The 576,716-nt window shown below is 41.2% G+C and overlaps 8 protein-coding genes, 1 long non-coding RNA gene, 2 other non-coding genes and 1 pseudogene across 31 annotated transcripts; 6 read left to right on the top strand and 6 right to left on the bottom strand.

Moving 5' to 3' along the window:
* Positions 1-39,652: 39,652 nt before the first annotated feature.
* On the bottom strand, positions 39,653-39,759 carry LOC136401880 (U6 spliceosomal RNA). The gene has a single exon (XR_010750805.1). It is a non-coding gene; the product is annotated as a U6 spliceosomal RNA (small nuclear RNA).
* Positions 39,760-61,495: 21,736 nt separating this feature from the next.
* On the bottom strand, positions 61,496-76,213 carry CD164 (CD164 molecule). The gene is made up of 6 exons (XM_066373507.1): positions 75,926-76,213; positions 72,871-72,957; positions 70,284-70,355; positions 68,459-68,494; positions 65,312-65,356; positions 61,496-63,967 (listed from the first exon to the last, which is right to left on the bottom strand). The coding sequence occupies exons 1-6, from the start codon at positions 76,095-76,097 to the stop codon at positions 63,801-63,803; spliced, it is 579 nt and encodes a 192-aa protein (XP_066229604.1). The 5' UTR covers positions 76,098-76,213; the 3' UTR covers positions 61,496-63,800.
* A 326-nt stretch (positions 76,214-76,539) lies between these two features.
* On the top strand, positions 76,540-87,034 carry LOC136398900 (multiple myeloma tumor-associated protein 2 homolog). Of its 2 annotated transcripts, XM_066373508.1 has the most exons (3): positions 76,540-76,632; positions 76,915-77,015; positions 83,217-87,034. In XM_066373508.1, the coding sequence occupies exon 3, from the start codon at positions 83,506-83,508 to the stop codon at positions 84,184-84,186; it is 681 nt and encodes a 226-aa protein (XP_066229605.1). In that variant the 5' UTR covers positions 76,540-76,632; positions 76,915-77,015; positions 83,217-83,505; the 3' UTR covers positions 84,187-87,034. The 2 variants fall into 2 exon arrangements, with proteins under 2 accessions (XP_066229605.1, XP_066229606.1); XM_066373509.1 differs by lacking the exon at positions 76,540-76,632 and having other exon boundaries at positions 76,639-77,015.
* A 104-nt stretch (positions 87,035-87,138) lies between these two features.
* PPIL6 (peptidylprolyl isomerase like 6) lies at positions 87,139-125,812 on the bottom strand. Of its 7 annotated transcripts, none has more exons than XM_066373506.1 (9): positions 125,668-125,743; positions 121,041-123,129; positions 119,393-119,488; positions 115,361-115,549; positions 112,487-112,549; positions 112,226-112,373; positions 104,007-104,063; positions 91,191-91,326; positions 87,139-87,548 (listed from the first exon to the last, which is right to left on the bottom strand). In XM_066373506.1, exons 2-9 carry the CDS (start codon positions 121,041-121,043, stop codon positions 87,437-87,439), a joined length of 804 nt encoding a protein of 267 aa, XP_066229603.1. In that variant the 5' UTR covers positions 121,044-123,129; positions 125,668-125,743; the 3' UTR covers positions 87,139-87,436. The 7 variants fall into 7 exon arrangements, with proteins under 7 accessions (XP_066229603.1, XP_066229602.1, XP_066229596.1 ...); XM_066373505.1 differs by having other exon boundaries at positions 121,041-123,132; positions 125,668-125,741; XM_066373499.1 differs by lacking the exon at positions 121,041-123,129 and having other exon boundaries at positions 125,668-125,812.
* A 129-nt stretch (positions 125,813-125,941) lies between these two features.
* On the top strand, positions 125,942-129,137 carry SMPD2 (sphingomyelin phosphodiesterase 2). The gene is made up of 10 exons (XM_066373497.1): positions 125,942-126,411; positions 126,608-126,704; positions 126,809-126,885; positions 127,237-127,330; positions 127,457-127,546; positions 127,754-127,836; positions 127,964-128,096; positions 128,192-128,296; positions 128,483-128,636; positions 128,734-129,137. Exons 1-10 carry the CDS (start codon positions 126,362-126,364, stop codon positions 129,120-129,122), a joined length of 1,272 nt encoding a protein of 423 aa, XP_066229594.1. The 5' UTR covers positions 125,942-126,361; the 3' UTR covers positions 129,123-129,137.
* A 61-nt stretch (positions 129,138-129,198) lies between these two features.
* On the bottom strand, positions 129,199-141,698 carry MICAL1 (microtubule associated monooxygenase, calponin and LIM domain containing 1). 6 transcript variants are annotated; one of them, XM_066373492.1, is made up of 25 exons: positions 141,478-141,698; positions 139,696-140,006; positions 139,387-139,594; positions 138,964-139,068; positions 138,131-138,235; positions 137,865-138,020; positions 136,576-136,676; positions 135,590-135,847; positions 135,246-135,361; positions 134,923-135,049; positions 134,678-134,759; positions 133,928-134,075; positions 133,275-133,465; positions 133,003-133,094; positions 132,824-132,865; positions 132,522-132,605; positions 132,263-132,419; positions 131,886-131,959; positions 131,353-131,626; positions 131,133-131,236; positions 130,567-130,680; positions 130,361-130,454; positions 130,080-130,179; positions 129,905-129,978; positions 129,199-129,530 (listed from the first exon to the last, which is right to left on the bottom strand). In XM_066373492.1, the coding sequence occupies exons 2-25, from the start codon at positions 139,951-139,953 to the stop codon at positions 129,382-129,384; spliced, it is 3,213 nt and encodes a 1,070-aa protein (XP_066229589.1). In that variant the 5' UTR covers positions 139,954-140,006; positions 141,478-141,698; the 3' UTR covers positions 129,199-129,381. The 6 variants fall into 6 exon arrangements, with proteins under 6 accessions (XP_066229589.1, XP_066229588.1, XP_066229592.1 ...); XM_066373491.1 differs by having other exon boundaries at positions 139,696-140,003; XM_066373495.1 differs by having other exon boundaries at positions 139,696-140,035; positions 141,478-141,596.
* A 9,965-nt stretch (positions 141,699-151,663) lies between these two features.
* ZBTB24 (zinc finger and BTB domain containing 24) lies at positions 151,664-184,814 on the bottom strand. 4 transcript variants are annotated; one of them, XM_066373488.1, is made up of 7 exons: positions 184,666-184,814; positions 183,010-183,986; positions 179,823-179,990; positions 179,222-179,305; positions 177,675-177,758; positions 153,842-153,923; positions 151,664-153,176 (listed from the first exon to the last, which is right to left on the bottom strand). In XM_066373488.1, the coding sequence occupies exons 2-7, from the start codon at positions 183,956-183,958 to the stop codon at positions 152,456-152,458; spliced, it is 2,088 nt and encodes a 695-aa protein (XP_066229585.1). In that variant the 5' UTR covers positions 183,959-183,986; positions 184,666-184,814; the 3' UTR covers positions 151,664-152,455. The 4 variants fall into 4 exon arrangements, 3 of the variants coding, with proteins under 3 accessions (XP_066229585.1, XP_066229586.1, XP_066229587.1); XM_066373489.1 differs by lacking the exon at positions 153,842-153,923 and having other exon boundaries at positions 152,897-153,176; XR_010750062.1 differs by lacking the exons at positions 151,664-153,176; positions 153,842-153,923 and having other exon boundaries at positions 177,677-177,758; positions 179,222-179,300.
* A 127-nt stretch (positions 184,815-184,941) lies between these two features.
* On the top strand, positions 184,942-208,078 carry LOC136398893 (uncharacterized). Its single transcript, XR_010750061.1, has 3 exons — positions 184,942-185,077; positions 207,641-207,774; positions 207,857-208,078. It is a non-coding gene; the product is annotated as an uncharacterized lncRNA (long non-coding RNA).
* AK9 (adenylate kinase 9) lies at positions 199,300-375,999 on the bottom strand. Of its 3 annotated transcripts, XM_066373487.1 has the most exons (40): positions 375,993-375,999; positions 368,154-368,281; positions 366,846-366,909; positions 365,038-365,090; positions 364,846-364,942; positions 361,065-361,177; positions 357,121-357,309; positions 351,896-352,024; positions 350,090-350,164; positions 347,351-347,449; positions 341,718-341,857; positions 341,456-341,636; positions 314,299-314,443; positions 310,016-310,114; positions 301,109-301,189; positions 298,871-299,010; positions 286,498-286,654; positions 285,581-285,695; positions 276,485-276,561; positions 271,985-272,143; positions 269,246-269,332; positions 267,852-268,052; positions 266,257-266,378; positions 258,902-259,114; positions 257,100-257,360; positions 256,047-256,171; positions 252,078-252,297; positions 242,373-242,438; positions 224,387-224,590; positions 223,823-224,041; positions 218,830-219,043; positions 213,568-213,769; positions 211,902-212,048; positions 211,576-211,796; positions 206,450-206,646; positions 204,786-204,955; positions 204,474-204,572; positions 201,948-202,050; positions 200,336-200,450; positions 199,300-199,900 (listed from the first exon to the last, which is right to left on the bottom strand). In XM_066373487.1, the coding sequence occupies exons 2-40, from the start codon at positions 368,268-368,270 to the stop codon at positions 199,698-199,700; spliced, it is 5,619 nt and encodes a 1,872-aa protein (XP_066229584.1). In that variant the 5' UTR covers positions 368,271-368,281; positions 375,993-375,999; the 3' UTR covers positions 199,300-199,697. The 3 variants fall into 3 exon arrangements, with proteins under 3 accessions (XP_066229584.1, XP_066229581.1, XP_066229582.1); XM_066373484.1 differs by lacking the exons at positions 199,300-199,900; positions 200,336-200,450; positions 201,948-202,050; ... (17 more) ...; positions 271,985-272,143; positions 285,581-285,695; XM_066373485.1 differs by lacking the exons at positions 199,300-199,900; positions 200,336-200,450; positions 201,948-202,050; ... (19 more) ...; positions 286,498-286,654; positions 298,871-299,010 and having other exon boundaries at positions 276,514-276,561.
* LOC136401824 (U4 spliceosomal RNA) lies at positions 262,318-262,458 on the top strand. Its single transcript, XR_010750767.1, has one exon. It is a non-coding gene; the product is annotated as a U4 spliceosomal RNA (small nuclear RNA).
* Positions 376,000-377,077: 1,078 nt separating the features above from the next.
* FIG4 (FIG4 phosphoinositide 5-phosphatase) lies at positions 377,078-527,763 on the top strand. 4 transcript variants are annotated; one of them, XM_066373481.1, is made up of 23 exons: positions 377,078-377,360; positions 393,990-394,088; positions 396,096-396,219; positions 405,045-405,201; positions 413,780-413,830; positions 418,710-418,852; positions 421,818-421,946; positions 424,687-424,787; positions 427,257-427,419; positions 428,394-428,491; positions 434,064-434,197; positions 435,813-435,929; positions 437,988-438,033; positions 438,721-438,869; positions 440,023-440,189; positions 448,297-448,435; positions 458,597-458,655; positions 459,865-460,012; positions 463,192-463,275; positions 465,022-465,217; positions 466,499-466,581; positions 471,523-471,609; positions 527,407-527,763. In XM_066373481.1, the coding sequence occupies exons 1-23, from the start codon at positions 377,295-377,297 to the stop codon at positions 527,582-527,584; spliced, it is 2,718 nt and encodes a 905-aa protein (XP_066229578.1). In that variant the 5' UTR covers positions 377,078-377,294; the 3' UTR covers positions 527,585-527,763. The 4 variants fall into 4 exon arrangements, with proteins under 4 accessions (XP_066229578.1, XP_066229577.1, XP_066229580.1 ...); XM_066373480.1 differs by having other exon boundaries at positions 418,704-418,852; XM_066373483.1 differs by lacking the exon at positions 396,096-396,219 and having other exon boundaries at positions 377,345-377,360; positions 418,704-418,852.
* A 19,571-nt stretch (positions 527,764-547,334) lies between these two features.
* Positions 547,335-564,174, top strand: LOC136398155 (60 kDa heat shock protein, mitochondrial pseudogene; annotated as a pseudogene).
* Positions 564,175-576,716: the final 12,542 nt, after the last annotated feature.

The raw sequence follows: 576,716 nt of genomic DNA, 5'->3' as shown, positions 1-576,716 counted from the left end.
ACAACAAGATCGTTTCTGGAAGCAGCTGAAAGTGCTAAAGGAGCACTAGGCCAGCATAAGCTGTGAGGCCAGAAAACAGATTCTCTGCACAGTTAGTTGTGTCTCTCTGTTCAAACAGTTCTCAGAGCTCTACAGGTAAGGGTTGCTGAGGTGGAAATTCATGTGAACCTAGGGTTGGGCAAATTCCGGCCCCTTGCTCTGGGAGTGAGATTTGGTCTGTGAATCCTGGTATGGCCAGCCCCACTGAGCCCAGAGGAAGCTGGGCAATGTGTCTCTACAAACAGTGATTTACGGGGAAAAGCTGGGTTCTGTTGACTGCAGGTACAGCACTGGATTTCAGTAGACAACACTGGATAGCATTTACCCCTGGTTCTTCCCTGGAACTTGTGTTTCTAAAGTGTGCCCACAGTGCTGACTCTAAGCTTTTTAGCTCATAAGATCTCAGGGCACACTGGGTTGGGAGATGCTGCTGCTATGAATTCCTCCCCACTCTCTGCCCCATTAGACCCCAGCACTGAGTCTCTGAGAACTTCGTGCATTGTGGCCAGAGGTAGAATATGGTACAGAGGTACAAATAGGTCTACGGGATGGTGGGCTGTTTGTCCAGCTTCAACCCCTGGCTGGGATGACTTAGCTGGCAGAAAAGATATATTGCTTCTGTCACCAAACAAGCATTCACTAAGCACTTACCCATGACCCTGGACCTTGCTGAGCACAAGAAGGTTGATTCTGATGGGGTATGTTGGGCAGATAAAATATAAGGTCTACCGGAAAGTTCTGTCCGTTTCTATCACAACAAGTTTCAACATGTAAGCACATGTTTATTTGGCGCATATGTGCCTCTCTATTTTTATCACTTTAATGTATACATACTGACGTAGCAAATTAACTAAAATAAAGTTGATTCACGTTAGTCTTATGTGTGAAGCAATAGTGTACCCATGGCTACTGATAAAGTTAATTTACGCCACTATAATTTTTACGAATTTCAACAAGTAAGAAATGCTACAGAAGCATGTCTGTCACATCCACTATATTCCCTGGACTTAGCACCCTCCAACTATCACTTGTTTTTGTCCTTACAAAATGTTTTGAAGGGCAAAAAATTCAAAAATGAAGAAGATATCAAACAAGCACTGGTTCAATTTTTCACATCAAAAGATAAAACATTTTTCAAAAATGGGATATACAAATTGCCCTCACGCTGGCAATAAATCATTAATAATAATGGCAATTATATTATTTTTAAAAGTTTACTGACGGTAAGAAAAATTTGTATTATGTTTTATTCCAAAAACGGACAGAACTTTCCGGTTATGCTCACTTTGTTAAAGATGGCGCAGCCCACGTGGAAGCCCATCGCCCAGGTGATTGCTTGGGATGGGCGTGATTATGTTAATATGTATTGGGGGAGGGCTTTTGCGCCAAAAGGTTTTAAAAGGAAGAAAGATCACGTTGTTCCAGGAGAAGAGTAATTATGTTCTAGGAGAGGCCCATGCTATAGGAGAGCAGAGAAAGTCCATGTGGAGGAGGCCAGGAGAAGCAGCCAAGATGGAATGCTGAGGGAGAATCCAGTTTGTGCAGAGTTTGTGCAGAGAGAAGGAAGGAGATGGAGAACAGAGGTGAATAAGTCTGATGAACTAGAAATCTTCGATTCTAGGAAACTCGGATGAGTCAGTGGCTTTGGGAGCCCTGAATGGAAAGGGAAGTGTTTTCCTACTGTGTGTATTTCTTGCCCGCTGAGTGCAAGCTAGGATTAAAGCAAATGACCCACTAGTTCTTGGCTCCATTGTTTCATTACCGACTGTCCGAATCCTATGAAAACCTGCATGGGCCAGGCTGCTGGCTTTACATTTGGCATAGTCAGCAGGATTCGATGCAGATGAGTATAGAGCCACCAGGACTGGCCGCTGTTATGGTTCCCCATGGCTGTCCTTTTTGAGGAACGTAGGCTGGCTGACTTTTACAGCCATGCATGAGGAAACAAAGAGCTCTGTGGAAGAGGCTGCCCAGGACCTGCAAACCGAGCAGTGGAAGGAGCTGGAGCAAATGTGGGAGAAAGAGATGCCAACCCTGGAGTTGGAGCAAGCCCCGGAGGAGGCTGACCAGGTTCGTGAGATTCGCTTGGAAATGGAGCAGCTGCTGGAGAAGGAATCACAGGTTCATGAGTCGCAGATTGCCCTGGATGTTGTGGAGAGCCAGCAGTGGCAGAAGGCCAGGGCTGAGGCTGGGTCCGGGGCTGCAAGGCCCGCGGAGCAGAAGGTGGTGGCGGCCCGGGGCTTGAGCTTGGCGGCGGGTTCTGGCATTTTCAGATCCTCTTTGGAGGATGAGGAGAATTGGGCTGGAGTTGCAATACTCAGTCTCCAGAAGATGAGAGCAGCCCAGCAGCAAGGAGTACTTGCTACATCCCTGGTAGGCCTGTGATTTTGGGACATAGGGGTGAATGTCATCATGCTCTCTGGAACAGAGATGAAAATGCTGACTGCCATTGCCACGTGCTCCTCTTTGGGACAGTGTAAGACCTGCCAGGACAACAGGAATGAAAAGTTGTGGCTGAGGCCCCATGTGCAGGGACTGATTCCTGGACTATGACCAGAGTGGGCACTGGCTTCTTTGTTGGATGGACTTATGGATTTTGGACAATGTGAAATACCCTGATGGGGGTGGGGGGCGGCTTTGCTGGAAGCACTCCCCTGCCCCGGGAAACCTTTCAAAAGGCTAGAAAGAAGGCCAAGGACATTTTGCGCTTTTGGCAAAGTGCTCAGAGACTGGTGAAATGTACCTTTGTAATTGTTGAAATTGTATGATTTGCCATGTTATTGTAATTTGTATAATGTGCCTAATTTCCTTGTACAGGAATGTCAGTGGTGTAGATTGCGGGTAGTAAAGTGAGCATAGGGGTGGATTGTTGAGCATAGGGATAGATTGTTGTTGTTAAAGGTGGCGCTGCCCACGTGGAAGCCCGTCATTGAGGTGATTGCTTGGGATGGGCGTGATTATATTAATATGTGTTAGGGGAGGGCTTTCACGCCAAAAGGTTTTAAAAGGAAGAAAGATCATGTTGTTCTGGGAAAAGAGTGATTACATTCTAGGAGAGGCCCATGCTGTAGGAGAGCAGAGAAAGGCCACGTGAAGGAGGACAGGAGAAGCAGCCAAAATGGAATGCTGAGGGAGAAGCCAGTTTGTGCAGAGAGAAGGAGATGGGGAACAGAGGTGAATAAGGCTGGTGAGGTAGAAACCTCTGATCCTAGAAAAATGCAGATAAGTCAGTGGCTTTGGAAGCCCTGAATGGAAAGGGAAGTGTATTTCTTGCCCACTGGGTGCAAGCTAGAATTAAAGCAAATGACCCACCAGTTCTTGGCTCCGTTGTTTCATTACCGACTGTACGAATTTTATGCGAACCTGCGTGGGCCAGCTGCTGTGATGGTAGCCGTGGCTACTGGCTTTACAAAGTAGTGTGAATTGTGTATTTTATGAGTTATTAACATCAGCTTCCCTAGTACTAGGGAATGAGAAGACAAGCCAATATTTTGGAAAATGAAGACTGAAACAGTATACTCAATTGGAAAAGGCCTCAGGTTTAATATTGACTAAGGGAGTGGCAACTGTAGTGAATTTACAGGTTGATTTGAGTGTCTGTGATGGGTTGAGAGGTTTACACATGATGGAGGGAAACAGAACATAACTCTCAGAGAATCAGAATGAGAAAAAAACATTTGTAACTTCTCTCTTCTCTCACAGAACTGACATTCTGTACCCCAGCATGAAAGCTATTGCTAAAGAGTGAGGAAAGAGGAATTTGAAGGACTTATAATCAGTAGTCAGTCTTTTCTTCCCCCCAAAGCAGCTTCAGAAATTGAAATAAAAACTCAGCAAGTATTCAGGAGCTGTTTTGAATTTGGCTTTGAAATTTTGCTTTATTGCATTAACAGATATATACCCAAGTGGCATTTTCCCCCCTAAGAAGTGAAGTGGAATATAAATTGAAAGTTTGTAACTCATTGTTCAGGCTCAGAGGGAACTAAGTATTTAAAAGCATGTGTACAAGTGATGTGTTATAGAATTGAGCACCTGAAGCCTGTATAATTTTAACCAGGTCATCCAAATAAACTCAATAAAAAAGGAAAAAAAGGAAAAATAAAAATTAATGCATGTAGGGCTTTGAATAAATGAATAATTTCCACTTAATGTCTGAGAACTATGTCTAGATTTTCATATTTTAATTTCCCTAAATTAAGGTATACCACCACAAAAGACGATGGTAGAAAATATAACCACTAGTATCTTAAACATAAAGTCCAATACACAGGTATCCCTTCCTCAATACACACACCCGTGGAAATGGAATATTTAAAATAGCTCCTGTGATTGTTTTCCTGACAATAACACACCATGATTTATGCACTACCCCGTCTGGTGTGTGTTGGATAATCTATGTGGAGAGGTTGTTTTCCCAAGTGTTTGTTCACCTTGGTCCTGGGACAGAAACTCGGTGAGGTTGTTGTTTATTGTAATAGATGAGCAAAGCCTCTGTTTAGGTGTTAGTGGAAAGATGCGTGTCTACTGAGCATCAAGGAGAATGCAGCATCCCTCCCTCCAACACACACACACACACACCAGTCCCAAGCAACATATGTTCTGCAAGCATAGTATTTAAGTTGAGGGCTCACAGTTATTGGAACAGAGTTTTCTCTTGGTCGTATATGGAGTTTAAATCTTGTGAAATCTTCCTTGGTGTCTAAATCAAGTTTCAGACCTGAGGGTTTCATATAATAACAGATTACAGAATTCCTGGTCACATTTAGAGACCCCCAAAATATACAAGGTCACCTCAGACATTGAACACTTTGCAATTTACCAGAACTTGGCAAAAAGGATTATATTTTATTATTAGTCAGAATGTAAACCAAGAAGAAAAACTGTTGGTCTCCAGAGAGGTGCATCTACCCCAGCGAAGCACCTGGGAACCCAAGGGGGGGCCCTCCCTCCTTCCCTGGGACAGAGCCGCTGAGGGGCAGGGGCAGGGCCAGCCCCAGGCCCATCCACAGGAACTTGCCTTCGAAGCCTAGCATGTGAGCTAACTGTGGACACTGACTCAAACTGCGTACTCTAACTTCAGAAACCTCCGGAGAATCTTGAAATTTATATGATCCAGGAGACATTAAAAAAAGTTAACAGAGATAACACTGGTTGTGTCAGAAAGGTCCAAGGAGCAGCATGCTCTTCCTACAGGTAAAGTACTATTATCTCACAAAATAACATTTACTGTTTTTTCATAATTATAAAAGCAATTCATATATCCATATTCAGGGTAAAAAACTCTATAATACCCAGAAAATAATATAAAAATTACTTTTTAATATCTTGATTCAGAAGTACTATTAATATTTTGATTTTTTCCTTCCACTTAAAGGGCTGTTAAATAGAAAACATTTGATGTATGTCAACTGTTATTGAAAAATAAGTTTTAAATAACTAAATATATATATAATATATATACTAAATAGAAAACTTTTGTTAACTTCGGTCTCAACTCTGCTGATTAACTCATAGCTGAACTAAAGTTGAAGTGAGAGAACCTATTGAGCTTTTCTTATTCCATATATACATGTATATATTATACATAATGACACATACATGTCAAAATGCTATAAATGCATATATTCGGGCTGGGCAGGCAGGCAGAACTGTTTCTTTTCATCTGAGGTCTGAAGTCCCAGTCACTTCGTGGGCATTTGGTCAGTGCACTCCCAGCACCCAGGGGCACTTGGGTTTAATGCTCTTTGGCTGCCGCCTTCAACCCCCTAAGAATTTCTGTTTTGTATCAGAATCCAGTGAGTCCACAGAGCATGCACTAAGGGCTCGGAGCCTTAGCTCACATACAGCTCCACCTGCTGCCTTCCCACCTTGCCAGGAAAAGTTCTCAGCTGCCTGTTCCTCTGTTCCCTGTCACCCAGGGCACCCCTAAATTTACCCTCAGTATCCCCACTCAGCAATCGCTGAGGCACTCCACCCCAATGGGGGCCTGAGCCTGGCGACAGGTGGGGTGAGTTGTGTGTACCTGACAGTGTCTAAGGCAGTGGTAGTCAACCTGGTCCCTACTGCCCACTAGTAGGCATTCCAGCTTTCATGGTGGGCGGTAGCGGAGCAACCAAAGTATAAATAAAAAGATAGATTTAACTATAGTAAGTTGTTTTATAAAGATTTATTCTGCCAAACAGCAAAAATCCAACATAAAGTACTTGGTAAGTAATTATTATTATATGCTTTAACTTGCTGTAACTCTGCTTTATAAATTTTATAAAGTAAAGTTACTTCCCTACTTTATAATTCACCATTACTGTGGAACCGGTGGGTGGTTAGAAAATTTTACTACTAACAGAGGTACAAAAGTGGGCAGTAGATTTAAAAAGGTTGACTACCCCTGGTCTAAGGGGTCCCAGGCTAAAACACCACTGTGTGTTTGATGTCTAACTCAGTGAGGACAAGCCTGTGGCCCACCCCTGGGTACCTATAATATGCCAGGACAGAGGTAATACCTTTGGGATTGCCTGTCTACAGTGGTTTAGGGCAGTGGACCTGTGGGAAGGGATCATGCCTGGCTCAACTTCTCTGCCCCTGCCTGACCAGGCGGTGGCACAGTGGATAGAGCATTGGATTGGGATACGGAGAACCCGAGGTCAACAGCGTGAACGCGGGCTCATCTGGTTTGAGCAAAGCTCACCAGCTAGGACCCAAGGTTGCTGGCTTGAGCAAGGCGTTACTTGGTCTGCTGTAGCCCCACGGTCAAGGCACATATGAGAAAGCAATCAATGAACAACTAAAGTGCCACAACGAAAAACTGATGATTGATGCTTCTCATCTCTCTCCGTTCCTGTCTGTCAGTTTCTATCTATCCCTCTCTCTGACTCTCTCTGTCTCTAAAAAAAAAACCCCACAAAAACTTCTCTGGCCCTGGCCAGGACACGGGTCCTGCATTTGGTGGACAACACACACTCAGGCACCCACCCAGACATAGGGTGGGGCCCCTGGGTGCCCATGAGAGTCACACTTGCCCTGCAAGCATCCCCATTCCAGGGTAGGCAATGTTAAAAACAAATAACACCATGACATGTCAAGAAAGAGACTGAAGAAGAAAGGAAAACTACTTTTTAGTACCTATAACAGTACTTTCCCTCTGGCTTTTTGAACAAGAAACTCTGCATTTATATATATATTATGGACGGGGTACCGCAGATTATACAGGTGGTTCTGTCTGAACTGCAACATCTGTTCCTAACTCTTAATTCTGTAGGAAGATCCACAACCTTTCTAACTAGCAAAATAAATTCAGTTTTTCTATTGAGGCAATGTCCACTGATGTAATGTTTACAAATAACCTCTGTCTTCACCTAGGCCATTGTCATTCTATCAGTGTTTCAAGTAATGGGAATTCTGTGAACAGGCTCTGGGAAAAGGTTATTCAGTGAGAGGGCAAGCCATGCCCCTCTAAGTGTCTCTGAATGTCACCAGAGAGCTGAGTGTGGTTGAGCTCCAATTACAGAACATTCAAGACACAAAGCGCCTGTTGTTTGTGCTACGTTTGCTGCATCCAGGAGGCAGGCTCCCTTGGAGAAAATCCACAAGCATGCGGCAGGTGCAACCATCTTGTCAGACTAGGGGAGAAAGCTCCCTGCTCTGTGACTGCCCTGTGCAGGGTACTTCTCAGCTGTGCTTGGAAAGCTTCAGAAAGGGGCTGGTGGGAGTCAGGCAGAAGTATTTTTAATGGTGGTAAGGTTGATGTTACCAAACCTTACTTTGACTAGGCTATACCGGCCAATTATAAACTCTTGTTCAGATTCTGTACTCTAGAAGCTTTAAAATAAATGCTAATGGTGTGGGTGTTTTGGTTTTTGGTTTCTGTCTGTTCAGCATGACTTAATGTGGAGGCCTGAGTCTCCTCCTGTACTGACTTCCCCCCATGCAAGTGATAGAGTCCCCACTGCCTGCCGAGGGTGCTAGTATGTATATTTCTTCAATTTAGTCATCCTGAGACCTCTGTGGGCTGTGGCCTTCGAGGAAGGTGATAAAACCACCTCTTGCTCATCTCAGCAGCAAGAAGCAGCCATAGTTGATGGTGCTTCCAACAGGGACCGTTTCTTCATGCAAGATAAGATGGTCAGTTAGCTTTGTAGTCAGTTAGCTTGGGGCTAGGGGTCTCTCCAGAGGCAGTTGGGAATGAAAAGACTGAAACCAGGGGACATCACAAGCTCCTGTCCTTCCCTCAGGGTCTCTTCCCCGTGTTGGCTGACTCCTGTGTCTACATTTATACCTGCCAGAAAGGAACCTTGATACTTCCCTCTATCTCTCTCCCTCCTCCCCACCTTGTCTTGGAGCTTAATCTAATATTTATACAGCCTCTAAGTGAGTTTTCAGTGTGCCAGTGGTCATCTGACAATGTGGCAGCGACACCTGGTCTGTTGCTGGTCCTTTGTAGCTGAGCTAGTGCTCCCCTGAGAACTTCCAGAAGCAGACCTCTGGGTTCACCTTAGCAGAGAGAAGGGCTCCCCTGACCAGAAAGGCTCTGTCTTTGACACTTTAGCAGTGGAGTCATTTTTAATTGATTTTCTAAACTTCTCTGAGCAATTACTTCTCCAAAGTAGAGTACATATATCCCAGGGATGTGGGAAGGAAATATTAGAACTTCTAAGAAGAATAAGCTCATATGTAAGAGGTCACTTGTCACACTCCACACTGAGGTATCCTAAAGTGACCATGGGGAGGCAATCCACAGTGAATATGAAGAAATAGTAGAAGTCAACTGCTTATCCTGGTACATGCTTATTGTCAGCTTATTATGAGGTTTTAAAAAATCTAATCATATCTGATAAGAAGTTAGACAAAAGAATTAAAAGGTCAAGGGAACTATTGGGAATGTGGATTGAAATCCATTCTCACAGTTGACAGACCTCACCCTAGGGACGTCATGCTTTGCAATATTAGCCAGTGATTGTATTGTAGGTAGTTATAAATAAACATACATGTGTTAAAGGTGAGTGAATAAAGATGTTTTACTTGAGGGAAACACAGTCAAGATACGTAGGAGAGCATGGTCTAGGCCAGCATATCCCCAGTGTTCCCAGTGGTGTGCTGCTCTGGAGCACAAGTTCTACATGTCAACACACTTCTCCCAGACACACTTCACCAGCAGACTCATGGATTACCTGAAGTTTTCCATTCCCACAGTAACACAAGCAGGCAAGGTACTCACCAATCACAGTCATGTATGTCATATATGTTCATCTGGATTTTTTCCTCCAAACCTGTTTAAGACACTTATACTTGTCATTGTGTTTAAGTAATTTAATTCTATATTATATACCAGGGGTCCCCAAACTTTTTACACAGGGGGCCAGTTCACTGTCCCTCAGACCGTTGTAGGGCCGCCACATACAGTACTCCTCTCACTGATCACCAATAAAAGAGGTGCCCTTTCAGGAAGTGCTGCAGGGGGCCGGATAAATGGCCTCAGGGGCCCACATGCAGCCTGCGGGCCGTAGTTTGGGGATGCCTGAAATGAAATAGGAGTACAAAAAGAAGAGACTGTTCTACAAAAACTAAGTTGAAATGGATAAACTGCAGTAGATCCAATCAATGAAATAATATTCAAGGTTAAGAAGAAAAGCGCTATAAGGCCATGAAAAGACATGGAAGGCCCTGGCCAGTTGGCTCAGTGGTAGAGCCAGTGTGGATGTCCCAGGTTTGATTCCCAGTCAGGGCACACAGGAGAAGTGTCCATCTGCTTCTCCACCCCTCCAACTCTCTCTCCTCTCTTCTCTCTCTCTCTCTCTCTCTCTTTCTCTCTCTGTCTCTCTCTCTCTCTCCCCTTCCTGCAGCAACAGAGCTGCAGCCCAGCTCGGCAGAGTATCACCTCGTAGGGGGCTTGCCGGGTGGATCCTGGTTGGGGAGTGTGCGGGAGTCTGTCTCTGCCTCCCTGCTTCTTGCTTAATAAAAAGAAAGAGAAAGAAAGAAAGAAAGAAAGAAAGAAAGAAAGAAAGAAAGAAAGAAAGAAAGAAAGAAAGAAAGAAAGAAAGAAAGAAAGAAAGAAAGAAAGAAAGAGAGAAAGAGAGAGAGAGAGAAAGAGAGTAAGAGAGAAAGAGAGAAAGAGAGAAAGAAGAAAGAAAAGAAAGAAAGAAAGAAAGAAAGAAAGAAAGAAAGAAAGAAAGAAAGAAAGAAAGAAAGAAAGAAAGAAAGAAAGAAAGAAAGAAAAAGAAAGAAAGAAAGAAAGAAAAAAAAAAAGAAAAGACATGGAGGAAACTTACATGCATATTACTAAGTGAAAGAAGCCAACTTGCAAAGGCTACATATTGTATTATTCCGACTATATAACATTCTAGAAAAGGCAAAACTATAGAGACATTAAAAAGATCAGTGGTTGCCAGGGATTTAAAGAGGAGAAGGATAAATAGGCGGGGCACAGAGGGTTTTTAGGGTCTGGAAACTACTCTGGATGATACTACAGTGGTGGATGCATGTCATTATACATTTGTCAAACCCACAGTTTCTGAACCATAATGTAAACTATGGACTTTGGATGATAATGATATGTCCCTGTAGTTCATCAATTGAAACAGATGCAGCACACAGGAGTGGGATGTTAATATTGAGAGAGACTATGTGTTGAGAGTGGGAATGGGAATATATGGGAATTCTCTGTACTGGCTGCTCAATTTTTCTGTGAACCTAAAACTTTTATTGAAAAATAATGCATTTGGATTGTTTTTATGGTCTATAAGTTTTCTCTCCATAAAAGGAAAGAAACAAACTGAAAAAAAAGAATATTAGAGATTGTAGACCATGCACATACATTATGGTTTATAAAAGAAAGATGGTACAGAACTCCAGTGAGTGGGTACATGCAAAGAAAAGACCTAGGCTTAATGTTAGAAGATTGGTGAATATTTGTATATTTGTGTATTTTTTAAAGTTGCTTGGAGACAGAGAGGAAAGGAGAAAGACACAGAGAGAGAGACATTGACTTATTGTTCCACTCATGGTGTCGTTGATTGATTCTCATATGTGTTCTGATCAGGGATTGAAACTGCAACCTCAGCCTGAGCAGGCGCTGGTGCAGTGGATAGAGTGTCATCCTGGGATGCAGAGGACCCAGGTTCAAAACCCCGAGGTCATTGGCTTGAGCACGGGCTCACCACTTGAGCCCAAAGGTCACTGGCTTGAGCAAGGGGTCACTGGCTTGAGCAAGGGGTCACTGGCTTAGCTGAAGCCCCCTGGGTCAAGGCACATATGAGAAAGCAATCAATGAACAACTAAGGTACTGCAATGAAGAATTGATGCTTCTCATCTCTCTCTCTTCTCTTGTCTATCTGTCCCTATCTGTCCCACTCTCTGTCTCTCTGACTAAAAAATAAAAAAGAAATCTTGGCATGTTGGGAAAAAACTTTAACCAACTGAGCATCCCAACCAAGGCGTACATTTGTGTAAAATCTTTAAGATTGTCCATGTCATTTTTTAAGCATTCTCTGGTTTAACAGACTTCTTTTTTTTATTAATTTTAATGGGGTTGCATTGATAAATCAGGGTACATATGTTCAGAGAAAACATCGCTAGGTTATTTTGACATTTGATTATGCTGCATTCCCATCACCCAAAGTCCAATTGTCTTCCGTCACCTTCTAACTGGTTTTCTTTGTGCTCCTCCCCTCCTCCAATGCTCTCCCTCTCCTCCTCCCCACCCTGTAACCCCCACACTCTTGTCCATGTCTCTGAGTCTCATTTTTATGTCCCACCTATGTATGAAATCATATAGTTCTTAGTTTTTTCTGATTTACTTATTTCGCTCAGTATAATGTTATCAAGGTCCATCCATGTTGTAAATGATCCGATGTCATCACTTCTTATGGCTGAGTAGTATTTCATAGTATATATGTATCAAAGCTTTTTAATCCACTCGTCCACTGACGGACACTTGAGCTGTTTCCAGATCTTCACTATTGTGAACAATGCTGCTATAAACATGGGGGTGCATTTCTTCTTTTCAAACAGTGCTATGGTGTTCTTGGGGTATATTCCTAAAAGTGGGATAGCTGGGTCAAAAGGCAGTTTGATTTTTAATATCTTGAGGAATCTCCATACTGTTTTCCATAGTGGCTGCACCAGTCTGCATTCCCACCAGCAGTGCAGGAGGGTTCCCTTTTCTCCACATCCTCGCCAGCACTTATTCTGTGTAGTTTTGTTGATGAGCGCCATTCTGACTGGTGTGAGGTGATATCTCATTGTGGTTTTAATTTGCATTTCTCTAATCATTAGTGATGTTGAGCATTTTTTCATATGCCTATTGGCCATCTGTATTTTCTCTTTGGAGAAGTGTCTATTCATTTCTTTCACCCATTTTTGATTGGATTGTTTGTCTTCCTGGTGTTGAGTTTTACAAGTTCTTTATAAATTTTGGTTATTAACCCCTTATCAGACATATTGTCAAATATGTTCTCCCATTGTGTGGTTTGTCTTTTTATTCTGTTCTTATTGTTCTTAGCTGTGCAAAAGCTTTTTAGTTTGATATAGTCCCATTTGTTTATCCTGTCTTTATTTCACTTGCCCATGGAGATAAATCGGCAAATATATTGCTGCGAGAGATGTTGGAGAGCTTACTGCCTATGTTTTCTTCTAAGATCTTTATGGTTTTATGGCTTACATTTAAGTCATTTATCCATTTTGAGTTTATTTTTGTGAATGGTGTAAGTTGGTGGTCTAGTTTCATTTTTTTGCAGGTAGCTGTCCAATTTTCCCAACACCATATGTTGAAGAGGCTGTCTTTAATCTATTATACGCTCTTAACTCCTTTGTCAAACATCAGTTGTCCATAAAGGTGTGGGTTTATTTCTGGGTTCTCTGTTCTGTTCCATTGATCTATATGCCTGTTCTTATGCCAGTACCAGGCTGTTTTGAGTACAATGGCCTTGTAGTATAACTTGATATCAGGAAGTGTGATACCTCCCACTTTATTGTTCTTTTCAAGATTGCTGAGGCTATTCGTGTTCTCTTTTGGTTCCATATAAATTTTTGGAATATGTGTTCTATATCTTTGAAGTAAGTCATTGGTATTTTGATCGGTATTGCATTGAATTTATAAATTGCTTTGGGTAATATAGACATTTTAATGATGTTTACTCTTCCTAATCATGAGCACGGTATATGCTGCCACTTGTTTGTATCTTCCCTGATTTATTTTATCAATGTTTTATAATTTTTCGAGTACAAGTCTTTAATCTCCCTGGTTAAATTTATTCCTAGGTATTTTATTTTTTTTGGTTGCAATTGTGAAGGGGATTGCTTCCTTAATTTCTCTTTCTGACAGTTCATTGTTAGTGTATAAAAGTGCCTCTGATTTCTGAGTATTAATTTTATATCCTGCCAGCTTGCTGAATTCATTTATCAAGTCCAGTAGTTTTTTGACTGAGACATTAGGGTTTTCTATATACAGTATCATATCATCTGCAAATAATGATAGTTTTACTTCTTCTTTTCCAATTTGGAAGCTTTTATTTCTTTTTCTTGTCTGATTGCTGCAGCTAGGACTTCCAGAACTATGTTGAATAAGAGTGGTGAAAGGGGGCACCCCTGACTTGTTCTTTTTCTTAAGGAGGTTGCTTTTAATTTTTGCCCATTGAGTATGATGTTGGCTGTGGGTTTGTCATAGATTGCCTTTATCATGTTGAGGTATGTTCCCTGTATTCCCACTTTGCTGAGAGTTTTGATCATGAATGGGTGCTGGATTTTATCAAATGGTTTTTCTGCATCTATTGAAATTATCATGTGGCTTTTCTCCTTCCTTTTGTTTATGTGATGAATCACATTGACTGAATTGCGAATATTGTACCAGCCTTGCCTCCCCAGAATAAATCTCACTTGATCATGGTGTATGATTTTTTTCATATATTGGTGGATCCAATTTGCTAATATTTTGTTGAGGATTTTAGCATCTAAATTCATCAGGGATATTGCCTATAATTTTCTTTCTTTGTGTTGTCTTTGCCTGGTTTTGGAATCAGAATTATACTTGCCTCATAAAAGAAGCTTGGAAGTCTTCCTTCCTCTTGAATTTTTTGAAATAGCTTGAGAAGAATAAGAGTTAGTTCTTCTTTGAATATTTGGTAGAATTCCATTGTGAAGCTATCAGGCCCAGGACTTTTCTTTTTTGGAAGTTTTTTGATAACTGTTTCGATCTCATTTGTTGTAATTGGTCTGTTTAGGTTTTCTGATTCTTCTAGATTAATTTTTGGAAGATTGTATGTTTCAAGGAATTTGTCCATTTCATCTAGGTTGTCTAGTGTTTTGGCATACAGTTCTTCATAGTATTTTCTTATGATATTTTGTATTTCTGTTGTGTCAGTTGTTATTTCTCCACTCTCATTTCTAATTTTATTTATTTGAGTCCTCTCTCTTTTTTTCTTGGTGAGTCTGGTTAAAGGTTCATCGATCTTGTTTACCTTTTTAAAGAACCAGCTCCTGGTTTCATTGATCCTCTGTATTGTTTCTTTAGCCTCTATGTCATTTATTTCTGCTCTGATCTTTATTATTTCCATCCTTCTACTACCTGTGGGCTTTACTTGCTGTTCTTTTTCTAGTTCTTTTAGATGCAGGGTCAAGTTGTTTATTTGAGCTTTTTCTAGCTTCTTAAGGTATGCCTGTAATGCTATGAAGATCCCTCTCAGGACTGCTTTTGCTATGTCCCATAAATTTTGAGTTGATGTATGCTTGTTATTGTTCGTTTCTAGGAATTTTTTTATTTCTTCTTTGATCTTATTGTTAACCCATTCGTTATTTAATAACATGCTATTTAATTTCCAAGTGTTTGATTATTTTTCAGTTTTTCTGTTGTGGTTGATTTCTAGTTTCATGCCATTGTGATCAGAGAAAGTGCTCGATATGATTTCAATCTTCTTAAATTTGTTGAGACCACTTTTGTGCCCTAACATGTGGTCTATCCTAGAGAATGTACCATGAGCACTTGAAAACAATGTATATTCTGCTGCTTTAGGGTAAAAGGTTCTGAAGATATCTATTAAATCGAGTTGATCTAGTATATCCTTTAAGTCTGTTGTTTCTTTGTTAATTTTCTTTCTTGAGGATCTATCTAGTGATGTTAGTGGGGTATTGAAATTCCCTACTATTATAGTATTGCTGTTGATATCACCCTTTATATCCATCAAAGTCTGCTTTATATATTTAGGTGCTCCTATATTAGGTGTGTAGATATTTATAATGGTTATATCTTCCTTTTGGATTTCTCCCTTTATCATTATGTAGTGACCTTCTTTATCTCTTACCATGGTCTTTATTTTAAAGTCCATTTTGTCTGATGTAAGTATTGCTACCCCAGCTTTTTTTCATTTCCATTTGGTTGTAGTGAATTCCTTGAGTTTGAGGTTTTTTTTGTCTGGAAAGCTTTTTATTTCTCCTTCAGTTTTAAATGATAGCCTTGCTGGATAAAGTACTCTTGGTTGTAGGCTCTTGTTCTGCATTACTTTGAATATTTCTTGGCATTCCCTTCTGGCCTCAAGTGTTTCTGTTGAGAAGTCAGAAGTCATCCTTATGGGGGCTCCTTTGTAGGTGATAGCCTTTTTTTCTCTAGCAGCTTTTAATATTTTCTCTTTATTACTTAGTTTTGGTATTTTAATTATGATATGTCTTGGTGTAGATTTCTTTGGGTTTCTCTTTAATGGAGTTCTCTGTGCTTCTTGAACTTGTGAGATGTTTTCCTGCCTTAATTGAGGGAAGTTTTCAGCTATGATATGTTTGAACAAAGTCTCTATCCCTTGTTCTTTCTCTTCCTCTTTAGGAACCCCTATGATATGGATGTTATTTCTCTTCTTGTTGTCACAGAGCTCTCTTTAGAGTTTCCTCAGACTTTTTGTCTCTTTTTGTTTTTCTGCTCTGCTTCCATGCCTTCATTTATTTTGTCCTTTAACTCGCTGATTCTATTCTCAGCTTCATCCATCCTGCTTTTAATTTCTTCCATTGTGTTCTTCATTTCTGATATTGTATTTGTCATTTCTGACTGATTCTTTTTTATTATTTCAACGTCCTTTTTTTATATTTGCTATCTCTTTATTTAGGTGTTTGTAATGACCATCTATTGTTGTTCTAAAATCTTTGAGCATCCTAACAATCATTATTTTAAACTCTGCATCTTGTAATTTGGTTATATGTGACTCATTCAGGTCTTTTTCTGGGTATTTCTCTTGATTCATTTGTGTTGCATTTCTCTGCTGTCTCATTTTGTCTGTGTAAAAGAAGGTTTTGGCCACTGGAGTCCACTGGGTGTGGCCTCTATGTTCCCTATGTGTGGTCTGTCTGCAGGCCTGCCACCCCCTCTGCTGTTGATGCCTAGGGCATTTGGGTATGTGTGTTGCCGTACCTGCCCACTGGAGCTGTTGCTGTGGTTTCCGCCTCTCCTTCACGGGAGTGGCTGTGATCACGTGCTCTGGTGTACATACCTCAGTGGCCTTGACCTTTGCCCTGCCTCCATGGGTGGCGTCATGCTCGGCCCTGAGGGCAGGGGTGAGCACCTTTGCTCAGCTGCAGTTCTCCACCTGATTCCAGGCTTTCACCCCGCCCCTGTAGGAGGAGCCCGCTCATGGGACAGCTGCAAGCCTTGTCTCCACAGGCCGGGTGGGACTGCATGCCCACACTCAGTAGCGGGGCTCCGCCTGTACTTGGTTTTGGCTCTACCCCCTCAGGAGGAGCCGGCTCCCAAGTCAGTCCACAAGCCTCAGTTCCGGAGGCGGGGCAAGGCTGTGCTCCTGAGCCCTTGCTCAAGGGTGGGTCTCCGCCCCTTCTGGGGCTCCTGCCTTTTCCCCCGCAGGCTGGATTGCAGGCAGCCCACAGCTGGGCTTGACCATTTTTGCACTCCCCCTCCTCCCCAGCCGGGGAAGACCGAGCTCACACCTGGGCCTCAGTTGTGGCCAGCCAGCTTCCGCCCTTGCCAACAGAACTGCACTTCCATGTCCCCCCGCCACCTGCCCTTAGGCGAGCCCTCAGCTGTGTGGGTGGGGGCGCTGTAGCTCAGACCCTAAGACTCCCTACTGTAGTCCCGAAAGCTCCCTCCTTCTAAGCGACTCTGCTCTGAGTGCCGTGGGAGAGCTTGTTTGGCTGCTATCCTGCTTCCCTTTGCTGGTATTGCTGGTTCCAGGGGAAATATTCGCTTCAGATTTGGGGAATGAGTCGTCCCAGAGGTTGGGGTGGCTGTCTCTCAAAATGTTTCTCCCTGTGCCTCCTAGATTACACTCTCTTCCTGCTGCTCTGGTCCTCTCCTCTCTCCCTGTCCCCCAGAGACCTGGGTGAGTGGTTGTGAGAGAGGTTTTCTGCGCGGTCTCTTTAAGAAGAAATCCTAGGTCTGAGAAATCAGTCTCTTTCTCACAAACAGTATCCTGACTTGTTTCCAGCTAAATACTGTCCATACGCCTCTTCTAGGCTCTGGGCCTGCAGGGTGGGGCTTTGTTCCTGGGACTCAGGACCCTCCCCTCTCTGCTAAACTCACTTTCCGCCATGTGAGTCTCTCCCAGTTGCCGTTCGCCCCGGGGGTGCTGGGCAGCCCTCTCCGCATTTCCGCTTTTCCTACCAGTCTTAGTGTGGCTTCTTCAGTGTTCCTTGGTTGAAGAGTCCTCTTACTTTAGTCCAAAGTTGGTTTTTCCAGATGATGGTTCTTAAAATTAGTTTGTAATCCACTTTGGTTCTGGGACGTGGAAGTTGGTACGTCAGCCTACTCCATCACCATCTTGTCTTCCCCTCTTAACAGACTTCTTTTGATTGACAATCAACTCTTAGGCTTAATTGCTTTAGATAAGAGGATTTCCACCATATTTTGCATGAGTTGCAAGAAAAGATTTTTTTTTTTTTTTCAAAATAAGTTTGGGAAATTTGGCTTAAGTAATGTTAAAAAAGTTTTCTTTACTCCAGACCTTCCTAGAGACTTTATTGTTTTACTATGAATTATAAATCTCTAGGTAAGAAATAGAGTATGAAATGTTCTTTAAATTTATTTGACAAATGAACCTTTTTTTTCCCCCTTGGGAACATCTTCATCAACTTAAGAACTAGTGTTCTAGAGAGCAGTCTGAGAAACACAGGAGTACAAAATACATACATAAGCTTAAAGCAACAAGATTTTTCACCTGACCACATCTGGGTGGGGACACTTTTGCCTGGTCTGGAGAACAACCTTGATTGACAGTTATCTGCCTTTAAGTTTCAGTTTTTCCTTGACTTAGGACCTAGGGCCACTCAGGCACAGAGGCTGGTGGTTGTGTTAAAGAAGTGAAATACTAGCAAACCAAGATGTCCTTCCTAGAAGGAGGAGGCTGCATATGAGGTTGTGGTTGTGTTCAGAGAGGGAGAGAGGGGAAGTGGTTTGGCCACCAGGAAGTCAAAGTTTCCTCCAGTCAAATGACCTGGGAGCAGAGTGAGAAGGAAGAACAAAACCCTAACTTAACCCCCAGTGTGCTGTATCCTGCCTCCTGCCATTCTTTTGTCAAAAATTGCTTTATCTTAAAGAAGCCATGACCATACACATACGGAAAATGAGGTACATTTAGAGACTGCCAACTCTACCCGGCCAGGAATTGCTTCTGTTGGATAAATTCTACCCTCTCTAGCTTCCCCTGACTCCTGCCTACAGATGCAAATGCATGCCTGAACTTGAACTCATGAGTATGAAGCATGCTGGGAAGATTTTCTAGCATGCAGGAAAGATACTTCCCCTTCAGCTAAACCCAAAGCTAAACCCCAAACCAGTACTGTGGGTATTTGGCAAGTGATGGTTCCCAAACAAGAAGTATGTGATGGATATGGTCCCTAAATAGACCTTTCTGAGCCAGAGACCTGCCCCTAAAGTATCCTCGGGAACGTATCCAATTTCTTATCTAAAATACACATGAGCTCTATCTTGTGGAAGCTTAGATTTATAAGAGTCTTAAACATCTTAAATGTGAACTTCTAGGCACATTAACTCTGGATTTTCTACTTCAATTGTGCTAGGACAGTGGTGATAATGTCTACTCATCTTTATTGTCCTAAAGAAAAAGCAGAATCAGATTTATTTGGTTATGATGGCAAGTGGACAATTGTAGAAAAAACATAGAATCTCATTTTCAAAAACAAGACTCCCCCCACCCAATAAATAACATAATAAGTGCAAATGCCAGAGGCTCCTGCTCTGTCATATCCACATTTCTAGGAAGATTGTGCCGATGCTTCCTCTTATGTGTACTGAGTCTCCTGTCAGAAAAATGCAAATGTGAGTCAGAAATTTCATCTGAAATTAGAAAGAGCTGGGGGCAGGGAGTGGCCCTATGTATGCTCTTGCTGGTGGCCAGCACCCCCAACAGAAAAGGGAGTGGGATGGGGCTTGGCTCCTGCTTCTGACTCCATGGGTCTCTTTGTTTCAGGTCAGCCGGGGCCATGAACAGTGCAGTAGGCCCTGTCAACACCACTAACGCACATGCGTCCTTTTACTCTTCTGCATGCAGGTGAAGGAGTGCTGACATACTTCCATTGTTCTAGCATTGTCATATGAATTTTAAATGTATTTGTTTAGCCTGGTTCAAAACTCAAAATGATATTAAAAATAATATTTAGAAGTCTGTTGCCACTACTGACCCTCTTCTACCACTCCCTATGCAACCACTTTTAATTAGTTTTTAATATATCCTTTCAGGGCTTTTTTATGCATATACTAGTTCATTTCTTCATTCAATACCTGTTTGCTGAGCACATACTAGGTTCTAAGCCTCTATATTTTAGGCACTATTTTGGGGATGTATCCTTACTATTATGGAGCAAAAAAATCTTACCCTCATGGAGTTTATCATCTAGAAGGGGATAGACAGACAATAAGCAATAAACATAAGACATAAAGAGATGGTGGAGTAAGGAAGATGATGCTGTGGAAGTCTGAAGGGAGTACATAGCAATTTAAAATAGGGTGGTGAGGATGGACTTCATTGAGAAAGCGACATTGTGAGCAAAGTTTGAGGAAGGTGAGAGAGTTAGCTATATGGGGATCTGGAGGAAGAGCACTCTGGACAGAACAACAACCCTTATGCAGTCCCTAAGAAGAGCATGTCTATCATACCTATGGAATGGCAGAGACCAGACCCCAATGTGGCTAGAAGGGAGAGAGTAAGGCACAGTAGTAGAAGATGAAGTCAGAGAGGGAGAGTGAAAAGAGGCAGACCTTGTAGGGTCTTGTGAGGACTTTAATGTTTACTCTGAACAGAATGGGGAGCTTGGTCAAGATTTTGACATATCTATATATTATATATCTATATATCTATATATCTATATCTATCTATATATATATGGGAAAACCCTTCCAGAATCTGTAGGATGATGTGGCATCATGTGCGCATGCGCAGATGACAACGTAACACCGTGTATACAGCGGAGCAGCCCACGACCATGCCAGTCAAGATGTGGACAGTACAGAGGAAAGTTCAGTGTGTTCTGTGGCTCGCTAAATTCGAATCCGTGACCAAAGTGCAACGTGAATATCAGCGCATTTATAGTGAAGCGCCACCACATAGGAATAACATTACTCAGTGGGATAAGCTGTTGAAGGAAACCGGCAGTTTGGTGGGCCCGTTCTGGTAGGCCATCAGTCAGTGTCGAGTCTGTAGAGGCTATACAGGATAGCTACCTAAGGAGCCCTAAAAAATCTGTGCATGAGGCCACATCGAACTGCACTGAATAGGTATGAAACTGGGAGAGTTTTCCTTTTATTTGGCGCAGATTTCACATTTCTATCATCTTTTGTTGCTTACTTGTGACCGGACAAAAGTGCACCATGACCTTACGGACACACTGTATATACTGCTCACAAAAATTAGGGGATCAGGGACCGTGCATATACTCTAGTACTTCCAGCCTTTTTTTTTTTTTTTTTTTTTTTTTTTTTTTTTTGTATTTTTCTGAAGCTGGAAATGGGGAGAGACAGTCAGACAGACTCCCGCATGCGCCCGACCGGGATCCACCCGGCACGCCCACCAGGGGCGACGCTCTGCCCACCAGGGGGCGATGCTCTGCCCCTCCAGGGCATGGCTCTGCCACGACCAGAGCCACTCTAGCGCCTGGGGCAGAGGCCAAGGAGCCATCCCCAGCGCCCGGGCCATCTTTGCTCCAATGGAGCCTCGGCTGCGGGAGGGGAAGAGAGAGACAGAGAGGAAGGAGGATGGGGGGTGGAGAAGCAAATGGGCGCTTCTCCTATGTGCCCTGGCCGGGAATTGAACCCGGGTCTCCCGCACGCCAGGCCGACGCTCTACCGCTGAGCCAACCGGCCAGGGCCACTTCCAGCCTTTTATATAGTGCATTTTCACCAATGAAATAAAAGTTGGTTTTGCATTTCATTTGCATAATCAAACAACTTTCTTTGACTGTCGTTTGCTTTTCTGATGTTCATTTCATAAATAAAAACAAATGCTTCTTTTTTTATTGCTTCATATTCATTTTAAAATATCCCCTAATTTTTGTGAGCAGTATATATATATATTTTTTAAGTTTTCCATTGGTTTGAGAGAGGAAAGAAGAGAGGGAGAAGCATCAACTCGTTTTTCCATTTAGTTGTTCCATTTTAATTATGCACTTACCGGTTGCTTCTTTCATGTACCCTAATTAGGGATTGAACCCACAACCTCAGTGTGTTGGGACAATATTCTATGCACTGAGCCACCCAGCCAGGGCAATCTGACTTTTATTTAATAGAATTCTCTGGCTGCTGTTTTGATAATGGACAGTGAAGGAAGAAAAGGTGGAATAAGGGAGAGGCTGGTTGGGAGGTTATTGCAATAACCCAAGCAAAGTAGCTCAAACGAGGTTAGGAGCAGAAGTATTAGGCAGTCAGAACCTGGGTATATTTTTGAAGTTGTCACTAATGGTTGAGTCTTGGGTATAGGAGAAAGACAAGAATCCATGATAACTCCAAGATTTTTTACCTGAGTTATTGTGGAAATAGAATTTCCATCAGCTAAGATGGCAAGGTTGGGAGCAAAGACGAGGAGTTTATGCACAAGTGAAGTTTGAAATGCCGTTTAGACATCCAAAGAGAGATGCCTAGTGGATATGAGACCTGAATTTGAGGGTTGTCAGCATATGGATGTTATTTAGCCATGAGACTAGATGAGATTGCCAAAGGAGTGAGTGTAGATGAAAAAGAGGCAGGCCAAGGGCTGAGTCCTAGGACTCTCTAATGTCAAGGGAAACAGTCAACCAGCAAAAGGGACCTAGAAAGAACAAACAGTGATGCAGAGAATAAGCAGATCATAGTACTGTCCCAGCGTCTAGTGATGGGTTTTCCCAAGCACAAGGAAGTGATAATTGTGTGAAAGGTTGCTGGTAGTCAAGTAAAACAGTGGTCTCCAACCTTTTTTGGGCCACGGACCAGTTTAATGCCAGAAAATATTTTCACAGACCGGTCTTTAGGATGGGACGGATAAATGCACAAAATATAATTATGTGACCGGCGTAAAAACTGTGGTATTTTTAAATATAATTGTTGAACTTATGAGACAAGCGTCAAGAGTGAGTCTTAGACGGATGTAACAGAGGGAATCTGGTCATTTTTTAAAAATAAAACATCGTTCAGACTTAAATAGAAATAAAACGGAAATAATGTAAGTTATTTGTTCTTTCTCTGCGGACCGGTACCAAATGGCCCACGGACCGGTACCAGTCCATGGCCCGGGGGTTGGAGACCACTGAAGTAAAACCACTGGCTTTAGCTGTGCTGCAGTCACATGATGGTGTTAGTGTTGTATTGGCATTTATGACAAAATCAATTTCATTGGGCTGGTGGAGTTACAAGCTGGGTGAGTGAGTTTAAGAAGGATTTTGAGAAAAGCCACACACAGTAAGGGTAAACATCTCTTTCTGAGAGTTTTGCTAAAAAAGGGAGCAAAGAAATGAGGCAATAAGTGACAGGGGACGTGGGGTCCAGAGAGGGATTTTTATGAGGTGGGAAAATAATGTGTGCTATTTTGAATGGTCCAAGAAAGAAGGGAGACATAATATTGGAGAATGCCAAATTTTTAGAACAATGACATTGAGTAAGCTTGAGGAGATATCTTCCCCCTCTATTGTATTTATCATATCTTTCTTATGAAATATAGCATTTTATATTCACTATTCCATGAGTTGAATTTTTCACTTAACAATTGATGCTTCTTTTTATATCAATACATGGAGAAGGCCCACTCTTTTTTTATAGCTGCATAGTATTTCACTGGGAGGATATATAGCAGGTTCCATGTTGTTCCCAAACCTTTGCTGTCCTAGACAATGCTATTCTGAGTAACTGTGTATATGCCTCATCTCCTGCCATTGTGGCTTCAATGCGGGAACTAACAATGATAGCCTGTCAGTTCCCAACATCTCTAATCTATGACTCTTTTCTCTCTCTCTTGAGTTTTCTCCCATTATTTTGTTTTGTTTTGTTTTTTGGGTATTCTCCCATGTTTTTATTAACTCTATATTCAAATTACTTTTGCCTATAATACCAGGAATGTACTGAATCAGATATACATAATAATTTCTTATTTATTTCTGATTATTGTGTTACGTCAAAATAATTGTTCAGATATATATAGGCACTTAATGAAAATAGATGTCATGCAGGATCAAAAATAACATTTGATTCAAGATTTTTAGGTATGGTAACAATATTGTTTAGTCTCTTAAGAGGTGCTTTTTCAAAACTTTTCATTAGGAATCTTGTTAGATATCTTCCTTATATTCATGTTCTGAAAGCTACTATGGCCTCCTTCTCCTCAAACACAAGTTTTCATATATTTGGAAGTGACAGTTTGCCTTCTCCTCTGTAAGGCCAGTAGCCACGGCCACCATCACAGCCGCCTGGCCCATGCAGGTTCGTATTCTATTCGGACAGACGGTAATGAAACAACGGAGCCAAGGACTGGTGGGCCATTACCTTGAATCCTAGCTTGCACCAAGTCGGCAAGTATATAAAAACACACACTGGGCTCCAAAACTCACTCATTCAGTGCTCACAAAGCTACTGACTTATCTGAGTTTCCTAGAATCAAAGGTTTCTAGCTCACTAGCCTTATTCACCTCTGTTCCCCATCTCCTTTTCTCTGCACAAACTGGCTTCTCCTTCAGCACTCTGCCATCTTGGCTGCCTCTGTTCTCCTCCATGTGATGTTACTCTGCTCTCATACTAGAACGTAATCCCTCTTCTCCCGGAACAACTCTCTTCCTTTTAAAAAAACCCTTTGGCGCAAAAGCCCTCTCCCAACACACATTAATATAATGACACTCATCCCAAGCAAGAAGGGCAACTAATATCACCTGGGTGATGAGCTTCCACGTAGGCAGCACCATCTTTAACAAAGTGAGTGTAATATATTTTATCTGCCCAACACCCTCCCCTGTAGGGAATTAACCATCTAACCTTGAACCCTCTATGACTTGGACTGGGAAACTTTAGCTAAAAGCCCTGAGTGAATGTCTCTTGGATGCAAACACCAAGAAGCTGTGTGAGTGGGTGACCTTCGTGCAGAGGAATGCATGAGAATGGGCTTTAGAAAACTAGCTGAGAGGTTCTAGATTGCCCCTTCTTTTTGTGCTTGTTAATTAGCAAAAGGAAAAGAATGTACTTACCAAATTAGCTCTTTCTCCATGTCAACAAAACAACCATTAATCATTCTTTCCCTTTATCACCTGATCTCCCTCCTCTGTAATCAATCTTGTTACCTTTGTTCTGCTTCTGATCAATAAAAACTGAGGGAGGGAAATTCAGATCTTCTTTGCCTTCCTTGGCAAGCCTCCCCCTTGCCCTCTTGACATAAGTTTGTATCTTGAGTGGGTTTCTTCCACTCAACACTTGTAGTTCCCTGAGGGCTGGAGTACTACACTGCCCCACCTCACTCACTAGTTTTTGTGAGTTTTTTGGAAGTTGCAGCTTTCAGTGTCCGATGCTGTCTCAAAGAGCTGCCATTTCATAGTCATTAATGGTTGTTCGATGTTTCACAATTCTACTATAGGCCTAGACCTTTGGAAACACCAAGTCATGAAACAAACCCTTTCAGTTATCAGACCACAAACAGTTGAAAAATTTATAGAGATTACTGGAGAATTACCAGGACAGTGGATTAGAAGTATGTATTTAAAATTAGTCATTCTGTAATGTGGGTTTTTTTTTTCACATAAATCCAAACAAGAAAGACTTTCCCCTAAGCCAGTGATTTCAACCAGTGTGCTGCAAGAAATTTTAAAACATACCTGACTATTTAATCCGGGACACTGACCTCTTTTCCCTTAATTGTCAAATAAAAATATGAGAACGGCCAACACAACAATAGCCGCCCAGTGTGAAGGAATCATCAGTATACTTATTTGTTTTGTCAGATGAGCAAAAAATATAATGTAGTTTTTGGTGTGCCATAGAATTTTAGTAATTAGCTTATGTGTGTCATGAGATGAAAAAGGTTGAAAATCACTGCCCTAAACCTCCCTTCGGATGCATCCCTTACTCCCTTAGGATAAAAATATGAACACTGAGCCTAAACTCAAAGTAGTGACCACTTGTTACATTTTAATTTTTGGAAAAAACTGATTTCTAATAAATATGGGAGAGAAATTAGAATATGCAATTTTGGCTAATTTCAGATTGGGCCAATTTTTTATAAAGTAAGCTTGGGTTTGTTTATGAATGAGTTATTTTTGGTAGTATTTCCTACTGTTATTTTTTTAGTATAGAATATTTATAGAGAAAAAACAAAATAGCCTATAATACCACTAGAAAACAAGTTTTAAATATCCAAAACAAAAACAAAAAGAAACTTGGCCCAGAAAAGTAACTTTTTTTATAAAATAAAATTCATTTTAGAGAGAGAGAAGAAGGGAAGAGCAGGAAACATCAACTCCCATATATGTCTTGACTGGGCAAGCCCAGGGTTTCAAACTTCAGCGTTCCAGGTCAATTCTTTTTTTGTTTATTTTTGTTTTTGTATTTTTCCTAAGTAAGAAGCAGGGTGGGGGCAGATAGACAGACTCTGGCATGCACCCGACTGGGATCCACCCAGCATCCCCACCAGGGGGCAATGCTCGGCCCCTATGGGAGCCATTCTAGCACCTGAGGTGGAAGCCATAGAGCCATTCTCAGCGCCCAGGCCAATGGAGCCTTGGCTGCAGGAGGGGAAGAAAGAGACAGAGAGGAAGGAGAGGGGGAGGGGTGGAGAAGCAGATGGGCGTTTCTCCTGTGTGCCCTGGTCAGGAACTGAATCGGGGACTTCCACACACTGGGCCTACACTCTTCTGCTGAGCTTACAGGCCAGGGCCTCCAGGTCAATTCTTTATCCACGGCACCACCACAGATCAGGAACCAAAAAGGTAACATTTTTATCCCTACTTTACTGCACCATCCCCAGTTTCCTCTCTACAAAGGAAACCGGTGTCAACTTTCTCTCTTTCTCCATGTATTTGATTCCATAACAGCTCTGTATTTATAGGATATATTCATACCTACAACACGCATACACATAGTTGTTGGAGTTTGGAGCCCTTTACTCTTGACCCGAAGTACCTTTCTAAATCAAAGGAATCCACCAAAAAGTCAGGAATATGTGTGGATATTTGGCCATAACAGAGCTTTTAAGATCCGTAACAAATTAAACAGAGTGCATTAGGTAGATATGAATCCAATATGCTCAATTTTTTTTTTCATTTTTCCAAAGCTGGAAACAGGGAGGCAGTCAGACTCCCGCATGCCCCCGACTGGGATCCACCCGGCATGCCCACCAGGGGGGGATGCTCTGCCCCTCTGGGGCATCGTTCTGTTGCATCCAGAGCCATTCTAGCGCCTGAGGCAGAGGCCACAGAGCCATCTTCAGCGCCCGGGCCATCTTTGCTCCAATGGAGCCTCGGCTGCGGGAGGGGAAGAGAGAGACAGAGAGGAAGGAGAGGGGGAGGGGTGGAGAAGCAGATGGGCGCCTCTCCTGTGTGCCCTGGTCGGGAATTGAACCTGGGACTCCTACACGCCAAGCCGACGCTCTACCGCTGAGCCAACCAGCCAGGGCCCAATATGCTCAATTTTTAGATAATGTTTTCTCCAAAATTACATTTTTCAAGTTCTTCAAATGTTTTCCATAAATTTATAATCACTTCACTTTTTAAATAAGGTAGAGAATTCACAAGCTTGGTCGGGGATTCATTTTTCCCCAGAACTTGATGACTTACATCTATTTCCTGTAAGCTTTCAATTATACCCAATTGTGATATTGCGTATTCTGGTGAGGGGAAAAGTGGTTCCATTTGGGTCTCTGCAGCTCACAGGTCTTGACCAGTGGCACAGAGGTGAATAGGGTGGAGCTCAGAAAAATGTTTGACTCAAAAATTTTTTGTGGCTCTTCTTAGAAAAGAAGAAAATTGTGACATATGCCTCATCATGATGAATCTTGAAGACATTATGCCAAGTGAAACAGGCCAGTCACAAAAGCACAACCACTGTGTGATTCCGCTTCCAGGTGTGGAAGAGTAGTCAGATTCACAGACAGAAAGCAGAATGGCAGTTGTCAGAAGCTTGGGGGAAGGGGAATAGGGAGTTAGAGTTCAGTAGGTAGAGTTTCAGTTTTGCAAGATGAAATGTTCCAGAGATTGATCACACAACAATGTGAATGTATTGATACTTCATGTCACTCAACTGTAAACTTAAAAATGGCTAAAATGGCAAATTTTATGTTATGTATATTTTACCATAATAAAAACTGAAAGTTTGTGATTCAAGATCTGCTTATCTCCTATCTATATACCTCACCCCAATGCTGAAGACAGTATCTCTAGGAAAGAAATGTGGACATTAGGAGACAGGACAAACTCAGGAGACATCTGAAACTCAGGGCACACTGAAGACACTGTGGTGTCTTGGAATAACAGGACCCCACAATGTTAGGTCTCTCCATTCCGTGCCTGGATCATCTGCAGTGACTGGACTCACTATTCTGAACCTCCCCTGCTCCCACTCGTGGCAGCTTTTGTTTCAGGAAGCTCTTCCTGAGCTGGTTCTGGCCTCCCCACTATCTCCACCATGGATCCTAGTTCTGGCCCTGGAACACCACAGGTCATGGGTCTGACCCCTCACAACAAGCCTTTAGATATCAGGGGCAGGTTAATCAGAGAAGTGCAATTAGTGCCATTGCTTACATGAGTGAAGCCTCCGTAACATTACAACCAAGGGCCTACGCTAGAGGGACAAACTCACACAGGCAGTGGGTGACAGATCATTGCCCCTTCCACCAGAGGGCTATGGCCGGCACCAGGGCACATGAACTTGAAAACAGAGCAGGCACAGGACCCCCCTCACTTGGGTGCCTCTGTACAGAGCCCAGCCCACAGGAGCATAGTACACTGAGAACCAGCACCCAGCCTTCTCCTCTTCAGACTAAGTCATCTTCACTGCCTTCATCACTTTACATGAGCACACCCACCATCCTGGTCAGTCTCCTCTGAATCCAAGGTCGTCTGGTTAGCAAAGAGTGTCATTGACCTGGGTGTCATGCTTGATCAACACCCGTGTGTGTGTCGGGTTTGGCAGGCGAGGCGAGGCTGACTCATTAGGCTGATGGGCACCTGATGCCCCTACTTACCTTTAGGCAGCCTGCAGCTGCCATGTGACTAGCCTTGTTCTTGTTCACTTTGAACCCCTTGAAATCTTTAAAAACCTGGACTTTTACCATCCAGCATACTCTCTCCCTAGCTGCCCTTGATATCCTCATTCAAGACATTAATAATAGTATATGTCAGGGCCTGACCTGTCGTGGCGCAGCAGATCAAGTGATCTGGAATGCTGAGGTTGCCGGTTCAAAACCCGAGACTTGCCTGGTCAAGACACATGCAAGAAGCAACTTAGAATTGATGCTTCCCACTTCTTCCCCCTGCCCCCCATTTTTCTCCTTTCTCTAAAATCAATTTTAAAAAAGGTAGTATATGACAGGAACAGGCCCCAAGCCCTGTGCCACACGCTCTGGGCCTCCTCCAGGCTGGCAGGTTCTTCGGGCACACTCTTTCGGTGGTCAGAAGCCCATCTAGCTGGGCCAGAAGCTCCCTTTGTCCAAGGATGCCAGGAGAAGTGACAGATGTTCCTGCCAAAATACCGGTACATTGCATCTGCTGCATTTCCTGAGGTTACTCTGATCTGACTTTTCTTGAACCCATGTTAACTTCTAGTGATCTTTTGTCCTTCTCCAAATTCTAGAAAATCAGCCTTTCACAATCAGTTCTAACTTTGTGCATGCGTGCGTGCGTGTGTGTGTGTGTGTGTGTGTGTGTGTGACAAAGACAGAGAGAAACAGAGAGAGGGACAGATAGGGACAGACAGATAGGAAGAGAAAGAGCATCAATTCTTCGTTGCAGCACTTTTGTTGTTCATTGACTGCTTTCTCATATGTATCTTGACCAGGGGCCTTCAGCAGACTGAGTAACCCCTTGTTCAAGCCAGCAACCTTGGGGTCATGTCTATGATCTCACACTCAAGCCAGTGACTCTACACTCAAGCTGGTGAGCCCGCACTCAAGCTGGCGACCTCGGGGTCTCGAACCTGGGTCCTCTGTATCCCAATCCCATGCTCTACTGCACCACCACCTGGTCAGGCCAGTTCTAACTTCTTTTTTTATTATTATTTATTCATTTTAGAGAGGAGAGGGAGAGACAGAGAGAGAGAGAGAGAGAGACAGAGAGAGAGGAGAGACAGAGAGAGAGAAGGGGGGGAGGAGCTGGAAGCATCAACTCCCATATGTGCCTTGACCAGGCAAGCCCAGGGTTTTGAACCGGCGACCTCAGCATTTCCAGGTCGACGCTTTATCCACTGCGCCACCACAGGTCAGGCCCAGTTCTAACTTCTTAACCAAATTTTATACCTTCACACTGGCCTGAAGTTAGAGACTGACCTTTATTATAAATCAGAATGATTACAGTCTATTTTGTGGATTCCGGAACCATTTCTATTCATATGCCTAGAGTCATTCACTTATTCAGCAAGTGTTTAAATATCTCCTATTTTTTCCAGGCACTTTACTAGAGATATAAAGCAAAAGTTGCTGTCTCTGCCCCCCAAAAGCTTATCAAAACACTAAGATGAACCTAATGTCAGCAATGTTGGGAAAAGCCACATCACATTAAGCACGTTGATAGAGGCAGACACAGAATGCTATATGAGCTCAGAAAAGGGGGCACAACACAACTTAGCTAGGGGGATGGGGCAGAAAGTAGTCAGAGAAGACCTCCCGAAGGAGATATTATTTGGACCAAGTCTTGAAGCACAACTAAGAATTGGATAGATGAAGAGGGGTCAGGGAAAGACCACATAGCAATCTGAGACATAAGTATAACAGTTCAGAGGAGGACATTGGAAAGGTGGTCAAGGCCAGAGGATGATTGGTTTGTGTGCAATTCTTAGGAGTTTGGATTTCATCCCAGAGTCAGTGGGAATTCACTGAAGCATTTTGTCAGCAGAGGTGGGTATTAGAAACATCATCAAAACAATTGTGTGTGCCTGATATTAAACAAATTGTCGCCTGACTGGTGGTGGCGCAGTGGATAAAGCGTCGACCTGGAAATGCTGAGGTCGCTGGCTCAAAAAAAAAACAACCCTGGGCTTGCCTGGTCAAGGCACATATGGGAGTTGATGCTTCCAGCTCCTCCCCCTTCTCTTTCTCTGTTTCTCTCTCTCCCTCTCTCTCCTCTCTAAAAATGAATAAATAAAATAAAATAAATTGTCATGAGGAGCACCCAGGTGAAGCAAACCACAAAAGAGCAATTTTCTCGCAGCAGGGCCAGACTTTTGCCATAACAAGACTTGCCACCTGCCATGCTTCACCTTAGACTGGCCCTACAGAAGAACCCCTGAGCAGGTTTAAGTGTTGGTGAAGGAATCGGCTTCCTGGATGGCACCGAGCCAACGGTCTTCATTCTGGGATTCTGGAATCCAGGGGGTCTGCCTTGGAGGGGAAGTTGACCAAGGAAGACCTTTCTGGTTGTATTTTGACACAGAGATGACATTTAATGACCTAAAAAGGGAATTTCAGTACAGATTTTTTTTTTACAGAGAGAGAAAGAGATTGGGGATATGCACTTAAATGTGCACCCATTGATTGCTTCTCATATGTGCTCTGACCAGGGTTTGAACCAGTGATCTTGAGATCCAGCCAGCAACCCAGGGATTGAGCTGGTGATCTCAGTGCTCTGGAACGACACTCTATCCACTGTACCAGCAGCCAGGTCAAAGCAGCTTTTAAGAAGTAAGTTGTGGCCCTAGCTGGTTGGCTCAGTGGTAGAACGTTGGCCGGCTTGTGGATGTTCTGGATTCGATTCCCGGTCAGGGCACACAGGAAAAGCGACCATCTGCTTCTCCACCTCTCCCACTCCCCCTCCCCCCCCCCTCTCTCTCTCTTCTCCTCCTGCAGCCAGGGCTTGGTTGGAGTAAGTTGGTCCTAGGTGCTGAAGATAGCTCCATGACCTCATCTCAGGCACTAAAATAGCTTGGTTGCTGAACAATGGAGCAACAGCCCCAGATGGGCAGAGCATCTCCTAGTAGGAGGCTTGCCAGGTGGATCTCTGTCATGTGAGAGTCTGCTTCTCTCTCTCTCTCTCTCTCTCTCTCTCCACACACACACACACACACACACACACACACACACACACCCTGCTTGCTTCTCAAGGAAAAAAAAAAAGTTGCTCTGAGAGCTCATAGGATTGTGACAACAGAAGCCTATTATCCCAAAACAGATGCTTAGCTCCAAATGCTACTTCTGGAAGGCTGAGTATGCAATCTGCAGAACCAAAGTTCACCTAAAGAGAGGGACTGCCAGGAGCTTGGGAGTTTCCCTGCATCTCCCTGTTATCTGTCAGTCACAGCTTCCTGTCTGCCCCACTTTAGACATGCTCCCCATTCCATGTCCCCTCTGCAGATGTTCTGGCTGGGCCGTTACCACCTCTCCACAGCTTCACTCACACCCATCTGTGTGCCATCCCCTTGAGCTGATCTTTCAGCCCAACCTTATGAGGACTCAGCAGAGCCACTGGGAGAAGGAAGCAATACAGCTTCTCTGGCCTCTGGACGTGCTCATGGCAAGTCCTGGCCGTTCCACCTCTCATGTAACACAGACTCACCCAAGCCTTCTGTATCTTTGCTAGGTAAAATGTCATGCTGGCTAAGAGGGGATGGCAAAGAGCCACCTTTGGCCCAAGTCTGCATTTCTTTTTATTTGGGATCTTCTATCTGTAGTGCTATGGTGGCGTTAGTTTGCGGAGTGTGTGCCCTGCGAAAGAGCTGTTGGAGGCCCTGTGGGTACACACGTGCTGCTGGCCAGGACAATGAGGGGTAAGTCACTGTGGCTGACTCCAAGCACTGGGCCCAGCTCTCTAGGCGGATGGGGTCACTGGCCACACCTTGCTGACCTAGAATATGGTCTCAAGGCTTAAGGCTTTCACTATACGCAGTGCAGGACGTGTTTCCTTTGTCATTACTAAATTCTCGTTGTCTTGGACCTTTCACCATAAGGAAGTCAAGGTCCAGGAGATAGTATGTTGGTTCCCTTTGCCTTGGTGTCAGCAGCTAACTCTGGCTGTCCTCCTGCTCACTTTCCAGGGGCAAGGTGAGTTGCCTCCACCCCCACTCCACAAGGGGCCGCGAGAGGAGGTTCTAGAGAGTGAGTGCACGAGGCTCACACCTCCTCTGACTCCCTGGCTCCTTCTTATAAAGTCCCCCATGAGCAGAGGTTTTCACTTACTATTTCCATTCTGCATATCGTGAGTGCGCCCTGCCAAGCCACTACATTGATGATCTTTTCAAAAGCTTTACTACCTTTTCATTAATATTTTTATTTTTTTATATGTATTTTATATATAATTATTGTAACTATATATACATTTTATGGTAGTATTAGAAAATAGGAATATGATCATCTTACCCTTATTGATAACCACTATTATTATTTGGGTGTATTTCTTTCCAAACTTTATAGCCTTCTTTTCATTCATGTACTTTTTTTTTAACAAAATAAAATTATTCTATATGCCCTTTTGTTATAGTGAACCTCCCCCCACCCCTTGCCTATCTATTATAAATATGTTTCTTTGTCAATAAACATATGTCCACAGCAGGATTTGGGTGGCTGTTTAGTATTTCATCATAAAGATGGATGAGATAGATTCAACCTGTTTTCCATTATTAGACACTTCAGATTGTTTCCATTTTTCTTTAATATTGGAGAGGTTACTATAAAGAACATCTGCTTACATATATTTTTGTGTTTTATTCCTTAAAGATAAATTTCTAGAGAAAGAATTATTGGATCACAGGATAAGAACATTTTAAAATCCTTTCATAGCTACTACTAGTCTACCCTCCAAAATACCGCACTGAACTCCCCTCACCTAATGGTGGTGAGCAAGCCACTTTCCTCCTCCATCAGTTCCGGGTCTTATCCCTACTTGCCATCTGGCTAGTTTGCCTCAGTCACTTGCCTTGGCAAAGCCTGTCTGGGCTCTCTCCAGAGGTCAGTGGGCACACTGAGGAGTGCACTGACAGGACAGCGTCCCGGGCCTTGCCCTGATGATTTGACCAGAGCCAGGGAACCGCCTGAGGCTGGAAGGACAGCCCAGCTTCTGCCGCAGAATACCAGTGAGCCTGGAGCCCTCCTCCCCCTGGAAGTATCCCAGGTGACACTCATGTGAGCGTGCAGGCTGGGTCTCAAATTAGGCCTCACGAGACCCTCAAATACACACGCAGACACGCTCGCTGATACTCCTAGAGGGACACACCCTGACCATAGAGACTCATACAGACACACAGAGACACACGGACTCACAGACTCAGATTTGTGGATACACAAATGCGCACAGACACACGGAGACACACGCAGCACTCACTGACATGCAGGCCCTAATAGGTAGATCTATCCAACCTTCCACACACTGGCTCCATTACTCTCCAGAGCCAAGCTCTAAGCCTGCTTATGAGAGGTGGACATTTCCTCTGTTCCTCAACGGCCTCTTCAAAAAGGGAACTGAATTTTTTGAAGAAAGAAAGTGCATGGACTGCGTAGAGAGTGAACACCATGGCTCATCAGCCAGAGCGAGAGGAGTCCCTACCAGACGCACCACACTTCAGTGGGCCCCAGGCCTTCCTCCAACCCCACCCTTCCCCCATGGAGTGAGAAGTCGTACAGCCAGGAGGCTGTGTACACTCAGATCCCTGGCCTTGCTCTGGACCACTCTGAAGGACCCCGGACCAGCATTCCCTGAGGGCAGGGCTTCCTCCCCAGATCATCCTCCCCGGAGGGAGAGTGGGCCTCCGCCAGCATGTACACCCTGGCCTGGGGGTGATCCAGGCAGCTGTGTGTGGGTGTGGATGGCTGGGATGTCTGCTCACACTCATGCAAGGGCTCCCCACAGTATGATGTAAGGCCAGAGTGGGGATGAGATGGGGGTCATTCGGTAAGCTGGGGGAGGGGCATCCCTCCCCAGCTCCCGACATTTCAGCAAAGAACTCACAGTAGTCCAAGAAGAATAAATTCAAACCTTGCCTTCCAAGTCATTTTAAAGGTCTATTTTCCAAAGTAGGAAAATGAAACATTTTCATTTTAATAGTCTGTTAGTTTGATTTACAACCTTTTAATATTTAGCATATTTAGACATATGGTATGTGGGCCTCTATTCGTACTCTTGTCCCTGGTCCTGCACATGTTAAGAGCAGATGTGAAAGAGAAGCTTGCGAGACTGGGGCCGACGTTTCCTATGGCGTGAGATGGAAGTGGGTCTGTGAGCCAAGGCAGCCTGTGCCATGAGCCCTAACACAGTGAGGTTGCCCACTGGAGCTGCTGTGAGCAACACCCCTTCCTTTTCAGATCACTTCCAGGAAAGACCACCTCGAGGCCAGCCTCCTTTCCCTGGGCTGTGATGTAATGGCGAGAGAACGCAGCAACTTTGAGAGCTACTCCACATATCACGAGCATGTGCAGGAACTTCAAACAGAAGCTCCGCAGGAAGGAGCCAGTCTGCTCCCAGAGACCGGAACTGCAATGGGAAGGTGTGGGTAGTGAGTGAGGCTCGGGAGTCGCTCTGAAGAGGAAAGTAAAACAGGGTGGAGAGAGGTGTTCTTAGGTAAGAACTAAAGGTCAGTGGCACTCTCCAAACTTCTCTTTTCATTGGCTCATTTTCATGGTCTGGTATTCTCAGCCACAAAAGTGATGGCCCCAGTAATAGTGGGTTGTGTGCTTTGGAGGAGTCTAGTGGGGAATATAGGAGGTGAGGGACAAAGGAGTTGGCCACCAAGGAAAATGACAGCTGTGCTTCCCACCCTTGACAAACACAAGGCACCTGTTGCTGTTCCTGGTCTAACAGGGAAGCCAGGATCCTTGAGTAAACTCTGTCTACAGAATGCACGTCAGGGGTTCACTGATGAGACTTCCTTAAAATGACACCCCACTGGTGGGTCCAAGAGTCATTTCTCCTATCCTAGACTGCACACTTTTTGAAATGGATTGCATCAGAGGCTCAGTGTAATTTTAGTGTATTCCCTAAAAAAAAAAATGTAATAGTCTGAACAAATGAAGCATTAAAATATCAAATAATGAGTCTTGGCTTTTGCTCCCAGTGTGGCTAATCCCCGTGGCTGAGTCCTCTGCATCAGTGAGGACGCCTGGAAGTTGATGCTGGATTGGGCATCCTAAAGCACAGTCCTGGCTCCCACTGGGGCCCAAGTATCCAAATGAGGCTCCACTAATACAAACAGGAAGTGCCTGGAGCATGTTGTTCTAAATTGGGCCATGGTTGGAAGAACAAATGTTTGAGTTTAGTGATGTGCTGCTTTCTTCCCTTCAGGAATTAGCTATTTTACAAAGAGGTCAGAGTCCACCCGAAGACAGTGCTGTTCAGGTAGGTCAGTTCTTACTAAAAAACTTTTTCTTCTCCATCTCTCAAATCCACAACCTCAGCAGCAGGCAGACGTGGGACTTCCTACTGTGGCTCCCCTGTGCTCCCTTCAGGAGTGGACTGTGGACGCGCCGTCTGGGAGGGGGCATGGCCAAAACACCCAAGGACTGTGCTTTCACTTTTTAAGCAATGGGGGATTTTTTTGTTTTGTTTTGTGTTTTTGTTATTTTTATTGATTTGATTTTTCTTTTGTTATTTTTGGGTTTGGGGGAGTGTGGGTTGTCTGTTTTCCTCTGAGGTCATTTAAAGTGCAATTACAAAGAAGAGGTATTTTGGCTGAAATGTCATGGGAAGGCCAGTTTGGAGATGGAGGCTAAGAGAGCTGAAGTAGTTTCTCTAAAGAAAAAGTGCTTAACTAGCCTGACCAGGTGGTGGCAGAGTGGATAGAGTGTTGGACTGGGCCCAAGTTCGAAACCCTGAGGTCGCCGGCTTGAGCACAGGCTCACCAGCTTGAGCACGGAGTCACTGGCTTGCGTGTGGGATCACAGACGTGACTCCATGGTTGCTGGCTTGACGCCCAAGGTTGCTGGCCTGAGTCCAAGGTCACTGGCTTGAGCAAGAGGTCACTCACTCTGCTGTAGCCCTTCAGTCAAGGCACATATGAGAAAGCGATTAATGAACAACTAAGGAGCTGCAACGAAGAACTGATGCTTTTCTCCCTTCCTGTCTGTCTGTCCCTATTTATCCCTCCGTCTTTCTCTGTCTCTGTCTCAAAAAAAAAAGTGCTTAAAAAAAAAGTGTCTTTTCCAGGGTCACTCATTCAGCAGCTGTTATTGAGTGCCTACTCTGCATCTGGCACAGTCCTGTGACATTTAAACCAACCTAGACTTTCCCACCTACATTGTACAACAGGACATCCACCTTCTTCATTAGGTTCACAGTGGATGTGCAAACTGTAGTGGCAGTCTGGAATTCCTGAACTATCTGCCTTTAATAAAAACATTCCTGCTGCTAGCCTGCCAAGTTCAGTCATAATATGATCCTGAAAATCACAGCTTGGAGAGAAGCCATGGAAGAGGAGGGTTTAGGAGGAGAATCTGAATCTCAAAAAGCAAATCAGGAAGGAAGTGCAAGAAGAATACGAGGACTTAGTCAAAACTTGTTTATGGCATGTTTATACATAAAAGTAAGTAACCCAGCCCTGGCCAGTTGGCTCAGCGGTAGAGTGTCGGCCTGGCGTGCGGGGGACCCGGGTTCGATTCCCAGCCAGGGCACATAGGAGAAGCACCCATTTGCTTCTCCACCCCCCACCCTCCTTCCTCTCTGTCTCTCTCTTCCCCTCCCGCAGCCAAGGCTCCATTGGAGCAAAGATGGCCCGGGCGCTGGGGATGGCTCCTTGGCCTCTGCCCCAGGCGCTAGAGTGGCTCTGGTCGCGGCAGAGCGATGCCCCGGAGGGGCAGAGCATCGCCCCTGGTGGGCGTGCCAGGTGGATCCCGGTCGGGCGCATGCGGGAGTCTGTCTGACTGTCTCTCCCCGTTTCCAGCTTCAGAAAAATACAAAAAAAAAAAAAAAAAAAAGTAAGTGACCTGTGCTGGTCATCAGGGCAGTCCTGGAAGGGGTACGTATAACTGCACAGCAGCTGCACCCAGAAGGATCAGTGACCGAATGGGCTTTATGGTCACAAGGATTCTCCAGCTCTAAGCTTTCTCTACAGAGAATAAGTCAGCAATGGGTGTCATTATTTCACTGTGATAGACACTGAGTTTTGGATAATTTAGAAATTTTCTATTTTTCTCACTCTACTGCCAGTTGAGGGAAGAGGGAGTCTGCTTCTCCAATGTCTATTGAGTGTGACCATTCAAAGGGAAGAGGATAGTGCCCTGGGCCAGGGCAGACCCCAGTGCAGGTAGCAGCAGGCACCTCCTGAAAGCTCGTTGTGCAGATTCAGAATCTGGATTAGCTTTCAGAGACGTTTCCAACTCTCAAAATGCCCGCCAGCCTTCCTCTAACGTTCAGTGTTTGGGAGCTGCTGACCTGTCTGAGAAAGCCCATTAGGAAGAGGAGTGATGAGATGCCATGTGCACACCAGCTATAAATGGAGGCCCCGTGACTAAAATGGGCCATCGCAGAGCCTAGGCCAGCTGCTCCCTCAAGTTTGCATTTCAGTTCAAACCCACCACCCTGTAGTCCACTGCCCCCTTCCCTATACTGGGCGCTCCCAGAACTGGCTTAAGCTGTGTCCCTACCTCCTCTTTCTCCCAGGGATCCAGAGCTGTCCTTGGGGTTATTACCCTGAGAGGAGCTTTTACCAATGTTCTGCCTTGGCCTGGTCATTCCAGAGAGGACTGCAGGTTCCCTCTTACTTGGGAAGAGCCCATGAAGTACAAGTGCTTACAAATATTTTTTTTTAACACATCAATAGATGTGTTAAATAGAAAAATCAGTGCATAATATTTGCATAATCAGTGCAAATATATGTGTATACGTGAACTTGCCTGTGCATGTGTACACAGGTAAACAGGTATATAAACTTCTCTGTAGAAGTCTATGTAAAAGAGTGACAGCATATTCAGAAGGAAAATATTTCATTACTAATCTTCAAAGTTAGCACGTAAAAAGTATTCTAGCTTCCAACCATTGCCTCTCTGAAGTATTCTGTAGAAATTCATAGATCAGAAACAAATACAGGGGCTTCAAATGTACTGATTATTTATTTAAATAGAAAAATCAAAACTTTAAAGTTGTACTTAAAAATTATTCATAAAATTGAAACATTTTACAGATTCTAAATTCTCTTGTGAAACATCACTAGTATTTCTGCCAATATATGCTTATTTTAAAGATTTTACCACTGACTTCCATGTCGTAGATATTAGACATGATTGGCAATCTTAACTCCCATTAGAGTGGGACCTCTGAAAATTAAATATAGGTGAATCCCTGTGTAAGCAGTTATGTTTGGTTCTAATATACAATAAGACTCAAGCAAATGACTTGATTACTTCACATTTTCTAAAAATAATGATTCTTACTTTCTACAAAGTCGTCTCATATTTCACAGCAGAAAAATGACTTGGAGGGAGTTTAGAGACAAGCCCACCCCTTTTGTGAAGCTTTCAAGTGGACGGATTTAACGGAAACAGGGAGCAAGGATGGGAAAAAGTCATCCTGGTCAGTCCCACTTTTCAAATTCATTAGGCTGATTAAGAAAAAATAAAATAAAGCTTTTGTTCTTTTATTTTTTTTAATATTTTTTATTTATTCATTTAATAGAGGAGAGGGAGAGAGACAGACAGACAGACAGAAAGGAGGAGCAGGAAGCATCAACTCCCATATGTGCCTTGACCAGGCAAGCCCAGGGTTTTGAACTGGCGACCTCAGTGTTCCCAGGTCGACACTTTATCCACTGCACCACCACAGGTCAGGCCAAGCTTTTGTTCTTTTAAATCGCAACTTGAAATAGGATCACTCAAAGTGTCCACAAAAACAGAAAACACTCTATGATAATACCAAATTGGACTATGTGCTATATTCCTTCCTGCACTGAAGGAATATAGTATAAATTACATTACTAACCTTCAAAGTTAGCACGTAAAAAGTATTCTAGCTTCCAACCATTGCCTCTCTGAAGTATTCTGTAGAAATTCATAGATCAAAAACAAATACAGAGGCTTCAAATGCACTGATTATATTTAAAAAGGACAGTAACTTGGCTAAAAATATGGAACGCTTCACGAATTTGCGTGCCATCCTTGCGTAGGGGCCATGCTAATCTTCTCTGTATCGTTCCAATTTTAGTATATGTGCTGCCGAAGCAAGCACGTGCTCACAAATATTAAAGTATCAAAACCAAAATGCATTGGGCCTGGTGTTGCAGGGGAGGGGTGAGTGGACAGTGAAGGCTGGAATCTGCTAAGCCATCTTTCGGGTGTGAAATTGTTGGAAATGCCGTAAGTTCTTCTTAGCTTCTGCCAGATTCTTAGACAAGAAGTGGACTCTGTACTTCTCCCAGGCTAAACCAGTTCTACAGGCCCCCCCCCCCCCAAGTAGGTATCCCTATTCTACTTAGGGTCCCAAAAAGGTGGTGAAGTTTTTGCTATGTGGCCAGTAGCCAGGCACCCTGCTGTGGCTCCTCAGGGAAGGGGTTCAAAGGTAAGAGGATACCCCACCCTCACCCCTTACCCAAGACCACTGGGTCTCCGGTAGCACTTACCAATGATCAAGCCATTCAGAACAGGCTATTTCATAAGGAGAATTCTGTTGAAGCCTGACTAGGAAGGCAGCCAGGCTGATTGATTCCTTCCTCTGCTTTATCTATTATTTTGTTTTTGGTTTTGTTTTGTTTTTGTATTTTTTTTGAAGTTATAAGCAGGGAGGCAGTCAGACAGACTCCCGCATGCACATGACCGGGATCCACCTGGCATATCCACCAGGGGGTAATGCTCTGCCCATCTGGGGTGTTGCTCCATTGCAGCCAGAGCCATTCTAGCGCCTGAGGCAGAGGCCATGAAGCCATCCTCAGTGCCCAGGCCAACTTTGCTCCAATGGAGCCTTGGCTGTGGGAGGGGAAGAGAGAGTTAGAAAGAAAGGAGAGGGGGAAGGTTGGAGAAGCAGATGGGTGCCTCTCCTGTGTGCCCTGACTGGGAATCAAACCTGGGACCTCTACACGCGGGCCGACATTCTACCACTGAGCCAATTGGTCAGGGCTTGCTTTATCTATTTTTAATGTAATTCCCCAACTACAGTGTTTTGACAGGTCAGATGCTGCTGAGTCAACCTGATAGCAAAAAGACCTAAGTTTCAATGCCTAAGTGACCATTTAGGGGCAGGGGTCATTTTTCCATCTGTGGCCTTCTACCTTTCTACCTACTCACCCTGCCTTTGCATCCGACAACCAAAGCAGGCTCCCCATTGAGGAAACCCTGCAGCTTGAAGACAACACTAAAGGGTGGCAAGTGAGACATCCCAATAACACCTGACAAAATCATTGTCTGGGTGGATGAATTTTTTCATGTGAAATCATTCCTGAAAGCTGCATTTTAGAAGGCAAAATGGCTCTACCTCAACTGCCCTTCTTAAACTTGAATTGTGACAAAGTGCCAAGAAAATGTAACTCTGTTAGCATAAGCAAATGCCATTTTGTATACTTTCTGTATGCTTTCTGTAATCACCATTTTGTACTTTTGTAAGTGCAGTCTTGCAAGCTGAGCTAAACCTCAAGCTGTGCTGTTAGCAAATATGTGTCAACTGTTATGAGATTACAAAGCGGGGACTTATCAATAAGTTAACCGAAGGTTCTACTTCTGTAAAATGGCTTTTTGCTGCGGTTTTTGCCTTTATAAACCCTTAGCTGCAACCCCTTGGGGTTGCTTGATTTGAGCTTGTGAGGTCCATGTGTTCACCGGCTGAATAAACTCCTCTTTAAATTCTTCTATAACTTTGGTGTCTCTCTGGAACTCGCCAGTCACTTTATAACAGACATTGCAATTTTGCAGGAGAAGCTAGATAAGAATCAGCTTAATTTGATCCAGAAAGAGTGTGAGCTCATCAGTGAAGTGAGAACAGAATGGATGGATCAGATGAAGGACCCAAGGAAAAAATGGGGCTCTGCTAGACCTGATGAAGGAATGAAAGAAAACGCAGCCAAAGAATGTGACTTCATTTAGCAGTGGGATATCAGCACTTCATCCTAGCATATGATCGCACCACTATTTGCATCCCAGTCCGTTTTTCTTGAGAAAGCAATGCATCAGGCATTTTATGCAGGCACTGGGGCTCACTGCACAAGTGTGTCATCTTCCGGAAGGCATGATTCTGATGTTAGGGTTCATGCTCTTCTAAGTGTTGGGAGCAGCCTTTTTAAAAGTGAGCCTTCTTAGCAGCAGCAGCTGCAGGAGACTTGGAGCAGAAGCACAGCCTGGCTTCCCTGGTGTGCAGGGTGAGGAGGCTGGACGACCAGAGGCTGGCTGCTCTGCAGGCTCCATTCTGTGTCTGGGGCAGCTGAGCAGGGCTGAGAGCTTGAGCAGGTGTGTGGGAGACTGCAAGCTGACAAAGTCCTCACAGTTTCAAGTTTAATTAAGCTAAAGGCTAAGCTCTTCCCACACCTTCATGCTGGCTGTGAAGGTGAGTGTTTCTACTCCTCCCATCCCCCCACCTCACTTACTTGATTAAGTTGCTGGAGGCAATTTACATGCCCTTCATCTCACCCCTTGTTTGTTCTGCTGTTGGTTGAAATGTTATGCATGGTGGGGGTATTCTTGTTTATGCCTTAAGAGAATTCCTGTTTATACCTTGGAAGGATTACTGTTTATGCCTCAGATATGTGACTTTGTATCAGAGACTTTCTTATTTTGCATATGGTCTGCACTACATAATAAAGCAAACCAGGGGTTTCGCTTTGCTCTGGCTCGCTGTCAGCTTGCAGAGGCCTCCTGATCCCATACTTGTGTTCTCTGAGTTTATGTCTTCATTCTGCACTATTCTCACTCAGGACCTGAAGAATTACAAGTTGCGCTGGCTCATGGCACAGGTGAGCAGTGGGGTAGGGAGGCCTGGCCCTGGGGTTGGGGATGGAGCTTAGCTGCAGCCGCTCCTGCCTTCTTAAAGGGTCTGATAGTAAAGCATTTTTTCCAGGGAACAGGTAATGTCAGAGCCTCAGGAGAAATGGTAAAGAGCCAGAAGCAAATGGGAAAACAGGTCAGAGAGCTTAGTGCGAGGAAAGGGAAAACATGCAGGAGAGACTGCCCAGGGCTAAGGCAGCTTCTTCAGAATGATTCAAATCTTTGAGTTTCAAACACGGTTATCTGAAGAAAATGAAGTAACAACATAAGTGGAAAATCCACTTTAGGGTAAATTGAAACTAAAGCACATATTAATGGTGGTTTGGAAACTTTCATTTACTGTTTCTGCAAGTCCTTACTTTGCTCTGTGACACTGCTCCTAACCAAAATCAGAAATCCGGGAGGCAATGACTAGCAGGTCTCCCCGCCACCAGAGCTTTGAAAGGACCCTGGATGACAGGGTGGCATAGAGGTTGCTCGTGATGCTGGAAGTATGGAAAGGAGACTTAATGTCCTCTTACTGTGTCTGTGATGTTCACAGGAAGCTACACAAAGTAAAAGAGTGTTTGAGCATCAAGCTACTTGCAGAACAAGAAGATTTTATTTCGTCACCAGCTACTGGCTCCGAGGCAGCCCTGGCCAGGGCTCAGGCCAACAAGGAGAGGATGTGCAGGCAGCGAGAGAGCTGAGTGCCTCGGCCCAGGTTTTCCTCCCTCTCTTTGAACGTATTCTGCAAAACTGAACGGGTTCATGCTGGCTTCAGCTGTCACCAGGCCTTCCACGGTGTGAGGTCAAGCAGATGGCAGGGCCAGAGAAAGATGGCTGGACCTTGGCTTCCACTCTCCCTCCTTTCCAGCCCAGAAGCCTTTGTTCTTATTCACATGGTGAAATGTTACTTATACATAAGATTATCTAAGATTCTTGTGTGTTTCTCTGAGGATCTTTTTGCCAAGAAAGCATCTTGGGATCTGGGTCTTTGCCTTGAATGCAATCCTTTCATCTTCCAAGCATGCTTTCAATTCACAGCAACCTTCTGCCTGTGGGGTGCGGCCTGGCTGTCAGCATTATGCCCAAGCAGACCGTCTACGGTTCTTTACTGAGGACCTATGCTAAGTCTTAAGTTCATCTTAGGAGGGGCTGGCACCAAAATAAAGGAGCTTCCAAGTTTAAGCTCTTCATAACTATACCAACCATCTGAGATGAAGGAAGCAGACAGACCCTAGGTTTAGAGAGAGGGCAGCTAAGTTTAAATGACAGCCTGGGAAAGCTGGGCATATTTAAAACAAGAAATATGATTTGTTCCTGGTGGATCCTAATTTCTTTACCATTGTGCACCAAGTGGTTATGGTATATAAATACGTAAACTGTAAAGTCACCATACATGTATAGTAAGTCCTCACTTAATGTCATCAATAGGTTCTGCAACCTTAAGAAAAACTATGTATAACAAAACCAATTTTACCATTGGTTAATTGATATCAACAAGATTTAAGTTCCCAAGGCATCTATCTCATCAACATTATAATGAAACAACGTTGAACAAAACAATGTTATGTGAATCATGCTGTATTAATCAACATTAGTAGTATTATAATTAAGGCTTAACCATATAGTGCTAATGGTGCTATTGATTAGAAAAAACTCAGAACAGAACCAAGTTATTACTTCTTTTTTTCTTCTTCAACCATCTGGAATCTGGGTTCTCCAAAGCTCTTCTGGAAGTCAAAATGAAGGCAAGAGTGGACCCTCCCTATCCCACTCATGGCCACGTCTTGGATCACCCTGTCTCTCCAGGTTAACCATTCCTTGCTCTCTCATGATAAATACTCAATGACAATGTAGATGCAGTTTGTGATAGAGGTGGCTATTCGTTAATAAGCTAAGTAACAAACGCATTATCATCAAATTTTCCTTTTGAAAGATCAAATTATTTGACCTGGTATTATTGTATAGTTCAGTGGTCGGCAAACTCAGTCAACAGAGCCAAATATCAACAGTACAACAATTGAAATTCTTTTGAGAGCCAAATTTTTTAAACTTATATAGGTAGGTACATTGTTATTAACTTAATTAGGGTACTCCTAAACTGACGTTTGCTAAAAACATCCTCGATCTGATTGAGCCGCATGTGGCTCGCAAGCCGCGGTTTGCCGACCACTGGATAGTGGCGTTATCACTTGCCTGGCTATCATTGTTGTGTCTTTATTTTGTTTTATTTTCCCCTGAATGTTTCCCCAGGGCTTATAGTCAATGCCACATGGGCCTTCATCCTGATGAGCTTGCTGCCAGCTGGCACAGGACCCAGCAGCTCCCAGTATTACCTCAAGATGAGGAATTCTCCGCACAGCCCTGCCCCCAGGCCCTAGCGGAGGTCCCCAATCTCTAGTTCCCGCCTTGTGCTGAGAAGAGACTCTGAGCCTTTCTTGTTTCCTTTGACCTTTTCCTGCCCTGGGTTCAACTGTTGAGAGAGTTAGAACACAAAGTGACCCACGAATCTCTGCAGTGGCAGCAGTTGGATTTGCTGAAAACCTCCAGCATGGAGACTCTTGGAAGATGTGGAGCAAAAAGAATTGCACCTGTAGCCCCTTACTGACGAGGTCAAATGCTGCTCAACTAGGCTTCTTTAATCTCCAACCTGGAAGGGTGAATTTGACCCTTTAACCTTCGAGAGCATGCACGTCCTTGCCTACCTCCTGCTCTTAAGGTCATTTGGAACACAGACAGCCTTGATTTACACCCCCAGGCCCTCCAGCTATGTGACTTTGGGTTAGGTCTGTGGCTTCTCTCAGTTCTAGTTTATTCGTTGCAATGAAGAATTCTGTACTCTCACCTCATGGGATTTGGGGGAGGATTAAATTAAGTAATTCAATCGACCACTTAGAACAGGGACTGCTACACAGCTTTCTATAAATATTGTCTGTCTTTTTTGGCGGGAATATTGAAGGAAAAACTTGTTTACCTTATGTTCTTTTCTTCAATGGGAATTGTCCCAAGCCCCTTCATCCAGTTTCTCTATCTCCACCTCACCCTTCTCCCTTAGTGTGGCCATTTAAGGTAGCCAGTCAGGAAAGAGTAAGATTGAAGGTCACCACCCCAGCCAGTGGGGCAAGACCCAGCCTAGGGCCTGCATTAGGGATAAAAACAGAACCCACTCCGTGCCTGCAGCACTTGCTGGTCAGCTTTCACTAGCAGCAGCACACCTTTCTGCAGAAGTGATTAAAGTTGCCTTGCCGAGGTATTTTGTCTTCATGAGTCTTGATTAATTGAAATTCTAACAATATAAAGGTGGACAACTTTGGGAATAGGTAGATACCTGGATTCAAATCCTGGCTCTGCCACTAACTGGTTGTGTGACCTTGGGCAAGTCACTGCACCAACCTCTGTGGAGTGGGTGAGGGGTATGCTAACACTAGGTCCTTATAAAGCTGAAAGGTTGGTGGATAATGGGAAAGGTCAGACCCGCGAACTTTGGCTAGGACCACCCATAACCAAGCGCGCCAAAAGAGGCTTCACAGGAACCCTTTGGAAAAACCGATCGTCTGCCAGCCAGTGAGATTTCACCACGTCATATTAGCTCGACCACTCTAGGGACCCTTTAAATATCTCCCATGCGGGTAACCATTGCGACTTCCCTAGCCTCCATCTTTCCTTGGGGCCAGGGAACCTCATTGGGCAGGATGCGGGATGCACTGTTCTAAATAAAGCCTTTGCTATTCCACACTTTGTGGCTCTGGCCCCCTTCCTTCCTTCTCGGCAGGGAAAAATATCTTACAAAAGCATGTTTCTTTCCTTTGCTGATATCATTCAAATTGGTTTAGCCTCTGCCTGGCTGAGAGAGTCTTGCTATGTTTCCACTGGCTCTCACCATGGGGAATAAGGATCCCACACAAATCGCCATAGTACATGAAGAGACCTTAGGCCTAATTTATATTAGGAAGCTTTTTTTAACTCTGAGGATTTGATCATTTACTCAAAGTCAAACTACATTGAAAGGCATCCAGATATACAAGGAACCACCCTTTAACGTTTGCAAGACAAGCCTGTTGTCACAGCTCTGAAAGTTTAGGGGCCTTCTGGTTGGGTCTCCACAGACAGGAATAGGATTTGTAACACACACTGATGGATATTTAAGATTACCATGGGTGTTAGTTTCCTAGGGCTACTGTAACAAATTAGCACAAACTGGGTGGCTTAAAACAGCAGGAATGTGTTCTCCCACAATTTAGGAGGCCCAAAGTTCGAAATCAAGGTGTTGGTTACTGCAGAAAGCTGTGAGGAAGCATCCATCCATGCCTCTCTCCTAGCTCTGGTGGCTGCCTGAAACCCTGGCATTCCTTGCCTGTAGCACCTCACTCTAAGCTCTGCCTCCCTTGTCACTGGGCTTTATCTTTACGTCCCCATGTGTATATATACCCTCTCTCTTATAAGGATATCAGTGTTAGGCAAATAAATGTGTTTCAAGCATGAAACAGTGTGTTTAGGTTTGCTCACTTGTATTATGCATTGGCGCAGGGTAGCGCCCTGTGTGTGTGGTTTGTGAAAGGCTGCCCTGTGTGTGTGGTTTGTGAAAGGCTGCGGGTGTTTGCCCTCAGGGCGGCAGATTACAAATTGCAGATTGCTTGCCTCCATGGGGAGGGGCGACTGTTTGCTATTGTTTGCTGGAAAACAGGTATTTTTCACCTGCCTGTTTTGGCTGGGGAGTGTTTTGCTTGTGGGGGCCTGAGAGTCTGGGCGAGTCCAGAGAGAAAGAGGGAAGCATCTTCCCTGCCTGTTTTCACTCGTACCACCTTTACAGACGCATATTTTTTTTTAAACTTTACTTCCATTTATAGAGAGGAGAAGAGTGACGACTGAGAGTGAGAGAAAGAGAGAGAAGGGGGGAGGAGCAGGAAGCATCAACTCCCATATGTGCCTTGACCAGGCAAGCCCAGGGTTTCAAACCCGCGACCTCAGAATTCCAGGTTGACGCTTTATCCACTGCACCACTACAGGTCAGGCTTTTTTTTAAGTCAGATTTTTTTTATGTATTCATTTTAGAGAGGTGTTGGGCAGATAAAATGTATTATGCTCACTTTGTTAAAGAGGCCGTTGCCCAGGTGATATTAATGTGTGTTGAGAATCGTTGTAGCCTGAGGCTTGGTTTTGGGATTAAGCCTTTCCCACCCTTTTTGATGTGGGCGGTCAATCCAATCAACATGCTCAGAGAAGTGACTTTGTATTAGAGACTTCCCTATTATGTATATTGGATTAGAGGTTGTGAAGCTACAATATAAAATGGGGGCAAAACGGGAGTTTGCCCTCTCTTGGTTCCTGAGGTTAGCATGAGAGAGCAGAGAGAATAGAGCCAGCAGCGGGAGGAGGCCACGTGGAGAAGGCCAGGAAAAGCAGCCAAGATGGCGGAGTGCTGAGTGAGATGCCAGTTTGTACAGAGTTTGTATCTGGGATAAGGAAGGAGATGGGGAACTGAGGAGAATAAGGCTGGTGAGCTAGACACCTTTGATTCTAGGAAACTCGGATAAATCAGTAGCTTTGTGAGCACTGAATGTGACTGGGTTTTGGAGCCCAGCGTGTATTTTTTACTTGCCCGCCGGGTGCAAGCTAGAATTAAAGACTATGGCCCACCAGTTTGTGGCTCCATTGTTTCTTTACCGACTGTCCGAATCCAATGCGAACCTGCATGGGCTGGGCTGCTCTGATGGTAGCCCTGGTCGTGGCTGCTGGCTTTACAAGAGGAGACAGAGAGAGAGAGAGAGAGAGAGAGAGAGAGAGAGAGAGAGAAAGAAAGGGGGAAGGAGCAGGAAGCATCAACTCCCATATGTGCCTTGACCAGACAAGTGCAGGATTTCGAACCGGTGACCTCAGAGTTCCAAGTCTATGCTTTATCCACTATGCCATCCCAGGTCAGGCTACAAGATTTTAATAAGCAGAATGGCCCACCATTTTCTGGCTCCACAGTTCTTTTACCATCTGCACAAATCCAATGAAAACCTGCATCTGCACAGCCATGGTGGCAGTCACTGGCCTTACATCTGGTGTAGTTGGCAGGATTTGGATCAGATTGGTATGAAGTTGCCACCTCCCTTGAGGATGGTGGACTGGTCGTTGCTCCCCAGTATATGGTTCCTGATGGCTGTCCTTATGGGGACCATGGGCTTGCTGTTTTTTATAGCCCAGCAAGAGGAAACCAAGAACTCTGTGCGAGAGACTGCCTGAGGTCAAAAGATCCACGAAGAGCTGCAGATCTGAGAACTTCAGGTCAGGCTAAAGGCTGAGAACCAGTGACAGCTTGAACTGGAGCAAATGCTGGAAAAGGACACTGTAGGGTCGTGGGCAATGGGGGAAGGTCATGTGGGGAACTCAGGCCCGGGAACTTTCGCTAGCACCGCCCACAACCAAGCGTGCCAAAAGAAACTTCCCAGGAGCCCTTTGGAAAAGAATGACACCTCCGTCAGCCAGTGAGATTTCACCACATCATATTAGCTCGACCACCCTAGGGACCCTTTAAATATCTCTCATACGGGTCACCCTATGTGACTTCCCTGGCCTCTGTCCCCAGGACCAGGGAATCTTGTTGGGCGGAAAGCGCTCTGTACTTAATAAAGCCTTTTATTTTTCCACACTTTGTGGCTACGGCCCCTTCCTTCCTTCTCGGTGGGGAAAAATACCTTACATTTTGGTGCCGAAAACCCGGGAGGAGTTGAAGTCCGCAAGAACCGCTCCTCTCCTCTTCCCCTCCGAGAAAGAACCAGGATCTCCGACCTTCCACCCACTTCAGCACACAGTGCAGTAAGTCCTCTGCCTCCAGCCTTCCCCTCAGTTCTTTCCATCGAGACTCCCTGTCTGAAACCATAGCTACGTCAGGGACCTCTTTCTGTCTGAGTGCGTGTATGCCTTTGTGCCTGTGGAGACGTCCTGAGCACATCCACTTTCCCTATCCGTCTGTGGCCAGAGCTTGAGTTTTGGGATGCCAATTCTCAACTCTGACCACTCTGAGGACTGAGGGCGGCCGTGGGGACACAGGAATCTAAACCTAATCCAAAAACACTCCAGGAGTTGCCTTATCCGAAATCACTCCCTCCCTAATGAACAGGAAACTGTTCTTCTTCTCCACTGTGGCCAGGCCACAGAACCCACTGGATAATCGGACCAGGTAGCCTCCTGAAGGGACTTTCAGTTTTAACCAATTTATTGCCAAAAAAGCTGGGAACTGATTGGAGATCCCTTACATTCAGGGCTTCTAGTTATTCATGCGCCCATCCTTAATCTCTGTACCACCTGTTCCACTGTGCAGGCCCTTTTTTTGGCCAGAGAAACCTCCACTCCTAATCTTTCCTCCTTTGCCTGACTCCCAACTCTCTCCCCCTCCTGCCTGACCCCCAGGAGCACCCCTCTCTCAGGACCCCTCTCTGGTCCCTCTGCGGACCTCTTCGCTCAAGTCTCTTCCCTCCAGAAAGCCCCCTCCCTTTGCAGGACCTGTTTCTCATTCACTTGCAAATACCATTCTCTCTTTCTACTCCCCTGCTGGCCAGGGGCCCCTCCCTTCTCCACTGTTTTCTTAAGTCCCTCCTCTGTCAGGCCATTCTCTGCCTACTATTGGCTCTTACACCGGTTTGCAGGACCCCAAGGCCCAATCCCAATTTTCTTGCAGGAAGTTCTGGCCCTGTCCTGCCTCTGGCTCCAGCATTTCCAGCTGGATCTGGGTGCCGGGCTCCCCACGCACTCCCCTCCTCTTATTCCCAACCCCCAAACTCCTATCCAGGACCTGTAAACATGGCATTTAAAGTTTTTAATGGTCCTAACTAGTAGAAACAGGCCAAGGTTGTTTGCCAGGCCCGCATGTAGCAGAAGGTAACACTCCAAATCCAAACTCTGTGGCAGCTCTGAGGCCAGCACAGCAACAGGGGCAAGGCACAGGAAGTGCCTGACCCAAGTCCAAGCCACAAAAAGGAATCTCACCAGGAGCTTGCTTTAAGTGTGACAAGCAGGGTCACTGGTCCCAGCAGGCCCCTGCCCGTGGCTACCCACTGAGCCCTGCCTGACTGCAAGCAGCCCGGTCACTGGAGGAGCGACTGCAACTTGGGCACCAACAGGCTTTTTCTCAACGCCTCTACGTGGAGGACGAGCCAGCCAGGTGGGCGCATCGCTCAAACTCCTAGGACACGGCCTGGACTCGGAGAACCCAGAGTATGCTGCAACTAGTGGGTAAGTCCATCTCATTTCTTGTGGACATGGGGCTACTTTCTCTGTTTTGCTATCACACTCTGGACCTCTAATTCCCTCACAGGTCTCAGTTATGGGAATGGATGTGACCCCTTCTTTTCCCCTTCACACGCCACTCCTAACATGCAGTTTTGCCTCAAGCTTGCTCCTCTGTAGGATTACTGGCAGTCGGAACCACTGGACCCTACCCATCTCCAGCTCACCAAAAGGCTGGACCCTGCAGATCCCCTTATTACTCCTATTTCTTTTTTTTTAATCCTTACAGGACCACATCCGCAAAGTTTCTCAACTCACAGCCAAACAGATGTTCCTCCCGACGCCCCTCAAAGCCACCACCTTCCAATCTCGCCTTCCCCATGACGCCCCTAATCAGCAGGAAGTAGCCAGACGAATAAGCAGCGCCCCTAATTAACACAAAAGACCGGAATGTAGGGTGGTGGGCAATGGGGGAAGGTCATGTGGGGAACTCAGGCCCAGGGACTTTGGCTAGGACCGCCCACAACCAAGCACGCCGAAAGAAAGTTCCCAGGAGCCCTTTGGAAAAGAGCGAAACCTCCGTCAGCCAGTGAGATTTCACCACGTCATATTAGCTCGACCACCCTAGGGACCCTTTAAATATCCCTCATGCGGGTCACCCCTTGTGACTTCCCTGGCCTTTCTGTCTCGGGGACCAGGGAACCTTGTTGGGCAGGAAGCGCTTTGTACTCAATAAAGCTTTTTATTATTCCACCCATTGTGACTACAGCCCCTTCCTTCCTTCTTGGCGGGGAAAAATACCTTACAGAGGCCGATTGGATTCAAGAGCTGCTGAGCACCAACAGCACTGGGAACTCAAGAGATCTACAGGTTCATGAGCCTGGGAAGCGGAACACTGGCAGCGACAGTTGGAGGAGACACAACTAAGGGTTCAGTTTCAGGGCAAGATCTGGCAGCCACAGGAGCCAAAGACAGAGCTGTGCCAGTGGAGCGCTGAGCAGGTGGGAGCAAGCATTTCCAGCTCCTCTTCTGAGGATGAGGAGGCTCGGGCTGACGCTGCCATCTGCACACTCAGAGCTTGGCCATTGGTCATCCAGAAAGTAAAAACCCAGCAGCAAACAGTACCTCCCCTGGTAGGGTTGTTGCAATTATGGGACATAGGGATGAATGGCATCATGCTCTCCTGAGCAGAGATGGAGAGGTTGGCCACTGTTGCCACACACTCCTCCTTGGGGCAGCGTCTTCAGAGCTGCCATGACAGCAGGGATGAGGGGGAGAGGCCTGAGGTCTTATGTGACCCTAGTTGCCAGTAATAGACCTTTACCTTGGTGATTTGCAGACAGCTGGGCTGTCTATCATGGACTGATCATTGAGTGGTGTAATGGACTCTTGGACTGCAACCAGAGGGGGGCACAGGCTCCCTTGTTGGATGGACATGCTACTTTTGGACAGTATGAGAGACCCCGATGCAGGGGCTAGGTCTGGTGGAGGCCCTCCTGCACCAGAAAGCTGCTCTCATCTGGTTGGAGAGACGCACAGAGGACACTTGAAGGTTTTCACGGACTCAGCCCTGAGGCCCTCCCACCTACCATGAAGTAGGGGCCTCCAAGTTTGAGCCTTGGGCAGAGCTCACAGGGAGACGCTGTGAAGGGCACCTTTGTAATTGTTGCAATTGTATAACTTGTGCTGTTGCTATAGTTTATGTAATGTACCTCATTCCTCACCCAGGGATACCTGTGGTGTAGATTGTGAAGCGAGCAATCCTAAAGGGGTGGAATGTTGGGCAAACCAATGTGTTTCAAGTGTGAAACAGAGTGTTTAGGTTTGCTTGCTTGTATTTTGCATTGACGCAGAGCAGTGCTGTGTTTGTGTGTGTGTGTGTGTGGGGGGGGGGTGTCTGTGGAAGACTGTGGGTGCTTGCCCTCAGGGCGGCAGATTGCAAATTGCGGACTGCCTGCTCCATGGGGAGGGGCAATTTGCTGAAGGGGCATTTTTCACCTAGCCTGTTTTGGCTGGGGAGTGCTGCTTTGCTTGTAGGGGCCTGGAGATCGAGTGCGGGGGGGACAGTCTTCCCTGCCTGTTTGCTCAGCCGTTATGAGACTAATAAACGGAAAGGCCCACCATTTTCTGGCTCCACAGTTCCTTTACCGTCTGCCCGAATCCAATGAGAACCTGCATGTGCTTGGCTATGTGCACAGCAGCCACTGGTTTACAATCCGTCATTGAATTTAGGGTCCACCCTCATCAGCATGACTTCATCTTAATGATCTTTGTGAAGACTCTTTCCAAATAAGGTCACATTTTAGGATCCAGGTAGACATAGATTTTTGGGGAGACACTATTCAACCCACTACACTATTACTCCTTTTTCATAATTAAAAAATTAGGTGATAATAAAAATAGAATTTGAAAAAAATACTCGTGGTTTCTGCAGATGAGATGCACTTTGGACCCAGCGAGTCTCTGGTCGGGGACTGTGAGTCAGCCAGGTGGGGAAGAGCCACAAGAGTCAACACAAAGGTTGCCTCTGGGTGCTGGCCTCATAGCAGGCCCAGGGCTTTTTCTGAAATGATGACCTGAGCTGAGCACAGAGATCTGGGAGAGAGATCAAGTCTTTTCTCTCTGTTCAAAATTGTCCGTAGGTTCCTGCACGGCAGGTCCCTGGCTTGGCCTACAAGGTCCTCTGTGAACTAGGCCCTCCCCCATTCTCTCTCTCCCCCTGGTAAAATAAACATAAAAGATGAAACTTTTGTGATTAAACACCTGGCTTTTATAGGGTAATAAGGGGTTCCTCTTTGGTTAAGTTCTCAGCCTTCCTGGAGCTCTTGACTCTCAGAAGGCTGAGTTTAGCCTGACCAGGACCTCGGGAAGACTTGTATTCCTGGAGTGGCCTGGACCCACTCGCTCCCTAGGAACCCCGGGAACTAATGGATGTACCACCCAAGAAGCATCTCTTGCTTCCAAAGCACTTTCCCCTCAGACGAGATGCCAGCTTGCCCAGGAGCGCAGCATGAAGCTGGATGCTTTCCAGCGTGTAGAAGAGCCCCAAAGTCAGCTGAATGACGCTGAGAGCCGCTGCCCAGACAAGCTCACCCAAAGGTAAGCAGACACCTGATCTGCCCAGATGAGTTCCTAGAGCCCTGGGTCTGAGGGATAGGAAGGTTCTAGGGACTAGACTTAATGACCCAGGGGTTATTGAATGGCTGCACCCTGATGTTTATTGAATGAATGAATGAATGATGCATGATTTGCAGACAGAACTTTCCACTTTAACTCTCCTTGGATTACTGCCATCCTATAGTAAATGAATGGTTTCAGTCTTAAGAACTGGTCCCAGGAGTGTGTAATATATCAGCTGAAGAACACTGGGTACTTCACTGGATTTTGAAGCATCTCAATGCCTTGGGATATTAATGACCACATTTCTCAGATGTTATTCATAAAGTCCACTATGATTCTTGGTTGCTGGAAGCTTGAGGAGTTTTATGGAAATGGAACAACCCTCAGGGCTGGGCAGCCCCCAAGCCGCATGCGGTAGAGGCTGGACCCCAGGGTATCTGCACTAGCTTCCTCCTCCCCTATAAGATGAGGACTAAATAAATTCCAGGGTCTCTTTTACCTCTCGAAAATATCACCAAACAACAGTAACCAGGATTAGCCTATTGTTTAGATCAGCCAAGCCTCTTCATTTCTGTTCTGCAGCATACCCTGGTGAAAGAGTGTGGGTCTTTGGGATAAGACAGCCAAGGTTCAAATCCCGGTCCTGACACTGCTGGCTATGTGACCTGAGAAAAGTTACTTAGCCTCTCCCATAAAATGGGAATAGTTACCTCAAAGGCGGATTCTGAGGATCAAATGAAATAACGCATGTCTGGCACAGCTTAGTCAGAACAGTAGCACTAAGTGTGCGATTGCTGGTTACAATGTTCTCATACCTGTGCTGTATGTACTGTTTCCTTTTGGCTACTTACCAGTGTGAATGATGTGGGAAAACGCACGTTCAGAAGCAGAAAGATCAGTTTCAAAGATCAAACTAGCTAGCAAAGATCAAGTTACTTTGGGTTTACAGAGAGCAGGGCTAGGCTTGTCCATAAAGCCCAGGGGCCTCCCTTCCTCCCTTTGTGCCTGCTGCCTGGGCCCTGACAGCAGAGCTGGTGACCCCTGCCCCTGTCACTCAGTTCAGAGGAAGAACATCAGGAATACCTAAAGGCCTCATTTGGCCACTGACCCTGAGTGTGGCAGCCCTTTTTACATTCTGGGATGTTTCTGTTTCCCTTCCTCTTCTGCCTCCAGCCCAGCGAGGCATCTTTTTTTTTTTTTTTTTTTTAATTTTATTTATTCATTTTAGAGAGGAGAGAGAGAGGGAGAGAGGAGAGAGAGAGAGAGAGACGGGGGGGAGGAGCTGGAAGCATCAACTCCCATATGTGCCTTGACCAGGCAAGCCCAGGGTTTCGAACCGGCGACCTCAGCATTTCCAGGTCAACGCTTTATCCACTGCGCCACCACAGGTCAGGCCGAGGCATCTTTTTAATCCTTTCTGTGTTAATGTGTGCTATGTAACTACCCCCCATGTCCTTTAGCACCTGCAGTTACCAAGAACCAAGGGGCATGAGGAAGGAGGCGGAGCCCTGACTCCCAGGATTGCGATGTGGCAGGACTGAAAGAGAAGCCGTCTCCCGGGAAGCAGAGATAGAAGTCACTCTCTAAGCCTGATCTGCCCCTTAGAAGTGACAGGAGAGTTTGCTGAGGACTTCCTACTTGTAGATTCATTCTAGGGGAGACTAGGTCATGCTTGTCTATTCACTACCCAGTCCTTCAAGGTGACAGGCAGATATCACCTACACTATTAGTGCTACAGTTTATGGTAAAGGTCAGTGGAAGTCTGAGATCCCTCCTTTCTGCAGAGGGTAGCAGCAGCCTTTCTGCTCCCCACAGGAAGCACCGCAGACCCAGGCAGTGAAGAAGCGAGCTCTCCCTACTTGGCATTAACATGGGTTTCCCTAGGATCTTGCAACTCTTGAAAAACTATCATTTATTCTAATGCAGTTATTCTGAAAATGCTTTAAAAAAATCAGTTGGCTCACAAAACTGAGCTGTTCAGAAGTGGACTGGCTACAGTTAGTTTGATAAAGGTTTGAACCATTTTACAAGGACTGGTTTCTCTCTGTCCATCTCTAGTGCTGGGACTGCTGGGAGCAAAAAGAAGTGAGAGGCCCTTGGGAAGCAAGACGGCTGCCACCTTGTAGCTTCCACTCTGCTCAAGCTCCTGCGGCAGGAGTGGGGTGTGGAAATAAGACAAAAAGAATGGGGCTCTGACTGGCTATGTGCCAATTTTAAACAAAGCACTTAATAGAGACTAAGATGCCTGCTGGGCTTAGGCTCAGCTCACTGCAGTCCACCCCTGGTTGGGGTCAGCTCACTCTCTCCTCGTCAGAGCAACTATTTTAAATATTCCTGGTCTCTTCAGACCTTCAGACACTGTCCTTTCCCTCATTTCACAAAGAAGTAATAAGCCATCAGATGGAAACTCCCTCTGCTTCTTGTCCCCAGCTTACCTACATCTATACTACTGCTTCTTTTTCCTTTGGTTACAACAGAAAAGGTGCGTTGCCCTTTTCCTACCCCGGCCAATCCTGGTACACAAGATCCCATGTGCTTCTTTCTTATGGGCCTTGAACCAATCTAGCTCCTGTCTACACATCTATCCATTTCCCACACATCTATCCATCCTTCTCATCTTGTAACCAGCAATTAGTTGAGCATGCATATGCTAGGATCATAAAATCCACTGTAAGATAAAATTTACATCTATCCAGTTGTTTGAGCCATAAATCTGGGAGCTATTCTTCGTCATCCTGCAAATCCAGTTAATTATCAAGTCCTATTAATTTGAGTATCTCTCGGTCTACTTTTACCAACAATAGTCCAAGTCACCTATCAGCTCGTTCTCTTCCACTTCTTCATGTGAGCCTTAAGCAAAAGACTTTATGCAGGTTTTGACATTATTTAAAAAAAAATTCCACTGATTTGAGAGAGGAGCATCAACTCAGTATTCCACTTCATTGTTCCATTTAGTTGTATGCTCATTGCCTCTCGTATGTGCCAAACCCCTGGTGCGCCAGGTCAACGCTTTATCCACTAAGCCACCTGGCAGGGCCAAGTGTTGATATTTTTGAGGCAAAATTAATGAAGTGGATTATATGTCCATTTTAAGCTTTAAAATTTTATAAATTAAATGTTAAGTCTGTACATTACGGAGAGATAATTTAACGTTTTTTTTTTAAATCAAGTAAGAGGCAGGGAGGCAGAGACAGACTCCCGCCTGCATGACCCTGACTGGGATCTACCCAGCAATCCCCATCTGGGGCTAATACTCTGCTCATCTAGGGCCGCTACTCCGCTGCATGGCAATTGAGCTACTTTAGCACTTGAGGCGAGGCCATGGAGGCATCCTCAGCGCCTGGGGTCAACTTGCTCATTCAAGCCAAGGCTACAAGGAGGGCACGAGGGGGGTGGGGGGAGAGAGAGGAGAGGGGAGGGGTGAGAAGCAGATGGTCATCTTGTGTGCCCTGACCTGGAATCAAACCCAGGACTTCCACACACCAGGCCAACACTCTATCACTGAGCCAATCAGCCAGGACCAGAAAAAACTTTTGATAAAATTCAGCACCCACATCTGATAAAACTTTCAGTAAAGTGAGAATAGAACATACCTCAATGTAATACAGGCCATATATGACAAACCCACAGAGAACATCATACTTAATGGGCAAAAACAAAGTGTTTCCCTTAAGATCAGGAACAAGACTAGAATTCTGCTTTCACCACTCTTATTCAACATAGTACTGGAAGTCCTAGCCACAGCAATAAAACAAGAAAAAATAAAAGGCATCCAAATTATAAAGGAAGAAGTAAAACTGTAAATTTTTGCAAAAGATATGATATTGTATATAAGAACCCTAACGATTCTACCAAAAATTATTAGAACTGATAAATGAATTCAGTAGGATACAAAATAAATATCCATAATTCAGTTGCATTTTTATATACCAACAATGAGCTATCAAAAAGGAAAACTAAGAAAACAATCCCATTCACAATTGCTTCAAAAAAAAGGATACACAGAAATAAATTTAACCAATGATGCAAAAAACCTATAAGAATTACAGGACATTGAAGAAAGAAACTGAAGATATAAATAAGTACAAGCATATACTGTGTTCATGGATAGGAAGAATTAACATCATTAAAATATCCACACTTCCCAAAATAATCTCTAGATTCAAAGCAATGCCTATCAATGGCGTATTTCATAAAACTAGAAAAAATACTCCAAAAATTTATATGAAGCCACAAAAGACCCCAAATAGCCACAACAATCTTGAGAAAGGACAAAGTTGGAGGGATCACACTACCTGATATCAAGACCACTGTAATCAAAACATGGTACTGGAATAAAGACATATAGATCAATGGAACAGAATAGAAAGTCCAGAAATAACCCCATGACTTTAGTCAGTTAATGTTTAACAAAAGAGGCAAAAACATACACTAGGGTCAAGACAGTCTATTCAATAAATGGTGATGGAAAACTTGTTATGTGCAAAAATATTAAACTAGACCACCTTCTTACACTATACACAGAATAATCAAAATGGATTTAAAGATTTAAATGATTAGACTCAAAACCATAAAAATCCTGTAAGAAAACATAGGCAGGTCAATCTCAAGACATTTTTTTTAATATATTTTTTTAATTTTTATTTTATTTATTCATTTTAGAGAGGAGAGAGAGAGGGAGAGAGATAGAGAGAGGAGAGAGAGGGGGGAGGAGCTGGAAGCATCAACTCCCATATGTGCCTTTACCAGGCAAGCCCAGGGTTTTGAACCGGCAACCTCAGCATTTCCAGGTCGACGCTTTATCCACTGCGCCACCACAGGTCAGGCCGATGTTTCTTATAGCAGTATTTTTTCTATTTTTATCTCCGTGGGCAAGGGAAACAAAAGAAAAAAATAAACAAATGAGGCATCAAACTAAAAAGATTTTGCACAGTAAACCATCAATAAAATGAAAAGACAACCCACTAAGTGGGAGAACATGTACACCCATAATACATCTGATAAGAGGTATCCAAAATTTATAAATAACTTGTAAAACTCAATACCAAAAAAAACCCCCCAAACAATCCAATTAAAAAATGAAAAAAAGACCTGAATACTTCTCCAAAGAGGATGTACAGATGGCCAAGAGACATATGAAAAGATGCTCAACGTCACTAATTATCAGAGAAATGCAAATTAAAACCATGATGAGCCTGACCAGGCAGTGGCACAGTGGATAGAGCATCAGACTGGGATGCGGAGGACCCAGGTTCAAGACCCCGAGGTTGCCAGCTTGAGCACAGGCTCATCTGGTTTGAGCAAGGCTCACCAGCCTGGACCCAAGGTCGCTGGCTTGAGCAAGGGGTTACTCGGTCTGCTGTAGCCCCACAGTCAAAGTACATATGAGAAAGCAATCAATGAGCAACTAAGGTGTTGCAACACACAACGATAAACTAATGGTTGATGCTTCTCATCTCTTCGTTCCTGTCTGTCTGTCCCTGTCTATCCCTCTCTCTGTCTCTGTAAAAAAAATAAAATTAAATTAAATTAAAAACAGGCCCTGGCTGTTAGCCCAGTCAGTTAACAGCGTTGTCCTGAAACAAGTTTGCAGGTTCGCTAGTCAGGGCACACATGGGAAGCAACCAAACAATAAACTGAGTGGAACAGATGCTTCCCTTCCCCCTCCCTTCCTCTCTTTAAAATAGCAATAAAATTTAAGCCTTGGCCAGACAGCTTGGTTGGTTGGAGCATTGCCCCAAGTGCGCAAGGTTGCCGGGTTTGAGTCCCTGGTCAAGGCACATACAAGAGCAGAGCTTGATGTTTCCGTCTCTTTCTCCCCGCCTCTCAAAAAAAAATTGAAAATGAAACTGCAATTCCACTTCTGGGAATATATCCAAAGAAACCCGAAACACAAAATCAAAAGAATATATGCACCTTCAGCTTCATTACAAAATTACTTACAATAGCCATGATTTAGAAGCAGACCAAGTGTACATCAGTACAAATGGATCAAAAAAAGCTGAGGTACATTTACCCAATGGAGTAGTAGCCATAAAAAAAACAGCCAGTCAAGAGAAAGACAGGTACCACATGATCCCTCTTGTATGTGGAATCTAATGAACCAAAGGAACAAGCAAAATAGAGCCAGACTCATATGTAGAAACAGGCCAACAGCTATATGGGGAAAGGGGGTTGGGGAGCTGGAGGGATTGAGCAAAAACTTGAAAACCTCATAAACAGGGATAAGTGTGGTGACTGTGGGGGGGTGGTAAGGAGGTAGGGGAGCTCGAAGAGGGTATGGGGGGATAAATGGTGATGGAGACTTGACTTGTGGTGGTGAACACACAATACAGTGTATGGATGGAGTGGTGGAATTATGCACCTGAAACCTATATAATTGTTAACCAGTGTCATCCCAGTAACTCAATATAAAGGAAAAAAAGATAAAATTTCTCATAGAACACAATGTGAGCAGAGTGGACATTAGTGTTAAACGCAAAAAACATCAACCTAAAATTCTGTATCCAATTAAAACATCTTTCAAAAAATACCTGAAAGATACACAGAAACAAAGAATTCATCAACACGTGTACCATAACTAGAAATGTTAAAGACAAGTACCAGTAGCAAAGTGATGGAGAGCACAAGAAACGGTAATTACATGGGTGTCACAGGACTTTATCATCTAAAAAAATTTGAACCATATTCTTATCAAAACAGTAATTTGTCTCTAGCAACATTTCCAGGAATCTTCAAGCTTGGCAGTTTTATATTTACCAAACTTGATCATAGATAAGGCTAATATGAAACCAAATATTACTTCTACAGCAAAATTATTAAATCCACTCTTCTGGATTTTAAGGCATATAGGGTATTCTTAGTCCATATTCTGTGATTAAATATAGAATATAATCTTGGCCAAAGCATGGACCAAAAAATTTCACATACTGTGACTTACTATTTATACAAAGTACTCTAAACAGAAGCCCAGTTTTACTTAACATGCAAACTGAACTAAAATGGCAATTATAAACAAGCTTTCAGATTTATAATGAAAAATGCTAGTCTCATAAATTTGTTACTTGGTAGAGCTTAAGTGAATGATTTCTATTGATATGTGGAAGATCAATTGAGACATCACTCCCATAGGTATACAAAAGTCATCCCTCCAACTATCACTTCTAACGCTGTTCTCCACTAATGAATACGTACTTTAGTTACTATCTGCTCGTCTTGAAGAGCAATAAAAACAGAGCAGACAACCCAACCTCAAACAGTGATAAGGTAAATTTACTTGCACTAAATGCCATAATCAAAAAGCAAAAACATAGATGTGGGTCATATTATACAGAACACTACCCAGTCATAGAAAAGATGAAATACTGCCACATGCAAAAAAAATGGGTGGACCTTGAGAATACTATGCTAATAAGTCAGAGAAAGCTAAGAACCATATGATTTCACTCATAAGTGGGATATAAAACAGAAACTCATGGATACAAATAGTATGGTGATTACCAGAAGAAAGGGGGGTGAAGGGTAATAAAGGGGGCCAAATATATGGTAAGGGAAGATAATTTGACTTTGGGTGGTAGGCACACAATACAATATACAGATCATATATCACAGAAATTTACATAATCTCATTACCCAATGTCACTCCATGTTAATTTTTTAAAAAAGCAAAAACACACTTCAGCTAATATAAAAGCAATTCAATAAACATGTAGATTTATTTTTAATCAGTTTGGTACATGATACAGATTGGTTTTGCAGTTTTAAATGAACTAAAATAGAAATTTCTAAATACAGCAGTGTCTGCCTGTACAACAAATATCATAAGGTATTTTGATAGAACTACATCTGCATGAAATAATCAGATGAAAAATCTGAAAAGGCTTTTTATATACCTTCTGGATTAAAAAAACCCAAAAATTATTAATGGCTCCAGATACTAAATTGCTAAAGGAGGGGGAAAGGCCAAGTTCTGTTTAAGAGCTCTTCTTGCAAAACCTAATTTCGTATTATATGATTTTGTTGTTAAAGCAGTATTCAAAATTACAGTAGAGGCTTCATTAGCTACATCTTCACAAAAATTGCTATATGTGTTGACATTAATGTGTGACAAGGTATTCATTTCTAGGTAAATGACAATTATACCATTCTACCTAATTTTTGCCACTTTGGGAGGAATGGAAACTCTGCATACTCTCAAATATATCTTGCATCTTTTAGCACTCACTAAAAACTACCAGTCATGGCACCAGAGTAAAATTTTTTGTGAGGTACCTAGAATATTACTACTAATGAAAACACAAATATGTGAGGAAAACCTACTTTTTCCCCAAAAACCTTTGAAGCCAGAGATTTTAAACAATTAAGGCACTTGAAAACATTAGGTGTATGTACTAATCTGCAAGTAAAACAAACTTTAGCTGTATCAGCAGAGTAACTAAGAAACAAGTAAATCTTCATTTTAAGAACTTTTAATATAATTATCTAAATGCTAGAAATTTTGGCTTTTGAAATGGACCTACGCAACCTGCCACTTCCTACCACAAAGTATTGAAAACCAAGGGCTAAACTCAGCCATTATTGGCTAAAGAAACTAAAACAAAAAAAAACTTTAATGATCTAGAAAAACAAGAGCTCTTTTTAAACTAATTTAAGCCTATGATAATCCAATGTGTCAAAGGCAGGGAGCCAGTACTGCTCTAAAACCAAAAAATCTAGTGCTTCCTAAGAAAACGAAAGAAATAAAAGTACGCATGCTTACTATGCTACAGGAACTGAAACCAAGAAAAGGGAAAGCACAAACTCTTCTTTATCCAGGGCAATCATTATCAAAAATCTACAGTACTGTGATCAACCAAAACTCCAGATTTTAATTACACTAGTCACATTTACTATCTCAAAACTTAAAATGATTCTCAGTAAAGAATTCTAAAACAACTAATTATTCCTTCTTGCCTTATGAAAGTTTTTTCGAGATAGCGTTTTGAAATACAAATGTTGATACTTTTTTGAAGTACAAAGGAAAATATAATGAAATCAATTTTAATCTCTATTTTATTTTTAACAGCCATAAGATATAAGTTGAGAGGTTCAATAGATGAAGACTTTCAACTTTGTGTAACATCCTTTAGCTTTAGTTCCTCAGGTCTGAAGTAGGTAAATTTTCAATTAAATACTAACAGTATATATCTAAAAGCAGGTTTACTACTGCTCACATCAAGTTATAGCCTCAGATTAACCTTTTGTCTTCCGTAATGGGAAACAAATAACATTTTTAAGTTACAATCTACCTTTCAGTCTTAAGGCACTGTTCTTTATTTTCTCAATGATATAAGGTGCTTTACAAGTATTAACAATAACCTGCTATACTTTAATGGTTTGTATCTTTTCCATTCACTTTTTAAAATCTGGAATGTAATTCCCTGTGTGGCATCTTATTTCTAATGTAGAAAAAATAACTGCTATCAAGCACAAAATTTTACTCTAGGATACAGATTACTATATGAATATTAAATTTATTCCATTTTTGAAATGATAGCCAAAAATCTACCTGCTCATTTGGCACGTTCTTCTCAATGCTGGCCACTAAACTACATCCTGAGTTAGGATATAAATAATGCAGCTTTTAGGCTTTAAAATGACTAAATTTAACTGCCAAGAGTCATGAGGTTGTCTGCACAGAACAATGTTTTCCATCACTTACAGAGTTACATTTGGCATGTCAAGAAAAGAGAACATAATCCCACAGTAGCAGCCATTTAAAATAAAAGAAGACAGCCACAAGGATTCATGCAGAATATTCTAAGTATTTCTGTTGAGCAAAATGATTTAACTGATATTTCTTCAAGCATGATGCTCCAAAATATCCTGTATGCATCCTTTGAAAATTTAAAGATCCTGCAATAGCGTCTTCCATGTGGGACATCTTGAAAGATAATATTTTGGTTTTATTGAGTTATACACCAGTCCTTGTTAATCTAATGGGTCTGTTTACAGAGTGTGGTAGTTTCGTTCTTTCGATTTGCAGAATTTATAGAGAAAGAAAATTACAGCCTGAACACCCAAGACAAGGACAATTCCTCCAATAAAACTGGCTGCATCAAAGGTAGACTTCCGCATAGGTTGTGAAGTCGGAGTTAAAGTGGTATTAGATGAACCTGTTAAGACAGAATAACAAGTTTCATGAGTTTCTGTCATAATTTCAAGACCCACGTAAGTTTTTATTTTGCTGTTTGTTAAATTCTATAAAGCAATATCTCTCAAGACAAGGCATTACAACTAGAATTTATACCTAAATGAGGCAATTATTTATCAACCCCATTCTTCATTCTGTCTGATGATATTAAGTGGTTAATGCTGCTATACAACTTCAAGTACAAAAATTACAGAAAAAGACTCTCCTGGTATAATTAAGCCCTGGGAACATGTAAAGCATGTTTAAAATTTGCAATTTCTTTAGACTGTACCTAATTGCTAGAGTAAATATTATTATTTGTGTTGAATATTAATACCTTTGGAATTTTATTAAACATATAAGCTACATTGGTTGTAATTTTTCAAATTACAAAAATAATCAAGTATCTGCAATTTATTATTCCATTATGTAAAGAAATCACTGAAAGTATCTTAAATCTTGCTCTGCCTATTTTACACTGTAAGAAAGTTATTACCAAGTCCTGGGGGAAAGAGGCACAAACATTTGGGTTCCTTCTCAGGGAGTAAAAATGTTTCAAATGGAGCACTGCCCACTTTAATAAAAAGCAATTTTCATCTAAAATAATTTTTTCTTATACAGAATATCAAATAACCACTGGTTATAGAGGCTGTAGATAAGTTGGCCAGCTTTAAAATTACAACTGTGCTGTATTTCTTCTTGTGAAGACAGAATGGCTTCATTGAAACTGAAAGTAGTTTCAGAATGAAGCCAAAAGATCAAAAAAAAATTATAAAAGAGTCATCAGAAACAAAACAGTATTTTAAATATGGACAGAGGGAAGGGTTCCTAAGCTTGTTTTGTGGCATAACCTAAATATAACTTAGTTTATAACATGTCAAATCATTAAGAAATATGGCCAAGGTACACATTTAATAGTGATTTTGACTTTTAATATTTTTCAGTAAAAAAAAAGATGGCTTTCTTCACTCAAATTGCTATCATCTAATACAGCACATAACCCATTCCTAACAGTAATCAGTATTTAATTTAAGTTATAATAAATTAGAGTTCACCTATAAGTTGTACTAAGATGGTTTTGGGAAAACATTATATATTCTAACATGTCATTCCAAATGTGATTACACATTGAAGAAATAGAAAAGGACTCTCAGTAAACCTGTCATTATTGCTTTACTAGTCTACTATCCTCTTGGTACTCTAAATATAAGATATGAGTTTCAGTTCATAACCATTCATGAGCAAAACAGGAAAATTATGGCCAAAATAGTAAAAGGCAATGGTTCACACACATCCTGCCTGTTATTTAAAAAAAAACCTCAATTACCTGGAGTAGTAGTTGTAGAAGACAAAGATGTAGTTGTGGGTACAGCTGGAATGTAAACAAAATGCATTAAGAACTTAAAAATTCTAAACTTCCCAATTATCTAGCATTTACCTTTTAAAAATAATGCCACCATTTCAACATACTTTCAATTTTTTAGAGAATAAAGGCCAAATTTTAGTTAATGGTTCACTAACATATGTATACATCCAAAATAATAGCTTTTAAATGTATTTTAAAACAGTAAGCAATCATAAAAATGTTATCTATGTTAACATCTATGTGTAAAATCTAAGTATGGTATACATTTGGATAAAGTTTGCAAAAAGACACAAAAGGCAAAAATTAGTGTTTAGGTGAGGGAAGTATAGGTTCTTTGTAAATAATATTGCTTCCAAGACAAAAACTATTAACTTAAAAAGTCAAGGCAAACTAGTGTAGCTCAGTATTTCTTATGTGGGTATATCAAGATATGCTCGTCTTCTTCATTTCAGGGGGTTGGCAAACTTCTTAAAGGGGCAGAAAGTATTTTAGGCTTTGTGCACTGTGAGTGCAAAAAACAGCCGAAGACAATATACAAATGTGGTCATTGTTGTGTTTCAATAAAACTTTATTTATAAGAACAGGTGCCCTGAGGCTGTAGTTTCCCCAGATTAGATCAGACAAATGCAGGGGAACCTCTGTCTACCATACTATATGAGCTCAAGTAAATATCTGATAATGCCTCTGAAGAAATGTACGTTCAGGAAAAGAATCAGATTGAACGTAACATTTTAGGAACTAAAGCACTAGATTAAGAGACTTCTATTACCACTGATACTACTAATGGATGTATCCTTTTTTCTCTCACCACTGTGTATATTTTACCCAACCTGCTCTTGGTTGGACAATTAGGTCACCTATCATTTCTCCAATCTATAAATATCTTATAGGGAAATATCTGATCTCATCTCTGATATGACTGATTCCTACACAGAACTCCTAGATTAGAGGCTATGATTATTTTAAGATTTATAATCCATGCAGTTTTTATAGCTTACACATTCTATGTAACTGAAAAAAATACTTTACAAATTAAACATATATTAAATTCTTTTTCAATCTTAAAATGCTCTACTAATTTTGTATGAATATTTATACTTTTTACTTCTGACCAAAGCATATTAACAAAACTTTCAAAATTAGATACTACTTAGGGAATATACCTTAACTGACCTATTGTATGTTCCTTCCATTTAAAAAAATAATTCCGCCTGACCAGGCGGTGGCACAGTGGATAGAGAATAGACTGGGACGCAGAGGACCAAGGTTCGAAACCCCGAGGTCGCTGGCTTGAGCAAGGTGTCACTCGGTCTGCTATAGCCCCGTGGTCAAGGCACATATGAGAAAATAATCAATAAATAACTAAGGTGCTGCAACAAAGAATTGATGCTTCTTATCTCCCTCCCTTCCTGTCTGTCCCTCTCTCTCTGTCACACAAAAATAAATAAATAAAATAATTCATAGGTTATAAAAGCTGCTATTGATAGGAAACTTAGAAAATGCAGCAAAGACATTAGGTAATCCCATCACTCTGAGTACCATGTTTTTTTCTGCCAGCCATTTTTCTAGACATGTATATAACACAAAATAAAATCTGTTAGAACTATATATTTGTCTTTCACTTAATATATTATGAACATTTTCCATTATATTTCTTCACATAATTTAGTCATTTTATTTTAAGACGTTATTTATACATATTTGTTTATAATATTTATACTGGCAGAAGACTATTTTCATTAACATACATCATATTCTCTTTGCATTAAACAGTCCCTTAATTTCCCACTTGCTCCTTTCAGCAGTAGCCATGGAAAGAGAGCATACAAAGGGTTTTTTTTTTTCAACCACTAACTGTCACTCAATTCATGCATTTTCTGTAAGCATACACCAAAACTCATGAGGAAGGAATTAAAAATGGAGCCACAAAAATAGTGGGGAAATCATTTCCTCCTCTCTCTTTCTATTCACATCTCATCTTCTGGAAATTGGTTTTCTCTCAACATCTCTGCTTTCATTAACCTTTAATCCCTTCTTAGACAATGATTTCTAATAAGTGCTAAATGTTTAAGGGCATACACCACTGTGTGCTCTCCAGAATAGTTTCATAGCATCTGCAGGTTTCCATGGCATGAATATTTCCACTGTAGCTCTCATTCAAGATACCAACAAGGTATCACTGACCGTGTAGTTGAAAAGAGTGTGGCCCAACTGGCTAGCGAAACCTGGGACAAGCTAGCTCACCGCTGCCCAAATCTTTCAAAATGTAAGGTATTCCAACCTATTTAACCAAAAGCACGGAGTGTAAAGTGTGTACAACAATGCTTGCAATAAAAGGGAAACATTCAAACATGCAGGTACATATTATCCAATTTCATATTCAGTGTAGTTATTTAGATATATAGAGAGAAAAGACTAGAAGAACTGAATCACTTAAAACATTTTGGTATACCTTTAGATCAGGGGTCCCCAAACTGCGGCCCCCTGAGGCCATTTATCCGGCCCCCACCGCACTTCCGGAAGGGGCACCTCTTTCATTGGTGGTCAGTGAGAGGAGCATAGTTCCCATTGAAATACTGGTCAGTTTGTTGATTTAAATTTACTTGTTCTTTATTTTAAATATTGTATTTGTTCTCATTTTGTTTTTTTACTTTAAAATAAGATATGTGCAGTGTGCACAGGGATTTGTTCATAGTTTTTTTTATAGTCTGGCCCTCCAACGGTCTGAGGGACAGTGAACTGGCCCCCTGTGTAAAAAGTTTGGGGACCCCTGCTTTAGATGATGGAAATTGTAAGGAATTTCAACTTGCCTCAGGCTTTTTTTATTTCCAAAGGTTTCTGCAAAACCTACAAAAAGCTGTTTGTGGACTCAATGTACAAAAGCTATGGGAAATCCACTCAGATTCAATGGATATGAAACACCAAAGTTGTATGTCACTGTCACACACAGTATACATTAATGTAATTATTGTGTTTCAAAGCTAAATATATCTACTAATTTAAAAAAATTAACAACTTTAAGGTATTTACTAAAATGTTATCCATCAAGAGAGCTTAAAACTCTTAAGAGGAGAAAGAGAAGGAAAATAGTCAATTATCTTGTATTACCTGTAGAATTGGTTGGCACCGGAGCAATAGTGGGCACTATTTAAAAAAAGAAACATGTAAGTCAAAATTATCTAAAATATCACAATCTCTAACACTATTTCCTAACCTACAGTCATTTGAGTGCCATTTTACAATTTTTACATTTTAGTAACACCTGTGAAGAAAACTGACAGTTGGCTCTCACCCAATAGTACACACTTTTCTTCTTTAGAAATAGGACCACCAATTTTTACTGACACTTCTCTCCCCCACAGCAGACTTCTCAGAGTGTCCTCTGCAGCCATACAGCCATGTTTAACCTCTAGGACGTATCTGTCAAGTAGATAAGGGCCTGTCTTTTCTTTCTCTTTCTGTTGGCACAAAAACCAAGTAGATGGCTTAAACATGAGAACTCACCCTGGAGAGTAAGGTCAAAGCCATTTTTGAGGAATGGCAATAAAAACCTAGAAGGAGCCTGGGTCCCTAATGATTGCAGAGCTCCTAATGCAGCCCTCTAGCTGCACCCGAGCCCAAACTTCCTTTACATGAGAGAGAGTAAGTCTTAAACCACTATAATGTGATACATTATCAAATAAGAATTGTTCAGTTTTTCTTTAATGGCTCTTCAAATATTTTACTTAATCTTATTTCTAAACAATATCATCATGAACTCATAAGTCTATGATATAGTTAATTTTTTCTAACAGACATTAAAACAACTATTAAAATGTTTATTCATTTACCACCTAAACCATGTTACTACACTGTACATAGGGTGTAATCGATCTTATACTAATGAAATTCTTAGTGTTCAAGTTGGGATGGGAGAGATGGAAAAACTCCTACCAAAATTAAATAGTTGGCCCTGGCCGGTTGGCTCAGTGGTAGAGCATCGGCCTGGCGTGCGGAAGTACCGGGTTCGATTCCTGGCCAGGGCACACAGGAGAAGCGCCCATCTGCTTCTCCACCCCTCCCCCTCTCCTTCCTCTCTGTCTCTCTCTTCCCCTCCCGCAGCCAAGGCTCCACTGGAGCAAAGATGGCCAGGGCACTGAGGATGGCTCCATGGCCTCTGCCTCAGGCGCTAGAGTAGCTCAGAGCAACAGAGCAATGCCCTGGATGGGCAGAGCATCGCCCCCTGGTGGGCGTGCCGGGTGGATCCCGGTTGGGCACATGCGGGAGTCTGTCTGACTGCCTCCCTGTTTCCAGCTTCAGAAAAATATAAATAAATAAATAAATAAATAAATAAATAAATAAATAAATACTTAAGGGTAGTCTTTCTAGGTATTGACACTCTCCAGAAAAACCTTTTGTTCAATTTAATGATTATCTATGTACCACATTAAGAGCTTAACTTTCCTTTTAATTTATAGTCGTTAGAAAAATCCTGTTTCAGCTCAGAATTTTAACTATTTCCTAGGCAAAGAGTAATGGTTAAAGAGTAATCAAATTCCTCAAGTTAAAGTACAGAAAATGGACAAATACAGAGATCATCAATTTAGCAATGGCACAAACTATGCTGGACAGTATGACATTCACTAGTACCATACCCAAGAAAAGTGCCAGAACAAGGCTGTCCAGGTCTGTAACATATAAATAAAGAGAGGGTCTAACCTGCAATGAGTTTCTGGAAGTGGAAAAAAATAATAAAGAAAGAGACACCGAACTTATAGCATTCCACAGTATAGCCAAATCACTAAACCAAACTGTCCTTTCAAAACACTGTCCTTTCAGCAATCAATATAAATGCTAGTCATACAGAAATCTCTAACAAGATTAGAACTCTAGAAGTGATGATGTCCTCACACTTCTGTGGTGACTTTCCTAAGCAGCCAATGTGAATACTTACCAGAACAAAATTCTGTACTGTTCATCACCTGGCAATCACTAACTGTTGAATTACGGGAACAATAGCTTTTACCTGTTATGGATGAAAAACAACAACAACAACAAAATACAAGATAAACAGCACCAATCACTCACTTGTATTATCTTTGATTGTGTTCTTCAGCTCCAGAATAGCTTCCAAATATCAAACTCAGGATGCCCTGGCCAGTTGGCTCAGTAGTAGAGCATGGCCCGGCATGTGGAAGTCCCAGGTTCAATCCCCAGCCAGGGTACAGAGTAGGAGTACCCATCTGCTTCTCTACCCTTTTCCCTCTCCTCTCTGTCTCTCTCTTCCCCTCCCACAGCCGGGGCTCCATGGGAACAAGGTTGGCCCAGGTGCTGAGGATGGCTCCATGGATGGCTCCATGGCCTCCACCTCAGGTGCTAGAATGGCTCCAGCTGCAACAGAGCAATGCCCCAGATGGGCAGAGCATGGCCCCCTAGTGGGCATGCTGGGTGGATCCTAGTTGAGTACATGCGGTAGTCTGTCTGGGCCTCCCTGCTTCTCACTTCAGAAAAACACAAAGAAAAAAAAATCAAACTCAGGCATATATATTATAGATGTCAATCCACAGAACAACAAAATACTGTTATTCTTTTTCCCGTTTTAGCAGTATTATACAAAATCTCTCCAAATATTATACCTTAAAAATCCACATGAATATACCAAGCAGATAAACCAGAAACAGTTATATCTTAAAATTGTGGTATGACTACTGTACAAGGAAAACTGCTAGAATCCACAAGAAGGCTGAGTCAGTAGAGAGAAGTGGTCAGAATCTAATAAAGGCTTAGTAAACAGGGGAGGTACTGTGAGGAAGCAGTAAATCCTGTTCCAGTAACTCTCTGCGTCAGTCCTCTGCACTTTCTAAAACCAATTCCTGGTGGAAGGCTTATAATGTAAGGGAGTGCTTTCCCAACATGTCCTACAGAAGGGCATTCAAGCTCCAAAACTTGCTAACTCTGCCATACATGAAAGGAGAGATGCACTTTTAAATTCCATTCTATTACCTTAAAAAAAAAAAAAGACCACATTTCCCCATGTATAAGATGCACCTTAATTTTGGGGCCCGAAATTTGAAGGGGGAAAAAAAAAAAGGATTATATAAAGTTATTGAACTCAAGTTTTAGTCTCCATAAAATTCATACAACTCCTCGTTACTGTTTCGGATTGATTTCTCATTTGGAGGAGGACCAAATTTATGTTTAGCAGCATGATTTCCATTCACTTTTGCAAACTGGACCACTTTTAACTTGAATTCATCACTATACGAAAATCTTTTCTGAACCATTTCTGGGTAGAACAGGGCAAAACGTAACCTACTATAATATACCAGGTAACAAGTGCAAAACAAGGAGCGCAAAGACAATTTTGCGCAGGAAATGCAAGTAAAAAAATCTAGAGCCACTGTAGAAGCACCCAGTTTTTAGACCCCAATTTTTTTTTAAAAGGGTGTGTCTTATATATGGGAAAATATGGTAACTCTTATACAAGACGTTTTTAAACTTTGCTACATAATGATATAAATTCAGAACTCTTAAATTTTTCAAGAGGAATAAAGAAGTTTACCATGTAGCTTTGGCTTTTTATTTACATATTGAAAAAAACAGCTACCTACCTAACTACCATTTCAAAGTATCTTCATCTAACTCTATCCCTCAAATCAAAGCTAACTTTAAAACTTAACAAAAGCACAGGAAAGAATCATCTCCCTTCTCATCTCATTCTTCTCCCCTATCTTAAGTTTCATATGGTCGCTCTCTCTAGTTCATCTAGCAGGACACATTGAGGATAACTGCCTTAAACATTTTTCAGGGAAAGTTTTTGTTTGTTTTTAATTTAAAGTATTCATCAATTTTAGAGAGGAGAGACAGAAAAGGGAGGGGGGACGGAGTAGGAAGCATAAACTCTTAGTAGTTACTTCTCTTATGTGCCTTGACCGGGCAAGCCCACGGTTTTGAACCAGTGACCTCAGTATTCCAGGTAGATGCTCTATCCATGGCGCCACTACAGGTCAGGCTCTGGGGAAGTTTTTTGAGGATCTCACAATTTTCTCTCACAGCTAATTTCAGTGTAACCTACAAAGGTCTAAAACAGCGGTTCTCAACCTGTGGGTCGCGACCCTGGCGGGGGTCGAATGACCAAAACACAGGGGTCGCCTAAAGCCATCGGAAATACATGTTTTATTTAAAAATGTATTGTATAATAAATATGTATTTTCCGATGGCTTTAGGCGACCCCTGTGTGGGGGTCGCGACCCACAGGTTGAAAACGGCTGGTCTAAAATCTCTTCCTTTTAAAAGGATTGAGCCTTAATTATCAAGTTTAAGGAATTAAAAGGGGCGAGGGGAAATGGAAGAGGAGATTTTAGAAGAAAGTGTTAAGCAATTGGCACTGTAAAGGAAGAGTATTTGATTTGCAAAGTAAGCACACAGTATCCTAAATGTTCTACATAATTTGTGAATGTTCAGGAATACCCTATAGTATATTTTTAAATGTTCTAACCGTTTTGCATCCTCAAAACTAAAACAATCCCAAAGTTTCTTACCTTTTTTACATTCTATCCAAAAGCAGGTAGTATTAGCACTGCTAGCATTAATACAGGAAACACAGCTGTTGTGGTTTTCACAGGTTTCTGGGGTGGGGAGGAATGTATGAAATTAATTAATTGGCAAGTGATTTTGAATTTGTATTATCTTTTCTTAAACAGTAAGCATTTCATACAATACCAGAATTACTAATACACAGAAATGGTAAAACTATAACCTACTGACAGATGAAAAGGGTACATACATATACAACAGAATCTTATTCAGTCATTAAAAAGAGGAAATACTGTCACATGCTACAACAGGGACAGTCCTTGAAGACATTATGCTAAGTGACATTATCAAATCACAGAAGGCCAAACACTGCATGATTCTACTTCTATTAAGTATTTAAAATAGTCATACTCAGAAGCAGAAAGTAGAATGGTAGCTGTTGGGGTTGGGGGGGGGAGGGAAATGGAGAACTGTTGTTTAATCGTGAATATAAAGTTTCACACAAGATGAAAAGTTGTAGAGAACTGTACACCATTGTGCTTATAGTTAATATTGTATAGTACCCTAAAAATTCTGTTAAGAGGGTAGATCTAGTGATTTTTTTAACCACACATACAAAAAAAGTTATCAGTTGACTTACTATGAAATTCCAATCATTTTAAATGACTTACGAAGCCAAAGTTAACTCAAGAGAAAGGGAAGAAAAACAAACAAACACAAGGTAATGGCAACACTCAGTACACTTCATGGTACCTATCTAAACAACCCCTTTTTTAACCTGTCAACTCCTTTCACAGACATTCAGGATTTCTTGATGTATTTTAAAGCATCCTTAAAAAAATAAAAATACAAAAAAAAAAAAAAAAAAAAAGACTGTGTTATAAGGCCAGCGATACAGACAAGGAAATCACTGCCCCAGAACATCAGATGAGACACTAAATTTTATTTTTTTTTTTTAAGAAAGAGAAAGAGACATACAGACAGGAAAGGAGATGAGGAGCATCAACTCATAGTTGTGCCACATTAGTTGTTCACTGATTGCTTCTCCTATGTGCCTTGAGCCCTTCCAGCCAAGCCAGTGACCCCTTGCTCAAGCCAGCAATCTTGGGCTTCAAGCCAGTGACCTCGGGGTTTCGAACCAGGATTCTCAATGTTCCAGGTGGCCGATCTATCCACTGCACCACCACCTGGTCAGATGAGACACTAAAATTTTTAACAGTAATAAAGCTGTATTACAGGTTGAACCCAAGATTTGATGATGCCCTTCTGAAAAGCCTGAGATTCGTAATTCGTAAATGAGCTACTCCTTCCAAGATTCTTCATGACTGAAGATTAAGAAATAGCATATTTAGAGGAGGCTACATTTGTGTACATTTAATTTAACAAGTTAGCAAGGTCTTTTTCAATCATTTAAACCAAACGACCCAGAAACAAGACTTTAATGAAGGTTAATTACAATTCAGAGTCTGAACAAACAAGACTATAGAATTGGGCTCTATCCATTTTCTAGAACCCAGATTCCTCCCCAAAAGGAGGAGGAATTCTCCTTCGCTTCTGCTATATCTGTTCAGCAGAGGCACTGAATTTCAATACTTCAGTATTTATCAGAGACTGGGACACAGAAGGTGCCAGAGGAGGGAGTCACAAAGCAGAAAGTTTTGTGGAGGTTTGCATACAGGTGAAAATGCTAGTTTAAAACCTTTTGTGCTTGATGATGAATGTCTGGACAACATAGTGAATGATAGCTCCACACATTTAAATTACACAAGGGCAATTAACTTCCTATTTCCAAACTTCTCTTTTAAAAAACAAAAAAACATAACAAAACTGTAATTCTGAGAGGAAACTGCCAGATACTGAAGAGATGAAACACATTCCACTCTATAATCTTAAAAACAGTGCAGTCAGAAGTTCCAGTATTGCACTGCAATTTCCCTTCATTCAAAAAATTTTTAATTTTACCATACATCCTTCTAAGTCTAACAAATAATAAAAGTTCATTATGTATTTTATTAAGCTTTAGTGAAATACAAAAACTAGTAAAAACGCTGTAAAACAATATAACCAACCTGAAAAAAGTACCAATATAAAACTCAGCAAGTTTTCTGTCAAAATGCCAGTTACTTTTTACCCAATATCGACTAGAATCAACAATCGCGTTCTGGTTGCAGGTTTTATAAATCAAGGGTTTCTTTCCTTAAATATAGTTACCCCTCTTTTTTGTATTGTTACGACATTGCCTATTTCTTCCTTAAGATGTTGACAGCAGAGTTTAGCAAAAGGAGTGTTCTTCACCGGGTTCTAGAAAACCGACAGACCCGATTCCAATCCCAGCTCCACAACTACTGAACACATGGTCCGGGCAGTCACTTGATCTCCGAATCCGTTCCACTACCTATCTGCTAGTTTAGCCTAAGAGACACATGTGAAGCACTGGACACACGAATGGATCCTTTCCGTCCTCTGAACACAGCATGGGGTGTAAAGTTTTAATTAAATGCCCAAACCTAGGTAAATTCCAGGCCTATCGCAAAATTAACGTAATTGAATATCAGACGACTTGTTTCTCAGACTCAAATCTGAAACACCAGCGAAAACTAGTCTCTTCAGATTCCTTTTCCCTCTTTCGCCAACTTCCGGAGAAGCCTCCCGTCGGAGCGTGGACCTAGGCGGACACACGGTGAACACCGAGGAGAAGCAGCTCGGTCTCATGGCCAACTTAGGAGGCCGGTCACCTCGCCCCGTAATCAACCCCACTGCTGCCACCGCAGAAAAAAGCCACGTCCCCTATTCCGAGCTTACGGCGAGGCTAAAATTACGAGACACTTGATAAAGCACCTCGGACCGGGACACTGAGGTCAGAGGCCGCGCAACGGCTCCCGGGACTTGGCCGCGCCTTGCCACCGGGGCGCTTCTCCACCCCGGCCGGGGTACCCCGGCCAGCCCGCGCCCGGCCCCGACAGGACTGGACGGGCCGCCATGTTGCCGGAGCGCGGGCCGCCTAGATCCGCCGGGCGGGAGAGCGAACGAGCGCAGGAAGCCGGTTAGGCAGGCACTCACCTGGTGCCAGACTGGGGACCGGCGAGAGGGTCGCCACCGACGTCGGGACTATCTTGGGGGTGGTTGCTGAAGTCACCGGCGGAACTACGGAGGTGTTCTGAGCCTCGGTCAGCACACAGAGCGTGGCCAGGCAGGCGACGGCCCAAAGAGGCAGGCGGGAGAGTCCCGACATTGCGACCTCTTCGCAGGCGTTCCGGCGACAGATGCAGCGAAAGACGCTCCGCGAGCCCTCCTGCCTCCTCCGGCGCCGCCTGCTAGACTTCGCTCCCCCCCCCCCCCCGCGGCAGCGCGCTGCAGTCACGTGAGCGACCCAGGCCGCGGCGTGCGGGGGCGCCGCCGGGCAGAGGCGGAGTATGGGCGATACCATCTGGAATTCTGTGGGGGGGGGACAGAAGCATTTAGAAGTAACCGAGAGAGGCTGTCTCTCAAAAAGACTGTACTATACCAAAGAAACTTGAAATACATAAAAATATTTTCTTTTCCCTAATATTACGACACAGGACGCAACTGGGTTTTTCTTGTTCCTGCCAAAAGGAAAGTTCTCACCCTGGCTTGTATGGAACAGCCTACATGACGTGGCACATGGCGTCCCCCAAAGCGACCAGAGAGGCTGTAATTCCGCGGCCCCACGTGACCTAAGGGCCCCGCCCCCCCGCCTGAGTTCCCTGGGGCGGAAGTTGTTTAGGTGCGGTGCCTTTAGAACCTGGGTAAGAATTAGGTTTGTTCTGTGTTTCCCGGGTCCAATGGTCTTACTTAATAGGATCCCGGTTTTTTACCTTAGAAATCGATTTTTCTGGAGGTCACCCAGTGGTGGGACTTCCCAGGGAAATGGAGACCACGTGGTTAAGGGGTTTGTGCTCTACCACCCACTTAGTGTGAACGGTTGAAAAACCCAGAGCGGTCTCCTGCCTTCGGCCGGAGCCGCACACCGTCTGTGTACCTTTCACACTTTACCAAACCTGACTTTTCCGAATTTCTTGCTATTTCAGCCAGCGATAGCAGCAGCCAGTAATGCCACCAATATAGTCAGAAAATCGGAGACGATCTGAGTTGGAAATTCATCTGTTGGGTTCCCATCCCCATTTTACTGGTAAGTAAACAGATTCACAAAAGTGACTTGACCAAAACACATTGCTTGGCGTCAGGGCTTGGTTTCGAAATGCCTGTTAAATTTCTGTCACTGCTCAGGCTTTTCGTGACGGTAAGCGCCTTCTGATGCCCTATCTCAGAAACATTCACGAGTGCAGCCATGCTTATATCAAACGGTAAAATTGTGTTATAAAAGCTAAGTATTTAATGATGTCTGTTTTCAGCTGTTTGTATTATGTAATCTTCGTTATGCACATCTACTCTAATAAAATAACGCACAAACAGTAATTGCTTTTGTGATACCTGTTTCGCTATGAAATTACCACAACACACACACAAAAATGTCTGCATACACGCTGTGAAACAATACCTTTGAGGCCAAAAGGTGTCCTGAAAGGGTTTGTTGAGCTGTATGCTAACCCGAAAAAAAGACCAGGTCATGAAATGTGCAGTTTGAACCATTGGCAGCAGGGCTTGATGGCCAAGACATCTACTTTTCTTGGGTTGATGATGGGTGCTCATTTATATAATGAGTTTGGAGCAGTAAAATAAATTGTTTTGAAGAAATTTACATTAGCTATAGCTAAGAGGGGAAGGAAGCAAGAAAAGGTGAAGTCGAGAAAGTTTTGGGTTGGTGAATAGTCAGTCCATAAGGAGAAGTATTTGTTGGCTGCAGGCAATAGTCCTGGAAAGTTCATGTGTAAGGAGGATGCCAGCTGGAAGTTGATTCAGTGTTTCAAGTACATTCAGGAAGGGAGCAGTCCTTTGTGGGTTTTGGCCTTTTGGCTGTTAACTGATTGATTTCGCATATCTCTTCCTCCCACCTTTGGGCCTGCTATAATTTAATTTAGGAGTTACAGTTTTTCTCTTGTTGGCACCTTGCCTTTTTTGGCCTAAATTTGAAAGCTTTTATAATTCCCTAGATTCTAATCATTGGGGCCCTTCTGTACCCTGATGACTATGAATATATGTTACATTGACTACTCTAGTTAGAGATTTGTTCAGATGTAAGAAATTGATGAGCTTTGATCCAACGTATGACCAGAAGCATGAGTGTGCAGCCAAGTAAAGTGAGGTCGCATCATCAGCCTTCAGTGAAACATCTGCCCTTCTCTCAGGATACCTTTCACACAATACTTATTTAGCACATGACTGACACCCAGACCAAATAAGGCACTAGTCAACTTTTATTTTTTTAAGGTTAAAAATATAATAAAAGTTCTTTTTTCTTCCCATACCCTACTGGCTTATCTTGTGTAAGCCCTAGAACAGTGGTCGGCAAACTCATTAGTCCACAGAGCCAAATATCAACAGTACAATGATTGAAATTTCTTTTGAGAGCTAAATTTTTTTAACTTAAACTATATAGGTAGGTACATTCCTTATTGAGGTAGTGCCCACACGTGGTATTTTGTGGAAGAGCCGCAGCTTGAGACCAGGGCCCTAGAATGAACCCCACTGTGGAGGTCATTGTTTTACAATTTGTTATCCAGATGTTTGACTCTAGTCCTCAGATTTTTATTAGATCTTATTAGGAGACATTTCACTCTCTTGTTTTAAGACTAAAAAAGTTATCAGTTTATTTTATTTTATATCCATGGCATTTTGTTGAACTAGATTAAGAAAGACTTGTAAAGTCATTTTCACCATTCCCGTGCAAGGACCAGCATCTATGATACTGTTTTAGCATTTTTATTTATTTATTTATTTATTCATTTTTAGAGAGGAGAGAGAGAGAGGGAGAGAGAGAAACAGAGAGAGAGAAGGGGGGAGGAGCTGGAAGCATCAACTCCCATATGTGCCTTGACCAGGCAAGCCCAGGGTTTCGAACCAGCAACCTCAGCATTTCCAGGTCGACGCTTTATCTACTGCGCCACCACAGGTCAGGCTCCAAAGTTGCAGTGCAGAGGTTTCTCCAGCATTTTATTTATTTATTTATTTATTTATTTATTTATTCATTTTTAGAGAGGAGAGAGAGAAACAGAGAGAGAAGGGGGGAATGATACTGTTTTAATAACATGTATTAAACTTCGTCTAATATTTAAATGTTTCAACCAAATTAGAGAAGAATTGTAATAAATCAAATTTAATAGTGAAGGTCCTGGCTGGTTGGCTCAGCAGTAGTGTCAGCCGGCATGTGGATGTCCCAGGTTCAATTACCAGTCAGGGCACACAGGAGAGGCAACCATCTGCTTCTCACCCCCTCTCTCCTCTCCTTCTCTCCCTCTTTCCCTCTCTCCCTTTCTCCCTTTCTCCCTTTCCCCCACCCTAGGGTCATGGCTCTGTTGGTTCCAGTGCATAGGCCCCAGGCGCTGAGGATAGCTCTGTGGAGCCTCTGCCTTGGGTGCTAGAAATAGCTTGGTTGGGAGCATGGCCCCAGATGGGCAGAGTATCATCAGCCCCAGACAGGGATTGCTGGGTGGATCCCGGTTGGGGCGCATGCAGGATCTCTATCTCGTATCCTCTCACTTGGAAAAGAAGAAAAAAATGTAATAGTGAGCTAAAAATGTGTATTCAGATTGTTGCTAACATGTTAATAACATGATTAGGATTGATAATATACTAGAGATCTGTCAGTAGGAGGTGCTCCCCTTTGACTATGGATAGGGTTTTAGAGGAGAGCATTACACTTTAGAGCAGTTGTTCTCAACCTTGGCTGAACATAAGAATCATGGGAAGTTTTGAAAAATACTGATGTCTGGATACTGATTTAATTAGCTTGGAATAATGCCTGGGCATCAGGAGTTTTAAAAGCTCCCCAGGTGTTTCTGATCTGCTGCTTAGGTGAGAAACCATTGCTTTACTCTAGCTTCTCAAAGTGTGCTTCACAGATATTCATACCACCTATAGGTTTCTTAGACATATAAAATCTCAGGCCTCACCCAAAGCCTCCTGAGTCACAATTTGCATTTAAAAGAGATCCATATGTACATGTGTATTGAAATATAGAAAAAAAAAAAGACTCTTAGCATAAATAATTTTGAGCAGAACTTACTTTCTCTAAAACAAAGAGACTTTTAGTAGAACTTACTTTTTCTAAAAAGACTCCTCATGCCTGGACTTGAGGCTGGTCTCCCAGACCGTGGCCTTGGGCTAGCTTTGCAAAGTTGCAAGTGTTCTCAGAATGTTTCTCCCTGAATTAACCCTATAGATCAGGGGCAGTCAACCTTTTTATACCTACCACCCACTTTTGTATCTCTGTTAGTAGTAAAATTTTCTAACCACCCACCGGTTCCACAGTAATGGTAATTTATAAAGTAGAGAAGTAACTTTATAACATTTATAAAGCAGAGTTACAGCAAGTTAAAGCATATAATAATAATTACTTACCAAGTACTTTATGTGGGATTTTTGCTAAGTTTGGCAGAATAAATCTTTATAAAACAACTTACTATAGTTCAATCTATCTTTTTATTTATACTTTGGTTGCTCCGCTACTGCCCACCATGAAAGCTGGAACGCCCACTACTGGGCGGTAGGGACCAGGTTGACTATCACTGCTATAGATAAACATTGTAAGAAAGCTGTTTCACTGCTTTGTTTTACTGCTACGCTTCCTCTCCTCACCATTCCTCAATCAGTATGTAATTTTGTCTTTAAAAGCTAGCCCCAAACTGTTCACTGCTGCATTGATTTGAATGACTTAGGTCTCCATGCGGTCACACCAGCGTTAATTAAAGACTCCTTAATTTGGCTTCTTGATTGTGTGGCAGGAGGTCTGTTACTCGCCGTTCCGATACAACATGTATAGCTATGAAAGTTTAAGGCTGCTTTATACTATTACTTGTGGAGAACTATTCTAATTCCACCTCCTAAATTGCTACAGGTATTAATAGTGAATAATCTATAAAATTACATCAAGCAAGACATATTGTAAAGTTTTTGATTCTTTGTTTTAGAAATGTGAGGTTAGGGCACAAAAGGCACAAGACCCCTGGATATGTAGGAGTCATGGGGACAGCCTAGGTTCTCTCTAGGCTGGTAACTGAGATGCATTCTTTATTTCTATTCCACTTCAAACCCTGGGTCTTCTAGAGATTTTTCCATGATATCTCTCAGTCCTTTAGGAAACAGAAGAAAGCCTTTTTTCTAACTCATTTCTTAGGAACAATTCCCAAGTTCAAGCTAAATTACACCCCAGGCAGCTTTCTGATAACCTGTATTAGCTACTACTTCCTCTGGGTCCAGGAATCTTTTGTGTTCCTCACAGTCCTGCCTTGAGCTGATCTTTAGCTGGAACACAAGGAGATGGACATTGTGGTTATTAAAATATTCAAGTGATTCTGTATTGAGTGGTAAAGAGCACTGCCCCGAGGCATCCAAGGTCCAGCCCTTCCCCCAAAGCCCCAGATGGCCAGGTTTCTTCTCCACCAGCTGGAGCACTCACCTCCCACCCAGCCTGGAGCATCAGGGCTCCACACCAGGACTCCAGTCTCTGCATCCTTTCCTGCTGCTTTGATATAAAATTAAAGTTTCTTGTCTCATCATCCTTCCTCATTTTTTCTTTTGTCAACACAATTCATTGTTTTACAGCTGTCATCTTTCTTCCACATACCAACATGCCACAAGTCTCTCATATATCTATGTCTCTAATACATCTAGTGGTTCTTAATGTGTGTTCTCTAGACAAACAGCATCAGCAACACCTGGCACATGTTAAAAATGTAAAATTTTCTGCCCAGTCCAGACTCATTCAATTAGAAACTGGGATAAAGCCCAGGAATCTGTTTTGAGAGGCTCAACATTTCTGTTGACAGTGAAGAAAAAGAACCTATGACTTATCACTTTTTTAAAGCCCCCTATCAAATACCAAACTTTGTAATTCATGTTGCATATGTTACTATTGAGTTTGTTGCAAATATTTTGTATGTTTAAAATTTGAGATATGGACTGACTAGATTTGCCTGTTTTAAGTTGTGATTCCATTTTGGGAAGGGTAGTGGATAGTATAACCAATATAGTACTAGTTTAAAAAGTGAGTTTTCATACGGGAGAGAGTATCACAAGGTGTAATAGAGATCAGTTTTAATTTTGAGGATGAACTAATTCAGTCAATTAAAAATTGATATGTTAGTGAGAATGACTAATACTGAACATAACAGGGACTTGATGTTTCTTGAAATGATGATATTCTCTGTTAGTGGCAGCTTGACTGGTTTTTGTGGGTTGATATTCCAGAAGAGAAACTAGTTTTTATTCAATAGCTTGGTCTGTGTCGAGCATCATGTGAAGAATCTTCATATACTATCTCAGTTCATTCTCAGAGACCACTATGGGACAGATGTGCTTCAGTTTTACTAATGAAGCTGAAACGCCAAGCAAATAATAGTGTTATTGATTTTATAAATTTACCCAGAGACTCACTGAAGTGATTAGAGCCTGAAGAGAGCCTACAACTTTATTTTTCCGATCTTTTTTACAAATGAGAAAAGTAAAGATGAAGTGATTTTACTGCCACATTGCTAGATAGCTGGGACTAAAACAAATATGCCTTTAAAAAAATATGTATGAAGTGTAAATACTCAAGAGTATGGGGTCATGAGTGTACCAGACTATGTACTTAGTAACAAGTAATTGGCACTGTTTGCTGTTGGGACAGATTCTTTAGGTAGGATTTTAAATGTTTATCTCACATCTCCCAAAATAAGAAAAATGTCCAGACCCCACACTCCCCTTATTGATAGGCTTAGTATAAGAAGTAGTCTCTGCACGTGACTCTGCCATATCAGCAATTAGGGCAAGGCTATATAACGAATACTGTATATACGTTATCAGAATGCCTTTACTCTCATATTCATAGACTTGGAAAAATCTAGAATTTCTTTTGTTTAATTAAATCAAAATCTTTACATACAAATTATAATACATATTCTGATACAGAAGTATTAGTATGTGTACCTTTAAGTGGGGTGATAAGGAACACTGCATATACAGATCAGTAAAGCTTCTATACAGTCTGAAAGTAGAAAGTGAGAGGGAACACAGGGAGCCTGAAAGTGCCCTTCTGTAGAAAGATTGAACCGTCTGCCTTTACATTGCAACTAAACTAAAAAATAAAGGGAACTGAGATAGGTTTCTTATATCCAAGAAGATAACCCAGTTCTTACACATAAAATACTTAAGACATAATATATGTGTCATTGCCCATATGAATTGTTTGCTGATTATTACATGATTGATGTTTGTAATTTGTTTTAACCAGGATTTCTGCAAAGCATCAGTTTCATTCCTCGCATGCCTCACTAGCTGGTCAGAGTCCCTGCGACAAGCCCAGCTCCCCACTTTGAGATGTTCTCAGTGTGACCACAGGAACCCATTCAAAGGCCCAGAGAGCACATCTGGAGCCTGAGTTCTCAGGTTGCCAGAACTTAAGACTGGAGGAAGAGGAGGGAGCTCCTCCTCAGTGTGTCCCAAATCTGGCTGTTAATCAGAGTCATTGAGGAACTTTTTAAAGGACAGGCTCCAGAGCGGAGGCCACCGGTGCTGGCAGCATGTTCGGCTCCAGCCGAGGCGGCGTGCGTGGCGGGCAGGACCAGTTCAGCTGGGAGGATGTGAAGACCGACAAGCAGAGGGAGAACTACTTGGGCAACTCGCTGATGGCCCCCGTGGGCCGCTGGCAGAAGGGCCGCGACCTCACCTGGTACACGAAGGGCCGGGAGGACCGCGCGGGCACGAGCCGTGAGGAGGAGCTGGCGGCCGTGAGGCAGGCGGAGCAGGAGGCGCTCATGGCGGCGCTGGGCTACAAGAACGTGCGGAAGCAGCCCACCGGCCTGAGCAAGGAGGACTTCGTGGAGATTGGCAAGCGCGAAGGAAGTGACCCCGAGGAGAAGGGCGTGGACCGGCTGCTGGGCCTGGGGAGCTCCAGCGGCTCTGCGGGCCGAGTGGCTCTGTCCCGGGAGGACAAGGAGGCCGTGAAGCTGGGGCTGGCCGTGTTCACGCACCACCGCGCGGACAGCGCGCGCCCCGGGGCCGCCGCCGCCTCCAGGAGGCCGAGGCCGGAGGAGAGGGCGGAGCCGGGCCGGGACAGCCCCAGGAGTCACAAGAAGAGCAGGAAAGAGAAGAAGAAGAAAAAGAAGAAGCACAAGAAAGAGAAGAAGAGAGAAAAGGAGCACAGGACCGGGGCATCCTCCTCTCCTTGCTGCAAGATGAGGCGAGGGCATGACAGTGACTGAGGCCCCGTCCACCAGGACCCTGCCCTCCTCAGGCAGGCCTGCCCTGAAGCCCTTGAGCAGGTGCCCTGCCAGGCCCAGATAGTGGAGGGCAGGCTTGCCCCTGCAAGCAGGCAAGGAGTCCAGGTGAGGACACACCTGCCCAGAGGTCCACCTGCTTAGGCTCCAAATACTGCTACTTCTATTTTCCTTTGTGTTGACCCACCCTTTGTACTTAAATAAACTTATTTTAAGCTGAAAAAAAATAGAAGTTCCTAAGCAACACCCTGAAGGTTATACACTGGTAATTATTGGGCATACATTTTATGGAGCACTTACATTATAACAGGTCCTATTCTAGGTCCTTTATACAAATTAGTAATTCCTTGAACCCTCACAACGTGTTTATGTGGTAGGAACTATCATTGGAGATGAGGAAATAGTGGCACAGTGAAGTTCTTGCCTGGCCTTTTGCTGCTAGGGAATGTAAGCACCAGGATTCAAATGCAGATTGTCTGCCTCTAAGACATACATTCTCAACACTGCTGCCTCTGGATCAGTTGAGAATGTGACACAGGCAGTATACTTTCTCTCCATCCACTTCAGATTTTAGTATAAAACCATATGCTATATTGCAGTGAGGTTATTATTTTTTTTAATGTATATGCCAGTTTTCAGCAGTTGGGGATAGTAGGGGACAGGGAAGTAGGTATAACTATAAAGGGGTATCCCCAAGGAGGTCTCTGTGGCACTGGCAAAGTTCTGTGTCTTGATCATGATGTCAGTCACGTGACTCTACATGATAAAATGATGATACATGTTGTACCAATGTTGATTGCCTATTTTGGTACTGTACTGTAATTGCATAAGATATGTCCATTGGGGAAACTGGGTGACTGGTACACAGGACTGCTCTGTACTATTTTTGCAACTTCCTGTGAATCTATAATCATTAAAGAATAAAATAAAGCATATGCCTACGTTTGGTGCACCCTAAGTCAATTAGAGGCCTGTTTCTAGAAGATTGACTCAAAGAGAGATCATATTTGTAGACAAACCTCATCTGACCTGTGGTGGCGCAGTGGATAAAGTGTTGACCTGGAATGCTGAGGTCACTGGTTAAAATCCTGGACTTGCCTAGTCACGGCACATATGGGAGTTGATGCTTCCTGCTCCTCCCCCTTCTATCCTTTTTCTCTCTCTCTTAAAATAAACTTAAAAAAAAATTCTCCTGCTAAGAGCAAGAAAAGTACAATGGCTCTGGGCAGAACAGGCACGCAACAATAGTGGTGGCTGTGCAGTTGAGCAGGGATCACCATTAACAGAGTCAAGTCATCACTGACCATAAAAAGGCGCTGAAACCATTACTTATGTCTTGCCATGATTCCCAAGTGATGGGTGCCCAGTGTGCTAAATGAGATCTTCTAGGGAAAGAGCTAAAAAATTAATGCATAGAATCCCTATCACACACCTTAGAAATAGTAGGTCAAAGACAGGGTCCAGCAGTCTTGCCGAAAACATTCCCCAAGTGACATGGTCTGAAAAATCTCAGATTAAGGAACAGCTGATAAAGCTGGATCCCTAATAATATCTTAGAAGTCAGTCACCATGGAGACTTGTCACCCAAGCCCTTGGTTGGTATGGCTCAGAGACAAGCATTCTATTCATGTCCTATAAAACTGGTCCCTAACCCCCGGGCCACGGACCGGCACTGGTCCACAGAGAAAGAATAAATAACTTACATTATTTCTGTTTTACTTATATTTAAGTCTGAACAATGTTTTATTTTTAAAAAATGACCAGATTCCCTCTGTTACATCCGTCTAAGACTCACTCTTGACGCTTGTCTCGGTAATGTGATACATTTATCTGTCCCACCCTAAAGGCCGGTCCGTGAAAATATTTTCTGACATTAAACTGGTACATGGCCCAAAAAAGGTTGGGGACCACTGCTGTAAAACATTCAAAGATAGCCTTTTCTGAATGCTCTGTATAAACAATGAAATATAACAATTATTTTTATTCTATTGTCTCTCCTACTTGGTTGTTAGGTTTCTCATAGAAGAAATGTAATTACAAACAACATCATTACAAGTATTTTAGGATTCAAAGATCATCTGTTACATACTGCTGTAAATTAAGAATGGTTTTGGCTACAAGTAAGAAAATACTCAGCCACCCTGGCCAGTTGGCCAAGTGGATAGAGCATCGACCTGGCATACGGATGGCCTGGGTTTGATTCCTGGTCAGGGCACACAAGAAAAGTGACCATCTGCTTCTCTCCCCTTCTTTCCCTTTTATCTTCCCACAGCTAGTGGCTCAGTTGGTTCAAGCATTGGCCCTGGGCGCTGAGGATAGTTCGGTTAGTCTGAGCATTGGCCCCAGATGGGAGTTGCCAGGTGGATCCTGTTCAGGGTGCATGCGGGAGTCTATCTCACTTAAAAAAAACTGAACCAACAGTAACATGAACTGGTCTATCTGTCTGATACAGTAAGACCAGAGATATGCAGTGGCTGGTATTGGCTCTGCAGCTCAAGAGTTGGGGCTGATATCCTTGCAGTTCTCTTGGCCTTTCTTTATGGCTCCAACCTCTGGCATTCAACTCCTGTCTCACTGGCCCGAATGGTATTCCACGAGCACTCCTGGCTATACAGAAGGCTGAGGAAAATTAGAAAATTGAGGGGTTTTTTTTTTGTATTTTTCTGAAGCTGGAAACGGGGAGAGATAGTCAGACAGACTCCTGCATTCGCCCGACCGGGATCCACCCGGCACGCCCACCAAGGGCAACGCTCTGCCCACCAGGGGGCGATGCTCTGCCCCTCCGGGGCGTTGCTCTGCCGCAACCAGAGCCACTCTAGCATCTGGGGCAGAGGCCAAGGAGCCATCCCCAGCGCCCGGGCCATCTTTGCTCCAATGGAGCCTTGGCTGTGGGAGGGGAAGAGAGAGACAGAGAGGAAGGAGAGGGGGAGGGGTGGAGAAGCAAATGGGCGCTTCTCCTATGTGCCCTAGCTGGGAATCGAACCCGGGTCCCCCGCATGCCAGGCCGACGCTCTACTGCTGAGCCAACCAGCCAGGGCCAGAAAATTGAGTTTTGTGCTTTTATAGTCTATAGCAGAAGCAAGAAAGGAAAAGAGGGAGATAATGGGTTTTGGGTGAGCCAACCTACAGTGTCTGCCACAACTTTGAAATTAAATTGCATCAAGCACCGTTTAATTATATCTAGAAACAGCTGATCAGATACATAATAAGTTGTCAGAAAATATTGATATGAATATCAAGCATAAAAACTTCCACTGTTAATAACTGTGCATTGTTGTACTGGTCTTTCATTCTCTGTTGGAACCAATTCTAGTTGTTGAAGAACTTCTGTTCCTTCAATCAATTGCCTAATATAGGAGAAAAAAACAAAATTTAGTCATAAATTTTCACATTTATCTTACATTCCTAAATTGAGTGCTATCTAGCTTAGTTAAGGAGATTTCCTACAAAGTAAATTAACATTAGTCATAAATATCTTAAATAGCTCTAAATGTGTCCACATCCCACATCTGTCTGGGACCGTTCCAATCTGTTATCCTCACTGCCATCAGGGTGAAGTTGTAAAAATACAAATCTGATCTCACATCCCTGCTTAAAACACTTCAGTAATTTCCCATTATCCTTATGATAAAACCAAGAATCTCTACCATGGCCAGCCTCCCGCAGCCATCCAGGGCTGTCTTGCAGCACGCTTCCCTGTCCTCTGCTCCAGCCAGACTGGCTTTGACTATCTCCGTAGTACCTTGAGCCCTTCCTGCCACTGCTATCTCCTTTGCTCTTGCCCCCAACCCCAACCCCTCTACCTGGTCCCTTCCTGGCCTCCCTTCAGATCTTAGCTCAGTCACTGCGTCCTTGTGGACCCCTTTATAGGAATTATCAGGGTTAAACTTGACATTTATTTGTATACTACTTTAATTCATTTCCAATTCTCTTAAAGAAAGCAGAGATCATGTCTTTGCTTAGTGCTCACTGCCAACCAAAACACCTAGCATATAGTTGGCACCTAATCAACATCCATTGGATACAAAAATAAAAGCTCAAAACCATGCCTGTTTGGGTCTGAGGACATCCGCTGGCCATGAGCTAGCACTCTGAGTGGGGCTAATTTTCTGATAGTTCTCTTAGTTAAGAGACAGCCCCAAACATAGGACCAGTGCCCTCTCCCAGTGCCTGGGTTAAGTTGTGGCTGAAGGGAAGGTGCAATTCCTGTTTCATGAACCATTATAGAGACATGAAATGTTTGTTATAGGTACGTGCTGACACTAATCATGCTGTAATCTTTGTCTGCCTCTTGGCTCTATCTTTGCCATCCAAGTCAGAAACCAGGGCACAGAGCAGGACACATGGTACATCCCTGCGGACAAAGAGTGGTACAAAAGGGACAGATTCACCTCTGTCCAAAAAGGATGTGAAGCCTATTTTCCAAATTGGTCCCACAAATAAGGAGCACCTCCTGTGTGCACCTCTCTACCATGATAGGTGTTAGGGCACAAGATGAGTGAGACCCAGCCCCTACTTCATGTTGTTCACAGTGTGCCAAAGAGGAAAATCAACCAGTTTCATTTTGGTAATCGGGGAGGTTTCTAAACTAAGCCTTGAAAATAATTTTGGCAGGCTGAAGGGAAGAAGAATGAACAAATAAGCAAAGGACCAGAAGTTGTTCTGGGAGTGATGGTACTCTAGTCTGGCTGTAGCTCAGCTGCCATATCAACAGCTTCCAAATATGTATCTCCAGCCACTGCCCAGCTTGAATACCTACTCCTGGTATTCAGAAGTTACCTCCTGCCTCTTGTATCCGAATCATGACTTGCCCATCCAGAATACATGATCTTTCCCATATCCTTCTCCTTGTATTCTCTATCTTGGTAAAAGGCACCAACCATTCAAATTTCAAGATCCTAGGAGTTCCTCTAGCGCAGGGGTAGTCAACCTTTTTATACCTACTGCCCACTTTTGTATCTCTGTTAGTAGTAAAATTTTCTAACTGCCCACCGGTTCCACAGGTAATGGTGATTTATAAAGTAGGGAAGTAACTTTATAACATTTATAAAGCAGAGTTACAGCAACTTAAAGCATATAATAATAATTACTTACCAAGTACTTTATGTCAGATTTTCACTAAGTTTGGCAGAATAAATCTTTATAAAACAACTTTGGTTGCTCCGCTACTGCCCACCATGAAAGCTGGAATGCCCACTAGTGGGTGGTAGGAACCAGGCTGACTACCATTGCTCTAGACCAGGGGTCCCCAAACTTTTTACACAGGGGGCCAGTTCACTGTTCCTCAGACCGTTGGAGGGCCGGACTATAAAAAAAAAACTATGAATAAATCCCTATGCACACTGCACATATCTTATTTTAAAGTAAAAAAACAAAACGGGAACAAATACAATATTTAAAATAAAGAACAAGTAAATTTAAATCAACAAACTGACCAGTATTTCAATGGGAACTATGGGTCTGCTTTTGGCTAATGAGATGGTCAATGTCTGGTTCCATATTTGTCACTGCTAGCCGTAACAAGTGATATGATGCACTTCCGGAGCCGTGACGCATGCTTCCCGTGTCACTGGAAGTAGTACTGTACGTGAGCGGCGCCGCCACATACGGTACTCCAGCATCCGCATCCTGTGCTCCTTTCACTGACACACCAATGAAAGAGGTGCCCCTTCTGGAAGTATGGCAGGGGCCAGATAAATGGCCTCAGAGGGCCGCATGCGGCCCGCGGGCCATAGTTTGGGGACCCCTGCTCTAGACCTTCACTGCCCAATACTGGCATGTGTGGCTATTTAAATTTAATTAAAATTAAATAAAATTTAGTTTCCCCATTGCATTAGCCACATTTCAAGTGCTCAATGGCCACATGTAAAATTTGTGATTAAAATTAAGACTGTCATGAAATTTCTCCATGGGATGAAGAATTAATAATTATCTCTATGGAGTGGCTGAAATAACCTAATACTTATTCAAAAATATTCTGGCCCTGGCCAGTCGGCTCAATGGTAGAGTGTCAGCTTGGCATGTACATGTCCCCAGTTCTATTCCCGGTCAAGGCACACAGGAGAAGCAACCATCTGCTTCTCCACCCTTCTTCTTCCCCCTTCTCTATTTCACCCCACCTTCTGCAGCCATGGTTCAATTGATTGATTCAAGCAAGTTGGCCCCTGTGCTGAGGATGGCCCTGTAGCCTCTGCCTCAGATGCTAAAAATAGCTTGGTTGCCAACCAATGGAGCATTGCCCCAGATGGGCAAAGCATCACCCCACAGGGGGCTTGCTGGGTGGATCCTGGGCCAGGTGCATGTGGGAGTCTGTCTCTCTGCCTCCCCTGCTATCACTTAATTAAAAGCGTGTGTGTGTGTGTGTGTGTGTGTGTGTGTGTGTGTGTATTCTAACACTTGACATCATTTCAGGGAAGATGTACTTCAACATACATTCACTTAATAATCAAGTAGAGATATGAAACACTAGAGTGATGAAAAGTCTATCATCCATTTTAGGTTCACATGCCTATAAGAATCATGCTAACAATATTCTAATAATTACCTGAAATATTTCCAGATTTTAAATTGTTCAGTAAAAAAGAAGTTACTTGTAACTTAGATAGTCCTATCTTTTCACAGTGTTCATGAATAATTATTTAAATGGTTTCACTCCACTTCTGCATCTAAATATATCTACATTATTAAGCACTATGGTATTATTCAAAGTAATTAAGAATTGATAATACCTTTGAGGCTGAACATAAAAATGGATGGATGAATGGATAAATAGATAAACAGAACATTATAATGGCTGTGCCTCTTAAACGGCTTGTTTTTCTATAGATAGCAAGTTTCTTACAAAATATTTATTTCTAAATGTTTGAATTTGTATTACTTTTAAGTTCTATCTTAGTTACCCACACACTTCACACAATACTTGTCCAAATCTTTTGAACCACATTTTTACATATATGAATATTATATACACAAATATACAATGCACATACCCAAAAGCCACATATTTTTTATCTAGATAGGGAGTTGACTGTAGCGTGATATAGAACTGTGAACCATTGGTGTGACGGCCTTTGTTGACCATTCCGAGAACTCCTCTTTTATTATGAGGAATTGAAAAGCTTTCATCTAGAAAAGACAATAAACAGAGATCTTTAAAATATTTATCTTGATGGATTGTAACATGTAAAGCACAAACTAGTAACAAGGGTTCTTAATCATACTTATACATTCCAAATTGCAAATATTCTATTTGTTTCATATTACTTTCACTCATATGGATTATAAAAAAAAAAAGCTGTAGGCCCTGGCCGGTTGGCTCAATGGTAGAGCGTCGGCCTGGCGTGCAGAAGTCCTGGGTTCGATTCCCGGCCAGGGCACACAGGAGAAGCGCCCATCTGCTTCTCCACCCCTCCCCCTCTCCTTCCTCCTCTCTGTCTCTCTCTTCCCCTCCCGCGAGGCTCCATTGGAGCAAAGATGGCCCGGGCGCTGGGGATGGCTCCTTGGCCTCTGCCCCAGGCACTAGAGTGGCTCTGGTCGTGACAGAGTGACGCCCCGGAGGGGCAGAGCGTCGCCCCCTGGTGGGCGTGCTGAGTGGATCCCGGTCGGGCGCATGCGGGAGTCTGTCTGACTGTCTATCCTCGTTTCCAGCTTCAGGAAAAAATAAAAAATAAAAATAAAAAAGCTGTAAAATCTTATTAGAACTATTTGAACATCTATTATCATTACCATAGCTGAAAACAAGTGTACTAAAAAAAAATGTAAAAAAAAAGAAATTAAATTAATAATGTAAAAAGAAGCACATACTTTGCTTAGGATCAAAGGTGAGCAAATTTTCTTGTGCTGGTTGGTCAATAGTATTTCATTCAAACTACCAATATGACCATTAAAAATGCCTCCTTTGAAGCCTCCAAATGGGCTAGTCCCACACCCACTGTAGTTTAAAGTGGGGAGGGAGGTTCCCCCGAGGAGCAAGGGTTTCCAGCCCCAAACCAGACCCCTCCCAGCCCACAGTTCCAGAGCCAAGAAGTCCCCATAAATTCTAGTTGTAGCCTGACCAGGCAGTGGATAGAGCATCGAACTGGGACACAGAGGACCCAGGTTTAAAGCCCTGAGGTCACCGGCTTGAGCGTAGGCTCATCCGGCTTGAGGTCAGGCTCACCAGCTTAAGCATGGGGTCACTGGCTTGAGTGTGGGATCACAGACATGACCCCATGCTTGCTGGCTTGAGCCCAAAGGTCGCTGGCTTGAGCAAGGGGTCACTGGCTCAGCTGGAGTCCCCTGGTCAAGGTACATATGAGAAAGCAATCAATGAACAATTAAGTTGTTGCAACGAAGAATTGATGCTTCTCATCTCTCTCCCTTCCTGCCTGTCTGTCCCTCTCTCTCTCTCTGTGTCTCTGTCACCAATAATAATAATAATAATAATAATAATAATAATAATAATTCTGGTTGTAAAAACTAGTGGGGATTGTAGATGAGTGAGATGGAGGGCTGCTGGAGTCCCAGGCAGTTTTTTATAAAGGGCCCATGCACAGACTTCCTCAGATTCACTCCCTCTAAGCTCCAGCCTTGGGACAGCAGCTTGAAAGGAACCAGAGACATACAGGGAGGAAATGGATTGTCCAGCATTAGGGCAAGAGCTGAGGAGGCACAGCTTTCTGCCAGACAAAAGTGCTGGCAGAGGCTACTGGTCCTTTTCTGAGATCCTCACCCCCTCAGAGCTAGCAGATGGATGTCATATCTGAGTTTCCACTCACCCGGCTCATACTGTTCACCCAGCACTGGTGATTCTCTGAGACCCAATCCCATCCAACTTGTAGGCCCACCCAAGCCATGGCTCTTTTTTTTTTAAGCAAGAGACAGAGAGAGGGGAACAGACAGGGACAGACAGACAGGAAGGGAGAGAGATGAGAAATATCAACTCATAGTTGCAGCACCTTAGTTGTTCATTGATTGCTTTCTCATATGTGCTTTGACTGGGGGGCTCCAGCCAAGCCAGTGATCCTGTGCTCAAGCCAGTGACCTTAGGCTCAAGCTAGCGACCTTGGGCTCAAGCCAGCGACCTTGGGCTTCAAGCCAATGACCTTTGAGCTCAAGCCAGCAACAATGAGGTCATGTCTATGATCCCATGCTCAAGCTGGATGAACCCATGCTCAAGCTGGATGAAACTATGCTCAAGCTGGTGACATCAGGATTTTGAACCTGGGTCCTCAGCATCCCAGGCTGACATTCTATCCACTGTGTCGCTGCCTGGCCAGGCAATAAATAAAATCTCAAAAAATTTTTTTAATTGCTGTGAAAAGTTAGGAAAATAAAAAAAATTTAGTCAATTTTATTTTTAGATCATGTCATAGGCATAGACTTTTTTTAAAAATTTTTCTGAAGTGAGAAGTGGGGAGGCAGAAAGACAGACTCCGGTGTGCGCCCAACCGACCGGGATCCACCCAGCATGCCCACTAGGGGGTGATGCTCTGCCCATCCGGAGTGTTGCGCTGTTGCAACCGGAGCCATTCTAGCGCCTAAGGTGGAGGACATGGAGCCATCCTCAGCACCTGGGCCAACTTTGCTCCAATGGATCCCTGGCTGTGGGAGGGGAAGAGAGAAAGAGTGAGAGAGGGGGAAGGGTGGAGAAGCAGATGGTCACTTCTCCTGTGTGCCCTGGCCAGGAATCGAACCCAGGACTTCCACACACCGGGCCGATGTTCTATCACTGAGCTAACCGGCCAGGGCAGCACAGACTTTCAATAGAGTAAAAGAAAGTTAAGGAGACTTAAAGGCTCTGGTAGAAACTCAGAACCCTCTCATTACTGTGTGTGACTGGGGACTTCCTGCAACCTACAGGAAGATATGGAGTAGTAATTACAGCTCTGTGGTTAAAGCTGACATAATTTGTAACATACAACATAACGAGTGAAATGGAACTGCTTGTTTGAAATAGAAATTAAAATTTATGTGAAAAATCAGTTTCTGAATTTATTTAAAATAAAGCTCATTCTGATACAGAGATCAGAAGGGAGAGTGTGAGAGCTGAATGCGGGGGATGCAGAGGACATGAGGACAAAGTGGGCGAGATGGTGTGAGAGAAGACATGGAGGGCAGACCGGAGGAATGTGGGGTCTGAAATGAAAGATTATTTTAATTTTCAATAAAACACCGTAATTCAGAAAAATAAAATAAAATAAAGCTCTTTCTGATCATTTCATTAACCAGTCACCCCAATAAATTCAATTTAAAAAGATTAACTAGCCTGACCTGTGGTGGCGCAGTGGATAAAGCATCAACCTGGAACACTGAGGTCACTGGTTCAAAACCCTGGGCTTGCCCGGTCAAAGCACATATGGGAGCCGATGCTTCCTGCTCCTCCCCCTACCCTTCACACACTCTCTCTCTCTCTCTCTCTCTCTTTCTATTTCTCTCTTCCTTCCACCTCTCTAAAATGAATAAAAACTTTTTTAAACAAAGAAACAAAATTAACTAATTTATAAAATAATCATCTAATTAAATTATACATTTCATTCTTTTAAATTTACTGTGTTAAGCTTTAAAAAAGTGAATTTTGTGCTTGTAGTTGGTTTTTTTTGTTTTTTGTATTTTTCTGAAGTTGGAAACGGAGAGGCAGTCAGACAGACCCTCATGCGCCCGACCGGGATACACCCGGCACACCCACCAGGGGGCAATGCTCTGCCCCTCTGGGGCGTTGCTCCGTTGCAACCAGAGCCATTCCAGCGCCTGAGGCAGAGGCTACAGAGCCATCCTCAGCGCCCAGGCCAACTTTGCTCCAATGGAGCCTTGGCTGTGGGAGGGGAAGAGACAGAGAGGAAGGAGGGGTGGAGGGGTGGAGAAGCAGATGGGCGCCTCTCCTGTGTGCCCTGGCCGGGAATCGAACCCGGGACCCCTGCATGCCAGGCCGATGCTCTACCACTGAGCCAACCGGCCAGGGCCTTGTAGTTGTTTTTAACAAGACCTGAGTTTTAAATCTGTTCCTCACAGGGTACCGTGAGAGAAATTCAGCGGAGGAACTGGCTGTGGGGTGTATAAATAATCCACTCACAAGCTGCAACTCTTCCCGCTCCACCTCCATAAACGTCAGGGAGTTTACAAGGTAGAGTGCCATACTTATTATAGTATTTGTTTCTTTTCTTTAAAAAAATTTTCTATTGATTTGAGAGAGAGAGAGAAGCATCAATATGTTGTTCCACTTAGTTATTCCATTTAGTTATGTTCTCACTGATTGCTTCTCATACATGCCCTGACCCAGGATCGAACCCATGACCTTGGTGCCGGGACAACTCTTTACCCACTGACCCATTTGGCCAGGGCTGCTTATGTGTACTTAAACATACCAGGTATGTAAAACTGTTACTGTTTTTATTAGGTTACTATCTTATTTTTTTTAATGTCACTGAGAAAGTTTTATTTTCACCTCATCTTTGCCTTAAGTCCTGTGGTTTTATTGCATGATTTTACATAGCACAGAGAGCCTTAAGAATACATTATGGCAGAACTGGTTACATTTTTTGCCATTTGCAAGCTGGGTCCAGAAGCTTAATCAGATTCCTGTTCTATCCATTTGGCAGTGTGTTCTTTCAACAGAAGGCTCATAATGCCATCATGTCCGTCATGTTTTTGGGAAGGTAGCAGATACTGATACAGCAAATGCCTAGATCCACTATTTCACTGGGGGCAGCAAAATGGTGATATTCTATGATTTCCTCTTCACTAATAATTAAGATACTTTTATAATGAGATGGTTCCCCTTGTATACAATTTAGTTCAGTTCACACAGAAAAGGGAAAATAAATACTTGAATCTTTTTCTATATTTATCTAGCTTTAAAGATAATGACTTTAGCCTGACCAGGTGGTGGTGCAGTGGATAGAGTTGGACTGGTATGTTGAGGACTCAGGTTCAAAATCCTGAGATTGCCGGCTTGAGTGCGGGCTCACCAGCTTGAGCAAGGGGTCGTTGGCTTGAGCGTGGGATCATAGACATGACCCCATGGTCGCTAGCTTGAGCCCAAGGTCACTGGCTTGCGCAAGGGGTCACTCGCTCTGCTATAGCCGCCCCCCCCATTCATGGCACATATGAGAAAGCAATCACTGAACAACTTATGTGCCGCAGCAAAGAATTGATGCTTCTCATCTCTCTCCCTTCATGTCTGTCCCTATCTGTTCCTCTGACTCTGTCACACACACACACAAAATAAATTTATAACCTATCATTGCAGAGGGGCCAGTGAAGAGATGAGCTGAAAGATCAGTCTCCTGTTGGACAGAAGGACCAAGTTCTAATCAATTAGACTTTTTTTTCTTTACAGAGGCAGAGGGACAGATAGGGACAGACAAACAAGAAGGGAGAGAGATTAGAAGCATCCATCCATTCTTTGTTGGGGCACATTAGTTGTTCAGTGATTGCTTTCTTATATGTGCCATGAACAGGAGTGGGGGGGCTACAGCAGAGCGAGTGACCCTTCCTCAAGCCAGCGACCTTGGCTCAAGCCAGCGACAATGGGGCCATGTCTATGATCTCATGCTCAAGCCAGCAACCCCACACTCAAGCTGGCGACCTCAGGGTTTCAAACCTGGGTCCTCTGCATCCCAGTCTGATGTTCTATCCACTGCGCCACTGCCTGGTCAGGCCAATTAGGCTATAATATAATATAATATAATAAATATAATATAATATAATACAATACAATACAATATAATACAATATATTTTGTATATTATATGAACTCACAGATTTGAAATATGTGTTGGGTTTCAATCATTGCAACTACTATTCAAATTACTCCATCTTTGGACATGAGATTCTCCTCATATTGGCTCCTGAAGCCTTTGACATGACCCTGTAAATCTAATAGCGCTCTTAGAACATGAGGTTCCAGGCTCATTTTGTAATTTCTCTTCCCAGAATTTGATACTTCTCTCAGAAGCCCTAGTTTCCTTTCCCTTCCCTTCCCTTCCCTTCCCTTCCCTTCCCTTCCCTTCCCTTCCCTTCCCTTCCCTTCCCTTCCTTTCCTTTCCTTTCCTTTCCTTTCCTTTCCTTTCCCTTCCCTTCCCTTCCCTTCCCTTCCCTTCCCTTCCCTTCCCTTCCCTTCCCTTTCCTTCCCTCCCTCCCCTTTCCTTCCCTCCCTCTGTCCATCCCTTCCTTCCTTTCTGAGAGAGAGACAGACAGGAAAGGAGAAATGAGAAGCCATCAACTCTAACTTGTGGCACTTCAGTTGTTCATTGCTTCTTACACATGCCATGACCCAGCAGGCTCCAGCTGAGTGAGTGACCCCTTGCTCAAGCCAGTGACCTTTGGGTGCAAGCTAGCGACCACGGGATCATGTTGATGATCCCATGCTCAAGCTGGTGACCCTACTCTCAAGTTGGTGAGCCTGTGTTCAAACTGGATGAGCCTGCACTCAAGCCAGCGACCTCGGGGTTTTAAACCTGGGACCTCAGGGTCCCAGGTCGATGTTCTATCCACTGCACCATCACTGGTCAGGCCAGAAGCCCTGGTTTCTTTAAGGGAGAAAGGATATTTCAAAACAACCATCTAAATACTAGGAGTGTGTATCACTACCGGATTGGCTGTTGTTTGTAGACCAATTCAGTGGACACAGCTATATATATAGATGAGATACTTCTTGAGTGTAAAGTGATACTTTCAATTCAAATTCAGGACTATGGAATATTTTACTTATTAGCTTCTTTCCTATTTCATCTGTCCCTCTTTCCTTCCAAAGTAAAAATCCTGCTTCTCAAGGACACAGGAAATAATAAAATGAGAATATCCCATAATTTCTTACTTTCCTTACATTACATATACAATAATCTCACAACAATAATACTAATAGCCACCTGTGGTGGCGCAGTAGATAAAGTCTCAACCTGGAATGCTAAGGTCACTGGTTCGAAACCCTAGACTTGCCCAGTCAATGCACTATTATAAGTTGATGCTTCCTGCTCCTCTACCCTTTTCTCTCTCTCCCTCTAAAAATCAATAAAAAAATACTAAAAGAAAAAAAGCAATACTAATAATACCATCATTAATATAACTGAAAATAAATTTTTGCATGTATTCTCCCTATTTTCATTCATTTTTGAAATAGACTAAACATATAGTCATTACATTCATACTTTCACCCATTTAAAATTTTTGTTTTACAACTAATGCTTACTACCAGTTCTTATGCCAAGGTCTCTTTTGTACTTTGATTCTTGTTGCAGTAATATGTTTATAGTAATTAAATATATAGAAATATGGAAGATATATAGAAATAATTAGGATATAATATTAAAAGCAATTAAGGAAATTAAATAAAATTATGCCATCTGGATAGGAATTAATATAGTGTGTACAGATATGATAAACAGACTCCGCTTTTCACGCAGGGCCCAGTTAGTGTGTGTGTGAAGTTATATATAGGGAAGAAGTGGCTTGATGTCATAACTCTGTAGATTAACATAAACAAGAAGCTTCCCTAGGAACACCTTAAAAGTGGCTTGATATAACGGTTCAGTAGATTAACATAAAAAGGGCTCCCTGTGAGGAACTCCCAAAAAGGTGGTTTGAGGTGATAATCCTGTAGATTGACACCTGTTAGAAGGTGTAGGCCAGAAAAAGTACTAAAGCTGAGGGCCCCCTGCTGCAGTAGTTGCCCAGACTCCAGTGTTGAATGTGGACTGTCTCCACACTGTTCTGACCAAGGACAGCTGAGAGGAGCACGCTGACGGGGGCCCCCTTAAGCTGTACCCAGGCACGCCAAAAGGATTTGTGAGTATAAACTGCCTGTGTGATTCTTGCAACTAACTTATGTGTCAGTCGTGTCTTTCCTCTGGTAGCAGTTGGTCTTGGCACTGATAAGTAGAATCCTCACAGCCGCCTCAAGAATAGTCTGGACGAGGCTGCCAGCCTGCTGATAAGCAGGAGTGTCCCACTGTGCGGGAAAGTTGAATTGGGGATGGCTGATTGATGCAGAGCTTGAGCTCTACTGGGACAGTTCTGTGAAATTCATCTACAATCAATTACTCAGGAAGGACGCTGTTGGTCAAATAAGTTTGTAAATATGAAATATATGTTTGCTCGCTTATATTGTAGTTTGCATTGGGTGTGGGGGACAGGCTGTAAGCAGGCAGGGTCCTTATAGCCTAAGGCTTAGTTTTGTTGTTGTTGTTTTTTTTTAATTTTTTTTATTCATTATAGAGAGGGGAGAGAGAGAGAGAGAGAGAGAAGGGGGAGGAGCAGGAAGCATCAACTCCCATATGTGCCTTGACCAGGCAAGCCCAGAGTTTTGAACCGGTAACCTCAGCGTTTCCAGGTTGATGCTTTATCCACTGCACCACTACAGGTCAGGCTAAGGCTTAGTTTTAAGACCAAGCCTTTCCCACCCTTTTAATACTAAGATCTTTTCAACATTATTCTAATACTAAGGTCTTCTCAAAACTAAGCTTTTCCCCACACCTTTGACTGTTGCATGATGAGGGGTGGTGCACTCTTATGAGAAGTCTCATTTATGTCTCAGTGGCTTTGTATCACAGACTTCCTTATTTGTATCCAGTGGTACCTTGAGATACGAATAGACCAACATACAATTTTTTTTTAAGATACGAACTGTGACTCGGTCCATATTTTTGTTCGAGATCCGAGCAAAATTCCAAGATACGGGTTGTTATTCAGGAAGCTGCTGCTAGTTGGCACATTGGTGCACGGGTCCAGTATTGGTAGTTTGATATACGAGTTGAATGACTTATGAGCTCAGTTACAGAATGAATTAAATTCGTATCCCAAGGTACCACTGTATTGGCTTAAAGGCTTTAATTTTCTAAACTACAAAATAAAGCAGATTGGGGGTGCTCTCTCTCTCTCTCTTGGTTCCTACCATCAGCATTGCAGAGGAGAGGCAGCCAAGATGGCAGAGTGCTGAAGAAGCCAGTTTGTGCAGTGTTTGTGCAAAGAGGAGATGGGGAACAGAGGTGAATAAGGCTGGTTGGGCCTTTGATTCTAGAAAATCTTTGAGTCAGTGGCTTTGGGAGCCCTGAATGGAAAGGGAAGTGTTTTCCTGCTGTGTGTATTTACTCGCTTGCCAGGTGCAAGCTAGGATTAAAGGTAATGGCCCACCAGTTCTTGGCTCTGTTGTTTCTCTACAATGGATTTGAATTAAATGCGAACCTGCACCACCTCTGATGGTGGCCGTGACTACTGGCGTTACGGATTCATGGAACACTATTCCCTAAATTTTTACATGTAGTTAACTCTGTGTGCCCTTTATAAATCAAATTCAGTTTGGCTGGATATCAAATCCTTCACTCACATTTCCTTTCCTTGAGCATCATAAATGTCTCACTGAGGAGGAAGAAAGCTTGCAGGAATGACTGAGTCAGCCAGTTTAATTACAGTTCCCTTATCAGCTTCCTGGAACAATTTGCAGCACAAAGCAAGGAAAACAGGATTTGTAAATAGTTAAGACAAATGGTCTGAAACTCCCCTCATGCCCCCCTGTTCCCCCCCCCCCAAGACCCGAGGGTTACCTATGCTTAAAGAGAAAGGAATCATGCACCCTGCACATGAACACTGCAAAGGTATATACAGTGGTACTTGGAGATACGAACAGACCAACATACAAATTTTTTTAAGATATGAGCTGCGACTCGGTCCATATTTTTGTTCAAGATCCAAGCGAAATTCCGAGATACAAGTCGTGATTCGGGAAGCTGCCGCTAGTTGGTGTGTTGGCGCACGGGTCCAGTATCGGCAGTTTGATATATGAGTTGACTAACTTATGAGCTCAGTTACAGAACAAATTAAATTCGTATCTCAAGGTACCACTGTAAGATGGAAGAAAGCTAACTTTGGAGAGCTGGTGATTTGATGCCTATTAGGTCACATTGCTCCACTGGAAAATAAACCCCTTCCTTCAGCATGTTGTCTTGGCATCTTTTGTCCTCTGGGAGTCACTTCCTCTGTTCTTGCAACATTACTCCATTTTCTTCTGGCGTAAGAATATGATGTCAAAGCATATGATAATCTACTTTTCTTTCCTTGTAAATCACTTGCTCTTTTTGCCAAAGTGCCTAATGAATTTTTTTCTTTAATGTCCAATTATGTTATTAAAATATGTCTTGGTGTTGGTTATTCTGATTCAGTATTATCAAGCAGCAGGATGCTTTAAAGAGAAGTAGTTTCAAGTTTGTGTACACAAATTTTTACTTAAGGTGAAAACACACAATAAAATACATATATCTTAGCCTGACCAGGCAGCGGCGCAGTGGATAGTGTCGAACTGGGATGCGGAAGACCCAGGTTCGAGACCCTGAGGTCGCCAGCTTGAGCACGGGTTCATCTGGTTTGAGCAAAGCTCACCGGCTTGGACCCAAGGTCGCTGGCTTGAGCAAGGGGTCACTTGGTCTGCTGTAGTCCCATGGTCAAGGCACATATGAGAAAGCAATCAATGAAAAACTAAGGTCTGACAACGAAAAACTGATGATTGATGCTTCTCATCTCTCTCCGTTCCTGTCTGTCTTTCCCTATCTATCCCTCTCTCTGACTCTCTGTCTCTATTAAAAAAAAAAGAAGCATATATCTTAGATGTTCAGATTGATGTATTGTGACAGTTGTATATGGCTGTGTAACCACCATCCAAAACAAAACATAGTTTCGAATCCTTTTTCATTTGGGGAAGTTTTCTTCAGTTATAGTTCTCAGTATTTGTTCCATTCCCTTGTATCGGTTTCATTCCTTAGGGTAGTTAGCCATATATTGGATCTTCTCTATCTTTAATAGTCACTTTCTTTTAACTCCTTTTTATCTTTCTTCATTCCTTTTTGGTTTTTTAAAAACTTTCTCCTATCTTCTACTTCTTTTAAGACACATATCTGTTGCAGTTATTTGGTCTTACCTTCATTCTAGTTTATTTCTGAAATTAAAAATTTTTTTTTTTTTAGTTTTCTTCTATTGTTAATTCTTTCCTCAGTTCTGTGAACTCATGCTTCATTATTCTAATTCTGACTTATGAGTTCTTTCCTGTCTCACAGAAATTTATTAATGTCTTTTAGCTCATTTTGAAAAATGGTCAGTTTTGATCGTTTGCAAGCATGTCTTTCTCTTGCACTTTCCTTATATGCAGTGATGCTACTTTGTTCCTTATGTTCTTTTGTTTTCTAACCATGAAACTTTTTGCTGCTCATTTTTATGTAAAATTAGTTTTCCTAACTTCATTAAACTCCTTTTTGAGCCGTTTTCCAAATATGGAAGTTTGCTTTCTGAGATTTCATAGCTCTGTCCTCATTCCCTCTTTCTCACTCTTGCCCCGATGGATCTTGCACTTTGGTTCCATTTCCAGCAATACCTCCTCAGTGTGAGCCTGTCCCAAGAAGAGCGCTATTTCAGATCAGTGTCCAGAGTTCGCAGACACTAGATTGCCCCAGCCACTGTGGGGCCCAGGCCTGCACCAGCTCCTGGCTGTGTGGGGTCCCTCAGCTACCCTGCTTTCTCCCACACAGACACTAGATTGCTCCAGCCACTGTGGGACCCAGGCCTGCACCAGCTACTGGCTGTGTGGGGTCCCTCAGCTGCCCTGCTTTCTCCCACACAGAAACAGATTCCTCGCAGATTTCATGGCTGTTGACAGACCATGGCTGTTGGCAGTCTGTCCTCACCTGTTTGTACTATGGAACTCATGTAACTTAGCTTGTAACCTAGTTTTGTTGTAAATGTTTTCAATGGGTTTTCAGTTTTTCTAATTCTTTCATCTGTTTTTATGTTGGCATTTAAAAAAATTTTAAAACTAAGCCACCACCACTATCATCTTCCCAGGATCCTAGATAGCCTGAACAGGAGGATAATCAAAGTACCAATCCTGAGAATGGCAAATTACATGCTTTAAAAATATCAATTTGGTCCTGGCCAGTGGCTCAGTGGATAAACAGTTGGCTTGGTGTATGGACATCTTGGGTTCAATTCCCGGTCTGGGCACACAGGAGAAGTGACCATCTGCTTCTCTCCATCTCCCTCTCCTCCTTCTCTCCCTTTTTCTCTCCCACAACCACTGGCTCGATCAGTTGGAGTGTGGCCCTGGACACTGAGTATAGCTTCCTTGTAGCACATCAGCCTCAGGCACTAAAAAATAACTTGGTACTCAGTATTGGAGCATCGATCCCAGATGGGGTTGCTCAGTGGATCCCAGTCAGGTCACATGTGGGAGTCTGCCTCACTATTTCTCCTCCTCTCACCTAAAAAAATAAAATAAAAAATAAAAAATAAATTCTGCCTGACTAGGTGGTGGTGCAGAAGATAGAGCATCTACCTACCTGGGACACTGAGGGTCCAGGTTTGAAACCCCGAGGTCACCAGCTTGAGCACGGGCTCACCAGCTTGAGTATGGGATCATAAACATTACCCCATGGTCACTGGCTTGAGCCCAAGGTCACTGGCTTTAGCAAGGGGTCACTGGCTCAGCTAGAGCCCCCAGTCAAGGCACATATGAGAAAGTAATCAATGAATAATTAAAGTGCCACAACTACGAGCTGATGCTTCTCATCTCCCTCTCTCCTCTATGAAAAATAATAATTCCTTTTGACCTTACAATCCTAATTCTAGGAATTTATCCTAAAAAAAAACCCCAATATATTTAGGAAAGTGATAAAAATGTATGTACAAAACTGTTCTGGACTAGACTGGGTGCCATTTTTAATCCCCACTTTTAGTATTTCTACTTCTAGTTTGTTACCCCAAACACTATGCTAAGTTGTGAACTGCCCTGTCCTGTTAAATTCGAAAAATCAACAAATATATGACTGACAAAATTTAAAGATACATACCTTCAAATGTTGGTCCATAAATTGATTCCCCACCATCTCCTTTTCCAGCCACTATATCTGTGAAATTACAATAAATAAACAGTAGAATCCTCCAACTAAAAAGGAAAGTACAATACCGGCAGGGGGAAAATGTTTTAAATTATGATTCCCCTTATACCAATGACTATAGTAAGTTCTACAGCATGAAAATATTACTAGCCTGACCAGAAGGTGGCGCAGTGGATAGAGCATTGGACTGGGAAGCAGAGGACCCAGGTTCAAAACCCCAAGGTTACTGGCTTGAGTGCGGGCTCATCTGGTTTTAGCAAGGCTCACCAGCTTGAGCCCAAGATCACTGGGTTGAGCTTGGTTTGCTGTAGCCCCCAGTCAAGGCACATATGAGAAAGCAATCAATGAACTAAGGTGCCGCAACAAAGACTTAATTCTCATCTTTTTTTCTGTTTTTCTTCCTGTCTGTCCCTAGCTATTCCTCTCTCTGTCTCTGTCTGTCACAAAAAAGAAAGAAAATATTACTGTTCTCATTTTTTTTTTTATAGAGACAGAGAGAGTCAGAGAGAGGGATAGGGACAGACAGACAGAAACGAAGAGAGATGAGAAGCATCAATCATCAATTTTTCGTTGTGGCGCTTTAGTTGTTCGTTGATTGCTTTCTCATATGTGCCTTGACCGTGGGCCTTCAGCAGATTGAGTAACCTCTTGCTCAAGCCAGTAGCCTTGAGTCCAAGCTGGTGAGCTTTGCTCAAACCAGATGAGCCCGCGCTCAAGCTGGCAACCTCAGGGTCTCGAACCTGGGTCCTCTGCATCCCAGTCTGATGTTCTATCCACTGCACCACCACCTGGTCAAGCTATGCTTTCATTTTATAAGCACTTTTACATTCAAGATCCTATTTTTTTCCTAATAACTCTTGGAGGTAGATTAAATTATAATGCAAAACTTTGAAATGATAAAGTATTAAATTATAATTGATTATTAAAAATGTGTTCCTATAAATTCTGCTTAATTCACAAGTTATTCCATAGTCCATCTTGCTTTTCAGAAAAATGCAAGGATTAAACTGAGAGGATAAATTAGAAACAGTACAATCTTTTTAAAAGGCGAAAGATTTATGTAACCTGAAGAGAAACCAGAGTATAGTATAATCTTTTTAGAGCAAGAATAAAAACAAATGTGTTTTTTTTTTAATTTTATTTATTCATTTTAGAGAGGAGAGAGAGAGGGAGAGGGAGAGAGAGAGAGAGGGGAGAGAGAGACAGGGGGGAGGAGCTGGAAGCATCAACTCCCATATGTGCCTTGACCAGGCAAGCCCAGGGTTTCGAACCGGCAACCTCAGCATTTCCAGGTCGACGCTTTATCCACTGCACCACCACAGGTCAGGCCAAAACAAATGTTTTAAAAAGAATTAATGTTCAAATTTTCATTACTTGGAACCTTGTAGTGATAACTCATTTATCCAATATTTTGGAAATGAAGTTCCTTTGTAATATAATGAGTTTTTTAAAGGTATTTATAGAGCTCTTTTGCACTACATACATATTTTGGCTTAGGCAATGCTCCTAATATAAAACTCCATGTACAAGTTATTTTTAATCTATCCATAGCTCAAAGGAAACAAAGCTAATTCTAGTGAAACTAGAGGTTTTGAGGCCTCTTGGGCCTGTGGCCTCCCCAGTGCCTCTTACTTCCTCAGCCTCCCATCCACCCTCCTTGAATACAGTGGGCAATACTTACCTGACGAAGGACTGTGCCATTTTAACTCAGTATGAGTGATTTCTCTATAAAGTGTCTGTGCTGTTTTAAAGATATATGATGCAACAGCAAGCATGTGGAGGGAATGTATACAGGACAGGACATATATTTAAATTATACTAATCACAAAGCTGAGTCAGAAGTTAACTGATAAATTTCAAGTCTCCAACCCCTCTCTGACTGCTACTTTTCCCGTGATTCACCCAGAGGACGCAGCAACTCTCAGCAGCTGCCGCAATGGCTGAATGGCTAAATCCAGGAACAAAGGTCGCTTAGCACCTGCTTCTCCAGATCCTAATGTCTACTTTGCTCAGACAAATCTGTCCAGATGGCTCCCCTTCCTTACTAACACTTAAACACCAGTGACACTTCCTTGTTCTAACATCCATTACTCTAGTCCAGTGGTTCTCAAACTTTTTGAAGTTGGGGCACATTTAAAATCCTACAAATAATTGTATGTGCACTATATACAGATTTCTGAGAAATATGTTATAAGTCAAATATTAAAGAAAAAATATAAAGTCCAAGCGTGCTTTTATGGTAATTAAATGAAATAAATACGACAAAATTAAATTTATTCTGACATTAAAAAGCATTTCTGGGCCCTGGCCAGTTGGCTCAGTGGTAGAGCGTCGGCCTGGCGTGCAGGAGTCCCAGGTTTGATTCCCGGCCAGGACACACAGGAGAAGCACCCATTTGCTTCTCCACCCATCCCCCTCTTCTTCCTCTCTGTCTCTCTCTTCCCCTCCCGCAGCCAAGGCTCCACTGGAGCAAAGTTTGCCCGGGCACTGAGGATGGCTCTGTGGCCTCTGCCTCAGGCGCTAGAATGGCTCTGGTTGCAACAGAGTGATGCCCCAGATGGGCAGAGCATCGCCCCCTGGTGGGCATGCTGGGTGGATCCCGGTCGGGTGCATGCGGGAGTCTGCCTCCCCGTTTCCAACTTCAGAAAAATACAAAAAAAGTTAATAATAATAAAAAAATAAATTAAAAAATAAATAAATAAAAAGTATTTGTTACATTTTTTGAGTTATGCTTTTTAGAATTTGTAAGAAAAAAAAAGGGGTTAAAAAATTTAAAAATGACAAAAAAGTTATCTTTTTATATATATAGATACATTCTTGGTAAGATTTAGTAAATTCGGCAGGTCCCGGAGCAAATGTGTTAAATTTTTTCATTCTTGTGTTTATGAAAAACATGAACCTGATGTGTCCTCGTTTGGGCATATATTTGAAAGGCAAACTCTCATTTCCTCATCAATACATTGAAGAATTCCTCTCTTTTTACTCTTCATTGTGTTGAGTGTAGAACAGTGTTTTTCAACTGCCGGTCTGCAATCAATTTCGTGCAGGCCTGTGAAAGAGTTAACCACCCTGATGGTGTATGAAGATTATAGACCCAATGATCTTAGTCAAATTCACTTATGCTCAGGGTGATTTCTCTCTTAGAGGTCCCTGAAATAATTCTCCTATCTTAACTATTCCCCAAGTGTAAAAACGTTGAAAGCCACTGGTGTAGAAAGCCCCCACCATACATATCATCTTAACTTGACACCAAGCAAAGGATAGAAGAAATTTGCCTCCAGTCTTTCCGGGGAGCATGGGGGGGTAGTGTAAACAATCCAGCACCATAGCTTAACAGCCTTTTGCAACCTAATCAGTCAAGTGAGGTGGGGGGTTGGGCAGACTGTCAGCTTACAGCCAATTCCCCACACCTCTGTCCCCCAAAAATCTAAACTCCAAAAACCCTGTTGGTTTTTTGGTCCCCAACAGGCACATATTTCTCTGGAATACCATAGGGTGCACCTGGAAATCTTCTGGAGTGCACCAGTGCGCCCTGGCACACACTTTGAGAACTACTGCTAGTTCTTTGCTTTAGATCTCTCAGGGAATTCTTTATATTGATACCTATCAGTATTTAATATTTTTTTTGTGGCCATAACCCACCCCCATGAATTCAGCCTTATATACCTGGTATTATTTCTATATATTTGAAAACAAATTCAGCAATGCAAAATACTGTTAAAAGTAAACTTTAAAGCCCAATGATTTTTATTTAAATCTTTTGAGAGGAAGGCACGGATGAAAGGAGGAAGAGAAACAGGGAAAGAGAAAGAGAAGCATCAACTCACTGTTCCACTTAGTTGTGACATTGATTGATTTTCACATGTGCCCTGACTAGGGCTCAAACTAGCGAACTCAGGGTTGAGCCAGCAACCCTGGGATCAGTAACCCTGGGCTCAAGCTGGCAATCCAGGTTCCACTGGTGACATCAACGCTCTGGACGATGCTCTGGCTACTGCGCCACTGGCCAGGGTGCTGATTTAAATGTTTTTTTTTTTTAACTTTTTTTTTTAGATTTTATTTATTCATTTTAGAGAGGAAAGAGAGAAAAAAATGGGGGAACAGGAAGCATCAACTCCCATATGTACCTTGACTAGGCAAGCCCAGTGTTTTGAACTGGTGATCTCAGCGTTCCAGGTTGACACTTTATCCACTGCAGCACCACAGGTCAGGTATGATTTAAATCTTGAAGATCAGTATAGCAAGGGGACATCTGAAGGACTATCTGGGTTGAGTGTGTCCCAGGCAAAAGAAACAACAAAGACCCTCATGGCATATGTATGCTTGATGTGCTTCAGAAATAGCACGGAGCTCAATGTGTGGAGCACAGTGAGCCAGAGGGAAATGTCAGAGGATGAGATAGGGCTTTGGGGAGGGAAGACTGTGTAGGGCCTATTAGTTCCAAAGAGCAAGAAATAATGACTGGAAGCATCATAAGGCATTAACACAAAACCATTTAGCTCCTGTACTACAAAATTCGACACACAGCCCTGTGGGAATCTGACATCTGAAGGAAAAATGTTTACAGAGTTGGCACTTTCAACATACGTCATTGAATCTGTACCACATCTTGTGATATTATAATTATCCCCATTTTGTAATTTAAAAACGGATTCAGAAATGCTTATCCAACATAGTACAACTTACATGTATCAGTTTGGATTTAAATTGAGTAATCAGAATTTTTTTCCATACTGTCCTTAACATTACTGTTTCACTATTATTAAGATCTGTGCACTTTACTATTTGGAAATTTTACTTCAAAAAAATAAATAACATGACCCATCTTTCCCAAATCTTACTGGAGGATGGGGGTCCTGGGTGGGGGGCAGGGAGGTCTAAACAAAAACCAAAACCAAGAACATAGCATCTAGGAGCCTAGCAAATATGAGTCAACACTGAACTAAGTATCAGAAGACCCTGATATCCAAACCCCCCAGGGATTGTTTTATACTAACAAAAAATTAAAAACAATCTAAAGGTTAACTAATGAAGAGTTAAACTGGTATAGCAATATGATAAATTAGGCAGACTCTAAATATTTTATCTTTATGTATGTTGACATAGGATGATACATAGTGTTGGGCAAATGAGTTTGTAAAATTTGTATTTTTTAAGTTTCCTCACTTTTATTGTTAGAAAATGGTGCTGGGCAGCGCCAGGTATGTCTATGAAATTGCAAATTACCTTCCTGCTTGGGAAGGGCCATTGTTATGCTAATGTTTGCTGGAGGAGAGGTTTTGGGGCCAGAAAAGTTTTAAAAGGAAGGAGAAGGAGAAGGAAAAGGAAGAAGGAAGCCATGGTGTTGCAGGGTGAGAGCACAGAAAGAGAAGGGAGACGGTGTGCAGATGGGGAGCTGAGAGGCTTTTGTGAGATCTGCTGAGACTGGTGGGGCCTTTGATTCTAGGAGGAAACGGAGAAGATTTTCCTGGTTGTGGAACCGGATAGTGTGTCAGTAGCTTTGTGAGCTCTGAATGAATGAAGAGGAAAGTGTTTTCCTTCTGTGTGTTTGCTCATTGGCCAGTGCAAGACTTTAATAAAGGAATGGCCCACCATTCTTTGGCTCCCATTTCTTTACCGTCTGTCCGAATCTAATGGGAACCTGCATGTGAATGGCCACGATGGCGGCGGCCCTTGGCCTTACACATAATATATAAAATTAAGTGGCGATATTTAATGTATTTAGAGTTCCTGATGTTGCAGGGTTTAGAAAATTTGACCCACCAAGGTCATGTAACTTTTCTGTACTGTTAAACTTCATTGTAATAAAATGAGAGAAAAATTTATGCCTTTTCATTCATAACCCAGCTGTGGACCACTGCCTGAAAGGTTTGTACAGATGCATGCCACATTAGATGTCCACATAATAAAATTCATAGTTACCAGTGCAAAAAAAAATAAAAATAAAAAAATTAAGTGACAAGATAATGAAGTAAAATAACACTATTGGTGATCTGATCTTATTTTGGAGAAACTGAGGAGAAATAGCTAACTTACAGACTGATAGATAAAATGGCTACTTAGCTGCCATCTCAAGAACACTGCAGGCCCGGAGGAGGTAGGACTGGCTTACTTAGTAACCTGGCCTAATCTCCCCTTGCAGCCGGTTGCTGATTGAGCACGGTTGAGTCAAGGCACAAACAGATTTTGAGGAGATTGGATTTTCCTCCCATCCACAAACAGAGGAAACTGTCTTGTATGAGCAGATGCAACAATGCCAGCTGCTTTTGCCCCAAGCCCTTTGATTATTCCATATAACCCCTGCCCTATCCCTCCCTCGGGCTGACACCCTTCGCTGGTCTCAGCCCACCTGCACCCAAGCACTTTTAAAATAAATTTTCCGTTTGGAACACACTAGCCTCATGTTTTCAGTTTAGCCCACAGTTTCTGCCTTTCACATAGTACATGCTCAGGTTAAATCAACATTATATCAACCTCACAATGTTCCAGATTGTAGAAAAATAATTAAACATATTAGTTTAAACCTCTGCATAATTCATCAAGTTCAAGCAATCTCCTTCCACATCATGCCATTTCTTTTGTTGTTGTTGTTACTATTTACATGTTATATATATTTTCATTCTTTCACCTTCAATCTTTTTCTTTCTTTTTTATGGAAAGTTATTGGGGTAACATTGGTAAATAAGATTACAGAGGTTTCAGATGCACAATTCTACAATATATCATCTGCATATTGTGGTGTGTAGTCACCACCCCCAGGCAAGTCTCCTTCCATCCATCTATCCCCCTTTACCCTCTTCTATCTCCCCGCCCCTTCCTCTCTGGTAATAACCATACTGTTGTCTGTGTCTATGAGGTTTTTTTCCCTAAGCCAATTATTTTTAAATTGCTGACTGATTTCTCCTTATAGAATATTTCCCAAAAGGCCTCCCAAATTTAATTTTGTGTGTTACCTAGGCACCTAGTCTGTGTGAAGCCGAAGGACTGACCTGAAAAGAAGGCAAAAAGGCAATCAAAATACTCTAGATCTCGCTTTTCCGTGTAATAATGTAACATCTTTGATGAGAAATAAGTTGTTTTCCATTTATTCTATCTTCAAATTCCCACCTTTAGTGGGTTTCTTAAAAGTACTGTATTTTCCAGGTACTCTTATTTATTTAGGTGAGCATTTGAAACTATATTTTGATTAAAAATGTTATGCTACTTTGGCCCTGGCTGGTTGGCTCAGCGGTAGAGTGTTGGCTCAGTGTGTGGATGTCCTGGGTTTGATTCGCAGTCAGGGCACACAGGAGAAGTGCTCATCTGCTTCTCCACCCCTCCCCCTTCTCTCTCTATCCTCCCCCACCCCCACAGCCATGGCTCGATTGGAGAAAACTTGGCCCAGGCGCTAGGGACAGCTCCATGGCCTCTGCCTCAGGCGCTAGAATGGCTCTGGTTGCAATGGAGCAACACCCCAGATGGGCAGAGCATCGCCTCCTGGTGGGCATGCTGGGTGGATCCTGGTCAGGCTCATGTGGTAGTCTGTCTCTGGCCCCCCCTACTAAAAAATATAAGTAAATATAAAATTTTTTTAAAAAATGTTATGCTACTGCCTGACCAGGCAATGGCACAGTGGATAGAGCGTTGGACTGGGATGCAGAGGACCCAGGTTCGAGACCCCGAGGTCGCCAGCTTGAGCACGGGCTCATCTGGTTTGAGCAAAGCTCACCAGCTTGAACCCAAGGTCGCAGGCTTGAGTAAGGGGTTACTCAGTCTGCTGTAGCCCCGCGGTCAAGACACATGTGAGAAAGCAATCAATGAACTAAAGCGCCACAACGAAAAACTGATGATTGATGCTTCTCATCTCTCTTCATTCCTGTCTGTCTGTCTCTATCTATCCCTCTCTCTCTGACTCTCTCTCTCTCTGTAAAAAAAAAAAAAGTTCCTTACATGACCTTTTATTTTGGAACATAGCTGGTAACATACATTAGACTTGTTTAATAGTTGGGGAATTTTTAAAGGGTATGAATATCTTAACTCACCATTTGGGCATATAAAGTATCCTTTAAATATATAGAACACTTAATATTAAATATATCTAATTCTTATATGCATTTCACAAAGGTAGGTAAAATTTTGCACATTCTGATTTGACATTAAAATTAAGCTGTATTTAAGATTTTTAAACTCACCTCCTCCTTGTATCCAACCATTCTGTACTAGTCGATGAAAAATTGAGCCTGCATAATGTAGTCTGATGCCACTTTGAGAAAAACCTGCTTTTCCTGTGCATAAGACCTGAAAATTTTTACATGTTTTGGGGCATACATCACTGTACAGCTACAAAATAAAGATTAAATATTTCAAAGATTAAATATTTGACATTTCGAAAGTTATAAATTCCCATTCCCCACAACTTACTAAAACAACAACAAGAACAAAAAACCCCTTACCTCAAAAACCAATCTTCCAATTGGATAAACATCAATAGAAATATCCAAGAACACAATATCATGCTGTTAAAATTCAGGAGAAAATGATAGTGCAGGTAAATGTCTTGGAAGAAAATTTTAGATATGACCAAAAATAAAGCAATAATGTTTTTATTGATGTCAACAGCATTAACAGTGGAGAACCTAACAGCAAAATTAAAAGAATGACTTAAAGATTGTTGTTAAATTTTATTACATTGTCTTTATAACCTAAATAACACACTTTTTAAAACCCTTTAGTAGCGAAGCTTTGAGTAACATTACCCTATCACCAAGACTGAGAACACCTGGCCTAGATATCCACTACCATCACTAACTAGGTGTGGAAAGGAACACCAGCCAGTCCCTTTGGGAAAAGTAGGAGACTAGGAATTCTTTTCTTTCTTGTGTAATTTTGGGAAAACAGCCAATGTGAGCACTATGGATTTGGTTACCATGTGTTCTGGATTTTCAGAGACAGCTCAGATTAGCTAACGAGAGCCAGGCCAGCCTTTCTGAGTGGGAAAATAAGGCCACCATATCCATAGGAGGCATGATTTCAGGGATTGGGAAGAGAGACACTGGGCTTTCGATGCTGTGCAATCATGTCCTCATGTTCCCAGAGAACCCCACCTCTTGTTTTTAAATGACATCCTTTCTGGTAGACAGCTCACATTTGTGAGATCTTGTCTGGCTTTACAAAGAAGCATCCAAAATGAAAGCACCAGTCTCTATTACAGTAGCACTCATTTAGGGAGCAGAGTACATCTAATGTACATTTAGGGAGCAGAGTACATTCTGAATCTTAGACACCATTGTCATACATAAAAATGCCACCTGACTTAACAAGGTAGCACTTATATAATTTGCCTTGCTTTATTTCTTAAGAATCTAGGAACACAAATGAAATCACTTTTAATTTGTGCCTCTCAGCTTCTGTATGACAATTTCTTAATTATAAACGAATATATAACTTTAGAATAAGAGGCATAATATAATAAACTTCACAGGCTTAGGAGAAAAAAGATACACTGAAAACCATGATTCCCTATACAACAATATCTTATCTTTATGGGGTTATCAAAGTAGACAATTCTAAAATTCTAATGAAAAGAGAGCAAATGAACGCTACACAAGATAATGTCTCCTAGCAGCCAAACCCACAAAGAGAATTATGTAGCATATCAATCCAATCCAGAAGTAAACCAACTCAGGGTTTTACTCAGCAAGAAAACACCTAAGGATCTTCTCTGGAATCTAGGGCCCTCTCCTCACTGCCACTAATTAATTCAAACCATCATTCCCTCCAGCCCATGCCACTATAGCAGCCTTCGAGATGGCTGCCCTGCCACCAGGCTGTTTCCTCACAGCCCTAAAAGTTGTTCCAAAACAGCAAAGAGGACTATGTCCTACTCTTTCTGAAAAGTTCTGTTGGCTGGGCTTTCTTCTAGATAAAATCCAACTGCTTGGTTCAGAATGGATAGTAAATTCAACCTTTCTTCACTGGGCCTGTTTAGGTTATTATCCTACTTAACAGCTCAATACCTTTCCTTTTTCGGGGAATTCGCTACAGGGCCCCACCACCCTCTACAGAACTGAAAGGGGCCAGATTCTGCCTCCCTCCCTCAACCCTGTAAGAGCCCAAGTGCATGGGTATGACCTGAGCTCCACAGGTTAGGTGCTCCTGCCAGGGCACTGGCTCTCCAGGGAGTGAAAAAAGTCAGCTGAGAAGTTATTCTTGGCAAAGATGGCAATTCGAACCCAGGCCTGCAGGCATCCGTGGTAGATCCCGGCTGCACATTCCTGGGGCGTGACTCTGGCCATGTCTTCCTGTTGCCAGGTCTCCCTTGGTTCCTGCTTTCTAAAGCAGGTTCTCTAGCTAACCTGTCAGTTGTGAGTTTACCAATATCCTTTTGCATACTCTTCTTCCTTAAGTCAACCAGAGCAGCTTAGTATTGACAGCATTAAGACTCTTAACCAGTACTCTCATTTTCCTAGCCTCTTCACTGTCCCCAGTTATTCCCAGAGGACACACGTACTTCTAGACTCCTGTCCCTTTGGGAATTAACTGCTATGAACATTAGATTCCTCCCCAGAGTTTCTAGCATTTTCCAAGTGCACTGTTTATTTAACTAAACATTCACTGAGCACCTACTATGTTTCAGATTCTGTTCAAGGCAGTGGTTAAATAAGGATGCAGGATATTAGTCTTTGCCTTTGAACAACTCAGAAAGACATTGGAATTTTTGTGGGTCTAAGCCGACATGAGCATGAAGTGATTTTCAGCATGTGGCAGTTGTTGCTACAAAGTTTGATCAAAATTACAGAGTACTTTTATTTCCATTGTTATCTACCCTGATGTCTCTTACTATCTGGACCTCAGCCTCCATGCCTGTCCTCTGCCACTGGAAAACCCAGCGCTATAGCTTGTCCAGTCCTGCTCTCACCAACTATGTGTCATGCTTTAAAATGTCACCTTTCTTCTCACACTTTCCACTCTCTTAGTGCAGTTGCTGTCACTTAGATGTTAGAAAATACTAATTAAAATATTCCACTCTAAAGGTGGATGACTGATAGGCTTGACCTTCTCTGATGGGGAGTCTCTATATTTTAAGATGAATGATGAAGCATATAAACCTCTGAGGGAAATGGAAATGGAAATGTTTGAGCAGGGATGCTCCTGCCTGCTATGAGAGATGCCTATGGACACACCGCCAAGCCAAACCCTGCCATATTATAAGCCTTTGCAAACCTGCTCTTTTATACTCCCTTCATTAGGGTATCAGTAATTAATGCTGGATCAACATGAATCTTCAAAGATTCCACTATTTTTCTTTAAAAATTAGTGTAACTTGCCTTGGTGTTTCTTATGAAATTAGCAGAATAATCCATAGTAAGTGCCTCATAAAGTTCAGGCGGCTTAAAATCAACTACATCCCACACCTTGTGGGCCCATTTCCGAAGATCAAGTGCATCACCCAGGAGTTGATCATTAACAAAACACATGACATAGGAAGAATATTCCCAGACTTCATTCTTAAGTTCCTGTAAAGAAAAAGGACCAAAAAAGAAAAAAATTAAATATAACTAAGAAGAAAGAAAGAAAAAAAAAAAACTTGCTAAACCCACAAGTTAGAGCTTGGGTTCAATTCTAGGGTTGAATCTTTAAAAAAGTATTTTTTTTGCCACCTTTCAGAATTGTGCTCTCAGAAAGACTTTAAGAACATCTTTCAAGACTCTGACATCACTGAAAGCAAAGAATGACCTAAAAGTATTCTTAAAACTGAGCCTCACCTGTGGTGGCACAGCGGATAAAGCATCAACCCAGAACGCTGAGGTTGTCGGTTTGAAACTCTGGGCTTGCCTGGTCAAGGCACATATGGGAGTTGATGCTCCTCTTCCCCCCTTCTCTCTCTCTCTCTCTCTCTCTCTCTCTCTTTCTCTCTCCCTCCCTCCTCTCCTCTCTAAAATAAATAAATAAAATCTTTAAAAACAGTAATCTTAAAAATGGAATCATCATAGAAAATAGATGGAAAGCTGATAATAAAAGTCTGTGTGTGTAGTGAACTTATATTAACTTGTAGCATCTGTAGCATCATTTCAGAAGAGCATTTTACTGTGTGGATACATGGAAAGGTCAGGGGTTGTTGGTAAGACTTGGTTTTCAGTGCCAAGGATGAAAATAATGCTTCATTGACGGAGGGTGGGGTGAGGGGGAGGAAATGCTTCCTGAGGGCATTTCCTCCAGCAGGGAGTCCCAGGAACCCTAGGGCAGTGAGGAAGGGGACTCAGCAGCATCAACACTATCAAGCGCTAACCCCTTCAAAAATGAATAACTTTGGTGTTTTCATACACACAACACCCCCAACCTCCCAAATCCCAGTGTATGGCCACTGACTCATGTCCCCTCCGAGATCTGGTTTATTACTACCCAGTGCCAGTCCTGGCAAAACCATGGCTAATTTGGGACAGCTCTTCTCTAATTTTAGTGGGCAGTCAGAATTACAGATTGCTGAGCCCCACTTGAGTTTCTGACTGGGCGGGCGGGGCCTGAGACCCACATTTCTAACATCTCAGGAGCTGCTACTGCTTCGGGCCTGGAGACCACACTTAGAGAAATGCAGGGCTGGGGAACAGCCTGCCTGCAGCCTGCCAACCTTGCAGCTCTTCTCCGATTTCATATTTGTTTGCTAACCCCATGCCTTTGTCAAAACCTGCTTCAAGGAAGATGATACACTTGTTCGTGCTGAACTGTAAGTCACTGACCGAGCCTGTGGGTCAACACTCCCTGGACTGTTTGAATTTACCATGTTTCCACATTTCACAGGACACAAAACTTGGAAAGGGGAGAAAACATTTAATTGTGGAAAGTTTAGTTCACTTGGTGAGAGAAATGCAGCAGAAGGTACACTTTATTCAGAGGCTTAAGACATGAATGCCTTGTCTTTGTGTCTTTCGTACATACGAGACCTCCTCGCTTGCCTCAAGATAGTGGGCTGGACCTGATGGTTTCTGGGGTTTTCCAGCACTAGGATGTATGATGCTGCCTTTTTTGGAGAAGAGAAAGGCATCTCACAAGTCCTGAAGCCACCCCTCCAGTGCATAACACATGCCACTGAGGCTTACAGCCAGCCCGGACCTAACCTCAAGTGTGCTGAGAAGCACCACATCTAACATGTGACAGGACACCACATCTAACATGAGACATAGCACCACATTTAACATGGGACATAGCACTACATCTTCTAACATGAGACATAGCACCACATCTAACATGGGACATAGCACTACATCTTCTAACATGTGACAGAGCACCACATCTAACATGGGACATAGCACTACATCTTCCAACATGTGACAGAGCACCACATCTAACATGGGACACAGCACTACATCTTCTAACATGTGACAGAGCACCACATCTAACATGGGACACAGCACTTACACCGAAGGGCAAAACAGACACAGCACTTACACTGAAGGGCAATACACTTGCCTGAAAAGGAAGGAAAGGTTAAAGTGACAGGCATCCAGGAAACGAGGGTGAGGGAGAGAAGGCAGGCTAAGGGATAAGGAATAGGTGGAGAGAAGCAGCAGTGATTATCTGGAAGGCCTCATTCAGGTTCACACAAAACATCTCAAGGTCAGTAACCCAGGCTGACAAGGGCGGGAAGTTACTATGTAAGAGTACAGTGGGACTATGTAAGAGCAGGTGCAAACCAAAGCATACGACCATGGCTTATGCTGGAGAGCATGGTGCTGGTACACAGTATAGTAAATTTGATTATAAAAATTAAGAGAAACATTGTTTTATGTTAGGGTGACCAACTGTCCTGATTTGCCCAGGACTGATCCAGCTTTAGCACTAAAATTTCTGTATCCCAGGAAACTCCTCAGTCCCAGGTAAGCTAGGACCACTGTTCACACTACTTGTTGTAAGGAGTAGAGTTAATATATGTAGAAGCTATTAGAAGAGTGTCTGGCATCTAATAAGCACCATATCTAAGTGTTTGCTATGGTTGTATTCGAATGCCAGTGAAAAGGTATTATAACTATGAAATTGGTATGAGACTTAACAAGTGGTATTCCTGGCTCAGTCTTGCACTATTCATGTGACTGGAAAGTGAACTGGTCTTGGGTAAAGCAACACTATCTACATGACAATCACAGAATCACAGGACCTCCTTGTGCAACCAAGCACAGGACAATCGAAACTGCTCTGGTCAGGGGAAATGAGATTTTATCAGCCGCTGGTGAGATGGGGTGGGGCAGGGACACCAGGACTGGGACCAAGACTGGGCCAAGGATGTCAAGCAAGAGGTGTGTAGGTGTGTGCCATCCCAGCCCCTCCGCAACACGAGATAGTGCTGAGCCAGGGTGCTACCTTAGAATTCTCCATAGCACATGCTCCAGGCCACACTACCAACCTGGCAGGCTTGGCACCCAAGAGAAGACCTATCTGCCCTCCCTGAACAAGCCCCGCTAGCCCTGGGGTCTGGGACTCTGCAAGGGCACTGTTAGGAGGGAGGTGCAGAGAAGGAAGCTCCAATTAGAACCAGGCTACCCTGGGAGAGCGTGGTGCCTCTCATCAGAGTTCCCCTAGGCAACAGCCCAACACAAGCCCCTCACTATATCTGCGCTCCAAAACCAAAAGTGCCAGGCCACAGTAACCAGAGCGCCAGGGCATCACTGAAGTGACAGTGACATGCAGGGTAAGTGGGGTCATCATCAGCAGGGGTAATCAACAGCAGTACTCAGAGTTTAAAACTTGCTTTTATCTTAGCCTTCCAAAAGAAAATCCTGTACATCTTTTACTGGTAAAATGAGTGAAATAATTTAGCAAAAGTGCATAATTTAGAGAAATAAAATTGAGTTGCACTAAAATTACTTCAGTTTTTGCAAAACAATGCATAAATACTTCAGGCAAGGCCCTGGCCGGTTGGCTCAGCGGTAGAGCATCGGCCTGGCGTGCGGGGGACCCGGGTTCGATTCCCGGCCAGGGCACATAGGAGAAGTGCCCATTTGCTTCTCCACCCCCCCCCCCCCTTTCTCTCTGTCTCTCTCTTCCCCTCCCGCAGCCAAGGCTCCATTGGAGCAAAGATGGCCCAGGCGCTGGGGATGGCTCCTTGGCCTCTGCCCCAGGCGCTAGAGTGGCTCTGGTCGCTGCAGAGCGATGCCCCGGAGGGGCAGAGCATCGCCCCCTGGTGGGCAGACCGTTGCCCCTGGTGGGCGTGCTGGGTGGATCCCGGTCGGGGGCATGCGGGAGTCTGTCTGACTGTCTCTCCCCGTTTCCAGCTTCAGAAAAATACAAATAAATAAATAAATAAATAAATAAAAAATACTTCAGGCAAAACTCCACTCATTCACCCCATCCCAAATATCCTTTACCCTTTTCTTCTCCTGTAGATATTGATCCCATGCAAATTCTTGAAGAGGAACTATTATAGGATCTTCAAATCTGAATGGAAAATTATTCTTCAGATTCTAGGTTTCAAAATAGAATAATTATTTTAGAGTAAGATCTTTTTTATAATCATTTCCCCCAATTCTTATGACCTCCAAGAAATTTTACACAATGAATACCCAGGCTGCACAGTCTGACCTGGATGTCCCTTGCCAGCCACCCAGAGGCCCCTGTATCCATTTCCATTTTAAGTCACTCCCCAGTCCAGACTGGGGCTCTATCTTATTTGTCTCTCACCTGAAGAGAATAAGCCCCATGAGGGCAAAGACTGTGTCTTAGTTTTCCTATATTTCTACTGGCTTCAACACCCAGCATATAGTGGATCATTCACACATAGCAAGTGAAGCAACAAATGAACAGATAAATGAGTTTGTGCCAACAGTTTTGTGATCTGCCATGTTTTCTTAGGACCAGTTTTTTCCCTATTAAACTCTTACTAAACTTCAGTGGCTCTACAGATACTTTTAACTAAAATAAATAAAGCAGTGCTCTAATTCACTGATATATAGAGAATGACCAAAAGGATATCGTTGTGATTATACCTCTCAGGGCAAAGAGTAGTAGTATTAGACATGTTTAGGTTTACATACTGAGCATGTTTTGGTTTAACATATATTATTTTGTCTATATGAATCAGAAAATTCTTACTGGTTAACAATCCCTGTCAAAAATAAAATGTTTTTTGCCCTGGCCAGGTAGCTCAGGGCACATACAAGAATCAACAAATAAATGTGCAAATAAGTGGAACAACAAATCAATGTTTCTCTCTCTCTCCCTTCCTCTAAAATCAATAAATAGAAAAAAAAAATTTTAATTAAAGGTTTGGGTTCCTAATATTTTATACTTCCCTCCTCCTAAACCAAGAGAAGGTAGTTGAGACAATACTAATTAGGCCTCACTTTTCTGAGTAGGTCTGAGGCAGGGGTCCCCAAACTACGGCCCGCAGGCCGCATGCGGCCCCCTGAGGCCATTTATCCGGCCCCCGCTGCACTTCCGGAAGGGGCACCTCTTTCATTGGTGGTCAGTGAGAGGAGCACATTGACCATCTCATTAGCCAAAAGCAGGTCCATAGTTCCCATTGAAATACTGGTCAGTTTGTTGATTTAAATGTACTTGTTCTTTATTTTAAATATTGTATTTGTTCCTGTTTTTTCTTTTCTTTTTTTTTACTTTAAAATAAGATATGTGCAGTATGCATAGGGATTTGTTCATAGTTTTTTTTTATAGTCCGGCCCTCCAATGGTCTGAGAGACAGTGAACTGGCCCCCTGTGTAAAAAGTTTGGGGACCCCTGGTCTGAGGAGTAGATAGGCCAACAGGAAATGTGACAGCTGACCTCTCCTGCCATGGTCTAAGACAGGGATTGGGAACCTTTTTGGCTGAGAGAGCCATGAACGCCACATATTTTAAAATGTAATTCTGTGAGAGCCATACAATATGTTTAACACTAAATACAAGTAAATGTGTGCATTTTATGTAAGACCAACACTTTTAAAGTACAATAAGTGTCTGAATTCTTTTTAATAACATTATTATGCTGTTGCTAACCAATGATGAATAAAGTACTTCTTACCATTAATGCGACTTCTGGTGCTGCATGGTTTTGCTGATGGCTTTGTAGTCTGATTGATATGTGGTGAGGTTAAGCTTCATGCAGGCGTTGAGACTTCCATTCGTTAAACGTGATCGTAGATTGGTCTTAACGTTCTTTAGATGTGAGAAAAACTGTTCACATGCATATGTAGAGCCAAACATTGTCAGTACAGCAATACTCACACGCTGCAGTGTGTGGTATGTGACAGGAAGCACGTTCCAAGTTTTGATGATCAGCTGGTCCGCGGGATGAAGTTTTTTCATTTCTCCCCACTTGTGTTTGCTTGCCAACTCTGCTTGCTGTCATGCAAGTCTTTCCAAATCTTCATTCTGTGACTTGAACTTATTCACCCACATGTCTGAGGCCTTCAAGTCAGCAGCTTGTAGCTCAAAATCTCTGATGGAGACACTGGGGATGTAACTCAGGTCCGCGCTGTCCACTGCACACTCGTGTGGATGGCTGATGAACTTAAAAAAAGGAGTGCGCTCACAAAATTCTCCAAAGCGTGCTTTGAATGACTGAAGGAGATTAGATGTGAAGCCCGCTAGCTGCTGGAGATCAAGTTGTTGAGCAGGGTCACTTGCTGTGCATGCATCTTTAAACTCTCCCAGTTTTTCAAAGTGTAGTAAACGACCTGTTTCAATGTCGGGGATGAAGAGTTCCAGCTTGTTTTCAAATGCAAACACTGCTTGTTGAAGGGATAAGACTGTATTTCCAAGGCCTTGCATTTTCACATTGAGCTGGTTCAGATGTTCAGTCATGTCCATGAGACAGTGGAACTTCAGGAGCCACTCAGTGTTAGCGAACTTAGGATGCTCGATGTTTTTCATTTCAAGAAAAGTCCGGCCTGACCTGTGGTGGCGCAGTGGATAAAGTGTCCACCAGGAATGCTGAGGTTGTCAGTTGGAAACCCCGGTGTTGTCTGGTCAAGGCACATATGGGAGTTGATGCTTCCTGCTCCTCCTTCTTTCTCTCCCCCTCTCTCATCTCTCCAACACGAATAAAGTCTTAAAAATTAAAAAAAAAAAAAAAAAAAAAAAGTCCGGATTTCGCTCAGACAAGCTATGAAACGGCTGAGCACCTTCCCTCTTAACAACCAACCCACATTACTGTGCAGAAGCAGACCAGGATAATTATTCCCAACTTCATCCAGCAGTGTTTTAAACTGCGATCATTTAAAGCTTGGGCAACAATAAAGTTGACCACCCGAATGACCAGCAACATCACCTCACCAAGCTACTTGCCACACATCTGAGCACAAAGCACCTCCTGATGTAGGATGCAGTGAAAACTTAGGATGGGTCTCTTTCCATGTTCACGAAGAAGCGCTACGAATCCTGTTTTCCCCCACCATGTATGTAGCACCATCAGTACACACTGAAATAAGTTTATCCATCAGTAGATTTTTTCTTTAGCAAACTCAGTGAAAGACTTGGATAAATCCTCCCCTCTTGTTGTCTCTTTCATAGGCAAAACAGCAAGACTTTCCTCAGGTAGTGTTTCATCGACAGCATACTTTGCAATCACGCTGAACTGGGATAAATGGCTTACGTCTATTGACTCGTCCAAAGCAAGAGAAAAGAATGGTGCTCGTTTATGTCCTTCACTTGTGTTGCCTCAATTTTATTTGCCATCATGATAGTACGACCGTGAACAGTTCTTGCCAAAAGAGATATGTCTTTTATTCGTTTGATTATCTTGTCTTTATCTGAAAAGTCGTCAAAAAGTTCATTGGCAACATCAAGCATGAATGTTTTGGCATACTCCCCATCTGTGAATGGCTTTCCGTTTCTCACAATTGCTAAAGCACCAGCAAAGCTAGCCGAATTCCAGTCACCTTTTTGGGTCCAAACACGGAGTTCCTGTTGACTAGCTTGCACTCTGCACAGTAGCTCTTGACATGCTTTCTTCCTGCTGTCCCCCGCTGGATATTTCAATGCAAATGTAGTATGGTGTGTGTCGAAGTGCGCTTTATATTTGACCGTTTCACTGATGCAATTTTATCATTGCATATTAGACACACTGCAGAACCTGCTATCTCCACAAAGGCGCATTCCTCTGTCCATTCCTACTGAAAAGTACGATACTCCTTATCTTTTTTTCTTTTAGCCATCTTCTTCATCAAAAGGGTTTCTGCAATTAGCTAGCTTACTTGATTAAAAGGAGGGAAGTTTACTTCCAGACCTCACAACAACCCGTGTACCTTACGCATTATCCAATAAAAATTTGGTGTTGTCCGGAGGATAGCTGTGATTGGCTCCAGCCACCCGCAACCATGAATATGAGCAGTAGGAAATGAATGGATTATAATACATGAGAATGTTTTATATTTTTAACGTTATTACTTTTTTTTAATTAAAGATTTGTCTGTGAGCCAGATGCAGCCATCAAAAGAGCCACATCTGGCTCGCAAGCCATAGGTTCCTGACCCCTGGTCTAAGAGGACACTAATCTATGCTTCATCAAGGGTAGGTATTTCAATGGGGAGAAAGCCAGGATGTGAGTGCATCTTGCCTTGGGACCAAGGACAGCAGAAGAGGACAACAGTAATCTGGCCATTTCCTTCCTAAACGACTGTCCCCAACCAAGAGATGATGTGTCCTTTTTGTCTCAATTCTTGTGTCAGTGCTCAGTCTGAGGCAATTGTGCAGGATGACTGTTTCAAACTAAGCATGCTTAATCATACTTTCTTCATAATTTAGTGTTTGTTCCAGAATAAACTAAATCCAAATTAGAATATGTGTAATGCTTATCCTTTACACATCTAAATCTTTGTCAGTTACTCAGGCATCTAGGATTGCTCACAAATGATCATGTTGGGCATATTTTCAAGGATCCTTTATTAAGAGAGAACTGAATTTTCATTGATGTTTTCATATTCCAATAGAGCTACAGCAGACAAAAACTTATGAAAGGGAAAATTATCACTACTGATATAATAAAGACATCATTATCTTGACTTAGTGAGCTCTACAACAGAGACTGGTGAACTCTGGCCAGCAGGCAAAATCTGGCCCACGCCTGTTTTTTTAAGATGAGAGCTAAGAATACTATTTAGAGTTTTAAACAATTGAAAAAAATCAAAAGAATCATATTTTATGTCGTGTGACAGTATATGCAAGTCAAATTTCAGTGTGCATAATCCAGTTTTGTTGGAAAACTGCTACTCATCTAATTATTGTCTGTGGCTGCTTTTGTGCCACAAGGACAGAGTTGATCAGTGGCCACTGAGAACCTACAGCCCGAAGGTCTAATAATTTAATATCTGGACTTTACACAAAAACTATGCCAACAACTTACCAACAGTGTGGACCGGGCACAGAAAACACGTGCCATCAGAAAAGGAGCTAAGAAAAACAAAGGGGAAAAAATGCCTCGAATACATGAAAAACAACATAGGCCAAAACCTATGTTGATCCCATCAGCCCAGCTAAAACAATCCTGAATTTCTTCTTTTGATGATCCAGATATTATTTCCATAGACTTCTGATCACATATTCTCTTCATTTGATGTAAACTGAATTTATTTCACAAATTAGTTACTATTTCCTGATTTGATATAATTACAAACTCTTCTTTAACTCTGTGGACTTGGAGTAGGCAAAGTAGGAATTTAAGATTTCTTCTATTTGGGAACACTTTGTGTCAAGTATCTATTTGGGAACACTTTGTGTCAAGTATCCAGCTGGGTAATCTGGGAGATATAAACACCAGTAAGGTATTGTCTTAGAGGCTAGTGGGGTTTAGAGAGAGAGGAAGGGGGAGAGAGACAGAGACACAGACGTCGATCTGTTCCTGTATGTGCCCTGCACCGGGGATCGAACTCACAACCTTTGCTCATCGGGTCAATGGGTCAATGCTCTAACAAACCGAGTTATCCGGCCAAAGCTAAAGAAACATTTTTTAAAAAATCATTTGGAGTGGGATGTAAAAAGTCAGCTAATTATATAGTAACACTTTTTCCTAAACATTTTTTTCAAGATTTTTCTGTGTGTGTGACAAAGAGAGGGACAGAAAGGAAGAGAGATGAAAAGCATCAATTATTTGTTGCAGCACCTTAGTTGTTCATTGATTGCTTTCTCATGTGTGCATTGACCCCTGGGCCAGACCCCTTGCTCAAGTCAGCGACCTTGGGTTCAAGCCAGAGACCATGGGGTCATTTCCATGATCCCACTCTCAAGCCAGAGATGCCGCGCTCAAGCTGGTGAGCCCCGGCTTAAGGCGGCGACATCGAGGTTTTAACCCTGGGTCCTCTGCTTCCCAGTTCGCGCTCCATCCACTGCGCCACCTGGTCATGCTCAAGAATTTTTAAAATCTGTAATTTCAGTTAAAAATGTGGACTAAAATGTGTGGATACTTAGAGAAGAGGAATTACCTTTATTCCCAGCAAGGTTCTGAACGCTAACTTCGCTCGGAAGGTCCTTTATACGTAGCCCTTCTCGAAGTGGATGCCGTCCCCAGAACGGGTATTTTTCCTCTCCAAGCTCAGATCCAACCAGACTGACCCGCCTTAGGACATCCCCCTCCCGGAACGTCGGCCCCCGCCACCAGGAGGCGCCACAGGGGGAAGTGGGAAGGCCCGCCGCACTGGCGCTTTCTCCCTTACCTCAGCTGTGCTCTTCGCAATCTGAAGGCTAGAGCTTTTGAAGAGTCCCACCACCTTCACCTGCAGCAGCTGGCGGGGCGGCGACTGGGAGCCACAGCGGCCAGCCATGGCGGCGCTCCACCGCTACTGGGAGCACAAACACTGCGTGTCGCCAGGGCAACCGCGCCGCTCGGTCCCCGCCGAGCGCAGGGAGGAGGGCGGGGAGGAGCTGGGGCGAGAGGCGGGGCGAGGGGGCGGGGCCCGGCCTTTCCGCCTGTTGCTGGCGAGCCGGCCGGGGGGAGGCGGAGGGCGCGCCCGTCGCCGCGTCTAGGGAGGAGCTTCGAGGAAGGAAGCCGGAGCCCCGCGCCCCTTTCCCACAGCCCGGCTCGCCGCCCGTGCGGGCTCTCTCGCGCTCGGCCCTCGCCGGCGGTCATCTCCCAGGTTTCTCCGCAGATCGCCTTTCCGGCTTGGTGGGCAGCCAGTTTGGGCAGCCGGTCGGTTGCCCGAGAAACGCGGGAGTCTGTCCCGAGTCGCGGGCCCGGGCCCTGGGCTTGAGCCACTAGGGGGTCGGAACTGCGACCTTCCGGCGAACGCGGGGGCGGGGCGGCCACCTGTGCGCACCGCCCCGGGAGGAGGTGCCGCCCCCCGCCCCAGCCCCGACCGCGGCGGTCGCTGCGGAAGCCGAGCTGTCCCGAGTCCCCGGAGCGTCCCCGCCATGAAGCCCAACTTCTCCTTGCGACTGAGGGTCTTTAACCTCAACTGCTGGTGAGTGCTCCCGCGGTCCGGGCGCGCCCCCACGCCGAAGGAGAGCGGCCATCCTCACGTCCGGGCCACGGCTGTACGCCGCTCGACAATCTCGGGGTGCTGGGAGAACCCCAAACCCGCCCCTGGCCCCAGCTGCAGTGGTGTCCGGAGGGCTGAACAGCCCCAGCGGTCACCACTCTGGCCCTTCCGTCCTCAGGGGCATTCCTTACCTGAGCAAGCACCTCGCAGACCGCATGAAGCGCCTGGGGGACTTTCTGAACAGGGAGAGCTTCGACCTAGCGCTACTGGAGGAGGTGGGCTGTAGGAACCGGTGGATCCCTGGCGGGGAGGAGGGGGAACGGGGGGAGACTTCCTTCTGGGGGTAAGAGCCAGGCAGATGTCGTCACTCCTACCCCAGGTGTGGAGTGAGCAGGACTTCCAGTACCTGAGGCAGAGGCTGATGCCCACCTATCCAGCTGCACACTACTTCAGGAGGTGAGGAGCCTACTGGCCTGGACACCTGTTCCCAGGCCAGGAGGCTCTTGGCCCTGCCAGCCCTACCCTAGTTTGCCTGCATTCTTCTCCCTCTCCTCTGGCATTCTCTCTTCTGGGGGTGGAAGCAAGGAAGGGTGGAACCAGGAAGATCCTTGCTCTTCAGCTCATCCCAGTCTTGTCATCGGGTCACCTTATCATCCCACAAAGGCTGTTGCTGTGAGCTTTTTTCTGGGGCTGGTCCCAGCAGCAGAGAACAAAGTCAGGGATAAATGCTGGGAGAGGAGGGAAGGGAAGAGGACTGAGTCTTTCTCTCACTGCTTTTCGGGCTATTAATCAGGACTTGTCTTTCAGTGGCATTATTGGCAGTGGCCTCTGTGTCTTCTCCAAACACCCAATCCAGGAATTCACTCAGCATGTCTACACTCTCAATGGCTACCCCTACATGGTATGCCTGCCCTCTGACCTCTGACCTCTGCCCTCTACCCTCTACCGTGGAGGCAGCCTTCCTAGCTGCAGGGGATAGGCAGAAAAAAGGTAGCGGTGCCCTGAGCTCTGCCCCTCCTGCCTGCAGATCCATCATGGTGACTGGTTCTGTGGGAAGGCTGTGGGGCTGCTGGTACTCCATTTAAGTGGACTGGTGCTCAATGTCTACGTGACTCACGTGAGTGAAGCTGGCAGTGCTGAGGGCTGGGACAGGTCTGGCAGGGCGAGATGGGGGACTCCTTGAGCTGGGCTGCCCAGGGGTTAAGTTTACTAGGCAAGGTTCACCTGTTTTTTACCAAGCACCATGACAAGTGACAGACACAAGCTTAAGTTAGACCTGCCCTTGGACCGTCAGTCTCATCTGCTGTAATCTCATCTATCTTAGCTCCATGCAGAGTACAATCGACAGAAGGATATCTACCTAGCACATCGTGTGGCCCAAGCCTGGGAACTGGCCCATTTCATCCAGTGTGTGAGCCTGGGCTTAACGAGGGAGGTGGGATGGGGTCCAGGGGCTGAGGGGTGGCCGAGGCCCCACTTACAGGGCAGAGCTGGCTAGGGAAGAATTTTTGCCTCACTCACCTGGTTCCCCCAGCCATACATCCAAGAAGGCCGATGTGGTCCTATTGTGTGGGGACCTCAACATGCACCCGAAGGACCTGGGCTTCCGCCTGCTGAAGGAGTGGACAGGGCTGCATGATGCCTACCTGGAGACCCGGGACTTCAAGGTGAGGACCTGCCTGATTATTTCCCCCCTGGACTTTCAGCTTTTTTCCCTTCTTCCCCCACATCCTGTCCTAGCACAAACCAACTGTTCACCTAGGGCTCTGAAGAAGGCTGTACAATGGTACCTGAGAACTGCTACGTCAACCAGCAGGAGCTGGAGCCATTTCCCTATGGCATCCGCATCGACTATGTGCTTTATAAGGTCAGGCCTCTCCCCACAAAGTGCCTTCACCCACTGTATCTCCTCATCGCTCACCAATCTGTACTGATCTTTGTCTAGCTGGTCTAACCTTAGTTCACTGGTAACTGGAGAATGAGATGGTCAGGAGCTGGTTCTCTTGGAAAAAGCCCTCAATATAAGTTCCTCTCTGGCCTTTACTTTTCCCAGGCAGTTTCTGGGTTCTACATCTGCTGCAAGACTCTCAAAACTACTACAGGCCACGACCCTCACAGTGGCTCCCCACTCTCTGATCATGAGGCCCTGATGGCTACTCTTTGTGTGAGACACAGTCCACCTGAGCACGACCCCAGCTTTACCCACAGTGAGTCACCCCTACCCTTCCCTTGGTCCCTCCCCACCGGAAGGCAGCCCTTCAACTCTGACCCTTTCTCCTGCCCCACTGCTCTGCCTTATTCCAGGACCAGCAGAGAGGTCACCATTGATCTGTGTGCTAAGGGAGGCCTGGACAGAGCTGGATCTGGCTGTGGCTCAAGCTCATTGGTGGGCCGCCTTCGCTGGCTACGTGACTGGGCTAGGGCTGCTTCTCTTGGCAGTGCTGTGTGCCCTGGTGGCTGGAGGAGGGGTCAGAGAAGTTGCCATACTACTCTGGACTCCCAGTGTAGGACTGATGCTGGGGGCAGGTGCACTCTACCTCTTCCACACACAGGAGGCCAAGGGCTTATGTAGGGCCCGGTCTGAGCTGCAGCATGTGCTGGGAAGGTCAAGGGAAGCCCAGGACCCGGGCTCAGAGTCCCAGCCAGCCTTGTTCCTGGGGCAACAAGAGGAAGACAGGGCTGAGGACCAATAAAGCTTGACACTTTTGTGGCTCTGCCTTTTTTCTTGTAGAGGCAGTGATTGGGCCAGTGGGCACAATGATTGTTACACTGTAGACCTTCTGGCTCCTATACTTCCCTTGCTCTCCCTATGCAGTCCCCACGTCTCATCTTGCAGGCAGCCTAAACCCTGTTTGTGACAGAAACATTTTTATTGTAAACAGTGAGGGCCTCTCCCAGGCAGCAGGGTGGCACTGTCCTGGGGTAAGTAGGGAAGAAGACAACCACCCTCTTCTAGCCATGGGCCCCTGGCCCTGATGCCAGCTCACTGAGCCTGCGCTCCTCCTGGAAGCGGATGAGGGCATCTCGCTGGTCCACCACATCCACCAGCTTTCTTAGGATCCGGTCCTCAGCCTGTCGATCTGCAGCTGTCTTCAGGGTTTCTGCAGGGAGGAGACGAATCTTAGAGAACTGGGCAGGGAAGCGGGAGAGGCTCAACCTAATCCCAGCCTGTGTGATTTCTACGTCAACTTTGTTTTCTAGTCTGTAAAATTGGGGTTGTTAATACCAGTAGTTTTCTAGCATTGTTTCACAGCAGCACCATTTTAAAAGGAAATCCTACATAAAAGCCTAAATGTGCAGCTCTGAATGAACTGAAGGCAGAGTAGGGACTTGGAGCCCCTTCTTCTGGCTTCCTCCCGAGCTGCCTCAAAGGTACTCTGACCAGAGGACCGTGTTGCTTGGTCAGTATCTGAGAGCACGAGGCTTTTGTAAACCCGAGCCCGGTGATGTCTGCCTCTCCCCACGGCGTGCATACCGTCCCGGTTCATGTAGCCTCGTAGTTCCTGGTCCAGCTGCAACTGCTTCTCCTCCAGGCTCAGTTCCTGTACCCTGTGAAGGGCAGGGAAAGAAGGAACACTGCTGTTCATGGTGCCCATGGATCTGGCTGGGGCCTGGCGCACCAGCCACTGCCACTTCCCTGTGTCCCTTACGTGATCATAAGCTCAGCCTCTTCAGTCACTAGGCTGTTTTTCTTCTGAACGAGATGTAGCAGCTGCTCTAACCATAGTGCCTTTTGCTGTTCTGGGGAACCTAATGGAAGAAGGTGGTGGGGTGGTCAGGAGGCCTCCACACCAGGGTTCCAGAGTCCTGAGCATGAGGAATGGAGTCTGCTGTGGGCCAGAGTCTAGTGTTTTGAAGGATCGCTGGGGGCTGAACACAGTGCTCAGAGGCGGAAGGGTGTCCCAGCTTGTCCCTCCCTGCCTTCACTCACTGCTCTGGCTCCTTAAGAACTGCTCCAGCTTCACCCCCTCGGCCTCCAGCTCCCTCAGAGCAGCCTCGATCTCATTTAGTCGCCGCTGGATGGCCTGAGGGGAACAAGAGGAGTCTGGATTGTTCAAGAACAACACTAGAGGACCTCTCATCCCCAGCCTCACAACTCTGAGCCCATCAGAACTTGTGGGAACCCCTAGATCTCACCTGGGCCTTGCAAAATCTCTTCATCTCCTCCTCCTTAGCATGGCGCAGCAGAGTCCGCCGCCATGTTGGATACTTGTTCATGGTGCCTGAGTTCTTGGCAAAGATCAGCAGAGCCTATGGCAGGGTCAGATCAGTCAGGGGCAGGGCCTGGCCTCTTCATGTGTAGAACTGGGAAAGCTTTGTTTGGAAGGGGCCAAAAAGAACCTAGCATGGCCTGACCTGTGATGGTGCAGTGGATAAAAGCATCAACCTGGAATGCTGAGGTTGCCAGTTCAAGACTCTGGGCTTGCCCGGTCAAGGTACATATATACAAGAAGCAAGGTGATGCTTCCTGTTCTCCCCACCCCCATCCTTTCTCAAAAAAACCTAACCTGGAAATGGGGTATGTTCTGGTAGAAAAGATGGAGGCTTAGAGGTGAACGAGTTGGACTCAGTGAGAAGACCTTGTAGGAGCAGAGCGCAGGGAGGAAGCAAGCTATAGGTTTCTCCTGTGGTGCGCGGTGGGGTGTATTTGGTAGAGGCATGCTGGCTTGGGCAGGAAAAGTGGCCAGGTTTCTTCTACTCACCTGTTCCATATCTGGGTTCAAACCCACACCTTCCTCTTCTTCCTCTTCCTCCTCTTCACTGGAGGAGGGATTCCTTTCTTCCTCTTTCTCTATGGCCATAAGAACTGAACAGAGGAGTAGACAATGCTTGAGGATCCCAACCTCCCTTGCCATTCCCCAGCATTCCCCTTCAGGAATCCCATCCCCACCCTGGGTCAGATTGTCTGGGCAGAGCACTTACCTTGGGGGCTCTGGATTGGCACTCCCCATCCCACAAAGCTGCCCTCCAGGGCCTGGTGGGCCAAGGCAGAGCAGCTGCGGGGGGGCTTGGGCGGAGGTTCCATTTCCGGGTCAGGGGTCAGATTAAGGGATGACAGCCGCTGGCGTTCTGGGCTGGAGAGGCGGATGAGCCGACGGTTGGGCTGGCTAGGGCTTGGGACAGGACTGGCCCCCTCCTGGGGGGTCGTGGGAGTTGGGCCAGATGGCATGTTATTCTCACCTGGTGTAGGGAGGTCCTAGAAAAGCCAACATGTGGTCTGGTCAGTGACCTGCCCAGTGTGGGGCTGAGGCTGTTCATTTAGACAACTGTGGGCCCTGGAATTCATTCATTTACTGTGCAGTGTCAGACAGTGTTTTAGATACTTGGGCTACAGCAGTAAGTGAAATGAGACAAATCCCCACCTTCGTGGAGAACATGCAATTACCCCTGGCAAAGTCTGCTGGACTTAGAGAGACCCCTTCCTCATTCCCTCTTCCAACACACACAGCTTTTACCTGACTCTCAGAGCCTCTGTCATCATCCTCTTTGTGGCCTGGCTGGGGCAGGTGCTGGAGGCAATAGAAATGTCCTGGGAAGGGTGGACAGACAGGTATAGGCAGCACATCGCCCAGAGACTCAGTTTTTCAGGGAAGGTGGGGGCAACAGGACTATGGGTTTGCAGGTGAGTTTCTGTTAGCCTCCTAGTTCCTTTGAACCCCACATTTTGGGCTTTGGAGGAGACAGAGCTATGAGCTCAGGGGACGAAAGTGCCATTTTGAACCTGTTTCCACCTCTTGAGCAGCACTCCAGTTCCTCCACCTTCACACTCCTTGCCGCCAGGCAGGGCCGTGCCCAACGAAAGTCCCTCTTGAGACCTCCTAGGCCCACTCACCATCTCCTGGGTGCTGTCCGTATCCACCTGGCCACAAAGTGGCCTCACAGATATGGCAGCAGAAGCAACTCCGGTGGTAGAAATGGCCGTCAGCACACACGCGTTCCAGGATATATAGGCGTTCCCCACAAAGTGCACAGAGGTCCTCGCCACCGGCCTGCGTTAATCCCCATGCCACAGGGTCAAGTTGGAAAGTTCCTCACCCCTAAGACCCCTTTCCTGACCTCACACCTGCCTGCAGGCAGGGCCCCATTCTCACCTCCTGGTGCTGCGATGGGGGTGTCAGGGGGACACTGGACTCTGGGACAGGTGGCTCCTCAGTACGTGGAGTCTCCGCCTCTGCCTAAGGAGGTAAGTGCTCAGGGTAGGAGGCAGAGAGGCAGGATCAGCTGGGGAGGACCAGATGAATAGCAAGGGCTGGAAGTGAAGGGGTGTGAGGCTATGAAGGGAAACGGGGGGGTGGGGTGGTGGTTAAAGGACTGGATCTTGGGTGGGAAACGACATAGGGGGAAGGGACCAGAACACGGGGCACAGAAATGTGCAGCCCTTGCATGTACTTACCTCCAGGCGTGGCTTCTTGCCACCTGTATCTTCCCCATTTTCCTGTAACAAGTCCTATACTCAGCATGGGGCTCTGAGCCCTCACTCCTCCCCTTCCCCCATTCTAAATGTCCTTCCCCTCACCCTAGAAACCCCTACTGGGAACCCACTGCCCAGCCCCAACCCTGTCCAGACTCTACCTGAGCCCGGGTCCGTTGCAGGGTCCTCTGCAGTTTGCCAAGGAATAGTACAGCACTGGAGGTCCCTAGAGAGGCCCGGCTGCTGACAGGGCCTGCAAGGAGAGCCAGGGTGCATGAGAGGCCAGTACTGTGCCCCGGAACAGACAGCTACATTCTAGTCCAAAGGGACACCTGCCAGGCCATCCCTCAGGGCCCCCTCTCCTCATTCTCTCCAACCCCCCCCACACACACACACACAATCTCACCCCACCGCAGTCCACCCTCCAGGTCACCTGGGTTTTGGGGCATGCTCTTGAAGGCACTGTGAAAGTGGCTGAGGTAGGCGATGAGGCCCAGTGGATTGCTTCCTGCCACTACTGCCTGTGCGGACAGCACAGGGGTGATGCCCAGCTCGTGCTCTGCCATCTTCAGGGCCCAGCCAGTTGCTTCCAGAGCCCCCATCCCCTGTAGCTCTGAGGGTTCCCTGCAGAGTATCAGGAAGAGAAGCCAATGGGAAACCAGAAGCTGAGCCTATCAAAGGGGAAGAGGGTGGGCAGAAAGCAGTGTGGGAGAGAGAGTGGGGCGGGCTGGGGGCTGGGAGTGCAAAGGGAGAGGGCATGAAGTGCTATTTTCTGTGCTCCATCACCACCACCACCACCACCCAATGACAGCCTGGCCTTGAGATCTCTACCACTCACAGAGCTGTCCCTACTGAATGCATTTGAATCTTACAAGAGTCTCAAGCAGGTGGACAGGCAGTCAGGCAGGAGTACTATCCATAGGGAGGTGAAGTGACTTGGGCAAATGGTGGCACTGGGACTCAACTGGGTGTGCTAACTCCTGCACAGTGATCTGCCCACCATTCTGTACTGCCGGAAGTGGAGGGCAGAGGCATGAAAGACAGGTATGGTCTGTCAGAGTACCCTCAGCCTAATTTTCAACTCACAGTAGACCAGGGCGCAGCCGGTTCACCAGGGCACACAGAGCCAGCCCATCAGCCCAAGAGGAAGAAAGGTTGGTGACATGGACACCAGGGTACCCAGCCGTCTGCTCCTGGCACCAGCGTAGCAGTTCCTCCTGTGTGCCCACTGACCCTGGGAGAGGAAGCTGTGCTGTGCCCCAGGCGCACTGGCTCACAAAGAGCACTGTTGCTGGGTGTGGGGTCGGTACGGGAGGTGGAGGCAAGGTGCCATGCCTGCTGGGAAGCAACCTCACACTGTCAACAGTACCTCCACCCCAATTCTCTCATCTAAAAAAGATCCCTTTCTGAACTAACATGAGGGAATGAATAAGTTAAGCAGTGAAATCGCTAGCCACATGGACAGCAGCAGGCTATGAACTGAAGGGCAAGGGAGGCCCAGAGGCTGAGAGGAAAGATGGGTTTGGAGTCTGCAAGACTGGAAGAGGGCGGGAAGAACAGTTAGTGTAGGGCTGCCACTCAGCAGCTGTGGCTGTAGCGGTTGCTAAAATACTGAAACATTCCCACAAACTGGCAAACACTGCTGCTGCTGAATGCTTCACTGCCCCTCCCCTCTCCAGGAAGACCCAGACTTGCCCACCACCCACTGGTACTCCAGCACCCTGCTCCCAGCTTGAGGCGGCAGCTGTTCTGTAAGCTCTGTAAGTCGATGCTTGCACCTCACTGGTTGGTAAACATTTTGGACATGGACATGGCCCTGGAGGAAGGCCTGCTTACCGGTGGCAGGCTTTCCTGAATCAGTCCTGTCGTTCTTCCTCGGCAGGGTCTCCTTGGCCATCACATCATACAGGTCTTGAACCTGGGGCAGCCCCTTTCAGGTCTTAAGGCAGGCTGACCACACCCCCGTCAGCCCCTGGGGGAGGGGCCTCCAGGGGCAGGGCTAACCCAGGGGGCAGTTGCTGGGCGGGACTGGAGGAAAGGCCTGATCTGGAGGGTCTGGTGGGGGTCCCAGGGGGTCTGACCTGACTGGGCGACACAGCTCGGAGGTTCAGGTTGGGGTAGCGGGTGGCTGGGTCCAGTCCATACTGGGCCACGTTGCGGTGCATGTTTTCCGGGGATGTCTGTGACAAGAGCTGGTACAGGCTTTCACTGGGAGGAAGGGGTGAGGGTGGGGGACAGGGACATGAATCAGAGTGCATCCATCAGTACCACCCCTCCATCACGACCAGGCCTTTCTTTTGTTCTCTTTTGTTTATGCCCACATCTATTCATCCAGCACGCCACCCTCTCCCTGCCCCTTGTCCTATAGCTAGCTTTCCCGCCCACTCCCTCACTCGGGCCTCACCGTTCTGCCAACACTTCTAGGGGCCCAGCGCCCTCTGCCCATCGCTTCACCATCCAGGCGGCATCAAAGGCTGCCAGGAAGCCCCGGGCCACTCCAGTGCCCAGGGGCCAGAAGGGCTGTAGAGTCAGGATAGGAAGAAGCCGAGTCCAACAGGAGTGTCCAAGCCCAGATGTCCCCAAGGTCATAGGAGAGGAGGCCCCTCACCACATCAAGCAGCCCTCAGCTCCTCCCCACAACAGGCAAACCCTTTTCTCCTTTCCTTTCCAACCACAGAACCCCTGTGCCTCCTTAAAAGGAGCCCTGTTTCTCCAAGCACCAGGAAGTGCCTCCCTCTCCCCGCTCACCTCCACCAGGCAGTCCCCGACCAGCCCCACCAGCAGGTGGGAGCCATGCTTCTCCTGCACACGAGCAGAGCTATCTGCCCGCATCATGCTTGTGAAGTCAAAAGCAGAGACATCAGGCCGCCCACGAGCGTCTTGGGCAAACTCCAGCTTCCCGAGCTTGCCATGGGTGGCGAAGTCAGCAGCTGCCCGGGCAAAGCGCTGCAGAGCCTCAGGCACCACGTTGGCACTGTCCAGCAACCGGTCAGTCTCTGGCCAGTCCTACGCAGCCAACGGGTCACAATCAGTATCAACTGGACAGTCCTGTCCCCTTGAGTGTAGAAGGTACACATACTAAGACCCCAAGAACGGGCTTCCCCAGACTACACAACAGTTGAAGGCTTAGCTCAGCCTAGACTTTGAACATCCTGCCTCCCAGTCTCAAGCCCCTTCTTCAGCACTTACTCTGCTACTGGGAATCCCAGGCCCCATTCTGCCCCAAGACCCAGAACCATTATTGTTATCATAAACTTACTTTGGACAAGCCACTAAACTTCTCAGAGCCTCAGTTTTTCCATCATTTAAAAATAACACACCTAACTTCTCAAGGTACTCATGAGAATTAGGTGAGAATGCATACAAAGCTCTCAACACAGTAGGTGTTCAACTAGTTCACTCAGCAAATACTTGTTGGGTGCTTACTACACACCAGGCACCGTTTTAGGCACTGGGAATAATCAGCAAGCAAGAGACAGAGACAAAACTCCTGCCCTTGCGGGGCTTACATTTATAGTCCTGTGGCAGGTATAAGGGGTTTAGCCCAGAATATGATTTAGGTTACCACATAAATCCCAGGGGAGGAGAGCTGGTTGAGGGGGAGGAAGGTCAGGGCAGAGGCAGGACAGGCCCTCGGCACACCAGGGGTGGAGGGCGGGGCAGACCATGCCCAAGCCTGGCCTCCACGGCTCAGGGCCCACCGCCAGCTCCCCGCCTGCAGGGTCTGGCCTCACCTGACGTAGGACCCCCAGACGCAGCAGGCACTGCTTCTTGGCTGTCATCACAAAGTAGTGTGTGTCATCCTTGTAGTAGACGATGTTTTCCAGGTCAATGCCTGGGGGACAGAGGGCAGGGTATGTATCTCCTCATGATGTGTCACCTACCCAAACACTGCAACCATGCCTGACCTCTCAGACTACAGTGGGTGCCTCACACACAGGAGGCCACGAGTTCTGATGGCACAACAGACCATCTGTCTCAGGCCAGGAGGCCTGAGGATGGGGAGCAGAGAGAGGCGCTTGGGTGGGGCAGCAGCTGGGACACCTGCACCACATGGTCACCTGCTTATGGATGACAACTTGGCTTCCTGAACTAGGGTGTGCACACCCCAAGGGGAGGAGCAGTGTGAAGCCAAAATAAGCAGAGGGGCCCTGGCCAGTTGGCTCAGTGGTAGAGTGTCGGCCTGGCGTGCGGGAGTCCTGGGTTTGATTCCTGGCCAGGGTACACAGGAGAGGTGCCCATCTGCTTCTCCACCCCTCCCCCTCTCCTTCCTCTCAGTCTCTCTCTTCCCCTCCCGCAGCTAAGGCTCTATTGGAGCAAAGTTGGCCCGGGCGCTGAGGATGGCTCTGTGGCCTCTGCCTCAGGCGCTAGAATGGCTCTGATTGCAACAGAGCATCGCCCCCTGGTGGGCATGCCGGGTGGATCCCGGTCGGGTGTATGCAGGAGTCTGTGTGACTGCCTCCCCGTTTCCAGCTTCAGAAAAGATTTTTTTTATTAAGTAAAAAAAAAAAAAAAAAAGCAGAGGGCATCTTCTTGAAGTACCGATTTCATTTTGATTTTTTATTATTTTCAGTGGTTTTCAACCATCGGTCCACCAGAAATTTTGTGCTGGTTCCCGAAAGAATTAACTACCCCTATATTGTATGATGATGATGATAGACCCAATGAACTTATTCTAATTTGCTTGTTCACAGGGTGAGTTCTGCCATGGCAATCCCCAGAATAATTCTCCTATTTTCATCAGTCCCCAAGTGTAAAAAGGTTGAAAACCCCTGATTTATATATTAAAGCATATATAAAAAAAAAGTGCAAAGCAAAATCACACACATTTTGGGAGAGAGTTCCAAGATCTGGCATGCTGGATGGCAAAATGGGGCTGTGCTGGCTGAATCCCTGGGGGCACAGGCCCTTTGCTGCCAAGATTCCCTGGACAGAGGACAGGTCTGGGTAGGCAGGAGCGGCAGAAGCCAGCCCCCAGACAAGCAGGGGAAGGGGAACCGCCATGACAGAGAGGGGCTCAGACCTGTAGCTTTGAGCAGGTTCTGGAAGAAGCTCTGGTTGTAGATCCGGGCCACACCACTGATCTCAGGCACCTGTGTCTCTTCCGCGGTGCGCCCATTCACAAAGTTGGCCGTGATGCCAATAGCTAGTTTGCCACGCATTTCTCGTACTGTAAAGCCTAGAGGTAGGGGCAGGTGGGCAGTGCAGGAGGAGGAAGGCTATAATGCCTAGAAAGGCACAGGAGAGAGGCTCATGATGCTGATTTCTTCTAGGAAAGGAATCACTCACCTGCAGGGACAAATTTACCTCCAGCAGCAGAGATGATGACATCAAATTCATAGTTGGCCAGTTGGACAGGGGGATTGGGCTGGAGCTGGGCACGCCAGCCACTCCCTGGGGCAAAGGGTTTGAGAGGCACAAGGTGTGGAAGTCTGCAGGGGCTTCTGCAGTCTCAGGACAAGCCAGTGAAATAAACAATGTATTAAATGGCTTTACAGTTTAGAAAGCAGTAACACATTGTCTATCAAACCATACTTTCACAACTTTCTGTGGAAAGTAAGGAAGGAAGAGAATATTACTCCCATTTTATAGATGCTCAAAATGAGGCTCAGAGACCTGGCCAGTTGGCTCCGTGGTAGAGCGTCAGCCTGGCATGTGGAAGTCCCAGGTTTGATTCCTGCCCAGGGCACACAGGAGAAGCGCCCATCTGCTTCTCCACCCCTCCCCCTTCTCTCGCTCTCTCCCCCTCCAGAAGCCATGGCTTGATTGGTTCGAGCAATGTTGGCCTCGGGTGCTGAGGATGGCTCCGTGGCCTCTGCCTCAGGTGCTAAAAAAAATGGCTCTGTTGCTGAGCAATGGAGCAATGGCCCCAGATGGGCAGAGCATTGCCCCCTAGTGGGCTTGCCAGGTGGATCCCGGTGGGGGCACATGCAGGAGTCTGCCTCTGCCTTCCCTTCTCTCACTAAAATAAAATAATTTTTTTAAATGAGGCTCAGAGTGGTTTGCACAAGGCCACACTATTATAAAGGGAGACTCAGCTGATTCCCAAGCCCACCCCTTTTCTTCCACAGGCCAAGATGTCCTTGGCAGGTGGTGGTTCTCAGGAGCAGGGAAGCACTTACCCTTTTGGGAAGGGGGCTGGAGGCCAGTGAAAGTGACACCCCAGTGAACTTCCACCCCAAGCAGTAATACCACTTTCAACAAAAGCAGCTGAAGCTGCCGGATGCCTGAAAGGGAGAAAACATGAGGAACAGGGACCTAGGACCGAGGGCCTCTCCAAGTACCAGTGTTGTGCACCTCTTAGAGTGGAAGTCTTAGAGATCACTCTGTTCAACTGGCCATTTTACAGATAAAGGACCTGAGTCCTAAAGATCACCTAGGTTAATTGAATCTTGTCCAGTCTGCCTCTTGGCTGGCCCACCAGCATCACCCCCACCCCCACCGGCCACACACAAACACACACACACCCTCACACCCACCCACACACACTGGCCTGTCTCTAGACCCAGGCTCACAGCCCCTCCAGACCACCGGGAGGTACGCACTGATGTGGTCCAGGGCGCCTGTGCAGAAGCGCCCATAGAACTTCTTGGCACCCAGTGCTCGAAGGTCATGGATGGTGAAAGGCCAGAGGTGGAGCACATTGTGGCGCGAGAACTTGGTGCGTTTCTCCACCAGCACCACACGAGCCCCCAGCAGTGCCAGCTCCACAGCAGCCCGCAGACCACAAGGTCCAGCACCCACCACCAGACACTGTGAACACACAAGGCAGTGTGAACACACAAGGCAGTTCCCATCTCCCTCCTCTGACTCCCTCCGCTCTCCAAGCCCCATTCCAGACACCATGTGTTCACCTTCGTGTTGGTGCAGGCCCGGCCCTGCTGGTAGACAGGCTGCCCTGCTCGCTTGTCGAGCTTGGCCCACAATGACTTGGCACTCCAATAGTTGAGCTGGGCCTTGATCTTGTGGTACTGGGGCAGCCCCCCACCAGGCTCCAGCCCCAGGGCCTGGCACAGCCCCTGGAAACTGCTCAGCACATTCTGACACAGCTGGGCCTGCAGGAAGCTCTCAAAGTGAGTATGTGCTGGGTTGGTGGAGGTGGGCGAGGCCATGGAGGCCCTGGATCTCTCCAGGAGCAGAGCAGCTGGGCAGAGGCACGTGGCTGCTGGGGAGGAGGGAGAGATGGGGAGGAGGCTGGAGAAAGGAGGAAGGGAAAAGGAAGGGGAGAAGAAAGCAGGCTAGTGTCCCCAGGGAGCTCTCCCTCCACCCTTGACTGGCTCTGCTCCGCTCCCAGCCCATGCTAGTCTGCTCCAGAAACAGCTGCTATCCCTTCCAAGTGAAATCTGTGAAATTCAGAAATAAAAAATCAGCAGTCCTGGGCACAGAGGGCACGCGAAAGCAAGGGAGCCACCAGGTCAGTCTTCCTGTCCACGGATCTCCAAGCCCTGCTCCATCTCTGGGGCCCACGGGACAGAAAGCAGGGCGTGGGTAATTTCTCAGACAGGGAAAGGGCAGGTCAGCTAGGAGGAGAGTTTTCCTTGTGGTGCGGAAAGGGACAGACCAAATACTGCAACCCCAGCTGCTGGGCACACCTACTGCCCATCTCAACCGTGCCTCCCTGTGCCAAGTGCCCCTTGATGGCCTCAGTGCCACGCGGATGTGGGGTGTGTTTTACACCAGGGGCAAAGTTTTCTGCCTTAGCACGTGATTTCCTCCTGAGGCAGGGGAGAGATGTCTGCAACTGCGAAGGTTCCACTTCCCAACACCCTAACTACCTCAACAAACAGCCGGAGGATGTTGCACGCTCTGACTGGGTGAGGGAGCACTTCGTCTATTTCTGCCTCACTGTGGTCAAAAACACTTCCCCTGTGAGACTTGCCTTCTCTAGTGGGCCTCTAGGTAGGTCGGGGGGCGACAGCTGCCGGGTTCGCTCCTCCCACTTTCCTCCCACCACCATCCAAGACCCGCCCCATCCATCCCCAGCGTGCATTCCCAGGAATTTTCCCAAACAAGGCCTCCCTTTGTCCCCCTCTCCCTCGCTCGGGTCCCTACGCAAATTGAGGGATGGCAGAGGGGACTTCCTCACGCGGGGCTACCTAGAGGAATCAGAGGGTACGGAGGATGGCGTTGCCGCCGGGGTAGTTAGGAAAGGTGCCTGGCTGGCATCGATGGGCGCGGGTCCCTGGGACAGATAACCGATCCCCTCGTCCTCCGCAACGGTCCCAGCCACAGGCCAGCGGCCAGGCCGAGGCAGGAGGAGACTAAAGTTGTGTGCTGCAAGTCACCAGGACTAGGAACGACGGAACGTCAGGCAAGGCAAAGGTCTCTAGGGGTGGGGGAGTGGAAAGGAAAATAACCTCAGCGACTGGACAGAGAGGGTGGGACGGTCTGGGAGGATGGAGAAGAGCCGGACCCCTGGCGGCGGGGATGGGGAGGGGGGTACTCACACGCGGGACCATAAAGCCTGAGAAGGGCTGAGCGGGGCAGGGGCGAAGGAAGACCCCCTGGTGGGGGGCGGGACCGGCTAGGACGAGTGTCTGAGTGTCCGGGGTCGCATTTCTCAGAAGTCCACACCCACCTCACACCCCCAGCCTCCGCGGGCAGGGAACGCACAGCGGCTCAGCTGAAAAACTTACCCGGCGGCTCCGGAGCCGGGAGGGGCCGCTTCCTGCAGAGCTGGTGGAAGGGCGGGGGCGGAGGAGGAGGAATGGGTGGCGGAGGCACGAAAGTGCCGGCTGCCGGGCGGTGCGCGGGACCCACCCTACCGGGGAGACCAAAGTGTGGGATTCCGCGCGGGGCGCGCGGCCGGCGGAGGCTTTATTCGCGCTTGATTAGCATCTCATTACCCCTAGCTCCGGGGTTTGAGACAGCTGGGGACCCGCCCAGGCCTGCTGGGTGGTGCCCGAAGGCGTGGCCCCTTCGATGCCGGGTTCCGCTTGGGGTCCAGAGAGCCGAGCCCGGCCTGACAGCACCTAGGAACCCGAGGACTGGGGCGCGCGGTGCACGGTAGCGCACCCGCGGCCTCGGGCTCCATGCCGGTGCCTGACTCCGCGAAATCTAGCCCTTCCCGGGAGGGCGATGCTAACTACCCCTGCGCAGTACTAACTCCGCGGGCTGTTCCCAAGCTCTGGGCGGAGAGGGCGCTCGGACTGGGCAAGAAGTTTGCCAAAGCTGGAGGCTGTTTAGGTGGCGCCGGCAGGTCTGCGCTGTCTTCGCCTCTCTTACCAGTAGAACCGCGCCCCGGGATCCCCACGTTGGATTCAAGCCCTCGGTCCTCCTCTCCTGCAACAAATGTGCCCCTACCCCGGCCTGAGGGTAATGGGCACGGATTAAGCCCTGGGAACTCCACAATCTGCAGCTTGCACTGTGGCATGAGAAAGGAAAGGGCAAAGAGGGTCTTGAAGTTGTTGGAGGTGATGGTGGCGTTAGATCACTACAGAGAAAGTGGCAAATGGGAGGGGTGTGTGGGAGTCAGACTAGATGCCCAATATTCACGAATGCCTTGGAGTGAGGACCCACAGAACTGTCAGTGCTGAAAAGGGCTTGAGAGACCTTTGGTATCAACTTGCTCATATTCCGGATAAGGAAACGGCACTGAATGTAAAGGCACTCATCCAAGGTCATTCAACTACTATAGTTAATATTAGCAAAATATCACTTTTCATTTATTGAGCGTATATTATGAGCGTTCCCCTAATCTCAATCATCACAATAATCCCATTTTTACTGAAGAGGAAACTGAGGATCGCAGAGGTTCTGTGATCTGCAACTTGTGACACTGCAAGTTGCAGAGCTGGTATGAGGCCCGGTCTATCTGCACTCCACCACACCAGTGTTGATGCAACGTGACAGATGAAAGGCTAGCTTTATAAGAAGCTGTTTCTTGTTTAGAGCAAGTGACACTGTTACACTAGAAAAACCAACAAACCAGGAGAAAACAGGAGTAAAGGGAGGGTTGTTCTTGAGACCCAGGGATCAGAGCTGGGTACACAATGGCTTTGCCTTTCTTTTTATTCTTACTTTGCATTTCATCTGGAAAACCTCTGAAACCCAGTAAGACTTGAATACTCACTGCTCCAGCTTGAGCTGAGAAGCCAGCAGGAAAGGAAACAAGGGGAAACCCCTGCTCTGCCAGAAGAGGCAGGGAATTCGGCCAGGGCACTGCTCCTGAAAGTAGGGCAGCCTCCCAGCTGGGCCTATCCTTAGTCTTGAGTGTTACTCTCATCTGGCTTGAAATAAATTTGCCAAGTATCAGACACACCCATGTTTAAATATTGATACATATTATAAGCAGCAGTCTAAAGTCCACTATAAATGGGTTACCAGGCTCTTAGAATCACCCTATTTCCCTTTCCTTAGCAGATGGTAAGCAGCATATTTGCAAAGGCCCAGCAGTGTCTGTCTGGCCCTTGACTTAATGACTTGCTGTTGCAGCCAAATGGTGTTGTTGTTGTGTGGCTCTCTGAATGACAAATGGCAAAATTTGGCTTTAAAGAAGATCACAGAACAATAATTACTTCATCAGCACCAAAACACTGATGACTTGGAGTTTCACTTTATATTAAAGATACACATAAACACACAGGAGCATAAAGTAATGAGGAATGTGTTGGCCTGTAATCCAGAGGTCTGGTCAGATTTCAGCTTTGCTTCACACTAGCATAGTGTGACCTTGAAAAACTCACCAACCATGATGCTTCAGTCTCATCATCTCTAAATGGAACCTGTATAATTACTCAATTTTCTCAGCCCATTTTGATTTTAAAATCCTATTATTCAATGTTGGTGACTACGGACTAGAAGACCCAAAGCAAGTTCTATTTAAAGAGTTTCTTCAAAGAAAATAAAATACCTCTATTAAAACTAAAAGAATAAATTTATCGCCTGACCAGGCGGTGGTGGAGTGGATGGAGCGTCGGACTGGGATGCTGAGGACCCAGGTTCAAGACCCTGAGGTCGCTGGCTTGAGCATGGGCTCATCTGGTTTGAGCGGGATCCCACCAGCTTGAACCCAAGGTCGCTGGCTCCAGCAAGGGGTTACTCGGTCTGCGGAAGGCCTGCGGTCAAGGCACATATGAGAAAGCAATCAATGAACAACTAAGGTGTCGCAATGCGCAACGGAAAACTAATGATTGATGCTTCTCATCTCTCCGTTCCTGTCTGTCCTTGTCTATCCCTCACTCTGACTCTCTCTCTGTCTCTGTAAAAAAAAAAAAAAAATAAAAAAATAAATTTATCTACAAGTATTTCTCTTCTTAATTACATCAGCCAGTTCACATTACATCAAATAAGTGACTGACACATGAAAAGTAGTTTTAAAAGAATCACATTCTAATGTTTTTGCAACTATATTGCTGGCAATGGCCTAGGTTAAAAACCTGAGCAATTAAGAAAAGATCCATTTCTTCTAACTCACACCATGTTCTCTCTTCCTTCAATGCCATCCTTCACTTCCCGACCTCTTGTTTCCTGAGGCCTGAAGCCAGAAATTAGGCCTTACCACTGCAGGTGGTATGTGGAGCTCCTGATATAAAAATAATTGTGAACTGAGCCAAATGTGTACAGTGCTATTCACAGATATGACAGGGTAGTTTGACTGAGAGTAGAGGGTCAGGGAGGGCCTCCCTGAGGAAGTGACACTTAACATTGAATTCTGACAGATAAACTAACATGAGTCAGAGAGTATAGGCAGAAATCTTTCAAAACAGAAAATTCTCCTCAAAGCCTTAAGGCAGGAAATTGTGTGTGTGTGGGGGGGGGGGTAGGAGGAGAGAATAGTAAGGAAGTCAGGGTGTCTGAAGTTAGAACAGAAAAGGGGCCCAAGAGGAAGCTGAATTGGGGATTTTATTAAGTGCAATGGGAAACTGCAGATTTTTTTTTTTTTTTTTTGCATTTTTCTGAAGCTGGAAACAGGGAGGCAGTCAGACTCCCGCATGCTCCCGACTGGGATCACCCAGCATGCCTACCAGGGGACAACGTTCTGCCCCTCTGGGGCGCCGTTCTGCTGCATCCAGATCCATTCCAGCACCTGGGGCAGAGGCCACAGAGCCATCCCCAGCAAGCGCCCGGGCCATCCCTGCTCCAATGGAGCCTTGGCTGCAGGAGGGGAAGAGAGAGACAGAGAGGAAGGAGAGGGGAAGGGGTGGAGAAGCAGATGGGCGCCTCTCCTGTATGCCCTGGCCGGAAATCGAACCCGGGACTCCTGCACGCCAGGCCGACGCTCTACCACTGAGCAAACCGGCCAGGGCTTGAAACTGCAGAATTTTAAACAGAGCAGAGACATAGTCATATTAGCCATAACACAATATCCAATTATTAGCTTGATGCTAAGGGCACAATGGTGAGTCCAAATTATCACTTCCTCTAAAGCAGGGGCCCCCAAACTTTTTACACAGGGGGCCAGTTCACTGTCCCTCAGACCGCTGGAGGGCCACCACATACAGTGCTCCTCTCACTGACCAATGAAAGAGGTGCCCCTTCTGGAAGTGTGGAAGTGTGGTGGGGGGCCGGATAAATGGCCTCAGGGGTCTGCATGTGGCCTGCGGACCAGTGGTAGTTTGGCGACGCCTGCTAAAGAAAGGATCCATCAGGTATTGGCAGGGCAGAAGTCCAGGCAAGAGGACATAGTGCAGCAGTGGGGATGGGAGAAGTGAATGGATTCAAAATGGAGTTTAAAGTGAAAATGATGTAATTTGGTGATGGACTGAGTGTGGGGGGATGAGGAGAGTCCCATCAAGAGTGACTCCCAGCTTTCTTTCTTGGCTAAGATGAATGAATCACAACAAATTTGAGTACCTCATCCTTTCCCTCTTCCTGCAACCTTATCCTTTTTTTAACTTAAGTTTTTATTTATTGATTTTAGTGAGAGAGGAAAGGAGAAAGAGGCAGAAACATTCATCTGTTCCTGTACGTGCCCTGACCGGGGATCATACCGGCAACCCCTGTGGCTTTGGGATAATGCTCTAACAAACTGAGCTATTGAGCCAGGGTCAACTTATACCTCTTATGCTGCTTTTTATTCAAGTGCCTTCTCCATAAGTCAAAGCATAATTGCATAGATTCTAAGATAACATAAGGGCCTTAACCCTGACAGGCTGCAAAGATGAAAAATACAAATAGGTTCAGGATCAGTTTAAATACTTTTCTGTATTGCCTGACCAGGTGGAGGCACAGCCGATAGAGCATCGGACTGGGACGCAGAGGACCCAGGTTCAAAACCCCAATGTCGCCAGCTTGAGCGCGGGCTCATCTGGTTTGAGCAAGGCTCACCAGCTTATGCCCAAGGTTGCTGGCTTGAGCAAGGGGTCACTCTGCTGTAGCCCCCTGGTCAAGGCACATATGACAAAGCAATCAATGAACAACTAAGATGCCACAACAAAGAATTGATGCTTCTCATCTCTCCCTTCTTGTCTATCCCTATCTGTCCCTCTCTGTCTGTGTCACAAAAATAATAATAAATGATAGAAAAAATAAAACTATTTAAATACTTTTCTGTATTTGTCATGAGAATGCTTATGTTCATCAAATGCTAAGATTATATAAGGACAAGAGTATATAAACTGTAAAAAAAAGAGCCAATTTTTTAAACCTTCAAATCCATATTTAAAAGAATATAATATTATGGATATTAAAAATTCAAAATAAATAATCTATGCTCTAAGATGAAGGAAGTTCTCTGACCTAACTGCTGCTCAATTTTTTCTCCTCCTACTTGTTACATTGCATCTGGTAGTACTTTTCACTTGGGAAAGAAAGGCACCTGACCTGTGGTGGCACAGTGGATACTGCCAACGTGGAATGCTGAGGTCACTGATTTAAAACCTTGGGCTTGTACGGTCAAGACACATATGAGAAGCAACCACAGTGAGTTGATGATGCCTGTTCCTCCTCCTCTCCCCCTTTCTCTCTCTAAATTCAATAAATAAAATCTTTTAAAAAAAAAGTTAAGATCTCCTGTGTTACCTAAATGTATTCAAGTTCCTACATTTTGTATTAAAAATGTGATTGAATGAGCTTTAGTTTAAAAGCTCTCCTAGTATAAGCCTTATTTTTATACATATATATATTTTAGCTAGAGAGATAGGAACAGACAGGGAGAGAGATGAGAAGCATCAAGTCTTCGTTGTGGCACCTTAGTTGTTCATTGATTGCTTTCTCCTGTGTACCTTGATCGGGGTGGGGGGTTACAGCAGAGCGAGTGACCCCTTGCTCAAGCCAGACACCTTTGGGCTCAAGCCAGCAACCATGGGGTCATGTCTATGACCCCACACTCAAGCCAGCGACCCCATGCTCAAGCTGGTGAGCCCACGCTCAAGCCAGATGAGCCAGGCTCAAGCTGGTAACCTCGGGACTTTGAACCTGAGTTCCAGGCCAACGCTTTATCCACTGTGCCACCTGGTCAGGCTCCTAATGTGTTTTAAAAGTGAAAATGGTCATACTGGAATATATATAGTCCAGTTAATGTGTTTCTTAATTCCTATCACAGTGACATTCCAGCTTCTATAAGAGGTCATTCCTTATTTAATACCTGCTGTTTACAAGAGGGAGATTATTTTTTTAATTTTTTAAAAAATTTTTTACAGAGACAGAGAGTGAGTCAGAGAGAGGGATAGACAGGGACAGACAGGAACGGAGAGAGATGAGAAGCATCAATCATTAGTTTTTCATTGTGCGTTGAAACACTTTAGTTGTTCATTGATTGCTTTCTCATATGTGCTTTGACAGCGGGCCTTCAGCAGACTGAGTAACTCCTTGCTGGAGCGAGCGACCTTGGGTTCAAGTTGGTGGGCTTTTGCTCAAACCAGATAAGCCTGCGCTCAAGCTGGCGACCTCAGGGTTTCGAATCTGGGTCCTCTGCATCCCAGTCCGACGCTCTATCCACTGTGCCACCGCCTGGTCAGGCAGATTTTTTTTTTTTTTTTGTATTTTTCTGAAGCTGGAAACCGGGAGAGACAATCAGACAGACTCCTGCATGCGTCGGACCGGGATCCACCTGGCACGCCCACCAGGGGGCGACACTCTGCCCACCAGGGGGCGATGCTCTGCCCCTTCGGGGCGTCGCTCTGTCACAACCAGAGCCACTCTAGCACCTGGGGCAGTGGCCAAGGAGCCATCCCCAGCGCCCGGACCATCTTTGCTCCAATGGAGCCTCGGCTGCGGGAGGGGAAGAGAGAGACAGAGAGGAAGGAGAGGGGGAGGGGTGGAGAAGCAGATGGGCACTTCTCCTGTGTGCCCTGGCCGGGAATAGAACCCCGGACATCTGCACGCCAGGCTGACGCTCTACCACTGAGCCAACTGGCCAGGGCCAGATTTTTTTTTTTTAAGTGAGAGGTGGGGAGGCCAACAGACTTAACAGACTCCGCATGCACCTCAACCGGGATCCACCTAGCAAGCCCTCTGGGGGGCGATACTTTGTCCATCTGGGTGTCGCTCAGCAACCGAGCTCTTCTTAGCGCCTGAAGTGAGGCCATGGAGCCATCCTCAGCATCCAGGGCCAATTCGTTTCAATTGAGCCATGGCTGCAGGGGGTGGGGGGGGGGAGAGAAGTGAGAGGAGTGGAGAAGCAGATGGTCGCTTCTCCTGTGTGCCCTTACTGGGAATCAAACCCGGGACTTCCACACACCTGGCCGGTGCTCTGATGCTCTACTGCTGAGCCAACTGGTCAGGGCCAGATTTTTAATTTTTTTAAATTCATTTTAGAAAGGAGAGAGAGGGAGAGAGAGAGAGAGAGGAGAGAGAGAGAAGGGGGGAGCAGGAAGCATTAACCCCCAAATGTGCCTTGACCAGGCAAGCCCAGGGTTTCGAACTGGCAACCTCAGCATTTCCAGGTCGACGCTTTATCCACTGCGCCACCACAGGTCAGGCAGGGCCAGATTTTTAAAGAGGTTATTCCTGCAAGCCTTTTCACAAAAGTAAGACATAGTTTTCTTTCAATTCTTAAAAATTTAGGCTTATTTTAGTTTGGAAACTGAAGATGAACAGTTACCTCAATATTTACATAAAATAAAAATCTGCCCTAAATGTAACATACCCTCATAAGTCTGACAAAATGGCTTACTGTTTCGGAGAGGTTCAAGTTAGTTAAGACATTTTCACTTTAGTAGTAACTTTCATCTTATTGATGTATTTTTTTTTTAGATTTTTAAATGTATTCATTTTTAGAGAGAGAGAAGAGAGAACAGGAAGAGAAGCAGGAAACATCAACTCCTATATGTGCCTTGACCAGGCAAGCCCAGGGTTTTGAACCAGTGACCTCAGCATTCCAGGTCACCGCTTTATCCACTGCGCCACCATAGGTCAGGCCTCATTGACATATTTCGATTAAGTTTTAAATCAATAGTAAAATACATGTATTTTTAATGTGATATTGTGTTCTATAGAAGACTTTTACTATAGTTTTATATAAAACAATTGATTATATGCTAAAATTCCAGACAGAAACACTCCATTTTAGTCCAAAAGTCTCTATTACACGAAGCAGATGCTATGTAAAGAGAAATGCAGTCGATTTCATAAGACTGATGATAGTGAGCCCATCTAGCGGAGGCAGCATGGTGGGGTTTCCCAGCTTGTGCCCCGGTTCGGGCTCTATCCCTTACTGTGTGTCCTTGGGCAGTGGACTTCCTGTTTGGGTTTCAATGTTCTCATCTATAAAATAGTCATAGTAATATTACTTACCTCATAGGAATGTCATGAAGATTATGTAAAATAACATGTGCTTCAAATGGGTTACAGGTGTCCCAGATACTGCTTCCAACACATTCCAGATGCTAGGGGTTATGGGCTGAATTGTGTCCCCCATAAATCCAGTGATGACCTAACCCCCAGTACCTCAGGATGTGACTGTATTTGGAGATAGGGCCTTTAAAGGAGTAATTAAATGTGGGCTGTAATCCAATATGACTGGTATCTTTATAAAATTAAGACACAAATTCAGAGAAAACCATGTGAAGACACCGGAGAAATGGATGACCAGGACACCTCAGAAGCCAATCCAGCAAACACATTGATCTTGGACTTTTGGCCTCCAGAATTGTGAGAAATAAATTTCTTTTTTTTCAAGTCACTCAAGTCTGTGTGTAGATTTGTTATGGTTGCCCAAGCAAGCTAATATGCCAGTCACAGTCAGGGATGACTAGAGTCCTCTACCTGTAGGGTGCTGTATAAAGTCTGCCTTTTGTGCACCATGACAAGGAAAAAATTTGAGAAGCCCTAATATAAAGGTTAGACCTAATACACCTGGCTTTACTCCTGGCCTATAGTAAAGACTCGATAGGTGGCAGAAATTATTATTCCAATTTGTGAAAATCTAGATGCAAGCATCTAAAACAAGTCTCATATTCCTTAGCATTAACTGGTTGCACATAAAACTACAACACAAGAACCAACCGCAGAAAATACAGTGTCAAGGTAGAAGGAGGCATTTCAAGAAGCATAGGAGCAAGCGTGAGAATAACTTATTTTGATGGCAAGAGCTTGAGTCTTCCCAAGGACAGCCCTCTGACAGAAAACCATTCACCTTCTAAAGCAATAAGCTCATTTCAGTAGTCCAAAAGCATACTATTCTATTTCCTAAGAAGTACAATTTGTATTTCTGCACTTAAGACAATTAAAAAAATTGTACAAGTTTAGTAAAAGTGAGTGTGAAACACTGAGCCAGCAATTTCTTAAAGACACAATAGAAACTTTTTAATGTATGTGACATTTCCTTTGGGTACAGTCACTGAACTTTAAAATTCTGGATTTCAGTCAAAGGGGCAGAATGTATATTTGGGAACCAGAAGGAAGGCTTGCTTTATAAAGGAATGATTTTCTCATTTCCCTTCCACAGCTGGTCAAATGACCCAGAACTCTTCCAGAAGATAAGTTTTATGGCTGAGATTGGCTCTCAAGCTAGAAGCAGGTGGGTCGGTGCTGTACAATATGGAGCCACTTGCCACATGTGGCTATTGAGAATGCACATGTGGCTAGTGTGACCATGAAACTGGGTTTGAATTTTAAATTAAACTTATTATATTTTAAAAAGTGATAATAATTTGTTATTTTAAAAAAAGTATGTCTGCAACTCTTTGAATATATAGTTTCAACTGTAAATTGTGTGAACTCTAAATACAGATCAAGCATGTCCGATGCACATCAGCATTCAAAATGATTGTCAGTATCTAATACATACGAGGTTCTGAAGACTTAATATGCAAGAAAGGACGTAAAATATCTTAATACATTTTTATATTGATTACATGCTGAAATGATACTATTTGGCAAATGTTGGATTAAATAAACTATTTTATTAATTTCACCTCTTTCTGTTTTAATTATGGCTATTAGAAATTTAAAACTATATATGTTGTTCTCATTAAAATTCTTAGTGCAGAGGTAGACTGTCATAAAGCTAGTTAAATGTGGCTTATAAATAGTCATGTGACTGTATTTCCTCAATAATTATCTACCTGTCTGGAATGAGTAGTTAAAAATTCAATTACTGGCCCTGGCCGGTTGGCTCAGCGGTAGAGCGTCGGCCTGGCGTGCAGGGGACCCAGGTTCGATTCCTGGCCAGGGCACATAGGAGAAGCGCCCATTTGCTTCTCCACCCCCTCCCCCTCCTTCCTCTCTGTCTCTCTCTTCCCCTCCCGCAGCCAAGGCTCCATTGGAGCAGAGATGGCCTGGGTGCTGGGGATGGCTCCTTGGCCTCTGCCCCAGGCGCTAGAGTGGCTCTGGTCGCAGCAGAGCTATGCCCCGGAGGGGCAGAGCATCGCCCCCTGGTGGGTGTGCCGGGTGGATCCCGGTCGGGCGCATGCGGGAGTCTGTCTGACTGTCTCTCCCCGCTTCCAGCTTCAGAAAAATACAAAAAAAAAAATATATTCATTTACTTGAAAAAAAATTCATTTACTTGAATACTACTTACATCCTGGAGAAAATGTGGGCCAGTAGGCTTTGGAAGGCTGGGAAAAGCTTTGCATTTTAAGAATAAGGTCTAAGTAAATAGTTTAAATAACTAAGGCAAGAACCTAAAATAATATTTAAGGCATAACTGTATTTGCAAAAATTATACTTTGCTCATCAGGTCCAATTTAACATTACTTTGGCTGATACATATAAATCATTTTGGAAATACTGTGAATTATATACAATAAAACGTATTTTGGCAAATGTTAGAAAAATGCTTTCACCTTCGTTCAAACCTGAACAATTATCTATGATTTTAATCTCCAAAATGAATTTGATTCAGGTGAAAAACAAAGGTGCCTAAAACAGGAAAACAAGAAACTGATGTGATGATCTTGTTAATTTTAGGGTAGATCACCCCTACTCTCCACCAGCACTGTTAATTTTCATATACTACTGCCCACCTTCTTCTCTCAAAAGTTTGAGAGAAAGCAAAGTACGCAATAAAATAAAATAAAATAAAATAAAATACTGTTGTGCTGAAAAACCTAACCCAACAATACACACATCTTGCTCCTGGATGGAAAGCATTGTAACTAGCAGGCAGCTCTCAGGTCTCTGTAAGGATTTGTAAGTGAGCATTTCAGGAAGTTTGGCTTTAAGCGCACAGTCTAGGTTCAGCCTGCTCATGGAGGAGAGAGCAGTAGAGCAGTCAAACACGCTTCCAGGTCAGCTCTGCTCCTGGCTCAGCGGTGTGGGCTGGGGCACATGGTGGTTGGGAGGCGGCAGAGCAGACTCCTGCGCCAGCTGCAGGTGCTGAGCCGGGTGGGCAGCACTTGCTAAATGAAGCTCCCCTGCTTGATCCTGGTGGGCGTGCAGATGCTGCAAGGTTTCCTTGGAGAGTGTGATTACGTGAACTGGCTCGCTCTGTGAGGGTTCCATTTGGCTTTCAATCACACTGAGGCTCTGAATGTGTTCTGTTTGCTCCTGTTGAGTTGAAAGAATTAAATTCTGCAATTGTTCTGGCTGCTGTGTGAGCAGTGTCAGATTAGCAGCCTGGTCTGCAGTCATGTTCTGGGAACTGTCTGTAGTGACGATGCTGATTCCTTGGCTAGGACTGGGCATGAAATTGATGTTATGTACAGAATCGGTTACAAGAAGCTGTATTTCCTGCTCTCCGGAGGTAGAGAGTTGATACGGCTGCAGCTGAAGAATACTCCTGACGTCTTCAGTATTATTACTGCCAGAAATACTGCTGGCATCTGCTGCATGTTTCTCTTTGCTATGAATTTTCAAGTGAGCCTTCAAGTTGTCCAAGCGAGCAAACTGTAAGTTACACTCGGGGCAGGAGAAAGGCTTTTTGCCCGTGTGAAGAACGCAGTGTCTCCTCTTGGCACTGGAGTCAGAGAAGGATTTGCCACATATGCCACAAGAGTATGGCTTTTCTCCTCTATAAGGAAACATGTTTTATATTAAAAACACGAAGATCTATGAATTACTTCCTGATTATTCAAGGGGAAGCAGTCAAGAATAGAGGAAAACTAGACTGGGTGTCATAAGTCATGGGTTCTACTAACTTAAGGACTTGGAACAAGTTACAGTTTCCATGGGCTTCAGTTTTTAATCTTAAAAGTAAGGTGGAGGTGGTGTCGAGGAAAGGTGGTATATGGGGTTGGGCTAGATGTGATAAAAACTTATGATTCCATAGTATTTATTGCAGGTAAGAAAGTAAACATTTATATATTACACATATAGATCTCTGTTTTTAGTTCTCACAGCCAATTTTTTTTACTGTAATGGCCAAAAAAGTATATAAAACCAATCTCAATACAACTAATTTTTGATTGAAGATTTAAGCTTTGGACTAGCCCAAATAAAAAATAAAGAAACGAAATTAATAATGCAAACAACTTGATGGCTACCATCAGTTTTCCTGATTTTGCATAAGTAAAGAACTTCTTTATTGAAAAGATTTTCAAAAATTATAAACTACACAGACAATTCTACCAGAGTAATTATTTGAGGAAAAGGACTATATAGGTAACATATGTCACCCTACTGAACGCCAGTGCCGAATGAGGGCTCCGTGTGAGAGACATATCTGCATAACTTTACCGGTGGATTCTGATGTGGGTCTGAAGAGAACTCTTTGCTGTGAAAGATTTGCCACAAATTTCACAAGTAAATGGCTTCTCACCTAAAAAAGAAAAAGCATTGAGAAAACCACATTCAACCTAAAAGTAAAAGCAAGTCACCCCACAGTTTCACAATATAAAAAAAGAACAAAGGCAATACCAGTTGAATCCTCAAGAAGCATGATTGCACTGAGCACTTACCAAGCACCTACTGTGTGCTGGGTGCCAAGAGGACACAGAGAAAGGACAGGTATGGCTCTTTCCCTTAAACTTAAAAACTGAAGCAAGCGGGGAAGCAATTATCTGTAGGAAACAAGGGAACGCACCACATTCACTCCTGTTACTGTCCGCCCTTGGGTAACTTACACTCTCACGCCTTACTGCTTGCTTAGGCAGCCTGCCTGGCCTTTGTGCACCAGCATGAATTTTGTATTATTTACATTTATATCTACCTTCCAGATATGTCCAGAATTTGGCCGCTCCTCACCACTTCCACTGCTGCCTCTGGCCCAGGCCACGAGCTTCTCTGAAGCAGCCTCCTAACGGGCGGCCCCTTCCCACTCTGTCCCTGCTTCTTGTCTTAGTGGTCAGATCCTTTCACAGTCCTGTGCGATGGTGCCCACCCAGAGTCTGTGTGCTCACACCCCTCACCTTGGCATGACTCCTCTGGGGGTTGCCCAGCCTGAGTTACTCACCTCAAGTCTGTTCAAATGTCACCTTACCAAGAGGCTTTGTCACTTCTCAAAGCAGTGCCCCACCCCCAACACTCCTTGTCAACTTCCCCAAGTTAGTTTTCTCACAATGTTGTCTGGCTATTTATTATCTATCCCTCCCCCCTCCTTCTTATGTAGCTCAGTATATGGGCCTATTCACTCCTAGCACCCCAGTGCCTAGACTCCAGGCCTGACACACTGTTGCCCAAGTCCCCACTGAATGAATAAATTTCCCAGGATGGTGACTAACACTCACACAAGATATGACTACTCTAGACATCACTAAGAACAAAACTTCCAGTGTTTATTATTAGTTTGTATACTGCACATACAGTGACAGACTGTCATACCCTCCAGAAACAAAAATTAATGCAGGTAAGGGGAGCAAAATCCCATTTAACTAGATACCAGCAAGGGCGGAGTGCGGTCTCAAGTGGAGGACAGTCAGGTAGCTTCCCTTTCAACACTCTGCCTGGGAAGCTCCATGGAGACAGAGGACACTTGTGACAACTTGGATGAGTCCGCATCTTTGCATCAGTAACTCTTACCACTCCAAAGGTTAAAACCAGGCCACTGTTGCCTGATCTGTGTGGCTCAGTGGATAACATGTCAACCTGGAATGCTAAGGTCGCCTGTTGGAAACCCTGGGCCTGCCCAGTCAAGGAACATACGAGGAGCAGGCACTGTGAATTGGAGCTGATGCTTCCCGCTCCTCCCCCACTGCTCTTCTGCTCTCTCTCTCCTCTAAAATGAATAAATAAAAAAATCTAAAACAGGCCACTGCCACTATCTCCCTATGGCTGTCCAAGTAAGAGCTACTCTGTTCCCATTTCATTTTCTCCCTCTTCACATTAAAAGGCTGAAATCTGCCCTATGTGCTTGTTATTTGATTCCACCCAGATTTACAATATCTCAGAGAGTCTTTCTGTAGGCAAATGTTTTAAATAATGGAAACTCTTTCCGGGAACATCCTTCAGCTGGAGCTGTTTGAGGGAGTAAGCAGGTCTGGAGAAGAGAAGTTTTTCTAGACAAGGTGAATCTGGGGAAAGTCTTCTGTAAAGCCAGCAGCCAGGGCCAGGGCCACTATCACAGCAGCCTTCTGGCCTATGCAGGTTCGCATTGGATTCAGACAGTCGGTAAAGAAACCATGGAGCCAAAAACTGGTGGGCCATAGCCTTTAATCCTACCTTGCACCCGGCGGGCAAGTAAAAATACACACTGGGCTCCAAAACCCAGTCACACTCAGTGCTCACAAAGCCACTGACTTATCCGAGTTTCCTAGAATCAAAGGTTTCTAGCTCACCAGACTTATTCTCCTCAGTTCCCCATCTCCTTCCTTATCCCAGATACAAACTCTACACAAACTGGCATCTCACTCAGCACTCCGCCATCTTGGCTGCTTCTCCTGGCCTCCTCCAGGTGGCCTCCTTTAGCTGCTGGCTCTTCTCTCTCATGCTAATCATCCCAGGAACCAAGAGCAAGCTCCTGTTCCGCCCCTATTTTATAGTGTAGAAATCCAAGCCTTTAATCCAATATACAAAATAGGGAAGTCTCTAATACAAAGTCACTTCTCTGAGGCATGATTGGATTGTACCACCCCACATCAAAAAGGGTGGGAAAGGCTTAATCCCAAAACCAAGCCCCAGGCTACAAGGATTCTCAACACACATTAATATCACCTGGGCAACGGCCTCTTTTAACAAAGTGAGCATAATACATTTTATCTGCCCAACATCTTCCTACTTCTCTTCTTTATGATTTGTGCTGCTAATGTGTCACACAGATTCACTGCCTTCAAGAGAGTGACCCATTCCTCGAAATTTATTCATTTCTAAAACAATGATAGACCATCAAACAGAAAACAAACAAAAGACATGATGGCTGCTTCAAAGAGAATGTAGGTCTATCTGAGATGAGACATGCAGTAATCAACTAACGGCTGGCTGTATTGGACCAAACATTCAAATGAGTATAATACCGATGTTGGGCAGATAAAATGTATTATGCTCACTTTGTTAAAGATGGCGCCACTGCCCACGTGGAGGCCGTTGCCCAGGTGATATTAATGTGTGTCTCTGTGGATTGTTGCAGCCTGGGGCTTGGTTTTGGGATTAAGCCTTTCCCACCTTTTTTGATGTGGGGTGGTACAATCCAATCATGCCTCAGAGAAGTGACTTTGTATTAGAGACTTCCCTATTTTGTATATTGGATTAAAGGTTGTGAAGCTACACTATAAAATGGGGGCAGAACGGGACTTGGCTCTTGGTTCCTGAGATTAGCATGACAGAGCAGAGAGAGTAGAGCCAGCAGCAGGAGGAGGCCACGTGGAGGAGGCCAGGAAAAGCAGCCAAGATGGCGGAGTGCTGAGTGAGATGCCAGTTTGTGCAGTTTGATGCTGGAGAAGGAAGGAGATGGGGAACTGAGGAGAATAAGTCTGGTGAGCTAGGAACCTTTGATTCTAGGAAACTCGGATAAATCAGTAGCTTTGTGAGCACTGAATGTGATTGGGTTTTGGAGCCCAGTGTGTATTTTTACTTGCCCGCCGGGTGCAAACTAGGATTAAAGACTATGGCCCACCAGCTTTTGGCTCCGCTGTTTCTTTACCGACTGTCCGAATCCAATGCGAACCTGCATGGGCCAGGCGGCTGTGATAGTGGCCCTGGCCATGCCTCCTGGCTTTACAACCGAAAGCAGACAAGATGATGGATGTGGAGGAGGAAGGATTGGCCAGAGTGGAAATAAGCCTGGGGACTATTTCAGGGACTAGGATAAATAGCGAAACCCAAAGGTGGGTGTTGAAAATGACCACATGGTATAGACAAGGATGAGGATTGACTCTGAGGTGTGGTGGAGCTAAAACGTGAGGCCAGGCCACAGACAGCCATAAATTTCTGGCAAAGGACCTGTGGAACTTCTGGAAGTTTTTAGCAGAAAAACAATGTGACAAAAGTACTAATAAATATGGGAAGGATGAGAAAGATGGGCAGGAAGCAATAGCACCCTGCAGGAATTCTTGTAACAGTCTAGGCATGAAGTGCTGAGGCGTGGACCAGGAGGGGCAGGGAGCAGATGGAGAGGAAGAAAAAAAAGGTGAAGCGACAGGCCTTGGGTGGCACTGAGGCCAGAAGAAGTTGGTTACAGGAAGATTAGACAACAGTGAAGAAAGAGCAGAGACAGAGATTCGAACAAATCCACCCAGAGGCGGGGGAGGCCCCAGAAATATTTAAAGGTTTCCTTCCTGATGCTCTTCCTCACTGGGATACACCACCGACCCCAACCCCACCCTGATGACTTGTCAGTTCCCATCCCACATCCAGACAGCACCAACTGCCCCCGGCTAACTTGTTGGGTGTCGCAGCTTGCTTCCCATCACCATCAGTTCACACCTGGAATAGCTTTTTTAGATAGTAGTGTTGGTAGGCAGTTACCGACATAAGCAGAGCAAGGACGATGGGCCAGGTACAGAAGGCCACCAGGGTGAAAAGTCTCAGATGCCTTGCAAGAGCAATACTGGGAAAACAAGGACCTCACCCCCAGGGTGACCTTTCCTCCTGTTTACCTTCTTATCAGTGGTCATGGCTTGAACCCTTCCCTGACATTTCATCCCTTGGCATTTCCCTCATCATGTGGTTTCAGACCATGTTAGAGGAGAAACAAGGGGCAGAATGGTCCCTTAGGACCCCCATACAAGCCCCTCATACAAGCTGTTGCACAACCATTCCCTTAAGCATAACATTTAGGCTTCAGTTGTGTTTCCGATCCAGGCCCAGAAAAGCAGCAAAACCAGCCAAACAATACCAAGGCTGACCTCAGAACAAGCTGCCTTGTCTAATGACCTCCTATCTGGCACTGACCAATCAGTGTAGACCATGACCCTAAAAGGACACACCTGGAGAGCTGATGAATATTCTATTGAGGCCTTCCCCTGGGAATGCCCCTAAGCTCTCTACCCTAGGAACCTTTAAGAGGAAGTATGCTTGCTCTCCCTCCTAGGGAGCAGGCCCTTGCCTTTTCCTTTCTCCTCCTTTTCTCCCCATAAGGTGCATTTTCCTTGCCTCTCCCTTTTTCCTAAGCTCTAAGGGCCCAACAAGACTTGCCACCGGGGGAGCAGTGGGCAGCACCAGCTCATCCTGGGCTAACCTCTGAACTTGTTTCCAACACCTCCTTTTCTCTGACTTTCCTCCTGCACGGCCAATAAATCCTCCCTTACTTGCTGCACTTTGTCTCTTGATTGAATGCTTTCCTTCAAGATGAGAACCATTTCACCAGCAACAGCAGCACCATCCAGGCCCCGCCCCCGCCAGGCCAGAGTGTCACATGACCTCTCCAGTTCACTCTGCAGTCACATTCAACTGGCAATCCAGTTCTACACATTTTAACTCTGAATGAAAACGGATGTTTTTCTTTAACCATTACTCATGTTGACAGTCAACTCATGTTGACTCAAATAATATCAAAATCAAAAGTATATAGCCTTGCCCATAATAGGAGTTATCATCAGAAAAACTTTATGACCTAGCTGTAAGGCAGGGCAAACTTCTTTTTTTTTTTTTTTTTTTTTCTTTCATTTTTCTGAAGCTGGAAACAGGGAGAGACAGTCAGACAGACTCCCGCATGCGCCCGACCGCTCTGCCCACCAGGGGGCGATGCTCTGCCCATCCTGGGCGTCGCCATGTTGTGACCAGAGCCACTCTAGCGCCTGAGGCAGAGGCCACAGAGCCAACCCCAGCGCCCGGGGCCATCTTTGCTCCAATGGAGCCTTGGCTGTGGGAGGGGAAGAGAGAGACAGAGAGGAAGGAGAGGGGGAGGGGTGGAGAAGCAAATGGGCGCTTCTCCTGTGTGCCCTGGCCGGGAATCGAACCTGGGTCCTCCGCACGCTAGGCCGACGCTCTACCGCTGAGCCAACCGGCCAGGGCAGGGAAAACTTCTAATTACTGCTCTTCTTTTCCATCCTGTGCATGACCTTCCTTCCCCCTGAAGACCCCAGGCTCATCCTCAGAGTTCAGCATGTCATTAGTACCTCATTTTCCCTTTCTGTCTCTGACTCTCTCAGATTATGTGGCATTCCCATATGTACAAATGCACTTAAATTGGTCATCTCATAAATCTGTCTCAGGTCTATTTGCTTGTTATAAAAGAACCTGGAAGGGTCAAGTTTCTTCTCCCCCTCAGTTGGTGCTGTGGGTAGGACACTTCACTAGCTGGACACTACTTACCCTGAAGCTGCTGCAGGAGAAAAACCCCGGGACCTCTAGCACAAGCCAGCGAAGGCAGGGGTTCTTGCCAAGGCCGACTGCAGATCTCTACCTGCAGAGTGGTGCAAGTCCTTTTCCTCTTTTCTAAAGCTAGGAGAAAGTATTTAGGAACTAGTTCCTTGGGCTCAGTGACTGACTTCTGGTTATTTGGTACGAGTACTCCTGGTTTTTATTGATCTTTTCCTCCCAGAGATAGTCACAGTTTTGTCTGTCATTTGTCTTGTTCTCTGTTTTGAGAGCTTGGTTTTCACCCCCTCTTTGGTCTCTGTTACCCAGAAGGTGCACTTATCCACATGCACTTGCCGCCAAATAGACTGGGGGTTCCTGGCAGCTGCAACTTTGTCTTTTTGTCCAACCACACCAGCAATCAGGAATTTCATGAGGGGTCCCGGTTTACAAGGGGCCTTTGTCACATAATCTCTGCAGCTTGCCCACTTGCAGCAACAAAGGGCTTTTTACTTAGAGTACTCTGGGAGTGAACATTCTGGATCTTGTGAGGGCTGAATTCTTTACACTCTAGTGTGGCCACTGGTTAAACCACAGAAGGGCTTATTGGTTTGAGACACTATTAAGATCCTACTAGTCAAGGCCAGAGGATGGATCTTTTCAAATGGAAAACATATTAGAAAATTTTTAGAGCACTTTCTTCATAACACCTTTTTATTGGTACCTATGGAAAGACCAAATTTTAAAAGTGGATACAAAGAAATATAACACTTAGTCTTCAATACTCCCTTAATAAAAAGAAACCATTACATTTGCAGTCTTAGCTTCCCTAGGTGGGTCTTACAGTGCAAAGAAAACCATCAGTTTAATTAACAAGAGAACTGGGAGAGGCCAGGAGGAGAGTCAAGGGACTCTTCCCAATAAGGTAGAAATTTTTAAAGAATTATTAAAAAATAGGTAAATAAAGAAAATACTGATCAGAGTGAAACAAAAAACTAGTCCCAGCAGGTTGAAAATCTTTAAATGATTATTTTTAAAAACTGGGATAAAATGGGTATTGATGGAGTTAAAACAAATGTGTTTTTTTTCCCCATTTTTCTCTTTTTTTTTTTCTTTCTGAAGTTGGAAACAGGGAGGCAGTCAGACAGACTCCCGCATGTGCCCGACCAGGATCCACCCGGCATGCCCACCAGGGGGCGATGCTCCGCCTATCTGGGCCATCGCTCTGTTGCAACCAGAGCTACTCTAGCGCTTGAGGCAGAGGCCATGGAGCCATCCTCAGTGCCCGGGCCAACTTTGCTCCAGTGGAGCCTTGGCTACGGGAGGGGAAGAGAGAGACAGAGAGGAAGGAGAGGGGGAGGGGTGGAGAAGCAGATGGGTGCTTCTCCTGTGTGCTCTGGCCAGGAATTGAACCGGGACTCCTGCATGCCAGGCCGACGCTCTACCACTGAGCCAACTGGCCAGGGCCAAAACAAATGTTTTAATACAGCACTACCAAAGGGTGGATGGGCCAAAGCAGTTCCCTGTTGGTCCCCCAACACTAATGGGCTCCAAACAAATCCTCTCTATTTACTTCACTTCGAAAAGTTTAAAAAGATGAAGATTTTTATCAGTATAACAAGAAGTCTGACCAGCAATCCTTAAGGCAGCAGTTAGGCCAGTTAATCAAATTAAAAACTAACAAGAGTACCAGGGTCTGTTAGCCTGACCCCTCATTAGGTACTCAAAGTCTTTTTATACAAAGTAGGTAATATGGTCAAGGAATAGAGAAATTTCCAAAAACTCCCTGATATGAGAATTCTATGAATTGTAGTATAAAAATCTATTGGTGAGGTAATATAGAACTATAAAAATTGATAAAACTATGGAAACTGAGATGTTTAAACGGGCTTTATGTAAAAAAGTTATGTCAATTTTACCTGTTTTATGGGAATGGCTATTATGTCTGGCTGGAATCAATTCCCTGGCCAGTACTGTAAAACCAAAACTTGTTGGTCAAGTCCTAATGGAGGGTACAGTTAGGAATATAAGAGATGAAGGAATTAAGGTAAAAGTTCATAGGAAAATTGGTATACTGTATATTCAACATGTCTTATGCGAAGAGACTGCATCTCTTTTACCTGTGTTATGAGCGTGTACGTGGTGTCTGGGAAACATTTCCCCTGCCTAATATGGTAAAATAGATGCCATGTAAATCCACCTGTCAAGCAATATTAATTAGACATGCTAAAGAAGAAAAATACGGCAAAATCTTACTAAAGACAAGATAAAAATTTTATGCCCTAAGAACTTGACATGGTAACTATCAGGTTGGAAGCTCCAAAATATGGCCAGACAGAAATGTGGGTTAAACTCCATTTATGGCTAAGGTCCTACCAAACTGTTGCCAGCCCTAAAAGAAATTATAACCTTAGCTTACAATAGTAATTATGAGGAATGTTTCAATTAGAGTAGATCATTTAAAAGTGCACTTAAAAGCAAGGGCTTCCAAATCAAATAAACAGAATACCTATTTTAATAGGTATGCAGGAGCCACCACAGGCTTCTAACATTTTTAAACTTTCATTTAAAAATTTGTTGTCATTTCATTATGTCTTTTTTGATTTCCCTTAACAATGGTTTGTAGTTTTCATTATATAGGTCCTTTACATTCTTTGTTATGTTTATTCCTAGGTATTTTATTTATTTTTTGTTGCAACCATGAAGGGGATTATTTTTTTGAGCTTGTTTTCTGATGTTTCATTGTTGGGCATATAGGACTTTATAATGGACTTTTGGATATTAATTTTGTATCCTGCGACCTTACTGTATTGGTTTATTGTATCTAGTAGTCTTTTTGTGGAGTCTTTGGGGTTTTCAATGTATAGGATAATATCACCTGCAAAAAATGAAACCTTCACTTCTTCTTTCCCAATATGAATGCCTTTTATTTCTTTCTCTTGTCTGATTGCTCTGGCTAGAACTTCCAGCACTACATTGAATAGGAGTGGGGAGAGTGGACAACCTTGTCTTGTTCCTGATTTTAGGGAAAAAATCCTCAGTTTTATGCCATTTAATATGATGTTAGCTGATGGTTTTTCATAAATGGCCTTGTTTTTTGATAGGAAGAATAAATACAGTCAAAATACTCCTTGTTCTTGGGTAGGAAGAATAAATATAGTCAAAATGACTATATTACCCAAAGCGATATACAAATTTAATTCAATTCCCATCCAAATTCCAATGTCATTTTTTAAAGAAATGGAACAAAAAATCATCAGGTTTTATATGGAACTATAAAAAACCCCGAATAGCCAAAGCAATCCTAAGGAAAAAGAACAAAGCTGGGGGCATTACAATACCTGACTTCAAATTATATTATAGAGCCACGATAATCAAAACAGCATGGTATTGGCAGAAAAACAGACACTCAGACCAATGAAACAGAATAGAAAGCCCAGAAAACCCCCCACATGTATATGGTCAAATAATTTTTGATAAAGGAGCCAACAACACACAATGGAGAAAAGAAAGCCCTTCAACAAATGGTGCTGGAAAAACTGGAAAGCCACATGCAAAAGAATGAAACTCGACTACAGTTTGTCCCCTTGTACTAAAATTAATTCAAAATGGATCAAAGACCTAAATATAAGACCTGAAACAATAAACTACATAGAAGAAAGCATAGGTACTAAACTCATGGACCTTTGTAACTCATGGTTACAAAGAGCATTTTATGAATTTGACCCCAAAGGCAAGGGAAGTAAAGGCAAAGATAAATGAACGGGACTACATCAGACTAAGAAGTTTTTGCGCAGCAAAGAGAAACTGACAATAAAATAGACAGCCAAATAAATGGGAGTTGATATTTTCAAACAACAGCACAGATAACAGCCTAATATCCAAAATATACAAAGAACTCATAAAACTCAACAACAAACAAGCAAACAATCCAATAAAAAATGGAAACAGGACATGAACAGACACTTCTCTCAGGAAGAAATACAAATGGCCAACAGATATATGAAAAGATGCTCATTTTCATTAGCTATTAGAGAAATGTAAATCAAAACTACAATGATACCACCTCACACCTGTTAGATTAGCTATTATCAACAACACAGGTAATAATAAGTGTTGGAGAGGCTGTGGAGAAAAAGGAACCCTCATTCACTGTTGGTGGGAATGTAAAGTAGTACAACCATTATGGAAGAAAGTATGGTGGTTCCCCAAAAAATTAAGAATAGAGAAGGTGACGGAGGACAATCTGACTTTGGGTGATGCCAAGTCAGACTGAATGACATAATTGAATGACAAGATAATCTGGACATGTTTTCTTTGAATATATGTACCCTGATTTATTGATGTCACCCCATTAAAATTAATAAAAATTTATGTATAAAAAAGTTAAGAATAGAACTACCACATGACCCAGCAATCACTCTACTGGGTATATACCCCCAAAACTCAAACACACTGGTACGTAAAGACACATGCAGCCCCATGTTCATTGCAGCATTGTTCACGGTGGCCAAGACATGGAAACAACCAAAAAGCCCTTCAATAGATGACTGGATAAAGAAGATGTGGCACATATACACTATGGAATACTACTCAGCCATAAGAAATGATGATATAGGATCATTTACAACAACATGGATGGATCTTGATAACATTATAGAGTGAAATAAGTAAATCAGAAAAAATAAGAACTATATGATTTCATACATAGGTGGGAGATAAAAATGAGACTCAGGGACATGGTCAAGAGTGTGGTGGTTACAGAGGGGGAGAGGAAAGAGAGGGAAGAGGTGAGGGGAGGAGGAGGGAGGGGCACAAAGAAAACCAGATAGAAGGTGACAGAAGACAATTTGACTTTGGGTGAGGGGTATGCAACACAATCAAATGTCAAAATAACCTGGAGATGTTTTCTTTAAACCTATGTACCCTGATTGATCAATGTCATCCTATTAAAATTAATAAAAAAAAATTTGAGCCCCCCCAAAAGATTTGTTGTAAAAGATTTGTTTTAATAAGCAAAATAAAAAATTAAAGATATGAAGTACCTAAAATAAAGTACTGTAAGACATGTTACCCCTTACAAGTGACTGTCCTCAGATTTCTTTTACTCCTTGGTCTAAGGCCAAGGAGTAAATTTGAAAATTTCTTAAACCCAAAGAGGATCCTCAAAAGTTTTTATAAATAGATTATCTCCTGAGCCCAGTGAGAAAAATACAATTTCACACTGTCCCTTTCTTCCTTCCCAAATCCAGACCAAATAGCTCTTGATCCTTTCTCCCAGGGATAACTTTTGCCTTTGTCCTAGGGCTGGGCTTGACTTTCTGCCTGCCTGTGACATACAGACTGTCAGTTCTTTCTTCTGGCTATCAGAGGGAATGACTAGGAAGGTAATTACCTTTGTACCCTCTTGAGTCCATGTAATAGGCAGTCCTGCCAGAAATGGTTACTGTTTGACTCAGCTGAAACATGACATTTGAAATAATTGAATAACTAAGATTAGAAATATAACTATGTACCCAGAGGGAAAGAAGCAAATCAGGAATGATGTAACCCATGATGTCACTTAAGTTACAACCCCATTCTTTGGGAATTGAGAGCAATTGTCCTTATCTTACAAATCTTTGCAAAACCAGAAATGCAGCTCTAGAGGCAGTTTAAAGCCACTGACTTTTATCACCCCCAATTCCCAAGAATGAAAACAAAAAAAGGGAAAAAGTTAAAAGAAAATACAAATGACTATAAAAGCACCTTTGCCCAAAATCTAGCCTATAACCTCCATAAAATCTTTTCCACAAATTTTAATAAGAAAAATCTTTAGTTCATCTGAGTTGATAAAACTAAAAAAATTTAAAGCCAAGGAGGTCTCTGTTTGCATCTGTCTGCATGTTCATGTATGTTGAGTAATGTTTTCTACCTCCAGATGGTATTGCTAGTTCATAAAAGAGCTGAATTTAATTGGCTTAAACAAGTGTTTATATAAAAATTCTCAAAATATAATAGAACTAATCTATATGCTTTTTAGGATCATGTAATCTGAGAAAATATTTTATATAAAAGTTGGTTTGATTTTGGTTAAAACTGATGGCTCTATTTTATTTTGAGAGAGAGAGAGTGAGGAAAGGAGAGAGAGGGTGAGAAGCATCAACTCGTAGTTGCTTTCACTTTAGTTGTGCATTTAGCTTCTCATAAGTGTCTTGACCAGGGCCATGCCAGTGTCCCCTTGCTCAAGTCAGCAGGACGTTGGGCTTTTCATGCCAGTGACCACTGGGCTCAGAGACTGGCGAGCTCTGGGATAGTGTGGATGATCTCCAGCTCAAGCCAGAGACCCCATGCTGATGAGCCCGCCTTTCAGAGCCAGCAACCTCAGCTCAAGCCAGAGACCCCATGCTGACGAGCCCGCCTTTCAGAGCCAGCAACCTCGGGGTTTCAAGCCGCTGATCTCAGCATTCTGGGTCGATGCTTTATCTACTGCACCACCACTGGTCAAGCAAAACTGATGTCTTTAGAGATATGAGAATTTAACATGAAACTTTTATTTTATCTGGTTTATAAAAAAAGTTCATGTTACCTCTGGTACAAAATATGTCAACAGGAAACACAGCTTGGGATAACTGACTCTGATGTCCCCTAGTTTCCATGGGTATCTAAACACAGTTTATAAAGACTGATATACTTAACAGATGTTAAGTAAAATAGGTGTTTAAGTAGAACTTTTTATCAATAATCATATGTATTATAGTATGTGTACTTAGTTCCCCAAAATACTTTGGTAACTTGAAATCTTGGAGTTTTACTAAGTTAAATGATAAAAATTTATTGAATATCTAGATCATTTCCAAATAAAATACCAAAAGATTAATTATTAAATAAGTCTATCTACTTTTGACTTCTTGTAACAGAAAAATTTCGAGATAAATTTGGGCCCTAGCTAGATAGCTCAACTGGTAGAGCAACATCCCAAAGCACAGAGGCTGTCGGTGTGATCCCTGGTCAGGGCACGTACAGGAGCAGACTGATGTTCCTATCTCTTTCTCCCTCTCTCCATTCCTCTTACTCTAGGATCAATACAATAAACATTAAAAAAATAAATAAAGATAAATTTGGATCTGTTAATGAATATATGTTTTGCTTTGTTGAGGAAGCATATGTTTCTAAACATTAGGAAATATATTGCCAGTGAAAGTTCCTATGTTTAGCCTGGCCTCCTGTGGTGCAGTGGATAGAGGGCTGACTTAGAACGCTGAGGTCGCCGGTTGGAAACCCTAGGCTTTCCTGGTCAAGGCACATATGACAAGCAATCAATGAACAACTAAAGTGAAGCAACTATGAGTTGATACTTCTTGCTCCAACCCCCTCCCCACCTCTCTGTAAAATCAATAAATAAAATCTTTGCCCTGGCCAGATAGCTTGGCTGGTACAGCATTGTCTCAATAGGCAAAAGTCACTGGTTTGATTCCTAGTCAAGGCACATACAGAAACAGATATTTGTTTCTGTCTCTCTCTTCCTTCTCTCTGATATCAATAAATAAAAAAGTTTTTGGCTCTGGTTGGTTGGCTCAGAGCGTTAGCCTAGTGTGTAGAAGTCCCAGGTTCGATTCCTGGCCAGGGCACACAGGAGAAGTGCCCATCTGCTTCTCTACCCTTCCCCTCTCCTTTCTCTCTATTTCTCTCTTCCCCTCCTGCAGCCAAGGCTCCATTGGAGCAAAGTTGGCTCGGGCACTGAGGACGGCTCCATGGCCTCAGCCTCAGGTGCTAGAATGGCTTTGATTGCAGTGGAGCGCAAAGCCCCAGAGGGGCCTAGCATCACCCCCTGGTGGGCATGCTGGGTGGATTCCAGTCCAGTGCATGTGGGAGTCTGTCTGTCTGCCTCCGCCCCCCACTTCTCACTTCAGAAAAATACCAATAAAACAAACAAAAAACAAAACTATGTTTCTAAAGGTTATGAAATACAGTCATAAATTTGCCAATCTAAGGAATGCTACTTGCTTACTTTTTAGTTGTCAATAAAAATTAAGGATTCAAATGGTTAAGAATTCTTTTTATAAATTTTGGTTTTCATTTATAGTTTACATTCAATTATTATTTGGTATTACTTTCAGAAGAACAGCCTAGTAGTTTGAGAATCATATACAAAGGGTTAAGAATTCTAATTAATCAGAAAGGAAGGAATTTTTACTTTCAATAAAAGAAGGAATAAGGTACAGAAGGGCATTTGTGTGTGTGTGTGACAGAGAGAGGAACAGATATGGACAGACAGGAAGGGAGAGAGATGAGAAGCATCAATTCTTCATTGCAGCACCTTAGTTGATCATTGATTGTTTTCTCATATGTGCCTTGATGGGGGCTGGGGGGACTACAACAGACTGAGTGCCCCCTTGCTCAAGCCAGTGACCTTGGGCTCAAGCTGGTGAGCCTTGCTCAAACCAGATAAGCCTGCGCTTAAGCCAAGGACCTTGGGGTTTCAAACCTGGGTTCTCCGCATCCCAGTCCGATGCTCTATCCACTGCACCACTGCCTGGTCAGGCCAGAAATGCATTTTTGAAGAAATTAAAAGAAAATGGTTGTCCTAAAGTATGTTGTGAATTTCTAAATGAGAAGAGACAAACTAAATTGGGCAAGGAAAGCTGTAAAGATTTGTGAAAAGGAATTTTATTTCATTGATTTTTTTTTTTTAAGAGAGAGAAAGGAAGGGGGAGAGAAAGAGAAACATCAATTTGTTGTTCCACTTACTTATGCATTCACTGGTTAATTCTTGTGTGTACCCTGACCAGGGATCTAACCCACAATATTGGCATATCGGGACAATGCTCTAACCAACTGAGCTACCTGGCCACAGTATGAAAAGGAATTTTAAAAAAGAAAATTTTCTATATGGTTAAGCTGAATAAGATCAGAATCAATTTAAGTAAGCAAATAAGTTTTAATATTGAAAGTAAATTAATGCAAAATTAGAGTTTGTCACACTTTCTCATTTTCTCTCTCTGTCTGTTAAAAAGTACCATTGGTCAGCTCCTGATAAGATACTGTGAAAAGTATTCTGTCTAAGAAAGCAGATTCCGTGTTTTATCAAAATAATTGTTTTACGTCCTTAATCAAGTCTTTGATTACTTAAGAAAACTGAATCTTCCTAATAGTAAAAGGTACCTTCTGTATATGAAATGCCCTAGCTGACTTTCATTTAAAGGCAGAGGCAACAAAATCTATGAAGACTGTGGTACATGTGGATGAAGTCCATTCTGCTTCTGCAAAAATGACCCCTCAGTTCTGTACTTCGGCCTCGGCAATAGCCTATTCCTAAATCAGAGAAACTAAGATGGGTTAACAATAGCTATAAATTAAACAAAGAGTTGGGGCTATGGGTAACGCAGGAAAGCTGCTTGGTTCTTCTGAGCTCCCTGGCAAACCCTGTTTTTCAGTTTTGTATTCCTTCATCCACCACAGTACGTTTAAGCTGACACTTAGTCTGGGGTCAATACATTGTTGTTGTATGTTTTCCAGATGGGTTGAAGCCTTCCCTTTCTACAGGGCTGATACTCTCACAGTGGCAAAGAAACTGGGTTTCCTACTTGGGGGAACACCTTACACATTCTCCAGTGATCAAGGTACCCATTTCACTGAACAAATTATTTGAGCTGTGACAAAGGCATGGCAACCTTTTTGGAATCATCGATGACCCAACTGCCCATAATCATCGGGCAAGGGTGAGAGAACGTATACAAAAACTTGATTCAAGCAGAACAAGTTTTAATTACATAGGACTAATTAAACTGAGGAGGAGGATTTTAATTTTTATGACATTTTGTTTGAAGTATAGCTTTTTTTTTTTTTTTTTGTATTTTTTTCTGAAGTTGGAAACGGGGAGGCAGTCAGACAGACTCCCCCATGCGCCCGACCGGGATTCACCCGACACACCCACCAGGGGGCGATGCTCTGCCCATCTGGGGCATTGCTCTGCTGCAACCAGAGCCATTCTAGCACCTGGGGCAGAGGCCATAGAGCCATCCCCAGTGCCCAGGCCAACTTTGCTCCAATGGAGCCTTGGCTGCGGGAGGGGAAGAGAGAGATAGAGAAGAAGGAGAGGGGGAGGGGTGGAGAAGCAGATGGGTGCTTCTCCTGTGTGCCCTGGCCATGAATCGAACCTGGGACTACTGAACGCCAGGCCGACGCTCTACCACTGAGCCAACCAGCCAGGGCATATAGCTGATTTTTAAAATCTTTTGTTTTCCAGATATAAGCAAACTTGTTTCTCTTAAACTATCTATGACTTACAACAATTTGTTAAATTATACCTCTGTGAGCAGAACTGAAACATTTATTTTTGCCTCCCTATTTCAGAAGCTCTCAGTAGTTTTATTTTCATGTCATTACTGTTATTTGCATAGGTTCAATAAGAACCTCTTCTCCTTGTAACAGGATACAACTGGAAACACTGGTTATATTCCTGAGGCTTTGACTAAAATGTCGTATTTGAGAGAGAAATGCATAAATTAAGACATGACTAGACAGCTTGAGGCATTAAGATTGACTAATGGAAGCCAATAAAACCCTTGAAAATACTGTACAGGTTTAGTACCTTGCTTACAGGGTTCTCAGCAGCCTTACAAGGTGAGCAAAGAAGGTCACTTCCTGGCAGGTTCAGGAACCTCAAGATACTCTGGGGACTTCCATAAGAGGAACTCACCCAAATCTAAACAGAGAGGTATTGTAGGCCAATAATGGATATAATCTATCCAACAATGTATATAATCTATCCAATTATAGGCAACATCAGATTTAGGTCAGTTCTTACCTTGGCTTTTCTGGCCCCTAGAGGCCCTTTAAAGTTCAATTTGAAAATTCTTTATGAAAAATTCCAACAAAGTAGATTTGAAAGAGCCTTTGGGTTAATTACCATTTTTGCTACTCGTATGTAAATAACTGGTCAATTTTACTCAAACTATACTTATTTTACAAACAAATTAGTCTTAAATTGGCTATCATTGGTAAAAATGGGAGTGATTTTTGCGAGAAGATTACATTTCAGTAATATGCCTTTGTGGATATTAAATTCTAGTGCTGTTCACTGCCATTTGAGGTTTTGTTCCTACCTATAAATTGGACTGGATCCTAAATTCTAATTTTGTTTAATATCTGGCTATGCCTTTCCAAACTAACGTTTCCAATACTTTCTCCCTGTTTTGGGAGACTTTTCTGACTTGGAATCATTGAGAACAAAACTGCCTTTCCCCAACACTCACGTGAACTGAACTGGGACAACTTGACATAAACTTCAGAGAAACCATCACAATAGCTCACATATGGACAATCTCAGTGATTGTTACAGAAAGATCACCGGACACACTCAAATTGCAGACCAGGAAAATCCATCCAATTGTGATTGCCTACTTATACTCCATCTAAAGATGCATCAAACCAGACACTTAGAAATCTCCCAGGATTATAGTCTGCTTCAGTCATTAACTGCTATTTTTGTTTTTATGGACATGCCTCATTGAATACATGACTGCTTGCACCACAGGCCTAATTTTTGGAGCCCATGTGCATCATCACTCCTGAAATAAGATAACAACTGTTTAACTGAACTGACCTGTTTTTAAGACTGAGGCAGGTTTAATGAGATATGGAACAATCTATCAACTCAACATCTGGAATGTGAAACTTCTGAGAAAGGGTCAAAGGTAGGACTGAAGGGGTTCAGAACCGGCCTCCCAAGAATGTGCCACTTTGGCATGTTAATTGTTTTGGGCTGAAGGCAAGCGAGACCCTGTAAACTCATGAAAAACTTATCCTTCCTCTTAAAGAATTTAAATTTGGGGTCTTGCCCATAAAGGGCTATTACCACAGATAACTTTTTATTACCTATCTACAGGGCAGGACAAAATTCTAATTACTGAACATCTGTTCTTATTAACATCCTGTGAATGACCTTCCGCCTCTCTGAAGCCCCAAGGCACCTTTCCTCATTCATTGGCTCAGGATGCCAGGTAGCTCATTCTAACTTGTCTCTGATTCACTCAGGGCTGTGGGGTCTGTGTCTCTCTCATGTACATGGGGTTCCAGTATATACATATGTAATTAAATTGGGTTATTTTCCCTTGTTAACCTTTCTCATGTCTATTGGATTAGACTAGCTGAAAGAATCTAGAAACACAGAGGCAAGCTAGACAGAGTGCTGAGTGCATGCTGCTCAGTAATGGCAAAGAAGCCATGCTACCATTTTAAAAGGCTGTGTTGTGTTTCACTGTACAGCCTGTCCAAAATTTACCAAACTACTCCCTTACTGATGGATGCCGAGTCAGTGTCTAAGCTTGTGCCATTATAAACAATCCTACTTTAGGTGAATATCCTTGTGCAAACATCTTTTCACAATTGGGCAGTTCTGTCTCCTGCCCAGTTTTGTAGTGATTTTTTTTTCCCCCAGATAAAACTCTTAAATACATGTCCTCTTTTTACTCCCTTGACCCAAAGGCATTTATCTTTCTTCACCAAAGAGCCTGCTAACTGGGTCAACCCCAGGATCCTCCTTCTCTGTCCGTCCTCTGGGGCTGCCTGAGTTCTTTCTAATGTGCAAATCAAAATATGCCTCTTCTCTGCCCAGAGATCTCCCCGAACCCACCTCATCCCCTGCCCTTGTCAGCAATCTCACTCCAGCTGTTCACAGAATTCCTCACTGCGGCCTTTGGACACCGGTTTCTCACATCCTCAAGCTCCGCGCACCCTGTTCTCATCTGGAAATACCTCTTTCTACTTCTCCTGTCCATCCAGCACTAACTCTGGCTTCAAGATTCAGCTCTTTCTTCTAAGATGCTGCCCCAGAGCTTCCCAGGGAAAGGAAATCATTTCTGCCAATGTGTTCTCACCTCTGTAGGGCTGCATCATGCTGAGACTCTTACTAGATTGCATGCAGATTCTGTAACGGTATGCTACAGTGAGGGGCCCCCAGATCTTACTAAGACGGGGTCTGGGCATACATGACTGAAGAGATCTGTGAAGCTTCAAGACCATTTCAACAAAATGAGGCTGTGAATAAAAGCTATGACTTAATTAACTGGATGATGTGTTACTAGGCAGGGAATCTACATGTGAGAGCCCATCAGGTAGAACCAGTGTTTATCTGAAGTCAAACAAGGGAGAGGGAGAATGGAGGGTTGTTACTGTATTATGGGGTGTGAGGTCACTCACCAGACTGCTCCATGGCCTGTGCCAATTCCCTGAACTTTACCTCCGCTTACCAAGTAATCTTATGGTCACTAACTTGGTCTTTGGATATGGGGCACAATTGTAAGGAAGGTGGCACTAGAAACTTATAGTCTCTTTTTAAAGTTAATACATTCACTGGTTTATCAGACCCGTGATTGGCTTGGTTTAGCTCAGTCCCTGACCAGATCCAGGTAGAGAGATAAGATCTAAGTATAAAAGCCCAAGCTGTGGTGACCTCACAGGCACTGCCTATTTGCCTGAAGCCTTACTCCATTTCTTTCTTTAAAAAAATTTTTTTTTATTAAGTGAGAGGTGGGGAGGCAGAGAGACAGACTCCTGCATGTGTCCCCACCAGAATCCACCTGGTAAGCCCTCCACTGGGGCATGCTCTGCCCGTCTGGGGCTGCTGCTCCGTTGCTCAGCAACAGAGCAATTTTAGTGCCTGAGACGAGAACAGGGTGCCATCCTCAATGTCCGGGGTCAACTTGCTCAAACCTTTGGAGCCATGGCTGTGGGAGGAGTAGAGAGAGCAAGAAAAGGGGGAATGGGAAAGGTGGAGAAGCAGATGGTCACTTCTCCTGTGTGCCCTGACCAGGAATTGAACCCGGGACTTCCACATGCCAGGCCAATGCTCTACCACTGAGCCAACTGGCCAGGGTTTGCCTCCATTTCAGAACACATCCATCTCCCTCAATGAAGATGCTCTCTTAAAAAAAGAGCATTTCTTTTCTTTTTTTTTGAGAGAGAGTGAGAGAGAGAAACAGGAAGGAAAACAGAGGGTGAGAAATATCAACTCAGTTACTTTTCCTTTAGTTGTACATTTAGCTTCTCGTACCTGCCTTGACCAGGGCCATGCCAGTGTCCCCTTGTTTGAGCCACTGACCTTGGGCTTTTCATGCCAGTGACCTTTGGGGTCAAGCTGGCAAGCTTTGGGATCTTATAGACAATGCCCTGCTCAAGCCAGCGACCCCATGCTGATGAGCCTGAGCTCAGAGCCAAGCAACCTCAGGGTTTCGAACTGGTGACCTCAATATTCCAGGTCGATCCTTTACTATACCACCACCAGTCAGGCAGAGCACTTCTTACTTATCTCTGACTTCTTGGGTCTGGCACAGGACACCTAACTCACAGTTTTGTACTTGAAAAGCTAAAAGATGATACTCTCAGTTTTCTGAGTGTGCTCCCCCACACTGTTGCCATCGGCGCTTCCTGCCCTGGCTATCTAGCATAACCTGCCAGCTAAGGTCTGTTCACACCACTAGCTGCAGAAGTGAGCGCCAACTCTGCCAGGTGGCCTCTCCCTACACTTTCCAGTCTGTCTAGGGAGCAGGGAAGTAGTATGGCAACTATTGCCAATGACAGTATGCATATTTTCTGTGCTAGAGGCAGGTGGTTATAATCCCTATTCTTCAATAGCCCAGTTTTTTGATGGGTTTGATTTCTTATTTGTAAGTCATAACAATCCACTTTACAGAGCTTTATGACTCCCTTTTTTACCCATCATACATCTTCCACTTCCCTCTTCTGCTTCTCTTCAAAGTATAGGGTGAAGAGTTTACTAGGATTACGGAGAAAGGACTTCTGTTCCTTTTTATCACCATTTCTAGACAATGTCTCATAAGACCAGAAACTTTATTAACCCTTAACCTCAGAAGACAAAACCAAGCTGAAATGTCTCATCTCTGGCACTCCTCAACATAACCATGGTGCCTCAGCTCTTCTCTACCTCCTCCCTCTCCTGAGGTCTTCTCTTCACAGCTTCACGTTATTTACTGGCAGATGTGGAAGCATGTTCATTTACATCTGTTAGCATGTCTCCCCTGAACTCCAAGCTCAAAATACATATTCAGCTGTCTCTTCCACAGCTGCACTTGGATATCAAATAGACATCTCAGAGCTCACATGTCCAAATCTAACTCTTGATCTGCTCTTCCCGCAGTCTTCCCCATTTTTCACCCTTCCCTTTTCTTCTGCCTCTCCTTTCCCTCACACCTCACATCCCATCAGGAGCAAATCACACTGACTCTTCCTTCAAAATACATCCAACATTGGCCCACTTGTCACCACTTCCAACGCAGCCACACTCCACCAAACCTTATTACTGCAAGAGCCTCCTATGGGTCTCTTCACCCTTCCAATGGGTGCCTCCACCCTGCCTCACTGCACGCCCACATTAAAAGTCTTAAGTTGGCCCTGGCCGGTTGGCTCAGCGGTAGAGCGTCAGCCTAGTGTGCGGAGGACCCGGGTTCAATTCCCGGCCAGGGCACACAGGAGAAGCGCCCATTTGCTTCTCCACCCCTCCGCCGCGCTTTCCTCACTGTCTCTCTCTTCCCCTCCCGCAGCCAAGGCTCCATTGGAGCAAAGATGGCCCGGGCGCTGGGGATGGCTCTGTGGCCTCTGCCCCAGGCGCTAGAGTGGCTCTGGTCGCAACATGGCGACGCCCAGGATGGGCAGAGCGTCGCCCCCTGGTGGGCAGAGCGTCGCCCCTGGTGGGCGTGCCGGGTGTATCCCGGTCGGGCGCATGCGGAGTCTGTCTGACTGTCTCTCCCCGTTTCCAGCTTCAGAAAAATGAAAAGAAAGGAAAAAAAAAAAAAAAAGTCTTAAGTCACATCATGTCAATCCTCTTGTTAAAGTCATCTCACTCAGAATTAAATCTAAAGTCTTTACTGTGGCCTTGAAAGTTCTTAGGCCTGAATGCACTCTAGAATCACCTGAATTGGCATTTCTAAATGCCAATTCCAATTCCTCAGGTCAATTCAATCAGGATCTCTTACTCCTTTTTAAAGCTTCTCGGGTGACTGAAGCACACTCGCTGAGAACCCCTGCCTTGCATGGACTCCAGTTGCCCCTAATGGCACCTTCCCCATTCCTCCCCATTCTCCCCATTCTGGCTCTCTCTGCCTCAGCCACTCCTGCTGACTGGTGTTCTCCAGCATGTCAGAAACTCTCCTGTCTCAGGGTTTGTACCTGCCATTCCCTCTGCCTAGGAAACTCTTCTCCTGGATAGCAGCAATGGTTTCTTCGCTCCTACAGTCAGATCTCCACCACAGATGTCACCTCATCAGTGAGGCCTTCCCAGACAAGACCCCACATAAAAGGTCAGCTCCCCTTCCTCACCCTGTCCCCTTACCTTACCCTGCTCTTCATGACACTAACCCTCACCTAACATGTCACACAATTGTTCTCAGTCTTCCTTGTTCAAATGTTAGCCCTTCAAGAGCAGGGACTCTGTCCACCTCATTCACTGCTATATCCTCAGGACCTAGAGCAGTACCTGGTACTCAGTAACTATTCAGTAAATATGTATTAAGTGGATGAATTAAATTTCAGAGAACTTGCATGACCTGTGGTGGCACAGTGGATGGGGCATCCACCTGGAAGACTGAGGTCGCCAATTTGAAGCCGCAGGCTCGCCTTGTTAAGAAACATACAAGAAGCAACTACAAACTGATGCTTCCCACTCCCCCCTCCCCAACCACCTTTCTCTCTCCCCTCTCTATAAAAATAAATAGCCTAACCAAGTGGTGGCGCAGTGGATAGAGCCATCAGTCTGGGATGCTGAGGATCCAGGTTCAAAACCCTGAGGTCTCTGGCTTGAGCACAGGCTTATCCAGCTTGAGTGTGGGGTCGCTGGTTTGAGCGTGGGATCATAGATATGACCCCATGGTCACTGGCCTGAGCCCAAAGGTCACTGGCTTGAAGCCCAAGGTTGCTGGCTTGAGCCGAAGGTTGCTGGCTTGAGCAAGGGGTCACTGGCTCTGCTATAGCCTCCTGTTTAAGGCACACATGAGAAAGCAATCAATGAACAACTAAGGTGCCGCAACTATGAGTTGATGCTTCTCATTTCTCTCCATTCCTGTCTGTCCCTTTCTCTCTCACAAAAAAAGGAAAAATATCAATAAATATAAAATCTTAAAAAAATAAAATAAATTTCAGAGAACTTATATTAATGATAATGACTGTAGAAAAAGTATATAGAGACCCATTTTCACTAAACTCATATCCTATAAGTATTTTAAAAAGCAAATTACTTTAAGAAAGACATTTTTTAAAACATTCAAGCAACATAAACCAATCTGATATATAATTTTAGTAGACAATTTAACACAACCTTAAATAATTAACCTACTTACAATACTTTTCTTAGAAATTTAACAGGTTTATTTTTAAATACTCCTACCCAAAGACCTAAAAGGTCCACATTTTTACTCTTCTGATCTTAACTGAAAGAATCTGACTTGCCCTATTTGATCCCGATTCCTCTTTATTCCTGAACCTGGTTTTTCTGGAGGTAACAATGTTTAAGTTATAAGTACTGGTTTTAGGAGAGAAAGTGGAAAATAAATCCTCTGCCTGTGTTACCTTGGTATGTTTAATTTTGCTCCCATTTCTAAAAAAATTACCTTTATAATCTTAAATGCTGAAGTAAATTAAGAGTAAAACATGGAACGAGACTCAGGCTTGTACTCTTCTGTAGCATCAGATAAATTTCCCTAGATCAAAGTGCTCAGTAATATGATTTGCTCATCTACAGAGATGTGATTTCCCCACAAATGCTAACAGCACTCTCCTTGGGCTTATACAATTATAAAATTCCCACCCAATTTACAATAAACAATCTGAGGAGGACTCCAAGGACTTCATTCTTCACCTTCTGAAAACAGAGTAATTGGAAAGGAAGGATGGGATGGGGTTTTACCTGTGTGTGTTCTTAGGTGTTTCTTTAGCTGAGACACGTCCATGAATTTGCGATGACAGTGGTTACATTCCGGTAATGAGTGGCCTTGTCGCAACAATAAAAAAAGTGTCAGTGCGTCTTTCCGCCATCTTGATGGTGGCCTGCCGGGAACAGGACTTCTATAACGACAAATGTGTCTAGAAGGCCGAGGTCCAAGGCCATTTTTCCTGGCTATAAGTGGGGAGTCCAGAACCAAAAGGGACACACAGCTCTTCTTAAAACTGAAGGTGTTTATGCCCAAGATGAAACTGAGTTCTATCCAGACCAAGAGATGTGCTTATGTATACAAAGCAAAGAACAACACAGTGACACCTGGTGGCAAACTGAAAACCAGAGTCACCCGGGGAAAGGAATTTGCGCCCATGGGAACAGTGGACAGTTCCTAACAATTGTGAAGCAACCTTTCTGCCAAGGTCATTGGACACAGAATCTGTGTAATGCTGTACCCGTCACTCGTGGATTTATGAAAAAGTAAATAAATAAAAGTAGATGTGTTCTCTTGAAAAACAAAGTGTTAGTGCATATATGCTCTCCCTGCATTTCTTCAGTGATTTGTGTTAAAGCACTTCCCTGAAAAAGAATCACTTTAAATATGGTACTTTAATAAGATCACCATAATTTTTTAATCAATTTGGAAACAGTTAATATTTTCCTATGCATCTCAATTTACTGCTTCCTAAGAAAGCTGGGACCCTTCTAGTCTCCCTAAATATCATTTTTTTTTCCCTTGAAGCACTGGTATGACAATGGCCAATTAATTTCAGATGATACTCCCACTCCCCATTCATTTCTTAGTAGTTGTCAGGAAAGAAAAAAGGCCAGTGGGTGGAGCTAGGCTGGAGAAAGCCTGGACTGACAGCTATGGGGTGGTGACATCTCTCTATAGGTACCATCAATCCACCAGCATCTCGTAGTCAAGTGGCACTTTTAAAAAATACCAATGCTCTAGGGCAGGGGTCCCCAAACTACGGCCCGCGGGTCACATGTGGCCCCCTGAGGCCATTTATCCGGCCCCCGCCGCACTTCCGGAAGGGGCACCTCTTTCATTAGTGGTCAGTGAGAGGAGCATAGTTCCCATTGAAATACTGGTCAGTTGGTTGATTTAAATTTACTTGTTCTTTATTTTAAATATTGTATTTGTTCCCGTTTTTTTTTTTTTTTTACTTTAAAATAAGATCTGTACAGTGTGCATAGGGATTTGTTCATAGTTTTTTTTATAGTCTGGCCCTCCAATGGTCTGAGGGACAGTGAACTGGCCCCCTGTGTAAAAGGTTTGGGGACCCCTGCTCTAGGGGTTTCCATGTGTGGCACCAAAATTGTGGTATAAAAATTAAATACAAATCACAGGTACTTTAGAATAACACATGAACATCTCATTTAGATTGCTTTTTAAGATTTTTTCCTAAATACTCATAAAATAATCTACAACATAAATGAAAATTTTCAGAAATAATTTGTATTTGCATTTCTCCCCTACCAATCCAAATTTTTCTCTCACTTTACTGTACCTGTATGAACTCGGTAATGGCTCTTTAGCTGTCTTTTCTGGCTGAAATATTTTCCACACTGATCACAGGTAAAAGACTTCTGTCCTGCCAAATAAAAAATAAAACACTAAAACATGACAAAAACTATAAAGAACCAAGATGATCACTAAAATGGCAAATATCACAATGGACCCAGGTCCCATTTTCTACAAATGGTATAAGTCTCTTGGCTACAAACCCAAATGCCTTCAGAGTCTGCTACAAGTAACATAAATGTGCATAAGTATATAAGGCTATAAGGAGTGGTGGAGACTGGGGTAAAACTGGAGAATTCTAGTTTCCCATAAAGGTATCCAAAGTAAAATAATTCTAAGTTCTAGTGGCTAAACAAAACATGTTTGCACACTGAACTCCCAGCAGCCAGTTTATAATAAGCCCTAGTTTAAGGCTCGATGCTGTGCAGAACTCTAAATGACACTCTGACAGGTGCATAATTCTGTCTTTCAATGACACCATGTGGGAAATGACACCAGGTTGAGAAGAGACTATTTAGATCACGGTAATGCCCACCCCAGGAATGGGAACGGGGCGGTAGTTGGCCCACTGGTACAAGCTCGGCTACCTGAGTGCAGGCTCATGTGCTCCAGCAGCGAGTGCTTGGTGGTGAGAGCCTTGCTGCACACAGTGCAGGTGTACGGCCGCTCGCCCGTGTGGATCCGGGTGTGGACCTGCAGGGAGTGCTTCTGGGTAAAGCCTTTTCCACACTCATTACATTTGAAAGGTCGCTCCCCTGGAATAAGAGCCCCAGAAAATTGGTATAAGCAAGAATCTGCACATCTTTCTGTTTACCCCCAAATCAAAATGACAATAAAGGGATTTCTCTTAAAAGGCACCTATCCAAAGGAACAATACCAGCAGTAAAGTTCTGCAAGCTGCAACCGGTGACTCTAATGCCAGCATGAGAAATGCTGAGATACAACCTAATTTTTTTTTTTTTTTTTTTTTTGGTGGCATAGACAGAGTCAGAGAGAGAAACAGATAGGGACAGACAGACAGGAAGGGAGAGAGATGAGAAACATCAATTCTTTGTTGCGGCTCCTTAGTTGTTCATTGATTGATTTTTCATATATGCCTTGACCAGGGGCCCTCAGCAGACCGAGTGACCCCTTGCTCAAGCCAGTAACCTTGGGCTCAAGCTGGTGAGCCTTGCTCAAACCAAATGAGCCCATGCTCAAGCTGGTGACCTCGGGGTCTTGAACCTGGGTCCTCCACATCCCAGTCCAACGCTTTATCCACTGCGCCATTGCCTGGTTAGGCACAACCTAATTTTTAAGACAGCCTCCATAAGACTCAGAAATTGGTGGCAGCTTTTACCTCTGAACATAGTGGTAAGGAGGATAAATGACAGATGTTCCGAAGGTAGCTGGACAGCTCAGATCCAGTGTCATACCTCCCAGAGTCAGGAGACTTGCCCTCTCCCCAAGAGAAGATGGGGAAACTGTTTTCTGCAGAGGGTAAAACAAAGGTTCTCTGGGCTAGAAGTCTCCCGGTACAGTGGCATGGGAGGACCACAGGGAGAGCAGGTCAAAGTTTGAGTTTGGGATGATTAGACTGCCTCAGTCCTCTTCTCCCTCCTGTCCTAGACACCAGAGTGTGGAGCCTAAAGCACCCTGGTGGGAGAGTGGAGAATCCTGCTTGGAATGTGACGAGCCCAAGGTAAGAGCAACAGCAAGGAAGAGGGGTCCAGCCATGCCACCTCCAGCGAGGCCACTGTCTACAGGCCCCCTCCATACCTACAGAGTGGCCAGTAGCTTTTAGGAAACCATTATTACAAGATTATGATTTTCTAAAAGATCATCAATTAAGGTAGGCCTCTAGTACTGTAGCTGAAACAGATGCCAAAACAAGAAGAAAAAAGGCAACTGCCCAAGGTGAAGTATAATAACAATATTATTACTAACATATTCACAGACATAAGATTACTACACTGTAAAACTAACAACAAAAAAGGATTCTAATAAAATTAAAAAAAATTTAAAGTAAAAAGAGTAACTAACTAGAAGTGAAAAAATGAGAGCAGAAATAGAAAAACGGTATGGGCTGAAACAATAAGTGGAAATCTCCCAGGTGGGAAACAGAAAAGAAAAGATAAGGAAGTTAGAGGACGGGTCCAGGAGGTTCAACAACCAAATAATAGGAGTTCTGGAAAGAGAGCAGAGAAAACCAAAATCATCTACGAAATAGTTTCAGGAAACTCTCTGGACCTGAAAGATAAGAGTTTCCAGAAAGACCCAGTTGAAAATGGAAAGCGACTCAATGGAAACTTGCAGAGTACTGGGGCAAAAGGAAAAGTCCTTTGTACTAGTTTCCTTAAAAAATCTTATAGAACTATTTAACTCTTTAAACTATGCCGTATTATAGTTCACCAAATATTTCCCAAGTGTTTACTTTGTTTGAAAAACCAGAATTCAGGGCTTTCCCATATCTTAAAACTACTAAGGCTCCAGACCATTAAATTAGAAGCTCTGGGGGGTGGGGTCCAGGCACTAGTAGTGTTAGAAGTTCCCTAGGTGATTCTAAAATGCAGCCAGTTCAGAATCACATGCTACACGTGGCTGGGTCAGATGACAGCAAGCTGCTGGACAAGAGAAGACTTACGTAAGCACCAGTACCTACACATAAACTTACAAGTAATTTGAGGACTATTTAAATAGTAACTACAATCAAACCCAAAGCAGAGTGAGTTAGGGTATGTATAAGACAGGGTCAAAAAAAAGAAAGGATTTCTGGCTAGAGCTGAACTGTCCAATATGGTGGCCATTTAAAGGCCTGATCAGGTGGTGGTGCAGAGGATAGAGCTTCCGCATGGGATGCAGAGGACCCAGGTTCAAAATTTCAAAGTTGTCAGCTTGAGTGTGGGCTCATCAGTTTGAGTGCAAGCCGGCTTGAATATGGGGTCACAGACATAACCCTTTAGTCGCTGGCTTGAGCCCAAAGGTCGCTGGCTTGAGCAAGGGGTCACTCACTCTGCTGGAGCACCTCCCCTGCCCCATGTCAAGGCACATATGAGAAAACAATCAATGAATAACTAAGGTGTCGCAATGAAGAATTGATGCTTCTCATCTTTCTCCCTTACTGTCTGTCTGTCCCTATCTGTCCCTCTCTGTCTGTCTCTCTTGGTAAAAAAACAAAAAATAAATAAAATAAAATAAAAAATTTAGTTCCTTAGTCACACTTGCCACATGCCAAGTGCTCAAAATCCACGTGTGGCTAGTGGCCATCATATTGGACAGCATTATATCTAATGATGGTATTTCCATCATCACAGAAGGGTCTCTTGGTCAATACTGGGATAGAGGGACCAAAAGGAAGACTCTTAAGAGCTAGATTACAGCTAGACAGCTAAATGAGAAAGCGGTCCACACTGACAAAAAGCATAGCTATGATTAAGATGAGGAGTGTTCAAGTGTCAGAAAGCAGAATAAATTTGGCTAGAGCTCAATACCTACGCATTATAGCCTTGAACCAACAACTACAAATAAGAGTGTTTCTGGAATAAGGCTACGTGGGTTCAAATCCCAGCTCTGTCACCAAATGGATGACCAGGGCAAGTTATTTAAGCTTTCTAGGACTTGGGCTCTTCATCTGTATAATGAGGATAATATAATCTATTTCACAAAACTGCTGTGAGAACCAAGTGCAATATAACATGTATAAAGGCATGACCTAGAAGTTGCACAACAAATGGAAACTAATACTATCATCACTATTTGAAAACACATTCAAATAAACTGTGAAAATGTAATTACCTGTGTGGCTCCTCTGGTGGATTGCTAAAAAGTGTTTGTACTTGAAGACTTTGCCACAGTCTTTACAACGGGCCTCAGGGCCAATGGGACGCTTTCTCCTTCCACAGCCCCTCCTGGCTGAACCTTGGTCGTCTTCATCCCCAACAAGTTTGTAATCTTTCAGTTTGATGGATCTCTGAATCCTCCGCTTGCTATACCGAGTCTGGTGGTCCTGCCCATCCTGGGTCTTAGCATCACAGTTCTCACCTTTTGCAGCAGGCGTTCCCTCCACTCTATCTGGATCACAAGCAGACTCAGGTTCTTCCATTTCTGTTGCTGCAATGTGCTCATTCAGTATGCCACTGTCTCCCTCTTCAACCACAAAGTTTTGTCTGTTTTGAACAGAACTGTTTACTCTCAGTTGTATTTCTTCCTCAGCAGCCAGTTCTGATTTCCCTTCCGGCAAACTGTTGACTTTTCTTGGTCTTCCCCGTTTCCGCTTTGGAGGATCATTTCGATTAGAAATAACCACTGAAGCACCAGCTGTGTTCAAAGTCACTGGCTTTGGGGAGCTATGGTTATTTTGAAAATCTGTGTATGCCTTTACCAGGTCATAGACTTTTAGTAACTGAGCAGTAGCCAGGATTTGTTCTGTACTTTTCTCATTGGCCTGGAGACAACCTGTGTAGATAAACTCCAAAAGGATACCAAATGTGTCAGCTACCATGCCTTCCAGCATATAAATGGACTGGGGGATCTCCCCCTCTTCAGCAAACATCATAGAGAAGTACTCGCTACTGGCAGCCAGTAAGGCTTTGTGGGCCCGGAAATGCACATTCTCCACGATTAAAGTAATGTCACAGAGAAAACCTTTCTTCCTTTGGTCCTCCAAACTGGCCAAGACAGTGTCACTGTGAGTGTCAGAGTGTACAACAAGCTGCCCAGAAGGTTTTGATGATGTTTCTGCCATTTTCTTTAGAAGCCAGCATTAATTAAGCCTGAAATAAAGAAAATAATATTTAAAAAGGAGTAAGCTTAATATTAGACCAAATAAACCTACTGTTCACATCACATTGTTAAACCACTTACCACTTTTAAGTCTATTTAAAAACTGAGCTTTGGGTTCTCATTCCTGTTGTACCACTGTCAAGCTGGGCGGCTTCCCAACACCCATGGTTACCTCTCGGGGTCTATTTTCTCCTTTAAGACAAGAAGGAATTGGGATCAACCATCCCTAAAAGCCCTCCCAGCACTAACTTTCCATAGTTGCACAAATATCACAATGAGAACTATGGTGTCTGGATCTCACACATTAACCATTTTGTTCTGGGAAAACAAATATGAAAATGTACATGTGCGGAGTATATTTCTGGGGTAGCTGCAATTAAATAATAATGTTAGGCGCCCAGGGCCTCGCTTTAGAAGCTCGACACGGACCGCCCACGGCTGGCGCCACACCGCGCTCTGCGCAGAGGGGCGAGTGGACGAGTCCCTGAGCCCCAGGGGCCGTCGAGCTGGGAGCGGGGCACAGGACAGGCTCCCACCTCCGGGCCCTAGCCCCTCGGGCCAGACCGGGGAGGGGACGTCTCGGGCCGGACCGGGGAGGGGACGTCTGAGGAGGGGTCGTCAGGGCCCCGGGTCCCACCCCCACGGAGAATAGGTCTGGGATGAACTTACCTCTCCGGGCGCCCGGCGACGCGTGGATCGCGGCTAGCCCACCGGCGGCCTGGCGGGCGCACCGGCACCGGACCTGCCGCTGAGGCGCCTGCGCCGCCCGCCGGAGCTTCTGTTCCTGAGCGTTCACCACCGTGATGCCGCCAACCCGGAAGCACCGGCGCCGGAGCGGACAGCGGGCGGACGCCGGACCACGTGGCCCGCGGAGCCGCCCCCCGCGGGCTTGGCGGGCGGGTTGGGGCGGGGCCTGTGGTCCCCGGAGGTGCCGCAGGGACAGGCGGGGAGCGTAGGGGGTGGGTCTAGTGTTTGCAGTGAATTGGGAGGGAGGGATGGGAGTGCTGTTGTCGCACTGCAACTGTGGGAGTTTTATATCATACTAGAGCTCCTTACCCAAGACGCTGAAGCTCACTTTCAGGTCTCCAATGTGTGACGAATGAATGAAATCTCTTTAATATCTTCCTCCTCCTTCCCCTTTTCTCTTTCCCCCTCCCCTCCTCCGTTATTGTTATTTGCCTTCTCAATGTTTTTCACATCTGCCTTCTGATTCCCACTTGCTTCCAATGCCTTATTCCAGTGGTTCTCAAAGTGTGCGCCCTAGAAGATTTCCAGGTGCACTCTATGGTATTCCAGAGAAATATGTGCCTGTTGGAGATGAAATAACCAACAGGGTTTTTAGAGTTTAGATTTTTGGGGGACAGAGGTGTGGGGAATTGGTTGTAAGCTGACAGTCTGCTGAACCCCCTACCTCATTTGCCTGATTAGGTTGCAAAAGGCTGTTATGTTGTGGTGCTGGATTGTTTACACTACCCCCCATGCTTCCCCGAAAAACTAGAGGCAAGTTTCTTCTATCCATTGTTTGGTGTAAAGTTAAGATGATATGTATGGTGGGAGTTTTCTGCACTCAACACAATGAAAAGTAAAAAGAGAGGAATTCTTCAATGTATTGACAAGAAAATGAGAGTTTGCCTTTCAAATATATGCCCAAACAAGGACATATCAGGCTCATGTTTCTCATAAACACAAGAATGAAAAAACTTAACACATTTGCAACGGGACCTGCCGAATTTACTAAATCTTACTAAGAATGTATCTATATATATATATAAAGATAACTTTTTTGTCGTTTATTTAACCCTCTTTTTTATGAATTCTAAAAAGCATAACAAAAAAAGTAACATAAAAATGTTTTTTAATGTCAGAATAAATTTAATTTTGTTGTATTTATTTTGTTTAATTACCATAAAAGCACGCTTGGACTTTATATTTTTTCTTTAATATTTTACTTAATTATTATAACATATTTCTAAAAAATTTGTATATAGTGAGCATACAATTATTTGTAGGATTTTAAATGCTCCCCAACTTCAAAAAGTTTGAGAACCACTGCCTTATTTTGAGAGAGTGAATGAAGAGAGTGCCCTCCTCAGACTGATCTGGGTACTGGGTGATCTTGGGCAAGTTACTTATCCTCTCAAATGTTTTTTACCTTACCTATAAGGGATAAACAAGATTGAGTACATAATGAATTTAGTAAGTCTGGCTTAATTCTTGTCTATTATGATGTAAATTATCATTATTATTCCTCAGACTTTCATATTCTTTCTTCAGTAGACTATAAGGATTTCTAACTAGTCTTAGTTGCAGTTCCCTCCAGTACACAGGACTAGAGGAGATCTCTCCAAGCACAAATCACATCCAGAGACTGAAGTCACTCCCTTGCTTAGCATCCATTGTGGCTCCTCTGTACCCCCTGATAAAAGACCAAGTTTCTTGATATGGTCTACAAGCCCCATCCAAGCCCAGTCTCCTCCTATTTCTCTCACCAACTATTTTAGTATTTCCTCTCTCATTTATGCTTCACCAACACCTAATTGCCTATATTTTATTCATCCCCAGCAGATGTTTCTAGATCCACACCATGTCATCTACCACCTCCAAGATTTTCAAACTGGAGGTATAATTACCAGCCTGGTTCTTTTAAAATTTTACTAATTTTTTAATTCAAATTATCCCCTTCTCTGAGATTTCCCCTTTGTCTTGAATAGCCTCTAAATACCTGGATTTGTGAGGGGTCCAAGTCAGAATGATGGGGGGAGGCTCTGCTTGGCTTCTGCACACCAGCAGCAAGAGAAGTCAGTCCGGTGGGTTGACTGCCCCATTGTGTTTCACCATTGTGCCACAAGAATTGCAATAAAAACTCTGGTCCTCCACAGAGCCTCGGTCCAACAGCTCAAGATGACTCACTGTGGAGTTAAGCCAGGTATTCTTACTTCCTCACTCGGTCACTAGAACACAAGTTCTGCAAGGAGATACTGGGTCTGGAGGATCTTCCAACATCAGCCACTCACAGTAGAAGCTAGCCCTTTCTTCAAAGCAATTTTGCATAAAATCCATGTTGACTTTTCTTGAGATGTTTGTTGCTGTTGCTTTTGGTTAAGGCTAGCTGGTCTACCTTCAACAGGTCTTCATAACTTTAAATCTTGCAGAGAATGGTTTGGGTTGCCAGTCATTCATCCAACAAATAATTATTCAGTGCCAACTAAGTGCCAGGCACTGTATCAGGTGCTAGGATGTAGCAACAAACAAGCTTACATTCTCTTATGGAGAGAAAGGGAAAAGTACAAGTACACAAATAAATAATAAAATTTCAGAAAGTATTAAGTTTTATAAGTACTGTAGTGATAATGGCGACTGATAGTAAATGAAATCAAAGTAGGGTTACATTTGAGCTGAGATCTAAATAAGATAAAGCCAGCTGGGTGAAGATCTAGAATAAGAATGTTCCTGGCACCTGACTAGGCAGTGGCGCAGTGGATAGAGAGTCGGTCTGGGATGTGGAGGACCCAGGTTTGAGACTCCGAGGTCGCCAGCTTGAGCGCGGGCTCATCTGGTTTGAGCAAAGCTCACCAGCCTGGACCCAAAGTCACTGGCTTGAGCAATGGGTTACTTGGTCTGCTGAAGGCCCATGGCCAAGGCACATATGAGAAAGCAATCAATGAACAACTAAGGTGTCATAACGAAAAACTGATGATTGATGTTTCTCATCTCTCTCCATTCCTGTCTGTCTATCCCTATCTATCCCTCTCTCTGTAAAAAAAAAAAAAAAAAAAAAAGAGTGTTTCTGGCAAGGGAAAAGCAGGCATAAAGGCTCTGAAACTGGAAATTAGCTTGGTACCTTTGAGGGACAGAGAGGCTTGTGTGGCTGAAGCACAATGGATGAAGGGGAGAATGGCAGGAGATAGAGTGGAAGTAAGGTGGCCAGATCTTGCAAATAAAAACAGGACATCCAGGAAAGTCTGAATTTCAGATAAACAATGAATATTATATCATGGAATATTTTTATACTAAAAAAACCCCATGTGATTATCAGAAATTCAGATTCAACTGAAAATACTGTAGTTTATTGGGCAACCCTCATTGGAAAGGACGGCTGATTCTGACAACATGGGAAGTTAATATACTGCTCCCAAAAATTAGGGGATATTTCAAAATGAATATGAAGTAAAAAATATTCCCTAATTTTTGTGAGCAGTATATTATGAAAAGCTTTTCCACAACAAGATAGCTAGGAGTGACAACAGAAAATGTATAACTGAGCTTAAAGTAAAGAAAATCCCAGGTGCCAAAAAATAGAAACAATTAAAATTAGGGTAGTAAGCTAATCTTGGAGCCATGGAAATCCTAGGGACATTTTATTAAACCAGTACCTAGAGACTTAGATTTTATTTTTTTTTATTTCTTTTTCTTCTTCTTTTTTTTTTTTTTTTTTTTTTTTAGAGACAGAGAGAGAGTCAGAGAGAGGGATAGATAGGGACAGACAGACAGGAATGGAGAGAGATGAGAAACATCAATCATCAGTTTTTCGTTGTGACATCTTAGTTGTTCATTGATTGCTTTCTCATATGTGCCTTGACCGCGGGCCTTCAGCAGACCGAGTAACCCATTGCTGAAGCCAGCGACCTTGGGTCTAAGCTGGTGAGCTTTGCTCAAACCAGATGAGCCCGCGCTCAAGCTGGCGACCTTGGGGTCTCAAACCTGGGTCCTCCACATCCTAGTCCGATGTTCTATTCACTACTCCACCTCCTGGTCATGCTAGAGGCTTAGATTTTAATGAGTAACTTGGGACCGAGAGACTAATTCTTTGATGAGTCTGAAGTAGGGTATTGAAACAGAGAACCTCCCACAGAAGTCAGTTTCTGTAGAAGGGCTACAATCTTTCTGAAAGGGTAGACTAGAGAAACAAACACAAAAAACGCTTCCTGCTGTCAAGAGGAGATAGCAAGAAATCATGTCTTTCCTGGAATTGGCTCCAGGTGAGGGGGGGGGGGAAATCTCTAAAAATGTGTGACCTGTCATAATTTTAAAGAGAACCAGACCCCTCCCCCCAAATCTTCCTAGAAATTAAAATCTGATTAAGGAAATTTTAAAACCAATGGATAAGATTTCAAAATAAATTCTACACACAACCATACAGAAAAATTCACATATAGTTAAAACAGTTGAAGAGAGAACTTGTGATTTAGAAGATAGATCTGAAGAAATTGCCTAGAAAACTAGTTTGGAATAAAGAGATGGAAAGTATGGAAGGAATGGTGAGAGACATGAAGAACAATGAGAATGATTTATCATATAACCTAAATGGAATTCTAGATGCAGAGACTAATGAAAATGGGAAAGAAACAATATTTAAAGATAATGATGGGAATGTTCCAGAACTGGCACAAAACTACAGATTTGGGAAGCATAACAAATTCCAAGAAGCCTAAACAAAAAAGAAATTCACAGCTACATATATTGTAGTCAAACAGTGCAGAAAATCAAAGATGAAAAGAACTTAAAAGAATGTAGAAAGAAAATATTAATTACTTCTACAGGAAACCTAGTTGCACTTACAGATAACTTCTTAACAGCAGCCGTGGAAGTCAGAGTCTTTCCTGGAATGGTATTTTCAGAGTTCACCTATTTATTTCCATTTAAAATATTGTGGTCACAGCAAAATTGAGCAGAAGTACAGAGAGTTCCTGTGTACCTCCTGTTCCACACATGACAAGCCTCCTCTTCTATCAACCTTCAGCATCAGAGAGGTATATTTACTGCAACTGATGAACCTATATTGATACATCATCTCCCAAAGTCCATAGTTTACATTAGGGTTCACTGTCAGTGCTGTACATTTTATGGATTTAGACAAATGTGCAATGACATGTATCCACCTTTATAGTATCACACAGATTCATTTCACTGCCCTAAAAATCCTTTGAATTCTATGTATTCATCCCTCTTTCCCTGCTAACCCTGGAAACCATTGATCTTTTTATTGTCTCCATAGTTTTTATCTTTCCCAGAATGTCGTATAGTTGGAATCATACAGTATGTGTAGTCTTTTCAGATTGGCTTCTTTTACTTAGTAATACGCACTTAAGGTTCCTTCAGATAATTCCTTCGTGGCTTGATAGTTTATTTCTTTGTAGTGGTAAAAATATTGCATTGTCTGGATATATGACAATTTATCCATTCAATTAATGAAAGACATCTTGGTTGCTTCCAAGTTTTGGAAATTATGACTAGTATTTCTATAAGCATCTTTGTGCGGGTTTTTATGTGGACATAAGTTTTCAACTCATTAGGTAAATACCAAGGAATGTTATTGATGAATCATATCGTAAAAATATGCTTAGTTTTGTAAGAAACTGTCAGAATGTCTTTCAAATTGTACCATTTTGCATTTCCGCCAGCAATAAGTCAGAGTTCTTGTTCTACGTTCTTGCCAGTGTTTAGTGTTGTTGGTGTTCTGGATTTTGGCAATTCTAATAGGTGTGTAGTGGTATCTCATTGTTTAAATTTACATTTCCCTAATGATATGTTATGTGGAGGACCTTTTCATATGCTTATTTTCCATCTGCATGTCTTCTTTAGTGAAGTGTCTGATCTAGTCTTTTGCTCATTTTTGATTGGGTTATTTGCCTGAGTTTTAAGAGTTCTTAGTATTTTTTTTTCCTTTTTCTGAAGCTGGAAACGGGGAGAGACAGACAGACTCCCACATGCACCCGACCGGGATCCACCCAGCACGCCCACCAGGGGGTGACACTCTGCCCACCAGGGGGCGATGCTCTGCCCCTCCGGGGCATCGCTCTGTTGCGACCAGAGCCACTCTAGCGCCTGGGGCAGAGGCCAAGGAGCCATCCCCAGCGCCCGGGCCATCTTTGCTCCAATGGAGCCTTGGCTGCGGGAGGGGAAGAGAGAGACAGAGAGGAAGGAGAGGGGGAGGGGTGGAGAAGCAAATGGGCACTTCTCCTGTGTGCCCTGGCTGGGAATCGAACCCGGGACTTCTGCACGCCAGGCCGACGCTCTACCACTGAGCCAACCGGCCAGGGCCAAGTTCTTAGTATTTTTTGAATAACAGTCCTTTATCAGATATGTCTTTTCCAAATATACTATTTTCTCCCAGTCTGTGGTTTGTCTCCTCGTCCTTTTGACAGTGTCTTTTTTTGTTTTTCCTTTCCCCCCCTCTTTTTCTAAGTGAGAGGAGGGAAGATAGAGAGACAGACTCCTACATGTACCCCAACCGGAATCCACCCAGCAACCCTCGACTGAGGCCATGCTCACAACGGAGCTATTTTTAGCACCTGCAGCCAAGGCTCCATGAAGACATCCTCAGCGCCCAGGCCAATGCACTGGAACCATTTGAGCCATGGCTGTGGGAGAGGAAGAGAGAAAAAAGAAGGGGAAGGGGAAGGTGTGGAGAAGCAGGTGGTTGCTTCTCCTGTGTGCCCTGAGAGGAAATTGAACCCAGGACATCCACATGCTGGGCCAATGCTCTAGCACTGAGCCAACCAGCCAGGGCTCTTGACAGTGTCTTTTGCAGAGCAGAAGTGTTTCATTTAAATAAAATCTAGCTTATCAATCATTTCTTTCATTATGCCTGTGATGTGATATCTAAAAAGTCTTGCTACATTTAAAGTCATCTAGGTTTACTCCTATACTATCTTCCAGGAGTTTTATAGTTTTGCATTTTATATTTTGATCTGTGATTCCTTTTTTTTTTTTTTTTTTTTTTTTTTTAGTTAGGTGAGAGGAGGGGAGATAGTGAGGCTGCCTCTCACATGCAACCAGGATCCACCTGGCAACCCCATCTGGGGCTGATGCTTGAGTACTGAGCTATCTTTAGCACCTGAAGCTGTTGTTGTGCTCCAATAGAGCTATCCTCAGCACCTGGGGCCATGCTTGAATCAATTGAACCACTGGATGTGAGAGAAGGAGAGAGAAAGGGGAGAGGGGTGAGGGAGAAGCAGATGGTCACTTCTCCTGTATGCCCTTACTGGGAATTGAACCCAGGACATCCATATACTGGGCCAGTGCTCTATCCACTGAGCCAATGACCAGGGCCTGTAATTAATTTTAAATTAATTTTTATGAAAGGTAAAACGTCTGTGTCTAGTTTCATTACTTTCCATGTGGATGTCCAGTTGTTCCAGCAGCATTTGTTGAAAAGACTGTCTTTGCTTCATTGTATTGTATTTGCTCCTTTATTAAAGATCAGTTGACTATATTTATGTGGGTATATATCTGGGGTGGCTTCTATTCTACTGATCTATTTGTCTGTTCTTTTTACCAATACTACACTGATTCAGTTACAGTGACTTTAGAGTAGGTCTTGAAGTTGAGTAGTGTCAGTTTTCTGACTCAATTCTTCTCCGTCAATATTATGTTGATTATTCAAGGTCTTTTGCCTCTCTAAGTAAGCTTTAGAATTAGTTTGTCAATATCCACAAAGTAGCTCATGGATATTGATTGAGATTGCATTGAATATATAGATCAAGTTGGGAAGAACTGACATCTTGACAATATTGAGTCTTCCTATTTATGAACATAGACTATCTCTCTATTTATTTAGTTCTTTAATTCATCAGAGTTTTGTAGTTTTCCTTACATAGATATTGTATATATTTTGTTAGACTTATACTTAAGCATTTATTTTATTTTGGTACTAATATAACTGGATTGTGTTTTTAATTTCAAGTTCCACTTGTTCATTGCTGTTATATATGAAAGCAATTGACTGGCATATATTAACCTTGTATCCTGCAACCTCTGCTATGATCACTTATTAATTGCAGAAGGTTTTGTTGATTCTTTTGGATTTTCTACATAGACAACCATGTTATCTGTGAAGAAAGAGAGTTTTATTCTTCTTTCCCAATCAATATACCTTTTATTTCCTTTTCTTACCTTATTGCATTAGCTAGGACTGCCAGTATGATGTTGAAAAAGAGTAGTGAGAGGAGACATCCTTGCCTTATTTATGGCCTTAGTGGAATATTTTCTAGTTTCTCACCATTAGATATGATGTAAACTGTAAGTTTTTGTAAATGTTCTTTATCAACTTGAAGCATTTCTCCTCTACTTCTAGTTCACTGAGAGTTTTTTTTTTTTATCATAAATAGGTGTTGGATTTTTTTTCCATTTAAATATATTTTATTTAGAAAATTGAATTTAATGGGGTGACACTGATCAATAAGAATACATAGGTTTCAAGTAAACATTTCTATAGCATTTTAACTGTTGATTGTGTTGTGTGCTCATCACTCAAAGTCAAATAATTTTCCATCACTGTATATTTGTTCCTCTTTACCCCCATCCCCTTGGCAACCACTTCACTTTTATCTATGTCCATGAGTCTCATTTTTATATCCCACCTATGTGTGAAATCATATAGTTCTTAGCTTTTTCTGATTTACTTACTTCACTTAGTATAATGTTCTTAAGGTCCATCCATGTTGTCATAAATGACATATGTCATCATTTCTTATGGCTGAGTATTATTTCATTGTATATATGTATCATATCTTCTTTATCCAATCCTCTATTGAGGGATACTTTGTTTGCTTCCATGTCTTGGCCACTATGAATAATGCTGTGGAACATGGGAGTACATGTGTCTTTGCATACCAGTGTTTTTGAGTTTTTTGGGTAGATACCCAGTAGAGGCATTGCTGGGCCATATGGTAGTTCTATTAATTTTTTGAAGAACCACCACACTTTTTGCCATACCAGTTTACATTCCCACCAACAGTGTATGAGAGTTCCTTTTTCTCCACAGCCTCTCCAACACTTGTTATTACCTGTCTTGTTGATAACAGCCAATCTAACAGGTATGAAGTGGTACTTCATTGTTGTTTTGATTTACATTTCTCTAATAGCTAGTGAAGGTGAGCATCTTTTCATGTATCTGTTGGCCATTTGTATATCTTCTTGGGAGAAGTGTCTGTTCAGGTCCTCTCCCCATTTTTTAATTGGATTGTTTCCTTGTTTGTTGCTGAGCTTTGTGAGTGGGTGTTGGATTTTGTTGATGTTTTTCTGCATCTATTGATAGGACTACATAGATTTTCTTCTTTAACTTGCTGATGTGATGGATTCATTGATATTTGAATGTTGAATCAGCTTTGTATACCTGGGATAAATTCTACTTGGTTGTGGTGTATAATTCTTTTTATGTTTGTTTGATTCTATTTGCTAATATTTTTGTTGAGGATTTAAGGGTCTGTGTTTATGAGAAATACTGGTCTGTAGTTTCTTATAATGCCTTTGTCTGGTTTTGGTATTAGGGTAATGCTGGGTTATAGAATGAATTAGAAGTATCCCCTCAGTATTTATCTTCTGAAAGAGATTGTAGAGACCTTGTATAATTTTGTCCTTAAATGTTTGGTAGATTGCCTTTGTGAACCTCTCTGGGCTCAGTGCTTTCTATTTTGGTAGGTTAGTATTTATTGATTCAATTTCTCTCTTTTTTATTTTTACGTTTTCAAATGATAAGAGAAAGTTTATTTAGAAAGTTACAGAGGTAGCAAAACTGAGCCATAGAAGAAATGGGCTAAGGGAACAAGTTACAGAGGCAAAAGGACCCTTGGAGCTTAGGAAAGTACACTGGAAAAGATTGTAGCAGGTGTACTTTGGGGAGGAGGAGGAAGAGGGAGGGAGAGAGAGAGAGAGAACTATAATTAATTTTCAAGACATGGTGTTTACATGTGGAGGGGAGAGATAGGCAAGTCTGAAATCCATACAGCAGACCTTCAGAAGAGCAGGCTGAAAGCTCTCAGGCAGGAACTGCCATTGACAGTCCACAGGCAGAGTTTTGTTCTGATTCAATTTCTTTATAGATCCAGGCCTATTCATACTGTCTATTTCTATTTTTCACACCATAAAATTATCATAAGGAAAAAGAAGAAAATAAAAACGAAACAATTTGGACAAATAGAAATTCAAAATATTAACCACCAACAAACCCCTCTTATAGGAAGGAAAATAACCCTAGGAGGAAAGTCTGAGATGTAAGGTATGGTGAGAGAACAAAATAAACAAACACACAACACATGAGGAAAAGCTAAACCAATGCTAATTATGAAAAGATGGCCAGCCCTGACCAGATGGCTGGATAAAACCTCAACCTGGCACACCAGAGGTCATTGGTTCCATCGGGATCAATGAATACACAACTAAACGGAACAAACAACTAAGCGAAACAAGTTGATGCTTGTCTCTCCCTCTCCATCTCCCCACCACCTTCTCTCTCCCTTCCTCTCTCTCTCAAATCAATGGGAAACATTTTTTTAAATGTCTAATTTGGATAGTAAACAAGTAGACCAGATTTAAAATATTAAAGAAAAATAACATGTAAGATGGGAAGCTGGTGATTGGTATTGGTATTAAGTGTTTAAAGAATAGAAATATTGATTTCCTTCAGACTAAGTAGCGGGTTAAGAGTATAGTGACAGCGCCTCAGTGGATATAAAATAAAATGCATAACTTCAAAAACTTTAGAGGAGAAAGTGGAATTAAAAAGTTCTTAGTCAATGTAAAAGAAGGAACGAATAAAAAGGAATTGGAGATGTTGACAAGTTAGGCAGGACTGGAGCATGTACAGTCTTTTTTGCTTTATTAGAGGTTTCCAGAAGAAAAGGATCAGTAGGAGATATAAATTTAAATTTACACCAAAACGTAGCAACAGTGTAGGAAGGCAAGAGAGATGCAGTGCCTCCCCTCCTGCTTCTAGGTCCCTGACTTCACAAGCCCCCAATTCCTACCTGCTAGCTCTCCCCAGGAGGGCCCGGCACCAGCACCGAAGCTGGGCGGGGACGAGATTCCAGCATGCCCGGAAAGGCCTGTTTTCTTAAGCCTTATATTCCTATGTCGCCTACCTCTACAAGTCTTCTGTTTTGTGCAAATGATGTTCCTGCCACCTCTGCTGGATAATGGCAGCTACAGCATACTGCTCTTCCCATGGAGAGCCGCAGCTGCCCCTTTCAGAAAAAAAGCATCCTTCTGGATTTTATATGCTTATCTCAGGCCTGAGTTTTTCACTTGGAAATTTTAGGAGTGCATAACTGAAATTTCCTGTCTCACTCCATCTCAAGTCAATGATTTGAATCATAATTTTCAAACTTAAAATATAATTATACATCAGAATTAGTAGCATGAAAGATCAAGTGGAGGAATTTTTTTTTTTAATTTATGTATATATTTAAAGATTACTCCAGGTACTAGGTGAAGTGTAGGTCTTAGAGGGATATGAGTAGAGGCATAGAGACTAGGTGAAAGCAGTATAAAACATGAGAAGAGTCCAGACTTATGGTTTTTTATTTTATTTTATTTTTTGTATTTTTCTGAAGTGAGAAGGGGGGAAGCAGAGAGACAGACTCCTGCATGTGCCCAACCAGGATCCACCCAGTATGCCTACCAGGGGGTGATGCTCTGCCCATCTGGGCACTTGCTCTGTTGCAACAGGAGCCATTCCAGTGCCTGAGGCAGAGGCCATGGAGCGATCCTCAGCGCCCGGGCCAACTTTGCTCCAGTGGAACCTTGGCTATGGAAGGGGAAGAGAGAGATAGAAAGAAAGGAGAGGAGGAAGGGTGGAGAAGCATATGGGCGTGTCTCCTGTGTGCCCTGGCCAAGAATCGAATCTGGGACTTCCACACACCGAGCAGATGCTCTACTACTGAGCCAGCCAGCCAGGGCCAGATTTATGGTTTATTTTTGAAATAATTCTCTTTGACAAGACTTGCTGAGAGAGTGGATGTGGGGAGTGAGGGAAAAAATTCAAAGCGGATTTCTAAGTTGGGGCCAAATCAACTGAATGTATGATATTAACCTTTAACTGATCTGGAGGAAAACTGGGAGAAGAGAATTTGGGTGGATAACAAGTAGGGGGTGGACATATTAAATTTGAGATGTCAACGAATACCAAGTAAATATACACAGTAGGCCATAATAGGTAAGAGTCTGGAATTCAGAGGTGAAAACAGAATTTGAGATATTAATATTGGATTTATCAGAGTATAGATGAAAAATTATAAGGTCATTTACAGGGTGCATATTGATAGATAAGAGGGCTATCCAGACTTTTTCTATTCTCCCTCCAAATCCAATGTCTACACTTCTCATTTTTGGCCCTGAGAGGCTGCAAGGACTTCATCAAAGCCCAGTACCTACTGGCTTCTGGATGGTTTGGGTCAATGGATAATGTGGCAGGAGTTTGAAGGAAGGAAAGCAGAAGTTCTTAGAGGACATTTGTCATTATGAAGGGCATCAAAGACCTCCTTGCAAGCTGTGATGGTTAACTGATAACTGTAGCTGGAAGAAACTATAATCCAAAGCTCATTATGACTTAAAGGGATTTAAGGGGAACAGAAGGGTAACTGACAATGTTCAATGCCAATAGGGCATTTTTATAGGGATCATAAAGTACTTTATAGGGATGTTTTTATTTTTATTTTTATTTTTTTTTACAGAGACATGAGAGAGTCAGAGAGAGGGATAGATAGGGACAGACAGTCAGGAACGGAGAGAGATGAGAAGCATCAATCATCAGTTTTTTGTTGCGACACCTTAGTTGATCATTGATTGCTTTCTCATATGTGCCTTGGCCGTGGGCCTTCAGCAGACCGAGTAACCCCTTGCTTGAGCCAGCGACCTTGGGTCCAAGCTGGTGAGCTTTGCTCAAACCTGATGAGCCCGCACTCAAGCTGGCGACCTCGGGGTCTCGAACCTGGGTCCTCTGCATCCCAGTCCAACACTTTACCCACTGTGCCACTGCCTGGTCAGGCTTTATAGGGATTTTATAGCACTAATTCAGTAATGCTTCAGTTTCTAGGTCCATATCTATTGATTTTATCATGAAATATATTACACAAAATATATTGAAAACAGGCTTCTAGTTTTTAATTAACATTGTTGAAATTATAAGGATCAAAGATAACATGGAATAACCTGAAAGACATATGTTAAGTGAAATAAGCCAGATAGAGAAAGACAAAACTATATGGTATTACTCTGTAGTAGTTCAGAATGAGTCAGCTCAAGATGTGCCTCTGTGGTTTGTGTATTATTTTGAGCTAAAGAAACCCAAGACCCTGCAGGTTCAAGAGAAACATCTGCTACCCCTCCCATGAACGACTACCTAGAAGAATTTAAATTAAGGGTCTTGTTTATAATGAGTTATCAGAAATATTATATATTTTTATGACCTCTATATAGGGCAGGGAAAACTTCTAATTATTGCATATCTGCTTTTCTTTTTGTCTGGTGAATGGTCTCCCTCCCCTCTGAAACTCCAAGGTGTCTTACCTCATCCTTAGCTCAAAATACCATTTACACCTCGTTTTAGCTTGCTGTTCTTGAATCTCTCAAGTATGTGGAGTTTCTGACTCTCTCATGTATATGGGGTACCCGTGTGTACATATGGAATTAAATTTGATTATTTTTGCTTGTTAACTTGTCTCAAGTAGATTCAACTATTAGACTAGCCAAAAAGAAACTTGAGGGTAGAGGAAAGTTCTTTCTTCCTCCCAAACTTAGATGTGGAATCTAATTTTTTAAAAATTCAAATTCATAGATGCAGAGAGTAATATGGTAGTTGCTAGGGGCTGGGGAGTGAGAGAAAAATGGGAAGATATAGGTAAAATGGTACATACTTTCCATTATAATATGAATAAATGTACACCATGGTGACATAGTTAATAATACTGTACTGTATACTTGAAATTTGGTTCTGAAGTATTCTTACTAAATACACACAGAGTAGCTATGTGAGGTGATGGATGTGTTAATTACCTTGATTGTGGCAAATATTTCACAGTGTATACTTACATCAAAATCACCATGTTGTATACTTTAAGTATATATAATATTATTTGTCAATTATACCTCAATAAAGCTGAAAAGAGCTAATTCACTAATTTTAGAGATTAAGAAACAAAGGCTCAGAGAAATTGAGATTCATCTAAGAATATACAGGTTGCATTTTTTATTTTTTAAAGAACCAATCTCGCTACTTCATGTTCTAGATTTCTTATGCTGCTGCTGAAAATTGATAATCTTATTTTTTAAATCTCTTGCAAATTCAGTAAGTTTTCCACTTTCGTATACTTCTTGATAATGTCACGTAAGACTCTAAACTTTCATCCTTCTCAAAACTCCAGGTGATTTCTAATTACAAATAATATATAAAGCATATGTCCTTGAGTACTTAAGAAAAAGAAACGGGGCAGCCAATTAGTTATCTCAAAATCCATTTATTTTGTTGGGAAAATGATAAAGTAACTTATGTTTATAAAGTTTACAAATAATTCCTTATTTCAAAAATGTAACCAATATTTGTTTTATTGATATCAATGTTAATTTTATTTCTTGAAGCTTTCTAACATTTACTGAGTAATTTTCTTTAATAGAGACAGTCTTTCCTACTGAAAATGTTAAAAAGGAAAATGAACAATAGATTTACTAAGTAAAATGAATTATCTAAATATTCTAAATGGAATAACCATTTTGGTAAAGCATCACATTTAGGCAAAAAGCAAAATCTTCATATGAAAACTTATGCTTACAGAAGAGCATAAGCCCTGGATGGCAGGGCTTTGGGTCTGAGGTCTGGCACATCACTCAGCAGGTAAAAGGACATCACAGAGGGCCGATTTTCAATCTGTTTTCTTCCATGCCTTTCAGATAACTCTCAAAATTCTGGTTACAGTTGCCCAAGCAAACTATTCATTCACTGGGTCTATATTTCTAAGAGAGAGAAAGGTCTGTAATTTATGATCAAAGTCAATGGCTCTAAACTGAGGTTCCTTGTATTTTCTGGTCATCTTGGCACCCAGGTATGTAATGAGTTCACATCTCTCTATAAACTGCTCCATCTTCTTCTTAAACCTTTTCCTTGTATATTCAGAACCTTTGGGATTAAAGGCTGTAGAAAATTTTACAGATTTGTGAATGTTTTCTGTTAGGTTAGTAAATCATTAAATTACAGATAAAGAGAACTCTGGTGTGTGTGTGTGTGTGTGTGTGTGTGTGTGTGTGTGTGTGTGTGTGTGACTGATCTGAGAAAATACCCAAATCCCAAGTAAAATTTAGGGATTATTCTATTTTAGATCATAATTGCCTTTTCACCTTCCTTTATGGAATGAATTTTTGAGAGCTGACTATATTATTTAGAGTCCCTGCTTTAAGAACTAGAAATTCAGTTTTGGTATTTTTGTTAAAATACTTGCTTGCATGTATGTACACACACACACATACAGACACATACCATTCAAGATACTAACCCAGCTCAACAATCCTGTTTATCACATACACTATAGTGTTCAAATACTTTTAAGTAGTATATCATAAAAAGGCATACCTTTTAGATGAAATGCTATATAGAGTAGCGCAGATTTCTTTATACTTAAGAAGGGAAATTTGGGCTTTAAGCATCCTGCTGCAGTCATTGCTTTAATTAGAGAAGTCGCGACACCCTGTAGGTAGAGAACAGTCAAAACCATGTGTATATTTGAATTTGATTTCTTTTCTTAGTGGTAAATAGATAAAGAGTTTATTCTTTTTCTCTGATAGCCTCCTGGGGTTAGGAATGGACCTTATAAAGATGGTTAGATGACCACTTAGCCAACAGAAAGAAAGCCAAAATATGTTTGATTAGGAAAAATGAAAATTACAAATTGGGTCAGTGCCAGCCAAGTGATGGATACGTGGGCTTCATTACATAATTCTGTATTTCTACATTTTACATAGCAAAAGGTTAAAAAAGAAAAAAGGGGACACTGAGCTTTGAATGGTCTTGGCCTCTCTCTGTTTCCATTGCTCAGAACAGTCCAGACTGCCTCCCACTGTCAGGACCCCTGGCCACCTGAGAAGGGCTTTCAGAGACCACAGAGATCACTGCAGTCAAGATTCTGGAGCCCTGAGCAGGCAAAGGAGGCGTGAGACCTTCCTGCTGAAACGTGGCCTTGTTAAGAATACACTCTCTGGGTGAGCCTCATCTTGCATTTTGATATTAACCGAATTAAAGGCCAAATATCTAGGAGAGTTGGAAAAAAAAAGCGATTTAAGAACTTTTCTGAGAAAGGTATGAGATTGTACCCTGGGCATTTATTTTATAGAATTAATAATAGTGGTTAGCTACTATCAAGCTTCACTATGTTTAAAAAGTTATATTTAGGCCCTGGCCGGTTGGCTCAGTGGTAGAGCGTTGGCCTGGCTTGCAGGAGTCCTGGGTTCGATTCCTGACCAGGGCACACAGGAGAAGCGCCCATCTGCTTCTCCACCCCTCCCCCTCTCTTTCCTCTCTATCTCTCTCTTCCCCTCCCGCAGCCAAGGCTCCATTGGAGCAAAGTTGGCCCAGGTGCTGAAGATGGCTCTATGGCCTCTGCCTCAGGCACTAGAATGGCTCTGGTTGCAACAGAGCCACGCCCCAGATGGGCAGAGCATCACCCCCTGGTGGGCATGCCGGGTGGATCCCGGTGGGGCACATGCGGGAGTCTGTCTGACTGCCTCCCCGTTTCCAACTTCAGAAAAAAAAAAAAAGTTATATTTAGATCAATAAGATGTGACTACACTAGACAGCTTCAGTGACACTATAAATCAACTCTGAAGCAGGAAATAGACCTCTCAGACACTGAATCTGTATGTTTCAAAATAAGAAAGTGTTTTACAGACACTGGAATTCAAAATACGAATCAAACTGCATGTCAAATGTAAATAATTTTATGCCAATCTATCCTCTCTTCACTTTAATGCAGGTATTTGGGAACTAGCTATTTCACACATCTTATTTTCATAACCAACCATAAACAAAATAGGTTAAAAGTGGATCTGCAGCTTAAAATCAGAAAACTCTGCTTTTAATTTCATTGTTACCAAAATAAATGTTACCATTAAAAAAGAGATCGTTGTATTCTTCTAATGTGTGTTACACACACACACACACACACACACACACAATCATGCAGCTTAACCTGTTCCAGATATCCAGGCAAAGGAAGACTAGTAAGGTGTAACGGTTCCTTTAACGGGGGAAGTTTGTTTGGAAGCTTCTGATTCCAATATTTCTGTGGCAACCTAAAAACACAAAGTTCATTAGATGAATGCTCACAGATATACTCACTGTGTGTGTGTGTGTGTGTGTGTGTGTGTGTGTGTGTGTGTGTGTTTGAGACAACTGAAAGATAAAGTTCACTCCCGTTTTTCTCCACTGGAGAAAATGATACGAGAAGACTGGGGCTCCTAGAAACTCAGGACCATCATGTTTCCCTTGGTCCCTAGCCCTGCTCGCCTATTCTCAGTCTTCTTATTTTTCACAGCAACTGTATAATTTTTTCTTTTTTTTTTTTTTTTTTTTTTTTTTTTTTACAGAGACAGAGAGAGAGTCATAGAGAGGGATAGATAGGGACAGACAGAGAGGAACGAAGAGAGATGAGAAGCATCAATCACCAGTTTTTCATTGTACGTTGCGACACCGTAGTTGTTCATTGATTGCTTTTTCATATGTGCCTTAACCGTGGGCCTTCAGCAGACTGAGTAACCCCTTGCTTGAGCCAGCAACCTTGGGTCCAAGCTGGTGAGCTTTGCTCAAACCAGATGAGCCTGCACTCAAGCTGGCAACCGCGGGGTCTCGAACCTGGGTCCTCCGCATCCCAGTCCGATGGTCTATCCACGGCGCCACTGCCTGGTCAGGCTAAATTTTTCTTTATTCTCTTCAAACTTATAACTTTCCCCCAAAAAACCCTACATAGACACCATGCTATACAAAGAGATGATACCTAAAAGGGACTTCCTCAACTACTTACCATCAGCAAAGCTCCAAACAGGCTCCTCTTTCCATGGCGAAGCTTACCTCCCATCTAAATCAGTCTCCATCCACACGCTGGATCACCACCTAATCCTCTTCCCAGATATCTTACTATAGCATTTCTCTTTCCCTCTCACCTTTGGCATTTTCTTCCCATGCATTGGAAGATCCAATGCATCCATATGCATCTGCCTTTAGACATGCTCAAACCTCTCCCATTGGAAACAAACAAACAAACAAACAAAAACACCTTCAGTCCTGCAATCTCATATCTCTTTCAGCAACTGATGTCTTTCCCTTTTACAGTTAAACTTCTTCAAACAGTGTGCTCCACTAGAGATCACAGAATACTGCACACATTCCATCTGCAGATGTGATTTGATCCATACAGTATTTTTTAAAATTTGAATCAAGCAAAAACACTTAAAAATCAGAAAATAAAAGAAATTTGGTTTTCAACTTCTTGTGAATAACAGAAATGTCCGGCAGTAGATACTCATCTACCCTTTAGCTGGGGCTTGTGTGGTCCGGAGCATAGCAGCCCCCACTGCTTCCTGTTGTTTCACATCCAACCTGCTTCCCTCACTTACTTCACCTTCCTGCACTGTAGACACTTGTATTTGTAACCTCTGGACCCCAGGCAAGGTTTAATTTCATCACCTGTACCCACTCCTTGGCATTCTGTAATTGGCTTCTACTCCCCTCACTCAACTGAAACCATTCTTGCCAAGATCACTGATGACCTGTTATAACAGAAATCTGACACACTTTTCAAACCTTGTCTTGCTTTAACCCTAAGCAGCATTTACACCTGTTGGCCACACCCTCCCAGAGACTCTCTCCCCTTCACTTCCAAGCCTCCTTTCCTGGTTCCTCTTTTCATTCTCCCCGTAAGCTCTTCTTCTTCCTTTTCATTCTCCCTGTAAATTCTTCTTCTTCTGATATTGTTTGTCAGTGTTTCTCAGGGCTCCTCCTAAGTCCGCTGCTTTTCCCACATTACTCTTCATGAACGACCTCAAACATGCTCTATTATTTTGGACAGGGTTACTCCAACAGCCTCATAACTGGTCTTCCTGCCCCCAATCCATGATCAGTGTTCCAATGATGGTCTCTCTCCAAAGCATATTTGATTACAGCACTCAAAACCAGTCAAGGTATTCAAACTGCCCATTGAATCAAGTCCAGATGATTTATGGTGATTTTACTTGACCTTCCACCGTCAGGCCCAGCTCACCATCTCCAGCCTCATCACCTTTTGCTCTCTTCCCTCTCCACATCTGTCAAGCCATGCTGAATTTCTTGCATTTCTGTGATTGCCTGGGCCAGGTTTGTAGCTCCCTTTGCTTAGAACCTGTCTCTTTTCCTTTCATCTACCCAATTCCCACTCCTCATTCAGATCTTACATAAACAGACAGTCTAGTTAGAGTTTTGCGCTACACTTTCCCAGAGCTCCTGGGATTTCCCTACCCTAAATTCTCCTTTCTTATCAGAAAGTCTATTTTACCTCTGAGCCTCAGGTTTTGGTACAGCAGGAACCAGTCCTTGTTCACCATCATTATGTGTGTATATATGTATTTGTGTATATATATGTATATGTATATGTATATATGTACACACACACATTTATATCCCAGCATTGTGCCCTGAACATAGAAGATATTCAAGAAATATGTGACTTAGTGAATGATCTTACCTCAAAAATTTCTGAAGTTTTTCATTACTCTCACAAATATATATATGATCACGATATTCTAAAGCATACTGAATGTTACCGGGTACAAGAGCCTCATATCTGGAAGAGAAAAAAAATATATAGTATAATTAATATGCAGTACTGTGTAAATAAAATGTTAGAATGCTTTATTTTTCTACCAATGCAACTCAAGGAAGAAATAGATGCTCTTCCAGTTAAACAACAGTGACCTTCTGACCACGATGTTAAGATTGTTAGATGAACCACTTATCTTGAGTAAAGATATCATCTTGTACTTCCATGAGGACCTACCTTTGATTTCCATCCAGATAGGTCACTGGACAGTAGCCCTGGAGCTCAGCACACTTAGGGAACCGTTTCTTCAGCTCTGACAGCGTCAGCCTTTTGGGGATCATGTCGGCAGATGGGAGTGGATGAGGTGCTAATGGAGACACATATAATTCTGGGTTTTCCAAAAATTTCTAGAAAGGAAGGATTATAGCAATAAGATCATTTAAAACAGGAATACCGTGCCAGTCAGAAACCCACTGAGGTTCTCCTGGTATTCACCCATTGTCAGTGGCAAAGTCTGGCCCCTCAAACCATCTGAGATCTGCTTTCAGAACTGTAATAACTCCTTCCCCGCTGGAAGTTCCTTATAGTAATACTGGCAAGTGATAGCATCTAAAGTCTTTCCTAATCTACCTCACTCATCATTCACTCGCTCATCCATTCTCACAAAAATATATGTGGAACGCCTCCCACGTGCCGGGCACCTGACACGCCTGCCGACCTGTCTTCCTACTCTGCAGTATAACTAACTGGTTGTGTGACCTTTGTTAGCTTCGGTTGTCACTATAAAATGGAGAAGCAGAGCAGGTAATGATCTCCAATGTCACTTTGGTTTTTACATTCTGTGATTATCATTTTAAAAAAGCAGAAAGAAGCCCTGGCCGGTTGGCTCAGCGGTAGAGCGTCGGCCTAGCGTGCGGAGGACCCGGGTTCGATTCCCGGCCAGGGCACACAGGAGAAGCGCCCATTTGCTTCTCCACCCCTCCGCCGCGCTTTCCTCTCTGTCTCTCTCTTCCCCTCCTGCAGCCAAGGCTCCATTGGAGCAAGGATGGCCCGGGCGCTGGGGATGGCTCTGTGGCCTCTGCCTCAGGCGCTGGAGTGGCTCTGGTCGCAACATGGCGACGCCCAGGATGGGCAGAGCATCGCCCCCTGGTGGGCAGAGCGTCGCCCCTGGTGGGCGTGCCGGGTGGATCCCGGTCGGGCGCATGCGGGAGTCTGTCTGACTGTCTCTCCCCGTTTCCAGCTTCAGAAAAATGAAAAAAAAAAAGGAGAAAGAAACAAAATGGTTCCCATTTAAATAAGCAGAAAGAAGCAAATGTCTCCTCAGTTAAATAATCAAAAAACTAATTCTTCAAAGGCATCTGTTTAGTTTTCAACTACCAACCTTTTTATATCATCAGATTATAAACATTATAATATTAGGACAAATCTGTATTCCGTTCCAAACAGAAATATAAGGTGTACAGAGAATTCTAGTGATGGGGGAAAATTTAAAACACAGGAAATATTGCTTTATTTATACTGACGTTGAGTCCCCTCCTGCACCCTTGGAGCTGAATCCCCTGGAAGCCTCGCTGAAGGCTGAGCCCTGACGTTCAGCAAGCATCCCCTCCATTGCGGAGGCTCTCTGCTGGGTCTCCCCGCCTGGTAAACTGGCCCATTCTGAGAGGCCGTCACTGACTTGAGCTTCTACTTTGTGCTAGAATTTGTTTTGGGATGCAGTCTCAGGACTGGCCTCTGAGTCACCTCACTGGTCCCAGAGCCACATGTTTCAATAATGGGGCTCCTGGTTTCCAGTTCCCAGGTGTTCACAACTATGCTCACACATTCCCATTATATTTGATGAATTCTGAGACAGGAATTTTCTTTCCCTAGTAAATATTTGGAGTTAGGAATAAACTTACATTCAGTTTTTCCCGAGAACTCATTTTATAATAATGCCCTCTGAACTCTGCTGCAAATTCCAAGGAGTCGGTGTCAGAGCAATCAACTAATTCATATGATTCTGCCAGGCTGACAGGGCAGAACTGGCCAAATTCACCCAGGTGAGAAAGCACTTCTAGAGGTGTGAGGCATAACTTGTCAATGCAGGCAGCTTTCCCTATTATTAACAGATTAACTATTATTATATGCACATTTTTTCATAGAAAACAATGATTTTTTAAAATTAAAATAACTTCAGTTACACAGCATTATACAAATGCACACACACTGTAAATTTCCAAACAGGTAAAAAGTAAAAGTTTCTCTTCACACGTCTGTCCTCACAGTACCGCCAGGAGGTACTCAGGGTTGTCTGCATCCTTTTCAGACTTTTTTCTATACAGTTGCATGTACATATATGTATTTTTTTGCATATAATATGTATGCTTATGTCACTGTTCTGCAAACCTTATTCTGCACCTTGCTTTTATTAGTTAGTTGTGGTCTTTGACATTTTTCCATATCAGGTTATATGATTTACCTAATTTTTTAAATTAATGAATAATATTCTATTGCATAAATATACATATATTTTACTTAACCAATTATCTGTTGATGGATGTTTTGGTTATTTTTAATCCTTAGCTATTATAAATCATGTTATTAACAATAGATACACATATATATGTACATATACATACCCACTTACACATGTACATATGCTACATATTTTTAATTTTCCTGTGGATAGATTTTAGGAAGTGCAAATAGTTGTTGACATGATGTTACTGATACAACTTTCCCTCTGTACCTATATACCACTCAAGAGAAGTGAAGAAACATTTACCCCAAAGTGACGAGTTTATCCTAAGGAGTCTATTTTAAAAAGAGAGAGCCCAAGTTCCTTCAAATGACAAGTTTAAGAGTTTTCTCCCCAATACTTCACAGGAATGGGGACTCAAAAAGCAATATGAGATATTATAGAAAATAAAGTTACTTTTTTATACATCTTAGTTATATAACAAGTAAATTTTGACCCCAATATATTTTGTTAATGGTAACTTTTACTAGTAAAAGGTTTTAATTTTTTTTTATTATGCCTGAGAAGAATTTACTTCTTTTTTTTTAAATAATTTTTTTAAAGACTTTATTTATTCCATTTTTTTTTTCAGAGAAGAGAGAGAGAGAGAAGGGGAGGAGCAGGAAGCATCAACTCCCATATGTGCCTTGACCAAGCAAGCCCAGGGTTTCAAACCGGCGACCTCCATGTTCCAGGTCGATGCTTTATCCCACTGCACCACCTCAGGTCAGGCATGCCTGCAAAGACTTTAACTATGAAATTATGAAGCAGTTTTGTGATAGCATAAACACATAAAATTTGTCCTCAGGACCAGAGTGATGTTCTACAAACCAAGGAATGCGGAGGATTCCTGGCAACACTAGAAACTGAAAGGCATGGAACAGATAGATTTTCTCCTGGAGCCTTCAGAGATTTTGGTCCTGTCAGCGCTTTGATTTTGAGCTTCTAGCCTTTAGAACTGTGAGAGAATCAATTTATGTTGTTTAAGCCTCCCAGCTTGTAGTACTTCATTACAGCAGCCTTAGGAAAATAAAACAGTTACAAAACACTGTGATGTCTTTTTCTTTGGCATTCTTTCTTGCCTTCTCAGCTGTTCACTTGATAAAGCAAGCTGCCATGTTGGAAAGGTCCATATGGCAAGAAAGTGAAGGTGGCCTCTGGCTAAGAGCCAGCAAGGAACTGAGGCCCGCAGCCCAACAATCCTCAAGGAACAAAATCTTGGCAACAACACAGAGTAAGGCTCTCAGTTGAGTCTTCAGATAAGACTGTAATCCTGGCAAACACCTTGATTGTAGCCTTGTGAGAGACCCTGAAGTTGAGGACCCAGTTAAGTTGTGCCTGGATTCCTGACCCACAGAAATTCTGTGTGTTGTTTTAAGCTGCTAAGTTTTGGAATAATTTGTTACACAGCAATAGACAAATTAATACACTATTCCATCTGTTTAAGCACAGAGATAAAAAGGCTAAGAAGCTCCAATACCCTTTTCCTACAAAGAATATTATAGTAATACTATAATGGTGTAATATTATTCTGAAGTATTATAATGTATGGTATTGATATATTATGTGGTATTATTGAAGTATATATTATTATGTAGTGCTATAATATTATACTATATGGTAGTATAGTGTTATAATATGATATATTCTTAGGTTACTCTTTAGCTCAGATGTGCTGAATCTCACCAATCCTGACAGATTAAGTAATTTAGAATCACCTGACTTCAAGTCCTAAATGACACATATATCTCTTTTTCTGATTCTTGGGATATCCTTGATGACATCTGGCAATGTCTGTATATTGTATTCTGGAATGCGGCAGAACCTTGCTCTACCCCATTAGCAGAGTAAACCTTGACCCCAATTGGGGAGGATTATTGAATAGCATACAAAAGATATGTAGAATGAAAAAAAAAAAACTAAATTCAAAGACTTGGGCACACAAGGTAGATCAGGGGTAGTCAACCTTTTTATACCTACCGCCCACTTTTGTATCTCTGTTAGTAGTAAAATTTTCTAACCGCCCACCAGTTCCACAGTAATGGTGATTTATAAAGTAGGGAAGAAACTTTACTTTATATTTTATAAAGCAGAGTTACAGCAAGTTAAAGCATATAAAAATAATTACTTACCAAGTACTTTATGTCGGTTTTTCACTGTTTGGAAGAATAAATCTTTATAAAACAACTTACTATAGTTAAATCTATCTTTTTATTTATACTTTGGTTGCTCCGCTACCGCCCACCATGAAAGCTGGAATGCCCACTAGTGGGCGGTAGGGATCAGGTTGACTACCACTGAGCTAGATGATCAGGTACGAGTTGAAGCAGAAGAGCTGGAGGGAAGACTTCAATCAGATTAAACTATTGAGGCAGAGAGAAGTACATTGGGAAAATGTAGTGGATACCATAGTGCCCCACCCAGATCTCTTTTCAGGGTTCACACACCCATCCTTTGGCTGCTGGGAACATCAGTGCTGATGGCTCAGAGCTGCACTGGGAATTGCTCTTATGACACAGGTAATACCTCCTCTCAGGAGAGGAGCCAATGGGAGCATATAAAGCCTGGCTCCTCTCCTCAATTTGAGAAATTCTAAAAATCCATCGCAGCTCCAGTGTCCTCACCTCCCACTATAGGATCTGCTGGGGCTTCTGTTTCCACTGTCAGTTTAGTTTTCCCCTCTGCCCAGTTCTTCTGTCCTCACTCCCCACAGGGAGTTCTCCTGATTAAGGTTGGCAGATAAAATACAGTGTGCCTCATGCAATATTTGGGATATACTTATACTAAAAAATTACTATTATTATTATTATTTTGTATTTTTCTGAAGTGAGAAGCGGGGAGGCAGAGAGACAGACTCCCACATGCGCCTGACTGGGATCCACCTGGCATGCCCACTAGGGGGCGATGCTCTGCCCATCTGGGCCCTTGCTCTGTTGCAACCAGAGCCATTATAGCACCTGAGGTGGAGGCCATGGAGCCATCCTCAGTGTCCAGGCCAACTTTGCTCCAATGGAGGCTTGGCTGCGGGAGGGGAAGAGAGAGACAGAGAGGAAGGAGAGGGGGAGGGGTGGAGAAGCAGATGAGTGCTTTTCCTGTGTGCCCTGGCCAGGAATTGAACCCAGGACTTCCATACACTGGGCCAACACTCTATCACTGAGCCAACGGCCCAGGACCTAAAAATTATTTGTTGTTTATCTGAAATTTAAATTTTAGTGGGCAACCTGATTTTTATTTTCTAAATCTGGCACATCTACTCCTGGGACTGCTTTCTGATGAAGCTTCTGCACATAATTTTTCATCTGGAGTCTGTTTCCTGAGAACCCAATCTAAGGCAGGGAGGGTGAAATAAAGCAACAGGAAAATAAATGAGGCACATGTTTTGCTTTCAAAGTCTGTTGTGGGATATTTTACTAGTGTGATGCTATCCAAAACTTATTGGGAGTAGGTTTCTAAACACTCAGTTCTTCCTTCCCTTGCATGGTAATCTTTACACCTTTTAATACTCAGGTGAAAACAAATTCCCAGTCTGCAGACAAACAGGAACCAGAGATTCTGATTATGATGGAACAAATCAAGATTCAAGGATAAATGCAGTTTCCTCACTACATTTTCCGTGTACAAGATTCTCTTAGGTTGCTTTCTCATACCTTATTTCATCTTCTTCTCTATAGTTTCCAAAGTTAAAGTCATTAAACAGATGTTTGTGAGACCCCTACAGGCAAACTGTTTATAGTCATTGCTGTTTTTAGAGCTATTAGATGTAGATAACTTCTATTTTGTGTATTTTTGATGGAGAAAAATCAAGAAACTTATAGGAATACATAATCAAAATTTTTCTTTCATGGATCCAAAATATAGATGAAAAGACATTTTTAAAATTTATTCATTTTTTTTAGAGAGGAGAGACAGAGAGAGAGAGAAGGGGGGAGGAGCAGAAAGCATCAACTCCCATATGTGCCTTGACCAGGCAAGCCCAGGGTCTCAAACCAGCGGCCTCGGCATTCCAGGTTGACACTTTATCCACTGCGCCACCACAGGTCAGGATAGTTGAAAAGACATTTTGTGCTCAAGTTTAACTTTCTATAGATTCAACATCTATATACTACAATAATGCACGTATACTACTATAATGAATGTATTTAGTAAAATAACTTTAATTTTAGATTTCTAAACAAAATTTTGACAAGTGTCACTCCATAGACCACTGTCCTCATATAACAAGCCATTCTTGCAACTAGCTTCTTACATAGCATTCCAAACATCATAAACTCTTCTATTGAAAAACCGCCTATTATTTTTATGTGCTAGGTTTACATAGGCACTCAATAAATAATAGTTTTGAGTAGCAGTAGTCATTTATTAGAACATACATGCCCACAAAAACTCAATAGTACTATATATTGAGAATACTGATTAAAATTGGGGGAACAAATGTTCAAATTGAATGAATTATAGTACCAAGAGCCATGTGTGTGTAGACTTTAAATTCATACTTTATTCTATTTTAACAGTCAAAGGTTTCCTTACCTGCTTTTGTTCTCTCCAGGTATATCTGCATGTATCTATTCACCATTTTAATGTTCTTACTGACTTCATTCCATACCCACCATCTGCTGTGAAATCCATCAATCACATACCAGTTCTGGTGTTGTTCTTGATAGTATTGCCTAATCTCAACAATATTTTCGTTGTATGTTGAGTTCTTGACAGCTATAATCTCTCTGCTATTGTGTAATGGATAAGGCAAACTAATAGAGAGACAGAGAAGGAATGCAAAAAGCTGTTTAAAACTTTTTTTTTTCCTGGATGATAACAGTTCATTCCTTAATCATTGTTTTCATCACATTCATTACCTTTGCTCAGTTTTTTTTTCCAGGAGCAATCTTTCGTAAATCTCCTTGGGAGGCACATCCAACTCAAAGATGACCAGGGGGATGATTGACCTGGCTTCCAAGAGATTCACTTGATGTTTAGTTACAGGATAGCCATCGATGACAACACTAACAAGGAGAAACATGAAAACAAAAATTCCAGGTTTCTTTTGTTGCATACCTTCCTTTCTGTCTTCTGGAGTCAGTCTATCTCTTTAGAAGCAGCCTTGTCTTCCTTGTGTGCTCCACCCTCTTTACTCCCTATATTTTTAATCCCATTCAGCCCAAGACCCAGGAGAAGGGCAGCATACATAGGGACACAACTCTGAATGCATACGCTTAGCATTACAGAGCTAGGTTTTTGGCAGAATTCAAGAATAACACACATACTACCTTGAATATTGTGTCTCCCCATTGAGGAGGCTCGGGTGTGTGGAAGGGGAGAAGACTTGGTGAGGGGAGTGCTATAATATCGGGAAGGGATTCATTCTGTCAGGACCTGGCAGGCCACTGAGCAGAAATGAAGGAGAATTTAATCCAGCAGTTTGAGATAATGGGAGTATTACTATCCAACAGAGAGGAGGAATATAGCTGTTCTCAAATTTTGGGAGGAGCGGGCCCCAAAGCCAGGGGAATGCTGGCTGAGGGCCACCAGGAAGGGCTTGTTTGGAGTAAGTCACAGGGCGCCTTCCCTCAATGCTCTCCAGCAAACCTATAGGCGCTAACTGGTTCTAAGTTCCATGGCCGAGAGGACTGTAAATTAACCTAACCAGGAAGCCTAACAGACAATTATGGGGGCTCAACTTTCCTGCCCTGTGAAGCGTCACTTAAGGGGCCCTCAGGATTAGGGAAATTTAGAGTGAATGGGTAGTCATTCTCCTGGTATTAAAATGGAATAAAACCTTTGGGACTCAACCAAGATTACACTTACTGAGATTTCTTGTATGTAAAGCTGCATGCCAGGGAGGAGGTAATTCAATTTGCATAAATCCCAGGGCCTTCCCAGGGGTAAAAAATAATCTGACACCCCAGAATCTGCTCATAACTGAATTAGAACTGTCCAAGGATTTGGTTAAGGACCAGTTGCAGGGGAGAGCAAGGAGGCTCCCAACATAAAACAGCTTTGAGTAAATCAGGGATCCTCGGTCAGTGTGCTGGGGGAGCGATGTTTGAGAGGAAGAGTGTAAACTGAAGACATAGCTCAAGCACAGAGAGATCTCCTGTCCAGATGTGGCATGAAGGGGTGTGCGGGCACTGCTACCTGTGACAGGAGAGGCCACTTCTTCATCACTCCACAGGGCAGTGAGACGGTCTGCCGGGCTGTGGAAGTCACACTGAAACAGTATGGTACGGTTGCCACCAGTCAGTGGGAATGGCAAGCGGTGGACTGTGTAAGCCCAGACCCTTTGGACAACTCAAAGGTTGCTGCAGGGAGTGAAGTGGCCTACTTGTTGTTCTGGCATATGAGTGTCCAAGCCACATATTGCTTGACAGAAACTTAAAATATGTAACCATAAAGGTGCCCAGAATTTGACAAGCTGATCACACCTTTTACTAGAGCTTTAAACCCTTTTTAAGATGAAGTGTTTTAAATTCCGGTGAGTGATTTTCTCGAAAGAGTTGACCGCTCCCGTGGCCCCTCACTTACCCAGCAGTATTACATGCACTCTCCATCAGAGAGGTTTCTAAGGCCTGAATAGCCAGTGTGTCAGGTACTGTCATTCCTTTATGAAGATGCCAATTTAACATAAGTGCCAGCTCTGTGTCTGGTTGGGTGTTTAACACACAACGCAAAGCTTCTCCTACTGACAAACACTTTAAGCCATATTCACTTGAAATTTTTCGGGCAACTGAAAAACATGAAAACTTCCAAATGTATGCCATTTCATAAATTCATCAGCTATACTGACCATATTTTCCTACATATAAGACACTCCCATGTATAATACACACTTTAATTTTGGGGCCCGAAATTTGAAAAACAATATATTACATAAAGTTATTGAACTCAAGTTTTATTCATCATAAAATTCATACAACTCCTCATCACTGTCAAAACTCTCATCCATTAGCTTAACCTCGTCTGTGTCTGAGGACTCACTGTCTTCAACAATGAGCACAAAAACAAGCGTGAAAAAGTGGAAAATGCAAGTAAAAAAAGTCTATAACCACTGTATAAGATGCACGCAGTTTTAAGACCCCAAATTTTTCGGGGAAAAGGTGTCTTATACATAGGAATATATGGTAGTTGAAGATTCTGGTTAACTGATGTTAAAAGCAAACTAACTTCATAGTCCTCAAAGAAATCTTTGAATTGGGTACAAAAAATTGCTACATTTTACTAAATTAATACTGTCAAAGGTCAATCATTATTAGTACCAGTGGTGGTATTCAGCCAGTTTGCACTGGTTTGGCAGAACCAATATCCAATTTTTTGAGTTCGGCAAACTAGTTGTTCAGATGGCACTTGTAATTAGGATTCTCTCTATGGTGGGCGCCTGGGCAGCTGCCCAATGTGGAAATCACAAATTTAAATTCCTTACTCATTTTTAATATTCATGCAACAGCATATTCTAAGCACCCGTAGTAATATTCATTTCATCCATAGGTGAAAAAAATTACAAGTGAGGACGCCAGTCAAGAAGCAATATGGAAATACCTTAAATAACAGTTTTATTGGTTTTTTTTTGGTCAGGAATTAATATTTTAAAACGCTTTCTTATAATCTAGTTTTGTGTACCTTTTTTATTTTATTTATTTATTTGTAACAGAGCCAGAGAGAGGGGCAGATAGGGACAGACAGACAGGAAGAGAGAGAGATGAGAAGTACAAATTTTTTGTTGTGGCACCCTAGCTGTTCAGTGATTGCTTTCTTATACATGCCTTGATCAGGGAGCTACAGCACAGCGAGTAACCCCTTGCTCAAGCCAGCGACCTTGGGCTCAAACCTGTGACTTTGGGTTTCAAGCCAGTGACCTTTGGGCTTAAGCTGGCAACCTCGGGGTCTTGAACCTGGGTCCTCTGCATCCCAGTCTGATGCTCTATCCACTGTGCCACTGCTTGGTCGGGCCCTCTTTTATTGTTCTTAAGTATTAAATGCATGAAATAATAAACTACCTTTTTTTTTTTAATTTTTATTATTTATTTTTTATAGAGACAGAGAGTGAGTCAGAGAGAGGGATAGACAGGGACAGACAGGAACGGAGAGAGATGAGAAGCATCAATCATTAGTTTTTCATTGTGCATTGCAACACCTTAGTTGTTCATTGATTGCCTTCTCAAATGTGCCTTGACTGCGGGCCTTCAGCAGACTGAGTAACCCCTTGCTGGAGCCAGCGATCTTGAGTTCAAGCTGGTGGGATTTTGCTCAAACCAGATGAGCCCGCCCTGGCCGGTTGGCTCAGCAGTAGAGCCTCGGCCTGGCGTGTGGGGGACCCGGGTTCGATTCCCAGCCAGGGCACATAGGAGAAGCGTCCATTTGCTTCTCCACCCCCCTCTCCTTCCTCTCTGTCTCTCTCTTCCCCTACCGCAGCCAAGGCTCCATTGGAGCAAAGATGGCCCGGGTGCTGGGGATGGCTCCTTGGCCTCTGCCCCAGGCACTAGAGTGGCTCTGGTTGCGGCAGAGCGACCCCCCTGGTGGGCAGAGCATCGCCCCTGGTGGGCATGCCGGGTGGATCCCGGTCGGGCACATGCGGGAGTCTGTCTGACTGTCTCTCCTCGATTCCAGCTTCAGAAAAATTAAAAAAACAAACAAACAAACAAACAAAAAAACCGGATGAGCCCACGCTCAAGCTGGTGAGCTTGGGGTCTCGAACCTGGGTCATCTGCATCCCAGTCCGACGCCTGGGTCATCTGCATCCCAGTCCGACGCTCTATCCACTGCGCCACCACCTGGTCAGGCTAAACTACCTTTTGATATATCTTTTTTTATACTTAAAACGGTCATTAGGGAAGAGAACTGGTTGTTAAATTATTTGAATCCCGGCCCTGGCCGGTTGGCTCAGCGGTAGAGCGTCGGCTTGGCGTGTGGGGGACCCGGGTTTGATTCCCGGCCAGGGCACATAGGAGAAGCGCCCATTTGCTTCTCCACCCCCCACCCCTCCTTCCTCTCTGCCTCTCTCTTCCCCTCCCGCAGCCAAGGCTCCATTGGAGCAAAGATGGCCCGGGCGCTGGGGATGGCTCCTTGGCCTCTGCCCCAGGCGCTAGAGTGGCTCTGGTCGCGGTGGAGTGACGCCCCAGAGGGGCAGAGCATCGCCCCCTGGTGGGCAGAGCATCGCCCCTGGTGGGCGTGCTGGGTGGATCCCGGTCGGGCGCATGCGGGAGTCTGACTGTCTCTCCCCGTTTCCAGCTTCAGAAAAATACAAAAAAAAAAAAAATTATTTGAATCCCACCACGAATTAGTACTTTAGGTATGTGACTGATGGATCTGGGTAACGAGCCAGCTCTGTGGGTTTTTTTCATAACTGAACCAACATTTTAGTTTTCTCTTCCTTCTTTCCATGAGGTAGCAAAATTATTGAGAGCTTTATAGGGCATCTTATTTGTACTATTCATATTTGCTATTATGCTAAAATAACTCAGTTAATCCTCTAGAAAACAATTAAAAAATTATAATGGCATAACAGACATTTTAATAGTAATTTAAAGCTTATGAGGCAATTTTCTTCTGTGACTTCATTTGATATTTTCAACTATTCCACCAGAGGGGTAGAATGGATATTCCAATTCAATACACGAGAGATCTGAAGCACAATTAAATGGGATAATTGGTCCAAGGTCACATAGATGTTGTCATTGGTTGAAAGAAGACTCACCTTGGCCTTTGCTTCTAAATGAGACCAAGCAGTGGCTCCCAGGAACTAGTATCAAATGTGGGTGTGCCCTGTCGGGGTCTATATATACCCCGCCTCTCACTGCCTGGAGACAGTAGTGTGCAGGGGACACTGAGAGAGCCTGTCTCATCCCAAGGGAAGGCAGATAAACTGACTCCAGTAAGATCACTCACAAGGGAAACCCCTGTGAGAGCCACAGAACCCTTAACCCCAGTGTTGCCACAAATGCTGGAGTCAGACCTTTTTTTTTTAAGTTCTAAAAGTAATTAAGCTTTTACAATTTGACATTTCATTAAAAAATTAACCTCAATGAGAAATCCAATTGTGTTGTCTCCATTTTCACTTTTTGCCATGGTTGTGGAATCGTATTTTGAATTTCAGTGTTCTGCTATCTTTGGGAAATACTATGATCATTGTGAACATTTAGAATATGATTAAAGGCGCTTGTCATGTTAAGAAATTTTTTTTTTTGTATTTTTCTGAAGCTGGAAACAGGGAGGCAGTCAGACAGACTCCCACATGCGCCCGACCGGGATCCACCCGGCACGCCCACCAGGGGATGGTGCTCTGCCCATCCGGGGGGTTGCTTTGTCACGACCAGAGCCACTCTAGTGCCTGGGGCAGAGGCCAAGGAGCCATCCCCAGCGCCCGGGCCATCTTTTTGCTCCAATGGAGCCTCAGCTGCGGGAGGGGAAGAGAGAGACAGAGAGGAAGGAGAGGGGGAGGGGTGGAGAAGCAGATGGGCGCCTCTCCTGTGTGCCCTGGCCGGGAATCGAACCCGGGACTTCCGCATGCCAGGCCAATGCTCTTAACCAGCCAGGGCCCATTTTAAGAAATTTAAATGGGCAAAACAAACTTCATCTGAGGTAGAACACACAACTCCCCTTTGTTTTTCCTGTTGACAAATTTATCTTTGATCTCATTTCCTCCCTTCATTCTCTATTCTATGTCACTATTAAGTCCGTTGTTTTCCTTTTAAATATCTCCTGTATCTGTCCTTTCCATTTTATTTTCAGTGTGACAACCACTGTTGATGTTGTTACTATGTCATTTTGAAATACTAACTAAACCAACCTATTGTTGGACTATTTGCCTTGAAACACACACACACACACACACACAGTCCAACATAATTCAAACATTACAGGAATATAGTTTACTAAATGCCTTATTCAATTCAGCAATAATTAAGATAATAGAATTTTACTCTTTAAACTATTATTATAGTAGATTATACTTACAAAATATTTCAATATAATTTGTATGCTAATATAATCTTTAAAAAAAAAAAACAGAGAGAAAGAGAGTCAGAGAGAGGGATAGACAGGAACAGAGAGATGAGAAGCATCAATAATTAGTTTTTCATTGTACATTGCAACACCTTAGTTGTTCATTGATTGCTTTCTCATATGTGCCTTGACTGTGGGCCTTCAGCAGACCGAGTAACCCCTTGCTTAAGCCAGTGACCTTGGGTCCAAGCCGGTGAGCTTTTTGCTCAAACCAGATGAGCCCAGACTCAAGCTGGTGACCTCGGGGTCTCGAACCTGGGTCCTTGGCATCCCAGTCCAATGCTCCATCCACTGTGCCACCACCTGGTCAGGCTAATATAATCTTAATATACTGTTATTTGACTATGTTTATGTTACATTAGTTTGTAATTTATTTTCTTGTATTATGTTTGTTAGGTTTTAATATCAGGATCATGCTAATTTAAAAATAAATTTTTATTCGTTATAACTTCTGGATTATCTGAACCATATTCCTTAAAAAAAGAAATTAAAAACAAATCAGGATGCTAACTGTCTTTGCTCGTGTTCTAGAAAAACTTATAAAAACATAGGAAGTATCTTTTGAGTTTGTAACCCTCTGAAAGTTTGCTACAATTTTCCTCTAAAATCATTTGATCTGAGACTGTTTTGGAGAAGGGCTATATTTTTAAATGTCTTTTCTCCAATGTCCTATTTAGATTTCCCATCTTTTTTTTAGTCAATTTGGACAGGTGGTTTCCTGGAGAAGCGGCACTGCTCTGCAGGGGATGTTTTCATGCTTCTGGCTAACAAAGGCAAACACGTCCTTACCTGTAGTTTTCCCAGATTTTGGAGGGCCCACAACTGCAATCTTAATGGACACATTAGGCTTAGGTTTGGGTTGGCGAATATATTTGATTGGGTTCTTCATAAATTTTTCTTTAGTTTCCTTGCTAGATAAAAAATAAATATACTGACGATGGATTACAGGATAAACTGGATCCTCTGTGTTTATAATTGGCTTCATTGTCTCTCCTTCACTTAGCTGTAATAGATATACAATTAAATTAGAAAGTTAGCTTTAATTTTTACAGCATTTCCCCAAATATATTTGAAAATGAAATAATTTGTAATATATAAAAAATTTTCTTATTGGATAAGAAAACTAATTATAATCAGATTTTAATGTTAAAACACTGTGGGCTCTGGGCAGTGGCTCAGTGGATAGAGTGTTGGCCTGGCATATGGATATCCTGGGTTTGATTCCCAATCAGGAAACACAGGAGAAGAAACCATCTACTTCTCTACATCTTCCCCTCCCATACCCAGTGGCTTGATTGGTCAGAGCATGGAGGATAGCTGGCACTGAGGATAGCTCGGTTGGTCCAAGCACAACAGACTCAGATGCTAAAAATAGCTCGGTACTTGAGCAACGACCCAAGATGGGTTTGATGAGTGGATCTCAGTTGGGGCACATGCAGGAGTTTGCCTCACTATCTCCCCTCTTCTTACCTAAAAAACTCAAAACAAAACAAAAAACAAACAAATAAACACTGTGTAAAAAGAACAAATTAATTTATACCCATGTGTCATCTTTTTTAAAAGCCTTTCAGTTTATGACTATAATAGTCTTTTTATTTCTTTTATGAAGTCTTTAGTGTGTATACTCAGTGTTTCTACCAAGACATATAAAGTTCTTTGGATATTTTAACGGGTCAATTTACCTTTAGAAACAGGTCCATTTCTTAGGTAATGTTATGGATGGCAATGTGTTCCCCAAAACCCTAACACCCTAAGTTACTGTATTTGGATATAGGCTTTTAAGGAAGTAATTAAGGTTAAAAGAGTCATAAGAGTGGGGCCTTAGTCAAATAGGACTGGTGTCCTTATAAGAAGAGGAAGAAACACCAGGTGTGGGTGCACACAGAGGCAAGGCCATATGAAGACATAGTGAGAAGTGGGCATCTGCAAGCCAGGAAGAGAGGCCTCACCAGGTAACCATCCTCACTGGCCCCTCAGTCTTAGATTTCTAGTCTCTAGAACTGTGAGAAAATAAATTTCTGTTGTTGAAGTTATTGGTCTATGGTATTCTGTTATGGCAGCCTAAATAGACAGGTGGGGTCCTGGGTTACATTTCAGGGTATCCTGGTAGGACAAATCCCACAGGCTTTTCCTTCATGTTTTCATAGAGACAAAATCCCACTCACAGAATCAACAGCAATCGTAAAAAGAAAAAATCCACCGAAAAGGCAGCCTAAGTATGGAAAGAATGGAGTGGAAGGAGTGGTCCCACATCTTTGCACTGGTGATGATGAGTACTGGGAAATTAACCGATGCTAAGTTTCTATGTCTTTTTTACAGCATCATGCCCCGAACCAGCGTGGCTCGTAAGCCTGGGTCTTGAGTGAGAACAGTGCAGAATTAAGAAAACAGACTCATTAAAAAAAAAGGATGGGATCAGGAAGCTTCTTCAATGCTGATGGCAATATCCGAGTGCCCCATAGCCCCAGTTTGCTTTATTATATAGCCATATGCAAATCAAGGAAGTCCTTGATACAAAGTTACACATCTGAGGCAAAAACAGGAACTCTCCCAAGGCATAAACAGGAATATCCCCACCATGCATAAGCGAAATCAACCAACATCTGAACAAACAAAGAGTGAGAGGAAGAACATGTAAATTGCTTCCAGCAACTTAAGCAAGCAAGTGAAGTTGGTGCAAAGAAATACTCAGCATCATAGCCAATATGGAGGTGGTGGGGGAGAACTTAGCCTTTTGCTAAGCCTTGAATCTACAAAGGCTTTTTGCCACTCGCAGTCTACAACAGCATCAGGTGGTCAAGCATCAGCCATCCTTGAACTTGACAGAGAGGATGTGAAACAGTATGGTAACATCACTCCTCCCTCAGAGCTACACCAAATCAGTTGTCAGCAGTCAATGGTAGTCAACATTTCATTCTTGGGCTGGAGTGACACTTAAGGCTGGGAGTAAATGCCACAGATAAGGAGAAACTCAGGCATGGGATGGCAATGGCTGCTCTATGTTTTATACTTGCTATTAAAAGAAAAACTGAAAGTTCAATGGTTCCATTTTAAATTCCCAAATTAAGTGTGAATCCTTATAGTACGATGCTACTAATACCCATGGTGTCATCAAATCAGAAATAATCAAATTACTAGTCACCAGGAGAGATTCCCAACAACTCTGACAAATAATTCTTTATACGCTTAAACCCTTCCTATGACCACGCACTCATTTCTCTACAATGCATTTTTGTACAATCCTAATTATGTTTGGACATGGTGCCCTTTTTTATTCTACCTAAATATCAGTAGGCTCTCACTTCGCCTTCTTCTTTCCCTATTTTACTTGTCTTCGAGAGAATGTTAGGGCATGCTCTTTTCACAAGCTTTCCAGGTGATTCTCATACATGCTTAACTCTATCCAATTCTCTATGGAAGTAACTAGCATACTGTTTTTATATACTGCTCACAAAAATTAGAGGATATTTCAAAATGAATATGAAGCATTGAAATATTCCCTAATTTTTGTGAGCAGTATATCTTAGCAGGATATTTGAAAAAGTTCTTCTTATGGTTAAGATAAAGAAGATAGCACAATTAAGTAGAACTGAAACTGATTGTGTCAATATCAACCAAAAGGGAAGTTTCTTTTCTTTTTAAAATAATTTTTAAAAATTTATTCATTTTAGAGAGGAGAGAGAGAGAGAAGAGAGAGAGAGAAGAGGGGAGGAGTAGGAAGCATCAACTCCTATATGTGCCCTGACCAGGTAAGCCGAGGGTTTCAAACTGGTGACCTCAGAGTTCCAGGTTAATGCTTTATCTACTGCGCCACCACAGGTCAGACTTAAAGGAGGTTTCAAGTAATATGTACTTGGCTTAATTTTGGACTCATCTTCCAAAATACTTTTTATCAGTGACCAATAATAATAGTACATATTAATAACAATAACTCATACTAATTGAATACTTACAAAAAAACAAGCACTGTTGCAAGCACTTTATAGTAATTAACTCATGCAATCATTGTAACAATATTTTAAGGTAGGGGCTATACTTATTGTTATTGTATAAATGGGAATGGGTCAGAGAGGTTAAGTAAGTTTACTTAGTAGTTAGCTCTGCTTTTGAACTCAGGTAGTCTGGCTCCAGAGGCAATCTGCACTACATTTATCACTGACAGAAATATGAAGGCAACCTTGCTTGAGTGAGCAGATCACTACTAGATGACATTCTTTTATTGTCTTTATAGTGCTTAATACTATCTGACGAGAACTTGTTTGTTTACTTATTTATTACCTATTCTCCCTCCCCACCCCAATTAGAATATAAACTCCAAAAGAGAAGAAACCTTTTCTGTTTTGTTCACTACTTATTCCCAGGGGCTGGAACAGCAGCTGGCATGTTCTTGGTTAAGATTTGTTGAAAGCCATCCTGGCTATCATCAATAAATAATCAAACAAGTGTTGGCAAGGATGTGGAGAAAGGAGAAGGCTTGTGCACTGTGGCGGGACCACAAATTGGTGCAGCCACTATGGAAAACAATATGGAGATTCCTCAAAAAATTAAAAATAGAATTATCTTATGACCCAGCAATTATACTTCTGGATATTTATCCAGAGAAATCCAAAACACTAATTCAAAAAGATATATGCAAAAGGATGTTCATTGCAGCATTATTTACATTAGCCAACCTGTGGAAGAAACCTAAAATGTCCATCAATAGATGACTGGATAAAGAAGATGTGGTGTGTATATATACACACACAGTGAAATATTACTTGGCCATAAAAATGAATAAAATCTTTCCATTTGTCACCTAGAGGGTATTAGGATAGATGAAATAAGTCAGACAGAGAAAGACAAATACCAGATGATTTCACTTATATGTGGAATCTAAAAAAACAAAGTAATGAACAAACAAAACAGAAATAGACTCATAGATACAGAGAATAAACTATAGTTGCTAGATGGGAGCGGGATTGGGGAGCTAGGTGAAAAGGGTGAAGGGATTAAGAAGTACAAATTGGCAGTTACAAAGTAGTCACAAGGATATAAAGTACAGCACAGGGAATACTAATACAGTCAGTAATATTGTAATAACTATGATGTCAGGTGGGTACTAGACTTATTGAGAGGATCACTTTGTAAGCTATATAAATGTCTAACCACTGTGTTGTACACCTGACGCTAATATAACATTGAATGTTAACAGTGATTTAAAAAAATTAAAATTAAAAAAGAAAATCATCCCACACTGGAAGTTACTGAATTCCAATTAGATTGAATCTATTTGTACACACTGTATAACAATACAGTACTTAGAAATAATTCTGTTATGAACATCAGTGGCTCATTTTGTATGTGTTTTACACTCTTCAGAGGACTTCATATGCTTACATTTGACCCCAGTGGCCTGGTGGCATTATTCTTCCATCTCACAGGTGAGGAAACAGAATCAAAGAGGTTAAATGACTTGCTTAAAATTAGAGAGCAAATTAGAATCAGAGTTCAGCTATTTAGTTTGAAAAAATTTCCTATATCATCATCTTCTGCTACAAAGCTAAAACCAAGTTGGAATTCTGTTATCTCTACAGAAATAAACAAAACAAATTAAATTTTTCAACTACTTCTCCCACTTCTGAAAGGCAAAGCAACCACATATTTTTGTAGCTAGTTAAGATACTATACAGTGCTTCTAATTTTTGAAATTATTCAGTCTTCTTAAAAATACTTTAGATATACTTAAAAAAAAGAAGTAGTAAAAGAACATAGTTTTCAGATGTTATATTCCTGCCATTACCTTTACAGGGTCCCAGTAACCGAATGCACTCATATATTTATAGGTAAAGCTGATCATTTTCTGGGCAAGGCGTGATGATATTGGATAACACTTCTCAAAAATGCTTGCGCGATTCTCCACCAGTGGTTGAAGTTTTGTATTTAACACATATTGTACAATGTGGATTTTCCGAGCTCCATTAATGAGAATTATTGGTATCGAAAACTTCTCAAATTCATCCTGATGAGAAAAAGCATAACCCAAATAGTTTCAGGGGGAAGAAGGGTATAGCATTTATTGGCAGCACCTGCACATTGCTGGTGACTGACTACATTAGTCCAGAGCACAGCTATTTCCCAGCTTTGTGTGACTGCATGTTGGCAGCTAGAATCTTTGAACCTATGTGGCTTCCAGGTTGCCCTTATTTATTAAACTATTCATAATTTTAAGTAGTGCCGATAAAAGCCCTAAGATGTACATTTCTTTTGAAATGTTAAAAAGAAACCATGGCATAAACCATATTTCTTTTGTTTCGTATTTAAATGTCACTTTTCGAACTATGAAAAATGAAGAAAAGTTAATAACCTGTATTGCTTGTAAGTTATGCATATCTGCTTCAAATTTTTCTCCCAGTTCACCTCTCAGGCGTTCAAGGGCATCCATTTCCTGTTCTTCTTCTTCCTCACTCATCACTTCCTCATCTTTTGGAAATTCCTCTTCAAGAATATTGTCGATATCATCTTCTTCTTCAGGCTCATCTTCACTAATTTCTTCATCTTCTCTAGCACCCTAATGAAGAGAATATTCCCTTTTACTATTCTTATAAAATATAAAACAAATGACACTGCTAACTAATCATCAGTAATATTTTGTAAAATTGGGTATTAGTTGGTATGGCATGGCAACATTCATCCCATAACAGTAAAACTTTAAGTATCTGGCACCAAGAAATTTAATACCTTTAAGACTCTGACACTATACTGATTCCATAAATAAGTACAGAGAAAAGATATTAAATATCTATGGTTGTCAGAATGTTACGTTTTTGAAGGTCTTCAGTACAAATATTTAATGCAACCCAAAGAGTCTAAAGCATTCACTGTCTGTGTTTTGTTGGACCAGATCAGTTTCCTCAACTGCAAAATAGTAATAATAAAAGTACCTACCTCACAAGGTTGTTGGGGACATTAAAGTTAATGTACAGTGTGTCCGTAAAGTCATGGTGCACTTTTGACTGGTCACAGGAAAACAACAAAAGACGATAGAAATGTGAAATCTGCACCACATAAAAGGAAAACTCTCCCAGTTTCATACCTATTCAGTGCAGTTTGATGTGGGCTCACACACAGATTTTTTAGGGCTCCTTAGGTAGCTATCCTGTATAGCCTCTACAGACTCATCACTGACTGATGGCCTACCAGAACAGGGTTTCTCCACCAAACTGCCGGTTTCCTTCAACTGCTTATCCCACCGAGTAACGTTATTCCTATGTGGTGGCGCTTCGTTATAAACGCGCCAATATTCATGTTGCACTTTGGTCATGGATTCAAATTTAGCAAGCCACAGAACACACTGAACTTTCCTCTGTACCGTCCACATCTCAACTGGCATGGCCATGGGCTGCTCCGCTGTATACACGATATTACGCCATCATCTGTGCATGTGCACATGCTGCCACATCATCTTACAGAAACTGGGAGGGGTTTTCCTTTTATTCCATGCAGATTTCACATTTCTATCATCTTTTGTTGCTTTCCTGGGACCTGTCAAAAGTGTGCCATGACTTTATGGACACACTGTATATAAAGCCCTTAGAAAAGTGGTGCATAGTAAGCATGCAAATGATACTTATTATTGTTATTATTATACCTATTCTTGTACTTGGAATACAGAACTGTACTAATAGAACAGTGCATGCCCCCTAGGAGGTTACAGCTTATCTGGGTGAACAACAACAACAAAAGAATAATACATAAGTGATTACTAAAATTGTGACAGAGTTTTAAAGCGGTATTGTATAGACTTTAAGTGCTATAGTTCAGTTTGCAAAATACTGAGCTTCATAATATTGATCCTTCTGCACTGCCTCCAAACTCTGTTCCCTAAAGTATTCCTTGTCTCAGAGCACTGCCTTCCAGCTGAAATCTGAAAGTTACCCTGACGCCTTGCGCTTCATTCTGCACATCCAGTTTCCACGGACTGTTGTCTGAAGTAATGCTCATCCTTTCCAGTCTCTCTCCACTGTCTGCTCTCTCATCTCTTGCCTGCAGTCTTCTGATTAGCTTGTTAGTGCCTAACTAATTTCAGGGTCGGAAACCTATGGCTCGTGAGCCAGATGTGGCTCTTTTGATGGTTGCATCTGGCTCGCAGACAAATCTTTAATAAAAAAATAATGTTAAAAATATAAAACATTCTCATGTATTACAATCCATTCATTTCCTACCGCTCATGTTCATGGTTGTGGGTGGCTAGAGCCAATCACAGCTGTCCTCTGGGACAACATCAAATTTTTATTGGATAATGAGTAATGTACACAGGTCGTTGTGAGGTCAGGAAGTAAACTTCCCTTCTTTTAATCAAGTAGTCAGCTAGCTAATTGCAGAAACCTTTTTGACAAAGATCGCTAAAAGAAAAAAAGATGAGGAGTATCGTACTTTTCAGCAGGAATGGACAGAGGAATTCGCCTTTGTGGAGAGAGCAGGTTCTGCAGTGTGTCTAATATGCAATGATAAAATTGCATCGATGAAACAGTCAAATATAAAGTGGCACTTTGACACACGCCTTACTACATTTGCATTGAAATATCCAGCAGGGGACAGCAGGAAGAAAGCATGTCAAGAGCTACTGTGCAGAGAGCAAGCTAGTCAGCAGCAACTCCGTGTTTGGACCCAACAAGGTGACTGGAATTCTGCTAGCTTTGCTGGTGCTTTAGCAATTGTGAGAAACGGAAAGCCATTCACAGATGGGTAGTATGCCAAAACATTCATGCTTGATGTTGCCAATGAACTTTTTGACGACTTTTCAGATAAAGACAAGATAATTAAATGAATAAAAGGCACGCCTCTGTCGGCAAGAACTGTTCACGATCGTACTATCATGATGACAAATCAAATTGAGGCAACACAAGTGAAGGACATAAATGCAGCACCATTCTTTTCTCTTGCTTTGGATGAGCCAACAGATGTAAGCCATTTATTCCAGTTCAGTGTGATTGCAAAGTATGCTGTTGGTGACACACTATGTGAGGAAAGTCTTGCTTTTTTGCCTATGAAAGAGACAAGAGGGGAGGATTTATTCGTCTTTCACTGAGTTTGCTAAAGAAAAAAAATCTACTGATGGATAAACTTATTTCGGTGTGTACTGATGGTGCTCCGTGCATGGTGGGGAAAAACAGAGGATTCATAGTGCTTCTTCGTGAACATGAAAAGAGACTCATCCTAAGTTTTCACTGCATCCTACATCAGGAGGCGCTTTGTGCTCAGATGTGTGGCGAGCAGCTTGGTGAGGTGATGTCGTGGTCATTCAGGTGGTCAACTTTATTGTTGCCCGAGCTTTAAATGATTGCCAGTTTAAAACACTGCTGGATGAAGTTGGGAATAATTATCCTGGTCTGCTTCTGCACAGCAATGTGCATTGGTTGTCAAGAGGGAAGGTGCTCTGCGTTTCGTGGCTTGTCTGAGCAAAATCCAGACTTTTCTTGAAATGAAAAACGTTGAGCATCCTGAGTTAGCTAACACTGAATGGCTTCTGAAGTTCTACTATCTCATGGATATGACTGAACATGTGAACCAGCTCAATGTGAAAATGCAAGGCATTGGAAATACAGTCTTAGCCCTTCAACAAGCAGTGTTTGCATTTGAAAATAAGCTGGAACTCTTTATCGCCGACATTGAAACTGGTCATTTACTACACTTTGAAAAACTGGGAGAGTTTAAAGATGCATGCACAGCAAGTGACCCTGCTCAACATCTTGACCTCCAGCAGCTAGCGGGCTTCATATCTAATCTCCTTCAGTCATTCAAAGCACGCTTTGGAGAATTTCGTGAGCGCACTCCTTTTTTTAAGTTCATCACCCATCCACACGAGTGTGCAGTGGACAGCGCCCACCTGAGTTACATCCTCGGTGTCTCCATCAGAGATTTTGAGCTACAAGCTGCTGACCTGAAGGCCTCAGACATGTGGGTGAATAAGTTCAAGTCACTGAATGAAGATTTGGAAAGACTTGCATGACAGCGAGCAGAGTTGGCGAGCAAACACAAGTGGGGAGAAATGAAAAAATTTCAACCCACAGACCAGCGGATTGTCAAAACTTGAAATGTGCTTCCCATCATGTACCACACACTGCAGCATGTGAGTGCTATATTAGCAACGTTTGGCTCTACATATGCGTGTGAGCAGTCTTTCTTACGTCTAAAGAACGTTAAGACCAACCTATGATCACGTTTAACGGATGGAAATCTCAATGCCTGCATGAAGCTTAACCTCACCACGTATCAACCAGACTACAAAGCCATCAGCAAAACCATGTAGCCCCAGAAGTAGCATTAATGGTAAGAAGTACTTTATTCATCATTGGTTAGCAACAGCAAAACAACATTATTAAAAAGAATTTGGAGGCCCTGGCCAGTTAGCTCATTGGTAGAGCATCGGCCTGGCGTGCAGAAGTCCCAGGTTCGATTCCCAGCCAGGGCACACAGGAGAAGCACCCATCTGCTTCTCCACCCCTCCCCCTCTCCTTCCTCTCTATCTCTCTCTTCCCCTCCCGCAGCCCAGGCTCCATTGGAGCAAAGATGGCCCGGGCACTGGGGATGGCTCTATGGCTTCTGCCTCAGGCGCTAGAGTGGCTCTGGTCGCAACAGAGTGATGCCCTGGATGGGCAGAGCATCGCCCCCTGGTGGGCAGAGCATCGCCCCCTGGTGGGCATGCCAGGTGGATCCCGGTCGGGCGCATGCAGGAGTCTGTCTGACTGTCTCCCAGTTTCCAGCTTCAGAAAAATACAAAAAAAAAAAAAAAAAAGAAAAGAAAAGAAAAAGTATTCAGAGACTTATTGTACTTTAAAAGTGTTGGTCTTACATAAAATGCACACATTTACTTGTATTTAGTGTTAAACATATTGTATGGCTCTCATGGAATTACATTTTAAAACATGTGGTGCTCATGGCTCTCTCAGCCAAAAAGGATCCCAACCCCTGAATTAGATCCTAGTTCCTTTAAAACAGGGGTTGGGAACCTTTTTGGCTGAGAGAACCATGAACGCCACATATTTTAAAATGTAATTCCGTGAGAGCCATACAACAGCCCGTGTACCTTACGCATTATCCAATAAAAATTTGGTGTTGTCCCAGAGGACAGCTGTGATTGGCTCCAGCCACCCGCAACCATGAACATGAGTGGTAGAAAATGAATGGATTGTAATACATGAGAATGTTTTATATTTTTAACGTTATTATTTTTTTTATTAAAGATTTGTCTGTGAGCCAGATGCAGCCATCAAAAGAGCCACATCTGGCTTGCAAGCCATAGGTTCCCGACCCCTGCTTTAAAAGATGCCTAGAGCTGGCATTTCAACCTGAAAGTGCAGGGAGGAAGATGAGAGAGAGGATAAGGGCCCACTTCTTCTCCGTGTCTATATACTCCTTTCTCTCTTTACAAAAGGAGTTTGGTAATGGGATAGTGTTTCTCAGTTCTGGCTTTTCTTTTTTTTTAATTTAAACTTTGAAATCATTTGGTCTTTTTACTACTTTCTTTTTTTCTTATACTTTGACAATTTTTAATCCTGAGATTTGATTTTTCAAGGATTTTGTCAGTGTGGTAGGATGAGCTTGTACTACCCTGTTTCTCTGAAAATAAGACTGTCTTATATTAATTTTTGCTCCTAAAGACGTGCTAAGTCTTATTTTCAGGGGAGGCCTTACTTTTGGGGAAACAGGGTACCAGCTCAGGACATTATAGTTTCAGATGGACTTGTGCTCACCTCAGTACCTAAGGTATGGATCTGTTAAATACTTAACCTGGCACAGTGTCTCAAACTCTGCTTACTTGCTGCCCTGGCTCCCAGTCCTGGCTCTGCCTGGCTTTTTCCTGCCTGTGGGCACTCCACACTTTATAGAAGGGACACAGCACCAGAGAAGGAGCCAGTGGGTAAGAAGAGAGCCAAGATTATGAAGCGAGGAATAAGAGCAGAAGCAGGCCGACAAGGAAGTGGAACATATGCAATGCAAACCTCAAGATGAAGGGGGTTGGCTTATACAAGATTCTTTAGTCACACCTGGAGACTAAAGTTCCACATGATGGCGACATTTTCCTATGAAATTGCAAGTAGTCACCTTGAGATGAAGTGATTTCTAATGTGAAAATGTTTTATTTTCTGCTATAAAGTCAGACAGTAAAGGCAATGATTTTTGTTTAAGGGTGAGAAGACAACCCTGTGTAGGGCTTTATCTGCATATGGTCCCCCAATTATTTGTAAAATGATGAGTCATGGAGCTGCTCATTCTGTACAAAGAGGCAGATGATGAGAATGTCCCAGTTTCTGTTCATAAGAGCCAGCTCTGTGCCGTCAGGATCTATGCAGTCAGGATGGATTCAACTCAGGTGTCACAATAACTGATTACAGCAATCACACTAAGTGATCTTTAAGAGGCTATATTTTGTTTAGTTTTTGTCTGAGGCAGTAGCATGACATAAAATTCCTATCAAAGGAGTTGAAAAAAAATTACATGTTTTAATCTTTTTTTTTAATTTTTAAATTTTATTTAGAAAATTAACTTTAACAGGGTGACTTTGATCAATAAGAGTACATAGGTTTCAGGTGAACATTTCTATAGCATTTGAACTGTTGATTATGTTGTGTACCCATCACCCAAAGTCAAATCATTTTCCATCACCTTATATTTGTCCCTCTTTACACCCTTTCCCCTACTCTCTCCTCCCTCCCCCTCCCCTATACCCTCTTCCTCCTGAGAATCACTTCACTTTTATCTATGTCCATGAGTCTCAGTGTTATATCCCACCTATGTGTGAAATCAGTTTCTAGCTTTTGCTGATTTACTTATTTCACTCAGTATAATGTTCTCAAGGTCCATCCATGTTGTTATAAATGTCACTATGTAATAATTCCTTAGGCTGAGTAGTATTCCATTGTAAATATGCACCACATCTTCTTTATCCAATCTTCTATTGAAGGACACTTTGTTTCCATGCTTTGGTCACTATGAATAATGCTGCAATGAACATGGGTGTGCATGTGTCTTTACGTATCAGTGTTTGCGAGTTTCTGTTCCATTGGTCTGTATGTCTGTTTTTCTGCCAATACCATGCTGTTTTGATTATCATGGCTCTATAGTATAATTTGAAGTCAGGTAGTGTGATATCTCTGGCTTCAATTTTTTTCCTCAAGATTGTTTTGGATATTCAGGTTTTTTTATGGTTCTATATGAACCTGGTAATTTTTTGTTCCATTTCTTTAAAAAATGACATTGGGATTTTGATTGGGATTGTATATTGCTTTGGGTAAGATGGCCATTTTAACTATGTTGATTCTTCCAATCCATGAACATGAAATATTTTTTCACTTCATTGTGTCTTTTTCAATTTCTTTAAATATTATTTTGTAGTTTTCCGTATATAGGTCCTTCACATCCTTTGTTAAGTTTATTCTTGGTGCAATTGTAAAAGGAATTTTTTTTGGAGTTCATTTTCTGATACTTTTCATCACTGGTGTATAGGAAAGCACTGGACTTTTGTATATTGATTTTGTATCCTGTGACTTTACTGTACTGGTTTATTGTTTCTAATAGTTTTTATTTTTACTCTTTGGGGTTTTCTATATACAGAATCATGTCATCTGCAAAATGTCATACCTTTACTTCTTCTTTCCCAATATAAATGCCTTTTATTTTGTTCTCTTGCCTGATCACTCTGGCTAAAAATTCCAGAACTATGTTTAATAAGAGTGGAGAGAGAGGGCAGCCTTGTCTTGTTGCTGATTTTAGAGGATTTTTTCACCATTTAGTATGATATTAGGTGATGGTTTGTCATATATGGCCTTTATTATGTTGAGGTACTTCCCTTTGATTCTGATTTTATTGAGTGTTTTAAATATAAAGGGATGTTGTATCTTATTGAATGTCTTTTCTACCTCTATGATTAATAGGATCATGTGATTTTTGTTCTTTCTTTTGTTGATGTGGTGTATTATGTTGATCTATTTTTGTATTTTGAGCCATCCTTATGCTCCTGGAATGAATCCCACTTGATCATGATGTATTATTTTTTTAATGTGTTGTTGTATTTGATTTCCTAGTATTTTGTTTAGAATTTTTGCATCTGTATTCATTAAAAATATTGGTCTGAAGTTTTCTTTTTTTGTGTTGTCCTTCCCAGGTTTTGGTATGAGGGTTATCTTGGCCTCATAAAATGTGTTGGGAATTATTGCTTCTTCTTTTAGTTTTTGGAAGACCTTGAGAAGGATAGGTTCCAAATCTTCTTAAAATGTTTGGTAGAATTCACTAATGTAGCCATCTGGTCCTGGACTTTTGTTTTTGGGAGGTTTTGATAGCTGTTTCTATTTCTTCCCTGCTTATAGGTCTATTTAGGCTTTCCACTTCTTTGTGACTCATTCTAGGAGGACTGTATTGTTCTAGAAATTTATCCATTTCCTCTAGGTTGTGGAATTTGGTGGCATATAATCTTCCATAATATTCTACTATGATCCTTTGTATATCTATGATGTCTGTGATCATTTCTCCTCTTTCATTTTGGATTTAGTTTATATGAGCCCTTCTTTTTTCCTTAGTGAGTCTAGCCAGTGGTTTGTCAATTTTATTGATCTTTTCAAAGAACCAGCTCTTTGTTGTATTAATTTTTCTATAGTTTTTGTTCTCTACTTCATTTATTTTGCTCTAATTTTTACTATTTCCTTTCTTCTGCTGACTTTGGGTTATCTTTGTTCTTCTTTTTAGTTCCTGCAGGTTGTGGTGTTAGGTTGTTTACTTGGGATCTCTTTTGTTTCATGATATAAGCCTGTAAGGATATAAATTTCCCTCTTATTATTGCTTTTGCTCCATCCCAGAAATTTTGATATGTCATGTTGTCATTTCCATTTGTTTGGATATATCTTTTAATCTCTGATTTTATTTCTTCTTTAACCAGTCATTTTTTAGAAGTATGTTGTTTAATTTCCACATTTTTGTGGGTTTCTTTACTTCCTTATTACAGTTGAATTCTAATTTCAAAGCCTTATGATCAGAAAATATGCTTGGTATAATTTCAATCTTCCTGAATTTGTTGATATTAGTTTTGTGGCCCAACATATGGTCTAGCCTTGAGAATGTTTCATGCACACTGGAGAAGAATGTATAATTTGACTTTTTGATATGAAATGTTCTATAAATATTTATTATGTCCATTTGGTCCAGAGTGTTGTTTAAGGTGGAACAAAGATGGTGACAGAGTAGGCGGATGTTCCAACTGCCACCTCCCAGGACCAAATTGGATTACAACTTAATTTAAGAACAATCACCTTGAAAAACCAACTTTGGACTAAAATAAGAGGAATCTATAACCAAGGATCACCCAAGAAGCCACACCAAGACTGGTAGGAAGGGCAGAGATGTGGAAAGGGCTGCTCTGCTCCCAGGAGTGAGTGGCGGTTGAGGGTTGAGAGGGACTCTCACTGCAGAAAGGTTGGCCCTGAGACATGTGGGTGCTCAGCCCTAGGTCTGGAGCCTCAGCCTAGAGCCTCAGAGCCTAGAAGAGGCATCCAGACATCATTTAGCTGTGAAAAGAGCTAGGTTTCTGTCTGTGAGAAAGAGACAGAGCTCTCGGACACAGACTCCATCTTAAAGGACCTGTGGAGAAAACTTTGTTCATAGCCACTTACTCGGGACTCTGGCAGGGGAGAGCTGAGAGAACTGGAGTTGTGTGAGGAGAGTGTAAAGTTGGAGGCCCAGGGAGAGACACTGTATGTGATGACCACCAGAACCCCTGTGCTGAGTCATTCTCCAGTTCTGCAGCGGCCATCTTTCTTGGGTGGAGCAATCCCCTCTGAGTGGCATCAGCCTGGGGAAAAGCAGCTGCTCCACCCTTGGGAGTTTCTCTTACCCCAGTCATGGCGATGGGTTGCTCTGAGAGGCCAGGAAGCAGGGGGCGCATTAGTGACTCAGTTTTCTGGTGTTGAAACCAGAGCTTCCCCCCACACTCTCCCAAATCTATGACTGGTGCTTCCACCTCATGGAAGACTCAGTTGAAACTGTTGCAAGAGTGGGAAAACCATACCTCTGGGTCTCAGAGGCCACACCCACTGGACTCCTGGGGCCATATCCTATTGAGATCTATGAAAAAAGTCTGGATAGACTGACACCTGAGGCCAAGGGGTAGAGCCACACCCACCACCCTTCCTAATCCCTAAATTGCTGCAGGCTCTAGACTCTAGCAGAGGTTTTTTCAGTGGCTGAACCCAACAAGCAGCCAGCAGACAGAGGCTGCAGGAGATGGGACTCAGGGAAACTTGGCTGTTTGAGTGGACCTTCCCCCAGGCCCAGTGTGAATATAAGCTAGCCTAGGTGTGCAGCTTGGTATTTCTACATACACCTGGGCCTAGCAGAGGCAGCCACAAATTCTGGATTGCTTGTAGCTCCAAGAAGGTTTCTGAGGGCAGTCACGGGCAGTGTCTCCCACTGGTCTTTGCTGGGTTCGTGCTAAGGAGGCCCAGGGCTGAAACATCCAGGGGCCAACTGTGGAAAGTATCAGTTCAGGACCTAACAACCCTTGCTAGAGTGGTATCTGAAGGAAAAGCTCATCACACCTGGCTCAGTTGAGGTGAGTTCCACTCTCTGTGACCAGTACCGGCACAGTGGTTCATGTGCATCAGATATGGTGGAGCTTCACAGTCAGCCGGCCTGGGCTCTGGATATTCTGTCCTTCTAGGCTAGATTCCACAGGGGGAAGGGAGAGAGGCTTGAAGCATGGACATTTAATGTGTAGGTCCTTGTGAATCTATTGTTGGATCTGGTTGAGGGGCTTAGCCACCTTCTGGAAGGGCACAGTCAGCCACAGGAGAAAACTCTCTCAGTCTTCCTCCCTGAGACTGGGGGCTCATCAGCTCAAAGAACTTCTGCAGAGGGGACTGTTGGCCACACTTGGTCTGAACCTGCTGCTCACCTTGTTGGGGAGAAATAAAATTTGAGTATCAGCAGTGGCTGAGGGATCAGGCTCTGGAGTAGGGGCCACATTCCCCGTACTGAGCTCCTGACCAAGAGACCCCTGAAGTAGGGGGTCCTACAAACGTTGTATTCATCACCTCAGCTGCCTTAACCCACTAAGTGTGCAACCTGTAGAGGGGTTGGTTGGGTGAAGCCAGTCTGAGCCCACACTACAGTGTTACTACAGAAGACTCTGTGGGAAGACCAGGCAACTGTAAGAGGTGGAGGAGCAGCTGAAAAGTAGAAACAAATCTTATAGAGCTTGGGGCTTTTACAGAGCTGCTGTCATCTCTAAGGAGAAGGAAGTTGATTCTTATACAAAGGTTGGCCCTTCCCACAGTACACAGGCACAGAAACAGCAAAAAGAGCAGTAGCTGCAGACTGGTAGCCCACAGCAGGTTCAAACAACAGCTGACACCAACCCAAGAAGAACTAGAGCCAACACTACTGGTAGTGGGTGGCAGACAGCACCAACCCTAGACTCAACTACCTACACAGACTGTTGTTTAAGGCTCATATTTCTTTTTTATTTTATTTTTTTAATGGGGTGACATCAATAAATCAGGATACATATATTCAAAGATAACATGTCCAGGTTATCTTGTCGTTCAATTATGTTGCATACCCATCACTCAAAGTCAGATTGTCCTCTGTTACCTTCAATATAGTTTTCTTTGTGCCCCTGCACCTCCCGCTTTCTCTCTCCCTCTTCCATCTCCCCCTGTAACGACCACACTCTTATCAATGTCTCTTAGTCTCACTTTTATGTCCCACCTACGTATGGAATAACTACGTATGCAGTTCCTGGTTTTTTCTGATTTACTTATTTCACTTCGTATAATGTTATCAAGATCCCACCATTTTGCTGTAAATGATCCAATGTCATCATTTCTTATGGCTGAGTAGTATTCCATAGCATATATGTACCACATATTCTTTATCCAGTCATCTATTGATGGGCTTTTTGGTTGTTTCCATGTCTAGGCCACTGTGAACAATGCTGCAATGAACATGGGGCTGCATATGTCTTTACGTATGAATGTTTCTGAGTTTTTGGGTATATACCCAATAGAGGGATTGCTCGGTCATAAGGTAGTTCTATTTTCAGTTTTTTGAGGAACCACCATACTTTCTTCCATAATGGTTGTACTACTTTACATTCCCACCAACAGTGTATGAGGGTTCCTTTTTCTCCACAGCCTCTCCAACATTTGCTATTACCTGTCTTGTTAATAATAGGGCTCATATTTCTTTATTGATTTTATGTTTAGATGATCTAGCTAAAGCCGTCAATGATATGTTGAAATCTCCAAGTATGATTGTGTTTTTGTCTGTTTCTATTTTTAGATCAGTTAGTAGATGTCTTATATATTTAGGTGTTCCCTGGTTCGGTGTCTTCAAGTCAGCATTATCAGTTATGAGTATGGCTATATCTGCTTTTCTTTGGATATTATTTGTTTGGAGAATCATTTTCCAACCTTTCACTTTGAATCTACTTTTGTCCTTGCAGCTTAGATGTCTCTTGAAGGCAATATATAGTTGGGTTTTGCTTTCTGATCCAATCTGTTGTGTGTCTCTTTATTGGTGAGCTCAGTCCATTTACCTTTAGGGTAATTATTGACACTTGAGGATTTCCTATAGCTATTTTATGTTTTGTTTTCTGGTAGCTCTATGTCTTGTCTGGTTCTTCTGTTTTTGGCTTCTGTCAGTTGTTTTGTTTGCTGGTATTCCATACTTCTTTCCTCTGTTTCTTTTTTTTAAAAGCTGTGTGTTTCAGTAGTGGCTTTTTTTGTGGGTAGTTACCATTAGGTTATTAAGAGAAAAATGTTCATATGTACAATAGTCCTTTGTCTTATGAATGCTCCTGCACTGCATCCTCCTTTGCTACTGCAGGTCTTTATCTTCTTCCCTTTTATGTTATTGTAGTTTTTTTTCTTTAATTTTATTTATTCATTTTTAGAGAGGAGAGAGAGAGGGAGAGAGAAAGACAGAGAGAGAGAAGGGGGGAGGAGCTGGAAGCGTCAACTCCCACATGTGCCTTGACAAGGCAAGCCCAGGGTTTCGAACCGGCGACCTCAGCATTTCCAGGTTGACACTTTATCCACTGCACCACCACAGGTCAGGCTGTTATTGTAGCTTTTATTGTGACATTGTGGGAATTTTTACTTGTAGTTTTGATTTGTTTTGTTCTCTGTGTCTGGTTAAATAACCCCCTTGAGTATTTCCTGCAGTCAAGGTTTTATGGTGATACATTCCTTCAGCTTCTTATGTCTGTAAAAGTTTGTATTTCTCCTTCATATTTGAAGGATAACTTTGATGGATATAGTATTATTGGCTGGTAATCCCTCTCTTTCAGTACTTTGAATATTTGGGTCTACTCTCTTCTGACTTATAGAGTTTCTGCAGAGAAGTCTGATGACAACCTAATGGGCTTCCCTTTATATGTTATGGTCTTCTTTTCCCTAGGTGCTTTGAGGACTCTTTCTTTGTCATTTATTTTTGACAGTTTTATTACAATGTGTCTTGGAGTAGGTCTGTTTGGGTTGAGGTAACTCAGCATTCTGTTTGTTTCTTGGATTTAAGGCTCTAACTCTTCCAAATCAATTATTTGTTTGAATAGGCTCTCCATTCCCTTCTCTGTCCCTTCTTCTTCTGATATACCCATTATTCTTATATTGCTCTTTCTTATGGAGTCAGACAATTCTTATAGAGCTCTCTCAGTTTTTTTTTAATTCATGCATATCTCTCCTCTTCACTCTGTAGCAGCTCTAGTTGCCTATCTTCAATGTCACTGATTCTTACCTGTATCTGGTTTGCTCTGTTAGCTAAACTTGCTACTCAGTCTTCAGTTCTTCTATTGAGCTCCTCATCTGTGTTTAAAAAGTTTCAATCTCCTTGGTGAAGCATTTGTTTTGTTTTTTAATTTGTTTTCTGAGCTCTTTAAGTTGCCTATTGGTGTCTTCTCACATCTCATTGAGTATTTCCAGAACTTCTATTTTATTTTTTATTTATTCATTTTTTAAAGAAAGAGAGAGAGAGGGAGAGGAGAGAGAAGTGTTGGGGAGCAGGAAGCATCAACTCCCATATGTGCCTTGACCGGGAAGCCCAGGGTTTCGAACTGGTGACCTCAACATTCCAGGTTAATGTTTTATCCACTGCACCACCACAGGTCAAGCCAGAACTTCCATTTTAAATTCTCTATAATTTAACTCCAATGTTTCCATGTGATTAAGATTTTGTTCTGGAGATTTTTCATTTTTTTCTGAACTATGTCTCTGTCTTGTGTAGCCATGGTATTCAATGTATTCTTCTTTGATGGCAGGTGAGAGTTGTGTTGTTACCATGCTCAACAAAACCTAACCCTAACAAAACAAAACCTAACAAAAAAAATGAAAAATTAAAATAAAGATACAATAAGAAATACAAAAATTTAAAACATTATGACAAGAAGAAACACCACAGAAAAACATGGAAAGCAAACAAAAAATCAAAAACAAAACACTCACAAAATATAATAATAAAAAATATAAAAATTAGAGAAAATGAAGTTCAAAAGAGAAAAAATAAGAAAATAAGGTAAAAAGCAGGGGAAAAAGGAAAAGTAAATTTTGGTTTTGAGAGGTTTCTTCCCATAAGTGCTGCTGTATTATAACTTTTAGCTCTGTGAAATTCCTGGACTATCCTCTGCTGGGATGTAGCTATCACAATGATGTAGGTGGGGCCGCAGGTGCATCAGTGGGTGAGGCGTGTTGTGAGGGCTTTATGGCTTCAGGTTTCTGGCTTTCTGGCTCTAGCAATAGCGATCCAGATATGAAGCACCTCTGTTCTTTAGGGAGAGAGTGGCTCTGGAGAGCTAGCTGTGGGCTTTGTCTCTGCCACTGTAGCTACCATAAGGTGAGGGAGGCAGGATCTGGGAGGCTGGGGGCTGCATTTTAGTTTTCTTTATTTCTGCCAAGTGTGGGCTGCAGGCAGACTACAAGAACACTGTCCATGACCCCAAGCTCTGGCCACTTTGGTTTACCTCCCCTTCTGCTCCTTTATCTCACCACTTCTCCTGGCAGAGGGAGACTCAGTCACTCAGAGTTTCCCTCTCTGTACTACTCAGAAAAAATCCAGAGAGTTCGAACCTCCTTTCTCTCTATAGTCCAGCAGATAAAAAAAAAGCCCAGTCACTCCAGGTTTGTCTCCTCTCCTCTTCAAAACCTACCACCAATGCATTTTATCTTCTGCCCCCTTTCATCCCATCCCACCTTTAGTCCATTCGGTGCGTGGATCTGTCAGGTAAGCCTGTGAGCCCAGCTGGGGTTCCTTTGCTATATTATTTGTTCAATTTGTTGAAATTTTAAGGGGAGAGCTCAGGAGTATCTCTCATGCTGCCATTATTCTGACATTATCCATTTTAATCTTTCGTTCATCAAAAATCTCAGGAGTTGTCTTCCAAAAGTCAGTTTGTATAAATTAATTGTGTCAGATACATAGCCAATTTTATAAAAGATTATGTCTCAGAAGAGTTAACTTACAAATGCCTACTCAGTTTATAACATGAAATATTGAATCTTTGAATGAAAAACAATAAGAAATCATTCTAATGTTAGTGAATGAAAAAGTTATAAATGAAAAACCTTTAAAATTTATTCGGAAAACTAATTCACTTAGGAAAAAGAAAATTTAATTAAAGAATACAAAGAAGGGAGATTAAAGTATTATTAATTGGGGAAACTAGGTATTATTAAAATTTCCCAGCCCTGGCCGGTTGGCTCAGTGGTAGAGCGTTGGCCTGGCGTGCGGAAGTCCCAGGTTTGATTCCCAGCCAGGGCACACAGGAGAAGCGCCCATCTGCTTCTCCACCCCTCCCCCTCTCCTTCCTCTCTGTCTCTCTCTTCCCCTTCCGCAGCCAGGGCTCCATTGGAGCAAAGTTTGCCCGGGCGCTGAGGATGGCTCCATGGCCTCTGCCTCAGGCGCTAGAGTAGCTCTGGTCGCAACAGAGCAATGCGCCGGATGGGCTGAGCATCGCCTCCTGGTGGGCATGCCAGGTGGATCCCAGTCGGGCTCATGAGGGAGTCTGTCTGACTGCCTCCCGTTTCCAGCTTCAGAAAAATACACCCCCCCCAAAAAAATTTTCCCACTTTAAAATGGTTCAGAAACATTAAAGTAATGCTCAATGTTGTACAATATCAACAAAACTGTAAATTTAGTGCCTACTATGCTTCAACACTATGTTAGGCACTGTGTAGCTATCAATGAACAAATTCATAAAGAACTGGAGAGATTATACCAGTTTAGGTCATTTTCATCCCAAAGTCTGTAATCCTTTGATAATAGGTCCCTGAGACATTTCAGGTGATTATTAAGGGAACCACCAGGGACTCCCAAAGGCTAAAGGTTGTTAACGTGTGGTTGAATTCAGGTTAGGATGTTTGTCTTTTTGGTTCTAAACATTAGCATGACTCCTTCAACAGAGTAGAATTTCAAAATGCACTTGTTCAGGGTATGAGTTTTCGAACGAGGTCAGAGACTTCTGTAAATTCTGTTCATGGCTCTCTATTTGTCTAGTCAGGCATGGAGCAAGTGCACAATTAAGGTTTGTTGATGCACTGACTGGATGAATGAAGATCAAAACAATGAAGAGAAGTGTTCTTATTCCTGAGGTGGTGCCATAACTTTTCCAGCCTGATGGTTTTTAGGTCAACTTTTGGTTGTAAATATTCTGGACAAAGAAATAATTATTCTGACCCTACTTTTGCAGTGTTTTGATCCATAATTACAATTGTGCTGTGTCAGGAGTCTTCTGTATATAAGTTGAGCATATCCACACCAGTGTGATATATGGTTGCAGTGTAGCCAGTCCTATTTTCTGTTATTCTTTTTTGGGGTTATTTTTTAATACAGATGGAAATCAGATTACAGAAGAGTCAGCCTTGAAAAGATATTATGAAGATGCCTTAAGCCAGGAGGAAATGGAAGAAGACAGAGTCTATCTCACTGTTTGTCTTGAGTACAAAGGTTACCTGTAAGCTGATGGTATAAATATGAGCCTCAGAACTAGCTAGCTGGTCTAGTCACACCTCCTCTTTAGACCTGTCCCCTTGAGTAAGTTTAGCTGTAGTATTTCAGTCAGCAAGGTCAATTTGGGAATAACTCCTCTCTAAACCAAACAAAATCCACAATCTTCAAGGTTTGTGTTTTTTAGAACTCAGCAGATGGAGAGAAGGAGCTATACTGAGCATCCTGCACTGTATATGACCCAGGGTTCATAGGCTCTGTCCTACTCCAGTCTTTATCTCAAGATAATTTATATTTTAGTTCCTTCTCAGTTTCACAGACTCTCTGTCAGACCTCAGTCCCAAGCTCCCAGCCTGTCTCCTATGGCATGAGCTACAACTGTCAAAGCAAAACTAAAGTTTCAAAAGAAGCATAGTTTAATGTAGTATTATATTAGAATATTTAAACATCTCTAGTGGTTTCTTTTCCTTTAAAAGTTTTCATTATTCTGATTTAAAAAATAATGAAAGATCATTGCAAACAGTTATGAAATAATAAAAAGTACAAAAAATAAAAATGATTTACACTCTCACTACTTGCATACAAACTCCGTATTTCCTTCAAGACTTTTATTCTTTTTTTGAGTTGGCTACTTTTTAAAATTTAATTTATTGTGTTTACATAGATTCTAGTGTCACCCCGAATGCATCCCTCCCCTATATTCCCCTCAACATCTCCCTCGCCTCCCTCCTTCCTTCCCTTCAGGTTTAGTTCTGTTCCTCAGTTCACACTGTTCCTTGGATTCCTCAAATGAGTGAGGTCATATGATATTTTTCTTTCTCTGCCTGGCTTATTTCACTTAACATAATCATTTCCAGGTCCATCTATGTTGTTGCAAAAGGTAATATTTCCTTCTTTTTCATGGCCCCATAGTATTCCATTGTGTATATGTATCACCTTTTTAATCCACTCATCCACTGATGGACACTTGGGCTGTTTCCAGATCTTCCCTATTGTGAACAATGCTGCCATAAACATAGGGGTGCATTTCTTTTTTTGAATCAGTGATACGGTGTTCTTGGGATATATTCCTAAAAGTGGGATGGCTGGGTCAAAGGCAGTTCCATTTTTAATTTTTTGAGGAATCTCCACACTGTTTTTCCACAGCGGCTACACCAGTCTGCATTCCCACCAGCAGTGCAGGAGGGTTCCCTTTTCTCCACATCCTCGCCAGCACTTATTATGTGTTGTTTTGTTAATGTGCGTCATTCTGACTGGTGCCTTCATGACTTTTTTTAATGAATCTTTTTATTTTATACTGTCGGTAAACTTACACACACACACAAAATCGGTGTCCTGCTTTTTAAAAAATCTCATTTACTTACCTCCTCTTTCTTTTTTTTCTCTTTCTCTGCTATAAGTTCAGCCCTTCTTGCAGCAATCATATCATCCTATTAAAAATAGATATTCAAATTTTAATAGATAATGATGAAATTATTTTCTGTGTATTAATATAACACACACATATCTTATAAACACATATGAGTGTATGTGTATGTTTGTGTGTGTGTGCACATGTGTATTTTTCCCCTCAAAGTGGGAATAACATTTGGGTGGAAGGATGCTGAGCTCTCCAAAAAGGTATGCGATTGGTGATTATGTTACTATACATCCTGGTACCTTGATCAGCCATTTCCCTTCAGAGGGATAAATAGCTCTTGGAGCCATTCACTCTTCTAGAAACTTTAGAATTCCTTTCTAATTTATTACTTACTAGTTTGCTTTTGGTGAAGAGGTAAATTTTGTACATGGAGGAATAGGGAAAAACTTAGAGGCAATCTGTTGAAAATGTCTGATAATCTTATCAAACTATTAAAATATAAGAGCCTAATAAAACCTAAAAATACATATATAAGTGAGGAAAGCATATGACATGTAGTTTGGATACATTCATAGACATGGTGTATGGGCAGTCCTCCTGGCTTTCTAGGGGCCTCTAAATCTAATGCAATGGATCTTTTGATACGTCCCCAAGGTCTACATTAAAACTATTCAGTCCCACTTAGATTTTGGGGTTCACTAGTGCAGGGCTCTCTAAATTGCAATCTCTTTAAATCCTAGGAGATTAGAGTGGCACCTGAAGACACGTTCTAGGGGCTGAGGTCTAGGCCAGCTGTTTTTATCTGGCAATTAGTGAGTATATATTCTAAAGGATGTATGTTTTGTTGACACTCAAGAAATATTTGTAGACAGAATTATAAAGCTGAATGGAATTGAATTCAATTAGTTTTTTGAGACCCCAGAAAAATTCTGGGTGAGAGGCTACAAAAATTTTATCCTTTTTCTTTTTTTAAACCAGAGTTTTACCATGGTTAAATTGTATAGTTGTGAAAACAGTCTCCCATGTGTTTTCATATGACAGAGAACACCATATATACCACAAAGAAATGCAAAGTATGTACAATAACATACATACATATTTTGAGTCTATTTTCCTCTGGTTCTTTCACCCAGATAAGTTGTGGTTAGTGAAGTCTAACCAATGATCATGTATCTGCTAGATGCTATCACTCTTATGAGCACTGCAATATATACACACTATCATATTTTTTCTCAAAACACATCTGCACAGCAGACAGGATTATTCTACTGTATAGGGGAGTTAACAAAGAGGGTTTAACTCATGTAATGTCATACGGCTAGTGGAGAATGGTATAAGACAGTGGTCCCGAACCCCCAGGCCGCGGAGGTCTGTGGGCCATTTGGTACCGGTCTGCAGAGAAAGAATAAATAACTTACATTATTTCCGTTTTATTTATATTTAAGTTTGAACGATGTTTTATTTTTTAAAAATGACCAGATTCCTTCTGTTACATCCCTCTAAGACTCACTCTTGACGCTTGTCTCAGTCACGTGATACATTTATCTGTCCCACCCTAAAGGCGGTTCGTGAAAATATTTTCTGACATTAAACCTGTCCGTGGCCCAAAAAAAGTTAGGGACCACTGGTATAAGAAACTTTCCAGAGAAGGGAATGGAAAAGCAGATGGCATGTTGGGTGCTGCAGAGCAGAATTTGTATTTGTTCTAAGAAACAAAGTTAGAAAAAGGGTTTGGAACAAGATCGGTAGGCTTTCAATGCCAGACTAAAGAGTTCAGACCTTACAGGGTGACCTGACCAAAACAGAGTTTTAGGAAGATTACCCTGGAGGTGGCAGAAGGATGGCCTAGGGAGACAGTGATGAAGCTAGGAAGGACAATTAGGAGATCACTGTAAGAGTGCTAGGTGTGAGCTGAGAAGGATCTGAACCAGGGCAGAGTTGTGGGTGTGAAAAAGGAGGAGCAAATGAATGAGATTATAAACTAGCTCTGGAAATTTGCTGTTTCCTGTTCTATATCCCTAAAATTCCCGAAAATAGGGTATCTAGGATGGACTTCATTGTCCTAGAGCCACCCCATCCAGTACGGTAGCTACTAGTCACTTGTGGCTATTTATTTAAATTTATTGTGTTTACATAGATTCTAGGGTCACCCTGAATGCATCCTCCCTCCTCCATCTTCCCCTCAACATCTCCCTTGTCCCCTTCCTTACAGTGCCCTCCCCCTTCCCTTCAGGTTTATCCTATCCTATCCTATCCTATCATCCCCTTTCCTTCTGTCCTCTTTCCCTCTGGTCCCTTTGATCCCTCCTCTGCCTCAATTCCATTCCTCAGTTCACATTGTTCATTGGATTCCTCAAATGAGTGAGGTCATATGATATTTTTCTTTCTCTGCCTGGCTTATTTCACTTAACATTATAGTTTCCAGGTTCCTCCATATTGTTGCAAAAGGTAATATTTCCTTCTTTTTCATAGCCCCATAGTATTCCATTGTATATATGTACCACCTTTTTAATCCACTTGTCCACTGATGGACACTTGAGCTGTTTCCAGATCTTCGCTATTGTGAACAATGCTGCCATAAACATGGGGGTGCATTTCTTTTTTTCAGTTGATGACATGGTGTCCTTGGGATATATTCCTATAAGTGGGATGGCTGGGTCAAAGGGCAGTTCCATTTCTAATTTTTTGAGGAATCTCCATACTGTTTTCCACAGTGGCTGCACCAGTCTGCATTCCCACCAGCAGTGTAGAAGGGTTCCCCTTTCTCCACATCCTCGCCAGCACCTATCGTGTGTTGTTTTGTTAATGAGCGGCATTCTGACTGGTGTGAGGTGGTATCTTGTTGTGGTTTTAATTTGCATTTCTCTAATGATTAGTGATGTTGAGCATTTTTTCATATGCCTATTGGCCATCTGTATGTCTTCTTTGGATAAGTGTCTATTCATTTCTTGTGCCTGTTTTTTGATTGGATTGTCTTCCTGGTGTTGAGTTTTTTTTACAAGTTCTTTATAAATTTTGGTTATTAACCCCTTATCAGATGTATTATTGAATATGTTCTCCCATTGTGTGGTTTGTCTTTTTATTCTGTTCATATTATCTTTAGCTGTGCAAAAACTTTTTAGTTTGATATAGTCCCATTTGTTTATCCTGTCTTTTATTTCATTTGCCTGTGGAGATAAATCAGCAAATATATTGCTGCGATAGATGTCGGTGAGTTTACTGCCTATGTTTTCTTCTAAGATGCTTATGGTTTCACAATTTACATTTAAGTCTTTTATCCATTTTGAGTTTATTTTTGTGCATGATGGCTTGTGGCTATTTATATTAAGATAAATTAAAATTAAATATTTGATTTCTCAGCACCACTAACCCCATTTCAAATGCTCAATAGCCACATGTGTGGCCAGTGGTTGCTGTATTAAACAGTGAAGATACACAGTATTTCCATCATCACAGAGTTCTATGACAGTGCTGATCCAGCGGTATCTAGTCCCACAGTAAAGTAATATGCAAATGTGCTTTGATATTTCTTCTTTCTTTTCCATTCTCATGCTTATAGAGCCTCTTGGCAGGCAGACATTGTGATCCATTTTCTTCACAGAGATCACAGCAGAAAAGGGAACAATGTCATTAAGAAAAGTGTGAAATTGGGTATCTTCCCACAGCTCTCTCCTTACTTCCACAATTCTTGTATGGCTGAGAGCTCAGCTTGCCTTGATTTGGGATGGCTTACGGATGGCCTGGGACATATACTCTTAGAGTGGTAGAGCAGAGGGATAGATGGCAATGCCTTTGAAGAGGCTTCTGGCTAACCCCAGGGTGAAAAGAATTTGCCAACTGTGTCTGAGCAAAAAAAAAAGAGGAACTTCATGATTTTAATACTTTGTCCATAATTTAATGAGTACTGAGTTGTGAGAATGTATTAACTAACTTAAGTTACAGTATCTTAGAAAGGAAATAAACTGATCAAGCTCTCTGACACTAAAGAAATTTCTTTCATACTATCCCTGCCAAACATCCATTCTGTCTATGCTTATCTATGGATAAGTAGCTCGTGGCCTTCAGTCTTAGTTCTTTTTGAAAATTCTTACTGTTAATAAAATATATCTCTTCTTCTCATCCTCCTACTAATGGTAGTTTCTTACCTTGCAGCCACATGATACAGCTACAAACTCTCTTCTGCATGAAAGCTCCTCAAATACTCCCAACACTGCTCTCATGTTCCATCTTAGTCTTCTTAGTTTCAGATTTAAAAACTTTATTTTTTCCCACCCCAGCCCAGATCTATAGATTTGCCATTTTAAGATGTTGTATAAATGTAATTAATTATATAGGATATGTTCTTTGTTTTTGCCAGGCTTCTTTCACTTACATAACGATTTTGATAATTATCCATGTTGTAGGATGTATCAACAGTTCATTCCTTTCTAATACTGAATAGTAGCCATTATATAGATGTACCACTTTATTTATCTAGCTTCATACAATTGTAAGATATTTAAAGTGTATATCATAATGATTTGATATATATATGTGTATATATGTGTGTGTGTGTGTATATATATATAGAATTATTCCTCCCATTTAGTTAATTAAAATATAAATTAAAATATCCTAATATATTTATCTTTTAATTTTTTTGGTGATAAGACTTAAGTTCTATTGTCTCAGCAACTTTCAATTATACAACATGGTGTTATCAACTATAGTCATCAGGGTATAAATTAGATTCTCAGGGCTTATTCATCTCATAGATGAAATTTTGTTCTAACCTCTTCCTATTTCCCACAACTCCCAAGCCCTGGAAATCAATATTCTAATTTCCGTTTCATGAATTTGACTTTAAATTTAGATTCCACATATGGAGTGATACCATGCATTATTTGTCTTTCTCTGTCTGACTTATTTCACTTAGCATAATGCTCTTAAGGTCCATCCATGTTGTTGCAAACGGCAGAATTTCCTTTTTTCTTATGGCGGAAAAATATTCTATTGTATGTGTAAACACATCTTTTTTTAATCCACTCATCCATTGACAGATACTTAATTTGTTCTTATATTTTGGCTATTGTGAACAATGCTGCAGTGAATGTGAAAGTGCAGCTATCTCTTCAGCATCCTGCTTTCAGTTCCTTTGGTATTGTTGGGTCATATGATAGTTCTATTTTAAATTTTTTGAGGAACCTTTTTACTGTTTTCCATAGTAGCTACACCAATTTACATTTCCACTAACTGTGGGAGACTGCAAGCTGATCAAGTCCTCGTAATTTAAGGCTTAAATTTAAGGCTAAGCTCTTCCCCACACCTTCATGTTGGCTGTGAAGCTGAGTGTTTCTACTCCTCCCATCCCCCCACCTCACTTGCTTGATTAAGTTGCTAGAGGCAATTTACATGCCCTTCTTCTCACCCCTTGTTTGTTCTGCTGTTGGTTGATTTCAGTTATGCATGGCAGGGGATTCCTGTTTATACCTTAAAAGGATTCCTGTTTATGCCTTACAATGGTTGGCAAACTCATTAGTCAACAGAGCCAAATATCAACAGTACAATGATTAAAATTTCTTTTGAGAGCCAAATTTTTAAAACTTAAGCTATATAGGTAGGTACATTCCTTATTGAAATAGCGCCCACATGTGGTATTTTGTGGAAGAGCCACACTCAAAGGGCCAAAGAGCCCCTGTGGCTCATGAGCTGCAGTTTGCTGACCAGGGCCTTAGGTGGATTCCTGTTTATGCCTCAGATGTGTGACTTTGTATTGGAGACTTCCTTATTTTGCATATGGTCTGTACTATATAATAAAGCGACTGGGGTCTAGCCATCAGCTTGCAGAAGCCTCCTGATCCCATACTTGTTTTCTCTGAGTTTATACCTTCTGCACCGTTCTCACTCAGGACCTGGACAATTACTAGTTGTGCTGGTCCACGGCAACTAACAGTGCAAAAGGGGGGGGGGGGTTTCCTTTTTTTTCACAACCTAGCCAACACTTATCATTTATCTTTTGATGACAGCCATTCTAACAACTTGAGGTTGTTCTAACTCATTGTGGTTTTGATAGGCATTTTCCTGATGATAGTGATGTTGAGTACCTTTCATGTACCTGTTGGCCATTGGTATGTCTCCTTTGAAAATATTTATTCAGTTCATATGCCCATTTTTAATTGGATTGTTTGCTTTTTTGATATTAAGTTATATGAGTTCTTTATATATTTTGGATTTTAATCCTTTACATAATTTGTAAATATTTTCTCCCACTCGTTAGATTGTCTTTTAATTTTGTAGATGGTTTCCTTTTGTGGTAAAGTACCAAAGAATAGAAAAATTACTATTGATGTTTTGAAGTCATGTTTCTTGTCCTCTCCTTTCTGTAGGGAGTGAAAGTAAAGGGATGTGGGAGTCTTCTGTCTTGCAGAGACATACTGTGTAGGAAACCCTTTTTTACCGGGAAGCTTAAAAGGCATTTTATAATTTAGGCTAGGCATATAATTTAGGCTAGAGAGATTTTGTAAACATGATTTTTATACTTGTGTGTGATTTGCACCAACTCAGGATAGACAACAGTATTGTATTGTAAAGAGACTTTGTGCTGGGGAGACTTAGATTCCCCTTTCCCCCACCTCTGTGAGAAACAGGGTAAACACCTAGCCAGGTGTGGGGAGGGGAGAGGAGGGAGAGATAAGGCAAGCCACTTTCTCTTTCTTTCTTTCTTTCTTTAATGGGCCATTTACAAAAGTTTATTCTCTGGCACCATGTAGGCTCCCCGCCCCATCCTGAAAGCCTATAGTTAATGCATATACCTCTACAAAGGAATAGCAAATAAACACTGAAAATTTGGAAATGTCTTTTAATATGAAGAGCCACATTTTTCGCTATTGTACTACCTTAAAAGTTTTGATATATACAAATATTTTTTATAAATTCTATAGACAAATATTATAAGCTTGCTAATGAATTGTATCATCACTCCCCCTCCCCCTTTTCCCACCAACCTGTGTGTGATCAAAGGTATATAACCTGCCTCAGGGCTGTGGGCAGTGTGCATGATTTGAGTCAGCTGTGCCCCGTGTTAGCCATATGTGGCCGGCACATTAAATTTCCTCCTTTTAATAAAACTCCTTAAAAATTCATTTGGACTTGATGTCTCTACATAAACCCAGTGAAACGGTACTTTACAACACTTTGCTGTGTAGAAGCTTTTCAGTTTGAAGTAGTTACATGTTGATCTTTGCTTTTGATGTCAAATCAAAAAACAAACAAAAAACCCAATAAACCTTTGCCAAGATCAACGTTAAGTAGCTTGTTGTCTATGTTTTCTTCTAGGAGTTTCATAGTTTCAGGTCTTATGTTCAAGTCTTTGATACATTTTGGAGTGATTTTTGTGTATGATGTAAGATAGGAGTCCAGTTTCATTCTTTTGCATGTGGCTGCCTAGTTTTACCAACACCATTTATTGAAGAGACTGACTTTTCCCCATTGTATATTCTTAGCTGTTTTGATATAAAGCAATTGACATATATGAATGGTATTCTTTCTGGGCTCTGTATTCTGTTTCTATGTGTCTAGTCTGCTACTGAACCCTGCTGCTATTCAATTTTTCACTTCAGTTATTGTACTTCAACTCTGTGATTTCTGTTTGGTACTTTCTTATATTTTCCATCTCTTAGTTGAAATTTTAATTTTGTTCATTCACTGTTCTCTTGACTTTACTGAGCATCTTTGTGACCATTATTTTGAACTCTTTATTTGGTAAATTACTTATCTCCATTTCAGTAAGCTCTGTTTCTGGAGTTTTATCTTGTTCTTTTGTTTGAAACATACTCTCTTGTTTTTTCATTTTCTTTGAGACACTGTGTTGAATTCTGCATATTATAAAAAGCACCTCTCCCAGTCTTGAGAGAGTAGTTTTGCATAGAAGATTAACCTTATGGATCAGCCTGGCCAAAATTTTTGGCTGTCTCTCAAGTCTTTGTGATTGTCAAAGCTACCTTCTTTGTTCTTTGTGACTTCCCGTAGTTGAGGGTGTGCTACATCTTATCAGTGTCCCAAAGGGAAGGCTGCAGTCCACCCATACTGATGGAAAGCTAAATTTTCAGGCAGTAGCTGTTTTTTTTTTTTGTTTGTTTTTTTTTACAGAGACAGAGAGAGAGTCAGAGAGAGGGATAGATAGGGACAGACAGACAGGAATGGAGAGAGATGAGAAGCATCAATCATTAGTTTTTCATTGTGACACCTTAGTTGTTTATTGATTGCTTTCTCATATGTGCCTTGACCATGGGGCTACAGCAGACCGGGTAACCCCTTGCTCGAGCCAGCAACCTTGGGTCCAAGCTGGTGAGCTTTGCTCAATCTAGATGAGCCCGTGCTCAAGCTGGCGACCTCAGAGTCTCGAACCTGGGTCCTCCACTTCCCAATCAGACGCTCTATCCACTGCGCCACTGCCTGGTCTGACCAGTAGCTGTTTTGATGTGGGTAATATGTGTATTTTCTTGTTCTCCCAATATGTAGGAGAAAAAGGTACAAACTTGCTCAGCTAGTTTTTGTGTTTCCTTTAGAGGGAATTGCTTTGTATGTAGATTCAGTGTGTCCATGGGAAAAGGTGAGTTCAGAAGGCTCCTATGTCTCCATTTTGGGCCACATCTCAGGGTACTCTATCTGGATGTCTATCACAGTTTATCCATTCATAGTGATGGACACTGAGTTGTTTCCACTTTTTTGGCTATTATGAATATGTTATTATGAACATTCACATATAAATTTTTTATAGACATGTTTTCACTTTTGTTAGATAGATTCTTAGCAGTGGTATTGTTGGATTCCCTATACTAATTTTATTTTTTATTTATTTATTTATTACTTTTTTTTTTTCCTTTTTTTTTTTGTATTTTTCTGAAGCTGGAAACAGGGAGAGACAGTCAGACAGACTCCCGCATGCGCCCGACTGGGATCCACCCGGCACGCCCACCAGGGGCGACGCTCTGCCCACCAGGGGGCGATGCTCTGCCCCTCGGGGCATCGCTCTGCCGTGACCAGAGCCACTCTAGCGCCTGGGGCAGAGGCCAAGGAGTCATCCCCAGCACCCGGGCCATCTTTGCTCCAATGGAACCTTGGTTGCGAGAGGGGAAGAGAGAGACAGAGAGGAAGGAGGGGAGGGGGGTGGAGAAGCAAATGGGCGCTTCTCCTAGGTGCCCTGGCCAGGAATTGAACCCGGGTCCCCCGCACGCCAGGCCGATGCTCTACCGCTGAGCCAACTGGCCAGGGCCCCCTATACTAATTTTAAACACTTTATGGAATACGCCTCACATTACAGTTTTAGAAAAGATGCTCTAAGCTACTATCTGGATCTGTTTTACTATAGGCTTTCATGGCCTTCACGGATGGTGTTATAACTCCAGGAGCTACTGAAAAATCACTGATAATTTTAATTCTTTGTGTTTTAAGGTATGCTTCTCTTGCTGCCTCTTCCATTACACTCCTGTATCTGGTTTGGGATACTTTGGTGCTCCCACAATGTTTAATTTTATTTGCCTTGAGGAGAGAAGCATTAACATGTTGGTAATCACATAGGCCTCAAATAAATCTTAACTCTTCAATTATAAATACTCTTACTATTTGATGAATAGTGTTTTCACATTGACTACATTTTTGTAAAGACCACTTTGTAAATTGAATAGATGCTAAAAAAATGTACTCTCATACTTGTTTATGAGCTACCTACCTTGATTTTTGCCTTCATTTCTTTAATAAGTTGTTTCTTTTCTAATTTCTTCTTTTGTTTCATTTTCCACTTTTCCATTTGGAGAGGCAGGAGGCGCTCAGAAACATCTTGATCATCAACTTGTATTAAAACAGCAGCATCTAGGAAAAATCCATGTTCCCCCAGAAACTGGGCCTCGTCAAAATATCGTGGGAAACCATCTAATATAAAACCTGTGGAACTAAGTGTAAATGTCATAAATTACTTTATTTGCTTAAAATATTATATTATATAACTTGATTTAAAAATGATAAAAGTATTGATAAACTTCAACTTTATATAGGATGTGCAATGAGTAGTTGAAAAAGTATTTTTTAGTTCTTTTAATATTTCTCCTTGTATAAACATAAGGTGTCTTCTCTCAAATGTATTGAATTAGATTAAAATTATAATATTTTATACTTATATTTACAGTATAGATAAGTTCTCTTTAAATGTAAATAGTCTTAATATTTGATGAAAATGGAGAGAAAATCAATTCTCTGCCTGGGAGAAATGCACAGCCTAGTGAACCTATCACCTTTTATGGTGGGTTTGGTCGGCTCACCTTTAATGGGAATCCACCCTTCAGTAGTTTTTTTTTAGTGATACTTCTTTTCATGAGGCAATTTATACCTCTTTCCTGGGTCCCTTTGTAACTCATGACAATTATTTATGTATAAATCCTGGTTCATATGTATTGAGATGATTATAATCAAATAGGCTTGTTTGAGTATGATGAAACTTGAAGAATCATGAAAATAACTGGCATGTTAAAACATTTTTATTGTGGAGTAACTTACTATAAAATAATCAGGCTTTCTGACCTGTGGTGGCGCAGTGGATAAAGCGTCGACCTGGAACACTGAGGTCGCCGGTTCGAAACCCTGGGCTTGCCTGGTCAAGGCACATATGGGAGTTGATGTTTCCTGCTCCTCCCCCTTCTCTCTCTCACTCTCTCTTCCTCTATTCCTCTCTCTCTCTCTCTCTCTGAAAAATTAATAAAGTGCTTAAAAAAATTTTAAATAATCAGGCTTTGAGAAACTGGCCTTCTTTAATTGAGAAAGTCAATATTGGCCCCCTTTTGAATGAGCGCTTATTCTGCTTATCAAAAATTCAGTATGTTTTAAATTTATATTTTAATACATGTTTTCTTATTAATATGAACAGGACTTTCATAACCATTTGACAGTTTCAGCCCTTAATTGGCATTTAAAAATATTTTCTATCTTATTGAGTGGGCAAATTTCCATAAAATGGCCATAATATATAGCCTTTTCCTTAGAAATGCATTCAGCATTGTCTCTTCTGTGAGGTAATTTCATTCCTACTGTCCCAGCTGTCACTTCTTTGTCAATGACTTCTAAGTCTTTACCCTATACCCAACCTCTGTTCCAAGTTTCAACTCAGAATTTTCTAAAGCTGCTTAGTTTCTCCATCTGATTGCCCTTCAGGAATTATATATGCATCTTACTGTCAAAATAATAATTATTGTGCACACTGTTTTTCCTTCTAAGTCATAAGTGTGCAGGTGGCAAATTCAGAGACATTTGCACTGCTCTCTCATTCCCTCTTGGTTCCCACACATAATATAGCTAAATCCTGCCTGCCCTCATCTGCACCCACATTTCCATTTTTAACATTACGCCTTAGTTTAGGCACTTGTTAGCTCTTTCTAGGACTAATGCAACACCCTTTTTAAAATGTGTTAATTCTTTCCTGATTATAAAAACAACAAATATAGAAAAATTGGAAAATATTGGCAAGCATAAAAAAAGGGCAAAATTATCCATAGTCTTGTGTTCCAGAGGTTACTGTCATTTTTTTTGTTTCTTTTCAGTTTGTTCTTTGTGTGTCTCTATCATATTATAAATAACTTTGTATATATTTTATTTTTAATTTACCATTATATAACATTTCTTATGCAATTACAAATTCTTCATTATAACACATTTTAACAGTTGCATAATATTCTGTTATTTTATTTAAGCTTTTATAATTTCACAATGAACTTATAATTCTTCAATCTGTGGTTGGCAAACAGTCATCAGTGGAGCAATGATTATGGGCCTGGAACATAAGGTCACCAGAGTGGAAAGTCTTGGGTGCTTAGCAACGAGAAAAATGGGGAAGGCAAGGACCTTCCCTCCAGAGTAACCTTTCCTCTCATAGCATATCAATGGTCATGTAGTTTAGACCCTGTGACCTTTCATATCACCGGTCATGAGGTTTGGACCCTCGTCTGACCTTTTCTCCCCTGGCATGTTGGTGGTCATGCTGATTAGCTCTCTAAGAGGGGAAATAAGGTGGGCAGAGAATAGCACTTAAGCATTAAGCCTCCAGGACAGTGAAGTTATAACCCTTATCAAATATATGTAGGCCTCAGCTATGTTTTGTTTCCAGACCCAGAAAAGCAGCAAAAACCAGACAAATGATGCCAAGGCTGACCTCAGAACCAGCTGCACTGATTAATGATTACCTGCCTTGGTGCCAACCAATAGGTGGAGACCAAGACCCTGAAAGGATACACACGGAAGGCTGATGACTATTCCACTGAGCTCTTCCCCTGGAACCTCTCCTAAAACCTCCACCCTTAAAAGCTGTTAGGTCCTAAGCTCTAAGGCCCTTTCTTTTGCCTCTGTAACTTGTTTCCTGAATCTATTTCTTCCCACCACTCACTTCTTCTCTTTCTGTGACTTTCTAAATAGACTTTCTCTTATACTTTGAGTCTTGGCTCTGAATTCTTCCATAGCCAGTACTCAAGTATTGAGGTTGCTGAACCAAGGTCTGGTCTGACTCCACAGGTCTAACACCTGGCATTTGTTGGTTTTAGCCACCAACAAACCCACATACTTGTTTTCTTTCTTTTTTTAATGTATGATATGAGGTCAGGAGCTAAATTAATGAAGAATAACTCATGAGTATTATTGCAGGCAACCTATCTAAGTTTACTACAAATACTGATCTAATTTAAGGAATAGGAAATTAAAATTAAATTTGATGACTAATAATCTCACTCACTTATTTGAGCCAAGGACTAAGTGAAAGAGTGTCCCAAGGGGCACTGTGACTGCCAGTTATTTGAATTCTCTTTGATGTAATTTCCTTATCTCCAAAGGAGATAATAAGAGTTTCTAATACATAGGGTAGAAGTAAGGATTATGTAAATTAATAAGAATAAAATATTATAGATGAGGACCTAGAACTAGCACACAGTACATTCCATTTAAATGTTTGCTATTAGGACTGTAAATATCATTTCACTTTGTTCTGGTGGATACCAACACAAATGATTCTGGTTTAAGAAAACAAAGTGAAGTTTTAAACTCTGGTGACCTGGAGATTTTTTAGATTTGTCCTTTGTGGCTTGATCTTGGATTTTGGTAAAGGGATAACACTATTTTTTTTTTTTTTTTTACAGAGAGAGAGTCAGAGAGAGGGATAGACAGGGACAGACAAACAGGAATGGAGAGATGAGAAGCATCAATCAGTTTTTCGTTGCACATTGCAACACCTTAATTGTTCATTGATTGCTTTCTCATACGTGCCTTGACTGCAGACCTTCAGTAGACCAAGTAACCCCTTGCTCGAGCCAGCGAGCTTGGGCTCAAGCTGCTGAGCTTTTTGCTCAAACTAGATGAGCCCTCGCTCAAGCTGGTGACCTCAGGGTCTTGAACCTGGTTTTCTGCATCCCAGTCTGATGCTCTATCCACTGCGCCACTGCCCGGTCAGGCGGGATAACACTATTGACAGCTAGTAAAGTGTTCTTAATTATAACTACTAAAAGGCAACAAGGAAAACTGGCACATCATTAGTGTATATTAAGGTACATGGGTTTAGATCATCGGTTTTACACATTAGCATCACCCAGGGAGTTATCAAAAATACCAATGCCTGTGTCCCAGGCAGATTAAAGTCAATAAATGTATACTCCTCTATAAATTGAGATACCGTATTGGTTCCTTAAACCACCAATCAGAAAGAATTTCTTCAAGAATTTCAGGAGGCAATGGTTCATTTTCCAGTAGACTAAATCTGATGGCTTCTTCTTCTTCAGTAAATTGTACTTCAGAAGGCTAAATACAAAAATCAGAAAATAAAACAAAACAAATGTAAAACTCTATATTAATAAACAATACTCTATTATATGGTTGATTAAGATGAGACCTGTTATTTTTAGGACATTTTTTTTATACTGTTGCTTATAAGTCTTTTAAATTTTCTGCTCTTTTCTTTAAAGTAATATTTAATATGGTTTTTAATTATTTTACTATAGTTAAGAGGAGTTACTAGCAATTAACCTAACAGATTTTCATACATGGCCTCAGGATATCTGTCTCATTACTTTTTGCTAAAACTTTGTTCAGTTTATGTCTTAACTGATTTTTGTCATCTATTTTATAATTATTAAACCTAGATACTGATTAAAAGATGGGCTAGCCAGGCAGTCATCTGAACTACAATCTATATCTGGGTCTATTTACAGAAAAAAAGGGTTTAGCTAATATTGGAAATGGTTAAAAAGTAAGAATCAGGAACTGTCACTTTACAACCCCAGTTAGAAACCACCTAAGAGAGTCATACAAACTTCCTTAGGGAGCATCATGAAAATGAGTATTTTGAGATCCCCATTGGCAATGAGGGAGAATTTCATGATACATGATTAAATAAAAAACAGAGAACACAATTATGGAAAACCTTATAGTCTAGGTCTGACATATAAAATAACATAGTCCCAAATAAATGCTATATAACAGTCTTGTTAGAAAAAGCCTTCCTGATTTTTATTGGAGTCATGTGAAACTCAGTCATTTTATATTCTCTATTAGCAGTAAGATTTGTATCTAACATATGGGGAGGATGACTCTTAAATGACTTTTATGGGCTAATTTTTTTTCTTTTTCTTAGAAACTTTATATAGAGTTTTATACTGCTTATATTCTACTTTCCAAAAGTAATACCAGTAAACACAACTATCCGTAAAGAGAATGTTAATATTATTACCGGCTTCTTTGTATTTTCTTCCTTAAGCACGACATTGGCCTGAATTGCAAGCTCTTCAAGTTCTTGTTTTATTAACTGTTCTTCCTCAGCATCTTCTTCAAATTCAGGTCCAACTTTCTTTTCCGTTTTGAGCATTATTTTTTCTTGTAGAAATTCTTCAAACTGAATGTGAAAGAGGCCCAATTTTTCTGCTAACTGTCTGCTGCAGACAGTTTTGCCAGCACCATGGGGGCCCAGAAGGCATATTCTTAATGGAGGAGCCTGCCATAGGGGGTGGGTCAGGGAGATGTTGGGTAAGAGAGAGTAAAGGAAAAGAAGTTTTGAGTAATTATTTTTAAAGGGAGGGTTACTTATTTGCCCTCCCTAAGACTGAATTATCACTTCACAAACTCAAGGATGTTTTGATATTAGGATATCAATTAAGGTGACTCATTGCATCAACAATAGTTCTCAGGGAGCAATAACAACCATAAGGTCATCTTGATATCTTGTGCCAAAAGGCATTTAATAAAATAGAATTAGGGGCTTTATTTTTAGTTTTAATTTAAAATGAATGAAAAGATACATTTTTAGCATGATAAAACATCTAACAAACTATATTAAAAATGGTATGTCAAAATGATCAAGCATTATGAGATCTATGTAGAAATACATAAACTTTCTATAATTTAATGTTAAGAGAAAAAAGATTATAAAATATTATATATGCTAAAAATAATATATGTCTATGTGGAAGAAGATGAGAAAGTAAGCTATAAAAATAAAGACTTGTTTAAAAGCTGGTGTTATTATACATGTGCTTTGTTTTAAAAAATGAATAAAATCTTACTACAGTTATTGTAAAAAATATATAACATAAAACTTACAATTTTAACCATTTTTAAAGGTACAATCAGTGGCATTACGTACATTCACATTGTGTGAAACCATCACTACGATCCGTCTCCAGAATTTTTTCATTGAACCAAACTGGAATTCTATATCCATTAAACAACAATTTCTATTCTTCCCTCTCTTTAGCCTCTGGCAACTACTTCTTTATTTTCTGTCCTATGAACTTACCTATTCCAGGTACCTTGTATAAGTCAATTCATACAGCATTTGTTCTTTTGTGTTTGGCTTTAATAAATATTTTTAAAAGAAGGTAAAAACTGTTCCAAAGGTAATATGTAAAGATAAAAATGGTCTTACAAACTTAGAAAAAGATTGATTGTTCTATAGCTACTTAAACCAGTTTTAAAACAGTTTAATTGATCAAGGACAATTCACCTCTGGGAACACTCTTTTGTAATCTTTTGAATCTGTGTCATCCCTTGCTCTGGGGAGTCAAGAAATCAGGCATAAATTTGCCCCTATAATCATACCTCTGAGTGCGAACCAGGTTAACAGCGGTCTCGCCTGAGTAATCACACTTCTATAGAGGATGGCAACTCACTAAAGGCCACAAACCTCTGAATCCCACACTTCTCCCAAATCCTGTCCTATGCTCAGCAGACTGCTTTGCTCTGAGAGACTAACTGGTTAAGGTGTAAAATAAATTCAACAAATTTATAAGCAATAAATTCATCTGTGCCTTTTTATTTAATCTAAAAAGACACATATTATTTATTTGACACGAAGCATTACTATAGAAGTCAAGACTGATAATTATTTTAGGTTCTATTCCAAAAAGTTCTTCTCGGAACTTAGATATTCTCACTATATTATATATCAGATTGTGGGCTTCACTACTAAATAAAATGGTAGATGAAATAAGTACCTAAAAATTACCCAGGAGCAATCGTTAGGTATATAGTTTTCACCTTTAATGGTTCTTTGTGAGCCACATACTCCTGAGGATGCTCCAAAAATTTCTCTTTCGCCTCAGGACTTGAAAAGTAGTAGAACTTTTCTCGATATTTAGCTGCTTCTTCTGTGCTGCCTGGTTGTAGGATGAAGTTTTCTTTGAGAACCACTGGACAAAAGTGCTTTGTGTCTCCCAAATGCCGTTTCTTCTCTTTCATTCGCTCTTCATTCTAGAAATATTATTTAACATTTGGAAAATATTTTTAAAAGTATTTTGATGCAATACTAAAGAGGAAATTAAAAAAAATAATCTCATGCATTATATTTAATCCATAAAAATACACCTTTAAAACAATTTTTAGGCCTGTGGTGATGCAGTGGATAAAGCATTGACCTGAAATACTGAGGTGGCTGGTTCAAAACCCTGGGCTTGCCTGGTCAAGGCACATGCGACAAGCAATCAATGAACAACCAAAGTGAAACAACTGTGAGTTGATACTTCTCTGTCCACCCCGTCTCTCTGTAAAATCAATAAATAAAATCGTTAAAAAAAAACAATTTGTAAAGGCCAGTTCTTATACTGGCCTTTTAATTATTCATTAAAAATTAGTTTCTCAAAGCCAAGAACTGTATGATATCACACATAGGTAGGATATTAAAACTGAGTGAAGTGGTTACCAGGGGGAGAGGGACATGGTGGAGGGCGGGGGACGGTGTAAAGAGGGAAAAATATACGGTGACGAAAACTGATTTGACTTTGGGTGATGGGTATACAACATAATCAACAGTTCAAATGCTATAGAGATGTTCACCTGAAACCTATATACTCTTATTGATCAATGTCACCTGTTTAAATTTAATTTTCTATATAAAATAAAAAAAATCAATTTCTCTTATCCCTCTAAATTCACATCTCAAGCTTCTTTATTTTCATAAAGAAAATAAAGTAGCACCAAGAATCAAGGTGTCCCCAGGCCTCTACAGATATAGTGTAAAGAAAACTCCCACAATGTTCTCTGGAGCAGAATCAGTTTCTAAAATAAAACTTAAAAGTAAAAGCTGAGTCAGGGTCACAACTTCTTACCCATTGAAAATAAGATGGAAGATGCTTCAGGATTTGCTTTGTTTACTACTAAAGGAATGTGAAATCAAAGAATTTGGAAATATTTTATTTTATTGAAAATGTGTGACATATTTTCATTTATGAAAAATAAAGAAACTATGTGTACAGTCCTTTAAGGATTCTTGCAATTTATTTAAATCAATGGAAGTACATTTAAAAATAATTTTCTGCATTATAAAATGCATGCTTATTGTAAAATTATTCTAAACACATCACAATATGTAAATAATTTTTTTCTCACCTTTTTCCTTCCACTACTATATACTCTTAATAGTTTTTTTTTTAAGTGAGAGATACAGATGGGCAGTGGGGAGGACAGATAGGGTTAGACAGAAAGGAAGAGAGAGAGATGAGAAGCATCAATTCTTTGTTGCAGCACCTTAGTTGTTCATTAATTGCTTTCTCATATGTGCCTTAACCTGGGGGGCTCCAGTTGAGCCAGTGACCCCTTTCTCAAGCCAGTGACCCTGGGCTTCAAGCCAGTGATCTTTGGGCTCAAGCTAGCGACCATGGGGTCATGTCTATGGTTCCCAAGCTCATGCCAGTGACCCAGCGCTCAAGCTGGTGAACCTGTGTGCAGCCGGCAATCTCAGGGTTTTGAACCTGTGTCCTCTGCCTCTCAGGCCAATGCTCTATCCACTACGCCACCACCTGGTCAGGAGATACTCTTAATGGTTTTATGGGTATCTTTTCAGACTCATTTTTCTAAGTATAACCTATCAATATACCTACCAAAGTATAACATCAAAATAGACATGCTTAGGCAAAAATATATTATTTTAAAAAATACCAGTGAACTAATATTTACATGATTATTTCTACTACAGGCCTTATTTCCCTCCTATACAAGATATAAGGAACAACTTTCAGTAAAGGTGCAAAAATGAGACTAATCTCTATTTTCTTCTAAAATTAAAAAAATATATATTATTTAAAATGTTTTAAAAATTACAGTTGAGATACAATATTATTTCATTTCAGGTATATGTCCCAATGATTAGACATTTATGTACCTTACAAAGTGATCACTCCAATAAGTCTAGTACCCATCAGACACGATACATAGTTATTACAATATTATTGACTACATTTCCTGTGCTGTACTTTATATCTCTGTGACTTTTATCTTGTACCACACTCTTATTCCATTTTTGTATTTAGGTTATGCAAGCTTCATAATGAGCTGAAAATATTGATCTTTTTCTATGATGTGGATGGTTTAAACAACATAGGAATTAGCTAATCAATAAAGGTATATTAAAAGTGACCTAAAACTCTCCTGTTATTTTTGTTTTTTTGTTCTTCCTTCATAGCAAATTTAATGATTCATATTTTGAAAATTCATCTTAATTTTAAAGTTAATTTATTAGTACAACATTCCTGTAATTTAAAATTGCCCTCTTTTTTATTTGATTATATACCAGTACATTTCTGTTTCAAGTATCATTTCTTGCTTCTTCTTTTTACCTAATTTAACTTGATGGAAGTTTGTCTATTTTATTTCTCTTGCTAGTGAACCAACTTTTCATTTTTTGAAATTAGGTCTACTGCTTTTATTTATTCTTGTTTTCCTATTTAATTAATTTTTGCCTTTAATTTCCTGCTTTTTACTTTCGGTTTATTTTATTTAAAGTGCTTTTCCCCAAGTACTTATGCTGAATACTTAATTAATTTCTAGTCATTCTTATTTTTCAAAAAATGCACTTAAAGTAGGGTTGCCACATTTAGCACATAAAAATGCAGGCTCTCCAGGTATACTTGAATTTCTGACAATTAAGTAAGTTTTTAGTATGTACCACACAAAAGTATGTACCTTACATAAAAAAAATTATTCATTTATCTGAAATTCAAATTTTACTGGGTACTGTATTTTTTAAAATCTGGCAAGTCTGATTTCTACTTTGGCCATGCACTAAAGCTTTTATATGTGATCTTTTAATTATCATTAATTTTTAGATAAGCTATAGTTTCATTTTTTATTTCTTCTTTAACTGATGAGTATTTAGAAAGAAAATATGTGTATATATTTTTAAAATTTCGAGTGTTTATGTTAGGGGGAATGGGGAAGTACTATATTTCTGGGATTAAGTTTTTGTTTTATTGCATTGTGATCAGAGTCCATTATCTCTAAGGTTTCTACTTTTTATAATATATTGTGATTTTCTTTGTAAACTACTACATGAATTATTAAAGAGAATATTCATTCTTTATGGATGAATATTGACCTGAACACTGACAAGTAAGTAGATTAAAAAATGTGTATTTATATACAATGAAATATTATTCAGTTATAAAAAAGAAGGAAATCCTAGCTTTGCACAGTGGCAGTATCATAGCCAATGAGGTTTATCTGAGGCACAATTATTATTAATTGAATACTTTTCCTAATACCCTGCCCTGAAGACTTGACATATAGTTGGCATTGGCAAATTTTGACCATTTCTATGGAGACAAAATATTTTTAAAAACTAAAAAAATGAGGAAATCCTGCCACTTGCAACAACATGGAAGGTCCTTAAGGGCATTATGCTGAGTGAAATAAACCAGATAAAGAGAAATACTGTATGAACTCACTTATATGTGGATTTAAAAAAAAAGCCAAACTTATAGAAACAGAGAACAAAATGGTAATTGCTAAGGGCTGGAGGCAGGAGGAAAATGGGGAGATGTTGGTTAAAGGGTAAAACTTCTAAGACTCATAAGATCTGGGGGTCTAATGTAGAGCATGGTGACTATAGTTAATTATATCATATTGTATACTTGGAAGTTGCTAAGAAGATTAAATTCTCATCACATACAAAAAATTGTAATTATGGCAATGGATGTATTAAATAACCTTATTATGGTGATTATTTTGTAATATATAAAAATAATAAGAATATCAAATCATTGTGTTGCATAGCTTTAACTTACACAATGTTATATGCCAATTATTTCTCAATAAAGTTGGATTTTTTTTTTTTTTAGAAAGACATCAAGCTGTTCCTGTATGTGCCCTGACCGGGGATCAAACTGGCAACCTCTGAGCTTTGGGGAAAGGTTTTTTAAAAAAGACTTTAATAAACATGAACACAGTTTCTAACCAGTCAAGGCCACATCTTTAAGATGACCTTACTCTTTCTCTCAAGAAAACTCAAGGCTGCCCAAAAATTTTAGTTTGTTTCAGCCAAGACCTAAGGGTAGGCTTTCTGTCTTCTAGTCTTTGTGAGAAGACAGAATCCTGACTTCTATAACTGCTGACTAGCAGACATAGCTAACTTAATTGCTTTTTATACTGACTGAATAACCCTGTGTAATGTTTTACTTCCCTAACTCTATGGGGCTCCTGCCTGCTCCCCTCCCTACTTACTCTCTAATGCTCCCTTTCACTTCTGTATGTCCATTCAACTCATTCAAATTGATTTCAGGTCACACTGGACTCCTTTTCCTATTGCAACGGCTATAACTGATTAAAATCAGTCCTTACCACTTCAACTAGTGCTGAAATTTGTTTATCTTTGGCAACATAAAGTATCTTTTTGTTGTTGTTGTTTTAATGCATTACTCCTTGAATTCTACTCTTATTGATATTTGGAACGCCACTTCCTCTTTGCTGTTGTTAGCATCCATTGGTTAAGGGAGACTAGCAGACTGAAAGATCAGTTAGATCCAACAGACCATAAAGTATGCAACACAGAGATGGAAGAACCTCCAAGTAGAAAAATAATGAATTCACTTATAAAGATTCAAGTAGACACTAGAAAGAGTTCATAAATACCAACAAAATACATAAATGAGCTGAAGAAGTGAGTGACTACTTGTGGTAGATATAATAATGCCCTCCCCCACAAGAGATCCCCAGAACATGTGAATATATTACCTTATATATGTGATTAAGGATCTTGAGCTGGGAAAAATATCCAGGTGGGCCAAAAATAGTCATATGTGTCCTTGTAAGAGGGAGTCAAGAAGGTCAAAGGCAGAAAGAGATGAGATGACAGACAGCAGAAGCTGAAGTGATGTGCTTTGAAAATGGAGGGAGAATGAACCAAAAATGAACCAAAGAACCAAAGAATGCTGATGGCCTCCAGAGACTGAAAAAAAGGAGAAAAAGCATTCTCCTCTAAAGGGAGAAACATAGCATTGCCAGTACTGGTTTTAGCACTTAACTGCCTCATGTCAATGTGTTGAAAACTGTTTCCTGTATTTTATCTGTTTTTTTAGTTGTTTCCTCAGACTCTTGAGATTTTAGTATATATCTTCCTAGTACATATCTTCTCCATGAGAAGAGGGAGAATAGCTATGTTCCTAGAAAAAGGGAAGAAAAGTGTGATACAGACAAAAAAGCAAGAGATATAAACCACATCTTAGGAAAAAGCATTCCAAATAGCTCAAGTGGACCAGACAATCACAGTAACTCCTCACCTCATAGTCATTGGTGGGCATGTTAAGTAGGCTGGTTAAATCACATACTAAGTCCTCTAGTTGCTATGATTGGTCAAGGCAACTGACTGAGATGGGAAAAGCAAAGTTCTTTCTTGCTGTTTTTCCAGTTGAATGTAACAATAGAGTGTTCTCTTTTCTCCTAGGTCAAAATTTCTGAGAACTCCTGGCAGATTTATCTGCCTTGTTTGAAAAAGCATCTTTGCAGATGCAATAAAGGGTGTCAGGATGATATTTACATTTATTATCTAGTGTCGTGGTGACAGTGAACAACTTGGAGACCAGATTGGGAGGCAACAGCCCTGGTCAGCTGATTGAAGGACTGAAGCCCCATCCTTAGCCTCACTCAGATATTTATTATCCAGTACAAATAATTTAAGGAAGCAGACAGCAGAAGTTTTCAAGGGTTGAAGTAAAGGAGAAGGAACATGCTGACTCCTAATCTCTGTTCTGAGAGCCTAAAGATTTCTGTTGCTGAATCTTATCCTGCTATTTTGCTGTTTCCAGCCTGCACTGTTTCCAATATGGGTCAGAGGCCCTGGACTCTTGTCCACTCAGGGCTTTCACCCTAGGGAGCCTCACTGTCTCTAATTGTCATCCTAATTCTGCATGTTTTCAGAGCATATTCTTACAATCTAGGTGGCCCCTAAATCCAGTGACAAGTGTCCTTATAAAAGAATGAGAAGACACAGAAGAGGAGAAGGCCATGTGCAGACAGCGGCAGAGATTTAGTTAGCCACAAGCCATGGATTATGTGGAGCCACCAGAAGCCAGAACAGGAAAGAAAAGAGTTTCCTGAGAGCCTTAAGGGAGCATGGCCCTACTGATGCCTTGATTTCAGAATTCTGGCCTCAAGAACCATAAGAGAATTAATTTCTGTTATTTTAAACTTTCCAGTTTGTAGCACTTTCTCATGGCAGCCGTGGGAAATTAATACAACAGGAAACACTGGTTTGTGTGGTGGTAAATTAGAAAAGTGGAAGTGAGAAAAAGACATTATTATCAATGAAGAGCATATTTGAAAATGCAAGTTTACAGACAGCCTGAGAATTGTCTGCAGATAACAAGAAAGAGGCATTCTCCTGCAGAACAGAACAGGACCCAGAACGGCAGAGGAAGGATGATTGAAAGGAGAGAATCTGAGCACAGGCAGGACAAAACCCACATCTGTAGCCACCCTGACTGAAAGTCTCAGCAGTTCTTTAGTGACCAAGTACTAAAAATTGTTATCAGAATTATATTATATAACATTTGTTGTTTGACACGCTATATTTGGGTTTAATTTAATTACAACTCTATGTTTACCTAACTTATTACATTATTTTGTTTCATTCATAAAGCCCAAAATAAAGACTCACTTTCTATTTTATTATTGATAGATACCTGAATTGGGTGGCTATCAGTTGAGAATGGTTATCAAAATTCTGTGACAAGGGAGTAGAGTGGTGCCTAAAATGAGCTGTTCCTATTTGAAAATACCACTCATTAGTACTATGCAAGCAGCCTCTCAAAGATGCCACTGCTGTATTTTACATAAAACACCCACTTCTGTTAAACTTATAAAATATTTCTTTCTCTAATATACATAGGTACTTCCATGAAAAAGTTTAAAAGATTTCCCTTTTCTTTTTCTCATGGATGTAGCATACTGGCATTTCAGGGATCACGGGAAGCTGGGGTGGAGGCAATGGGTGTTGAAAACGTTTATATATAAAATTGAGGAAGCCTGCTGTTTTCCTGGGGTCCAAGAGTGCTAATTACCACTCTGAATATGTGCACTTTCAATGATATGGCCAATGTGAAGCAGCAGCAATAAAAGATTCATACCTCTTCCTCTTCCTCTTCTTCCTCTTCTAGCTCTTCATCATTCTCTGCTTCAGCCTGAAAGTCTTCTGTTTCTTCCTCATAATCTTCATCATTTAACTCCCACGCAACATACCGGAAAGGTTCTGTAAGAAAGAAAAAGAAAGATAAGAAAAGAAAAAGAAAGGAAAAAACATTTGGGGAGATATTTTTATGTTAAAATGATATGAGCATACATCAACAAAACAACACAGAGTAAGTACTGGCGAGGATGTGGAGAAAAGGGAACCCTCCTGCACTGCTGGTGGGAATGCAGACTGGTGCAGCCCCTGTGGAAAACAGTATGGAGATTCCTCAAAAAATTAAAAATCAAACTGCCTTTTGACCCAGCTATCCCACTTTTAGGAATATACCCCAAGGACACCACAGCACTGTTTCAAAAGGAGAAATGCACCCCCATGTTTAAGGCAGCATTGTTCACAATAGCAAAGATCTGGAAACAGCCCAACTGTCTGTCAGTGGATGAGTGGATTAAAAAGCAATGGTACATATATACAATGGAATACTATGGGGCCATGAAAAAGAAGAAAATCTTACCTTTTGTGACAACATGGATGGACATGGAAACTATTATGTTAAGTGAAATAAGCCAGGCAGAAAAAGAAAAATATCAAATAACCTCACTCATTTGAGGAATCCAATGAACGATGTGAACTGAGGAACGGAATTGAGACAGAGGAGGGATCAAAGGGACCAGAGGAAAAGAGGACAGAGGGAAAGGGGATGATAGGATGGGATAAACCTGAAGGGAAGGGGGGGGAGGGCACTGTAGGGAAGGGGGCAAGGGAGATGTTGAGGGGAATGCGGGGGAGGGGGATGCATTAGGGGCAACACTAGAATCTATGTAAACACAATAAATTAAAATCAATAAAAAAGGAAAAAAATGATATGAGCATATATTACAATAGTCATAAATTAGGAAAATTAATTGTAGTTATTAAACTCAGTTTAAATGCGTCTGCGAATTGGCCTTTAGAAATTCTTTAAGTGACAACTGGCCGGTTTAAGTTTGGCGACTGCTGTTCGCAATCCACAGCTGTTCTGACTGCTGTTTGCGACCCACAGCTGTTCTGGCTGGTGGTGCCTCTGCTATGACTGTTGTTAAAGGTTTTAAACATCATCCCTGGATATGTGGAGTGTTCTACTTTACGGACCATCAAGAAAGGCTTTAAACTTGCAGAGACAGAGAGAAAGTCAGAGAGAGGGATAGATAGGGACAGATAGACAGGAACGGAGAGAGATGAGAAGCATCAATCATTAGTTTTTCATTGCGACACCTTAGTTGTTCATTGATTGCTTTCTCATATGTGCCTTGACTGTGGGGCTACAGCTGACTGAGTAACCCCTTGCTCAAGCCAGCTACCTTGGGTCCAAACTGGTGAGCTTTGCTCAAACCAAATGAGCCTGCGTTCAAGCTGGCAACCTCGAGGTCTCGAACCTGGGTCCTCCACTTCCCAGTCAGACGCTCTATCCACTGTGCCACCACCTGGTCAGGGTGCACAGTGCTTTTAATAATATTACCTGGTTTTGACAGTAAATGTTAGGATTACAGCCCTTACTTTCCATAGCCTCAACTACTTTTTGAAGCAGTTCCTCTGGAGTTTTGCCAGCAATCTCCAAGTTCAAAATTTGAACAAAAGAGTCAGTGATTGCTGTTTGCAGATCTTTCCAGGTGGAGTAGAAAGATTTGATCTTCTCTTTAAATGGTTCCATTTCAGGAACATCAGGATAAGCGTCTTCAGGAAACTCAGGTAGTACAACTTTTGAGTAAAGGTTAAAGGAAAGAAAAAAAGAGGCTTTAAACATGGCATCTTTACTCATACTGCCAACATAATATTTATAATATTTTAAAAACATATAACAGAAATAAACATATTGTTTTTAGCAATAATGTACATTTATAAATTCATATTTTAATTATGCTTCATTCCTTGTATTGCCTGTAGATGAATTATCTATTAATACAATTTGGATAATTAATATGTATTTCATATGACAAATTTATAATTTTTTTTGTTTGTTTATTCAGAGAGAGGATGGAGACAGAGACAGATTCCTGTATGTACCCGTACCAGGATGTACCCGGCATCCTGGTACGGGTGGGCGATTCTCTGCCCATCTGGGGCAATGCTCTGTTGCTTCTGACCGAGCTCTTCCTAGAGCCTGAGAGGGAGGCCCGGGAGCCACTCTCAATGCCCAGCACCAACTTGCTCCAATCGAGCCATGACTGCAGGATGGGAAGAGAGAGAAAGAGAGAGAGAGAGAGAGAGAGAGAGAGAGAGAGAGAGAGAGAAGCGAGAGGGGGAAGGATGGAGAAGTAGCTGGGCGCCTCTCCTGTGTGCTCTGACCGGGAATTGAACCCGGGACATCCATATGTCAGGCCAATGCTCTACCACTGAGCAAACCAGCCAGGGCCATATGACCACTTCTTTTTGTTGTTGTTTTTTATTTTTGACAAAGACAGACAGAGAGAGTCAGAGAGAGAGGGATAGATAGAGACAGATAGGAAGGGAGAGATGAGAAGCATCAATTTTTTGTTGTGGCATCTTAGTTGTTCAGTGATTGCTTTCTCATATGTGCCTTGACTGGGGACTACAGCAGAGCGAGTGACCCCTTGCTCAAGCCAGTGACCTTTGGGCTCAAGCTGGTAACCTCGAGGTTTTGAACCAGGGTCCTCTGTGTCCCAGTCCAATGCTCTATCCACTGAGCCACTGCCTGGTCAGGCTGACAACTTTGTTATTAAAATGTATAAAATAAAATTTGATGAAAAATAGTGTTGTAAGCCGGCTAGGTATACTTTTAATATAATAAGCTAAATAAACATATCAACTGGCATACAATGAAAAAAAAAAGTTGGAAGTTGGTACTATGCCTAAAATAAGGGACTAGACCCTTTGTAGCAGACTATGAAAAGTACTTTTATGTACTAACTACTTTTATTTTATAAGCTAACCTGTTTCAGATAATTTAGTTTCCAGGCTCTCTTTGGCTTCTTTTGGAATTTCTGTTCCAACTGTAGTTTCCTCAGAAGGCTCAGATACTTAGAAAAGAAACTTAACAGTTAGTGTTTGAATTTTAAAACAGTGATTCTTTATGAAAGTTTTGGCACAAAGAAAATTTCAAAACACAGTTTAAATTGTATATACTATTACAGTTGGAGCTAGTTGGAAATACAGTTCTTGTTAGGGAAAGCATGGCATAAACATACCTAATAGTGTAAGAATATTCTTAAATATACTAAAGGACAATGACCAGAATAATAACTGACACATCGTACATACAGTTCTGACTGATAACAGTCATATCTACAGCATTGAGCTAGAACTGACCCTAAATGGAGTAGGAGGCTGGCTTTAGAACATCCGAAGGAGGTTCCCTGGGAGAAACAGCAAGGAGATAAAAGGTAATAAAACTCAATTGTCCCTTATATATCTGTTACATTAGTAAACACTAGAACTTTGGGTATATGTTTGATGAGTCACATTTCATGGATGTATGTTTCCTCCCTCCCTCCCTCCCTCCCTCCCTCCCTCCCTCCCTCCCTCCCTCCCTCCCTCCCTCCCTCCCTCCCTCCCTTCCTCCCTTCCTCCCTTCCTCCCTTCCTCCCTTCCTTCCTTCCTTCCTTCCTTCCCTCCTCCCTCCCTCCTTCCTTCCTTCTGAAGTTCCTGGGTGGGAGAACAGTGAGCAGAGGTGTGGGGCTCTTAAAAGGAAACTGGGTGTTTTATCCTGCTAGCTCCTCTGTCAGGCACAAGGGATATGATTTTATACTTAAAAGACTTATTGCCCCATAAAGCTAATGCCAACCCTTGGAGTTAAAATGGTCTATGTTGAACTTGAGATTTCTCAATGTGAAAATTCCACTTTATTCTGGTTCTTTCATTGCAGACACTAGGTTCCTAGTCCTTAATTGCCCCAGGCTGGATTTGGATGAAGGTATTTGAAGACCTTTCCTTTGTAGCATTAGTTTCTAATCCAATGCTAATTGTGCTTGGAAGTATTTACGGGGGTCACTCCCACGGTCATGGGGTACCCTACCTTGCTGCTTTAAGCCTACTCTCTAGTTCCAAGAGTGACCTTTGGCCCAAAGACTCCTTCCTCTTTGCCCTGCCTCACTCACCACACTGCACTGCGGCAGCAGGGCTGGCCCCTGGGGGTGGGACTTGTGCAGCCGCACCGGCTCTCACTCAGAACAACCTCACACTTAGTTTAATGCTCTCTGGTTGTCAATCTGAAACTTTTAACAATTTTATCTTTGAACTTTTTGTAAACAAAATCCATAAGGGCTCCAGAAGAACAATAGAGTATGCATATGAGCAGAGATATGCACAGTATGTGTTAGCCAGCCCTTGCCAGCTCATCCTCATGAGAGTTCCTGATGCCCCATCAGGAGCACAAAATTAATTACAGGGCCTGTGGTGTGTGGGAGTGTGACCCAGCCCTGGGGCAGGCAGGGGAGGAGGCTGGCAGACCCGAGAGCCCATGTTTTCCTTTGAAGTAGAACTTGCTTCAGAGGCAGAAAGAAGGTGACAGTACTCAGAGAGACATGAATGACCAAGGAACCTCATCATTGCCTCTCTTCCTCGTGTCGCTTTCCTGTAGCAGTGAAACACTTAGGCTGAATATGACGACACAGAAGGAAAAGAAGAGATAGGGCAACCCAGTGTTTCTTTTTCTTTCAGTCTTTCCTTAATCATTAGGAAGCTAAAGGTAGAGCGGCTTCGTAGACTATGTGCACATTAAGAAGTAAAAAAAAAAACTGAGTGAGTTATGTGCACAAAACTTACCAGTATTCTGGTGAGAATGAAATATTCAATACATATGTATGTACGAGCTGTGAAATATGAATTGTGTTCACTTCAGTAATTCTGCATATGAGTTAAATGCTCCTGTATTTTCCATTTAAAAATAGCATTGCCCGCCTGACCAGGCAGTGGCGCAGTGGATAGAGCGTCGGACTGGGATGCAGAGGACCCAGGTTCGAGACCCCGAGGTTGCCAGCTTGAGTGCGGGCTCATCTGGTTTGAGCAAAAGCTCACTAGCTTGAACCCAAGGTCGCTGGCTCCAGCAAGGGGCTACTCGGTCTGCTGGAGGCCCGCGGTCAAGGCACATATGAGAAAGCAATCAATGAACAACTAAGGTGTTGCAACGCGCAATGAAAAACTAATGATTGATGCTTCTCATCTCTCTCCGTTCCTGTCTGTCTGTCCTTGTCTATCCCTCTCTCTGACTCGCTCTCTGTCTCTGTAAAAAAATAAAATAAAATAAAATAAAAATAGCATTGCCCAATATAAAGATGGTGAAATTTATGCTAATAATGTAAATTTAAAATGTTTCTTTATTAGAATGACATCAAATAACAAATAAAAATCAATCCATGACAATTAGAGAAATTGTGAAAGAAAAAAAAAGCTTTATATTTTAGTACCTTTAATGGCACCTTTCCTTTGCTTTTGAACAAAGTGCCCATAAATGATGGAGACAGCCCTGTCCCTGAATACCAGGCTGGGCAGCAGCATCGGCTTTTCTACGGCACTGCGCACCACGTGACTGGGAATCAATGGCTGTTCTCTGGGGGCCCATTTCTCCATGTTTAGCCTGTTTCCACTTTCTTAACATATACACACGCATGCACACACAAAGACACCAATGGACATGAGCAGAATTAAGGAGATGGCTGTCAAAAATGTCTAACCTGATTCAGGTTCAGTTTCAGGAAACTTGGATGCTTCAGACTCCTCAGGTAAGAAGCCCCCAGTCCCTCCGGCTACCTCAATGCCCTCGGGCCCTTCAGGAGCATCAATCTCTTCTCCTTCAATATCCTCATCTGCCTCCGGGTCAATTTCTTCCGCTTCTAGAAAAGAGAAATATTAATTAGGTGCTAGGTACTCCCAGAAGTGCTGAAATCCAAACAAAGAATGAAGAGTAGACCCCTGCTCTCCTGGAGCATGGGGTTTAATGAGGGAGGGACATACACTTTTTATATATTTTATCTATTAAAACATAGTGGTAAGGATTCTAGTCATGTACTCAGAGTGCTATGGGAGCACCAGCCTAAGAGTTCATTTAAAAAAGAAAATGTTTATAGCAGCCCCAAACATTATAACAATAAAACATTAGAAACAGCTCAAATGTCCATTCAATAAGGCAGTGGTTCTCAAAGTGTGTGCCAGGGTGCAATGGTGCACCCTAGAAGAGTTCCAGGTGCGCCCTATGGTATTCCAGAGAAATATGTGCCTTTTGGGGAGTTTAGATTTTGGGGAGACAGAGGTGTGGGGAATTGGCTATAAGCTGACAGTCTGCCCCCCCCCCCCCCACCTCACTGGCCTGATTAGTTTGCAAAAGGCTGTTAAGCTGTGGTGCTGGATTGTTTACACTACCCCCCATGTTCCTCAGACAGACTGGAGGCAAGTTTCTTCTATCCTTTGTTTGGTGTAAAGTTAAGATGATTTGTATGGTGAGGGTTTTCTACTCTCAACACAAGAGTAAAAAGAGAGGAATTCTTCAATGTATTGACGAGGAAATGAGAGTTTGCCTTTCAAATATATGCCAAACATTGAAGAAATCACTAGGACACATCAGGCTCATGTTTCTCATAAACACAAGAATGAAAAAACACATTCACACTGGGACCTGCCGAATTTACTAAATCTAAGAATGTATCTATATATATAAAAAGATAACTTTTTTGTTGTTTTTAATTTTTTTAACCCCTGTTTTATACGAATTCTAAAAAGCATAACTCAAAAAATGTAACATAAAAATGTTATTTGATGTCTGAATAAATTTAGTTTTGTTGTATTTATTTTGTGTAATTACCATAAAAGCACACTTGGTTTTTATATATGTTTTCTTTAATATTTGACTTAATTATTATAACACATTTCTCAGAATTTGTATATAGTGCGCCTATAATTATTTGTAGGATTTTAAGTGTGCCCTGACTTCAAAAAGTTTGAGAACTACTGCAATAATGGAAAATTGAGTGTAAAATATATAAGTGATTTTTGCATCCATTACATGTCAATATAGTATTTTGGATATAGCATATTAAATAGAATATAATTCATTTCACTTGTTTCTTTTTATTTTTTACATTACTACTAGAAAATTAAAGACACATATGTGACTTGCAGTATATTTCTATTGGGCAGCACTGGGCTAGACTCTATATTTTCTTATAGCTAGTAATGTACCGTAGAGTATGTTGGTCAATATGTTAAATTGAAATTAAAAAAGCATAACTTCAAATTTTCTGTAGTTTTTGATGACCATTATCAGAAATTTATGTATGGAAATCCTTCAGGAGGAAGATGGGGTGAATGGTGAAGTCAGGAAATCTATCTTTCCAATTCTTTTAATGTATCTATAAAATTGACTAAAAAACAAGGTGATTTCTATGCAAATTTGATGTGAACAAAATAAATGAAGTTGAGTTCTCAATTTTTGTGGAAATTCCTCCTTCCCAGTGAGTACTTTTCAAGAATCACATTCTACTGGTGTGTGATACTCCTAGTATCTGAATTTTAATATAAATCTGGGTGATTATGTCCCCAGGGAAAAGTATCCTGAAGTGTCCTAATATCTTGAGGTCTTACCAAGATTTCAGAGCATGTGGCTTCCAAGTATGTGACTTGGAATGTGGTGAGTCTTTTGTGTTATATGGAAAGTTTTATGGTGATACACAGAGGAAGAAGTAGAATTTGCTGAAGCCCTCTAGGGTTTGGGATGAAGTTAGATGCTCTACACCAGAAACTCAAAATGTCTTTCAACTAGATACCGCTTTTGGTTAAAAAAAAAAAGTTAAAAATTCTAGTACTTTTTTCTCAGACCCCAGTGATAATCTGAGTACCGTATCAGTCAGGAATGGATTGAAAATTGTTTAAGATCCTCTACTATCCGTGATATTAACTAAATATGTGTTGAATAGTTATTTATTGCTTCATAATAAATTACCCAAAAATTTAGTGATTAAAACAACAATAATCACATATTATCTCTGTAGTTTCTAGGGTCAGGAATTTGGGAGTGGCTTATTGGCAGTTCTGGCTTTGGGTGTCTCATGATGTCATCATAAAGATGTCAATTAGGGCCACAGTCATCTGACGGCTTGAATGGGGCCAGAGGATCCACTTCCAAGATGGCTACTTTAAGTCAGAACTGAGGTCCTTGGGGAGCAGATATAAGCCATGCTTGAATTCCTGACCCACAGAATGTGTGCATAATAAAAATGGGGGTTGCTTTAGAGTTTTGGGGTGGCTTTCTGGACAGCAATGGAAAACTGAAACAGACACTCTTCACTTTTTTGAGCAATGGACCCCTTTGGCAGTCTGATAAAATTTATGGACCTCTTTTTAGAATAATGCTTTCAATCTCATAAAATAGGTAAGAAGCCAATTATATTGAAATACAGTCATTAAGACATCAAAAATATTTTTGTGCTACAGAAAACTTGTGCATCTTTACTAATGGATTAAACAACAAGACCCAGCAGCTGGTTTAATAACTATCAGAATTTGGGAACAGTGATAAGCATATATAAGATACAGTATACTGTATAAAACTGTAATGTGGTATTTTATTCCTTTTGATCACAAAATGAAATTATTGCTAATACTATTGCAGTTTGTTGTCCATGTAAATTACTAATTGAAGAAAATAAACTAAATCTTAGTTACAGGTTAGTTAAAACAAAATTGAAATTATTTTTAATTCAAGTTCATAAATCCCTAAATTTTATCCATGGAGCCCAGGTTAAGAACTCCAGCCTTTTAAGGGCCTAATATCCAAAATATACAAAGAACTCATAAAACTCAACAACAAACAAACAAACAATCCAATAAAAAAAATGGGAAGAGGACATGAACAGACACTTCTCCCAGGAAGAAATACAAATGGCCAACAGATATATGAAAAGATGCTCATCTTCTTTAGTTATTAGAGAAATGCAAATCAAAACTGCAATGAGATACCACCTCACACCTGTTAGATTAGCTATTATTAACAAGACAGGTAATAGCAAATGTTGGAGAGGCTGTGGAGAAAAAGGAACCCTCATCCACTGTTGGTGGGAATGTAAAGTAGTACAACCATTATGGAAGAAAGTATGGTGGTTCCTCAAAAAACTGAAAATAGAACTACCTTATGACCCAGCAATCCCTCTACTGGGTATATACCCCCAAAACTCAGAAACAATGATACGTAAAGACACATGCAGCCCCATGTTCATTGCAGCATTGTTCACAGTGGCCAGGACATGGAAACAACCAAAAAGCCCGTCAATAGATGACTGGATAAAGAAGATGTGGCACATATACACTATGGAATACTACTCAGCCATAAGAAATGATGACATCGGATCATTTACAGCAAAATGGTGGGATCTTGATAACATTATACGAAGTGAAATAAGTAAATCAGAAAAAACCAGGAACTGCATTATTCCATACGTAGGTAGGACATAAAAGTGAAACTAAGAGACATTGATAAGAGTGTGGTGGTTACGGGGGGGAGGTGGGAGAGGGAGAGGGAAAGGGGGAGGGGGAGGGGCACAAAGAAAACTAGATAGAAGGTGACAGAGAACAATCTGACTTTGGGTGATGGGTATGCAACATAATTGAACGACAAGATAACCTGGACTTGTTATCTTTGAATATATGTATCCTGGTTTATTGATGTTGCCCCATTAAAAAAATAAAATTATTAAAAAAAGAAAAGAACTCCAGCCTTAAACAAAACTTGTAGACTGAGTTCTTCTCTATGGAAGTTTAAGTGCAAAGACATTGGGTATATTAAGAGCTTCACTGTTTGTCAACTTCTGCAGGATCTTTTCAACAGAAGTAATCCCACAGCCATCTGTCACTATGACCTGGGCAATCATTGTAAGGCATGCTGCATGTGACATCCTGCTGTGCACCCCTCAGAGCATGCACAAGGAAGTGTCTGTGTCAGGGGTCCTTTTCTTATGAATCCATTACTCCAGTGACCATGTAATTTATTATCCAAATTGGAATACTTTCAGAATGAAAGGAGGTGAAATAAATACTTCAAGACCATAACCATAAAAACCTGGACTCTTATGGGTAAATAAAGAAATATGGTCACCCTGTCTATAATTCACTATAATATGACAGTTGCTTGCAACAGTAATACAAAATTAAATGACACATTATTAGTCATATCAATCTGTGCTTGCCTTTTGTTTTCTCATTTATAGCTTCTAATAGCCTTTTATTTTCTTCTTCTATCCTCAATGCCTCTTCTTTGGCTTTTCTGAAATAAAAAAAAAGTCCAAAATTTAATTATCCTTGAGAAGTCAGACATCTCACAAAATTATAGAATTTAGGGCTTAGAGTGATAAACATATGACAGTTTATAATACTCTATATATTTTACTTCACAATGTAAATGTTTAATATACTCATACTGAGGTCAGTTCATTTTCAGGTTTTTTATTTTATTTTTTTGAAGAAAAGTTGGAATGTTGCACTTTAAAAAGCTGAGGTTATTTATTAGGAAACCTGTCAAAATTAATAAATTATTGTTTACCTACAAGCTGAAAAGGCAAATGGGAAAAACTGTACCATTTATTTCTTCTGATTAAATGAGAAATGTTCATAATATAACCTTAAGTGAAAAAAGTATAGCAAAGAACTATATATAATACAATTTTAATTTTGTATTTAAAATGTATATAAACAATGATTAAAAAACTAGAAGAAAAGTAAAATTAATAGTAGTTATCTGGATGACGGCATGATGAGTGTTTTTAATGTTACTTTTTTGCATTTAAAAATTATTCTATGTTGAATAAATAGAAAATTTATAAATTTATTTTTGTAGTCAGAACAATTACTTTCTGATATATTTTCTTTTTAACACAGTCATGATGAAAATTAAAGAGGCTTGGAATATGGAAACTTCAATATCTGGAGGGACTGTTTTTTATTAAGGTTGAGAACTAAATCTGCCTTAATGGTGAAGACAGGTGTAAGAAAAGTTACTGTAGTAGTTTGGGCCCTAGCTGGTTGGCTCAGCGGGAGAGTATTGGCCTGGTGTGTGGATGTCCTGGGTTCGATTTTCGGTCAGGCCACACAGGAGAGGCGACCATCTGCTTCTTCTTCCCTCTCCTCCCCACTTCCCTCCTGCAGCCATGGCTCAATGGATTTGAGCACATCGGCCCTGGTGCTGAGGATGGCTCTCCTGAGCCTCTGCCTCAGGCACTAAAAATAGGTCAGTTGCCAGTGACCCCAGATGGGCAGAGCATCAGCCCCAGAAGGGGGTCGCCGGGTGGATCCCGGTTGGGGTGCATGTGGGAGACTGTCTCTGTATCTCCCTTACTCTCACTTAAAATAAAAATAATAACAAAAGAAAAGTTAGTAAAATGGTGAAAAAAAGGCAATATTTATTAAAAATTAATATGTTTATACTTTTGACTTAAAAAATGTATCTAGGAACGTAACTCTCAGGAATTGACAGCTTACTGCACAAGGGAACATGTATAAGAATCTTGCATTCTTTTTAAAATAACTGCATCTTTTAAAAATAATATTAAAAAACTGTACCATGTATTCAGGAGGGGACTAGTTTAGTAAAGTAGAGCCCATTCATATCAGCAGCACACTCTGGGACAGTCTCCCTAAGACTATTCTATAAACCTGTCATTCTCTTACATTCAGTATTCTTTGTGTCTTTTCCCCCTTTCTTTGCAAATCTAGTTACATATAGTCTCTTCAAAAGTCATTACCACCCCTCTTCTCCTAGCCGGTAGGTTTCTTGTTTATAGGGGTTTTTTTCTTACTGTATTCTAAATCCTGCTATCCAGCCTGAAGTCTTGGTGTAATTCAAGTTTTCTTCATTCATATCCAGATTTCTGAGATGACTGGGTCTTGTTTTTACACTCCTTTCCTATTTTGACTGTGTGTGAATTGGCAGTTCAAACGGGGCTCTTTTGTGAGACTCCCCTTATCCAAACAAAACCTAGATATAGTATGTTGCTGCTAAGAATCTGAGACCTGACAAGAATAAGGAAGAATTTTGCTGCCAGTTATTAGAAACTTCGATAAACCACTTGGAGAGATGAGTCAAAGACTAATGGTGATGAAAGAAATTATCCTCACTTGACTGGCACATTTGGAAACTGATGCTGGAAAGGCTGTAGAATTCCATGTGTCTTTAGATACATATTTGGCCCAAGATGGAATTCTTAATCCTGTTAAGTTATATCTTTTCTAACCAACTTGCAAGGCCTTTACATGAGGCTTTGACTTTTAATTTTTTCTTTTTATTAAGTGAGAGGTGGGGAGGCAGACAGACAGGCTCCCATAAGCACACTGGCTGGGATCCACCCAACAAGTCCCCTACAAGTGGTTCTCTGCCCATCTGGGGCTGCTGCTCTGTTGCTTGGCAACTGAGCTGTTTTAGGGCCTGAGGCAAGGCTGTGGAGCTATCCCCAGTGCCCAGGGCCAATTTTGCTCAAAGCATTCAAGCCATGGCTGCCAGAGGGGAAGAGAGAGAGAGCAAGAAGGGGGAAGGGTGGAGAAGCAGATGGCTGTTTCTCCTGTGTGCCCTGAGAATAGAACCCAGAACTTCCACATGCTGTGGCTGATGCTCTACCACTGAGCCAACTGGCCAGGGCTATTTTTTGGTTCCATTTCAGATTTTATTTTCTGCAGTAAATTGAAAAGAAGCTAACATTTTGAAATACTTATGTTGAATTTTAAAAGGCAACATATAGAAACATAGGAAAAGTCCACTCCAATCTGGGCAAGTCTTAGACATTAAGAAGTTTATAAAGATATAAAAATTTAGAATCAAAAGAAGTAAAAATTGATTATAGAGATAGTTCAGAACATTCGATATGGGAGAAGGAAGGTGAAGGTAGATAGATGGGAGAATGTGGAGATCTCTTTTTCCTTTCTAAAAAAATTATAAATGTATGTATTTTTTACCTGTTTTTTACTTTATTTTATTATTTTATTTTATTTTATTTTATTTTATTTTATTTTATTTTATTTTAAGGAGAGAGAGACAGAATAGGGATAGACAAACAGGAAGGGAGAGAGATGAGAAGCATCAACTTGTAGTTGCAGCTTAGTTGTTCATTGATTGCCTCTCATACATGCCTTGATAGGGGGAGGACTCCAGCTGAGCCAGTGACCCCTTGCTCAAGCCAGAAAACTTGGGCTCAAGCCAGTGACCTTTTGGGCTCAAGCCAGTGACCATGGGTCATGTTTATGATCCCATGCTCAAGCCAGCAACCCTGTGCTCAAGTTGGTAAACCTGAGCTCAAATCAGCAATCTCATGGTTTCCAACCTGGGTCCTCAGTGTCTCAGGTCAATGCTCTAGCCGCTGTGCCACCACCTGGCCAGGCTTTTTAAAATCTATTTAAAGTGTAGCAGTCTTAAGTTTGGAAATCACATGAATTTTGTTTTACTCTTATGTTCATATCTTAAACTGTTCTAAAATATTTGACTATTTCTCATACACTGGGAAGAAATTACTTTAGCCCCATTCAGAAGAACTTGATAGTTTAGTAAATCGTTTAGTCTTGCCCAAGTCATGAAGAGATAGATAGATATGTGTTCACATTCTTAAAACTTCTTCATTGCACCCTGATTGGAGAATAAACTTTTTTTCTGGTTATGCAATCATTTAAAAAAAATTTTTCTCCTTTTTATTGAATTTATTGGAGCAACACTGGTTAACAAAATTATACAGGTTTCAGGCACACAATTCTGTAACACATTATCTGTGTGCTGTATTGTGTGTTCACCAGCCCAAGTCAATCAAGTCTCCGTCAATCACCATTTATCCTCACATACCCTTCCCTGCTTCCGCTTTGCTCAACCTCCCCCCAGCAGTCACCACACTGTGGTCCGTGTCCATGAGTTTAGAACAAACTTTTCACGTTAAACCTGTGAATATAGTAAGTAACGAGTCTTTGCCTTATAAGAACTTGGTCAGGCTTTGGATTTTAGTCATATCACACAGGTATATTTTCAGTTACTTTTGATCGTGTTATTTCTACAATGTGTGGGTTTTAGCAAAATTATTTAAGTCACAGATAAACATGGCAAAAGAAAGAAAATCTTATCTATGTTCATTTTTTTGCAGTGTCTCTTGAGAGTAGATGTTTAATTTAGAGTAAATTTGAATTAGGACTGTGAAATTGCCCACAATTCAGTATTTTAGAGACTCTGGAAGTATTTGTAAAAGTTATTGTTTTTCTTAGCATTAATTAGAATTGGGTCAGTTAGACCACTATTTTGATATTAAAGAGATTTCAGAGATGACGTCAGAGTAATGGCGTGGTAGGAAGCAATACCGATAAATCTCCCCCAAAACTCAACAAGATCTTCAACCAGGAACAGAAAAACCTATCCTTGGAGCCTCCAGATGTTTCGCAATACACCCGAAGGTATGGTCGAGCGAAAAATTGGCTAAATATATAACCAAACCCCGAAGGAAATAGGGAGTAAGAAATGTTCTGCCTTCCTCACTAACCTAAACAGGGCTGCTTTCACTGGGAACTGAGAATATAGAAACTAAGGTGGGCAAAGGGGGTGAATAGATCCAGGCTGCGGCACAAACGGCCGAACCAGGCTGTGGCACGGAGATCCAAGCTGAGGAAAAACTGTGCCTGTGGCAACCCAGTCAATAGAAGCTAACACTCGTGCCAAACCCAGACAAAGAAAGACAAGCGGGGCAGCCATTTTCCCGATCTCCTGGTCGGCACGCACAAATAGTGGGCGAGAGATTCCTCCGAGTGCCTCAGCAGTGGGTGCTCGTGTTACCCCACAGAGAGGCAGAGTCAGGGGCCTTTGTGTGTGGAATCTCCGGGCCACCCCAGCGCCCTGAAAAAGCCGCGCACGGGGAGGGAGCGAGAGCCGATTCCAATGCTGGAACTTTTCCGTGCGGGTGGGGGTTTCACTCAGAGGGTGAGGTGGCCAGCCTGATATCCTGGTCTGCGCGCGCAGATAGTGAGTGAGAGATTCCTTCGAGTGGCTCAGCAGTGGGTGCTCGTGTTATCCCACAGAGGGGCAGAGTCAGGGGCCTTTGTGTGGGCCAAAAGCGGATTCTCGGGCTGCCCCAGCACCTTGAAAAAGTCGCGCACGGGGATGGAGCGAGAGCCAATTCAAACGCTGGAACTTTTCCATGAGGGTGGGGGCTTCACTCAGAGGGTGAGACTGCGACTGCCGGCCTGATATCCTGGTCTGCGCGTGCAGATAGTGAGCGAGAGTTTCCTCCAAGCGCCCCGGGAATGGGCGCCCGCCCGTGTTACCGGACAGAGTGGCAGAGCCAGAGGTCTTTGAGTGGGCTGAAACCCCGCCTGATTATGCTAGCAGCTCTGACTGACTGAGCCTTACCCAAAGCCCTGTGCTGAGTGGGAATAGAGTGGGGAGTTGCCAGCTCTTTGAGCCTCTTACTATCCAGGCAGAGGCAGCAGCAACCCCATAGCTGGATTATCAGGCTACTAATTGAGGAAGGAAAGACCAGGAGAAAGGCTCCAGGAACACAGACTCTCTCACTGTCGGAACCTATAAATGCTAATGAGCCTCGACTGCCAACAAGACTGAAACACAATACATGACATCGCCATAGAGACTTATTAACTGCAAACCTCTACCAAAGGGGCAGAACCTGGGGTACAGAGTCACCGACCAGGAAGAGGGAGAGAAAAGAAAAAGCAAGAAGATAACCTCTCAAAATCAAGAATAATCCGCAGACTTTATAACCTATCCCATTTTATTATATTTGTTCGTTTGTTTCTCTTATCTTCATTCTTGATATATTTTTTTCCTCCTCCAATTTGGTCGTTTAACTCTCTGCCGGTCTTACTCTCTCCTCTCCTTGAACTACACTACCCATAAGTGTTACATCTCCCATTATCTTTTCTTTCCTCTTCCTTTCTCTCTATGAGGGTTGCGCTCCAAAATCCTTAACTCTCTCTCTCTCTTTTCTTTTTTCTTCTTTTAGTGGTTCCCTCTTTATTTCTCTCTCTCTCTTTCTTTTCTCCCTCTATATTAGTTTCTTCCTTTCTTCTTTATGTCTCCTCTCATTCAAAAATCAATAACGAACAAATTATCTTATCTGGGACTCAAACTTATGTTTGTGGCATTTTGGGGGGTTTTTACTTCACCTTTTTAACTCACTAGCAGTGCTCCCATCCCTGGCTTTCCATTTTATCTAGTTCTTGTTCCACTAAATACAATAGTAATTTTTTAATTTGTCCTGCATTTTCCTGTTTCCCTCTTATTCCTCTCATCATAACCCTTAGTCAACCAACCTAAAAGCAAATCATTTTATTCTTGACCCAAATTTTTTCCTAATTTTCTTTTTGTGGGTCCATACTCCCCCTTTTTGCCCCTTCATTACTTCTCCCCAATTAAGGTGCTCCATTACAGGCATTGTTTGTTCTATTTAGTACAATATAATTCACAGTTCACCACAAGATTTTCTCAAGAAAGTCCAGGCCCAGACGGCTATACCAGCGAATTTTATCAAACATTCAAAGAAGACTTGGTTCCTATTCTATTGAAAGTCTTCCAAAAAATTGAAGAAAAAGCAATACTTCCAAACACATTTTATGAGGCCAACATAACCCGCATACCGAAACTAGGCAAGGATGACACAAAAAAAGAAAACTACAGACCAATATCTCTAATGAATACAGATGCTAAAATACTAAACAAAATACTAGCAAATCGAATACAACAACATATTAAAAAAATAATACATCATGATCAAGTGGGATTCATCTCAGAATCTCAAGGATGGTTCAACATATGTAAAACGGTTAACGTAATACACCATATCAACAAAACAAAGAACAAAAACCACATGATCTTATCAATAGACGCAGAAAAGGCTTTCGATAAAATACAACACAATTTTATGTTTAAGACTCTCAACAAAATGGGTATAGAAGGAAAATATCTCAACATGATAAAGGCCATATATGATAAACCATCAGCTAACATCATATTAAATGGTACTAAACTGAAGGCTTTCCCCCTTAAATCAGGAACAAGACAGGGTTGTCCACTCTCTCCACTCTTATTTAATGTGGTACTAGAGGTTCTACCCAGAGCAATCAGACAAGACAAAGAAATAAAAGGCATCCATATTGGAAAAGAAGAAGTAAAGGTATCAATCACTTTTTGCAGATGATATGATCCTATACATCGAAAACCCCAAAGAATCCACAAAAAGACTACTAGAAACAATAAGCCAATACAGTAAGGTCGCAGGATACAAAATTAACATACAGAAGTCAATAGCCTTTCTATATGCCAACAATATAACATTTGAGAACGAACTCAAAAGAATAATCCCCTTCACAATTGCAACAACAAAAAAAATAATAAAATACCTAGGAATAAACATAACAAAGAATGTCAAGGACTTATATAATGAAAACTATAAACCATTGTTAAGGGAAATAGAAAAAGATATAATGAGATGGAAGAATATTCCTTGTTTTTGGTTAGGAAGAATAAATATAATCAAGATGGCCATATTACCCAAAGCAATATACAAATTTAATGCAATTCCCATCAAAATTCCAATGACATTTTTTAAAGAAATGGAGCAAATAATGATCAGATTTATATGGAACTATAAAAACCCCCGAATAGCCAAAGCAATCCTAAAGAAAAAGAATGAAGCTGGGGGCATTACAATACCTGACTTCAAACTATATTATAGGGCCACGACAATCAAAACAGCATGGTATTGGCAGAAAAATAGACACTCAGACCAATGGAACAGAATAGAAAGTCCAGAAATAAAACCACATATATATATTCAAATAATTTTTGATAAAGGGGCCAACAACACGCAATGGAGAAAAGAAAGCCTCTTCAATAAATGGTGCTGGGAAAACTGGAAAGCCACATGCAAAAGAATGAAACTGGACTACAGTTTGTCCCCCTGTACTAAAATTAACTCAAAATGGATCAAAGATCTAAACATAAGACCTGAAACAATAAAGTACATAGAAGAAGACATAGGTACTAAACTCATGGACCTGGGTTTTAAAGAGCATTTTATGAATTTGACTCCAAAGGCAAGAGAAGTGAAGGCAAAAATTAATGAATGGGACTACATCAGACTAAGAAGTTTTTGCTCAGCAAGAGAAACTGATAACAAAATAAACAGACAGCCAACTAAATGGGAAATGATATTTTCAAACAACAGCTCAGAAAGGGCCTAATATCCAAAATATACAAAGAACTCATAAAACTCAACAACAAACAAACAAACAATCCAATAAAAAAATGGGAAGAGGACATGAACAGACACTTTTCCCAGGAAGAAATACAAATGGCCAACAAATATATGAAAAGATGCTCATCTTCTTTAGTTATTAGAGAAATGCAAATCAAAACTGCAATGAGATACCACCTCACACCTGTTAGATTAGCTATTATTAACAAGACAGGTAATAGCAAATGTTGGAGAGGCTGTGGAGAAAAAGGAACCCTCATCCACTGTTGGTGGGAATGTAAAGTAGTACAACCATTATGGAAGAAAGTATGGTGGTTCCTCAAACAACTGAAAATAGAACTACCTTATGACCGAGCAATCCCTCTATTGGGTATATACCCAAAAACTCAGAAACATTCATACGTAAAGACATATGCAGCCCCATGTTCATTGCAGCATTGTTCACAGTGGCCAAGACATGGAAACAACCAAAAAGCCCATCAATAGATGACTGGATAAAGAATATGTGGTACATATATGCTATGGAATACTACTCAGCCATAAGAAATGATGACATTGGATCATTTACAGCAAAATGGTGGGATCTTGATAACATTATACAAAGTGAAATAAGTAAATCAGAAAAAACCAGGAACTGCATTATTCCATACGTAGGTGGGACATAAAAGTGAGACTAAGAGACATTGATAAGAGTGTGGTTGTTACAGGGGGAGATGGAAGAGGGAGAGAGAAAGTGGGAGGGGCAGGGGCACAAAGAAAACTATATTGAAGGTAACAGAGGGCAATCTGACTTTGAGTGATGGGTATGCAACATAATTGAACGACAAGATAACCTGGACATGTTATCTTTGAATATATGTATCCTGATTTATTGATGTCGCCCCATTAAAAAATAAAATTATAAAAAAAAACAAAGAAGAATGGAAAATTATACATTAAAAAATAAATATGTTGTCACTGTGAAAAAAAAGAGATTTCATAAATATAAATTGAAAGTAGATATTAAACAGTTTTATAAAAGATTCATTAACCTGCTTTATTATATCAGGCAGATTTTACCTTGCTGCTTCTTCCTCTGTTTTTTTCTCTTGTAGTTCATCTAATAATCTTTCTAAAATCTTAGAGTCAATTTCAGATTTATTCTCTAAATACAGTCTATTAAGTAAACATTTTCCTGAAATGTAAAGAGAATATTAATTTTACGTTCTATATAGTGACATACACTTTGAAAATTAACAATAAAAATTAATTCTGCCTATATTGAAATATATTTTCTTTTAAGCATTTATTTAAATAGAGTCCAGATTCTTTAAAATATTGAGAGATCATCTGAAATCCTCTTCAAAAGGTATATATTGGCATGTCATAATTAACTAAAGCATGAAAAAATGTACTATATTATGCATCCTCCCAGAAACTCTTTTGAAGTATATTTCCCTAAAAGTCAAAATGACAGAATATTCTTGGACCCCTTGTCAAAGAGTAGTTGACCATACATATGTGGGGTTTGTTTCTGGGCTCTCTATTCTGTTCCATTGGCTTATGCATCTGTTTTTATACCAGTACCATACTATTCTGATTATTATAGCTTTGCACAAAGTGACAAAATAATTAAAATTTAGTTTTGCTGTCTTTATGTACTTAATATTTCCCAGTAGAGGTGAAGAGGACTAATATACAGTGTCTGCCTTCAGCCTTATATATAATTCATTAGAATTTACAGTGCTGACTGAGAAGGGGGTGTTGAAGTCTCAGCCCCAAAGTGTAATTATAAAGGCCTGGTGAACAGCCAGCACTCCAGCACACTATCCTGGCCACCTGCTTGTTGACTGGATGCCTCATTTTGTGTACCTCTAGGTCATAAAGGGATTGCTGGGGTGGTATTTGTACCTACTGAGGGTGGAGACTTTTCCATTTTATAGTTTAACTAAAAATATTATCAGCAATAAAAATTTGTATGATAAATATTTACCAACCATTGTTTTCTGTATCTGATAAACAGATTACTAAATCCGGTATGATTCCTTTTTCAATTAAGGGTGCCCATAGTTCTTTTATAACAGGGCAGTTGTCCAGTATCCATCCTCCATATTTTGGGGCACCCGGAAACCTGTTCTTGTTTTTTTCAACTACCTGTAGAAAATGACACACTGATATTATCATCATAGCTAGACAAGTCAAGGATGCCACCTTCACATATCACCTTTTGTGAACCTTAACCAACTATCTCTGGAGTTCTTCTGACTTTCAGAAAAAATAAAATGAAAGATCTATTTAATTGCAAAATAGAAACTTAAAGCAAGAAAGCTGTAAGTTTTAAAAATTAAGAATGAGAAGCAAAAGCCTTTATTGAATAAATTTAACACTTTTTTTTGCTATATGTTTTTCAATATTACAGAATTCAAAATCCTAATTTAGATGGTCTGAGGTGAGGCCTTTCAAGTTATGATGATCTATGGACCACTCTTTGAGTAGTGAGGTCCTAGTCCAGCTTATCCTTTGTAGTGACACTCTTCACTTCCCTTTTGTTTTTCATCCCTCAGTGAGAGAGCTGAGAGGTACTGATGTGGTTACAAATAGCTGTAGAGGGAACTGGGTCAAAACAAATCTTGCAGGTGCTTAAGGAGTTCGGCTAAACTTTCTCCCATCCACTGCTGAGCAGCAATAGCTTCAATACAAGTACAGAAATTAGTAATGTAGATCCGTAAACACACCAATTCTGAGGGTTTTAAACAAATTTGGGTGACATCAGGTAGTCATAGAATGTCAGAAGTAAGTCAAATGGCAAGAGATGTCAACTGTAACCCTCTGGCATAAGCAGAATTTAAGATTATCTGCTTTATCAATTTCCATCTGAATGAAGAGTCTATAGAAAAAAATTTTAAACACGTTGAAATGTGTAACATAAGAGAATTAAAGAGTGATAAAAGCTAAAGAGGAGAAATATAAGTGAAAGAAGTAAGAAAGCCATATACTATATGATTTCACTTATAAGTGAAATTAAAAAAACTAAACGCATAGAAACAGAACAGATTGGTGCTTGCCAGAGGTGGGCATGGCGACAAGGGAAAATAGTTGAAGTGGATCAAAAGGTACGAACTTCCAATTACAAGATAAATAAGTCCTGGGGATGTAATGTACAACATGGTGACTACAGTTAACAGTGAAAGTTGCTTACAGAGTAGATCTTAACTTATTACTGTACACAAAAAAAGTAACTGTGTGAGGTGATGGATGTTAACTAAATTTATTGTGATAATCATTTTGCATATATGCATATATCAAATCATTATGTTGTACACCTTAAATTGATACAGTACAGTATGTTACTTATATCTCAATAAAACCAGAAATAATATAAATGGCTAATAACAATTTTATTACCCAAGTTTAAAAGATATGACAATTAAAGGAATATCAACATATAATTTAACTTTTTCTCCATCTCAATCTTTTTGAAAAATATTTAATGACTTCATAGTATTTTATCAAATGATTAAATCTTAATTTATTTAATCATCCTCTTACTGTTAAAAATTTATATAACATAATTTTATTATAATATTGTGCTCATGTGATGAACATCTATATATATAAGTCTTTGTCCAAATACATATTTCTTTAGGTTAGATTTCTAGAAGAAGTGTTTTTAAGTAAAAAAGAACAAGGAATAAACATTTTAAATGCTTTGCATACACATTACCACTTTGCTTTCAAAATGTCTGTATCAATTTTCATTTCTACTATGTGATCATCTCATTACAGCCTCACTAATATAAATTGTTATTTTTATTTTAAAATTATTGATTGATTTTTAGAGAGAGAGGAAGGAAAGAGAGAGATAGATAGAGAGAGAGATAGTGAGACAGAGAAGCATTCATTTGTTATTCCACTTAGTTGTGCCCTGATTGAACCCACAAACTTGGTGTTTTGTTTTGTTTTTAATTTATTCATTTTTAGAGAGGAGAGTGAAAGGTAGGGGGAGGAGCAGGAAGCATCAACTCCTATATGTGCCTTGACCAGGCAAGCCCAGGGTTTTGAACCAGTGACCTCAGTGTTCCAGGTCAACGCTTTATCCGCTGCGCCACCATAGGTCAGGCAAACTTGGTGTTTTGGAATAGCACTCTAACCAACTTAGCTAACCAGTCAAGGCCTAAATTGTTGTAAGTTTTAAAAATATCTTTACAAACTTTACAGAGAAATTATATATATTGTTTTAATTTTTTAAATTTTTTTATTTATTTTTATTTTTTATTTTTTTTTCATTTTTCTGAAGCTGGAAACAGGGAGAGACAGTCAGACAGACTCCCGCATGCGCCCGACCGGGATCCACCCGGCACGCCCACCATGGGGCGACGCTCTGCCCACCAGTGGGCGATGCTCTGCCCATCCTGGGCGTCGCCATGTTGCGACCAGAGCCACTCTAGCGCCTGAGGCAGAGGCCACAGAGCCATCCCCAGCGCCCGGGCCATCTTTGCTCCAATGGAGCCTTGGCTGCGGGAGGGGAAGAGAGAGACAGAGAGGAAAGCGCGGCAGAGGGGTGGAAAAGCAAATGGGCGCTTCTCCTGTGTGCCCTGGCCGGGAATCGAACCCGGGTCCTCCGCATGCTAGGCCGACGCTCTAACGCTGAGCCAACCGGCCAGGGCTATTGTTTTAATTTTTATTGAAACTTGAGCATTAAAAAAATTTCAATTAACCATCCATATTTTTTCTTTGATAAAATAATCTGTTTACATTTTTGCCTGCTTTTATATTAAGGAAGAATATATCATTTTATTATAAATACTTTCCCCAATTTTATCTTTGCCTTAAAACTTTGATTTTCATAATTTTTTATACAGAGAGAATCACTATAGACCCTCATCACTGAGATTTTGCTTCAAGAGTTCTTCCACTGCATTTGTGCCCAGAGTGCTTGACCATTCCAAGATCATTTCAACATTACTACATTTTCTTCCAGTTAAAAAATGCTTTTACATTTAACTACTTATAGGAAATTTATCTGAAAATTTAAATTGGTTTTTCCCAATAGTGCATTTTATCAACACTGAAATCATTCTTCCTTTCATTTTGGATTGTGATGTAAACTTCAGCACATAGTAAATTTTTTTTATCTCTACTGAGGTTTGTTTTTGTACCTTCTCTATGGTTCTGTTTATTCTTGTATAATATCAAGCTTATATATTATTGTAGTATTTCAACACATTTTACTGGCTGGTAGAGCAAGTCTCTATTACACTTTGCCAAACTTCGCACCTAGTCTCAATTACTGGTTCTTCCAAATCAACTTAGAGTTACTTTGTCAGTTTAAGAAATATATTGAGGACGTCACTGAAATGGTGGCGTGAGGGGGGCTCCCAATCTCTCCCCTTGAAATTTCAACAAATTCAACATCTAAACACAGGGGGAAAATCTCAGGAGCACCTGAAATATACACACACAGATAAAGGTATGATTGGGTGAAAAGGTGGCTGAATATATAATCCACTCTGAAGGAAATAAGACAGAGGACTGGGCATTTTGCTTTTCTCACTGATCTGAGGAAGGGGCGCTTTTGTTTGGAGCCGAGCGAGGTGGATAGTCTGGGTTATAGGGGAAGGAGTTGAGTTAGGGTAGGAGCTCAAACAAAAGAAAGAACACGCCGGCTCTGCCTGAGATTGTGGATGCTGGGTCTGCACATGGGGCAGTGGGCTCCACCTAAAATTACCAGCGCAAGGTACCCGCGTGGGCCAGTGTCAGCATCATTGTGCATTCCGGGCTCCACGACCACCAGTGCTGTGTGAGCGGCTCCACCTAGATCACTGGCGCTGGGCGCATGCATGGGCTGGAATGCTTAGCCTGAGATTATCAGCGCTAGGCACCTGTGTGGGCTGCTGCCAGCGCCTTTGGGCATTCCCAGCTCCACGATCACCAGCACTGGGCGTGTGCACAGGCCAAAGTCCTTAGCCTGAGACTGCTCATGCTGGGCGCCTCTGTGGGCCGATGCAAGCGTCTCTGTGCATTCCCAGCTATGACTGAGATCACAGGCGCGCTGGGTGCCTGAGCCAGCGGGTGCAAGTCTCTGTGTGCATTGCTGGAGTGTGGGAGCTGGACACACACGTGGCCTACTGCGGGCTACCACGCAGCTCACGAATGAGAAGCCCATGGAGATTAGACCCCTGACACACTAAAGTATGCTAGATCTGCCAGCCGGCCCATAGAATTTTGCCTGTGTGTAGCAGAGAGGTGCTTGATCTGCAAGCTGCACCCTGCCCTGCCTGCTCTCCCTGGTGGCTCTCATTGCCACTGCCCTGCTCAGAACTGTGCTTTGAGCAGAACTGGAAGAAGGACCTGGCTGCACATGGATCCCCTGGCTATGCAGACAGTGGCTGAGGTGGACCCCACAGCTAAGTCTCGATGTTGCTAGCTGCTGTGGGATGGACGTGGGGAGATGCAGCTGGAAAACCGAGACTGCCATTGCTAGAGCCATCAAGTTGCAAAGTCCTAACAAGCCCCACCTAACAATGGAACTGAGGCCCAGCCTATGTCATTACCACAGCAAAACACCAGCAGACCTCTGCCCAAGAGCCCCCACAGAGGCAAAAATTGTAGTATAGTGCCACCTGCCAAAAAAAAGAAGTTACCCCTCAAAACCAGAAAAAAATTACATTTTTAAATGCTTTTTGTCATTTTTTCTTCTTTCCTTTTCCTTTTCCTCTTTTTCCTTTTGAACTTCATTATCCATAGTTGTTACATTTTTCATTCTTGTTTTTTGTGAGGGTTTCATTTCAGAAACTTTTATTTCTTATTTTGTTGTTCTTTTTTTCTCTTTCTTCTTTCTTTCCATTTCTTCTCCTTTCTCTTTTTTCTTTTCCTCTTATTCTATCATCATTTATTATCAAATTATTATATTTTGGATTCATATTTTTCTTTGTGGGATTTTGCTTGTTTCTTTACTGCATTTTTTCTCTTTTTTCATTTTTCCTCAGTTCCAACTTTTTGTTCTCTGTAGTTTTCATTCCACTTATCATCATAGAATTTTCATTTTTTCCAATTTTTATTTTTTAATTATCTTTTATTAGTGTTAGCAACATTACCACTTCCAAATGCCATTAAGGAAAAAGAAATCAAATATCATGGATACAAAAGACAGAGACATAGTTCAGACAGATGATGGAAAGCTCTAGAAAAAAAAAATTCAATTACTTGAAAACCTTGGAGTTAAATGACAGAGAATTCAGAATTGAAGTCCTAAAAATAATCAATGAAATACAAGAGAGTTCTGAGAGGCAATTTAGTGAGCTCAAAAACAATTTAATGAACAAAAAGAATACTTCACCAAGGAAATTGAAACTATAAAAAGGAACCAAACAAAGATGAAAAACTCAATACATGAACTGAAAAACAAGGTAACAAGCTTAGCTAATAGAACAGGCCAGATAGAGGAGAAAATTAGTGACATAGAAAACAGGCAACTAGAGATACTATGGAGAGAAGAGGAGAGAGACTCAAAAATATAAAAAAATGAGAAAGCCCTACAAAAATTGTCTGACTCTATCAGAAAGAGCAATATAAGAATAATGGGTATATCAGAAGAAGAAGAGAGAGAAAAAGGAATAGAGAACATATTCAAACAAATAATTGATGAGAACTTCCCAAGCCTGTGGAAAGAATTAGAGCCTTGAATTCAAGAAGCAAACAGAACACTGAGTTACCTTAACCTAAACAGACCTATTCCAAGGCACATCATAATGAAATTATCACAAATCAATGACAAAGAAAAAATCCTCAAGGCAGCCAGGGAAAAGAAGAATACAACATATAAAGGAAGGCCCATTAGGCTATCATCAGATTTCTCAGCAGAAACCCTACAAGCCAGAAGAGAGTGGGCCCCAATATTTAAAGTACTGAAAGAGAGGAATTTCCAGCCAAGAATACTATATCCATCAAAGCTATTATTCAAATATGAAGGGGAAATAAAAACATTCACAGATATAGAGAAGATGAGGAAATTTATCACCAGAAAACCCCCACTTCAGGAAATACTAAAGGGGGTTATCTGACCAGAAACAAAGAACAGAACAAAACAAAATCACAAGTAAAAGCTCCAACAAGATCACAATAAAAACAAGAATAATCTTTAACAACAAAAACAAAAAAGGGGAGAGGACAAAGATCAGCAGTAGCAAAGGAGGATGGAGTGCAGAAGCACTCATGAGATAATGGACTACAATCAATATGATATATATTATTTTAATTACCTAATGGTAACCACCCTGAAAATACCACTATTGAAATACATGGCTTAAAAGAAGAAGAAACAGAGGAAAAAGTATGGAATATAACCAAACAAAAACAAATGACAGAAAAACAAAAGAGAAGAACCAAATAACAAACAGCTATCAGAAAGCAATTTATAAAATGGCAATAGAAAACCCTCAAGTGTCAATAATTACATTAAATGTAAATGGATTGAACTCACCAATAAAAAGACACAGAGTAGCAGAGTGGATCAAAAAAGAAAATTCAACTGTATGCTGCCTTCAAGAAACACATCTAAGCAACAAGGATAAAAATAGATTCAAAGTGAAAGGTTGGAAAATGATTCTCCAAGCATATAATATCCAAAGAAAGGCAGGTGTAGCCATACTCATATCTAACAATGCTGACTACAAGACAACAAAGGTAATCAGAGACAAAGATGGTCATTTCATAATGATAAAGGGCACATTGAATCAAGAAGACATAACACTTCTTAATATATATGCACCAAACCAAGGAGCACCAAAGTATATAAGACACCTACTAACTGATCTAAAAATAAAAAGCAACAAAAATACAATCATACTTGGAGACCACAATACACCACTGAGGGCTCATTCATCCAAACAGAAAATTAATAAAGAAATATTGGCCTTAAACGAAACACTAGAACAATTGGATATGATAGACATCTACAGGACATTTCATCTCAAAATGTCAGAGTACACATTTTTCTTGAGTATATATGGAACATTCTCAAGAATTGACCATATGTTGGACCACAAAACTAACATGAACAAATTCAGAAAGATTGAAATTATACCAAACATATTGTCTGACCATAAATCTTTAAAACTAGAATTCAACTTCAAAAAAGAAGTAAACAAACCCACAAAAATGTGGAAATTAAACAACATACTTCTAAAAAATGACTGGGTCAAAGAAGAAATAAAAGCAAAGATCAAAAGATATATACAGACAAATGAAAATGACAACACAATATATCAGAATCTCTGGGATACAGCAAAAGCAGTAATAAGAGAGAAGTTCATATCATTACAGGCCTATATGAACAAACAAGAGAGAGCTTAAATAAACAGCTTAACATCATATCTTAAGGAACTAGAAAAAAAAGGACAAAGACAACCCAAAACCAGCAGAAGAAAGGAAATAATAAAAATCAGAGCAGAAATAAATGAAATAGAGAATAGAAAAACTATAGAAAAAAATCAATAAAATGAGTTGGTTCTTTGAAAAGATCAAAAAAATTGACAAACCCCTGGCAAGACTCACTAAGGAAAAAAGAGAAAGGACTCATGTAAACAAAAACTAAAATGAAAGAGGAGAAATTACCACAGATATCATAGATAACAAAGGATTATTGTAGAATACTATGCAAAACTATATGCCACCAAATTTAACAATCTAGAAGAAATGGATTAATTCCTGGAACAGTGCAATCTTCCTAGACTGAATCACGAAGAAGTAGAAAGCCTAAACAGACCCATAAGCAGGGAGGAAATAGAAACAACTCTCAAAAACCTCCTCCAAAATACAAGTCTGGGGCCAGACAGCTATACTAGTAAATTCTATCAAACATTCAAAGACGACTTGGTTCCTATCCTACTTAAAGTCTTCCAAAAAATTGAAGAAGAAACCATACTTTCAAACACATTTTATGAGGCCAACATAACTCTCATACCAAAACCTGGCAAGGACAACACACAAAAAAACTATAGTCCATTATCTCTAATGAATACAGATGCAAAAACCCTAAACAAAATACTAGCAAATCGAATACAACAACACAATAAAAAATAATTCACCATGATCAAGTGGGATTCATCCCAGAATCACAAGGATGGTTCAACATATGTAAAACAATTAATGTAATAAACTATATCAACAAAACAAAAAACAAAAATCATATGATCCTATCAATAGATGCAGAAAAGGCATTCGATAAAATACAACATCATTTTATGTTTAAAACATTCAACAAAATGGGTATAGAAGGAAAATATCTCAATACAATAAAGGTCATTTATGACAAACCATCAACTAACATTATATTAAATGGAAAAAAACTGAAAACTTTTCCTCTAAAATTAGGAACAAGACAAGGTTGCCCACTCTCTCCACTCTTATTCAACGTAGTGCTGGAAGTTCTAGCCAGAGCAATCAGACAAGAGAAAAAAATAAAAGGCATTCATATTAAGAAAGAAAAAGTAAAGTTTTCACTTTTTGCAGATGATATGATTCTGTATATAGAAAACCCCAAAGACTCCACAGAAAGGCTATTAGAAACAACAAACCAATATAGTAAGCTCGCAGGATACATAATGAATATACAGAAGTCAATTGCTTTCTAATATGCCAACAACGAAACTTTAGAAAATGAACTAAAAAAAAATAATCTTTTACAGTTGCAACAAAAAAATAATAAAATACCTAGGAATAAACATAACAAAGAATGTAAAGTAACTATATAATGAAAACTATAAAGCATTGTTAAAGGAAATTGAAAAAGACACAATGAAATGGAAAAATATTCCTTGTTCTTGGACAGAAAGAATCAATATAGTTAAAATGACCATATTACCCAAATCAATATGCAAATTTAATGCAATTCTCATCAAAATTCCAATGTCATTTTTTAAAGAAATAGAAGAAAAAAATCATCAGGTTTATATGGAACCATAATAACCCCGAATAGTCAAAGTAATCCCAAGGGGAAAAAAACAAAGCTGGGGGCATTACAATACCTGACTTCAAATTATACTACAGAGCCACGATAATCAAAACAGCATGGTATTGGCAGAAAAATAGACACTCAGACCAATGGAACAGAATAGAGAGCCCAGAAATAAAACCACATATACATGGTTAAATCATCTTTGATAAAGGGGCCAAAAACACGCAATGGAGAAAGGAAAGCTTCTTCAATAAGTGGTGCTGGGAAAACTGGAAAGCCACAATGAAAAGAATGAAATGACTACAGTTTGTCTTTTTATACAAAAATTAATTCAAATTGGATCAAAGACCTAAATATAAGATCTGAAACAATAAATCATATAGAAGAAAACATAGGTACTAAACTCATGGATCTTGGCCATAGAGAACATTTTATAAATTTGTCTCCAAAGGCAAGGAAAGTGAAGGCAAAGATAAATGAATGGGACTACATCAGACTAAGAAGCTTTGGCACAGCAAAAGAAACTGATAACAAAACAGACAGCCAGCTAAATGGGAGATGATATTTTCCAACAACAGCTCAGATAAGGGCCTAATATTCAAAATATACAAAGAACTCACAAAACTCAACAACAAACAAACAAACAATCCAATAAAAAAATGGGAAGAGGACATGGACAGACACTTCTCTCAGGAAGAAATTCAAATAGCCAATAGATATATGAAAAGATACTCATCTTCACCAGCTACTAGAGAAATGCAAATCAAAACTACAATGAGATACCACCTCACACCTGTTAGATTAACTATTATCAACAAGACAGGTAATAACAAGTGTTGGAGAGGCTGTGGAGGAAAAGGAACCCTCATTCACTGTTGGTGGGAATGTAAAGTAGTACAACCATTATGGAAGAAAGTATGGTAGTTCCTCAAAAAACTGAAAATAGAACTACCTTATGACCCAGCAATCCCTCTACTGGGTATATAACCCAAAACTCAAAATCATTGGTACGTAAAGACACATGCAGCCCCATGTTCACTGCAGCATTGTTCATGATGCCTAAAACATGGAAACAACCAAAAAGCCCATTCAATAGAAGACTGGATAAAGAAGATGTGGTACATATATGCTATGGAAAACTATTCAGCCATAAGAAATGATGACATAGGATCATTTATGACAACATGGATGACCTTGATAACATTATACTGAGTGAAATAAGTAAATCAGAATAAAACTAAGAACTGTATGATTCCATACATAGGTGGGACACAAAATTTAGACTCATGGACATAGATAAGAGTGTAGTTGTTAACAGGGGGAGGGGAAGGGAGAAGAGGGAGGGGATGGTCTGAGGGGAGGGGCATAAAGAAAACCAAATGAAGGGTGACGGAGGACGATTTGACTTTGGGTGATGGTATACAACATAATCGAATGTCAAAATGATCTGGAGATGTTTTCTCTAAATCTATGTACACTAGTTAACCAATGTCACTCTGTTAAAATTAACTGTCTAAATAAAATTATAAAATATATTAAAAAGAAAAAAACATTGAGATTTTTATTAGCATTGCATCAATCTATAAATTGATTTGAGAAAGACATCTTAAGATTCTGTCTTTACCTGTAAAAAATTAGTTAACTAGCTAATTTCTGAAAATAGGTTACCTACTCACAGAAATTATAGAAAACAGACGACAAGTAAAACAGTCTCCTGCACAGGTCTCTGTTCTCATGAGAAAGGCAATCTGATCTGAGCCTTGATGGTAAAAACTCCTGTGACTTATACTCCTCTACAATCCCAGAGTCACAGTGTACCATCTAATGACACTAACTATATTCCTCTATCAGAAGTAATTTAGTAGTACTCCCTGTAGAATTGTATTCTCCAGAATGAACTCTGAAAAGAATGGAGAATGTTTCAGTGAAGGGCAAGGGTGGGACATTCACAGTGCTAAAGCTGTCCCTCACTTAAACGTCTCCTGCTCTAGGATGCTTTGTCTCACCTCTCAGGCAGAGAGGACAGCCCCAACCTTGGTGAAACTCCTACGTTAAACATATCTGTTTATCACTTAGCACATGGTAACTCAATTACTGGATTATTGCTCAGCCTTCTTCCACCTGACTGATTCTCCTTAAAAAGAGCCGAGTTTTATTCATCTTGATATCTCTAGGGTCTAGCACAGTACACGGCAAATAGTGGTGCTCAGAGTGTTTCTGAATGAACAAACTGATGACAGAACAAGCTGAAGAGATACAGAGGGAGTTGAAAAATCTCTACTGGAAGGGCAGAGGGGGGTAGCAACTCACCTTGAGTATAGCCTGGGGCTTGAGGAGCCCACCCAGTGTATTACAGAGTGGTTGTATACTCTTACAGGATAATTTTTTCTTCTCACATAACCATTTTCAAGTTACTGAGAAATACAGTTGAATGAGAGTCCATAACTAATTTGTTCTCTCACTTTGCTCTGACTCCTTACTCAAGGTCTCTGTGTAAAACAGACCCATATGAATATTTTGTTCTTTATAAATAAAAGATAAGCTTTCTGATTTGCCATCAGTAGAATATAATATCTGAGGCTTTGTTTTCTGCTCATATTGGAAAATCACTCATGTGTCCATCCACCTCCATTGTGAACACACATTCAGGGTGGTTGGATGAAATTATCTATGGAGCAAAATTTCCCTTGGTTTGCAACTAATTAGATGAAATACATAACTCTGGAATTGTCCTAATCTGTACCATATTTTAACCAACCAAACTGAATTTGAAGATTAATTTCTTCCTTTTTTTTATTTTTGTAACACAGGGGGGGGGCAGAGAGAAGGACAGTTAGGGACAGACAGACAGGAAAGGAGAGAGATGAGAAGCATCAATTCGTTGTGGCTCCTTAGTGGTTCATTGATTGCTTTCTCATATGTGCCTTAACTGGGGAGCTACATCAGAGCGAGTCACCCCTTGCTCAAGCCAGTGACCTTGGGCTCAAGCCAGATACCACGGGGTCACGTCTATGATCACATGCTCAAGCCAGTGACCCCGCGCTCAAGCTGGTGAGCCTGTGCTCAAGCCAGATGAGCCTTCACTCAAGCCAGAAACCTCAGGGTTTTAAATCTGTGCCCTCTGCATCCCAGTCCGATGCTCTATCCACTGTGCCACTGCCTGGTCAGGCAGATTTATTTCTAAATTATGAAATTATATTTCATAATTGTTGATAAATTAACATTTACCAAAGACCATAAGCAATTGTTCACTGAGGTACATTATACATAGCAGTACTGACTTTTAAATGTACATGAATATGAAGACTACAGATTTCAGTACTGTCAAGTGGGATTCCAAATTAATTATACATATATTAGGTTAACTAAATCTGCTAAATCAATGATAAAAACAAACAGCCTGGATTTCGTACCTCTTCCAGGACTTCCTCTAACATTTCAGCATATTTTTCACATGGCTGTTCAAAGTTCATATTCTTTATAATTTTCAAAGTCTCCTTTATCATAGAAAGAACGTCTGGATGATCTGCTGTTACCATTTCTATCGAGTCTTCTGTTGAATTAAAGTAAAATAAGTTAACAAACTAGTGCTATTAATAATTTTAGTGGACAACTCTATTTGTAATAGAACATAATTGTTAATACCTGACCTCCCAAAGTACTAAGTTCATGCTAGAAGAAATGGGAAATAGACTTGGAAGAAAATGCCAGGTCAGGAATCACATCAGAATGAAAGTGAATGAGGCAAGAAGTCAAATCAGGCAGGAATCAAAACCAGGAATCCGGGGAGAAGAGGTGGGCACCAAATGCTTCCTGAGATCAAGCTGAAACACACGCAACTAGGCAATGTGTCAGACAACAAGATGAACACTTCCAACTACAAGTATGACACTACATAGCACAGAAGGAAGACAGGGAATAAGCAATTGGAGGGATAGAAGAAAGGGTGACATAGTCTGGTTTCTCCAGTGTCACACTTGATTCTTGCCCTCTCTGCATACTGACTATCTCCTGACAAGGCTGAGTTGGCTCACGGGCAGAATCATGATGTAAATGAGACAGGAGGTTGTCAGCTCCACCTGACTCCTCTCCCTCTGTCTCTCCAGTTGAGCTTCTGAGCTATGGCTCCAAGGCTCCATCCACCAGAGTCTCCTGCCACAGCCCAATGATTCCTAGCTCAGAAGAACCCCAAGGAGCCTTTGAAGAGCAGCTTCCTGCTGCCTTCCCTGCCATGAAGTGAGAGGTCTGTTCTCAGTGATGGAAATAGCCAGTGATATAGAGTCAGAGTGGAAGAGGCAAGAATTTATGGTCTTGGGAAGGAAGACATGATGAGGCAGAAATAGCCTGGCAAAGAGACTAAATATGCTGGAAGCTGCTAGTTTTTCCCCAGATATCCATTCTCTTCTTCCTTAGTAATTTACCTGATTTTGTCAGGGTTAGCAATGTATCCAGCTCAAAACACTACATCTTTCAACTTCCCTTATAGCTTGAATGACCCATAGATAAGATGCAAGCAAAAAATTTTTTGGCAAGTCTGTCATCTCTTTAAAAAGACATAACTCAGCTAGGAAGAGTGCAGTTTTTATTCCTTGCCTTTTCTCTCTTCCTGTCAGGCACCCTGATATGATGGCTGGAGCACCAGCAGCTGTCTTGGTAATTGTTACAGCAGTCATATGCCAGGGATGGCAGAACTGGATGATAGATCTGTCTTCCTAATATTCTTTTTCTTTTCTTTTTTTGTATTTTTCTGAAGTGAGAAGCAGGGAGGCAGAGAGACAGACTCCCGCATGTGCTGGACCGGGATCCACCTGGCAAGGCCACTAGGGGGCGATGCTCTGCCCATCTGTAGAGTTGTTCTGTTGCAACAGAAGTCATTCTAGCGCCTGAAGTGGAAGCCATGCAGCCATCCTCAGTGCCTGGGCCAACTTTGCTCCAATGGAGCCTTGGCTGTGGGAAGGGAAGAGAGAGACAGAGAGAAGCAGGAGGGGGAAGGCTGGTGTAGCAGATGGGTACTTCTCCTGTGTGCCCTGGCTGGGAATCAAACTTGGGACTTCCACATGCTGGGCTGATGCTCTACCACTGAACCAACTGGTCAGGGCTCCTAATATTCTTTTTCAACAAAACAATATACCACATGTTATTTTTCTGTGTTTCTGTATGTCTAACTATTTATAATAGTGTAGCCTTTGAGATAGAGTACATTAGATATTAATAATGCTTTTTACAAAAATCATGTATTTCTCTTTTAAAATTCTGAAGGAACTACATGTGATCTTTAGATTCACAATCTAAGACAGGGGTCGGGAACCTTTTTGGCTGAGAGAGCCATGAATGCCACATATTTTAAAATGTAATTCCATGAGAGCCATACAATGACCCATGCAATTATGCATTATCCAATAAAAATTTGGTGGTATCCCGGAGGACAGCTGTGATTGGCTCCAGCCACTCGCAACCATGAACATAAGCGGTAGGAAATGAATGGATTGTAATACATGAGAATGTTGTATATTTTTAACGTTATTATTATTTTTTATTAAAGATTTGTCTGCGAGCCAGATGCAGCCATCAAAAGAGCCACATCTTGCTTGCGAGCCATAGGTTCCCAACCCCTGATCTAAGAGAATCAAATTACCCAACTATTAATTTACCTGTTTTTGAATCCAGTGTTAGATCCTGAGTGTCTTGAGAACTTCTTCTAAATGTAGGTGTTTCACTAGCTTCTCTTTCATCTGTGAATGAAACATTGTTAACACTTAAAGAACAGTAATAAATTATAGATGATTCCTAAAACAATATTGTGGTATGGGTGCAAGTACCCAGGACTCATGTTACTAATTTTTTAAAGATCATAATAATAACCATAATAATATAAGTAAACATATCTATCAGCAGTAGATAGAAATTGAAAGGCAGAAACCACAGGACGAACTAAAAATACAAGGCTAGTGTGTTCCAAAAGGAAAACTTATTTTAAAAGGGCCTTGATGCTAGATACAAGTAGGCTGAGACCAGCAAACTGTTACCCCAAACTGTGGGAGTGAGCATTAGATTCAGGGGTTGTTGCAAACATTTGCTAGCATGGGGTTGCTTGCACCTGGACATACTCAGATTAGCATATTGGGGTTTGTAGCCTTGATCACTGACTTGATGATGAGCAGGAGGAGGGGAAATCCTGCTGCAGAGACACAAGTTATTTGATGTAGCACAGGCTTGGCGTCCTTGGTAAATTATGAAAACAACCAAGAAGTCAGTATCCCAGAAATAGCTGGGACCTGAGTCTGTGACTAGGCTTTTACAAACAACTATTGTGATTTAAACTTCCCTAATGGTCAGGTCCCTCCCCAAAGCAAGCTTTCCTAGACATTCCCCTGAGGGTAAACTTTTTGCCACATTTCAAAGTGAAGGCCAGGAAGTCATTAAGAGAGAGAATAGCAAGCAAATTAACTACAACCTTACAGTACTTTCCCAGGATGGGAGGAGTTGCTTAAGTGGAGGGGGAGGTTGGGAGAGGGAAATGTTTACTGAAGAAGTTGTCCTGATGGTAGTTGAGTGAGGAGAATTTGAGTGTTACAGGGGCTAATTTAACCCTAACTGAAATTACTAAACCAAACTGGTTATTACTAAACCAAGAGTAATTTCAGTTGCATATACTGCCAGTGAATCTAAACTGGAAAAAAAAATTAAATATTCCCTTCCTGAGGTAGAGTGTATTTATTTATCTCAGATACATGGGGCAAGGAACACTGGCTGTGTCCACATCCCTCCAGTGTGGATGGAGGCACTGATGTCTGCTTCCACCTCAGACTGCCTCCCCCAAGGAGGGAACAGACAGCCTCTCTTAGTGTGTTGGCTGGCAACTCCCAGAAGTCACTTGGCCAAAGTTTTCGTGTGTGTGTGTGTGTGTGTGTGTGTGTGTGTGTGTGTGTGTGTGTGGCAGGAAGGGGTTGCTGTGTGTGTTAAGGGAGGGAGAGTGCTTTACATAAGTTTTTGATAGCTCCCAAGATACACTTAAATACAAAAGTTTGGATGAATTTTAAAAAACAAATATGTTAGACATATTCAATCTCTGGTTGAGAGGAAGACTTTTTAAGCCTGAAAGTAAATGGAAGAAATCAACAAAGAGAAAGTAATGATTTGAATATAAAAATATAAGAAAAATTCCTCTACTTTAAAAACAGCAAGGTAATTTAAAAGACAAATCACCCAATTAGGAAAAAGAATATGAAAGATAAGTGACTAATAGGGAAAGTTTATATACAAACTATATAACTGATTCAACAATTTAAAAAAAAATAAGCAAAAGTAAAAATACTCACCTCAGAAAAAAAGAAACATAAATGGTCAACAAATATTAAACTTCAAAAAAGTTAAAGTAATATCTACAAGGACAAAATACTGAGGAAACAATGACATGTACTTTGTGTATTACTGAGGGGAACATAGTTTGGAGCAACTTTTATTCAAGCAAAGCTATGAATGAATGAGTATAGTATGAAGCTATAGACAGAGTCATACTCATTAAACCAGTGACTCTACTTATGTCAATTTGCAGACAAAACTTTATGTAGAAACTTCATTGAAGCATTATTTGTAGTGGCAAAAAAATTTGAAAAATTATAAGTTTACAACATAAAGAACTAGTTAAAATTATTACCTATCAATAGGGACATTGTGCAGTAATCGATATTGAGGGATAAAATATCTCCTAGTAATATAATTAAATATTACATAAAGGTAAAAATATTTTACAGGGTATGTTTTTTATTATGTTTAAATATGGATGGAAAAATTTTACATGGGTAAATAGCACTAAATGATAACACTTCACAGCTAAAACTCAGATTTGTGATGGTTGGGTTTGAACACATAAAGTTGATAGATACGTGAATTCCAAACTGCCCTCTTGATGTTCCGCTTATCTGTCAGACCTCACCCATACTGGACTATTGACCCTGAGACAGAGGAATTCCAAAAAGCTGAGAAGCCGCCCCAAGGAGGGGCTCTGGACACACCAGGACTTTTGATTCAACACCCACATGCTCGAAGCCCCCCAAGGAGGAGCATTCCGGACATACCAGGACTTTTGCCTCAGTATCCCCTCAGGCTCTCCCAAACACTTCATAACTCACCCCTAGTCTGTAACTGGTGCTCTTCTCCCCTGGGAGAAGTGCCCGGCAGGGTTCCTTTCTTCCTTTCAATAAAGCCTGTTACTCTGGTCTTTCGGACTCCCATGGATTCCAACATTTGGTGCCGAAACCCGGGACAGGGTACTAACTGCCTGGACGATCCCTCTTTGCCGTTCAAACTTACAACCAGGGAAGCAATGGGCAGCGGCAGCTCGTCCCGGGCTTACTCCCTGATTCTGTTTGGACGTGTAATTGTGGGTCGATTGGCCGGCAGTCTAACCCTGTCCTGAACCCCTGCTGGACCAGAAGGTAAGGAGTTTCTCCCTTCCCCTTCCCCGGTTGGCCTCTAAATTTCTCTAAAAACACCTCTTTCTGGTTGGATGGTTTTCTCTGACACGCCTCACGTTTTGAGGGGTTTGACTTTCAGTCTCAGTGGACTGCACGGAAGACTAGGCGCCTAGCCAAACCTCTCCACTCTCTCGGACTTCTCGTCCTCGGAGCTCCCTGACAGGTGGTGACGACCTCTATCAGGGATGACTCCCCCATACGGAGATTCTCTCCTCTTGAGACAGTGACAAAAGGCGGGGACGCCCCCTCTTGCTCACCTGTCTCCACTTTGGGCTCTTCAGGGTCTAAGCCTTCCAACCAGACCCCTCTAGGATGTCTCATAAAAATCCTCACCAAACTCGGTCTCTCAGACCTCAAACCGAAGAAATTAATTTTCTTCTGTAACACGGCATGGCCTCAGTACAGACTAAACAATGACTCCCATTGGCCTGAAAACAGGACATTCGATTACAATATCCTAAGATCTTGACAATTTCTGCCACCGGACGGGGAGGGCATCAGAAATTCCTTACGTGCAGGCTTTCTTCTCCTTTCTCTCCTGTCCTTAATTTCTGTACTTTCTGTTCTACACGCAGGCTGGTTTTGGCCAAAGAAACCTCACCTAAAACCTCTGCTCCTAATCTTTCCTTCTCCGCGGACTCCCAACTCTCTTCTCCTGCCTGACCCCCGGGGCACCCCTCTCTCGGGACCCCTCTCTAGTCTCTCAGCAAATCTTTTTGCTGGAGTCTCTTCCCTCCAGAAAGCCTCTTCCCTTCACTGAATCCTGTTTTCTCATTCACCAGTCTCTCTTTCTCCTCCCCTGCTGGCCAGGGGCCTCTCCCTTCTCCACTGTGTTCTTCGTCCTCTCCCCCCTCCAAAGAAGCAAGCTGTGGCTCTGGCTGCAGTGCCTGTCTCATCTCTCACCTCTCTTCCCTCCTTACAAACTGCAGTTCTGTCTCTCTCCTCTCCGACCCCTCCTCCTTCCTTACAAACTGTGACTGTGCCTCTTTCCTCCTTGCCCTCTCCCCTCTCCTCAGAGCTCTAAATCCTTTTGACTCCTCTGACCATGTGGCGCCACACCAATACTTTAACCTCCTTCTCTCCTCCTGTAGATTCTGACCCTCCTTCTTTCCATCCAGCTGCTCACACTGTCCATCCGTCTGCTTTCTCTCTTCCTCCCCTCTTTGCTGGCAACTCCCTGCCATCTCGAAAAACTTAAAAAACAGAATTGTATATTAAGCTATGTGAGTACATAATCTGTCTTGTCTCATTGTTTGTCAGAAAATATTTCTAGTGAATTGAAACAAGTAAAGCGCGCTCATTTAAATTTCTTAATTCATAATATGTGAAGTCTTTGTTTAATGTGTAACTGTGTCTGTTTCTAAGGCCTTAAACCAGTAATTACCCACCTCATAAACCAGCTTTACTCATCCCTATGGAATCTCCCTGCAATACCCCCATCTTTCCTGTTTGAAAACCTTCAGGAGTTTTTCACCTCGTACAAGCCTTACACCTAATCAATGAGGCAGTAATTCCCCTCCATCCAGTGGTCCCTAATCTCTGTAAATTACTGTCATACATTTTCTCAAACACCACTCATTCACAATCCTAGCCCTCAAGAATGCCTTCTTTACCATTCCTCTACACCCTGACTCTTACTTTCTGTTTGCCTTTACCCAGACACTAATGCAGCCCAGCAGTTTACCTGGACTATTTTACCCCAGGGGATCAGAAACAGCCCACACCTGTTTCAGCAGGCACTAGCTCAGGATTTAGCAGCATGCAATCTCAAAACTAGTACTGTCTTACAATATGTAGATAACCTACTCCTCTGCAGCCCCTCCCTGCCTGCCTCAAGGAGACACACTACCACCCTTCTTAACTTCCTCACAATGAAGTGATATCCTGTCTTCTCTGGTAAGGCTCAACTTTATTCTCAGTCCCTAGTCTATCTAGGCATTACTTTAACCCCCACCACCTGAAGTCTCACCCTAGATCAAACTCAGACCCTCCACAGTCTCCAACCACCTACCACAACAGATCAAATCTTTTTTTTCCTCAGTCTAATAGGCTTCTTTAAACACTGAATTCTCAATTTTGCTCTTAGTCAAGCCCCTCAGTGAGATCTTCTGAGCATGGCTTTTAAGGTCTATAATGACCAAGGAAGTAACAGAAAAGGCAAATAAGGCCCAAAAGAAGTCAGGAAATACCAACTTTTGGCTCCAGCACTCTAAGGGGTTTCACAGCATTCTATCAAGGCCCTGCTCCAGAGTGGAAAGAAAGGTCATTGAACTGAAGCCTGCCAGGCTTCCCGGCCCCACCGGTGACACACTTGTGCTGTGGAAAGAGGGACATGAGAAGGTAAGCTGCCCCCTTTCTCCATGGAGGGAGGGTTCAGTCTCTTCTAGCCCTGCTCCAGCTACCTGTGACCTGACCTTGCCCAGCGTGCTGGGAATTGCCACTGAAGGCCCAAGGACATCTTCGTTCACAAGCCTAAGGTATTTCTTCCAAAAGCAGATAAGCTAATCTCATTTCTTGTAAACACAAGGGCCATCTACTATGCCTTGCCTGAATATTTAAGTTCTATTTATCCCTCAAAGATCTCTACTGTGGGTATTGACAGTCTGATTTTATTGCTTTATTTAATGTTTAGTATCTCCTTTGTTCCTCCTATCTCAATGCCCCATGCCTATTATAGGCTGGGACCTGCTGGTAATTCCAGCTAGAAGCAGTGGTCACTAGGACTTAAACTCTAACTGCAAAGTGTAGAAATGTAACACCCTTTCCCTAAGTACTTGCAGGTTTTATAGGTCACTCAGCAAACTGTTCAAACACTGTCCAAGAGGCACTTCCAGCATTACATCACCCAAGGACTGACTTTCACATGGACAGGTCCATACACCATGATCCTGACAACTCCCACTGCTGCTAAAATAGAAAAACGAAATGCCTTACTCCAATCACAAACCTGAAGCTGGTTGGTCTACGTATGGCAAATATATGAAAAAAACTAAGGACTCTTTTAGTCAGGCTTTGGGAAAAGGGAAACTAGAATAAAAAGAAAGTCAACTTAATTGTCACTGGGGGTTAAAGATTTTTAAATCAAGAGTTCTGACTAGAAAGGAATTGTATGGTTTTGATAATAGAAGGTATAAGGTATGGAAATACTTTTGAAAGAAAAAGGAAAAGCAAGTTGTTATGAAGGCCAGTTATTTCTGGATAAGAAAGTGCATGAAAGTTGAAGGTTTATGTAAGTTGTAGAAGGTTTGTGCAGGTTGTAGGAGATTTGTACCAAGAAAAAAGAATTTGTACAGTCAGAAAACTGGTTTTCAAAGAATGTTTAATCAGTCACCCTACCTAACAATCCTCTACCCTCCCCACTTATTAGGACGACTCTTTCCTCCACCCTGACCATCTGGAGCTCAGAAACAGAGAAACAAAACCGACCCCTTGTCCTTCTATTCTCTATTCACCTCTCAGCCTACCTCACCAAATCAGGAACTTTCTACTCGTGTGGGACCAACACCTATCTGCGTCTCCATACTAATTAGACAAAAATCTGTACCCTAATCTATCTCACCCTAAATATCAACCTAATCCCACCCCATGAGCCTCTTCCAGTTCCTAATACACTATCCATCAATGTAAGGACCAAACAAGCTATACAGGTAATTTCTCTTCTTATTGCTTTAGAAATCTCTACAAAAGTAGATCTAGGGACAAGGGGACTAGCCACACTGCCCTGTCTTATTCCTATTTACTCTCTCTCTCTCTCTCTCTCTCTGAAGCCCAGCGAATTCGTAAACATGGAATCAGTGGTTTCACACAAACTGGACGTCTTACTATTGCCTTTCATTAGTTCACTCACTCTCCTATTTACTTTTCTAACTTTTAAACCCTGCCTCTTACATTTGTTTACTAGTTTCTTACAGAACTGCATGCAGACCTTCGCCAATCAGAAAACTGGAAAAATCTACCTAACCCTACACATCAACCCTGAAACCTGACCTTGTGAAACAGAAAAATCTGAAACCCTATATCAGCAAACCTCCTAAATTCTATCTTTCAACCTCTACAGGTCCCCTAACCCTAAAGCTCTCCCATATTCCTGAAGAACTAGGAGAATAAATAGCAACACCTCTTAACACTTCTCAGTCTTTTTCCCTTAACATAGTAAGAGGACAAGATCACTGGGTCTTCTTGGAGCCTACAAACGGACATGAAATATTTCTTTTAGCTCAAGCTAACTACTCTCTCCAGGGCTACCAGGAAAAAATATCACTAACTTTACCATGAAAGAACTTTCACACACACACCCCTATACAACCCTCCTTATCTCTGCATTGCTAATCTCCAAATACCTGCCTCTTTCTTTATTAAATTCCTACAGGCCGGGATGAGAAAAATCCCTAGGATTACCTACAATCAAATGCTCCTACACTCCTATTCCCCAGTACCCCAAGGAGAACTTCACGAGGGAAATATCAAATAGGTAGGGATGACAGCAGGAAGAAGCCGCCCCTCAGCCCGAGAAGTTCCCTCCTGAATGTTCTCCAAACTCCCCCTTCCTTTTCAACCACACATACGCAGTCCTTCTAAAAACTTACACCAACAGGTTCCCTGTCTCCTAAAATCTCCGTATGTCCTCCCATTCAAGAGGAACCAGACCAGCACGTCTTATGAGGCTCATCCAGGAGACCATGCATCACCATGTCACTCTGTCCACTCAGCACTCGCAGCAAGCAACTGACAATTATTACCCCGCAAAATTTTTTTTACTTCCTCACTCAGGTTTTCAGAAACATCACCTGGTTCAGACCTTACAGCATGGAAATTGACGACCTCCTTAACTGGATGAGGGACTTGGCTTGGCAAGATTCCCTTCTTGAGTTCTCTCCAGAAGAAGCAATAATTTTCCAATTTTTTCTCCTCTTTCTCCTCATCACCCCTCACCATATATTATAAAATTAATAACTGCCTTTCTTTTATATGTAACCACAGAGTCGAGAAATGATAGATACGTGAATTCCAAACTGCCCTCTTGATGTTCTGCTTATCTGTCAGACCTCACCCATACTGGACTATTGACCCTGAGACAGAGGAATTCCAAAAAGCTGAGAAGCCGCCCCAAGGAGGGGCTCTGGACACACCAGGACTTTTGATTCAACACCCACATGCTCGAAGCCCCCCAAGGAGGAGCATTCCGGACATACCAGGACTTTTGCCTCAGTATCCCCTCAGAACTTTTAATAAAGAATATTTTATTATATAACAATAATTGTTGTTATGTTTAGAAATATTTTAAAATTTTTGGGCAATTCTAATCATCTCAGACTCTCAGCATCTATGTTTTCTTCTTCATTCTAGTAAATCAATTTTTGTTCTATAGCTTAAATCTGTAAGAGAGAAGTTTTCTTTTTCCTGAACTTTTCAATTTGGGAGTATTTAAAACTTCAATATAAACATGACAAAATATAAAATAAAGAGAAATAAGACCCATAAGCATGGCACTAACATTTCATTTTTTTACCATCTTTACCAGTTTTAGCAGCTTGACTTCTACCTGACTTCATTCTGGCTTCTTCAGTGTCTTCTAAAGAACTTTCTCTTTGGGGCCTTGGCTGGTTGGCTCAGTGGTAGAGCGTTGGCCTGGCATGCAGGAGTCCCGAGTTTGATTCCTGGCCAGGGCACACAGGAGAAGCGCCCATCTGCTTCTCCACCCCTCCCCCTCTCCTTCCTCTCTGTCTCTCCCTTCCCCTCCCACAGCCAAGGCTCCAGTGGAGCAAAGTTGGCCCGGGCACTGAGGATGGCTCTGTGGCCTCTGCCTCAGGTGCTAGAATGGCTCTGGTTGCAACAGAGCAAAGCCCCAGATGGGCAGAACATCGCCCCCTGGTGGGCATGCTGGGTGGATCCCGGTCGGGCGCATGCAGGAGTCTGTCTGCCTCCCCATTTCCAACTTCAGAAAAATACAAAAAAAAAAAAAAAAAGAACTTTCTCTTTGGGATTCATGAGTAAAAATGCTGCACTGGAAGAGTACTGTGCTAATCTGCTCATATTAGAAAAAAGTTGGCCAATAACAACAGTAGCAATATATTTCTTTACCATCTTCATCAGCTGAGGAGAGCACCTCTTCTATGGTTTTATCAGATGGAAACTTGTCATATTCCTTCATTTTATGTTCTATTTCAAGTTCTTTTAAAGCTGAAAGATAGAAATTGGCCGTGTTAGCAAAAGGTAGTTGTGGGGTAAGGAGATTGGTATGATTCAATCCTTTGTTCTAAAGTTAGATAGACTTGGGTGTGAGTTATGACTCAGTGAGCATGGCTTTAGAAAATCATTTATCTCCTTGTTTTAATTTCTACTTCACAAAATGAGAATCACAAATGAAACCATGGTTGCAAGGATTAAATATGATAATGGATGTTGACGACTTAGAAAATGCTTGGCTCACAGGAAGCCTGCTCCATGTCAGTGGCCACCCTTTGTATTATTCTATAATTTTCTAAGTTTGAAAAACTCAATATTCTCCACTGATGAATTTTTCTTAAAAACATATTGGAGTAAATAAAATTGACTAGCAAAAGTATTCTAATTTTTTAAATTTTAAGAAAAGTTGTCAGATTTAGAATAATTAGTGTATTTGAAAAGAAGCTTTTAAATTTGTAGCATATGAGAGATAGCATCTACTTCTATATTCTGGTAGGAAAAGGCAATTTGTGGAATGCTTTAACATCTATGATTTTATGCAATAATGTAATGTGAAAGGAATCACTATTGACTCCCACAAATGTTACAGATCACTGGGCTAGCTTCTTCTTTTAATCTAAGTTTCTGTTTAGTGTCCCCTCTTTTGAGAGGTCTTCCTTCGTCATCCTAATGCAACACTACCACAATCATTGCCTGCCCCACTACTGGGTTATATTTTTTCCTACCTGTTTACCTTTACGGGTGTTTTTTGCCCCTCTACCCTCCATTATAGTGTAACCACCATGAAGACAGGAGCTTCATGCATCTTGTTCACCTCTGTAGCTCAGTGCCTAACACAAAGTAGGTTCTCTAGTATTTATTGAATAAATGAATTAAGTTCATTTTGTTCAGACTTAAATAGGTAGAATAACAACCATCTTAGTAGTCTGGGTCAATATTCTCAAACTTTAGTTTGTGAGTTGTCTATGAGTATTTTATAAATTTTGGTTTTCATTTTGAAGATAATACACTAAAAATATAAATTGATTCTGGGTCATCTGGATGATCATTTAAATGGCATGCAATTCAATGTTTGTCTTTTTTGGTTGTTTTTTGTAATCCCTTGCACACCGTGTTGGATTCTCATTTGTTTATAGGCTAATGAGAAAGAAGAGAGGCAGGTTTATTAGGAAATACGTGTTCTTGCCTAACAACAGCTCAATGCTGCCATGTAAGAAGAAGTAACTTCCTTGCTAATTAAATAGTTTTAAGCACAGAAAATGATGGGAAGCTTCTCGATTTATGTAAAAAGTTAGCAAAATCTGATAGCAAAATCTGTCAAATAGAGCACAAGAAAAGAAAATGTTACAAGTGTAGAAAAAAAATCCTAGGTTAAAAAACAAAAGAAAAAATATGTTATAAGAATAATATACCACGAACAAGTAAGGTTTATTTCATAATTCCCAGTATGGTTTTAATGTTGGAAAATACATTAGTATAATTGAGAAATCAGTAGGTCAAAGGATTAAAATTTTATAATCATCTTGATAGATGCCAAGAAGGCATCTGACAATCAATATCCATTCCAGATAAAAATACTTAATAATCTTATGAAGAAATATTGCAAAGAATCCATTTAAAGAGGCCCACTATCACTGCCACTATTTAACATCATTCTAGATCTGCTAGCACATAATTAGTTAGAAAGAAACAAACATAAATAATAGGAAAAGGGGACTTGAAACTATACTTCTTTTCCAAGTGGTATGATTGGTTATCGGCAAAACTGAAGACATTTAAATTAAAAAAATCTATCGGAACCAGCAAGTAAGTTTAATAAGGTAGACAGGTACAAATATATAAATATTAAACACTTTTCCAATATACTGATAATAATTACACAGAAAATATAATAGAAAAATTATCTCATTCAATAGTAACAAAATGTAAATAGTTAAATATCTAGAAATAAAGTACAGTATTAAGAAAAGTATAGATAACACATAAAGAAAGTTATAAAATGTTAAGGAAGGACACAAATATTAGACTAAAGAAATAAAATGGAGATCTCATCTGTCTCCATGAGAAAATTTAATAATAAAGATGCTAATTCTCATCAAATTATTGTTTGATGTTAAAACAATCATCACATTGGGGTTTGTTGTAGAAGTTGACAAAATTCTACAAGTAGCCCAAAGCCTAGTACAGCTCCTGCCATATAGTGAGCACTCATCTTATGGAATAAATGAAAGAATACTTGGAATAATTACAAAATAAAATGTTTTGAGGAGAAACTTGCATTACTAGATTAAAATATATTATAAAGTTTTAATAATTACATTTTGTATTAAAGGCTATAACAAAGATAAATAGAAAATTCAGAAATTTACACATACACACACAACTTCATATTAAGATCAAGATGGCATTTCAAATCTGTAGTAAAAATATTTACAATTTAGTGTTATTTATAAAATTGGCCCACCATTTGGGACTAATGAAACCTCTATCTAACACAAAATTTATTACAATAATTAGATATTAATGAGAAGAAAGCATTATTTTAAAACAAAAAAATGTAATTTTGTATATACCATAGAGTCACAATTATTACAGATATTATATAAATAAAAAAAAGAGGGGGCTAAAGAATGCATCAAATTCTCCTGACCTGTGATGGCACAGTGGATAGATCACTGACATGGAATGCTGAGGTTGCGAGTTCAAAGCCCTGGGCTTGCCTGATCAAGGCACATACCACAGTGTACAACTAAAGTGAAGCAACTATGAGTTGATACATCTCACTCCCTCCCCACTCCCCTGTAAAATCAATAAATAAAATCTTTAAGAAAAAAAGAATGCATCAAATTCTTAATGGGGTACCTCTGGGGTATAACTGCCCTTTCCAGTTTTCTGTGACTACTTGAGAGACATGGAGGAAGTTAACAGACATTGATTTGAATCTCAATCACCTGCTGGCTGTCAATTGTGAGCAAGTACTTTAACCCCTCTGTGCCTTCGTTTATCATTTGTTAAATTTAGAGATAAAAATATCTACTTCATAGGCTTGTTATGAGGATTTAGTTTGGTAATGCATGCAATGCATTACTATACCCCAATGTATAGTAAATGCCCAGTAAATATTATCTGATATTACTTTTGTAACAAGAAAACCTTTATTAGGAAAAGAATACTTGGAATTGAGGAAGTGATGGCTCTATTAGGGTAAAGCACACTGCCACCACTTCTGAAAATCCAAACAGTGATGGTTTAAAATCTAGTCTAAAATACTGGTGTTAATCTCAAATTCTCTTTTCAGATCTTTGAAAGCGAGAATATCCCATATAGTGCATAGCAAGTGCTGCACTGTGGGTATCCCACTAAGAGGAGATGTTTAGATACTATGCTACTTCCACGTGTTCTAATGTGACTGGTTATAAGAGTGCCAACTACAGGCGTAAATTCTACCAGAGTCAAAGAATTTCATAAAGAGTCATGAAATGAGAACTCTCATTCTTCCTGGAGAAAGATAAAATAAAAAATCCCAAACTATTGTATCTATTCTTAAATATGTGATAAAAAGTAAGAAACAGGAAGAGGCAGAATGGTCAGGAGAAAGAACACTGGGACTCTGGAAACTAGGGTTCAGGTCTCAGCTATGCTACAAGCTGGGTGAGTCACAGGAAGCCATTTAACCTTCACGTGCCTCAGTCTTCTCATCTGTAAAGTTAGAACATTATGTAATTGATCTTAAGTCTTCTTCCAGTTTCACTGCTTTATAACTTTAAAATTAATATTCCCCAAATAGAAAGGTTTAATTTACAACCAGAGCTGACATACAAGCCTAAAACAACAATAAACTCCAAGAGACAGGGGGAGTAGTGGTGTTGTCATGATTGGTGTAGATAAAGGAATAAATTCTGCTCAGTTTCTGGCCATCAAGCAGACTCATGAAAGGAAAGCAATCTAAATTTGGAAGCTCTTTCTGATTTCTTTCCTTAGAAATCTAGAATTGAAGTTTTTTTTCTGTTTATGAATCAGGTTGTTGTATACTCATATCTTCGACCATTTATTAAGAGGCTACAATGTGCAAGGTGCCAGAGACATCAACATGAGCAAATCAAGTCCTTGCCTGCAGGTAGTCAGGCTTAATTGTTAAACTAACCTTTAAAAAACCACATTTAAAAAAGACGGATTACCTTGTCTTTTAGCTTCTACTTCTGCGAGAAGCTTTTCTTTCACAGTCTTAATAGCTGCTTCAGTGGCCTCAGCTATAGCATTTTTTATTAATGCATCAAGGGCTTTATCAAAACGTGGTTGAACAAGTTTGGCATAGTCAATTACCTGCAAAGAATGTTTCGAAAACCAAATGTAAGAACAAATCTAACACGTTGTTTATCTATATCTATATCTATATCTATATCTATATCTATATCTATATCTATATCTATATCTATATCTATATCTATCTGTAACTATCTGTATCTGCATCTATTTATATCTATATCTATTCTGACATTTATATCTATATCTATATCTGACATTTGATTATGCTGCATTCCCATCACTCAAAGTCCAATTGTCTACCGTCACCTTCTAACTGGTTTTCTTTGTGCCCCTCCCCTCCCCCAACCCTTTCCCACTCCTCCCCCCGCCGTAACCACCACACTCTTGTCCATGTCTCTGAGTCTCATTTTTGTGTCCCACCTATGTATGGAATCATATAGTTCTTAGTTTTTTCTGATTTACTTATTTCATATCTGATTTACTTATATCTATATCTTTACTTATCTTAAAAATCTTAATACTACTTGAGGCATGTTATTTTCAGAATTCACTGATTTCACAGAAATTTTGTCATTTTTCATTTAGGATTATATACCTATATATGTATGTATCATATAATATACTTCAAGTTACATATGTATTTTTAAAAATCAAATTTGTATATATAATTTACATATAATAAAAGGTACCTACTTTAAGTAAACAGCTTGATGAGTTCTTACAAATATATACATGTAACAACCTCAATCAATATATAGAAAATTTATATAATTCCTTTTTTTTTACTTTTTTTTTTTTTTGAAGCTGGAAACGGGGAGAGACAGTCAGACAGATTCCCGCATGCGACCGACCAGGATCCACCTGGCACGCCCACCAGGGGGCAACGCTCTGCCCATCAGGGGGGATGCTCTGCCCCTCCGGGGCGTCGCTCTGTTGCAACCAGAGCCACTCTAGCGCCTGGGGCAGAGGCCAAGGAGCCATCCCCAGTGCCCGGGCCATCTTTGCTCCAATGGAGCCTCGGCTGCGGGAGGGGAAGAGAGAGAGAGGAAGGAGAAGGGGAGCGATGGAGAAGCAGATGGGCGCTTCTCCTGTGTGCCCTGGCCGGGAATCAAACCCGGGACTTCTGCACGCCAGGCCGACGCTCTACCACTGAGCCAACTGTCCAGGGCCTAACTTATTTTTTTAAATTAATTTTAATGGGGTGACATTGATAAATCAGGGTACATATGTTCAGAGAAAACATCTCTAGGTTATTCTGACATTTGATTATGCTGCATTCCCATCACTCAAAGTCCAATTGTCTACCGTCACCTTCTAACTGGTTTTCTTTGTGCCCCTCCCCTCCCCCAACCCTTTCCCACTCCTCCCCCTGCCGTAACCACCACACTCTTGTCCATGTCTCTGAGTCTCATTTTTGTGTCCCACCTATGTATGGAATCATATAGTTCTTAGTTTTTTCTGATTTACTTATTTCATTCAGTATAATATTATCAAGGTCCATCCATGTTGTTGTAAGTGATCCAATGTCATCATTTCTTATGGCTGAGTAGTATTCCATAGTATATATGTACCAAAGCTTTTTAAATTAATTAATTAATTGATTATTACTATTAAATTTAATACAGTGACATTGATAAATCAGGATACATATATGTTGAGAGAAAACATCTCCAGATTATTTTGACATTTGATAATGCTGAATACCCCTCACCCAAAGTCAAATTGTCTTTCATCACCTTCTATCTGGTTTTTATTGTGCCCCTCCCGTCCACCCACCCCCTCTCTCTCCTTCCTCGCCCCATCCTCCCCCACCCCCACCTCCGTTACCATCACATTCTTGTCCATGTCTCTGAGTCTCATTTTTGTGTCCCACCTATGTATGGGTTCATATAGTTCTTAGTTTTTTCTGATTTACTTATTTCACTCTGTATAATGTTATCAAGGTCCATCCATGTTATTGTAAATGTTCTGATGTCATCATTTCTTATGGCTGAGTAGTATTCTATAGTATATATGTACCAAAGCTTTTTAATCCACTCGTCCTCTGACGGACACTTGGGCTGTTCCCAGATCTTCGCTATTGTGAACAATGCTGCCACAAACATGGGTGTGCATTTCTCCTTTTGGAGCAGTTCTATGATGTTCTTGGGGTATATTCCTAAAAGTAGGATAGTTGGGTCAAAAGACAGTTCGATTTTCAATTTTTTGAGGAATCTCCATACTGTTTTCCACAGTGGCTGCACCAGTCTGCATTCCCACCAGCAGTGCAGGAGGGTTCCCTTTTCTCCACATCCTCGACAACACTTATTCTATGTTGTTTTGTTAATGAGCGCCATTCTGGCTGGTGTGAGGTGATATCTCATTGTGATTTTAATTTGCATTTCTCTAATGATTAGAGATGTTGAGCATTTTTTCATCTGCCTATTGGCCATCTGTATGTCCTCTTTGGAGAAGTGTCTATTCATTTCTTTTTCCCATTTTTTGATTGGATTGTTTGTCTTCCTGGTGTTGAGATTTACAAGTTCTTTATAAATTTTGGTTCTTAACCCCTTATCAGATGTATTGTCAAATATGTTCTCCCATTGTGTAGTTTGTCTTTTTATTCTGTTCTTACTTATTGTCTTTAGCTGTGCAAAAGCTTTTTAGTTTGATAGAGTCCCATTTGTTTATCCTGTCTTTTCTTTCACTTCCCCATGGAGATAAATCAGCAAATATATCACTGCGAGAGAGGTCGGAGAGCTTACTGCCTATGTTTTCTTCTAAGATGCTTATGGTTTCACAGCTTACATTTAAGTCTTTTATCCATTTTGAGTTTATTTTTGTGAATGGTGTAAGTTGGTGGTCTCGTTTCATTTTTTTGCAGGTAGCTGTCCAATTTTTCCAACACCATTTATTAAAGAGACTGTCTTTACTCCACTGTATTTCCTTACCTCCTTTGTCAAATATCAGTTGTCCATAGAGCTGTGGGTTTATTTCTGGGTTCTCTGTTCTGTTCTATTGATCTATATGCCTGTTCTTATGCCAGTACCAGGCTGTTTTGAGTACAATGGCCTTGTAGGATAACTTGATATCAGGAAGTGATACCTCCCACTTTATTCTTCTTTTTTTAAGATTGCTGAGGCTATTTGTGCTCTTTTTTGGTTCCATATAAATTTTTGGAATATGTGATCTATATCTTTGAAGTATGTCGTTGGTATTTTAATTGGTATTGCATTGAATTTATAAATTGCTTTGGATAATATAGACATTTTAATGATGTTTATTCTTCCTAACCATGAGCACAGTATATGCTTCCACTTGTTTGTATCTTCCCTGATTTCTTCTATCAATGTTTTATAATTTTCTGAGTACAAGTCTTTAATCTCCCTGGTTAAATTTACTCCTAGGTACTTTATTTTTTTGGTTGCAATGGTGAGGGGGATTGCTTCCTTAATTTCTCTTTCTGACAGTTCATTGTTAGTGTATAAAAATGCCTCTGATTTCTGAGTATTAACTTTATATTCTGCCACCTTGCTGAATTCATTCATCAGGTCCAGTAGTTTTTTTTTGACTGAGACTTTAGGTTTCTCTGTATACAATATCATATCATCTGCAAATTATGATAGTTTTACTTCTTCTTTTCTAATTTGGATGCCTTTTATTTCTTTTTCTTGTCTGATTGCTGTGGCTAGGATTTCCAGAACTATGTTGAATAAGAGTGATGAAAGGGGGCACCCCTGCCTTGTTCCTGATCTTAAGGGTATTGCTTTTAATTTTTTCCCATTGAGTATGATGTTGGCTGTGTGTTTGTCATAGATGGCTTTTATTATGTTGAGTTATGTTCCCTGTATTCCCACTTTGCTGAGAGTTTTGATCATGAATGGGTGCTGGATTTTATCAAATGGTTTTTCTGCATCTATTGAAATTATCATGTGGTTTTTCTCCTTTCTTTTGTTTATGTGATGAATCACATTGATTTGCAAATATTGTACCAGCCTTGCCTCCCCAGAATAAATCTGTCTTGATCATGGTGTATGATTTTTTCATATATTGCTGGAACCGGTTGGCTAATATTTTGTTGAGGATTTTAGCATCTAAATTCATCAGGGATATTGGCCTATAATTTTCTTTCTTTGTGTTGTCTTTGCCTGTTTTTGAAAACAGAATTATGCTCGCCTCATATAGGAGCTTGGAAGTCTTCTTTTCTCTTGAATTTTTTGAAATAGCTTGAGAAAGATAGGCATTAGTTCTTCATGAATATTTGGTAGAATTCACTTGTGAAGCCATCTTGTCCAGGGCTTTGGTTTGTTGGGAGTTATTTGATAACAGTTTCAATATCATTTGTTGTAATCAGTCTGTTTAGGTTTTCTGATTCTTCCAGATTGATTTTTAAAAGATTTTATGTTTCAAGAAATTTTTCCATTTCATCTAGGTTGTCTAATTTTTTGGCATACAGCTCTTTATAGTATTTTCTTACAATATTTTATATTTCTGTTGTGTCAGTTGTTATTTTTCCACTCTCATTTCTAATTTTATTTATTTGAGTCCTCTCTTTTTTTCTTATTAAGTCTGGTTAAAGGTTCATTGATCTTGTTTACCTTTTCAAATAACCAGCTCCTTGTTTCATTGATCCTCTGTATAGTTTCTTTAGCCACTATGTCATTTATTTCCGCTCTGACCTTTATTATTTTCTTCCTTTTACTACCCCTGGACTTTACTTGCTGTTCTTTTTTTTGTTCTTCTGATGCAGGGTTAAATGGTTTATTTGAGCTTTTTCTAGCTTCTTAAGGTATGCCTGTAATGCTATGAACTTCCTTCTCAGTACTGCTTTTGCTGTGTCCCATAAATTTTTAGTTGATGTCTGGTCATTATCATTCTTTTCTAGAAATTTTTAAATTTCTTCTTTGATCTCATTGTTAACCCATTTGTTATTTAATAACATGCTATTTAGTTTCCAAGTGTTTGAGTATTTTTGTTTTTCTGTTGTGGTTGATTTCTAGTTTCATGCCATTGTAATCAGAGAAAATGCTTGATATGATTTCTGTCTTCTTAAATTTGTTGAGACCGCTTTTGTGCCCTAACATGTGGTCTATCCTAGAGAATGTACCATGTGCACTTGAAAAGAATGTATATTCTGCTGCTTTGGGGTGAAAGGTTCTGAAGATATCTATTAAATCGAGTTGATCTAGTGTGTCCTTTAAGTCTGCTGTTTCTTTGTTAATTTTATTTCTTGAGGATCTATCTAGTGATTTTAGTGTAGTATTGAAATTTCCTAATATTATAGTATTGCTGTTGATCTCGCCCTTTATATCCATCAAACTCTGCTTTATATATTTAGGTGCTCCTATATTAAATGCATAGGTATTTATAATGGTTATATTTTCCTGTTGGATTGCTCCCTTTATCATTATGTAGTGACCTTCTTTATCTCTTACTATAGTCTTTGTTTTAAAGTCCATTTTGTCTGATATAAGTATTGCTACCAAAGCTTTTTTTTCATTGCCATTTGGATAAAATACTTTTTCCATCCTTTTACCTTCGGTCTATGTGCATCTCTTGTTTTGAGGGGGGTCTCTATTAGACAGCATATGTATGGGTTCTGTTTTCTTTAGTAAAAGCTGAAAGATTTATACGATATGAAGAGAAACAAGAGTATGGGTTCTGTTTTCTTATCCATGCATCTACTATATGTTTTTGATCGGATCATTTAATCCATTTACATTTAAGGTTATTATTGATATGTAGTTGTTTATTGCCATTTTATTCTTGAAAACTGTATTCCTCTTTTGCTATATTTTTTCTCCTTTGATCTGTTTACAAAAGGTCCCTTAGCATTTCTTGCAGCCTTGGTTTAGTTGTAGTGAATTCCTTGAGATTTTCTTTTTTCTTTTTTCTTTTTTTTTGTATTTTTCTGAAGCTGGAAACGGGAAGAGACAGTCAAACAGACTCCCGCATGTGCCCGACTGGGATCCACCTGGCATGCCCACCAGGGGGCGACGCTCTGCCCCTCCGGGCGTCGCTCTGCTGCAACCATAGCCACTCTAGCACCTGGGGCAGAGGCCAAGGAGCCATCCCCAGCGCCCAGGCCATCTTTGCTCCAATGGAGCCTCGCTGTGGGAGGGGAAGAGAGAGACAGAGAGGAAGGAGAGGGGGAGGGGTGGAGAAGCAAATGGGTGCTTCTCCTGTATGCCCTGGCCAGGAATCGAACCCGGGACTTCTGCACGCCAGGCTGACGCTCTACCACTGAGCCAACCGGCCAGGGCTCCTTGAGGTTTTTTTTTGTCTGTAAAGCTTTTTATTTCTCCTTCAATTTTAAACGATAGCCTTGCTGGATAAAGTACTCTTTTTTTATAATTTTATTTTTTTAATGCGCGACATCAATAAATCAGGATACATATATTCAAAGATAACATGTCCAGGTTATCTTGTCGTTCAATTATGTTGCATACCCATCACCCAAAGTCAGATTGTCCTCTGTCACCTTCTATCTAGTTTTCTTTGTGCCCCTCCCCCTTTCCCTCTCCCTCTCCCACCTCCCCCCATAACCACCACACTCTTATCAATGTCTCTTAGTCTCACTTTTATGTTCCACCTACGTATGGAATAATGCAGTTCCTGGTTTTTTCTGATTTAATTATTTCACTTTGTATAATGTAATCAAGATCCCACCAATTTGCTGTAAATGATCCGATGTCATCATTTCTTATGGCTGAGTAGTATTCCATAGTGTATATGTGCCCCATCTTCTTTATCCAGTCATCTATTGATGGGCTTTTTGGTTGTTTCCATGTCCTGGCCACTGTGAACAATGCTACAATGAACATGGTGCTGCATGTGTCTTTACGTATCAATGTTTCTGAGTTTTGGGGGTATATACCCAGTAGAGGGATTGCTGGGTCATAAGGTAGTTCTATTTTCAGTTTTTTGAGGAACCACCATACTTTCTTCCATAATGGTTGTACTACTTTACATTCCCACTAACAGTGTATGAGGGTTCCTTTTTCTCCACAGCCTATCCAAAATTTGCTATTACCTGTCTTGTTGATAATAGCTAATCTAACAGGTGTGAGGTGGTATCTCATTGCAGTTTTGATTTGCATTTCTCTAATAACTAAAGAAGATGAGCATCTTTTCATATATCTGTTGGCCATTTGTATTTCTTCCTGGGAGAAATGTCTGTTCATGTCCTCTTCCCATTTTTTTATTGGATTGTTTGTTTGTTTGTTGTTGAGTTTTATGAGTTCTTTGTATATTTTGGATATTAGGCCCTTATCTGAGCTGTTGTTTGAAAATATCATTTCCCATTTAGTTGGCTTTCTGTTTATTTTGTTATCAGTTTCCCTTGCTGAGCAAAAACTTCTTAGTCTGATGTAATTCCATTCATTAATTTTTGCCTTCACTTCTCTTGCCTTTGGAGTCAAATTCATAAAATGCTCTTTAAAACCCAGGTCCATGAGTTTAGTACCTATGTCTTCTTCTATGTACTTAATTGTTTCAGGTCTTATGTTTAGATCTTTGATCCATTTTGAGTTAATTTTAGTACAGGGGGACAAACTGTAGTCCAGTTTCATTCTTTTGCATGTGGCTTTCCAGTTTTCCCAGCACCATTTATTGAAGAGGCTTTCTTTTCTCCATTGTGTGTTGTTGGCCCCTTTATCAAAAATTATTTGACTATATATATGTGGTTTTATTTCTGGGTTTTCTATTTTGTTCCATTGGTCTGAGTGTCTATTTTTCTGCCAATACCATGCTGTTTTGATTGTCGTGGCCCTATAATATAGTTTGAAGTCAGGTATTTTAATGCCCCCAGCTTCATTCTTTTTCTTTAGGATTGCTTTGGCTATTCAGGGTTTTTTATAGTTCCATATAAATCTGATGATTTTTTTGCTCCATTTCTTTAAAAAATGTCATTGGAATTTTGATGGGAATTGCATTAAATTTGTATATTGCTTTGGGTAATATGGCCATCTTGATTATATTTATTCTTCCTAACCAAGAACAAGGAATATTCTTCCATCTCAATATATCTTTTTCGATTTCCCTTAACAATGGTTTATAGTTTTCATTATATAAGTCCTTGACATTCTTTGTTATGTTTATTCCTAGGTATTTTTTTTTATTGTTGCAATTGTGAAGGGGATTAGTCTTTTGCGTTTGTTCTCAAATGTTTCATTGTTGGTATATAGAAAGGCTATGGACTTCTGTATGTTAATTTTGTATCCTGCGACCTTACTGTATTGGCTTATTGTTTCTAGTAGTCTTTTTGTGGATTCTTTGGGGTTTTTGATGTATAGGATCATATCATCTGCAAAAAGTGATACCTTTACTTCTTCTTTTCCGATATGGATGCCTTTTATTTCTTTTTTTTTTTAATAAATTTTTATTTTAATGGGGTGACATCAATAAATCAGGGTACATACATTCAAAGAAAACATTTCCAGGTTATCTTGTCATTTAGTTCTGTTGCATACCCATCACCCGAAGAGAGATTGTTCTCCGCCACCCTCCATCCAGTTCTCTCTGTACCCCTCCCCCTCCCCCTCTCCCTCCTTCCCTACCCCCACCCCCTGTAACCACCACAACTCCCGTCCATGCCTCTTAGTCTCGCTTCTATGTCCCACCAATGTATGGAATCCTGCAGTTCCTGTTTTTTTCTGATTCGCCCATTTCACCCCACACAATGCTACCAAGACTCCACCATTCCACTGCAAGTGATCTGATGTCATCATTTCTCCTAGCTGAATAGTATACCATGGTGTATATGTGCCCCATCTTCTTCATCCAGTCCTCTATTTTTTTTTTTACAGTGATTAAAAGCCTTTAAGCAAACTCTTGGCCAATACAGCAAGAATCCATAAAAGAGTAGTGTCCTTAACATGTTCACCAAGTCCAAGTTGGCCCCATCACCATGCCAAATCCCTGAAAAATGCAACCCAACCACAGTTCAGTCTGTTAGGAGCTGTCACAGGGAGCAGGAGTCCAGGAAAGTTCCCCCCAGGAAAAGTCCGCATGGCACTGGAATTGTTGTCACCATTCTATAATTTGCAGCTCATGTCCAAGTCCCATTGACTGCTGCTTCTAGCTGGTAATGATTCAGGTAGACTGGAAAAAGCCATTTGCAGCATGCGTGGATATGGAGCTTCTGTTCTCCTCTGCCTGGAGCGTTGAGACCAGGTTGCTTTTCCCTGGAGCTCTGTGACTGTGGCCTGGTAAAGAGAACCTTGGGATACACTAAGCTGGGTGGCAAAGGTAAATTCATAATACAAGTTGGCAAAAGGAGGAAAGAGAGCTCTAAATTAGGAGTAGGTCCCAGCCTGAAATATGAGTGGGGCATTGAGGTAGGAGGGATAAAGGAAACACTATATATTAAGCAAAGCAGCAGAAAATAGGACTATCAACACCCACAACAGAGATCTTTGAGGGAAGAATAAAAAACCTGACTATTCAGGCAAAACATAGTTAAGTGGCCCTTGTGCGAATGAGATCAGTTTACCTGCTTCTTGGAAGAAATACCCTAGGCTCGTCCACAGTGTCGTAGATGGGGCCAACGGCCCTGGGCACCTTCAGCCTTCAGTGGCAAGCCCCAGCTTTCTGGACAAGGTTAGGTCATAGGTGGCTGGAGCAGGGCTGGAAGAGACTGAACCCTCCCTTAGAAGAGTGAGGGGGAAGCCCACCTTCCAGTGTCCCTGTTTCCTCACAGCAGAGGCGTGTAAGCCTGGCAGACTTTAGCTCAATGACCTTCCTTTCCACTATTGAAGCAGGACCCAGATGGCATCCTATGAGACCCCTTTGGGGTATTGGAGCCTTTAAGGGTGTATCCTAAAAGCTGGTAGTTCCCCTGATCTCTATTGGGCTTTTTCTGCCTCTAGGTATCTTAAAAGCCATTCTCAGAAGATCTCGCTGAGGGGTTTGAGGATCCCCATCCGCCTATATAAATCTTTTCCATATATCTGGAGCTATTTGGAAAAAAGAACAGTGTTATTAGCTAGATCTAATAAAGAAGGTAGTAGTTTGCAGGCGAAAAAGATTTGGTGTTTCCTGTTCATCAGCATTCAAAAGAAATGTAAATTTTTTTTTTTTAAGTAAAAAGCATGATATGGTAGACCCATCGGAGTCATTGGCCTGGCGTGCAGGATTCCGGGTTCGATTCCTGGCCAGAGCACACAGGAGAAGCGCCCATCTACCTCTCCACCCCTCTCCCTCTCCTTCCTCTTCGTCTCTCTCCTCCTGCCCGCAGCCAAGGCTCCACCGGAGCAAAGCCACCCTGGGCACTAAGGATGGCCCCATGGCCTCTGCCCCAGTTGCTAGAATGGCTCCAGTTGTAACAGAGCAACACCCCAGATAGGCAGAGCATTCCCCCCCAAGTAGGCATGCCAGGTGGATCCCAGTCAGGCGCATGCAGGAGTCTGTCTGACTGCCTCCCCATCCCCATCCTCAGAAAAATACAAAAAATAAATAAATAAAGGAAAAAATACTAAATAAAAAAAAGGGGGGGGGCATTCCCTTGTGCTAAAGCTCCAGGGAGCATGGAGTGAGCTTGAGTATGTCCTATGAAACATGGAGCTCTATGTTGACATATAAGTCTTTGAAGAAGGAGGAACTGCTGAAATAGTTTATCAGCATTTGTCCCTAAGACAGCAGACTTTATAGTGGGAACACCATATGTAAATATTTGCTGTCTGTCTATAGATTAAGGGGGGAATATGGCAAATGCTGAAAAGCCATGATCTTTGTGCCCCTCCCCTCCCCCAACCCCCTCCCTCTCCTGCCCACACCCTGTAACCCCAACACTGTTGTTCATGTCTCTGAGTCTCATCCTTATGTCCCACCTATGTATGGAAACATATAGTTCTTAGTTTTTTCTGATTTACTTCTTTCACTCAGTATAATGTTATCAAGGCCCATCCATGTTGTTGTAAAAGATCCAATGTCATCATTTCTTATGGCCGAGTAGTATTCCATAGTATATATATACACCAAAGCTTTTTAATCCACTCGTCCTCTGATGGACACTTGGGCTGTTTCCAAATCTTTGCTATTGTGAACAATGCTGCCATAAACATGGGGGTGAATTTCTTCTTTTCAAACAGTGCTATGGTGTTCTTGGGGTATATTCCTAACAGTGGTATAGCTGGGTCAAAAGGCAGTTCAATTTTTAATTTCTTGAGGAATCTCCATACTGTTTTCCACAGTGGCTGCACCAGTCTGCATTCCCACCAGCAGTGCAGGAGGGTTCCCTTTTCTCCACATCCTCGCCAGCACTTATTCTGTGTTGTTTTATTGATGAGCGCCATTCTGACTGGTGTGAGGTGATATCTCATTGTGGTTTTAATTTGCATTTCTCTAATCATTAGTGATGTTGAACATTTTTTCATATGCCTGTTGGCCATCTGTGTGTCCTCTTTGGAGAAGTGTCTATTCATTTCTTTTGCCCATTTTTGGATTGGATTGTTTGTCTTCCTGGTATTAAGTTTTACAAGTTCTTTATAAATTTTGGTTATTAACCCCTTATCAGACGCTATGTCAAATATATTCTCCCATTGTGTAGTTTGTCTTTTTATTCTGTTCTTATTGTCTTTAGCTGTGCAGAAGCTTTTTAGTTTGATAAAGTCCCATTTGTTGATCCTGTCTTTTATTTCACTTGCCTGTGGAGACAAATCAGCAAATATATTGCTGTGAGAGATGTCGGAGAGCTTACTGCCTATGTTTTCTTCTAAGATGCTTATGGTTTCACGGCTTACATTCAAGTCTTTTATCCATTTTGAGTTTATTTTTGTGAGTGGTGTAAGTTGGTGGTCTCGTTTCATTTTTTTGCAGGTAGCTGTCCAGTTTTCCCAACACCATTTGTTGAAGAGGCTGTCTTTACTCCAATGTATTGTCTTACCTCCTTTGTCAAATATCAGTTGTCCATAGAGCTGTGGGTTTATTTCTGAGTTTTCTGTTCTGTTCCATTGATCTATGTGCCTGTTCTTATGCCAGTACCATGCTGTTTTGAGTACAAAGGCCTTATAATATAACTTGATATCTGGAAGTGTGATACCTCCCGCTTTTTTCTTCCTTTTCAGGATTGCTGAGGGTATTCGTGTTCTTTTTTGGTTCCATATAAATTTTTGGAATATGTGTTCTATGTCTTTGAAGTAAGTCATTGGTATTTTAATCAGTATTGCATTGAATTTATAAATTGCTTTGGGTAATATAGACATTTTAATGATGTTTATTCTTCCTAACCATGAGCATGGTATATGCCTCCACTTATTCGTATCTTCCCTGGTTTCTTTTATCAATGTTTTATAATTTTCCGAGTACAAGTCTTTAATCTCCTTGGTTAGATTTATTCCTAGGTACTTTATTTTTTTGGTTGCGATGGTAAAGGGGATTGATTCCCTGATTTCTCTTTCTGACAGTTCATTATTAGTGTATAAAAATGCCTCTGATTTCTGAGTATTTATTTTATATCCTGCCACCTTGCCAAATTCATTTATCAGGTCTAGTAGTTTTTTGACTGAGACTTTAGGGTTTTCTTATTTATTTTTTATTTATTTTTTATTTTTTTTGCATTTTTCTGAAGCTGGAAACAGGGAGAGACAGTCAGACAGACTCCCGCATGCGCCCGACCGGGATCCACCCGGCACGCCCACCATGGGGTGACGCTCTGCCCACCAGGGGGCGATGCTCTGCCCATCCTGGGCGTCGCCATATTGCGACCAGAGCCACTCTAGCGCCTGGGGCAGAGGCCACAGAGCCATCCCCAGCGCCCAGGCCATCTTTGCTCCAATGGAGCCTTGGCTGCGGGAGGGGAAGAGAGAGACAGAGAGGAAAGTGCGGCGGAGGGGTGGAGAAGCAAATGGGCGCTTCTCCTGTGTGCCCTGGCCGGGAATCGAACCCGGGTCCTCCGCATGCTAGGCCGACGCTCTACTGCTGAGCCAACTGGCCAGGGCGAGACTTTAGGGTTTTCTATATACAATATCATGTCATCTGCAAATAATGATCGTTTTACTTCTTCTTTTCCAATTTGGATGCCTTTTATTTCTTTTTCTTGTCTGATTGCTGTGGCTAGGACTTCCAGAACTATGTTGAATAAGAGTGGTGAAAGGGGGCACCCCTGCCTTGTTCCTGATCTTAAGGGGATTGCTTTTAATTTTTGCCCATTGAGTATGATGTTGGCTGTGGGTTTGTCATAGATGGCCTTTATCATGTTGAGGTATGTTCCCTGTATTCCCACTTTGCTGAGAGTTTTGATCATGAATGGGTGCTGGACTTTATCAAATGCTTTTTCTGCATCTATTGAAATTATCATGTGGTTTTTCTCCTTTCTTTTGTTTATGTGATGAATCACATTGATTGATTTACAAATATTGTACCAGCCTTGCCTCCCAATAATAAATCCTACTTGATCATGGTGTATGATTTTTTCCATATATTGCTGGATCCGGTTTGCTAATATTTTGTTGAGAATTTTTCCATCTAAGTTCATCAGGGTTATTGGCCTATAATTTTCTTTCTTTGTGTTGTCTTTGCCTGGTTTTGGAATCAGAATTATGCTCGCCTCCTAAAAGGAGTTTGGAAGTCTTCCTTCCTCTTGAATTTTTTGAAATAGCTTGAGAAGGATAGGAGTTAGTTCTTTGAATATTTGGTAGAATTCACTTGTGAAGCCATCAGGCCCAGGACTTTTCTTTTTTGGGAGTTTTTTGATAGCTGTTTCAATCTCATTTGTTGTAATTGGTCTGTTTAGATTTTCTGATTCTTCCAGATTGATTTTTGGAAGATTATATGATTCAAGAAATTTTTCCATTTCATCTAGGTTGTCTAGTTTTTTGGCGTACAGTTCTTCATAGTATTTTCTTACAATATTTTGTATTTCTGTTGTGTCAGTTGTTATTTCTCCACTCTCGTTTCTAATTTTATTTATTTGAGTCCTCTCTCTTTTTTTCTTGGTAAGTCTTGTTAAAAGTTCATCGATCTTGTTTACCTTTTCAAAGAACCAGCTCCTGGTTTCATTGATTCTCTTTATTGTTTCTTTAGCCTCTATGTCATTTATTTCTGCTCTGATCTTTATTATTTCCTTCCTTCTACTAGCTGTGGGCTTTACTTGCTGTTTTTTTTCTAGTTCTTTTAGATGCAGGGTTAAGTTGTTTATTTGAGCTTTTTCTAGCTTCTTGAGGTATGCCTGTAATGCTATAAACTTCCCTCTCAGGACTGCTTTTACTGTGTCCCATAAATTTTGAGTTGATGTATGCTCATTATCGTTTGTTTCTAGGAATTTTTAAATTTCTTCTTTGATATCAATGTTAACCCATTCATTATTTAATAACGTGGTATTTAGTTTCCAAGTGTTTGAATGTTTTTCACTTTTTCTATTGTGGTTGATTTCTAGTTTAATGCCATTGTGATCAGAGAAAGTGCTCGATATAATTTCAATCTTCTTAAATTTGTTGAGCCTGCTTTTGTGCCCTAACATGTGGTCTATTCTAGAGAATGTACCATAAGCGCTTGAAAAGAATGTATATTCTGCTGTTTTAGGGTGAAAGGTTCTGAAGATATCTATTAAATCGGGTTGATCTAATATGTCCTTTAAGTCTGCTGTTTCTTTGTTAATTTTCTTTCTTGAGGATCTATCTAGTGATGTTAGTGGGGTATTAAAATCCCCTACTATTATAGTATTGCTGTTGATCTCGCCCTTTAAGTCTATCAAAGTCTGCTTTATATATTTAGGTGCTCCTATATTAGGTGCGTAGATATTTATAATGGTTATATCTTCCTTTTGGATTGCTCCCTTTATCATTATGTAGTGACCTTCTTTATCTCTAACTATGGTCTTTGTTTTAAAGTCCATTTTGTCTGATATAAGTATTGCTACCCCAGCTTTTTTTTCATTTCCATTTGCGTGAAATATTTTTTTCCATCCTTTTATCTTCAGTCTGTGTGCATCTTTTGATTTAAGGTGTGTTTCTTGTAGACAGCATATGTATGGGTCCTGTTTTCTTATCCACGCAGCTACCCTATGTCTCTTGATCAGATCATTTAATCCATTAACATTTAAGGTTATTACTGATATGTAATTGTTTATTGCCATTTTTTTTCTTTAAAACTGTTTTTCTCTTTTGCTATATTCTTTTTTTCCTTTGATCTGTTTACAACAGGTCCCTTAGCATTTCTTGCAGCCTTGGTTTGGTTGCAGTGAAATCCTTGAGTTTTTTTTTTTGTCTGTAAAGCTTTTTATTTCTCCTTCAATTTTAAATGATAGCCTTGCTGGATAAAGTAGTCTTGGTTGTAGATTCTTGTTCTGCATTACTTTGAATATTTCTTGCCATTCCCTTCTGGCCTCAAGTGTTTCTGTTGAGAAGTCAGAAGTCATCCTTATGGGGGCTCCTTTGTAGGTGATAGTCTTTTTTTCTCTAGCAGCTTTTAATATTTTCTCTTTATCATTTAGCTTTGGTAATTTAATTATGATGTGTCTTGGTGTTGGTTTCTTTGGGTTTCTCCTTAATGGAGTTCTCTGTGCTTCCTGAACATGTGAAATGTTTTCCTGCCTTAATTGGGGGAAGTTTTCCACTATAATATGTTTGAACAAGGTCTCTATCCCTTTTTCTTTCTCTTCTTCTTCAGGAACCCCTATGATGCGGATGTTATTTCTCTTCATGTTGTCACAGAGCTCTCTTAGAGTTTCCTCAGACTTTTTGAGTCTCTTTTCTTTTTTCTGCTCTGCTTCCATGCCTTTATTTATTGTTTCCTCTAACTCACTGATTCGATTCTCTGCTTCATCCATCCTGCTTTTAATTCCTTCTATTGTATTCTTTATTTCAGATATTGTATTTGTCATTTCTGTCTGATTCTTTTTTATTATTTCAATGTCCTTTTTTATATTTGTTATCTCTTTATTTAGGTTTTCGTAATGGCCATCTATGGTTGTTCTAATATCTTTGAGCATCCTAACAATCGTTATTTTAAACTCTGCATCTGGTAATTTGGTTATATCTGACTCACTTAGGTCCTTTTCTGGGGATTTCTCTTGGTTTATTTGTGTTGTATTTCTCTGCCTCTGCATTTTCTCTTCACAGGATTGGCTGTGATCACGTGCTCAGGTGCACAAGGGTTGGTGGCCTTGGCCTTTGCCCCGCCCCTGTGTGTGACGTTATGCTCGGTCCTGAGGGCACTGGCGAGCACCTTTGCTCAGCTGTGGGTCTCCGCCTGTTTCCGAGCTTTCGCCCTGCCTTTGCAGGATGATCCCACTCAAGGAACAGCTGCTAGCCTTGGCTCTACCACCGGGCAGGGCTGCGTGCCGAAGCTCAGCTCCGTAGCGGAACTCTGCCTCTTCTGGGCTTTTGGTTCCCCTCCCGTGGGAGGAGCCAGCTACCAAGTCAGACCGCAAGCCTGGGTTGCACAGGCGGGGCAGGGCTGTGCTCCTCTGCCCTTGCTCTGGGGCTGGTTTCTACCCTTTCTGGGGTTCCCGCCCTTCTCCCGGAGGCTGGATTACAGGCTGCCAGCAGCTGAGCTTGACCACTTTTGCACGCCACCTTCTCTCCAGCTGGGCAAGATTGAGCTCACACCTGAGCCCAGTGGTGGCCAGCCGGCTTCCGCTCCTGCCAGAACCGCGCTTTTGTCTCCCGCTGCCGCCCGCTCTCCAGTGCGCCCTCAGCCGCATACGTGGGGGCGTTGCAGCTCGGACCCTAAAACTCACTACTGTAGACCCGAAAGCTCCCTCCTTCTATGTGACTCTTCTCTGAATGCTGCGGGGGAGCTTGTTTGGCTGCTCTCCTGCTTCCCTTTGCTGGTATTGCTGTTTCCAGGGGAAATATTCACTTCAGCTTTGGGGAGTGATTCGTCTCAGGGATTAGGGTGGCTATCTCCCAAAATGTTTCTCCTTATGCCTCCTAGATTACACTCTCTTCCTGTTACTGTGGTTTTCTCCTCTCTCCCCCCTTCCCCAGGAGCCCCAGGTGATTGTTTTTGAGAGAGATGTTCTGCGCGGTCCCTTTAAGAAGGATCCTGGGTCTGAGAAATCGGACTCTCTCACAAACAGTATCCTGACTTGTTTCCAGTTAAATACTGTCCTTACGCCTCTTCTGGGGTCTGGGGCTGCAGGCTGGGGCTTTGTTCCTGGGGCTCAGGACCCTTTCCCCTCTGCTAAACTCACTTCCCACCACGCAAGTCTCTCCCTGCTGCCATTCGCTCCGAGGAGCTGGGCAACCCTCTCTGCGTTTTCGCTTTTCCTACCAGTCTCTGTGTGGCTTCTTCAGCGTTCCTTGGTTGAAGCGTCCTTTTAGTTTAGTCCAAAGTTGGTTTTTTCAGATGATAGTTCATAAAATTAGTTTGTAATCCACTTTGGTTCTGGGAGGTAGATGCTGGTACGTCCGCCTACTCCAGCGCCATCTTGTCTCTCCGGATGCCTTTTATTTCTTTGTCTTGTCTGATTGCTCTGGCTAGACCCTCTTGTACCACATTAAATAAGAGTGGAGAGAGTGGACAACCCTGTCTTGTTCCTGATTTAAGGGGGAAAGCCTTCAGTTTTGTGCCATTTAATATGATGTTAGCTGATGGTTTATCATATATGGCCTTTATCATGTTGAGATATTTTCCTTCTATACCCATTTTGTTGAGAGTCTTAAACATAAAATTGTGTTGTATTTTCTCAAAAGCCTTTTCTGCATCTATTGATAAGATCATGTGGTTTTTGTTCTTTGTTTTGTTGATATTGTGTATTACGTTAACCGTTTTACATATGTTGAACCATCCTTGAGATTCTGGGATGAATCCCACTTGATCATGATGTATTATTTTTTTAATATGTTGTTGTATTCAATTTGCTAGTATTTTGTTTAGTATTTTAGCATCTGTATTCATTAGAGACATTGGTTTGTAGTTTTCTTTTTTTGTGCCATCCTTGCCTGGTTTCGGTATGAGGGTTATGTTGGCCTCAAAAAATCTGTTTGGGCCATGGCCGGTTGGCTCAGCAGTAGAGCGTCGGCCTGGTGTGCGGGGGACCCGGGTTCGATTCCCGGCCAGGGCACATAGGAGAAGCGCCCATTTGCTTCTCCACCCCCACCCCCTCCTTCCTCTCTGTCTCTCTCTTCCCCTCCCGCAGCCAAGGCTCCATTGGAGCAAAGATGGCCCGGGCACTGGGGATGGCTCCTTGGCCTCTGCCCCAGGCGTGAGAGTGGCTCTGGTTGCGGCAGAGCGATGCCCCGAAGGGGCAGAGCATCGCCCCCTGGTGGGCAGAGCGTCGCCCATGGTGGGCATACCGGGTGGATCCCGGTTGGGCGCATGCGGGAGTCTGTCTGACTGTCTCTCCCCATTTCCAGCTTCAGAAAAATACAAAAAAAGAAAAAAAAAATCTGTTTGGAAGTATTGCTTCTTCTTCAATTTTTTGGAAGACTTTCAGTAGAATAGGAACCAAGTCTTCTTTGAATGTTTGATAAAATTCACTGGTATAGCCGTCTGGGCCTGAACTTCTATTTTTGGGGAGGTTTTTAATGGTTTTTTCTATTTCTTCTCTACTAATAGGTCTGTTTAGGCTTTCTGTTTCTTCTTGACTCAGAAAGTCAAGGAAGGTTGTATTGTTCTAGGAATTTATCCATTTCTTCTAGGTTGTTGAATTTAGTGGCATAAAGTTTTTCATAGTATTCTACAATAATTCTTTGTATATCTACGGTGTCCGTGGTGATTTCTCCTCTTTCATTTTGGATTTTGTTTATATGAGTTCTTTCTCCTTTTTCCTTGGTAAGTCTTGCCAAGGGTTTGTCAATTTTGTTGATCTTTTCAAAGAACCAGCTCCTTGTTCTATTAATTTTTTTTCTATAGTTTTTCTGTTCTCTATTTCATTTATTTCTGCTCTGATTTTTATTATCTCCTTTCTTCGGCTGGTTTGGGTTGTCTTTGTTCTTCTTTTTCTAGTTTCTTAAGGTGTGAAGTTAAGTGGTTCACTTGGGCTCTCTCTTGTTTGTTCATATAGGCCTGAAGTGATATGAACTTCCCTCTTATCACTGCTTTTGCTGCATCCCATAGGTTCTGCTATGTTGTATTGTCATTTTCATTTGTCTGTATATATCTTTTGATCTCTGCACTTATTTCTTCTTTGACCCATTCATTGTTTAAAAGTATGTTTAGTTTCCACATATTTGTGAGATTTTTTTCCTCTTTTTTGCAGTTGAATTCTAGTTTCAAAGCTTTATGATCAGAAATTATGCTTGGTACTACTTTGATTTTTCTGAATTTGCTGATGTTGTTTTTGATGCCCAGCATATGGTCAATTCTTGAGAATGACCCATGTACACTGGAGAAAAATGTATACTCAGTCACTTTGGGATGAAATGTCCTGTAGATGTCTATCATATCCAAGTGCTCTAGTGTTTTGTTTAAGGCCACTATATCTTTGTTGATTCTCTGTTTGGATGACCGATCTAGAGCCATCAGCAGTGTATTGAGGTCTCCAAGTATGATTGTATTTTTGTCAGTTTTTGTTTTAAGATCAATAAGTAGCTGTCTTATATATTTTGGTGCTCCTTGGTTTGGTGCATATATATTAAGAATTGTTATGTCTTCTTGATTCAGTGTCCCCTTAGCCATTATAAAATGACCATTTTTGTCTCTGAGTACTTTTGCTGTCTTGTAGTCAGCATTATCAGATATGAGTATTGCTACGCCTGCTTTTTTTTGGATGTTATTTGCTTGGAGTATTGTTTTCCAGCCATTCACTTTGAATTTGTTTTTATCCTTGTTACTTAGATAAGTTTCTTGTAGGCAGCATACAGTTGGATTTTCTTTTTTAATCCATTCTGCTACTCTGTGCCTTTTTATTGGTGAGTTTAATCCGTTTACATTTAGTGTAATTATTGACACTTGTGAGTTCCCTATTGCCATTTTATAGATTGCTTTCTGTTAGTTTTGTGTCTTGTTTGATCCTTCTCTTTCATCTTTCTATCTTTTGTTTTTATTTGGTTGTATTCTATACATCTTTCCTCTGTTGCTATCTTTTTTAAATCATGTGCTTCTGTGGTGGTTTTTTCAATGGTGGTTACCTTTAAGTAATGAAAAGGGTTCCTACCCTGTTCATTGTAGTGCACGATTTTGAGAATACTTTTGGACTCCATCGTCCTTTGCTACTGTTAATCTCCATCCTCTCCCCCCCCCCCTTTTTTTGTTGTTGTCACAGTTTAAATTTGGTTTTATTGTGTTCTTCTTGGAGCTTTTACTTGTGGCTCTGTTTTATTTTTGTTGTTGTTCTTTGTATCTGATTGGAGAACCCCCTTTAGTAATTCCTGGAGTGGGGGGTTTCTGATGATAAATTCCCTCATCTTTTCTGTATCTGTGAATGTTTTTATTTCTCCTTCATATTTGAAGGATAGCTTTGATAGGTATAGTATTCGTGGCTGAAAGTTCCTCTCTTTCAGGACTTTAATTATTGGGGTCCATTCTCTTCTAGCTTGTAGAGTTTCTGTTGAGAAATCAGATGATAATCTAATAGGCTTTCCTTTATATGTTGTATTCTTCTTTTCCCTGACTGCCTTGAGAATTTTTTCTTTGCCGTTGGTTTGTGTCTATTTCATTATGATGTGCATTGGAGTAGGTTTGTTGGGGTTAAGAAAACTCGGAGTTCTGTTTGCTTCTTGAATTTGAGGCTTTAGTTCTTTCCACAGGCTTGGGAAGTTCTCATCTATTATTTGTTTGAGTATGTTCTCCTTTCCATTTTCTCTCTCTTCTCCCTCTGATATACCTATTATTCTTATGTATTCTTTTTGATGGAGTCAGATAATTCCTGTAGGGCTATCTCATTTTTAAAATTTTTGAGTCTCTTTCTTCTTCTCTCTGTTGTGCCTCAAGTTGCTTGTCTTCTATTTCACTAATCCTACCTTCTATCTGGCCTGTTCTATTAGCTAAGCTTGTTACCTTGTTTTTCAGCTCGTGAATTGAGTTTTTCATCTCTGTTTGATTTGTTTTTATAGTTTCAATTTCCTTGGAAATATATTCTTTGTGTTCACTGAGTTGTTTTCTGAGCTCCCTAAATTGCCTTTCTGTGTTTTCTTGTATATCTCTGAGTATTTTTAGGATTTCTATTTTAAATTCTCTGTTAACTCCAAGATTTCCAATATATTAAATTTTTTCTCCATAGATTTTTCCTCATCTATCTGTGTTACCTCTCTTTCTTTTGTATCCATGATATTTGATTTTCTCTTCCTTAATGGCATCTGAGGGTGGTTTTGTTGATAGTGTTAATGATATTTAAAAAGAATAAAAAGTTAAAGAAATAAAAATAAAAAATCGAAAAGTTTTTTTTAAAAAAAAAATAATAATTAAAGAAAAATAAAATAAAATAAAAAATTTAAAAAAGGAAATTATTTTCCCCCCTCCTTTTTTCCTCTCCTCTCCTCTCCCCTCTTTTTTTCTGAGAAAATCTTGTGGTGAACTGTGAATTATATTGTATTAAATAGAACAAACAATGCCTGAAATGGAGGGCCTTAATTGGGGAGAAGTAATAAAGGGGCAAAAAAAAAAAAAAAAAAAAAAAAAAAAGAAAAAAAAAGTGTGGTATGGACCCACAAAAAGCAAATAAGGAAAAAATTTGGGTCAAGAATACAATGATTTGCTTTTAGGTGTTGGTTGACTAAGAGTTATGATGAGAGGAATAAGAGGGAAACAGGAAAATGGGGGGACAAATTAAAAAATTACTATTGTATTTAGTGGAAACAAGAACTAGATAAAATGGAGAGACAGGGATGGGAGCACTGCTAGTGAGTTAAAAAGGTGAAGTAAAAACCTCCCAAAATGCTACAAACATAAGTTTGAGTACCAGATAAGATAATTTGTTCGTTATTGAGGTTTGAATGAGAGGAGACATAAAGGAGAAAGGAAGAAACTAATATAGAGGGAGAAAAAAAGAGAGAACCACTAAAAGAAGAAAAAAGAAAAAAGAGGAGAGAGAGAGAGAGAGAGAGAGAGAGAATTAAGGGTTTTGGAGTGCAACCCTCATAGAGAGAAAGGAAGAGGAAAGAAAAGATAATGGGAGATGTAACACTTATGGGTAGTGTAGTTCAAGGAGAGGAGAGAGTAAGACCAGCAGAGAGTTAAACGACCAAATTGGAGGAGGAAAAAAAAATCAAGAATGAAGATAAGAGAAACAAACGAACAAATATAATAAAATGGGATAGGTTATAAAGTCTGCGGATTATTCTTGATTTTGAGAGGTTATCTTCTTGCTTTTTCTTTTCTCTCCCTCTTCCTGGTAGTTGACTCTGTACCCGAGATTCTGTCCCTTTGGCATGCTCAGGTAGAGGTTTGCAATTGATAAGTCTCCATGGTGATGTCATGTATTGTGCTTCAGTCTCGTTGGCAGTCAAGGCTCATTAGCATTTATAGGTTCCGACAGTGAGAGAGTCCGTGTTCCTGGAGCCTCTCTCCTAGTCTTTCCTTCCTCAATTAGTAGCCTGATAATCCAGCTATGGGGTTGCTGCTGCCTCTGCCTGGATAGTAAGAGGCTCAAAGAGCTGGCAACTCCCCACTCTATTCCCACTCAGCACAAGACTCTGGGTAAGGCTCAGTCAGTCAGAGCTGCTAGCATAATCAGGCGGGGCTTCCACCCACTCAAAGACCTCTGGCTCTGCTACTCTGTCCAGTAACACAGGCGGGCACCCACTCCGGGAGCGCTTGGAGGAAACTCTCGCTCACTATCTGTGCGCAGACCAGGATATCAGGCTGGCAGTCTCACACTCTGAGTGAAACCCCCGTCCACACGGACAAGTTCCAGCATTGGAATTGGCTCTCGTTCCCTCCCTGTGCGCAGCTTTTTCAGGGCTCTGGGGTGGCCTGGAGATCCCACACAAAGGCCCCTGACTCTGCCCCTCTGTGGGATAACACAAGCACCCACTGCCGAGGCACTCGGAGGAATCTCTTGCTCACTATCTGCGTGCACAGACCAGGATATCAGGCCGGCAGTCTCACCCTCTGAGTGAAACCCCCGCCCGCACGGAAAAGTTCCAGCGTTGGAATTGGCTCTCGCTCCCTCCCTGTGCATGGCTTTTTCAGGGCGTTGGGGCAGCCCGAGATTCCGCTTTCAGCCTACACAAAGGCCCCTGACTCTGCCCCTCTGTGGGATAACACGGGCACCCACTGCTGAGGCGCTCGGAGGAATCTCTTGCCCACTCTCCGTGCGTGCCAACCAGGAGATCAGGCCAGCTGCTTCACCCTCTGAGTGAAACCCCCGCCCGCACAGAAAAGTTCCAGCGTTGGAATTGGCTCTCACTCCCTCCTTGTGCGCGGCTTTTTCAGGGTGCTGGGGCGGCCCAGAGATTTTGCTTTCGGCCCACACAAAGGCCCCTGACTCTGCCTCTCTGTGGGGTAACACGAGTTCCCACTGCTGAGGCACTCGAAGGAATCTCTCGCCCACTATTTGCGCGCGCCGACCAGGAGATCGGGGAAAATGTCTGCCCCACTTGTCTTTCTTTGTCTGGGTTTGGTGCGAGTGTTGCTTGTATTGACTGGGTTGCCATAGGCACAGTTTTTCCTCAGCTTGGATCTCCATGCCACAGCCTGGTTCAGCCGTTTGTGCCGCAGCCTGGATCTATTCACCCCCTTTCCCTGCCTTAGTTTCTATATTCTCAGTTCCCAGTGAAAGCAGCCCTGTTTAGGTTAGTGAGGAAGATGGAGCATTTCTTACTCCCTATTTCCTTCGGGGTTTGATTATATATTTAGCCAATTTTTCACTCGACCATACCTTCGGGTGTATTGCGAAACATCTGGAGGTTCCAAGGATAGGTTTTTCTGTTTCTGGTTGAAGATCTTGTTGAGTTTTGGGGGAGATTTATCGGTATTGCTTCCTACCATGCCATTACTCTGACTGGATAAAGTACTCTTGGTTATAGGTTCTTGTTCTGCATTACTTTGAATATTTCTTGCCTTTCCCTTCTGGCCTCAAGTGTTTCTGTCGAGAAGTCAGAAGTCATCCTTATGGGGGCTCCTTTGTAGGTGATAGTCTTTTTTTCTCTAGCAGCTTTTAATATTTTCTCTTTATCACTTAGCTTTGGTATTTTAATTATGATGTGACTTGGTGTTGATTTCTTTGGGTTTCTCCTTAATGGAGTTCTCTGTGCTTCCTGAACATGTGAGATGTTTTCCTGCCTTAATTGAGGAAAGTTTTCAGCTATGATATGCTTGAACAAAGTCTCTATCCCTTGTTCTTTCTCTTCTTCTTCAGGAACCCCTATGATGCAGATGTTATTTTTCTTCATGTTGTCACAGAGCTCTCTTAGAGTTTCCTCAGACTTTTTTGCATTTGTCCTTTATTATTCTCCATATTTTTTTTAGATTTTATTTATTCATTTTTTAGAGAGAGGATACACACACAGAAAGAAGGGGGGAGCAGAAAGCATCAACTCCCATATGTGCCTTGATGAGGCAAGCCTGGGTTTTGAACCAGCGACCTCAGCATTCCAGGTTGATGCTTTTATGCACTGTGCCACCACAGGTCAGGCATCCTCAGACTTTTTGAGTCTCTTTTCTTTTTGCTGCTCTGCTTCCATGCCTTTGTTTATTTTGTCCTCTAACTCACTTATTCGGTCCTCAGCTTCATCAATCCTGTTTTTAATTCCTTCCATTGTGGTCTTCATTTCTGATGTTGTATTTGTTGTTTCTGACTGATTCTTTTTTAATATTTCAATGTCCTTTTTTATACTTGCTATCTCTTTATTTAGCTGTTTGTTATGTCCATCTATTGTTATTCTAAGATCTTTGAGCATCCTAACAGTCATTATTTTAAACTCTGCATCTGGTAATTTGGTTATATTTGACTCATTTTAGTCCTTTACTGGGGATTTCTCTTGATTGATTTGGGTTGCATTTTTCTGCCTTTTCATTTTGTCTGTGTATAAAAAGGGTGTGGCCACTTGAGTCCACTGGGTGTGGCTTCTGTGTTCCCTAGGTGTGGTCTGTCTGAAGGCCCACCAACCCCTCTGCCGCTGCCTTGGGCCTTCGGGTATGGGCATTGCCAGGGCTGACCTACTGAGGCAATCACTGTGGTTTCCACCTCTCCTCCATGGGAAGGGTGGCCTTGGCCTTTACCCTGCCCCCAAAGGTGGGGCTGTGCACCACACCGGTGCCACAAGCCTCACCACTGGAAGCGGGGCTGCGCAACTATGCTCAGCTGCAGGTCTCTACCTGTTCCTCGACTTCTGCCTTGCCCCGGAGAGTGGAGCTGTGCTCCTGTGCTGGCCACAAGCCTCAGACCCACGGGCCAGGCAGGGCTGCATGCCTGTGCTCAGCCATGGTTCTCTGAAGTTCCCTGGCTTTTGCCTTACCCCTGTGTGCAGGATTGCAGGCAGGACTGCTCTTGCTCACCCTACCCTCAGCAGGGTTGGACCGCTTTCATGCGTCCCTTCTGCCCTCGCCGGCGGGACCATGCTTCTGCATCCCACTGCCACCAGCTCTCTGGCAAGCCCTCAGCAGTGTGGGTGGGGGCGCTGCTGCTCAGACCTCAGCACTCAATACTGTATTACTGAAGACTCCCTCTTAAGCAACTCTGCTCTGAGTGCCATGAGAGAGCTTTTTTGGCTGGTGTCCTTCTTCCCTTTGCTGGTATTGCTTTTTCCAGGGGGAAATATTCCCTTTTGATTTGGGGGGATGACTCAGCCCAGGGGTTGGGGTGGCTGTCCCTCAAAGTATTTCTCTCCCTATGCCTCCTAGATTACACTCTTTTCCTGCTACTCCAGTCCTCTCAACTTTCCCTGTCTCACAGAGTCCTGGGTTAGTGGTTGTGAAAGAGGTTTCCTGCAGGGTTCCTTGAATCCTGGGTCTTAGAAATCTGTCTCTTTCTCACAAACAGTATCCTGAATTGTTTCACAGCTAAACACTATCCATACGCTTCTTCTAGGCTCTGGGGATGCAGGCTGGGGCTTTGTTCCCAGGGCCCAGGATCCTCCCCTCTCCGCTAAGCTCACTTCCCTCCACATGAGTCCTGCTGGGCTGCCGTTCACTCCCGGGAGCTGTGCAGCCCTCTTTGTGTTTCTGCTTTTCCTACCAGTCTTAGTGTGGCTTCTTCAGTGTTCCTTGGTTGAAGAGTCCTCTTAGTTTAGTCCAAAGTTGGTTTTTTCAGATGATTGTTCTTAAAATTAAGTTGTAATCCACTTTGGTTCTGGGAGGTGGAAGTTGGTACATCTGCCTACTCTGTCGCCATCTTTCAGCCCCCCCACCCCTGTGTTTAAAAGAACTCAACAGGACCTAGAGTAAGTTCAGACTCCTTCTCAGGGCCTGCATTGCTCTGACTACATCTTCAACCTCCTTCATCTTGATCCATTCCTCTTTTTACACCCTATGCTCTCCAGGGGTCCCCACACTTTTTACACAGGGGGCCAGTTCACTGTCCCTCAGACCATTGGAGGGCCACCATATACAGTGCTCCTCTCACTGACCACCAATGAAAGAGGTGCCCCTTCCAGAAGTGCGGCAGGGGCCCAGATAAATGGCCTCAGGGGACCACATGCGGCCCGTGGGCCGTAGTTTGGGGATGCCTGCTCTAGCCATTCTGACTTTCATATAATCCCTCATCACATACTTTGGCTCTGTCTTCAAATTATATCTCAAATCTTCTCGCTTCTTACCACCTTTTACTGCTATCTCTCTTGTCCAAGCTAAAAATAATTTCACTTACCAAGTGTGGGGAACAAGATCACTGAGGAGAGAGGTCAAAGAATTGACAGGCCATGGAGTTGGGAGAGTCATCTTTGTAGCTACTGAAATCACCAAGAATTATGACAGGAGTGAATGTGTTGTGGAGAACTCGTCTCCATATACTTTCTCCACAGTGAGCCAGGAGGGTGTAACCCAGAAAACAGTAGACAAGCAGAACTAAGGGAGGGAATGGGTAGTATCATCTGCATGACAAAACAGTAAAATCTGGGGGCTTCTGGGAAGCAGGGAGGGGCTATGGTCTGGAAACTACAATAAACAGCAAGGGGATGTCTTCTCCACTTCAAGCCCAGAAGAACAATTACCCAATGGACAATGTAAAATTAAGAAAACTGAGTACAAAACCTACAAATTCTAAAATTCTAATGATTATAATCAAGTATAAATATTTAGAAAGCTAGCTAAAGAAATGTCAGTTACCTCTCCATTATAATGTTGTGCAAGCAAATTGCTAAGTGTTGTTTTCCCTGAAGACTGAGGTCCAAATATGAACACTTTAAATGGTGGTGCTGGCATAGGTGGAAGAAGATAGGACCGTGGGTTCAATAAAAATGTTTTAAATGTTTCTTCTGATGACAGACAGTACATTTTACCTAGAAAACTTAAAATATGCCATAATCATAAACAACTGAAAAGAGATATCGGGAAGACTTGAAATTAAGTTCTGAAAAATTTTACTTACCTTACAGAAAATTCTGGCAATCCTTGATAAATGTTACCTTCCTTTAAAGACACAGGACAGGCTTGTCCCCATCTGCTCCTTTGCCATCTATATCTTGGTGCAATAAGTTTATAAGATGCAAGAGTATGAAACAGCTCATCCTATTAAAAACATACACTGCATTTAATACATGGGCATAAGTATTGCTGAAATAATAGTATTATTTCATTTCTTGTTTGATAGTGCTTTAACTATTTAAAAAATAATTTAGAAAGCTAATTTTGTCTTTTTTTTTATTAATTGCAACCATTCTGCACTTGTCTAAAATTTAATAGTTATATAGTTCCCATTTATTATAAGGCCTTGTTTAAATTTTACTGAGCATTTTCTATTATCAGGTAGAATGAACATAAGGTAGATAGAATGTTTTCTATTATCTGTTTCAGAAAACAGGTACTAAAAAATTCTTATTGAAAAGGTTTGAAAATATACCAAATTCTTAGTAAATTTACCTGTTTTTAAATAATAAGATGTTATATATAGATTATTTTTGCATTTGCTTAGCTCTTTCCTTCTTCTTAGAATGTAAAGTTGCCCTTAGCAGTTCTTTCTGTTGGTGGTCTGCAGAGAAATTAACAACCACTTCTCTACAGATTGCAGATTGTGGAAAGGTTCACTGTCCTTGTGCTCCATTAACAGGGGACAAGAGTGCAGAGAGATGGCATGGTGGGAAACTGCCAGGGTGACAGGGCCCATGCTGGCTCCCTCCCACCTTCAGATACAGATCTCACAGTAGCGCTGGCTCCAGAGTCGACCGTGGAGGACAGATGTGAATGGGAGCTCCGGTCTTGCCTGGACCACTGCAGCATCACAGAGCAAAGAGGCATGCATAGTGCACAGATGCTGCATCAATGTCCCCAGCTGAAGCCTGGGAGATGTAGCTCAGTATAAAGTCAATGCTCAGGGGAACTGCATGACTGAGAACCTTGTTGGTGGGGCTGTCCCCTTCTCCACAGAGTCCACAGACAGTGAGCGAGGGACTGACACGTACCCAGTCAAGTCAGGAGGCAGCCCTTCTTTCTTTATCATCTTTATTTCCCATCCCAACTTGAGAAAAATGTTTTATTGTAATAGCAGACCATATTTCTCTCTCAACTTCCAGTCCCTGAAGCCACATGCCTACAGGTTGCTGAGGGACGAGGAGAAGATGAGCTTTCAAAAGAGTTGGATGTCGCAGTCTTAAAACATGATTAGAACTGCCTCTGGTTAAGCAAGGCAGATAACACAAGCATTTGTGTTTGCTGCTTTCCTAGAACTTCATGAAAATTACACTAGAGGAATTAAAAGAGGAATAAAGTCACAAGGACATGGCTGGGACAAGACAGCAGAGGAACTGACAGCTGACCCTTGATGGCTACACATTTTTGTAGCTAGAAAGCAGGTGGCTGAGTGGTAGCTGACTTGGCCCAGAGGAAGGTAAAGGCTCAGTGTGGTGGCAGAGATGGGTGTGGGGTGGGCTGGGGACAGCAAGGATTGAGTGGACTTGTGAGGGGCTCAGGACCTGTTGACACTAGGCGGGGTGTGCAGAGCCTCTGAAGGCGAGGAATGGAGAGCAGAAGACAGGAGAGTTGGCTGGAAACCTTTAAAAGGAGGTGCCAGTGGCCAAAGCCACTCTCCATTTCATTTGGTCAGCCAACAGCCTTTTCCCTCAGCCCCTACCACCTTTCCTCCGGTCAGAAGACTAGAGGCTTACTGTACTGTCTGGAGAGACTAAACCAGAGGGTCTTGTAAGAGGGACCCCAGACATAGCCACGGGGAGCAGGAGGCACAAGGAAATCGGCAGTTACAGCCACTACACTCAATCCCTTCTCTGGCTCCTTCTGTGACGCAGCAGCTCCCTCCGTAACGCCTGGCACAGCAGAGCCTCTTCAGCTCCGCCGCCAGCTCTGTTGTGAATGCGTGAACTTCCTGCACAGCATCAGCTAATTTACTGGGCCCGGTAAAAAATAAAAATGTGAAGTTCTTGTTCTAAAGTTATTAAGAATTTCAAGACTGTGACATCAGAGCATTAAACTAATTGTGGGGCCCTTCTAAGCATGAGGTTCTGTGTGACTGCACAGGTCTCTAGCCCATGAAGCCACCCTTGCCTCTTCAACACAGGTGTTAGATATTTTGAATTTTGCCATTGGTTTCAGGCACTTCACAAACATCATTTCATATAATCCTTCTAATAACACTATGTGGTATGGGATATTATCCCTTTTTAAAACAATGAGCAAAGGGTAAAGTTAAGCAAAGTCACAAATCTGGTAGGCTGTAGATTTGGAAGTCAAATCAAGATCTGTCTGTTTTGTAAACCAATGCTGTCACTGTCTACTGTGCTGATGTCAGCCTGACATGTCCTTCTTCTCACCACAAACTCTCACACCCATCTATACCCACCCACACCCCTGTCTCCTCTCCAACAGTTCATCAACTGGTAGCGCTCTCACACTCTCCTACAGGGGTTTGAATTCACATGAAGGTCTGTGTGCCTCTCACCCCTTTTTACTGTGGTTCTCATCCCTGGCTGCATAGTAGAATTGGCAAAGTTTTTATTTGAAAAAATTTTTTAACTGTGCTATTTGAGCCTGACCAGGTGGTGGTGCAGTGGACAGAGCATTGGACTGGGATGTGGAGGACCCAGGTTTGAGATCCCAAGGTTGTCAGCTTGAGCACGGGCTCATCTGGTTTGAGCAAAGCTCATCAGCTCGGACCCAAGGTTGCTGGCTCGAGTAAGGGGTTACTCAATCTGCTGTAGCCCCACGGTCAAGGCACATATGAGAAAGCAATCAATGAACAACTAAGGTGTTGCAATGAAAAACTAATGATTGATGCTTGTTGGGCAGATAAAATATATTATGCTCACTTTGTTAAAGATAGCGCTGCCCACGTGGAGGCAGTCGCCCAGGTGATATTAATGTGTGTTAGGGGTGGGTTGTGGGCAGGCAGGATCCTTGTAGCCTGGGGCTTGGTTTTAGGATTAAGCCTTTCCCACCCTTTTTGATGTGGGGTGGTGCAATCCCATCATGCCTCAGAGAAGTGACTTTGTATTAGAGACTTCCCCTATTTTATATATTGGACTAAAGGTTATGAATCTACACTATAAAGTGAGGGCAGAATGGGAGCTTGCTCTCTTGGTTCCTGAGATTAGCATTAGACAGGAGAGAGCAGAGAGAAGAGCAGAGAAAGGCCACATGGAGGAGGCCAGGAGAAGCAGCCAAGATGGTGGAGTGCTGAGTGAGAAGCCCAGTTTGTGTAGAGTTTGTGCAGAGAGAAGGAAGGAGATGGGGAACAGAGGTGAATAAAGTCTGGTGAGCTAGAAACCTTTGATTCTAGAAAACTCGAATAAGTCAGTAGCTTTGTGAGCACTGAATGTGAGTGAGTTTTGGAGCCCAGTGTGTGTTTTTACTTGCCCGCCGGGTGCAAGCTAGGATTAAAGATGATGGCCCATCAGTTTTTGGCTCCATTGTTTCTTTACCAACTGTCCAAATCCAATGGGAACCTGCAAGGGCCAGGCAGCTGTGATGGTGGCCCTGGCTACTGGCTTTACAATGCTTTTCATCTCTCTCTGTTCCTGTCTGTCTGTCCCTATCTATCCCTCTCTCTGACTCTCTCTCTGTCTCTGTAAAAAAGAAAAAAAATTACTATTTTAACTACATCAAGTGTACAATGCATTGGCATTAAGTACATTCAAAATGTGGTGCTACAATCATCACTATCCATTTCCAGAACTTTTTCATTAACCCAAACAGAAACTGCACCTATTAAACAGCAATTTCCCTTCCCCTTCTTCTCTCAGCCCGTGGTAATCTCTGTTCTACTCTCTACCCTATGAACTTGCCTATTCTAGATATCTCACTTAAGTGTGATTATACAGTATCTGTCTTTTGTTTCTGGCTTGTTTCATTTAGCAGAATGTTTTCAAGGTTCATCCATGATTTAGCATGTACCAGAATTTAATTTCCTTTGAAGGCCAAATAATATGCCACTGTATGTACATATCACGCTTTGTTTATCCATTTTTCCACGATGAACACTTGGGTTGTTTCCACCTCATGGGTATTTGCTGTGAATATTGGTGCACAAATATCTGTTTGAGTCCTTGCTGTCAATTCCTTTGGGTATATATATACCTAGGAGTGAAATTTCTGGATCTAATGATAAGTCTGTGGTTAACATTTTAAGAAAATACCAAATTGTTTTACAAAGTGGCTGCACTGTCCTCAAAAATACATACCTATTTCTTTTTAAACTTATTGGTGGTAATCTTGTAGTTTTGATTTGCATTTCCCTAATTACTAGTGATGTTGAGATTCTTTTCATGTTTATTAGCCATTTATAAATCTTTGGAGATTTAAGTCCCTTACATTCAACTTTTTTATATTGATTTTCTTAAACTCCTCTGCCTTTAAATGAAGGGCATCTATCTATAGTTATTCAAAGCACACAGGAACTTCAAGATTTATCAACTGTGACAAGCCAGGGTGCTTCAGTGCCCCAAACTTTAAAGTAGGGGTTCTTAAACTTAGGTAGGGAGAGAAATCTTCTCTGGAGCTTGTAAAAATACATTTCCAGGTCCCACCTCCAGACATTCTGGTTCAGTCAGCCTGTTAGTCTTGGGTGTGGGACTAAAAAATCTGTATTTATAGTACGCTTCCCAGGTGATCCTTTAGGAGGTGGTCTGGTCTGCCAGGGGGAAATACTGTTTGAGGGATAGAAATAATGACTCCATTGTACACAGTCACAACTTCTGCCCTTTTGTGAAAAAGAGGGCAGGCATCCTTAGTCATATACCTTATGAACTGTAACCTTTGGCAATAATTTATAAGGACAAACTTTCTAGCTGGGAAATTCCCCCAGGTTTTACGAGTACTTTAAATTTTTCTTTCATTGATGACCTAAAAGAGGAGGTTCAGGACACAAACTCATGCATATTAAGTCCACTTTTCTTTCTCTTCAGCATCAGCTTCCGTTACTGAAGCCAAGCACATGTTCCAGCTATGTTCATCCATTAAGGTCTAGTGATTACACATTAAAGGATAACAATAATTTCCTCAATGATTTCTTTCTTTGAATTGTAATATCTATTTATAATTCTTGTGTTTGTTTTTAAATTTCTGTTCATATAGGTAAAACTAAACTTTCCAGAATAGATCAAATCTCTGTTTAAAGTCCTGTGTTCCCTTTAGCACTTAGCATTTATTATTTGATCACCATCACATCCATAATACATCAGTGCCAGGAACACAGCAGTTATTCCCAAACACTGGCTAAACAATTGAAGGAATGAACGAGTGCTTATAGAGTTCAGGGTTTTTATGTCTTTGTTTTCTTTGATGCTGCAAAATTTTTAAGTGAACTTGTTTTCTTCTTTCTCATTATTACTATAGTCGGTTGTTCTGCTTTATTCTTTTTCTTTGTTTTAATCCTTTTGTTTTGCTGTGCTTGGAATCTATAAGAATATTGTGCTAATATTACCACTTCTTTCCAGAAATCAAATCCATTTTTATTAAAGGCATCCTGAAACTCCTTTTAAACCTTGAAAAGATTATAAATTAAGGTAATAACATATAGTAAAATGGTTCACTTTCAAACAGTTATAAATAACTTACATTGTCCATTGTATCAATCATTTCTTCCTCTGCACTCTGAAGTTTAGTTAAAACAGCTGCTCTTTTTAGGTTCAGAAATTTAAGTCGATCCATGACCGTCTAAATTTAAAGAACAAATCTTTAAATGTATTGGCATTTGAACATCTCAGTTATCCTGAAAAAGTGATGAGCTCATAAGTAGAATACTTCCTTGCTTCTTCCCAGCTTCTGGTTGTTTGCTGGCAGTCTTTGATGTTCCTTGGCTTATAAATGCATCATTTCCATCCCTGCCTTTGTTGTCACATGCTGTCTATCCTCTTCCTGTGTATCTGAGTCACTTCTCTTATAAGGACACCAGTCACATTGCAATAGGGCCCATGGTAATTCACTATGAACTCATCTTAACTTGATTACATCTGAAAAGATCCCACTTTCAAGTAAAGTCACATTTACAGGTATTGGAGGTTAAGACCTCAGCATATCTTTTGTAGGGGACACAATTTAACTCGTAACAGTCTACCCTCTGGTTCTCAAATATTCACGTCCTTAGAGGTCTAGCCCTATAGGACCTCTTCAGGGAGAGGGAAGACAGCCATGTGAAGACAGAAGGCAGATACTTGGGTTATGCTAACCCAAGCCAAAGGGCTATCAGAAGCCAGAAGAGGCAAGGATGGATCTTCCCCTAGAGTCTTTAGAGGGAGCATGATCCTGTCAACATGTTGATTTTGGACATCTAGCCTTCAGAACTATGAGAATACATTTTTGTCATTTTAAACCACCTAGTTTATGGTACTTTGCTATGGCAGCCTTAAGAAACTAATACAGACACTCTGTGGAAGACCTTGAGACAAAAGTCTGAGGCTGAGAGATGGTGAGATGGACAAAATCCTGATGGCACATGGTAATCTGTGGTAGATTGTATTATTTGTTTACAATTTACCATTCCTTCCCTTCCCTTGCTAATTTCCTAGTTCATGTTACATAAAGTATACCCCATCCCACTGGTGTTGAGCTTCTCATGTAACTTATTTTTGCCAGTGGAATGTGGGCAGAATTTCCAGGGTATCAATGCCAAATGGGGTCTTAAGAGGCTTGGCAAGTCTCAACCAGTCTTGTTGGAGTTTCTGCCGCTACCTTGAGGAAAGTGTGTTTTAGGTTGCAAAGAGTGGTTAAATTTTGGATAGATTTTGAAGGAGAAACCCACTGTGCATGCTTGATGGACTGAATGTGGGATGTGAGGAAAAGAAAAGACCAGCTTGGGATCTCTGCCCATCTTTCATGCCAGAGAAGGAAGAAGGGCTAGAAACAGAATTAATAATTAATCATGCCTATGTAAGGAAGCCTCCATAAAACCCCAGAAATATGGGGTTTAGAGAGCTTCCAGGTTGGCACACACAGTTACACCAAGAGAGTGACACACCCCAACTCCATGGGGACAGACACTCCTGAGGTTGGGGCCCTCTCAGACCTCACCCTATGTATCTCTTCATCTGGCTGTTCATTTGTATCCTCTCTCATTTCCTTTAATAAACTGGTTTTTCTGGTGCCTGGCCAACATCCAGGAGCCATCCACGAGCCTACTCAGTCACCTCAATAGAACAAAAGATGCTCCCGGCTTCTTATCACAGGAAATTACAAAGGTTTGGGGAGCTCTGTGCCAGGAAGCAGAAGCAGAGACCAATACATATTTTCTATTATCTCACAGATGTTTAATAATCACCTCATATTTAAATATGCAAGATAAAACTCATGACCCAATTTACCATCACCACCACCCCACCTCAAATGTACTTCTCCCAGTTTTTCTCTCTCAGTAATGTCAAATCCATCCTGCCCACTGCCCACTGCCCAGCCTTAGATTCTTAATTTGAAAATCATTTCTGATTATTTTTCAGACTAGGTTCTGTCCTTCTGCCACACCATTTTACAATCCCACTAGCAATATGTGAGGGTTCCAATTTTTCTACATCCTTGCCAGCACTTCTTGGTGCCTGTTTTCTTTTGTTATTGTTTAATTCCAGCCATTTTAGTGGATATGAAGTGGTATTTCACTATGGTTTTGTTTGGCATTTCTCTAATGGCTCATGTATCTTACCATGTGCTTACTGGCTGCTCTTTGCTTTTACTTTTCTTTAAGGTATTTTTTTTGTCATACAGAGATTTTTATTTTGTTTTCTTTTTTTTTTTTTTTTGTATTTTTCTGAAGCTGGAAATGGGGAGAGACAGTCAGACAGACTCCCACATGCGCCCGACCGGGATCCACCCGGCACGCCCACCATGGGGCGACGCTCTGCCCCTCCGGGGCGTCGCTCTACCGCCACCAGAGCCACTCTAGCGCCTGGGGCAGAGGCCAAGGAGCCATCCCCAGCGCCCTGGCCATCTTTGCTCCAATGGAGCCTTGGCTGCGGGAGGGGAAGAGAGAGACAGAAAGGAAGGAGAGGGGGAGGAGTGGAGAAGCAAATGGGCGCTTCTCCTATGTGCCCTGGCCGGAAATCGAACTCGGGTCCCCCGCACGCCAGGCCGACGCTCTACCGCTGAGCCAACCGGCCAGGGCCATACAGAGATTTTTAGATTCAAGTGTAGTTTTGATTTAAGTATAAACAAATGAATGAATACAACATCAAATTTTTAAGTGTCAAAATGAACTTTTCAAACAATAAATAATTAAAAATGTCAATATATATCTGATAAAATATGGACAAGCCAATCAACAACTTTTTGAATTTCCAAACTGTGAATATTCTTACTGAAAACACTTACCGTGAAGAGCTCCTCTGGGCGCTTATTTCCATCCAGCTCAATGAAGTACTGGGCACTGTGTTCTGCCATTACTTCCTGCCGATAACAGAAAAGAAACCTTATAATCTAGGCTCACTGGGAAAACTGAATATAAGATCAGAATCATAATATACTGTGAAGAAATCTTGAAAGCTAAGTTGCTTTATATGTAATATAATGTAAGTTATTTTCTGTGCTCAAGCTGTTTAAAATGACCATATTGATTTCTGTTTCTTTCAGCAGGGTATGAGTGTTTGCTTTACCATATTCTTGCTAGCATTAGAAAGTCTTCTTCCTTGTTTATCTTTTAAAATTTGACCATGGATTATTTAGTTAGCATTTCTTTGTAATCAGGGAGGCTGAACATTTTCTGGAGGCCTGTCACTCTTTTGTCTTTCATTTTTGTGAACTCTCTGCTCATATTTGTGGTCTGTATCTCAGAAGGGTGAGAAGTTACAACTTTAAAACGTCAGTTCTATGACTTTCTCAAAATTGATGTGGATATATTTCTAGTTTATTTTTTGAGTGAGGTTTTAAAATTTTTTTTCCCAGAAGTCTTATATGTAATAAAACTGAAGCTGTCATTTTTTTTCCTGTGTGATCTCATCACTTGTTCAGCTGAACATCTCTTAAGCATTGGCCACTTACCATAATTTGGACCCTGCACTGGGTATCGGCCAGGATAGCGTGTAAGACCTTGTTCCTAACCTTGAAAAGACTATCTCTGCTTATTTTCCTCCTGTGAATATAGTTTTCTGAATCCGATTTTAATTACGCTTTATTTCATACCCAGTTAAGGACTATCAGGATATTTTTTGTTGAAGGAAGAATGTTACACATAGACATGTAAAATTACTGTTAAGAAGTTATGTTTAAAGGCCAGGGATAGAAGAGAAGTAAAGGAGGAATAAAAGTCATACATAGGAAAAAAAAAATTTGGTTCTGATTTTAGGGGGTAGATGGTAAGAATTAAAATGATCCACTTATTTGTCTTTAAATATATATATATATATATATATATATATAAACATTATAAAACAGCATAAAATAAATTAGTTTAGTTTCTCTACTAGATGGGAAGAGGCAACTTGAAGACTGTTTTTTACTTGTCTTTCTTGTCCTATTGCTTAGCGTGATGTCTGGCCAAATATTCAAGTTCAATAAATGTTTGTTGAATAAATTTTGAGCAGAAATTTGGCAGTCTTCCCTGGAGTTTTGGCCATCGAAAACAGGTTTTTCACATAATTGTAATTTTAGTAATCATATTTTTTAAATGCTAATTATTTTAGTTAAAAGTTCCTTACTACACTATGTAATGGGTTATTGTGTTTACATATTAATCAACTTTGAATGGGATAACCACAGACAACAATCTGGGGATAATTCTTCTTTAGATTTCAATTTAAATAAACTAACAATTCCTTTTAGAATAAAAAATGCACCTTAAGTATATATTTGTTTTGATAAACCCATCAATTACAGATTAAAAGTGATTTCATAAAACAGCCTGTTAACCTAGCTTTTCTAATCTCCAACTGTAAATGAATTCCCCTAGTGATTTTTGACAAATGCCATTCACTTATCACTTTCAGCAACGCTGATGCTTTGTAAGAGTAAAATAATATTGTTCTGTGAAACAGCCTTCAGGATGGAAACTTAATAGCAGTCTACCAAGAGGAGGAGAATCAGGCAGATGATATATGGGGGTGAATAAATGAGAAAGCTGTTTAACAGTGATAAAACACAAATATCAATACTGTCATTTTCAGCAATATATCTTGTTCTTACTTTTAAAGCATAAAAATTTATATCCTTGTAAAGTTTAACGGTGTGTTCAATATTTTCCAAATAATCCTCAGGCCTCTGAACTAAATGTTGAAGAGTTTCAGCCACCATCTGCATTTCACCAATAATAACCTACATGGGGAAAAAACATTTAAAAGTAGTTTTATGTTAATGGTTGAGAAGCAGGGAGAAGGGAAAATCAGAGCCTGAGGATTTTTATTTAAGAGAAATTAAACACAACAAGGGTCCTTTATCAGATGGAATAAAACTTCAAACTGACTTTGATACTTACTTTCTTGGTGTTTTTCAATGAGTAGGGAAGAGTAGGGGAAGAACATCAAATTTTTAGCGATAAAATAAAGAAATTAGATTTTCTCTGAATAACTGAGCTTCTAGTTTGTTCATTGACTCACTCAGTAAAGATAGACTGGATGCTTGCTATGTGTAGGCACTTCGAGGAGCTTGAGATACTACAGTGACTGAAACCAATTAAGACACTGGGGATCACAGCACACATTCTAGTTGGGGAACAAAGCATAAATAAGTATCTAACAGGTTAGATGGCAGTAAGTATGAGGATGAAAGATAATGCAGGATAGAGGGGATGGAAAGCAATGGAAAAAAATGCTATTTTAATCAAGTGGTCATGGAAGGGTTCTTGGAGGAAGTAACATTTGAGTAGAACCCAGAGGGAAATGAGGGAGAGCCACACAGATTTCTATAGAATGAACATTTCAAGGCAGAGGGAATAGTGTATGTAAAAATTCTCAGTCCAAGGTCTGAAAAGTGTTCAATATCATATTTATTATCCTATTATTATTATCATGTTTATTATATAATTATTAATTCTAGTTTTTATCAATGTACACAAACTATGTTTTACAACATTTGAATCATATTATCTATTATATAAGCCAATTTATAACATTTAAAATGCTTTTAATACTATTTTATTGGTCAAATAAGAAATTAATATCCTTAAATATATGATTATTTAATCATAGTTGGACAAGAATGTTTCATATTTTTCATACCTAGAAATAACATTTCACCAAATAGTTTTGTAGATAAATCTTAATATATTATTACTAATATTTAATTAGTAATAATTATATTACCACTATAATTATATTACTATAATTATATTACTAATAGTTCTTAAAATAGTTCTTAAAAGTAAAATTACTAGACCAAACATTATACATTTCAAAGTAACTTAATATACACTATCTTTTCCAGAAGATGTTGTTCTGCTTTCTACAGCACAGGGATTTGCTAGGATGCTTGTGCATTCAGTCATTGCACAACTTATTATTAAAATCTACTGTATACCGAGGACTGCCACAGGCTTGGGAGATATAGTCCCTGCTGCATAGAGCTTACTTTCAGTGGGGTAGGCAGATAATAAAAAAGTAAACAACATAATTTCAGACAGGGATTAAGAGTTATAGGAAGACAAAGCAGAGTCAAGGGTTAGCCACATGAACCAATTGAGCACATGAAATGTGGCAAGTGCACATTGGAATGTGCTATAAATGTAAACTATACACCACATATCAAAAACCTAGCATAAAAAAAAAGAATGTGTCACTCTTGGAATTTTTATGTGGATTACATTTTTAAATTGAATTTATTGGAGTGACACTGGTTAACAAAATTATACAGGTTTCAGGTCCACAATTCTTTAATACATCATCTGCACACTGTATTGTGTGTTGATCACCCCAAGTCAAGTCTCCATTTATCACCATTTTTATCCCCCATATACCCTTCTCCATGTTGAAATAATATTTTAGATATATAGCTTAAATCAAATATATTACTAAAATTATTTCTGCCTGTTTCTTTTTACTTTTTAAATAAGTGGTTACCTAGCACATTTAAAATTGAATGTGGCATATTTCTAGATGGTCTCTAGTGATGTCATCTCTGGGGTAAGAGGGGACAGGAAGGAGCAAGCACATGAAGGTCTGGAGGAGAGGGTGGTAGGCAGAGGGAAGAGGAAGCAGTGGGTGCAGAGACTGGAGGTGAGATAGAGCACAGCACAGTTGAAGACTAGCTGGAAGGCCAATACCGCTAGAATACATGAGCAGGCTGGGAGAGACAGTGGGGATGAGATCAGAGAGGCTGGGTCCTTGGCCATGTAAGATATGTGAGGGTGTTTGGCTTTTCATCTCCAGGTAATAGAAAGTCACTGAGAGTTGGTCGTATTTTTTAAAAATGGCTCTGGCTTCTGGAAAGAATGGAGTGGGATGGGGAGGATCAAGGAAAGTGGAAGCCAGGAGAATATTAACAAAGCTATTATAGAAGTTCAGGGGTTAATTATGAAATTTCTTCAGATATAATAAACCATGACTTTTTGGTTGCTCCCAAAAAAAAGAAGTTCAGGAATATTATTCACATTTATATGTATATGAGGCGAACCCTTTCAAACTATCAACCCAGTTGGGCAGCAGGTTTGTCCCTGATCTGGTTGTGCCATTAGACCAGGGGCCGGGAACATTTTTGGCTGAGAGAGCCATGAACGCCACATATTTTAAAATGTAATTCCATGAGAGCCATACAACAACCCGTGTACATTATGCATTATCCAATAAAAATTTGGTGTTGTCCCAGAGGACAGCTATGATTGGCTCCAGCCACCCACAACCATGAACATGAGCGGTAGGAAATGAATGGATTGTAATACATGAGAATGTTTTATATTTTTAATGTTACTATTCTTTTTATTAAAGATTTGTCTGTGAGCCAGATGCAGCCATCAAAAGAGCCACTTCTGGCTCGTGAGCCATAGGTTCCCAACCCCTGCATTAGATAGTGATCACAACAAAAACAGCTTGAAGGAATAATTTATTTTTTTTCCATAGCATTTAATTATCCTCCTATTTTTTTTTCTATTTTCTTTTCCCATCCTCTTCTCCTTTTCCTTCCTATCTTCTATACTTTAACATATTTTTTAATATAAGATTTTCCATAGCCTACATAGTGTTTTAAAATTTTCAGATTAGTTGTCAATTACTTTGTTTTAAAATGCTGATTTCAGTTTCTCAGGAGAAACTGGACTACCTGGTAAAAACAGGCCACTTTCCCTGAGGGCAGTAGTCAGCAGGGCTGGAGCCGAGAGGGAGCTGTCCCCTGGAGCGCATGCACTCTCCAGCTGTCCAGAGGAACTCTGCAGCACTGGAAATGTTCTGTATCTGTGTTGTCCCATTTGGGAGACAGCTATGTGTGGTCAGTCAGCACTTCAAGTGTAGCTAGTGTGACTGAGGAATTCTTTCTAATTTTATATAATTTTAACTAATTTAAATGTAAATAGCCACATGGGACTGGTGGCTACACATTAGACAGTGCATTCCTAGCTTACCCCAGTCCTCACTCTTCCTGATGATATCCCTGGCCAACATCACAAACTGACATACCCATGCCCCCTGTACTAACTTGTGACCTCCGCATCTCACCATTATTGATTTAAGATGGTGTGTTTTATTTATGCTAAAACAGCACATTAAAAAAAAAAATCTTACTTGCTATGAGGTTTTTCTTTTTAAAAAAAAAAACAACAACAACAACCTGGAATAGATGCTATTATCTAATGTCTTATTTGTACAGGAAAAATTATTTTATGCTTTTAAATTGGCTTTCTTATATAACAGGTTTTGAAATTGAGATATAACATTATATTAGTTTCAGGTGTACAACATAATGATTTAATATTTGTATACATTGCAAAATGATCACCATGGTAAGTCTCGTTAACATTCATTGCCAACGTAGTTAAAATATTTTTTGTCTTGTAAGGAGAACTTTCAAGATCTACTCTTAAAAGAAAGAACAAGTGTCCACGATTCATTTAATCTATTAGTGAGGGAAGCAGGGTATGACAAAGCTGGCGTAGATATAATCACTGAAATGAGGCTGCAATGTTAGATACAAGGCTGCTGACTATTCTCCAGGGCAATAAAACTGTAGCCTTAGCAGGTTATCTCTCCTACTGGGCAGATAATGTGCAGTATGTCCATCTAGGCCTTAATAGAAATAATATTTACAATTATAAATTAGAGAAAGAATAAAATTATAAATAAATTAATTAATATTATAAATCACCTGTATATTTCAGTAGAATAGGAATTGGCAAACTGAAGCCTGCCCCAACACAGTGGGCCAAATTTAGCCCATCACCTGTTAACAGATTTCTTAGTATCAAATTTTCCTCATTAAGTAAGTCATGGTAGAAGATTCTTTTGCTGCCCTATTGCATTATGCTTACAAGCACTGACTTTAGGATTGTTGCAACACATTACATGTGAAATTGAACTATAGATTTCTTTTCATGATATAGATTTCTTTGTCAGAGTTTGGAATCAGGGTTATATTAACCTGAATTGGATTATACCTGGCTACCTTGCTGCCCATATTATATAAATACTTTGTCCTTTATTGTGCTAACTCCTCACTGTAACTTGCACAATGCTTGATACATAGTAGGTGACCAATAACTCCCTATTGCTATGAAATACAGCAGATTAGTTGACAGGATGTAGAGGGACTTCCATACTAAGAAGAACGTTAAACTTGATGACCTCCAGAGTTTGATCTAATAGTTCCTGAAAACATGAAACATTTTTTTTAATTTCCTCCAGACTAAATAAAAAATTTTAAATGTAATTTTCTATAGTAGCTGCTATTTTCTAATATCTCTGCTATCATCTAATATAATTATCATGAATTTTATTTTATTTTTGAGAGAGAGAGTGTGTGAGACTGAGAGAGAGAGAAAGAGAGTGTGTGAGACTGAGAGAGAGAGAGAGAGAGAGAGAGAGACAGTCAGGAAGAGAAAGAGATGAGAAGCATCAACTCGTAGTTGTGGCACTTTAGTTGTTCATTGATTGCTTTCTCATATGTATCTTGGCCAGGGGCTCCAACTGAGCCAGTGACCATTTCCTCAAGCCAGTGACCTTGGGCTCAACCTTGGGATTCAAGCCAGCGACCCTTGGGTTCAAGCCAGTGACCATGGAGTCATGTCTATGATCTCACGCTCAAGATAGCGACCCCATACTCAAGTTGGTAAGCCCACCCTCAAGCCAGATGGGCCCAGGCTCACTCCAGCAACCTTAGGGTTTTGAACCTGGGTCCTCAGCATCCTAGGTGGATGTTTTATTCATTGTGTCACCACCTGGTCAGGCATGTCATGAAGTTTAAAAGTACAGGATATGGTATTGGGATATTACCTCTTCCTCTTCTTGCTCTTCCTCCTCTTCCCCTTCTTCTTCTCCTTTTCCTTCTTTTTGGGCTTCTTTCTTTTTTTTCCTTCGACTCTCAATGATTTCTGGATCCCACTGATCTCTTGGGTATATGTATCCTGTAGAACTGTCCTGCCTTTGCCCAGAAACTCTTTGGCACAAATCATAATCAGGACACTAAGGAATATTAGTAATCATTTAAAACATGTTGAGTATATACTTTTACTTCCTATTTATATATTATGCAATACATAAACCAAAATATTCTTTAAAACCCTGAGTGAATGTAATGTTTTAAGTGTTACTTTGTATCAGTTTTCATCACATGCCAAGAAAGGCAGAAGACACAACTTTTATGCTATCCCAACACTTTTCTTTATTTAAAACTAATATACATGAGAAAATATCAGAAGTTTTAACATGGAAAAAAGAAAGAAGAACGGTAGAAAGAGCTGGAGAAATACAACAGAAAATCTGTTTAGCCTGCAAAGATACACAGGAAGATTCTGTCAGATTAGTTTCAAAAGGATAAGAGGATGTGATACATATCCAACGGAATATTATTCAGCCATAAAAAGGGTGAAATCTTACCATTTACAACAGTATCGATGAACCTAGCAGGTATTGCGCTAAGTGAAATAAGTCACAGAGAAAGACAAATGCCATATGATTTCATGCATGTGGAATCTAAAGAACAAAACAAATAAAACAGAAACAGACTCACAGATAGAGAGAACAAACTGATGTTTGTGAGATAGGAGAGGGGTTGGGGGCCAGATGAAAAAGATGAAGGAATTAAGAAATACAAATTGGTAGTTACAACATAGTTACAGGGATGTAAAGTACAGCATAAGAAATATAGTCAATGATATTGTAATAACTGTACGACAGGTAGGTACTAGACTTATTGAGGGGTCACTTCATAAATTAATATAAATGTCTAACCACTACGCTATACGCCTGAAACCAATAGAAAACAACACTGAATGTCAACTGTAATTGAAAAAATTTTTTTTTAAATGAAAGGATGAGAATGGAGGAAAATGGGGGAATACCCACAAATTTTCAACAGAAATATATTGTATATTCACAATATTTATAATTTTATGGGTGAAGTATTTTATGAAATGTCAATCATGAATGGGACATGAAAGGTCACCTATTCTGGTCTAACCTTTTCACTTTGTAAATGAGACAACTAAGTCTGGATAGTGAAAAAAAAAAAGCCAAAACCAGTCTATGTGTAACTTCATTCTTTCAAAGTGCTTTCATATGTGTAACAGTTTGATGCAATTCTCAAACTAATCATCTAAGAAAAGTAATCCAATATTATGATTAAAGTCACGGCTCTGGCAGGTTAAGACTCTGGTCTCAGATCACAATGTCATGAGGCGAAACCATGACTTGGAACCAGGCCTTCTGATCCATAGCCCATGGCACATTAATAATGATAGCTAGGAGCTGGCACTATAAATCCTGCTTTGAATAATTTTCAGGATAAAAAACTCTGGATGATATTCAATGGTTATGGTTCTCAAACATTAGGGTAGAACTCTATATAGAGAGTCATAAATAGGAACTTCTGCTCTTCTTTGTGTTTTACTAAGTCAGGAGTGAGGCTTAGACATTTTAGCCAGCATCCTCAGTGGTTCTGATGCCAACAGTTCATGTACCACAACTTTAAGAAACAAAGACAAGAAGAAACTTCAGAACCTTCCTTGCTCATTTTCTGATTTCCTCAGTCCACGTCTATGTGGCAATGGGAGGGCTATTTATTGAGGCAAGCCTTTTATTTAGACTTTCAAAATTTTAACAAAAATATATCTCAACCCAATCAGGTAATTTTTAAAATGTGTATGCTTTTATTCAGCAACGCAGAATACTCACATTGTGGGTCCTTGACAAAGACTATTGCCTTGAGTCGACTCCTGTTTTCACTTGTAGAAAGTGACTAACAAGAAGGTGAGTCCACAGGACATGCCCAGAGCAGTGGTCCTCAAACTTCAGTGAGCATCAGAGTCACCTAGGACTCTATAACACAGAGAGCTGATTGCCCCCAGAGTTTTTGACTCATAGTTCTAAGGTGGGGCTGGAGAATTTACATTTCTTTCTTTCTTTGTTGTTTCAAAAACTTTCAATCACAGTTGACATTCTATGTCATATTAGTTTCATGTATAGAACAAGAATTTGCATTTTTAATAACCTTCTGAAACCATACTGTGAGAACCACTGCTGCAGACCACTGGCCTTTAATCTTTTTTTTCTTCTTCTTTTTTTTTTTTTTTTTTGTAGTACAGACCCCATTTAGAATGTGATAAAAGCCATACACTTTTAAGAAAAGTGCACATACACATAAAATTCTGCATGTAATTTCAGGAGGTTCATGAATGTGAAGGATTCACGGGTCCCAGGATAAGAACTTCGGCTCTAGAAATTCAAGGTTTTATCCCCAAGTAAGGTTAAACCATCAGAGAAGTGTATGTTGTACCGAGTTCTGTCTCACATTAGGCCCTCTGATTATACTCTGGCTATACTGCAGAAACTGCTGTGGATACCCACTATCACACTTATAATATAAATGGGGTCCAGCACTTCATTCTCTACGTTACCAATCTCTTTACATCAAGACCCCTGTAAGGTAACTCCCTCATTTTCAATGAGAGTCTTGTTTTTCCTGAGGAATGGCTTGTCTTTTCTTGGGCAACGTGATTGTTATATAACTGGTCACATTTTCTCTTTTACTTTGGCTCATCAAACTTAGAACCAAATTGATCCCCCAATTTTGTAAGCATTTGGGGCCCTGTAGCCTGTGTGTTCTTGTTCCACCAAGTCTTAAAATTCCTATACAATCTATAGGTCCATGTATTAGACTTTAACTTTGCTTTCAGTTAGTTGTTTGAGATCTTCTCTGTTTTACTCTCGCGTACACATATGTGAGAGTCTCAGATCACAGGGATTTTGCTAGACCCCTGACCATGGCCTGTGGCTGGGGCTGCATGCTCGGCACTGCCCGCGCCTCGCTCTATCGGCTGATCTCCACACACCATTAGGTCCCAACATCTGAGCTGAGAACCATCTGATCTATTTTGAGCTGTCAAGTCTTTTGGGGAATCAAGCAGGGTATGAATATAAAAGCTTATCATTCGTTTTCATATAAACAAGTAGTCCTCACATCACTGAATTCTTATCACAACCCCATGAGACAGTCATTATCATCTTTGTAAAGAGGAAATTGAGGCTCCTAAATATGATTTACCAAATTCTATCACCTGAGAAAGGAAAGAATTGGGAACAGCTGAGAAAGGAGACAAGTGGGAACAGGATTCAGCCTTGATTTTTAATCAATCTAGGAGCGTTCTTTAACAGTCAGATGTAGAAATCATTTGTTTATTCTTTCACTTTACTATTTAACTGGCAAACTTATAAGGTGTCAAATATTGTGCTAGTTGATGTTTATATGAGTAAGGCATGGTCCCCGCATTCAATGGAGGCAGAGTCCAGAAGGAAAATGGTCAATGACAATATAGTGAGGTACTATGATAGAAAAGACTAACATGAACGGTCATCAGAGAAGTATTTACCTTTCCTGTGGTAAGTGACATGTCTGGAAAGTTGGGGGTGGGGAGAGAATGAATTAGTTAATGGGTATGTTGGTGTGCAGAAGGTGGCCCTGTGGGAAAATTCTGAAGAGATGATGCCTGAACTGACTTTCAAAGGATGACTATGATCAAACCTGGAAAAGAGGCAAGGAGGTGTCTGCTGTGGATGGAGCTTAGGGTACAAAAACACAGAGGTATAAGAAAGTATAACTCAGTCCCTATGACTGATGCACAAATTAGTAGTTCCCTAACTACTTAAAGTCTTTGTAAACATTCCTCCAATTTCACTATCAAAAAGAATGATTAACATACTAGAAAAACAACTATTCTTACCTTAATATTGATTATAATATCAGGTTTCAAATTCAAATTTTTAATTAAGTCTATTTGAAGCAAAGTGGTCATGGGATCCTGTGAAGGTGATGGTATTTCAGAGATAATATAACCTGTAGAGTAAAATGCAATTTTTTTGTGTGTGACAGAGACAGAGAGAGGGGACAGACAAGAACATACAGATAGGAAGGGAAATAAGAAGCATCAATTCTTTGTTGCGGCACCTTAGTTGTTCATTGATTGCTTTCTCATATGTGCCTTGACCAGGGGGCTATAGCAGATTGAGTGACCCCTTGCTCAAGCTAGTGACCTTGGGCTCAAGCTTGTGAGCCTTGCTCAAACCAGATGAGCCCATGCTCAAGCTGATGACCTCGGGGTTTCGAACTTGGGTCCTCCGCGTCCCAGTCCAACGCTCTATCCACTTTGCCATGGCCTGGTCAGACTAAAATACAATTTTTAAAGTTTTACATTATCCATGTGTAAAAGCACGAATTTATTATTATTACTTTATAAAATACCTCATTATTGATCAACACTAATGCAGGTCTTAAAATCATCTACCAAAATTTTAAATCAATAGTTAAGGAAGTATTGCTATAAATAATATTTTTCTGATAAGAAATAAAATCATTAGGCTAGGAGGAGGCATCTTTAAAAATTCCAAATCAATTTATTTTAGGCACATGAGGTGCCTCAGGAAGGAAATTTCATGCTAATAATTCTTTTAACTCATATTAGTAAAGATCATATGATGAATGGTAAATGTATTTCATCGGTGTTACGTGGTATATATTATTTTTCTTTTTAAAATTAATATTTCACAGTATAACAGACTATATATGCCTATAATGTTTATGTAAGTTAAAGGGGATAATAAAATTCCTAGGTACCCCTCATATAGTATAAAAAGTTATCTGTGATTTTGGCTTAGCGCATTCATTGGCTTGCATCCCTACCCAGAAACCTAAATCTTCTCATAGAAATTCACCCTGTTTAACCACCATCACATTAATTTCCTTAATATAAGTCTTTAATTATGTAACTGTATTGCTTGAGAAACATTTTTCTTATTCATAGAATAACTCCTTCAATGGGAACTGAAAGCCTTCAACTGATTTTTATATTTTAATAGAACTATTTTTCTTGGAAGAACAAATGGTTATTCAGCTTTGGATATTTGGCAGACATTTTATGAGAAATGAATGGAGTGATCCTTTCACTTCAAGGACAACTGACACTATTTGTTGCCAATTATAAAATTCAAGTGAAAATTTGTATTTTGGAAATCTTGTAAACGTAACAGCTTCTCATTCTGTTTTTTTTTTTTTTTTGTATTTTTTTTCTGAAGCTGGAAACAGGGAGAGACAGTCAGACAGACTCCCGTATGCGCCCAACCGGGATCCACCCGGCATGCCCACCATGGGCGACGCTCTGCCCACCAGGGGGCGATGCTCTGCCCCTCTGGGGCATCCCTCTGCCGTGACCAGAGCCACTCTGGCGCCTGGGGCAGAGGCCACAGAGCCATCCCCAGCGCCCGGGCCATCTTTGCTCCAATGGAGCCTTGGCTGCGGGAGGGGAAGAGAGAGACAGAGAGGAAGGAGGGGGCGGGGGTTGGAGAAGCAGACGGGCGCTTCTCCTATGTGCCCTGGCCGGGAATCAAACCCGGGTCCCCCGAATGCCAGGCCCACGCTCTACCGCTGAGCCAACCGGCCAGGGCTGCTTCCCAATTCTTAAAAGTTATCCTGATATGGTTGGTGGTGACATTAACAAATGTGATTTTTTTTGATATTGTTTAATGAAATGTGTTAACATTTGGAAGATGTGCATAACTCAGTGACCAATATTTTCCAAATGACTAATGCCTGGTGCCACAAAATCATGTCTGGGGTAATAGACCCATTCCAAAGGTCTTGGATGATCAATAGATTTTAATGGAACAGAGTTTGAAAAGTTCACTGATAAGGTTTTAGATTCCACAATGCAACTAACCTTTAAGAAACTTCCCCTTGTCAAGTATTGATGTAGGATCAAGAATATCCATAATTATTCTAAAGACTATTAAAATGCCCTCCCTTTTCCAATTACCGTTCTGTGTGAAGCTAGTTTTTCTTCATAAACTTCAACAAAAACAATATATTGCAACAGTTTAAGCAGAAGCAGACGTGAGAATACAGCTAGGACTTCTCTTAAGCCAGACACTGAAGAGATTTGCAAAAATATAAAACAATACCACTCTTCTCACTAAATTTTTTGCTTTGAAGAATATGATTATTTCTATAAAATATGCTTTTTATATTAACATGTAACAATTTTGTTGTTTTTAAGCAAATATTTTAAACATTCTTAGTTTTCATTTCAAATATGATAGTACTGATAGATATAATACGTGTAAGCAAAAGCTCTTTTGAGGCCTCAACAGTCTTATAAGTGTAAAGGAGTCTTGAGACCAAAAAGCTTGAAAACTACTTTCCTAAATAATACCTAGAATAGTTTAATAAAAAATGCTACTAAGCTTCTGTTGATAGGTGAATAAATGTGTCTAATAAGCCAGCCTCAAAATCCTCACTTAAGAACATGCTGATTACACTCTTATTTAAAAAAAATCAGATCAACAATTCTCATGTTAATTCAAAATCCCACTGAATGTGTCAATTTCTTCTAAGCTTTCTCAAACATTTTACTGTCTACTTCTATGTAATGAACATTATCCAGAGAAGCAATCCTAAGTAGTTTAACTTCAAAGGACAAAAAGGGAGACCTTTTAATTGAGTTTGGATATGAGTTATATGATTCTCTCCTGGTTTGCTGTAATCCTTAGTTTCCAACTTGTTTTACTTATTTGCTCTTGCTGTTGTCTCTGACACACTTTGGAATAGTAGTGGTAGCCTAAGACTTTCATCCTATTTGAGGCTTTTTAAATGAGTCCTAGGCAGGCACCCCTGCAAAAATACAGCCACTGCATTCATTGACACTGTCTCAGGAACTGGGCCAGCTCTTTCTTGGCTTGTCTCTGATGTTCGTGCTTTTTGTTTTCCTGTCTCAACACTACCCTAGGTGGGTTTGGCTTCTGTTGTTAACCTAGCCCTCACTTGCGTAACAACATTTTTTGAATTTGTTTTCAAGACTTTGACCAGTGCCCGCTCTGTGATGTGCTGGCTGGCACTCATGTCCAGGTTTGACACATCACAACGGTGGGCACTGTGGTGAGGTGAAGGGGACAACATGCCTAGCCCTAGACTGAATTCAACCCTTGCCCAGCTCACCCATCCTGACTGGATAATTCCAAAGCCCCTGTCCAGCATCTGTTTGAGTGCAGGGAAACTTCTCAGGTCCAGCGACTGAATAAACAGCAGAAGCCTGCCAGTACCTGGAGCCCGAGGGTGAGCTGGGGCTATTCTTGTTTCCATTCCTCCCCGATAAGTGTGGATTAACATGGAGAAACCGAAGCCATTGACAGGACTTAGCAATCAAACTCAGGAAGAATGGGAGAGCACTGTGAGAGTGACCACAGCAGATTTTTGATGCTTTTTTGTTGAAAAACACAATGCTAAAAGAAGATTTGATCATACAAACTTAATTTGTTTTTATAAATATAGAGTATGAAAGAAATGAAAACAAGTAAGCAAGCAAATAAAACTATCTGAGCTGCTCAGTTGAATTCTGGCTCTGGGACCTGTGCCAGGGTATATGAAAGAGCAATTCCAGAAATTATTTGTGCTGTAGACAAAGCATAAGTTTTAAGGCTGCTTTGATAGCCACCAATGTACAAAAATAAACATACCAAAGTGAGAGACTTCTATCGAGTTGAGCTTCTCCCACATTAGCTTTGTGACAAGTTCATCTGGAATGCTTTGACCACTGATCAGCATTGACTGCAACTACAAAAAGCACAGATATTTTACATTACTGTATAATATACCTATGATACAAAGCTATTTCTAAAAATATAATTTTGAAATTTAGATTTGTTTACCATAACTCCTAATTCGGTTTCACTGGCAATCTGATCTTCCAAAATTGTTAAAGCTGAAATAGGAATTCAAAATATTAGCAAAAGCTGGCATTAGAATTGTCAAATTAAGAAACACATGTGTGTTTTGTAATGGGTAATAACATTTGGACATCACTTTTGCATTTACAAAGCATGTTTATACACAGTGTGTCATTTAAGCCTAACAGAAGTGCCGAGGCAGCAGAATGTATTTCACTGAGAACACGTCTCTGCCATCTCGGGGAAGCTAACTTCCTAAACACCTCCACACTATGCACACTCATTCCCTACATAATATGCAAGAGAATATGAGAAGGAAATGAGGTTGCATATATGACAGTGACATGGAAATTCTGAAGTATTACACAAAACTATCTGGACTATATTTTTGGTCCAGATACTTTTATAACCATATGGTTATACCCAGAGCCCATTAATTTTGCACACTGGTTGTATAAAAGAAAACTATGCATCAAAAAATGATAAACTAGACAAAAACTGTTCAGAAAAAGCTGAAATTTGAATATTATGTTTCCTTTTTAAGAGGAAATGTTCCATCTTTTGATGGAAGACATCCTGGGATAGAAATGACAGGGAAATGACTAAGGGAAGGACCTGGGAGCTATAGTATGTCCCTAGCTGTTAATAATTTATGGGAGATTAGGTATTCTTTAAGATTTCCTACAAATGAATTTTTTGAGGAAAATTTTTAAGTTTTTTTTTGTGTGTGTATGTGTTATATGTTATTGAATTGCTCCCCCAAGTTTATCTAATTGCAATTTCACTAACAGCCTGCGGAATGCTCATTTCATCACATTCTTGCACAAAATTGATTGTAAAAACTTTAAAATTTTACTGCTGATCTGATAAGCAAATATTAATCAGTTATTTTAATTAGCATTTATTTGAATAACAATTTTTTTTTTGTATTTTTCTGAAGTTGGAAATGGGGAGGCAGTCAGACAGACTCCTGCATGCGCCCGACCGGGATCCACCCGGCATGCCCACCAGGGGGCGATGCTCTGCCCATCTGGGGCTTTGCTCTATTGCAACCAGAGCCATTCCAGCACCTGAGGTAGAGGCCATGGAGCCATCCTCAGTGCCTGGGCCAACCTTGCTCTAATGGAGCCTTGGCTGCAGGAGGGGAAGAGAGAGACAGAGAGGAAGGAGAGGGGGAGGGGTGGAGAAGCAGATAGGAGCTTCTCCTGTGTGCCCTGGCCAGGAATCGAATCCAGAACTCCTGCATGCCAGGCCGACACTCTACCACTGAGCCTACCGGCCAGGGCCAAATAACAATTCTTGATTAAGAGACTATATATAAAGATATCAATCTTTGTCTTATATATTATAAAGAATGCAAATCAATTTATAAATAATAAAAAATAAAATTATCACATTAATTCCTGGAAAATATTCCAAAGAGCAGCTGTGATCTTCTGTTTTCATTTTTCACAGAGAGATACCCCAAAGACACATATCCTTAATATTTCTAAATTATGAAATCAGAGAATTAAACTCAATAGAATGGAGTAAAAAACCTTCATAAACCCTCCTATATTCTATGAACAAAACTAGGACTAACCAAAGGACAAAATATGTTTGATGATATTATAAAGATAATTCACTGGGTTGATAGTGATGTGTGATAAAGCAAATATATCAAAATGTTAATTACAGATCATAGGGGGTGAGTAGAGGGGTTATATGAGTGCTTACTGTATAATTCTTTACTTTCTATGCATATTTGAAAAATTAGTATACTAAAATATTGGGGGAAAAGTAAAATTTACCTTCTATATGAATACATTTCCATTCTTGTGCTATTTGACGGGCTAATGTTGTCTTCCCAATGCCCTTAAAAAGAAAGATGTTATTTAAAACCCAATAAAACAGCTATTTGCCAGTGAAACAGATAATTTTATTATTAAAAATTCTATTGATGGTTACTATATTATCAAGTAAATTATTTTCCAAAATAAATGAAGAGTAGGCCTTAGAGATTTATAGCTTCATTTTTCTCTACTAATGGTCTCATTTATGAATGGACTTAAATATATATTTTTTTAAATTACAAAAATAGCCCTGAAACCAGGCAGCTGTACCAACATGTATTCCAGGTATTGTACACTTCTGAATGTCAAATTTTGTAATTTTGAATATAAATCAGTGTTTATATTGAGATTCACCATTTTATTTCCTTCTAAAAGTTTATAATAATGAATGTATTGAGACTTTCATTTAGTAACTTCCAAGAGGAAAAAAAGTCTTTCTAATGGACATCTTTGAAAAGTATAATATTTTAAAGATAAAAGATCACTTTAATGAAGCAACAGTTGCAGCTGATTACTCTCACTGTTGATTTTTAGAACTCTATTAATGCTTTAGAAACATAATAAAAGTTATTAGAACCATTTTTTTAGAACCTGTTCCAGGCTCCCTATAAAATTAAGTCAAAAACAGGATCCAGCCCTGGGTCTCTGCTGTTCTGGAGAGGCTCTTTAATTTACCAGCTCAGATTTGTTCATGGTAACTACCAACTAGCTCTGTGGCTAAAAATACCTCTTACCTAGAGATCCTTACTAGAACTGCCTTGAAAGGCAAGCCATTTTTGTTTTCTTCCTATTTTGTGGGGAGACAGTGCGTAGGCCCACTAATTCACCGTGGGCAAAGGTGAGGCACCTTGCCTCGGCAGCTTCAGATATTAATGAAAAAACCTCCATTTGCCCTTATTTTGTTCTCCCTTCGCATATCCACAGCACCTCACAACAAATCCCTGGAAGTTTAATATGTAAATTGAGTCTGCTATGACATTGGATCACGTACTACTAACAATTGTCGTAGTACAGTACTTTGATGAATTAATTTCTTTACAATAGAAAATCAAAGATAAACACAATCTAGGCTTCTTTTCAATTATAATGTATAAGAAAGAAAGTTATAAATTTACAACTAATATTGTATTGGATTTTAAGTCACACAATGAAAGTCTAATAGACAAAATTAGCATACTATGTGATTTTCATTCTTATATGGTAACATAATATTATGATTTAAAGATTTTAAATATTATACTAAATAAATTAGAAGAGATAACTTACTGGTTTCCCAAATACAACAAAACAAACAGGTTTAGACAACAAAAAGTCTTTTTCAGCTTCATCTTCATTAAATATATCTACAAAAGGATGGTCTTCTATTGCCTCTTGAGAAGTCATAATACAAAATACTGCAATAAGAAAGAGTAAGATTGTTAAAGAGCCTAATTTAGCTGGAACAGGTTGGTAGGCTAAGAAGAACTAGAATATCCTGGAATTTGCATAGGCCACAAGTCATTTCATACCACTAAACACATGGCTTTTGCTAATAATTGCAAATAAGTTAAACTCATGTATTAAAATAGAAACAGGTTATTCGTATGAGATAAAAAGCAAAACCCATTTCAGGGGTCCCCAAACTTTTTACACAGGGGGCCAGTTCACTGTCCCTCAGACTGTTGGAGGGCCGCCACATACAGTGCTCCTCTCACTGACCACCAGTGAAAGAGGTGCCCCTTCCGGAAGTGCGGCAGGGGGCCAGATAAATGGCCTCAAGGGGCCACATACGGCCCGCGGGCTGTAGTTTGGGGACGCCTGCGTGAGTATATGCTATAAAAAAGACAGTTAAGACAAAGTGTTTTGGAGAGACTAAAGGGGAAAAATACATATATGTACATAGACACATATATTGTGTGTATTTTATTAAAAATCAAATTGAGTATGTTAATATATATACACACATCTATTTGTGTATGTGGGTAGGAACTACCAATGGCTTTAAAATAAATCCTAATGGAAATGAGAAAATATGTACAAATAAAAAATAATGAACATAATATATACCAAAACTTATAAGATATAGCTAAAGTAGTATTTAGAAGCCCTACATACTTAAATTAGAACAAAAAAAAGTATGAAAAGTAATGACAGGCTCTCAACTTAAGAAGTTTGAAAATGAATAACAGGAATTTAAATATATTTTAAAAATTAATAAAAAAACACAAACATTATAGAGAAAGGGTCAACAATGCTAAATAGTGGTATTTTTAAACAGCTTAGACATAAAAATCTTTGTCAAGAAAAGAAGATAGAAAGTACAATTAAACAAGATTAAACAGTTTTTTTAGATGGAAGTTTTCTTATATCTCAAAACTAAAATTTTTCTGTTTCTGTTGTTTATTTCTAACTCATTATATCAAATAATGTTCTTCATGTTAGATTAATTCTTTGAAATTTGTTGAGGCTTTTCTTATGGTCTATCACAGGGTAATTTCCAAAAATATTCCTGTATCCTTGAAAAAAATATATGCAACTTACATTTGTTTGACATCATGTTGTTGAAATGTTGTTTACATTGTGTTTGTTAATTTTATTGGTTGACTCTTCCATAACACTTGCTGATTTATTGCCTACTCAATCAAACAATATTAGATATATATAGAAAAGAAGGACTATAGAAACAATAATTGCTGCAGATATAGATCAGAGGACATCATAAACAGTTATCCAGAATAAATTTGAAAACTTAAACAAAATTGATAAATTCCTAGAAAAATCGGTTCCTCATGAAAAAAAAAAAGAAAAAAAGAAAGAAAACCTGAGTGGTTCTATAACCATTAAGGAAAGAAAGTCAGTAACTAAAAATCTTCCCACAAAGAGACCAGATAGTTTTATTTGAAGAGCTCCATGTCTCACAATCTTACACTCTTTCAGAGAAAAGATCAAGTGTATGTAGACTTCCTACATATGTCTATGGGTCTCTTATAACTTCCATACCTAAACCAAAGAAAAGTATGAAAAAGCAAAATTGTGTGCCAACTTCATTCATAAATAATATTTTAAAAATCTTAATCAAAATAATAGTAAGTTGAATCCAGCAATATATAATATAAACCTGGATTCAACTAACATCATGATCAAGTTAGGCTTTCCTCAGAAATTCAAGGCTGAGGCTTAATATGAGAACATTAAGTAATCACATCAACATAAAGAAGAAAAACTATATGATTATCCAGAATAGAAAAAGTGTGAGGCAATTCAGCACCCTTTAATGGTTAATAAAAGATAAACTCTTAGCAACTAGGAATAGAAGGAAACTTCCCTAAAGGATATAGGATAAAGGATATAATAAAAGACAAATATATTTAATGATTAAATACTAAAAATGTTCTTTTTATTTTTTTTATAAACATATTAAAAAAATTTTTAATTTAGTTTTTACATTATATTTATTCATTTTTTTAGAGAGAGGACACAGAGAGAGAAAGAGACAGAGAGAGGAAAGAGATAGAACAGAGGGAGGAGCAGGAAGCATCAACTCCCATATGTGCCTTGACCAGGCAAGCCTGGGGTTTCAAACCGGCGACCTCAGCATTCCAGGTCGACACTTTTACTCACTGCGCCACCACAGGTCAGGCTAAACATATTTTTTTTAAATGTAATTTAATTTAATTTTTTTACAGAGACAGAGAGAGAGTCAGAGAGAGGGATAGATAGGGACAGACAGACAGGAACGGAGAGAGATGAGAAGCATCAATCATTAGTTTTTCGTTGTGACACCTTAGTTGTTCATTGATTGCTTTCTCATATGTGCCTTGACCGTGGGACTACAGCTGACTGAGTAAACCCATTGCTCGAGCCAGTCACCCTGGGCTCAAGCTGGTGAGCTTTTTTTTTTTTTTTTTTCTCAAACCAGATGAGCCCACGCTCAAGCTGGTGACCTCAGGGTCTCGAACCTGGGTCCTCCACATCCCAGTTCGACGCTCTGTCCACTGCGCTACTGCCTGGTCAGGCCCAGATATTCTTTTTAAGGTCATAACAAGACAAAAGAAAGAAAAGTGCAATTATTCTGAGTTGATACAATTAATTATCTATATAGAAAACTAAATTACGGATACATTACAAGACTTACTGAAATAATCTGGGTTACAAATGAGATAGGTTCTATAGGTTTGAAAATATAAGTATTTATATGCACAGAAAGGTAAAAATAAATACTATGTTAAGACAAACATCTAATTTGCATTTAATAGGTCAATGTACCTGTTCCAACTTTCATACAAATTTAACTTAAGACCAAACCTACAGAGCCTATCTCATTTGTAACCTGGGGACTGCCTGTACCAAGAGGAACCAGGAGAACAACCTGGGAGATCTTGAGAGTGCTGGGTAGGGGAATGTTGACTGGATAAGAGTTTACTGATATGTGGGCTTGCTCCCATGACTCATGCTTTAACATCCTGGCTAGATACTTGGAGTGGGTCCTAATTCACTTAGTCAAAGGCCTGGAAGGAGCAAGATTAGAAGATAAGTGTCTGGGGAAGAAGCATGTGAGTGGACTTATGAGAACGGTGTACTAGATAGAGAACACATGCTAAGGTGACCTCTGATGAGAAGTCTTGATTACCCTTGTGTAATTCTCTTTAATTGCAGCCTGTGACTTGCTTCTAAATATAGTGAGTATGTTAAGCAGTGTCACCCCAATAAATTCAATTAAAAAACACAGATTTAAAGAAAAGTAATAGAACTGTCACTCCCATGATAACATTATGTTATATAAGAGTCCCTCTTAGTAGGCTGGAGAGAGATTTCCTGGTTGGCTCTGAAGAAGTAAGTCACTATGTTATAAGGTACAGTAGGTGGTCTCTAGAAGCTGAGAGCAGCCACTGGGCACCAGCCAGTAAGAAAACTGGGACTTCAGTCCTAGAGATAAATTTTGCCAACAATGTAAATGAGCTTGGAAGCAGATTCTTCTGTAGTTGGGCCTCCAGATAAAAATGCAGCTCAGCCAACACCTCGATTGCAGCCTTGTGAGACCCTGATCAGAGGACCTAGCTAAGCTATGCCAGGACTCCTGGACATGGAAACAGTGAGATATAAATGTGTTGTTTTAAAATGTTAAATGGCCCTGGCCGGTTGGCTCAGCAGTAGAGCGTCGGCCTGGCGTGCGGAAGTCCCGGGTTCCATTCCCGGCCAGGGCACACGGGAGAGGCACCCATCTGCTTCTCCACCCCTCCCCCTCTCCTTCCTCTCTGTCTCTCTCTTCCCCTCCCACAGCCAAGGCTCCATTGGAGCAAAAGATGGCCCGGGCGCTGGGGATGGCTCCTTGGCCTCTGCCCCAGGCGCTAGAATGGCTCTGGTCACGACAGAGCGACGCCCCGGATGGGCAGAGCATCGCCCCCTGGTGGGCATGCCGGGTGGATCCCGGTCGGGCGCATGCGGGAGTCTGTCTGCCTCCCCGTTTCCAGCTTCAGAAAAAATACAAAAAAAAAATAAATAAATAATAAATAAATAAAATGTTAAATGGGTGGTAATTTGTTACACTGCATAGAAAACAAATACAAATGAACACAAAATATGTGGATCTTGTGTCTCACAAAGCATCCAACTTAGAAGAGGCGATCATCAACCAGGTGGACAGAACAAGTATCCAGTAAATGACAATTAGTCTTTGTCTTTTGTCACCTTGGTGCTTGCCTAATGGGCTCACAGATGGAATAAACATGGTGTCAGGGAGGGAGGCAATAGAGGCTATGCATGGGCTCAGCAAAAGGCTTCCTCTCGTCAGGGTAATCTAGCTACTACTTATGTTAGATGTCTTACCTGTTTTCAGAAGAGACTGAGGCTGACCCCTCAATATGATACATCCATTCAGTGACAAATTGATTGCCCAGGACCCCTTCACCTTGGAGAAGGCTGCAGGTGACATGTGTTCCTAGTATGGGTTTGCCTTCCCTACCTGCAGAGCCTTGGCCAGCACCACTTTCTGAGGGTTGGATTGTCTCATTTATCATCATGGAATCCCACATAATATTGCTTTGGATCAAAGGACCCTCTTTATAGTAACAGAGGCATGATAAGAAGGATCTACTGATCCTACCACATACCACCTCACCTAGAAGGTGCTGGTCTGATAGTTAGTTAAAATGGCCTCTTTATTTAAAAATGTTTTAAAAATTAACTTTAGAGAGACAGAGAGAGGAGGGGGAGAGAGAGAGAGAGAGAGAGAGAGAGAGAGAGAGAGAGAGATGCATTTATTTGTTGCTCCACTTAGTTGTGCATTCATTGGTTGCTTCCTGTATGTGCACTGACTGAGAATCAGACCCACAACCTTGGCATTTCAGGACGATGCTCTAATCAACTGAGCTAACTGGCCAGGGAAGAATGGTAGTTAAAACAATAGTTTGAGACTGTGTGGGATTGAGACACTGTACTTCAAGATGAGGAATATGCTTTGAATAAAGGCTTGGCTACGAGTGGCTCTTCCCACTATCATTCTGTGATTGACATGAGGAATTTGCACCAAACTTTTTCAAAACTTGAGGCTTTACTGTATTGGAAGTCCTGGTTTTGTGTGAGGAGAGAAAAGCACCTTTCAGGGGATCCACTTATGTTTAACTAAACCTAATATTGCTACTGCCACCTGGTCATGTTTGGCTCCACATTACCTGTTAAAGAATTACTACACTGGTGGAGGTCGAGTTGCTGCTATGTAATTGCAGCAGGGAGATGTTTTGAACTCAGGGCTTCTCTGAGATTCCTCTGGATGCTTTCATACTCAGTGAATGGATAATTGTGGCAATCTCAACCTGATAAGGACATGTAACTGGGAGTTGTACACTCCAGGGATGAAAGCTAGTTTCCTTGCTGGTAAAACAACTTAGACAAATGCTGGCTAAGGGTAAGGTAAATTTAGAATGGATGGTAGAGGAGGGAACTGGAGAATTATCAGTTACATACTTAGGATTAATTGCAGTAATGGATTCTGTAGCTTGTCCTGTTAATCATCTTTTTGTGAGTATATTTCTTTTAGAAATTGAGGCCAGACACCACAGTGACAGATGGTGTGAACTTAGTATGGGGGATGAGTGGATATGAGTGGTGGAAAAATTGGAACATAGCAGATGTTATTAGTGCCCTGCTCATGTCTACTCAATGTACACCTTTTCCATGCATGGCCAGCCTGATTTCCAACTGCTGGTGGGCATGTGTGACTCTGCCTAAGGGCTCTTTCTGGCTGCCAAAACCTATTTTGCCTGAGCACAGAGCAGACTGGAAATTCCAGATGATTAATGTTCAGCCAATAACTGGTGGGAGTTGATAAACAAATACTCCAGCATCTTTGCCTCTTATGAGGAAATAACTAAGACATACATTAATTCCAAGTGAGTTCTCCAGTGAATTCAGCCCACAGAGAAATCTGCTTGACAATATTCCCTTTACTAGCTTCCTTCACTTCCTTGTTGTTGTTTATGGGATTATTCCCAAACTATTTGTACTCAAATTTTTGTCTCAGGATCTGTTTCTGGCTGAAGCAAACTAAGACAAAGTTCAAATGGAAGTGCTTATAGTATAATAACTAAAAACTAAAGTATTGGAAAACCAGAATTTGACAGATATTTTAAGAGTTGTTATTCTAAATAAAAACATTGTGCAAATATTTAACTCATTTTCAGAAGAGTTGGCTTCCATTATAAAATGCAAGAGAACTAAATATTTTTCCCAGTTAAAAGATCCAAGTCAATGCAAAATGTCAGAACTGACATGGTCATCTTTCTAGTTCTTAATAAAAAGAGTACCAAACTGTGAAAAAAAATTAAAACTATTTAAGGTGACCAATCGTCCTCCTTTAGGGAGAACAGTCCTTTTGTAAGTTCCATCCTCCCTCAAAGTGTCCTCCTACATGTCCTCCTTTTTGATACTGTTAGACTAATCTGTAAACGTCCGTATTCGATTGATGCAGAGTCGATCCATTGTGTGTGATGTGACGTATTTGTATTTGACATGATGATTCATCAAGGATCAGTACAGTGCAGCGAGATGCGGTTATGAGACGCATGTGCTCTGCACAGGAGACCTTGAGAGAGTGCTCGATTTACCGAGAGAGCAACTGGCTTTGTGTACTTACTGAAACATGACACGGCACATACGACATTGTAGACTCATGATTATTTCTTTCTCAGTGAATATTCAATCATAGACAGGTAAGCACAATTCACATTTTATTAATTCATTATCTATTAAATAATTTCCAAATACGTATAATTTTAAAGTATTTTCCCGAAATTCGAGTTTTAAAGTGGAAATCTAACCTCAAACCATATCTATTAATAACACATTTTGATTAAATATTTATAGTTGCATAAAACAGACTTTTTAAATTAGAAAATGATAAATACATTCGAGTATCACTCCAAATTAGTGGTTTTGTTTGATATTTAGTTTTACTAAATGAGTACTTTTTTCTTACAATTACTATTAAAAATTAATAGGCATGTAAGCATGATTACAATATAAACTATTACAAATGTTTTATTATGCATTTATCATATTAAGTGTATTATTGTTGCAGTGAATAAAATGTTTCTTTTATTTACGATACTATTTTCTTCAATTTTTGTCCTGTTTTCATTGTAAAAATGTTGGTCAACTTAAATTATTAAATATTTATTTTAAAAGTTTTGTAATTTCTCAAGTTTGAATTTACACTATTATCTCCAATATTACATTGTTATATAATCTCTAATATCACATTATGTGTTAATACTAAATTCAACACAAATTTTTAAAGTTTCCTTATATTTAGCAGTTGAAATAATCTCTAGCAGTGGGTCCTGTGATTTACAGGGGGCCGAATTCCTGGAAAACCTGGCACTCTGCGTAGGCTAGGTTAGCTGCCAACCAGTACATTTTAGGCTGTCAGAATAGGCGCTCAGTAAGTATATATTTGTGGAATGAAAACAGTCATTGAAAGGGGAAGTAGTTTTAAAAAGTGGAATTTATGGAGATCTACAAGTTTAGTATTGCAAGAAAAGGAATTGGTCAGGGGTCCCCGCAGGAGGTGGAATTCCATTCAATCTATAGTTAAATGCATTGTGTCAGGGGACTTCCATCCTTACTTACCCGGCCGCAGCGGACCCCGCTGGCGAACTACAGCCGCCTGGGGTAACTCCCCTCTCTGTTGAGCGGTTGCCTAGGGAACTTGGCAATGCAGCGCGCAGGCACTCTTGGAGAAGGGCGGGGGGAGCTCGAGGGCGGAGTTTCAGGCGGTGGGACTGTAATTTATTTTCTTATTTTAAATATTCAATTTTGTACCTAATTTTGTGTCCATTATTATAATACACTGCTTTTCACAAATTAGTAAGGCGATAACCAGAGAAGGTACATGCATTGCCCATTTATGTCACACACATCAAGTGGGAGAAAACTTACTTGAACACAGAACTGCCTGACTCCAAAGCCAATGCTCCACTACACCGCACTGCACGACCCTCAACAGTCCCTTTGTTGAGTTTACAAGTGGTTAGTCTCCCGCACAAATACATGGTAAACTCCAAAATTTCCAATATTAGGTGATTAAAATTTTTTTTCTTATTTTATTTATTTACAAGAGAGAGGGTGAGAGAGAGAGAGAAATGGAGAGAGATGAGAAGCATCAATTCTTCGTTGTAGCAGCTTAGCTGTTCATTGATTGCTTTCTCATCTGTGTCTTGGTGGAGGCGCCTCCAGCCCAGCCAGTGACCCTTGCTCAAACCAGTAACCTTTGGCTCAAGCCAATGACTATGATCAAGTCATGTCTATGATCCCACCCTGAAAAGGCAACACTTCTACCCCCCAACCCGCGCGCGGTCAGAGGGGACCTCAGGGTTTAGAACCTAGGTCCTCACAAGCAGGTGTCCAGGCAAAGACAGACAGAAGTTGGGAAAAAAACCAGACCAACTTGGGAATGGCTCTGTATGAAACTCGGAAAAGCGCTTCAAAAGAAGCAACCCAGTCCCAAACCTCCCCTTCTTCCAAAGTTAATTACCAGATAAATCGAGAGACTCAACTACCTTGACTACCTTCCCCGTCCTCTTTTTCTACTGCCAGCACCAAAGATGGCGCCCTCCGCTCCCTCTCTGGGCAGCATCAGGTTCTGGGAACCTCTACCCGACCTCTCTATGGTACATCCTCCAACCCCGCCCCACTGCTCTAGGGGCGGGGCTTGCCGGGAGGTGGGGCGTCAGGATCCGGAAACACCTGAGCTGTTCCCCGTGATCTATACATTTATCTTTGTGTTTAGTGCCCTGGAGGTATTTGTCTGGCTGGATCTCTTGTCTAGGGTCTGAGGTGTCATCTTTCTCGGTCTCCTGGGGCTACCCGGAGGCTGCCGCAACCTGGGCCGCGGCCTGGTGCCCTGTAGTGGGGCTCTCATTTGCTCGGGCCATGCCCTCGGCTGCCGCCCCCATCATCAGCTCGGTCCAGAAGCTGGTTCTGTATGAGACCAGAGCTGTAAGTACCCGGCGCGGCGGGACTTGGCGGGGTGTGAGGAGTAGTGGGCGTGGGGCGGGGGCAGAGGCAGCTGCGGCTCCTCCGCCGGTTCTCTAATCCCAGCCTTGGGGACTGTGCCTGAGGGGCTTCAGCCAGTTACCTCACCCCGAACGCTGGTGCTTTTTTCCCCCCACTTAAAAGCCATGGCTGGAACACACTGGAACAGGTGCTTGTAGATCTCAGACACTGTTTATGAGATTCTGTATGAGTTACTGGATTCTTTTCAACTTTCAGAAAGTTTGTTGTGAATTCTGTGGTTCACTAGTTATACACTACCGGCATGGGTATGAGAATATATTTTAACCTTCGAATTGGTAACTTGTCTGTTTTTCTATTCCATGTAATACTATCACTATGATTGATGCTAATTACCAGTATTTTTATTACTGAAATTTTTGGTTTTCTTTATTTGAAAGGAAAGAAAAACTTTTTTGTTTGTTTTTGTTTAAAGACAGCTAATTTGTTTGGATAAAATTATTTTGCTTTTCGCTTGACTTTTTCCTAATACATTTTTTTTGTTTGTTTTATTACTTCAAATGGCCATATAAATATATAGTTGCTAACCAGATAAGCAGGCCAGGTTTTTATGATAGTTTACTAGCTCCCTAAAATTTAGGGAATGGTGTTTATAGAAGTACAGTGTATATTTTGTCATTTGTGTGGTTAGAAAATACAGTTTTTCTAAATTGGGATTTAGGGTCTGTGTTTAAAATTACACTTCGTGATGACAAGATATGCATATAACAAGATTTCTTATGCTGTTGTCTTACAAGTTATATTACGTGGAACTTGGGTTGTATTCATTAGACAGAGTACAAGAAGGTAGTTATCTTAACAGTTTTCTCAGTTTTAACATGGTCCTAATGACATGTCTGCCTCAGGTCATCATTAGTGTAGAAACACTGTTGATCCCAAATTAATTCCACTGACAGCTTCATTTGATTAGATTCAAACCTGAAGATCAAATTATCTAATATAGTGCATTTGCAAATATTTCATTTCTTTGAGTAGAATCATACAGAGTATCATTTTGACATTGAAGCAAAACCTTCTGCTTTCTGTACAGTGTGCTGGCAAATAGTTAGAAACATAAATACTATCCTGAAAATATTATAGAAATTTCAGCCCATTAATAAACTAAGCATTCACGAAGACTGGCTGAGATGTTAATGTTCTTTCTAATGCATAATTCATATTATAGGGCTCTTCTGAATCGGAAACCTTCGGTAGCCACCATTCTGAGGAGAGTAAAATAAATGTTGAATTTCTTAGTTTCTCATTCAAAGCCATATATGATTGGTCCTCAACTTGTCTATCTGGTCTTATATCTAATATCAGTTCAACAAACATTTATTGAAGATTAAGTTATGTGCTTTTCTGTGCCTTATCCTGCAGTAAAATTGTATTTATTTCAGTTCCTAATATCTCTGTTTTTCTGCTGTTCTCTCACCTTGTAATGTTCCACCCTGTTTTCTAGTCAAAATTCGCTGGTCCTATGTACTCAGCATAGATCTAGTACAGTGCTTTGTGAACAGTAGGCTCTCAATAAATGCTGGTTGAGGGGGTTTAACACAGAGATATGCGTTCTAGAATTCTGTTTTGATGCCTCTCAGTCATCTTAGTAATGGAAACTAACTCTGACCAACTTAGAAGTAAGAGGTGAATTTATCAACAGGATGCTAGAGGATCCATTGCATAGAAGAATCGTTGGATGAATCTAACTCTCCAGCTGGGGGAAAGGCAGACACAGGTAGCGGGGTATGAGAACCCTCTCAGATTGCTCCCACGGACACAGCATGGTGCTGGAGAAGGAATCTGACTTGGTGATGATTGGGAATCTGCCCCTGTGTGGACAAACCATGGTGGCCAGGAAGGGTCTGGCAGTAATGACGTCTGTGGAAACACCCCTTTGTTTCAGGGAATGGTGGAGCAACTGCCTGAGAGATGTCTGCTGCATTTAATCTTTGAACCTCAGTTTCCTCAGCAGTCTAGCATGTGGTTCTTCCTTTATTTTAAACTAACTGTACCTGGCCATGCATTGCTGTGGCTCAGTCTGGTTAAATGGAAAGGAAAGAAAAGAGAAAGCGCACGTTTCTAATATGTTTAATTTCACAATGCTTGTGGGTATACAATATTTTTTGTTGTTCTGTTGTCTGTGCAGATATAGAGATTATCTGGTTTGCCAAGTCTAGAACACACAACATATAGTTGTCCATGTGAAAAGCAATCCCTGTGTAGATCTAAAGCGCACAATTCTAAAGATTGGCCCTGACCTTTGTTGATGGTGATTGCAAACGCCAATCGAATTGGGAATTGCAATCTCTTAAATTGAAATGGCATATCCGTTGGAATCATAGGAATGTGAGGAATGAGGACATCTTCACTTTTGAAAGGTCCTGTCAAAATTGTTGCTTCTACAACATTGCTCATTAATTTTATACAGCGCACAGACCCAAACACTTCATGTTTTACCATGAAATCTATCAGTGACTTCAGCTTCTGTCTGAAAACACGTGCTGTGATGTCATGCCTATTCACCAGCAATTGCCCAGGAAGTAAGTGCTGTTGTATATCATCCCAAGCTGGATTGCATGTGAATGTAATGAATAGGTCTGGACGCCCGTAGTGACGAACATAGGCAATTACATCTTGAGCATAGTCATGCATATGATGTGGACTGCCTGTATTTGAAGATGGCAAAATCGTTAGTCTTCCAACATTAGTTGTATTAAAGTCATTTATAATTGCATCTCGCAAATGAACGAATTCTTCAGAGCGAAGCTTGGTCTGATTCAAACGGGTGAATATCAAGTGTTCTGTTTTGATTTTTGCATACATATCTACAATGTATTGGTGAAACAATTGACGGCCTTTCAAAATGTGATTGTCTTCATTCTCTCGAATTATTAATCGGTATGAATAATAGTTCATTGCACTGCATTTCATATTTATTTCTTCACCACTGACTGGATTTATCATCCTAATTTTGAAGTGATATCCATCGGCACCAAAAATTGGTTGGATATTGCAGGGCATCGTAGTATTGATGAGTTTCTGCAAGTTTTGTCAATTGATTGTTTCTCTGATGAAGAACAATACCTCTAGGTTGGAATTGATCTCAGACTATAACAATTGCCACTTCGTCTATAGTTGGAGCAATGAATCTTCGCACATGTTCTCCAGCAGCCGTTTTGTCAGCATGAATAACAATCTTGTGTGTATCAGATGGCATCATGTCAATTGCTGTTTTGAACAAATGCACTAAATTGTTTTTTTGTGAGGAAGCTCTTGCAGTTGGGAAACGATGGACCTTTTAATGCCGGTAGAAATTCCGCAGCGTGCATTCAATTCATCATTGCCATCACTGATGAAATACATTTTTAGGAATTTATGTTGACCATCTGGGAACGGAAGCAGGGAACCTGCTTTATGATATGTTTGTCCTTTCACTTTGAAAATTGGCATGAATTGAGCTATTACGATTTCTGCGTCGAATGACGTCATTTGGAAGCATGAGTTCTATTTCCTGATGTTAGATAGGAAATGCTTTGATTTGGCAGTATTTCCGGCAAGCAAAGTTTTTAATGGCTCTGGTGGTTCTCCAAGTTGAGGCAGTTTAATTTTTCCGGCGGCGCAACACATTCCTTTTGTTTCTCCATTAAATTTCAGAGCCTTGCAATAAAGACACACTTCAGTCATAGTGCCGATGAGAACATGCCGATGAGAACATGCCGGCTCAAACTATAATCATCAGCTGGGTTGTACCGGAATGCAAAGCGATTGTAATCGCGTGATTGCTGAGCATGGAGTCGTGTTTGACGCTGATCTGCTGTTTCTCGTTGATGTCTTTTAGCCACTCTCAGCCTGTTGCGTTCATTCTGTTGAGAACAAAGCAGATCTGAAGCTGCAGAACGCAATCACTGTGCTTGCAACTGTGCATCAAGTCTGGCTGTATGTAAATGGATCGTAAATTGGAAACATTGAAATGGAATTGTAAAATATTTAGTATAGCATGTGTTGCTTTTACATCCAACAGATGGCGCTGTTTTTCAAAAAAGCATGTTTTTACCTGTCACAGGTGTGACATCTATATTCAAATGCAATGTTGTGTCAAAATTTCAAAACAATAGGTAAAGAACTTTCAGAGATTTAAGATTTTGAACAAATGAACATTTACATTTTTATTTATATAAGATAGGTTATTTTAGATTTTATTTATTCATTTTTAGAGAGGGAGGAAAGAGAGAGAGAAAGGGGAGGAGTAGGAACCATCAACTCCTATATGTGCCTTGATCAGGCAAGCCCAGGGTTTCGAACTGGCGACTTCAGTGTTCTAGGTTGACACTTTATCCACTGTGCCACCACAGATCAGGTCCTTTTTGTAGATTTGACTTAAGCAAAGATATAAGCAAAAAGATGTTTTTGAGTAAGAAGCTCAAAGGTTAAGGGATGTCAATAACTTAGAAAAAGCACAAACTTACTAGCAACTAAGTAGATCCTAGGAATTAAAAAAACAAACTAGCAGGTTGTATTGAGAATAATTGCTAATGCTTATGGAACACTTCTATGCCAGGCACTATTTAAAGCACTCTACATATATTTTATTATTTAATACTCATAAAGCCTCTAAGAGGTGAATGTTGTTATTCTGCTATTATTATTTGGTAAAGAAATAATAAATGAGGCAAAGAGAGGTTAGGACAGTGCTGCTGAGAATGTGGTCAGGAACTGCTGCCAGGCATAGGTAGCTGGACTGCAACAAATTACTTACAGACATGGAGAGTAAATGATGACAAACTTTTTATCAGTTTGACAGAGTAATCGTATTTCTGATGAATCAGAAAACTTAGTACACTTGGTTGTGGTTTATGTCTTTACATTTTTGTTTTTAGCTTTTTTATTATGGAAATTTCAAGCATATACAAAGTAAACAATAAGGTAAACTCCATATCTATCACTCAGATTCTAAATTACCAACACTATCATCCTTCCATTCTCTGCCTACCACTTATTATTTTACAAGTTTATTTTCCTCTAAAATTTACATAAATTGAAACACACAAATCTAAGCTGTAGAATTTGGACAGAGGTATACACGCGTGTAAACTACATACCAATGTTGTCTCAAAAAGTTCCTGTGTCCCTATCCAATCTGTTCCTTTTACCTTCCTGGCACTGATATACTCTATTTTTTTTAAATTTTTATTTAGCCTTAGGTTAGTTATGTGTATTCAAGAATTTCATATGATTGGAACTGTGCAGTATATACTCTCTTAAGTCTAACTTCTTTTGCTTTGCATAATGTCTTTGAGGTTCATACATCTTGAATCAGTAGTTTTTTCCTTTATATTATTCAGTGGGAATCTATTGTATACATATTCCACAATTTGTTTTTCCATTTTTCCTATTGATTTAGACTGTTTTAGCATTTAGGATGTTGTTAAGCCAACTATGAACATGAACATTCTGGAACAAGTATATATAGACATGTGTTTCATTTCTCTTGGGTAAATACCTATGAATGAAATTGCTGGTCATAGTGTTAGTGTTTGGTGACTGTTCCATTCTACACTACCATCAGCAGTGTGTGAAAAAGACTTCCATTTCTTCATATACTTGCCAGCATTTGGTATCGTCAGTCTTTTAAATTCTAGTGGATTTATAGTATTTCATTATGGTTTTAATTTGCATTCCCCTAATGACTAATGATGGTGAGTGTCTTTTCATTTATATCATATATAGGCCATTTTTACATCATCTTTTATGAAGTGTCTGTTCAAGTTTTTTGTCCACTTTTAAAATTTGGGCTGTTTGACTTTTTATTTTTTATTTGTAGTTCTTTATATATTCTGAAATCAAGTCCCTTATATATTTTGTGAGTATTTTCTTTCAGTCAGTGACTTGCCTATTCATTTACTTTTCTTTTTTTTTTTTTAATTTTTAAATTTTTCCGAAGTGAGAAGCGGGGCAGAGGAGGCAGACAGACAGACTTCCACATGTGCACGACCGGGATTCACCCGGCTTGCCTACCAGGGGGTGATGCTCAGCCCACCTGGGGTGTTGCTCTGCAATCGGAGCCATTCTAGTGCTCGAGGCGGAGGTCTTGGAGCCGTCCTCAGCACCCAGGCCAACTTTGCTCCATGGAGCCTTGGCTGCAGGAGGGGAAGGAGAAAGAAAGAGAGGGAGAGAGAGAGAGGGAGAGAGAGAAAGGAGAGGTGGAAGGGTGGAGAAGAAGATGAGTGCTTCTTGTGTGTGCCCTGGCCGGGAATTGACCCCGGGATTTCCACACACCAGGCCGACGCTCTACTGCTGAGCCAACTGGCCAGGGCCTGCCTATTCATTTTCTTAATGATCTCTTTCTTCACCTTTATTGAGGTGTAATTGACAATATTATAAGGTATTTAAGGTATATCATGAGATGATTTGATATATGTATATATTGTGTTAATGATCTTTTGATTCACAAAAGTTTTAAATTTCAATGACGTCTTATTTTTCTACTTTTTTGTTTATGGTTATTGCCTTCTGTGTCCTAGGTAAGACATCTTTGCCTACTCCCAGATCACAAATATATTTTATTGTGTTTCCTCTAAAATATTTATACTTTTAAGTGTTATGTTCAGGGGTATTTCAAATTAAATTAATATTTGTGTGGTGTGATGTAGGGATTGTATTTACTTATCTATAGTATTGTAACAAATTACTCCAAAACTTAATGGCTTTGAATAAAAGTAAACATTTAATATTTCACACAGTTTCAGCGGGTCAGAAATGTGAGAATGACTTAGCTGAGTAGTTCTGGCTTACGGTCTCATAAAGTTGCAGTCAAGATGTTAACTAGGGTATTGTCATCTGAAGTCTTGACTAGGCTGGGGACTCTACTTCCAAGATGGCTCACTAACATGTTTGACAAGTTGAGCTGGTTGTTAACAAGAGACTTTAGTTCCTTACCTCATGGGTATCCCATGGGACTTTTGAGTGTCCTTGTGATTTGTTAGCTGGATTTGTCTAGAAAGAGTGATCCAAGAGAAACAAGGACAAAGCTGCAGTGTCTTTGTGGCCTAGCCTCAGAAGCCACATTCTATCATTTCTGTAATATCACACTGTTTGTGCAGGTTAGCCCTGGTCAGTTTTAATAAAAACATTTAAAACTATAAATGTAAATACAAAATAATCAAAAGACTATGGAGAAATTACTAGTAACCTGAACAATAAAGTAGTATATTCTTATCTGCAAAAAGCTTTTGTAAAGTAGTCTGAAAAATAAAAACACCTGTCAAAAAAGGACAAGGACATAAATAGATAATTTGCCAAAATGGAAGTATGGTTATGAAAAGGTATTCAACTTTCTATCAAGACAATAAAATTTAAAAATATTTTTATTTTTCATGTCAGAGTGGCAAATTTTGAAAGATGGACCAAAGTCATTATTGACAATTATGTGAAAGAAGTGGGTAGTCTTGTTTCGGTTTGTGGGAGTGTATTGATTGGTTATGAAGGAATTAGGGTGCACATTAAGAAACAAAAAGACAGTGGACAAGATGGGCTGTCTCTTGTCCTGGGCCTTTATTTAAAAGGATAATTAGGTGAAGTAAAGGCTGTCATTGTTACCTGTGTTTAGGGTTGGATTTCCAGAATGGTTGGAGAGGAAAGGGAGGTGGGTTGGTAGACGGCATGCGGGAGGTATGCAGGTATCACCTTGTGAAGGGTCTGCTCCCTCCCAGACTCACCTGTTCCCTCTGGCGCCTGACACCTTCATGCTGCCCTTTGGCTCATATAACCCCTCTCTTACCTTCAACTGTCCTGTGACCCAAGCCTACAGATAAACTAAGGCCAGATCCAGTTCTAATGCTCATACAGCTCAATGCAACTAGGAGTTGCCCACAGGAGAATTAGCCACCTGAATTTATTATGGGTGACACTGCAGTTTACTCTAGATCAGGGGTCCCCAAACTACGGCCTGCGGGCCGCATGCGGCCCCCTGAGGCCATTTATCCGGCCCCCGCCGCACTTCCAGAAGGGGCACCTCTTTCATTGGTGGTCAGTGAGAGGAGCATAGTTCCCGTTGAAATACTGGTCAGTTTGTTGATTTAAATTTACTTGTTCTTTATTTTAAATATTGTATTTGTTCCCATTTTGGTTTTTTACTTTAAAATAAGATATGAGCAGTGTGCATAGGGATTTGTTCATAGTTTTTTTTATAGTCCAGCCCTCCAACGGTCTGAGGGACAGTGAACTGGCCCCCTGTGTAAAAAGTTTGGGGACCCCTGCTCTAGATGATTCCCAGTTTATAACCCTGTTTAATATATGTTGTCATAGGGGTTTTACCATTTAGTAAGTGACGACCATTTCATAATAAAGAAATAAAGCAGTTGACTTTAAAATCGGTAGCTGAACAGAACTGTGGCAGATTTTTGTGTCTGCATGTGTATTTTTGGGGGGTGAAATTGTTATGATACTCTTTACTCTTGCTAGCTCAAAATTGTTTGTATGTATGTATGCAGATAGGTAGGTATGGATTGATTTATTTAATTCCTGCCTTGTTCCAAAAAGATTTAAGGAAGCTTCTCCTTCTTCCCCACCCCATCATGCAAAGTAGAATAAAGTAAGTAAGACCTATGTTATGAAGAAAGCAGCTTACTTAATTAGCCTCGATATTGGCCTGGTTTGTGTAATTAGGGAATGGAGTAGAACAGTATAGGATGCGGTAGGCTAAGGGGTTGGAGCAGGGGACCAAATCAGTGGTCCCCAACAGTTTTTGAGCCACAGACCAGTTTAATGTCAGAAAATATTTTCACGGACCGGCCTTTAGGGTGGGACGGATAAATGTATCACGTGACCGAGACAAGCGTCAAGAGTGAGTCTTAGACAGATGTAACAGAGGGAATCTGGTCATTTTAAAGAAATAAAACATCATTCAGAATTAAATGTAAATAAAATGGAAATAATGTAAGTTATTTATTCTTTCTCTGCGGACTGGTACCAAATGGCCCACAGACCAGTACCAGTCCGCGGCCCGGGGGTTGGGGACCGCTGGACTAAATGATATAAGGTGGGAGAGTGAAGCATAACTGATTTGGAAGGTGTGGTTGGAGGTACCAGAGATTCACACTTGTTTCCAGAAGGAATTGGGAACTTACGTATCAGTAAAGTTCTGAATCTGTAAAGAGTGAACTCGGAACTATCCCCCTTTTTAAAAAATTTAAAAAATAATAATTTTTAGAGAGAAAGGAAGGGAGAGAGAGAGAAAGAGAAAGAGACAGGAACATTAAGCTGTTCTTGTATGTGCCTGGGGATCGAACTGGCAACCTTTGTGCTTTGGGATGATGCTCTACCAATGAAGTTATCTGGCCAGGGCTGGAGACATCCCTTTTGACTGCCAGGGACCCATTTCCCTTTCTGGGCTGCATTAGTGATTATTGCTGGAATAAGTGGGAAGGCAGGCCTGAAATACTGTTGGATTGTGAGAAGTAACTTCACGGTGATCTTTAAAAAAAGAATACCTTTATTCTGAAGGTTCAAGTGAAGGTTAACATTAATTGAAGCTGTCAGACAACCGAAAATTTCTTCTATTTCAAGAAGATTGATATTCTTCTCTCAGATGTAAAGTGAGTGATTAATTAGCCTGTCATTATAAAAGGAGATAATAATGTTAGTGGATACTGCTTTTCCTGTTAAATGGGTTACCTATTATATTCTATTTGGAGTTCATGTATATATTTTAGAAACATATTCATCTTCTACTGAGTCACCACAGTTAAAGTTACATACTGAAATTTTAAACATCCTCTTGAATATTGATGCTTAACTTCTGAAAACTCAAGATTATTTCTGTCTTAAAGGACATTTTAATATAGCTTTTTTTTTTTTTGTATACTAATTCTCCACCCTAACCCCTGTTCTCTCTCCCCCCACATATCCACAAATTCACACACAAAGGTGTCCCTAGCAGAGGTGATTCATTCATGGCTTCAGGTATGAACGCATTCAGGCAGTCCAGCTGATGCAGGCCTGATTTATGGAAATCCTGCACTCTTCAATGACCTCTCTCTTTCCTTCTCTGCTGCTTTTGGGCATTTTGTTTACCTCCTTTTCCACCTTCACCACTTGAACTTCAGGCTGCTAGTACTTGAGATGATCTTTCCTTCCTTCTATAATCCCTAGTTCTTACTAAGAATTTAGAATGAATTCAGCCTCAACTTTTCCAAATATGTAAACCTCCTCTCAATACCTTCATACACATTAGGTATTCTTATCGGTTTCATTTTCTTACAGCAATGGCTCCTATCTGGACTGGTTTCTCCCAAGGCCCAAAGCACGGCTGGTGTGCTGCTCCCTTCACCACCATCCTACAGCCTCTTGTGATAATGTCCTTATTTCCCCAGATCCTGTGTCTTTCTCTTTCTCGATTTTTTCCCTCATTTTGGTGGAGCACCTCTTCCATTGCTTCATGAGAAAATGTGCATGGACAGTAATTATTTTGAGCCCGTGCATGTGTGAAAATGTCCACTTCCTATCCTCACATTTGATAGACTTGATGTTACATTAAAGATTGAAATTGTCTCTTAAAATTTTGAAGGAATTATATCCCTGTCTTTCACCTTACAGTGTTGCTGTTGAGAATGTTTAATGTTATTCTATCTTGATCTTTGGTTTGAAGCCTGTTTTTTCCACTTTAGAAGCTTGTGCTTCTTTTTATCTTTAGTTTTCTGGAATTTTACATTTCTGCCTCCAGAGATAAGAGATTCCACAGATTTCCACACCTTTTGGAGGTTCTGTGATGTTAATTGAATTGCTTCTTGATTTCCCCACTGCCAGCTCAGGTATGTTTTTTAGTTTTAAATGATTTTTTTTTTTTTTTTTGCCACTGTCTTTTTCATTCTTCCTTTTGTCCTTCAGAGTTGATTTAAAAATCAAACATTTGGCCCTAGCTGGCTAGCTCAGTTGGTTAGAGAGCATTATCCTGATATGTCAGCATTGAGGGTTTGATCCCCAGTCATGGCACATACAAGAATCAACCAATGAATGCATAAATAAGTGAAACAACAAATCAGTGTTTCTCTCTCTAAAATCAATCAATAAATAAAATTAAAAAAGCATAAAAAACTTCACTATAGTTTTTGTGCGTTGTTCGGGTGGAACGGAGGTGCTCACTCTTCCATCTTTACACCAGAAGACTACCCATTTGTTCTTCAGCCAGCGCTGTCATGGATTTTGCCTCCACTTTGTCACTGAGACTGCCCACAGATGGGCCACTCACAAGTTCCTACTATCAAATTCTTTGGGCACTTCTCTCTCATCAACCTTGACCTCTCAGCTGTGTTTGATGTGGATATGACTGCTCCTTCCTTTTCCAAATGGTCACCTCCCTTTGCTTTGATGACTACGCTGTCCTGGTTTTTCCCTAAACACTGGCCCTTCCTTTTGTTACCAGTAAAGGGACCGGGCCCTTTGGGTCTGCCTAGGGTCAGCCAGTAGTGTGTGGATTCTTGACTTCGTACAGGAAAAATTTCACAACATGTGTCCAGGTGATTTTGAGAATAAATTTAATAAAGCTGGGGACAGTGAAACAAGGAAGGGCCTAGGATGGAAGAAGCAACAGGAGAGCCTAGGTGGGGCTGCTTTGGCTCACTGGGAAGTCAGAGAAAAGGGGGCCTTGGAGACAGGCTCAGGGGGTGAGCCCGAGCAAGCTGCCACTGCCCACTGCTTTCCTGGTTGCAAGTCTTGTGAGGACCCTTGGAGTTTAGGAGATCTATATCTACGTGTGGGGGAAGGAAAGGGGACAGGAGAGGGAAAGGCCTGGGCATACCCCCAGGAGGGAGAGCGTGCTGCGTCCTCTGTCCTGTCGTCTTTTAAGGATGAGATCTTAGGGGAGGTTCCAGGAGAGGATCTCAATAGAATATTCAATAGCTCTTCAAGTGTGTAGTTTTCGAGCTGTGGTCTCCACTGATTTGTCTGTGCCAGGGCAGGGAGTCATTAGTCAGTGCAGCTGGTCCTGAGGTCAGCTGTGGCATCACTTGTCTGGTTTTGCTGGTTTTCTGGGCCAGGAGCTGAAATACAACTGAGGCCTAGATGTTATCCCTAGGGGTGAATGCTTAAGGGATATTCTCTGGCCCCCTTGTTCTTTCCCCCTCTAAGGGGGTCTAGCCCACATGACTAGCAACATGGCAGGGAAGGAGAGGTCAGGGGAGGGTTTAAATAGCATGATCAGGGATATGAAATCAGGAGGTCTAAACCACCTGACCAGCAATATGCTAGTGGAGGAAAGGTTACGCTGGGAGGTAGGTCCTTGTCTTCCCAATTTTGCCCGTTGCTGGGCACCTGGAGCTTTCACCCTGCTGACCTGTGCTTGGCCTGTACTCCTTGCTCTGCTAGTATCTGTCTAACTTCTGTTTAACTGCCCACCACACTTTCAGTCTTCTCAGCTGGTTCCTTCCTATATCCAGCCTCTAAATAATGCAGTGCTTCAGCCTAGTTTTGGGGTTCTGTCTCTTCCTTCACTCTTCCTAGTAGGTTTAAGTCCGTTCCATGACTTTAAATACCATATAGGTGCTGATAACACCCACTGAGACCTCTCCTTTGAGCTCCAGATTCATATCAAGTTCCCATTTGATCTCTTTGGGCATTTGTAAACAGAACTCTTGGTTTACCCTTAAACCTGTTTGTTCTTCACTCATTTTCACAACAGTAAGTGGTACGGCTATCTAGCTAGTTACCCAAACAAAAGTAATTGTATCAATTAGTCTTTTTTCTTTTTTATTCTAATCCATCAACAAGTTATATCTCCAAAATCTATCTTTAATTTATTTTTTCCCTCAGGTGTCTAACTTAGTGCCTGACACATATGAGACATTCATTAGTAATTAGTCAAATGAATGATGCCAATGGAATGCTAGGAAAATTGATACAAAAAATGTGAACTCCTTAAACATGTTGAGGTCATGAAAGACAAAGACAGGGGGACTATTCTAGATGAAAAGATTTTTTAAAAAGATGTAGTAACCAAATGCAATGGATGACCTGTGATTGGATTCTGGTTTTTAAAAATAAAGGATATTATAGGGACACTTGGGGAAATTTAAGTATTGATTGTATGTAGATAATATTGTAATATATGGGAGGATGTCCTTGTATCTTGTCCTTATTTTTAGGAATTACAAATTGAGGTTTTTAGGGGTGATGTGTTATGATACCTGTAACTCATTGTCAAATGGGTCAGAAGAAAAAACATTATCTCAAGAGAGAGGGAGAGAGGGATTAAACAAATGTGGCAAAATGTGAACAAATATCTAGGCGAAAGGTATGTGAGGTTTCATTGTATATTCTGTTTATCTTAATGTAGGCTTGAAAATTTTCCAAAATAGAAAATTTGGAAAAATAAGCAATGGAGAAGAATTTAAGGAAGATATTTCAGGACAATTTTTAGGCCCCAAAATGCTAAAATCCATTTTGTGTGAAAGTCAGTGATCAACTGCCCACTAGAGGGCAGTGCATGAGAGTGGTCCTGTCCACAGCAGGCCCTCTGAGGTTTTTTTTCTCCACATAACTGACTCCACATGAGGTCGCTCTTCACTGCACAAAACATTTTTAGGACGCTTGGACCACTTCAGAAGAGAGAAAATGCAGATAGTTAGACCGCTTCCTGCTTCTTTCTGCTCAGATCTGCTGTGTATTCTGTGGCTTTTGGCTTTGGCTCGCTCCTCCTCTGCTTCTCAGAGGCTTTGGAGTGGTCTGGTTATGGGCGGTGTAGATCTGTCCTCCTATGTGTCTGTTCCGAAAGCCAGTAATGCATTTGCCCACTAGAATCTCAGGAGTTTTATGTGTCTTTTTATTACAGACTGCCAAGTCATAGTCCTGCTGCAATTGATCTTTAGGTTTCCTAGGATCTATTAAAATTATGGGAATTCCATTCAGGGATTTTAGTTCCCTTAAAGCTGTGATGTGCCTCCTAACTGAGTGGTTGACTAAAAAGGGCTATCTTTCTGTGTGCTTACACAAAAAAGATGGGTTAGTGTAACTGTTCTGGAAAGATACCCAGCAAATGAAATGGTTAGTCTGTGGTAGGTGGTGGTTCTTTCACCTAACATTTACCCAGTGCCTGTGGAACCAGACTGTGTGACTGGGTTAGAATGAAAAAGCCACAGAGGTTAGGGTGTTAGCCCCCGTCTCCTGAGCTGCGTATAATTAGGTGAAGGGTGCAGACATGCCCCTAATCAAATTTAGACAAGGCCTTCTAAATTTAGATAGGAATGAAAGTGCTTTGGTGGGGCAGGCAATGATGAGAGCATTGTTGTAGGTGGAGATGGCAGGTCATCACTTGTTATATTTTGGCTCTGTATATTAGAGGGCCATAATTGCTCTGACCTTCCTCAAATGAATTAAGTGCGCCTCTGTGTCGTCTAGTTCATACCTCTGTTATAGCCTGCTAGTCATGTTTGTTGATTTGCATGGTCTTCTCTCCTGAGAACAAATACTGATTACTAATAGATTTGCACATTCTTCCATTTTCTGGTTCCATTCTGGTTCTGCACATGCATGCTTTTCTTCCTCTGGGATGCTCCTCTTCTCCCTGAGTTTTTTGTTTGTTTGTGGTCCTTTTTTTCAATATAATAACATAGACTTGCCGTCTTACAAATAAAGGAGAGAAAAGGAACTAACACTCATTGAGTGCTTTCTTTCTGTTGAACACTATTTACTGTTAAGTGTTTTATGAGCATTTTGTCTCTTTTTTTTTTTTAAGGTTGGGCTTGGGAGGACTTTTTTTTTAAAGATTTTATTTATTCATTATAGAGAGGAGAGAGAGAGAGAGAGAGAGAGAGAGAGAGAGAGAGAAAGAGGGACAGGGGGGAGGAGCAGGAAGCATCAACTCCCATATGTGCCTTGACCAGGTAAGCCCAGGGTTTTGAACCGGCAACCTCAGCGTTTCCAGGTTGACGCTTTATCCACTGCGCCACCACAGGTCAGGCATTTTGTCTCTTAATCTTGTCTTTCTAATACACACACCAGCCTCTTCCACTTCATGCCTTTGCACTTGCTATTTCCTCACTTAGGAACTGTTTTTCCTGAAGTCCTCAAGAAGGTGGCTCCCTTTTCTGCTAACAAACATGTATAGTTTACAAACCATTCTTCTGAGTTAATTTTATTATGTCGGTTACCCTTCCACTCTCAGTGGCGGTATGGCCTCAGGGAAGGAATGAGCTGAGGCCAGCTGAGAACCTTTTATGTCCTCCCTCTCCCTGTCTCCCTGCCCTTCTAGCTGCTTCCCTAAGGTAGTTTACTAATTTTTATTAGAATTCCTTTTTTCCCACCTCATTATAACAGGTACTGTCATCCAGACTTGACTTCTTCTAGGAGATGAGAAATTGATTCATTGCCTTGGTTAGCTTTCCTCTTGAGACAGACTAATCCAGCACCTAACATATAATTTTGTTCTTTATAACCAGAAGCCTAGATCGGACCTTTATAAACAGGTATATTCTCAGTAAGAAAAAAAAAAAGCATTTATTCCTACATATTTTTGTTAAAACAATAAAACCAAGTGCTCATATCCTGATATATAGTAAAATCTTACCCATCCCTGAAGGCTCAGTGCAGGTCCTGACTCTGCTGACATTCTCTGAATTTGTAGTAACCCACATTAATCTTTCCTGCTTTGAATTGTTTGCTCATTTATCTGGAGAATTTTATTTAATTGCTTTGTGTATCTGTAATCTCATTTGACCAAAAAAATGGTAAGATGCCGGTTGATTGTGGCAATGTCTTCTCACTTTTTGCAGTTTTGAAAATGTGCCACATTTTAAAGGATATTTTTGAAGCAAAATATCTTTCAATAATTTATTATTGGAGTTTTACTTATTTTCTTAAATGCAACTTTAATATTATTCATGTTGTTTAATTAGATCTTCTTAAATGAATTCTCATTTAAAGGTAAGATTGGTATTTTTCTACAGTTTAATTATTCCTTCTTTTCTCAGTATTCATATAAGAAGACCAATATGTTCAGGTATAATGCTCCAGGGAAGTGTTTCAGAAAAGAAAGAGTATTAATTATTTCTTGTAGCTTATCTATAAAAAGCCATTTGGGAAAGTACACTCATTTTAATCTTTTATAAGGACTTTGGGGTGGATTTTTATAGTAGCTATATTAAAGTCATTTTCAGTCTTCTATAGAAAATTTTAAAAGATTTATTTGATAAAATATCAATATTTTAATAGTGACAATTGTCTCAGCATTTCTAATTATATGTTGAGCTTTCTAATTCTTACTAGAGCTGCTCCTTCCTGGAAAAGATTAAACATCAGTCTCCCATCAGTTAGGCTAATCTCTGTATAATATAATTAAATTCATCTGACCTGGTTATTGGGTACGTTTTAGATATCAGACTGATGTTTCCACCACTAAGAATATTTCAGTGTTCAAATTGACCTTTTGAATCAGCCTTTTTTTAATCTGCCAGTTAACAAATATTTATTTTAAAAAGTAATCTCACTTTATTAATGTACTTAATTTCAAAAAGTGAAGTAGTTATTAAATGTGTGTAAAGCAGAATGCCTTAGAAAAGAACTAATGACATTCCTTTTTATTTATAGAGGTACTTTCTAGTTGGGAGCAATCATGCAGAAACAAAATACCGAGTTTTGAAAATTGACAGAACAGAACCAAAGGATTTGGTCATAATTGATGATAGGGTAAGTATCTTGCAAACCTGCACACAAGCAGCAACTTTTATACTTGTTTGAAGGATGTGAAATATCTTTGCACCTTCTAGAGGTATATAATTTTATTATTATGCATTTAAAAATTACAGGTATTTTTCATGGTTGGCTAGAGTTTGAATCTCTCATGTGGTTTCTAGAAATTATTGATGTGCAATAGTATGGCAGGATTGCACTTTGTTTCTCAATTTGATTGTTCTACAAAGCAAACCCTTTTGATAAGGTAAGAATATATTTTCTTAAAGAGGTGACATTTTAATAAGTCAATTAACTCTTACCATTCATCTATTAAAGAAATGATTTAATACTGTGCTTCAATATGAAAGTACTTGAAGTCAGAGAGGACTTCTATACCGCAGACTTTATTATGCTGCTAAAAATCACCTGTTGTCCCTCTTTTGATGACTTGCTATGCACTAGGGGAAAGTTAAGCTGTTTTTACCCAGATGTTATATTATCCAGAGCCAGGAATATGAGACTTAATTCAGGTGGCACAAAAACACGAGGCCATTAGTCAAAAGGGAAATACATGTGGTGGTGGTAAACAGTTCCTTTGAACTCTTTCAGTGAGAGGGACTAACTTATCCTTTGTATTAAAGTTTCTATCTGTGAATATTGCTGACTTCATATGGATTTCTGGTTTTTGAAAGATATTGATACCTACAGTTTGGAACTCATTTTCACTAAGCTCTTGCAAAATTATTTTCTGTGTTATAATAACTTTAGATCAGTTCTATTTTGTGATTTCCTATCCTCCCAGGTGTTGTGGTCTTACCCACTGTTTAAATCTGGGAATTTGTATTAATATAATATAATAATTCCTGGCTTTATTTGAGGCTGGGAATGGTTGATCAGGGTTCTCTTTGAGAAGCTAGGAAAAGCTATGGGTCTTCTTATAAAAATGTATATATACAATTATAACCAAAAGTTTGCATGCAATTTTTTTTTTTTTTTTTTTTGTATTTTTCTGAAGCTGGAAACGGGGAGAGACAGTTAGACAGACTCCCGCATGCGCCCGACCGGGATCCACCCGGCATGCCCACCAGGGGCGATGCTCTGCCCACCAGGGGGCGATGCTCTGCCCCTCCGGGGCGTTGCTCTGCCGCGACCAGAGCCACTCTAGCGCCTGGGGCAGAGGCCAAGGAGCCATCCCCAGTGCCCGGGCCATCTTTGCTCCAATGGAGCCTTGGCTGCGAGAGGGGAAGAGAGAGACAGAGAGGAAGGGGGGGGGGGGTGGAGGAGCAGATGGGCGCCTCTCCTATGTGTCCTGGCCGGGAATCGAACCAGGGTCCTCCGCACGCCAGGCTGATGCTCTACCGCTGAGCCAACTGGCCAGGGCCAAGTTTGCATGCAATTTTAAGGGGTTTACAGATTTCTTGAACTTTGTCAGTAGATTCTTTAAATCTCTAGCTCAGAAGATAAGGTTGTTTAGAGAGAAAGAGAGAGAGAAAGAGGAGAGAGGAGAATCATCAACTCATAGTTGCTTCACTTTGTTTATTGATTGCTTCTTATATGTACCTTCTTATACATGCCAGAGGGCTCAAGATGCTCCAGTGACCCTTTGTTCAAGCCAGAGACCTTGGGCTTCAAGCCAGCAACTTTGGGCTCAAGCAAGTGACCTTGGGATAATGTCGATGATCCTGCGCTCAAGCTGGCAAGCCCGCGCTCTAGCTGGCAACCTCGGGGTTTTGCACTGGGGTCCTCAGTGTCCCGGGCTCACTGTGCCACCACCGGTCAGGCAGAAGATAAGGTTTTGATACAGTTTTTTAGTATAGCAACATGATCCAATAACTACCCTTAATTGCTAATAAAGAATTTGTTGGCTTTTTAAAATTATAGTTTAGTTCTGCACTGATTTTGTACTTTCCTGTAAAATAGCTAATTATTCTTGTAGGCAACTTTTAATTTTCAGGGGTAAAGAGTAAATAATCAATGTAAAAAGTAAGCACCACCTTACAGATTAAATTTACTTATTTTTAGCATGTATATACTCCACAAGAAGTGAGAGAGCTTCTTGGCCGCTTGGATCTAGGAAACAGAACAAAGATGGGACAGAAAGGCTCCTCCGGGTTATTCCGAGCTGTTTCTGCTTTCGGTGTTGTAGGTAAGAAGGATACTTTCCCCTTACTACCTCCTCTCTTTTCTTTTTTTTTCAGTCTTCATAGACTACTTATAAATAGCTTGCAAGCCTATATAGCTTTATAATTATAACCCATGATCTTGGCATTGGTTGTTTAAAACTTTTATTATCCATCAATCAGATATCAACAGCCTTAATATACAGTACTATCTGCTCAGCACTGTACTCAGTGTTGTATAGAATATGAACAAATAATATAGAAACTATTTGCGTCTGGAAGGAGTCTGCTGTTTGGCTTGTTGAGGAATGAAAAAGTAAAAATGAGCCTGGACTGTGGACACCTGCCCTCTCGTTTATCAGCTGGAAAAGCAGACACAGGTAAAAAGCAGCTTTAAAATGAACAGGAATTTCTCTGCAGGACCTGCTGCACCATAAATTATCATGACACCTTCTTTGAATGACTACTACTGCTTTCTTACTCCCTGAGAAACCTTGTCCTCTGGAATTATAGACTATCTATAACTTCGCTGTTTAAAATTATGTTAGTGAGAGAGACATTCCCCTCTTGCCTGGATGACCTAGGTCACTCTGACACGGAGAAGCAGCCTCGATTAGTAGATAAAGGGTGTCGGGGGAAAGGAGTCCACAGCCATGCTAACTGTTGTTTCAAGGAAACAGGACCCTGAGTAGCTTCACAGTCAAGATTTGAGGATAATCACTACGTGTAATCCTGCTTTGGTTTGAGCCTCTTCATTTAAATGTTACCTAAATTGTTCTCGTAAATACTATAACTCCTTTATTTATTGATAAACAGATATAGATATGGGTTTGTGTTTTAAGGGGTCTCCTGTCTGGTTGTAGAGCATTAGTGAGTGTCCCACAGTTCCTCTAGTGTGCACTGTCCCTCATTGCAGAGGGCCAATAACCTGTATTTGCTGTACCAGGGATTTGTCCTTGGGGAGGGGGAGTTTTAGGATGATGGGATTAGGATGAGGGATGAAAACCAGTGGACGTGAAACAAATCGAAGAGTGTAATTAAGAGCCAAGCTGTGTAGTAAAAGTCAAATGGTGTTGGAGATGACGTAAGATAGGTTACTTGATCTGGAATGGCCAGGAAAGATTTCCTGGAGAACATGAGACTGGGCTGGACCCTAAAGGAGGAACAAGACTTGGATGGGTATGGAGAAGAGGGGAGAAAACTCTGGTGGGGATGACAGCAAAGGCACAGGCGTGAAAATGCCTGTGGATCCTGGAGCATTGGTGAGGTGTTGGGTGAGGCCAGTTGCTTCGGGCCTTGGAAATCCTCAAGAGCCTTATTTTTAATCTTTTTTTTTTTTTTTTTTTAACATTTAAAAAATATCTCTGTGCTTCTTAAATTTACTGGACTGTATGCAGTATTGACTGAGTGATTGGTATTTACAGATGTTAACAAAACTAGTATGGACTGACCTATGTTGTATACAAGCTGGGACAAAAGTAGGTTTATAGTTGTGAGTGTAGGAAACAGGGTTTATTCTTGTATTATTATTAATTGTATTATTTTTCCATACAAACAACTGTAAATCTACTTTTGCCCCACTCTATATTTTCAAATAGTTATATTTGTTTCTTTGATTAGCACTTTCTAGTTTGTGACTTAATATTTATGAATACTCTGATTATATTCTGTCATGTTTGAAGTTTATTTTCTCTGTGTGCTCCTGGAGCTCTTCATGTGTTATCCCTTTAGATACATTTTTTGTCTTAGGTGGCCTCTGGGGAAGACGAGAGTGGCAGATAGGAGTCGTCTTTTTAGGACTGGCCCTTTTTCTACACCTTCTGCTTGGTCTTGACAAGTCCCTTGAGGTTACTTACATATTTAATAGATAAATGTGGGTGTGTGCATATCTGTGATTGTCATGTGAGTTCATGTGTTTAAATCCCATAAATTCCACATGTTAAAATTCACCTTCTTTTACTTATATTTTAAAGAAAAAGTTGGAAATACAATGTGTCTTGTGTCTTGAATGCAGTAGGCTTAATTTAAGTATTAGTTGCTGAATACGTTAAACTTAGTCCTTTCAGTGCTGATACTTTATTGCAACTTTTTTTTAAAATAAAAATTTCCTAAGGTGTATGTAATATTGAATATCTCATCAGACAGGGTTTATTATTCAAAATTTAACTTTCTTTGATGATTAAGTATAATGAAATGAAGTTCAGTCACTGATCGGTGTTTAAAAATATACCTGCCCTTGAGTATCAAGGGTTGATTTGGGTAGTTTGCCTTCACGTTAAATGGGCCCTAGACTGCATTACTGTTTTGTAATTTAGACCGTTTTGTTTTTATGGTACTTCGGTCATTCTTAATTGTTCTTGGAATGTATGCTTTTAGCGCTATTACTTGCCTCATTTTTTTTTTTTTTCTTGTATCTTTCTGAAGCTGGAAACGGGGAGAGACAGCCAGACAGACTCCTGCATGCGCCCACCCGGCACGCCCACCAGGGGGCGATGCTCTGCCCCTCTGGGGCGTCGCTCTGCCGCGACCAGAGCCACTCTAGCGCCTGGGGCAGAGGCCAAGGAGCCATCCCCAGTGCCCGGGGCCATCTTTGCTCCAATAGAGCCTTGGCTGCTGGAGGGGAAGAGAGAGACAGAGAGGAAGGAGGGCGGGGTGGAGAAGCAAATGGGCGCTTCTCCTATGTGCCCTGGCCGGGAATCGAACCCGGGTCCCCCGCACTCCAGGCCGACGCTCTACCGCTGAGCCAACCGGCCAGGGCCTTACTTGCCTCATTTTAACCTACTGGTGACTAAGCTTGTAAAACCAGAAGCTTTATTTTAATCAATTGATAACCAAGTCTGTAGCCAGATATTTATTTGATACACAAGTATTAGTTAATAAGCTCTGGGTGAGTGCTGAAGGTGTCTCCCTGTTTCTTTAAGTGACATTCTTAGATGTCGTGGTAACTCTTTCTCAATCTGAGGCCTCTCAGTTTTGAGATTTTCAGGATGATGAAGTCACTGAAAGACTGACCTACTAGAAATGTGACACAAGATGCACTAAGTAAGCATTTACTGTTTTTGTGAAAATCCATTTTATGTATTGTAGTTCAAACATCTAAATAAAGCTTAGAATCAGTGAAGAGTAAAGAGGGAGTTAATAAAAGTCTTTGATTGGCTTTGTATGTCTTAGAAATAACAGGGGATATTAAAATAGCCAAACACAGAAACGCTTATCTTTGAAAAATGTATAGTCTGTTTGTCAAAATAATATATATGTGAAATGACTAAAATGGTAGTCTTCTAGTCTGTGGCTAAAATATTTTCTCTATTAACATTTTTCAGCATTCTTAATTTGTGAAAAAATTTTTGTTCTTCTTTTCCAGGTGAGAGGAGGGAAGATAGACAGATTCCTGCATGCACCCTGACCGGTATCCACCCGGCAACCCTCATTTAGGGCTCATGCTCTCTGCACATCTGGTGCTATGCTTGCAACCGAGTTATTTTTAGCATCTGAGGCTGAGGCTCCATGGAGCCATCCTCAGCATCTGGGGCCAGTGTGCTCAAACCAAACAAACCATGGCTTCTAGAGGAGAAGAGGGGGTGGGGGAGAGGGATGGAAAAGCAGATGGTTGCTTCTTTGTGCCCTGACAGGAATCAAACCCAGGACATCCACACGTTGAGCCGACACTCTACCACTGAGCTAACTAGCCAGGGTCATGAATAGTATTTTTGCTGGAATATTTTGGAATATTTTGGATTGTTATAATGGTTCATTTAGTTTACAGTCTATAAGAATCTAGAGCAGTGCTTCTCAACTACCTGTAGTAAAGAACCACATTTTTCCCCCATTAATATATTGCAGACCAACCAACACGTGATCCTACTGTGCAGAACTTGTCTGCACCTTCAACCACATGACTCATCACACAAGTTTAGTAATACCCACATAGTCTATGCCTTGGATGAGGCAAGTTCATTAATCATGTACAGTGGTACCTTGAGATACAGACAGACCAACATACGAATTTTTCAAGACACGAGCTGCGAGTCAGTCCATACTTTTGTTCGAGATCCGAGTGAAATTCCAAGATACAAGTCATGATTTGGGAAGCTGCCACTAGTTGGCACATTGGCACATGGGTCTAGTATCAGCAGTTTGATATACGAGTTGACTGACTTATGAGCTCGGTTACAGAATGAATTAAATTCGTATCTCAAGGTACCACTGTATTTGGATTTTGTGGCAATCTTAAATTGCTATAAACTTTCTAATTTCTTACTTTCAGTTTATTTACTTGTCTTTTTATGAGCTGGTACTAAAAGTTCATAAAACATCACTGGTCCCTAGACATGGGTTGATTAGTTCTATAGCTACAGTTACCTTGCCCATTTCTGACCTGCTCCATTGTTATTTGACAGCCAGCAGGAAGTTTGGGAAACCATTGGATGGTATAGCATCCCTTACAGAGCGGTTTATCTGGTTCTGGGCACATCAATGGAGTTGGTGACGGGTGGTCTATAGCACTTACTGCTCTTAGCTCTGTGACCCTTCCAGCTCTATTTGATACATAGCTTCAGGTCTATGACCTTTTTCTTCCTGTGTCACCCATCAAAGGATACTCTTAAGCTTTTAGTACATTGGAGGATATTGATAGAATAAGATGTGTTATTGTAGTAGACTAAGTGGTAGACTCAATACCCATAGAAATTGATTATAGATCCAAGATAATAACGAAAACAACAACAAAGTCTGAGCCTGAGACTAGTAATGGAGCAGTAGATTTGTGTTAGAGAATCACTTTGGTTCCAGAGTGTTCTGTTGTGCAAGAGCCTGAGATGTCTTGTGGAGGTTTTTCATTCTTTGCCAGAGCGCTGTTCTCCCTACAGGCTTTCAGGATAATGACTAGCTAGCTGGCCTGGTAATCTTCCTAAATTGGATATTGCATTCTTCTTTGTTGTCCGGCTGGTGGAGTCCTCTCCAGCCACAGGAACTCCACACTACTCCATCTTCTCATACTGTTCTTTTCATACATGTTTTGTTGGTGTTGTTTCAAATGATGCAGTCTTCTCTGCTTGGAGAGATGGAAATTACTTTTGCATGTTGACTTTCATTTAGGCTTCCAGGAAGTTCTCAATGAGAGTGGTCTGAGATCAGAAGTACATAGAATAAAGATGAAAAAGCTTGTTCGGTTTTCAGTATGCTAAAGTGATGAATAGGCTGACTCTTGGCAAATGTCTGTGCTGAACTGAAGTCTTTTAATTGTTGGCTAGACATATTTGATAGGAACCTTTTAAAAGAGAGACTGATATTTCCAGTTTGTGGTAAAGAAGGAATAAAATAATTTCATTCATAATATGTGAAGGCATTTGTGCTGATAGACATCTCCTTTGTGCAGTATATTTACTTTTCTTTATTCAAATTATAAAGTGAAAGGTCGAGTGAAATAGTCTAGAGCTAAAAACAAAAAATTAAAATTCAATTGAAACGCAGGTTGAAAAATATTGTTATAGAGAAGAATTTTATATAAGAGTAAATGTATAGCAAGAATAAAAGGGAACCTCATTCATTTTAGAAATATTTCTTAAACCCAATTAAGTTCTTTTTCAGTGTTTTCAAAGCCTTACTTTTGTAAGTTTTATCCATCAAAAAGTATAACTACTTCCTAACTTGCTTTTACTGAGATTGACTTGAGCTTTTTCTTTGCATTCCTATGTCCTTTAGCTTTAGTCAGGAAGTTTTTGGCTCATCTCTAGGCAAGGAAGGAATGTAAAGGAATATATTTTTAAAAAGCACTTTGTGCTTTGTGGATCACTATAAGTATTTTTCATTGTTTTAATAGTATTTTTTTCTCAGTAGTGTGGCTCTTAAACACCTTGAGGCATCTTTCTGATATATTTCAATTCATTTATGTTAATATATTCAATTATTAGTGTTTTTTTTTGGTCAGCTGAGAATAACAAGACATAGACAATAGGTATTTGTCAATTCTAGAGCAAAATCTCATTACACCAAAATTCTAGCTCAGATTTTATAGATACAACGTTCTGAGAGAGGGACAGAGAGACAGAAAACGGAGGGGGTGGGGAGTATGCATATATGCATTTGCACATAAGAAAGTTTTGAAAGATATTTCTGCTAGATATATGATTTTTGGTTGACAGTTTTTTCTTTCAGTACTTTGGATATGTTATCCCACAGCCTTTTGGCCTCCGTTGTTTCTGATGGGAAGTCAGCTGTGTATGACACTTATGTATGTGAGTGAGCTGAGGTGAAGGGGATTGGGGCCCAGTATTCCTAATCAGTCATGCTGGGGTTGAGCCTCCACTCTATGAGTAGCAGCTGGGTAGGAGAAAGGAGCCCAGTCTCAGGTGTTGCCTGGAATAGAGCTTCTGTAGCACAGCTGGAGAAATTCTGGTGACCTGTACCTCCTGAGCAGAAACCATAACCCTAGACTGCGAGCTAGGCTGAGAGGAGGGAGCACTATCTTTTTGGCTATACCTGCCTGGAGTAGATGTTCTGTCATAATGAACTGGGAGAGGGCTATGGGAGAAAAACAGGTTATGATTAAAATACCACAGACCTACTGTTCTTACCAAGATTTAGTTGATTTTCTTGAATAAATGTTTCTCCATTTAAATGTCATTAGGACAATTTTTAGAAAATTTTATTTTTTTCTTTTTTTGTAGTTTTCACCATTAATAATTGTTTCCATAAAGAAGGAGTCTGCTGAGCTCCTCACATTGCTATTTTTGGAATGACCCCCAACCACTGCTACCACCTAGATAGTTTTAATGCCCAAAGTAAAATATCTGGGGGCCAAATAATTTGACCAAGACTATATAGTAACTAATGTGTTGCTGAGAACTTAGTCTTGCTGAACATTAGTACGTATAGTCTTTCTTTAATCACCGATATAGAACATGCGTTCCTATGATTTTTTTTTTTTTTTTTTTTTTTTTTTTTGTATTTTTCTGAAGCTGGAAACGGGGAGAAACAGTCAGACAGACTCCCGCATGCACCCGACCGGGATCCACCCGGGACGCCCACCAGGGGCGATGCTCTGCCCACCAGGGGGCGATGCTCTGCCCCTCCGGGGGGTCGCTCTGCCGCAACCAGAGCCACTCTAGCACCTGAGGCAGAGGCCAAGGAGCCATCCCCAGCGCCCGGGCCATCTTTGCTCCAATGGAGCCTTGGCTGCGGGAGGGGAAGAGAGAGACAGAGAGGAAGGAGGGGGGTGGGGGTGAAGAAGCAAATGGGCGCTTCTCCTTATGTGCCCTGGCCGGGAATCGAACCCGGGTCCCCCGCACGCCAGGCCGACGCTCTACCGCTGAGCCAACCGGCCAGGGCCGCGTTCCTATGATTTGACATAAAATATAACTTTGTAATGCTCCAACATTCATAAAAAGCTTAACTATCAGAAGTGGTATTTGTGGAAGATTGCATGGAGGATATGCAATATATTGGATATATTGTTTTGCTTGCTCAGTGTCTCCACTTTTCTGGGAACTCCCCCTTCCCCATCTAAACCTTGTTATTGTATAAATAAGGAGCTTCCAGTGAATGTGACTTTATTTCGTGGCCACAGTTGATTAGTCGAGGGCTGGGCACCCAACCCATGTTGGGCCAGTTCAAGTCCTTCCCTAGGAATTCTGGAACTGAACATCATACAAAAGTTAGAAGTTTTTAGTTGTAAAACCTAGAGTTATTCTTAGCTTTGTTTCCCACTACGTGATCCAGAGAAGTGGAGGAGCCTGGTCTGTTGAGAGAGATAAGAATAGAGCACATGTTCAAAAATGTGACTTGATGAAGTTTTTTTCTGAGGCCCAATCATATTGATTGCCCATTGGTGTCATGAATCACCTCAGTATCCTTAATATTCCTGTTTTGGTTTTTGTTTTTCTTAGTGAGTGAGAGAGACAGACAGGAAGGGAGGGAGATGAGAAGCATCCATTCTACATTGCGGCATCTTAGCTGTTCATTTATTGCTTTCCCACATGTGCCTTTTCCCTGGGGGCTCCAGCCAAGCCAGTGACCCCTTGCTCAAGCCAGCGACCTTGGCCTTTAGGACAGGGACCTTTGGGCTCAAGACACTGACCTATGGGGTTTCCCCATGCTCAAGCTTGGATGAGCCTGCACTCAAGCTGGTGACCTCAGGGTTTAGAACCTGGGTCCTCAGCGTCCCAGGATAACCCTCTATCCACTGTGCCACCTCCTAGTCAGGCTAATATTCCTTTTTTAAAAGCTGATTCAATTTGGACTTTGCCGCTAGTAATCAATAGTCAGTTAAGTTTGTTGGTACTTATAAGCTACATATTTCAAAGTACTTTTCTCAGAACATTTATCCATTGGTTAATTTCTTTTTTTAAAAAGGGGATGAGGTTTCATGATTAAACAAATCAAGGAAAATGCTTAGTTTTTATCCTTCATTGAGATTCACAGTGCATGTTAGCATATTATTGTACTATATATTTCTAAGAATGTATGTGGTTTTTGTTTTAAAATAAATATTTTTCCTAATGTATATTGGGTTATTTTATATCTATATGTAAAAAACATACTATGAGAGTTACAATCTTAGCCATTTTTCAGTGCGCAGTACAGTGGTGTTAACTATATGTACCTTGTACAACAGATTTCTAGACTTTTCATCTTGCAAAATTAAAACGCTATACCCATTGAACAACAACTCCTTTTAGTCATGTATATATTTTTGCTTGCAGCACCTCAGTCCTGTAGGGAATGAGACTAGATATAAGAGTAAATGAGTGAAGTAAAATTGTTTAGAGTAAGATTTTTAAGTCAATATAGATAATTCTAGAGAATAATTCTAATATGATTAAAAACTTGTACTTACCTTTTCTGTTTGTAGGTTTTGTCAGATTTTTAGAAGGCTATTATATTGTGTTAATAACTAAAAGGAGGAAGATGGCAGATATTGGAGGTCATGCAATATATAAGATTGAAGATACAAATATGATCTATATACCCAATGATTCTGTACGAATTTCTCATCCTGATGAAGCTAGGTATGTGCTGGTGGTAACTACTATATTTTTTAAATTTAGTTAATCAATTAGAAAACAAAATACAGTCAAAAGATTATAAATGTCATGTTAAAAATGTAAAATATTGACTCAGAATTCTATAGCATTTGTTCAAGGGCTATTAAAAACTTCCATGATAACAACTGATTCAAGTGAGGATTAACAATGGCTGCTGAAACCATTAGGTGTGAGGTTATTATTGAGATACAGAATATTCATTCAGTCTCAGTAAATACTGTATGCATCTATTATCTACAAATGCAAACATACTTAACTAAATGATCAAACTCAGCATCACCAATGATGAGACAAAACTGACATTATTTGCCTCTTATTGTAAAACAATGGGAAGGCTACAGATTACCTGTGTAGTTTTCCTGCTTAAAATACTCTACTTGAATCTAAGCATAAGGATATAATCCATTGTGTAGGACATTTTGTAGGATAGTTGGTTCGGGCTCTTCAAAAGTGTCAATGGCATCAAAGACAGAAAAAGCCAGACTGTTCTAAAATTTAGAACACACATGGCAGTCAAATGCAACACTTGAATTTCTTTTGAATTCTTGATTAAAACGTGTGCATGCATGTGTGTGCATGTGCACACAGAGCCATTGAGGACTTAATTGGGATAGGTTGTATATGGATTATAGACTGGGTAAAATTGAATCAATATTAAATTTTAGGAAATTGTTTATGTTCATAATAGATATATGCTAAAATATTTAGGAGTGAGGTGTCATCATGTTGCCACTTACTAAAAATGATTTAGAAAAATGTGTATTTAAAGAATGAATGTATATGTGTATATATAAGGAGAGATTTAATTAACAGTAAAGGTGAAGGTCATACTGGTGTTATTGTACTATTTTTTCCCCCAATTTTTTTGAAATCTTCAAAAAGTTTGGGGAGCCTGACCTGTGGTGGCGCAGTGGATAGAGCTTTGACTTAGAATGCTGAGGTTGCTAGTTCAAAACTCTGGGCTTGCCCGGTCAAGGCACTAATGGGAGTTGATGCTTCTTGCTCCTATCCCTTTCCCTCTCTCTCTCTTCTTTTTAAAATGAATAAATAAAATATTTAAAAATAGGAAAAGAAAAATGTTTAGGGAGAAATCAGTGGAGCTTTGATAATGTGGGAAAAGGCTATTACTAGTTTGATAGAGAAAAGAATACAATTAATTTATTTTAATAAGTATATTTACATTATCATAAATATAATGTAAAGGTTAAATGGAACAAAGTTAGCCATGCATATGATTTTAGAGAAGGTAACAGTTGATTTTAATTACACTCTGTACTTTTATAGTGTTGTTCTAGATGCATGATCCAGAATTTAAAGGTGGTGTGGCTTTCTTTTCTTTTTTCTTTTCTCTTTTCCCTTCCTTCCTCCCTCCCTTCCTTCCTTCCTTCCTTCCTTCCTTCCTTCCTTCCTTCCTTCCTTCCTTCCTTCCCTTTTTTTAGAGAGGAGAGAGAGAAAGAGGGGGCGGGGGGACTCCCATATGTGTCTAGACCAGGCAAATCTAGGGTTTCAAACTAGCAACCTCAGCATTCCAGGTTGACATTTTATTAAAGGTGGTGTGGCTTTCTAAAAGACTCTTTTAGATAATAGTTTTCTGGACTCTTAAAGCATTGCCTTTGATGATATTTGGAAGTGCGATTGTTCAAAAATAAATTGTTTCAGACAAAGATAAGTAGAATTTACCAGATAGTTGGGGGCCTTTGTCTTACACTAACTGAAAAAAATGATATCCCAAATAACTTATAGGCAGGCATAAGATATTGATTAAAAGTGAATCAGACAAAGAAAATAATAAAGATCAGAGTGGAAATAAATGACATAGAGGCTAAAGAAACAATGCAGAGGATCAATGAAACCAGGAGCTGGTTCTTTGAAAAGGTAAACAAGATCGATGAACCTTTAGCCCAGAGGTTGGGAACCTATGGCTCGTGAGCCAGATGTGGCTCTTTTGATGGCTGCATCTGGCTCTCAGACAAATCTTTAATAAAAAAATAATAACATTAAAAATATAAAACATTCTCATGTATTACAATCCATTCATTTCCTACCGCTCATGTTCATGGTTGCGGGCGGCTGGAGCCAATCACAGCTGTCCTCCGGGACAATACCAAATTTTTATTGGATAAGATGTAACGTACACGGGTTGTTGTGAGGTCAGGAAGTAAACTTCCCTCCTTTTAATCAAATAGTCAGCTAGCTAATTGCAGAAACCCTTTTGACGAAGAAGATGGCTAAAAGAAAAAAGATGAGGAGTATCATACTTTTCAGCAGGAATGGACAGAGGAATTTGCCTTTGTGGAGAGAGCAGGTTCTGCAGTGTGTCTAATATGCAATGATAAAATTGCATCAATTAAACGGTCAAATATAAAGTGGCACTTTGACACATGCCATACTACATTGAAGTATCCAGCGGGGGACAGCAGGAAGAAAGCATGTCAAGAGCTACTGTGCAGAGTGCAAGCTAGTCAGCAGCAACTCCGTGTTTGGACCCAACAAGGTGACTGGAATTAGGCTAGCTTTGCTGGTGCTTTAGCAATTGTGAGAAACGGAAAGCCATTCACAGATGGGAAGTATGCCAAAACATTCATGCTTGATGTTGCCAGTGAACTTTTTGATGACTTTTCAGATAAAGACAAGATAATCAAATGAATAAAAGACATGCGTCTGTTGGCAAGAACTGTTCAAGATCGTACCATCATGATGGCAAATCAAATTGAGGTAACACAAGAGAAGGACATAAATGCAGCACCATTCTTTTCTCTCACTTTGGATGAGTCAACAGATGTAAGCCATTTATCCCAGTTCAGCAAGATTGCACGGTATGCTGTCGGTGACACACTACATGAGGAAAGTCTTGCTGTTTTGCCTATGAAAGAGACAACAAGAGGGGAGGATTTATTCAAGTCTTACAATGAGTTCGCTAAAGAAAAAAATCTACTGATGGATAAACTTATTTCGGTGTGTACTGATGGTGCTCCGTGCATGGTGGGGAAAAACAGAAGATTCGTAGCGCTTCTTCATGAACATGAAAAGAGACCCATCCTAAGTTTTCACTGCATCCTACATCAGGAGGTGCTTTGTGCTCAGATGTGTGGCGAGCAACTTGGTGAGGTGATGTCACTGGTCATTCGGGTGGTCAACTTTATTGTTGCCCGAGCTTTAAATGATCACCAGTATAAAACACTGCTGGATGAAGTTGGGAATAGTTATCCTGGTCTGCTTCTGCACAGCAATGTGCATTGGTTGTCAAGAGGGAAGGTGCTCAGCCATTTCGCGGCTTGTCTGAGTGAAATCCGGACTTTTCTTGAAATGAAAAATGTCGAGCAGTCGAGCATCCTGAGTTAGCTAACACTGAGTGGCTCCTGAAGTTCTACTATCTCGTGGACATGACTGAACATCTGAACCAGCTCAATGTGGAAATGCAAGGCATTGGAAATACTGTCTTATCCTTTCAACAAGCAGTGTTTGCATTTGAAAACGAACTGGAACTCTTCATTGCGGACATCGAAACAGGTCGTTTACTACACTTTGAAAAACTGGGAGAGTTTAAAGATGCATGCACAGCAAGTGACCCTGCTCAACATCTTGATCTCCAGCAGCTAGCGGGCTTCACATCTAATCTCCTACAGTCATTTAAAGCGTGCTGTGGAGAATTTCATGAGTCCACTTGTCTTTTTAAGTTTATCACCCATCCACATGAGTGTGCAGTAGGCAGCGCCGACGTGATAATCCCCGGTGTCTCCATCAGAGATTTTGAGCTACAAGCTGCTGACCTGAAGGCTCAGACATGTAGGTGAATAAGTTCAAGTCACTGGATGAAGATTTGGAAAGACTTGCACAACAGTAAGCAGAGTTGGCGAGCAAACACAAGTGGGAGAAATGAAAAAATTTCAGCCCACAGACCAGCTGATTGTCAAAACTTGGAATGCGCTTCCCGTCACATACCACATACTGCAGCATGTGAGTATTGCTGTACTGACAATGTTTGGCTCTACATATGCATGTGAGCAGTCTTTCACATCTAAAGAACGTTAATACCAACCTATGATCACGTTTAACGGATGGAAGTCTTAACGCCTGCATGAAGCTTAACCTTACCACGAATCAACCAGACCACAAAGCCATCAGCAAAACCATGCAGCACCAGAAGTCGCATTAATGGTAAGAAATACTTTATTCATCACTGGTTAGCGACAGCATAACAACGTTATTAAAAAGAATTCAGAGACTTATTGTACTTTACAAGTGTTAGTCTTACATAAAATGCACACATTTACTTGTATTTAGTGTTAAACATATTGTATGGCTCTCACAGAATTACATTTTAAAATACGTGGCGTTCATGGCTCTCTCAGCCAAAAAGGTTCCCGACCTGTTGCTTAAGCTAGACTCACCAAGAAAAAAAAAGAGAGGACTCAAATAAATAAAATTAGAAATGAGAGTGGAGAAATAACAACTGACACAACAGAAATACAAAGGATTGGAAGAAAATACTGTGAAGAAGTGTATGCCAAAAAATTAGACAACCTAAGATGAAATGGACAAATTTCTTGAAACATAATCTTTTAAAAATCAATCTGGAAGAATCAGAAAACCTAAACAGACCTATTACAACAAATGAGATCAAAACAGTTATCAAAAAACTCCCAACAAACAAAAGTCCGGGGCCTGATGGCTTCACAAGTGAATTGTACCAAATATTCAAAGAAGAACTAACTCCTATCCTTCTCAAGCTATTTCAAAAAATTCAAAAGGAAGGAAGACTCCAAAGCTCCTTTTATGAGGCGAGCATTATTCTGATTCTAAAACCAGGCAAAGACAACACAAAGAAAGAAAATTGTAGGCCAATATCCCTGATGAATTTAGATGCTAAAATCCTCAACAAAATATTAGCAAACGGAATCCAGCAATATATGAAAGTAATCATACTCCATGATCAAGTAGGATTTATTCTAGGGAGGCAAGGCTGGTACAATATTCGCGAATCAATCAATGTGATTCATCACATAAACAAAAGGAAGGAGAAAAACCACATGATAATTTCAATAGATGCAGAAAAAGCATTTGATAAAATCCAGCATCCATTCATGATCAAAACTCTCAGCAAAGTAGGAATACAGGGAACATACCTCAACATGATAAAAGCCATTTATGAGAAACCCACAGCCAACATCATACTCAATGGGCAAATATTGAAAGCAATCCCCTTAAGATCAGGAACAAGGCAGGGGTGCTCCCTTTCACCACTCTTATTCAACATAGTCCTGGAAGTCCTAGCCACAGCAATCAGATAAGAAGAAGGGATAAAAGGTATCCAAATTGGAAAAGAAGTAAAACTATCATAATTTGCAGATTATATGATATTATATATAGAAAACCCTAGAGTCTCAGTCAAAAAGACTACTGAACCTGATAAATGAATTCAGGTAGGTGGCAGGATATAAAATTAATATTCAGAAATCAGAGGCATTTTTATACACCAACAGTGAACTGTCAGAAAGAGAAATTAAGGAAACAATCCACATCACTACTGCAACCAAAAAAATAAAGTACCTAGGAGTAAATTTAACCAAGGAGATTAAAGACTTATATTTGGAAAATTATGAAACATTGATAAAAGAAATCAAGGAAGATACAAACAAGTGGAAGCATATACCGTGCTCATGTTAGGAAGAATAAACATCATTAAAATGTCTATATTATCCAAAGCAATTTATAAATTCAATGTAATACCAATTAAAATACCAATAACATACTTCAAAGATATGAAACACATATTCCAAAAATTTATATGGAACCAAAAAAAGAACACAAATAGCCTCAGCAAACTTGAAAAGGAAGAATAAAGTGGGTGGTATCACACTTCCTGATATCAAGTTATACTATTATAAGGCCACTATACTCAAAACAGCCTGTTACTGGCATAAGAACAGGCATATAGATCAATGGAACAGAACAGAGAACCCAGAAATAAACCCACACCTTTATGGACAACTGATATTTTTGACAAAGGAGGTAAGAGCATACAATGGAGTAAAGACAGCCTCTTCAACAAATAGTGTTGGGAAAATTGGACAGCTACCTGCAAAAAAATGAAACTAGACCACCAACTTACACCACTCACAAAAATAAACTCAAAATTGATAAAAGACTTAAATGTAAGCCGTAAAACTATAAGCATCTTAGAAGAAAACATAGGCAGTAAGCTCTCCGACATCTCTCGCAGCAATATATTAGCTGATTTATCTCCACAGGCAAGTGAAATAAAAGACAGGACAAACAAATGGGACTATATCAAACTAAAAAGCTTTTGCACAGCTTAAGACAATAAGAACAGAATAAAAAAACAAACTACACAATGGGAGAACATATTCGACAATATGTCTGATAAAGGGTTAATAACCAAAATTTATAAAGAACTTGTAAAACTCAACACCAGAAAGATAAACAATCCAGTCAAAAAATGGGCAAAAGAAGTGAATAGACACTTCTCCAAAGAGGACATACAGATGGACAATAGGCATATGGAAAAATGCTCAACATCACTAATCATTAGAGAAATGCAAATTAAAACCACAATGCAATATCACCTCTCACCAGTCAGAATGGCGCTCATCAACAAAACAACATAGAATAAGTGCTGGCGAGGATGTGGAGAAAAGGGAACCCTCCTGCACTGCTGGTGGGAATGCAGACTGGTGCAGCCACTGTGGAAAACAGTATGAAGATTCCTCAAAAAATTAAAAATCGAACTGCCTTTTGACCCAGCCATCCCACTTTTAGGAATATACCCTGAGAACACCATAGCACTGTTTCAAAAGGAGAAATGCACCCCCATGTTTATGGCAGCATTGTTCACAATAGCGAGGATCTGGAAACAACCCGAGTGTCTGTCAGTGGACGAGTGGATTAAAAAGGTGGTACATATATACAATGGAATACTATGGGGCCACGAAAAAGAAGGAAATCTTTTTTGCGACAACATGGATAAACCTGGAAACTATTATGTTAAGTGAAATAAGCCAGGCAGAAAAGGAAAAATATCATATGACCTCACTCATTTGAGGAATCCAATGAACAATGTGAACTGAGGAACGGAATTGAGACAAAGGAGCGATTAAAGGGACCAGAGCAAGAGAGGACAGAAGGAAAGGGGATGATAGGATGGGATAAACCTGAAGGGAAGGAGGGAGGGCGCTATGGGCAGTGGGGCAAAGGAGATGTTGAGGGGAATATGGGGGAGGGGGGATGCATTCAGGGCAACACTAGAATCTATGTAAACACAGTAAATTAAAATCAATAAAAAAAAGTGAATCAGACAGATCAGCACAATGCTTTCAAGTAATGGGAAAAATTGAAGAGGTTTATATTATTTATAAACCCACCTTTATGATTCTTTTTCCTAATGTATTTTTATTTATTTATTTATTAATTTTTAAATGTTTGTTTTTTATTAATTTGAGAGGAAGAGGAAGGAAGGGAGAGAGAGACAGGAATATCAAGCTGTTCCTTTATGTGCCCTGACCAGGAACTGAACTGGCAACCTCTGAGCTTTGGGATGATGCTCCAACCAACCAAGCTATCCAGCCAGGGTTCACCTTTATGATTCTTTAACTAAGATTAGTAACACAAATTATATTGTTTTATTTAGTGATTTGACTATCTTTAAATTGTGAAGTTATCTTATGATTAATACTGTGTAGCAAATAGGTGTCCAGATTGAGATACAATTATATTAAAAGCCTGTTATAGATAGACTGAAGTACTATACTAGATAGGTAAGACTTTTAACATACTTATAAAACTATATAATCCAATAATGTATTTCAGTTCAAATCGTTGGTTAAATATTAGAAAGTAAAGTACAGTGCTATTAATACATATTAACAAGTATAGGTTATCCCTGTAATGCATGGCTGTATCAACATTAGAAAATTTGCTATAACTATTTACCACATTAAAATTAAAATGGGAAATTTATGTGTATCTTAATATTTGTAGAAACTGTATTTGACAAATTCAATACCCATTGGTGGTCAAGAGTCTTTAAAACGTTGAAATGAATATGAAAAAATGTTAACATTTATTAATCCTGGGTGATATGTATATTTGTTCTATATGTATTTTTTTGTTCTATATATATTTTTCAGTTGAAAACACTTTCCAACTTAAAATTATGGTGAGTCACAATTATTTTAGTTATTTCTAAAACATTTACTCTTGCTCTCTTTAATCTCAAAGGATTTACAAAGCACATTATGAAAACAAGAACAGTGTTCACGTCTGCCATGCCCTACGTGCCCCCTTGTAAATGTGTAGCTTTTCCTTCTGTGGCATAATCAGTGACGAGGAAATGGTTAAACTATAAGGTTAAGGGTCCCTGAAGAGATAATCAACACAATTAGACATTGCATCAGATGAAATTTTTAATCCAGTTATGGATTGAATGCTTCAGATTTAATGAGCATATACACAAACATAAATGTACTTTGAGTATATATTAAGTTGTGAAAAAAATAATAGTAATATGCTTTTTTTTTTCCAGGTATCTACGAATATTTCAGAATGTGGACCTATCTAGCAATTTTTACTTTAGGTAAGTTTGAACTTAGTTTTTCTCCTATCAGCCACTTAAATGTTTATATTCTTTCGAGGAGATGAAAACAGAATTAAAAAAAAAAAAAAAGAATCCTCTATTATTTTGGTTTTTTAATGGCCAAATTATTTTGTCTAAGAAGATAATAATCCAGATATTTCCTTCTTTTCAAAATTTGTCAATTTGAATTAAGTTAAAGGGTAATTATTCTTGCTATTAAAATTATTTTGTAAAAAAAAATTATTTTGTTTCAAATGAGATTTTAATGAAATATCCTTATTTTTAAATTTTGAATTGTAAAAATGAAATTTGCATTCAATCTCTAATAGAGTTGTAACAATTTCATAGTTCAATTTTCAGTTACCAATTTAGCATAATTGGGCAAAACTAAATCTAAAATAGAACTATTGTAATACCAATGTATTGCAGTATTGCATTATAAATGAATAGTTTTCCTGGAAAGGAATATAGCATTAAGAATATATGAAAATGTGTTCTGAGGAAATAAGCCAGGAGAGGAAATTTTAATTCTTATTTGTAGAGACATTTGTAGTTTCTATTTAGCATAGCCTGAGTAGGCAAACCAGCCAACACAAGCATAACCCAAATATTGATAATTGAACAACAAACAGGCAAGTAAATTATTGAGCATCACGATGGAGCGTTATACCACCACTGATGTGACCAACATGTAGGCCTAGTAGATACAGTTACTGTGCTAAATGGAAAATTCTACCATCTATACTGTCAAAACTTAAAAGTAGAACAGAAAATAGCATACACCAATAAGGACTTGAGTCACGGGGACAAAAGAAGACCTTGAGTGTTGTAGCTATTGGTGTTACATACTGATGGGGTACTTTGCATTATCTTAAATTTATTTTTAAATTGTTAATATAATTAAGCATTTATTTATGAAATAAATAAAAACATGTCTACTATGTAGAGAGGACTTTGTCTTTATTGATGTAAAACTCTGAAGGAAGTTAATTATTTTAACAGTAGTACTGTATAGTGAAGAGTTCTGAAAGAAATAATTTTCACCTATGCAAATGCTTATTGGGTGTATATTCACATTGTTTTTGTCTCAGCCATCTGCTTTCAGTCACTGTTGCTTAATTTTATGTTTACAGCACCTGTGAGTTATTACTGAAGCTTGGTGGTACTGTTAGGGATGGTCTGCTCTTCATGTTTTTCAAGTTTGTCTGCATCCCCATTTTTACTTCTGATCAAGTCATTTCATAAGTAAAAATATCTAGGTTAAAGATTTTGTGTCTCAGAAGTAGGCTGTAAGAAACACTACTACATTCTTAAGATTTAGCTAGAATAAAGCTATTGTTTTTAATAGGAAGAATTGATTGATATAAGTAAAAAAATAAACTTTTTTCTCCCTCCAGCTTTATTGAGATATTACTAACATGCAACATGTGTAAGTTTAAAGTGTACAATGTGGTGATTGCATACATGAATATATTGCAAAATGATTACCACAATAAGGTTAGTTAACACTTTTTACCCCTCACATAATTTTGATTTTGTGTGTGTGTGGTAACATTTAAGATTACTCTCTTAACAAATTTCAAGTATGTAATTCAGTTACCATGCTGTGCATTAGATCCCCAGATCTTATTTATCTCATAGCTGGGAGTTTTACCCTTTGACCAACATCTCCCATTCCTAACCCTGGCAGCTACAATCAATCTACTGTCTGTGGGTTTGGCTTTTTTAGATTCCACATAAAGTGAGAACATACAGTACTGTATTTGTCTTTCTCTGTCTGACTTTTTTTACTTAACATAATGCTGTCGAGATTCATTCATATTGCTACAAAAGGCAAGATTTCTTCCTTGTAACTACATAATTCATTGTACACGCATGCATGCATGCTTGTGTGTGTATCACATCTTCTTTATATATTTATTCATTGATGGACTCTTAGGTTGTTCCCACATCTTGGCTATTGCAAATAATCATTCAGTATAGAGGTACAGATGTCTCTTTGAGATAGTAATTTCATTTTCTTTTTATATATACCCAGAAATGGGATTGCTGGATCATATGGTAGTTCTACTTTTAATTTTTGAGGAACCTCCATACTGTTTTCCATAGTGCCTGCACCAATTTACATTCCCACCAATAGTTTAGAGCACTCTCTTAACTTTCTCGCCAACATTTGTTTCTTGTCTTTTTTTTTTTTTTTTTTTGTATTTTTCTGAAGCTGGAAACGGGGAGAGACAGTCAGACAGACTCCTGCATGCGCCAACCGGGATCCACCCGGCACGCCCACCAGGGGCGACGCTCTGCCCACCAGAGGGCGATGCTCTGCCCCTCCGGGGCGTTGCTCTGCCGCGACCAGAGCCACTCTAGCGCCTGGGGCAGAGGCCAAGGAGCCATCCCCAGCGCCTGGGCCATCTTTGCTCCAATGGAGCCTTGGCTGCGGGAGGGGAAGAGAGAGACAGAGAGGAAGGAGGGGTTGGGGGTGGAGAAGCAAATGGGCGTTTCTCCTATGTGCCCTGGCCGGGAATCGAACCCGGGTGCCCCGCACGCCAGGCCGACGCTCTACCACTGAGCCAACCGGCCAGGGCTCTGTTTCTTGTCTTTTTGATCATAGCCATTCTATAGGTGTGAGGTGATATCTCATTATGGTTTTAATTTGTACTTCTCTGACATGATGTTGAGCATGTTTTCATGAAATTGTTGGTATGTTTTTGTCTATTCAGGTCTGTTAAAATCCTTTGCACATTTTGCCTATTTTTAAATTGGATTTTTTGCTAATGAGTTGTATGAGTTTCTTATATATTTTTTATATTAATCCCTTATCAAATAGATGGTTTGCAGATATTATCTCTCATTCTATGGTTATCTTTTTATTTTGCTGTTTCTTCTGATCAGAACTTTTTAGTTTAATGTAGTACTACTTATTTACTTTTGCTTTTCTTGCTTGTGCTTTTGGTATAATATCCAAAAAATCTTTGCCAACACCAGTGTCAGGAAGCTTTCCCCCTATGTTTTCTTTTAATAGTTTTACAGTTTCAGGACTTATATTTAAGTCTTTAATCCATTTTGAGTTAATTTTTGTGAGTGGTATAATCAGGGGTCCAATTTTATTCTTCTATAGGGTGTTATCCATTTTTCCCATCACCATTCAGGGAAAAGACTATTCTGTTTCTATTGCATCTTTTTGGTTCTCTTGTCAAATATTAGTTGAATGTATTCAAGTAGATTTGTTTCTTCTGGGCTTTCAATTCTCTTTTATTGGTCTGTGAGTCTTTTTTTGCCAGTATCATACTGTTTTGAATGCTGTAGCCTTTTATATATATATATGTAAAGTTTTATATATATATAAAGTTTAAAATCAGGGAAGTGTGATGCCTCCAGCTTTTTTCTTCTAAAGATTGCTTTGGCTATTAAGGGTCTTTTGTGGTTCTTTATGAATTTTAGAATTGTTTTTCTATTTTTATAATAAATGTCATTAGAATTTTGATAGGAATTACATCGAATCTATAGATGTTTTTGAGTAATATGGGCATTTAAACAATGTTAATTCTTCTGTTACATGAAAACAGGACATCTTTCCTTTTATTTATGTCTTCTTCAGTTTACTTCATCAGTGCCATAATTTTTAGTATACAGAGCTTTTACCTCCTTGGTTAAATTTATTTATTATGTATTTTATATTATATATGTATATAAAATATTTTTTATATGTATATTCATAAGTATTTTGTTTTTTTTTCTGATGTTCTGGTAAATGAGATTGAAAAATTAACAGTTTTTATCCATGTGATATTAGATGCTAGTAAAATTAATTGCTCTGCCATCAAGCAATTATGGTAACATTGAATTTCACAGATGAAACAAATCAATTTCAACCAAATTACATGAATAAATTAAAGAAGAAATAATAATTGAAATAGTTTGTGTTTCCAGACAAAATTGTAACCATCTTAAAATATGACTAAAATACTTTACAAATTTGTATAAATCTAAAGAATTCTAGATACCTTCTGAAATTCTATGCTAAAATATATATATGGTTAGAGATACTCATAAAAGTGATTAATTGCCTGACCTGTGGTGGCACAGTGGATAAAGCATCGACCTGGAATGCTGAGGTTGCTGGTTCAAAACCCTGGGCTTGCCTGGTCAAGGCACATATGGGAGTTGAAGCTTCCTGCTCCTCCTCCCCTTCTCTCTCTCTCTCTCTCCCCCCTCTAAAAAAATGAATAAAAAAAAAAAAAGTGATTAATTATGTGAAATTGGAATTTAAAGGGTTTCTTTTGGTTTAAAGGCCAAATTTTATTAATTTTATTTGTACTGACTCTTCAGACTGTTATATTTTCTTGGGTGGCTGTTACTTCCTAAAACATGTTTCATTATAGTGACTTATATTCTTCTTCCTGTTTATTAAAGTCAGTCTTGGTACCACCATTAATAATTATTAGAATTATACTTTTCATGGTTAAACTGGAATGCAGACCATGCACTTTTGCTGTGGATATTGTAACATCTATAGAACTCCATTCAGATACATTCAGATACACATGACAGACACCTTTGTATAAAGCCATGAAGTTAGATTGATTTCAGTACAAAGCAAAAAGTGCACATTGCAAATCAATGAGTGGAGGTTACCTGTGTTATATTATGTATTTCTATTCATGCAAATTCCTAAGTCACTCGATGATTTTTAAATTTCCAATTATATTTATGGCTTACTCGGTTTTACAGTCCTTATTTGAACAGCGTTGCTTCTAGGTAAAGTAAAAGGTGCTAAGTAATTTAGTTCACAGTTTTTAATTCCATATGGGAGCCAGAATCATGAAATATGTTTTGCTTTTGTAACTCTTATTAAGTTCAGTTCTTTTCTCAGTTACAGCTATGATTTGTCCCACTCACTTCAGTATAATCTCACTGTCTTGAGAATGCCCCTGGAGATGTTAAAGTCAGAAACAACCCAGACTCGCCAGGAGAGTTTTGACATCTTTGAAGATGAAGGATTAATTACACAGGGTGGAAGTGGTAGGTAGTTTTCAGCACATCTACTGTATGTTAATGTGGCCTCCATGAAATGGCATCTCATTAAATTCACTCACATTTCCTTCAGTGCTCTTTGTCCTTGTATGAGGTTGATTCAGATCTGTGAAATTCACCAATTCATTTTTATAGAGGTCATTAATCTCCAGGTGATTTTATTTGTGGACCAGCCAGAAAATTGTATGCTGACATGTTGTAGCAAATTTTCATGTACTTTTTGTGGAATACCTTCAGGTCTACACTTCAGTGAAGTTAAAGTAGAGAATTGTTGTCTTTAAATTTTGGAGAATATACACTGCTGCCTTATTTTCTTTCATGGCGACCAGTTCAATATGGGCTGAAATTTAGAAAAAATTAGCGTAGATTGTCTATTGTATCCTAGATAGTTACATACAAAGTCCCTAATCCTCATAAAAACTGCTCAGTTTTGATGCACATTTAAAGAAATAAAGACTAAGTAGGGAACTGGGGTCTAAGAATAAGATCACATGACCCGTGGCCAGAGGAGCCAGTGCAGCAGGTCAGAGGCTAATTCTTCCTTCAGCCCCAGCTTGACCCCCTGGTTCGTCCTAGGCCTGCTTCTGTCAGGACCACTGTAGGTCACTGCATGACTGTCATGTGCTAGTTTAGGATGATCCTGGACTAACTAGTCACACAACAGAATTGGTAGTTTATCCCTACTTTTATGAGTTGATCTAGAACTCCAAAGCTAGAGGCATTGCTAAAGTGGCTGTTGTGAAGGAATCATTTCAAACATAAAGCTAGTGCACTTTAGCTGAATTGGACTTACTGTGGAAACATAATAAGTCGGTGTCTGGGGGCCTTGCTCTATGCAGCTTAAATGATATTGGTGAAGATATGGAGGTAGGAGGTGGAATGGAATGGAAAGTTCCAGAAGGTTTGTCCTTGCAGGACTCTTGAGTAAAGGCTATGCTCTATTAGCATTTTGCCAAATGTTCTAATCCACTCTAAGAAGACACAGACTAACACTGAATGCCATTTCTGTCATTGCCCTAAACTCTTGTTAATTAGATTGAGTGTTACTTGAGCTAAGATCTAACTCAGTACAACCTCCGTACCCCAGAACTTCTGGATCACATAAATTTGCCCTGATTCAGATACGTGAATTATAACCTATACTACTAGAGACAGGTGGAGAATAAGATAATGTTTGCTTGGCATCATTTCTTCTAAACATCACCTTTAGAAATAGAAAAGCTAAGAGCAGTACTAAATTTGTACTACATGTCATCCCAAATAAAAATATGAATATCTTTTCTGAGATCTGAATTAAGCCTCTGAAGCCACTTAAGTTTTTACTATCTCTAGAGCAATTTTACTTGATAGATATGATTAACAATGTGTATTAGGTTTTTATAGCTGCTGTAATATTACCAGAACCTTAATGGCTTAAAACTATACAAATTTATTATCTTTTAGAAGTCAGAAGTTTAAGATAATTCTCAGTGGACTAAAATTTGTGGGTTGGCAGGATTGCATTGCTTTCTTGAAAACTTAGTGGGAAGTTCATTTTCTTGTGCTTTCCATCTTCCAGAGGCTGCCTGCACTTCCTGGCTCATGGCTCCATCCGTCATCAAAACCATCAGTGGGCAGCCAAGATTTTGTTTATATTGCATTGCTATGACATTCTGTTTTCCTCTTTAATTTATAAGAACTCTGATTACATTGGACCTAGTTGGATAATCCAAAATAATCTCCCCGTCTCAAGGTTATCTGATTAGCAACATAATTCCAACTGCAACTTTAATTCCTCCTTGCCATGTAAAGTAACATATTCACAGGTTCTGGTGATTAGGACAGACATGGGGGGCATTATTTTCCTACCACACAGGGGGAAACTGACAGGAAACAGAGTGAAGGTTGAAGATAAAGGAGTAGGTAAAAAAGGAAAATAATATATGTTTTAAAAGTCTCTGCGGCCTCAAATAGTGTATTGATCACTTTGACTATATTATTTTATTTAATCTGAGCAGTATCTCTGAGGTGAATAGTAATTGTATCATCATTTTATAGTTTGGTGAATTGAGGTTCAGAGATGTTAAGTCACTTGCCAAAGGTCACTGAGCTGGTAAGTGGCAAAGACCGGACTGCAATCCATGTCTGTACTATATATATGCTCTGTGTAATGCATTGAGAGGTCAGAGAAGATTTAGTTTTTATGAATTAAAACAACTGTATTTGTCATATGTATAGTATAAACACGTTGGCTTATTGTTTTGAAAAGAAAACTACTATTGATAGCCTGCTATCCAGAACTGTCAAAATCTTTGAAACCATTATCTTATAAATACACTTATTTCTTATTTTGTACTTCATATAACTTATGTAAAAGTCGTTCAATAAATATATCTAGGTATGCTGAAATTGATGAAATTAATTTGTTCATATAGAAAAAGCCTGATATAATAACTACCACTATGAAAGTATCACTAAGGCACCAGGCTTGTTCTAAGTACTTTATGTGCATGGTCAACTTATTTCATCTTTACAATGACAACATGAGATGGGACAAGTGAGGAAACAGGGCACCGAGATAGGAGGTAACGTTCTTGGTCACCCCTGGCACCCTGCTGATGGAAGGCAGAGTCAGGATTTGGATGCAGCCCTCTGGCCCCAGAGCGGTGCTCCCAGATGCTGCTCTGTGCTGCCTCTCAGCCCTGTCCATGGGTTTGTCATGTGTCCTTAATGTCCCTGTCATTTTCTCTTAGGTTAAAAACTCTCACAAATCAGAAAATGTGTTTATTCTTTGATTTTGTATAGTATCAGTACAGCGTTTCAGACAATGGTATGAATGTATCCACTGACAATGGCAATACAATTAAAGCAGATAATCTTATTTTGAAGTTAAAAACAGAAGCTTGAGGTCTTAAAAATGAATTGAATGTCATCCAATTTCCTTATCTTCCTAATACCAACTTTTATTTTTCAGGTGTATTTGGGATTTGTAGTAAGCCTTATATGAAGTATGTGTGGAATGGTGAACTTCTGGATATAATTAAAAATGCTGTGCATCGTGACTGGCTATTGTATATTATTCATGGGTTCTGTGGGCAGTCAAGTATCCTTTTTTTAAAAAAAATTAAGATATGCATTATTAAACTTATACTGTTCCAATTTGTAGAAAGCTATTTATGAATTATAAGATTATAGTTATCACACTATGTACCCAGTAAGAAGACTTACCCATGATTCCATGTACTGAAAATACAAAGAGAACTACAAATCACTTGAGCAAATCTATTACATACACAGAAAGATTAAAAAGGAAGAAAATACTATGTGAGTCATAAATTATATAGGTGACGAGTGTCATTCTTACCTGAGAACAGGAGCAGAATCACTGACAGGTGGGGAGGGTGGGCAGGCTCATAGGAAAAGTTGAACTTGGCCTGGGCCCTAAACAGAGGAGAGGGGGAGGGGGAGGGAGAGAGGGAGGGAGCGAAGGAGAGGGAGAGAGAGGTCTTAGCAGTGAGCAGGGTGTGAGAACATGGGTTGGGGAAGTACCATGAGTTCAGAGGTGGAAAAGTTTATGGGCATGTTCTTGTGGCTCATGTTTTAAACATCTGGGAGCACAATGTAGTGGGAAGGAATGTGGGAGGGGGAGTCAGATTGCCAGTCACAAGTCACTTTGGTGGTCAGACTAAGGACTTTGGGTTTGGTGCTAGACCTTTTGAGAGTGGGTTTTTTTTTCTTCATAAAGCTGATGTGCAAAGTAGTATTTAGGAAGCTTGATTTGACAGCCATTTTCATACTAGATTAAGTGAAATGATACTTGAACAAGGGACATGAGTTAGGAAAAAATTGCAGTGGTTCAGGCAGAGCGTAATGAAGGCCTGGATTGGGAAGGGGTATCATAGATTAAATAGAAGTGGCCTTGGGTTAAACTGATGAGTTCAGTTTTATAATTTTCCCCTTTCATTTAATCTCTAGCTATGTTGAAACCTTTCAAGAAGGTGTTATTATGAATTTAGAAAGGCAAGTGTATACTTTCCAGAAGGGGTGTTCATGTGTTTCCTGTCCCTTTTTGAGATCAGAGGCCTTTGTGCACATAGCATGTTGTCCAGTTGACATTTTTCCTTGTGTCTTAGATTTTTTAAGACCTATCATGAAAACTTTAAATGAGTAATTGTTTTGAAATTAGTAAGTGGGTGGGTATAATTAACCATTCTTATGTTTTATTGCACCAGGACATTTGGGAGGAGTGGAATCAGAGAACAGCTAGAGAGGCTGGCCTTGAAGAGGGCCCATGCTGCCTTCTCTGTGGCAAGTGAGGGAAAGGAGAAGCTAGGTGAAGACACGGGAATTTTGAAATGAAGATGAGTGAGATTTTATGTGCTACATTTGAAAATCAGGTTTATTGCTTTTTAATAATTTTCAACTATTGAGTGGTATTATTAACTGCTTGATCATTCACTTAATAATGAGATTTGGCCCTGAATTACTTTTTCTGTTTTAACAAGTAAAATCTACTTGGAAAGAACACAAGGTTTTCACCGCCAAGGACAAAAACAATGTGCTCCCGTTGCTAGAGGCGGTTTCTAAATGGGAGTTTTAAACTGTTTTGTATTGCCAAGAGCTAATTCAGGGCCTGGCATATGTTAAGCACAATAAATGTTTGCTTTTTTAAAGTAGCAAATAGCACCATAGGTTATAATTTCAAAGCTCATTAGCTTAAATGATGAATCTTGTCTCCTAGTTATTAAGCATTTAATAAATTCTGGAAGTCTGCATGATGATAAAAGTAATTACTATTTATTAAACATTTACTACTAGCCAGACACTACTTTTATACACATTACCTAAAGTAGCCCTCCCAACCTAATAAAATTAGTTTCATTAGTAGTACCTATAGCAGGGGTCCCCAAACTTTTTACACATGGGGCCAGTTCACTGTCCCTCAGACCATTGGAGGGCCGCCACATACAGTGCTCCTCTCACTGAGCACCAGTGAAAGAGGTGCCCCTTCCGGAAGTGCAGTGGGGGGCCAGATAAATGGCCTCAGGGGGCCTGTTGCGGCCCTTGGGCTGGGCCGTAGTTTGAGGATGCCTGACCTATAGCATTTTACAGAAAACATGAGGTGATAACAATAGGCTGTATGTCGGTCAAACAGTTCACAATGTTCAAGTTTTGTAGTTAGGTGACAAATTTGGATTACTTTTATACTCACTTCATTCCTCAGTGTTATATATTGCTTCACAGTTTAGATAGGCTTTTGGGTGATATACGCTCTCTCAGAGGTGGATAATCTCTGAAGACAATGGAAGGATTAGTTGTACCAGTTAATATCCTTTAGTTCAGTGGTTCTCAACCTTTCTAATGCCGTGACCCCGCAATACAGTTCCTCATGTTGCGGTGACCCCAAACCAAAAAATAATTTTGGTGGCTACTTCATAACTATAATTTTGCTACAGTTATGATTCGGAATGTAAATACCTGATATGCATTATGTATTTTCCGATGGCTTTAGGCGACCCTGCTGGGGTCGCTCCCACAGGTTGAGAATAGCTGCTTTAGTTGGATATAAGGACAGACTAGGTCTTCCCTTGGCCAGTATCCCCATACCTCGTTATCATTTCCTCAGAAATTCTTAGAAACCACTCCTTAGGGAGGTCTGTTTTGCCTTAAATACTGCACAATTCAGAAGAGCAGTTGGACCCAATGCTGTTCATTCTTAGGTAGAGCTTTTTGGTATTCTGTAATCCACTCAAATGTATATTAAATGTATATTTAAGGTATAATGATTCTTTTGGTTTGATGTGACAGTCATGAATGCTGAAAACTTTAACTTGATTTCTAAGAGCTGTTGATCTATGGACGACCAGTGTATGTCACTCTAATAGCTAGAAGATCCAGTAAGTTTGCGGGGACCCGTTTTCTCAAGAGAGGTGCAAACTGTGAGGTAAGATGGAAAACCCAGCTGTGCTGCTGTCATTGTGACCTCTTCCGTCAGCTTGCTGACAAGTGAAGCGAAGTAGAACTTCACAAAGTGGAATGTCTTACTTTTAGACATTATCAAGAGAATAATTGTCCAGAGTATATGAAATTTGTGAGAAATATGACTAATACACAGATGTTCTGAAGAATCAGCTATGTTAGAGTGAGTTATGCAATGCCTTAGGGCAGTGGTTCTCAAAGTGTGTGCCAGGGCGCACTGGTGTGTCCTAGAAGATTTCCAGGTGCACCCTATGGTATTCCAGAGAAATATGTGTCTGTTGGGGACCAAAAAACCAACAGGGTTTTTGGAGTTTAGATTTTTGGGGGACAGAGGTGTGGGGAATTGGCTGTAAGATGACAGTCTGCCCAACCCCCCACCTCACTTGCCTGATTAGGTTGCAAAAGGCTGTTAAGCTGTGGTGCTGGATTGTTTATACTACCCCCCATGTTCTCCAGAAAGACTGGAGGCAAGTTTCTTCTATCCTTTGTTTGGTGTAAAGTTAAGATGATATGTATGGTGGGAGTTTTCTGCCCTCAACACAATTAAGAGTAAAAAAAAAAGGAATTCCTCAATGTATTGATAAGGAAATGAGAGTTTGCCTTTCAAATATATGCCCAAACATTGAAGAAATCGCTAGGACACATCAGGCTCATGTTTCTCATAAACATAAGAATGAAAAAACTTAACACATTTGCACCGGGACCTGCCGAATTTACTAAATCTTACAAGAATGTATCTATATATATAAAAAGATAACTTTTTTTGTTGTTTTTCTTATTTTTTAACCCGCTTTTTTATGAATTCTAAAAAGCATAACAAAAAATGTAAAATAAAAATGTTTTTAATGTCAGAATAAATTTAATTTTGTCATATATATTTCGTTTAATTACTATAAAAGCATGCTTGGCCTTTATATATTTTTCTTTAATATTTTACTTAGTTATTATAACATATTTATCAGAAATTTGTATATCGTGCGCCTACAATTATTTGTACGATTTTAAATGCACTCTGACTTAAAAAAGTTTGAGAACTACTGCCCTAGGGAGTTATGAAATGTCTAGTGTTTTGGTGGATGAGCTATTTCTATAATATATGAAGAAATGCACATATTTAGTGTAGAGACTAAAATAGAAAAGCACTTTCACCTAAGAAATAGGTAGAGGGGAGCACTTGTTGAAAATGCATCCTTGATAAGAAGAATAAAGACATCAAGGCTTAGGAAATGTTTACCCTTTTCCCTCTCCCTTAGTTTGGCTCAAGGCAGAATCTTTGTTCTTTTCACCATAGGAATAACAACAAAAATTCATTGATTCTGCCATCAGTCATGGAGTCCCCACTGAGCACTCTGTCTCTGTTTGTAGTAGACAACTTGAGTCCTAAGTAGATGTGTGATTTAGTCGACAGATTGAACGAGACATTGTTTTTTTGTTTTTGTTTACTGTCAAAACAAATAATTTAATGATATGAAAGGGGGATGGACTATCCTTCTCCACAGCATAATAATGGCAAATACAAGTAAACAGGAATAGTAAAATTAGAAAATTGCCAATGTACAAACATAAATATGATAACTGACACACATCAGGGATTATTAAGGGATGGTGACATGTATAGAGAAGATTGTTAGCAAAGAGAATCTTCATATACTCTCAAAGAACCACTCATCAAATGAGTAACGGTAGAAAGAAAAAGATGTGTCTTACAATAAACAGACCTGGTAGGTTCCTTCATAACAAAGTAATCAGTGTTGGTGTGGTGAAGACACTAGGAAAACTAGTTATCCTTGGTCTCATTGGATCCTGGCTAAAAATAGCAACATTGTCCTGAAAATTCTGTCCACAATGAAAATAATTGTAACTGGTGCTTTAAAAAAATTAGAATTTTGTAGTTATATTACTTACTTTTGAATATTTAAAGGGTAATCCAACAGACAAGGTGTTAATGCCTCTAAAGTTATTTTTTATCATACCCTTATACACTTCTGTAGATAAAGCCACCTCAAGACGCCCTTTTTTTCTTCTGTCCAACAGACATTTTGTGACTCTCACTCTTGTCCTTTTATTCCTCCTTAGTCTTCAGAATTGAATTTTTATATTCCACTGGTCTTCCTAATTTCCTATAAAATGCCATGTAATTGTTTTTCTTTTCTCTCCCTTTCTGCCATTTGTATCACTTGAGATATTCTCTAATATTTGTATTATTGGCTATTTAATTTCATTTTCCTAGTCTATTCTCTGCTATTTTTAATTGCCTTCCTTTATTGCATTTTAATTGTTTTCCTTTTCTAGTGTACACAGTAAATATTGACTGATATTTATCTCTTTCAAAACATTCAAAGAACAAGAATTATAATTTAATATGTATACTTGAAATTTTTCATTAAAAATTTCTAATAACATAAAATGCCTTTAAATGTACCTTCCTTTTCAGGGCGATGTTGCAAATGAAGTGGAGACTGAACAAATACTCTGTGATGCTTCTGTGATGTCTTTTACTGCAGGGAGTTATTCTTCCTATGTGCAAGTGAGAGGGTCAGTGCCTTTATACTGGTCTCAGGACATTTCAACGATGATGCCAAAACCACCTATTACATGTATGTAGAACAATCTTTTTAATAGTACACATTTAGAGATAATTGATTGTTGTCACAGAAATGTCATAAATGCTTAGTTTTGACAAAGTTTTAGTACTGGAAAGAAGATCATTTAAAAGACAATTCTATTAGCCCTGGCTGGTTGGCTCAGTGGTAGAGCGTGGGCCTGGCGTGCAGGAGTCCCAGGTTCGATTCCCGGCCAGGGCACACAGGAGAAGCACCCATCTGCTTCTCCACCCCTCCCCCTCTCCTTCCTCTCTGTCTCTCTTCCCCTCCCGCAGCGGAGGCTCCATTGGAGCAAAGATGGCCTGGGCGCTGAGGATGGCTCTGTGGCCTCTGCCTCAGGTGCTAGAATGGCTCTGGATGCAACAGAGTGATGTCCTAGATGGGCTGAGCATTGCCCCCTGGTAGGCATGCCGGGTGGATCCCAGTCGGGTGCATGCGGGAGTCTGTCTGACTGCCTCCCCGTTTCCAGCTTCAGAAAAATGAAAAAAAAAAAAAAAAAAAAAAAGACAATTCTATTATTTTTATGTAATAACTATATATTTTTAATTTTGGCTGCTGGCAAGTTATTTATATTTTACTTCAGAAATGTAAAAATCATTCAAATTCAATAAATATGTGAAGAATGAGTATCTTGACGAGCTCTAGAGGAATCTGGGGATGGGACTGCTGGGTCAGTTGAATTACTCTAGAGGAATCTGGGGATGGGACTGCTGGGTCAGGAATCTGGGGATGGGACTGCTGGGTCAGTTGAATTACTCTAGAGGAATCTGGGGATGGGACTGCTGGGTCAGTTGAATTACTCTAGAGGAATCTGGGGATGGGACTGCTGGGTCAGGAATCTGGGGATGGGACTGCTGGATCAGTTGAATTACATTTCTATAAACATCAAGTAACAAAACAAAACTGTATACTTCTATTCTTGCTCTATAGTTTCCATTCTGGTATTATTCGTCTTTTTTTCTCCTCAGTGGATCAGGCAGATCCATTTGCACATGTGGCTGCCCTTCACTTTGACCAGATGCTTCAGAGGTTTGGCTCCCCCATCATCATCTTGAATTTAGTGAAGGTATGATGCGCTCACCTTTCTGCTTATGAAATTCATCACATTGGGCAACCTTGTCCTCAACACAATTGCTTTACCTTTCCCCACGGAGACTTGTAGACTTAGCATGCTGTGATGGCTCAGAGTGTCTGAGCTATCTGAGCCACTGTCCTTTAACTTCAGATTCCATATGGCCTCTTCCCCGGGTACCTACCTAGGAGTATCAGTGATATGTTTCCAAGGGAAGAGGGTGATGCAGCGTGTCACTCTTCTAATTTCCTTGGATGAACTAGATACGGGTAAAACTCTGCTTCAGTTTCCAGGACAGCTTGGAGTGAAAGCGTAGAGATCGAACAGTGACAGCCTAGCCTTGAGGCAGCTGGTTCCCTTGACAATCCAGAAGATCTCCTGGGAAAGTTAATACACAGTAACAGGACACTTTGGCTCAAGAGTGAGGTGGCCAAAGTGGTGGCATGACCCTTAGTTCTGCGCTTCCTTGTCAGAGTACGCTGTCTGGTCACTGTATCTTGTGTGAGAGGCCTAGGATGGAGGACAGGGAGACAAGATAATACATTACATCCATACTTGTTACAACCAAATGAATTGAAAGAATCTCAGTATAAAGCCACGAGAGTATTTAAAACGAGGGTTTTGTTTTTGGTGCGGCAGTGGCCAACAGCCCAGTAGTGGAGAGGTTGGTTAATAAATATAACTCAATGTAATCAAAACTCAAGAAATCCTATGTTCATATAGTTCATTGTTTAACAAGTATTTTTGAAGATTTTCTTTGTGCCAAGGCAATGACAGAGCTGTTCCTGCCTCTGCAGAGCTAATGGTTTGATGGAGGAGACTGTGAAGTAATACAGAGGTCCCAAGACAGGGTCAATGGTGCTGTGACAGCTTACAGGGCAGAGAGGCCTTCCCGGAGGGAGTGATGAGTCAGTGCAGCCTGAAGGAAGAGGCATTAACTAGTTCAGAAAGCCAGAGGATAGTCTTCAGCTCAGAACAGTAGATACAAAGGCCCTGAAACAGGAGGGTGCATGGTGTTTGAGGAAGAAAATGCCTGTGTAGCTAGGGCCCAGCAAAGGAGGGCAAGGGAGCCTGCTGTGAGATGAGGCTAAAGAGACAGTTGTGGCAAGACCGTGGAGAACCTTGTGGGATGTGCTAACGAGTCTCGTCTTTATCCCAAGAGCATCTGATCAGATTTAAATGTTTTGAAAAGATTTTCCTTACCTCCACAGAGAGAACAAAGGCATTGGTTCAAGGCTAAAGTCAATGCTAGAGAACCACTTAGGAGGTTATTATGGTTATCCAGAAAAGGGGTGATTCTGACTGGTCCTAGGGTGGTGTGGTAGAGATGTACACGTGGATAGAGGAGGTAGACTCGGTGAAGGGCAGGATTTAAAGTGAGGGAGAATAAACTTCAGTCTGGGTATTTAGGTGTTTGATTTACTCAGGTGGATGGATGGTGATACCATTTGCTAACATAGGGAACAGTGACTCCGCTGTGCGGGAAGATCATGAGTATGGTTTGGATGTGCTGAGGTTTATGTGTGTTTGACCTCTAAAAGGAGATGGCACATAGGCTAGTTGGAAATGTCTAGGCTGAGACATGATTTTGCGATTCATCTGTGTACAGGTGCTATTTGAGGGCATGGGCGTGGGTGGGATGCCCATGTGAGAGAGCCTTCGGTCCAGTCTTGAGGGCCTCCAGTCTTAGTGTCCAGTTAGAGCAGTCTGAGTCTATAAGGAATCAGAGAAAAAGCAGATGGAAGTAGGAGGAACACCAAATGAGTGCTATGTTATGAAAACATGTTTCATGATAAAGGAAGGGTCAACAGTGAAAAATGATGGATCGAGTAGGATGAACAGGGAAGAAATGCTCATGGGCGTCAGCAGCACCGAGGGCATGGACAGACGCCAGCTGAGGCATAGGAGGAAGGTGAGCAGTGGTGGCAGTGGGTAGACACTTCCCCCGCCACCCCGGGGAGTACGTAGTGAAAAATGAAGAGCAGTTCTTATCACTTTTCAAAAAGAGATCATGATGATGTGTTCAGAAGACTGGAAGGATCCATGTGAGACCCTTGAGGAGATGTATAAAGCACAGGAAAGAAAAGGAAGGGTCCATGGCATCGGGTACTTAAGAAAGGAGGCGATCCGAAGCTGGGGGGAGGAGTTATGTTAATGATTGCAGAGATTAGTAAGGGTGCAGGGCTGCATGCATGAACATGTGTTGAAAAGCAAGGGTTTGGAGGAACGTGGCCTGCAAGTGGCCAAGATAAGAGAAGGTGCGAGGAGGGGAAGCCGTGGACAGTGAGGCAGTCAGCTTCCTTTCTTCCTTTGTTATTCTTTGACTTATGTAATTATTGCATCCTACCAGGGATTGACATTGTAAAGTAAATCATTCAGATAGTAAATACATCATTTTCTAGACTTTTGTTCACATTAATTCAGAAATTTCATTTTCATGTCTCTCTCCTGTCAACTCAGAATAATATATATAAGGCAATAGCTGGATAATATGTAACCTCAGCCTACTATTGAATTGTAGCTATAATATACATAATTAAAAAATTAAAGTAACAGCTGTAGTAACAAAGACCACAAACACTTTTCTAGTAAATGTACAGAAAATATAATATTGATAGTATAAAATAATTATTGCTAAAGCACTAAATTATAAGGTATTATTAGAATATAAATATTGACCTACATTGTAGATATTTTTCATGTTTTGCAGAGTCCTGATGGTTAGAAGCTATATTTAAATGGAGATTTGGTCTATGACATTTGAAATAATTCCCTATGAAATACACAGATTCAAAAAAATATCTGATACATGTGATTTTGTTAAGTGTTCTTGCCCAGCTTTCTCAAAAGTACATTTAAAAACAATATTTAAAGGCCAGTCTATTCTTCCATTGTCATAAAGGTCCTGGCAATAATTAGAGATTAACTAAAAATAGTTTGGAGATTAAGTGGCTATTTTGAGGAATAGAAAGAAAATTTTTGTTGTTTTTGTCACTAGTTCTTTTATTCATAGGATAAAAGAGGATGTTTATTTAGGTCACTTGGAAGATGTCCTTATTATGATTAAGGAGTCAAAGAATGTGTGTATGTGTAGGATGATACCAACGGATAGTTACTGTTCATTCAGCTTCCATATGATGTTACTAAATAAAGAAATACTTTTCTTGATTTCTTTTCTCTTTTACTCTGTGTTGTGAACTCCCCACTCTCTATCCCCTATACCTCCACTCTGGAAATGTGTGGCGCTGGTTGACAGACGTTTTGCCTCCAGTGCCATTTTGGGGGCTCCAGAGCAAGTCAGTCTGGGACCAGGCATAACTGTGCAGCAGAGGTTTTTAGTCTGGGGACCATGATGGCCATTGGGGAAGGGGGGTTTCTGAAGGGTTTGAAATAATACTCAAAATCACATGTATATGTGAAGTTTGCATTTGATTGTTTTTTAAAAAATTTTTTTATTAATAAATAAATTTTTATTAATTTTAATGGGGTGACATCAATAAATCAGGGTACATATATTCAAAGAAAACATGTCCAGGTTATCTTGTCATTCAATTCTGTTGCATACCCATCACCCAAAGTCAGATTGTCCTCCGTCACCTTCTATCTAGTTTTCTTTGTGCCCCTCCCCCTCTCCCTCCTTCCCTCCCCCCACCTCCCGTAACCACCGCACTCTTGTCCATGTCTCTTAGTCTCGTTTTATGTCCCACTAATGTATGGAATCCTGCAGTTCTTGTTTTTTTCTGATTTACTTATTTCACTCCGTATAATGTTATCAAGATCCCACCATTTTGTTGTAAGTGATCCGATGTCATCATTTCTTATGGCTGAATAGTATACCATGGTGTATATGTGCCACATCTTCTTTATCCAGTCTTCTTTTTTTCTTTTCTTTTCTTTTTTTTTTTTTTTTTTTTTACAGTGATTAAAGCCTTTAAGCAAACTCTTGGCCAATACAGCAAGAATCCATAAGAGTAGTGTCCTTAACATGTTCACCAAGTCCAAGTTGGCCCCAACACCATGCCAAATCCCTGAAAAATGCAACGCAACCCCAGTTCAGTCTGTTAGAAGCTGTCACAAGGAGCAGGAGTCCAGGAAAAGTCCACATCCAGGAAAAGTGCGCATGACACTGGAATTGTTGTCACAATTCTATACTTTGCAGCTCACGTCCAAGTCCCAGAGACCGCTGCTTCTAGCTGGTAATGATTCAGGTAGATGCATTTGATTGTTAAAGAGGTCTGTGACCCTAAGGAGGTTGACTAAGCAACCTACTAACACTAATCTGCTGTCAACAGACGACACATCAAGTAGATTCTTTACATACAGATGATCAAAGGTTGATTGAATGATCTTTTCTCTCCATCTAAGATGTCAGATTTGATATAAGAATTTCAAAAAGTGTTTGTTTCCCTAGTTGGTTTAAAGTGCTTTTGAACAATCTTCTAGAGATATAATTTGATTTTCTCAGATGTAAAAATAAGCTAAATATATGTTTATCCTAAACTGATGTAACACTATTTTAAATCAGCTCTTCTAATTTCTCTATTTGATTTATTTAGCTGTACAAAATAGATACCCTTTTTTGTTTCCACAGTGGTTATCTAATTAAATTTATGACAACTGAAGAGTAATCACCTTGACTGAAAACAGTGTGGGCCTGTTAGGATGCCAGTGGTTGTGCCTCAGTGACCAGTCAGTGTCACTGCTGCTGTATTAACTGGATTTTTGTTGTTGTTTGTTCCTGAGTGAAAACCTATCAGGACAACAACAGCAAATGTTAATTTTTATTAATACTACCCATGTTCCAAGTGTTAATTATCATGCTTTTCATGTTTTCTCTCATTTAAACCTCACATTAATGCTATTTGTTAATCCATGTGATAGATGAAAAGATGGAGGCCTCAGAAAGTTGAAAACCTTGCCCTGGGCCGCATGGCTAGCGAGAGCAGAGCTTGCATTCGGAGGAGAGGCAGTGTAATGTCTAAGGAGGTGCAGCCAGCGAGCAGGCAGGAAGTAAGGGGTAGTGCCGTGAACACCCTCAGTTTCAGTTCACTCAACCATGGTGTCAGAAGGGAAAAGTATCTGCCTTGGCTACCTCACAGGGTATTTTGTGAGAGTCAAATGTGAAAACATTTAAAGGCTGCCAAGCTATGCTACTTTGGGGACCATCCATCCAGAGCCAGTTGATTTGTCTGGTCCTTAGCTGGCTGGAGTTGGGGGTTCCCTTCTTCTGGTCCTTGGAGATTCTCACCTGCCAAAGTGGGGTGTGGAGTGTGTAAGCCAAGCCTACAGAGGGTGAGCTAGGTTTCTTGGGGCTACAGGAAGTTCCTAGGGAGAAATCTGATCTCCTTGAGTTTTTAGCACTCATTATCTGTTGCTTTAATTCAGTGAAGTATTTATTTGTTTGCATTTCTATTATTTTAATTTTCATAGGTAGGTTTCATTTTAGTATACTTAAGACAAGCTTTTTTTTTTTTTGTCTTGTCTTGGCTAAAAATAAACATGTTAAATGTCTGTTCCTCTGATTTAAAGTGATTAGAACACTGAGAATGTTTAATTTTTGATAAAGGAACGTGAGAAAAGAAAGCATGAGAGAATTCTGAGTGAAGAGCTTGTAGCTGCTGTGACATACCTCAACCAGTTTCTGCCTCCTGAACACACTATTATTTACATTCCTTGGGACATGGCCAAGTACACCAAAAGGTGAGTGGATATGAATGTCCGGTTGTAGTCTTTTCCTTTTCTTGTGATGTAAGGTAGTAGAAAGCTGATCTCTATGGTAAAGTAAATGTTACTCTTTTCATTTCTTCTATGAACCTGCTGAGGGGGTGTTGAGTGCTTGAATTAATAGACCACTTTTTTTTGCCCACTTTTTATACCACCTGCAAATTCTCTTTGAAGTAGCTAGTCATTTCAGAACATCTCTACTCCACTCCTTTTCCTTAAAGGCATCGTTTCACTTTTTTCTATTTTATTCTCTCTGTTTAGTCACTTTCTCTGACGCCTCCTTCAGATGATCTCACCCGAGGCTGAACCTGCAGTAACTGCCGCATGTGCATGTTGGTAGTAAATCCCAACTCCTAGGTATAATGTTAAAGCCCTGTCACCTGGTTGCTTCCAGAATGTGATGACCTTTTTATTCCCAGGGCTGTTCTCTTTCTGAAAAACTGAACTTCCTTGTCTGTCCCCAGTGTGGCAGCCAAGACCCCATTCCCGAGTCTTTGTTCCTGTTCTCCCCCCCACCCCGCACCCTCCCTTCACTTCTCCCCAAGGTGCTTTCTCATCTCTTTTACTTGTAACGATCTGATTCAGAACATCTCCGAGGAACTCTTTTATTAACCTTGCATTGTCTTTTTAAGCATTTGCTAGGCATCATACAAACAGTAGGTTTATTTTGAGGTCTTTTAAAAAAATGTTACTATATTATTTTTGCACTTAACTTGTTATACCTTTTTCTAAATCATTTTATGTAGTTAGATAAGCACACACGCTTTCCTGGAGTATAATAAGCCTGATTACAGGTTGGTGCCATTCATATGAATTAATTTTCCAGTGTTTCCTTCACCTGTTACCTGCACTATGTATTGTGCTCTTTTTTTTTTTGTATTTTTCTGAAGTTGGAAACGGGGAGGCAGTCAGACAGACTCCTGCATGTGCCTGACCGGGATCCACCCGGCATGCCCACCAGGGGGCGATGCTCTGCCCATCTGGGGCATCACTCTGCCGCAATCAGAGCCATTCTAGCGCCTGAGGCAGAGGCTATAGAGCCATCCTCAGCGCCTGGGCCAACTTTGCTCCAATGGAGCCTTGGCTCCATTGAGGGAAGAGAGAGACAGAGAGGAAGGAGAGGGGGAGGGGTGGAGAAGCAGATGGGCGCTTCTTCTGTGTGCCCTGGCCGGGAATCAAACCCGGGACTCCTGCATGCCAGGCCGACGCGCTACCACTGAGCCAACCGGCCAGGACTGTATTGTGCTCTTTTCACAGTCATTTTATGAATGCATATTGACTTGACTGACTTGACTGTTGAGGAGTGAGAGGCTCTGGGAAAAGCTCTTGCTGGATGCAGTGTGCCAAACTTAAGGCTTGCCAATAGTTGATATTAAGTTACAGGCCCTTCATGTTTCTTTGTACATCTTGTTAATTATTGAATATACATTATATTCTAGAAATTACTATAATGTCCTATTGAGTACATACCAGGGGTTTTGAAAATTAAATTCCTGAATATCATTTTTATAGACTTTGCTTTAGATATAAGAATAATATGTATTAAAACTTGGGTTCGTCTCACATTTCTCATTCTTCCTCCTCTCCTCAGCAAGCTGTGTAATGTTCTTGATCGACTGAATGTGATCGCAGAGAGCGTGGTAAAGAAAACAGGTTTCTTTGTAAACCGTCCCGATTCCTACTGTAGCATTTTGCGGCCAGATGAAAAGTATGTATGGCATTTTAAAAGTTAAACTAAATCAGAGAATTTTTCTCTATGGATAAAAATACTCTAAATAAGAGCAGGAAGAAGGATGAATGTATACCGTTGGGGAGACAGGCAGCTCATGTGACTGTAATAAGCAATCACTGTGGGCATCAGATTCTCAGGTGGTTACATACCATATGGTGGAAGTCATGGAGTCTTTATATCTTGCTGCGTGGAACAAACATTACATAAAATATTTCTGTAGCCTGACCGGGCGGTGGTGCAGTGGATAGAGCGTCGGACTGGGATACGGAGGACCCAGGTTTGAGATCCCACGGTCGCCAGCTTGAGCGGGGGCTCATCTGGTTTGAGCAAAGCTCACCAGCTTGGACCTAAGGTCACTGGCTCGAGCAAGGGGTTACTCAGTCTGCTGAAGGCCCGCGGTCAAGGCACATATGAGAGGCAATCAATGAACAACTAAGGTGTTGCAATGCGCAACGAAAAACTAATGATTGATGCTTCTCATCTCTCCGTTCCTGTCTGTCTGTCCCTGTCTATCCCTCTCTCTGACTCTCTCTCTCTATCTCTGTAAAAAATAAAAAAAATTAAAAAATTAAAAAAAAAAATTTCTGTAAAGTAAAATTTTATGCAGTGGATTCTATTTTTCAGTATTAAATAGGAGTAGGAAAATCTTTTTCTTGTGGAATAAATACTAACATCTTTATGAAAATAGTATTTATCTCTGTACTGTAGTTATCGTCTCACAGCTCTTTCTTCATTACCATATGTGCCAGAATGCTTTGTGAGCTTCTTCAGATCAAGGATCCATGTTTTATTTACCTTTTAAGCAACCAATATTATATATTTTCAGCACTTTATTTTCAATTAACCAAGTTAATTATAACAGTTTTAAAAAAAGTACAAAAACAACCAACTAACAGTGTGTATGTCTTTAGGGGTAATCCTACTCTAGAGGTAACAGTTTGAATTTTATGGCACCTGTAATGGGGAGTTTCCAAGACCACACCTAGGCACACTGGCTCTTTAGGAGAACTCAGAGGACTCAGTGTATTATACCCATGGATTTATTATGGTCAAAGGCTACAGAGCAAAATCAGCAACGGGAAAAGGAACCTGAGGCCAATTCCAGAGGAAATTAGACGCAAGCTCCTGGAGTCCTCTCCAAGTGGAGTCGCACAGAACATGCTTAATTCCCCCAGCAACGTGCTGTGACAGCATGTGTGAAATGTTGCCAACCAGGACAGATTATTAGAGACTCAGTGCCAGTCTGGTCCTGTAGGCAGCCTGCTTGGCCTGTACCGCAATCCCAATCTCCCAGAAGGAAAGGGGATATTCAGCGAAACCAGATTGTTTCTACAAACAGTTTAGACCCAGTGAGCCACTCTTGTCTGTTCTGAGATAGTGAAACCCAAGTTCTCAGGTGCCAACCAGTGGCCAACCTAATAAGCAGGCCTTTCTGAGGATAGCAGTCAGACCTGCTATGTTAACTCTTTTTTTGTACTGCATCTTCTTTTAAATAATTAAAAGAGCACTTCGAACGTATTCCCATGCAGTCATGAGCACATGAAGAAGAACATAAGTAGGAAGGGAAAGAGTAAGGAAATCTGCAGAAACAACCAAAGGGATGTAACGAAACTCCGTGAGGAAAAGCTGGGGGAGGCGGAGAACCCTGTCACGGAGGGGAGAAGGATAAGGCTTGGATGATTTTATTGGCAAGGTGCCCTGCAATTATTACTCATTTCCATAGAAACCAAGCAAGGATTCAGCTTACGTTAAATCAAGAGAGGTTTTGGTTGAGCGTGGGTGACAATGCCAGAGTAGTGTAGGGCCCTGGGACAAGTTCAGATGCTCCTGTCCTGAGCTCTCAGAGGGCAGCGTGATAGCTTTCCACCTTGGTATTTGCATATTAACTTACCCGAAAGAATGGAAGTAATAGAAGCAGCTGATTATGTTGGTACATTTATCTCTATTCATTTTATTCTCAATAAAGATCTAGTACCAAAAATGATTACAGATTCTGTTATTAAAATTTCTTTAAAAGCATGTGTTTTTAAACAGGTGGAATGAACTCGGAGGATGTGTGATTCCCACTGGTCGCCTGCAGGTATAGACAGCATTATATTAATAATGAGTAGAATCTGTATCCACAGTAGATGTTGTTTTTCTAAAAGCATCCAATGAGAGACATACTTCTTATTTAAGGGAGAATTATTAATTATTTGGGAGTAAATTTCAAAAGCCTTACTGCTGCTGTTTAGCTCCTACAGAGGATGTGCAGCTAAACTAATAATGGCCCATAGATTTTCCCCATATATTATAAATTTTATTATTGGAAACAGAAACATAAACAGAAATGTGAAATGAGTAGATTAGAATGACTTTGGAAAATTATCCAATATGATAAATATATATACTAATTATGCTTACAGAGTGATATGGCCTCAACCACTGAATATTTGATCTATTACAGTAAAGGAGACATATCAGAAAAAAGGCACATATTTTACTGATTGTTCCTGTGGAAAATATTACTTAAATGTTTTATCTTGTTAACCTAGAGAAGAAAATTCAGATATAGACAAGAAGGTGTAATGTTACTGTTGCAACAGTAAGTCAGCAGCAGCTATGACCTTTCATAATTTAAGAAGTGTTCATCATTATTTGTTTAGGAGTAATACCCTGCCTACACCTTTTTCTTCTACTGCTTAAAGAAAAGAAATTTAAGTAGGATGGAAGTCATTTTGGTGATTGAATAATGATTAAAAGTCTTAAGGTATTTATTTCCCTTTAGACTGGTGTTCTTCGAACCAACTGTGTGGACTGTTTAGATCGCACCAACACAGCGCAGTTCATGGTGGGAAAATGTGCCCTGGCTTATCAGCTGTATTCCTTGGGATTGATTGACAAGCCCAACCTGCAGTTTGACACAGATGCAGTCAGGTAAGCCTTATTTTCTGGTTTTTGAATGCTGGTAACGACAGAAAACAAACCTGATTAATATGAAGGACTTTTATGAACTCATTTGCACTTTTAGCTTCTGAAAAATTATGTTACTAATTCTTCAGGTTAATTCTGTAATAAATATTTCTGTTAAATACTTCTGTATTATTGCTATTATTTTTTATGTTATCAATAAACCCTTTTATAAAATATAATTTTTATTTATTTTAGAGAGGGGGAGAGAGATAGACAGACAGAGAGAGGGGGGGAGAAAAGGGTGGGGGGAAGGAGCAGGAAGCATCAACTCCCATATGTGCCTTGACCAGGCAGGCCAGGGGTTTCAAACTGGTGACCTCAGCGCTCCAGGTCGATGCTTTATCCATTGTGCCACCATAGGTCAGGCTTACACTGTTTTTTATAGACTAATCCAAAGTACTTTAAATAAATTTAAACTAGTGGGTTTTTAAAAAAACTAAACAAATCCAGCCTCATTAGGAAAAAAATAATAATGTGCCTTTATGCATTTTGAATTAAAAATAGAAGACATATAAAAGATTGACTCTTCATTAAGGATTGGTTTCTTCACTGTTTCTTGAAAATATAGTGATAGCTATTATTGGTCATTTGAGATGGTCAGAAAAGCTGCCAAGGGAAGTGATTGGCTTATAAGTAGCCACATCCACAGATATCACTGCACTGAAAGCCTTTAACAGGCATTGAAGAAACAGAGGTTTCAAACATGTTTTTTCAGGAGAGAATATGGTTTGTCTGTGAGCAGAGCATGCCCTTCTTTTCAAAAGGCAATTCAGAGAGAACAGAAAATGGCTCCATGGGAGACACATTGATCTGGCAGGCTGCAGACAGACGTCTTTAGTGAGGTCGGAGCCAGCCTGGTCTGTCCCAGGGTTATGTTGTTGGTGCCTCTGCTTCCTGTTTAGTGTTTTCTGTGACTTAGTTGCTCATTAGACTATTACTGTAGAATGTAAAATATTTTGCATTTGTATTGATCTTTAAGATGTTGAAGAGTCTACTTGAAAGGAATAGTTCAGAGAATTTATAAAGTAAAAGTCTTGTTTTGAGTCTGTGGCTAAGAGAATAACATATAATACTTTTTTTCCTAAAATTCCTGAATGTTTGTATTACTTTTGTTTAGGTTATTTGAGGAACTTTATGAAGATCATGGAGACACCCTGTCCCTTCAGTATGGTGGTTCTCAACTGGTTCATCGTGTAAAAACCTACAGAAAGATAGCGCCGTGGACCCAGCACTCCAAAGATATCATGCAGACCCTGTCTAGATATTACAGCAATGCTTTTTCAGGTAATTCTGGAGTATTAGGCATTTCTAAGACTTATGTCAATGTGCATTTTTCTTCTTATAAACATACTATTTTAAAGCTATCTGGCTAAGTAGAATTCAAAATTAAATGTTTAAAAAGGTGAAATAAAATAGAATCTGTCACTTAGAAGGTGCTCAATAAACATTTGTTCAGTAAATGCATGAATAAACTTTGTATTTTAAATAGGTCATGTTTGCATTTTGCTACCAATAATTAGAACTTTTACATAATGCAATATACTTTGATTCCTTGGTTTCTGTCTTGGTGTTTCAGCTTGCAATATATAGATAAAAAATATTTGAGGGTGTTGAGTCATTATTTTTTAAACAGGGTTCATAGTCTTGACAATTGTCTAAGAATGTAAATATCACTGATTTTTTTAAATGTCAGCTAGAAATGAATGGTCAGTAACATTAAGTTATATTCTTATTTCATGACTTATGAATACTAAAAGTAACAGGTGGTTAAAATGGCACTTTTCCTACCTCCAATCTGTTAGAATTTCTAAAGTGATAGATATCACAGACCAAAGTGATTGTGAGGCAAATCCCCATGCACAGAATTTACAAGAACACATGAAGTGATTAATTCCATGAGCCTCAGGCTCTTGAACCAGATCAGGGGTTAAAAAAAAAAAAGGTTTACAGAATGTGGAGAAGAAAGATTGGTAAAGAGAGTCTTTGAAGTGAACTCTTACCATGAAGTGACTGCTCCTTCACCTCAGACCTGGAGAGAGCAGACTTCCGCAGGGCCTGGGCCAGCTTGATGTAGTGTCCTGCTGTTGGAAGGACCCCGTGGAGCTGCTGGCTTTGGACTGCTGTGTAGCAAAGCTGAAGCAAAGGGACAGTAGGGCTGGGGAGAGGGTGGCCACGTTGGAAACGGCCTGCCCTTTTAGAGTTGGATGGGCCCCTGAACAAATGAATGATATTTGTTTCCTAGGGTCTTTAAATGTTTACTGGTGAAAAGATGTAGCTTCATGGGGGAGGGTGTTGGCATGGGGTTGGTCTAAGTCCTGTTTATAGGGACCCTGGCAGCAAGAACCAGGAGTTGATCGCTAGATTCCTAAGGAAGGAGTGGCGGGAAACTAACAAATATGAAAAGATGCCTGTGCTCACATTAAGGGAACTGCAAGAGAGTCCCCAGTAATGGGAACCTCTGAAGTGGGCATAAAAATATCCACAAAAGAGTTGCCTTTCAACAAGTTTTAGGCCCAGAGAAAATGCAAAGCCAGTTTGCTATACTGCTGTTCAAGTCTATTAGTTTTCTATGCTATGTAACAAATTACTAAAAGTTTAGCAGCTTAAAGCAAAATGAACTTATTATTTCATTATTTCTGTGAGTAGAAGTCCAGGCACAACTTATCTGGGGTCTCAGAATAGAGTCTCACAAAACTGCAGTCAAGATGTCAGCCAGGCTGAGGTCTCAACTGGAGATCTGACTAGGGAAGGAGGTGCTTTCCACTCCTGTTTTTGTTGGTGGAATCCAATTGCTTGCAGTTATTGTGCTGTAGTACTCATAGCAGCTTGCTTCTTTGCAGCCAACAAAGGAAAGAGTCTTTAGAGTGAGTCTGCTAGCAAGATAGTCTTCTATAACGTAATGTCATTGCTAGGGTGATGTCCCATCCCTTGCTATATCCCACTGCTCAGAAATAAATCATGGAGCCTGACCAGATGGTGGTGCAGTGAACAGAGCATCAACCTGGGATGCCAAGGACCGAGGTTCAAAACCCCAGGGTTGCCAGCTTGAGCGCGGGCTGATCCAGCTTGAGCGTGGGGTTGCCAACTTGAGCGTGGGATCATGGAAATGACGCCATGGTCACTGGCTTGAGCCCAAAGTCACTGGCTTGAGCAAGGGGTTACTGGCTCAGCTGGAGCCCCCTAGTCAAGGCACGTATGAGAAAACAATTAGTGAACAAATAAAGTGCCGCAACTACCAGTTGATGCTTCTCATCTCTCTCCCTTCCTATTTGTTCCTGTCTGTCCTTTACACTCTCTTGTGCAGCTAAAAAAAAAAAAAAAAAAAGAAATCATGGATCCCACCCCCACACACAAGGACAATCTGTATCAGTATAACATAAAGCATACAGTCCACTATAGACTGTAAGAGTATTTAGATATTCCTCTTTATGCATGGCTCCTTGAACTGGGTTTAGGAACTTAAAAATCAAAGTCTATTGTTTTGAGCAAAAATTAAGAGGTAGGAAAATAGAATTTAGAAATTCTGGCCAGTAGTATAAGTTCAAATTCTAGATTTCTAAAGGGAAAATACTAAAGTATTCTCAACATCCTTTATTGTTATCTACTGCTCTGGTTCTTGGTGAAGGTGCTAACATTACTGATCTATTCCAACTGGCTACATTGCATGTTGGAAGTAATTGACTATTATCAATAGCTGAAAACAAAATGACAAATAGTTCACTTTTTTTACAAATGAAGAACAGTTTTAAGATTATCTGTAAAGGCATCCTCTCCGGCTATGCTGCATTGTTTTACTAGTTTCCTAGGGCTGCTGCCACAAAGTTACAAGCCAGGTGGCTTAAAATAGCAGAAATGTGTTGTCTCACAGTTCTGGGGGCTAGAAGTCAGAAATTCAGGGCTCAGCAGGGCTGTGCTCCCTCTGAAGGCTTGGCGGGAGGATCCTTCCTTGCTTCTGATGGTTTCTGGTGATCCTTGCTTACAGTCGCAGCCCTTTAACTTCCACCTCTGGAAACACAGGACAGTCTCCCTGGGTCTTCATGGCGTTTTCCCTATGCATCTCTTTCTTCTTATAAGAACACCAATTGTATTGAATTATGGGCCCAGCCTACCCTAGTGTGACTGTGTCTTCACTTGATTACCTATATCTACAAAGACCCAATTTCCAAATAAGGTTGTATTCACAGGTATTGGGCCTAAGATTGCAACATATGTTTTGGGAGAACACTTCAATCTGTAACAGTTGTCTATGTCATGTGCCAACAAATGCTTATCCCTCTGGGTATGTGTTATCATGAAAAAAATTTAAAGCTGCCCTGATGGAAAGGGACATCCACTTCTCTGCTCTTCTGTCATTGTTGTACCTGTAATTGGGAGTCATCATTAATACTTAAGGGTGAAGTAATTTGTTCTTTAATAAGACTAGAGGACAGGGAGAAAAAGTGTAGCTGTACATGATTTAAAAAGCAAGGAGTACTATTAAAACATAGAAGAGGATCATGAAGAAGTGACATATATATAATGGAAAGGCAAAACAAAATTATATACAACTGACAGAGGAACTACCTTGATAGGAATTATTTTGCAAATAATGTGACTAAGACTTTATTTTGATAAGCATGGTGTCATTGGGGGTGTACAACTCAGTTTTAAATTGCAGTGGATATTATATAATGATAATATATTTCTAGAACTATACTATTTTCTTTAATGCACTCAAGATGACTGTAAAACTTAATCTCCTCATGTTATACCTCTAGGTAAACGTAAATTGAAATTATTGAGTATGTTGTTAGGAGCTTTATTGTTGGTTTGTAGATATATTGAGGCTATTTGGGCAACCCATCTGACTCACTTTCAGACTCATTTAAAAACTGTTCTTGAATCTCCATCTATTAGCATGCTGTGGGGTTTGTCTCTCAGATGCACCTTTTGGTTTCTAACATAACTAGTTGCAGTCAGTTAGAGGATATCAACAGGATAGAGGAGTTAAGTTGCCACCCAGCTTGACTGGTAATTATGCAGGTCTTGAGTAGGAATGGTGGAGGATTAGAAAATAAACAGAAAGAAAAAGGATGGGATCGGAGGTCTCATTGCCAAGACTGATGGTCTGCAAGAGTGAGCCTGCACCCTCAAAACACTTTATTTATAGTGCAGAGAGCAAAGCCACTTGCAAAACAAAGGGAGCTCAGATACAAAGTCACATTTCAGAGGCAAACCTAGAATTCTCCCAAGAGCAGAAACCCCTCCCACCATGCATAACATTTTAACTTCACAAAACAAAGGGTAAAAAGAAAACTGCCTCCAGTCTCTTCGAGGGACATGGGGGATGGGATGAGTAGAAACAGCATTATAGCTAACATTGAGGAGTGGAGAAGGGGATGTAAATTGCGTTTGCCAATTTAAACAATCAGAGACTGTGGGGAAGAGTTTAGTCTTTCTTTGGCTTAAGCCTTAAACTGCAAGGACTTTGTCAGCTTGCAGTCTCCCACAGAGTTACCGAGGCATTTCAGATGTTAGGAAGAGCTTTATAATTGTAATCAATGTGAGTACCTTGTTAAACTCTTATTTATTTATTTATTATTTTTTGTGACAGAGACAGAGAGAGGACAGATAGGGACAGACAGGCAGGAAGGGAGAGAGATGAGAAGCATCAATTCTTTGTTGTGGCATCTTAGTTGTTCATTGATTGCTTTCTCATATGTGCCTTGACGGGGTGGGCGGGAGGCTATAGCAGAGCAAGTGACCCCTTGTTCAAGCCAGCGACCTTGGGCTCAAGCCAGTGACCATGAGGTCATGTCTATGATCCCACGCTCAAGCTAACAACCCTGTGCTCAAGCTGGTGAGCCCGCGCTCAAGCCAGCGACCTTGGTGTTTTGAACGTGGGTCCTCTGCGTCCTAGTCCTATGTTCTATACACTGTCACTACCTGGTCAGGCTAATTTATTTTTTTTTACATTTACATTTTGGAAAGCCTGAATTTTGGGGTAGAGCTTGTTGAATTTAGATCTCATCATAAGAAAGAAAAGAAGATAGGATACCTAATAACAGTTAATAGATTTGCTGTATAGACATACATATACATGTGGACAATTTAAATGTAGTGAGTATGTGTATATGCATGCAGGAGAATTATATACTCCTTGACGGAGATTAAAAAAAAGCTCACCATGCTTGGAAACAGTGATTACAGGAAACTGTCAAGATGGCATCACCCAGCAGTGTGATAGTGCTGGAAAGTGGTGGGACTGTTTCTTTCCCTTTCTATTCACCATTGAAAGAGCGACATGCAAGGGAGCTTGCTGAGCATTTTAGTTCATCAAGGACAGTGAGCCAGCCTTCTGAGGTCATGCTTCTGAAGCAGGTTCAGAGTGAATAAGCTGTGTGTGGCTATAGCGGAAAGAGGACAATTCAAAAAAGTTTTGTTTTAATAACATTTTAAATAGCATTAATAGTAATTAAAACCCAACTATCCCTCTCTCCTGCAATTAAATGTGGCAGGAGAAAAAGTTGTAGGTTATTACTCCCAGTTTAAACTGACTGCAGTTCTCCAAAGGACATTCAAAACGACCTGACAGACATACTACATTCCCCTACTATGTTCATTCTCCCACTCTCCAAAATGACCATTTCATACCTGTCCTCCCTTCCTAAACCTACAGCACCCCATTTTCAGCTGATGACCTTGCATCATACTTGTTAAGAAAATCATTGTGATCCATCTTCATCTTATTACCAAATGCCAGAGCCTGTCCTTTTCTGCACCCCGAGTTTCCACCTTACAGTGTATTACAGTGGTTGTAGTGTTCCTGCCCCATCTTAGCCCCGCCCCTCCACTGTGCTCTGAAGCCCATCCCTGCCTGTGGTCCCTATAATTATATGCTTGTTGCTGTATGTTATCAGTTTCTTCCTCCTTACTTTGTCTTTTCTGTTAGAAGTGTTTTCCATCTAAGCTTTCCTTCAGTCCTTAATCCCACATCCTATTTCAAGAGAGCTATCTGCATGTCTGTTTCCTCTCTGTTCTCCTTCTGCTTCATTGGGCATATGCCCTATCGTGCCCCTGAAACCATGCTTGTCAAAATCACCAACCATTTCCACTGCGCCAAATTCCAGTGGTCATTTTCCTGTCTTTATCTTAAGTCTTTCAATAGCTTTTCACAATCAAAGAATGTTCCTTTCCATTACTGATTTCAGAGACTACTTTATCACAAACTTTCATATTACTTTAATATTATAATAACAGATACTTTAGTTCCAAAATAAAGTTTTTGGCTGATTAAAAAGAATTGATAGATTCAAGCCTGATCTACTTAAATACAGTGCATAATACTGGTTAGTGTTTGAGCAAAATTTAAAAGGTACATGTTCTTTCTTTCCTTTAAAGCTTGAATACAGACCTGTGGTGGTGCAGTGGATAAAGTGTCGACCTGAAACACTGAGGTTACCAGTTCAAAACCCTAGGCTTGCCCGGTCAAGGCACATATGGGAGTTGATGCTTCCTGCTCTTCACCCCCCTTTCTCTTTCTCTTTCTTCTCTCTAAATGAATAAATAACATCTTAAAAAAAATTAAAGCCTGAATATAAAAGTAGATAATTATTTTGTCTTACAGAGCGCCTACCTGTTTTAAGCTCTTGTACATATCCAAAGTTCTACTGTCTTCCTGAGGGCGATTGTCTTATTTGCAGTCAAAATCAGCTGGGAAAGGATCCTCAGGTTCATGAGGGCTGTCATTACAGTCCAAGCTTAATAAGCAGCTGTCAACTCCATAGATATATTTTAAGTTATAACAACAGCAGTTCATTCAAGAAGTCCTCATTATGATCCTTTGAAAGAACATCTTTTATTTTGGCTATTTTTCTCAGATCCTACATTTTATCATATTTGCTTAAAATTAAAGTAAGCTGCTATTAGGTTTAAAGGATGAAAGAAACTCCTTGAAAACATGGCTGAAAATGGAAAGCTTCTCTAGATAGAATTAAGATATTTTGAGGTACAGCACAGATGAATTAATAAGGGCCATTAGAGCTATTGAAGAGCATAAAGAATGTAATTACTGTGAAAGCAGTATGTTTACTTTTGTATTGTGTAAAGAGGGCATGATAATGTCTGCATCACTTAATATTTGATGTTTTCTCCCAACAAATGACAAAAAGCCCCCAAATATATTTAGCATATAAACACATGCTTTTTTATATATTAGTTTGGCCTGAAAGGAAAGTACTGTTTTAATGCAATGCTTCCTGTGAAAATGCTAATAACTCAAATACATGTTTGATGTGCCATGTTTCATTTATTGCTTTTGCTGAAATGACCAAATAGCCCAATGAGAACAGTGTTGCTAATTTCAGATATATCTGTGTTCACAATTGCTGTTGGAAGAAAATTGATTTTATGATGTTATCTTATTTCAAAAGCAGTCATTACTACTGTGCTATTTTTTGAGTTCTGTACTCATTTTCAGAAAGATGGTAGGTATTATTTATATTGTGGATGTCTGCCTCTAGCTTGAATACACAGCGCTCTGAGACAAGAATGGAAAGAAGGAAATGAGCAGGAAGAATGAAGGGTGCAGGGAGAAGACAGTGCAGGATGGGAGAGGTGGTTCGTGAGACCACTTCAGTGCTTACCATTGTTACCCAGATTTAATTGGAAAAGGAAAAACTATATATATATATGGTGTATACAGTGTCAGAAATTTTGGAGTGGTTGAAAGAGGCTGTTATCTGTGTGCCCACTCTGCCTTCATTATCAAACACAAAAGGGAATGAAGCCAAGTCCATAATTTGGGGACAGCGGTGGGGGGTGGCAGATAATGTTATAAACATATTCTCTGCTAAAGAAATGGAGAATATCTTTTCAAGGATAAAAGTGGAAACTATGCAAGACCAACTTGTTCAAGGTTATATAACAGAATATGGATAGTTATTGGGTTATTTTATTTGTCTCTGCTTGTCTCTGCACTAAAATAGAAATGTATTTTTTTTCAAGAAAACTAACAAATGGTGAGCATACATTTTATTCTAAAAATAAAATCACTACAGTATTATGGCAGCACTTAAAGGTTTTTATGAGTCTCTCAAAATTCAAGAAGCAGTTTATGTGCACTGTCCTGTATCTTATGAGAAGTATGGAGTAAAAAGGAAACATTTTGAAGCAGATTTTGAATTCTGCTCAAAGTCTTGGTGACTATATTAGATTTTGTTTGTGTAGATGACTTTTGAAGTGTAAATACCATTATTTTCAAAGGTATAGTCTGTGAAATCATAATTGTCCCCTTATCCTCCTGAGAAAGCATTCTCTGAGTTGTATATGTCAGCAATGAGATTTCTGAAATACATACTTTTGCATTTTAGGTAAATTCTATCTTCCTTTCTCTCATACTTTTGCATTTCAGATGCGGATCGACAGGATTCCATTAATCTCTTCCTGGGAGTTTTCCATCCCACTGAAGGGAAAGCTCATCTCTGGGAACTCCCAACAGATTTTTATTTGCATCATAAGAACACCATGAAACTTTTACCAGCAAGAAGGAGGTATTTTTCTCCCTTTTCTACTATGTAAACTCAGATTTGATATTATTTTGAAAATTAGATTCTCTTTTTTTTGAGAAATAATCATATAAGCTAAAGTAAATCTTCCTACATGTTTGCCAAAAGGAATTTAGTCCTGTTGATGTCCTGATAGCTTTGGGAAATTGTCATTAACAATTGGTGTTTTGTATTTTCCATAAGATAAAAAGTTTCAAAATTTCATTAGTGAACATTAATTATAGCTTTGCTGAAGCACACTGTCAACATCATTTTTGAGTGCTTCCTACAAATGTGAATGCTAAAGCCCATCTCTTCGAACATTTGAGGACTCAGTCTTTGGTTTTTCAAGTGTGGTGTCGAAGCAGCCTCACTTTGCTATTCTTTCCTGCAGAAAGCACAACCCACTCTTGGGGACACTAGAAAAGACAGGAAACAGAGCAGTGACTTTAGTGGCAGAAGCCACTGCCATCACCCCTACCACTTAATTTGGGCTTATTAGAGTCATTCACCATAAAAGTTATCTTGATGACAGTTCAATTGGTATTAATAGTCTCAAAATAATGAACTATTTACCTGAAGCACTTTAACAGGACACCCTGTAGTGTGGGCCTCAGGTTCGGATAGACTTGCGTTGGAATCTCTGCATTTGTGGGACCTTGGACTGCTTTTATGTAACTTCTCTCCTGGTATGCAAAATGTAAATGATAGGACATACCTCAGAGTCATTGCAAGGATTTAACAAGAAGACTGTTTCGTGGGTTTTTTGTTGTTGTTGTTTATTTGTTTTTTTTAAAAAATTAATTTTGTTAGGGTGACATTGATCAATAAGTGTACACAGATTTCAGGCAAACATCACTCCATCATTTGAATAGTCAATTATGTTGTATATCCATCACCTAAAGCCAAATCATTTTCCAACCCCTATATTTGTCCCTCTTTACACCCTTCCCCCAACCACCCCCTGTAACCACTGCACTCTTATCTATGTCCATGAGTCTCAGCTTTGTATCCCACCTATGTGTGAAATCATACAGTTTTTAGCTTTTTCTGATTTACTTATTTCACTCAGTATAATGTTATCAAGGTACATCCATTATGGTAAATGACCCTATGTCATTTCTTATGGCTGAGTAGTATTCCATTATATATATGTACCACATCTTCTTTATCCAGTCCTCTATCGAGGGACACTTTGGTTGTTTCCATGTCTGGGCCACTGTGAATAATGCTGCGATGAACATGGGGCTGCATGTGTCTTTATGTACTAATGTTTCTGCGTTTTGGGGTATATACCCATTAGAGGGATTGCTGGGTTATATGATAGTTCTATTAATTTTTTGAGGAACCACTATACTTTCTTCCATAATGGTTGTACTAATGTGCATTCCCACCAGCAGAAAAATGAGGGTTCCTTTTTCTCCACAGCCTCTCCAACACTTGTTATTACCTGTCTTGTTGATAATAACCAATCTAACAGGTGTGAGGTGGTATCTCTTTGTAGTTTTGGTTTTTATTTCTCAAATAGCTAGTGAAGATGAGCATCTTTTCATATATCTGTTGGCCATTTGTATGTCTTCTCGGGAGAAGTGTCTGTTCATGTTCTCTCCCCATTTTTTAATTGGATCGCTTGCTTGTTGCTGACCTTTGTGAGTTCTTTGTATATTTTGGATATTAACCCCTTATCAGAGCTGTTGTTTGAAAATATCATCTCCCATTTTTTTGGATGTTTTCTTGTCATTTTCTTTTGCTATGCAGAAACTTTTCAGTTTGATATAGTTCCATTCATTTATTTTTTGCCTTTAATTTCCTTGTCTTTGGGGTCAAATTCATAAATTGTTCTCTACAGCCAATGTCCATGAGTTTAGTGCCTGTGTTTTCTTCTATATAATTTATTGTTTCAGATCTTATGTTTAGGTCTTTGATCCATTATTATTATTTTTTTTTTTGTATTTTTCTGAAGCTGGAAACGGGGAGAGACAGTCAGACAGACTCCCGCATGCTCCCGACCGGGATCCACCTGGCACGCCCACCAGGGGCAATGCTCTGCCCACCAGGGGGCGATGCTCTGCCCCTCCGGGGCATCGCTCTGCCGTGACCAGAGCCACTCTAGCGCCTGGTGCAGAGGCCAAGGAGCCATCCCCAGCGCCCGGGCCATCTTTGCTCCAATGGAGCCTTCCCCAGTGCCCGGGCCATGTTTGCTCCAATGGAGCTGCGGGAGGGGAAGAGAGAGACAGAGAGGAAGGAGGGGGGGGTGGAGAAGCAAATGGGTGCTTCTCCTATGTGCCCTGGCCGGGAATTGAACCCGGGTCCCCCGCACACCAGGCCGACGCTCTACCGCTGAGCCAACCGGCCAGGGCCTGATCCATTTTGAATTGATTTTTGTGTGGGAGGACAAACTGTAGTCAAGTTTCATTCTTTTGCATGTGGCTTTCCAATTTTCCCAGCACCATTTCTTGAAGAGGCTTTCTTTTTTCCATTGTGTATTTTTGGCTCCTTTGTCAAAGATGATTTGACCATATATATGTGGTTTTATTTCTGGGCTCTCAATTCTGTTCCATTTGTCTGTGTGTCTATTTTTCTGTCAATGCCATGCTGTTTTGATTATCGTGGCTCTGTAGTATAATTGTAATACCTTCAGCTTTGTTCTTTTTTCTCAGGAGTGCTTTGGCTATTAGAGATTTTTCATGGTTCCATACAAACCTGGTGATCTTTTTGTTCCATTTCTTTAAATAATGATATTAGAATTTTGGTGGTAATTACATTAAATATGTATATTGCTTTGGGTAATATGGCCATTTTAACTATGTTGTATTCTTCCAATCCATAAACATAGAATATTTTTCCATTTCATTGTGTCTTTTTCAGTTTTCTTTAAATAATTCTTTGTAGTTTTCAGTATATAGAACCTTTACATTTTTTGTTGTAACTATAAAAGGGATTATTATTATTTTTTAATAATTTTATTTTTTTTAATGGGGTGACATCAATAAATCAGGATACATATATTCAAAGAAAACATGTCCAGGTTATCTTGTCGTTCAATTATGTTTCATTCCCATCACCCAAAGTCAGATTGTCCTCTGTCACCTTCTATCTAGTTTTCTTTGTGCCCCTCCCCCTCCCCCTTTCCCTCTCCTCTCCTCCCTGCCCTCATAACCACCACACTCTTCAATGTCTCTTAGTCTCACTTTTATGTCCCACCTACGTATGGAATAATGCAGTTCCTGTTTTTTTCTGATTTACTTATTTCACTTCGTATAATGTTATCAAGATCCCACCATTTTGCTGTAAATGATCCGATGTCATCATTTCTTATGGCTGAGTAGTATTCCATAGTGTATATGTGCCACATCTTCTTTATCCAGTCATCTATTGATGGGCTTTTTGATTGTTTCCATGTCCTGGCCACTGTGAACAATACTGCAATGGACATGGGGCTGCATGTGTCTTTACGTATCAATGTTTCTGAGTTTTGGGGGGTATACCCAGTAGAGGGATTGCTGGGTCATAAGGTAGTTCTATTTTCAGTTTTTTGAGGAACCACCATACTTTCTTCCATAATGGTTGTACTACTTTACATTCAAAAGGGATTATTTTTTTTTAGTTTATTTTCCAAAGTTTCATTGTTTACATATATGAAAGCAATAGACTTCTGTATATTGATTTTGTATCCTGTGGCTTTACTATATTGGTTTATTGTTTCTATTAGTCTTTCTGTGGAGTCTTTGGGGTTTTTTATATATACAGGATTATGTCATCTGCAAAAAGTGAAACCTTTACTTTTTCTTTTTATTTCTTTCTCTTGTCTGATCACAGTGGCTAAAACTTCCAGCACTATGTTGAATAGGAATGGAGAGAGTGGGCAGCCTTGTCTTGTTCCTGATTTTAGAAAAAATTTTTCACCATTTAGTATTTTAGCTGATGTCTTTTGTGTTTTTAATTGAGGAATCATGTACTAATATAATCAATTTTGCTATAGGAACAAAATTTTCACATACGTATAGTGGGAGCCTGGTCCTTTCTGCTCAGATATCAAGTTCTTTCTCATACTGCTCTCCTCTTCCAGCGTCAGTATGATAAGCCTTTATTTTGTGCAACACTACATCCCAGACACTATAGTGTTCAGTCTGTGCCACTAAAACTGGTGAATTAGTAAATGATGATGTTATAGCTATTACCAAATTCCATGTTACTTTGGGAATCTATAAAATGGTAAGGAAGTGTCAGAGTTTACACATTTCTCAAATTTGTTATTGGAATAACCAACTTAATATTTGAGCTTACTTGCTCTATAAATGAAGCACTTCTGGTTTTTACATTAAATTTAATATTGATAAATGATTATATGAATTTTTGCTGATAAACAATTTGGAGCTAAATTATGTTTATTTCATGAGAGATGAGTGTGAACACCTATATGTAGCTTTAGTGATACAGCTGACTGTTCGTAAATGTGGGTGATTTTCTGAAATTTTACATTACCTTAAAGTATTGAAGCTATTACAACACAACTTTGGAACAACCAAAACCCGATTTTTTACTGCAGAACTTAGCCAGGATATTATTAGTGTAAATTAAATCACTGCTTATCTTGAGTTACAGAATTGAGGCAAACAGTGTTTGAGCTTATCTGTGGTAATAAAAGGAAGCAAGTGTTACATCTATTTTCTTAAAAAAAAAAAAAGAGGATACTGAGGTGCAGAAGAGACTGTGTCTCAACTGAGATGAGCTTATTCAGCTAGTTAGATGATCAGCAAGAATCAGCTACAAGCCTGTTACTGAAAATAAAGTGTTTTTTGTTTGTTTGTTTGTTTTTAGTGAGAGAGAGACAGGGACAGACATACAGGAGGGGAGAGAGATGAGAAGCATGAACTTATTGTTGCCCTTTAGTTGCTCACTGACTGCTTTCTCATGCCTTAACTGGGTGCTCCAGCTGAGCCTGTGACCCCTGGCTCCAGCCAGCGACCTTGTACTCAAGCCAGTGACCATGAGGTCGTGTCTGTAACCCCATGCTCACGCTGGTGAGCCTGCACTCGAGGTGGATGACCCTGCACTCAAGCTGGTGACCTTGGGGTTTTGAACCCGTCTCTCAGCATCCCAGGTCGATGCTCTATCCACTGTGCCATCCCCTGGTCAGGCAAAAATAAAGTTTTATCACAGTAGGTAATAGGGCTCTCTCAGTTGATTTGGTCTCCTATTTTCGCTTTTTTCTCCAGAATGTCAGTAATACCAAAAATTGGTTAATGATATCAACAATTGATACAGCCTAAAAACAGTACTTATAAATAGTGTAAGATAAATTTCAGTGTTTTATTTTGGAGTTTCTAGCATCACCTGCCTATACAGTTATTTTTGTGACAGTTTTATCAGTATTATAATTCTCAGAAGAAATGAACAATTTACCAGAGGCAGTAACAGAACAAGAGCATGAACTTAAGGGTTCTATAGAGTTGAGCTGGAATTCCTGCAAGTGTGTGACCTTATACCTGTTACTTAACCTCTGGAAATCTTATGTTCTCAACTGTAAAATGGAGATAACCGTGAAGCCTCACAGGGTCATTTTAAAGATTAAATGAGGTGTGTGGAGGGTATCTAGGACTGGGCCTGACAGAGTGAACGCAGTCCCACAGCGGCCAGGCTCTGCAGAGACTGCCTCCACCTGTCTGATGGTGGACAAGTCACATAACTAGTCTATCACTTTCCACAGCAGTAAAACAGATAATAATACTGTCTAGCTTGTAGGTTTTTATGAAAATCAGATAATATAAATGCTTGGCACATAGTCAGTCTAATAGATATTAGTATTGTTTTTATTCTTTAAGATTACATTCTCTAGTTATAACATTTATTAAAAATCACACGAGATAGCCATGAAATCTGGAAACATATATTATTATTTTGCCACTTATTATATTATAAATAAATACTTTATTATATATATGCTTGTGTTTCTAAACTTGGTGACGATCCTATATTTTATATACTGATATTTTTATTGAATGATAAAAGAAAGGAATGAACTCAGCTCTGCCTAGAGTTCATCCAAATCAGGTCCTCTTTAGGTAACTATATACTTCTGCTACTCAAAACCTCACATTTATTGATCTACTCAAAACTGCGAATTAAAGCTTTGTTCTGAATTAGGTTAATATGTCATACATCATCTAAGATACTATTTATTGAATCAGTGTTTATAATGTCACCAAGATGTTCTCAGATACCAAGAATTAATTATTTCATTGACAGAGTTGAGAGGTTTCCTGGCTCCGCTCTCTCTCTGGTATGTGAGTTCCCTCTGTATCTGCCCAGGGAGAGGTTATCGGGTCTATGCTTGACTGGTCCTGCGTCAACCAGGGCAAGTCTGGTTGAGGAGGCAGTGTTTTTGGACAGTTCACTTATACAGTTCTTCCTCATATCATGCTGAGACCTGCAACTTTACCTACTGATCTCAGTTCAGCCCACTGAGAATGATTTTCTCATCCACCTGGTAGTCTTTTAAATATTTGAAGACAAATCCACACATTCTCAAAATCCTGTTTTCTCCAAGTTAAGTAGCCCTACCTTCCTCAGCTGTTCCTTCTATATTGTGGTTCCAAGCATCTTTACCATTCAGAATGCTCTTTTCAGTAGGTAGTCTAGTCAATGTCAATGTTCTTTTTAAACTGTGGTACACACACCCGAGTCCAAGAGTAGAGTTTGGTCTGATTTGTGGGCCAACTATTGTGGGGCCATTAGGACCATTACTACCTTTGTCCTGCATATTCTATTTTTATTGTTAAGTATAAGATTGCATTAGCTGTTTTCAACAATGCCATCACATTGTTAACTCTGAGCTTTCTGTCCATTAGAAATCTCAAACCTTTCTAACATGTCCTGCTGCTATGCTTTATTCATACCATTACATGCTCTGCTTGCTTCCAAAAAAGTATTTAAATGAGTATCCTTTTTATTAATTACCTCTAGCTTTGTAGCTTCTTCAGATTTAATCACCTGGGCCATCTTGATCCTAATAAACGTCCTTGATGAAAAATGTTGAATAAAATAGGGTAGCTGGCAGAGCTCTGTGGGATATCACCAGACAACTTCCTCCACCTTAAATTGTTTAATAACTTTTGGTCAGAGTCATTTGAACAGCTGCAACTTACCATATTGTCTGCACACTTTTTTTACTTATTCACAAATATCGATTGCTTTGCTAAAGTCCATATATGTTATTTCAGAGGACTTTCAAGTTAGCTCAGGGAATTAAAAAATCTTTCATAATCTCCCTAACCTTCCTGTGTGTGCCAGTGGAATTGAACACTCTTAGTACTAAGGAATGAGAAAGAGAAAAGACTCTTACATACTAGGTACTGTATGCAAAGGAAGAAGTGGCAGCAACTTGTATCTTTGTCCTCTGATCACTGGTTCCAAAGCAGATTTCTGTCCTGGTGCAGATGCTCTTCCTCTGAATGATGTGCTTGTTGGTGGAGGTAGTGAAGACTCCCCGTCCTCCGTGTAGTCCTCTCGGGTGTTCCAGCCTCCTCCCATCTCAGCTCATCTTCCCAGGGCAGGCATTTCTCCTGGGCTTCTTTGTGTCTGAGACCCACTCAGAGTATTTGGACTTTTAAAAAATTTTTATTAAGTTGCTTTGTCTTGCTTAGGGAAACACAGTTTAGTAATATTTTTAAAAATCTTATGGCCTGGTCTCAAATCACTAATACAGTTTTTTGTTGTTGTTGTTCTTTTTTTCAGAGAGAGGAACAGTTAGGGACAGACAGGAAGGGAGAGAGATGAGAAGCACCAATTCTTCGTTGTGGCACCTTAGTTGTTCATTGATTGCTTTTTCATATGTGCCTTGACCGCAGGCCTTCAGCAGACCAAGTGACCCCTTGCTTGAGCCAGCGACCTTGGGCTCAAGCTGGTGAGCCTTGCTCAAACCAGATGAGCCCGTGCTGAAGCTGGCGACCTCTGGGTTTCGAACCTGGGTCCTTCGTGTCCTGGTCCGATGCTCTATCCACTGCACCACCGCCTGGTCAGGCTCTAATACAGTTCTCTTAAAAAAATAATATTGTTTACTTTTTTCTAAGTAAGATTGTTGGGTGCAAAATTCTTTAGAAAATTCTTTATGTAATAGCTGGTACTTTTCTACTTTCCTCCACTGCTAAGGTTAGCTCATCACAATATAGAATTTATACTCCTTTCTCTCTCTCTCTCTCTCTCTCTCTTTCTCTCTCTCTCTCTCTCACTCACACACACAAACACACACACACACACACGCACGCACGCACACACCCCTAATAAAGAATTAGCTCCTGTCTTTTTTATTCTCCTGATATGATAGTCTGATTCTCCTGCCAGAGAAGAGTATGAGATTGGCCTCGTGTGTCTTGTTTGAGTGAATATATGTGGATTCATAAAAGTCACTGGTCATATTTTATGTTACTCACAACACAGCTCTAGTGAATACTTGATCCCATTATCTTGCTAGGACCAACATCACATCCACTGATGTATAGTTTATAGAATGTGTCACCTTCTGGCTTTTGAGCATCAAGACTACATTTTGCCATTTCCAGTATTAGCTTCGTTTTTTATTATTTCTTAAAAGATTATTCATCTCAACTGTACCAAGACACTGAAATGCTTTTAGAGATGCTCTATTGCTTCCTTCTGTCTGTGTACAGTTCCCTCTTGTGTTTTTCTCTTTCCAGCATGAAACTTATCATGGCTAGTAAAGATAAAAACAGTACTAGAATTAAAAAGCTCTCTTTTCTCTGTCATTATTTTCAATCTCTGTATTTTCAACATGGCATTTCTAACAGAGAGAGCAGTGCTTGACACACAGCGGGTGCTTAATGAATGTTGAAAGACTAGTGAGTGTGCAAGCAGCAGGCTTATCCCTTTTCTGTTCGTCTCGTGCTCTAAAGCCTTGCTATCCAAACACAGTCTGAGGAGCAACCCTTTCACATTACCCAGGAGCTTGTCATAAATACAGAACCTCAGGCGTTACCTACTGTAACAGAATCTGCCTTTGACAGGATCTCCAGATGATTTGTGTGCCCACTGAATTTTGAGAAGTACTGCTTGCTCTAAAGCGTAGCTTCAGACTCAAGCAAAATTTTAGGAACCTTTCCTGTTACTATAACACCTTCCCTTATAGTTCATTAGGCTTCATGTTTCTTTTTGCATCATCCTTGGTTACGTATTCTACTTGCCATCTCTAGGGGAGTTCTCTGTGTTGTCTGTTTCATTTAAATGCTCACCCATTCTTCATAATTGGTATTATTCAAGATTTTAATGTCAGCATTTTATTTTTAGAAATCCTTTCATTTATTTAAAATTAGCTTTTTAGCATTTTCAGCCATAGGCTCTTTTTTTTCTGAACCTTTTAAAAACATTTAAAAAATTTTTTGATATACCATTTCATATCATTCCTCTTTCTAGTGCTCATGTACTTTCATATAGCATTTCCCCTTGAGTATCCATTTCATCAGAATTTGATTTAGAATTAAACCCATCGTTTGGAGAGAAGGCCATTCAGTATTATTTCTGATTCTCTGCTCATAGTGGATGAGTGTTCTAGCAGAAAGCAGATGATTGAAATTCCCTGTCTTCCTCTGACTGGCCTCTATGATCAAGAAATGAAGACAGGCAGGAATTAGCAGGGTTTATACTAGTTTCTGAGGGAACTTGTTTAGGACTATCCATTCACTTAATGACTTTGCTTAACTCTTTTAATTATGTATACACACAGACTCATACACATAGAGCAGAGTAAAAAAAGTCTTCTAACTCTCAGATAACTATCAATACATGCAAGAGAGTCCTGGTTTGGGGATGTGGGTCAAGAAAAATGCAGGCACAGTCCCTGGGGAGAGGAAACAGCAGCTCAGAGTCTGGCGGCATACACACAACTCTCTTTTATCTAGAAGTAAGGACATCGGAGCATCTTGACTCTTAGATGTGTTTATGACATTTTTGTAGATCTGTGACATAGTTGAAACAAGAAAGGGGTTGGGGCAAGAATTAACATGTTGAAGACTTACTGTGCCAAAGCTTCACAAAAATGTTTTAAAAAAGAAAAAGAAATTAACTTTGATGTATAACCCCTTTTATCCAGTGACTTACAAAAAACTAACATTTACATTTGGTCCATCTTATCCTTTTTTTTTTTTTTTATAGTTATACTTACTGGTGGACACCCGAGGTAATAAAATATTTACCAATGCCTTATGATGAAGGTAGGTTCACTGTTTCCTTTTAGTATTTATACTAACATATTTTGGAATTATTCTTAAATGAGCTTGAAACATTACATTATTTACACATAATTTTTTTACTGGAAAGAAAGAGGTTGGATGAATGGTTACTCAGTACTGTGTTGCTGTAGTGATAGCTAATCTAGGATATCGTGACATCTTAGCTTTTCAAAGGGCAGGGATTGTGTTATCCTTCTTTTATCTAGGTTGGCCAATGTCTTGTATTGTGTCTTCAAATTATTAGGTATATCCCTCAAATATTTAGTAGATATATTAGTTTGTCATTTTAAATTAGTACTGATTATATTTCTAGATACTTGGGGAGATTGGGAGGAAGTAAAGGCCATTCACAAGGAGAAATAAAACTTTTCCTATATCTAACCAGTGAAAAAAGGTACAAATGTGTGTATAAAAGTACATTTTTATACTAAAGTTTAAGTTAAATTTTATTAATTTGTCAGTAAGGAGGAAAAATTTTGTATTAAAAGAACACCCTCAAATACACAATATATTTGGATGATGTTTCCAAATTTAAATAATTGCCCAGTTTTAAATAGAGGTTAATCTTGCTTCTTCCTGATTTCCCTGACTTTGGGTAAGCCCTGTTCTCATTTGTGAAAGAGAACTAAGTAATATCTGCTGCAAGAGGACCACTCCAGTGGAGGACTCCATCTAGTCATGGTTAACCATCCCAACTTTGTGTGGTAAAGGCCATGAAGTAAGAAGACTGAAAATGATTTTTAGTTCTTAATACATTATTCATTGATTTTTAAATTATTTGTAACCTTGAAATTCTAGGTAAAATAACTCATATAGCTGTAAAGGTTTGGTTGTTCTGGAACAAAGGAAAGGACTTCAACAGTCTAACATCAGCCATTAACAAGATTTGAACTACAATATAAAGGAAAATTTAGTGAAATAACTACATGATTTTTATCTAGAAGGCAGAGGGTAATTATTTAAGAGTAAAAAAGACTTGATCCGACCCTCACTCCCAAAGGCCCTCCTGCCTCATCACACCCAGCTTAGCATTGCATATTCTTGCCCATATCTTGTCTCATCCCAGTGTGTAAGTTCCAGAGGCAGAAGCTGAACTTTGTTCAGTGCACCCTCTCAGAACACACTTACTGCAGACACGATTTCTGGCTGCAATCTAAAGACTTTAAGAATAACAGGGAGTATCTCTCTTAGTTATCTGTGCTGCAAACTTAAAGAAGTTGATAGTGAAGAAATTTCACAAACATGATGAAGAGATTGATATTCACAATGAATTCTTCCGACCATACGAACTGAGCAGTTTTGATGACACCTTTTGCTTGGCTATGACGAGTTCAGCACGGTATGTTGTGAGTACTCTGATATTGTAAGGATTTGGGAAATATAGTTTTCCTAGTTTATATAAATGTGTCTTACTTTACCAGAAATCTACTCTGTAAGCCTGCTAGCAGGTAGGTGCTCAGCCTCTGCATACCTCCTCTTATTGGGAGCCTGCTGCTTTAGCGGACAGTCCCTTCTATTGTTGAAAACTGGATTTAATTTCTTTCCTTTGATAAGTTGAAATCTTCCTCCCATTGGTCCTCGTTATCACTTGGAATAAACTCATCTTTTAAAGTTGAACATCGAAGTTGAGAGCTAACATAATTAGTAGAAAAAGCATTGTCTTTGGTACCAGGAGGGCTGGGATATGATTCTTAGGCCAGCCACTGCCTACTTGTGTTACTTTAAGAAATTATCCAACTTATCTAAGTCTCATTTCTTCATTTCATATAACAGGGTTGTATGTAACACCGCACACATATTCACACATATACCAAGTACCTAATACAGTATCTGACACAGTGATTGACTCATATATGGTGGCTATAATTATATTACAGTTTTTATTAGGCACAGTACAAGTCTAGTTCTTTTTCTGTATGACAGCTCTCCAAATAGTTGAGGAAACATAATTAATTTTTTTCAGGGTAAATATTCTTCATTCGTTCTTTTATAACTCATTTGACATTGTGTTCAGACTTTCCATCCTGGTCTGTCACCTTTGAACATACTTCATTTTTCTATGTCTCTTTTAAACTTTGGTAAGGCCCTTTAGAAAAATGATGAGACTATAAGAAAATTAGGCAAAGTAAATCACTTTTGGATTATTATATTTAATACTAAGTTTACATTTTAAATTCCTTTCAAATGTGATATATGTATGCCTAAGCTTAACATAGTACCTATAGAAATATATTTTATAGTTTTGTTTCCTAGATATTACTCTACATTTGGCTTTAGTTCTGGATGGAAAATTTGAAATTTTTCTGTGCTTGATTTTCAATTAAACTTGTTAAAGATTAGCAGTTTTAATTGTAAGATCATTATCATTTCTAGAAGTTTTCAGTTCAGCAAAGTATGAATGACATTATGTGGATATGCATGTACAGATTTACAGTTGTTTTTATTTGCAGGAGTTATGTTCTGTCAAGTTCCTACAGACACTGAACTAGAGAACATTGAGCCTTTGCTCCTAGAAGAAGTATAGGGTAACCCTATAAGCCTTTGGTCACAACATTTTGTCAATCATTTAATACATAATCTTGTTTTGTATGTTTCTGTTTAAAGATACCTTTTTAAAAATAGAATTTATTGGGGGGACATTGATTAATGAAACTACGTAAGTTTCAGGTGTACCATTCCAGTATACATCATCTGTACACTGCACCGTGTTCACCACCCCAAGTCGTCTCCTTCCATTCCCATTTATTCCCACTTTACCTCTTCTACCTCCTCACCCACCTTTCCTTCCCATAATTGAGAAAATACATTATTTAATAAATATTGTCAATTCATTGAATGTCGAGCACACAGGCAACAGCGTTATAACTCATGCCTGAATGAAGCTTCTCTAACATTTATTTTCTCTATAACACAACTTTCTTATGCTTAGAAACACAAGACAGCGTCAGCACTATGCTTGGGGTCCATTTCAGCCAGTGAGATCACCAAAAAAAAAAAAAAGAAAGAAAGAAAGAAAGAAAGGCACAAATGTGAGAAACATGGCACTGAGTAGACCATGAAAAGAATACCTGTTTATAGTATGAGAGCTAAAACAAGAAGAGTGTCACCTTGTTCTGCCTCAGCTGGGAAAAACAGCATCGGGTTGCTCTAATTTTTCACTGTTCTGCACGTGTTTATGTCTGGGAGTAGCCATGAAAGCTATGAGTGTTGATTTTGGGGTTATCAATAAATTTTAGTAAGCAAATTCTCAAATATAGAGTCAACAAATAATGAAGATCAACTATATATGTCCAAAAGAAAGAAAAATTAAATCACTTGACATTTTAAAAGCAACATTTTCAAACTGTTTAAGACAGGGGTCGGAAACCTTTTTGGCTGAGAGAGCCATGACCGCCACATATTTTAAAATGTAATTTCGTGAGAGCCATACAATGAAGCCGTGTACGTTACACATTATCCAATAAAAATTTGATGTTGTCCCAGAGGACAGCTGTGATTGACTCCAGCCACCCGCAACCATGAACATGAGTGGTAGGAAATGAATGGATTGTAATACATGAGAATGTTTTATATTTTTAATGTTATTTATTTTTTTAAAGATTTGTCTGTGAGCCAGATGCAGCCATCAAAAGAGCCACATCTGGCTTGCAAGCCATAGGTTCCCGACCCCTGGTTTAAGAGGTATTTTGAATCAGATTCAATATTACTACTTTCTTTTCCTTCAAAAAAAAAATGTAGTATTGAATCACACTTGGAGCGGTATCCTTGCAAATAACTGCTATCTTTTTGGCTTCTACTGAGGAATTGGGTCTGGCTTCTGCAGGAATATTTAGGTAGGCTTTGCTAGTGAGAAAGTGACTTTAGCTTCTTAGTAGGTGGTAAATTAAGTTTCTATTTAAAGTGTTCCAACAGTGTTTTAATGAATTAACCTTAGCCTAATGAGGTAGATGTTGATACTTTAATTCATACCACTGTGTTTTTCATCATTATGTCAGCTTCCTTAGGTGGTATAGTGTAATAAAAACACTGTCCGTAAAGCTGAGTGGCTTAGTGTTTTATCAGTGGTATTTTTGAGTTTAATTTTATCTAAAAGCTAATCATGATATATAACCAGAGGGTAAACATTTTAGCAGTAATTCAGATATCAACTCTGTTCCAGTAAACAAACTCTTAAATTCATAATCATTGGGCCTCATAATCATAAAGAAAATTCACAGAGAAGACTGATAACATTGACATTACCAAGTGTCATTAATTCATGGGATTTTATGGTCCTGATAACCTACGCTCCCCTGAACATTGAGGTCAGAATGCAAATATGGTTGTAAAACAGACGAATAATACAATAAGCATAGACCCTAGGTTTCATGTACTCACAACTGTAGACCTACTTTTGCCCACGCCTGTGTATGTAGCACCAAGGGCTAAGAAGGAATAGTGTAAAAATGTGAATTGAGTGGAAGCCAATATTATCTGGATGGACAGTGATTCATATGGAATTTTTTCCCCTTTCTTTAGTGACTTTATGCCTAAGAACATTGGCATTGATCCAAGTCCATTTACTGTGCGCAAACCAGATGAAACTGGAAAATCAGTACTGGGGTAAGATTTGCATATAGAATGAAATTTTAAAGATTCATGTAAAATAATAGAGCACTTGGAATATCATTTTCACCAAAAACTAATAACTTCGTCACATAGTTTGGGGCACAGCCTATTTATTGCATCTATGGAGGTCATTTATTTATAGCACTGGGATCACTAAAGTGTTCAACATGGAAAGTGAATTTATGGGAATTTCAACAACATGGTGCACTTTATTATTTTAAATTAGGAACATCACAGATGGCATAAAGACAGGTAGCAGATATTATATTCTATGTCCTGTAAATAACTCAGCATCCTCTATTTCCCTCAACATAAAATGCTTAGGTAAAAATTTATATCCGTAGTATTTATTTTTTTCATCCTGAGGAAACATTAAAGCAAATATGCTCTGAGAGATTAATAGATTTTCTGTGTATTGCTATAACATTGTTTTGGGAAAGACTATTAGTTTGTTATGTCTAGTCATCCAGGGAAGAAGGCAAACCATGTTTACATGTTCATACTTAGAGACTGGAGTGAAATGTGTGTGTTTTAGCAATAGAATCTCTGTTACTTCCACTGACCTGAATATTCCAGTGATAAGGTTTCTTCTATATTCTGACCAGAAACCCTCGCCAGACTGGAGATACTGAGTGCTAATTATATTTAGGAGTGTGTATGGGGTCCTAATTAGATTTTAGCTACATGTGATTTATACAGTGGGATATATATTACTATTTTCCAGACATACCATTTCTGTGGCTTTAAATAGCTACATAGTGAGCCCTGGACCAGATGTTAAAGAATTTAAGAGAAAAGATGTTTTCAGGAGTTTAGAATTCAAGGACTTCCTGGGACAAATACATGAATGACCAGCTATATTAGTGAATGGCAGAGAAATGTTATCAGCTTTAATTTTTAGTTGTAGAAAGTCAAAACTAATTTATTTTTCATAACATCTAACTAATGGTCATATAATATAGCATTTTCTTAGAATATTTCAGAATATTATGGTATTTTAAATCTTTTATAGATAATATTTTTCAAAGAATGAAATATTAAACATTTTTCACAGAAGCCAAAAATATTATTATAAATTATTTTCTGAATTAAGAAAATATTCTTACCACTCTCAAATTTGGAACTAAAATAAAAGTAAATACTTTCGTAGGTGTCATTTTTTTCTCCCCCCCATCTATTTCCTACTATTAGTAGGAATGTTCAGCAAATATAATTATTTACTAATAATGAGTTTTAAAATTTAGTTCATGTTCATTAGTTGCTCATTACTCTGGTACAAATCAGTAGCTGATACTGTGATTGATAAAAATAATAAGAGGGAAGGAAATACGCATGGATTTGGCTTTTGACCTTTTCTTGAAGCTTTTACAAGTTATATATAATTTTACTAATAACTCAAAACATATAATCTATTATTATGCCATAAATTTTGAAAATACTGATTTCAGTTGCCAATGGAAGGCACAGTAAACAAGTGGTCAGAGGACTTTTCTGCACTGCCTTACACACTCATACTGGTTTGTTTCCAGAATTTATAGCAGGGTTTAAATTCATAAAAGATCAGTACTTGTACATGGTAAAATATTCAGGTTTCCCCTTTAGCATAAGTTGAACTCAGAAGCTAGTTTCTCACATTTTCTTATGCTTCACTAGGACTGAGGCTTTGGGACAGAGTGATGCACAGTGAGTATTGAGGGTTCTGATTAAAGGTGTTTCACCTTCATACTTACCTTTTCAAAGAAACAAAAGCAACAGAGAAGAAGCTGTATTACAGCGGAAGACAGCAGCCAGCGCCCCGCCACCCCCCAGCGAGGAGGCTGTGTCCAGCAGCTCTGAGGATGACTCTGGGACTGACCGCGAAGAAGAGGGCTCTGTGTCTCAGCGCTCCACTCCAGTGAAGATGACCGACACAGGAGACAGTGCCAAAGTGACCGAGGTGTGGGGGAGAGGAGCTTGTGTCCAGCATGAAGCTCTGGAGCAGGGGTTGGGAAGCGATGGCTCGCGAGCCAGATGTGGCTCTTTTGATGGCTGCATCTGGCTCACAGACAAATCTTTAATAAAAAAAATAATGTTAAAAATGTAAAACATTCTCATGTATTACAATCCATTCATTTCCTACCACTCATGTTCATGGTTGCGGGTGGCTGGAGCCAATCACGTAACGTACACAGGTCATTGTATGGCTCTCATGGAATTACATTTTAAAATATGTGGCGTTTATGGCTCTCTCAGCCAAAAAGTTTCCCTACCCCTGCTCTGGAGGATGGTCCTTAAAATTCTACTTTAAGTTAAAACGCTGAGAACGAGAAAAGGTCATGTTTCATTCACACCATTCTAATATGTGGTATTGGAGGCACTGCAGCGATAAATACATTTAGCATAGACAGACAAAATAAAAATGGTTTCATTTTGAACTGAAACTGGTGTTTTTGCTCCCTAGTATAACAATGAAATCCCTATTACTATGGAACTTTTAAGAGAATCCTGCCCCTCTTTGAGCAGCCCACCCTCCTGCACGTTCATTTATTCCCTTGCTCAGATATTGTTGGAATGGAAGGTTTGGCCTCACATACTTTGCATAGCATCAGTGGGAAATTCACCCTGTTCAATGTGATATTACCAATATATTAAGGGAAAGTAAAAGGGAAGTAAACAACAAAAGAACCAAGTTTAGCTTTGGGGGAAATTTGATTTCTAGAAATAACCAGAAGTCATTAGAGGTTGATATGAAAAATAAAATGTAATAATACAAGCACTGAAATTTATTATCCCAGGAATTGGCAAACTATAACCCATTGACCAAATCCAGCCAGTTGTCTGTTTTAGTAAATAAAGTTTTATTGGCACCCAGCCATGCCTACTTGTTTATCTGTTGTCCGTGGCTGCTCCTGTACCATCAGAGCAGAGCTGAGTAGTAACTGTAGAAATAGCATGCCCAAGGAACCTAAAACATTTACTATCTGGCCCTTCGTAGGAATGTTTGCAAGTCCTGTATCATTCAAAGGCAACTAATAATTATTTAACAGTTTTTTTACCCTAAAATAAACTATTGTTAGTGGAAATAATATCAGATTAAAAAAAAACTTAACTGAGAAGTTTAATGAATACATTGAAGAAACATTGTGATTCAGAAATTCACAGGTTCATTTTGTTCATCTTTGGAAATAATATGCTAGATGTCTAAACATTCTTCCTCGTTCTTTTTTTTTAACCCTAGAATGTAGTCCAGCCCATGAAAGAGGTATATGGAATTAACCTCTCCGATGGTCTCTCAGAGGAAGACCTCTCCATTTATTCAAGGTAAACTACTTCCATGTAGAGATTGAGAAAAAAATGCAAATGTATTATTATAGTAACCTATCTAGTATAACTTAAATTAAAATGGTCAATTACAGAAGGAAATTTACCTGGAATCCAGTAGTAGCATTTAGAAGGTCTTCAGACACACTTTCTATTTAGAAGGTCTGTTGCCTAAGACTCAGTGCCTCTCAATGGAAAAAATCTCTGATGCATACATGTACTTTCACTGCCCGTACATAAGCTGCAAGCTGAAGTACACACACAGTTCTACAGTAACAAATCCTCAAGATCAGGTACAAAACAAACTTGGGGTATTTCCAGTGGAGGACCTTGTGGTCACTAGCTCTGGGCTGCTGGTGGAAATGAAGTCTGGAGAGGAAAAAGGAAGTGATGATAATTCAGAATGGGTGCCAATTCAGAATAGTATAGGCCTTTATTAGGCAGATCCAGCTGAAATGAGAAGGATCCACCAAGAGGCATTCCTTGAAATCACATACATAATTTTGTGTGTATGTGTGTTTTTCTGAGACATAGTTGGTCAGATTCTCAAAAGAATCCCTCACCTAGAAATCCTCAAGGAACTGATGAGACCACTGTAAAACCCCCTCAGCCTAATACATGCAGTGAGAAGACTTGATTATTTTTTCATTGTTTCAGTATAATTTTATTAGCAGTTAATAAGTCAAAATTCACATTTACAAGATCCCAAAGACTGTCTTAGAAAATTCTAAAGCATAGGTAATTAGATTTTAACAGTAAGACAGAACATATTCTCATTATAGTACAGCCCTTAAAAAGTCAAGGATAATAGAGAATTAAGTACAATGCTGTCAAACTAGAAATGAACTCTGCGTGCGCAATGCCCCTTAAAGCAAAGTTCCGTGAAAGTATAACGTTTCTATGGATGTGATTTACGGTGGCAAATATTGCTGGCTTCCAAAAAACCTGCACTAAAGGAATTTCCAATCAAAACATAAGTGCAGTGGCTTTTATTAAATATGTAGCTATGATAATTCTATAAAGAGGCTCTTCATTCATGTAAGTTTGGCATATATAAACTCTAGAACAGTGGTCCCCAACCCCCGGGCCGCGAACCGGTACCAGTCCATGGGCCATTTGGTATCAGTCCGCAGAAAAAGAATAAATAACTTACATTATTTTTGTTTTATTTATATTTAAGTCTGAACGATGTTTTATTTTTTAAAAATGATCAGATTCCCTCTGTTACATCCATCTAAGACTCACTCTTGATGCTTGTCTCGGTCACGTGATACATTTATCTGTCCCACCCTAAAGGCCGGTCTGTGAAAATATTTTCTGACATTAAACTAGTCCGTGGCCCAAAAAAGTTTAGGGACCACTGCTCTAGAATATAAATGAGCACTGATCTTTTGTTTGTTTTTTATGGAGGATATTTCATTTATAGAATCCATCGTACTGGATATTATCACTGTTACTTCAAACTAGTATGATCTGCCATATAATATGTAAATATAAAAAAGCACAGCATTTCTTGATTGCAAAAACACTGGTGTGACTGCATCAGTGTCTCACCAGGAGCCAGTTTAGTTATCCAGATCTCAGCCACACTCTCCTTCCTCACTCCTCGACGCAAGGACAGGCAGTCACTTATTCATCACCTTGTAACAACAGTGTAGCTAAATGCTTTATTAAAGCAGGCCTTTGTAAGGAGCATGGACTGAAAGAATGAATTATCTGGGGTTAGTGACTGAATAATAGGACTTTGCTTATTGTTGAGAGCGTGAGTATACATGTCAAGACCTAAAATGTTGGCTCATTTTAATTAAGCACAATGTCTTTTGCTTCAGGCATGACTTTCACCTGGAGCTTTTTTAGCTCTGATTGCCCCTGAGACCCACTTCTGGTTTTCCCTTCTTGAGGAGTGAGATACAGCCTTGTTCTGCCACAACAGCCCAGACGCAGACTAAAACGGAAGGGAACAGGGCGGGTCTGTAGGGAAGGGAACCCTGCAGGGAGGAAGGAACCTGTCCTGGAATGAGACTCAGTGTTAGATATTCTGAAAATCAACACCTCCTCCTTTGAGGGCTATAAGATTTCAGAGTGTTTTATTTGTCCTTTAGACCAGTGTTTTTCAAGTGCCAGTCTGCAGACCAGTGCTGGTCTGCCAGAAATTTTGTGCCAGTCCGCAAAAGAGTTAACTACTCTGATGTTGTATGAAGATTATAAAGTTGACTCTATTACTTCTGGCGGACCAGCACCAGTCTGCAGACTGGCGGTTGAGAAACACTGCTTTAGACAATTCTATAATTGACTGAAAAGATATTATCCTTCTTTATAGGCTGAGAGCACAGAACAAGCCATTCAGTGACTTAACCAGGAGATCTATCCTGTGCTTCTTGGGTATCTGTGATCTTAGACTATCCCATCTGCTCGTGATGCAGACCTGGGGGGAAGAGGAGAGATGGGTCCTGGGCATCTCTTCCTCTCTCTGCATGTTGCCCCTTCCTGAGAGCAAACCACCCTTATTGGGCCGTAGAGGCATCTCCCCTCCATCTGTCATGGGCATAGCTATGGACAGAGGAAGACTCCCTCCATCATAGTCTGGCCAGGGAGTGGCCAAGAATGTTCAGGGACTGACTGGAACCCCTTCTTGCCCCAGCTGGGTCCTGGGGCTCTTTGTGCTCCTCTGATCCAGAGAGGAGAGCTTCAAGGGCAGGGCAAGAGCCCATGGAGTTCTGCCCTATATCATGAGGAGCTCTCCCCTTGCTGTTCTGCACCCAGTCGGCTAGACTCACCAAAGTTTGTGCATGTAAAGATGGTGCCCTCCCTGGCTTGCCTGTCACAGCTGCCCCTGGGCTACCGCGCCACATCGTGGGGAGAGAGGTGATGCAGCTAGAACTGGCTTCTGCAGCCTGTATTTGGCTCCCCTGTCCCCTGCCTGTTTTTCCTGTATTGACCCTCAATCATTTCAGACTTCTGAAGATTTCTTGGTTTTATAGTTATGTTCTAACTATACCCTTATCTTTTCTGTTATCTTTGGTTTGCTCTCTTGACCAGACCCAGAAGTTAACTTCCTTCCTTAAATTAAGCCTAAGACCCCTGCCAAATATTTTTTTGTTTTTAATTCTGACCATGATTGTGCACATGATTTAGTAAGTTTAAAATTCTGTACAAATATTAGATGTTATGTGTTACTCTTTTCCAAAAAATGCATCAAAATGTTCACTTGGTGAAGATAGAAAGTTAGATAAAAGTAAGCTATTTAAAAGTTCTTTGGTAGCACCATAATAATTTTTTTTTTTTTTACAGGGACAGAAAGAGAGTCAGAGAGAGGGATAGATAGGGACAGACAGACAGGAACGGAGAGAGATGAGAAGCATCAATCATCAGTTTTTCGTTTTGATACCTTAGTTGTTCATTGATTGCTTTCTCATATGTGCCTTGACCGCGGGCCTTCAGCAGACCGAGTAACCCCTTGCTCGAGCCAGCGACCTTGGGTCCAAGCTGGTGAGCTTTTTGCTCAAGCCAGATGAGCCCGTGCTCAAGCTGGCAACCTCAGGGTCTCGAACCTGGGTCCTCCACATCCCAATTCGACGCTCTATCCACTGCACCACCGCCTGGTCAGGCGTACCATAATGATTTAATAATTGGTAGTTTCTGCAGCACTTTGCTTGACCTTTAGAAAAGCTAATTAAAAAATAAATTATAAAAGTGTCTATAGTCATCAAAAGAAAAAATATTTTTAAATAGTAGAAAAGTGAGAATGGAATCAACCCTTTAGTCCTTCGTTGTAGTCTCCCCAGGGGGCACAGTGGAACAAAACTGCATGCCACAGCTCAGACAGTCCACAGCCTGCTCTTGAGAAGTAGCTGGTCAGAGCCATCTTCTTTCCCCTGCTGGATGGCCAGGGGGGATTGTCTCTGGCTCTTAGCTCTAAGACGAGCTCTGTGTTGTGCCAGTCTTCTCTGACCGGGTGGTATACAGTAGTGCTTAGTAGGTGGTTTCCTCAGTTCCCTCATCTCCATTGAAAGTACTCTTTGGAGTGACTGGAATATACTTGGCAGTTGTTTTGGTCCTAAGGAGACTGAGTCCACGTCTTGGGTTCTCAGCAGCGTCCGTGCTCCAGGAGGTGGATCCCTAGCCTGGTCCTGCCCTGTCCTTGTCATTGGTCTCACCATAACAACTCCCCTGGGATTCCCCGTGTTTCCTGCTGTAGTCACTCCTAGATATATATGTGAGGCCCTGAAAGATCATCTGTTTGTCTTCAGGTACATTTTGGTTCAGTTTTTTGTATTTATTTATTATTTTTATTTATTGATTCTAGTGAGAGAGGAAGAGAGAGGGACAGGAACTGGATCTGTTCCTGCATGTGCCCCGACCAGGGCTTGAACTGGCAACCTCTGCACTTCAGGACAATGCTCCAGCCAACCAGGGCTCAGTTTTTTGTTTTTGTTTTTATCACATTTAAGTAAATAGAAACACAACGAAGTCTACATTTTGTCATTCTTATATCTATAGTTTGGCTTACATTGTAAGCAGAATCCCTCCTTCTCACAAACCCACTCTAAAATCAGGCAACCATTTGTAAGTAATCTTGTGTTACATAGGACAACTATTTTCAACCTTTCTACACTTGGAAACAGGTGAAAATAGGAGAATCCATTTCAGGGATTGCTACAGCAGAAATCACCCTGAACATAAACGAATTCTACTAAGATCATTGGGTTTATAATCTTCATACAACATCAAGGTGGTTAACTCTCAAAGACAGGCATGAAGTTTCTGGCAGACTGGTTTGTAGACCAGCAGTTGAAAAACACTGAATAGGGTACTCCTGTGTGCCTTTCTGAAATTAGCATACTGTCATCATTTGAAAGCTCATTCTCTTTTGTGTGTTCTACTGAATTTGTTGCAAGTCATTTCTTCTTTGACTTACTTTTTACCAATTGTAATTTGTAGATTCGTTCAGCTGGGTCAGAGTCAACATAAACAAGACAAGAGCAGCCAGCAGCTCTGTTCCAGGTGTCCAGATGGAGTTATAAAATTGTGAGTACTGGATTAGACCTTAAAAAAAATACTTGTATTAATGCTATTCATAGTGCCTTTTTCTTTTAAGACTTTGTAACAAAAAATATTGTTTTGTTACCATATTAGTGTAAGTTCTAAAGCATCTCCTGGTACCTTATCCGAGGAACACTGGGTTGCTGTGGGGGTCAAGAAGATTGGCACCCTTGACTCTACTGAAATGCACCCTTTGGAGGTGGGATTAGAGTTAGCTGAAGGATGCTTCTCCCCACGACCTCTCCACTGGGTAGAGGTGGAGTGACAGAACAGCTCTGACCCACAGGGAGGCTCTTCAAGTTCAATACAAGACCCTTGAAGGCAGGGATTGGCTTGTCTCTTCTACCTGTATATCCTCACCAGTTCTAATAACTTGCTATAAGTTAAACAGGTGTTTAGTAAATTCTTGAACAGAATCAGTTTCGTATTCTGAATCACAGCTCTACCACTTCTTTGTTTGCTTGTTTTTGTTTTTAGTGAGAGAGACAGAAAGAGAGACAGATAGGGACAGACAGGAAGGGAGAGAGATGAGATGCATCAATTCTTCATTGTGACACCTTAGTTGTTCATTGATTGCTTTCTCATATGTGCCTTGACCAGAGGTGCTCCAGCTGAGTCAGTGACCCCTTGTGCAAGCCAGTGACCTTGGGCTTCAAGCCAGTGACCTCTGGTCTCAAGCTAGTGACCATGAGATCATATCTGTGAGACAATGCTCAAGCCAGTGACCCTATGCTCAAGCCAGCGACTTTGGGGTTCAGAACCTGGGTCCTCTGAGTCCCAGTCCGATGCTGTATCAACTGCAGCACCACCTAATCAGGCTGTTTGTTTTGTTTTTACCATGAGCAAGTAACTGAAGTCTTGTGAAGCTCAGTTTTCTCATCTGCAAAATGGGAAAATGATTACTCCTGCCTTGAGGAGGGTGGTAGGCTTAAATGAAATAATACAAAGTGCTTTGAACAGTGTCTGAAAAAGTTCTCAATAAATGGTGATTATCACCATCATCTTCATTTTCTTCATGTTCATCATTATTCCTAGCTTTTTGGAACCAAACAAAGCAGAGGTTGTGACCAGGGGCGGCTCCCTGATGTGTATGCTTCTAGAAAGTGAGCCAGTGTGGAGATTAAATGAGATAGTATTCGCGAGTTGTTTAGATCAGAGCCCGGCATAGAGCTAACATTTAGTAAAGATTGTCTTCCCTTTTCATGACCAACTGTGTACTATATCTACATGTTCCCAATTGATAGTTAAGAGGCTAGTACACTAATCCAGGCAAAGACTGGTGCCTTAGAGCAGTGGTCCCCAAACTTTTTTGGGCCACAGACCAGTTTAATGTCAGAAATATTTTCACAGACTGGCCTTTAGGGTGGGACGGATAAATGTATCTCGTGACTGAGACAAGCGTCAAGAGTGAGTCTTATTAGATGGATGTAACAGAGGGAATCTGGTAATTTTTTAAAAATAAAACATCGTTCAGACTTAAATATAAATAAAACAAATAATGTAAGTTATTTATTCTTTCTCTACGGACTGGTACCAAATGGCCCACGGACTGGTACCGGTCCATGGCCCGGGGGTTGGGGACCACTGCCTTAGAGAGTAGTGGCTGGGAGAAGTTTGGAAATGGGATAGATGGGGGAATATTTAGGAGGTGAAATGGACAGACTTGGATACTGTCTCATCATGGAGGGCGAGAAAGAAGCCTTATCAAGGATGACCCTTGGGCACTTTGGTTTCATAATAGGTTTCATTGACTGATTGATTGATTATTCATTTACCAGATAGGTATTGAGTATACCTGTGGTAGGACCATTCAAACCCGCCATTTATCATGGTAAGGTGCACTCGAGAAGGTTCCAGTTTACCTTTAAAGTAGCATCAAAGTTGGCCTGTTTAGGAAGCAACTGGGGCAACTGATCTGGAACTCAGAAGAGAGCCTTCCAGGGATGTAAATGTGCATGTATGATAATTAAAGCCACTGGGAGAGGATGGGACCACTGAGGGAAAGAGAGTAAGTGGAAGTAGAACCACAGCTGAGTCTTGAGGGATCTGGGCCTAACAGCTGAGATGGAGAAAAACCTGCAAGGGAGGCAGAAATGGCTAATCCAGAAAGGGAAGGAAAACCGAAGCGTGTTTTATCACAGCCTTCAACACGCTGTGTATCCATTCTTCGCTCCCTGTCACTATTGCTTTCTTTTTTCCTATTTTCTTTTGTTTTTTTTAAAAAACATACAAATTCCTGTCAATTTAGAGATGTATTTTCTTTCTTATTTCTAATTAGCATGTAGAGGTATGGACTCCCAAATGAATTGAAATATATGTGGCCAAAGAAGGAAAGCATTTAAATGTGTTAGTAAAATAGGAGATTCTGTTAACCTAATTGTATTATACAAATTGATTATTCCATTAAAACAGTATGGTGCAACTTAGGAGAAGATGATGAGGTGAATATAGCATACAAAATAAAACCTTTTCCGCTGCTTTCTTTAACATTGGGACTACTTGGATCCATAATTGACGTTGCAGTTATTAGTTATTACTTTTAAATTCTTTTCTTAAAATATTTAGTTCTTGCTTTTCTGAGTTCTAACACATTTGAAAACCACGTAGATCTAGATTTTTCTAACCTTTTCCACTTAATTAGTGAATACGATGAGTGTGTGTTTGCACAGCATCTTCAACAGGATGACAAAGAGCTTGGTAGATTGCTGTATGTTGTCATGGTAACTGCCCAAGAGTGTTTGTTTTTTGGACGGGTGTGTGTGTGTGTCCTGTGTTTGTGCATGGGTGTGCACTTTAAACTGAAGCTCTGTAACTAAGTTCTTAAAATGTCAACTATGCATTTTTAGATTTCTAAAGCTATGCCAAAACCAAGAGAATTTAGATTTATATGAGATTATCGAAATTCTCATCTTGTGTTTTAGGTTCTAGTAGATTTTAAAATGGTAATAAGTTTATTTTAAGTTTATATACATATGTATCTTCTCATCTCTGGATAATTCATAATGTAGCCAGTTTTTTTGAAATCATGAGGCAACCAGTATTTCTTTTCTACATGTGAGGTAACTACAACAGCAGAGGTGTGGAAACCCGACTGGGAGAGCTGGACACTTTCACCCGACGTCTTGCAGGACATTTTTTAGAAGTGGATGTTAACCCCGAACCTTTCAGTGTCTGCACTGTCAGCCCACTCAGAGCTGTTTTGTTTGAGTGTGACCCCTCCCTTTGCTCATACTCCTTCCAAAGTGTATGAGTGGTGATGAGGGAGAAATGATTCAGTGTGTTCTACATACCTTCACCTGTATTAACGCCATTCTCACAATACCCTGTGAAGTCGATCTTAGTATTAACTGCATCTTGCAGATGGGACACTGAAGCACAGAGAGGTATGTAACTTGCCCAAGGTCAAACAGCTAACAAGTGAAGGAACCCAGATTCAAACTCAGACAGGCTGGCTCTTCATCACTAAGCTATAAATGTCTAATGTTACCAGCTGCTTTTATAACCACACTGGTAGAAATACTTTATTATTAGTGTGAACATTGCTTCCTCTGATTCTCTCACATAATCTATATGCAGACATAATGTTTCTACTGTACTGATCTTGAATTTTTAAAAATATTATAAGGTAATATATCTTTATTCTTTTCCCAGTACCCAGTGTATTGTCCCTAATGTAGACATGCTTCTTGGGCAAGCATACTTTGCTTGATTTGTGATGTGGTACAAAGGTTGTTTAGCCATCATCAGAACACTGTTGCTGCTATTTAGGGTTATTGCTTTCCTGCTAGGTTATAGGTTATAAGTCCCCAGAGGGCAGCCCCTCTTTGTGCTGCCTCCAGAAGAGTACCTGAAATTGAGGGCTCAGTAAATATTTATACTTATGGAAGTGGACTGAAGCCTTCTCTTCTCCCTCCTGTTTTTTGGTCCCCACCCCCTGCCTTCTCATAACAGAAAACAATAAGCACACCAAGGTTTTAGATTTTTTTTCCTTTCTCTATCCTGTCTCCTCTTGCAGCTGGGAGCAAATGCAAAGTGAGAGCGCCTGAGTGAAGGGCTCGCTGTGCAGGGGCAGGTGGGGCCCACCTGCTCCCATTGTACACTCCTACACGTTCTGGGGGAATTTTTAGCTAAGCAACAACTGCCAATCAGTATAGGTTAAAAAAGAACATGAGCATATATATTTTTGTACCTGCTATTCTGTGGCTCATCTATGCCAGGAATATGTCTCACTCATTTAGAAGTTATCTCTGAGAAATGGTTCAAAATATAACACATAGACTTTGGATAAATACTGTCTAACTTAGGATTTTTTCAATGCAGGATGATTTCAGTTATTACTGAAATGTAATACAAGGTAAATAAGTATGTTTTAAGACCACAAGGTTTAATTTACTCCTTAAGTACAACTTACAATAAGAAGCATTTATTGGCCTTAAATTGAATGCCTGTGGGTATGGGCTTCTGTCAGGGGAAGTGTTTCATAAATCAGAGGGTGCACTTGCACTCAGAATTAGCATACTTTTTCACACATGAGATGAGTGTGACACAATGATCTTAATTAACTCAACTTTGTTTACTTTTTTGAGATCAGGCAAGTTCAGTTTAGTATGGATGTAGACTTCTTTGTTTACATTTCATGATAGCATTTTCAATTAATGTTCTCCCAGTATACAAGTCACTGTGGCGATCCGCCCTCACGCCATTGCTTTCATTTCATCCTCTAGATAATGCTCTGGTCTCTGTGCCACAGGCCAAATGATTTTACCTTAATATGTAACTCTTGTTATTGTTCCTAAACACCAGGGAGTACAGTGTGGCATGGTGCCATTTATGACTACATAGATGGACCTTGAGAACTAAGTGAAATAAGTAATCAGAAAAAGCTAAGGACTATGTGATTTTACACATAGGTGGGATATAAAAATGAGACTCATGGACATAGATAAAAGTGAAGTGGTTACCAGGAGTAAGGGGTTTAGGGAGGAGAGCAGAGAGGGACAAATATACAGTGACAGAAAATATTTGACTTTGGATGATGGGCACACAACACAATCAACAGTTCAAATGCTATAGAAATGTTTACCGAAAACCTATATACTCTTACTGATCAATGTCACCCCATTAAATTTAATTTTCTAAATGAAAAAAAAAAAAAAAGAAAAGCTTAAGTATTAGAGCAGGTGGGAGGCCATGAGCAATGAGTAATCAATCAGCTAATTCCCTCCAAGGAGGGTGGGGGAAATGACAGGTGACAACTCCTCTGTACCTGCTTTTCTGAGTTCTAATATATGAAAACCAAGGAGGCTGTGACCTCTTCCATCACCCCAGAAATGATCTCAACAGTCTTTCTTCCCTTTTTCTTTCTGACCTTTACCCTCTTCTCTTTTTCTTGAACCCTCTGTGGCTTTTTTTTTTTTTCTAACAGCTTTTTAGAATACATTTTTTTTTATAATAATTTTATTTTTTTAATGGGGTGACATCAATAAATCAGGATACATATATTCAAAGATAACAAGTCCAGGTTATCTTCTCATTCAATTATGTTGCATACCCACCACCCAAAGTCAGATTGTCCTCTGTCACCTTCTATCTTGTTTTCTTTGTGCCCCTCCCCACCCTCTTTCCCTCTCCCATTCCCCCCCCCCCCCCCCGTAACCACCACACTCTTATCAATGTCTCTTAGTTTCACTATTATGTCCCACCTACGTATGGAATAATACAGTTCCTGGTTTTTTCTGATTTACTTATTTCGCTTCGTATCATGTTATCAAGATCCCACCATTTTGCTGTAAATGTTCCGATGTCATCATTTCTTATGGCTGAGTAGTATTCCATAGTGTATATGTGCCACATCTTCTTTATCCAGTCATCTATTGATGGGCTTTTTGATTGTTTCCATGTCCTGGCCACTGTGAACAATGCTGCAATAAACATGGGGCTGCATGTGTCTTTACGTATCAATGTTTCTGAGTTTTGGGGATATATACCCAGTAGAGGGATTGCTGGGTCATAAGGTAGTTCTATTTTCAGTTTTTTGAGGAACCACCATACTTTCTTCCATAATGGTTGTACTACTTTACATTCCCACCAACAGTGTATGAGGGTTCCTTTTTCTCCACAGCCTCTCCAACATTTGCTATTACCTGTCTTGCTAATAACAGCTAATCGAACAGGTGTGAGGTGGTATCTCATTGCCGTTTTGATTTGCATTTCTCTAATAGCTAAAGAAGATGAGCATCTTTTCATATATCTGTTGGCCATTTGTATTTCTTCCTGGGAGAAGTGTCTGTTCATATCCTCTTCCCATTTTTTTATTGGATTGTTTGTTTGTTTGTTGTTGAGTTTTATGAGTTCTTTGTATATTTTGGATATTAGGCCCTTATCTGAGCTGTTGTTTGAAAATATCATTTCCCATTTAGTTGGCTTTCTGTTTATTTTGTTATCAGTTTCTCTTGCTGAGCAAAAACTTCTTAGTCTGATGTAGTCCCATTCATTAATTTTTGCCTTCACTTCTCTTGCCTGTGGAGTCAAATTCATAAAATGCTCTTTAAAACCCAGGTCCATGAGTTGAGTACCTATGTCTTCTTCTATGTACTTAATTGTTTCAGGTCTTATGTTTAGATCTTTGATCCATTTTGAGTTAATTTTTGTACAGGGGGAGAGACTGTAGTCCAGTTTCATTCTTTTGCATGTGGCTTTCCAGTTTTCCCAGCACCATTTATTGAAGAGGCTTTCTTTTCTCCATTGTGTGTTGTTGTCCCCTTTATCAAAAATTATTTGACTATATATATGTGGTTTTATTTCTGGACTTTCTATTCTGTTCCATTGGTCTGATTGTCTATTTTTCTGCCAATACCATGCTGTTTTGATTGTCGTGGCCCTATAATATAGTTTGAAGTCAGGTATTGTAATGCCCCCAGCTTCATTCTTTTTCTTTAGGATTGCTTTGGCTATTCGGGGTTTTTTATAGTTCCATATAAATCTGATGATTTTTTGCTCTATTTCTTTAAAAAACGTCATTGGAAGTTTGATGGGAATTGCATTAAATTTGTATATTGCTTTGGGTAATATAGCCATCTTGATTATATTTATTCTTCCTAGCCAAGAACAAGGTATATTCTTCCATCTCATTATATCTTTTTCGATTTCCCTTAACAATGGTTTATAGTTTTCATTATATAAGTCCTTTACATTCTTTGTTATGTTTATTCCTAAGTATTTTATTTTTTTGTTGTTGCAATCGTAAAGGGGATTATTCTTTTGAGTTCGTTCTCAGTTGTTTCATTGTTGGCATATAGAAAGGCTATTGACTTCTGTATGTTAATTTTGTATCCTGCGACCTTACTGTATTGGCTTATTGTTTCTAGTAGTCTTTTTGTGGATTCTTTAGGGTTTTTGATGTATAGGATCATATCATCTGCAAAAAGTGATACCTTTACTTCTTCTTTTCCGATATGGATGCCTTTTATTTCTTTGTCTTGTCTGATTGCTCTGGCTAGAACCTCTAGTACCACATTAAATAAGAGTGGAGAGAGTGGACAACCCTGTCTTGTTCCTGATTTAAGGGGGAAAGCCTTCAGTTTAGTGCCATTTAATATGATGTTAGCTGATGGTTTATCATATATGGCCTTTATCATGTTGAGATATTTTCCTTCTATACCCATTTTGTTGAGAGTCTTAAACATAAAATTGTGTTGTATTTTATCGAAAGCCTTTTCTGCGTCTATTGATAAGATCATGTGGTTTTTGTTCTTTGTTTTGTTGATATGGTGTATTACGTTAACCGTTTTACATATGTTGAACCATCCTTGAGATTCTGGGATGAATCCCACTTGATCATGATGTATTATTTTTTTAATATGTTGTTGTATTCGATTTGCTAGTATTTTGTTTAGTATTTTAGCATCTGTATTCATTAGAGATATTGGTCTGTAGTTTTCTTTTTTTGTGCCATCCTTGCCTGGTTTTGGTATGAGGGTTATGTTGGCCTCATAAAATGTGTTTGGAAGTATTGCTTCTTCAATTTTTTGGAAGACTTTGAGTAGAATAGGAACCAAGTCTTCTTTGAATGTTTGATAAAATTCGCTTGTATAGCCGTCAGGGCCTGGACTTTTATTTTTGGGGAGGTTTTTAATGGTTTTTTCTATTTCTTCTCTACTGATAGGTCTGTTTAGGCTTTCTGCTTCTTTTTGACTCAGTCTAGGAAGGTTGTATTGTTCTAGGAATTTATCCATTTCTTCTAGGTTGTTGAATTTAGTGGCATAAAGTTTTTCATAGTATTCTACAATAATTCTTTGTATATCTATGGTGTCCGTGGTGATTTCTCCTCTTTCATTTTGGATTTTGTTTATATGAGTTCTTTCTCTTTTTTCCTTGGTAAGTCTTGCCAAGGGTCTGTCAATTTTGTTGATCTTTTCAAAGAACCAGCTCCTTGTTCTATTAATTTTTTCTATAGTTTTTCTGTTCTCTAATTCATTTATTTCTGCTCTGATTTTTATTATCTCCTTTCTTTGGCTGGTTTTGGGTTGTCTTTGTTCTTCTTTTTCTAGTTCCTTAAGGTGTGAAGTTGAGTGGTTCACTTGGGCTCTCTCTTGTTTGTTCATATATGCCTGAAGTGATATGAACTTCCCTCTTATCACTGCTTTTGCAGCATCCCATAGATTCTGTTATGTCGTATTGTCATTTTCATTAGTCTGTATATATCTTTTGATCTCTGCACTTATTTCTTCTTTGACCCATTCATTATAAGTATGTTGTTTAGTTTCCACATTTTTGTGGGATTTTTTTCCTCTTTTTTGCAGTTGAATTCTAGTTTCAAGGCTTTATGATCAGAAAATATGCTTGGTACAACTTCAATTTTTCTGAATTTGCTGATGTTGTTTTTGTGGCCCAACATATGGTCAATTCTTGAGAATGATCCATGTACACTGGAGAAAAATGTATACTCAGTCACTTTGGGATGAAATGTCCTGTAGATGTCTATCATATCCAGGTGCTCTAGTGTTTTGTTTAAGGCCACTATGTCTTTGTTGATTCTCTGTTTGGATGACCGATCTAGAGCCGTCAGCGGTGTATTGAGGTCTCCAAGTATGATTGTGTTTTTGTCAGTTTTTGTTTTAAGATCAATAAGTAGCTGTCTTATATATTTTGGTGCTCCTTGGTTTGGTGCATATATATTAAGAATTATTATGTCTTCTTGATTCAGTGTCCCCTTAGCCATTATGAAATGGCCATTTTTGTCTCTGAGTACTTTTCCTGTCTTGTAGTCAGCATTATCCGATATGAGTATTGCTACACCTGCTTTTTTTTGGATGTTATTTGCTTGGAGTATTGTTTTCCAGCCTTTCACTTTGAATTTGTTTTTATCCTTGTTACTTAGATGAGTTTCCTGTAGGCAGCATACAGTTGGATTTTCTTTTTTAATCCATTCTGCTACTCTGTGCCTTTTTATTGGTGAGTTTAATCCGTTTACATTTAGTGTAATTATTGATACTTGTGAGTTCCCTATTGCCATTTTATATCTTGCTTTCTGTTAGTTTTGTGTCTTGTTTGATCCTTCTCTTTCGTTTTTCTATCTTTTGTTTTTATTTGGTTGTATTCCATACATCTTTCCTCTGTTGCTATCTTTTTTATCTCATGTGCTTCTGTGGTGGTTTTTTCAATGGTGGTTACCTTTGAGTAATGAAAAGGGTCCCTACCCTGTTCATTGTAGCAAACTATTTTGTGAGTACTTTTGCACTCCATCGTCCTTTGCTACTGTTAATCTCCATCTTCTCCCCCCCTTTCTTTTTGTTGTTGTCACAGTTTAAATTTGGTTTTATTGTGTTCTTCTTGGAGCTTTTACTTGTGGCTTTGTTTTTTTTGTTGTTCTTTGTATCTGATTGGAGAACCCCCTTTAGTAATTCCTGGAGTGGGGGTTTTCTGATGATAAATTCCCTCATCTTTTCTGTATCTGTGAATGTTTTTATTTCTCCTTTATATTTGAAGGATAGCTTTGATGGGTATAGTATTCGTGGCTGAAAGTTCCTCTCTTTCAGGACTTTAAATATTGGGGTCCACTCTCTTCTAGTTTGTAGAGTTTCTGCTGAGAAATCTGATGATAATCTAATGGGCCTTCCTTTATATGTTGTATTCTTCTTTTCCCTGGCTGCCTTGAGAATTTTTTCTTTGCTGTTGGTTTGTGTCAATTTCATTATGATATGCCTTGGAGTAGGTTTGTTGGGGTTAAGAGAACTCGGAGTTCTGTTTGCTTCTTGAACTTGAGGCTTTAGTTCTTTCCACAGGCTTGGGAAGTTCTCATCTATTATTTGTTTGAGTATGTTCTCCATTCCATTTTCTCTCTCTTCTCCCTCTGATATACCTATTATTCTTATGTTATTCTTTTTGATGGAGTCAGATAATTCTTGTAGGGCTATCTCATTTTTTTTAATTTTTGAGTCTCTTTCTTCTTCTCTCTGTTGTGCCTCAAGTTGCTTGTCTTCTATTTCACTAATCCTCTCTTCTATCTGACCTGTTCTATTAGCTAAGCTTGTTACTTCGTTTTTCAGCTCGTGAATTGAGTTTTTCATCTCTGTTTGATTTGTTTTTATAGTTTCAATTTCCTTGGACATATATTCTTTGTGTTCATTGAGTTGTTTTCTGAGCTCCCTAAATTGCCTTTCTGTGTTTTCTTGTATATCTCGGAGGATTTTTAGGATTTCTATCTTGAATTCTCTGTCATTTAGCTCCAAGGTTTCCAATATATTAAATTTTTTTCTCCATAGATTTTTCCTCATCTAGCTGTGTTACCTTTATTTCTTTTGTATCCATGATATTCGATTTTCTCTTCCTTAATGGCATCTGAGGGTGGTTTTGTTGATAGTATTAATGAGATTTAATAAAGAATAAAAAGTTAAAAAAAATAATAAAAAAAATAAAAAATCAAAAAGAGTTGTTTTTTTTAAAAAAATTAATAATGAAATAAAGAAAAATAAAATAAAATAAAAATTTTTTAAAAAGGAAATTATTCCCCCCCTCCTTTTTTCCTCTCCTCTCCTCTCCCCTCTTTCTTGAGAAAATCTTGTGGTGAACTGTGAATTATAACAAACAATGCCTGTGATGGAGGGCCTGAATTGGGGAAAAGTAATAAAGGGGCAAAAAAAAAAAAAGAAAAAAAAAGAGCGTATGGACCCACAAAAAGCAAATAAGGAAAAAATTTGGGTCAAGAATAAAATGATTTGCTTTTAGGTGTTGGTTGTCTAAGAGTTATGATGAGAGGAATAAGAGGAAAACGGAAAAATGGGGGGACAAATTAAAAAATTACAATTGTATTTAGTGAAACAAGAACTAGATAAAATGGAGAGCCAGGGATGGGAGCACTGCTAGTGAGTTAAAAAGGTGAAGTAAAAACCCCTCAAAATGCCACAAACATAAGTTGAGTCCCAGATAAGATAATTTGTTTGTTATTGAGGTTTGAATGAGAGGAGATGTAAAGGAGAAAGGAAGAAACTAATATAGAGGGAGAAAAGAAAGAGAGAGAGAGAAAAAAAGAGGGAACCACTAAAAGAAGAAAAAAGAAAGGAGAGAGAGAGAGAGAGAGAGAGTTAAGGGTTTTGGAGTGCAACCCTCATAGAGAGAAAGGAAGAGAAGAGAAAAGATAATGGGAGATGTAACACTTATGGGTAGTGTAGTTCAAGGAGAGGAGAGAGTAAGACCGGCAGAGAGTTAATCGGCCAAATTGGAGGAGGAAAAAAAGTATCAAGAATGAAGATAAGAGAAACAAACGAACAAATATAATAAAATGGGATAGGTTATAAAGTCTGCAGATTATTCTTGATTTTGAGAGGTTATCTTTTTGCTTTTTCTTTTCTCTCCCTCTTCCTGGTCGGTGACTCTGTACCCTGGGTTCTGCCCCTTTGGCACGCTCAGGTAGAGGTTTGCAGTTGATAAGTCTCTATGGCAATGTCATGTATTGTGCTTTAGTCTCGTTGGCAGTCGAGGCTCATTAGCATTTTTAGGCTCCGACAGTGAGAGAGTCCGTGTTCCTGGAGCCTTTCTCCTAGTCTTTCCTTCCTCAATTAGTAGCCTGATAATCCAGCTATGGGGTTGCTGCTGCCTCTGCCTGGATAGTAAGAGGCTCAAAGAGCTGGCAACTCCCCACTCTATTTCCACTCAGCACAGGGCTCTGGGTAAGGCTCAGTCAGTCAGAGCTGCTAGCATAATCAGGCAGGGTTTCCGCCCACTCAAAGACCTCTGGCTCTGCCACTCTGTCCGGTAACACAGGCGGGCGCCCACTTCCGGGGCGCTTGGAGGAAACTCTCACTCACTGGCTGCACGTGCAGACCAGGATATCCGGCCAGCAGTCTCATGCTCTGAGTGAAACCCCCAACCGCAGGGAAAAGTTGCAGCGTTGGAATTGAGTCTCGCTCCGTCCCCGTGCGCGGCTTTTGCACGGCGCTGGAGCGGCCCGAGATTCTGCTTTGGCCCACACAAAGGCCCCTGACTCTGCCCCTCTGTGCGATAACACGGGCGCGCACTGCCGAGGCACTCGGAGGAATCTCTCATTCACTATCTGCGCGCGCAAACCAGGATATGAGGCCGGCCGCGTTTCCCTCTGAGTGAAAGCCCCTCCAGCACGGAAAATCTCCACCGTTGGAATTAGTTCTCACTCCCTCCCGTGCGTGGCTTTCCCAGGGCGCTGGGGCTGCCCAGAGACTCTGCCCTCAGCCCACAGAAAGGCCTCTGAACCTGCCTCTCCGTGGGGCAACACGGGCACCCACTCTTGGGGCCTAGGAAGAAATCTCTCGCCCACTAACTGCGCGCACGCCAACCAGGAGACCGGGTAAAATGGCCGCCCCGCTTGTCTTTCTTTGTTTGGGTTTGGCGCAAGTGTTAGCTTGTATTGCCCGGGTTGCCACAGGATCAGTTTTTCCTCGGCTTGGATCTCCGTGCCACAGCCTGGTTCGGCCGTTTGTGCCGCGGCCTGGATCTATTCACCCCCTTTGCCCGCCTTAGTTTCTATATTCACAGTTACCAGAGAAAGCCGCCCTGTTTAGGTTAGTGAGGAAGGCAGAGCATTTCTTACTCCCTATTTCCTTCGGGGTTTGGTTATATATTTAGCCAATTTTTCACTCGACCATACCTTTGGGTGTATTGCGAAGCTTCTGGAGGCTCCAATTATAGGTTTTTCTGTTTCTGGTTGAAGATCTTGTTGAGTTTTGGGGGAGATTTATCGGTATCGCTTCCTACCCCGCCATTACTCTGACGTCATCTCTGTGGCTTTTTTTATATATCTTTTCTATTTCTAAATTAGCTTGTTCTGTCCCATCACCCCCCTACCCCCATATTTCTTTTACTTTTATTTCTCTTTCCTTCTTTCTCCCTTACCATCCTCTCTCCAAACCACTCAGGGTATTTTCTTTTTCAGCCAGAGACAGACAGACAGAGACACACAGACAGGAAGGAAGAGAAATTAGAAGCATCAGCTCGTAGTTGTGGCACCTTAGTTATTCATTGATTGTTTTCTAATGTGTGCCTTGATTGAGGGACTCCAGCCAAGCCAGTGACTCCTTGTTTAAGCCAATGACCTTGGGCTCAAGCCAGTGACCTTGGGCTTCAAACCAACAACATTTGGGCTTAAGCCATTGACCATGGAGTCATGTCTATGATCCCAAGCTCAAGCTGGCAACCTCTCGCTTAAGCTGGTGAGCATGTGCTCAAGCTGGATGAGCCCGTGCTCAAACTGGTGACCTCGGGGTTTCAAACCTGAGTCCTTTGTGTCCCAGTCTGATGCTCTATCCACTGCACTACTGCCTGGTTGGGCTATTTTACTTAAATATTAATCTCTCCAAAACACAAGTTTTCTTTATATACTTTAGGACAGTGCTTTTCAGATTATAATTCTTGACTCATTAGTGAGTCATACAATTAATTTAATAGGACTTCATACAGTGAAATGAAATAAAAAGTTCCAGGTCATGGCACAGAGTATGGTTGTCTTACTTCCTGAAATGTTTCTATGCATACATGTATCTTCATCAGTACACACAAGTAAATCCGTGTGTATAGAATTGTCATACAAAGTGCATTTCTTACTATGGGTAATAGTCACAGGTTGGGTTTATATGACTGCACCTTTTCTGGAGCTACATGAATTTAAAAACGTTGCTCTGTTCCTCACATCTAGGCACTTAAATGTTTGTTGATTGAATGAAAGTATGTGTGAGTCATTCCTGTTGAAAATACTGTAATTAGAAAAGGAGATGACAAGTCAGGAAGGAAAGGGTATTGGAAGAGACAAGAGAGGTTTCTATGGTAGATACATAGTGGGTAAATAAGTATAGGCCGTAGAAAATGCACTCTTGTTACTTAGAACACATTGAGAGCTTGGATGAGCTACCGCTGTAAGTCAGACTGAAAGTCATTTATTTGCCTCTTTGTTTGAATGTTATCTACAATAGGATCTGCATACTCTGTTAAACAAGGTAAGTCTAATGAAATGGTGAACTTGTTGAAATTTTCAGAGAGGGTTATCCTGAAAGGTTTCTGGCATATAAGGAAAAATAAATATAAATTTAATTGTAGGTACTTGTGTTATTTAAGGTATCTGAAATGACTTTTGTGTGTGTGTATGTGTGTATTTTTTTTTGGCCAGAGACAGAGAGAGAGTCAGAGAGAGGGATAGATAGGGACAGACAGACAGGAAGGGAGAGAGATGAGAAGCATGAATTTTTCAATATGGCACTTTAGTTGTTCATTGATTGCTTTCTCTTATGTGCCTTGACCGTGGGCCTACAGCAGACCAAGTAACCCCTTGCTTGAGTCAGCGACCTTGGGTCCAAGCTGGTGAGCTTTGCTCAAGCCAGATGAACCTGTGCTCAAGCTGGCGACCTTGGGGTCTCGAACCTGGGTCTTCTGCATCCCTGTCTGATGCTCTATCCACTGAGCCACCACCTGACTGTATATATTTTTAATTTGGTATATTGCCTGTTTTATTTTGGTGACTACAAAGCATACCATTTATGAAAGCTTTCACAGGTTCACAGGAGGTCTTAAGTATCCATCCCTCTTAACATGTTTTTGTTTTGTTTTTTTTTGTATTTTTCTGAAGCTGGAAACGGGGAGAGACAGTCAGACAGACTCCCGCATGCACCCGACCGGGATCCACCCGGCACGCCCACCAGGGGGTGATGCTCTGCCCCTCTGGAGCATCGCTCTGTCGCGACCAGGCCACCCTAGCGCCTGGGGCAGAGGCCAAGGAGCCATCCCCAGCGCCCAGGCCATCCTTGCTCCAATGGAGCCTCGCTGCGGGAGGGGAAGAGAGAGAGAGGAAGGAGAGGGGGAGGGGTGGAGAAGCAGATGGGCGCCTCTCCTGTGTGCCCTGGCCGGGAATCGAACCCGGGACCTCTGCACGCCAGGCCGACGCTCTACCACTGAGCCAACCGGCCAGGGTCCCCTCTTAACATGTTTTTGTTGTTATTTTGTCAGGAACATCGATCTCTATGAGGTAAGGTATACTTACTGTAAGACATTAAAGGCATTAAATGACATATTTTTTGAATGCCCTTCACTATGTGCCAGATTAAGGCTTACTATACATAGCTGAGATACAGCTGCTGCCTCTGAGGGTATATATACACTGTGGGGTTTATATTGTCATTATTCCAGGTGGCAGGAGGTATGAAGGTGTTACCAGAGGAGGCTGTGGGACTACAGGGAAGACTACAGATGAGACAGAGGTTCCCGGGCAAGGGTCCATTCTTTTTTTTTTTTTTTTTTTTTTTTTTTTTTTTTTTTTGGTGGCAGAGACATAGAGAGTCAGAGATAGGGACAGACAGACAGGAAGGGAGATAGATGAGAAACATAATTCTTCGTTGCAGCTCCTTAGTTGTTCATTGATTGATTTCTCATATGTGCCTTGACCGAGGGGCTACAACAGACTGAGTGACCCCTTGCTCGAGCCAGCAACCTTGGGCTTAAGCTGGTGAACTTTGCTCAAACCAGATGAGTCCGTGCTCAAGCTGGCGACCTCGGGGTCTCGAACCTGGGTCCTCTGCATCCCAGTCCAATGCTCTATCCACTGCGCCACCGCCTAGTCAGGTGGCAGGGTCCATTCTAAGGGAAAGATGAAATTGTCTGGTTGAACAAGGCCAGGAGGGCATAGGGCAGAGTTCCAGACACCACTTTTGGAGACCCACACACAATTCCCTAATACCAGGGGGTAATCAAGGAGGAGGTGAGGACACAGACAGAAGGAACAGGATCAGGAGGAGATGCTGAGAGAGTGACCCTTATTTTATTAAAAACCTGTTTTAATCAGAGGAGTGATAGTCTTATATTTGCATTTTAGAAAGGCTACTCTAGAAACAGCAGGTAGGTGGATCAGAGGCAGGGAGATCAATAGCATATCTGTTGGAAACAGAACAAAGTGGTTGGCATACTATTGGGATTTGAAATAGGAAGAGGGTTACTTTGTAAACACAGAATCTGTAGGGCTTGGTGAAATTTGGTAGTGGATGGGTTTGATGAACATGTGAGAGGCATTAGTTTTCTCGCTTGGTTGACTAGATACGGTGGTGGATCACCAGGATTGGAAATACATGACAAACCAAATTTAGGAGCTCCAGTGGTTTTTTTGTGACAATTACAGGACATCCAAGATGATTTTTTCAGAGCTAAAGAGGTTTTAGATTAAACAGATTCAATAATTTAGTTTTATTCTGCTCTTGATTTAAAAAGCAAGTAAAATTTCTTACCTTTCTCTGAAGGAGGTCCAAGTTAAATAGATTATTGTAGTGCTTTTGAAATTTCCTGGCTATTCATGGTCAGATTAAATGGGAAAATAATTCTTTAATTACTGGTAGAAAAGAGGAACTTATCATGGTTTTAAGTGTATTTTTAGCCCATCAAACACTGTCTTTTTACATGAGCAAGCAGGTTAATCCTTGGGAACAGATTTGGATATCTGATATGGCCATGTGAGGGGTATTACTCACTGGTTTTCTTAGCTCTGTATACAAGAATCACATTTTGTAACTGTTTAACCTTTTGATATTTTGTTACTTTACCAAATTATCACTCATTTGTGTATGGAAAATGAATGGGAAGATTTGGGGCAAATAGAATGATTACAGAGCCTGTGCTCTGTCACCTTGGCTTCCTGACAACCATTTCTGTTGCCCAGTGAAGATGTGTGTCCAGGCGTAGTGATTTATGGCCTTGTCCTCTTTGACCATATATGAGAATCTTTTCAGTTAAGATAAATTTTTGTTTGAAATAAAGAAAAACATTTCTATTCTATGTTTAAATGTAGCTTTACCATCCTATGTGTGACTCAGAGCCCCTTGGGGCTTTTTTTATTATTATTATTATTTTTATTTTTCTGAAGTTAGAAGTGGTGAGGCAGAGAGACAGACTCCCGCATGAGCCCAACCGGGATCCACCCAGCAAGCCCACCAGGGGGCAATGCTCTGCCCATCTGAGCCATTGCTCAGTTGCAACCGGAGCCATTCTAGCGCCTGAGGCAGAGGCCATGGAGCCATCCTCAGCGCCCAGGCCAACTTTGTTCCAGTGGAGCCTTGGCTGCAGGAGGGGAAGAGAGAGACAGAAAGGAGAGGGGGAAGATGTGGAGAAGCAGATGGGTGCTTCTCCTGTGTGCTCTGGCCAGGAATCAAACCTGAGACTTCCACACACTGAGCCAATGCTCTACCACTGAGCCAACTGGCCCCTTAGGGCTTTTACACATGGTTTTGAAACACATGCAGATCCCATTAAGTCCTAATTGTGTTTAAAATTCACTGATAGTCTTTTAATGTGATATAAGTAATTTTTTATGTTTAATATTATAATATTGCTGTTTATTTTCCCTATTGTCTTATGAAAAAATTTTGAGAAATACTACCAGGGAAATTAATTGCATTATGTCTTCATAATTAAAGGGCTGCTCATAGTCTATAAACATCCTTCTGTCATCGCTCCCAATTTTATGGGAAGGGAAAGTCCTTAGTAAATAGAACCCACTATGTGGTATTTTTAATTTAAAACAAATTGAAGCCCTGGCTGGTTTCAATTAGCGGTAGAGCGTCGGCCTGGCGTGCGGGGGACCCGGGTTCGATTCCCAGCCAGGGCACATAGGAGAAGCGCCCATTTGCTTCTCCCTCCCTCCCCCCTCCTTCCTCTCTGTCTCTCTCTTCCCCTCCCGCAGCCAAGGCTCCATTGGAGCAAAGATGGCCCGGGTGCTGGGGATGGCTCCTTGGCCTCTGCCCCAGGCACTAGAGTGGCTCTGGTCGCGGCAGAGCGACGCCCCGGAGGGGCAGAGCATCACCCCCTGGTGGGCAGAGTGTCGCCCCTGGTGGGCGTGCCGGGTGGATCCCGGTCGGGCGCATGCGGGAGTCTGTCTGACTGTCTCTCCCCGTTTCCAGCTTCAGAAAAATACAAAAAAAAAAAAAAATTGAAAAGACTATGAATTACTTGAGGCCAGGATTTATCTGCCTTTGTATCCCAGGCCGTAGCACAAAACCTGGTATACAGTAAACATTAAATAAATTACAAATGAGTAATACTTGATATTCAATATTTTTACCTCTTTTACAAATATCATACAAAATAAAGTGTGAACAAGAAAGAGAAATGGCAGAGTTAACAAATTGAAGCAAATGAGAAGTATTTGCAAGTTTTTATTTCATTATAGTTTATTTTCAGTTTTAAGTAACAGCTCAGAGTCCTCGGCAGGTACCTTAGGAGTTTTTTAATTGACAAACTATTGCTGTCTTTATTACTTAATTTTTACATTATGTTAGTAGGACAGGCTAAAATACAATCATGATTTTTATAGTTAAATTTAATTTTTCCTGCTCTTTTTAGATATAATTGGCCTAACATGTAAGTTTAAGGTGTAAAATGTAATGATTTGATATATGTATATACTACAAAATGATTACCATGAGGTCAGTTAATACCTCCATGCCCTCATACAGTATGTGTATATGTGTATGAGATGCAGACTTTTAAAATCTACAACTTCCAAATATACAGTACAGTATTATTACCTATAGTCACCATGCTGTACATTACATCCCAGAGTTTATTGATCTAATAACTGAACTGGAAGTTTATACCTTTTGACCACCTTTATCTGTTTTCCCTACATCCCACTCCTGCCTCTTACAACCAACAATCTGTTCTCTGTTTCTGTTAGTTTGGGTTTTTATTTCCACATTTATTAAGATCATAACAGTATTTGTCTTTCTCTGTCTGACCTATTTCACTTAGTATAGTACTCTCAATGTCCATCCATGGTGTTGCAAATGACGAGACTTCCTTCTTTTTTTATAGATCAATAATATGCACATATATATCTTTTTTTTTTCCTTTTTTTTTTTTCTCCTCTTTTTTTTTTTTTCTTTTTTTTTTTGTATTTTTCTGAAGCTGGAAACGGGGAGAGACAGACAGACTCCCGCATGCGCCCGACCGGGATCCACCCGGCACGCCCACCAGGGGCGACGCTCTGTCCACTAGGGGGCGATGCTCTGCCCCTCCGGGGCGTCGCTCTGCCGCGACCAGAGCCACTCCAGCGCCTGGGGCAGAGGCCAAGGAGCCATCCCCAGTGCCCGGGCCATCCTTGCTCCAATGGAGTCTTGGCTGCGGGAGGGGAAGAGAGAGACAGAGAGGAAGGAGAGGGGGGCGGTGGAGAAGCAAATGGGCGCCTCTCCTATGTGCCCTGGCCGGGAATCGAACCCAGGTCCCCCGCACGCCAGGCCGACGCTCTACCGCTGAGCCACACATATATATCTTCTTATTCATTCATCCATCTGTAGACACATAGGTTGTCTCCATGTCTTAGCTATTGTAAATAATGCCACAGTGAACATGGGGTGCATATATCTTTTCAAGCTAGTATTTTTGTTTTCTTTGGTTAAATATCCAGAATTGGAAGTGCTAAATCATACACTAGTTCTGTTCTTAATTTCTTAAGGAACCTTTATACTGGTTTCCATAGTGGCTATACAAGTTTACATTCCCACCAACAGTGTATAAGAGTACCCTTTCATCCACATCCTGGCCAGCACTTGTTATCTCTTATCTTTTTGATAATAGCTAGTCTGATCATTAGTACAGATATCTCATTGTGGTTTTGATTTGCTTTTCCTCATGATTAATGATGTTGAATATCTTTTCATGTTGCTGTTAGCCATTTATATGTCTTATTTGGAAAAACGTCTATTAAAGTCCTTTTCCCTTTTTTTTTTTTTTTTTTTTTTTAGTAAGAGACAGAGTGAATGAGAGAGAGAGACAGACTGGAAGGGAGAGAGATGAGAAGCATCAGTCTTCATTGTGGCACCTTAGTTGTTCATTGATTGCTTTCTCATACGTGCCTTGATGGAGGGTAGGGGGGATCCAGCCAAGCCAGTGACTCAGTGCTCAATCCAGTAGCCTTGGGTTCAAGCCAGCAACCTTGGGCTTCAAGCTAATGACCTTTGGGCTCAAGTCAGCGACCATGCGGTCATGTCCATGATCCCACGCTCAAGCTGGCAACCTCTGGGTTTCAAACCTGGGTCCTCAGCATCCCAGGCTGATGCTCTATCCACTGTGCCACTGCCTGGTCAGGCCCTTTGCCCATTTTTAATTAGATTATTTGTGTTTTTTTGCTATTGAGTGTTATGAATTCCATTTATATTTTGAATATTAACCCCTTATCAGATATGGGGTTTGCAAATATTTTCTCTCATTCTATAGGTTGTCTTTTCATTTTGTTGATTATTTCTTTTGCTGCACAGAAGCTTTTTAGTTTGATATAGTTTTATTTGTTCATTTTTGCCGTTGTTGCTTGTGCTTTTGATATTTTAACCATAAACTCATTGCCAAGACCATTTTTTAGGAGCTTTTTCCTTATGTTTTCTTCAAGGAGTTGTATGTTTTCACATCTTACATTTAAGTCTTTAATCTATTTTGAGTTAAATTTTGTGTGTAGTTTAAGTTAGGGGTCCATTTTTCATTCTTTTACATGTGAATATCCAGTTTCCCCAGCACCATTTGTTGAAGAGATTATCTTTTCTTTGGTATTCTTTGCTCTCTTGTCAAAGATTATTTGTCCATATACATGTGGGTTTAATTCTGGGCTCTCAATTCTGTTTCATTGTTCTGTGTATCTGTTTTTATGTGAATACCATGCTGATTTGATTATTATTGCTTTATAATATACATAGTTCAAAATAGGAGATGTGACGGTCCTGACTTTGTTCTTCTTCCTTAGGCTTGCTTTGGCTATTTGAGATCTTTTGTGTTCATACAAATGTTAGAATTATTTGTTCTATTTCTATAAAAAATGCCATAAATCTTGATAGAGATTGGAATGAATAAATTACTTTTGGTAGTAAGGAGTTTTCAGCGGTATTAATTCTTTTAGTTTGTGAACACAGGGTATCTTTTCATTGATTCATGTCTTTCTTAATTTCTTTCATTAGTGTTTTATAGTTTTCATATAGATCTTTCATCTTTTTGGTTAAATTGATTTCTAGTACTTTATTGCTTTTGATATTACTGGATTTGGGAGGGGGAAATGGGAGGATGAGAATGATTGTCTCAAGAAAGAGCACTTATAAGATTATTTAAGTTGTGAGCTAACCTCACCACTACTTTTCATGGCACACCAATTGAAATAATGATAGACAAACTGGTTTTTCAGACTTGGGTATTTGGCAGATACTTTCTCAAAAATAAACAAAGTAATCCTTTTACTTCAATTAAAACAGTTGTGAGTTTTTGTTAATAATGATAAAAGCCACCTAACCAGTTGATGGCACAGTGGATAGAACATCAGCCTGGGACACTGAGGACCCAGGTTCGAAACCTCAAGGCCATCAGCTTGAGCATGGGCTCATCCAACTTGAGTTCAGGCTCACCAGCTTGAGTATGGAGTTGCTGGCTTGAGCATGGGATCATAGATATGACCACATGGTCGCTGGTTTGAGCCCAAAGGTAACTGGCTTGAAGCCCAACATCATTGGCTTGAGTCCAAGGTTGCTGGCTTAAGCAAGGGGTCACTGGCTCAGCTGGAGCCCCAGGTCAATGCCCATGTGAGACAGCAATCAATGAATGACTAGGGTGCTGCAACTATGAGTTGATGCTTCTCATCTCTCTCCCTTCCTGTCTATCCTGGTCTGTCTGTCTGTCTCTCTCTCTCACTTTATCTCTCTTGAGCCAAAAAAAAAAACATAAAAGCCAAAATAAGAAGTTTAAAAAACTTGTATTCACCATCATGAATAATACTTGAACATTTTTCTGATAAGATTGGTAACAATCTTAATAAATATGATTTAAAAAAATATTATATAATGTGTTACCATTTGGAAGATCTTTATAACTCCATGAGCCAATATTGTCCAAAAGACCAATGCATGCTATTTAAAAATCATTCATGGGTAGAAAAACTCATTCCAAGTGCATGGTAGACCAGTGGATTTTAAGATAAAAGAATATAAAAAGTTCATTGGTATGGCGTCAGATTTCACATTGCAACTAACCTTTAAGAAACATGATAAGTTTTGGTGTAGTATCAAAGAAAACTATCCACAATTATTTGGAAATGCTATTAAAATTCTTCTTCCCTTTCCATCTACATATCTGTGAGGTCAGAATTAATTCACATACTTCCAAAACAATAGGTCATGACAGCTTCAGAGCGGATTTGAGAATTTAGTTGTTTTCTATTAAATCACACATTGAAGAGATTTGCAAACATGTACAACAGGGCTACTTTTTCACTGACTTTCTTTTGTTTTAGAAAATATGATTATTTTTCTCTAAAATATATTGTTCTAATATTTATTGGGTTTTCACCTACTACCTCCTTCATTCAATAAACCTTTACAGTGCTTACTCTACTGTGGAAGTTACAGGGAAGGATACAAATCTGCACTAGAATGCCACCTGATTAACCCAACAGATTTGCTTCCTCCTGTACTATGCACACATTGAAAGCCCAAAGGGAAGCAAAATCTAAACTGTTTCTTTACTTGTAGAATAAACTGTTTAATGCCCTCAGTGAAGAGCCCTTGCCACAAAGCTCATTAGCAGTTACATCACGTGGGTTCTCTCTCATCTTATTAAAACTTAGAATTTGTTCAGAAGTGAGAACATAGACCCACAAGTATATTCTGAAAAAGATAAGTCTTTGTCCTTGGGAAAAATACTTGAAGGCCTGGCTGTCTATGATTGCTGTAGGCCCCTCAGGATCCGAAGAGTGTGGTGTAGAGGCAGGTATATAAGAGAGCAGAAAGACAGCCAAGAGGAATGAGACCACGTTCTCTGAATACCCATGTGTACTCTTACACTTTATTTTTTAGATAAAATGTTTAGAAAAGTTTTATTTTTTTTAACACTAAGCTGCTAAAATTTTGGAGACCTTTCTCATGTGCATTGTTGATTAATTTTTTTTGAGACAGAGAGAGAGAGGAAGGAAGAGAGAGAGGGGGAGAGAGAGAAGGAGAGAAGTATCAACTCATTCGTTGCTCCACTTAGTTGTACATTGATTGCTTCTCCTACATGCCTTGACTGAGGAACAGACCAGTGACCTCATGCTCAAGCTGGCAACCCTCTGCTCAAGCCAGTGACCCCACGCTTAAGCTAGTGACATGGGCTCAAGCCAGGGACCTTGGGGTTTTGAACCAGTGACCTCAGTGTTCCAGGTTAGTGCTCTATCCACTGTGCCCCACTGGTCAGGTCATTGTTGGTTAATTTTTCATGTCACACAAAGTGTTGAGGTAGGTGGGAGTATTTACCTCAGGAAAGAGATCATGTGATAAGTCCCTCAAGTAATAGGTTAAGCAGGGCCTTTTCAAGTTACTTGAAGACCAGAAAGTGGAACATACAAAGGAGGAAGATTTAAAGTTGCTGAAGGTAAAATTTTTCCAATAAGTAGAACTATCAACAATGATGTTTAAACATTTCATTAATAAAAGTCATGCATTCTCCCATTGCTGCAAGTACTAAAGCAGAGGCTGGATAACATAGCAGTGATGTTGTGGAGAGTTTCTTCATTTGATCTGAGGTTGGACAAGATAATTTGGAACAAAAGTTATCTCTAAAATTCTATAATTATCATTATCACAGCCATAGGACATCTGATGGTTGGGATTATTAGCAGTTTGAAACAAAAAGTAGGTGATTCATTTATTCAACAAATATTTATTAAGTCCCTACTATGTGCCATGCACCCTTTGAGACATGGGAGATATGGTAAAGAGCAAAACTGACAAGGAGCTTCAGGGGATTTATGTTCTAGGCAGACAAGCATCGAACTAATAAATAAGACAATTTCATGTTAGGATAAATGCCCTGAATACCACAAACCAGGGTGATGGGAGAGAGTGATGTGTTTTCGATTGGGTTTTGAGGGACTGTCTCTTTGAAGAGTTAACATTTAAGCTGAGACCTGAATGAAAAAGAGGTGGGTGGCCAGAGGGAAGAATGTTCAAAGCAGAGAGAACATGCACTGGAGACCAGCGCAAGGCCTGCTTGGCCTGTTTGAGAAGCAAACAGAAGTCTGAGTGAAAGGTCCAGAGGAATATGCTATGGCTAGAGTAAGGCTTAGGGCTGGGCCAGGGCCCACTGGTGCTTAGCCATTTTTCTTTCCAGTGGGAAGACCCTGGAGGGTTTTAGTAAAGAGTGGGACACACTGATTCACATCTCTAGGAGTTGACTTTGGGTGCTTTCTGCAGAATGACTTGTATGGGACAAGGAAGTAAGCAAAGAGGGAAATAAGAAACTTCGAAGACAAGAGAAGAAAGTGTTTCAAGAAGGGAGGAGTGGGCGGCAGTGTTGAACACAGAAAAAATGAACAGTAAGGTTATGGGAGGCCTTAGTCAGATAATGTTTATGAGGAGACCTGAAGATGGCAGTGGAGTAGGCAGATGCACAGGCTCCCAGCTCACACCACCAAACTGGATTACAAATTAATTTAGGAACAATCAGCGTGAAACACCAATGCTGGACTACAAGAACAGCTCTCAAAAACCAAGGAGCAAAGAAGAAGCCACACCGAGCCTGGTAGGGAGCACCAAGGAGCAGTGGGTCTCCCCTGCTTACAGGAATGAAGGGGGGGTGAGGCTGAGAGCCCAGAAGGGCTCTCATTCCAAGGAAAAGAGTAGAAAATATCGCTCACAGCCACTTGCCTGGGGATCTGGGAATGAGGGCAGGCTTATCTTCCAAAAGGAAAGGGGAGAGAGAGAGACAGATGGTGACGGGCAGAGGAATGCATGGGAGGACCTGAGAAGCTGACTCATCCAGTGCTGGAGGTGGCCATAGCTGGGGGAGGGGTTGCTCTTCCACAGAACACAAGACTAAAGTGGTTCCGGGTCACCCATCTCAAGATATCTCTCCAGCTCCAATCAGCGCAACAAAACACAGCTGAAAACAAGAAGTGGGGGAGAGGGGCAGTAACTCAGGTCTCCATGGAGATCAGAGATACACCTCCCCCTACTGAAGCAGAGAAAGCACCCTGCCCCCAGAGAGTAACTGGCAGATCAGGCCTTCAGAGTCTCAGGTTACACCCATGCATTCCTAGATACACTTTCAAAAAAGCCCCCTGCTGATATCAGTAAACAAGACTACCACCAAGTTAAGAAAACTGAGAAGAAAACAAACAAATCAAGGCTTCAAAACCGCTCTACTAGAAAAGCCAAATCTGACAGTGGATTACAAACAACAGCTGATGCCAACCCAAGAAGACCTAGAAATAACACAACTGAAAATTGGAGGCAGACAACACCAAGCCTAGACTCAACCAGCTCCACAAACAACACACCCAAACACACAGACATAATAAGAAGACAGAAAAGTGCAATCCAAGTGAAACCGTAAGAGAAACTTCCATAAAATGAACTGAGTGAAATGGAAATAACCAAACTACTAGATGCAGAGTTTAAAATAATGATTATTAGGGTGCTTAGGGATCTTAGAACAACAATGGATGGTCATTACAAACACCTAAATAAAGAGATATTGAAATATTAAAAAAGAATCAATCGGAGATGACAAATACAATATCAGAAATGAAGACCACAATAGAAGGAATTAAAAGCAAGATGGATGAAGCTGGGGATCGAATCAGCGAGTTGGAGGACAAGATGAACGAAGGCTGGGAAGCAGAGAAGAAAAAAGAAAAGAGACTCAAAAAGTCTGAGGAAACCCTAAGAGAGCTCTGTGACAACATGAACAGAAATAACATCTGCATCATAGGGGTTCTTGAAGAAAAAGAAAGAACAAGAAAGAAACTTTATTCAATCAAATCATAGCTGAGAACTTCCCTAAATTGATGCAAAGAAGGGTCTCACAAGTTCAAGAAGCACAGAGAACTCCATTAAAGAGAAACCAAAAGAAACCTACACCAAGACACATCATAATTAAAATACCAAAGCTAAGCGATAAAGAGAAAATATTAAAAGCTGCTAGAGAAAACAGGCTATCACCTACAAAGGAGCCCTCATAAGGATGAAATCCAACTTCTCAACAGAAACACTTGAGGCCAGAAGGGATTGGCAAGAAATATTCAAAGTAATGCAGAACAAGAGCCTACAACCAAGACTACTTTATCCAGCAAGGCTATCATTTAAAATTGAAGGAGAAATAAAAAGCTTCCCAGACCAAAAAAAAAAAAACCTCAAGGAATTCATTACAACCAAACCAATGCTACAGGAACTGTTAAGGGGCCTGTTGTAAACAGATCAAAGTGGGAAAAGAATATAGCAAAAGAGGAATACAGTTTTAAAGAATAAAATGGCAATAAACAATTACATATCAATAATAACCTTAAATGTTAATGGATTAAATGATCAGGTCAAAAGACATAGGGTAGCTGCGTGGATAAGAAAACAGGACCCATACATATGATGTCTACAAGAGACACACCTTAAAACAAAAGATGCACATAGACTGAAGATAAAAGGATGGAAAAAAATATTTCATGCAAATGGAAATGAAAAAAAAGCTGGGGTAGCAATACTTATATCAGACAAAATGGACTTTAAAACAAAGACTATAGTTAGAGATAAAGAAGGTCACTACATAATGATAAAGGGAGCAATCCAACAGGAAGATATAACCGTTATAAATATCTACGCACCTAATATAGAAGCACCTAAATATATAAAGCAGACTTTGATGGATTTAAAGGGCGAGATCAACAGCAATACCATAATAGTAGGGATTTCAATACCCCACTAACGTCACTAGATAGATCTTCAAGAAAGAAAATTAACAAAGAAACAGCAGACTTAAAGGACATACTAGATCAACTCAATTTAATAGATATCCTCAGAACCTTTCACCCTAAAACAGCAGAATATGCATTCTTTTCAAGTGCTCATGGTACATCCTCTAGAATAGACCACATGTTAGGGCACAAAAGCCGTCTCAACAAATTTAAGAAGATTGAAATCATATCAAGCACTTTCTCTGATCACACTGGCATGAAACTAGAAATCAACCACAACAGAAAAACTGAAAAATACTCAAACACTTGGAAACTAAATGGCATGTTATTAAATAACGAATGGATAAACAATGAGATCAAAGAAGAAATTTAAAAATTCCTAGAAATGAACGATAATGAGCATACATCAACTCAAAATTTATGGGACACAGCAAAAGCAGTCCTGAGAGGGAAGTTCATAGCATTACAGGCATACCTCAAGAAGCTAGAAAAAACTCAAACAACTTGACCCTACATCTAAAACAGGGGTCTCAAACTCATGGCCCACAGGCCGCATGCGGCTTGCCGAACAATTTTATGCGGCCCGCAGACTAATCCACGAAGTTCAAAATATTTTGGATAAAATTAAGTAAGCCTAGGGGCCTACTTGTATTTTTCATTTCTCTAGCATCCTAGCTAGATATTAGCTTAGTTAACAGCAGTTGTGATGCGAACTACAGTTTCTGGTCGTTTTATGACACTGAGTAAACTGCATGTACGATTGTGATTGTTGTACTGATTTTTTTTTGTTTTCAACTGCAGTGAGAAAAGTGTTGCGTAACAGTTGCCTTTTGTAGACCTAGTGCGGCCCGCCGAATGGCTGTGATCTTGCTCTGCGGCCCACATGCTGAGTTGAGTTTGAGACCCCTGATTTAAAAGAACTAGAGAAAGAACAACAAGTAGAGCCCAGAGCTAGTAGAAGGAAGGAAATAATAAAGATCAGAGCAGAAATAAATGACATAGAGGCTAAAGAAACAATACAGAGGATCAATGAAACCAGGAGCTGGTTCTTTGAAAAAGTAAACAAGATCAATGAACCTTTAACCAGACTCACCAAGAAAAAAGAGAGAGGACTCAAATAAATAAAATTAGAAACGAGAATGGAGAAATAACAACTGACACAACAGAAATACAAATTATTGTAAGAAAATACTATGAAGAACTGTATGCCAAAAAACTAGATAACCTAGATGAAATGGACAAATTCCTTGAAACATATAATCTTCCAAAAATTAATCTGGAAGAATCAAAAAACCTAAACAGACCAATTACAACAAATGAGATTGAAACAGTTATCAAAAAACTCCCAAAAAAGAAAAGTCCTGGGCCTGATGGCTTCACTGGTGAATTCTACCAAATATTCAAAGAAGAACTAACTCCTATCCTTCTCAAGCTATTTCAAAAAATTTAAGAGGAAGGAAGACTTCCAAGCTCCTTTTAATAGATATCTTTAAAGCCTTTCACCCTAACACAGCAGAATATACATTCTTTTCAAGTGCTCATGGTACATTCTCTAGGATAGACCACATGTTAGGACACAAAAGCAGTCTCAACAAATTTAAGAAGATTGAAATCATATTAAGCATTTTCTCTGATCACAATGGCATGGAACTAGAAGTCAACCACAACAGAAAAACTGAAAGAAACTCAAACACATGGAAACTAAATAGCATGTTATTAAATAGCAAATGGGTTAACAATGAGATCAAAGAAGAAATAAAAAAATTCCTAGAAACGAATGATAATGAACATACAACAACTCAAAATTTTTGGGACACAGCAAAAGCAGTCCTAGAGGGAAGTTCATAGCACTACAGGCATTCCTTAAGAAGCTTGAAAAAGCTCAAATAAACAACATAAATCTTCATTTATAAGAACTAGAAAAAGAACAGCAAGTAAGGCCCAGAGGTAGTAGAAGGAAGGAAATAATAAAGATCAGAGTGGAAATAAATGACATAGAGGGTAAAGAAACAATACAGAGGATCAATGAAACCAAGAGCTGGTTCTTTGAAAGGGTAAACAAGATCGATGAACCTTTAACGAGACTCACCAAGGAAAGAAGAGAGAGGACTCAAATAAATAAAATTAGAAATGAGAATGGAGAAATAACAACTGACACAACAGAATTACAAAATATTGTAAGAAAATACTATGAAGAACTGCATGCCAAAAAATTAAACAACCAAGGTGAAATGGAAAAATTCCTTGAAACATATAATCTTTCAAAAATCAATCTGGAGGAATCAGAAAACCTAAACAGACCAATTACAACAAAAGAGATCGAAACAGTTATCAAATAGCTCCCAAAAAACAAAACCCCTAGGCCCGATGGCTTCACTGGTGAATTCTACCAAATATTCAAAGAAGAACTAACTCCTATCCTTCTCAAGCTATTTCAAAAAATTCAAGAGGAGGAATACTTCCAAGTTCCTTTTATGAGGTGAGCATAATTCTGATCCAAAACCAGGCAAAGACAACACAAAGAAAATTATAGGTCAATATTCCTGATGAATTTAGATGCTAAAATCCTCACAAAATATTAGCAAACTGGATCCAGCAATATATGAAGAAAATCATACATCACGATCAAGTGGAATTTATTCTGGGGAGGCAAGGATGGTACAACATTCATAAATCAATTAATGTGATTCACCACATAAACAAAAGGAAGGAGAAAAGCTACATGATAATTTCAATAGATGCAGAAAAAGCATTTGATAAAATCCAGCCCCCATTTATGATCAAAACTCTTATCAAAGTGGGAGTACAGGGAACATACCTCAACATGATGAAGGCTATCTATGACAAACCCACAGCCAACATCATAATTAATGGACAAAAATTAAAGGCAATTCCCCTAATATCAGGAACAAGGCAGGGGTGTCCCCTTTCACCACTCTTATTCAACATAGTACTGGAAGTCCTAGCTACAGTAGTCAGACAAGAAGAAGAAATAAAAGGCATCCAAATTGGAAAAGAAGAAGTAAAACTATCATTATTTGCAGATGATATGATACTGTATATAGAAAACCCTAAAGTCTCAGTCAAAAAACTACTGGACCTAATAAACAAATTCAGCAAGGTGACAGGATATAAAATTAATGCACAGAAATTAGAAGCATTTTTATACATGAACAATGAACTGTCAGAAAGAGAAATTAAGGAAACAATCCCCTTCACTATTGCAACAACAAAAAATAAAGTACCTAGCAGTAAATTTAACCAAGGAGGTTAAAGATTTGTACTCAGAAAATTATAAAACATTATAAAAGAAATCAAGGAAGACACAAACAAGTGGAAGCATATACCTACTGTGCTCATGGTTAGGAAGAATAAACATCATTGAAATGTCTATATTACCCAAAGCAATTTATAAATTCAATGCAATACCAATTAAAATACCAATGGCATACTTCAAAGATATAGAACATATATTCCAAAAATGTATATGGAACCAAAAAAGAACATGAATAGACTCAGCAATCTTGAAAATGAAGAATAAAGTGGGAAGTATCACACTTCCTGATATCAACTTATACTAGGAGGCCATTGTACTAAAAACAGCTTGGTACTGGCATAAGAACAGGCATATAGATCAATGGAACAGAACAGAGAACCCAGAAATAAACCCACATGTTTATGGACAATTGATATTTGACAAAGGAGGTAAGAGCATACAGTGGAGTAAAGACAGTCTCTTTAACAAATGGTGTTAGGAAAACTGGACAGCTACTTGCAAAAAAAGGAAACTAGACCACCAACTTACACCATACACAAAAATAAACTCAAAATGGATAAAGGACTTAAATGTAAGTCGTGAAACCATAAGCATCCTAGAAGAAAACATAGGCAGTAAGTTCACCAACATCTATCATTGCAATATATTTGCTGATTTATCTCCACAGGCAAAAATGAAATAAAAGACAGGATAAACAAATGGGACTATATCAAACTATAGAGCTTTTGCACAGCTAAAGACAATATGAACAGAATAAAAAGACAAACCACACAATGGGAGAACATATTCAACAATACATCTGATAAGGGGTTAATAACCAAAATTTATAAAGAACTTGTAAAACTCAACACCAGGAAGACAGACAATCCAATCAAAAAATGGGCACAAGAAATGAATAGACACTTCTCCAAAGAGGACATACAGATGGCCAATAGACAGATGAAAAAATGTTCAACATCACTAATCATTAGAGAAATGCAAATTAAAACCACAATGAGATACCACCTCAAACCAGTCAGAATGATGCTCATGAACAAAACAACACACAATAGGTGCTGGCGAGCATGTGGAGAAATGGGAACCTTCCTGCACTTCTCGTGGGAATGTAGACTGGTGCAGCCACTGTGGAAAACAGTATGGAGACTCCTCAAAAAATTAGAAATGGAACTGCCCTTTGACCCAGCCATCCCACGTGTAGGAATATATACCAAAGACACCATATCACCGACTGAAAAAAAGAAACGCACCCCCATGTTTATGGCAGCATTGTTCACAATAACGAAGGTCTGGAAACAGCCCGAGTGTCCGTCAATGGACGAGTAGATTAAAAAGGTGGTACATATACACAATGGAATACAATGGGGCTATGAAAAAGAAGGAAATATTACCTTTTGCAACAATATGGAGGGACCTGGAAACTATTATGTTGAGTGAAATAAGCCAGGCAAAGAAAGAAGAATATCTTATGACCTCACTCATTTGAGGAATCCAAGGAATAATGAGAACTGAGGAATGGAATTGAGACAGAGGAGAGATCAAAGGGACCAGAGGGAAAGGGGATGATAGGATGGGATAAACCTGAAGGGAAGGGGGGGAGGGCATTGTGGGGAGGGGCGAAGGGAGATATTGAGGGGAATACGGGGGAGAGGGGATGCATTCGGGATGACCCTAGAATCTATGTAAACACAATTAATTAAATAAAAATTAAATAAATAAAATAAAGAAGAAAATGTTTATGAGCAGTTAGCTGGAAGCCCACTTGCAAATTTAAGCCCACTGTATTAAATTTAGGAAAAGATGGTAAGTGGTTAAGAGGGAATGGGGAGTAGGAACCATTTTTTCCAAAAATGGTATAAAAATGCTATAAAGGGGTGTAAAGAAACAGGAGTGTAATTGAAGGGGAATATGAAATTGAGATACTTTCTAAGATGTGAGTTACCACAGCAGCCTCGCCGTGTGCTGATGGACAGGCGGCTACAGAAATGCAGGTGTTGGGGTTCTGGACAAAGAGAATTGTTTTGCATTTTTATTGAAATTATAGCTTAATTATTTTTATGTTGATTAGTTTGTTGGGATTTTCTGTATTAAATTGAACCATATGAAATTACCAAGATGCTAAAATTTGGGGCCTACATAAACAGTACTTATGTAATTCTACCTAGAATTAGGATTTTTCTACTTTAACTTGGACAGTTTTAAATTTCTGTCATAGGTCTTTGTAATTTATATACATTTTAAATTTATAAACAGTTTCAAATGTATCTAAAAGTCACAGTTATAGAACAAAGAACATTTTTTCTCCCCTAAACTCTTTGAGAGTAAGCTGCAGGCCTCATATCCTCCCTGTCTCTAGAATTTGAGTAGGTATAACCAGTAAAGAACATTCTCCTACAAAATCACAATACAATCTAGTAAAATCAGAAAATTAACATCAATACATTGCTACCAGCCAATTCTCTGGTGAAGCTATTGAAACCCCATTCAAGTTTTTAACAGTTGTTTCAATAATATCTTTAATCCCCAAAAGCTCTAATCTAACATCTCATGTTACATTTAATTGTCATGTCTGTGTAGTCTCCTTCAATCTGGAGCAGTTCCCCCATCGTCCTTGATTTTCATGACCATAATACTTTGAAAAATACATGCCAGTTATTTTGTAGAATGGCCCTTGATTTGGGTTTGCCATGATTATCTTCAGGTTATGAATCTTTGGCAGTTTAGTAGCAGCCTTCAGAATAACCTCCTGTTACTCACATCCTTATGAAGGCTCCTCCACATTGTGTCAAAGTTGATTTTTGTGACCAAGAACTTATAGCAGAAGTGACCAGGTAATAAAAGTGATCTCTTGGGTCACTTGCTGTGGAAGAAGTAAGCTTCATATTGTAAGCAGCCCTGTGGATAGGCCCAAATGACAAGGAACTGAAGTGTCTAGCACAGGGGTCCCCAAACTACGGCCTGCAGGCTGCATGCGGCCCCCTGAGGCCATTTATCCAGCCCCCGCACCTCTTCCAGAAGGGGCACCTCTTTCATTGATGGTCAGTGAGAGGAGCACAGGATGCATCCACATCCTGTGGGCCTGGAGTACTGTATTCCGCAAAGCGCGGCGGCACTCACATACAGTACTACTTCCGGTGACGCGGGACACACACGTCACGGCTCCGGAAGCGCGTCATATCACTTGTTACGGCTAGCAGTGACAAATATGGAACCAGACATTGACCATCTCATTAGCCAAAAGCAGGCCCATAGTTCCCATTGAAATACTGGTCAGTTTGTTGATTTAAATTTACTTGTTCTTTATTTTAAATATTGTATTTGTTCCCGTTTTGTTTTTTCACTTTAAAATAAGATATGTGCAGTGTGCATAGGGACTTGTTCATAGTTTTTTTTTATAGTCCAGCCCTCCAACAGTCTGAGGGACAGTGAACTGGCCCCCTGTGTAAAAAGTTTGGGGGCCCCCGGTCTAGCAGTAGCCAGTGAGAAACTGAGGCCTCCCATCCATTTTGAGCTCGCTCGCTGTGGATTGTTCAGCCCCAATTAAACTTTCAGTCGACTGTTGCCTGACAGACAGCTTAACTTTGACCTTGTGAGAGACCTTGAACCAGAACCATCCAACTAAGCAACTCCCAGATTCCTGACCCCCAGAAACTGTGACATAATAAGTGTTTGTTGGCTGAAGGTACCTAATAAATACAGGCAGGAATGTTGCAGAAGTGATGGTGGGTCCTTTTCATTGCATTCTGTCAGGCGACACATACAACTTCAGTTCATCCCATTCCTAATGATCTCTATTTCCATCCCTGGGTTAAAGTAGTATCTTCTGGGCAGTTGCTCTTTTTCCTTTTAATTAATAAATATTTTATGGGAGATACTTTGAAACTATGTAAATATCCTTTCATCAATCTTCCAATTTTTTCATTGATTAACTTTTTTCTGTATGAGTTCTTGGTTTCCTGTTTTATTCAATGGGGAATAATTTGTTGCTATCATTATTATTTTGATGTTCAAATTGTCCCAAATTTCACAGAAGTTCCTGTATCCTGGCAGTTCTTAGGACATGTCCTCATCATTTTTTGAGCACTTCCTTGATTTCTGGCACAAGATGTTTTAATCTCATCATGTTCTTGTGCTTGCCCTTGCCCTGAAATCAGTCATTTTTCTAAGGAGCTCTGGCTCCTTTTAGGGGAAAGCGGCATTAGAGCCAAGATCTGGACACTAGGTGTGCCTGTTGCCATTGTTGTGTTGCTGCTCCCAGGCCTGTTCACCGGGCAGACACACATTGCATATGCATATATATGTAAATATGTGCAGACATGTGTGTAAATGTATGCATACGTATGTGTATATACACATATATACTACATATGTATTTCATGTTATATAATATAAATGTATTTATAAATATCATACGGTAAATATACATGTATTTAAGTCCATAAGTTCATACTGACACCTCTGATCATAGGGTGCCCAGTGTTTTTTCTGTCTTCCTCCCTGTCCATATTAGTACTTTCTTCTCCAGCAGCAAGAAACTGGGCTTCTCTTACTCTTATTATATCTGTTTGTTTGGTTAATCCCCCCATCCATAATCAGTCTCCCATCACCACTGCATCTGCCCTTTCCCAAATGTGGCTGTCCCCCACTCAGGCTCTGACTCCATTGCAGAGACACCTGCCTCATTCCTTTGGGCTGCAGGCTACCTCTTCACATGGATACCCACTCCCTCCTCTCCTTGCTCAGGCTCTAACGTACCTCCTCAGGCTGCCCCTACACACATGGATGCCCTCCTCGCTCACAGCCTTTAACCCCCCACCTGGATCAGTCCTCCCTTGGGATGCCCTCCCGATGCTGCTTGGGCGCTGAGACCCCACATGCTGTCACAGGCTGTCTCTCCTTGCTCTGCTCTCTGTAATGGCTTTGGGGCTGACTTGTTCAGGGGAAGAAGGGGAAGAACAGGGCTTTATGATTTTATAATGGATGTCAGCAGTGAAAGGGACATTCTGCTCCTCCACAGCTGACTTGTGAATTTCTTCTGCAGTGGTGGGTTCCAAATTTTTTGTTACACCAGAATATCTTATGAAGCTTGTTGAAATACAAATCCCAAAGCAAAGAAAAGACAGCAAGAAAAACAGGGAGCAATCAGCATCCCTAAAAAATGGTTTAATAGATTGTGGATAGGCATTCAGTTTTCATTTTGGACTTTTGGTCACTCTTTAAAATTTCTATTTATACTTTTGTTTATACTGATAATACTGACATTATGGGCTATGTTTTCTTTATTGTTTTCTATATTAAAAGCAAAATTAGTACTATTTTCTTTTTAAAGACACATAAAATACAGAATTGAAGATCCTATTGCTAGAGATTCTGATTCAGTGCACTTGGGCTAAGGCCTGAGAATCTGTCCTTTATAAAACTCTCTGTTGGCATTTAATGGTCAGCCAGGCTGAGGAACACCTACTCTGCTTCCCACGGGTGTCCCCTCATCAGCTGTCCGAATGTCCACTGGGCAGCATACCCAACCCTCCATCACAGACGAACACTGAGACGAAACCACAGTCTGTCTTTCTGAAAACTCAGGGTAGTTAGGTTTTGTTTTGAAGGCTCATGATACTACTGATACCTCCTTTCAAAAGCCAGTTTTCTCTGATTCTTATTGTTAGAAAAAAGAAAAAAAGCCAACTCTGAGAAGATATAGGTTAAGTACTCTTCAAAACTATCAGGGTCACTGAAAACAAGGAACAGATTCTACTGTCACCACCAAGAGGAACGGGACATGCTGTCTAAATGTAATGTTCTTGGATGGGATCCTCGAACAGAAAAAGGATATTAGGTCAAAACTAAGTATGGACTTCAGTTAATAATAATGTAGCAATATCATTGGTTAATTACAACAAATATAGCATACTAGTGGAAGATGTTAGTAATAGGGGGAACTGGGTGTGGGATATGTGGGAACTCTCTATACTCTGCACGGTAATTCTATTGATCTAAAGTGGTTTTAAAATAAAAATATTATTGGAAACTAGAAACAAGATGCAAGTTGCAAGAGATGTAATGATGCGACATGGCAAACTCAATGGTAGCCCTTCGTAAATCACCAGGGAAAGGCGAAAATACCCAAATGGGCATGAAGAATTTAGGTAGGGGTGTCACCACTTCCCCATGGCAGAGAAGACTTATAAATATTACTGTAACCCATTGATCTACGTTTCTAGGAATGACAGGCCATTGCTGCTGCTGTGGCAGGAAATTCAAGGACAGACAGGACAGATTGCTCACAAAGGTCACTGTGTAAATGTCTGAGAGATGACCAGTTACCCCAAGTAGAGTGGGGGCCTGCACACAAGCAGGGAGAGAGGATGATTCTGGGTGTCAATATCTGCCCTTTGAGAACAGCTCTTGTGTCCTTGATGTACAACCTGGCCTTTATTGGCAGGGCAGACCTAGGGCTGTGTAGGATAACCAGCCCCAGTGGCCAATGGCTCCAAGCCAAGTGTTCTCTCATTAAACAACAGCTGAAATGGTCAAGTCATAAGCTACAAAACGGTGCAGCCAAATCCTGTTGGCCACTCCCCCGTGTTTGTAATAAAAACACAGCTGTCACAGAAAAGAACTGCATTTCATTTTATAAGAAGATAGATAATATGTTCTGCTGTTAGAAGTCATACAGTTTATAAATTGCACCCTAAATTAGAAGCATTTTACCTGTTTCAAGTCCATAAGTCATTCTGCTTTATTTTGCTAAAACCAAAACTTCTTTTAGAAACACAAATACGTTTTTATTTTATAGTTCTCAGAGAGAATGTAAAACCACTCTCATTTTATTGTACCTGGACCAATAAAAATATTCATAGGTATGGCCAAAACATTAAACATTAAAATACTGTCACTTCCACTCATATATGTGCTTGTGGTAGACTGTCCCCTCTGTCTTGTGGACAACAAACATACATGTGCCCAGTTGCTGGGAGTGGCCCTTTCCCACTAGAACTGTCTAGGAATGGGTCACCTGGGGCCTGGCTGCCTACTCCTCAGAAAAGCGAGAGAGGGCCACAGCTGGATGTGCTCTGCTCCATGGCTAGCTCTGGTAGTCAGAGTCCTCTTGCAGAAAAAAATAATCTCTCTAGGTAGATTAAACAGAATATGATTTATTATAGTATTTTTAGGTGGTTTTCAGAATCACTGGAGGCCAAAGAAACAGACTGTAGACCAAGCTTCCAAGAACATTTCCCAAAACCATATGGCAAACTGTCGGAGTGGGTGCTGCATCTGCCTTGATCAGGAAGCTATCACAGCAGCTGTTGGCTGCAAACCCAGCCACCTCAGCCATACTCAGGAAGCTGCCATTGCAGTGGCCAACTCAGAAACATGTCACCTTTGCCACAGTCAGCAAACTGCACACCGTACATCTTACTTTACACATGGCTCAGTTCCAAATCTTAACCTTCTGTAACACAAGTGGTGGGTACTACCCAAATCACATTCTGAACCTGAATTGCAAGGGAGTCTGGGTCATTGTATTTAGCTTTTGAGCTTCTGCACACTAGGAAGAGAGGTCAAGTGGATACTGAGAAATCTAATCTGTTATCGGTCACAGTCTGCCCTGCCAGCTATCCAATTATCCATACGTACTCCTCTTGCTATAAGCAGAACCCACTCCTCCCCCTCCTAAATTATTATATTCTACTCAGTCCAGGATCTCTGGGTTTTGTGTAGCTATCTTTATCAAGTCCAGATGAGACTTCTCCTAATCTAGTGACCTATAAGCAAAAAGACTGCCTGTCTGCTCCCAACATATAATGACAAAGGGAAAGAAAAACTCTCATTGAGAAAGGGGAAGAATGGAAAACATACACCTGCCATTGCTATTAGCAGTGATCAAATTTCATTAGGGAAGAATGAGTAAAGCACCCTACTTGGATAGTGGAGTAAGGTCCTTTGTATACTAGCCATCTCCCATTAGCTACAATAAAAGCATAAGTGGGGCCTGGCCGATTGGCTCAGCGGTAGAGCATCGGCCCATCATGTGGAAGTCCTGGGTTCAATTCCCAGTCAGGGCACACAGGAGAAGCGCCCATCTGCTTCTCCACCCTTCCCCCTCTCCTTTCTCTCTATCTCTCTGTTCCCCTCTGGCAGCCAAGGCTCCATTGGAGCAGAGTTGGCCTGGGTGCTGAGGACAGCTCCATGGCCTCTGCCTCAGGTGCTAGAATGGCTCCAGCCACAAGGGAGCAATGCCCCATATGGGCAGAGTATTGACCCCTGGTGGTCATGCCAGGTGGATTCCGGTTGGGCTCATGCGGTAGTTTGTCTGACTGCCTCCCCGCTTCTAACTTTGGACAAAGAAAAAAAAAGCATGGCTGGCAGGCAGTCATTTTTTAGTGTCCCGAAGACTAGTTGTACTTCTGCCATAAAGATGCCACCTAATTAGCCAGATGCAGATGAACTACATGACTAAGGGATCTACCACCTTCTTCCCACGTTCCCCTCTGACAGGCTGTTAAAGCTCTTAAGTGTATTATATTGATCATACAGTTGACCCTCGCCATATCCCAGTTCACTTTTCATGGTCTCACTGTATCATGGATTTTAATATTGTATATATCTAATTTTGTATTGTAGATTTTTTGCTATATCGTGGGATTTTGCAGTATATAGGTATTTTTATATATTTATTATTTTAATTATTTTTGCAGTAAAATAAGCATTTTCTAACCTAAAAAATTGAAAACAATATAAAAAATATTAATTAAAACATATTAAAATAATATTACTGTATATTCACTGGTGAGTACCCATATAGAATTTTATATGTTGTTAAAATTACATAAGTTTGAGAGTATAGAAAATGTTTATGAGCATAGGAAGTGTTTATGAGAGTGTGGGAAAGGTTTATAAGAGTGTGGGGAGGATTTATAAAGCCTTAAAATATATATAAATAATAAAATAAATATAAGGTCGCCACTTCTCAGATTTTCGACTATCGCGTGGGGTTCTAGAACCTAACCCTGGCAATAGAGGAGGGATCACTGGTTTATATATAATCAATATAAAGAAAAAGTTACTTTTTAAGAGCATGATGTTCCAACTCTAAATAAGAAATAGTAAATGTTACAATATGTTGTCTAGATTTATTGGCTCCATTACCCAGATGTTCATTAACTATACTTTTGTTTCAATATCTGCACAATAGAATGAACATTGTGACAGTGAGTTCACATGGCCTCATGGAAGATTGCAACACATATGTATTTCCCTTTCCTCAGCATTGTGTCTAAAGAATGCATATATATATATATATATATATATATATTAGTGTATATAGACATAATTATATATTATATATAGATGTATTACATAGTATACACATATGCTAATTTTTCATTTAGTGGATCTGATGACAAATGAATCTTCACAAGATAGAGTTTAGTAGCCTTAGACTTTACAGCTGCACAGATTTCTCTGAGATATAAGTCCTTTGTACTTTCCTCTGTAAATAATTGTTCTGTGTTGTGATGTTGCTTAGCTTAGGCATAAAATCCTCAACTTCTGTAAGATTGTATGCCTTTCATGGCCATGGCTGCCTGACAGGCTGGGGGCAGGGAAGTGTTTGAGAAACACACACTAAGGGTTTTGCTGTCCTCAACCTCTCTCCATAACCAAAATGCCACCTACCTATTCCTCTCCTATCAAAATCTGTACTGACTTATTCTGCTCTAAGACGTTGAGATCCTGTTGCTTAGCCTTTGAAGAGCCTTATATACATCCCTGGTCTGCAAGGTTATACATTTTCTGTTCCAACATCACAGATTTTTTTTTTCTTATCACCCCTTTTGCTCCTTTTAATGGTAGTTTATTTAGGGACTGGCACTATTGTCATCTTTGCTTTAATGAATTGTAACCTGCCTATAAAATCTGTAACCTCCCTCTCAGTGTCTCTGCTGGAGGACACTCCAGTCATCCCGATAGACTAGTAGCTGTTGAAAGGATTTTGGAAATGTTTGCATTTGAAGGAATCAGATTTGTTTACTATTTTGTGCCATGTTCATTTGATCTTAGTGGCAGAATGAGACTAACATAATTGGACTTTGTTGGGGATCATGTATTAGAGCAGGGGTCCCCAAACTATGGCCCGCGGGCCGCATGAGGCCCCCTGAGGCCATTTATCCGGCCCCCACTGCACTTCCAGAAGGGGCACCTCTTTCATTGGTGGTCAGTGAGAGGAGCATAGTTCCCATTGAAATACTGGTCAGTTTGTTGATTTAAATTTACTTGTTTTTTATTTTAAATATTGTATTTGTTCCCATTTTGTTCTTTTACTCTAAAATAAGATATGTGCAATGTGCACAGGGATTTGTTCATATTTTTTTTATAGTCTGGCCCTCCAACAGTCTGAGGGACAGTGAACTGGCCCCCTGTGTAAAAAGTTTGGGGACGCCTGTATTAGAGTCATAGCATTTTGTGTGTATATAGATTTGTGTGTGTATAGAATTGTGTCTTCTCACAGGAGTAAAAAGGGGAATAATTATTCTTTATCTTATGGTGTTTAGAATGTCACCAGCAGCTAATAACATGGTTTAATATCCCAGTCATGGATAAGTGCTTGCCCCTCCAGCCTGTCACCTTTACTGTGTGGTATCATATATATAAGGTCTACCGGAAAGTTCTGTCCATTTTTGGAATAAAACAAAATACAAATTTTTCTTACCGTCAATAAACTTTATTAAATAATATAATTGCCATTATTATTATTAATGACCTCTTGCCAGCGTGAGGGCAATTTGTATATCCCATTTTTGAAAAATGTTTTATCTTTTGATGTGAAAAATTGAACCAGTGCTTGTTTGATATCTTCTTCATTTTTGAATTTTTTGCCCTTCAAAAAATTTTGTAAGGACAAAAACAAGTGATAGTCGGTATTATTCCTTCACCAAACACTTTCAATAAATTTCTACATGCTTCTGTAGCATTTCTTCCTTGTTGAAATTTGTAAAAATTACAGTGGTGTAAATGAACTTTATCAGTAGCCATGGGTACACTATCGCTTCACACATAAGACTAATGTGAATCAACTTTGTTTTAGTTAATTTGCTACGTCAGTATGTATACATTAAGTGATAAAAATAGAGAAGCACACATGCGCCAAATAAACATGTGCTTACATGTCGAAACTTGTTGTGATAGAAACAGACAGAACTTTCCGGTAGACCTTATATTTACCCGAAGACATAAGAGTGCCCTCAGAGGCATCCCCAGTGCAATTGGGCAGCAAATAACACTGAGTGCTTACCCAGTTTCCAACACTGAAATTGGAGGGACAAGGTGTATTAACAGCAAATACAGGCAGAGCCTGCTGTCTGGGATCCCAGAATATGAGGAGTGTATTTTACCTTTTGTTTTGTTTTATTGGAGATGGTTTGCAGATTGATACTTTCCTCTTGATTTCAGCCCACTTAGTAAATTTTTTAATCTCTCTGAGTCATTATTTTCTCACCCCTAACTCACCCTGCCTGCTTCATCCCTGTTTTTGAGCCCCTTTGATAGCTCTGCCCCCTAGAAAGCACCACCTGTGGGTTGTCTAGGAGAGGATCGCAAGGGAAGGGCTCTGGTGGGAAGTATTGGCTTCCCCATAGCCTAGAGTATTCCAGTCATACTGAATTCAGGTTCTGCATTTAGAAACCCGAGGTAAAATCATCTTCCTCAACCACACCTCAGTCATTCATTCAGTGAACCATTATTGAGCACTTACTATGTGTCAGGTGCTCTTCTGAGCATTGGGGATGAAGGGCTGATAGAGATGAAGTTCCCAGCCAAGTAAGCACACACAAATAAAAGATTGGACAGCAGTAAGCACTGTGCACAAGCATATCATATTAGGGTAATGGGCTTAGAAAGATACAGAAGTAACCAGAATTTCTGAGGAAAAAATAACAGGAAAGTGGTTCTAAAACAGTCTGTCCAATAGAACTTTCCATGGCAATAGAAACATTCCATATCTGCAATGTCTAATACAGAGACCATTAGCGGCCTGTAAGCTACCAGACGCTTAAGATGTGGCTAGTGATGCCGAGGCACTAATTTTAAATTTAATTTAATTTTAATTAATTTAAAGAAATTTAAATAGCCACATGTGGCTAATGGCTACCACATTGGACAGGTGCAGTTTGAGAGCTGCATATTAGACTTAGATATCTACACTTGTACAAGAAATGTGACTAATATGCAGCATTAGCTTGATTTTTCAACACAAAGAAGCAAACATGTTCTCACTATATCGTCTTGGTAGAATAGATTCATGACTAGACTTGGTAGAATAGATTCATTCAACAAGTATATGATTAACTTGTTGCAAAGATACAAGCAACCTAACAAGGAGACTAAAGAGAAGCAATGGATGGTCACACACATAGAACATGTTAGAATGGCACCACAACCTAAGGGCTAAAGGCCCTGAGAAATATTAAAGACTAGAAAGAAAGAAAATTATTCCATGGCAATGTGTACCATAGGCCCCTCTCCCAGGTAGATGATAATGGTTATTCCTAATAGAAATTACAAAACTGGCAGAAAGACACACAGACTAGTAATCAAGGGCTAGTGCTATTCAAGCATTTGCTGAAGTTTTGTTCCACTGAAACCAGAGCACCTGACCAATGTGAACATGCCCTAATTATAGCTTTCTCCTAGAAGGCAGAGAAAGTAATGAGAGATGTGACCTAATGATGACCATCATTTGCAAACAAAGGAGATGGTCAAGATCTCCAGTAAGATCTTCTTCAGCTACAATATTCTTTTGATTCTGTGACTCAGTCATGACCACCAATGATTTGATGAGGTGAAAACTCATGTTGGGAGAAAACTTGGGAATATATAGTAGCAACAGAATGAACAACTGGAAGGGAGGTACAGTGTGTCCGTAAAGTCATGGTGCACTTTTGATCGGTCACAGGAAAGCAACAAAAGATGATAGAAATGTGAAATCTGCACCAAATAAAAGGAAAACTCTCCCAGTTTCATACCTATTCAGTGCAGTTCGATGTGGTCTCACACACAGATTTTTTTAGGGCTCCTTAGGTAGCTATCCCGTATAGCCTCTACAGACTCGTCACTGACTGATGGCCTACCAGAACGGGATTTCTCCACCAAACTGCCGGTTTCCTTCAACTGCTTATCCCACCGAGTAATGTTATTCCTATGTGGTGGCGCTTCATTATAAACGCGCCAATATTCACGTTGCACTTTGGTCACAGATTCGAATTTAGCGAGCCACAGTTCACACTGAATTTTCCTCTGTACTGTCCACATCTTGACTGGCATGGCTGTGGGCTGCTCCGCTGTATACACGGTGTTATGTCATCATCTGCGCATGCGCACATGCTGCCTCATCATCCTACAGAAACTGGGAGGGTTTTCCTTTTATTTGGTGCAGATTTCACATTTCTATTGTCTTTTGTTGCTTTCCTGTGACTGGTCAAAAGTGCACCATGTCTTTACAGACACACTGTATATTGTGTCTAGAACCAGTACTAAATTTTCTGGAAATGCCAGTTAGGGTTTGATGTATGCCAAAATGCTAATGATAGGAAAAGTATGAGATTTTAACATATGAAAAGTATTACTTATAAAAGTTTTGAAATTATACAAATATTGGCCCTGGCCGGTTGGCTAAGTGGTAGAGTGTCGGCCTGGTGTGCAGGAGTCCCAGGTTCAATTCCCAGCCAGGGCACACAGGAGAAGCGCCCATCTGCTTCTTCACCGCTCCCCCTCTCCTTCCTCTCTATCTCTCTCTTCCCCTCCTGCAGCCAAGGTTCCATTGGAGCAAAGTTGGCCCGGGTGCTGAGGATGGCTCTATGGCCTCTGCCTCAGGTGCTAGAATGGCTCTGGTTGCAACAGAGCAATGCCTCAGATGGGCAGAGCATCGCCCCCTGGTGGGCATGCCAGGTGGATCCCGGTCGGGCGCATGTGGGAGTCTGTCTGGCTGCCTCCCCGTTTCCAACTTCGGAAGGGTAGAAAAAAAAAAAAAAAAAGTTATACAAATATTGTCTAGTTTTTCTATCACTGACTACAAATCATCATGACATTACTAAATTCAGAAGCCAGTTCAGTCTGATCAATTAATATTTCCTTGTGAAACCAACATACGTTTATTGGGTATAAGTCAGAAGAAAACCTCAGGAGTTGAACTTTAAAAGGGACTCAAACATCAGTTCTGCATCCAAGTATAAGATACAGTTATTATCAGACATGGGCAGATTTTAACCAAGTGAGTAATGCCACATTTAAGAAAGAGCATAAAAGTGCACCAATGAGATTTTCATTAAAAGCATGTGGTGTGTCTAATGGATCCCTTCCTTGAAGTGTTGCTCTTCTGTGGATGGGACCTGCGGTTAAGGCCAAGTGCCATCCAGCCTCAGTGTCTGCGTGTACCCGGCAACGTGGGTTAAGCAGCTCATAGAGGAACTGGCAAATACATTATTCTAAATAAGACTGTAACATTCCTTGAGGGGAAGTCCAGATCTCTCCTTAAAGATGGAACTAGGTTTTGTAGATAAAAAGAAATGAACCTGCAAATTTGAAATTGTAATATTTTATCTCCAGAAGTACAGCCAGCATTTGAATCAGGGGCAGTAGATCTTATGCCTTTTGGGCTGTAAGGAGAAGTTGGAAAAAAATAATCTCGCCACTGTTTATGGTCAGGAGAGAAATGTGATTCATTTTTTTCCCCACCATGGAAGTCCAGTAATAAGCCTACTCTCTTTACTAGAATGAATAAAGAACGTCGTCTCATAATTTCCACATCACTTAGTGTTTAAATACTGTTGTTTTTCATCCAGAAACAGATGCCATCTAAGCCAGTGGTCCCCAACCTTTTTTGGGCCACGGACCGGTTTAATGTCAGAAAATATTTCACGGACCGGCCTTTAGGGTGGGACGGAAAAATGTATCACGTGACCGAGGCAAGCGTCAAGAGTGAGTCTTAGACAGATGTAACAGAGGGAATCTGATCATTTTTTAAAAATAAAACATCGTTCAGACTTAAATATAAATAAAATGAAAATAATGTAAATTATTTATTCTTTCTTTGCGGACCGGTACCGGTCCGCGGCCCGGGGGTTGGGGACCACTGATCTAAGCTAATGAAAGACAATTCTATGTAGCATTGGAAATGTTATTGGATTTACCTCTATCTCTGTCCATTGCCTTCAGAGACAAAGTGGCAGCCATCAATCAGCCCCTTCTGAGGGTCTTGGATGCTTTTATATTTCTTCCTCACCTTGCATATGTATGAGCCAATGGGGAAATAATTAGGACTTGTGTGGGGAATCTAATATTGTTGCTTATCTTTACAATTAAATGTTAAATTATGCATTCTTAATGTAGGGTTAGTGATAGTATGTCATTTAAAAGGAAAGCTCTTGCTTAAAAGTATTCAAGTCTGTCCATTGTCAACAAATAAGATTTTAGGTGGCATTTTAGATCATTTTGGTCTCCTTAGATCAAAGATTCTTGAACTTTACCAAGTATCAAAATTACCTGGAGGACGCGTTATGTCTTTGCTGCTCCTCACCCACCCTCAGGGTATCTGATTCAGTAGGTCTGGACTAGTCCTGAGAATTTATATTTCTAACAAGTTTTTAGGAGATGCTAATGTGGCTGGTCTGGGAACTACAGTTGGAGAACCGTAACCTTGAGATTATGGAAACTTGTTCTGATTATGAATATGTCTTTCTTTCTAGCCCAAATCTGTTAATAAACATTTTAACCTTACAATTTCGTTGTTTAATATAGGCTTTGAATCTAGAAGAATAAAAGGACAAAGGGGCAGTTGATGCTTTTTTCGACTCCCTGCCTTGTTTTGAAACTGTAGTGAGGTGGTGTCAGAGCCCTGCACGTACCTGCCACTTAGCCCAGGACCCAGTTAAGGCTAATGTTTGGCATTTCATATTTAGAGTGTTTGTAGTGGTTTCCCATTCCTCCACACAGCAGTGACGCGGTTTGCTGAGAACTAGGGCGAGGTCTCCTGACTGACTTACTGAAACCAAGGTGTTGGGTGTGGAAGTGGCTGGCTGTGGCCCTATTTGTGGTTGTCCCAGCCCTACATCATCAGACAGTCACTGGGTCCTGGGCCTGGTACTTCCCACGGCCTGCCTGCCCATGTCTTTAGCTAACGATTTTGGTTGTTTTTTTTTTTTTGTATTTTTCTGAAGCCGGAAACGGGGAGGCAGTCAGACAGACTCCCACATGCGCCTGACCGGGATCCACCTGGCATGCCCACCAGGGGACGATGCTCTGCTTATCTGGGGCATCGCTCTGTTGCAACCAGAGCCATTCTAGTGTGTAAGGCCAGGAGCCGCCATCGTGGCCATTCACATGCAGGTTCCCATTGGATTCGGGCAGACGATAAAGAAATGGCGGAGTCAGAGGATGGGGGGCCATCCTATTTATTGGTGTCTCACCAAGACAGGCAAACCACAAAAGAAGACAAGGGAAAAGCAGAAAACCAGCTCTTCCCATGAAGGGCAAGGGATCAGGGAAGCCCCTGCAATTGTGATAGCAGGAACTGTGTGTCCCAGCTCCTGGTCTGTCCCACTTTATAGTGTAGAAAACCAAAATCCCTTAATCCAATATACAAACAAGGAAGTCTCCAATACAAAGTCACTTATCCAAGGCATAATTGGATTCCTCATGAGAGTGCACCACCCAGATTATACAATCAGTCAAGGGTGTGGGGAAAAGCTTAGTCCCAAAACCAAACCTCAGGCCACAACAACCTGGCCTGCTTATAGCCTGTCCCCCACACCCATTATAAGTCACAAGCGAGCAAACATATATATCATGTTTACAAACTTATTTGACCAACAATCCACCCCTTTTGCTCGCTTTACAATCTAAACCACAGGCATCTTCCATGATGGTCACTGTGCAAGGAGTAGGATACATTGCATAAACAGAAATAGTACCAACTACAGCAATAGGATTAACAGATCAAAAACTATGGGCGAAATGAGAGAGCTGTCAGTGGCACCAAGAGAGGCAAATCTTTTCCCTCTGGCAGAATACAGACCAGAGTTTTGTCTTCAGACAGCACCGTAGCTGGCACCAGAGGCCGCCCTGAGCGGGCATACCAAACCTTATTGGCCAATACACCAGCATCTGCTGGTTCTATGTGTAGTAAAATAGGGGAACTCATTATTGGCCATAAAGAAATTACAAAGGTGCCCTTCAAAATGCTGTCCCCTTGAGCACTCAAGGGATAATACACTTCTACCTTAGGTGGCCAGGTGCTGGTTGCCCAAGGAGTTAACTGGAGGTCCACCTCTAACCCCTTTCCCCATGGTGCCAACAAGGCCACCCATCTCAGATGGGGGGCCTGTACAGTCCAGGGCCAAGTCCATTGAAGCTGTTGTCCTTTAAGAAGGGCTGTTGGAGCAGGCAAGAGCACATTGCCCTGCTGTCCGAAACTTGGCTTGAGTAAAATGTCCTTGGTGCGTATCTGCAACTGAATAGGGGCAGCTGTCCGATGCAGGAGGGCCTCTACTGGAGCTGGGCTCCCCCGTCGAGATCGCTCATTCAAAATCCGAAGTACTGTCCATAAGCGGCGTGTCCATCCAGTAAGAGAGCCGGTGCCCCCCTCCTGTCGCAGTCCCTGCTTTAAGAGTCCATTATACCGCTCAATGATACCAGCAGCCTGGGGGTGGTAGGGAACATGGTACTTCCAGTCCACCCCCAGCTTTTGAGCCCATTGCCTCACCGTTGAACCAGTGAAGTGGGTACCATTGTCACTTTCAAGGACCAGCGGTCGCCCGTATGCAGCACTCAGGCGGTCCAGAGCCTGTATGACTGCCCTCTGGTCAGGGTTACGAGCGGGGTAAGCAGCAAGCAGCCCAGTGGCAGTATCTACACAAGTGACTGCATACTGATACCCTTCTGACTTTGGCAAGGGTCCAATGATGTCTATCTGCCATCGTGTCAGCGGGACATGACCCCTCTGGATCTGTCCAGGTGACACCAATGGTCTCCGAGGGTGTTCCTTGGAACATATTGCACATTGCTCACAGGCTGCAAGTACCTCTGCATAGGACACAGGCAAGTTCCAAGCCTTAACCATAGCCCACATAGTTTTCTGTCCTGCATGGAGCAGGCGCCGGTGGAGCCACTGTGCCACATCACCTGCAGGTGTAGTCTCCAACCATCGCACCCTTGCCAATGTATCTGCCTCATCATTCCCAGGATGGGCTAGAGGGGCATGCCCTGTGACATGATATACTGTCACCTGCTTCTGGTGTCCTATTTCCCATAAGTCCTGCCACATGGGCTGACCCCATAATGGACGGTGCATTACCATCCAGTGGTTAATGTGCCAAGTAGCAATCCAAAGGGTCAGTCCACGATAGACAGCCCAACTGTCAGTACAGATCACCAGAGGTGAAGGTTCATTATGGGCAACTAGCCAAACAGCTCTTAATTCTGCCCATTGGCTGCTTTGGCCTGTACCCGTGTCCATCCAAATAGTCTCAGTGGCCGGATGGAAGGCGATAGCCGTCCATTTGGCAGGCTGGCCCCTGCTGGAACCATCAGTATACCAGGCATCTTCGGGGATGGGCACCCGCCCCTCCTGGTAGGGACTGACCTCAGGTTCTGCCTCCTGAGCCTCAGTTGCACCTGACTCTAAGGTCGCATAGGTGACTGGACCCAAGACTTCCTGCAGTTCTGCCCTCAATGGGCTGGTGCTAAGAGCACAGCGTTGTTGCAGATAGGCACCCCACTTGGCCAGGGTAGACATTTGGGCCATACCACTACGTGGTTTAGTTGCCCAATCTCTCACCCATCCAGCTATAGGGTATGTTGTTTTGACTGTAACTGGTGTTGTGGTTGTAATACTCTCAGTTGCCAGGAGGGCAGCATACACAGCTGCCAGCTGCTTCTCTACTAATGAGTAACGAACTTCAGCACCTTTCCACAATTGGGACCAAAATCCAATAGGTTGCCGTAGGCGCTCTGTCCGCTGCCACAAGCCCCATCCAAACCCCTCCGAGGTTACATGAACATCCAGCTCACAGGGCCTGGCAGGATCAAACACATTCAAGGCCTGTGCCACCTTGACAGCTCTCTTAGCAGCTGCAAATGAACCTTGTGCCTGCTCAGTCCAATCCCAGCGAACCCCCTTTCGAATAAGGTTGTACAAGGGGCGTAGTAACTGAGCCAAATGCGGTATAAATGCTCGCCAATACCCCAACAAACCTAAGAATTCCTGTAACTGTTTTACCGTAGTGGGCACGGGGTATGCTGGAATCTTATCTATAACTGCGTCAGGGATAACTTTTGTCTTACCCGACCAGACAACTCCCAAGAATTTAACAGATAACCCAGGTCCTTGTAATTTGTTCTCGTTAACTGCCCAGCCACATGCTTTCAAATGGGATAGCAGGGTAGGGACTGCTTGCTCCAATTCTGAAAGAGAATCGCTAGTTAGCATAATATCATCAATATAATGGTACATGCGGACTACCTCTGGCTGTTTCCATTTAGCCAGGTCAGCAGCCACCAGCCCATGGCACAAGGTGGGGCTATGCAAATAGCCCTGGGGTAACACTGTAAAGGTCCATTGTCTCCCTTCCCAACTGAAGGCAAATTGGTCTTGACTCTCTGCGGCTATATCAATAGAGAAAAAAGCATTGGCCAAGTCTGCCACAAAGTGGTATGTTCCCAACTCATGGCTTAGCCGATCCATCATGTTAGCTATCGAAGGAACAGCAGCGTGCAAAGGGGGAACAACTTTATTAAGTTCCCTGTAATCTACTGTCATTCTCCAGGTTCCATCCGCTTTGCGCACAGGCCATACTGGGGAGTTGTAAGGACTGTGTGCTGGCCGGATGATCCCCACCTTTTCTAGTTCAAGGATTGTCCCTGTGACTTCTTCATAACCACCTGGCAGGCGGTACTGCTTGGTGTTAGTCACACGCCGAGGGACGGGTAATTGCAAAGGGGAATGTGATGCATGTCCCCGCAATACTGCCTTCACAACCCTGATCCGCAGCCGGAACTCCCCAGCTGTAGTTTCCAACCACAGTCCTTGCAAGACATCTACCCCCAAAATATATTCAGGAATAGGAGATACATACACCTTATATGGCTTAGGAGGCAGTCTCCCTATCCCCAATGGAATAGTTATTGGCTTCACTTGAACAGTTTGGCCCCCATAACCGTCAATGGCCACTGGGGTCCCAGCAAACCGCTCTGGGTTTCCATAGAGAAGGGAACATTCTGCACTTGTATCCACCAAGGCCAACACCTGTTGTACGTTGGAAGGGGACCAGTGGATAGCCAGTTCCACATGTGGCCTCCGGTCCCCGCCCATCCCTGTTAGACGGGTCCCTCGGCCTTTTTCCTATTCAAACTGGTACAATGGGTCTTGGGAGTTCCCCTCTCCCTCGGCTGTCTCTATCATATAATCTTGTAACCGAGCTGTGCGCGCACCAAACGTTTTATTGGTAGCTGCTGGGGCCTTTCGTCTCAGTGGCTGGAACTTCTGTTCTGGTTTAAGCTGCCACCAAAGCTCCAAAAGAATTTTATTAGACTGGCCATCCAATTTCCCCTTATCTGCTCCAGCCGCAATCAAGTCTACCCACATCTGCGTTCGGGTAACCTTTACAGGCCCGTTTCCCTTGTTAGTTGGGGGGGAAACATAGGCAGCAGCCCTCACTGCTTTATGATCCCGAGCGGCCTCCAGCTCTCCCAAATCTGCTACCATCTGTGTAACTGCATTGATGGGCTGCCCCACATAGGGGCCCAAGATAGCCACAAGTGACCCAAAAAGGGCTGACGGGGCGCTAGCAAGGACAAATTCCCTCATTTTGGCCGTAAACACTTCCTCGTCTGGCCCACGAGACCCAGGGTTGAAAACAGCATTCTTCATACCTAGTTCTCGAAGGACCTTGACTAACTCACTGTAGCACTGCCACCGACTCATTGCCCCCGGCAGTTCTCCAGCATTCTGCCAGACCATACGAATGGCAGCCATCACCCATTCTAATAGGGTATGGTCTCCTGGGTTGCCATGGCAGTTCTGAAGACGCTGCCTCAAGGAAGAGTGTGTGGTAATGGCAGCCAATTTCTCCATCTCTGTTCCGGAGAGCATGATGCCATCCACCCCTATATCCCATAATCGTAGTAACCAGGCTATCAGGGATTCAGTAGGTTTCTGCCTAAATTGTGCCCCCAACTCCATCAGCTCTGCCTGGGTATAGGGCCGGACCACAGAGTGTTCCATTACCTGGGCAGGAGGCTGTGGCTGCCCCTGAGGGACTCTTTGTTGCTGGGTTTTTACCTTCTTGGCGACAACTGGTCGGGCTCTCAGTGTGCGTATGGCAGCTTCAGCCTGAGCCTTCTCATCCTCAGAAGAGGAGTCGCAAGCGCCTGCTCCCGCTGACTCAAAGCCAATCCACCGGCACGGATGCTGCTGCTCCTTTGGTGACCGTTTAGGCTCCTGTGGCTGCTGGCTTTTGGCCAGAAGCTGAGACTCGAGCTCTTGAATCCGCAGTTGTTTCTCCAACAACTGCCAGTGAAGACGTTCAGCTTCCAGGGTAAACTGCAACTCTCGAACCCGTAATTCCTTCTCCAGTGCTCGCTCCAATTCCAGCCTTTTCTGCCGTTCTGTTTGCAATTCATGCTGAAGCTTTTGACCTCGGGCAGTTTCCTCTTGAGTAAAAAACATGTAGCCCATGGCCCCTAAAAGGACAGCCATGGGGAGCCAGAGCAGCAACCAATACTCTATCCCACCCATCAAGGGTGGTGGCTCCATACCAATCTCTGAATCCTGCCGGAAACTACGCCAGTTGTAAGGCCAGGAGCCGCCATCGTGGCCATTCACATGCAGGTTCCCATTGGATTCGGGCAGACGATAAAGAAATGGCGGAGTCAGAGGATGGGGGGCCATCCTACTTATTGGTGTCTCACCAAGACAGGCAAACCACAAAAGAAGACAAGGGAAAAGGAGAAAACCAGCTCTTCCCATGAAGGGCAAGGGATCAGGGAAGCCCCTGCAATTGTGATAGCAGGAACTGTGTGTCCCAGCTCCTGGTCTGTCCCACTTTATAGTGTAGAAAACCAAAATCCCTTAATCCAATATACAAACAAGGAAGTCTCCGATACAAAGTCACTTATCCAAGGCATAATTGGATTCCTCATGAGAGTGCACCACCCAGATTATACAATCAGTCAAGGGTGTGGGGAAAAGCTTAGTCCCAAAACCAAACCTCAGGCCACAACAACCTGGCCTGCTTATAGCCTGTCCCCCACACCCATTATAAGTCACAAGCGAGCAAACATATATATCATGTTTACAAACTTATTTGACCAACATAGTGCCTGAGGCAGAGGCCACAGAGCCATCCTCAGCACCCGGGCCAACTTTGCTCCAATGGAGCCTTGGCTGCGGGAGGGGAAGAGAGACAGAGATGAAGGAGGGGGGGAGGGGTGGAGAAGCAGATGGGCACTTCTCCTGTGTGCCCTGGCTGGGAATCGAACCTGGGACTCCTGCACGCCAGGCCGATGCTCTACCACTGAGCCAACTGGCCAGGGCCCTTTTAGCTAAGGATTTTGAATGACAAAGCAATGACTTGGTGACAGCATTTTCCCTTGTCAGCTACATTAAGGTTTAGTTACTAGATGGTATTTTCCTCCATCTGTTGATGTCTGGTGTGATTTCAGCCAGAGAGGATTCATTAATACACAAGGAGTTCTGGGCAGAGATCTGGCTTCAAAGACAAGACAGAAACCATTAGTCCCATTTAAAAGTTGACATTAAATGTCTCATCTGTAAAATGGAGAGGATAATCCATGTGCTTCCTGCCTAGAAGATGGGTGTGAAAATTAAGGAAGATAACATGTGTGGAAGGGGTGTGAGAAGGAGGAGCACTCGACCAGTGAGGACGGTATTGTTCAGGAGAAGTTGCTGTGGCTGGCGCTTGGATGGATGGCTGGCACTTGGATGGATGGCTGGTGCTTGGATGGCAATCTCTAAAAACACCAATGGAGCCTTTCTAAAGGTCAGGTTAAATGGTTTGACTCTGAATATTGTCAACCATGAAAGGATTCTAGCTTCTCACTTTGAATTATGTAAATGACTGTAGAGTTGCTATGTTTTGAAGGAAGATTGAGAAGAGTTTATAAATTAATCATCCTAGTCATTCACCATTGTAGTGTGTCAGCCAGTATTTCAACGGTGGTAACCTGTGTGTTTTGAGGAGGAGCACGGCCTTGTTGGTGTGCAGACAGGCTCGGAATCTCAGCACCCTTCCACCTGAGCCATTAACTTTTTTTCTTTAACTTTGAGTAAATCATTTTATCCTTTGGTTTTTGTTTACTTAAACAAGGCTAGAGTTCTAAGATCATGTGAATTTTCAGAGTGCTTTGAAGAATATTGAGTATTTCATAAACTATATACAAAATATGAGTTGAATTATATTACCCTGAGGTGCAAACAGTCGAGGTTAGCTCCAGAGGTCCCAGCTAACCAGATAGCCGGCATCCCGGAGGTCCTGCTGCTGCCTCTGATAAGATGCACATGAGCAGAGCTGGGTCCCAGCCCAGCAGAATAGGTTCTGCAGATGTTCTCCCTGTGTCCTCTTGGTGCCCTGGCATGGAGAGCTCCCTCCACTTGGCAGGGCCAGCCCTGGGCTGCGTGGTTGAGTGTGTTGTCATTGCGCTCCCAGTCCCTCCCAGTGTCTTTTTAGACTCCCATCCCCCCCATCAGTGGCCTCTCTGTGACCTCCCACCCATTGTGCACACAGTCACTCTGCGTCATGCCTGACTGGGTTGACTCACCCCTTGAGGACTTGCCTCCAGCTAAGAATGTAATAACTAGGAGGTACTCAACCTTCCTTGGGTAGAGAGTGTTTCTGACACTGGCTACATTTTGATAGAGCCTTTCTGAAGACAGCGCCTGTCCCAAGGGGTAGATGACAATTTAAAGCACTACAGCACCCTAGGTGGGTTGGGAATGGAGGAGTATTTTTGAGTGGAGAGATTCTTGGGTGCTTTTCGATCATCTCAGAAGGAAGGAAGGAAGGAAGCTGTATGTGACAGATCCCCAATCCAGTGTCCTAAAGCAGGGGTCGGGAACCTTTTTGGCTGAGAGAGCCATGAACGCCACATATTTTAAAATGTAATTCCATGAGAGCCATACAACAACCCGTGTACATTACACGTGTGTTATCCAATAAAAATTTGATGTTGTCCCAGAGGACAGCTGTGATTGGCTCCAGCCACCCGCAACCATGAACATGAGTGGTAGGAAATGAATGGATTGTAATACATGAGAATGTTTTATATTTCTAACATTATTTTTTTTTAATTAAAGATTTGTCTGCAAACCAGATGCAGCCATCAAAAGAGCCACATCTGGCTCATGAGCCATAGATTCCCAACCCCTGTCCTAATGCCTGAGGCCCGATGTGTTTCAGAATTCAGAATTTGGGGGATGTTAGCATACCAAGATGGTACATACGCCTTATAATAATATCCCCAGAGTGATGTGTGGTCTTGTTTGATAAGTAAACACGTTAATATTCACATGAAGTGGGACGAGTACCACCAGTTCTTGTTAGGATGTGCCTCCAGTGAGCTTCAGTTGGCTCAGGTTTTACCAGCAAGGTAACATTAGATTGTTAAAGCTTTTAGGATTTCAGAATTGCAGATAAGGAATTATGCACCGATAATTCTTAGCAATGATTCACATTTACTGAGCACTTATACTGTGCCAGGCAGTATACTAAGTGAGGACTTTATACAGATAAACTCGTTTACTCCTTTCATCAACGTGTGAAGTAGGAATGATCTACTTCACTGATTCCTACTAAATCTTCCTTTCAAAACTATTGATAACTTCTAGAACCAACAAATGAATTTAGTAAAGTTGTGGGATACATCAATATAAAAAGATATTACTGAGTACCTACCACGTAGCCAGGAACAGATTGTCTGTACAGCCCCCACCTAGTTTCTCGAGTCATGGGGGGGGGGGGCGGGTGGGTGTGCAGATATGGGGGTGCTCACAGCAGTGTGAACAGGTGAGAGACGCCTGCCCAGCCTGTGCTTCCGTGAGGGCCCCGGGTGGGTGCTGGTCCAGCTCTGTCCTCTAGTCAGAGGAGGAAGCCAACCAAAAGGGGTCACAGGAGCCCCCTTGTCACCATAGCCCGTTACCACTCAGTCCGCATGTTCAAGGTCAGTAGCTCTCAAACGCTTTGAGATCATGGTTCCCTGTGGTCTGTTACTTTAATTTATTTAATGTAGCGCTCTCCTCTCTTGTCTTTTATAGAACGCCCATCTCAGCCTTCTCACAGGATAACATCTATGAAGTTCAGCCTCCAAGAGTAGACAGAAAATCTACAGAGATCTTCCAGGCCCACATCCAGGCCAGCCAAGGTATCATGCAACCCCTCGGGAAAGAGGACACCTCCGTGTACCGGGAATACATCAGAAACCGGTACCTGTGAGGAGAGAGCAGGTCCTCCTGGTGGCCCCGAGGGACCAGCAAAGTCCGTTTGCTTCTGTGTAATCTGCTTTGTCTCAGATAACAAGGGTGATTTCCTGTCAGTCTTTGACATCTGAAGTTTTTTTTTCTCTTTTTGAAACTGGTGAATTAAACATTATAGCTAATAAAGAAATGACAATATTTTGCTGTCATTGCCTTTGCTTTATTTTTGTTTAGAAATGTAGTCATCATACTATCACACTATCACAGTAAGAAATTAATGTAACAAGTGTTTGCTGGGCCCTTGCTGGGTGCCAGGCACTAGGCAGGGTCTGCGGGTGACACAGTAAACAAAACAGACCAACACGCTCCTCTTCATGCAGAATGGAGTCAGCTTCTTTTTTCTTTGCGTTAACCTTTTTGTTTAATTATACTGAATTTTATGTTAACGTTGTGTTTTGATCAAAAATTTATTACTTTGAAAGCCCTGAAAAATTCATGGATAAAGGGAAAAGATGTCAATGAAGTCTAATGATTCAGGAAAGAAGAACAAATGGGGCCGACTACTAGTAGTTGTAAGTCTGGGAAAGAGGAAGCGGGAGTTGTTTGAACTAGTCTTACAATTTTCTATAGAGATGAAATTATATAAAAACAAGACAAAAATTAGTTATCTGCATAACTTTTGTCATGGGCAGCTGTGTTTTGTGATTGGACGCTTGTGTCCAGTCAGGGTTGACCCAACATGTGCACATACGGTTTGTTCTCTGGTTAGTTAAACATAACATGGACAGCTTCCTGCATTTTCTAGCAGTGTAACACAAATGATTGGATCTCATTATGTCTAAGCTTCCTGCCCCCCCAGCGAAGTTGTCTCAGTTCTCCCTTTTCATAAATAAAATGGAGAAGAAAACCAAACCTCCACTGGGAGAAGGAAAATTGATCAGTATCTCCAAACCTGAAATTCTGGAATTCTATAGGAGATTATACATTGATGATAAAAGTTAAGCCCCTAATACAGGGATCCCCAAACTTTTTACACAGGGGGCCAGTTCACTGTCCCTCAGACCGTTGGAGGGCCAGACTATAAAAAAAACTGTGAACAAATCCCTATGCACACTGCACATATCTTATTTTAAAGTAAAAAAACAAAATGAGAACAAATACAATATTTAAAATAAAGAACAAGTAAATTTAAATCAACAAACTGACCAGTATTTCAATGGGAACTATGCTCCTCTCACCGACCACCAATGAAAGAGGTGCCCCTTCCGGAAGTGTGGTGGGGGCCAGATAAATGGCCTCAGGGGGCCGCATGCAGCCCGCGGGCCGTAGTTTGGGGACCCCTGCCCTAATAATAGACATATTTGATGGTTGCCATCACAAAACCAGGATTAAAAAAATGACAAAATAATAGGCGAGAGGAACCTGGCATTGTCTGGTCAGAATAAAATTGCTCAGAGTGGCCAGGGAAGGCCAAGCTGGCCTGATGTCCCAAACGTGCTTTTCTTGGAGTCACATTTTGCTCTTTTAAAATACATTCAATTTTAAAAATACATTCTCTTTTTCTGGCATTTTTAATTTGTTTTGTTGCGATAAATACTGTTCCTCAGTCTCTCTTGCCTAACAAACAATAGAGCTAACAAACTGATGATTGTTATGGTTAAATGAATCCTTTGCTGAAGGAAAGACATCTATTTGACTGCCTTACTGAGACTTACTTTGCTTGCTTTGGAAGAGGTGATGGGTTATTTTGGGAATAAAATAACCACAGGTGTTCTGATGAGCTCCTAGGGAGATCAGGCTTCTCTGTCTCAGGTGAGCAGCTTCCTTCAATAGACTCTTCAGGCTTCAAAGGTTAGTTGCAGAAACAAGGAAAGTGCCTACATCTGCATTTTCTTTGCTCCTAAAAAGTAAGTTATTCCAGCACTCCCCTACCATCATTTTTTTAAATGGGAATTATAATCTAAATACAAACTTTTCTTTTCCCTTGATCCTTCTCTGCCACCCCAACAATTGTACCTTAAAGTTGGGCTGGTGATTAAATTGACCATCTGGTCCCAAGGTGGCAGAATCGCTAAGAAAGGCTCATTCCAAAGATCCTGCACTCAGGGGACAGTGGTGTCATGATGTCACCCCTGGCCACAATAGCTGGATGGGGCTCTGAGTGATTTCTTGTGGGAGAGAGGACATAGTTCCGTTGTGTGGCGGGATCTCTGTTATGTTAGAAGACGTTTCTGGAAATGTTTGGGGGAAGAAAGAAGTTTTGTGTGTCTGCTGGGCAGCTAGGGTTTGATTGTGCACCTGCTGTTTTGTTTCCTATATCATGCATCGTCTTCTAAGGAGCGCCTCCCTCCCCTGCGCACCACCCACTATGATCCCGCCCTCTGATCTAGAGTCCCTGGGTCAGAGCAGGAGAGTGAGAGGAAATTCCTCTCTGCTTCTCCTGTTCTTGAATTTGCTGAGTGTGCTGGGAGCCGGGCTAGCTGCTGGAGTTTAATGAGTTCAGGGTGAGGATTACTGCCCTTGCCCGGAGGACTCTGCTGCATGAAGGGGAAGACAGCTGTCAGAACAAACCTGTACAAAGGAAGTTCTCAAGATCACTGTTCTGCACATAGCCCCTGGGCCCCAAAGAGAGTGCAAGTAGCTGCCTAGGGAAATTTTTACCCAACTTGGTTTTAAGAGAATGAGTAGAAACTTGACCCATAAAGGTAGCAGAGGGGCAAATGGAAGACCAGGAATGTAGACTCTTTGGGGGCTGGGAAGTCATTATTCATCTCTGGACACGGGGATGGCGGTGAAAGGAGGAGGAGATACGGGAGAAGGGAAATGTTGGGAAATAAATGTGAATAAGTCAGGTGAGATTGCGAAGGGCCTGATATAGGCTAATGCAGTGGTGCTCAAACTCCACTCTCAGAACCCTACTAGTCTTAAAATTACTGAAGATCCCCAAGAGCTCTTGTTTACATGCATCTTATCTATCAACTAGAAAGCCCGGCAGTCATACGAAATGACTGCTGTTCTAGATATTATAAATTGTAATTAAAATGATTTGTGCAAAGGTGTCTGCTAATTCAAACTGAATTACCCAGGGCAGGCGGCGAGGACGCCCCTTTGTTTAGTGCCCCACGGGGTTTCCCCCTTCTACTTGCTTAATTGCTTAAAGTAGAGTGCAATGAAGGAAACCACTGGCGGTACATTTCTTAAGAGCCACCACTAGCTCAATAAATAAAGGTGATTTAAATAATAAAATGTTAATTCACATGTCAAAGATCTCTGTACACAACATTTCTTGTGTAGATCTTTCTAACTTGAAGTTTAAGGACTGACAGTGTTCACATTTAATATTCATGTCACCAGAGGAATGCTCAAAAATTAAAGTTTCTCCGTTTGAAACTGTTTTAATCCTTTTTGCGTTTCGCTCAGCATTACTCTGTCGTTTTTTTTGCATTTCTCTGCTGCCTTTGTTCAGGGACTCATTTTGTCGAGACAGGCTTTTTTGTCTTGCATCTGAGGCAAGCCTTGTTTCTCTATGCTTCATCAGTCTCATTTTGCTGAGAAAGACGCATTTGCTCTGCAACTGAAGCAAGCCTTGTCTTTCTCTGCTCAGTGGTTTCTTTTTTGTACAGAAAGCCGTTTTTGTGCAGCCTTAGCTCCTTTTCTCTCCTCTTCAGTGCTGTATTTTCTAGGAGGCATTCTTAAAAGAAATTACATTAAGACATAGTTTTTATGTAAAACAGATGATTGCCAAAGCAAACAAATATTCACCTTCCCCCTGACCCACTCAATTTGCGTTCAGCCATGGCAACTTCACCCCATTGGCTAGTATAGTTATGCAAGCAACCAATAAGCTATCGGTGACAAACAGACACTTAAGCCACATATAATAAAGATATTTATCACATTTAGAAATTGAAAGTGATAAATTTTAAATATGTATTTATTAAAAAATAATAAACATCCCATGTTAACATAAACAACATATTTTTATGAAAAATAGCTTTTCTAAAACAAAACAGTAATAAACCCATCACATGTCAAATAGCATTTTTTAGTGAAAAGCAATATTTTCAAAACAAAAAATTTAATATTGGCATTCTTTCATATTTAAAATCTTTTGAGCATCTGACTTAATGAAAGACAGATGGATTTTGTGTCTTCTTCATTCAATCTGATTTTGATACGTTATTTTTGCTTAGAACATATGAAGAAAATCCATACACAGATAAGTTGGGAAAAGGGGTATTTTAATAGTCTTTTTAGATTAGAATGGATATTCTTTCTTACTACAAAAACACTCAATGGGCGGTTGTTTTTTAAAGGTTAGTTGCATTGTGGAATCAAACTGTCAATCAATTTTTCAGTCTGTACCATTAAAATCCGTTGGTCCCTCTTGCTCTCAGAACGGATCTGGTATCCATGCTTGCTTTTGTAGCAGTATGCATTGGTCATTTGGAAACTATTGGCTCACGGAGTTCAACAGATCTTCCAAATGTTGACAGGTTCATTTATAGCCAACTTTAAGCATTGGGAAACTGCCAAGCTCCTAGTGGTGGACACAAGTTTTCTAAAATTCTAGTGTTTGCTTGAAAGCTCAAATTTTATCATTGGCAACAAAATACTGCCAGTTTTCCATGTAATGACAGGCAGCCTCACTTGACTCATTTTCAAGAATAAAGGCTGCCAAATAACCAGCCTGATGCCTGTAGTTGGTCTGAGAATCCTTTCAAGTGAAAACGGCCTTTCTTGAAAAGAGCAGCTAGCTTAGCTCACAACTCAAACAATCACAGTATTCTTCAAAGTAACTGTTGTACCTGGGTGTGCAGCTCAAATGCTTTAGGTGCATTCCCCATGTCGTCACACAGAATATGTCACAAGACTGTACTGAAGGGTGGAGATTTACTAAAACTAATACTTTTACTGCTTTGTCAGTAACATTTTTTTGTGAAGCTGATGGCTTCTGTACTGAGAGCACATGGTGGTGAAGCACACTATGCTATTAGTCAGTTGGTGTCCCTGCCTGGATTCATGCTCAGGCTCCAGCAGTTTTATTACCATGGCTTTTGCACAGTCAGGCCAATGTCAACACAATGAGAAGGCAAATAATAACTTAGTATCATTATGAAAAGAGTTTGACCTGTCCAGCTCCCTGAATGAGTCTGGGGGACTCCCACAGGCACATGAGCTACATTTATTTTGGTAACTAACTACTGTGCTAAGAGATTACAGGCTTTGTGTCTTAACTTTTGGACTGGTGGGACCATTGAGGGTTTTAAAGAGAGTGCCTTGGTTGGTTGGACACGTTCTCCTCTGAGTGCTTACAGCATCCTGGCTTCTTACAGCGCTTAGCACACTGTGGTGTAGAGTGTATTAGGTGTCTGTCTCCCCGAGAACACTGAGCATTGTGAGAGCAGAGCCATTCACACTCACCTGCATCTCCCAAGCTCAGAGGCCCTCAGTAAATGTTGTCAAGTGAGTTCCCCAAGAGGGGCTCTGGCATCGTCGTGACATTGTGGAGGCTCAGAATGAGCAGGAGACTTGAATCATCCTATTGGCCTTTGAGCGCCTGACCCATTTAGAAATATGTTAACTTGTGCCTGCTTTAAAAGACATTTGACTGCACCTTCCTTTAACCCCTCACTCCCAAACCTGTTGCATGATTCTGCAACCAGCAGGGGTGTTCCAAATACAGTGCTTCGCACCTTGTCTTTCTGGAGGAAAAAGATGTGTGTGAATATAGCTTTTGCTTTTGTGAATCACATCTGAAAGAATCAGCTAGTGCAGAACCTTAATTTTGTTGGGTTTGGTCATAAAAATACTCAAAATTATATTGGAAATGTTGAAAATTCTTCACTATGTACCTTTTTAAATCCCTATTTATTTACTTCTGATGGCTTTTTAGCAAGGGAAGATAGACTAGAGATTATATTAATGTGCTGTTTTTTAATTAATCACTTAACTGTGGAGAATTACAGTGTAATTTTCCACTTTCCACTTCCAGATGAACTAGCTCTAAACATCTATTTTTATTTTCCCAAGAGATACGAAAACAATTTTGTTAAGTTTGGCTTTGTCTCAATAAAATCTAATGCTTCTGAAAAATTAATCTGAGAAAAGAGACCACATGTTGGTAAAGCACGTGTGATGAAAAGCCTCTATGAATCTCTCTTCCCTGGTTATGAAGTCATCTTTAATTCAGTTCAATAAAACATTTAATTTTGTCTATATCTTCAGAGAGAGAAATTCACAGGTCATTTTGTTCACAGAAAACATTTAGTAAATGGAAGTATATGACCTTTCTAATTATCATTTCGGGCCAATTAAGCTTGTGTAAAAAAAATCAATTTTATATTTTCCTTGTGAAATCTTTATATGACAAAATTGAAACCTTTAGGATAATAAAATTTAAAATCTCTATAAACCTTCTGAGAGTCTTCTACATTTAAAAAATTGTTCAAGAAACTCAATTTAAGGACTCCTGTTATACATACTTATGAGGATGAATTTATTAATATATTTAAACAAAATTAACTTGCGGGTGTTGGCAGCCACAGTGAAGGGGCTGCTCAGACCCAGGTCAGAAGGAGCTGCGAGTGGAGCCATCCCACACCCACACTGACCCAGGAGACTCGATGTTCCAGCGGGCTAGGACCCGTCCAGGGCTACGTGAAGCCATTCTCTAATTGGAGCACTGCTCTCCATCTTATGCCACAGGGTATGATATTTTGTGATCCGCAATCAGCACATGAGGAGGGCACCTTTTTCAAAGGTTTCCCCTTGGCCAGCTCCACTCTCTCTCTCTCTCTTTTTTTTTTTTAATTGATTTTTTTTTTTTTTAGAGAGAGGAGAGTGAGAGAAAGGAAGGGAGGAGCAGGAAGCATCAACTTGTAGTAATTGCTTCTCATATGTGCCTTGACTGGGCAAGCCCAGGGTTTTGAAACAGCGACCTCAGCATTCCAAGTCCACACTTTATCCACTGCGCCACCACTGGTCGGGCCCAATCTGGGAACTCTTAACCCAGTGGTTCCCAAACTTTTTGAAGTCGGGGCGCATTTAAAATCCTACAAATAATTGTAGGAACACTATGTACAAATTTCTGAGAAATATGTTATAATAATAAAGTTAAATATTAAAGAAAAAAATATAAAATGCAAGCGTGTTTTTATGGTAATTAAACAAAATAAATATGACAAAATTAAATTTATTCTGACATTAAAAAACACTTTTGTTACATTTTTTGATTTATGCTTTTTAGAATTCATAAAAAGGGTTAAAAAAATTTAAAAATGATAAAAAAGTTATCTTTTTATATTTATAGATACATTCTTAGTAACATTTAGTAAATTTGGCAGGTCCTAGAAAAAATGTGTTAAGTTTTATCATTCTTGTGTTTATGAGAAACATGAGCCTGATATGTCCTAGCGATTTCTTCAATGTTTGGGCATATATTTGAAAGGCAATTTCTCATTTCCTCATCAATACACTGAAGAATTCCTCTTTTTTTACTCTTAATTGTGTTGAGGGTAGAAAATCCTAATTCACATAAATAGGATGTTGAAAATTGTAGTAAAATGTTCAAAGCTTTTTTAGATATTGCCACATATTTTTCTTTTATAGAAATCTAAAAGGTTTCAAGAGACAATTCCTTATGTCTAATCATCAATCCAGGATCAGTGGATATAGCTGTCAGTTCTTCTTCTGTTAATGTTAAACCAAAATCACTTGAAGCTTCCATGAATGGGTTTCTAATGTAATTGTATAGTTAAGTGTTAAGTGATGGAGAATAAGAACCCAATTTTTCTCCTAAACTTATTAAATGTTCAACTATTGTTGGAAATGTTTCATTTATGCAAGTGTTATTTACCAATCAATGGAAACATTTCCAAATTACTTTCAACAGCTTTTCTTTTTCAAAATCTGTAGTTTTCTCTGAAATGCTTTAATTTTGTCAGTGGATATGAGAATATTTTCTTCTTTCCCTTGCATGCTAGTATTCAAAATATTGAGCTGCTAAAATATATCGGCCAGATACTGTAACCTGGCAATCCAAAATTCACACTAAAGGAGGTTACAAAAATATAACTGTTTCATCTCTTCAAAAAATGCAAGAAGTTCTTGTTGTAGCTCGGGTACATGGGTAAGTACTTTTCCCTTTGACAACCACCTCATCTCAGTGTGTAAAAGCAGCCATATGTGTTGTGAATCCATATCGATACAAAACTTTTCAAATAAATGTAATTTGACAGGTCTTATTTTAATAAAGTTTACCATCTGAACAACTTGGTCTAAAACTTCTCTTAATTTTTCTCCCAATGTTTTTGCCATTAAGGCCTCCCTATGAAGAAAGCAGTGAGTTACAACCTACCATGGAAAGGGCGCCATCTGTACAAATGCCTACACACGACTTCCATGTTAACTGCCATTTATCAAGATAGTTATTCAAAATGTTAGAAACATCTTCACCTTTTGTAGACACACCTAATTCTTTGCAAAAAAGGAACTGATTTACAATTTGATCTTTATTAATAAAACGGACAAATGCTAAGAGTTGTGCTGTGTTGGTAATGTCTGTTGACTCATCAACTTGCAATACAAAATTTGAATACTGAAGCTTATTACTGCATACATTTTTCTTGAAATAGGAAGACATTTCTATAATATTCCTGTGAACTGTATTGTTGGACAGAGGAATCTTGCTTATTTTTATTGCTGCTTCATTTCCTAGCATTGTCATGACCATTTTTTTTGCATGCAGGCAAAATAAGTGACTCACTTAAAGTATGAGCTTTCATATTTTTTGCTGTCAGTTCTGAGACTTGATAAGAAGCAATTTGAGCTTTATCAGAAACAGTCATTATACTTTAAAGAAAAATTGCCACTTTTGTTTGCTGTTAAGGCACAACAGGCCCTGGCCGGTTGGCTCAGTGGTAGAGTGTCAGCCTGGCGTGCGGGGGACCCGGGTTCGATTCCTGGCCAGAGCACATAGGAGAGGTGCCCATTTGCTTCTCCACCCCCCCTCCTTCCTCTCTGTCTCTCTCTTTCCCTCCTGCAGCCAAGGCTCCATTGGAGCAAAGATGACCCGGGCGCTGGGGATGGCTCTTTGGCCTCTGCCCCAGGCGCTAGAGTGGCTCTGGTCGCGGCAGAGCGACGCCCCTGAGGGGCAAAGCATCGCCCCCTGGTGGGCAGAGCATCACCCCTGGTGGGCATGCCGGGTGGATCCCGGTCGGGCGCATGCAGGAGTCTGTCTGTCTCTCCCCGTTTCCGGCTTCAGAAAAAATACAAAAAGAAAAAGAAAAAAAAAAAGACAAAAAAAAAAGACACAACAACTTGAAAAAACTTACAGATTTATTTTGTAAATTAGAGTGTATAGTTTTAAAATGTTTACTCAATTTACTAGGAAGCAATGATTCATTTGCCATTTTACATCCACATACTAAACATAGCTAGCAGTAAAGGATGATCTTCACTTCCGGTCCAAGTGAAACCAAAGCTTAAATAACTTTCATTATATATATTTTCTAGTAGGCCGCAATTTTGCTTTCTTACTTGCACTAACTTTTGCTCACTTCCAGAATCGGATTCTTCAATATCACGCTTCTTTTTGAGAAATCTATCCATTTTATTTGGGTGTATTTATCTAAAAATAATATAATGATGTGTTAATAATAAATATAATGATATGTTAACAAAAAAAGCGGTATTTCCGTAATGAAATGGTATAATAGAGTAACTATATTTATTTTTATATCTGGGCACATGCCACGAACCAGCGCAGCTAGTAATTCCAGGTCCCGAATGGGAACGGTGCGGAATTAAGAAAATACATGGAAGAAAATACGGGATCAGGAGGGCCCTGTAATTGCTACAGGCAAGAACCAAAAACCACATCTTTCTTTATTTACAGGGCAAAGTGAGGCCATTAGCAAATTTTACACTAAACAAAGGATAGAACAGCGGTTCTCAACCTGTGGGTTGCAACCCCGGCGGGGGTCAAACGACCAAAATACAGGGGTCGCCTAAAGCCATCAGAAATACATATTTTATTTAAAAATGTATTGTATAATAAATATGTATTTTCCAATGGCTTTAGGCAACCCCTGTGTTTTGGTCGTTTGACCCCCGCCGGGGTCGCGACCCACAGGTTGAGAACCTCTGGGATAGAAGAAACTTGCCTCCAGTTTTTCTGGGGAACATGAAGGATAGTGTAAACAATCCAGCACCATGCTTAACAGCCTTTTGCAACCTAATCAGGCAAGTGAGGTTGCAGGTTAGGCAGACTGTCAGCTTACAGCCAATTTCCCACACCTCTGTCCCCTAAAAATCTAAAGTTCAAAAACCCTGTTGGTTTTTTGGTCCCCAAACAGGCACACATTTCTCTGGAATACCATAGGGCACGCCTGGAAATCTAGGGTGCACCAGTGTTCCCTGGCGCACACTTTGAGAACCACTGGACTAGGTTGACACACAGAGAGACTGTAGAGTTAGGGAGCAGGTCTCCTCAAGTGTGTCTGCCAGTTGCCAAAAGGAGAGGGCAGCTCTTGCCATGGGGCAGAGTTGGACCATTACAAGATCAGTCCTGAACTTCTATTATGTGCTAAACTCTTTGCTAGAGACTGAGAGTGCACTGGCAAGCAGAACAGAGCCCCTTTCCTCACGGAGTTGAAGAGAGCCCTTCAGATCCACAATGGTAAGCGTGGTGACCTGTGCCGAGTATGGGGCGTCTGGTGAGAGCACACAGGAGGGCACCTGGCCTGGCGAGAGCACACAGGAGAGCACCGGGCACCTGGCGAGAGCACACAGGAGAGCACCGGGCACCTGGCGAGAGCATGCAGGAGGGCACTGGACACCTGGTGAGAGCATGCAGGAGGGCACCCGGCCTGGCGAGAGCATGCAGGAGAGCACCGGGCACCTGGCGAGAGCACACAGGAGAGCACCGGGCACCTGGCGAGAGCATGCAGGAGAGCACCGGGCACCTGGCGAGAGCATGCAGGAGAGCACCGGGCACCTGGCGAGAGCACACAGGAGAGCACCGGGCACCTGGCGAGAGCATGCAGGAGAGCACCGGGCACCTGGCGAGAGCACACAGGAGAGCACCGGGCACCTGGCGAGAGCATGCAGGAGGGCACCGGGCACCTGGCGAGAGCATGCAGGAGAGCACCGGGCACCTGGCGAGAGCATGCAGGAGGGCACCGGGCACCTGGCGAGAGCATGCAGGAGGGCACCGGGCACCTGGCGAGAGCATGCAGGAGAGCACCGGGCACCTGGCGAGAGCATGCAGGAGGGCACCCGGCCTGGCGAGAGCATGCAGGAGAGCACCAGGCACCTGGCGAGAGCACACAGGAGAGCACCGGGCACCTGGCGAGAGCACGCAGGAGAGCACCGGGCACCTGGCGAGAGCATGCAGGAGAGCACCGGGCACCTGGCGAGAGCATTCAGGAGGGCACTGGACACCTGGTGAGAGCATGCAGGAGGGCACTGGACACCTGGTGAGAGCATGCAGGAGGGCACTGGACACCTGGCGAGAGCATGCAGGAGGGCACCGGGCACCTGGCGAGAGCATGCAGGAGGGCATGCATGCCAGCAGGTGTTGGCTGGCTAGGCAGAGATAACACTTAAAACAAGGCTTTATGGGGACATCATGCAGAAGTTCTTCACTGGTGTAGGAACTGCTTCACAATGTGCTGTTGCTCTTTGGTGCATAACGAGCACTGAGTGTCATACAGCAGAGTGTGTTGTGAGACAGAAGGTGAGCGGGGCTGGTTGGGCAGTGTGGTGTGGGAGAGGGGAGAGGGGAGAGATGGAGCACAGTTAAGTGTCCTCCAAAGAAAAGACTTCCACATACAGGACTGTAGGAGAGCCAGGCCCCAGAGCACTTGAGAGGTGGCCAGGCAGCAATTGTCCTGTTCAAACCACCAAACTGCGCTGAAGGCGATGATGGGAATCCAACAATCACAGTGCTATATTGCAGTAAAGATTGTGTTGCAAAGATTGTTGGCAGGTTTTGCCTTGTTCTCTTCTTTTAACAGTTTCACATACATCATCGAGCCTTTCAGTATCAGAATGCTGTGATCACACAAAAAGTTGAGAATTGCTGTATTATGGTCAAAACCACAGAAGTGTTGCATTTTTCTGCTTTCAACATCGATAACGACAAGCAACCCAGTCTGAGCCTCTTTCTTGCTCTGAGCAGGTAAAAGCTCACCCAGTGAAAGGATTTAGGTAAACTTTTCCTTTTGCTGTAAGTGACAAAGCAATTCCTCTATACATTTTTTGAAAGATCGTTTTCCTTATGAGAGCTTGACTTTAGAACCACTTTCTGAAGAAAGGGCAGGGGAGATATTAACAGGTGTTATGGTACTGCGGGCAATAAATTATCCACAAAAAGTTTCAAAGCAGGAACCATGTGCAAACCTGACCACTGGCCACAGTTTTCTTGTGGACTGGTCACCTGAAGACGGGGAAGGTGACTCCTTGCCAGCAAGGGTTGCCTGTATTTGTGTACTATTGTCCCCAGGTGTGGTATTTAGCTATAACTTCACAGGCTGGACTGCCTTGAAGACTATACCCTTTGGGGATCCAGACCCTGAACTTGAAAAATCATCACTCACTCACAGGCTGGACTGCTTTGAAGACTATACCCTTTGGGGACCCAGACCCTGAACTTGAAAAATCATCACTCACTCTACAGTAAGCCCAGCTAAGTGCTCCCCACCTCTGCCTCCCCCATCAGCTCACACAGATGGTCTGGTCTGAAAGGAGCAGCGGCCGGGGTGACTCTGGGGACACTGGGAAACCGGTGAGCGGAATGGACTCTCTAAGAGTCTGAGAGGCAGTTAAGAGCCATAAAGAACCTTTGGAAATAGCATTTCTCTCTGCAGATGCTCTTAAAGGACTACTTATGTACCCCCACCGTCAAGTTCAAGTTCAGATTACTTCACTTTCCTCAAGTCAACCCTGCTCAGCAACAGCAGCTGTGCTCCTGGACCATGCCCTCCACGGGGTTGTCCCTGCAGGGAAAGGGCAGACAAGCTCAAGTACCAGTTTGATTTTCAGGGCTTTGCATAGGTTCTCACTAACTCTCACAAGCCTTTGAGATACTTGTTATTTCCCTTGTGATGGGAGGATGTAGGGGGAGAGTAACCTTTCCCCGATAGTGCATTCTTCTACTCCTCTCCCCTCAGCTGGGCCACTTAGGGACCACAGTAATTGCACAGAAAACCAGAGGCACTTCTGTGTTGGTTTCCATGAGCCAGGCACATGGGTGGCCTATCGGAATTGCTGAATTGTTTGAGGATCTAAGAAAAGAAAGAGGGAAAGAAGAATTCTCTTTTGCCTCCCCTCCCCACTCCTCACTCTTACACGTATCACACACACAGTAGGAAAAAAGATGATGGAGAAAACAAGAATACACTTTGGAGGGTCCAAGAGAGAGATGAGCTGTGGTCACAACAGTGTCCCTCATTCTACATGCTCACCTTACAAAGTGACAGTGACAATCTTCTCAAAGAGGTGTGGGGTCTCTGTCCCCTCCCCTTGAGTCTGGGTAGGCTGGAGGCCGTGGTGGCAGCAGCGTTGTGTGGATGCTGAGACATCCAGCTCTGCTTGGGAGCTGAGACACTCGCTTGTGAGCCCTGCACAGCCATGCCCTGAGCAAGCCAGGTTGCATGGTCGGATTCGGGGAAGTGTTCTGGCCAGCAGCCCAGCTGGGGTCCTCGCTGACAGCTGCCATCCGCAGCCACACACGTGAGGGAAGAAGCTTCCAGATGATTCCAGATGTCAGAGCAGAGAGGGGGGAGGTGTCCCCATGCACTCTTGTGAATTCTTGACCCATAGACTCCATGAACATATAAAAAAGATTGTTTTAAGGCATTAAAATTTGGGCTAATTTGTTATGCAGAAATAACTAGAACAAGGTCCCAGCCTTCTTTACCCAGGACTGGGGAAGTGGTAAATCCTAATGGTGGATTTGAGGATTCAGAACAGAGCACCAGTGTTTCCTGAGAGCTCCAGGGTAAGATCTTAGAAGCAGAATGGCTACATGATGGTAGACAGAAGTTTGGACAGCATCTCAGGTTCCAGAAACCTAGCATGCTCTAGACCAGTTGTCCCCAAACTACGGCCCGCGGGCCACATGCAGCCCCCTGAGGCCATTTATCCGCCCCCCCCCCCGCACTTCTGGAAGAGGCACCTCTTTCATTGGTGGTCAGTGAGAGGAGCATAGTTCCCATTGAAATACTGGTCAGTTTGTTGATTTAAATTTACTTGTTCTTTATTTTAAATATTGTATTTGTTCCCGTTTTGTTTTCTTACTTTAAAATAAGATATGTGCAGTGTGCATAGGGATTTGTTCATAGTTTTTTTTATAGTCTGGCCCTCCAACGGTCTGAGGGGCAGTGAACTGGCCCCCTGTCTAAAAAGTTTGGGGACCCCTGCTCTAGACTGAGCAGGAAAATTCCTCTACCCACAGGCATGGTATAGAAGGGAAGAGATAAGAAAAGAGAGGTGAGAGGTTACCTGCGAGGGAAGATGACCAAGGTCACATAGGATGCTCCAGAACAAGCCCATGTGGGCAGATAGCACTGAGGAGCAAATGCTGCAGCTCAAGCCAATGCTTGGCAATATGCAAGCTCCCAAACGGAGACACAGCAAAGACTCCTTGGGCTGTGCAGAGAATGGACCACGAGACCCTTCGGGATAGCCAGGATCAGAGGCCAGGAACAAAATCTCTATCCCAGGGGAGAAGCAGTGTGCTCAGAAGAGGGAGAAACACTCTGTTTCTCTATTGCAGGCATGTCTCCCACATGGCAGGTCTTACCTGGGGCAGTGCAGGCCTGCTCCCCTGCTCTGCTGGTTAGGAAACCAGGGCTCTCAGAGGCCAGAGGAATGGCGGCCTGAGAGGGCCTCTTGCCCTCTCCCCTTGAAGGTGTGACAATGTGAACAGCTATAACTGAACAAAAGATTCCCTGCTCAACCCACAAACACATCTGAGAAATCCGCACATTGAAATAAATGAAGGTGATTACGAGATTTTCCACTTTTACTATGTTAATGTGATAAGTGAAACGAGCTTACGTGGAGTTGTCTTGGACACCAGGAGGAACAGAGGGGGGATGGCTGAGTCCTGCTGGCGTGTGAGCTCAGCCCAGCACACACCTCCTTTCCTGCACTAAGCTGCCAGGACCTGGGACGAAAAGGCCGAGGGGACTTGCACAGTGTCCTTGACAGAGGCCTCAGTAAGCCCAACCAAGAAGGGGAATGGCTGTGTGATCTGCTCAGGCAGATCGGCCCTTGAACTTCCCAATGAGATCCCTGGACTCTGCTCTGGCAAATCCCATGTCAAGTGAGGCTCAGAAGTCACAAACTGCTGAGGATATGGACAGCCTGCAGAAGGAAACAGGGGGTTCTTAGTGGTGACCTGTGCCAACCCAAGGCTGATTACAGAGGAGGTGACAGACATTTTAGCAGGTGGAGAACCATCAGGACCTTCCACTGCCCCACATGTTGCTGAGGAGCACGGAGAGCAGAGACACAGTCCTGGCAAACACGAACACGCAAGGACCCTGGAGGGGTTCAGAACGTGCCACCCAAACGTGCCACTTTGACACGTTGGTTTGTTTGAAGTTAACACAATCACAAAATACCAGATGCCGGAAGGGCTCCCTGACCTCTTGCTTTCTATCTGAAAACAGGGCATAAATTTCCTGTGACAAGGTTCCCTGCTTGTCCCTGGAAGAGATCATTCCTATCGCTGGAAAGAGGGAGTGGGCATACAGATGACTCTGTACAAACAAACCTACCGAAATAACATTTACCTTCCATTAATTTCCCTCATATATTTTCTAGCCACTTTCCTACAATTTACTGAACCCTCCCAAACCCCTTTTTCTTTTATTTTGTCATTTCCACAATTTATCATTTTTGTTACAATGGAATAGAAGCTCTAAGGTCCATTCATTTATATAGCTCTCCATTTCTTATATATATATGAAAGCCTCTGTGTACACATACAAATATCAACAGCAAATAAAACTTACTTGCTTTCCTCCTGTAGATCTGTCTTCTGTTATTTTAATTCTCAGGTCCAGTCTCATAATGTAAGAAGGTGGAAGAAAAGTCTTCTTTCCCTGAGGACACAAAAGTAATGAGAAGTAAGTCTCCATCATCTTTGGGAGAAATGGGGGCCAAGTATAGAAATAGGACTACAGAGAAACAGACCAATTTTATATACACCTGAGTTTGGGGTCTGAGAATTGTAGTATCCCAGGTTGGCTCCCCAATTACCAACAACAGAATCTGCTGAGAAGACAAAGCTGAGTTTCTTCCTCAGTGCAGTAGGAGGGAACACGTCCTAGCTCGGCAGCTTCGGGAAGGGTAAGATCAGCATGGATAGAGAATTAGAAGTTAGGTTTAAGGCGGGTGTTTTACAGAATGAGACCTGATTAGGATTGGGTAAGAATCATGATATGTTAGTCCAGGACTGGTAGAAGCAGCAGGTGAGGATGGGGAGAGGGGGGATTAGAAGAATCTTGTCTCTTGATACTTTCCACTGAAGAGTTATTGGGTCTTACAGGAAGTCCCCATAATGAATAATCAAATTTTTTTGCCTGGCCCGGAGGGTCCTACAAAAGTAAAGTCCTGCTAATAAAGATATACTGAAGACTTGCTAATGGAGCTAGCGTAGTCAAGTTTAGACAGTAAGAGTGGTTCCAGTTCTGAGTGTCCGGGCTGAGTGTGGGAGTGGGGTTCTGTTCTTATCGGTATTATCCCCATTTTACAGTTAAGAAACCTTGGGCTTAGAGTAACTTACTCAAAGTCACAGAGCTAGAAGACTAAGTAGACAGTGGTTAAGAACATAAGCTTTGAAATTAAACTGTTTGAGACTATATGTAAATGAGAAAGTTACTTAATTTCTCAGTTGATCATCTATAAAATGAAGTCATTACTGGTACTAGTACACAGAGTTGTGGTGAGATTAAGTGCAGTAAGAACTGGAAAGCACTTAGCACGGTGCCTGGCATTGCTCCAGACCTTCTTTAAGGAACATCTATTGTGCCTTTAACTAGCTCTGCACTGTACCAACTAGTTCCTGCCACATCACAGCTACCATCTGCGACGTTGGGAATGCCAGTGAGAGACTGCCTCCTGCAAAGTCTATAGTGGCCTTACCAACACAGATGCTGCATGACCTGATGTTCCTGCAACACCTGACATTCTTGCACCAGATTGAGCGGCACTGAGCAGCCAGTGCCCATGGCCTTTATGCCAGCCTCTTCCGTGGAAAGGAAGGCAAAAGAGACAGGGAATACTCAGCACCTAAGCACATCATGCTTAAACTTCAGGTCCTATCATGTTATGCTTGCCTCTGGTCAGCGGAATCATGGGTGAATTAGTTTTGAGATAAACTTGGTGAGCTTTTCTAGTTCTGTTTAGAACAAAACAGTGAGGCATGCTTTATTTGATCCAAGCCATTAACAAGAGAAAACAGAGCAAAACAACCTGAGTAGGAGGTTACACAAAAAGTTGGTGTTTGGTTCTGATATCAAACTGCTCCCTGGGCATTCAAGACATTAGGCAATGACTTTCCAACTCTGGCTTCACTGGAAAAGAACATTTGAGATGTTGTTTTACAGCACTGAATCAAAAGAGGTAAGACTCCTTTAGGAAAAACTATTACTGTAGAGTTAAAATGTCATTGCTTTTTCTGATACTTGTAATTAAAGTCTGTAGCCTCACTCCGGGGAAGATGATGACTTTAGTGTATTACAGTGACTGATTCAGTGTGTGAATCAACAGAGCTGCACAGGATTGCTGCTGCCTGCTTTGCCCAGGGCCCAGCTCCCAGCTGCTTCTCCCCATGGAGCACGCCTTTGCTTCCTAGATCTAGGGCAGCATTTCCAGGATGGGTGATTCAGCCCCTGACCTCCCAGCAGGGGAGGTGGGGAAATGAAAGGTATAAAATTACAGCTGGTAGTGGTGGTTGAAAAAAGACACAAGAGACAGAGAAAGGAGAGGGGCAGGGGTCTTATGGAGAGAGGCCTAGTGCTGATAGTTTCAGTAGCCACGACTTGTCACTCAGACCACTTAGCGCTGGACATGACAGGGGACACATTCCTGGGGGGAACGGAAACAGCATGGTCAGTGAAATTCTGCCATACGTGCCAGTGGGGCCTGAAACCTTCAATTGTACAAACACGAAGTCAATAGAAAACGTTTTTCAGTCTGAATTGTCACATAAAACCCAGAAATAGACTGAAACTTATACACAATTGACTACACAAGAAATTCAAAGTCTCAAATGACTGAGGGCATCTCTTCCCAAGGCTCCTATTCTCAACCCAGGCCCCCCTTCCTGTCCCCCTGTTCCAGGAAGAGGACTTGATTCCACCCTTTGAGGACAGGAGCCAATCACAGTACAGCCAAATTTGTGTTTTCTCCAAGTTGACATCACTGTTGTGTGCATTACTGGGGGGAGTGTACTCTATGGGGGGTGGGACAGAATGGAGCAGAGTCCTCCTCCTATTGTCCCCTCCTCTCCTCTCCTGGGACCCACTTCAGGCCTTGAGCCTTTTGATGGTGGTACTATAGTTGTTCTCCTGGTTGAAAAAGAGCCTTCCTCCATCCAACCTCTGGGCTTGTGTTTGTTTTACATATTTATTCATTATTCCATTTGTTTGCCTAATGAAGGCTTAACCTGTTCAGGTGGTTTCTAGGAACTAGAGATAGAAACACAAATAAACACTCTGTGGAGATACAAACACTGTCTGACTCTTTAACAAGAGCCCTGTAGTCTTTGAGAATGAGCCATCTTTAAATATGCAAATACAGATACTGAGCACTTACTATGTGCCAGATGCTGTTCCAAGCATTCGATATGTAATAACTCAATTAATTGTCACAACAATTTTTTGAAATAAATATTAGCATTCCCATGTGATGCCAGAGCAGCTGAAGCCTAGAATAAGTATCTTACAAAAAGTAGAAGAACCAGGATTCAAATCAAACATTTTGGTACTGGATCCTGAGTCTCTATTCCCAGTTGCAGTGTCTTTCAATAAACTCTAGGCTAGGGCAAGACAGGGCTGCTTTGGGACAAGTGTAACAAAATGTGGCAAAACGTTGGAGGAAAAGGCTGTCCCCCTGAAGTCCTTTGAAACAGCTCAGGAATGTTGATACAGACAATTTAGGAACCGGACAGCAAGGGGCGGAAGCGGCCGAAGCCCGCAGAGGGAGCCGCGGGAACCATGGCCAAGGGTCAGCCCGTTCTGCAGAGATAGAGGCTCTGGGGCACCTGCAGGAGCAGTGGCAATCGCACCCTTAGTGGAAGTGACAGGGACATCACAGGGGCCTCTGAATTTAATGCTGCAGTAGGGGAAATGGAGAACAGGCAATGCCAGGCAGGAAGGGAAAGGCTGCACGCCCCCTTGTGGCTGGGCCGGCACAGGGGCTGGGTTCATGAGCTCAAGTGAGACCCATCTAAAGATCCTAGAGCAGGGGTCCCCAAACTTTTTACACAGGGGGCCAGTTCACTGTCCCTCAGACCGTTGGAGGGCCAGACTATAAAAAAAAACTATGAACAAATCCCTATGCCCACTGCACATATCTTATTTTAAAGTAAAAAAACGAAACGGGAACAAATACAATATTTAAAATAAAGAACAAGTAAATTTAAATCAACAAACTGACCAGTATTTCAATGGAACTATGGGCCTGCTTTTGGCTAATGAGATGGTCAATGTCCGGTTCCATATTGGTCACTGCTAGCCGTAACAGGTGATATGACGCGCTTCCAGAGCCGTAACGCGTTCACCCCGCATCACCAGCCGTGCTTTGCAGCGCCACCACATACAGTACTCCAGGAGTACTGCATCATGTGCTCCTCTCACGGACCACCAATGAAAGAGGTGCCCCTTCCAGAAGTGCGGTGGGGGCTGAATAAATGGCCTCAGGGGGCCGCATGTGGCTCACGGGCCGTAGTTTGGGGACCCCTGCCTTAGAGGGCTCCTCTGAAGAAAGCCAAGGGCCCTCCAAGCAGGGAGGTGGAGAACAGCAAGAAGTTCACTGTCTCAAATTGTTTGTTTTTCACCCATGTCTATTGAGACCTATGGAAGTAGAGTCTGTGTCTAGAATTTCAGGTTCCACCCTGTGGACTTGCAGAGACTGGGGCACAAGTGCTCACACAAAACTGAGTTTTACTAACAGTGACATGGAAAAGGTCTGACATGAATATAAAAAGTAGAGTGGTTGCAACCCTGTTTCTTCTTCACCTGAAGACCTCAGCATATACACGGGAAAACTGAGGCGCAGAGATGCTGTGTGACTTTTAAGATCACATGTCAGGGTGTTTGAGGGCCACATCAGGACCCCTCACAGGCTGTGTGTTTTGGTGTGCTGTTATGTATCCTCAGACAGTAAGCATGAGGGAGTGACTCCTTCTCTTTTTCTGTAGTTACCTCAGCATCTAACACGTACCAGGTATGTAACAGGCCCTCAAGGAACATGTGCTGAATGAGTGCATGACCAGTGGTTGTTCTAGAGCAGTGGTAGTCAACCTGGTCCCTACCACCCACTAGTGTGTGTTCCAGCTTTCATGGTGGGCAGTAGCGGAGCAACCAAAGTATAAATAAAAAGATAGATTTAACTATAGTAAGTTGTTTTATAAAGATTTATTCTGCCAAACTTAGCAAAAATCCGACATAAAGTACTTGGTAAATAATAATTATTATTATATGCTTTAACTTGCTGTAACTCTGCTTTATAAATTTTATAAAGTAAAGTTACTTCCCTACTTTATAAATCACCATTACTGTGGAACCGGTGGGCGGTTAGAAAATTTTACTACTAACAGAGATACAAAAGTGGGCGGTAGGTATAAAAAGGTTGACTACCCCTGCTCTAGAGGAACTGCAGCTGCGGAAACAGCTGTCTGTGGCTGCTTGCCGTCACGTTGGGTGGCAGGCGGACACTGAGCAGAGGCTGATCCATAAGCTTTCTCTGACTGGTCCTCCAGCCACAGAAATGATCTCACCTCCTAGAAAGTTCTGGTTTAGCAATTCACTCTTCACTTCCAAAAAAACTTGTCACAAAAGAAGATGGCTTCAGTCTCTGAGATTGGCTGGATTTACAGTCATTTATGATGCAGAGTCTATTCTTCAATTTCAGTGCTCCCCTCAAGTCCTTTTCCAAAACTGGCCTGTTAGTTAAGCAGTTGGACTTCTCCCTGCATCCTGTTGCTACAGTGCATGTCTCTGTAATCTTAAAAAAAAAAAAGCCCCCTGCCTCCACTCCTGACCCGGGCCATGCTCCCCCTGCAGGAGCCAGACTTACCTATGGCACAGAGGTGTTCTTCCTTCTCTCCTTGTTTGGTGGCTTGTTTGCTGCCAGTAAGTACAGTTTTGTGATTTGGGGTTTTAAAATTTTTTATTTCTCCAACAGCAGTCAGTACGGGAGAGGAGGAGCTCGTGAAGTCTCCCAGACTCCAGCCTGATTGCGCAGCCCGAGAGTCACGCCGGTCCCCTTGCTGATAGCAGGAAGGCACCTCCCTCTGACCGCTGACAGTGTGCATTTGTACCTCAGCTGGCCTTGTGGGACATTCTGCTAGCCAGGACACTGTCCTCCGTGGCACAATGGGAGATTATCTAATCTCCTGACCCTGATCGCTGGGTGGGCATCTGAGAACCCTTCAGGAGTTCTGATAAAATATGTTACACTCGCCGGGTAAAACAGACACTGGAGACGTTTGGAGAGTTTCAGACAAAGTTTTATGGCCAAGAAAAAGAGAACAAAACAAAGAAAAATAAACCTGCGCAGGGGTGGACTCGAGTGGTAGTCACAAGAGCCACCCCGAGCGCCTACAATCTAGGGGTTTTTATAGCGTAGCAAGCAAGCAGTTCATACAGAAGCGAATTTGGCGTTTAGCAATTGGCTCCTCCAAATCAAATTTTAGTCATGTGCCTTAGTAACCAGTCATACAGTTGAAAGCCCCCAGCTGGAAATGTCCCTATCTATCCCTTAGGATGTGGTCACATTAACTATCTTAGGAGTTTTTACGACTTCCGTATCTCAAGGACTCATCAGCTCCTAGTCATCCTGGGAGTCTATCGACTTCCCTATCTCTAGGACTCATCTGTCTTATTCATCCTGGGAGTCTGGTCTCATCTATTCCGGGAATGTGCTGTGCTTACTGGACCAGTTCTTTTTAAGTTATTTTCCCAAGCCTATTAATGTATTTTATAGTTTTTATTCGAATGTCACAAAATACAGTCACCAGACCTGTTTTCAGGGGTCAGTTGATCAGGTGCTAGGCCTGGGCACTAGCATCTCCAAACTCTTCATGGGATCCTTACGGGCAGTGGTGCTGCCATAATTTAACAACCAGTTTTCTGCCCTAATGACCGTTTTAAGTATAAAAAATGATATACCAACAGGTAGTTAAAAGAGGTACATAAAACTAGATTATGTTATAAGAAAGAGTTTTAAAATATGAATTAAAATAGTAAATAATACTCATAATATGTTGAGGGAATTTTGAGAGTAACACAAAGCTGAAACAAATGACAGATTGTCATCCCTGGTTGTTTGGCACTTTTTCTCTTTATGTTACATGCTTGTTTACTGGAGCAACAAATGCAAGGGAATTCAAATGTAATATTTCATCAAAGGTATAATGAGTTTTATGAAATGAATAAGTAAATATTACAAACATAGTTCTATCAAATTTTTTTTTACCTATGAATGAAATAAACATTACTACAGGTGCTTAGATTACAGTGTTGTACAGATGAACGTTAAAAAAGAATAAGGAATATAAATTTGTGATTTCCACATTGGGCAGCTGCCCAGGTGCCCACCTTAGAGAGAACCCTGATTACAAGTGCCATTTTAGCAACCGGTTCACTGAACTCAACAAAAAATTAGGTATCGGTTCTGCCAAACCAATGCGAACTGGCTGAATCCCACCACAGCTTACGGGAAGCCTGGCCTGAGAGCTGGGGAACTGGCTGAAAGGCAGGACTGATAAGGTGTTGCCTCTTCTTGCCTATAGCATCAAAATTTCTACAAAGGCTCTGAGTAGGACAGGAGGTTGGATAAGGTAACCGCTCCCCTGGAGAGTCTGTGACTCAGTGAGCGATGCTGCTTTGAGCCCAGGAAATTTAGTGGGGGGAAGAAAATCTTTCTCCAACAAGAAGCCAATTGCTTCTTTAAAAGACATTACAATCTAGTAATTTTAATAAACCACTTTGTCTCTGTGGGGAGATTTAAAACAAAAAACAAACAAACAAAAAAATCCAGTTATTACATTGGCAGTAATAAATAAGAGCCAAGTACAGAAAGTAAAATAGAAATTAGTGGCCCTAATTTCAGTCTTTCTTCTTTTACATGTAATGTGGTTTTCTAAGAAATTGTTCCACATCTTTGTCAGAGAGCCTCACGTCTGGCCTCTGAATTTGCTCTGAAAATCAGCCCGTGGGAACGGGAGGCACGGCAGGCAGGCTAGGTTGTGTTCCTCAGATCAGGACAGAGGGCTCCCCCAGGCCGAGCTTCAGAGGGCACAGCGCTGGCCCAAGCCCCACCTTACTTCTCCCTATGGGCCAGGAGTCCACGGGGTTAAGAAGATGTGCCTGCTCGGAGCTAATGAGCCTTCGCCTTCTGGGTTAGGAACTGGGTGTGCAGGGTCCAGTATCCCCAGTATTCCACAGCATCTGGAATGAATATTTGTGTCCCCCAAAGTCATATGCTGAAATCCTAATCTCCAATATGATAATTTCGGGACGTGGGGTCTTTGGGAGGTAATTAATTAGCTGTCATGATGGGATTAGTGCTCTTATGAGAAGAGACATGAGGGATCTGTCTGCATTGTGTGAGGACACAGCAAGAAGCTGGCTCTCTGTAAACCAGGAAGAGAGACCTCACCAGACATTAAACAGGCTGGCACCTTAATCTTGGACAGAAGTGTGAAAAATAAATGTTTCTTATCTGAGCCACCCAGTCCACGGTATTCTGTTGTAGCTGCCAAGCTCTCTGCTGGGCTCTGGGGGGCCCTCTTCCCCAGGCCACTGTTGACAGCTGTGCTGCTGCTTGTGTCCCTGGCCTGAAGGGCTGGCAGAGGGTGGCTGTTTGCAGGGACCGGAAGTGCAGGCTGAGGCATCCACATTGTGGGAGATGGAGCCAAGGGCGGGACAACGAGGACGGAGGAGCCACAGGCTGGCCTCGCCGTCCCACCACATCCAGGCGTAGCACTGAGACCCTAAATTTCCTTCCAAGACATTATGAAGATATAGTTGTCAAAGTAGGAGATAAAACACACTTTACTTGGTGACTTATTAGTTTGATTTTTAACTTCCAGAGAGTTAGAACTCTGGGGGGGTGGGCCTTCCTTTGTACCCCTGTGTGGCGGTTCATAGCAATGCTTTGGTATCTACAGCAGCAACATGTGCAAAAGACACAACAGAGTCATCACACATCAAGAGCCTTTCTGCTGCATAAAATACAGTATATACATGAAGAACATGGATTGAGAGATCATTTTTATTTGTCTAGTGCTTCTCGTCATCCCTATTCAATTTTCACTGCTTGACTTGGAAATGCCTTGCGCTCTAACCTATGAAAGGCAGTCACTTTATGAGCCATGTGCCGGTAATAAAACTCCTACAGCAGTCTGCTGAACAGTCAGGGGAATACTAACAAGAAAATAATTTCTTCTTTAGTAGAAAAACAATTCTACAAGCACCTGCTTCCTAGCTCGCAGTTAGTCATTCTCCCTTGGAGTCCCGGTAGGGGCGTTTCAGGGTACTTGCGGAAAGTTGTTTTATCCCTTTCTTCTCCATTCGGTTCAGAGCTCCTCAAAAGCAGACATTGCACCTTCTTTCTCTTTAGATTTACAGCCCCCAGCCCCCCCCCAACAGTTAATGAGTATTATGTTGTGGTATAATAAATAATATATCTTTGGTCTTTGTCCCTGGTTCCTGGCACATTGCTCCTAAAACCCTTGGAATTTTCTGAGTGATTAGGAGGGGCTTTTGTCTGCTAATGAGCTGACTTAAGGTGGATGAGAAGCTGGATAGTTTCAGGATGAGGGCCTGTGGTGGGAGAAACCATCTGCATTAGGGGCTGGAGATTTCAGCCCCACTCTCCAACATTTGTGGAGGAGAGAGGGGCTGGAGAATAGATGCCATGATTTAATCAACCATGTCTAGGTTATGAAGTCTTGATTAAAACTCTGAGAAAATGACTTGGCATGGGACATGGACCCCATTTCTCAATAAAAGGAATGTTAAAATTCCACAGACAGAATTTTTAATATTTAATAAATTGGAGTAAAGTCTGCCCTTAAAGTCAATTCTTGCATTATACTTTTTTCTTTTCAGATTTTATCTACTCATTTTTAGAGTGAGAAAAGAGAGGAGAGAGAGAGAGAGAGAGAAGGGAGGAGGAGCAGGAAGCATCAACTTTCATATGTGCTTTAACCAGGCAAGCCCAGGGTGTCGAACCGGTGACCTCAGCATTCTAGGTCGACACTTTATCCGCTGCGCCACCACAAGTCAGACACGTTATACTTTTTCTTAATTATTAGTATACATATGTGGTATCTCCTCTCCAACAACAAATATGATGTGCCATCACCAATCAATCGTCCATTTCTCTGACAGCAATTTTATGTCCACTATTCAATTCAGTCTGACCCTGAGTACCCAGAGTTAGCACAGACCTGAATGAAAGGCTCAGTCCCACACGACTGCCACTCACTTAGATGCCAGTTGCAACACCAGAGACCTGGGGCTTCCCGCACTTCTGTCCAACTTGGCTACACATTTGGGAGTTCTCTTTAACCTCTTACAGGTTTGCTACTTTGCTAGAATGACTCAGAGAACTCAGGAAAACACTTTACCTACACTTTCTGGTTTGTTAAGGAACAGCTAGAGGAAGGAGAGGCAGAGCAAAGCGTCAGTGTTGGGGAGGCACAGAGCTTGCATGCCTTCTCTGGGAGCATCGTCTTCCCAGTGCACCACCGTGCTCACCAGCACAGAAGCTCTCCTTACTCCCAACCCACAGGAGAAACGCTCACACTATCTTGCTGCTGTCCTGTCTGAGCAGGTGTGAGCCAGGCAGCCCGAGCCTGACTTCCTTCGTGGTATCCACTTGGCCATAGCATCTCATGCCCATTATCACACCAGATGACATGGTTGGGACAAGAGCTGGAGGATCCCTCTCTTTGCGGTGCCCTCTCTGACCAGATCCTCTTCTGCTCAGTCAGGACAGAACACAGATGAGCAATTGCGCTCTAAGCAAATGTTCACGGGCTGAGACACCTGTCTCTCCTCACAAGCCCGACAGTACATCTGGATGAGGGGCTAATGGAGCACTCCCCTAGGTCAGGGGCTCCTCATCCAAAGTCTTCTCCAATTTCCACATCTTGGGCTTATTACAACTGGTGGGGCTGGGGGGTGAGTAGAGCCCTGTGGGGATGGGTCTGTGAGTCTATAGGATGAAGGGACAACAGAGCCTCAGCTTCTCAGCTTTGGCTTTTATCCCAATAATCAGACAAGAAAAAATTCCATTTGAAATTCTCTCATAGTAATTGTTAAATAATCACAGTATATTCTCTTTGAAGGAATAAAATGTAGCCATTCAAAATCTGAAGACTACTTAATGAGAAACATTTATTGATATGCATACTTTATTGACATATATTTAATGAGATATTGTTAAATGAAGAACTCAATCCTCAAAACCACATAATTACATGTTTTTAAAATACATAGTATTTATATTTATAGATGCATTAGAACATTCACTACACCATTGTTTCCCCAAAAGGATGGAATTATAGGTAATTTTTTTTTCTTCTCTGTAGTTTTTGGGGGTTTTTCACATGCAACTTTGATAAGTACAATTTTTTTCTGAAAAATAAAATTAAATGTTAATCTCCCTCTTGGCCACATCCTTCTGCAAATGTTCTTTTTCTTTATTAACATTTTAGTTTTCAGTACCGAAGGAGCTGTTATTCGAAGCAAGTGAAGGAACAGAAATAAGCCCCCAGGCGCTGGTGCTGAGATCTCAGCAGCCAGCGAGAGCACACACGAGCAGGACCTGCCTCGGCAGAGATTAGCGGGGCCAGAGGGCGGCCGCACCAGCAGGTGTCTCAGGAAAAGTGCCTGGGACAGAGGTGAGTATCTGGGTTGCACACTGGAATCTCCTGGGGTGCTTTTAAAACAACTGATGCCAGGACAGCCCAAGTTAAAGTCTGGAGTGTTTCCAACATGCAGCCAAGGTTAAGAACCCCTGCCCAAGTGTGGGAGCCTCACCTGCAAGCCTGTCTCCCTCATCATCCAGGCACCTTCTCCAGAGCTTCAAACATCTTCTCCTATATCAATTGTCTGAAAGCATTTGGTTACAAATGTAGTTTCCAAAGTTATAACTAAACTAGGAGGCAGGAAGATAAATGATTTTAGGTCATGTATTGAATTGAATAGTGTCCCCAAAGCATTCCTGTCAACCCATAACCTTAGAATGTGACCCTATTTAGAAATTGGATCTTGGCCCTGGCCGGTTGGCTCAGTGGTAGAGTGTCAGCCTGGCGTGCGGGAGTCCCGGGTTCGATTCCCGGCCAGGGCACACAGGAGAAGCGCCCATCTGCTTCTCCACCCCTCCCCCCCTCCTTCTTCTCTGTCTCTCTCTTCCCCTCCCGCAGCCAAGGCTCCATTGGAGCAAAGATGGCCCAGGTGCTGAGGATGGCTCTATGGCCTCTGCCTCAGGTGCTAGAATGGCTCTGGTTGCAACAGAGCAGCGCCCCAGAGGGGCAGAGCATCGCCCCCTGGTGGGCATGCCGGGTGGATCCTGGTCGGGCGCATGTGGAAGTCTGTCTGACTGCCTCCCTGTTTCTAACTTCAGAGAAAAAAAAAAAGAAAAGAAAAAGAAATTGGGTCTTTGCAAATATAGTGCTCACAAAAATTAGGGGTTATCATATGAAGCGATAAGATATCCCCTAATTTTTGTGAGCAGTATATAATCAAGCTAAGATGAGGTTAGACTTCATTAGGATGGGCCCTAAAGCCAATAACTTAAAAGAGGAAAGAGGCTCAGAGACACACAGTAGGAAGAAGTCTATGTGAGGACGGAGGCAGAAATTGAGATGAACAGCGACCAGGACTGTCAAGGACTGCTGGCTGGCTCCGGAAGGCAGGAGAGAGGCAGGAGATGGAGCCTCCTTCGCAGCCTCCGGAAAGAGCCAGCCCCGCTGACACCTTCACCTTGGACTTCTGGCCTCCTGAACTGTGAGAGCCGAACACTCAGCCTGTCGTTCTGAGCTACCCAGATAGTGGTCATCTGACTCAGCAACCACAGGAAAGCAGGCAGGCTTTTCCAGAAGTTTCCCAGTTACATCTCTAAGAGGCAAGGTCTCACCTCAGCATAGCTGTTTCCTGGACCTCAGAGATTTCTCCCCTACCTGCCTAGTGTTCTCTGTAAGCAGAGAAAAAAAATGCTTCTTTGATAACACATGTCAATTTTCTTTCAATTACATGCAGCACAGGAGCTATTTGGTTTGCGAGGTGGGAAAACAATCCCACTTTACATTTTGTTCTGCTGCTTCTCCCTGTTCAGTCAGGAGACTTTTCTTATTAGACTCACTCACCTGGTAACTAATGAGAATTGCCAGCTTTTGAAAAGCAATTACTTCTAAGTAAAACAAGCACTTCTCTGAACAAGTCAGAAAAAGGCTGGACATGCTGTAAACAAGGTATAAACAAGGTACAGCAGGAGAGGGGCTCTGCTGTCTGCTGCAACCTTGAGACAGTGCTTTCATCAGCACCATCTGTATGGGAGAACGGGTGACCAGTGAGGCCGTAACTGGTCATTTATTTTATTCTGCAGCTTCCCAATGGGTAGTAGCAACCATGTAAATTAAGTTCCATTCAACTGAATAAATAACTATCGCATGCCCTCTATGCTAGGGGTTGGAGATGCTAGGAGACCACCGCCCTCGGGAAAACCACGGACCACAAAGAAGGCAGAGAAGTAATAATGGCTCAGAGCCTAAGTGTGATGCAGGGGCACCTACCCTCTGAAGTGGTGGCCTTACGTGACTTGCCAATTAAACACTGTGAATGGAACATGAATGTTTTTCTCTGCTCCCTCCTGGAAATGCACTAAAATGAAAGCAGTAGGGGAAAAAAAGGCAAAGAGAGTTGAGGAAGAGACTGCAACAAATGAGAAAGGTCACTGGGTTTGGTAGGAATGAAAAATAGAGGAAGAAGAGGAACAGAGAACTCTGACTACAAAGTGTCTACAGGAAAACAGGAAACACCTGAACTATGGAGGTGGTGGTGGGTATGAAGTAAAAAATAAGAGATTTGGTTGTGATTTATTTTAAGAAGAAATTAGATCCCAGGTTTCTAGCCCATCCGGAGCAGCTAAGGGGCCACCCCTCCGCACCCAAGTAGCAGATTCATTGTTGGAGAGCAGGTCAAGAAGGGCTACAGTCAGAGCAGAGAGGGGGCAAAATGCTGTTCTGAGAGTGAAACTGACATCTAAACCAGAAGGCTCGGAAACCCCTGCCTCCATCCCCTACTCCTAGGGGGTGACACTGGGTATACAGTCCCCAGATCGAAGACTACTGGGTTCTTTCTGGCCCCCAAAAAGGATATGCAGATAAGGACGGAGTTTCTGGGGAAAAAAGAGGGGGAGGCCAAGAACTTCAAATTTTTGATGAATTATCCTACAGATCCCTACCCTAAACATTACACATAGATGGACAAACTCCTTCTCCGTGGATACATAGAGTTTCAATCAACCTTTTAGTGTCTAATGAACAGTTCAAGTATCCTCAGACATTTGAAGAAAGTTTTTAACATGGGAAATAGAAATCAAAGTAAGTGAATAGCAAAAAGCTTAGAAGAAATAGAAAACTAAAAACAAAACAAAAATCCTATATAGTGAATAGCCTTGGAGAGAGAATGCATTTCCAAACCAAGAAGAGCCTGCTATTAAAAAGGAACGATATTCACAATAACCAAGAAGTAAAAATGAAGTTCACAAACAGATAACTAGATAAAGGAAATGTGGTATATACTATACACAATGGACTAGTACCCAGGCTTAAACAAGAAGGAAATCCTGTCACACATGATATGGGGATGAACCTTGAAGACACCATCTTAAGTGAAATAAACCAATCACAGGACAAATATTGCGCGATTCCACTTTTATGAAGTATCTAAAGTAGTCAAACTCATGGGGCAGACCGCAGAGTGATGGTTGACAGAACTTGGAAGGAGGGGGAAATGGGAGAACTCGTTCAATGAATATAGAGTTTGTCATGCAAGATGAAAAAAATTTTTTAAAGATTTTCTGTACAATGTGCATATAGTTAACAATACTGTATGGAACACTTACAATTTTTTTTAAGAGAGTAGGTTTTATGTTATGTGTTCATTACCACAATTTAAAAAATGCAAAACTCAACTCTGGCCCATATTGGCTATGTGACCTTGAATTACTTACTTTGCCCTTCTGAATCTTTTCTTATCATCGAAGAGATGGGATCAACAGCTACCTTGCTGAGATGCTTTGAGGATTCAAGTACACAATGCATTTAAAGCACTAGCTAGCAGGAGGAAAGAACAACAAAAAGAAAAGTTGGAAGAATAATATAAAGTTCATGGACATTAAAAATGTAACAGCAGACTGACTGATGGTAGCACAGTAGATAGAACATCAACCTGGGATGCTGAGTCCCCAGGTTCAAACCCCGAGGGCACTGACTTGAGCATGGGCTCCTCTGGTTTGGGCGCAGGTTCACCAGCTTGAGCTCAAGATCATCAGTATAATCCCGGGGTCACTGGCTTGATCCCAAAGGTCGCTGGCTTGAAGCCCAAGGTCACTGGCTTGGGCCTAAGGTCCCTGGCTTGAGCAAGGGGTCACTGCCTCGACTTGAACCCCCCCACCCCCATCAAGGCACTTAGGAGAAGCAATCAACGAATGACTAAGTTGACGCAGCTATAAATAGGGGCTTCTCATATTTTTTTTCCACCTTCTCTTTCTCTCCTTTGCTGTCTCTTTGCCTCTCTCTCTCAAAAAATTAAAAAAAAATTAAAAATAAATGCCAACAGAACTCTCTGTTATTTATTACTGACAGGTTGCTGGCCTGCAGCAAATATTTGACTGCATGAAGTCCTTTTGCCAGATTAGGTCAGCGTCCAGGGCACTGTCTCCTCATCTCACTTGGGCTTATGCCAAAGCTGTAAAATTGGTGCAGATACTGAGTCTTAACACTTCAAAGTGTAGACCTTTCAGTCAATACTGTAGTCATTACTATGGGGACAAAGCCAAGAACACTAATTATTAGAGTTGGGTAAATCCCAAAGTAACAAAAGATGGTGTGACCATTGTAAGCCCATTGACTTAAACGATAAAAATATTGTCGTTAAACTTGTTCAAGATGTTGCCGATAATGCAAACGAAGAGGCTGGGGCTGGCACCACCACTGCTACTGCACTGGCTTGCTCCATGCCAAGGAAGGTTTTGAGAAGATTAGCAAAGGTGCTCAGCCACTGGAACTCAGGAGAGATGTGATGTTAACTATCGATACTGTAATTGCTGAATTTAAGAAGCAGTCTAAACCTGTGACAACCCCTGAAGAAATAGCTGGGGTTGCTACAATTTCTGCAAATGGAGATAGAATTGGCAGCATCATTTCAGATGGCATGAAAAAGTCTAGAAGAAAGGGCATCATCACCTTAAAGGATGGAAAAACACTGAATGATGAATTAAAAACTATTAAGATCTGAAGTTTGGTTAAGGTTATATTTCCTCATACTTTATTAATATAGTAAACAAACAAAAAAGTGAATTACAAGATGCCTATGTGCTATTGAGTGAAAAGAAAATCTCTACTGTCCAGTCCATTGTACCTGCTCTTGAAATTGCCGATGCTCACTATAAGCCCTCGGTCATAACTGCTGAAAGTGTTGATGGAGAAGCTCTAAGTACATTCATTTTGATAAGCTAAAAGTTGGTCTTCAGATACAATAGGAAGCAGTCAGAGCCCCAGGTTTTGATGAAAATAGAAATAACCAGCTTAAAGACATGGCTATTACTACTGGTGGTGCAGTGTTTGGAGAAGAAAAAAGGACTCAAAATATTGAAGATGTTCGGTTTCAGGACTTGGAGAGGTCATTGTGACCAAAGATGATGCTCCTTTTTTATTTATTTATTTATTTATTTTTATTTTTTTAACTAATGCAATTTAAAATTTTATTTCTCCAAATATTACAATTATAAATGTAAATAAAACATGTTCAAGCCTTTGCATCTTCTCAAAATAGAAAAGTAGTAACATTTTATCTTATTTATGATTTTAATCTATTGTGTTTACATAGATACAAGTGTCCCACCAAATATACCTCCCCCTACCCTCATGTTCCCCTCAGCCCCCCTTACCTTCTCCCCTCAATGTCTTCCCCCCTTTCCTCCAGGATTTGCTGTCCTGTTCTCTATAATGTTGTGTTATGTATATATAATTTATCAATCTCTTTCTCTTCTCTGATCCCATCTTCTCTTCCACTTTCCCTCTGACCGCTTTCCCTCTGGTCCCTTTGATCCTGCCTCTGCCTCAGTTCCATTGCTCAGTTCACATTGTTCACTGGATTCCTCAAATGAGTGAGGTCATATAATATTTTTCTTTCTCTGCCTGGTTTATTTCACTTAGCATGATAGTTTCCAGGTTCATTCATGTTGTTGCAAAAGGTAAGATTTCTTTCTTCCTCAGGGCTGTGTAGTATTCCATTGTGTATATGTACCAAAGCTTTTTAATCCACTCAACCACTGAAGGACACTTGGGCTGTTTCCAGATCTTGGCTATTATAAACAATGCTGCAATAAACATGGGGGTGCAAAGTTTGCTTTATATATTTATGTGCTCCTATATTAGGCTCATAGATATTTATGATGGTTATATATTCCTGTTGGATTGCTCCCTTTATCATTATGTAGTGACTTTCTTTATCCTTTACTATAACCTTTGTTTTAAAGTCTATTTTGTCAGATATAAATATTGCTACCACAGCCTTTTATTTATTTCCATTTGCATAAAATATTTTTTTCCATCCCTTTACTTTCAGTCTATGTATATCTTTTGTTTTGAGGTGGGTCTCTTGTAGACAGAATATGTACAGTCCTGTTTTCTTATCCACACAGCTACCCTATGTCTTTTGATTGGAGCATTTAATCCATTTATATTTAAGGTTATTATTGATATGTAGTTATTTATTGCCATTTTATTTTTTAAATTCACGTTCCTCTTTTACTAGATTTTCTCCCCTTTGTTCTGTTTACAGCAGGCCCCTTAACATTTCTTGTAGCATTGGTTTGGTTGTAATGAATTCTTTGAGGTCTGTTTTTTGTTTTTGTCTGGGAAGCTTTTTATTTCTCCTTCAATTTTAATGATAGCCTTGCTGGATAGAGAAGTCTTGGTTGTAGGCTCTTGTTTTGCATTACTTTGAATATTTCTAGCCATTCACTTCTGACCTCTAATGTTTCTGTTGAGAAGTCAAATGTCATCATTCTTATGGGGGCTCCTCTGTAAGTAATTGACTGCTTTTCTCTTACAGCTTTTAGTATTCTTTTTTATCTTTAATTTTTGTATTTTAATTATGATGTGTCTTAGTGTGGGCCCATCCTTAATGGGACTCTCTGTGCTTCTTGAATTTGTGTGACTTTTTCCTTCATCAGTTAAGGGAAGTTTTCAGCTATGATTTCTTCAATCGGATTCTCTATCCCTTGATCTTTCTCTTCTCCTTCAGGAACCCCTATGATGTGCATGTTATTTCTCCTTATGTTGTCACAGAGCTCTCTTAGAGTTTCCTCAGACTTTTTGAGCCTCTTTTCTTTTTGCTGCTCTGCTTCCATGCTTTCGTTTATCTTGTCCTCTAAATCGTTGATTTAATCTTCTGCTTCATTCAGTCTACTTTTAATTCCTTCTAGTGTGGTCTTCATTTCTGATATTGTATTTGTCATTTCTGAATGCTTCTTTTTTATTATTTCAATGCCCTTTTTTGTACTTGCTACCTCTTTATTTAGGTGCTTTTTATGTCCATCTATTGTTGTTCTAAGATCTTTGAGCATCCTAACAATCATTATTTTAAACTCTGTATCCAGTAATTTGGTTATTTCCATCTCATTCAGATATTTTTCTGAGTATTTCTCTTGTTGATTCATTTAGGTTGCATTTCTCTGCCTTCCTATTCTGTCTGTGTATAAGAAGGATGTGGCCACAGGAGTCCAGGGGGTATGGCCTCTGTGTTCCCTAGGTGTACAGGCGTTGCTTGTGCCAGCCCTCCTCTGTGGTTGCTGTGGCTTCCATCTCACCTTCACAGGCTGGACTGCATTTGTGGGCCTGGGCTGCAAGCCCTGGCTGGCCCCTAGCCTCTGCCCTGCCCCTGCAGGTGGGACTGCATTCAGGTGTTTGGGCTGCAAGCCCTGGCTGCCCCCCAGCCTCCACCTGACCCCTGTGGGTAGAACTGTGCTCCTGCATCTGGGCTGCAAGCCTTGGCCAGCCCCCAGCCTCCACCCCACCCCTTATGGCGGGACTGTGCTCATACCCAGCCACACACTTCAGCGGGTTCCCTGGATTCTGCTTTGCCCTCATGGGTCTGTGTCGAGGTCCAGCCACGACAAGTCTGTTACAGGGTCTTTGAATGGGAAAAGGTATGGAATTAAATAAATGATAGACAGAAAATTAAAGATATATACATAAAGATGGGTTCGGGAGGACCACACGGCGAGCAGTCTCTACTGCTCCTAAGCCGATGCAATGGCGGCCTCCAGAAGCTCATCCGTCTTTATTCAGGGAAAAAACGTGGTCCATTAGCAATTCAATTGTTTCCAAGACAACTCAAAGACAACCCCTACCATACCATTTAGATCTAACTTTACACCAATAAGAAACTAGCTTATTATTGGTGGGAGAACATGGGTGGGACAAGCAATAATCAGGTATAGCTCTTTGTTAACTGGGCAGGTGAGATGGGTGGTTAGGCCCAGCACCTGTCCCCTGGATATAAAAACACCCTGTTTATATTTCGGTCCCCAACAGGTCTGACTGCTTTTGTGCACCCCGTCCACAGCTGCAGCTGGTCCTCTGCCTGGACCTCTGCCGACAGGACTGTGCTCTCATGTCCCACTGCTGTCTGCTCCAGCGAGCACTCAGCAGTGGGGAGGGGGGTGGCAATATAGCTCAGACCTCAGCACTCAATAGTGTACCCCTGATGGCTCTCTGTTTCTATGTGATTCTTTGCTCTGACTGCAGCAGGACAGCTTCTGTTTGGCTGGTGACTTGTTTCCCTTTGCTGGTATTGCTAGTTCCAGAAAAAATATTCACTTTAGATTTGGGGAGTGACTCAGCCTAGGGGTTAGGGTGGCTGTCCCTCAAAGTGTTTCTCCCTGTGCCTCCTAGATTACACTCTCTTCCTGCTACTCCGGTCCTCTCAGTTCAACCTGTCCCCCGGATCCCCAGGTGAGTGCTTATGAAAAAGGTTTTTTCCGTGGTCCCTTTAAGATGAATCCTGAGACTGAGAAATCTGTCTCTTTCTCACAGACAGTATCCTGGCTTATTTCGCAGCTAAATACTGTCTGTATGCCTCTTTAGGCTCTGAGGCTGCAGGCTGGGGCTTTGGACCTGGGGCCCAGGACCCTCCCCTCTCCGGGAAACTCCCCTTCCACCATGTGAGTCCCTCCAGGCTGCTGCTCACTCCTGGGAGCTAGGCAGCCCTCTCCGTGTTTCCGCTTTTCCTACCAGTCTCAGTGTGACTTTTTCGGTGATCTTTGGTTATAGATTCCTCTTGGTTTAGCCCAAAATTGGTTTTTCTAGAGGATTGTTCTTAAATTAAGTTGTAATCCACTTTGGTTCTGGGAGGTGGAAGTTGGTACATCCGCTTACTCCATCGCCATCTTGCCACCCCCAAAAATGATGCTCTTGAAAGAAAAAGGTGACGAGGCTCAAATTGGATAAGGTATTCAAGAAATCATTTAGTGGTTAGATATAACAACTGGTAAAATGAAAAGGAAAAACTAAATGAACATCTGGTAAAACCCTCAGATGGAGTAGCTGTGCCAAAGGTTGGTAGGACAAGTGATGTTGAAGTGAGTGAAAAGAAAGAGAGTAAAAGCTGCCCTCTATTCTGCATGAGAGTCTGTTGAAGGAGGCTTTGTTCTGGGAGGGGTTATGCCTTGTTTTGGTGAATTCCAGCCTTGGATTCAGTAATTCCAGCTAATAAAGATACCAACAAGTAGTATAGAAATTATATATTTTTAAAAAAGATTCTAAATCTCTGCAATGAGTATTGCGAAGAATGCAGATATTAGGGGGTCATTGATAATTGAGAAAATTATGCCAAGCTCCTCAGAAATTGGGTATGACACTATACTATACTTAGAGATCTTGTGAATATGGTAGAAAAAGGGATCATTGATCCAACTACGGTTCTAAGAACTGCTTTACTGGATGCTGCTGGAGTGATCTGTTAATGAATTGTAGTCGCAGAAATCCCAGAAGAAGAGAGAGACTGTGGAATGGGTGGCTTGTGTAGAATGGGAGGTGGTAAGAGAGGCGACATGTTCTAATCTCTGGAACAGTGCTTTCCTGTTGCTAATGAGAACTGTGAGAAAAGCTCAGGGAGTGCTCCTCCCCCAAACTTCTGAGAAGTCAGTTGAAAGAAATAGCTGAAGAAAAGGTTGACTAATTTTTAAGAAAATTACTGTAACCATCAGTTGCTAGTTTCAGTTGACAACATACAATGGTTTACGTCTGTCATTTTGTATTTTTTAATAAAAACACACTTGTACACTCTTGATAACAGAGTAAGAGGCAGGTACTGTTCTCAACCTAAATCACTGAGACATTTTTACTACTATTCTGCTAGAGTCAAGATTTAGTATTTCCCATCACTTGAGAAGTTAAGAAGCAGCTTTTCTGCAGAGAATAAGAATAATTGTGTACAAAGTAGGGAAATATCCAATTATGTGACAACTTTTGTGTAATAAATTTTACTTAAAGTTTAAAAATATGATAGCAGAAATAAATATTGGAGTAAGTGGTGATTTAATCACATGGAAAATGGCATTCAGAGTTTTACAATTCTTTTTTTGAATTTTTAAAAAACAATTTTAAGTAGAAGAGGTTTATTTTTTTCCTTTTTAATTGAATTTATAGGGGTGACATTGGTTAACAAAATTATATAGGTTTCAGATGTACAGTTTTATAATACATCATCTGTATATTGTATTTTGTCAAGTCTCCTAAGTTACAGTTCTGTTGGACAATTTATAAAGAATTCATTATAGTGACATAAAAATATAAGCTAAAAAATGTTTATTAATATCTATGGGAAAGGCCCTGGCCAGTTGGCTCAGTGGTAGAGCGTCGGCCTGGCGTGCAGAAGTCCCGGGTTCGATTCCCAGCCAGGGCACACAGGAGAAGCGCCCATTTGCTTCTCCACCCCTCTCTCTCTCCTTCCTCTCTGTCTCTCTCTTCCCCTCCTGCAGCCAAGGCTCCATTGGAGCAAAGATGGCCCGGGCGCTGGGGATGGCTCCTTGGCCTCTGCACCAGGCGCTAGAGTGGCTCTGGTCGCAACAGAGCGACGCCCTGGAAGGGCAGAACATCGCCCCCTGGTGGGCAGAGCATCGCCCCTGGTGGGCGTGCCGGGTGGATCCCGGTCAGGCGCATGCGGGAGTCTGTCTGACTGTCTCTCCCCGTTTCCAGCTTCAGAAAAATACAAAAAAAAAAAAAAATATCTATGGGAAATAAAGTTGTACAAGGAAAGAAATGGAACTTTATCATAGTATTTGGCTTGGCAGTGGATGACAATTTAATGATCAAAATAATGTAAACACTTAATACTAACTGAAAACGGAATACACTAAACGGTGAGGTTGGAAGGAGGAAAAGTAGTGGTGGAGTATAAGAGTGCTAAGTCCTCCTAATAGAAAGTCAATGTCTAATGCATAAAACTGATAACTCGGGGAATAGTAGTTTAAAAATTACTTAGCTCTGAATGGGTCTCGAATCCATAAGAAACAATTGAAAGAGTTGAGAATTTTTTTTCCTGGGGATCTGGACTCAGGTTACAGATTTGGGGAGAGTCGAATTATAAGCTCTGTAGTATCATCTGACTTTTTAAATTATCTATGTCTGACTTGGTAAAGAGAAATAAAAAAGAGAGCTTAATAAAAGGAGATAGTACTGAGGAACACATAATTAACTTTATTTGGAACATATTCAGTGTATTAGCTCAAGCTGCATAACAGAATACTAAAGACTCAGTGGCTTGAATGACTAATATTTATTTTCTCACTTTCTGGAGGCTGTAAGTTGGAGATCAAGATGCCAGCATGGCCGGTGTCTGGTGAGGCCTCTCTTCCTGGTCTGTAGATGTCTGCCTTCTCACTGTGTCCTCAGATGACCTCTTCTTTGTACATGATCAGGGAGAGAAAAAACAAGAGAGCAAGCTCTCTGGTGTCTCCTGTTATAAGGACACTAATCCCATCATGAGGGCCCCACCTCCATGACCTCATCTAACCCTATGAACCATCACCAAAAACCGTTATTTCAGCATTCAGGCTTAAACATGAATTCTGTGCATGTGTGTGCATGGGAGGAGGGCGGGAACACAATTCAGTGGATTGCACTCAGTAAAGACTTCTTAGAAGATGTGACATTTCAACTGGTACTAAAAGTAGGCAAACAGAAAAGGGAAGATTTTCAGAGAGGGAGGGAAGAAAAAGGTACAAGGGCCTGGAGTGTGCCTCTTTCCACTCATGGCTTTCATACTGCGGGAGGGGTTTTCTTAAATAGAAACCTAGACATTCTTTGCCTCTTTTCTAAGTTTTTTTTTTCTAGGTTTTTTTTTTCCTTCTTTTCCAAGTGAGAGTAAGGGAAATAGAGAAACAGACTCCCCCATTGGGATCCACCCGGCAACTCCGCCTGGGCCAATGCTCTGCCCATCTGGGGCCATGCTTGCAACTGAGCTATTTTTAGCTCCTGAGGCAGAGGCTCCAAGGAGCCATCCTCAGTGCCCGGGCCAGTGCGCTCAAACCAAGCCATGGCTGCTGGAGGGGGAGAGAGAGAGAAAGAGAGAAGGAGGAATGGGAGAGGTAGAGAAGCAGATGGTCACTTCTCCTGTGTGTCCTGACCAGGAAACAGACCCAGGGTATCCACATGCCGGGATGACGATGAGGAACCTACCAGGGCCTCTTTTCCTCATAACCTCTGGGGAGATAAAGTCTCCTCTTCCCATCTAACTTCTGCTGGGGAGCCACATTTCCTGTGAGCTGAGCTGTGCTGGTGGAGATAGCTTGGCCCTGTCCAGAGCTGTCCCCGGTCTGCTGGCCGACAGACCTGAACTGCATCTGCCAGCTTAGCCTCACTTAGCAATAGATAGGAATTTGTATCTTGATCTGCCACTTCTTTTATTTCCTCATTCTTTTATAGAGTTGTAACATGTCTCAGTCATTAGAGAGACAAAGGCTCCTCAGTGCGCAGCTCATCACCGAAAGGACATCCAGTGATCTTTTATGCCTATTTCCATATCTCTGACAGTTTTTCCTAACAGTATTTGCTAATTTTTTGTCCCCAGAATTCTGCACAGGAGAATAAACTCCTGTTAGAAATTACACATTCTGATTTACAATACTGGCTCAATAGATTAGCGAAGATGAGAAATTGAATAAGGCAAGAAGCAGACTTAATTTTTAAAAACAATAGCTGTGTTGTGTTACCTCCAGTTTCTCCTCTGGTATTTACTAAAATGTTTCCAAACTTGGTCAGATCCAAATGAGATAGTTGCTTTTAATCATGAGGAAATTTCAACTCATCTTCTAATAGGAACTTAGAGAAATATAGCAAAAAAACAATCACTTAACAAAGAAGAAACAATTACCTTGAGAAGAACTACCTGCAATTCTATGTACTCAGAAGAGGTTTTTGTCTGAGCTTAAAAACAGAAACAAAAGAAAACTAACAAAAAAGAGCCAGTAGGCAAAAACTTTGGGGAAGATATTTTAAAAATCAAAACGTTTATTCAGCCAGAAAAGGAAGTAGTTAAACTGGTTGACATGGCCGATTGCCATGGATACGATTGCCGAAGAATCCCCAATTTAAACATTTTACACTTGAAGAACCACATTTTGAAAAAGTGGTAAAATGTGATATATAGCCTCGTCTTTTTTGCCATCAGCAGGTCACTCAGAGTTGACTGTGTGCTAACAATGAGCAAGACAATATTTTAGATATTAGTTACTTTATATGTATAATTACTGAGTCACTAGTACTGTGATTCTCAATGTAATGATGAGCATAAAAGTGGTAAAATACAGATAACATAAAGCTTACCATTTTAACCATTTTAAATGTATAATTCAGTGGCATTAAGTACATTCATAACCTTGTGCAGCCACCACTGCTATCCATTTCCAGAACTTTGTCATCATCTCAAATTGAAACTCAGCATCTATTCAACAATAGTTTCTCATTCCTCCTACCCCGGCCCTGGAAATTCTGTTCTACTTTCTTTCTGTCTCCGTGAATGTATCTATTCTAGGAACCTCGTCAAAATGGAAGCAGACATTTTTCCTTTGGTGTCTGGCTTACTTCACTTGGTTAAAGGTCTTCCATGTTCATCTGTGTTGTAGCACGAGGGGTCACATTTTATAAAAACAAGCCAACGTCCCAAAGATGAGTAGGCAAGAAAAAAAAAATCCTTCCCATCTAATTTAGCTGGTTCAACCCTCCACCTGCACTCTTGATAACCAACTTTATTAAAGTTTATATTCATGTTAGGGTGCAGGGGGCACTTTGATGTCCTTTGAATCACTCTTACTCCCCACTTCATCAAGCAGTGCTAAGAGAGGTCCTTTCTGTCACTGTTTGTTAAGATCCTGTATATCTATCTCTATATACTCTGGGATCAGGGAAAGAGCCTTGGACTTTGATGTGATCTTGGGAGATTCAGTTAGCTCCTATGACCTTTCAACATCAGTGATATGGAGATAAGAAAAGTCATGACCTGACAGAGTGGTTGAGAAAATCGAAAGATATATCAAAGTGGTTTGCAAACAGCAAAATATTATACAAGTATCAAGTTAGGCTGATCAGAGCAGGCCCTTGTGTGGTACTTGAGAAAACTGCTGTCCTTCCAGACAAAGTTGTCCAAACTGTTTTCAAACATGATCCTTAGTCCTTAGATAAGAATAGCACCTAACAGAACCTAATAAAACAGTGAGACAACCATGGAGGTTGTGGTGTTTGTTATACATGAGATATTTTCCCTCCTGCAGTCTCACTGTTACGTTGAGGATCACAATACTGGCCACTCAGGTCTTATATAAAGTAACTAATACCTGAAAAAATGTCTTACTCATTGATCTGTGAGACCAGCAGACAGTCCACGCCAGATGACCTGCCAGTGGCTAGCTGCCCCCAGAGAAGCAGACTTCATTTTGCCAATTGGTTCAATCTGCCACCACTATGTCCAGAGTTGCTAATGAGTGGTGAAATTGACTGCTCTCACCTCTCCTCCCATCAAGAGCTGGCTTCTGGGGGAAGTGCTAATGAGCCCTGACTTGGTTCTCAGCAGGAGGTCAAGGGGAAGTTAAGAGTCCTGAATAATCCATTTACTACTCTCGCAGAATATTCCAGAACCAGTTATCAAATGGAGACAACCATTCTCTCCCTGGCTTCTCCTGCTTGGTCAGAAACCACCAAGATTTTGCTTTTTGCACTAGTGTCAACACAGGTATCTCACTGTGTTGACCATCACACCTTCAACAAACTTAGACCAGATAGGGATTCAGCGACATGATTTATTTGACCACTGGTGTTGGGCAGATAAAATATATTATGCTCACTTTGTTTAAGATGGCGCTGCCCACGTGAAAGCCCATTGCCCAGGTGATATTAATGTGTGTTGGGGGCGGACTGTGGGCAGGCAGGATCCTTGTAGCCTGGGGCTTGGTTTTAGGATGAAGCTTTTCCACCCTTTTTGATGTGGGGTGAACTTTGTATCAGAGACTTCCCTATTTTGTATAACGGATTAAAGGTTTTGATTTCTGCACTATAAAGTGGGGCAGTCCGGGAGCTTACTCTCTCAGTTCCTGCTATCACCATTGCAGGGGCCTCCCTGATCCCTTGCCCTCCATGGGAAAAGCTGGTTTTCTGCTTTTCCCTTGTCTTCTCTTGTGGTTCGCCTGTCTTGGTGAGACACCAATAAATAGGATGGCCCACCATCCTCCGACTCCGCCATTTTTTTACCATCTGCCCGAATCCAATGGGAACCTGCATGTGAATGGCCATGATGGTGGCTCCTGGTCCCTCAGAAAGCAGAGAGGAAGCCTGTTCCTTGGCCTATGTCTCCTCCACTATCCTTCATCCTCTTTCCTAGGCAATGGCCATTCTAGAAACACTGAGCACAGTGGAAATGTATAGGATAAAAGAAGTATTAAAAACCCAATTTTAAATTGCAAAGGTTGGAGAGTCCCACAAAACAGATCAGAACTGGAGCTCTGCTGCCCTGGCATACCTACGCCTCCCGAAAGTGTGTGGCACGCTGCCAGAAAGGCCGACAGGGTGCGGTCCCCCGGGACAGACTGCCGGGGGCAGTGGGGGGTGCGGACTGCAGCTGGACTGTCAAATGTCAGCTTCCCCCCTGTCTGATCTGTAATGTCAAGCATGGATAACTTTGGTATCAAAAAAAATTAATAACGTGGAAAAGAATAAACAGTCCAGGGCTTTTCTTGTTGAACAACAGTATTTCATATCTCATAAAACTTCATTTTGCAGCAGAGACGAATCACTCCCACTCTTTCAAGAGTCTACACCGTGAGTGTGGCTGAGTTTGCCTCTTTCTAGGTAAGAGAAAAAATGAATTTCGAAATAAAATCTGTTCTTTTATGACACTCCAAGGCCTCAGTTATCTAAGAGGAGGGTGTTGGAGATTGGAAGTCCAGATGGCATAGAAAGTAAGGAGCTGTGTGGACTGTGGTCACAGTTCCTGGTTGGCCTGGCCTGTCAGCCCCCAGGCATTGCAAAGACACTGAGTTCATGGGCATCATAAAGCAGGCAGTTAGCTGCAGTGTATGTTGGGCAGATAAAATATATTATGCTCACTTTGTTAAAGATGGCGCTGCCCACACAGAAGCCGTCGCCCAGGTGATATTAATGTGTGTTGGGGGCGGGCTGTGGGCAGGCAGAATCCTTGTAGCCTGCGGCTTGGTTTTTGGGATTAAGCCTTTCCTACCCTTTTTGATGTGGGGTGGTACAATCCCATCATACCTCAGAGAAGTGACTTTGTATTAGAGACTTCCCTGTTTGTATATTGGATTAAAGGTTTGGATTTCTACACTATAAAATAGGGGCAGAATGGGAGCTTGCTCTCTTGGTTCCTGAGATTAGCATTAGAGAGCAGAGAGCAGAAGGAGGCCATGTGGAGGAGGCCAGGAGAAGCAGCCAAGATGGCGGAGTGTTGAGTGAGAGGCCAGTTTGTGCAGTTTGTGCAGGGAGAAGGAAGGAGATGGGGAACTGTAAAGCCAGTAGGCACGGCCACCATTACAGCCGCCGCCTTGCCCATGCAGGTTCGCATTGGATTCGGACAGTCGGTAAAGAAACAACGGAGCCAAGAACTGGTGGGCCATTACCTTAAATCCTAGCTTGCACCCGGTGGGCAAGTAAAAACACACACTGGGCTTCAAAACTCACTCACATTCAGTGCTCACAAAGCTACTGACTTATCCTAGTTTCCTAGAATCAAAGATTTCTAGCTCACCAGACTTATTCACCTCTGTTCCCCATCTCCTTCCTTCTCCCTGCACAAACTCTGCACAAACTGACTTCTCACTCAACACTCCGCCATCTTGGCTGCTTCTCCTGGCCTCCTCCACATGGCCTTTCTCTGCTCCCTGCTCTCTAATGCTAATCTCAGGAACCAAGAGAACAAGCTCCTATTCTGCCCCTATTTTATAGTGTAGAAATTCAAACCTTTAATTCAATATACAAAATAGGGAAGTCTCTAATACAAAGTCACCTATCTGGGGCATGATGAGATTGTACCACCCCACATCAAAAGGGTGGGAAAGGCTTAATCCCAAAACCAAGCCCCAGGCTACAAGGATTCTGCCTGCCCACAGCCCGCCCCCAACACACATTAATATCACCTGGGCGACAGCTTTCACGTGGGCAGTGCCATCTTTAACAAAGTGAGCATAATATATTTTATCTGCCCAACAGGAACAGAGGTGAATAAGTCTGGTGAGCTAGAAACCTTTGATTCTAGGAAACTCGGATAAGTCAGTAGCTTTGTGAGCACTGAATGAGTGGGTTTTGGAGCCCACTGTGTGTTTTTTACTTGCCCTCCGGGTGCAAGCTAGGATTAAAGACGATGGCCCACCAGCTTTTGGCTCCATTGTTTCTTTACCGACTGTCCAAATCCAATGCAAACCTGCATGGGCCAGGCTGCTGTGATGGTGGCCCTGGCTACTGGCTTTACAAGTGGTCTTTTACAGCAGCTTTGCAGCTAGAAGGCACATTGGGAACCAGCGGTGACTTAAACTTGGTCACTCTGAGGAAGCAAAGGGCTCACCATGAAGTTCCTCCTACTCGAGAATTTCCTGTGCTGGGAAGACATAGCCTCAGAATGTGCTATGAATCTGGCTATCAACCAAGCATGTGCACGTATCCTTTGCCTCGGAGCCCCTCTTCTGCTGGACTCTCACAGCCCATCTTAAATCTTTTGTATTATTTGAGCTTTGTGCAATTCTGCAGGGAGAAGTAGTAGAAAAGTAATATTCATAATAGAAATTTTTATAATTAAGGGAAGGAACTCATGAATATAATTGGATGATTGTTGGGCAAATGAGTTCGTAAAATCTGTATTTTTTGAGTTTGCTCACTTTTATTGTTAGAAAATGGAGCTGAGCAGTGCCAGGTATGTCTGTGAAATTGCAAATTACCTTCCTGCTTGGGAAGGGCCATTGTCTTGCTAATGTTTGCTGGAGGAGAGGTATTCACGCCAGAAAGTTTTGAAGGGAATGAGAAAAAGGCAGATCGAAGAGAGAAGCCATGTTTGCAAAGTGAGAATGCAAAGTGCTGAAAAGAAGCCTGTTTGTGCAGAGAGGATAGGGTGTGCAGATGGGGAACGAGAGGTGACTGCCTTTCGTGAGCTCCAGTGAGACTGGTGGGGCCTTTGATTCTAGGAGAAACTGGAGAAGATTCTCCTGGTTGTGGAACCAGAGAATGTGTCAGTGGCTTTGGGAGCCCTGTGTGTTTGCTCGTCAGCCAGTGTGAGACTTTAATAAAGAAATAGCTCACCATTTTTTGGGTCCACTGTTTCTTTACCATCTGCCCGAATCTAAGGTGAACTTACATGTGCATGGCCATGATGGCTGTGACTATTGGCCATACAATGATGCATCAATTAAGGGAAGGAACTCATGAATATTATTGAATGACACATCCTTCCCACCCAAAGTGACAGCAAACAGAATTAAAAAAACCCTACACTGATCATCTGTTGCTTGGCTCTAGGGAGTGCTGAGTCAAATCGTGCCTCTTGAAGCAAGACAGTGACATCAGTTATGTAACAACCATCAGTTCAGTCTTCTAACAGGAACACCAAAGGAGTCCTGTCATAGATGTTAGATCAAGAATATAAAAGAGGAGGCCCTGGCCAGTTGGCTCAGTGGTAGAGTGTCAGCCTGGCATGTAGAAGTCCTGGGTTTGATTCCTGGCCGGGGCACACAGGAGAAACGCCCATCTGCTTCTCCGCTCTTCCCCCTCTCTTCTCTCTCTGTCTCTCTCTTCCCCTCACGCAGACAAGGCTCCACTGGAGCAGAGTTGGTCCAGGCACTGAGGATGGCTCCATGGCCTCTGCCTCAGATGCTAAAATGGCTCCAGTTGCAACAGAGCAATGGCCCAGATGGTCAGAGCATCCCCTCCTGGTGGGCATGCCAGGTGGATCCTGGTCGGGTGCAAGCAGGAGTCTGTCTCTCTGCCTACCTGCTTCCCATTTCAGAAAAATACAAAAATAAAGAAAAAAAAAGAGAATGTAAAAGAAAAGAAAAGAAAGAGTAAGGGCTCCTAGTACAGAGCAGGTGCTCAAATTGTATGTAACAGGGATTAAGTTGAAAACAAGAGAACCTTCTTTATGGCAAGTATTAAGTTGTGGACTGGACCACCAAGAACCATTAGAGATCCTCCTTTATGGGGAGCAGTTAGAGACTTCTCTTCTTCTCTAGGTTGCTGTAGATCACACCTTGCCTGCAGGGGTTGTAAGCAATGGGGTCTTAAGGACTCTTCTTGTTTGGTCCCTAAGACTTTCTCCCTTTCTGGCTTCCTAGCATTCATCTTTCATTGTTGTCAGTGATTCATATGTGGCCTTGGCTTCCTACACAGGGCCACACATGTTCTGTCTTTCCCTGAAGAACTAGGAAGAATACAGATGTCTCAGGGTCCCAAGAAGGTCCCTTATGATTTCTTTTAGCTCCATCTACAGGGATGAGTTATCAAGATGTCATATTTTCAAATTTATCATTTCTTTTCCAACTTTTCCTGAAAATACATTTTTGCCCCTTACAACCTGCTTGGCCTGACATCACATGTCGAATGAGTCAGAGCTGTCTCACTTAAATGAAGCTAACACTAAAATTGTGTTATCGATTTCTGATGCTCTCTTTGCTTTTCCTTGCTGTTGGTTTGTATAAGTTGGTTCAACGAATATTCCTCTAAATATGTAATGCTGGCATTGCTTCTGTCTCTTCTCTGCTTTGCTTATTGTCATTTACTGGAGTCACTTACTTCAAAAATTTTTTTCTTTTAAAGGTTTCAAATACTGGATTTTTCTTTTTATTCTCAAATAGTTTTAAATGTTATCTAGCTTCAGTATGGTCATAATGGAGCACATCCATGCTGATATGGTATATTCTTTCTGAAATGCATAGGGTACTAGTAAACCAGTATTGATACAGGTTTGAGCACCAGAAGACCTGGGAGAGATCCTGGCTCCATTACTACTACCTGCAAGATTTTAGGCAAGTTGTTAATTTTCTTTAAACCTCATTCTTCTCATTTATAAATTGAGTTCTTTGTGTTTATCTCATGGGGTTTTCGTGAAGCTCAAATGAAATTATGTAGATAGGAGTGGTTTATTACTATTATTACTATTATTCTCTGACATCACTACTCAACTCTTAAACTGGAAATACAACTAGATAAGGGTGGAATGGTCTTACAGAGATCATGAGAGGCCCTGGGAATGAAAAGTGCTGTATCTCCTTCTTAGGCGTCTGGCTAATGTCATGTCATCTTTCAAGACCCTTCCTTAAAAAAAAAAAAAAAACACCTCCTTGAGAAGATACCCTTGAATTCCCAGATCAACATAAGCTTGCCTTTCTTTGTTTTCCAATAGTATCTTCCATAAATTTCTCTCCAACTATGTAATATAGGAACCAGAGAATCCCTAGAGAATTCAGTAGTTAGGAGTTTAATGCCTTAAATAACAATGTAGATTGGGGACTAGAGGTTAAAAGTGACTCTATTACACTATTGATTATGTTCACTAAAATAAAATAATAGAGATGCATCTTTGATATAGAGAATATTAATACCACTTACACATTGTGCATAATAATAAGGTATATTGTATGATTAACCCATTTGTTAAGATAAAAATCTTTAGGCTCTCCCACCCTTGGCTGTTTCAATTGAATGCTTAAAATTGAAAACTTCACATTCTTATAGGTAGTATGCCCAGTAAAAGGAATTCACTTTACTGTCTACTTTGCCACCCAGATGTTCAATGTTTTTCAGATTTTATGTCTTGGAGTTGTTGGCTCTTGACTTCCAGCTCTCACTAATTTAAATTCACTTGGAGAACTGAGAAGCTTAGCTGCATTGAAGGTCTCAACTTCCTCCCGTCTTGTACAGGTCATTTAACTGTGGCTCTGTCCATGATAATTTTATGTACATCCCTCCTTTAACCTTTCTGATAAATATTTCCACTTCCTTCTCTCCTGAGGGTGCTTCTGATTACCCTGCTGTTGCCCTCAACATGGTAATGAAAATGTGTTCATTTCTACTCTGCCATTCATAATATTTTCCTTGTCCATTCTCTGCCCCTCATTCTATCCCCTCCCACCACCCCAACCTAATTACCTCCAATGGGAGCGACTCAATGAATAGATACTGGAACTGGAATTCCTGAGATCTATGCTAGAGTTTCATGTAAGACAGGCATCAAGAACCTATGGCTCGCAAGCCAGATGTGGCTCTTTTGATGGCTGCATCTGGCTCACAGACAAATCTTTAATAAAAAAAATAATAACATTAAAAATATAAAACATTCTCATGTATTACAATCCATTCATTTCCTACCGCTCATGTTCATGGTTGCGGGTGGCTGGAGCCAATCACAGCTGTCCTCCGGGACAACACCAAATTTTTATTGGATAATGCGTAATGTACATGGGACGTTGTATGGCTCTCAAGGAATTACATTTTAAAGTATGTGGCGTTCATAGCTCTCTCAGCCAAAAAGGTTCCCGACCCCTGATGTAAGAGAAACTGAGGTTCTGGAGAATTGTCATGGTAATCACCTCTTTAGTGCCCGTCTCACCCCACAAACTGTGAGTTTCTTGAGGATGGGCACGTTTTCTTATGCAACATTTTATCTTTAGCAACACCTTGACACATGGGAGGCCCTTGATCCATATTGGTTGGGGGGGATGCATGCTTCCCAAGAGACCACTTTTATACCTGGTCTACTTTTCAATTTCAGCAGATAAAATAATTCCCAATTATAATTTCAACTACCAAATTAGAAAGCTGTACAAATAGGTATAGAGGGCAGGGAGGAAAGAAAGTGAAGGAGCTAAACAAAAATCAAGTCCTATTTAGCTAATTGTGGTGGGGACAGGAGGGGGACCAGGCTGGCTGGGGAGTCTTTGGAGAGCAGTCCAGGATGTTGGGAAAGACTTGGTGCACTTCAGGGGAAAACTTCAAAAATGTGCCACACATCTCTTCCTGTCTGCTGTCACAGTGAGGACTGGGGGGATTTGGACCATCCTACGAGCTGCCCACAGCATATTGGATCCCTGGGTCTGGCTTTTGTTTGAGGTTGGAA

This window comes from Saccopteryx leptura, chromosome 3, assembly GCF_036850995.1.
Source record: "Saccopteryx leptura isolate mSacLep1 chromosome 3, mSacLep1_pri_phased_curated, whole genome shotgun sequence".
Lineage (NCBI taxonomy): Eukaryota > Metazoa > Chordata > Mammalia > Chiroptera > Emballonuridae > Saccopteryx > Saccopteryx leptura.
Note: the sequence above shows the minus strand (reverse complement) of the source record. Positions and strands in the feature narration are given on the sequence as shown.

Bases quoted from the DNA above. Each gene is read 5' to 3' on its own strand.
- CD164 (XM_066373507.1), bottom strand. From the start codon at position 76,097: ATGTCGGGACTCTCCCGCCTGCCTCTTTGGGCCGTCGCCTGCCTGGCC. The intron at 68,495-70,283 runs GTAAGTATTCAC...TTTTTTAAATAG, and splicing joins CAGTACAGAATTTTGTTCTG to TGCCCACTATTGCTCCGGTG. The intron at 63,968-65,311 runs GTAATTGAGGTT...CTGTCTTAACAG, and splicing joins TTCTACAACTACTACTCCAG to GTTCATCTAATACCACTTTA.
- LOC136398900 (XM_066373508.1), top strand. From the start codon at position 83,506: ATGTTCGGCTCCAGCCGAGGCGGCGTGCGTGGCGGGCAGGACCAGTTC.
- PPIL6 (XM_066373499.1), bottom strand. From the start codon at position 125,775: ATGGCTGGCCGCTGTGGCTCCCAGTCGCCGCCCCGCCAGCTGCTGCAG. The intron at 91,327-104,006 runs GTATGTATCTTT...TGTCTTTTCTAG, and splicing joins TTATGGACCAACATTTGAAG to ATGAAAGCTTTTCAATTCCT. The intron at 87,549-91,190 runs GTATGTGCATTG...CTCCTATATTAG, and splicing joins AAAAAATATGTGGCTTTTGG to GCAATTGATTGAAGGAACAG.
- SMPD2 (XM_066373497.1), top strand. From the start codon at position 126,362: ATGAAGCCCAACTTCTCCTTGCGACTGAGGGTCTTTAACCTCAACTGC. The intron at 126,412-126,607 runs GTGAGTGCTCCC...TTCCGTCCTCAG, and splicing joins GTCTTTAACCTCAACTGCTG to GGGCATTCCTTACCTGAGCA. The intron at 127,547-127,753 runs GTGAGTGAAGCT...CATCTATCTTAG, and splicing joins TCAATGTCTACGTGACTCAC to CTCCATGCAGAGTACAATCG.
- MICAL1 (XM_066373492.1), bottom strand. From the start codon at position 139,953: ATGGCCTCGCCCACCTCCACCAACCCAGCACATACTCACTTTGAGAGC. The intron at 139,069-139,386 runs GTGCGTACCTCC...TCTCCCTTTCAG, and splicing joins AGGCGCCCTGGACCACATCA to GCATCCGGCAGCTTCAGCTG. The intron at 136,677-137,864 runs GTCTGAGCCCCT...TCTGTCCCCCAG, and splicing joins GAACCTGCTCAAAGCTACAG to GCATTGACCTGGAAAACATC.
- ZBTB24 (XM_066373488.1), bottom strand. From the start codon at position 183,958: ATGGCAGAAACATCATCAAAACCTTCTGGGCAGCTTGTTGTACACTCT. The intron at 179,991-183,009 runs GTAATTACATTT...CTCTTATTCCAG, and splicing joins CCACCAGAGGAGCCACACAG to GGGAGCGACCTTTCAAATGT. The intron at 153,177-153,841 runs GTAAAGTTATGC...GTTTCCTTATAG, and splicing joins ACCCACATCAGAATCCACCG to AGGAGAAAAGCCATACTCTT.
- AK9 (XM_066373487.1), bottom strand. From the start codon at position 368,270: ATGACTTCTCAAGAGGCAATAGAAGACCATCCTTTTGTAGATATATTT. The intron at 366,910-368,153 runs GTAAGTTATCTC...TTTCTTTTTAAG, and splicing joins TTGTTGTATTTGGGAAACCA to GGCATTGGGAAGACAACATT. The intron at 352,025-357,120 runs GTAATATCCCAA...TTCCCCATGTAG, and splicing joins AAGAGCAAGAAGAGGAAGAG to GTTATTATTGGTGAAATGCA.
- FIG4 (XM_066373480.1), top strand. From the start codon at position 377,295: ATGCCCTCGGCTGCCGCCCCCATCATCAGCTCGGTCCAGAAGCTGGTT. The intron at 424,788-427,256 runs GTAAGATGGAAA...CTTCCTTTTCAG, and splicing joins AGAGAGGTGCAAACTGTGAG to GGCGATGTTGCAAATGAAGT. The intron at 448,436-458,596 runs GTATTTTTCTCC...TTTTTTTTATAG, and splicing joins CTTTTACCAGCAAGAAGGAG to TTATACTTACTGGTGGACAC.